General features: G+C 33.3%; 9 protein-coding genes and 3 non-coding genes across 14 annotated transcripts; 2 read left to right on the forward strand and 10 right to left on the reverse strand.

Moving 5' to 3' along the window:
* Positions 1 to 29,744: 29,744 nt before the first annotated feature.
* LOC125074070 (hemicentin-1) lies at positions 29,745 to 437,372 on the forward strand. 3 transcript variants are annotated; one of them, XM_047685296.1, is made up of 26 exons: positions 29,745 to 29,926; positions 247,917 to 248,088; positions 307,189 to 307,343; positions 345,773 to 345,943; positions 365,835 to 365,981; positions 392,671 to 392,828; positions 410,890 to 410,907; positions 416,506 to 416,656; positions 417,265 to 417,376; positions 422,273 to 422,451; positions 422,794 to 422,970; positions 423,339 to 423,479; positions 423,689 to 423,797; positions 424,159 to 424,316; positions 424,470 to 424,528; positions 424,727 to 424,894; positions 425,567 to 425,693; positions 426,070 to 426,154; positions 426,570 to 426,772; positions 426,880 to 426,962; positions 427,482 to 427,659; positions 428,428 to 428,562; positions 431,930 to 432,039; positions 432,368 to 433,576; positions 433,677 to 434,413; positions 435,442 to 435,476. In XM_047685296.1, the coding sequence occupies exons 1-25, from the start codon at positions 29,857 to 29,859 to the stop codon at positions 434,409 to 434,411; spliced, it is 5,010 nt and encodes a 1,669-aa protein (XP_047541252.1). In that variant the 5' UTR covers positions 29,745 to 29,856; the 3' UTR covers positions 434,412 to 434,413; positions 435,442 to 435,476. The 3 variants fall into 3 exon arrangements, with proteins under 3 accessions (XP_047541252.1, XP_047541254.1, XP_047541253.1); XM_047685298.1 differs by lacking the exons at positions 432,368 to 433,576; positions 433,677 to 434,413 and adding an exon at positions 436,728 to 436,865 and having other exon boundaries at positions 435,442 to 435,483; XM_047685297.1 differs by lacking the exons at positions 432,368 to 433,576; positions 433,677 to 434,413; positions 435,442 to 435,476 and adding an exon at positions 436,728 to 437,372.
* Positions 437,373 to 442,422: 5,050 nt separating this feature from the next.
* LOC125074021 lies at positions 442,423 to 460,118 on the reverse strand. The gene is made up of 3 exons (XM_047685199.1): positions 460,001 to 460,118; positions 443,031 to 443,159; positions 442,423 to 442,833 (listed from the first exon to the last, which is right to left on the reverse strand). The coding sequence occupies exons 1-3, from the start codon at positions 460,022 to 460,024 to the stop codon at positions 442,681 to 442,683; spliced, it is 306 nt and encodes a 101-aa protein (XP_047541155.1). The 5' UTR covers positions 460,025 to 460,118; the 3' UTR covers positions 442,423 to 442,680.
* Positions 443,337 to 443,408, forward strand: Trnaa-cgc. Its single transcript has one exon. It is a non-coding gene; the product is annotated as a tRNA-Ala (tRNA).
* Positions 460,119 to 479,110: 18,992 nt separating the features above from the next.
* On the reverse strand, positions 479,111 to 479,182 carry Trnaa-cgc. The gene has a single exon. It is a non-coding gene; the product is annotated as a tRNA-Ala (tRNA).
* A 1,648-nt stretch (positions 479,183 to 480,830) lies between these two features.
* On the reverse strand, positions 480,831 to 528,582 carry LOC125073932 (probable ATP-dependent RNA helicase DHX35). Its single transcript, XM_047685042.1, has 16 exons — positions 528,388 to 528,582; positions 527,554 to 527,819; positions 501,097 to 501,261; positions 495,700 to 495,780; positions 493,194 to 493,253; positions 490,067 to 490,229; positions 489,828 to 489,925; positions 487,568 to 487,814; positions 486,014 to 486,155; positions 485,490 to 485,609; positions 484,457 to 484,620; positions 483,702 to 483,829; positions 482,795 to 482,935; positions 482,211 to 482,301; positions 481,278 to 481,428; positions 480,831 to 480,972 (listed from the first exon to the last, which is right to left on the reverse strand). Exons 1-16 carry the CDS (start codon positions 528,419 to 528,421, stop codon positions 480,858 to 480,860), a joined length of 2,166 nt encoding a protein of 721 aa, XP_047540998.1. The 5' UTR covers positions 528,422 to 528,582; the 3' UTR covers positions 480,831 to 480,857.
* On the reverse strand, positions 517,520 to 521,187 carry LOC125073933 (ceramide phosphoethanolamine synthase). The gene has a single exon (XM_047685043.1). It carries the CDS (start codon positions 520,553 to 520,555, stop codon positions 519,437 to 519,439), a length of 1,119 nt encoding a protein of 372 aa, XP_047540999.1. The 5' UTR covers positions 520,556 to 521,187; the 3' UTR covers positions 517,520 to 519,436.
* Positions 528,583 to 529,858: 1,276 nt separating the features above from the next.
* Positions 529,859 to 533,114, reverse strand: LOC125073866 (putative uncharacterized protein DDB_G0267716). The gene is made up of 2 exons (XM_047684948.1): positions 533,059 to 533,114; positions 529,859 to 532,192 (listed from the first exon to the last, which is right to left on the reverse strand). Exon 2 carries the CDS (start codon positions 532,109 to 532,111, stop codon positions 529,859 to 529,861), a length of 2,253 nt encoding a protein of 750 aa, XP_047540904.1. The 5' UTR covers positions 532,112 to 532,192; positions 533,059 to 533,114.
* An 887-nt stretch (positions 533,115 to 534,001) lies between these two features.
* LOC125074000 (protein PFF0380w-like) lies at positions 534,002 to 539,037 on the reverse strand. The gene is made up of 3 exons (XM_047685154.1): positions 538,994 to 539,037; positions 534,211 to 538,006; positions 534,002 to 534,125 (listed from the first exon to the last, which is right to left on the reverse strand). The coding sequence occupies exon 2, from the start codon at positions 537,968 to 537,970 to the stop codon at positions 534,218 to 534,220; it is 3,753 nt and encodes a 1,250-aa protein (XP_047541110.1). The 5' UTR covers positions 537,971 to 538,006; positions 538,994 to 539,037; the 3' UTR covers positions 534,002 to 534,125; positions 534,211 to 534,217.
* Positions 539,038 to 540,715: 1,678 nt separating this feature from the next.
* LOC125074001 (lactoylglutathione lyase) lies at positions 540,716 to 544,516 on the reverse strand. Its single transcript, XM_047685155.1, has 5 exons — positions 544,393 to 544,516; positions 544,209 to 544,281; positions 542,489 to 542,712; positions 542,137 to 542,247; positions 540,716 to 541,178 (listed from the first exon to the last, which is right to left on the reverse strand). The coding sequence occupies exons 1-5, from the start codon at positions 544,482 to 544,484 to the stop codon at positions 541,055 to 541,057; spliced, it is 624 nt and encodes a 207-aa protein (XP_047541111.1). The 5' UTR covers positions 544,485 to 544,516; the 3' UTR covers positions 540,716 to 541,054.
* Positions 544,517 to 545,527: 1,011 nt separating this feature from the next.
* Positions 545,528 to 546,227, reverse strand: LOC125074033. The gene has a single exon (XM_047685212.1). It carries the CDS (start codon positions 546,129 to 546,131, stop codon positions 545,583 to 545,585), a length of 549 nt encoding a protein of 182 aa, XP_047541168.1. The 5' UTR covers positions 546,132 to 546,227; the 3' UTR covers positions 545,528 to 545,582.
* A 505-nt stretch (positions 546,228 to 546,732) lies between these two features.
* On the reverse strand, positions 546,733 to 546,804 carry Trnaa-cgc. Its single transcript has one exon. It is a non-coding gene; the product is annotated as a tRNA-Ala (tRNA).
* Positions 546,805 to 566,396: 19,592 nt separating this feature from the next.
* Positions 566,397 to 576,345, reverse strand: LOC125073867 (putative uncharacterized protein DDB_G0282133). The gene is made up of 5 exons (XM_047684949.1): positions 576,206 to 576,345; positions 574,534 to 574,873; positions 570,126 to 570,224; positions 567,963 to 568,046; positions 566,397 to 567,155 (listed from the first exon to the last, which is right to left on the reverse strand). Exons 1-5 carry the CDS (start codon positions 576,343 to 576,345, stop codon positions 566,397 to 566,399), a joined length of 1,422 nt encoding a protein of 473 aa, XP_047540905.1.
* Between the last annotated feature and the right edge of the window lie 371 nt (positions 576,346 to 576,716).

The raw sequence follows: 576,716 nt of genomic DNA on the forward strand, positions 1-576,716 counted from the left end.
TTTTATAATTAAGAACATTTTCACTATTTAAATTTTATAGTATCAAAGTCTATAACTTGCGCCGAAACATAAAACAAACGCCTCACCAAAATGAAACTGGGAACGTAATGAAAAATGCTATAGTTTTGAAATCTTACAGTAAATAATAATAGATTTTAAGATCATTGCGAGAGAGTTGAAAATTGTCTTCCTAGTTTTATATCCAATGTCAATTTTCTTTCAATAAAACAGATGATAGTTTATTTGATTGAAAACGAGTTGCTTTTAAGATATTTAATCTGCTCGCTTTGATAATAATTAATTATAAAAACAATTTGAAATACATATATTAATTCCTTGTATTTACGACTAGTAGGGTACGGAGTAGGTTTTTGGTACCTGGTATCCTTTATAACGTGTATACAGAACTTAACGATCGATTGGATAGTAAAGACACAAAAGCGTAACAAACAACCAAACTTATATTTATAATATTGGATAGGACCTTTACTTTGAAGTAAAATAAAAGTACAAGTCTCACTAGATAAGGACTAAGCCGATGTAAAGAACTAATTCCATCATGTTCTTTCAATGCGGATTGGAGAATACACATGGCAGAATTCGGTATACAGGTTTGCTCACGATGTTTCCCGTCACGGACAGTGCTTGCCGCGGTCTGAACCCGCACTCATCGGTTAAGACTCACTTTATTCACTATACTGGCTCGGTTGTTGGCAATAAGATAAATCAAAATATCATAGATAAACAAATGTTTTGATTTACAAATTCAACCTATTTTCGTTAAAAATATCGAAAGTTGCAATAAACAATTCTTCATTATACAGCAGCTATCAATCGGAACTAAACGGAAATATAAGTAAAACGAACGATTAAATTTGAATGCGATATAATTATTCTCTGTTCATTTTTACTCTTTAAAACCATCAAACGTAAAACGGTGTTTCTGTTAAAAGCAATATAGTTGTTAAAGAATAAAAAAATACGAAATAAAAATACACGCAGTATCAATTAAAATAAACGCATTCCATTTATTCCTTACACTGACCTAATTTTGAGCTTGCGTCATGTATATTTTTTACCAAAAACATAAAAAGTCTATTTCTGCATTCGCCTCCTGGCCTATCATTTTTTGGCGCGACTTCAACTATAACCCGACTATTTTCGGTCGGGGTTACGGGAACATTTATTACGAAGGTGTAAAGTGTATTATCGATTGGCACGGGTGTCGCTTTTAACTGTGCGGTTAAGCGGAATCGGTTTGCATACATCGTGTACTATGTCATTCCTGTTGCGTTGGAAAAATGTTTAAGTCTACAATGTTGTAAGAGGCGTATGTTTAAATTAATATTTTTGAATCTTTTATTCGAACGAACGAATTCAAATTTCAATACTCTGTTTCCGCATGACTGGATATTTTTTTTATTTTTTTATTATTATTATTTCATATAAATCCGATAGTCAACTTGATGGTAAGTTGTTCTTCTACCTATGGTACTGAACAGTTTGGTATTGAAAGTGCGTAACCGACCTCAGGAACAAAGATGTTATGTCCCATGCGCCTGTAGCGACACTGGCTCACTCACCCTTGAAACCGGAAAATAACAATACTAATTATTGCTGTTAGGGTATATGAAATATAATATGATGAGTGGGTGGTACCTATCCAGACGGGTTTACGTCAAGAATAATATAATATTTACTAGCTGGGGTTTTACCCATGCGAAATTTATAAAAAAATACTTACAGCACTGAAACGTCACGCCCATTTTATTGCTTCGAGGTGTGAATTAAAAAAAGTAGCTTATATTTTTTCCTGAAATTGAAACTATCGCCATACCAAATTCCATCTAAATCGGTTCAGCGGTTTAAGAGGTTACAGACGGAGTTAACTTCGCATTTGTAATACTCGTATTAATTGCACACATCGTAAAAAAATTATGCCACAAAAAGAAAAACAAGTATTCAATAAAGCTATAATCATTTGTTGTCAAAACAAAAACAAAATAGGTAAAATGTTTGCATAAGTAAGTACATCATGTAATTCGGTTAATCTGTTAATCACTCGTGTAATAAGATTCAAATTAACTGTTGATATTTTAATATACAGTTTAATATTTACAGAGGTAAGATGATAATTTATATCATAACAATCTAATAAGCCAGCCAAAATATCTGAAGGTGCCGTAAATAATCTATATTTTTTTTATTTTAGTAATTAATTATAATTAATAAAGGCTTAAGATTTTATTCGTTTGACGCGTATTTCAGGATTTACCAATGTTTTTTTTAGGAATGCCACCCAAATTGCTTACTAAGCCTTTCTTTAGGTAAAGCCGTGCCACATTATTCGATAAATATACTCTGCTGGAATTATATTATATAAACGAAAATTCAAAATATTCCAAGGTAAGTTCAAATTACAAAACAGATATTCGTAAGACTGTCCAGAAGCGAGATCCTGACGTTATCCAAGCCTGTTCATTGTTACGAGATATTGTAATTGTGTTAATAGCACTTAATTTAATTCAGCAAAAGGATTATTTCCCTGTGAGTCAAACCAGGTGACTTTGGTCATGTAGGGTAACCATTGTTATGGTTACGTAATGGATTGTTATTAATACATTCTTATAATAAATTTGGTGTCTGGACGTTAATATTTCCGAATGATGTTGAACCACTACTGAATACATTTTGAGAAGCTTAACTATATTGATCTTGCTAATGTTATGAATTCGATTTGAAAATGATGGCCGAACGGTTTTCAATTAAATTTAAACATAAATTGATTCTATTAGAGTCCTGTTGCTGTTCTGGGCAAGAGCTCCTCTACTATAAGAAGCTTTGGTTAGGAGCCTTCACCAAGCTTTAATGCGACTTGATAATAACATTCCTCACAGAATTTCTAGTAATATACCATATTATACACATATCGCACCGCCGAGAGCAAGACGAAGTATAAACATAAAGTATATGAAAACGCAGTCTTGTTTGTCGAGATTTGAACTCGTGAACTTCCGTTTAAATTTATCTTTTCTGTTCACAAGTCATTTAGTTCATAGGACATGAGTAAGTCGTTATATATAACGGATGAAACTTTTAAATTATTAATAAAAAATCTTTCTTTATGAGGCGTTCAGATCACAGCTTTTTTATTGGAAATTTCTTCGTTGCAGTTCATTTACCTAGTATCCTTTATTATAGTCCATCTATTACTAGCCATACTTCAATAAAATATTACTGATTATTTTTATAGAAACAGTATAAAACATTTCAATACGCGTCGTATAAGAGACTCGAGACACCAAGCTTTTGACTTCGCAAAATACTTTAATTTTTACTGTGGTAGGATATTCGATTTTATGATAAACCAATGAAAAAAAAATTTTTTTTTGTTAAAATACAATCTATTATTTAGAACAAACTGATCAAGATTATAAAAAATATTGGAATTCATATTAGTTGGATTTCATACAGTAACTATTTTAATTGTATTAGATCATTACATGGAACTGATTAATGAACAATTGTCAATATTGAGTTTTTTGTCGGTTCGTGTTAGTAAAATCTACATATAACTGAGGGTAGTTTGAAATTTCATTTAACTTGTAAAATATTTTGTATTAATTATTTTGTTATTGTATATTTTTCGTTTTTATTTTGTTCTGTATCTTCTATCTCTTACACAATCCACTCATCTCTCGCTCGCACAGGCACATGAAATTCAAAATGAACTCAAATATTCAATCAACCATTAGATTATTATTAAATTCAAACCTATATAATCTTTATATGTGTGTGTATATTGTATAAATAAAAAAAAAAAAAAACTTTATACTAATATTAAAAAAGCGAAAGTAACTCTATTTGTTTCTCTGTTGCCTTTCATGGCCAAACCGATTAGATAAAATTTGGTTTAAAGTCTTAATCTAAAGCTTAAGTCTCGACCATGGACATAGGCTTTATATTTTTACCTATCACTTGACGACATGCCCCTAAGCCGCAAGCGAAGCCACAGTTGACAACTAGTTTGGAATAAAAGGCAAACTGCATGACCAAATATAAGCAATCTTCAATAGCTTCGAACGATATTGTATTTCAATTAAAAATATTTTTTTTTCGTGTACAAAACAAACGTAATAAAATATATTCACTGAATACATTGATGTATTGAAATTGTCCTTGGGCTTAGTTTTAGTATACTATTTTAAGCTACAATTAATAAGTCCCAAATAGTTCTAATTTAATGGTCATCCTAACCACAGCTGTGAAGGGTCTGTAATTAAAACGTCCGTCTTATTTATAATCCACTAAACAATTACACGAATATCCTATATATTATGTAATAACAATCCAAAATATCTCAACCCTTATTACAATTACATAAGGTCTAACATTCTGTATCATATTCTCTTTAAATTTATTTAAATAAAATCGACCTTATCTTATGATAAATAAGAATTATTTTCACTCAAACACAAAGGTAATTAATGTAAGATGTTGGTGAATTTCACAAGGAACATATAAGATTTTCTATAAATATAACGTTATGTTATATATAAATGTTATTTTTTATTTTACGGAAAACAGTCTATATTTGGATTTATATTAAGCATTAATTCACTAAGCGGAGCTAAGTCGAAATACATAATTTATAATACTTTTGCTATTCGTATATCTATGTGGCTATTCACATGGGTATGTCCAGCTTATAGATTGGGTTCAGTTCTCCGAGTCCGTCCAATGACGAGTTTATCTGAAGATTAATTGTGTAGTGTGGTAATTTTTACATCCTAACACCACAAAGCCCAAAAGGCATCCTTCCTGTACTTGAACTATTTCCGTTAGTGTTAAATTTTCCGTCTCATCCGATCATGAGACTAAGGGGATAGACTGTGCATTTCTGCGTAAACACGCACATATTTGTGCATATGTCTTACAGTTGTTTACCAACTTGCTGACTCTGGACTGCTCGACCTGGGGTTCGATACCAGGACCACGTTATATGCAGCACACACAGCAGCCTTTTATATGCAAACCACTAGAACAACGATCCAGTTAAATCGTTTCTACAAATTATTTAGCTACAGTTCGTATCAAATATTCCTGATACAGGATAAGTAATTTTAATTTTATTAATTATAATTTTAATAACATTTATACAATGTCGTCTTAGATTTTCGCGATTATTACACATTGAAATAAAACTAGTTTTTAACGGATTTAATCGCGTATATTAATTATAGTCTGCCCGTGACCACGAACACTGCAAAGTGCTCGAAACGTCGGGATGTTAAAATAATTAATATACGCGATTAAATCCGTTAAAAACTAGTTTTATTTCAACATTTATACAATATTGGAAATATATGTACTTACATTCAATTTAAATTAAATATGTTTTAAAGATACTGAAACCATTTCGTGATTTAAATGTGACCTGTTATTTATTTTTGTATTAAAGAAAAGCCATGAGCCAAATATAACGTAACATTTGCCGCCATTACTTCAATACACCGCGCAAATCGTAAAGTAAAATTGGGCAGTCATTTCACAAATCGCATTTGACCTGAACCCGGGTGATATTAAATTTGTGAATATTTATTATTTAATTTGCCTTTAATCTTTAGCAATCCATCGGTTGATTTAACAAGAAGTCATTCCATTTCGGGTTTTATTGAAACCTACACGCCCATATTAAGCGAACCCCTGCGAATACTTCTTTAGAGTCGTCTTGTCGAGTTTGAATCACAATTACTGAGCAGGAGAACGCTACAGGGTCGTTCCAGATCTTAATTCATAGTCCAAGCTTTATAATTGAAGGGAATTTAGAAATCTTAATAAATAAAAATAATTATTTCACAATTATTCTGTGATGAAATTTTGGTAAATACAGCGAAAGTCAGCAAAGGTGCTTAATTTAAAAAAAAATGTCACGTGGATCGTATTCTGCCTGTACAAAGTCGGGACCGGTAGCTGATGTTTTAATATAGTTCTAATGGACATAACAATAAGTAAATCAATGGAAAGCTATTTATATTCATGTGCGGAGTTGACAATACCCGAAAAGTCGATGTTTTATAAATACTTGATTATCATTGTATTTTATAAAACAAACTATACAGTACACTTCCGTTTACTTTGATCTTAATTTAATTTAATGCCGTACCATGACCGCCGTGAACCGAGATGGCCCAGTGGTTAGAACGCGTACATCTTAACCGATGATTGTAGGTTCAATCCCAGTGCTTAATTTGTGTTTATGTTTCATCTCGAGCTCGGCGGTGAAGGAAAATATCGTGAGGAAACTTGCATTTGTCTAATTTCAACGAAATTCTGCCTCATGTGAATCTACTAACTCACATTGGAGCAGTGGGGTGCAATATGCTCCTAACCTTCTCCTCAAAGCGAGAGAAGACCTTAGCCCAGGAGAGAGAAATTTACAGGCTGTACATGTTGTAACATGATAGTATAGTGTATGACGAAGTAGCTTGTCCCGCCTTTTTTTTAAAAAAACATGACGACTTTTTTTTAAACAAACAGCATTGCTGACGTCACGAATGTCAGGGTTTGAATTTCTATCTATCCTCGAAGGTATGAAATTAAACTCAGAAAATATTCTTCTCTGATTTATTCTAAACTGAGGAGGTCCGATCGCTCCGACGGCTCGAACAAACCTCCCGATACCGGTGGGCGTACAGCCTTTTATAACAAAAATGGGTGGGGGCACTATTCACTCAATATAACACCTATTTATGGACGGTGAAATATTTCAAACTAATTTAACATCTCAACATTCACTAAATATTAATAATCAAACAGTTTTCAATTATAAAAAATAATTAAAACAATAATTTCCGGGCACGTGTTTGTCTTAAATACGTGATTTTCCACCGACATGTATAATATAGACCTTTCAGTAAAGATAATTTTAATTTTAATTTCATTCACTTGTATTTTAAACGGACACCGTTTAACACAATATACTCGTACATCGACATATTACTCAATACAAGATTAAATTCATCATAAAAAGCGTGGACGTAGTATATGTTGATTTCTAAGCAGGATATATATATATTAAGTGTACTTAACTGACATACTCTATAATTAAAATCGTGGAAAAAGTAACTACTGAGCTTCTTGCCGGTTCTTCTCGGTAGCATATTTCCGACCCGGTAGTAGTTTCATATTGAATTCGATACGGTAGCATGATTCAAAAGTGATTTTATAATTCGAATTAAGAATATCCGATCAAAAACATAAATGTAAAAATGAGAGCCAAGTTAAATATTATGATATATACCTTGGTTGTTGTCTTCAACGACAAAAGAAGTGAGATCTAAATTTGTGCCAAGTTAATAGTCCTTTCTGAAATTTATTTATAACTACATAAAATATCATTTCTTCTTATAACTTGGGGTAATATATTGTTGCCTATGGTCTGACTTGGCTAGTTCTCATATACAAATTATATTATAGCCTTCGTAAGTTCTAAGCCTTTACAAATGAATTATAAACACAAATTAAGCACGCAAATATTCAATGGTGTCTGGTTAAGAATCATGTTTTCTAGTGACTGGACAATCGCAGCTCTTAATACTAACTAAGCAATACTGAGCTGTCCTCCATTCTTCTTAGATGTTCTGAGTTATAATTTGTTATTCTAAATACAAACTACAAGTTGTGTTTATAAACATATAAGAACTTAATTGGTGGAATAATATTTTTGCGACATAAATCAATTAAATCTTTTTTTTTGGATGGAAGGATTGGTAATAACTGATTATAACATAATTTTAACGGTATTTCCGATCTGTATGCCATTTGTCGTCTTGTCCTAACAGAAACATTAGAAATGTCAATATAGTTTTCCAAAGCATCTTCAGATAGATCCAGTTTGTAAAACAGAATGTTTGCTTCATATTTATTGACACGAACTTGTTTGATTTTATACCAAGGCACTTTTTGTCCTTCTGAATTTTTAGTCCAATTAAAACAAACACTAGCTTGCATATTTTTGAAGTCAAAAATCATGTTTTGAGATACATCTATAACATTATAAGGAGCTCCTTTCACTTTAGCCCATCTTATTAATGAACTCCACTCAGATGGCGTATAAATATTCTTATATCTTGAAGCTTTCTCAATTGTGGCATGTATGGAATCACCCTCATTCTGCGTATGTCCTTTTTCAAGGAAAGTATGTTTAATATTAATACTAAGCTGTTTAGCTGCATAGAGGTACATAAAAAACATTATCCTATTTCTATTTTGGCCAGTACAATTATCTGACCAAAATCTAAAGTCATCACAGCCCTCTTTATTCTTAAGTTTAATAATATCGTAAATACAGCTAGCTATTTCGTTTGAGCCCTTCATGGCTATTTGTTCATTCCACAAATAACAGGTACCAACCAAGTGCCCAATATCAAACACAGATAAATTATGAACTTTCAATCGCTTACAATAATAAAATAAGCTAATTTCACCACTAGGAGCTAGCAACACTTTCTGTAAATCAAATGTAGCACAAAATATTTTAGGATTATTTTGTGCGTTATGTTTATCGTTCTGTTTTAAAGATCTAGACATTTTTTTGTTTTTGATGTGATTTTCAAAGTTTTCTTGTATTTCCGGCGTTATTGGATTGTTTTTATAAGATAGACAGACATGACATTGATCCTTTTTGGGTTTGTGAAATGACAGATTGATATATTTATTGACCACATCTCTATACTGCCTTAATGACTCGCATTTGCTACCATACTTAGTTGAATCAAACCACTCTTTATATAAATTAAACATTCGTGTAAAACTTAATGATCCGTCTAAACAAAGTTTATTACTTTCTTTACGACAATAGTGTGAATCAACCGGTTCGAATGAGTTCACGTGATCACAAATACTTTTGATCATATCTGGGTCTATAGATGTTTTATGGTGACTATGCCTACCTCTATTGTCTACTAAAGCAAAGCTACCGGTGTCACTTGATTTAGATATTGCGGTTCTTATCATCTTGTGTCCACAGCTAAGAGTATTTAAAAACATTTGTTTGCAAACAATTAACTTAGAATTTTGATGGTTTTGAATATAAGGTAAATGATAAATGTATGTAAAAGATCTCCGAGATTCACCGTCTGTAATTGTTCTTTTTTTATTTATTTTAACAACATAGTTACTAATGAAATCGTACTGTTTTGAATGGTCACCGATTTCCCAAAACTTATTAAAAATTTCAATTCTTGTGTCGTCATCTAGCTTTTGAAAACATTTCAATTTACACGTGTTTTGACATGGTTCTCCCAGTTTTTTTCCTAATCGTATCTTACCATTTCGACTATAGTAAGATTTTCCTGTATTTTTCTCTTTGAATCTATCCATTCATGATAAAATGTTTCCCGTAATCTTCCGCTGTCTCTTTTTTTTGTAAATCTTCTTTTTCTGGAACTTAATGGAACAGGAACCTCTCCGGATGAGTATTGTGAAATCGGAGAGGACACATTTTCATCCGTTAGTAAAGATACAACTGATGGGATTGGTTCTTCATTACCAAAAGGGTTTATACTGCCATTGGATGACGGCATAGGAGTATGTTCGCTACATATATCTTGAAAATCGGGCTCATTTGTCATTTGAATTAGATTTTGACTGTCACACCCATGAGAAGTGTAACTAATTTCATCCATCGGGTTAGTAGTTGTTATAGGACTATTTAAGGACACATTTTCTACAGTGGGTTCATTTGACTCATGGTTATTTAGGTGTGACATATGAGTATAAAGTTGTTTATCCATAGTTAATTGAACAGGTGCTATGGAAACATTTTGTGGCAGTGTGTTGTTTTGATGGCTTTGATTTAAATCTTTGTCGTCATTAAATATATCTTGCAACAAATTTAGATTTCTATAATCGTTTAATATCTCATCAGCTTCAAATGGTAATGGAGAAGCTGAAAAAGAATATGTTTGTACACTATGTAGTAATGTGGATAGTACTTAATAAACACTAAGCTACTTAAATCTCTTTCGGTGTGCAAGAATGGTAAATAAAACAACCCAAGTTAACTAATTTGAACAAGAAACTGAAAGAATAAAAAATAAAAATATATGGCCAATGTGTCTGTTTTCAATTTAAAACAAGTATAATGGCCAAAGTATCACATTGGCCCTTCTACCCAGAATACGAGATTTTTTTAAATTATATGTACAATAATTAACTATTAATTACGTAAAAATCAATATTATCAATACATGATAATATTATAAAACAATGAAATACTTACAAAGATCAGTGTGTTTATTTTCGTCGTTCTTATAACCTAGCTGCTCACTCGAGTGACTATTATTTACATTACCTATCGCTAAATTTACTAAATTCCGACTTCTACTATACTTAGAATAATGTTTGGACGTCATGTTACACAAAATTATATCTTATAACACACATAATATTCACTAAAATATTGGTAAATTATTATTACAGCACGACACCGTTCCGTGTGTCGTAGAAGCGCTTAACTGACTGATTGGCTGTTGAAGTAAACTAATACGCGGGATTTCCCCGCGTACAAGTCTCGAATTACCGTTTTGCCTTTATACGTTTAAAATTATGTCACATAAGCTCTTTTACAGCAGAAAAAAATAGTATTTGCATCTATAAATGTGTATTTTTTTTTAATGCAACTTGTTAAATAGGCTAATAGGAAGCATTTGACACAAAAAAGTGAAAATGCTAAAATTGTTGCATTGGCCCATGTACGTAGGACCCATCGATATGTGCTTTATAATCTTGTAATTTTATTAGATAACCTATCTAGTGCACAAATCTTTTTATTTGTTTTTTTTTTTTACATTAGCAGCCTGTAAATTTCCCACTGCTGGGCTAAGGCCTCTTCTCCCTTGAGGAGAAGGTTTGGAGCATATTCCACCACGCTGCTCCAATGCGGGTTGGTGGAATACACAGGTGGCAGAATTTCATTGAAATTAGACACATGCAGGTTTCCTCACGATGTTTTCCTTCACCGCCGAGCACGAGATGAATTATAAACACAAATTAAGCACATGAAATTTCAGTGGTGCCTGCCTGGGTTTGAACCCGAAATCATCGGTTAAGATGCACGCGTTCTAACCACTGGGCCATCTCGGCTCAGTTTCTCGGCTTTTTATTTGTAATACTTTATATTTTTATACTTTTAATAAAAAACTAAAGGGTCTCCCGCGATATTTCGCGTATATTCAAAAGATTTTTTAGAAATTTCGAAACTTATGAGAGGTTTTGTTTTGATTTCATTTCATTGTAAACTGCAAGTAATTCATCTAAATTTGGCGCCAAAATTATAAAACTTTTTTTAAATGATTTTATTAATATAAAATAATACATAAGTTAAGTTCGAATTGGAGTTTCGCGAAAATAATTTACTTTAATTTTGTTTACGTTTTTCTTCTTTCTTTCTCTTATACAGCCGTAGTGCCGCTCTCTAACAGGCCAGTAACTTTTTCCGCTCTCTTAACTTAATTATTTATTAAAGCATACCAATCGGTTAACGCTATTAATATATAAAATAAAACTCAGATATTATATATAAAAAAAATAGCACTATAGTTCGACCTTGAAATATTATTCACGTCGCACGAAGTTTACTTCAGTAACAATACGCTCGTGTGAAGTTGTGATGGGCTAGTGTATTAAAATGTTGAGCTATAATTTATCTTTGCTACGGATTATATTTTCGGAACAATTTTGTTTCCTCTAAATACGAGCAAATGATCGCTTTTATAGCATCAGCCGGGCTTGGCAACAGGACTGCGGTCGCCAACATTATACGTCGGTTGTTTATGTTGATATTTTGATGAAATTTCTACGGTTATTAGGCAGTATTTTGGATAAATTGTGGATTGGCAAATACGTGGGACTATAAGCTATGAATTTTAAAATACTGACACTATTTTAACATTAGGAGAGAACTGTTTTATTAACACGACTTTTATTTGGACTGAAGGTCTTCTTTTCTCAGACGAATAAGTTTCTTCCATGAAGCAGTTCCAGTGCAAACTGGTGGACAATGGTGAAAATTATGACCGTATCAAGTGCATCGTACGTTTTTTTTTCGATGTATTCTTACTTTGCTGAGTAAGAAATTGGTTTTAAATGCAAATTAATCATATGTTAACAAGTAGCACATAGGCGCCCAGCTATTGTGGCATATAATAACTATTCTCTATTATATTTATCTTAGTGATTTATTTACCAATACCTTGTTTATATATTTATATTAATATTCATTATCAATAATTTCGTTAATCATCATAGTAATAAATTACGCTGTGAACAATAATTTAACCTTAATAGTTCGTTAGCTGACTTCCGATTATTTTTGTATAATCGGAAGATTTGTATTTTTAAGAAGGTAGGACGCGCCAAAGGAGAACATTCGGTTGTTTTAATAATTCCTGACACAACGTTACGCTGTCCAAATATTAATAATTGAAGTGTACCAATTATTAGACTGTGTTTTATTTTCATAAAACCCAGAAAACCTACAAGTGTTAACACACATGAAAAGTAATGCTGATCATTGTAGAAGACAATCACGTCTGCGTCATACGCCATAACTTAGACATATATTTAACATATTTTTTTTATAGCCAGAAGGACTTATTATCATCTTACGCTTTTCCACTAAACCATCCCTTACACAACATACGCTTCCAATAGTGAGATTTAAGGTTATATAGTCTTTGTGCCTGTTATAACCCTTACCTAACTCACCAATCAAACGGGAATACAGCAATGTATAGTAGTGACGTTTATCAAAATTGTTTTGGCAAAGTCCTATCATTAGTACATTAAAATTACGTGATACATTTCATTCATTTATACCTATTGAGCTTGACAAAATCCTATCGTATCTTTCCACAATACATAGTACTTATGTGTGTGCAAACTAATTAGCCAAAGTTCTATCACCAAAATACAGGTCATAAAGTTTGGCCAAACTGGTTTGACAAAGTCCAGTACTTTTTATCTATTAAATATTTCTAAAGCAAATTTATGAAGTTATATAACAAAACTGGTTTTAGTGAGTGAACACCTAAAACAATGTTCCTTCAGAGCGGATGTATTAAATTTGAAATTTTGATTCGCAAACTTCCTACACTTGATGTTTACTTTATATAAGGGTGTGGTCATAGTGTTATACATTCATGAAAACCTGTGGACTTCCGCTAAATTCACCTATAAAATACCTTTTAGGAGTATCGTTTGTTTCAGATTTATTTTTGAAAAAAGCCGGGCAAGTAGCTGTGTCTATGAGCCTTATCAGCAGCCATTAAATTAAACTTAGATAACATTATTAAGATGTCTTCAGAAAAAGGCCTCAGAGGCAGATCTTAAGTAATAATCAACATTATAGAAGATAGTATAACAGTGAGCAAGTACCTAACAATATACCACTCACTCCCATACTCTAAGGTGCAGGTGCAGGTGCATCAACAGGTTTACATGCTTGCCAAAGCAAAGCCGAGCTATTTTGAGAAGTTTTGAGACGTTGAGCGAAGTTTTGTAAAACATAGAAAACGCACATAAAAATTCAGAAATTTTAATAATACGCTAACTAACACACCACAAGTTTATATAAAAGCAATGGGCGTCACCAGTTTTGACACAAACTTCGAGTCGATCTCAATGTACCGAACTCGCCGAAGTTTCAGAATCAAATATTTATAATTATACCTTTCCTTTTTTTTTTGATTTTACATTAACTATCACTTGATAATTAAAAAAACAATACTAACAAAAATTTTCGAGTGTAAAATTGGTTTTCCATACAATTAAATCCTACACAAAAAATAAGAAAACGTACAACCGACCCCAAAAGTTCAAAATAAAAATTGTTATTGCGCTTATTGGTTATTTAATTGTGGCCGGAAGCGAGTGAAAATTAAAAAAAAAGCCTTGCAATAAAGTGCAAATGATTTGCACGTTATTTGGGCCAACTAACAAAAAACACAAAAACCTCTATATACATATATATGTAGGTTCTAGTGTCAAACAACTTGCTACAAGTAAGGTATCAAAATTGTACAGAACAATAGAGACACTTAAGTTTCCGAGAAGCTTAATGAATCCGAGTTGCTTTGCCTTATTTTATCTAAGGCCGAGGCGAGATCCACGGTTGTCTTACAAAGTATTATTTTGTTGTTGTAAATGATAAACAGTCGAAATTAAGAAAGCGAAATAACACAAACGAAGACTACACCGGCAGGACAATCTGGGAAGATACAGTTGTTAAGAAAAATCTTAAAGATAAATTTGTGAAGCAGTTTATTCGCCGATTGACATATACTTACAATAAATATATATTTTTTACTATTTTTTTTTCAATTCTAGTTTTCGTTTGAAAGCTCTTTCAAACGAAACCAACCCAATCAAGTAAAAATACCAATCATCATATTTTTGAACCTGGAGAAGATAAAAGGATTGTAATCCCTACAATCGATTCAGATACGGGATTTTAAAGGAATCTTTAAAAAATAGTTATATTCGAATCAAACAAGAGTCACATAGAAACAGTTCTTGATAACAGCTCTAACTGGAATTAAATGGATTTAAATTCACTGTAACTTGCAACAGGAGTCAACATGTTGGATAGTTTTAGCTCGATTCAAACAGTAGTTCTCAAAGGAAGGCTAAACAACTATTTCCTCATATCCAACGCAAATAAACTCAACTAGCAACTTATTAAAATAAATAATAAACTATTCCTGGACGAGTAAAGTGTATTAAGGTTTGATGAAGATATGATTAACAACACATTTATGTAAGTTAGTAGCAAATAGTAACTAGTGAGTCTTTTGGCGGTTTTTCGGTTCGTAGACAGGAAGGTGAAAATTATATATATAAAATATATAGAAACAATGCATCATGTGTCCTGTCAGTATCTTTATGGAGGTTTTTCTGAACGAGATTACTACTTCAGTGATAAGACCGCCCGATTGATAGCTTTAGGTTCAGTTCTGTTTTTATTTCCTCTGCAACGAAGATATTTATTATTATTATTTCATTCAATATATCAATTAAAATGCGAGCCGAGATGGCCCAGTGGCTAGAACGCGTGCATCTTAACCGATGATTTCGGGTTCAAACCCAGGCAGGCACCAATGAATTTTCATGTGCTTAATTTGGGTTTATAATTCATCTCGTGCTCGGTGGTGAAGGAAAACATCGTGAGGAAACCTGCATGTGTCTAATTTCAACGAAATTCTGCCACATGTGTATTCCGCCAACCCGCATTGGAGCAGCGTGGTGGAATATGCTCCAAACCTTCTCCTCAAAGGGAGAGGAGGCCTTTATCCCAGCAGTGGGACATTTACGGGCTGCTAATGCTAAAAAAACAATTAAAATGTGCTTTTTATGAGCGTTCATGAGAAGAAATAATTTTGTTTTGATTTGATTTGAGTGTCAGCAAAATATCTAAACTTAGGTTAGGTTTTATAATCTAATGTCTCAGAGAGCACATGAAGTCGTCTAATATCGCATCGCGCGATGAGAATGAGGGAATTGAGAGCGCACTTGTTTTTCTGTACATTTACATTGTTATAATAGCAGCATAGCTGGCCTGTTTCCGTTGACCTTCAAACCGGAAGTCGGTTAGGAGGACAAAATTATATATTAACTGACCTATCATTCCCAAATGGAAACTACTGAATGATAAGTATGAATCCTAGAGTTAAATAAAATTCAAGTGAAGTAATATTTATAATTCATCCATATTTGAATTTAGAAACAAAGATAATCCAAAAAATATTTTGGCAAATTCTCGAGATAATTTCGTAAGTAGATAGTGTATTGGTTCCTACTTACCGACCTGTACATGTTACGCTTCTGAGCGACCTCATCTACTCTTTTTAGAGATTGAATCTTATTCTGGCACGTCTATGCTCGTGATCACCTTTGGTTAGGACTCAGTGTCGTGTACATTCAGAAGTTGGTTAAAATCGTACTCTTAGAAACAAAATTTTTTATAAATTCTAAGTGCGATATTTAAATGGTTTAAGTAAAAATTGCAATTGAAGTTAGGAGGTAGCTGTAATACTTGCTCAAAGGTTTCTATCGTAGTGCTATCAAAGAGTAAAAGTAAAATAAAAGTAACAGCTTTTATTTGTCCTTCTGGGTTAGGCCGTATCTCTTTTTGAGGAGAAGGCTTGAACGCTTATCTCATAACTATATTATTAGTAGATTTTCATCCAGGTTTCAGGTTTTCTTTACCTAACACGTTATGATTTAGAGCTAGCAAGGTTTTTAACTCACAATCATTGCTTAAAATTTACGTAAAACAGTACCCAGCCATACTGAAACATCACAAGTTCCAAGCAGTATAATTATTTGATGACTCGACTAAAAACGATACATTCGTTTAATTTAACTTCACATGAAGTTCGGAGAAAGATCAAAGGAGATATTTCATTAATATGTATGTTAGTTAAACACACCTGTTGGACTTCTTGATTAGTTTTAAAGTGCTCCCGATTTCCATAATCATAGCATTCAGTTCTTTGTACAATACATGACTTATGTTCTTCATATCTTGATGGCATCCTAGATTTTCACTAATGACTGGACTTTGTGCAGTTCCTCCTGGTGGTAGCACTCACTCATCATCTGCTCACTAAACATCAATACTTTGTCAGTCAGAAGACAAAATTTGGTAATATGGTATGCTACACATGATGGTGGTTTCCACATTTGAATATTACTGCTCCGCTACCGTGGGCTATTGAGTAATGTTAACCTATAAACTTTGTCAATAATTAAAATAAGCTAAAAAGTGAAAATGTTTCAGCTTCTCTGGCTTATAGTTCCAGAGGTTTAGTATATAAGCTTAAATATTATCTTATACTTATTATTTTTTATTTATGTTTATAATTACGATAAGTAAATGGGTCACTAGGTGATAAGCCTTTCCCTTCAATATTGCCACCAACCATGTTAGATAAAATATTCTCTTCTCTAGTCTCTTGTGCCTGTAATTACTGTGGTTCACTTCCCTGAAACAAAGGGAGAATATACGACCAAGTCTGTAAGTAAGTAAGCAATAGTAAATAAAAGGGACGTACCCAGGTCCTCTACCTCCATCGTAGAAATGGAAATTCAACGATAGCAATGACTTTATTCTTTGACACGTCACTGTCTTGTTGATCGGTGATCTTTTGGTCCACTACTCAATACAGTTATCGGGTCTTTATCTTGTCGAATACTATCAGTGTTTGTTGACACTTATTTGATAAAGCATAAATTAAAGACGATGTGCGCCTAGAATAAAAAAAAATAATTAAAAAATAATAGTTTGATTCCAATTAAAAATGAAAACAACCTTATTCTCATTATATCGATGATTGGATAGAGAGCTTCAAAGTATTAACAGAAGCGTCAGTCACAGGCTATAAGGCTATAATACATATGGAATTTAATTTTGTTTCACGGACGGACTATTAATAGAGTTAAATAAGACCCTCGGAATTGCTTCGGGCTGAACCTTTTGCCCTTATGTTGTCAATTTAATATGTAGCGTCCTGTTCTGTAATTAAAATAATTAATATATTCATAGCACCAATGTTCAAGAAACTAACTTTGTTTATATTAAAGGAATATTTCAGTAAGGCTTCTAATATAATGCGGTTAAGCTGTTTTGACCCATCGATAATAATATTTTATGGAAATTATTATTTTTCGGTTGCGTGTTTGAGTAAGAAGGGGGTAAATTAAGGGAGGGAGGCGCTAATCTCTAGATGAAAGCCAATTCTCCTTTTATTTTAAATGTCAGAATTACTTTGGGTAACCCCGTCTGAGTAGGTACCACCCACATATCATATATTCTACCGCCAAGAAGCTACTTGCTATTTTTATGTTCCGATTTTAAGGGTGAGTGAGCCAGTGTTACTGCAGGTACAAGGGAGATAATATCTTAGTGTCCAAGGTTGGTGGATTGGATTACATTCGCGATGAATGATTAATACTTTTTACAGCCGATGGTATCCACTACTATCAGTACCTATGTTCCGGACCACCTACTTAATTTATAAAATAAAGGAAATCACCTAATGGTAAGTAGTTACTACCGCCCTTGGGTACATTTATCATAAAATTAATGATCTGTGGTTCTTGCTCCTATATGAGGTCGTGATCTCCAATTGCATGCACGCGTTTAATCCACTAGTCCATTTTCATATTGGAAGGGCTCCATGTAATATCTAGTATCTTCAAAAAACTATTGTCGTTGAATTACTTAACATGTTCGAAACTACGTTCCCATTTTAAAATATACACAGAACCTTTGTCGTCGCTTTGTTGCGATTCTCACTGACGGGTTTTTTGATATTTATAAAAATGAAACGTTCTACTAAAAGGCAATGTCGAAATGAATTGTTGCATGACCAGTACTGGGCAACTTTCTATTTATCTTAGGTGGATGAAAATCTCTATAGAAATGGAAATGTTTGTACGATAAAAGATAAAATAAAGTTAATGTATGAAATAAATAAATTTGAAAGTGTATGTCTGTGTTCTGAAGATGTTTTGACTGTAAATTACAAGTAACTGTAATTTATATAAATATTATATTTATACGTGTAACTCAGAAGACAGAATTAAAGGTTATTTTATCAATAAAGTTTTACACTAACGTCACATATAGTGAAAGCGTTGTAACCTGATTTGGCTTAAACGCCGTAAAAAAATCATCCTTAAGGTTAATCACAATTTCCAATAAATTACAAAAATAATTTTATTTGTACAATTCAAGTATTTAATTATTTAAAAGATAGCTTTGACTTTGTAAAATCTACGATCAAATCGGAGAGAAATAGCCGAGACTAATGCTTACGTTTTACATAAAATGCAACCAATCACAATTCCAAGGCACCTGTGTCCTACTAGGTCAACTATTTTATATTGGTTATGGTACAAGCTAAAAGCGGAAATATTAATATGTTAATTAACATTGAAGTTGAGAAGGTTTAGGGTTTATTCCTAATAATGATTTAATTCGAGATGATAAACATTTGACAGAAGTTCATCCGACTATTATCATACGAATATTATCCTTAACACGAAAAGCAATTAAGTATATGAAAACTTAAATTCTTTCCAGATATGATGATGTATATCTGAATGGTCCTGTAATGTAAGGAATTAAAGATACCAGATTACAATACAGAGAAAATTATTTTTGATATATTTTTGTATTAATACGGTACTGAAATAAATATCTCACACGTCCGAAGAATCTGAGCAAGAAACATAGGTGGGATATATTTTTTGTAATAACGGTAAACGGACGAGCAGTTGATTCGCCTGATGGTAACAGTCGCCACCGCCCATTGGCGCCGTAAGAAATATTAATAGAATAAAAAGCTTTTTATTTCTCGCATAAATTACAGTTAATTATGGTTTACATTAAAATTATAATATTAGATAATAATGTGCATTAATAATATAGTTATGTTAATTGGATTGGTGAAGTATATAATATAAAAAATAAGATTAAAAATTATCCTCTTAAGAAATATTATCCTTAGATAACCAAAGTGCCACCGACCTTGAGAATTCAGATATTAAGTCCCTGTAGTACCGTATCTGTACTTCTGTTTGGCGCTAGAATATCTGATGAGTAGGTACCAACCCAGATGGGCTCGCACAAAGCCTTACCACCAAGTTAACCTCATAAGGTATTTACAAGGTGTTTCATTCCTATAATGTAACATCATCACAAAAGCCGCTGGTTTTGTAATAACGTTCAATATTTATATAAAAATTGAATCGCTTCAGCGCTTTACTTGCGGAACAGCTTACAAAGTGATATTAGGATTTGTGGGTTCTGTCGACTCGTCATATCAATACTTTATATCCTTATTGCAATCGAATGAAACATTAGCTTTATTAGAAATAATTCTGAAATCAATATTACATTCATTATGATAATTAGTTTGGTATGTTTTAATAAACTTAAATAAATCAAAATTAAGAAATTAGTACTTGGTGTTCGTATTCGTTGATTTTTATAGTTTATAACATGCGTTGTTTTTCATTGTAAAAGAGTTTATTCTGAGTTTGATGTCGATTATAATCCATATAATATTTATTCTGTTTATATGAATTGGTAGCATTATTAAAGTTCGTGTTAGAGCCTTTTTTTTCTCGCCGGAAAAACGCATTACGCTTTTACTCCAAATGAAGTGTAGGTATATGGGACACGCCAGTGCCCAGGACCACAAAAATCAGAGGTACCCCCGTCTTTTCATACGTCACAGAATTGCTTTCGCCTCCTATCCCATCCCATCCTAAGAGCCTACTTGAATAAAATATATTTAAATTTTGAAGATTTTACGGTATAATTCGATGTAAGAGTACTTTATCTGTTAATTATAAAATTAATTTTATGATGGTATCACTAAATTTAATCAAAGGTAATAAATTACAGTCTCGTGTAAAACACGATTTTATCAATGTAATGTATGGACATCGTAACAACCCCAATGAGCCGTAACTCGACGATGGCTTTCTAGTATCCATTGAAAAGTATCACCATAAATCTTCTGGTAGGCTAGGTGGAACATTTTTTGTTACCTTGGAATTATTGGTCGTAGAGCTTTGTGCAAACCCGCCTGGGTACATTAGTCATTGTGACGCCTTGGCGATCTAAGGAATAAATAATATTTCTTACAGTAGCGACCTCTTACCATCAGGCAGTCCATTTCACAATCTACCTATTTAAGAAAAGGGAAAAATATATTGCCATCGAACAATTATCAGTTAGTTTTTCACGTATTCAATTCATGTTTGTAATTCATTCCATGCCTTGTGATTAAAGAAAACATTGTAAGAAAACATACCCAATAAAAACCTGAGTTTCATCAACTTTTAATAATAATTTAGTCAATGTTTACATTCTATGTTATCTTAATAAAGAATTTTCAGTTACCAGATCTAATAAAATAAATGAAATTATAACAAAATTATCGTAAAATATTTTTTTTATTTTGTTGAAATTCATTACATATCTAATTCATATATATGTATTTATACTAAACTAGTGCCCCTCCCCTGTTGCACTCCTAAGGCGAGGATGCCTTTTTTCTTTTTTGCACGATGTCGATTCCTTTAGAGAGGTACCCGAAGCGTGAAACCGGGTTATGTGGGAGTCCTAGCGAATGCGATGGCCGTCTTCGTATTGTTGACATAACGCATCCGTGGCCCCTGAAAAGTATGGGCCTAAAAGGCCCCGAGCAGTACGTTCGTAGCTCGGCAGAACAAACTGAACTCAAAGAGACACGTCTAAAAAGAAATTAAACAAAAGTGGCATACGAATTAATTATTGGAACGAACCAACTATTTAGAATATTAGCATTTGGCATATACATTATTTATTTATATGCCAAATGGCAATCACTTATCACTCACTCGAGTGAATGTTTTGTTATCACCAAAACCTAACACGATTACAACCACCAACCGCATTAGAACAGTGGTCGAATACCCTTTAAACTTGAACATGACGTTTAGACTTTTAGCGTTAACAGGTAAACAGGTCACCTGAAACTCAATTTGTACGCACGTGCAAGTCGCTTATGATTTTATTATTTTGCCATTTAAATTAATTAATTCACTATCGATGTTTGCTGCACCATTAAGTTACTCAATCAAATTAATTAAATCAAGGTAATGCAATATCATATTATAATATGTACTGAATTGATGCTGGAATTCAATACATTACGTTCGTGATTAACATATTTATGAAATTACTTTAATATAATGTTTCGTAGTAACCGATTAGTTCATGTTATCACGTGTTTATAATTCGATTCACATTATTTTTACTTGCATATGCAGGCAGACCTGACCACTTTGCCAAAGTGGTCAGAATTGCCAAAGACTTTGTAAATATTAACCATTTTTCAGGACCTCGGCCTTATATCTAGCTACTATACCGTGATGCCAATTACGAATACATTTTACAAATTAATAAAACAATATTTCTAGACTTTCGGTCCACTAAACAAACTTTACTTAGTAAAGCCTATTATTCTTTATCAGAATATAATGGAAGTGCTAGAAATGATTCAGTCGTTATTAATATACTAGTTTATTTTTAAAGTAAATCTTGCGGTGACTTGCGGTGACTTGCGGTTCTTCGGCAGAATCCACATTCCAAACTAGTTCGATCGCCACAATAATTAGCGGACATATATACAACAACATAACTTCTGCTAGGATCTGCTATATTTTATAATTGATTAGTTTAGGCGGAAGATATACAGAGGGTTTTCATATAAAAAAATATATAAAAAAATGTGAGTAGAAGTATTTTTATTTTAATTTTAAATTGAATTTGAATTCTTTAATTATAAAGACGTACTTTCATAAGTAAACTTATTAGTCAAATTACTAATTTTTTTTTACTATCTATTTTTTTTATATATAGTTAGGCGATATAGTCACCCAATGGGCACTCTAAAAAATATTAACCATTCCTTACATCACACCAATGGTAACTATCCAGATGGGCTTGAATAAAGCCCTGCGGCGGTGGTGACTTCTGACCACCAGGTGGCCAATTTCCCTTTCGCGTAACTATGCCATAAAAATAAAAATATACGTATATAATTGACATTTTATGACACGTCAGTCAATATTAGTTAATCGGCTATAAACTATGCTATTATAAATGTTATGATAACTTCGTCTGTCTGTGTGTCGGTATTTCACTGCCAAACCAATGAACCGAATTTGATGAAATTTGCTATGAAGCAAACTTGAACTCCAAGGAAGGATATAGGCTACATTTTTCCCTAGCACAGGACAACCAACCCTCTAGAACGCGAGCAAACTAGTTAATACTAGTAAATACTCTTTAATGACGTAATACTGTATGTTTAGGTTTTAAATGTGAACAGTGCAATGTCACTCTTGTTCGACGCCGGTTACCAAACAGATATGCCGAAAAGCAATCATTATTCATATCAGCAATCACAGGCAACTGTCACTATTACCAATAATTCCTACATAACGGGCTATTTGACAAATATATTCATATAATGTGATGGTTTCAAAGTGTGACCCGTTTACAGTATGTCGATACGATAAAGATTTGTTATAGACAGAGAAGAGAATCTTCTTCAAAGATAAGTTTGAGTGGAACGTTCTAGAAACAAATGGATATAACTTATGTCAACGATTTATTTTCAGATCAAGATAAAACTACTTTAGATGAAAATAATAAGTGTAAAGTTTCAAGGTCGAATTGGATCGTTTCATTATTTAAGGTTTTCAATACGTTTTTATTTCAAACATTCATTCATTTTATTGTACATATAAATAAACTAGTAGCATAAAATAAAACTAGGATATTTCAGGGAATTCCTTACAATGTCAATGTTGTACAAATATTGACTTAGTTTCGTTTCAAAATTTTAAATTATTTAAGTTTTGAAACAAAATGAACTCTAAGTCAATTAGACTTGAGCAACTATTTATTCGAATGTATTCATTTTCATTTAATTTGATAAGATCAATACTACCCGCATCGTTAATTAGGTAATTGACCATTTATATATATATGATGATGAGCTATGCTCCGTGCAATTGACCATGATAAATAAATGGACTATTTAACGCATATATTTAAATCTATTAAATTCTGAGCAACACGTTCAAACAAAAATCGATATTTATAAATTTGTAAAGCATTCGGTCAGAAATAAGGATGCATGGCAAAATAAGACTTTACGGAAAAATCTATGTACTATGAGACAGTCACTAAAACACTGAGCGTTGAAATACTGAGCAGTTCTCGGTAATGTCTCGGCCAGCATTCGCTTAGCAACTGTACTGAAAGCGTGCCGACCACACGTGACCCAGACTTTGTACAGTACACGGTGGCACTTGTTTTTCGCTTCCGGTGAAAAATTATAGATGAATAAATACGATATAGTCTTGTTGATATAATACATTTGTTTTTTTTTTTTATGGCTGTTATTGTCTCACTAGTCCATTTAACATTGCCTATAAAAAAAAAATATCCCGCTGAGTTTCTTTCGCCGGTTCTTCTCAGGTCTGAGGTGCTAAATTCCGAACCGGTGGTAGATTTTTGACAATCAATAAGCAAGTGTATACACACTTAAGTATATACACTTCTATATTGAATAAAAATTTTTGACTTTGACTTTGACTTTGACTATAAACGAGATGTTCTTCGATAATGTGGCTAATTGATAAAATTACCTAACAGTTCTTGCAATGCGTTTTGTAGAAGGTGCCAGTATATTGCTAGATAAGTAGTAGCGCTTCGCTGTCTCACCCTCTCTAAATTTAGACCAATGACGTGACAGGCGTGAATTTCATGTTGCTGCAGTTAATTAAAATGCAAGGTTGTAACGAAACGGTATTGTGTAAACGTCTCAAAACGATTCGCTCCGAGCACAAATATATAGAAGATTATATAGGTCGTGCATCGTATCGCTGGCATTCTCTTATTTATTATGTGTGCATGAGCTCACCGCCCGAGAATTGTACATGAATTTTATGATGGAAATACTATTCCAAGACTTAATCATTATATTGTAAAAAAAATCATAGCATCCTGTCTGTAATTTTAAGTATACCAGAGATTTGGTAAAATGGTAAATGTGCTTAAATGAGAAAGGTATGTAAGTATGTATTTTGTTATGTATTGTCAATTATTAGATACCGCCTTCATGGTTTTCTGTTTGACCTAAATGTTGACTAGTAGAGAATGCCTTCAGGCATTAAGTCCGTCCGTTGTTCCATTTACTTTGTGGTGGTCAATTAAGTATTTAAAAAAAGATGTGGAATACGCAGATTTATTGGTGGTTACAAAATAGGAAGACAGAGTTGTAAATGCGTTACCTAATGGTAAGGAGACACTACCATAGATAGATATTAGTTCTTTTGGGAAATGATATATTATGACCTTGATAGTTATATTGGCTCACTCAACTTTCAAATCGGAACACAATAATACTAAATGATTAATGGCTGGTACAAAACCAAACTTGCACAAAGCCCTAAGACTTATACTATTTACTTTAACTATTTACATTACAACCCTTTAAAATAAAACGATAACTGTTACGCATTCAGAATCATAACAGCCAGCGTCATAAAAAACTTTTCTTCAAAACGTGATTCGCAATAATTACCATATAATATAGTATGCCAAAATATAAAACACCTGGATCTTATTTGAAGGTTCATCTTAACAATGTTTTTTTATATATTTGATATGTGATAATTCCTCCATTAATCCGCATTGAGTAGGTTGGTGGATTACATTCCTAACCATCCTTGAACAGACGAATGCCCTTGGTACATTGCTTTACATTTATTGTGAGCGTAATTTCGAAAAATAAATTTCCATCACACAAACCACGACCGCAATATTAAACTCTCAATGGGTCATTAATAATGATTGTTGATACTCATGACCGCAACGAGTTTCAATATACAATTAATTAATTTTTTTTGACAATTGATGACTATTAATAAGAAAAGCCAAAATAATAATGTCATCGTCTTTGTACTTATCAGATCTGAGGACCTCTCATATAAACCGTTTCAAGTAAGTCAGTTTAGTTGAAGCTGTCGTGTTCGCGAGCTGACTGGAAGCGCTGCACGCCTTGCATCGTCATTACTCGAGTTTTCTACGTCTACCTACATTATACTTTTATTATCTTTATTTCTACCCTTTTAACGTCATATACTATATTGTTTTATTTATTTATACTTGTATTTAATTGTTCTGTTATGGTTTTTCGATAAATTGTGTTGTTATTCTACATTAATAATTAGAACGCACTGCACTAACATAACCTGAACATGCCATCGTTTTTGGGCATATTAATTTTATGTGATACCGAAAAAAAAAAAAACGCAGCTAAGCCAAGAATAATTTATAAGAAATGTATAACATTAAAATAAAGAATATAGTAGCCTGTCACTGTCCCACCGCTGGGCTAAGGACCCAGCTGGGCTCAGGATATTTTGCTTTACAATAAGAGATGAATTATAAATTGACCACTTACAATAATTGTGGTGCTTTTACGAATTAAACCCAAAGCGTTGTTATAAATAAATAATTGTCTATGAAACCGGATAGAAATGTTATTATGGTTATTTTGAATAATTGTTAGGATACGGAACTACAAAACGGAAAGTTACCCATTAATGCAAAAGTTTTAACAGACCTTATTTTACCTTAGCAACAGTGTGATTCTATGAGGGTTCACTTTGTATCTCACCTGTGAAATGTTGATAGCCGAACGCAATTTTGATACGTGTATTCTATTCATTTTATAATTATTATAGTCTAAGTCGCAAATAAAATAATGACATTTTACGCTTCGGTTCTGCGGTGCGTTTCAAGTTTATTTTACAGAATATTTGTTTAAATTTAAAGTCATATGATATTTATAACATTAGATGTTTATAAACTTACAAAATATAAATTAAAAATATAAATTAAACTTTACACTCATCATTCCTCGATAGGACATATGGTTTCAATATACAGTTTGACACGTTTTCATAGACAAGGTTTGAGTCATTGGACAAATTTATGAATCCTAACTATTGATTTTAGGATCAAATTCGGTAAAGTATCATTACCATAGTTATAAAGTAGAATGAAAGATCATGTATATATACTAAATATAGAAAAGGAGCCAAAATGAATCCCTGTGAAACGCCCATTCTAAATACAGACCCAGCAGCTTATCCTATGATGTTCATGATTTTGTTATGATATCAAGATATATCACAATGATATCAAGACCTACCTTTAATAGTATAGTGCCTAAGTTTATATAAAACGTTTCGTGTGTCGTACAATCGAACGCTTTATAAAAATCAAAATAGAAAGAAGATCAAGAATATACAAATATATTTCCGTGATTTCTCTCCTGCGTATAAATATAAGCAACGCTCAACCCGCTTCAATGTAATACCTCTAATGAAAACTTCGTTAATTCAAAACTTTCGTTGAAGAGGTATTTTATTTGGGAGATTCATAGAATTATATTTTCATTGTACCATTAGAGGATAAAATGTTTTATCAGTAATCAAATTAAGTACAAAATTTTCAAAAAGGAACCCTTGTTGTTATTAAATAAACCATTCATATAACAATAAGTTATTTAACTATCGATTTATTTTACTACAAAAGATTTATGTTGTAAGCTAGTAAGTGTGCTCACAAAACGCGTGAGTCTCGAACTCTAGTGCTGTACCTAATTATCTCTCTCTCACTCATGACTGTCATCTTCTTACTCAGATATGTATACTGAAGCAATATTAAATATTTAAGGTGATCCTTTTTGACGTATTAATATAAAAACGTGTCGATTCACTATTGGAAATTTGTATTCGCTTTAGTGTACTGCACGCTCCATCCGTATTTTGTTTTTCCCTTATATATTATCTCACTTACATATATAAATAAGATAAGATGAGGATGATGATGCGCATCCTCGCTCTGGGGTATACCATAGAGCGAACATGTGTATGCAAACATAAGTCCACTCTAATTTCTTGACCTTGACTCTGAACCTAGGACCTCAAGATTTATAGCCACTCGACCAACGCGGCCGGCAAAATATAACACATGCATGTAAGGCTATATAACATTCCGTGGTCTACATTCACGCTACACGTTTTAAATGTCGGAATTGTAAACAAATTATATGAGGTCAGTGAGCAAAGGCAAACAAAAATTAAGGCTTTTTCTAAGCGTAGCTTTCTATGTAAATACATTTATAAAAAGAGTATACTTCTATATTTAATAAAGCACATAACGATAGATGTAGATTTAAAGCATTATCTAGACATGAAGATTCGATGTAGCGCGTTTTTAAATTGTTCTATTTTAATTTTTCAGTTAGTGAAATAATCATATATATCTAGTATATGTTTCGTGTATAATCTTTAATATATAATAATATTATAAATGCGAGTATAACTCTACCTTTCCCTGTATCTTATGCCTTCACCTTGCACCCCGAAAAAGAACGTGGAAACTTTTTTTTTATCACTCATTTAAGGGGATAGATTGGGATTTAAGGGTATATATGCAACATCTTAAAATTTAAATTTGAACATGTGTAAATTAGTATTTCTTCAAACTGACATTTTATATACTTATTAGAACTGTCCTAAAAGTTTTAATAGTTATAATTTAATTTTTAAATAAATGTCGAACATACAAATATATGATCGAAGTTTCGTTTTTGATATCGGTAAATTAAAAAAACATAATCATAAACTGGGTGTACATAATCAGAATTTGTAACTAAAAAATATTTAGCAAATGACTATATAAAAGAGCAAGGAACTCAGTAGTTACTCTTTTTCAGCATATAAAAATACAAAATCATGTTAGAATGAATAAATAAATACATAAATACAATATGTAATTACTACTATAATCAATTAGAAAATGCTTTCTGTTTGCACTAATCATAAGTTTAGCAAAACTAAGCATAATTCATAGAAAAATCTGATTAAATGTATGATTAAAATCCTTGAGAGTTTTAATTTACGCAATGTACTCATTTTATCTGGTCAGTGTGACGCTACGCTAGAAATAGCCTTAGTACTAGCAATGCGTCTATTTACGTCCGGGTAACATTCTTCAGTGCTTTGAGCTTTTAGACCGCGCGGAGCTTTTTATCGAACTTTTAAGATTTTTTATTTTATTTTATATAACTTAAATACTATTAACATACAAGCACGTAACAAAAAAAAAATAGGTAACATAATTGGAATTCCTTTTTTAAAATGTAATCGAAATTACAGATTATATAAAAAAGGTGAGCATGAAATATAAAAATCCCAATAGTTAGTTTCGTTCAAAAACGTTATTAAATTTAAATAAATGTCGCTAGAGTTCTTTCTAAGAACGATGTTTTCTTCATATTCAGTTTTCAAAGCGCTTCAAAGAAATTTACTAACAATATCCGGAGGAAGCAACATTTTTTCTCGGCTAATTGTCGAATGACGGCTTTTGACGGTCCTCGTTATTTGTTTGAAAAATCTTTGTCATTATTATATAGGAATATATATACTTCGAGGATACTTTGTATTATTTCAAGCATTTATTTAAATAAGGAAAATATGTATACGTATTATTTATCAAAATCGATATTTGTTTTAGATTTCACATACAATTGAATTTATCGAGAGAAGTATTTTTTTTTCACATCAATTAAATAACAAATTAGTAAAAAATCAACAAAAACAAATTTAAGCCCAATGCAATGTTTTATTATACTTATTCCGAATTATACTTTATTCTATATGAGATAAGGTTTGAATTTAGTGAGCAAAACAAAATAAATTTAAATATAGAATATCACAAAGAAATTTAAATTTCGAATGATATTATTATAGGTGAACAGGATAATATATATTTAATTAATTAAAGAAAATCGCTAAACTTCAATTTATAAGTTAATTTAATTTTTTTTTACAATATTTAAGACAACAAAGACAAAACAATTATTTATATATACAAACTAATAATTACATTAATGTTGAAAATGATCTGTACGTGTTGATATTTTCAAGATTAACGCAAGAACTTGAAATAAACTTGTACCACGTAAAGTCTGGATGAGTAAATAGTTTTTTTTAAGCGGATAGTGCTTTAAAAATATTTTTTTCTTTTTCAGATCCCGCGGCTTGAATGACGAAATGAAATAAAATCCGAGCTCTAAGTGAAAACCACTGTGTGTCAGTGTTGTAGTGCATTTTTGTAATGGTGTGAGTGAGCGTCGCGTATCGATGATGGCGATGAAAATTTTGGTAGTTTTGCTGACGGTCGTCGCCTGTCACTTCGCGGCCGCTGAAAGAGGTACGTTTTTATTTGTTATATTATTTATAAAATACGGTTATATTTAGTTCGAACTGGCGTGAGTCAGTTTTAACTAGTTCTAACCGGATTAGAATAAGCAGAAAACGTTTTAAATATAGTAATGGTTAGTAATTTCAATACAGTAATGGTTCTATCGCTTATATATAAAAGTTCATAAGTTTAATTCTTTTTTTATGTTTCTATACGTCATCCATAAGTTAAATCAATATTAGATATATACTAAATTATGTATATCATTTACTTATTTATAATTCAAGAGTGTGCCTCTTTGGTCTACTGGATATGTGCTGTTAAATAAATAATATTTTAAAATGTACGCAAAAATATATAATGAAAATAAATATCTGCCGTAGGCGTACTCCTTCGTAGCATAATTTTTATAATTACTACAAAATGTTTCGTATTTTTAAAATAACAATATGAAATAAAACTTTTGTTCGAAATTCGTTTAACGATTTCGCAACAAAATGGAGTATGAAAAAATATTGTGGTATAATTTTAAAATAACAAGATTTTATTATATTTTTTTTGTGGGTAATGTCTTATATATATTTTTTAAATATATACTCTCTCCATTATTTCAAGAAATTTCATGTCCATTAAAGTCTATTCCACGAGTCGAATTCCTTGGAAACAAAATACTCGAACCTCATTGGCCGATGCGCACGGCTATTGTTAAGCGAGACGAATTCGGCATGAAAGGCAATCATAAGAAATAATTTAGTCAATGAAGGTCACGCACATTAACCAATGGGCGCACAAGGGTAATCCCTTTGGGAGCTCGTTTTGTGGAATGGAGAATAGGTGCGTGTAGCAAATTGACTGTTTCGGTCGTCTAGCTATCTCACAAGACTGCAGAGCCTAAGGTATTTTGGTTCAAGCCCTGGGTCGGATAATTTTTTGCCAATTAAATATTCTATGGTAGTCCGAAGTTTAGATACTTCTAACTGTACTTTTAGTGCATTCGCGTGCCTTGTTGGACGTGTTAAGTTGCTATTTCAACGGTTTATGTGACTAAGCGAGTTAAGTTATGGCGCTGTTCTCCGATGAGCCTCCGTCTCAGAAATGAATTAGAAGCACATCATACCCAGTTTCTTGTTGTTGTATGTGAGTAATTCTGTCATATCAACCAACCTGCACTCTTCTCCTTTTAATTGCGATAGAACGCTATTAGACCTTTGTCCAACAGTGGGCTATTTCAGGACTATATCAGGAATCATAGCATCTTATACAGACATATTTATTGTACAACCATTGATCCGAATTTGATATTTTTTATGAAGCATGCTTGAGCTCCATGGTCGGAAATATAACCTCTAAAACGCGAGCAAATCTGCGTGTAAAAACTAGTACATTAAATAGCATACATATAAAAACATCTTTATATTTTTACATATAAATAGTCAATAAAGATCCCATAAACGCGATAAAAATGACGGATTTTTTATTACAGTTTTCTGAACGTAACAAAAAAAGATAAAAGAACGAAATCAAAACGTATCCGCTGGATAGATTATAGTCGGAGCAATCAATCAAGCGCCGAAAAGGTTCATTGTGAACGGTATAATAGATAATGTTAAAAGTTATAGATGTCATTAATCATTTTGTTTGTTGTTATAACGCCATCTTTATGTATTTTTATTTATTTTGAAAATTAACGTGGCTTACGTTTCTTATTTGAAGTCCAAGTAAACATTTGATCATTCATGATAGAACTTTCAGGGTTGAAAATATGTTTATTGAGTAGCAAATACTTTATTTAGGTAAATTATGACACAGCTAGTAAAGTTTAGAGGTTATTTAAGAGCATACACATGTAACAGAATATCGTCCGACATATGCAGACTTCCTCAAAATATTTTCCTTCATCGCCGACCATGAGATTTGTGTATGTGTTTTTTTATAATGTAATAATATTGATAAAATAAAATAAAATTTAATTTGAGTGAATTTGACAGTGTGTTTGTTTGTCTGTTCGACCTTGAGACTTGAAGTAGATCGTGCTCTAGGTACCACAGTTGCATTTTGTTAACAAACAATTGTAACTTAAACAACGTCAACTGTTGCGACATTTCTTAAGATGGTTCAAAACTTCTTTAAATTAAAAAAATAAAGTGCTACTGCCTTGTTTATAAACTACGTTTAATTAAAAATCGATTTCTGACAATCTGTTATCATTGATTTCATATTCGAAAGAAGAAGATACAGCATTGTTAAACTAATCACACGATTAATAACATTTGTAGGTGTCGTTTGCGTCTTCACTCGCGTTTTAGGGGGTTAGTCGTCATGTGCTAGGCATAAAAAAAGTTTTACCTTCCTTGGAGTTCAACCTTGCTTCGTACAAAATTACATCAAATTTGACGACTTCCGTGGTCGAGTAGTGTGTACACCGGTTTTCATGGGTACGTCACTACGAGGTCCCGGGTTCGATTCCCGGCCAGGTCGATGTAGAAAAATTTCATTAGTTTTCTATGTTGTCTTGGGTCTGGGTGTTTGTGGTACCGTCGTTAGGTCTGATTTTTTATAACACAAGTGCATTAGCTACTTACATTGGGGTCAGAGTAATGTATGTGATGTTGTCCAATATTAATTTATAAAAAAAAATGATTGAGTGGTTTTACCGTGAAATCGTAAAAGACAGACAGACAGAGTTAATTTTGCATTTATAATATTAATAAAGATATTTCAACAGAATCAATGTTAATATTTACATTCATTAATAACTATTTTACACAAATAATAAAATAAACACAATGTACGTTAAAATATTACGAATCGGTGTATCAATGAGATATATTATCTCTTTTATTTGTTCAAGAGTTATTATAACGTAAGCGATAGTCTGTTACGATCATTTTTTAAAAAAACGTCACGAAGTGAGCTTAAAAGCTTTCAGGAGTTTTAGTGTGTCCAACTCTGTGACGTCAAATAAAATAAATGGATAAGCCGTGGGCTTATTTACTTGTATTTTTAAATTTTTATGTACTCTCATAATATTTATACAAACAGGTATATGGGCACCACCAACAGTTCTACCACCCATATTTTTCTGAGTATTGCTGCGAGAGGAGGAATAAGTAAAGTTTTGTAATTCAAGGAATACGGTAAGGGCATTAATAGATACCAAATTCAGCGAAACATTCGTCGACGTAAGGATTATTTAATACTTTTTGTACAGTCTCGTTTGGTATGGTAATATTTCATTTGCACGACTAACGTCCGTACGACACTTAAATGTGCATCAGAAAGAAGTAAAAAATTAGTCAAACTTAGAAAATTTTTACAAAAACTAAGGAATTGGCTAACTTAATATGTATTAATTCCAGAAATTTCGATAGAATTGCACAAATACAACAGAAGACATAAACCAGCAATATCGCAATTACAAGTGACTAAGCCTTCAAACTTTCCTTAATCCTTCTAATACAATATTATGCTTCAAAGTTAGGAACTTTGTGACCTCGAGATCCATGTTTTTAGAAACTAAGCTCTATGGCTATTGGAATAGGATATACCTTCCGAAAGCAGTTCATTATATTTGAAATAATTGTCAGTTTGGTATCATGTTGACTAATGCTGTAATTACTGTTTTGAATGATAGTTTGTATGATGAGCAGTTCTGTTGATAATTTTCTTCTCAGTATAATTATTACTTATTAATGAGAGCTTGGAGGATTGAGTATACTTTATAATCATCGAAAATTTAATGGTGATTAATTTACGTCTACATATAAATAATCAGCAAAAACTTTATTAAAACAAGATTCACAATCCAAAATTTCTGTATCTACTCGTATCTGCTCTTGAGCGTTGAGGCAAACTATACAAATTTAATATACCTAAGCACGTAAAAATGTTTCAAGGTTGAACATAATATAACTGTCTTACCTATAGATAGACACACAGCCATTGTTTGCAAATTATATACTAGAGAAATAACAATACAGATTGAAACACAATATAATTTACATAATATACACGACTTTAATTATGGCCGCTTGAGATCAAATAGAAGCGTCGTATCAAGGTTGCGTCATGACAAGAACTTTGTCTGCGGCCAAGCAGAGGGCGGGTGACACGGACCGTACGGCGGCGTACAGGACAAACACTTCCAGTAAACGGTCCATAATAGAATCGTAAAGATCGATAAATCGACGTTGTTATTTTTGTACAAAATTTAATATGTAAAGTTGAACTGTATTGCTGTTTTTATTGCTCCATAAATTGGCCGAATATTGGTTAATATGGACATTTTTGGTATTTGTAAAAACATCATGCGTTCAACGAAAATAACAATCTGTGCGATTGGATCGTCGTTGCTCGAACGCGTTTAATGGCCACTCTTCAGCTCGCTCTCAGTTAGGCCTAGACTAGACTTAATGCTAAATTAATAGAGAACCAATATCGCAATGCTTAATGAAAACCTTATATCATACAGTATTCCATTATTTGTTGTTCCAAGTGATACATTACCTTTTCTTTGAGCCATTATGGCAAATACTGTCTTCCCAAATTACATTTTAGAAAAGTCACCTCATCTTGAACATTAATTTATTCCAATATTTTTTCGTATGTATTGTTTATTGAAAAATCGCCCGTTTATTGAAGAAGGCTATATAACTTCACGCTTCAACGCGGCTGAAATCGCGAATAATATTTGGTACGAAATGGTAAAGAAGCTCCCAAGGCTAATGCGAAGCGTAATACTTAATTTGACTTCAAAATTATGCTACCCATGAATCAATAAAACGCGGAAGGAAATGACTTCATATAAAAGTAAATCAACCGCAAGATTGCCCAAGATTGCGGGGAATTTAAATAATATGAAATATTCGCGTTACGTACTAATGTGGAAATATTCACAAATTTAATATCGCCCGGGTTCAGGTCAAATGCAATTTATGAAATGACTGCCCAATTTTACTTTACGATTTCCGCGGTGTATTGAAGTAATGGCGGCAAAATATTTATTTTATCAATAAACGACATTTTTTCATGTGTTATTTTTATTTTATCTCTTACATTTTTGCTATTGATAAAAAAGCACATATATGTTAGTATAAGGTTTATTTTATATTCAAAATGTATTTTTTGATAAATGTAGTTTTATTTTTGTTTTTAAAGTCAAAATATCGAATTATGACGGTATTTTGAATTGTAATGCAATGTATATTTATTTATATTATTTCAATAGAGCTCCGTAGATAAAACACCTGAACATCAGATCTATATCATATACGTATTATTATGATTCTTCTTCTAAGATTTTAGTATTTTTTCCATATAATTTCCATAAACATATTTTGAATTTCGAATAGGTTTCCAAAAAAAAATATATTAAAAATAAAGATTGAGTCAAAGATGTTTAAAAATCAAAAATATAATTGAATCCCATTTCTGATATAAAAGCCTCATAATAATTTAACATCAACGTGAGTTTGAAAAATGAAATGTCTATTTACTTTCTAAATAGAAAATATGTAATATGTAATTATACTGATATTTGCGTGGGTGAGTATTCCCGCCCACGCGTAAATCTAACGTTTTCATTTACGTTATGAGATTTGTTGAATCCGTACACGTTCCAAAATTTTCAAGTAGCCGCAAGTAATTTCTAAGTAATCAATAAATTGGTAAACAGGAAACATTGTGTATAGATAAATACAAAATATATATAAAAATGTAGAATGATTTTTGACTTGAAAATTTGATGACTTGACTCGACTTGTGAGGAAAGACGATAACTGGCATCACGGCCTCCTATATCGTCATCTTTCTCTTTCTCTCTATCTGTCTCACTTGCTCTCTTCTCTACCACTGCCATTCTGAGCGTGTATTATAAACTTCGTTACCATATATGACTATTTATTCTTATATAACAAAAAATATTTATTTTATTAAAGAAACTATTATGTTTTTACTTATTGTATTCCATATTTATGTATTGGCTTTCTTAAATTATAAATTCTTTCGATAAACATCATTATTCTTATTATTAATTAAATCTCTATTTTCATTTCATATAACCTTTTATATGTTTATCATATTTATATATAGCTTACTAATAAACATCTTCCGGTATTTATATAATAGTTATTAAAAATGTATACTTGTGTCGCTTCCAACGGTACCTCAGTCATTATTCGTTATTTTATCGAAATCCCTCCGGGACGGAACGATTCGTGTGTTTCTCTCCTAACTAGTAATTCAACCTTAATTTTTCGATTATTGGCGCTATTTTTAAGTAAACTGCAAATTTAGTTCCTAGCTTATACAAATATTTAATATGTTGATAAATAATGTTATTGATATGAAATTTAATCTATTAAGTCTATTTTGTTAAAAAACTGCTAAAAATTCTGTCTAATATTGGTCAATTGACTGTCTGTTGTATGTTTGTTACCTTTTCAAGAACAATAAGTTTTAGTCAATATGAGCGATTTTTTAATTATTTTGGAAATAATGGTCTTATACGTTAATAAAAACTAAGTCTATCGTAATTAATTTCTACATACAAATAGCTTGGGACCAGGACAAAAACATTTAAATTACAGGATTTTTGCAAAAAATTGGCTTAACGCGAGAACAGGGAACATCTAGCATATTTATAATATACACCTATAAATATATCACACATAATTGTAACAATTACAATGAGCTGACTACAGGTGTTCTGAGTTAAACGAACTATTTTAGAGATTAAAATTCTTGGGGCGTGATGAGAGTCAAACTACAAGGTCGAATTGGAACAGCGTTCTAAATTTATGGTTTTAATGAAACGCTTCTAATTTAAAAGATCTTATGCTACAGTATTGATTTAATGAACACGCAGACAATGAATGCTCAGATATCTTGAAATTTATCAACCTCATATAATTACTGATAGAGTATCACTTATGTTATCACTTCAAAAGTTCTGTTTAATTTCTGCAATTTAATTCTTCCCCAAATATTGTTTAAGAGACGCTATTCAAGTTAAAAAAAAAACACCTCATCTAGTGCGTATTCATTTCTAATTTTGGTTCTACCCGATCTAACTTCATTAGAGTCTTTAAAAGACCAATCTTCATTTGCATTCGAGAAAAATAAGCTTAAACCTTCTAGTAAATTCGAAACACGTTCTACTGGTATTAAAGAAAACAACGGCCTATTTATTTACTTCGTTCCGTTTTCCGTTTCATAATTATTCTCATGTTTCTTTGCAAATTTTAGATAAGGAAAGAATTTTCTTTGCTATAATGGAAATAAGCGTATGTACACAAGAAATTAGATACGAAATGTCTGAAGGAATTTCATTATGTTCCGTTTGATATAACAAAAATTCTAATTATATAGAATTTGCATTTTGCCAGCATCTATTAAGTCATGCTATATTGTGTTCTCATGTGTGGGGGGCATTAAAGTAAATTTTATTATGCTTTAGATTATTTGAACGACAGAAGCTAATATACTGCAGCGCCATCTAGCGGTGAGTAATAAAGAGTAAACCTTCGTGCTGATCAACCAAACGGTATCAAAGTCGATTAACCTCAAAAAGACATACCACAATTCAGCTATATAATAAAATCAATTCTATCAATAAAGAGATTTGTAATGTTCTTGTATATAGTTGCATTGGCTCAATTATTATCATTTAAATCAAAAGGAACACGGGGACCAAAGGAATACCATCGGTACCTTCCCAGATTATAATTAAAAAAATCTAACCATAGATAAGAAATGGATACAGATATATTTTGATTTAAAAAAATGCATTCGATGATGAGAAAAGAAAAAGATATCGTTCTTTTTAAACATCGGTGAAATATCTTCTTCTTACACTAGTTCTAGCCCATAAATTACATGACAGTGGGAATCCTGAATTTTCAAAGCTTTTCCCGTGTCGCCGATCGTATTTAAGTCCTAAATTACCAACTAGTGTCGCCGTTACTGTCACTTGAAATTTACGATCTTCAGAATTTCACCTAATGAGATAGATATAGGTAAAAGACGGCTATCGCTTAATCTCGAATAGTAATTGCGTCAACCCTTTTCTTAGTTTTGAACAACATGTTATTAAGTTAAGTTAGCCATTATTATTGACTTATATTTGATTGTGAATAGCAAAAAGAAAACAAAAATATCCTGTAAATATCTTACAGTTCTTCAGAAAGTTTGGAATTTAAACCATCAAGCTTGTGTGAGTGAGATGTTCCAGTGTGAGTAGATACCCATGTGGAATCATCAAGAATTTCACATGACGCATGCATGTTATTTTGATGTTTTACTTCATTACCGACTTTATCGATCGAGAGGAGATGAATTATAATCACAAATAAGTACATGAAAATTCAGTGACACCTATCTGCGACATTTGGCATACTATTTACTAGGGCATTAAAATATTATCTTTTTTAATACCTATATGATCAGTATTACTCAATAAACATGATCAACTTATAGCTAAAATAGCAATTTAACAGTCCATTAGTTTCCCACTACTACGACAGTGCTACTACTACCTTTTATTTTGTTTTGAATTATATTTAGAATAGAGATCTTGGAGCTTGGTCCCCTAAGCGAATTGCGGGTCTTATTCAAGATATAAGCCCAAATTTTTGATACACCTATATTTGCTTAAGGCCTTTATGACTGAGCTCGAATTAGTACTAATAAGCACATAAACCATGGTATTTGACGGGTTTTATGGGATTTCGATTACGATCCATGTATTCAATTAACTGGACCATCTCGTGTGTCATGTGAGAGGTGTATAATCACGAACACAAAAGATATACCGACTAGGTCCTATAGTGTTGTTCACAATGTAAGGAGTGATGTACACTTTTAACAAAAGCAATTTTTGTAGTCTTGTGTGACCCCTTCTTATCAGGTATCTCATTTTTTTATCCTCTTTTATCAATATAAAATAACTTGTTTGAGCTCCTACATTAAATCTTAATCCTCAAAGTTTTCGTACCCAATCTTAATGGAAACACTCGTAAAGTAAATATATGTATTAATTAAACAGTGTGAGAGTTCATTACATAATGTAGACAGTCAATTAAGATTCTCTTTGTATGTTTAAGAGAATTAGTTTAAATTGGGATGAATTCATTTTTAATGTTTACTGTGATTATGGCGAATATGTTATAATAAGCGAAAATTAATTTGGTTTCATATTGATGAAAAGGACAGAAAAAATATATTATAAGTACTAAGCGAGATCTGTGAAGATTAGATTAGGATGTATTATTAGACAGCGCTGTGACAAAGCAGATTGGTGGATACACTTGTCACAGACATTTGTAACACATGGTATGCAGGTTTCGTCACAGGGTTTTATGTAACCGCTAAACACGAAAGCTCAGTAATCTTTAACTAAGATTCACGTGTTATATCCATCATCTCTGATCTGCTTGAATATAAAACGTACTTTCTTCGCTGGTTATAAGACTGCTAGCTCATTCTTTCTTCCATTGCTATTTTTATTTTCGTCTTCGGTATACTCATTTAAGTCCTCTCTTAGAATAGTTTTATTACTTTTCTTTTCTGCTTAGGAAGGATACGATTGAAATTTTCGGCAAAACCCTCTTTTACATTTGAGAAACAAAATAATATATTATAGCAACATGTCCCGCGCCAGCGTTCTCGTTACATTCGTAAATCACCCCAGCGCTAGTGTGACCTCAATTTATAAGACAGCAGGACAAGTTTACGAGGGTGGCTCTGAGCGAATTTTACATCTGCACAAGATTTACTAGCTGGTTTCCTTTGATTTATTAGTCAACTCTTATGTCACTCTGCTGAGGTAGCTGCTTCTAACTCATACTATGATTCGTAATTGACATTCATTATTCAAAATATAAAAAAAATATATATACGGAAATATCTACTAATTTGGAAATGCTTCATCTACAAATGCTGTCAGGTACTCTAGGGTGTATAACATAGGTACAAATATCTCAGTCGAAATGAATATATTTAAAGAGTATAAAACAAAGTTAGTCTTTGTGTCCAAATTAAGAATAGACAGCACTATAATTTTAGTTTTAAAATGATCTCGATACACACATTTAGAGCGCCTAAATTGATTCTTCTGAATAAATCAAAGGAATGATCAAATTTAACATAGTACTAATTAAGTACGTCTTAAAAACATCTATGTAACAAAAATGATTGCTTACAATTAGAGATTTGGATTTGCTTTTATATATGAAACAACCGAAATTGAAACACAAGTTAGTATAATGACAATCATGACAATCACGAAGGGTATAATATAATATTATTTACCAGCGTCATATTTATAAATGAGGAATGGGAAGAAAATTCCACATAATAAGAAAACGTAAAACGAAACGCAATCCTTTAATTTGAAAGTTAGAATTTGTTGTTTTTATTTTATTTCGAAACTCAGAAATCATAGCAAAAGTTGTAACACTCACGCTCCAGTTTTGCGCTCAAGGTGCTTAGCCAATTAAGCCATGTGTCCAATTGGCTGCCGGAGAGACACTCTCGGTACGTACGATGAGTCTATTTGGTCTACACCTTCAGTGAGCGAGTGTGTGTGAATTAACTGCCAGCAGTGGCATAAAACATTTTTCAACGAAAGTCTAGAAAGTTACAGGATAATGGTTGAAAATAATGTTAAAAGATATTTCTTTATTTCTGTATATGTATTTATATGAGATGGTCCAGTGCTAAAACAGTTTAATTTTATTCAGTAATTGTAGGTATTAAATCCAAGTAAGCATCATTTGTTTTAATATGCTTGGCGGTGAAGGACAAAGGTGAGTTATGGTTGTGTAGAATATGAAAATCTGGCATATTATGCGCATCCACTATTCTCAATTGGAAAATCGAGCGAGGAGTATGTTCAAAAAATTTTCCTCAAAAGGAGAGGAGACGTAGCCCAATAGGATATTGATGATACTTTACTATGTAAGTTAAGCAAAACTCTGAAGTGTGAAATTTATAGAGTAGGTGCCGTTAAAGATTTTTATTAATCCAGCCAACAAAAAAATTCCATTCAGAATAAATAATACACGTTGAATGATTTTTCATCATCTCTAAAGTTAAAAGTCGGTGCCGAAAGATTGTACTTATTCCATTTTCCTGGTAAAACACTAAAATATTTTTATATAAAAACAAAATCACTGATAACAAAGTTATTCGAAACATAAAGACTTGCTGCTAACAAGTCTATCTTGTGAAGCGAATAACATCCAATTTGAAGCCAAAATAGAAATCTTTTTACAATGTAGAAGCATTACTAATGAACTCTCAAAAATTTAGAGAAAATACAATAGATATTATTTACCATTCATAATATATATTGAAGGCGAATTATGGTCCTAATTCAATGTCCAGATTGATAAGGTCGAGTCTTGACTTAATCAAACTAATTTGGTCACTCTCGAACGATATTGGACCGGTCCAGAGACCGACGGTAAGTGATTCAGAAACCACAAAGTGTCCTCAGGTTGTATCGTCAAAGCCTTTTGGCGATAACGCTCTGGTTTTAATTAATTAAAACAATATGCTGAAAGATCTTCAAGATTTCGGAAGGAAATTTGATGATGTCTTAATGGTATTGAAGTTTAAATAGATTAATCTTGAAATTAGTTTCACAGGGTTACAGACCAACCGATCAAGGGAAACTACATTGATTAATCTTTTGTATGGTTTTATTGAGTGTTTGTCTTTATTAGCCAAACGGAGATTTCAAATTAAAGTAACAAAAAATTAATTTTCACAAAAAAAATATTTTTTTTTAGATAAATGAAAATAATTACACGGCTTATGAAATTACATTTAATTAGGAAAAGGGCCGAATAGCAAAGTTGCTTCAAGAACAGTTGACTAGCAAAAGATACGAGGCCGTTCGTCAGCTAGCGTTTATGGGCTCGGTGGGGCAGGTGATATGGGTAGGGTGGTGTCATCTAACAATATACATATACATATATCTTATCTTTATCCAATACCGTAAATGAACAATATTACTATCATCATAATATATATGTATATATAAATAAAAGATGATTGTTGATAATTATATAAACGAATGAGTAACACGCTCTATTTAACTGGAAGCAGTGCATGTGTGCACACACATATATCACAGCATGCGAATAAAACTTCGCATCAAATGTTTTGGCAATTCCATAATACAAAGGCATTGTTTAAATTAAAGTTAAATAAAACAGTTCATAAACAAAGTATAAAGTTCCATTTGTAGCGTAATTCAATTTAATTTCGTCCCTCATTACTTGTTCTGTGTAATGTAAAACTGTCCGCGTTGAAAGTCCAATTTTTATTAGAGATTTTTTATCTACATTTTTATTAATGTGCTTTACTTGTTATTACATAACTACTGGTCCCGGCTTCGCACGCGTAAAATAAGGGTTAGCATGTTTATATCATAATATTTCTATTAGTCGGCATAATTTTTACCAACATTGTTTTTGTGTCGTAGGCGAATGTGGCGAATGAATATGGCGATTGAGCCACCTAAAGGTAAGTGGTCACCGCTGTCCATAGACATTATATTCCTGATATTACCAATGTACCTTAGCATCTAAGATATTATATCCCTTGTTTCTGTCATTGACTCAATCATGCTTCAAGCCGGAAAACAACAATACTAAGTATTGGTGTTTGGAAGTAGAATATAATATGATGAGTGGATGGTATCTGCCCACCCTTCCTTTCACCACAAAGCCCTACCACCACGCCCTATCATAATCATATTTCAGCCAATTTATACAAAATTTCACTGAATTATACACCACCTTCCTAATGAATCACTCCGTCCAATAGTAAAAAATGTATGGAAAATCCGTTTGGTAATTTTTGAGTTTATCGCGTACAGACGCGGCAGGAGAACTTAATTATGTAATATGCAGCGATACTTCATCGATGGTAACCTTCCAAGTTCCATTGACGTTCAAACATAATTATATTTTGTTTCGAGTCTGTACAAAATATAACCTAACCTTTTAGACTTCATAGGTAAAATATTTTAGGCCAACGTGTAAGAGAGTTGATTAATTGTTCGGTATAAATATTTGATCTTGTTAAACTATACGTCGCTAAATTTTTAAAAGACAGCACATAACATTTTGAAAAATAAAACGTGATTATTAAATCCTTGCTCACGTCTGCGCCTAGAGTTGATGATCAATATCATTCCAAAAACGAAGAAACATTATGTGACACAGGCCACAGAAGAAAATGCAATAGAATCTCAATAAATAACTTGGATTAAGAGAGAAGTTCTATTCTAACCTTCACTATTTTGTACCGTTTGATTAAGTCCTATTAAATTAGTAACTAAATCATTCAATCCTGCTATAATATTAATACATAATGAAGTTTCGATTGACAAGAAATATATGATCATGATAAAATTGGTCCGGTCGTTATTTATTGCGGTGGTTATATTACAGAGAGTAATTTAGTATAATGCTCATTTAAGCTTTCACCTATTAAAATGTATTACGGACGAAACAAAATCACGTCGTTTATCAATGATACTGCTGTGTCAATGTTTAACTAAATATTCACAATTATTTATAACGTTACGTACTTTTGTATTAATAAATGATACGTATAATTTTACATTTCAATATATTTTAATAATTAAAATAATAATATTAAATTAGACAATTATTCAAAATACATATAAATTGAATAATCACAGTGAATATGTACATATAAAATAATGTATATTCCATTAAAAATATAAAGTACATTTAAAAAATATATAGACAAAAAATAGCAGTATTATAAATGACAGCAATCGTTTTGAATTCATGAATTGTTCCAATATTATAGAAATTGAATAAATGGGGTCCTAAAATTAACCCTATAGTAGTCCAATCCCACCTTTAGTTTAAAATATTCCATAAATTTACTGTTTTAATAATGCTATAATATTCAGAGAATCAAGTTTAAGCTCGTACTGTATATACATACAGTCGGTCCTTGAACTCTTTATATAATAATAAACAGAGAACTTAAAATTACCTCTTTGTAGATAACTTAGACGCTTTACTTAATTCAATAGTCTTAAATGTTTGAGAGTTGAAGAAACTTAATTCAATTTATCTTACTTTTTATTAGCATTTAAATTACACAAATTAAATTTTCTTGACACGTATTATATTATTAGTACGTATTTATCTAAAATACTTAATAATAATGTATGTAAAGAAACAGTCCGTGAACATCCCACTGCTGGGCTAAGGCCTCCCCTTTTTGAGAGATGTTGGCAAAATCAATTCTGTCGAGACATAAGAAAATCCAATTTATAGTATTATAACAGACTTTCCATTTAATTATATTAGATAACTAGGAAAACTTCATAACGTTTTTTTAACGTAGCTATAATTATGGGTCAGCGTTTCATCTAGAAACAAGGACAAGTAACCTTTATCTTCCCTTACAGTTGCTGAAATCCCTCGAGTCACCTTTTAACCTTAAGCTGAGCAAGCGAAGTAAATTAATGCCAGAAATTATTCTTACTCTAAATGAATGTAGAAATGATACTTATTTTTTTAAGGGATCAAATAATAGGGAATGATCTCTTAAGAAGTAATGAAGATAATCCATTACGGCTGATGAAAGAATTAAATGAATTACATTTTGTTCTTCTACGAACAGAGATGGTATCGATTTTAAGATTGTTGATGAAATATGTATCGATCACGTGACACTTACCTGTTAATAATTTATTTCAAAAATAGTATCAATGTGACAGATTTTGAATGAACTATTTGTATAGTTTTAAATTTTGGAATAATTTGATTTTGTGTTTTTTACGGAATGATATGCACTTATCTTTCACATACTATATCACGATGAAAACTGATGATATTAACTGTATTGAAAAATTTATCTAACAACTTACTGCATAATACTGTTTATACATCCATCTTATTAATTTAAATTTTACTCTCAAAATTCCCGAAGAAGTTGATAGTGTGAGTAGGAGGAAAGAATAAGACTAATTTGTAAGTATTTATCATCTTCCCATAAAATATTGGATGTGTTGAGTAGTCTGTGTGTATTCAAGATCATAAAAAAATATATTTAGGCCCTTCGTAATTTACTTACTAATTTATAAAGTCACGTTCGTCGCAATTCGTTCTTTATAGTACGAGAGGTAACTAAAAATTGTCACATACTCTCACGCCAAAACCGTATGAACCGATGGATTCGATTACCTACTTTGGAAGTCTGGTGTCGAAAATTTAATTTCAGTTTAATTTTCATTTCGTTCATATTGTACGTAAATTAACATTTGCCGAACAATTGCGATTTTTTGATTTAAGAATTCATAGTTGTCATTAAAAATGATTGTATATAGTGTTTTGATAATCACATTCTAGGAAAAATATCGGCATCGTTCTTTGACTTGTACTATTATTCAATAATTATATGAGGTAGGCTTGGATTGTTATTTTGTTGTACTACGCTTTAATGAAATATTTACTATTTTTATTTATTTATTTATTTATTTATTTATTTATTTATTTAAAAACTTTATTGACCAACAACAAAAGTTGGAACAAAAGGCGGACTTAATGCCTGAAGACATTCTCTACCAGTCAACCTTTAGGCCAAACAGATAGTCATGAAGGCGGTAACAATAAATTTTACAATAAATACGATAATAATAATAATTTTATCTAACTTGGTTGTTAAGATAATCTTTTTAATTTTACTTACTTTATTTTTTTATGGTACACTTTGTACTTTTCCACTCGTACAACATTAATTATCTAATCGGCGATTATCCTTCAGTTTTAGAAACGAAAAACAAAGTCAGATTAACTTTCATCACATAATAACAAAGAATATAATATTTTCGTAGATATTTTTACTGCAAAAGACAAAACAAAATTTTCAAAGGCAGAGGCAGATTTGTCAAAGATATAAATACATCATACTATTTTTTCACCAACAACAACAATTTGGAGCAGAAAAACATTTTAATTAGAAAGGAAATTAAAGTAAGTGAGGAAACATGTCAGCTGCTCCATTTGTTTAGACGATTCGGATGAATCAGCGTCGCCTTAGATAAAAAATTAGTCTACTTCCACTATTAATGCTAAGACTACACCGGCGAGATTACGCACTTCGAACGAAGTAGCAAGAACTACATAAATTAGTTCTACAATAGTTTTATTTTTTTTACACTGATTGCACCTTCCTATTCTCTTATACACCTTCTTACACCAAATATTCCTTTGAGAGTTTTCTGGAAGAAATAAAACTGATTGTGTTCACCAATATCATGTGCAATAAATTATATATATTAATAGTTTACACGAAAATGAATCTATTTAAAATCAAATCCAATCAAAATACTTCATTCAAGTAGGCTCAAAAAAAAACCTTTCAATCATTCGCAAAAAGATTTTTTGAGAACATGACGTTGTTATAGTTTTGAATTAATTGTAAAGCTACCACCGGCTCGGAAAGTAGATTCTACCGAGGAAAACCAGTAGTTATAATATAGTAATTATATATATAACTTAGAAGTTACTCTTTTCCACCACTTTCATTACAGACTATGTCAGTAAAGTACAAATAAACGTATATATATCCTGCCAAGTAATCAATAAATACTGAGTCACAGTATTTTTTTTCATAATGTGGTTCGACGATCAATTTAAGTATTCATTGTGAGTGACTTCTGTGCCACCAGGTCAAGTTTTATCATCGGTTGAGGCAAATATTTGTACGTATTTCCTAACCCCGATGCAGAGTTCTTAAAAGAGGATTGTTAAATCAGATGTATATATTTATTTCATTATATTGTTAACGTATAGGGAAACTATCATCACAGACGAAGTCTGTAATTGACTAGCCTGTTCTGGATTCAAATCGGGCAAATAATTTTTTTTTTTTTTAAGTAATTTATAGTACCAGTTCGGACTTTGGAGTTTAACTGTGCCTCAAAAAGTACGTAAAGTTGTTAACACCCTCGTCATATAGAATTTCGATCGATTTCATCTCATCTGGTTTTGAGGGTGTAAGAATAAAGGACAAACTCCAGGGCTAACATCGGTTAGGAAAACATCGACTAAATAATTTTATCATGTTCATAATATTGTTTTAACTGTAATAATATTGAACACAAAGTTCAATTATTTTTATAATATCAAAGTTTATTTTAAATTTATAAATAAATATCAACTAATACTAACACATATCATATATAACGTAATCTAGTTTAGAATCTACTATTGAACCTAGTATTTTGTTATCAGTTTTAGAATTGAGCTACAGAATATTGAATGCAGAAGCTACATGTTGCCATTAATTTTAGATATTACAATGAATTTAGAGTTATTATTGCATGATTGGTTTTGTGATAAACGCGTTTGTTGACAATTACGTTGGCAATTTGAACTATGGGTGATGTTGATTTCAATATAACTTTAGAATTCCTTTGCTTATTGTATTTAGATATAAACGTAGACTATGGAAGAAATCTGGGATAAGAGGAAATCTGAACCACTAAAAAATTTGATTATGAATTAGAAGACTTAATTGATAATTTTGATATTCCGCATCTGCGACCACCTTTGCTTAAGTTTGGCAGTACTCTCCTTAGACTAGAAGAGGTTCATATTTAGCCCAATCAAGTCTAAGTATGTTATTATGATATACATTAGGAACATTGCGTGTGCAACGGGTTATAATAAGAGCATTCCCACGATTCATCTATTATATCTTCACCTAGACTCTATACAGAGTTCGTTGGCACTCGTGAGTCATTATATTGTTAGTACATTATCTAGGTTAAACACAAAAATGTTTTATTTCAGCTTTAACCGAACCGATTAAGTTGAGATTTTACACTATATGCCTCTGATGACTTATAACCTTTTAATTTTAAGCAATTCATAAATCTAATATATTATATCAATTTTTTTTATATGTAATAAATTTTAAGTATTTGTCGTTACAAATATAATTGTATTTAATTAACATTACTGTATTTTTAGATGTTGTAAAAGCCTACTTGAATAAAGTATATTTTGATTTGATATGATTTGATAGATCGAATAGTTTAAATATACCATATTTCATTGGTTAATTAGAAATAATGTTTGCTATCATGAAGCATTTTTTTTTCTTTAAGCTTTATACACATACGACTTATTACTTGTTATTACAAGAATAAGTTATTACTTATTCTATAAAAAAAACAGACAAAAATTAACCTTACCATGCAGTTTTAAACATAACGCAATACCACCTCTAGTTAAGAATATAAATTCTGCCGAGCAGAACTATCAAGGAACCAAATTAACTCAAAAACTTATAATTATTTAAATAAACACAAGAGAAACAGCGGTTATACGGTAGTTTCTAAGTACAAAGCTACACCCAATTTTCTAGTTTCAAAAGCTATTGGATTTTCTCTTCAACAATATTGCATAGATGTTGAGTCCACTCACATTACATAGCACCGTGTAGATCCAGCGCTACTTTGCGGGAACACTTAATTCTAAAGGACACTTCCAATCTATCCCTTCTCAATGACACCATCAATCTTGAGATACGGATTACAGTTCCCCAATAAATACTTTCAAAGTACTAGGACAATGGAGCATTCAAACTTGGTGCGGAAAGTGTTTTTGGATTATCGTCTTTATGTTCATGGTGATACGAGTGTTAGGAGTAAAACATGTGTGGAGTTGAGGAATTTGTTATTATTTTGAGGGTGTATTAAAAGCTCAATGTATTAAGGAATTCTAAAGAACATAAGTCTATGAGATGGAGTCCTCAAGATATTATACACGTTGATTGCATGAAAATTTCAACTTGGTCTTTAATTAGAAGACTTTAAGTATTCGAAAATCTAAAATGTCGAAAATATTTAACTCTGGATTAATTTGTATTTTTCACAGTAACCAATATGAGCTGGTTGGTTAGTTCGTAGACAATTTATCTCGTACTCAGTGGAGAAGGATAACGTCGCGAGGAAACCTACAAGTGTCTATTAACTCATGCGGTTCCATTATCAAAGTTACACACAGTCGTATGCAATAGAAATAAGGCCCTGACAGACAAGCAGAATCTCCAACAAAATTTTTACAAATGCTTTAAACTGCGTTCAAGGTTTTTTGATTAAATTCATATCAAAGCTAAGTTCGAACACAACATTATAAAAGTCGATTAATCGATATTAGTGAACATATTTTCATCGTACCCGTTTTACTACTACAATAGTTTAAAAAAAAATGGGTTCTTCGCTTCCTCCTCAATCACCTGCCTGGATTGAATCCAGTAAAACTTGGCATGGAGATGTGACAACATTCGTATAAATATTTCTTAAAAATTTGAACTATGGCTGAACATAAAGCATGAACGAATTTACTATTCAGAAAGAACAATAACCGTAAAAGAAAACAGGTTGTAAATATATCACCGCTGGTTTGCTGCTATTCCGATAATGAGAAATATCGAAGCGAATTCCACTACGCGGATACGATTCGGTGTATTGAATAATGCATAATACTAATTCACAAATATTACACTATGTCCTTCCTTGGAGAGCTTGTTTCATAACAAATTTCAAGAAATTCATTTCAAAAGAATAACAGACAGACAGACTGACAGAATGAGTTACTTGAGTCTTTTACTTTGGATACTTTTGTGAATACGATACCTTAAATAAAGGAGCCAAGCGTAAATCATCTAGTTCTATAAACAATAATACAATTTTGTCTAATTATTCTTTATGTCTAGAAATCTGTTTGTTTGTGACATGCTGAAAATGCCCCGAATTGTATCTTGTAATTATAATTGGTTTCTTCCTTCCTTGAAGAAGAAGAATAACTTAATCTTCTTCTCTCTCTTTGAAGGACGTTGAAGATACCATTTATCATTATTAATTATTATTATTTAATGACGACCTCCGTGGTCGAGTAGTGTGTACACCGGATTTCATGGGTACCCCACTCCGAGGTCCCGTTTCGATTTCCGGCAGAGTCGATGTAGAAAAAGTTCATTAGTTTTCTATGTTGTCTTGGGTCTGGGTGTTTGTGGTACCGTCATTACTCTTTCCATAACACAAGTGCTTTAGCTACTTACATTGGGATCAGAGTAAAGTTTTCCAATATTTAGTATAGTATAGTAAGTTTACGCAAACTAGACAGCATTTTGTAGGTTTGACGGTTTATAGGCGGGATGAAAAAATACAATATTAATTTATATGAAACATTCGATATTTAAAAATATAGATATGTTTTCAGAGCGAGTACTGTTACTTCAATTATTCAGATATTAAGCTTTATCACTATAGTTACAAAAAAAAAGTAATAAAATTCTCGTAAATTTGACTTATCCTGTTACAAAAAATGAGGCCGAACTACACAGGCTTATAGCTAATAAAATTGTACAAGGTAATATGGATGGAGCCGAGATGGTCCAGTGGTTAGAACGCGTGCATCTTAACCGATGATTTCGGGTTCAAATCCAGGCAGGCACCACTGAATTTTCATGTGCTTAATTTGTGTTAATAATTCATCTCGTGCTCGGCGGTGAAGGAAAACATCGTGAGGAAACCTGCTTGTGTCTAATTTCAACGAAATTCTGCCACATGTGTATTCCGCCAACCCGCTAAAAACCTTCTTCTCAAAGGGAGAGGAGGCCTTTAGCCCAGCAGTGAGAAAATTTACAGGCCGCTAATGCTAAAAAATATGGATGTATATAAAACCCTAGAATCAAGCGATGCTGTAGTTCATAATAATCATTTTATTTACACCCAAGAAAGTCATGTACACAATTTGTTTGCAGCTTTATCTTAACCTAGGGCTTTTAGATTAGCAACTCTTGGACCTTTGACCCCGAAACTAATATAAATTGTAATATCAGAGTCAGACATTCCTCGACAATTCATTGCACGCTAGATTAGATTCCTTAATAATTGTGAACCTGTAGGTACATCGAAAAGAGGCACGAAAAATGCGTTTATTTAAGAAAATCTATACTGAGAAATATAAACGAAACAGACGAAGATAAGTATAATTGTTTAAAAGGAAAGACAAAAATACGTTGCTAATTTTATTATATTACATGTCATTATTGTGATTCTTTCTTGCCTCGAATAAGTATTATCATTCAGTTTCATATTTTTACTTGTCAAATCCAATATACTTAGATTACAAATACGAGGATAATTGTAATAAACCACGCCAGATCCATTTATCAGATCAACATAACAACCCATTATTCTAACCCTTTCTGAAGGAAATAAACCTGAAACATTTGCGAAAAAAAAAACATTTATCACGACAATGGGATCCGTTAACCAATTTATTCGGCAATACTACAAACAAATTGATTTAATCCCATGTATCATATACATTACTGATTTAAGCTGAACGAAATTGAGATGTCGTTATGATTTGACGTTGACGCGGTAATGTATGTAGCATGGAGAATTTGCGTCGAGCTGGAGGAAGTTTGTGGTGGCTGATGTAAAGGGGTGTCATGAAATTACTGCGTTTCGTAGACGATAATACCGCTTGGAGACGGCCTCGGTTTGAAAGGGTGTTACGTAACACCGTAAGGTATTGCCTTCGAGTTATTTATTGTAATTTACTTTGTGTTATACTAAAGAGGTTCATATTTAAACTAAGTTCCTTTAAATACTAGTATTTTATCGCAACGTTGCTTTGGAATTTCACTTCTTTGTTCGGGATCAATGTAAATAATATCTATTGACATCTTAACACTTACTATCATCTACTAGTAATCCGAATATGCTAATAATCTTTAGTAGACTACAGAGCAGATATTCTCCAGCGGTAAGATGGCGTCGATCTCAACCGAAGTTTGTGATAATTAACATAATTGTGTTTATAATTCATCGTGCTCGGCGGTGTAGGAAACAGCGAGGAAGCCGCTGTGTAACAGATAAAAATCTGCCAAATGATTAACCCAGTACTGAACATCGCGATGACATTGGACAGGTCGTAGCTGTTTCAAATACAGATGGCGCCACTGCTGCTTAAGACGGATAATTGCATGACTTTTAAAAATTCGACGCTTCCCTTACTGAGATGTTTCACTCAATTGGAAAACACCCAAGGCGTAGTAACCGAGGGGTACATTCTCCTTGCGTCGCAATTTTTGTTATAATCTCTCTGTAATAGCTGTTTTTTAATATAAGATTGTTGCTTTTTTTATCGCCACTTAGGTTACTAGACGAAGAATGATTTATGCGACGTTTACGTTTTAAATTAAATTATTATTAAGGTTTTGATAGATATATTTATTAAAATAGCTATGTACTTCGCATAGTACGTAAAACGTTGCAAATTATTTAAAATGTATCATTAGTAACTTAAGTTGATTTATACCCGATTAATTAATATTTCAATTATTGGATGTTAATTTGACTAAATTTGCGATAGCCAATCAGAAGCGTTCGCCAATCACAGCGACGACTTGATCATCGTTGAGAACGGCTGGATAACGGTAGGCACTCTGGCTTGAGCGCTCAACGGGGACACAACCATAAAGTGTTATAACACATTACAACTAACGAAAGCAATTACGGTCTTTAATTGACTGAACCAAGACCCCTATAATTAATAAGGCTGTTTCTTTTAACAGTGATTTGGAAAACTATAATTCGATTTTGAAAGAAGCTAAAATATTTACGAATAGCAGAGACAAGCATTTTAATCAGAAAGTATAGAAATATTGTATAGTTTAACTCTGTAATGATGGCACATTTGAATAAGCAAATTCTAGGCAAAGGAATAATAAATAATAATATTATTTGAAACTGTTAAAAGAATACAGTTATTTTTTTTTTTTATGGTATAGGGGGCAAACGAGCAGGAGGCTCACCTGATGGAAAGCGACTACCACCGCCCATGGACATCTGCAACACCAGGGGGGTTACAGGTGCGTTGCCGGCCTTTAAGAAATAAGTACGCTCTTTTCTTGAAGGTTCCCAAGTCGTATCGGTTCGGAAAAACCGCCGGCGAAAGCTGGTTCCACAGAGTGGTTGTGCGAGGCAGAAAATGCCATAAAAATCGCGCTGTTGTGGATTTACGGACATCTAAGTGGTGTGGGTGAAATTTAGAATTTTGTCGAGATGTGCGAAGATGGAATTCAGCTGCCGGGATTAATCCAAACAATTCCTCGGAACACTCCCCGTGGAAAATTCGGTAGATTATTATTTAACTAGCGACCCGCCCTAAATATACTACAGAATATCTTTAATACTACAACGTTCACAGATTTTTTGTCATTAGACAAAACCGGTAAGTCGCTGCATTTTAAATCTGTAATATCTTCTGAATTTTTTGTGTACGACCATATCTATATAAAATTCACAATTAAGTATAGGCACTTAATATTATCTAGTAGATCTTTTTAAGCCGTACAATATTGTACGACATTATTTTGATCCATCTCGTAGGGTTTAACCAGCAACCGCAATGTAAGCGCAAAAAAATTGTGTTTATTTACCTCTATAATTACCAGTGTATCCCTACTATGTAATAAAAGTATTATACATATAAACTTTCCTCTTGAATCATTCTATCTATTAAAAAAAACCGCATCACAATGCGTTGAGTAGTTTTAAAGATCTAAGCATACACATGGACAGGGACACAGCGGGAAGCGACTTAAAAATCCGCGTACTATTATATAAAACCAAATTTTTTAGAAAGAGATAACGGCAAAGAGGAAGAGAGATGTCTGTCAGTTCTCTCTACTGTAAACCGCGTAAAATAACTTTGTTTTAAAAATATATACAAATAACGTCCTTACGTCACGGTGTAAGATGCGCCCTTATAATCTTCAATTTTGTTATGCTGTAAACATATACAACGTACATATATCACCCTGGGTTATAATGTAGGCGTTTAAGTTCATATGAAGCGATTACTTCTTATTCATCTCGTATTCACTGTCTGTCCGTGTGTCGACTCTAAATGAGAACTTTTATTTCGTGATTTATTCGCTTCGTAGACTTTTACGGAGAACAATTATTGTGTTTCTAATGTTGTTATTTTGAATATGTGATATTTATATTCATAGTATAATTTATACGAGTTTAGACGATTGAAATTTTTATTTATATGTTGAATTGATTATTTTTGTAGAAATAATTTTATATCGATATAAATTCAAATTGATTATATAAGCGTTATCTTAATCATAAAAGCTTCCTACCAGACTAATGAAAATTAACTATTAATTAATACACACATACTATGTGTAAAATGACGAAGGTTCCGCAATGTTACGTAGCATGTTATGTTACTTGGTAGTAGGGCTCTGTACCTAGATGAGTACCTCCCACTCATCAGATATTCTACCGCCAAACAGCAGTACTTAGTATTGTTGTGTTATGGTTTGAAGGGTGAGTGAGCCAGTGTACCTTCAGGCACAAGGGGCAAAATATCTTAATTCCCAACGTAAGAAATGGTAAATATTCCTTACAGCGCTAATGTCTATTGGCAGTGACCTCTTATCATCAGGCGGTCCATTTACTTCTCTGCCTACCGCTATCATAAAAAAGAACATCAATATCACACCAGGTACTATCATCGCTACTTGGTAACAAGGTGATTCACTCATAAATGATCTTGCCCAAAATATCAGTAATCTATATTTAAAAAAAATATAAAGTAAATGTCCCCCCTCTGGGTTCAAGCCTCTACCTTTGATGATGAGTTTTGGAATTCATTTCACGAGAAGGTTTCATTCATTGGTGTGTTCTGCTTTATAGAGTGGACAAGGAATATAACAGCTTGAAGTATCTGAGACTTGGAACCAATGTCTATAGGTAGAGGGGATTACTTACCATCACTTCCCTAATATAAATAAAATAAAATGTTTATATATGTTTGGGCTTTTATGTTCTGGAAGTTACTGTATGAATTTTAACATACTAAATGCTTGTAGTACCTCTGTTATAAGGAAAAAACCTCCCTAAGGATAGTCGGAAAATTTATTACACAACCGTTGCTTTTGTAACGAATTTCCTGTGTATATATGTAGTAATTTTGTATATATGAGCATACATAACAAAAAGGCTGTGTAGTGACCACGTGGTCATTTAAATATTTATTAAAACATTATGTAAACATGAAAGCAGTAAAGAAAATTATCAAATATTATTTTAATTATAATGAGTGCAAGAAATAACATATATATATATATATATATATATATATATTTCGATGTCGGTTGTTCCGTGTTCTATCTATTATTAATAATATGAAATTCAAAACCGACTGCAAATAATATTCTGAAAAATTAAATTATTGTTAAAATTAGACCCATAAAGTAAATCCTTCTTGTGACAAGGTATCCGTTTCTATAATAAAATTCCGCAGATATTTTTAACTTTGCCGATTCAAATATTTTGTAAAAAAAAATATATTTATCAATACAAGATTATATTTATGATAAAAAAAGTGTTGGAGTTAATACTTGTGGACTTCCAGGCATCATACATTATATTCATATACATCTGTATTTAACTAACATAATTTTGTTTTTAAATATTGAAAAAGAGTAACTACTGAGTTTCTTGCCGGTTTTTCTCGCTAGAATCTAGCGGTAGCTTCACTTCATATAGCTTGATAAATGACGATAAAAAATGCTTGTAAAAGCCTATTTGAATAAGGTATATTTTGGTTTAGATTTTTTTGAAAACTAATTACACTGATTCCCGAATTTTAGATAGAATTACGTGTAACATATACTTTATTTATTATTATTTATTATTATTTATAACGAATGTTAATTTGTCTTACATAGTAATGGTTTTTTATGTTTGTAATCACTCTCATGAATTGTTAATTGATTTCGTAATTAATTATTTAAATTCTGGTTTCGAATACTCTCGTCCCTTATTACTTCCTGCTTCTTTATACATTATTTTATTGTTTTTTAATATTACTCGCCTATTGAACTTTTTACTTCCCGAAAATGTCAACTCAAAATATCATTATATTTTTTAAATATAATAAAAATGAGCATTTGATAATCTACCGTGTACCGAGCGAATAAGATTTATTTTTGACTATCAACGATTCCCGAAGGCGTTGGCTTTGAACACGGAATAACAATATGGCAAAAGTAAGGACAAAATTACGGATTTAACACATTTATTTTAGAAACAGCTTCGACCTCTTACTTTTCAACGTCACACTAATATAAAAGAATGTTCTCGATAAAAATAATTTGTATGGAATCGAAAGCAATAGATATACAATATTCTATTAAAAATTATATATATAATAAATCTTCGCATGTTGACCGACCCTGGACTTTAGTTTGCACCCTTCTAACAGCGTGTTTCTGTTCCAATAGATTAAAGTAATAATATTAATAAACGACACAGCTTTGCTTATTCAATGTTCTGACTAACATTACTTTGACAACGTTCTGCTTCTATGTGTGTGTGTATAGGTATATCATGTGTGTGTCAATGGGAATGTAGTGTGCACCAATTGTCATATGGATCGATTAAACTGTCGATTAAATTGATAGAATTAGAGTCGAAGCCGCACGGTCTAGATGTAGAGACCTGATAGCCAGTGATCCCAAATTCACATAAGTATTGGTACTGTAAGAAATATGAGCATTCATACTAAGTGAGACCCTCCCATATGGGCTAGTACAAAGCCCTACCACTAACTAGAAAAATCAAAGATACGTAACAGTTGTTTACGATAGAAAATAACTTTTTACAAATAATGTATACTAAAAAGTCTGTCACACATTATTTATATGTATACAAATTGTATGATATTTAATGGATTTCCCGAAGAGAAAATCTAGTCTTAGCTGAAAAACATATAAGAGAAAAAGCCCACCTTGAATTTAGAAAGCATTTTCGTACGTTTGATAAAATTATCATAAGAAAATAGTTTTCGGTGGGGCTGTTTCGGAGATAATACCTAGGATTCAGATAAAGACATGTTATGGCCGACCTTTGCGACCCTAAGTAACTAACACGAGAACATGTGATAAAGAAAGTAGTTATTTCTTTATTGTGAAATTTATACATGAAATAAAAAAACTAAAGTCTGAATATATGAACTTCTTATGGTACAGCTTTGCTAACGCTGCTTTAATGCGTACTGGTGAATAATGTTCTACATTATTCACCAGTACGATGCAGGTTTCCTCAAAATGCTTTTCTTTATCGAGCACGAGGTTAATATCATTTTAGCATTAGCAACCTGTAAATTTTCCCACTGCTGGGCTAAAGGCCTCCTCTCCCTTTGAGGAGAAGGTTTGGAGCATATTCCACCACGCTGCTCCAATGCGAGTTGGCGGAATACACATGTGGCAGAATTTCGTTGAAATTAGACACATGCAGGTTTCCCCACGATGTTTTCCTTCACCGCCGAGAACGAGATGAATTATAAACACAAATTAAGCGCATGAAAATTCAGTGGTGCCTGCCAGGGTTTGAACCCGAAATCATCGGTTAAGATGCACGCGTTCGAACCACGGGGCCATCTCGGCTCTCTAATATATAATCTCGGCATCTCTCTCTCTCCATCTCTAATAATCTCGGCAATATAATAATAATTCATTAATAATTATAAGTAAAACACCCCGCTTTATTGCCTTTACTGGTGACATAGGATCGGAATTGCGATTCAATTTATTTACGAGAAAATGCTGCTACCATTCCACGTGGTCAAGATTTATACAGTAACTATTGTTTATTCATATTTGTGTATATTTAAGGACTTAATGTAAATAATTCTTATATAAATAAATATAATAAGTCACATTAATCATATGAAAATAAATTGATGTTTGCCAGGTTGAAATCCAGTAAATTCTGGTTAAGTTTTTTTTCTGTTGGATTAAAATGTTCATAGTCAATGGCGCTTTAAAAAATACTCATCATGTCTTACATCAACAATGGTCCACAAACACTGGCTGACTCGCCCTACCAACCGAAACAAACAATACTAAATATTGAAGTTTGGCAGTAAAATAATTGATGTTCTATATATGTGATGCGGTGTGGGGTGATGTTCTATATATGTGATGCGGTGTGGGGTGTAATCCAATGGAAATTGCATGGTGCCCATAAACAAGTCAATAATGTGGGCAATTATTGCGCCATCTCCGTTTTATTATATTGAATTAATTTAACATCATATATAATAGCAAGAACTCTGATACTATGTAAGTAAAATTTTAACATATTATGATTGCGGGTTCAAATCCAGAAAATAACGACTAATTTTTAACGCGGGAAATTTGTGTTCATAATTCATCTCAGACTCCGCTGAGCGTAATATCATATGGGACAATTATTAGTTTGTTACTTGGACTCGAACCCGCAATATTTGGTAAAAATATACCTGTTATAATCGTTGAACCATATTTTTTTTATTAACAACTTAATAAAATAAAATAGGTATGTTAAATAAACAATATATTTTATACATTCTGATAAATACAAAGGAAGGATATTTCAGACGAACATTCCTAAGAGAACATTAGCGTTACTAATAAAGATTCAAAAGGAATCTTAATTAGTTACTGGTAACAGAGAAGCCTTTAGACTTTTGACAGTTTATAGGACTTCGAAACTCTCTCCGATAAACTACAAGAAGTCGGAATTAAAATATTTTGATTATGTTTTAACTTAAACTTACTTTGCTCAAGTATGCTCATACCCTTTATGTAAGCTACGAATATAACTCATTAGTTACTCTTGTTCATCAATTGTACACTCGTGTATGTAATTATCTTATAAATCTTTATTGTATCCTAAATGAAAAGCAATGAATACTAACTCCAAGCCATTGTACTATTAATATAATCTAGCAGTACATGCACAGCCTGTGAACTCCTCACTGCTTGGCTAAGGCCTAATCTCCATCCGAGGAGAAGGTTAGGAGCATATTTCAGGCTGCTCTAATGCGGGCCGGTTCACATGTGGCACATGAAAATTCAGTGGTACTTGCCTGGGTTTGAACTCAAACTCAAACTCAAATTCCTTTATTCAATATAGAAGTATTACACTTTCTTATTGATTGTCAAGTTAAACACTACCACCGGTTCGGAAAAAGAAAACACCCTGACCTGAGAAGAACCGGCGAAAGAAACTCAGCGGGACTTTTTTTTTTTTACGTCAAATTAATTATATACATAATTGTATATGAGTAGAAACAGCCAGGAGGCGATCGTTTCATTCCCAAGGTGTGCTATCAAACATAAACTCACTAATTGTATAGTAACCTTTCGCACACAAGCGTTCCTTAACATTTTTTTTAAATTTCGCAACAGAAGCATTTTGAACGCTTTCTGGGATCCTGTTGTAGAAGCGTATACATTGCCCCACAAAAGAGTTACTGACTCTATGCAGTCGAGTAACAGGAGTAACAAGATTGTGTTTGTTCCTTGTACCAACGTTATGAGAATCACATTTTCTCATAAAAACCTTAATATTTTTCCGTACATACAAAACATTACAGAATATATATTGAGAAGCAACAGTCAATATCTTAATTTCTTTAAATTTATACCTCAAAGATTCCTTGGCTCCTAGGTTATAGATTGCGCGAATAGCCCTCTTCTATTATTAATAACCTGCAATTATTCTGCATTCTGCATCATATTATTGTAATAGTCTCTTCTATATGTTTCGCTCCAGTGCGTTTATTATTCTCATATTTGGGGTCTGCCTTCCTATTAATTTGCTTCTATCTCGATTTATTTGACGTCACATGACGTCCATTTGGTTTTTGATCGTTCTCTGGGTCAGGACCCTGTAATGTTAAGATTTATCCTTGCATTTCCTATGTACTCTGAAGGCATTCTAATGTGTTGAAACCAGCGTAGCTTTTTTTTCTTAGAACTTGTTAACGATGCCATGCCACATATTTTTTATGGTATATTATATGCCAGCAATCTATGGTGGACGAGCCAATGGGCCACCTGATGTTAAGTGGTCACTACCGCCCATAGACAATAGCGTGTAAGAAATATTAACTATTCCTTACTTAGGAACTAAGATGTTATGTCCCTTGTGCTCGTATTTACACTGGCTCACTCAACCTTCAAACTGAAACACAACAATGTTTGGCTGTAAAATATCTGATAAACTATCACCAAAGCATTTTTATTTCAATAATTTGCACGAACTGCTTACGTTTCACTATTATTGGTGACTAGATCATTATTTATAAAAGTAAATAAATTTTAAGTGGTGTAACGAGTGTATAAAAAATAGCCAAGGAAGGTAATATCAAATTAACAAAACCCTCACAACGGAACAAACCCACAAAGAAGTCAAGGTTCCTCATCCTACTCCAAATTGTGTTCAACTTGACTTCACTTCCATACTCCGAATAGATTTTCGGGATGAGCATTAAAAACTCTTTTACGAATGGCTGAATCTAAATGAATAGGCCGCTAAAACTGCCGTGACGTCGAATTTTCCGCCTGTCTAAGTTCCAAAAGGTTCAACTAATCCATCCGATTATAAATATTCGTTGCCTACTAGCGAAACGTTTAAGCCGTTTTATGGAATTACATTGTGGAATTAGTTTGAATTAATTTCTTAGTGGATCTTGAAATTTGACAGGTTTAGAGTTAGAGGATTAGGAAAGAGAATCATTGTTTGGTTTTGTATTTCCTGAATCGCTTAAACACGAATTTACTGATATTATTTTACATTTATGAAACGGGCGACGGAGTTATCTTGTAAGGGTTCCTTTTTTCCTTTAAAAGTACGGAACCTTTATTGATTTGAAATAACTGTATATATCTAAGTGATCAGAAAAGAATAATATTATTAGCTGGTGCAAAAAAAAATTGTTTGTTTGCAAGCAAAACAATTTAAATGTTAAATGAAAACCACAGATAAATTAAAATAAGAAATGATATCGAGATACATCAACGGGCAGATTGCCCGCAGTAGACTGACACGGGCTGTGATATGCTTATGCTTAAGACAACGGGAGGTAACTTGGAACACCTGGTTGGACTTAAGTTGGTTTCGGTGTATTTTATTATTAAAGACGATTACAATGATATAAAATACGAACGTTTGAGAATAATTAAATTGCTAAAAATATGTCTGAATTACAAAAATAAATTAAAATAATTTAATATAAAACTTTATACAATAGAAAGAGGCAGAAAGAGAGAGAAATATTTCAAATCCGAAGTTAAATAATAATTTGACCTTATCATTGACGATACGATATTGCAGGATAAGATACTCGAGTTAAGTTAACAGCAATTTCAAATGTAACGTTATGACATATGTATTCGTCAGTCCGCATTGCAGTAGCTCGGCGGATTAAGCCTTAAATCCTTCTCCGTGATTGAGGCCTTCTTGCAATTGGACACTTACAAACACAAGTTTGTTAGTACAAGATAATAATAGTATTATTTTCTGAACATATACATATACAGATATTTCAATTCACATCTAAGGTTTCATATTTCTAAATGAAACCGTACTTCCCGTACGTAAAACCTTTATGTCAGAAATGTGCGGAGGTTTAGTTGTAATGAATACCACGTACGGAAAAAATCAGACCGCTATCGTACGAGGTTATTCATATTTATATATAAGCATTGGCTAGTAGAGGTTATTTAAAAAAAAATCGTATGTCCAAATGGGCTCAGGGTAAGTAACCCTAGACACTGGCTCTGTAAGAAATAATAAACATTCCTTACGTTGTTAATTCGCCACCGACGTCGGGAACTAAGATGTTATGTCCCTTGTACCTGAAGTAATATTTGCTTACTCACCCTTAAACTACTAGATATTCTACCACCAAACAGCAGTACTTAGTATTGTTGTGTTCTGGTTAGAAGGATGAGTGAGCCAGTGTAATCACAGGCACAAGGGACATAACATCTTAGTTCCCAAGGTTGGTGGCGCATTGGTGATGTAAGGAATGGTTAAAATTTCTTACAACGCCATTGTCTATGGGCGGTGGTGACCACTTACTATCAGGTGACCCATTAGCTCGTCCACCTACTGATATCATAAAAAAAACTGGAATACAACAATACCAATTCTTGCCGAGGTTATTTTATTGTAACAGTCAGATATCCGACACCAGTTTCGCTGTGAACGAATCCCGATTCGAATCGTTGCACTTAATTTGGTAACAAAGATACGCACCTTCTCTGTTTTAAATATACATATCCTGCCTAAGAAGAACTAAATTACAAATGTTTTCCATCATATAAATAATATTGTCTAAACATTTACAGTGCTTAGTTTTTTTTTCAAATTTAAAATTGTTTTTCGTTGTTTATTTATGTGAAGTGGAAGTTTAGATGAATTTAATTAGACCGACGACGTTAGACAATTCTAATTAAAGCGATACACAGTATAATGTAATTACGCAGACGTTACATCAATACCAGGTGTGCAGACTGTCCATTCGTGTCTTGAGGCATATGAAAAATATATAGACTTTGTTATTTTTAAATAAAATGTATTTCTGCAGTCCAGTGGTAAGAGCACGAGATTATTAAACTAACTTGAATATTTAATACGGGTAGATATAAATCATTTTTTCGTTATTATCTAAGGATAAGATCGATGATTGAAATAGTACGTATCATGTGTGAGACCACGGACCGGAAGACGCAGCGTGGGTAGGTCCTCCACAAGATGGTCCGACGATTTGGTTAAGGTCGCGGGAAGCTGCTGGTTGCGGGCTGCACAAGACTAGTCGTTGTGGCGAGGCTTATGTCTAGCAATGGACGTCTTTCGGCTTTGAGATGAGATGATGTGTGAGAAAAGAAATTCTCGCTGAGTTTATTTTGCTGATTCTCTAAGGACTGAGTGGTTTTTTTTCAAATGGGTGGTAAAATTGACATTACGCAGTTACTTTTCTCTAGTAATTTAAACTATTCTAATATATACAGACAATTTCTTAAGTATACGAGAAGGAAGCCGGCACGTGTTCGTTTTGAATAATCATAACTATTAACATTGAGCGTTTTAATCACATTCGAGCTTCGTAAATGTATTCTGCTACCATTAAAGACAATGTGTTCTCAAATCCCCTACAATTGGAGCGTTTCTGAGTTTTTACAGAACGCACTCAACTCAAGTATGAGTGTAAAGGTGTTTGCACAATGGATATTTTGTTATTAAATGGAAAATAATGTGATATATTTTGTTTTTACAACATTTTATTTAACTTTGACAAAATGTATGCAAATATAATTATAGATTTAGTACTCACTTTTGATTTTGTAAGATCAAATCGTGAATTGTCAGAATGGTTTGATAGGGTTGAAACTCGTCTCAGCATCCAATAAATGGCGTGTGGGATGATTCAGAGTCTAGTCTAATCATAGATCTCGAGGGTCTGGTTTTAATCCCCGGGTCGATTAATGATAATTTATTGGGTTTTCTTTTGATTACTCAGTAGCTGTTTTGAGTCTTGTAGTAAGCAGTGTACATATCAGATTCATAGGACAAGTTATTATTTCCGACATTGCTCAACCGACCGACTCATTGTATTAACAAAAGGACCATTTGGGCAATTAAAAACTAAGTTAAGTAATATAAAACACATCGTTAAGTAAATTGAAGTAACAAAATATTTTTGTTTATACAAGCAAATAAGTATATTAAGAACACCCGTAGAATTTCGAGCTCCGAGATTTTAAATTACCCGAGAGTACAGCGCCATATACAACTTAAAATATCCACATATTCCATGTTGATGGATTTGCAGAAGCGTCTAGAATGTACAGAATTATGTGACGTTTTCAGAAATATAGCATATATATTATAAACATGTAATAACTTCTTCCTTAAAGCTATAATGATTCATTTTGATATGCGTGGAACCCTTTATTTTTAATATATTTGAGCAGGGGTAGCCCAGTAGTTAGAACTCGTGACACTTTTGGATTAAACTCGTTCAAACACTGTTTAGTTTATACGCTCATAATTGTTGTTTATTCTTCATCTTATATTCAGCGGTGAAGGAAAGTGTCGTGAGTTAACCAACAACTGTTGAAGTTTTTTATCCATCAATCCATGTTGGAGCAGTTCGGTGGAATAAGCTCCGTAATCGAAGTCTATAGCCCAGCGGCGGGATACTTACAGACTATTAGCTTAGTATATATATAATATTTATGTATATTGTTTTAATGGATTTCCAGTACAAATACTCTACTAAATAATAAACTAATAATATTTATTTATACCAATTACGAATCAATCAGTCGTTCAAAATATTTTTTTCTTATCGTATTAAATCAAATTCAAATAAGCAATCGGTTACGAACGTAAATATGTCTTATACTTAAATATATAATAATATCATGGCAATAAAGGCGAATTAAAAAAGTTTAAAAAATAAAATAAAAACAAAAATATGAAAACACGATATGCATTATTCAGCAGAAAAACACCCAAATCAAATTGTCACGTCAGTGTAAATTCACCCTAACTCTCCCCTAAAGATTACGTGTTAGTCGATCAAATCAAATTGTCTCAGTCTGCTTCACCCGGGAGTCGAATTGGGGACTGGGGTGAGTAACGACATTGTCCCACTAATGCCCCGGATATATGAGCCCCGTGTCTTTATCCTGAATCCAATTTAGATTTGGATTAATTATGATCACTTTAATGGTAGTTGGGATTCAATATGAGCCGCGGTCAAACCCGGGTAAGAACAACTGATGCTATCATTTGCTTCATTTTTATTTATAATTCATATCGACCTCTGGAACGAAAACATATTCTCGTATTCCGTATCAGTTAAATTTCACTAAAATTGTGCAACATGTGTATCCAATGTATAGGTGTCTAATCCAATAATTTTCATGTGCAAAATTATTCAATACTAAACAAAAAGTTAAGTAATTGTATATCTTACATATTAATACTCCCAGTAATTATGGGACGATCGCTGCACATAATATATCGGTTATGGCCTAATTTTGAAGAGCTCCAGCAGAGAATTGTTAGGATTTAACAAATAATTAATTTTAGAGAGCCGAAAAACGTTACTGAATGGTTAGAGAGTGGGATTACTGCTGTATCAGAAAAAAAAATTAAAAAGGTAAACATTCTAGCTAAACTATTTGATATTAAAAATTTAATTTAAAAGAGGTTTTATCATTTTGACGCCAAATGTAGATGAGTGACTTGCAGTTTATAATGAAATTAAATCAAAACAAAACCTGTCATAGGCTTCGAACTTCCAAAAAGATCTTTTGAATAAACGCGAAGTTTCGCGGGAGATCCAATAGTTATATTTGTAGAGCTAATAGGCTTTGACGTCACTAAGTAAGCAGTCAAACTAATTCTCATTAATTAGTTCGCATGCCAATTGACAACTGAAGTTGCGATAAGAGTATAACTCACTATTATTTATTTATTAAATTTCTTGATGGCAAACCCAATCTTAAACATCTTTGACATTAATTAATATCGACCGAAAACCGCCAGGATCGTGAAATATCAGAAAGTCATAAGCGACATTGACTATATAATAAATCAAAACATTTTGAAACTAAACAAATCAGAATTACTTATCAATATAATTTTTAAATATTTCACGAGAGAGATCAGCGGTTCCTTACAGATTATAAAACCACCAGATATATTCAGATTTCCATATAATTACATAAAAGACGTGAATGATGGAGGCAAGAAAACAAATGGAGAGGGTCACGTACTGAAAGGGCGATAAAAAGATCGTCACCATGTCTAAGTAATGGTTGTCCATAAAATATCTGAAGGCCGATACGTGGGGGACACTTTATTGTGTTTCTCTGATAAGGAAGTTTCCAAATGTGAAATAAAAGAAATAAACGTTAAGCCATTTCTTCTGTCCCTTCCCGACGCTAAATATAACATACGTACTCGTATATACTCGTATACTGAGGACATTTCGGGACTTAGCTATGAACGTTGAGTATATTTTAGTCAATGGGCGATGGTAGTCAGTGAAACTGATTATCCTTTATGGGTTATTTACATTACCTGTGTTATTATCCTTAATTAGCCCATCCCCTAATGGAAAATTACTTTATACTTTTAATTTATTTTTTATTTTTTGGTGATATGCTCGCATTTGTGTTCTCAGTACGGCGTTTCATTTGATACCCACATTATAGGCAAGCACTAAAAACTTACCATGCCATATAGGTTTAGATTGACTTCACTTTATTTATTTATTTATTCTTAGTAGGCCCTTTCATTTAATATCCACATTGGAGGAATTAATTAAAAAAATATATTCGCCATCTTGGGTGTTTCGTCATGCAGGATTCAGAATGACGTCACAAACTTAAACATGCATTGTCGTCCAAACTGAACGTCTATACAAAATTTCAGCTGAATCGGTTAAAGATATCTGCTTCTAAATTGAGGTGCAAGATTTCACCCGTACATACAACATTGCGATTTTTTAGGGCGCTGTGTTTGTCAATAGCACCCCTCCATCACATATTCTACCGCCAAACTCCTGCCGCCGCCTGTACACAACATATAATTTTATACTTAGCATTGTTGCGTTGGAAGGGTGATTGCCAAAGTCTAACTTCAGACACGAATGACAAGACATAGATCCCAAGGTTGGTGACGCATTGACAACATAAGAAATAACTGATATATTTACGAATTGTTGACCTACCATCACGTACTCCACTTGCTGGTCCAACTACCTATAGTATAAAATATATAAAAGAAAGAGTCACACCATGTAGCTGTAGCTTTAAATTAATCCTGTAAAATAACGATTTATAAGCGCGGTTAAGAGCCAACTTGATTATAGTTTATTTTAATACGATAAGATCATAGTTATACAACTAAAAAAACGCGGTTTTTTTTTTTTTAATTAAATAAAATGAACATATATAACCTTATTTGTATGTTTTGTTATCCTTAGTTGTCTCGCGCACACTAAGACATCATGTAAGCAAGAGCGATATTATACTAACTCCGACGGTTATTATACGTCAAGGAGTTTGCCTTCGTAAGTGAAAAGATCCGATAATAACTAATCACAGTTGCAAAAAAAAACACAATCACAAGTCGCAAAATATAATTCGGATGAAGAAGTAATCCAAGAATTTAAAGATTACGAAAGTGAAGTTAAAAAATTAAGAGATGAAGCGAACTCAGCGCTTAATTCACCGAACGAGAAAAATGAATCTAACTATTGTGTGCTCGCCGAATGAAAACGCAAAACAAAAGAAATGAAATGAAGATAAAATGTAACGTAATATTAAATGAATCGCTTATACCGTCATAAACCCGCGGGAATCCATAAAAACGTTACAACATAATCTACCGAAAATCCTCTAAAGAGAGTCAGAAGTTTTTTGATCCGACAAATTTCTTCGTATTCGTCCTTTTTATGCGAATGTTGTCACTGAATAAATGCAATTCTCTGCTATACTTTCGGATTTCAGAAACGATTTTCGACTTATGGAATAGGAAATATGCGGTTTTGTTCTTGGTGATATAGCTTCGTGCCAATGATATTTGTATTGCTGTTTTTCATCTTGAATGGTTGGTGAAACGACAGACACAAAATAGACAATATTTTGGTGACTTGATGTATAAAAAATAGTATAATTTTTCTAGTGTGTCACCAAAGGTCTAAGGCAGAGTTCATTTTTAGTGGGTTTTCGTTTGCCAAAAAATAATGGTCTAATGATATAAAAGGATGTCTTAAAGAAACTACTAATAAATTAAAAAATGCTTTGATTGATAAAGAAACTATTTAATAAAATCCGAAACCTGAAATAAATACTGCTTCGACATGAAAATAGAGATTTTTTCTAATTTTATTAACAACATAAACATCGCTAAAACAGAAACCGTTACTTAGAATTATTATTATTTTTGTCCTCGATTTTAAGTAAACTACTAAACATAGAACCGGATAAGTAATAACCTAATAAAAAACATTTTTAAAAATCTGAGAGAGAACTTAAGTTTACTTTATTAGAATGGTATACCGTATTCTTCCAGCGCGGTGTCCTTGAAGCAAGGAGACGTATAAATCAACTATAAAGTGACACGTCTCAGTGTGTTGTTTATTTTCTTTCCTCTCTGAAAGTGTTCAAATACTCGAATGGAATGTTTAAGATATAACGTATTGTATATTTGTAAATAATAAGAAAATATCTATGAATTTTGAACAGCTTGTGAGATTATTCTTTATCTGTTTCGTAAGGGGAACTCATAACAACATTTTGATCCAAGTATAATACAGAACTTTCAGGACTCACGGAGGCTCTTGAGTGTTGTCTTATATCTTATATATATAAATTAGTAGTTTAAGGTTGTGTTTGTGTATAATCTGCGTTTGAATATCGTATTCTGTTGAGTTAAAACTATGAGTGGTATTATCACTTGCGTGATTATTTTTGGCTCAGGATTAGTTCTATCGCGAGACAGTATAAGTAATATATTACTTCATAGATTAGTTGTATGTAGCAATTGGGTGTATATAGGTAATATTAGGTATGGTGGATCCTTGTTTGTTATTAAACAGTTTTTGTTGATTTTTCGTCCTTGACTTTCACGATCGGTAGAGAGGCAATCCATCTTTAATTTATGGTCCAGAGATGAGATGGCTCAGTGGTTAGAACGCGTGCATCTTAACCGATGATTTCGGGTTCAAACCCAGGCAGGCACCACTGAATTTTCATGTGCTTAATTTGTGTTTATAATTCATCTCGTGCTCGGCGGTGAATGAAAACATCGTGAGGAAACCTGCATGTGTCTCCTCAAAGGGAGAGGAGGCCTTTAGCCCAGCAGTGGGAAAATTTACAGGCTGCTAATGCTAAAAAAAAAAAAAAAACAATTTAGTTATTCATCTAGGAGCAAAAGAGGTTTTCGATTGAATTTTAATCTAAGAATTGATCCAGGTAATAATTTTATTGTTTTGATTTGTTTAAAGAAAAAATGTTTGAAAAAAACTACTTTGTCATAAAGCTATGCGTCAATGAACTTACAAAAGCCTCTAGCAAAACAAAATGTAATAGGTAGCATTGGATCTTGAAGAATTTAAGCGTAAGTAGAGTTTTATAGTCTAAAGACTATTCATTGGTTTATAATTTACAAAATCTTTGAGCAATTATGAGAGTTACAGGAAGAATAAGAATTGGAGTTTTTACCGCCATATGCAAAAAATTTTGTCCACAGGTTTCCCTAAGATTTTTCTGACATCGCTCCGAGATTAATTTTAAATACTAATTAGCAGGTCATCCTTGATTTTATTACTAATAATGATTGGATCGAGTTATCGTATCTCTGTTAACATCTTTTATCTATATACTTAAATGCCACTTTTATTTCAGTTCATCCGAAACCTTATCAACGATTTTATGATTAATAGTAATATAAATAATGGTACGGAATAAAAAGTTTCCTTTCACGACATCATCAACAAGATCATTTTATTTACAACCAATCTCGTGAACGCTTTCATCCAAATGACAGCTAAATGGATCTGTAGTAATGTTTGCATCTAGATTTATGAGGAGGGCGACTTTGGGTTCAACATTATCCCCACGAATAAATATTTGTTTATTTGTCATTGATAGTTTTATTTGGGTTTTTTTTTTTAGCATTAGCAGCCCGTAAATGTCCCACTGCTGGGATAAAGGCCTCCTCTCCCTTTGAGGAGAAGGTTTGGAGCATATTCCACCACGCTGCTCCAATGCGGGTTGGCGGAATACACATGTGGCAGAATTTCGTTGAAATTAGACACATGCAGGTTTCCTCACGATGTTTTTTTTCACCGCCGAGCACGAGATGAATTATAAACACAAATTAAGCACATGAAATTTCAGTGGTGCCTGCCTGGGTTTGAACCCGAAATCATCGGTTAAGATGCACGCGTTCTAACCACTGGGCCATCTCAGCTCTCTTGGGTTTATCATATGAATATTTTAATTTGATGACTTAAAGTGATTTCGAGGTTTTGTAATCAAATCACAGATCACGCCACTGAAAATTTATTGACGTTTTTATTCATGACGAGACGTTTTCAGCAGCAAGTTGGACGTGTTTGACCCGTGTTTTAGAAGGCATACAGTACTATTTCTGCATCTTATATCTCTGTGATCGTATCAGATTGTCGTGCATATATATTAAGACAGTGAGAGAATGAAAGGAACAAGGATCGTTTAGGAAGAATATTCCTCATAATGCCTTATTTTATTATTTTGTAACGTCGTGTTTATTTGATCCCTTATAAATAGGCAATTAACATGTTGAAAACTTATCAGTAGCCTAACTTTTTGAGTTTCGAAAATAAGTATAAATCGCTTGTACTATAAATAGATTATTCCAAGACTCGACCAATATTTGTATTTTAGTTAATTATATTTGAAATTGTAACTTTGAATAACTTACAAATTAATTATCCAATTCATAAAAAATATTGGACGCAAATTTTGCACTATTTTAGGAATAATTGTTCTACCGCGAAACAGCAACAGTTTTTATTGTGGTTTAAAATTTGAAATGCCAGTGCAACTACAGTGGTATAAAGATAATTACAATTCAATCACTCCTAAGGTTGCTGGCGTATTGAATATGTGAGGGATGTAGGGGGTATATGAAATATTTGCTACAGTACCATTGTCTATCTGGACCATTTGCAGGTTGGCCTATCTTTTTTAAAGTAAAAAATTAAAAACAAATTTGTTTCAAAATAGAGGTTTTTTAGAGTTGAATTGGAAGTATTATCTAATGAATTTCTTTAACAGTATTTACAGAAGCATAAAACTTTATGTTCTTGGATTAAGCGCTATTTTCAGCAGCAGTTCAACCGATTATGTCATTCTTTGGTCAATAAATTGTATTAATACTTTCGCCACGATCCGCAAATTACTTTATAAGTCCGAATAAATCCGAACTCAAACAGCTCCAAGTTAAATCGTCTCGACATTTATTTACACGCAGAACTTTTCTTCTTACAAGTCGGACTATCTCTGATACCAGTTTCAAGTTAGTTGATATTTTGTTTACTACTTCCTCTTCGCGTTTTCTTTAATCAAGTTTCGAAGTTTATAAGTATTTGCCGAGTTTGCTTTGGTTCGGTTTTAACATCGGCTACCGAGGATTGGTGGTTAATTCGTATCGAAAGCAGTAAAAACAGTAACAGCTTAAAAGATTTCAACTTTTTGTAATTTTATGATTACGTACTTTTTTACGAGACTTAGCATGAAATAATCCTTTTGAGTATATTATTTTTCCAGAAAACATTTTTAATTTATTTTAACAAGGCTAAGGTGCTAATGTTCGACACTGGTTGACTAACCTTAACCTTCACCCATAAACACTGTTACTTGAAAAATATAAACAATTTCTATCTCATTGATAATATCAGGAATATTATATGTTGCTTTGATTGTACATCTAATAACTTGATAAGTTACCGTGCGACCTAGAACGTAAAAACTTAGCTATAGAAAAATCCACCAGCTTATTATTCTAGACATTCTAGTACTGAGGATTTTTCGTTAAAGTATCCTTAAACTCATATTACAAAAACAAATGCATTTACTCTCCAAAATACGGATAATAAAAGAGATTACAATATTCTTCATACAGGGATTATAGATTTGTTTGTAATTAGGATTATTATCATAGTATATGATAGATTAAGCAGAGTACTTACCTATTAATTTACTTGCCAGTTTTTCGAATATATACATTTTAAGCTTGTGGTAACTGTTATAAGAATTTATATTGTAAAATAATAATTTTATCTTGTCAAAGTCAAAGTCAAAGTCAAAATTTTTTATTCAATATAGAAGTGTTTACACTTGCTTATTGATTGTCAAAAATCTACTAATTTGATTGAATATTCTCTTCAACTGACATGCCCAACAAATGAAAAATTGTGTTTTTTTTTTAATAATTCTTATAGTATCAAATAGCTGTCGTCGAATAAAATTCCAATTTTGAAATAATATCATTGCATGAAACGCAGATATTTTGGTACAAACTACGTTCGCCTTTTGATGTATTCCGCCAATTAAGCGTCGCATCGAATATCTAGGACATTGAATTTCCTCCACGAACCAATGTATCTTTAAAGTATTTACTAGTAATTTCTATAGTATTGTTAAATTTACGTATTTAACGAGACAAAAGCTCTTGTATTGGAAAACATTTAAGTAATATGGAGCTTACGTCCACAAAGTTTCTGATGAAACAATATTCAATACAATGTTATCCTCCAAACGTGAGATAAAATTAAATCACAAATTAAAACATTTACATTCAGCAATTTTCTGGAGCTGAACCATCTTGACATGAACAATTCACGTGTAGTATCACTATTTGTTTCATTGGAGATAACTCTTCTTGCCGATTCTTTTTTGTAGGGTATGTGTAGAATCCATGATGGCCCAGTGATTAGAACGCATACATTTTAACCGATGTTTTTTGGGTTCAAACCCAGGCACCACCACTGAATTTTTATGTGCTTAATTTGCAGCCGCGTGGTGGAATATGCTCCAAAACCTTCTCCTCGAAAGGAAGAGGAGGCCTTAGCGCAGCAGTGGGAAATTTACAGGCTATTAATGTAATGTTAAAAATTGTGTAAAATCTACTAACGGCTTGGAGTGTTCCAAGCCGTAAGTTTCAAATAAAATAGATTTCAAATAAAATCTGTTCATGCCTTAGAAAAAAAAATACATTTTTGAATTTTTAATATATAGTCCATATGTCTTTTATATTCAGCGCAAGCGTAATATTAACAAACTCCTACACAATCTAATTCTGTACGCGCGGCATATTTAATAATATTTTAGGTATGATTCGTCTACTTGCCGATACTATATTTTGTTTTGGTTTCTTTATAATTTATAGCTAAATTTCTCATACGCATATTGGCTAGGTAGCTATTTTTTATAGTAAGTGGTCACCACCTGGCGCTGTAAGAAATATTGACCATTCCTTACACCCACCAGCCTTGGGAACTAAGATACCTTGTCCCTTGTGCCTTCAAACCGGAACATGACAATACTAAGTACTGCTGTTTGGCGGTAGTATATCTGATGAGCGGGTGGTACCTATCCAGATGGGTTTGAACAAAGCCCTACCACCAGCTAGTCCTTGTTGACAGCCAAGTTGTGCCTAAATATTATCAAATGGTTATATTATATCAATTTTATTATATAGTAATCTATCTTCATTCAATAATTTCGGAATTAATTTAAATATCTATTTCTTAACTATTATGTTGCGTGTATTTCTCAATAATACTTTAAACATAATAATATATATACATTAAGATTTTAAATGATGGTATTTCTACATTTTCTCCAATTTTAGAATCGATATAATTAGTTCTAATGAGTTATGTATATGGCGCTTGTAACTATTTCCACAGGGCATTAAATTTCCTGGAAATAAACGTATGTATGATGTCAGATACTAGTTGTTGCTTTATATAGAAATCTCTATGTATATTTTATTTAAGCCGCTATTAAAAGACTTGTATACGTCGAAAATTGAAAGCCTGGTCGCATTCATTTTTAATAATATTCCAAACAAAATGACGTGATGTGACGTCAGAATAAAGTCGATCGTGACTATACGTAGAATTGTAAATTTAATGTGACTATGGTTTCGATATTTTTGAAAATAATTATTTGTTTTTGCTATAAACTAACTTAAAGGGTCTGACCAAGTAGTTAGCATACGTAAATCTTAACCAGATATTATGGGGTCAAATCTAGGCAGGCACCACTGGATTTATAATTGATCTCGTGCTTGACAGTGACTGAAAAGATCGTGAAAAAGACTTGCCTGTTAGAGATGACCATTTGTTATCTTTATATTGATTCACTCGCATTAGAACAGCGTAGTAGAATAATCTCTAAAACCTTCATAAACTTCATACCTTCTCTTGCAAAAGATAAACCTCAACTCTGCAGTGACAAGTTAACAGTTTCATTCCACTGTGCCTTTGTAATAAGTCTTGCTTATTTGTTTATTCGTAACGCTTTCAAGTCTAAGCCACTCAACGGAACGTCATTTAATTTTGTCATGTTATCAGAAGTAAAATAGGACCAACGAAACGATGGATGGATTGTGTGAAAGACGATATGTCTAGAAAAAATATTACTTGTAAGATGACGTCAGACAGAGAAGTAAGGAAGTAGAAGACTTGCTGCGCCGACCACAAATAAAAGTTGGATGAGGGCAGGAGGATGATAATGATGGTGATGATTAGGAATAAAATAGAACATAGGGTATACCTGCTCCCGTGACTTCGCCTCTCTCGAAAACTCGTAATTATATAATTCCAAATATAACTACGAACATGTCCATCGATATATCCCAAAACTTTATAAGCCTCTATAATATTTCCCACCTGATCCAAATAGTACCATGATATATCTAAATGTTCCGTTTCTTGAGCCATTCACAAATGATTACTCACTCAGTATTCTATAGAGAAACTACACCAAATTTAGGGGAGGAGAGATTACAGGGTAACGTGTCGAAATGAATCATTGGCAAGGAGATAAGGGGGTTGTGACGTCAGCGGGTTTTTATAGGGGCGCTTTATGTACAGGTTTAATGTTTTGTCTGACGATTACTTTGTCATGTTTAGTTTGACAATTTATTCCCTTATTTGATTATTACTTCTGGTTCTCTTGTTTTAGAATTAATTCTGGTTTATTCGTTTATTTATTCGCAGTAAATTTAATCATCTTTGTTATTAATTTTATTTTAAACTTTTGTTTTATAGCTAAATTGATTTGTTTCTTTGATAGTGAAAACTGTAATGGAATAAAAAAATAAATAGTCGTATAATTGTTAAAGTAAAGCAATGTTTTGATTCTAGCTTAGTAACTCGCGAGAATTGGACAAAATTACGTTTATAATATTTTTAAATGGGCATTTTAATATTTAAGCAAATAAGCTAAACCTTAAGAAAGGCTGACAATAATAAATTCTGGATAAAATCAAGGCGAAAAATAGTAAATATATCGAATTGCTTCAGAGCCTGAACGCCGGCCTTTGTCTAGAGACGTGACCTAATTTACAAGAAACAACCTATTTCTCTCGAAACTACATTACCTAACGACATTTCAAACGAAAATCACTCTAAACACCCTCCAAACAAAGCCTGGTTAACACGCAAATAAAATTTGGCAGTCTTGATTGGATACGGCGGACCTAAACTCGATTGGGCCATTAGAATTTGAACTTTATTGTTATTGCTGTAAAGATTGATTCAATTGAACGAAGATTTCGTACATTTTCTTACATGAAACAATGATGTTTTTTTCTTGCAAAATAAACGAATTTGGACTTTATGGCTTTGATTATAGATACGCTTGCGTCAGCATTCACTGTTGGGTTTAGTAGAGGGCATTTGGTTTCAATCATTCGCGGGATAAAATTTGGGATATCTTTCCGATATCTATCGCGTTTCCTTGATTTTAAGACATTGACGTAGGTCATTCTATATTACTGAATCTCTCTGAATCACTGTTAAGAATAAGTAACGATTCGAAATGCAAAACGGTTTGCTTATCTGTGTGAAATATTACTTTGCAATGCTAAAAAAGGCTACAATTTTATATTTCTTAATGTTTTAGTATAAATTGAACTTCCATTTGATTTAAAATGTTTTTGGATTGGTAATTTGTCTCAGTTTTTAGTTTCATTGTCCGAATAATAAAATTATTAGAAATATATATATTATTATTATTATTATTTTCAATAAATTGTTTGAAAAATTATAACTCAATGATTAAGGCGTATATAATTTAATGGCAGATACATTTCTACAATTTTATTTTTAAGAATAATAGCCATGCCCCAACTCAATTAAGTAATTACAAACTTATTTACCGCTCTTTTTAACACGCTTTTATTAGCATCACTTGTAATTACTATGTATGTAAGAAAATCTTGGAATCTTAATTTGACCACTTGCCGGTCTTCGATTAGGATGAAATTTTGCACACGCTCTGAGTTCTGATGACAATACATGACTAGCTAAAAAACGTCATAACAAATCCAATATGGCGGCCTACCCAAGATGGCGGACTGGCTGTTTGAAATCCATGATAGGGATATTAAATGAAGAGGTACTTAACGCTAAAACCGTGTTTTTTAAACTATTATTTTTGGACAAAAGGCCCCATTTTTAGTGCATGTTTTTTAAACTATTATTATTATTAAGCTCGTCACTTGTGTTAGGAGAGGAGACGAAAATAGCCCAAGGAGTCAGGCATTAGCATTAGCATTAGCAGCCCGTAAATGTCCCACTGCTGGGATAAAGGCCTCCTCTCCCTTTGAGGAGAAGGTTTGGAGCATATTCCACCACGCTGCTCCAATGCGGGTTGGCGGAATAATGCCTCCAAGGAGTCAGGATCGATTATAAACCACTGCGCTAATAACGCTTTAAACTTTAACAATAGAATATGTAAATAAAAGAACACTAACTCCACACTTTTTAGTAAATAAAAAATCATATACGTTATGAATGTTTATTTGTAAGAGATTGAATCAACATAAATATGATAAAAGTGAACCCCTATATAATCCAGCTAAAAATTTCCCATTCACGACATTACGCTGCGGAATTTCTAAACGACAAATATAAACGTCTATGACAGATAACATTATTTCGTTTTCACAATGGAGGCGGTATCGAGACCATCAGAAATGGACCAGGTTTAATTTATATAGGGTGTTTTTCATTATTCGCTCGAATGAAGTATGGTAAAGAAGGCGCTTTATTTGGTTGTAAATTTCGTTTTATATCTTTATTTATTCTGTACTAGCGTTTTCGGTCGCGACTTCGCTTGCTGAATATTAAAAAAAATTAATTATCCATTATTATAAAGATATACAGAACACCGAACTTGTCTAAGTACAAAAAAGGTAAATGTTATTACCATATTGATGCATCGTTCTTCCCTTTTCTGTTACATATTTCTTTCCTTTTCTCTCTTCAGTGCATTTTCTATTATGTTGATTATGGAATTATGGACTATGGCATTGATTCAATGTATTTTATATAGTTTTATGTCCAATTTATAGTTTATACCTTTAGGAGGTTAAGGTAAGGCGAACTTTTAATAAATAAGGAAAAACTATTTATTTTTAAAATTACATTATTTAATAATTCATTTAAAAAAATATATCATGATTCATTTTTTTATAAAATGTAACTTAATAAGTTGTTTACTTTGATAGTCAATATTGTAGGCTTCAATAATAGAATAATTAATATCGTGTATTCATAACATCATGATTAATTTTAAATTTTAGATTAATTACAAATTATGAATTGTTAATTCACTTGTATATCTGTATTAAAGCCTCGTTGGTCTAATGGCTAGACTTATATAAATGCCCTAGTCGGGATCTGTGTACAAACCTCGGATCGGGCTGATAAAAAAATAAGTTCGGAAAATTCGGCAAAGTCTCGAATTTGGAAATGCGCACACACCCTTGCCTTGGATAGCACGTGAAGCGGTAGGTGCTCTTAAAATCTTTCCGATCTTGCTGGATTTGCCGTCCCTACGGATTACGAGAGTTTTTTTGCTGGAATGTCGCACTTATGCCCGTTTCCGGATGGAGTGTGGATTGTGGGGAAATCACCCTCTAAAAAAGCAACGGTACCGTCTTCACGGGTCGCCACGAAGAATGGTAATCGTTGCCAAAATTAGTCAGCAAAACATCTGGACCTTTGGTTCATTTTTCAACTGATTTTGAGACCTCAATATCTAAATCAAACTGGAAGCCTTATTCAAGGAATCACTGTCTGATAAATTTCGCCCAAAATTATTTCCCTTTAATTAAAACCTGTTCTGTACTTTTCCGTCTGATCATTTCATTTTTCGTTCTCTGTTTTTCAGAGGTCGATATTGAAAAACTGATTCACGCGATCGCCCCCACGCCTTTTGTTTACACGCTCATATTTATAAACTACCCTAAAACATTATTACAAAAACAACCTAAACTCGTTTAGTTAGAGTTCATATTGGTTTATCGAAAAAAATAAGACAAAAATGAACCTTCATTTCCTAAATCACTGATTGAATTTAACGTGGAGTTGTTGTTCTTGGTAATGGGTTTGATTCGGGTATTATTGAATTTTTTCATTCCATTTTAATATTTGCTTCTGATCGCTGGTTAGGATTTGTTTGGAGAAAAGGTGATTTTTGTAATACGTTAATTCCAAGAGACCCGTCTGTTCGCTGACTTTTGATTTAATGCTTTTAGATTTATCCACAAATAAATTTTGGTAATAATTTGATCTTTGCCGTTTTAAATCAAAATCTTTTGTCTGTTTTATCATCGTTATAATAATATTGAAAATATTAATTTAATAATTGTGATACCTTAAATATATAAATTTGGTCTGCCTTGGATTCTCCTGTCTTAGGTTTTAATTCCAAGTCTGGCAATATGTCTTCACTAAATTTATACACACGTTTTGGTTTTCGCACACATTTATGAAGTACAGTATCTCCGTGCAAATGTATAGTCCTGGTGGGAGCTTTTCGGTACTGTCATATTTGCCGTATTTTAAAAATACACTTATTTCGTGTACTAGAATAAGTTTTGCACGGTTGGCTAATTTCTCTTGACAATGGTTACAGCCAGATGGACATCATCAATGATGTCTGTTGCGTTTAGAATATCATTGTTTAATACACAAGTTGTCATTATGTAAATAGTATTAATTAATAAATTTATTATATCTTCCATTAGTTCTATAATTATATAAACGACAAAAGAATATATGATAATATAGCCGAGACGCCGATAGTAATGTGGATAGAATTGTTTTGACAACAAAACCCTTCAAACCGGAACACAAGTTCCGGTTTGAAGGGTGAGCCAGTGTAACTATAAGCACACATATAACATATTAGCTCCCATTATTGGTGGCGCGTTTTATATTCAAATTTCGATTATCCGTTTACTGTCTTTGACTTAATTTGTTGTAACAATTCTAACATTTAGTATGTAAACGAACCTAATCCTATCAATATTATAAATGCGAAAGGGTGGATGGATATTTGATACTAAATCACGGCTTAACGAGTCTAAATGAAAAACCCAAAAACCGGACCACCATCACACATGTGCAGGCAAAGCCATGTGCGGAAACTAGTGAAGCATAAATTTAATTTGAATATTATTGACTTAGTTTAAGTTAAATTTTTCTTTCCTTTAGAAATAGTAGAAGTTGGCTGCTGTGCCCGATACGGTCCATAATGACGTCATCATTATAAGTTTCAATATGGCTGAAATCGTTAATATAAAATTACAATTAAACGTAAAACAACCACCGGCTTGGAATTCATTTTAAAAATATACGAAGCATAGATTGTAACAGAACCAATAAGAAAGCCGACATGGCTATCGCAAACAATGAAAATATTCTTAACTAACTCATAACGTATCAAAAAACAATAACATCAAACCAATAATTCCACTAAATCCACTTGGAATATGAAAGGCTCTTAATTAACGTATAATTCCAAATTCGTTTCAACCACACTGATCCAGCAAAATGCCATAACAGAGAGCGATCATTACTCAATAAAAAAACCAATAGAATCGCACGATGCCTCACGTACTGACGATATTTCAGTTTTCCGCTAAAATTTAGACATTTCGAGGAGACGTGCTTGGAAGAAGCGTGTGGATATACGGATTTTATTATCGGTTTAATATTCAGAGGCTAGAAGTATTGCTTCGCTAATAAATAGCTTTGGTATCATCGTGCTTACATTTTCTAGTTTGCTGATAGAGAATTCCAATTTAATAATAAAAAAAAAATACTGAAATATTTTGTGATTGAATAGACTTTAGTCTTTACATGTATAGGTTAGATGGGTACAGAGAAGTTTTTATAAATGTTTAATTAATTAATAAATTATTAATTAATTAATAAAAAAAATATTAATAAATTGGCGCAAAAATTAAATATTATAAAAATATACATATGTATATGAGTTTACAAAATAAGTATGACTTTAATTAAATATTACTATTAGCTAAGTACTCTATATACATCTGATGTGGCACTTTAAAAAGAGTGAAACTTATTATCCTTTATGGGTTATACCCAAATGGCAATATATAATTTTTTTTGTCTTAGTACAAAAGGCACTAAGTATCCACCAACCGGGAATTGGAAGCAACTACCAAGTTGGAATAAGCGAACTTTCTCATCAAACGACTAGGAGGTGGATCGATTGTTTTTTATTATTAAAAAATAGTCCTTCGAGCCGGATTGCATTGTTTTTTTACTTATTATAAGTTAAGCTGGAAAATGAGCCACCTGGTGGTGAGTTATATCTGCTGCCCACAGACATGGTAATTGTAAATTACACTGACTCTCTCACCCTCCAAACCGGAACACAACATTACGTATTGGTGTTTGGCAGTATTTAGTTATGTGTGAGTAGGTGGTATCTATTAGTGGTAAAGTTCGCGTTTAAGTCGATTTATATTTAAATATATATAAATAAATCTTAATATATTTGATAATGAACGAATTGCATCGTTTGTCATGTGGCATTCAATACATGCTGGATGTTTTATCCTATTACGTTTACGGAATTATATTATCTGACATGTACGTTTAAATTTGCATCTCGTTTAGGGATTTCGCGCAACGAAATTCCATAAATGTATATTTACGTAGACACATTTGTATGTGTTACAAGTGGTGATTCATGTGTGTGTGTGAAATTAGTATTCAATTTAGTATTAGTTGTGTAACTATCGTTATGAGACAAAATGTTTTCATTACGTCTTTAAATGTTTTTTTGCTTTGCCTTTGATAAAGAGAAATTCTAAGTTTTTACTGAAAAGTTATATCAAATTTTAAAGCAAAACTCTAGTAGAAACAGAACGAATAACTAGGATATACAGTTTTCGTTTCCATAATAAAATAATAAGGAATAGTGGAATTAGTATTGATTTTGTTTGGTTATATCAATTAAATTTTAAATGTCTTACGATGTTATTTGTGCCACGAAAGAACGAGAGCTAAGTTTCTTTCCAGTTCTTGCCATTAGAATCTACATTCCAAACCGGTAGTAGTTTTACATTTAATATAATCTTTGTTCATTTAAACGAACTCGTACTACTGCTTGAATTAGTTGATTCTTAAATATTTACTTTTTTTTGTTTAATAATAATTATTTATAATTTGATTTTATATATAGTCCGAAAGATGTATATGTTTATATATGTATATGTTTGTGCATATTTATGTATATTATGTATATGTATATTTATGTATTATATATTATGTATAATATCGAAATGTACTGTATTATTATTATATATATTTAAAGGCATGTATTGCTATGTATATTTTTTTTTTAAATTATTCTTTAACTTCTGTGCACACCCTACTGACTACTCTCCTACACTATTCTGGGTTAGCTGGCAGAAAATGCTGTTATAGCCTTAAGTCCGCCCTCTGTACATGTTTTATTTGTACATTAAAGAATAATAAAAAAAAAAAGAACTATATGTGTATCAAAAGCTTTAGTGAAATCGCAGCCTTTGCGTGATGGCGTAGTTAATTAAGGTGAAATTGTAAAACATTAAGTAATAACTTAACTGTTAAACCTTTGAAATCAAATAAAATATTAAAAGCAACATTGGAATGCCATTTGTGTAGCAATTAAAGAAGGAATTGCCTTTTAATTGTGAAATTTATAGTATTTTTTTTTATTTCAAGTATATTCATTAGTCGCTTAAATAATAATTTGTCAAAAATCACATTGCATACATAATATTGTCAGATGATGATTACTTTTAATTAACTCTTAGACTCTGTCGTTAGTACAGCGGCGAGATATAAGGCCACAGATCGAGTTCCGGTATCGAACCCCAGGTTGGGAACTAAGCAGTTATTGGATTTTTCTAGAAGTTGGAAGTGTGTACACCCCCGAGCCTCTGATAGCACGTAAAGACATTGGTCCAGCGTTTGAACTCTTGTGTCGGATTTGTCGCACTGTCATATTATGAGAGTGAGGGAATACAGTGCACCTGTATTTGCGCACACAGTTGTGCTCTAATAAGTAATGTGTACTTAGCTGGTCACTCTTGAGTTTGGCTGCTATGACTGAAATCGGTCAGGACGACATCTTCAGCATCAGCTTTATATAAAATATTAATATTGATTTGTAGTTTACTAATTTAATTTGATTTAATGACTCTGGCTTGCTTTTTTATTAACAATATTTTTAGCAATCACAGGGAATATTATTTAAAAAAAAAAAAAACAATTTAATCAAACTAAAACTGATTTATTTAAAAAAAAAATTAACAATTCAATTTGTAATCCAAATTCGAGCGATCACAAACAACGGTTAATATTCAAAATGACAAACACATAAATACCACTATAATAAAGGAACGAACTTACTGCTAAGTAGTGTAGGTACACTCTTACCGACCGACGACAGACGACCAAATGACCTGAAGTCTATCGAGCGGTCGTTTTATATGAATCGGAGGGTACCAACAATAAGTTCGGCTTATAATATAATATTAGGTTATTTATTGGCCATAGTCAATATTGGTCAAAAAGGCCAATGCCACGGCCAAGCTTAACGAGTTATGACATTCGTCCCTGATAAACAGAAGAACATTCGCTGTACGCTGTACAACAAAAGAACATTCCTGAACATCATTTATGAACTGCGGTTGAGTAAATGATTTTAAATACTTGATGTGCTCGAGAGAGTAAGTTTCATGGCTTGGTGCAAGTCCTTGCCTTTTAAGGCACGCGGTAATTAAAACGTAATGTTTAAAGTGTAGTTTGTAGTGTACTCTTAGTAATGAAAAAAGGTGCAAACATTTATCACTTTTGTGTCTTGGAAAACGTAATATTGCTGTTAGTTTTTCTTGCTTTGTGCCATAAGTGTGCGGCTTTCAGTACTAGGCTTACGGTTCTGAACACTTGCGACGAAAGTGTCTCATAGTTCTGTTCGTCTAAGTGAGAATTCAAAGACGTTTTAACGGCGAGGACGTTTGGACTGCAATTAAAGCAAGTAGATTCAATGTAGTCTTGCGTGTTTCGAGTACCCATTCTCTGTTTTAATTACATTATGCTTTTTTGAGGGAGGAAATTACAGTGTTGTTATTTGTATTTTAGGTATGTGATTTGTATTTGATAAATTATTCATAAGTGCTAAGAATTGTTGATCTATTGGAAATTATATCATTTGGACATATGTTTGTTAGTTTATATGGTATTTTTTAAATGAAAATTGTAGAATTATTTTTTAAAAATATTTATATTATTTTTTTTAAATAAATATAGATATATTGCTTTCATTATTTATAATAATAACTATTTTAAATGGACGAGAATTTTAATAGTTTTTAAAATAAAACTATATCAAGACAATTTTGTCTTCCACGTACAACTCCTAGTCAGACACTTGAAAATCTCTCGCAAACAGAAGCTTTGAGAAACGGCGCGAATTTGATATGCTTGCTTGACTTTAGCTTTGCTATTTAAACTAGTAAAGCAGTTTTCAGTTTGTGTTTGTTTGAGGAACTAAAAGTATAATAATAAAAGTTTCACACTCAAAGATTTCTATGAAGCACTGTAGTTTACATAAGACACTAAGAAGGAAGTTTATTTACAAAGGTCTGAGGTCATAATATATGCTGATACCTTTAATGTGGATTTTCAAATTTTTTTTGCTTGTCTGTAGTGCTTTGTGCAAGCCCGTCTGGATGGGTACCACCCACTTATCAGATATTTTACCACCAAACAGCCGTACTAAGTTCTGTTACGGTTTGAACGGAGAGAGAGTCAGTGACAGGCACAAGGGACAGAACATCTTGGTTCTCAAGTTTAGTGGAGCATTGGCGAAGTATGAAATGGGTAATATTTCTTACAGCGCAATTTTCTATGGGCGGTGGTGACCACTTACCATCAGGTAGCCCATTTTCTCATTATATAAAAAAAGTTATTCAACTAAATTAAATTTTAAGATGTCATAATAGAATCAGACAATGATTATCTAGACATACGTAGTTTATTGAAGGGACTAGATGTAGACGTAATTTTTATTCTTGTTTCTGAAATAAACTGCAGACAACCGTAATGACGTATGCGCCTATAATTGGACCGTGTTGTGCAGAAATGTTCCAACTCACAGAATCACTAACTGAAGTTGTCAAGATTTATAAGATAAAACCATTTTTATAGTGGCAATAACCCTGTTAAATTATGTATGCATGTAATTATAATGATATGCGTATTATTTAAAAGATATTTCACAACATCAGTTTTTTCTTCAACCTTTTTTAGCTTTTGTGAGTTGTACATTTTTGCAATTAAGTGGATGATTTTCAATTTTTTATAATATTTATACATTGTATCGTTAGTATGACAATAAATAAAATTGTCCTTTTTAGGTTTGGCTACACATTTCATAGGTTGATAACTTTCGGAAATTTGCCGTCGTAATTTCATGGCATCCGTTTCATGATTATGAGAATCCCTCTCGGAACACGTCAAGCATTTCTCGATAAAGATTTCCTGACAGTATTTCGGTTATGAAATTTGAAATTTACTAGACTAGCCAAATGCCCCTTTTTATATATTTCATACAGGTGTGCACAGACACTGGTACAAGTTTTATTCTTGTATATGAGTGATTCGGTACAGGATCTACATCTTCACCTCTTTTACTGCAAACTATCCCGCTTCGCGCAATTTAAAATACTTAATAACAAAACTTGATTAATATTTAGTATGAATTTGGCTTTGAACCCATCGCCTCGAGCTCAGCAGCTTTTTATCTCACCTACTAAATTAACATTTCAGTCAGTTTACAAATAACATGTTTTAAATAAACGATCGAAGTTTAAAAAATCGGTTATAGAATAAATCTTCTTATATAAAAATATCTTACAAAAGGATTACAATAATCACCGATATATTTAAACGATTTTCCATTTATTTTTTATAATAATACCAAATTGAATTGCTCTACGTTTTTCTTATCCTCCTTATTCTAAACCGACCCTTTCGTTTTATCCGCATAAATGACACTCTTAGCTATCCTCTGTAAACTGAATACGTCTTAAGGAGCGTAAAGCCGCTAAAATGTAAGTTTATGTTTGTTATTGCTTAAGGGAAAGCTTCCGTCGGAGGGTCGGAGATGCGATAACATAAAAAAAAAATTAGTTGTCTTTGTGTAGGGCATTTTAGTTTTTATTTTTTATTGCATATTACTTGGCGGTAGGGCTTTGTGCAAGCCCGTCTGGGTAGGTACCACCCACTCGTCAGATATTCTACCGCCAAACAGCAGTACTCAGTATTGTTGTGTTCCGTTTTGGAGGAAGATTGAGCCAGTGTAACTACAGGCACAAGGGACGTAACATCTTAGTTCCCAAGGTTGACGCCGCATTGGTGATGTAAGGAATGGTTGATATTTCTTATAACGCCATTATCTATGGGCGGTGGTGACCACTTACCATCAGGTGGCCCATTTGCTCGTCCGCCTACCAATATCATAAAAAAAAAGACTCGAAGATTTCCTTACGGTGTATTTTCATATCGTCAAGGATGTAAATAAAAAAATATAATCATAAATTAAGTGTTTGTAAATAACTTACTAGTGCAACGACTAAAGATATATATAATATCTACGTAATGTTATCATATCTTATGATAATTGTTCTGGGTATCTAGTATTCTAGTATCTCACGAGATATTGTCAATAACCGATATTGCTGGGAGTGTTAAGGGCGGGTGAACTAGTGTAACAAGGGATTTGACGTCTTAATCTCGTTAGGCGTTGCTTTGATGTTTAAATTGGTATTACTCCTTGGAGTGTCCTGAAAAAATGTGAATCGTTAAGCCAACGTATAAAAAGATATTACAGTCCCTTGTCAACTGTCAAATTCATCATTTATAAATCTAAAGGCGCGCTAAGTGTACATGTGTGTGCGCAATGAATATAACTGTTAAATTAATTATTTTTACACAAAGAATATTACAATTCAGTAACTATTATCGACAAACATATTAAATGAATCTTTTAGTAATTAAATACTAGACAGTGAATTATGCCGCTGACATGGTATGCTGGTGACATTTCGATTTTTTCTTAATCAAAATGGCCGCCTCGCTACCATAGATGCGATGCCAGTAACAAGACACACTTTATAGACACGCCGTCAAACGTATCGACCTTTAGAAACAATGTCACATTGATTAATCGTTTTAAAATTAAACGAAGGTTGACGTCATTGCCTATTAATTATCCAATCCAATCACGCGACATTTTCTTATTTCTGTCATAATATCATTAATTATTTTAATAGTAGCAGGAACATTGAACACTTTGATAAAATCAGTGATAATCATTGTATGTGCACAAGAAGTAAGGATAAGCTTAGAACGCCAAGTTTCCGACTCCGCAAAGTCAAAAAATCATTCTTAGGGCAAGGTTCTATAATAAAATCCGTTTTTATAATAAAATTTCGCAGACATTTTTAACTTTGCCGTTTCATAGATTCAAGTCATTTGTAAAAAATACATTGGTATAGAAGGCATATTATTCGATACAAGATTATATGGATGAGTTAGGTTTAGGTTAGGTAGGATTATATAGATGAGTTAAAAAAAGCGTGGAGTTAATGCTTGTTGACTTCCAGGCAGGAGACATACATATATAATTGAATTTAACTAACATGACTGTATTTTTAGATGTTGAAAAAGAGTAGCTACTGAGTTTTTTGCCGGTTCTTCTCGGTAGAATCTATATTCCGAACCGGTGGTAACTTTACTTTAAATAGTTTGTTAAATGACGATTCAAAAGTGCTTGTAAAAGCCTACTCGAATAGAGTGTATTCTTTACTTAAAGTGAAAAATCACGAATATGAATCGTTCTTAATTACAGGATTAGTAAAAAGAATATATTTTATTACCAATATATCTTTTATATGCTCCTTGAACTCTGGATCAATATGCTACTATATTAAAATATACGACATGCTATTTACAAATTAAGGATTAAAAGTTAAGTACAGACGTGAATCTACATAAATAATATTAGGGAAAATTCCTGATAATTAATATTTGAAGAAAAATAAACTTCTTAAGCATGGCGTATTCTTTTATATAGTTATATACTTTAAGGTTATCTTTAATATGAGTAAACAATACATATATTTTTTTGTATAAAAAATAAAATTAAATCTCTCCTTACGACGTTGCCCTTACGCTTCTCAATGCGAGCGTTTGCGTGTGAGCGCTAAGCGCCTAACCAACTGTCGGTTATACGTAGTGTTAAGCTTTATCAACACGCTCGTATTTGTGCAGCCTAAAATGTCTAAGAATTTCAGATACATTTTATATGGATATTGAATTGTATATATATGTTAATAGCCTAAAGCTTTTCGATACGTTAATCAACAACAATTTCGTTATTGCGAAAGTTAAAGAGAAAATGAAAATTATGCTAAGTCCGGTATTGAACACACAAATTTCGTTCATGATTCATGTTTTCTAACCACTGGGCTACCTCGACTCATAGTCCAAACTAATGAATAGGTTTAATTCAATCAATGGTGAAGTTTCCACGGGAACAATGTAACCTGACGTTATAACGACGCATTATATAACATGTGGATTGTGTTTCCGAACAGTCAGGAAATCATCACAATTCTACTTTTTTTAAGCCTAAGACAAAGATTCACATTTGCTGCACCTTATAGGCGATGGGAAAATGACTAACTATGATATTACAATCAAATATAAACCCTATTTAAATTGAGTATAAGTATGTAATCGCCTGCAGTCATTTTAACATTATGGTTCATTCGATTTTAAGTTTTATGTTTAAGATAGTTAAATTTAAATTGGATTGTTGGACTTCAATGTATGTCTTAAGCAAGTTTCGTGGGAAAATTCGCTCCATTGTTTTCCCTGTTCTTTGTAACCTTCGGTCTAATTCGGTTCAATGAACCGGTCCGTGACGTGTTAGTTTATTTTTAGAGGCGAATTTTTAATGTTCGCTCTCTCCTCGCTAGACTTGAATCTCTTATTAGATTTTGAATATATTTCGTTTCTTTGATCAAAATATGATTTCTAAAATTCGTGGCGTTTAAACTAAAGCCAATTAACTGCGATTTTAGTAAATTACTAGCTGAGTTTTACCTATAGCACACAAACTGTCACCACATACTTTACCCTCTCGAGTGCTATTAAAAAAATTGCCTATATTTTTTCTGGTACTCAAACTGTCTCCATACATCATTTCATCTAAATTGGTTCAGCAGTTTAAGCTTTCGCATAAAATTATTATAAAGATATTAAAAAAAAATGTACATACCGAAGACTCATTAAACATTTGAAGATTTTGAACGTACTACAGCTAAATAGCCACAGGAAGAATTAAATGATTGTTGAATTGGCTGATGATGAGACATTTAAGTAATAAGATAATAAACCCTTAAAGAAATTTTACTTCAAAAAAATACAAATTAAACGAAACCTTAAATTTTTTCGGTAATCAAACAATGCTCACATCTCCGTCCTAATGGTGATTCGTTCAGACATAAAAAAACGTTGAGTGCTTTCGAATATCGTTCATTTTCCCTCTGGGTGACGAGTCATAAAAAAAAAAACATTTTTCTGCACCGTCTACAAGAGAGAATGTCAAGAACATACATACGTTAGGATCTATAACAAGGCTGTCTACATGACAGAATTTTGAAAAGATTGAATGGACGGTGTTTTTTTATTAAAAATGTAAACTCCATGGTCGATTTTTTTTAGTCTGTTCTAATATACAAATATAATGTTTTTTTTTGTTTATTTGGATTCGGTGATCTATGGATCTCTGCATCTGATAGGCCATTTATTGAGAACTAGTGGATAGCACGCGGATTTTTGCATTTATTCACAGATTTTTACAAATATCAAAACCTACGACAGGTTTTGTTTTGATTTAATTTCATTGTAAACTGACGACGTCTGTTTGCATTTGTTTTTTTTTATACACAGTCATAGCGCCGCTCTCTAGCCAATAACTTTTTTCCGCTCTCTAAAATTAATTATTTCTTAAGTGTCTATTCAAATCAAAATTGTTATGTGGTCCTGACCAATTTTGGCCATTGGATGATATTCTTAAGGGACAATTGGGATAGGCTCTCTATTCACTCTCCTAAATGGGTTGTCGGACAGCAAATCCGTCTCGACTAACACCGCGAAGATTTCAAGCGTAGGATCAACGAAGTGCGTTTTGAAGCACTGGAGTCCAAATACTTTCAGCTTCCAGATTAATGAGAAATTTTCGATAGAAAAACTCAGATTTCGGCATCAGAAACCTTATATCTAGTAAGTCACTTGACCAACGAGACAGTCAAATCAAAATTCTTTATACAAGTAGTCTTACGAGCTCTTTTATATAATCATCTTACAGTATTAAATTAACTTTAAAGTTATAACTTGTAACTTTCAAGTATGTTCCTCTCCGGTATGTTACCGGCAAGAAACTCCGTAGTTAGTTACTTTTTAACACCTATTAAATTACATGTACATGTAATTTAATAACAAATAAAAGCAAAATATTCCATTGGTTCATTCGAACCTATTTTTTCATGATATGCCATGACATTTTAAGCTGTGTTAGGTACTTTATTGATATTTGAAGATATTTACGCCCTGCGTTCTATATTGGAGACCAAATGTCGAATCAAACAAAGGAATTGCTTTCAACCATTCGTATGACTTTAATGAGGTAATTCGATTAGCTTCGCGGCAAATTGTCATCTGTACGCCGGGAACTCCTCACGAGGAAGCCCCTCACGATGCTTATCTTCACCGTCGAGCACGAGATGAATTATACACACTATCGTTCGTGATTGATCACTTTTTTTTATACTTTATATCAACTTTTAATACAATTATACGGATTCGTGATCAAAATTAAATTATTCTGTATTTAATTAGCCTCTTACAAGTACTATTGAAGGATCATTTTATAAGATAAGATTATCTGTAAATCTCTCACCGTTGATTAAAATACAAAGACAATAATCACGGATATTCTAAACAAAAATATTTAGTCCCACGGCTTGGTATTTTCCTATATATACAATTTAAAGGTCAAATTTGAACGCAATATTTCGAAACTAAACTTTTACTTGTTCTATATGGATTCATTAGCAGCCTGTAAATTTCCTACTGCTGGGCTAAGGCTTGCTCTCCCTTTGAGGAGAAGGTTTGGAGCATATTCCACCACGCTCCTCCAATGCGGGTTGGTGGAATACACATGTGGCAGAATTTCGTTGAAATTAGACACATGCAGGTTTCATCACGGTGTTTTCCTTCATCGCCGAGCACGAGATGAATTATAAACACAAATTAACCACATGAAAATTCAGTGGTGCCTGCCTGGGTTTGAACCCGAAATCATCGTTTAAGATGCACGCGTGCCATATGCCAGATTCTATATGTATTATTTGAATTCAAATGAATATTAGCTTCAATAAAATATCTTCACAAAATCGTACCTGATTCAGCTGTGGTATTGCCGTATCACGGACCACGGAGTACAATGTGTATTGGAAATCGCTACTGCCATTGTCTCTGTTAATTGCAAAGTCAGTAGCACCGCTATCAATCTGAGCTTAATCCTTAGTTTAAAATTGTGATATAAAGTCTATTTTTAAATATTGCTCAAGGAGCGATTGGTTAAGCAATGCTTAATGCTGTGTCTCCTTCTTTCAAATCTCAAATCATTGATGAAAGAGAGAGAACATATTTAAGTAAACAACATTGATAAGCAAGGCCATATATTTTGGTGGTCACCACTGATATATGTGAAATTTTAATAATTTCTTATATAACCTATTTGTTACCAACCATGGTATCTTGATGTCCCTCGTTCTTGTCGTTGCTTTGTCTCAGTCACCCAAATTGGAAAATAAAATTGCTTAGTGCATTACTGCTTGGTTGTAGAATATGTGATGTGTGGGTGGTACCTACCCAGGCGGACTTGTACAAAGCCTTACCATCGAGTGAAGCTATTGGTGCGAGAAGTATTGACATAATCATAAATTAATCCATATATCCATCATTATTTGACCATCATAGTTAATTGAACTTGAAGCTGCCAGAACTTGAAGTTCAGAATTTAGATATAAAGAATTATTAATAAGATATTAACCAGTTACTATTAATAAGCGAATTATAATACATATTATATATGTATATGTTTGTATTTCCTCGTTGAATCAAATAGTTAGTTGTTTCATATTTTTAATGTAAAAATGCATGCAGACTTCGCGGAGTCGGAAACAACTTCAACAAAGTTTGAACATGCTTATGAAATAGAAAACAAAATTATTATTTATAAACTATTTGTCGTGGAACTATTTTCGAAATTGTTTCACAACATTAGTCCTTTAATATTATTGATTTTTTTTTTAATTTATTATATACATAGGTATATTTAAAATGGAATAAAACTTTGATTTATTAATTTTAAAACCTTGAACAATGACTATTACCCAAGTTGAATTTAATTATTGTAATAAAAAACCAAGCTACATCTTTAGCAGATGTTTATATTATATTAAAATGTTATGCGAATCTCTGAACCTCTAGAAACTGCATTTTCTGATATATTTTTTTTTGTATATTGGTTTAGTAAATTTTTGCAGACAAAAAATAATACAGACGTCACTAATCACGTCCTGATTGATTTCGGTTTAAGCCATTTTAAAATGACAAGCCAACTGACGAACTAATAAGACAAAACATATTTTAGTGTACAAGTGTGATGCACTCTAATTCTTCTGGGATAATAAATCCTATACGGGAAGAGTTCAGACGCAGAATCAACGTCGTAACGTACTGTGTCTGGGGTACGGAAGTGCAGGCTCTGTCAACTTTCAATCATCTTGAGCTGTAGTACTGCAGTACGACTATCAACATTGTTTCATAACATTAACAGCCTGTAAATGTCCTACTGGGCTAAGGCCTCTTCCCCTTAGAGGAGAAGGTTTCGAGAATATGCTACGCTGCTCCAATGGTGGAATTTGTTATTGCTTCATAATAGTGGTAATCAAATTTTAGTACCTAACAACCTTAATTTGGAATATATGAAACTGTTTCTTTAATCCTTATTCCAGGCTTACAAAACTCGCTCAATAAATACGATCCACGTAAAAAAACTGCAGAAGCATTCGTAAGATTTAAATAGATACAGCGCCATCTATTATTCTATAGTTGAAACACCCATTCTCAGTGACACCGGCTTTCATCAAAGGTATGAATGGCATTAATTTATTCTATCTTTAATTGGCAGACTTCATTTACCTGCCTTTGATTATTTTTCATTCTATTGCCAATATCCAATGGAGAGTGGAAGCGAGTTTCATACAAAGAGATCATTATTATATTAATTCTTTTAACATTTTCCTCATTAATATTGCTTTTTATATTTTACACTTTTTACGACTTTTTTTAAGACTTAACTTGTTTAGGTTCATAATATTTTAACTTGACGTGTCGTGTAAAGAATTATTTTTACGTTTTTATATGGCAACATTATTAATAACTATACATTTATGACACTGAAATACGGGTCGGTTGTCGTTGAAACATTTTAACTGAATGCTTTAACAACAACTACCGTCGTAGTAATAACGGGATGGGCCTTCATAGAGTTCATGATTAAAACGTATATTTGAGAATATTCACGTCCACTTAAAAGCAGCTGAGTATCACGAATAAAGGTCTATTAATTTCTCCAAAAGAAAAAAAAAACTCTATGTTTTTCTCATACACACACGAGTGGGTCCGATAAACGAAATCATAACAATGTGCCTTCCATCAGATAAAATAACACATTTCGTAGAACTTTCATCAACTTAAAAACTCCAACAATAAAATTGAGTCGAGTGTACATATGAAAAATGTAATAGGTATTTTTTAAAGGTTTTTCTATACTGTGATGTGAGCGTGAATATTCCATCTGTAGATTAATCTAAAACGCATTACCCTCCTCATCTGCGTAATCGTGCTAAATAAAAAATAAATGAAAACTCATACAAATATGTTTTTTAGTTTTAATCCAAACTGCAGTATTTTAAACATAAAGTAATTCAACCCGGCGAAAGCATTCGCATCGCTTAAAATAGCTTAAATTCGTGTTTTAGCGTAATTTGTGTAATTTACACAGCGTAATAGCTTAAAAGATAGCGTCTTAAGCTATTTTCTTTGAAAAGCCGGATAAAGGTCCACCCACACTTTATTTATGAGGTAGTTTTAGGATAATCACATACTATTTATCCGTTTACAGACTGTAATATGCATGGTTAGTTAAATATAAGGGTGGTTCCACACGAGAGAATGTTTCAGACGTGCCTGATATGAGTCGCATTCAACAATATGAACCAGTACCGTTACCTATGGAATCTGAGGTGGTATATCCATGCAGTGTAACTTCAGATATAAAGGTCATAACACCTTATTTGGCAATGATGAATTAACGATATAATTAATAGTTCTTACGCTGTGAATATCTGTGTGATTGTCTGTCTGTGAATTTCTTACGGTACCACTGACCATCTACTGTCTACTGTCTGATGTGAAATCTATTGGCTAGTCTTGGGGGTAATATCGAATCGTGTATCATATATATACTCGAGTATACTTCGTTACATTATATTATTCAAATAATTATAAAAATATTTTAAATTAACAGAACATTAATTTTTAATTTATTTTCATACTCGCTGTACCGGCGACTTCATGCGCGTTTGAATTTTACAAAAAGGTTATTGTCGTAGTCAAAATCGGTCCTGCCGTTCCAGAGGTAACTCGAAACAAACTGACAAAAATTAAATAAAAAATGGTATTTTGGTTTATGTACCGTATATATATACAAATGCATTTAGTAATAAGCGGTTATTTCTATATAACAAACAGATACTCCAATTTTATTATATGTATAGATACATATTGAATTATAGTTTTTTTGTAGTTCATTAAATACATATAATATAACCTATAATTAACATAAATTTCGTCACATCAGCCAGACCTCCCTCGACGGCCATATACGCATATGCAACTGCCACGATATTCTTGTAAGTCTGTCGTTCCCGAATTTCTGAATTCAATCGTCGAGTAATAAAAGAATTTTTCAAGAGATATTCGTCAAACTGTGTAAGTTGTGAGTGCTTACAAGTTCCAACAACAACAGGTTCCTGTAGTTAAGAACACGTGAAGACAAAAAATATTTATCTTACCAGAACTCTATCCGGACGTGATGGATTGCCATCCCGTCAAATCTAGACACGCGGTAGCGTGTCAGCCAAGTTCTAGTAACAGAACTGGCGTGCAGCACCGTGTGTAATATTACACGAACCATTTGGAGCCACTTTTGACCTACTCATAACTCAAAAACTATTTGACATAAATGTGTCAAATTTGGCTCATATATTGAGACTCGCGAGATACATATGTGTTCCAAATTTCATAAACGCATCTCATATGGTTATTTAGATATTAACGTCTAAAAATCGACATTTTTATCACTGACTGACCTATAGATCAAAACTATAACCTACTTCCAGGTGACCTAGAAAGTTGAAATTTGGCATGCAGGTAGATAATTAGGCCAATATAAAGGAAAAAATCTGAAACTTGTAATTTTGTATCATTTTATTATAATTTTTCATTTTATTGGGTCTATAGGAACACTTATATACTTATAGTTCCTGTAATAAAAAAAATGATGTAAGAACCAGCGATCAAAACTTATGACAGCCGGTCTTAATGTGGAATTTAAGGTCTTCACGTGAATATATAACAAGTTGAATACCACCCTTAAGTTTTTTAAATCCAAATATTTCCGTTTTATTACTTATTAGTATAGCCGACTTTGGTATTTATTACGTTATTAACTAGCATTTAGCGCACATCAATGGTGCAAAATCTATATATATACTTTAAAAAATAATAATAATAGGCATTTCGGTACACGGCGCGCGACGTGACGCCGAAGCAGCGGGTTAGAAACGTTGTGATTAAACCTTAACGCGGACGTGTCTGAGCGAGTGGCAACCGCGCTCATAAGAATTATTTCAATGCCTTCCGATGGAAGCTGCCTAGTCTATTCGACTGTATATTTTTTGTTTGAGTATACTAGTATACAACAATAAAATAGGTTTCGTGAGACTGTAGTAGAGTATGTATATCGTAACAGGAATGATTTAAGTTTGTACTCTAGCGCTACAAGCGGGGATCCTTATTGCTTGGAAGAACAGTATCGAGCGAGCATGCTGATGTCAGCAAAGGACTGGTGGATGGGTCCAATGGAAAAATAGAGAAAGTACATTGAGGACGTCGACAACAGCAATAGCGCACGTAAAATAACAATTCAATTTAAACATAATTTAATTTGCGAACTAGAAGCCAAACCAAGTTACAGATATTAAGTAATGTACATATATGTTCAAAGGAAACAATTCTCTATTTGCTTAGCATATTCTACTACTATATACAAATCACAAGGCCTTCGCCTTGACGGTGCTCTTTTCGACATAGGCTCCTCTATATTAAGTAAAGAGCAGGCTTACGTTGGCCTCTCTAGAGTTAAAACCTTAGATGGAGTACATCTTATCAATTTAGGTCCAAATTAAATCAAGACACAAGAGAGCTCTATTGTAGAGTACAACCGTCTGCGCACATTATACCACCCCTACTTGGGCAAATTAAGTATAAACAGAAAACGCGTAAAAAATATCCGGACACTGAATGTGCAATTCACTCGAACATTTAATAGGTACCTACAAGAAAAATAAGAACGTATCAAAAAAAAGACAATTATACCCCGTAAACATAAGAAAATAGAATAGCTTAACAAAAACCATTTGGTATTAATTTTGTTATTAATAAGTACCTACTAATAATTTATATACAAAAAGTAGTGATATCCCATCAAAAACATAAATGTAAAAATGAGAGCCAAGTTAAATATTATGATATATACCTTGGCTGTTGTCTTCAACGACAAAAGAAGTGAGATCTAAATTTGTGCCAAGTTAAATAGTCCTTTCTGAAATTTATTTATAACTACATAAAATATCATTTCTTCTTATAACTTGGGGTAATATATTGTTGCCTAAGATCTGACTTGGCTAGTTCTCATATACGAATTATATTATAGCCTTCGTAAGTTCTAAGCCTGTTACAAATGAATTATAAACACAAATTAAGCACGCAAATATTCAATGGTACTTGTCTGGATATGAACTCGCAATATCTGGTTAAGATTCATGTTTTCTAGTGACTGGACCATCGCAGCTCTTAATGTACGTTAATACTAACTAAGCAATACTGAGCTGTCCTCCATTCTTCTTAGATGTTCTGAGTTATAATTTGTTATTCTAAGCACAAACTACAATTTGTGTTTATAAACATATAAGAACTAGCCAAGTCGGACCTTAGGCAACAATATATTACCCCAAGTTATAAGAAGAAATGATATTTTATGTAGTTATAAATAAATTTCAGAAAGGACTATTTAACTTGGCACAAATTTAGATCTCACTTCTTTTGTCGTTGAAGACAACAGCCAAGGTATATATCATAATATTTAACTTGGCTCTCATTTTTACATTTATGTTTTTGATGGGATTATGAAATACAGGAAGAAGCGAGTCTAGTGTCAAACTCAAGTAGGCACTAGATCATATCTATACTGAGTTGGCTATATCAAGAAATCAATTGTCTAAACGAGTTATTAACAATATGATTAATTAAATATTTTGTTTCAGGTACGTTTCAAATTCACAGCGAGCATCACAATCGTAAGTCAAACACTCGACACATAAAATAATGGGATTGATAAAAAAATATAAATAAATGAAAAAACCGTTAGCATACGTTTCAATTAAAATTTAATCTACGGTTAATTTTGAAATATGAACGTCGAAAATTGAATAACAAACATTTGTTAAAAATATATACGTGTGTGGATTTTTTTTTTTTTTTTTCGTGAAACGAACTCTCTCCGGATGAAATGTAAATACTGGGTTTATTTCGTTCCGATTTGACGAATGTGAAATATTTGTAACGAATTTTATGGTTTTACACGTTTGAGTAATTATTGTTGAGTTATTCCTATGACATCTAAGTACATAGTTAAGTAAGAAGAGATTTCGTATCTCACTCGTAAAACATTAAAACCGCCTGACGATATTAACGCCATTTTGATGCGTTTAATAATATAATTATTTTAATCAAGTCACATATCACTCACGTGACATAGTGTGTTCTGCTTAGAGAATAGCTTTTATTTACCTCGAAGGAATCTCTTGGATATTTTTAAAAAATGTTCATTTCTTTTATATAAAAAATAATATAAAAAAATGTTTCTGTTAGAACTGATACGATGGACTCTGAACCGAAGGGCTCACGCTTAGGTACACCTCAAATTTTTCGTGGTAATATAGTCTGGGAACTTGTCAAAACGCCCTTAACCCAGCTGTGAAATATATTACATTACAATTCGTCGTCTGTAGTGAATAAAATTAAAAATATATTACATAACAACAATATTTAAAAACATTTTTAAATTTTCCGTAGCAGATAAACAGTCTCGCAACTCGCGATCAACCACTGCATAAAACCATCCACGACGGCAGGTGTCGTTAAAATTGGAATTTATGCGTCCGCTCCGAGCCATATTAATGATACCCAGAGACGAAGTAAAATTTAAAAAAATGAAGTTGCTTCTCTCTTCTAGACATCTTTGAGAACACTTATGTAACAATATTTCAGTGAGATATTATTATAAGAAAATCGAAACCAGTTTCCCGCGACTTTGCCTGCTTTGCGCGTCCCTGACAATGACTTGAAAAGTATGACGATGATCGATGAGTTTTGGTTTCTTATTTATATTATTAGTAAATATTTAACGGCTAGTGAGCCGAGATAGCCCAGTGGTTGGAACGCGTGCATCTTAACTGCTGATTTCGGGTTCAAACACGTTTGAATTTTCATGTGTTTAATTTGTGGTTATAATTTATCTAGTGCTCGGCGGTGGAGGAAAACATCGTGAGGAAACCTGCATGTGTTTAATTTCAACGAAATGCTGCCACATGTGTATTTCACTAACCCGCATTGGAGCAGCGTGGCGGAATAAGCTGCAATACCTTCTCTATGATTTGAATTATTATAAACACCAAATACGCACCAGACCTGAATAAGGGTCTGGGAGATTTCACGATAATTTATACAATAGTTGATGCGAACAAAAAAACAAACTGATTTTCGCATTTTGAAATATTAGTTAGGATAAAATATCCCATAATTTTGTCAAATGACGCTCAAACAACACGTCTGCGATTAACCGCTTCCCGAGTCTCTTTGTCCGGAGGAGACGCGTTTAACCTTTAACGTGTGGCCGGTGGCTTACTGATGTATCAACGTCACAAGGGTTCTTGTCTCGCATGGATAAGCTGTGGTATTAATTCCTTTAATATTAAATCAAGTTTAATACACGATAACACAATATCAGTAATTATTGATAACTATTAGGTAAGCTAATTATACATAAACTATTCGTATTATGGACAGTGCCGCAAATTATGGGGTGTAGGATGGTTTGATAATTGACCAGGGTCGAATTACAGGTGATTACTGGGTCACTATAATAGGGGATGAAAATGTTCGATGTTTGGCGTTACGATGAATGATAAAATAAGCATGTAATTCGTTGAAATATAAGCTAAATAATGTAAGGCTTTTACTGGCGGTTCTTCTGAGCCGATACGACTTGAGAACCTTCGAGAAAAGAGCGAAGTGATTTATTTTTAAGGCCAGCAATGTATCTGCAAGCTTTCCGGTGTTGATGGGTGGAGGAATTCACTTTCCAACAGGTGAAAAAATAAATAACTTATTAAACTTTTTCTTCAAATTTAAATGGAGACCAAAAAGTAATGCAATATTGAATTGATGCGTTCAAAAAAAAAATAACTATGCTTAAATATTATAAAGTAATATGAGGCAGTAAGAGCCTGCAAATATCAACACTACCGTCAGATGCTGTGCAGTATTTAGTATCAGTAGGAAAATATAAACAAGTTTAATGGTCATGTATATTTTGACCACCCGCATCTCATTTAACCGTAAGATTTCTGCTATTGCTGTTCTAGGTGTTAGAACACAACAGTACTAACTATTACTGCTTGGCGATAGAATATAGGATAAGTGGGTCATACATACGCAGACGGGCTTGCTCAAAGGCCTACCATCAAGCGAATTCTCTCATTAAAATAAGTAAATATATTAAAGATAATTATAACGAAGAAATAATTATTTTTTCATCCTCCAAAACTCCACTTAAGTAATCAAAGCAGAATTAAACTTTTAATAAAACGTCTTTTATATAAATAAATCAAAGATTTTTTTGTTAAAGCTATTACACGGTCCAATAATCTACTTCAAGCACGCATAAAGGGACATTAATTATGATTCAAATATATTTTTATAAATCTCTTGATTATTTATAACATTATTTTGACTAATTGCTCGCTTTTGATTTTTAAAAGCGATTATGTTTACTAGAGTGATTTCATTATATTTAAATGAATAAGATTTTTTTGTAGGTATTTTAATTTAAATTACTATTAATGTATTTGTGAAATGACATTAAACTTATAACCATTAATTTCAAGTCTAATGTCTCCTAGCTTATGGATTATTTATGAAACAAAACTTAAGAAATAATGTTTTTTAAATTTAATACGACGTTTAAGTTATCAAACTCGATTTGATAGTATAGAAGTCAAATCTGACACTTATCGGTAACATGGAAAATATTTCAGACAATCGAATTTATTATCACCTCAAATATTTAAGTGATATATAATTATCAATATCTTTGACGTCATCAAACGATATCACATCACATCACATCAACATGGAGTCAGATTAAATAGGTGCTTATGCCGTAACATTGAAAATCCAGAAAGCCCAGATTACCAAAATTTTACCTTCTAAAATCAAATAGACAATAAATATCATCATCGTTGACGTCAACGCCAGTAAAAGACAGGTCAAATATATCGACTATTACATAATAATGGAAATGGAAATTTATCTAGATAGACAAAATTTTGACTTAAAAATCAAAAGGACACAGTCAACATCACACAAGAACAAATCTAATACTACTTTTTTAACATGGAAAATTATGAAACAACCAAAAATTTTTTTTTTGTATCAGTGATAGAAATCTGACAAATTTATATGAAAAGTTGGGATGAAAAGCTAGTCACATTTACAAAACATTCCTCTCGTTCTCTCAATTCCGTTGTAATTTGCCGAGACACTTCAGTCTCACCTAGTTTCTGAAGTTAATTCAAAAGGCGTTAACTCGAAGAAAATTTAAACAACACTTCTGAATGGGTCTGAAAATCCGTTTAGCTGGAGTCGAGGACCCAATAGAAATGAAATGCCAAATAGTAATTTGGTTCTGCCATCAAGTTATTTGATTATTTCATTTGATGACTATCTGTGGGCTAGTAATAAAATACACATAAGCAAAGTTTGTTGTCAATCCTATTCAATTATTATTGATAATTCTGAACATCTTCAGAGGAAAACTTATGGAAAACGTTACTACAACTATTTAGTTAATTGCCGATTCTTCTCATAAGAATATACGAGATATTAACCTTATAAATTAAAGTGTCATGTTTATATTTAGCATCTAACTTCTGATTACTTCTTAACAATTCAGTTCACATAGTACTAGTGCGACCTTATTCTAACGGTATATCGTTAATAAATGAACAAAATTAAACAAAGTCACCAAATTATGCAAACTCATTCAATTATAAGCATATGAATAATTACTTAAGAGTAATCTATGGTGAGTCACTTAGAGTTGATAAGCTAGATGATTGAATTAACGTAATACTATATATAACATATCAGTGCTACTGAAGTAAGAGGAGGGAATGAAATGGTGATACAGCTGGATACTCTTATCTCTTTTACACACATAATAATGTTTATAATGTGTTTATAGCTGTTTAATTACTTTATTACATAAAAGCGCTTATTATTTCACGTATTGTCTATTAGAAAAATCAAGCAAGAGATATCCTAGAGATTAAAAATATAGAAGGCCTTAAAACGCTTCCTTGCGGAACACCATATAAAACACTTATATTTTTTTCTCTTTGTTTTCTGTTAGAGAGATAATCTTTTAATGGATTCAAAGATAAGCCTCTAATTCCAACTTCTTCTAATTCGTGTACAAGAATTGGGATAGAAACAGTATCAGTATATTAATTAGGTCAAAGAAAATTAATTAATACATTTCGAATTGAGCTTCAAAATTTAAATATCAATTCATTACATGATATCTAAAATCTATATACTATATATGGTGGTTAGTAAATGAAAATGGTGTAGACAATTCATTTTACATGTCCATTTCATTTGAGTACGGATAACATGTTGGTGCACATAGTATATACAAATAAGAATAATATCTTTTATGGTAATCGCAAAGGATAGAATAGTAGAGTAATATTTTATAAAAGTATCCCACTTTAATCTCTAATACTTAAAAGATTTCAGTACAACGAGGCTAAAAAGAATCTTTTCACATTACCAAAGACATAAGTGCAATATCAACTGTAAACGAATACTTTGAAGCCACACACAAGACGGGACACAACCACTTAACTAAGAACTTTGATTTACTAACTGCAGTAACTCATACGAAGGATACTAGAGTTCATTAAAAATTGGTTACATGAGAACGTCCAAATAAAAGTGAGCCCTCTAACAACGACGCCAGACCCTTTTACAGTCCGAGTTATGAAGAAAGATCGAGGGTGGGTGGGCCAACCAAAACTAGTCAGCACACTAACAGAACATCAGAAGAGAAAATTGTTCTCAGCGGACTTGGGATAGTTAAAAAGAATTGTAGGACATTTGCGTCATTATGTTTTGTTTGTTATTGTCTCAGGAATAGGGTTTAAATTGAAATACGAGTCACAAAGGCATACTCATTTAGTTTTAAGTTTTGTTCTTATTACTTTGTATTCAAATCCAATTCAAAGTCTGTTTCTTGTTTAAATACAAGCGGAATAAAATAGTGGTTTTTAGTAAACAATTTTAAAAGTATATAATAATTTAGTTTTCATGTAAAATGTTTTATTTACAACGGAAAATAGTTTTGCATTTCCTTAATGAACGTGACTTTCATAAATGTTGTCAAAAAACAGTACAAATAATATAGTTCAAACACAAATATGAAAAAAATAAATGTCAGAAATCCTCTGACTTATTCTGACGAATATTGAGGCTGTACCGCTACCAATCAAAAGTCTCGATAGCGCAACGGGATAAGGGCCACTAAACGTAGTCAAACTTGCAGGTTCTATTCTGACCCTCTACATCCCCTCTTATCTATTGACGTTCTCATCAGCTTCACCTCACTTTAGTACATCATTTAATAATAATTCGTCAGGCAACATAAGTGTACAAAACTCAAAAATTGGGCGGACACGTTAACAACGACGATACAACTGTATGTCTATTTCTAAGCCATTTTAGTTAGATTTATATTCTATCTTTAAATAGTGGTTTGTACTTCAGTGATCCAATTTAATTGCGAGGAAATGTCACTCAAAATAAGGAGCAAAATTATTTTGAATCTAATTAAAACGTGCAATAAGTCTTAGAATGGTCTAAATAGTTTCTTTTAAAAAATATCTATCGTCGTGAAAAGCTAATTATTTTTGACGAAACTTGGCATACTAATAGTTAAATATTATGCTGAGAAATTTAGGAGTCCAATCCAAGCAGCTCAAAGTCAATAAATATGTTAATTTTATATAGTGGTCGCTCTCCATTGACTGTAAGTTTATTAAAATTATTTATTGTGTTCCAGACGTTGAAGTGAACTTACACTTTGAACAAAGACCATTGATAAGTTAGTTTTAAGCGCAACTCTTTGATGAAACTTCTAAAGTACTATTAAAATCAAACAAGCGTATTGTTTTGTAATTGCTTTCAATTAATTATAACTTCTAACTTGTTAGCCGGAGGGAGTCATTTATTTAATGCGTTATGTATGAAACATTTACGACTTTACTTATTATTATTGTTGCTCTGAGGGTTATTACAAAAACATATTTATGAAAACTGGGAAAAGACCTGGTGATAAGTGGTCACTAACACTCATAGACATTGAAAAAGTAAGAATCATTTGCCATTCCTTAAATTGCCAATGCGCCACCAACTTTGGGTACAAAGGATTTATCTTGCGTGTTATATTTACTCCGGTACACTCACCCTCTGTGCCAAATCAAATAAGTAAAAACTAATTTACGTAAAAAATCAGTAGATTTGAACACGTGACCTTCGGACTAGGTAAACATGTTGACCTACGCGTCATTTAAATGAATTAATATGGAATGATAATTAATATGTTAATTATGCTATTTAATTATTCTGTTTGTCTATTGTATTATTATTGTATTTATTTAACTTTGCCGATGTTTACATATATATTTAAATTGTGTATATTTTATATTTTTGGAGATCCTAAGTGACCACTTAGGATTTAGACACTATTGCTTAGAATTAGTCCTTACAGTCATTAGAATTTTTATATAGAGTCGAACCTTGAACCCAGTCTCACGTTTAGTATTTGGAATAAAGTCTTCGAAAAACTTAGTCTTATGTAACCAAAATCGAAGGAAAAATTGTGTCTTTTCTTAGATATCAACATAGTTTATATTGCATGTGTCGGATGTGAATGAAAAATGTTTATCGAGCAGCTTCGGTCTAGCATGGTGGAAGGTTGGAGTTACCAAGAATTCTCCTTAAATCTAGAAGAGACCAGCCGTGGGACATTTACATGGTGGCGATTTACTTTAAGTGATTTCCTATAAACTTATAGCAAATATATAATTCATCGGAACTAGCATATTATTTTCCTTCTAACTTATGCACTATTCTAGTTATCCTTCTAATTGATGGGCTTAATTAGAATATCTTGGTGACTCTACATTAGGAAGATCAATGCGGAGTGATGCTCAAAATACCAAGCATATAAAACTAAATTTGAAATAAATCCTCTGCACTTGGTAAAGATGTATGGAGTACTCTTCAAAAAAAAAAAAGCATTTAACTTTAGATTTAAAGAGCCAATTCCACATCAGTATCCAGATCACACCACACACTTACAGAATTCCTTAGAAACAGAATATAAAAACTACCCTATTAAAGCAAGATAATATGCGAAAACGATTCCTGGACGTCACAAGATGACGGAAGCGTACTTCTGATTTTTAGTGGATAGTTTGGCGCTCAGCCAGCAGTTCCACATACCACCCCGCTGAGTCGAGAAGAGCAATGTGTAAATTAATAATTCGATGGGAAAAGTGTTATAGCATATCAAGTTCGCAGTCCGTTATTAACCAAGTATATTGTGGATGTAATTCCAAGTGTTTTTACAAATGAATCGCCTTAGCACCACTAGCTGCGACAGAGCGTTGCGCTATCCAACACGCGTTTACGATACCTTTTATATTCTCACATAAAACAGTCGTAAACTGCTTGGCAGTTCCACTACATCATGTTTATAGCAGTTCGTACAATAAAACTGCGTTATCTTGTCCCTTAAACCGAACGTTGTGTCAATATATTCAGGTAAATCGTCCGTTAAACTAAAATAAACTATTTACTATGGCAATAAAGTTCAAAATTGACTGTTATTTTATAAGGTATTTAGCAGGATGGGGTGACTGTAATAATGCTTCGTATAAGATTTTTTCTATCTAAATTATTTGAGTTTAATGGTTAATTTAATGTAATGGAAATTTTTACATAAAAATTCTTAAAATTAGTAGGTTATTAGATTTAGAATTGATTTATTAAGGACCTAGGTGTTACGTACGAAAAATGTAAATTTATTTATAAGTTTAAAAAATAATCATTTAAAAACCATGTGAAAACATTCAGAAAAAATATTTGCATATTTATGATTTTTAATATAACCAAATTCTTGACTCCCAGGTGACACTGAAAATTTATCCACAGAAAAATCTAAATACTTTTTATTGGCCTGAATCGAGATTTGAATCCACGACCTCGAAGTCTGTAGACTTATATAACCACTAGACTCAAAATAGACGATTTAAGGAAATCATTTCTTAGTTCCCAAACTTGGTGGCGCATTGGTGATGTAAGTAATTGTTAATATTACTGCAATATCATCGTGCCGTGGTGACGTGGAAGGGACACGTGGCCGATTTCCTGTCAACCCTATTATCATGAATAATAAATAAAAAATAGTCAGTTTTATTGATAAAAGTTCTTAAATCTGGATAAGGAAAGTTATTTTAATCGAACACATTACTAGTTTAGTCATAAGAGGTTAAATGGATTAGATGGCTATCGTTAAAGTAAGTTTTAGACCCTTTCAGAATAACGGACCCTGAAATTCTATTCGGGTTGCTCTTAATAAAATAGGTAACTGTTTTGTTGATCTGATCGTATGTTTGTGGATCAAAGATCGCAGTTTGCTCAAGACCTCGGGGAAATTAAAATGAACGCGTTAGTCAAGAAACTTCCGATAAAAAGTAAAATCCTGTTACTGAAGCGTTGCTTGTCTAAGAGCTCATAATTATTTGGCGTTATTTGAAGCTGATTTAACCAAATCCAATGTACTTCGGGATTTTCATTTATGGTAGACTAGCCGTTGCCCGCGGCTTTGCTTGCGTGGAAGTTGAATAAATTTATAGCACTCTTTGTATACCACACTGGTGTGTATTTCACCCCTTAGGGTACAATATCTAGAAACGCTTAAATACGTATTTACTCATTTTTAATCATTACATATTTTTACATTACATTAACAGCCTGTAAATTTCCCACTGGGCTAAGGCCTCCTCTCCCTTTGAGGAGAAGGTTTTGGAGCATATTCACCACGCTGCTCCAATGCGGGTTGGTGGAATACACATGTGGCAAAATTTCATTGAAATTAAAGACATGCAGGATTATAAACACAAATTAAGCACAAGAAAAGTGCTTGCCTAGGCTTGAACCCGAAATCATCAGATAAGACGCCGTCTAACCACTTGGCCATCTCGGCTCTTTTTAATCAGTAGGCCAAAAATAAAGTATCAAGCTTTTAACTTGAAAATGACGGACTTCCATAGAAACAATGAACCATTCCTAATTTAGTGAGTGTCTACTCAAAAAAACAATCCTACTCATCAAATATCATGGCCCTAACTTTAATAAATTAATCATCTTTTGATGATTAAACTATTAAAGTTAAGACTAAACTAAACTAAGTTACATGTCCAGACTAAATAGTCTGGACATGGTATTTTATAAGCATACTTTATCATCCGGAAATTATTTTCAAAAATTAAAAACGTGAATTATTTTACATTCCCAAGTTCACTAACAATCCAAAATTAGGATTGGTCTCTGTTCATGTATTGTATTTCATTATTCTCGCCGGTTTTTTTCGGTAAAATCTAATTTCCGAAACGGCAGCTTTACATTTTATTCTAGACTGTAACATGACGATTAGAAAATTTATGATCCTACTCGAATAAAGAATATTTTGATTTTGTTTGCATTTTACTTGTGCAAGCCCCTCTCTGTAGTTACAATAGACTCATCACTTATTCCACCAATAAGCAACAATACTTAGAATTGTTGTTTCGACACAAGGTGTATAACATCTTAGTTCTTAAGGTTGGTGACGCATTGGTTATGTAAAGAATGATTTTTTTTATGATATCGGTAGGCGGACGAGCAAATGGGCCACCTGATGGTAAGTTGTCACCGCCGCCCATAGACAATAGCGTTGTAAGAAATATTAACCATTCCTTACATGGCTGGTTACACTGGCTCCATCACCCTTAAAACCTAAATACAACAATACTGAGTACTGCTGTTTGGTGGTAGAATATCTGATGAGTGGGTAGTACCTACCCAGACGGGCTTGCGCAAAGCCCTACTACCAAGTAAATTAAATAGGTTAGGTTAAAATATCATACCGTATCAATTATCATCCGTTCATAACGTTCCATTCGAAAGTCTGCCTATCAATTTAAAAAAAGAACTTTGTCCGAAGGAATGACAAGTTTTGAAGTCAATGTACCTTTTTTAGGGCAAGATAATCGCGTCTTTAATTACGCACCGTGATTGATGTTACATTTTCCATCTCATTAGGTTAAGGTTTTGTTTAGTACCCAAAATATATAGTATACTTTAAACAAAATCAGTATTCGATGAACTAGAATTAATGGGGTTATGGTACTTGATGGTACGGCTTTATGCTACTGAGTAGATACAACTTACTTATACCTTGGTCTATCACCAGACATAAATACTTCATATTGTTGTGTTTCGGTTGAACGAGTGAGTAAGCTATTTAAATACTGACACAAGAGACATTTTAATGCCCTAGGTTAGCGGCGGATATATGATTTAAGGAATGGTTAATATTACTTGCGTCCCAATGTGTATGTGTGCTGATGACTTACTATCAAATGTCCAAAACATACATCTAAAAAAATTAATAAACAAACACGAGTGAAAATAGCTTCAAGGCTTTATCATTTAAAAAAATTTCATAGAAATGTGTATACTTTATTCAGGTAGATTCCTATGACCACATTTTACAAGACCATAAAGTAATATTCCGTCGAGTTCACATAAATGCGTAAGCGAAAAAAGTCTACGACGACGACGAATCGTGACGCCAAACACATCAAATGAAAACGATAATTTTCCGTTAAATGTGTTTCGGTTCTAATTGTAATTTATTTCGAGAAACACACAAGGTACTCCATATATAGTCTTCTAATATGTGTTATGCCTTATTTATTAATGTTTTTTGAACACAAGGCTTAAAATTATTAATTGGGAAAGTTCAAAATATCCGCGGTATTTTATATTAGAAACGAATAACTTGCCTTGGAAGGATTTATTGACTTTGTTGAGTCATAAACTTGGTGGTATGGTTTAATTTTACTTCTCGCAGTCATATTTTGTTACACTGTTTCTATTAAAGTAATCAACGTAATATTGTTACTCAACTGTTAGTTTATGCCTTGTTAAAACACATACCGAAAATAATCTTAAGTACCAAGATTATAAATCCTGTATTTCGTAGAATAAAAAGCAATTTACATACCTGTCATGTTAATCAAATGTTATATGCAATTAAAGAGTGAAGTAACAGACTGTACATTTCCCACCGCTGGGCTAAGTCCTCATCTTCTAGTTGAAGATAATGCTTTAGCGTTTAATCCACCACACGACGAAATTCTTAACTTAGTTTTAAATAAAATTAGCGAACCAAACAAGAATGTTCTAGAAAGAAAACTTAAGAAGTAAAATGAAAATAAGAGTTGGAAATAACGAACGGTATTACGTCCAAAGAAATTAATTAAAACGACTAAGCGAATATTAGCAAACTTTGACAAATCGATCATTAATCTTAAGAGAGGGAAAAATAGATTTGAAACCGAACGCTTTGCTTTCATTTAAGAGGTGAGAATTATTTATTTTAAATCTGTAAAAGCCTTACTTCACTTTGGTTGAATATGGTTTAGTCAAGATAGTTTATTAGTTTAGGTTTTTTAATTGAATTGTTTTTATTGATCGTTTGAAACATGGTTGTTACACTGCCCCGTTCATAAATCATAATTTTATGTAATTAAACTAAATAAAAGGTACCATAAGTTTGGAATGTAGGTTGTAACGAAAATAACCAGGAAGGAAATCAGTTTTATTGTTATGGACTTATTATATTAGTGCAAATAAGCCAGTTGATGGTCACCACTGCTCATAGACATGAAATTAGTGCTTGTAGATACACTGACTCACTCATCCTTGAAACTTGAACGCAGCGATACCAAGTATACTTGTTTGGCGGTAGAATATATAATGAGTGGGTTGTACCTACTGGTTGATCAAGCAAACAACGACGATTAATGAAGTCTAAGAGAAATATATTTTTTAATAAAAAAAGTAACGTACTTTATTCTTTTTTCTCGTCATCGACCTTCATATAAATTAAAAGTGAGGGAGTCGAATCCCTATAGACAAAAAGGGTTAAAAGGGTCATTGTTATTTGTTTGTGCACATGAATTTATAAAAACTCCTAAAGCGTTTTCAATTAAGAGCTGTATGAACATAAATTTTGATTTCACTTCTGTTGAAATCATAAATATTTGCTTTTTATTTATGGTAGTAATCGGTTCAAATCGAATTAAATGAAATTCAACTTTATTGCAGTATGTTAAGGGCACTTTTTAATTAATCAAACATGCTGTCGGTGTTTTGAAATTTTCAAATTCTGCGAAACAGCACCAGCAACAAATTACTTTCTCGAATTTCATATATTCATATAAATAAGCGAATACAAATTCTTATTATCTTAAATATCGACTTTATTATATTAATATTGATATTTGCGAGTTACTTTTTTTTGTCCTACCTAATGGAAAGTTACTACCACCGCCAATGGACATCTGCAACATCGGCGTGCTTCCAGATGCGTTGTGACCTTTAAGAAAGGAGTACGCTCTTTTCTTGAAGCTTCCTAAGTCGTATTAAACTATAACAGAAGCAACTGTTTGTCTGTCTGGAGTGATCTGGTTGAAAAATACGAAAAGATTATTGTAGTCAAAATTTTAGGAAACCGTTCGACTTTATTTAATTTAAATCTGTCGAATCTATTTAAAGTCATAACAACTTATAGTTTACGTACATATTTATCCCATCAAAAACATAAATGTAAAAATGAGAGCCAAGTTAAATATTATGATATATACCTTGGTTGTTGTCTTCAAAGACAAAAGAAGTGAGATCTAAATTTGTGCCAAGTAAAATAGACCTTCCTGAAATTTACTTATAACTACATAAAATATAATTTCTTCTTATAACTTGAGGTAATATATGTGGCTCCAAATGGTTCGTGTAATATTACACACGGTGCTGCACGCCAGTTCTGCTATACTAGAACTTGGCTGACACGCTACCGCGTGTCTAGATTTAAAGGTAATTTAGACATATTTGTTAATGGTTATGATCACTCAAACTATTTTCATTTTTTTTTTTTTTTTTTTTCAGAAATACAAGTTTAACTCTTGTACAGCCTACGTAACTACATATTACACCCGCTGTAAAACTATACAAGTATATATAATCGATTATGTTTCGAGTTCATCAACGTTTTAATTTTCAATTCAAATGTGAATTATTTACGATTGAAAATGTAATAATTTATACTAATGTGATGTTATGGAATTTGTTAATTAATAGTTCAAATATAGTATTTTGATAACGAACATGTTTGTTGAATTTATTATTTTACGGTTTTACATAAAACGACATAACTGCCCCTGTGGTTGAATTTACAAGGAACGATTCTATTAAAATTTTTGAGAAATTGCTTAAAATTGTAAAGAATTATAAAGTTTGACAAAACAACCAGTTGTATTTTTTTTTTTGTGTTCTCCTCAAGACAGGATAATTACGTTTGCGAAATTATGGTATTATTTAATTTGACTATAAGTAATATTTCTAAATTGAATGACAAACTTTGAATTTCACAATATTAGCCCTATTAATATAACAAAGTTAATGTTTAAACAATATTCTTGTTAATACTTTTTAAAAATACCTTACTATTGTACTGCTAGAGAAAGCCCCAGAGACATGTTTCTAAAACAAGTATTTTATAGCTCTTATCGCAAACGCAATAAGGACGAAAATGAAACAAATATTACTGCTTTTGGTCGTATCATTTATCCGATATTACCGTAGCATATGTAGCCGTAGCTCGTAGCACGTAGCAGATAACACTGCAACGTAGCCGGGCTACGAAATATAGGACCATGATAAGAATAGACGTCTTTTTCAGCTAAAGATTTGCGAAGGTATGAAACGAGTTGGGCAAGTTATGTAATAATTTTAGCCTTAAATTAATATGAATGCTTTATAAGTTAATTTAAAATATTACCTAATTATATATACTATTTATTTAAGTGGACGTTTTACGACTACCTTTAGATTTAAGTAATTGACATAGATTCGTTATTTAAATTTGAAATAATTTGTATAATTATGTTTTAATTCTTTTAGCTTGGCAACGACTTTGAAAAGCTTTGAAGTTATATACAACCTTTTAATAAAAACCCATGAGTTATTTTTCCATTCATAGAGGATTTTTTGTGTTTTTAAGTCGGTCATTTTTTTTAATCCTTTTTTCGTTTTTAGTGTAGGAATTGAGGAGAACAGCAGTTTGTTCTGGAGGATTTTTACCCGTATCTTAACCAAAATGCAGTATTATCATAGCAACTCAAGTAGCCTATTAGTTAAGTTAATTTTATGACAAATTACATCTTAATGTAAAAATATATTAAACGATATTACAATTTATAAAATTACGTCAAAAAGCTAAGAAAACAATTATTATGATCTAAACGCACCTACTCTCTACTTACTGTGTACATCCTACTGCACCGATTTTAGAAACAATGGTATTTATACCTTAAAAAAAATGCCACAAAACTCAGAAACTTCCAATCCAAACAGTCCAACACCATCGAAAAGTAATCACATTCATCAACACGATTAAATAAAGAAATAAAATTCCTTTAACACAATACAATTATTACAAAAAAAATCAAACAATTGCTCGATTCTGAAACGCCGACACAACAATACATAGCTACACAAAAGCTTCGACTCTCAGTCAGCCCTTAGAAAGGGATCAAAGCCTCGATCAGGCATCAACACCTGACAAAAGCAAAAACTGAACTAATCATTTCTACTGAACTTGGACTATAGTTAAAATAACGATAGTTTTAGAGGCTAGTCCAAGTTAGAATAACCAAGTAAATTTTAATATTGAGTTACAGAATTTATTTGTACCACTTGAGGCTTAAATGCTAACATTCTTTAACTTTGCATTTGGATAGAAATGCAATCGTCGTTTCAAAAGTCACGAAAAAAACGGATATGACCACGAAAATGTAATAAATGTTGAGTTCGGAAAAGATTTAAACAATATTCGAGATTGTTATATAATAATGCATTTGTAATAAAAATGTTAAATCGAGGCTCTTGTTCTTTCGAATGACGAATCAATGATGAAAGAACAAAATGTAACAGTATTAATTTAACTCCTGCGAAACAATCTTTTAGTTATTGCTCATAATCAATAAAATTATAAAAATCTTATTAAAAAAAAAAACAAACATAAAAAGTAACAAGAAAATAAAATATTTTATAATACTTTCCTTGTAAGCAGGTCATGGTGAAAGAAAAACGAGGCGACATTATAAATCAAATAATTCAAGTACCAAGCAAGCATAAGTTACAAGAAAATAATGAATGAATCTTACCTTCGTTTATTACAACTAAGTGGCCTTCCATGCTCAAAGCTATGCGTGAATCTCTATTTTTATGATTTCCTAGTACCAATCTTTGTAATTACGAATAAATTTACAATAAATAAAGTGCATAAAGTTTTACCATATTAATAATAATTCTCTCTCTACAATATTAAATGAAAGAGCCCGTTGAAAATGCATTGTTGAATTTAATTGAATATCGACTTTATGTACGTTATATTAAATACTATAATTATTTAACTGTAGGTTTATTTTAAAATCTTATATAATCTGTGTTTAATACCGGTTTTGTTTGTCATTTATTTAATAATTTATTGCAAAATATAAACATCGATATCACGATTATCTCGCATGATGACGATGTCCCCGAACGCTTTCCCGCACTCATAATTCGTTGGGATGACAAAATCCCACACAACCGGAAAAAAATCAAACGTAGAGGCGACATCCTTACATTATTTTCGAAGCGCGGCTCTATAAACAATGTAAACTACAAAACACCGGACTGAGGCAGATATTTCTATCAAGTTTGGTAGACAGTCTACCAAGTGGTCCACCTGATGGTAACTGACACCACCGCCTATTAGTATTGACACTGTATTAAATTTTAGCCGCAACTCATATAACCCTTACGCCACCAACCTTGGTAACTATCCAACCAGTCATCACATATTGCAAAGAAAAATCTAGATGGGTTTGCGCAAAGCCCTCCAATCGAATAAGTTATAAAAAAATAAGTATGTTATATGTAATAAAATTGCTAATTTTTGTCCCAACCTGGTTTTGACACAAGTGCAATTAAAGAAAAACATTTGTCCTACAGGTCATAAACCAACCACTACACTAACGACACAGTTAAATATCTCTTATATGATATATATATTTAAATATACCCGATTTTTTTCGACCAGAAATCTACATACTGCATTTATAGTAAATGACTTTTAAAATAATAGATAACTAACTAATTATCTGAATTAATAATAACAAATAACCATAAAAAATACAATAATTACTTAAAATGAATAACAAACACCAACTAAAATGACAAAATATCTATGAGTCAGAAATTGTATTTTTGAAGGACTCAAACTTCGCGCCAAAATGTAAATACAAGCGTCTGGAACTCTTTTATAATTTATTACGTTTCATATTTGATGTATTCCTTTGTAAGTATATATTTTTTTATTATAACAAAATATAACAAACACTTAAAGTATAATCGCTTCAATTCCAATACTTACTCCAAACCGCAAGCAACTCGTGGAGTAAGCACAGCGCACGACTCCCTCCGGTTAATCGCACTTGTTCGACTGTTTATCTTGCAGTACCTCGAGAATTCATCAAAGCGTTTTAGAGCTGCACTATGCCGTAACTAAAACAATTTAAGTTAGGTAAATTTCATTTTGCATTTCTTTACTGGAATTAAAGTTTTGGTTGCTATTATTTTATATTTATTTTTCATTTTCTAAGCGGAATATCGTTTGCGAGTTCGTGTATATGTTCTATACAAATATATAAATAAAAACTATTCATATTCGTTTATAAAACCGTTATGAAACTTAAGGATAGAAATCGTAAATGGAATATTTTGTATGCTTAAAAATGAAACGGCTTCCACCAGGAAATACATTGGTCCTTTATATACAAATACATATACTTATGTAAGTCACAAACTTCAACTTTTTCTTCGTGTAATGAGTAAGCTTTACTTGCTTTTTGATTGTCAAATTTATCATCGGGTCACCGTACGGATATGACACTAGGATGATAAGCGGATGTTACGATTTTACTTGGTGGTAGGGCTTTGTGCAGCTGCCAGGGTAGGTACCACCCATTCATCAGATATTCTAGCGCCAAACTAGGTATTGTTGTATTCCGATTTGAAAGGTGAGTGTAACTACAGGCACAAAGGACATAACATCTTAACTCCCAAAGTTGGTGGTGTATTGGTGTCATTTAAGGAATGGTTATTATTACTTACATCGTCAATGTCTATGGGCGGTGATGACCACTTATCACCAGGTGGCCCACTTGCCCCTCTGCCTACGAGCCCTTGAACCATTGTATATGAACACCATACGCTGTTCATACGTTCTAGTGGGCATAGTTATTCGTGACATGCTTGTTTCCGTACCTGATAAGTTCATAAGCATGATATGGTGTAGCGGGCAGACTCCTTCAATTATAAAATACCATACACCGTAATTATAAGACAACTTTTTAATAATATGCTTAATGCTACTTACAGTTCGAATACACACAAAACTACCATTAGATATATGTCTTGCTTATTTTGTGTCTTATAACTAGATACACAAACAACATAAATATCTGAAAGAAATACCCAGTTTCCCAGTTAGTGATACGCTATTTTAAAAGGTATATCATTTATATTTTATAATAATTCTAATTAATTAGTTGTGGTCTACGGTTTTGCTCGCGATGTATATCCTATAGATTCCTTGGGATGTAAGCTTGCTTCATATGAAGTTGCATCAAATTCGATTCAGTGGTTTGGCCGTGAAACAGCAACAGACCGACAGAGTTATAATATATGTAATATACCTAATATTCGTATAGATATTATATATCACTTTCTGAAATTTCACAATAGTATTTTCCGGTCACTTACATTTCGATATAGAAGGTAACATGGGTTATGTTTACATAGGCGCTGAAGTGAGTTCGGGCGTGTCTAAAATAAACTAAATACGTGAATTTTCTCATGCAAACGACCCTTAGCCTTGTTTGGCTGAGCGGCTTACCTTTTTCTATATATATATATTATTCTGAAGTCATGAGCATTATGTTAAAAATTAATCATATTTTATAAGTTAAAATTCTACGTAATTTTGCTAACCATTGCTCTTTGTCATTGGTCGTATTAGAAATACGCACATTTCTTCCATTGTCAATGCGCTACCAACCTTGGAACTAAGACGTAGATTCTAGGTGTTTTACCAAGCTACATCGGCGTTCACCTAAGTGTCTACCTACATTTTTGTACATTAGCAGCCTGTAAATTTCCTACTGCTGGGCTAAGGCCTCCTCTCCCTTTGAGGAGAAGGTATGGAGCATATTCCACCACGCTGCTCCGATGCGGGTTGGTGGACTACACATGTGGCACAATTTCATTGAAATTAGACACATGCAGGTTACCTCACGATGTTTTCCTTCACCGCCGAGCACGAGATTAATTATAAACATAAATTAAGCACATGAAATTTCAGTGGTGAAATCATCGGTTAAGATGCACGCGTTCTAACCACTGGGCCATCTCGGCTCAAGCGTCTACCAATCTAATGATTTTTTTTAAATTTTGATATCATAGTTCTCAAGGTTGGTAACGCGCTGGTGGTATAAGAAATTATCAATATTCCTTACAGTGCCAACGTTTATACAAGTTGATGTTCAGCTACCATCAGGTGACCCATTTGTCAGTCGACCTACATATATCAAATAAAAAAAGTATTTCGTCTCGAGCATAATTCTGTCGCTACGATTTTTTCGTGACTAAAACTTATTCACGTAATTCGCCCTTCGTAATATTCCATCGACAAAATATTTGCTGCTAAGAATATTTCGGTAATGGGTCTATTATGTCGTTTTATGTGAAGAACCTCGAATGAATGAGTGAATGGACGCGCCAATGAGTGAACGAATATAACGCTTTTATTTCTCGTGTATGATTAGTTCTTTGACACACTTTCGGTATATATACATATATAAAATTGTATCCTTATTTCGGACCGATTTTATTCAGGGAAAATTCTGGTAGTCGAAATTCATAGAAACGTTTTACGTGATATTTATTGAATCCATACAGTCTATGCAAGTTTAAGCAAGGTAAGGTGGTACCCACTCATCAGATATTCTATCGGCAAATTTCAATACTTAGAATTGTTGTGTTCGGATCACTCCCAGAGACAAGGGATATAACATCTTAGCTTCCAAGAATAGTGGCGTATTGACGTTGTAAGGGTTAATTGGGTTATTGTCTTACGGTACTAATAAAGGCAATGGTGACTGTCAACCATCAGATAGCTCATTTTCCCGTCTACTTACATAAACTATAAAAAGTAAAAAAAAACCGTCATTTGTTTTACACAAAAATGTATTGTGTTTTGAGCCTATTAATTCTACGACATAAAATGTTCTGATGTGTTTTTTTTTTATAAGAATACAATTAGTATTACATCAAAAGATATTTTCACCTGTAGCCAGACAAATAACCTGGTTACTAGTTGATATAACTGAGTACTTTTTTATATACCTCTCATTTTAAATTATGTTATTAAACATATTCAACGAGCATTCATTTGTTATGTTAAGTTTATTAACACGTGAATATTAATGCGTCGTTTTATACTTCAATTCGAATCCTGTTTATTCCGGTTTAAACCAGATTAAAAATTTGTTAGACGTATTGAAAGATAATATTTACGCAATTAACAATACATTGTAGCCGACATCTACCTACCGCAATAAAGATTAGCGTAAAATCGTCATATATAATTACAATAACGTTCAACCTAATCCAATAAACGGGTGATGAAATTAACTTGAAGTTTCATTGGGTACAATGCTATTTAAAGCTATGATCGACTATAAAATGGTTCTAATTTACTTGTACAAATTTAGTCAAGGTCGTACCAAAAGGCGTTTTCTTCAAGTCATCCCTTAGTGGTATTTGGTGCAAATATAATAATCATGACAAACAGAACAAATTGACTAATTTCAGGTGGCAAATTGTACAGTGAGATTGTTATCTTCAAGACAGTGAAGGAGAATAGGAAGAAGGGTGCAATGATTTGGGTGTCATAATATTATCGCTACGTGTCCCTCTTCAACTATACCTCGTCAACAAAGAGCCTCTTCGATAGCGCCGTAAAGTAATTGATCAGAACTGGCGACTTCTTGCAACATTTTGAAACTCTTCAAAAATACACTTTAGTTTCTGTTAAATTACTTTCGGCGTTAAAGAAAATTATGGGTATTAAAACTGATTTTATTTAAAAAAAATCTTATTCATGTCGCTAATTCAGAGTGAGGAAATGTTATGGGGTTTGAAAGCAGTGAAAAATTCATTATGATAAGGATTTTCATTTTACAGAACTACGCACAATATAATGTATTTTTTTTTGGCATAGGTTGGCGGACGAGCATATAGGCCACCTGGTGGTAATTGCTCACTACCACCCATAGACAATGGCGCTGTAAGAAATATTAATCCTCCCTTACATCGCCAATGCGCCACCAACCTTGGGAACTAAGATGTTATGTCCCTTATGTCTGTAGTTACACTGGTTCACAAACCCTTCAAACCGGAACACAACAAAACTGAGTACTAGTTTGTTTTCCGGTAGAATATCTGATGAGTGGGTGGTACCTACCCAGACCGGCTTGTACAAAGCCCTACCACCAAGTTTAATTGCCTAAATTAGAATTTTATTAATTTGTTTTAAGATAAGTTACTCATATAGTGTACGTACAGTAAATAGATTAGATACATTACATTACATTACGGTAAATAGATTAAATATTTAATTAATATTATAATTGTTTGTAATCAATTTTTAAACATAAATATGAAAGTATAGGACTGGCAGATAATACCTGGATCCATCAATTATGCCTTCAATATCTACTATTCAATTGCCTCGTGTAAACAATTAATAAATAAATACCTTAGATATTTTTAAATAGATAGATTTCATAAAAAACGTTTTTATGACGTTATATAGCGCGAGTTTTATATACCATATAGTAAGCCTACCTAATCCTGTGAGCACGGACTACAAATTAAATTAGACAAGCGTCGGTCAGAACGAGGTGAACGTACGAATGAATGAACGATTGAATTAAAACGATTCGTCAATTTGTGTCTGGTTTCATTTTTTGGACATTTTCTGACGATTTTTTGGATATTCGTCATAATTATATTGTTATGGATGCTTCTGTTAACATGTATAATATCATTGTTGGTTATTGTATTTATATTTGATGTAGGGGGTTTGTTTTATTTTTCCTTATTTTTTTTCTCAGCTTTTATCCATTGGTTTATTTTAATTATTACATCTTTGAATAACCATGTCATCATTACCTTTTACGTCTCATATCGGCCGGGCGTACTGTTATATCCTCAAAACTCATACTTTAACTGAATCTGTGAAAAATAGAGTCTCTGAGATGTAAAATACATCTTTTCATTTGTTTATCTAGGCTACAATTTTATTATTTCACACAAAAAAAAAGTTAAAAATATGCTTAGGTACAAATTAGGCTTACTAGAAATAGTGGTGTTATCTATAAGTTCAAAATTAATTTATATAATACCTTACAGAATTTTTTAGACAATTTTGGAGATTTTTTAATATCCAACACATTGAAAGAGTGGGTATTCCAAGGTTAGTGGCGCATTGGATATGTGAGAAATTGTTATTACATTAGGTGCCAATGTCTATTGGTGTTGTGTCTACTGGTGAACAATTACCATCAGGTGGTCTACGAGCGTAGTTAGCCGACTGGCAAAACCTTAAAGCTAGAAAAAAATTTAACAATTTGCACAGAAACATACATGCTTCAAACCAACACATTACTAAATAGAGCAGATGAATGGTAAAATAACCAATGAGTACTTGGTATCTTCCCACAGGCTTGCACAAAGGCCTACCAAAGATTGGACTGATTTATGCAGTCAATCAACATTTAACAAAATACTTAATCATTGCCAATGTTTAATTCACGAGCCAAATGGACAATTAAACTTAGATAATACATAATTAAGATAAATAAAAAAAATCAGTTCACCGAATCCTATTTGCAATACAAATTTGTACGTCAAATGACGTCATCCCTTATCATTAAACAATGCCTCCAAAATAGATGCGTAATAATTTAGATTGACGTTGTATTAAGCCTATCAAAATATTAGCATAGTAATATCGCCTTTATTACCTTAAATTAAAGCCTATATTGCTTTTCGTTAATTTGAGCAGGATATGGGTTGTCTCTTTAATTTTCTGTTGTATTAAGATCTTGCAATACGGTGTATTAATCACGTTGATTCCAAGATGTACGTGATGGATTACAAGTTTTATTAAATTTTATGTTGATCTACTTTGTGGTAAAGGTTTGTGCCAGCTCGTCTTGGTAGGTACCACACGGTACGTGATCCAATGTAACTACGAGGCACTTGTACAGGCACAAGGGACGTAACATCTTAGTTTCCTAGGTTGGTGGAGCATTGACCATGTAATGTAAGGAATGGTTAATATTTCTTACAGCCTTGTCTAAGGCTATCGTAACGTCAAGGTGACACATTTCTCCGTCCGGCTATCTCTTAAAAAGAGTGGGTATATACATATGTATATTATTTGTATATCCCACAGTATATATATATATATATTTTCAAAATTTGTCGTCATTGATTTATGAGGATAAACAAAAGGAAACTAAATTAGCAAATAAATCTTATTCTTTAAAAAGAAGACGAAGTATCTATCAAATATAATATACAAATATGTTCTTAAATAAATATTATGTAAGATTTGCTTGACAGTAAATATTATTCCAAATTTGAAAGGTAGATACTTTCGCCAAAAATTTGTCTTTCAAAGAAAACAATTGAAATCGGACGGATACGAAATAAACAAAGACGAAGAATTAACAAGATAGAAATGTCATTAATATCCGATGTTCCGACGTTTAACTCGAGACCGAAAACATGGAAATTTCAAACTTCGCTCATTTTCATCTCTTAAACCATCCATAAAACTTTACGCCTGCAACTTTTCACATTTGGCAGCCATATTTGACAATTAACCTTTAAAAATTATCCCTCACAAATGTGGGTTAGTTTTGGCGAACTTGAAAAAAAATATCTGCCAGAGGATTTTCGACCTTATACATTTTGAAATAGAATAAAATTAAATGAATTCATATTTTGCAAATGCAAAACGAGGATGGTAGGATATAACAATTTCGTTATTTATAACTCGTTTTAAATGTAGTGGCGAATTCTTGCATTTACAGAATTTCAACTCAAAAGTTTTCTAACAATTTAATGTTACTGTTTTAAATATTTAGAGTATATTTTGTGGTTTTCAGTTGAGTTTTTTTAGCGTATGCATATTCAAATAATAAAGTTGAAATAAAGGGCTTTTTTATTATAAATATCAGAGTGCCGCGAATATAACAGTTCACATCGCTAGGTCAGCTGTATCGCTGGTTTGTTGATGTTCCAATTATATTCATTGAAAATGTTTAGTTTAATTTATTATTGTTTGTGAGAAGTAAATTAGTTGTCACGTTATGTTAATATAAATTCCGACGCTTTCGGCTACAGCCGTCCCAGCTCATAACAGATTTACGCTTAATTACATAAATAAATAATAAAATCACTGAATGAAAACTGGTGTAACTAATACTCGTAATAAATACAAATTAACGTCTGAGAATAATTCAATTATAAAAAATAAAATTGTTACGAAAATCCCGTGTGAATCAAAACTTCTTCTGTTCCCTGATATTTTTCTAAACTATTTGTGAATTTGTGAATGAAAACAATTACAAAAAATAAATTAATATAATATACAAAACCGATATATACCAGAAAGAGAGGAATTTGTCTGAATAGGCATTATAGCGTTTAATTCTTTTTCTTTACTTGAAGCCAGATTGCCAGTTCACTCTAAAACGCGTAAAACTACTTCGCGGTAAAAATTTACATGCAGCACATCTTAAATATATCTCTCTCTTTCTCTCTGTCGTTTCTCTCTTTCACCTATCGATTATTATTTATTGAAACGTCACCTAAGTTTTTCTTCAATTCTTTCTCGTTAGTATTAGTACATTTGACTGCAAACCCAAAAAAGTTCTACGTACAAAACTTGCATTGACTATCAGGTCAGATCGCTATGCCATACGATTTTTAGAGCAAAGTAGCAGAAAGTGCATTTTTATATACTGGGCAAAGAATTTTTCAATATATAGTGCAAGGTATCTAGACATAAAATTAACCATTGTGATTACTTTAATAAGATTTTTACATCTTTCTGAGCTCGTCATATTGTTGTTCATATTCTAAATTTTACTCGTAATTATATAAAATTTTATAAGTCTTGAAGTTACTAAAACCATAAGTTGCTTATGTTGTAATATAAAAAGGTTAATCTCGGAAAACTATACGAGAACTAAAAATCGGATGGAAAGAAGTTATGAAAAAATTTGTAAGACATTAGTTGAGATAAACTTTGAATTGACATCAAGCGTCAATAAAACACCTTAAAATATATAAAACAATAAATTAACTCTCCACTGTTATAACATTCGTATTTAATGGTCAATATGTCGCATAAATTCTCAAACCTAACGTTTTGATTCTGATTTAATTGTGGGATTATGAATTAATACCGCGGAAAGCAATAATTTTAACCACATTCGACCATCATTCGTTGATGAATTAGCGAAGTGAAATCGTTACAGATTTCAAATCATGGTCGTAGTTATGTGGTTGTGGTCAAGTATTGGATACCGTTGATTTAAATCTCGATACCGAAATGTAATTAAGGTGATTTAATTTAGGGGATATTTGAAGATACGTTTAAATAACACGAAATGTTAAATGTTGTAGAAACATCGGTTTTAAATGGTCGTGGAGTTTCTGGTTATTGAATTGAAATAAACGGTGAGCTATTTAAATGTATTTGTTTTATTTAAAAATCTTTATATAGATTAAATTTGTTTTAGTTAAGAATTAGTGTAGACTTTATGCTTGAAGGCATTCTCTACTAGTTAACCTTTAACTTAATTTAAAGTATATATTTGAAAGAAAATGTTTGGTAGATGATAGAGTTTTTGTATAAACCCGTATGGGTAGATAACACCAACTCACTGTATGTTCAACCACCTAGTATTACTTAGTATTGCTTTGTTCCGTGAGTGTGAGTGAGCCTGTGTAACTACAGGCACAGGGGATATAACATTTCAGTTTCTAAATATTATTTTATACGACCAAATTGATAAAAACTTTTTCTTTTTGAAGTCCGTTGAAAAACTTAAATAAAGTAACCCGCATCAAAGTAACTATATACTCGAAAGTTCCTCTTAAAGTAGTGGGAAATTTACAGGTCGTTAATTTAGGTTTCACTTAGAAATAGAAATAAACTGTAACACATTTATAATTTAAGCTTAATTTACTAGTTGTAGAACACTTGTAGACATCAATAACGAATTATCAAGTATTTTAGACAATTTTACACCATCTCTGACAGTATAATTTTACTCCTATAAAATTCACTTGAATCTTCTCAGCAATTCGAACGTAATTCGAGGACAAACGACCAACAGATACTTAACATCTATAATATCAGATCTTCAATGCTGGTTAACTTAAGAGGAACGCTTAAAAAACCGACGTTGAATCGATGATTTAATAAAAATGTATGTAATCAAAAGTGATCGAGCTCTGAAAGTTCTGAATAAATTGATGCTTAAAAACATTTAAAACATTTCAATCATTCTGATTCAATTATAAAAGAAACGTCAGTCACGTTTTAATAAAACTGAAAAAGGTATTATGAAAGAAATTTGCCTCCTCGCTTAACGAAGCAAGTTATATGATCTGGACATATATTATATAATATAGGAAATAATGGGATCCTTCAATATTGAGTGACTTGTACTTAACGAGTTAATTTTAGTTCTTGTTACAATTTAAGTTGATTCTTGGTAAGCTGCGTCAGCTGCTGAAACATTGATAAGTCTAATAATTAATAAAAATTGCGGTTCGACATTTGATGGTTCGACGTGAAAATTAACAAATAATATGCTTTGGTTTTTATTAATTTCTTAAAAAGAGATTTTAATTCATTAATCATTAAGAATTTTATTATAGAAACGAATACCATCCCCAGGAATTTATAAACTTATAAACTTAAAGCTTTATCACATAAAGCTAAAATTATTTTTTATAAATTTATGAAATATAATTCATGAAAATATGGAATTTCTAATTAAACAAGACGTTACGGATCTTCAAAATGTGAATACTTTAATATAAATTATCCAATATGATCTACGCACTGTAGCCTTATTTAATTTTGCGGCGATTCTGAATTGTACCTTATTGCAACGCTTTAAGGATTACATTCCTATGTTACTCTTTTCATAAAAGTTGATAAAAGCGTAGAAAAATAATCAGTCTTCACACATTGTAATAAGTACCTTAATCTTCAAATATTAAAGTTGATTATTACCTGTTGTTTGTACATCCGCAATCGTGCAATAATGAACCTTATCTATACGGAAATACGGTTTATATATTGTATTGTATTTTAACTGAGATACATTATCTTGGAAATAGATGCAAAATTTGGGCTTCCCTGTATTCAAATACGAATAAATCTCAACCCTAAGCCTATCCTGATAAGATTGGAATTTCAATACTATGCTATTGGATCATTTATCAAGTGGGATAGAGAACGTCAGCTTCTGATATTCGTAACGATAGCCCCGAAAAGGTGATATTTTACACCAAATATACTCGCTTTTGTATCCAATAATTAAACAAAATCATATAAGGTTTGATTAAACTGCATATTATTCAGCATATTGTGATCGTTTAATTGAACTGAGTCTCTTGACGGTTCTTCTCCAGTAGTAGAATCTACAACCCGAACTGCATTTTTTTTAATGCAGTCATTTAAACAGCGGAACCAATAAAAATTATATTATGATTTAACGGAGCAGATGAACGTTGCGACATTAAATTAAGCTAACAAGATAATATTAAAAGATATAATTGAAAAATATTTATTAAAAGGGAAAATTTAAACCACGTAAACCACAATCAGACCGAACAAGCGTTGAAGCTTAACCATTCGATGGTTCAATATTAAAAGTAACAGGTCGATGAAATCAATGAAAACTGCTTTTAAAATCTTTTCTCACCATTTAAATAAGAGCAAATATATCTCAATGTAAATATAATCTGTTCAAATAAATATTAATTCATCATTTGCTACATATTGGGTATTATTTACCAACCACTGGACTGGCGGTAAAAGTTTCAAGCTTTTTCCTTAAGAGGAGATTTGATTTAAAATTACGAGCTCTTTAATCACTTAAAAAATAAAAATTGAAATTTAATAAAAGCATAACATCCTTATCAATATCTAGCCCAAAATTTTCCCTTTACAAAACTGTTTATTTTTTTTTATGGCATTGGTTGGAGGACGTCATATGGGCCACCTGATGTTAAGTGGTCACCACCGCCCATAGACAAAGGCACTGTAAGAAATATTAACCATTCCTTACATCACCTATGCGCCACCAACCTTGGGAACTAAGATGTTATGTCCCTTGTGCCTCTGATTACACTGGCTCACTCACCCTTCTAACCGGAACACAACAACACAGAGTACTGTTATTTAGCGGTAGAATATCTGATGAGTGGATGGTACCTACCCAGACGGGCTTGCACAAAGCCCTACCACCAAGTAAACCACCAATACCAATCTGTTTCGTAAAAAAATGATAAACTCACTCTCAAATCTTCTAATACATAATGAAAATAAATAAACGTGCTTATTTCCATTTTCGTACATTACGAAGTGCCATTTAATTACCGAATATTTTTTTATATAAAATTGGTAGATGAACTTGAAAAAGGCCATTTGATGGTAAATTATCACTCTCAGAAATCATTCCTTATATCACCTTTGCCCCGACCTAGGAATCTAAGCTATAATGTCCCTATTGCTTGTTCCACTGGCTCTCTCAATCATCAAAACCAAACAACAATACTAAGTATTACTGCATGTCGGTAGAATATCTGATGAGTATGAGATGGCCCAGTGGTTTGAACGCGTGCATCTTAACCGATGATTTCAGATAATTTCAAATCCAGACAAGCACCACTGAATTTTCATGTGCTTAATTTGTGTTTACAATTCAACTCGTGCTCGGCGGTGAAGGAAAACATCGTGAGGAAAGCTATGAATGTGTCTAATTTTAACGAAACTTTGCCACTTGTGTATTCCACCAAACCGCATTGGAGTAGCGTGGTGGAATATGCTCCAAAACCTTCTCCTCAAAGGGATAGGAGGCTTTAGCCCAGCAGTGGGAAATTTACAGGCTGTTATTGTAATGTAATGTAAAGTAACCTACCCAGACGAGCTCGCACAAATCCTTAACACCAAGTCCATAGAAACAACGGAATACTATTTAATTACCGAACACATTGAGTGTGAATTTAATAGAAAGCATCACTTAGACGTTCACGTCAAAATAACAAATAAATCAACACCGTGATGTTAGTTCCATGTAGCGGTTCCGATATGAAGCAAAAAGGATTGTACCGGGAGATTTATTATCGGGATTTTTTTTTGTGATTTATATCCCCTATGGTGAAGTATTGGCAAAGTTGCCCATTGTATCGAATTTATGTAGTTTTATTTGATATGGATTAAAGATACTGTATATTAAACGTTACATATATTTATATGATTCTTGGTAAAAGGAATAGATATTAAACTTCCATGCCTTCTGTTTGGTGTAATAAATACCAGATATTATTATGGGGTTTGTGGTAAACTTTTTTTTTATATAATATGTAGAAAGGCAAAATGGGTCACTGGTAAATAGTAAATCACCACCGCTCACAGAAATTGCCTCTGGGGACTTGGAAACTAAGATTTTACGTTCCTTGTGCCTGTAATTACGCTGTCAATCATCCTTCAAGCCGGATCACAACAATACTATAATATATTGCTGCTTGCCGGTAGAATATCTAATGATTTGGTGGTCTTCTTCTCTTTAATGAAGACTTGGAGCATATTATACCTTTCTTCTTTTCTTCAGATTTAGTGGCTACATTTTATTTATTACAATGTACAGGTTTTCTAACGATATCTTGTTTCACCACAAGCACAATTTTCAGTTAAGAAACATATTAATCCAACCACTACTACTTGCTGGGCTTTGTGCAAGCCTGTCTGGGTAGGTATCATCAGATATTCTACCGCCAAATAACAGTACTCTGTATTGTTGTGTTCCGGTTAGAAGGGTGAGTGAGCCAGTGTAATCACAGGCACAAGGGACATAGCATCTTAGTTCCCAAGGTTGGTGGCGCATAGGTGATGTAAGGAATGGTTAATATTTCTTACAGCGCCTTTGTCTATGGGCGGTGGTGACCACATACCATCAGGTGGCCTATATGCTCGTCCGCCAACCACTGTCATTAAAAAAACCTCGAGTAGTGTTTGTATAACTCTTTATATTATACTAGTTGTCGTCTCGGCTTCATTCCTATTTTAGGGGTTGGCCGGTAGGTGTTAAACAAAAAAAGTAGGCAATGTCCTTCGTTGGAACTTAATCTTGCTTCATCAGGAATTTCATCAAATTCAGTTCAAAGGTTTGGCCGTAAAAAAACATCAGACGGACAGACACTTTCGTATTTACAATATTAGTATACGAATTTTTTTATACTGGTAAGCCTTAATATATTTAAAGGACTCGATCCGAGTCTCCACACTTTTATGAAATCCCAATCACAAAGTATGTGACTGGACCCGTATCACTAAAAAGTTTTATACAAAATTGAATCTTGATTCCGATTAATGAAGGTCTAAATTAGCACAATCGAATTAAAACCAAAATAATAACAATTGGTAAATCATTAACCTGAGAGTCAATTAACGATACGTAATGGTTTCGGACACGCGAATATTCAATTAAACGGTATTTCCAAAGCTTTTTAATGTAATTTGAACTCTATTTCTAAATAAATAAGGTTCAAACGATACATTTATAATAATTAACTTTTCGTTTCCATTTGTCTAAGTTTCTAGAAATCATTACGGAAACGTAGAAATTGTGACGATTCTTTATTGGAAATGTTTTTTGCAATAATTTGAATTAACGAGAACTTTAAATTGCAAAATAATCAAAAATATGAGAGACATTTTCAGCAAATAAAATTTAATGCAAAATCGGATACAAATTAAATTATGAAGCGATTTAAATAATGTAAATTTTAAAATCAAAATGCGATCAATGGAGCAGCGAGGTGGAATGGCTCTTCACTTTTTCCTCAAGAAGACATAAAAAATTCTTTGTTCAGCGGTGGGCTAACCAGCTGTTCCTTAACAATATTAAATCTAACAACAGTTAAAAAATTTAATGTTTTATTATCACGTTGTTAAAAGTTGATTATAGATTGATAAATTAATACAGAATCATAGGCCTTCGATGACGGTACAGAAGGTGAACTCTATGGCGTACACTATGAACCTTTACAAAATAATAAAGACATTATCATTTTAGAGTCATTTTGTAATAACGGCTTGCATTTGACTATGTAACTTATCACGGACAAGTCGATAATGATTCATTTTGATTTACTATATATATATTTTGATTTAATTTGGATATTTAAATGTCACTTACAAAGGTCCGATATAAACTTCTTCAAAAAGATTATTTTAGATCTCGACCAATGATATCATAAAGTTTCAAGGTCAACGTTGTTTATATCTTTTTACTACCATTGGTACTGTTGTTTTGTAATATAGTTCTGTCAGTTTATATGACACGACCATTTCTCAAGACCTCTCCAAAATTACATCGACAGCATGCCCTCAACTGAGCCGTGTAAGGCACACGATACACCATGTAATCTGTCTAGTTCTAAAACTTTAGTCCCGAAGTCGATCCATCACTGTCACGGTTTAGTTTGGTATCAGGTGTGACGGGTGATGTTTGCACGAAGCGTACGGGGGTGAGACGACATTACATTTTCACAGAGGTACTTTGTTTTTACTCATCTGAATGACAAAGCAAAAAAAAAATAAGCTCAAACTTGTATTTATATCGTGTTGCTCAAGATCACACATATCGTGAGGAAATCTACATGTGTCATGTCATTGCCTGCATTGGAGCAGTTGGGCGGAATAAGCTCTAAGCCATTTCCAAAAGTAAGGTGAGGTCGTTTTAGCCTTGCAGTGGCATATTTACAGACAGTTTTTCTTATAGAACCACAAAGACTACAACATGCTCACAAAATTATATGAAACACTTTCTCTACGATGTTACTAAATGTTATTTGGTTTAGATTCGAGATTATTCCACAGATAGAGTACACGACTTTTCCCCATGCTTAGAATTACTATCGACTACCTAATATAATACAATTTCAAGACAATATTATAATAGTTATTATAAACGTTTATATTCGTTTGATGTCAATCTAAACGTAATTTAGTCTGAATTCAATTAAATCGTTTGAAGATCTTTCTCATAAGCCGTTTGTAATTTATTTGGAAATAAAACGGAATTTAATTTTAATTGAAAACTAATATTTTTATAAATTACTCTACTTTAAAATATTTTAGCCTTGTATTTATTAGTGGCTGACTAGCTCAAACCGTGGTTTTGTCCGCTTGGAGTTCAGTTTGTGATGAAAATACTTCAGAAAGAAGTATGTTATCCAGGGGGTTCAAGCTTGCTTCGTACTTACCCATCAAAATTGATTCTCTGGTTTAGCCGTATAAGACAGAGTTACTTAGACATTTATAATATTAATACTTGTATAAATGATATACACATTTTTTTTTTTCAGGTAAGGAATAACAGTAGCTGACATACTCTATTATGAAATAATTCATGGATTATTTTAAGAAAATCTGGATCGTACGAATTTAATGTAAGTAAAATTTATTAACACGGACAATACGTGCGTCAAAATAGAACTTTAATTTCTACACAATTAGATAATAATTTTTTTTTTAATTTGATAATTTAAAAAAAAGTCCTTCTAATATACATACCATGGATTTTTCCATAACCGGTGGGAAACAATGACCTTGGCTCAGTTGATATTCATAGAGCTAGCTACCTGTACGGACGACATCGAACATGCTTTTGGAGTCCTAATGGAAAATAAACTTTATATTAAAGCAACGATTGGTTATGTCCAAAAAAAACCACGATAGCACATATTTCGCGGGTGCCAAACGCCTGCCATTAAATATTAGTAACAATTAATTCAACTTCTGAAAATTTTACAAAGAAGAGTATTTTAATTTTGACTCGAATTATTTTACGATGTATTTTAAGATCTTTTATCAAACCTCACCAATCTATAAAATTGGATCACAACTTGCAACAAAATTTTACACTAAAACTAACCAAGTCCAAGTTTAATCCAAATTGAGCTAAAATTTTGCTCATAATTTTGGTACTTACTGATTTGTTAAAGTAAGTCTGTAATTAAAATAGTGCAAAAGGATACTACTGACTTTCTTGTCGGTGCTTCTCGGTAGAATATACTTTCCAAGCCGGTGGTTGCTTTATATCTAATTTTAAAAAAGTGCTTTTATGAGCCTACTTGAATAAAGAATAATTTCGAGGTTTTTTTATATGAATGTATTATAAAAACTTGTTACCAAAATTTAAATTTAATTTTTGTAGATACTTATACATATAACAAAGCGTAGGTGCACGGTTGATGATACATAATATTAGCTTTACTATATCAGTCGTGGCCAGTTTACTGCATACAGACGGAGAGATAACTTGAGGCGTTACTGATTGTAATATAACATTTATCTCACTGCTAGAATTAAGAGCAGAGAATGTACAGCAGATATTACACGTGGATCTTAACTCAAGATCGCGGGCTTAGATCCAGGCATTCGTCACTGCACTTCTGATTATTTCATTACCAAAACTCTATTTTTATTTATCTCTATTTCTATTATTATATATGTAACCTATTGCCTTTTTTAAATATAAATTAATTAAATAGCAATAAATTACAATTTATCAAATGTGCCGAGCGTTCCATGACAGGAACCTCTATATTTCAATAACGATATAATGAAATAAACTCTAAATCAGTCTACCAAAATTCCGCATAGACGAGACGTCTATGAATTTTTCAAATTATTTTTACGTAGAGTCAGTTACGATAATCTCCATAACCCTCACGAGATCGTGATTAACTGAAACCGCATGATCAACTTTGAACAATACATCGACAGCAGAGTTTTTCCCCTCTCTAATTGCTGCTGGGTGATGAACGTGTGCCGCGGTTGAAGTTTCATTGTGACGCCATAATTGCTTGTAGAAGAACCGATTAACCGGAGCCAATTTTTACTAATAATTGGTATTTATATCTGTAGTTGTTTGTATGTTTTACAATATAAATAGTATTAAATCTAATTCTCGTAATATACATACATTCATACATTATATAAACAAATTTGATTCCATCTTGATTCATAGAGAAGAACATGATATTTTCAAGTCAATAGTTTAAATTTAAAACTAGTGAAACTGCAAAATGCAATACTTATATGATCGAATCAAATCAAAACATACTCTATTGAACTAGGCGTAGGTTGTACAAGCACTTTTGAATCATTTTACAAAACTGTATTAAACCTAAAACTACTACCAGTTCGGAATTTAGATTCAATCAAGAAGAACAGGCAAGAAACTCTCAGTAGTGACTCTTGAAATACAAAGTTATATCAGTGTAATAAAATTATATGTACCCTGCCTGAAAGCCAACAAGTATTAGCTCCACGCTTTCTTATCACATATATAATCTCGTTTTGAATAATATAAATGTCATACTAAAATCTCCGAAACTCGTTGCATAGTTTGAGTATAATGAGATTATTTCCTACTTAAAATTCTGCAATGACAGTCATCGTCCTCTACTACTCTACTAATGAAAGGCATCGCGTGGATTTAACGCATCCACATTCCCTCCAGTGCTGTGCTCCGCTCATGCTGAGCAGAGCACTCCAAAGGGTCGAAGGTATGTTATATAGGCTCATCTCCCACACTCCTCCTAACTAGTGCATATGACATTGCGAAACTATCCTTTCCAGGGCCATCTAAAATAAGATATGCAAGAAATTCCACCTCATCTCATTATCATCACAAATATCACCAATTAATATGGAATAACGTTTCAGAAGAACATGTTCAAATAAATCATGCGATATATACAATTGTTAATTAAAAACGCGAAACGTTTTCAGACTAGTGTGCCGTACCATTATGTTTAATTGGCGCCTTTCGTGTAATATGTATCGGACGGTAATTCGGCGATAATTGAAGAGCTTATGCTATTCGGTATGTCCAAGTATTATTTCAAGGCATTTCAATTTAATTGCCATCCAATTTATGCGTATTTCTACGCTACGTATTGCAACGAGATGGCCCAGTGGTTAGGACGCGTGCATCTTAACCGATGATTTCGGGTTCAAACCCAGGCAGGCACCACTGAATTTTCATGTGCTTAATTTGTGTTTATAATTCATCTCGTGTTCGGCGGTGAAGGAAAACATCGTGAGGAAACCTGCATGTGTCTAATTTAAATAAAATTTTGCCACACGTGTTCCACCAACCACCACCACGCATTGGAGCAGCGTGAAAGGGAGAGGAGTCCTTAGCCCAGCAGTGGGAAATTTACAGGCTTCTTATGTTCTATTGCAACGTGCTAGAGATTAATTAGTTGTTTTGAAACCAAGTTCTCTTACGCTGCTTACAGTAGATTTAACCTGAAGTAATCGTTACGTAAAGTATGTCCCTCCAGACGATAATTCCATCTATTTTTCTATATCCCTTTCTATTATATAAGGTTCTATATTTTTTTATTGTTTTAATTTACACGTGATTTTTTATTACAAATTTATTTATTTCATTGCGTCTGTTATTTGATTGGTAATATTTAGCAGAAGCAACTTCGCTCCGGCCAGATGACCCACGACACGTCACATTTTATTCAAGGTTTCTTAAATTCTCACATTGTTCAATATTTATTCTACCAAATAGCAATACAGATACTAATTGGTTGACTGAGCCAGTGTAATTACAAGCCCAGGGGACACAACATCTTCGATTCTGTGGTTGGCGTAAATTGACGTTGTTGCTGTAGTGTATTCCGAACACAGGAGAGCGAGCGACAAATAAACAACCATGGCATTAAATTAACGCAATGTCATTGGTACAGATCTTAAACAATTTAAGGTGTTCGTAATATATTTGCGAAAAACGGACGCTTTGAAAGGCAACCAAGTTGTTATCGAAACTTTGGAAGTGAAATTACACGGATAAGCAAAAGCTATGAGGAAATCATTTTCCTTCCAGTTCATACAACCCTCTCATCAGATATTCTACCGCCAAATAACAGTACTCTGTATTGTTGTATCCCGGTCAGTGTGAGTGAGCCAGTGTAACAGGAATAAGGGACATAACATCTTAGTTCCAAAAGTTGGTGGCGCATAGGTGATGGATGTATGGAATGGTTAATATTTCTTATAGCGCCTTTGTCTTTGGGCGGTGGTGACCACTTACTATCAGGTGGTCCATATGCTCGTCCTCCAACCAATGGCATAAAAAAAATCTTATATCTGTTAATCTAAATTTAAGTAAATATGTGATGCGATACATTCTTGTAGTTATCAGACTATATAAAAAAAAAACATAAGCATATCCATATTCTTATCGTAAAGATCAAAAATTGAATTTCTTAAAATACTTCTATAAGAACTAGTCAAGTAGTAAACACGGAATAGATTCTAAATAAGAAAAATTATACGTAAAGTGTTGTTCTGTGACTCACTTTATAAATATCTCACTTGTAAATTTAAAAAAATATATATACTGCGATACGCAATCTTGATACACTAACCTGCTAAATGTTATAATTATTATATCAATATCGCATATCATTCCCTAACATTTCACCATCGTGTTCCGCGGAGCGGTTTGATTTTATTCTTACAGTTTATTCCTACTGTAGTGTAATACAACAGCGATCATTAATTATTTACAAACGTGAAACGAATGACGTATTTCTTCTGTCATTCGATTTTGACATATGACGTATTTTGACGTATGACGAATTTTTTTACTAAATGTGTGTCAATATTTTGTCGACAACTAGTGGGTACAGGACGTCATTTATGTGACTTGGTGGTAGTGCTCTGGGTACCCTCTCAGTAAACATTCTACTACCAAACAGTAATACGTAATATTGTTGTGTTCTGGCTTAAAGTGTGAGTGAGCTAATGCAACTACAGGAAAAAGAGACATATTATCTTATCTCTTAAGGTTGGTGGCGAATTGGTGGTGTAAGATGGTAAATATTTCTTACAGTGTATTAGCGTTGTAGGCATCTTTGTGTGGTGACCACTTATTTACCCTTCTACCTTTTCATAAAAAGAGGCTTTTTTACTATTTGAACTTGCGATCTTTAAATAAGATCCACGTGCTCATCTGCGGCAATTCGACACTCCTCACAAACTTCACTTAAATTAGTTTTTGAAATTCTCAATAGATGTCACAATTTTCGTTACAACGTGCAAGATGAAGTAACACATTGTTTCAAACTTTGAGAAACAGTGCGATACTTATAAAATAAAATGTTGCAGTTTTATAAAATACAACAGTCGGTTAGTTAGTCGCTAGTTCCGTTTACGTCTCCCGATACAACTACACAATTCATCCGAACTAGATATTGCTATGAAATTGATTTCTCAGTGTCGTGTAAACCCACTAGTACAAGATACAATGACACACTTGCTATCAATAAATCCAATTAACTAATGGCAGTTTCTACTTTATAACAATATACATAGGGTCGACTTTCGAATAAATTAATTTCCCAGTGGTACAGGATTTTCATAATTTACGGCAGTGCTATAAAGGGTGTAGTGATTTGTTAGGTTGGAACGTTATAAATCAAAGGCTCGGAACACACCTGGATTTGTAAACTTCGATTGGCCTAAAGGTCAGTTTTAGACAGTTTTTGTATTAGTTTAGTGATTTATTGCGGAAACTTCAAACTTTGTTTGAAAGATTTGCCGGGTAGAGCCCATTACGTAAAGCATTGGTTTCAAGTAATTGATAAGAATTTAATTACTACGTCGTCTATTACGTCATCGGTCGTTGATCCAACCAATGTGAACGAACGTTTAAGCAGTTGATACTTTGACGCCCGGCCTCAGAATGAATTAATTTAGATATTTATTCAAATTCATATCAGAAACTTCTGATTTATCAAAATAAACAGCAATTTAGCAATTACAATTACTGGACGTTTAATAACATTTTAAAACTGATTTAAAAAAAGAGGTTATCAGTTCGATGGATATAATCGTTTATGAACCAATTTGAGTTTTTTTTTTTTGTAGGGTTTGTTCCTTAATTGTTCGCATATACAGTATACACAACAATTAAAGTGGTTTTTTGATAAAATTTTATGTTGTTATATAATTTGATAATAAGTATATTTCTATTTCAGAATAATTATATTAATTAAAAATAGAAATACTTTTTATTAATACGTCTTGGAAATAATTTCATAGGTAATTTACAGTATTTATCTGCACAAAAGTATTAAAAAGACGTGAAGCCGTTAGTTCTGCCTCTGAGCTCTTCTAGTTGAGTTGGATATGTCAAATTCAACAAATAATAAAAAAAATGACCATACTCCCACAAATTAAATAATACAAACAAGAACAGTTATATTTTTTATTTTACAAAACAAAAATAAAAAAGAAATTCTCTCATACGACATCATTACATAGTAAAGATAAATAAAAATAACGCTGTCGTCACATTAAAAGCGTTCAAACGTAAAACACAACACATTAAACCGGTCATGTACACTCGCGCGAAAAAGTGTTATCGCAGAACAAAATGGAGCACATCCGTCCGCTATCTCCGTATACATTTTTACTCGCGATTTTACGAGAGCTGCGCCGTCGGACATCAATTCCGTTCAGTAACGGCCGCAACGCGTATACATTGTTGTGCGCGCCTGTACCTAAATGTCGATTGAAATTACGCTGTTATTCATATCGTGACATATAAACGAACTTTTTTTGTTTGCTATCGGATTTTGATTTACTAACAAAATGTTGAATTTTAATGGAGTGCGCAGCGTTCCAGTTTTTATAAAGGAGATTTATATGTTTATTTTTGATGGAATTAACGACTCAATCAATTTTTTTTAACAGAGTAGACTCTTACAAGTACTAAAAACATCATTTCAAATCATTAAGTTAAACGTGAACCGGTTCTGACAAAGACTCTATCGAGGTAAAGCGGTTGTAAATTTTGGTACCTTACCAAAAGTGAATCGTAATCACTGGAATTGAAATCCATGCATGTATCTTATACCATCTTATCAATTCTGAGTTTTATTGGCAGCGAGTTAAGGTCGAATTTCGACCAATGGGTGACTAGTATTTATTAAATGGTATATAATGCAAGTAATTCAATTAAACACATGCACACCGTCATCACCCACGCACTGCTCCCAGGATGTTTACATTAAAACAAATCATAGCAACCATCACATTATGGCGTCTTTCCGATGTATCCGTAATCGAATCATGATTTATATGTTTAATAATAACCGGATTTCGACCATGGACCGCCATGATGCAATCACCGTCTGCGTAGGAGATCATTGTAACTTTGCCGTTTCATAGATTCAAGTCATTTATAAAAAATACATTGGTAAAGAAGGCATATCATTCTATACAAGATTATATTGATGGTAAAAAAGAGTGGAGTTAATGACTTCCAAGCAGGAGACATAACAGACATATATAATTGTATTTAACTGACATGACTGTATGTTTAGATATTGAAAAAGAGTAACTACAGAGTTTCTTGCCGGTTCTTCTCGGTAGAATCTACATTCTGAACCGATGGTAGGTTTAATTTAAATAGTTTGTTAAATGACTATTCAAAAGTACTTGTAAAAGCCTACCTGAATAAAGTATATTTTGATTTTTTTATTGTAGTGAGCAAAGGAGTGCGCAGACATTGATTTACTGTTATTGTCATAGACACTCACATAGTCCAATGGGATGCAAATTTGACACGATAGAAAAGAGAGAAGGATAAAAAGATCTGAAGAAGGAACATCAGCTTTCCGTGCTTTGGTAGGTCACAGCTTTGCTCTATCAGTCATGAGCACTGAAGAGACCCTTGGTAAAGACTTTTTGTAAGGTCTTTCGTTTTTCGTTTTATGTGTGTGCGACGCAGTGCGTTTGTAATTAAGCGATATACCTATCGATATGTATCTATCTTCAGCTTCTAATTACACTGGCTCAGTTACTATTCAAAGCGGAATACACAATACGTATCCTTGTTTAGTGGTAGAATTATTCATAGAGTGGGTACATCGCCTAAACGGACTCGCTCAAAGCTCTACGAACGAGAAAATGTTCAGCAGCTATAATTGTTATTTACATATAACCTTAAAATAAATTAAACAGCCTGTAAATGTACCAAAGCTGGGCTAAGGCCTCTTTCTCTAGAGAAAATTTGGGTCTTACTCAAAAGAAGATTGGCTGATGCATATTTGGCAACATCCGACACACGTAAGTTATCCTTCACCCACAAGTCTTTAAAAATAATTATAAAAAAAAAAAGGTTTGTCCAGATTGGAATCCGCAGTCATAGGTTAAGATTAAAGTTTTCTATCCACTGGGTCACCAGAGCCTGTATATATGCCTCAAATATATATAATTGAAATCAATGCATTGAATATCATGAATTATTCGATCCAACTAATCTGCATTGGAATAGTTGAGTCGTATGTAATATCTAATTATACCGAATTATTCTCTGCCCCAAATAGCTCTGACGTGTTCCGTTGATGCGAATTGTGAATATTTTCAGCTGTAACGATGGGATGCGATGTGTACGACCACAATGCTCAGGGCTGACTAGATTCCAAAGCTTCAATTTCGTATGATATTCATGAAATTCTGATATCTGGTATAAGGCAAATCAATTGATATATTTGTGATAAAATTAGATGAGGTAAATACGTGCATTTAAAGTCAAACAATATTTCATTCAAATAATATTGAATAAGGCATTTGTAATAGCTATTAAGTTTATGTTAGACGTAAAGCTTCCACCTATTCGGAATAAAGGCTTTGATGTGAAGAATTAAGAAATATATTTTCTTAAATGAAATATTAATTGCAAGTAACCTTTATTTGCTCATGGGGTCCTTTATGCCACTGGAAATAATAAATTTAGAATTGAATAGAACAAAATACTTTTATATTTAATATATTACATAATATGTATAAACAAAATATCGAATATATTAAAATGGGTTAAAGTATCATGACTGTAAGCCAATGGAAACAAAATATACGCGAATATAGGCAAAATTCCACTGTGATTTCAATTATAATATACCAAGTTTTAATTATTTTGTCAACGGTACAAATATGTGTGCAGCACTTAGGCACATTTTTTGGTGGAACAAATTTAAGCAAGCACGTGAATTTAAATAAAAATTGTAAAAATATTCTTGGAGCTTTCACGTCAATGAATTTTACAATTTCATACGCAGAAATAATACAATAAAATACTGAACCTAGATATCAACCTTCGCTGTATTTTGTTTATTTTTGTAATTGTTTACAATGTTTAATATGAAAAAGAAAAGGCCAAGGAGGCATTCGTTTAATTCCCATGGTACGCTAACATCCACAAAATGATTAATTATCTGTATGTACAAAAAACGTTAATTTGTCAATTATTTACTTGTGAATTCATTTTAAATGTTCATGCATTTTATTTATTTCGATTGGCAACCCTAAAAATCTAGGTCAGACCAGAGAATCGATCACAATACCAACGTTTCTGATAAAGTGGACAAATACAAGCTAATAACAGTACTGGTGCCAGATTTGACAAATAATTGTAACAAAAATTGTATCGCGATATATATGTATTTATGTACTAAACGTGCGCGCAACTTCGTGCGCGTTTGAATTAAACTGAAATTTTATATATAAATCTAAAATAAAAGTTACTTCTTATTACATTAGCTATCTGCCAGTGAAAGTCCCGTCAAAATCGGTCCATCCTTTCCAGAGATTAGCCGGAACAAATAGACAGAAAGACAAAAATTGTAATAAATGTTGTATCGGTAAATGTACCATGTATGTAAACATGTGAATTTATTACAAAGCGGTTATTTTAACATTACAAACCGACACTTCAATTTTATTATATGTATAGAAGATATATACAATGTATGTGTGTATGTATACAGAATATATAGGGTGGTAGTTTTTTATTTGACTATCAATAAGTAAGTGTAATGCTTCTATATTGAATGAAGGAATTTAAGTTTGAGTTTGAGTTTGAAATATACAACTAACGAATTTGGTATGACACAGAGTATTTACTTGGTGGTAGGGTCACAGACACAAGGGATATAAAATCTTAGTTCCCAAGGTTGGTGGCGCATAGGTGATGTAAGGAATGGTTAATTTTTCTTACCGCGCCTTTGCCTGTGGGCGGTGGTGACCACTTACCATCAGGTGGACCATATGCTCGTACGCCAACCAATGCCATAAAAAAAAAAAACAGAGACAAGACCTGATGGTGGAATTACCCTTTGCTCCTTTATTTCATGCCGGTTCTTCTCGGTAAAATCTACATTTCGAACCGGCGGTAGCTTTACTTAATATAGTTTGTTAAATGACGATTCAAAAGTGCTTGTAAAAGCCTACTTGAATAAAGTATGATTTGATTTGTGCAATGCCGTCGGGGTAAGTATAACCCACTCATCACTTATTCTAATAACAGGCAAAGGAATGTCCCTTTCAGCAAAGTCATCTCCTATAGCGTCAATGTCTGTGGGTAGGGGTGGTATTATCTTGTGGCCCATTTGACTACCTATGATTTAACAAAATACTTAGCGACAAATGGAACAAAATTTGACTCCGGTATTTGTACTTTAAGACTCTTCAAGAAAATTATCAAATTTTGTGTTTGCATTGTTACTACTAAGTGAATCGCGAATGAGTGCTACGTAGCTAAAACTTTACGCAACTGAGCGATTGGGTGGGTCACTTCGCAGAGGTATTTTTCATCCATAGATAGACATGGCAATAAATATTAACTAATCCATTTACCATCAATGCGCCATTAAGAAATCTTGGGCATTATTATTGGGCTCTTATTATACTGGGTCAAAATACAAACATACGATATGAAGTTTCAACTTGTGTGTGTGACCAAGTATAATTTGCTCGTCCTCCTAAAAGTATCATTTAAATAAAACTTTACTTTAAGTTTTCGGGTATGAAGCTGGCACTAGCAGCTTTGAGTTATAATCTCTATTTTCTTATTGATATTTAAAATTAATTTTGCGTTCTGTGGTGAATGAAACTACCGTAGGAACACCTGCATCAGATATAATTCTGACACATGACCAACCATGAACTACAAATTTCTTCGAAGGGGAAGAAGGCCTCGGCATCTTATTGAGACATTTACTGACGGTAATTAAGCTTTTTTTTACTTTATATAACAAAAATAAAGTTTAATGTAACGTGCCCCAATAATATAATCCTCATCATTTATCTCTGTCGCTCATTAGCGAACAGCACACGCTAGAGAGGAAAAAAAGAGGGGAAGATGTCAATTAAGAAAAAAAACTAAGGAAGTCTGAGTACATTGATTGATGAATACAAATATCTGGAGATATAAACGAACCTTTATATCGGAACTATTTTTATGGGGACCTTATTTATTTATAGAATAAATAATATTAATAGGATCTTAATATTTTTTTGGTATGAAATCTTGACGGTGCTTGACAGGATCTGAACTCGTGAACCACAAAAATAGAATCACCTGTTTATCTTCTAGTAAAGTTTTTTATTTAATATTATATTAATAATTGGTGGTAGAATCTGATGTGTGAGGTGGTACCACGCACAACGTCAGATTATATCACAAAAGGCATTATCGTCGCATCAGCGATGTAAAGAATGATTAATATACATAGGGTGAGGTGCCCACTTACTGACATTTGACCCATTGGCCCGTCCTAACCTAAATTTATTTAAAAAAATCTTTAAATGACCCAGATTTACATTATCTATGTTTCTCACGCTTGAAATTCGATAGACTAACTCACCTGAAACCGACTCACTCAACACAGAACACTCTTGTTCGATGTTCAATAATATCGTGTGATGTACAAATAGGGTCCCGCAAAAAAATAATGCTAATATACTACCTATCTTATATATTTATGAAGAAGTCAAGACAAAATACACATAACGCAAGATAACGCCATTCTATAGCTATGATCTCACAAATGGCGACACAAAATCCGTGAGAAACTACACAATAACAATATTATCAAATGCAACGAAGCGTGTAATGCTATGTATATTACCGAATATCCCAAACGAATTTCGGCCTTATGATCATGCAATAGAGGCATTAATCCCATGAACTTCCAAATTTTGAATCGGTCTATACTATCTCGGAACAATTTTCTAAACAGTGTATGCCGTATTTATATAGCGATAGAGTTCATTTTCATGGCTCGTTCCTGTAAATATAGCGCAAATATGAATCTTATTGATATGAGTATAAGGTATATGAAAACACTTAGATTTTAAATGCAATTTCGAATGCACTTAGCTAAGAAAGGATATGTGCTTGGATTTTGAATTCTATCACATAGAGTTTAAGTGCAAATTTACTTGGCATTAGTTTAACTTAATACCTCGTTGGAAGCGAAATTAGGTAGTTTTCGCGAGTGGCTTTGCCTGCAGTTTGCTTCGATTTCCTTGTTTTAATACAATTGTTTTTGAATACCTTTTTGTAACCACTTACTTAAACAAGTCAATGAACGTCGGAAACCACATGTCATGGACCAATTTAAAAGACCTCAGATACAATGTCTCCTTATATCATAATTCGAGATGAAAGAGTTCATCTTGTGATGGTTTTTGAAATATAATACTTGAAGCCTTTGAAGGGTTGTAGGGACTTTGATGGTTGCTTTTCTTTGATATTTTGCTATAAAAAGGATATTGTTACTACTAAATCTTGAGGTCATATTTTTTATGTAATAACAACTGTTTGATGTAAAAAATATTCCATGTCCCATATGTAAGGTATTTTTTTTACTTTTGATTCGAACTAGTCTAACATAACGAATAACAAACTCTAAAATAACAAAAGCCCTGCTATGGCTTCATTCGCCGAATAATACTAATATTAAGATTTACAAATAATTCGATTCCAGGACTTAGTAGTGGCGGCACTCACTCGGCACCTACTCACCATCAGTTTAAAAGACGATTGAGCCAGTATATCTACACACACACACACACACATAAGACATAAAAACGTAGTTCCCACGATTGGTGGCGCCAAAATCTATGGGCAATTATGACTACTTATAATCAGGTGGTCCATTTAAATTAGGTAGGATTAGGTAATAATTATAAACTATCTGACAAAATAAATATGTCGTATAAATCTCTGACCATTTTCTGAAGACGTTGACGAGACGCACCGATTATTAAATACATGTAAAGATATAAGGATCGAACTGTTAAATTGACAGCGATGTGAATCATCTAAACACACTCGCATTCAAATTGAATCAGTGGAAGTTAAAATAATGTTATTAATTTAAATTTTACTCTTTGTCTAATTAAATCTGATCAACGGAGATCTGGTGTAGGAGAAACTGCTGTACTCTCTGAATCAACTTCCTTTGAGCTGCTATAAAAAAGCTTTTATTTGACTTCGAACATGGGACCTACAGGTGTATAAGGTAGCCACACGACCAAAGGCACTTAAACTTAAGAATACACCTATTTTATAATGATGTAGGTGAGAATGAGCTGAACCAACGAAGCGTATCGTGTAATAATATTCCGAGCATGCTCCGTGGGAATTGTAAGGTCATCGTCTATAAAAAATCCTTTATATACCGAGACCATGTTATCTACTTTATATTAAATTATACTGTAGCTCGTGGTTTTACTTGAAATGTTTTTGGATCATTATATATATATCACGGTATAATTGTAAACACCGTTTGATTGTAATCTATGTCGCGAGATTGTAAACTGCCGAAATATTGTGTACGGGGATTTAACTCAAAATAAATCGTAAAATATTTCGATTTATGTTTATGATATTTCGTTTAGATTAGGTTAGTGTTTATAATTTAATTGAAATTACGCATTTCGATAGATTATAATCTACCGAAAAATAATGCTTTAAATTGTAAGCAGTATGTTACGGTTCAAATATTTCGACAGTTCAAAAGTACAATTGAAGACGAAGTACATATCAATGAATCTTAAATAGATCTTGATTAATTTATCTCAATATTTCAGTTAGCCGGAACTGGATGTGGGCCGCCTGATGGTAAGCGGTCACACCCGCCCATAAACATTGGCGACTTAACCAACCACTTGGGAACTAGGTTATTATGTCCCTTGTGCCTGTAGTTACACTGGCTCACTGACCCTTGATGAGTGATTATCTGACCCAGACGGTCTTGCAAACAGCCCCAGCACCAAAATCGTATACCACTTATAACGCCTAGTAAATATAATAAAATAGCAATTTGCCTTAACTTCGTCATCTTCAATCTTAATTAAACTTTAGCTGTATACTATTAGTGTTAATAATTTATTTAAATGCAAAGACAGAATAAATATTTAAATAAAATCTTCATTGCGAATCAAGCAATACGTATATATTTTTTTTGAACAAAGCAAATGTTTGTAAACATACAGCCAAATATTAAAAGTTTAATTAATATTCTATACAATATTATATATATAAATATAAACGTTTTTTTTTTTTTTTAATAGTTTATTAAGCAACATTGTTGTAAGCGGAGCGTAACAAACGTTCATACGAACGCGTCCCGTGGGAAAGCTACCAGGGAGACATGAGGTAGCAGCTGTTTCGCGAATAGTGTTAGTTACGTCATTTGCATGGAAAATTAGTCGAGTTTTACATTTGAATAAATTTACTCGAGGTTTTAAAATCGTTTTAAAATTGTTCTGTGTATAATTCAATTTAGACTTTGAAATAAATAGATTTAGGGTTTTTTTTGTCCGCAGCATTTTAAAATCGTAGGTTAGCCGTCTTTAACTAGATATATATCTGTATGTATCTGTAATTGTACTAAGCTATACGTTACTGTGACTGACGCTAATATCATATAAGTTCAATATATATATACATCCAAGTACTTAAAAATTCCCAGAATAGTAAAAATAACAAGAGGTAAAGCCTAGACATATCCACAATATACCCACAACTCAGTAAAGGTATCGTCGCTTCTTTAAGAGAAGACTTGGAGTTCATTCCATCCCGCTGCTCCGATGCGGACTCATGGATGCAAGGCTTAATACAATTTCTATGTTTTCCATCGAACATAAAATGTATTGATATGAATCACATAACAATTATAGTCGTGCTAATCAGGATTTGTACCCGAAACTTTGACTAATATTCAGGATTTCTAGTCATTGAACCACATCTATGCTAATATATAAATCTTACTTGGTGGGAGGGATTTTGCAAGCTCATCTGGGTAGATACCTACCATTCATCATAGATTTTACCACCAAGCAGCAATTCTTAGTATTGTGCCGGTTTAAAGGCTGAGTGAGACAGAGTAATTACACAAGATATATCACGATTTAGTTCTTCATGTTCGATTCATCGGCGATATAACAAATGGTTAAAATTTCTTACCGCGCCAATGTCTCTAGGCAGTGGTGACCACTTACCTATGGCAGGTGGCCTATAATTAGTCAATTTTATAATAGACAATGATATAACACAATTAATATGAAAGTAAATAATTCTGTCTGTTATAACAACACCTAAGGCATTTTAAAATCGATTTTATCTCAACCAAATTGCTTTAAAGTATATTTTGATTTCGATCAGATGTGTTAAAATTTTTCCCACGGTAATATCTAAACCCATTCAGATATAGCACGTTGCTATTATAGCTTCAATATAGGATGATTGGAATATTTGTTTATGGTGCAATAAACTGCAAAACTCCTCGAGGTAAAAGCAAGCCAAGCAGCACCACTCAAAACATATGCATCCGTTGAAGTTATTATAACCCTATAATCATATTGCTTTACTAACATTATCTCATGGCCCAGCTAATTCATTAAAATGATGTGAGATGTGACTACGAAAACTACATGTTATATATATCGGAGCGTGGTTACTTTGGTTGTTGATTTGGATAATTAATGAATCGAGTAGTTGGCAATAATGTTTGACGGCTGATTTACTTTTAGGAGCGGGTCATCCCGAATGGAGTTGTAAGTGTCATGGCGATTCGTTATGTTTTGACAAGCGACTCGAATGCGATGGTTGCTTGCAAACCGATTTGCTCTTAATCGAGATGAATTATTGTAATCCTTTGATATTATTGTGGTGTACGATTATTGAATCAATTAATACAGTGATTAGACGATATTAAATACGTTTTATTTTGTGAATGTCTCCATTGCACGCCCACATAGCCTTACAAATGTCGGATCAATCCCCGAATCCAACTGTTCGGCATCATGTCGGAGGAGCACTCCGGCATATATAATAAATATATAAATTTTAATCTATTTATTAAAAAAAATGAATTTGAATTATGTCTAGAACAATTCTGTGGCTTGGTGCTCTTGACCATTATTAATAACCCTTACTTTTTTTGTGAGAACGGCGAACAGATGTTGTTTCATGTAATACTAGTGGCTGCCCAGGTCTTTGCTCCCATTTTAGGTGTTAGGCATAACAAATTGCCTATTTCGTTTATTAATTCAAGCTTGCTTCACCAAATTTCATCAGACTTTGATCTTTGGTTTGACCGTTGAAGAGCATCAGACATACAAACAGACCGACAAACAGTTATTTTCGTAATTTTAATATTTGTATAGATAAGATTTTTTGTGGTATATTATTAGTGCTTTAGAACAAAAAAAAATAAATGATTAGGAAAATGGTAGATGTGCTTTAAATCCGCAATTTATATAATAATACATTTATTCAGATTTGCTGTCAGATTATTTTCCAATGGTTCTTAACAAAATCAACAACATACATTTTAAAAATCCGAAAACAGATTGATGAAATAAGTTTAACGGAAAGCAAAATAAGTTAAATTTATTGACGAAACAAAAGAAGCGAGTAAGGAAATTGTTAAGGAATAAAAACCGTTGGAGGCGCAAAAAGTACACACAAAGGCTGACCATCCGGCCGTGAATCCTTCGCGTGGTTACCGCTGTCGCACGTCCGTTGTAAAAACTTTTTATACCTCACGATACGAAAGCGATCACTTGTATAAGAATAATTAAATCTCATATTCACATCGTCGAAACCCTTTTTCGTTTTGTTGTAATATAAACGTCATTGAAACGAAATAACTAATATATTAATTTATATTTAATATACAAAATATATTTTTGTTATTTAATATGATAATGTTTTTTAATATTAAATATATTTTACCAATTTTAGTAATGACATACGACTGACTATCTTCCATTCTATACGGAATATGTATTTATATTTAATGAAATAATTAAATATATTAGTATTTAATTAAAAACTTCTGATAATCTCATCCGAAAAAAATTTAAACATGTTGTAACAAAATATTAATTTTTTTTTTAAATCGACACGACTTTTAGTCGTACGGTATAAAAGTAGTCTCAAGGAGTGCGCGTTCGACCGTAAATCCTGTGGTGACGCCACATACAAGGTCACGTGGTAATGGTATTAGTCTTGAGAAAGTTGGAAGTAAGTAATGTGTTTTATATAAATTTCTATATAAGCTTATATCGACGGCTTTGTTGTGCAATCTAATAATCCTTCAAAGTATAGACTTACAAAGAAATAGAAAGGAACTTATTACGAATTACTCTACTTTCACTAACGATATTCATTAAGAAACGCTCCCTAAGTTTCGTGTTGTTGATTAATGACGATAATATTATTCCATGTTAATTTATAAGTGATCTAAATCTCGAGTATCAGCAAATACTTTACCGGAGTAGGCTCTTACAGGCACTTTCGAATCGTCAATTCAAAAGATTAAATTAAAACTAAATTAACCACCGGCTTCAAATATAGAGATTATACAAAGAAAACCCGACATTCAACTTAGTACTTATTAATTTTATTAGTCAATTTCTTAGATCTCTTACGGTTTTATGATCATTATTAATTAATTAATCTATGATTCTATATTGCTTTATCTATATCGCTAGGAGCCGAGATGGCCCAGCGGTTAGAAGGCGTACATCTTAAGCGATTTATTTCGGGTTCAAACCCAGGCAAACATCACTGAATTTTCATGTGCTTAATTTGTGTTTATAATTCATCTTGTGCTCGGCGGTGATGGAAAACATCGTGAGGAAACCTGCATGTGTCTAATTTCAACGAAATTCTGCCACATGTGTATTCCACCAACCCGCATTGAAGTAGCGTGGTGGAATATGCTTCGAGCCTTCTCCTCAAAGGGAGAGGAGGCCTTAGCCCAGCAGTGGGAAATTTACAGGCTGTTAATGTAATATTGCTTTTAGGCGGTAGAATAATTGCTAACTCCTATTATTTTCTCATGGTCGGTAGATTGGTCTACTAAGAGTCGAAATAAAAAGTCGTAAATCTTTAAGGAACGACTTAAAGGCCACGTAAGTTCGCAACTCAAAAACGAAAGGTTATCCTTATATAATGATAGGAAGCATGCATTATTAAGGTGTTAGAAATGTCGGTGCAAAATAAAATATATTCGTTACAAAACATTAATCTAAAGGATGTGTCCGTAGAAGCGATCGTTATAAGTGGCTTCTATAACGACTGTGGAATATCAATTATCAGTTTTAAGTTTCTAACTCCTATTAAATGCAGTGCTTACCCTCTTCCCCTCTTACCTTAACTGAGTGGCTTAATAATTTGCATATTTGAACTGACCAATCGTTACAGTCGTTAATGACGTATAGCGAATACATAATAAATAATCTTAATTATTTAATTTTACGTACTGCTTTCCGCCCGTGGCTTTGCCTGCATGATAAGGAGAGACAGGAGATATAACATACATATAATTGTATTTAACTAGCATGACTGTATTTTTAGACGTTGAAAGAGAGTAACTACTGAGTCTCTTGCCGGTTCTTCTCGGTAGAATCTACATTCCGAACCGGTGGTAGCTTTATTTTAAATAGTTTGTTAAATGACGATTGAAAAGTGCTTGTAAAAGCCTACTTGAATAAAGTATATTTTGATTTGATATGATGAGGCAGATGTTAGGTACCTTAGGTCTTTTTCTTCATCAATGATCACGTGTACACAAAATTTAATTATCACACTCTCGTATATAAAAAATAAACTCACTTTCACATTTTTTATAATACTGGTTGTCGCTCGCAGCTTTGCTCGCGTTTAAATGGTCGGTTCAATGGTTTTATCGTCCAAGAGTAATAGAAGGAGTTACTTTCGCATTTGTAATATTAATTTAGATTTAGATTATGGACTTTTAAGAAAGTGTACTTAAAATAAACCCCTATTGGACTTGATGACTAGCAATGAACGCATTAGTGCCTCGAATCTTCATCAATAATTAATAACTCACTTTAACAAATATATGAAAATAAAAAATATACATAATGAAGGTAGGTTTTACACAAGTTTGTCAATAGATTTAAGTATTTCATATTAGTTTTTAACAAAAATCGCAATTAAAAATATACACCTATCTCGCCGTCCATTGGTCTGTAAGTCGATAGGTGTGTCGCTATTTAATTTAACTTTAACAATCCAAGGTTAAATAAAATTAAAACTGTCTGTATTCAAACCATGTTAGATGTTAGCATTGTAACTATATCTTGCAACCCTTTACACGCTCCACTCAACCGTAAATCCTATAACGAACGTTAACAGTATGGAGATGATAAGGAACTTTGAATAAAAAACACTCCCTTTACTCACGGCTGCGTCAGTCTTTGACGCCATGTTTAATTTGTGTGATGACACCAAACGATGTCAATCTCTTTAGAAGTTCCTCATCTACCTAGCGGCATCAATTTAGGCTCTATATACTGTATATTTATTTATTGCACATAAGGATTTCTATATTTATTTAAATAAAAGATCTCGGTCGGTCTCAAAGTTGCTCGTGCTTTTTACACTTCTTGGTTTAAGTTGTGTAGGTCTTCGTTGAAATTGGAGCTCGTTGTCCTGGAAAGACCACACTGACTGTTTTTTTGTGTATCTTAATTATAATAATTTATTTATTTTTACTTCTTTGTTTCATATACATTTACTGAGTACTTATACATAATTGAAAACTACATTGTACATTTACTTAGCCTAGACAAGAAACAACTTATATAATAATTAAGGTAAACAAAGATGTTTGGTTGTATACATCATTGTGCAAGTCCGTCTGAGTATTCTACCTCCATAGAGCAGTCCTCAGTGTTGTTTTGGTCCGACGTATGCGACACTAACTTTGGTAACTAAGATGTTATGTCCCTTGTCTGTGTAGTTACACTGGCTCATACACCTTTCAAACCGGAACACAACACTAAGTTTTGGTGGTTGGTTGTAGATATCTGATGAGTGGTTGGTAGCTATCCAGACTGGCTTCCATACCACCAAGTATATAATAATATGCTTATTGTAACTTTTCTTAATCTAAATGTCAAATTTAGTTTTAGGTATTGGTGTGCAATAAGGAATAAATAATAGTAATAAAAATAATTCTATTATTAATAATAATATTAACATAAGTAGCTGCAGTTCGCAGTTACACCCATTTTAAATTTAGACTACAACAAGCATGATTTTCTTGTTTTCTTCCATCTCGAATGAGACTTTAATTTGCAACGGTTGAGCGTCGATTGCTATCTGCATGTAATCTTAACAACGAACCGATCTCATTGAAGTGGTATAATATCCAACCAAGACCTAACCTAAAGCTATCGTCATCAGATGATTTTGATTATGGCTGGGTCTGAATTAATATAATATTTTAGATGAAAAGATTCAATATGACTAAAAGTGACAACCATGTCCATGGACATCAACAACAGCAGAAGACTTGAGCTTTGCCAGTCTTACGAAGGTTTTTTACTTGAAGGTTCCTATTTCTGCCACGGCTGCTATTTCCAAAGAGCTCAAGTTAGTAGGCAAACACAAATATAATCTTTATTTCCTTATTCTCGTAATCCAATAGAATGGTTATCCCTTACGATAAGATATAATTTAGCTTCAGGAAAAAAACCTTCTCGAGTTTTCCGATTTATTTGCCTGAAAAGGAATTTGAATCCAGCATGTCGAGATCTATTATGAACTAGCTACTAAACTCATAAGGCAGATAATTTTATATATAATTTTCACGTATTTGTTAACATTCACCTCGTAGTAAAGGAAAATTATTATGAGAATACCTGCGTTTGTCCGATAAAATTCTGTCATATGCTCGTCATGGACATGGTCGTCAAAAAGCTTATCATTAATGTGTCATAATTCCCAAACCAAAACTCAACCTTTGCCCAGTAGTAGGACATTTACTAGCATTTACATTTACTAACTTTAAAATAAAACGAATTTACATCTGAGAAACGTACGAATTCCTCGGTCAAATTCGAAAATACTTAAATTATAATAGTGAAATTTATTTGTACCTAAAATTTTAACATCCTATTTCAAGAGGGACCACTAACTTTGCTTTCAGTGAAGGGAAAACAACTTCAAGATTTACCTACAGTTTTGAAATTCAATTTCACCTCCACGTTTCTCCTTACGAATGGTTATATTAAAGGCGACTTCTCCGAGGATGTCCCAACTACAAGATATTCAAATGGTGGAACTTCTTTATTTATCCGTCTTATAAAGTCCATTAACGTAAATAAAACTTTATCATATTACACATTTCTGGGCGTTACTTGCTTGAGATATGGTCCGATATAGTTCTTGGATTATTTTCTAGAATAGTTTTTATATTAAATACAATTCATATATTTAATTTGTGTGTTGTATATATTTGCATCACGGTGCACAACGAGCATAAGTGAGAATTTAGTACCTTTTGCATATATTTGAACAGTCTTCAATTTTTTTTTTGATGGTACGGTTTAGGGTTTTCTGCAAGTCTCTCTTGGTAGGTACCAATCACTCAACAAATATTCTACTGCCGAGTAGCAATTTTTCGTGTCTCTGTTTCAAGGGTAAATGATCCAGTACCACTACAGGCAGGGACATAACAACTTAGTTCCCAAGTACGCATTGGAGATGTAAGGAATGGTTAAAATTTCTTACTGCGTCAATGTGTCATCATTCAATTATATCTTATTGTAGGTACTCACACTTATATGAAGTACTGTACATTATTTTATATTAAATATATTATTCTTTCATTAATATCAATAATGTAATGTATTTATATATTATATTTATCTCTGTCTATTTTCTCTACTTCAAGGTTGCCTGGAAGAAACCGCTGTTTTAGCGATAAGGCCGCCTCTTATGCATCTTTCTTGAATGTGACTTATGTATGTGTGTTACAAAATAAACATTAACAGCCTGTAATTTTCTCAATGCTGGGCTAAGGCCTCCTCTCCTTTTGAGGAGAAGGTTTGGAGCATATTCCACCACCAATTCGGGTTGGTGAATACACATGTGGCAGAATTTCGTTGAAATTAGACACATGCAGGTTCGCTCGCGATGTTTTTATTCACCGCCGAGCACGAGATGAATTAAACACAAAATAAGCGCATGAAAATTCAGTGGTGCTTGCCTGGGTTGTACCCGCAATCATCGGTTAAGATGCACGCGTTCTAACCACTGGGCCAAGACGGCCCATGTATGTGTTTATTGGTGTAAAATAAAGAGTATTTTGATTTGATAAGTTTTTTTGAGTATGAGCGATGAAGAGTACTTACCATCAGATATTCATAAAGAAAAATTGTCATTGCAATTTCGAAAGCCAATAAAACTAGTCAATTATAAAAATAAAAAGGCGCAGATAATAAGACAAAGAATCACATCAAATAGCGTTAGCATCCTTAGCTTTCAAATCACGACGCACGAGATAACCATTGTAGCATGAAAGGATTCAGAATTTTGGAACTGTGAAATTGAATCCGTCGTCGGGAGTCACACTAAATGTCGTCTGTTTCTTACGTTATGTGATTTAATTTGCCTGCTCGTTGGAGCGATTATTGCGTGAAATGACTCGACTATATAAGTGATATACTTATTGATGCAAAGTATGTGATTTTTTTGCAATATTTATATCTGCTAACGATTTAGGCCGCTATTGACTTGAAGTTGGGATGTCATAGTTTTACCAAGATTATAAGTAGACAGATGTTTGGTACTATATTTTTTGTTGGATTATATTATATTTAAGTTGCAAAATATCCTTTTAACGTTATATTTATTGAGGTCATGGATTACACACACACTTAATAACACTATATATACACACACAGACATACAAAACACTTTCTGTCATTTCACGATCACGCAATGAATTTTGAGTTTCTCTTTAGAGAATAGTTCTATTTTCTATAAACAGGAGAGTAATAATTCACTCAGTCCAAATGTTACACTAAGTTACATGGTTACACTTTGTACGATAAATCTTTATTTGTTTCAGTATAGACGTAAGAGAGGCGGATGAAATGAATTTTAATATCATGACAGCGTGTAGTTGATGATATAAAAAATAAATAAGTAATTTTGTGTGTTGTATCTCTTATATGAGACTAGTGACTCGTCCTGGCTTTACATGGGTGCAATTAAAAAAGAAAATGAGTTGACAAAAATACAGCACTTTCTAGTCAAATATTTTTAAAATTGTATCATTGGTTCCGGAGATTACCTACAAACAAAAAAGAGATTTTACCTTTTTAAATAGGTATATCTATACTAATATTATAAATGCGAAAGTTACTCTGTCTGTTACCTGTTCACCCTTAAAAGGCGGAACCGATTTAGATGAATTTTGTTACGGAGATAGCTTGAATCCCGAGGAAGGTCACATATATTTTTTTAAATTACTTTTCTAGGGGGTGAAATGGGGGGACGGTATTTTTAATGTTATAGGGGGCAAACGAGCAAGAGGCTCACCTGATGGAAAGTGATTACCACCGCCCATGGACACCGGGGAGCTTGCAGATGCGTTGCCGGCGTTTTAATTTAATTTTGGTTTGTGTGCTACAAGTAAAGTTTTATAATAAAACGTTCTGATAGCCTATTCATTTCTTACTAGCAGTTCTCTCGAAAAACTTCGCGTTTTTTCAAAACATTTTTCCGCTCTCTAAAATTAAGTATTTCTTAAATAGTAACAATTTAGTAAATTGCAATCAAGAATCTTCTTTATTTTTCTGCACGTCTACGGCTGGAGCTTAAAATGAGACTAAAATAGATTTTTACGTGCAGCTATCGTGCCATAATCTCGGGGCCAAAAATCAGCCACGCTATTAATATATAAGATGTTGAAAATTATAAATAATTATAATTTAGACAAATATGATTACACTAATATGCTTACACGGGGTCTTCACCGGGTATCTCATTTTCCGAACCAGTGGTTAATTTAATTGACTTTAAAAAAGAAAGATGTTATAATAATATGTGAGACTTGTGTGTTTTATTATGTTCACCGATTACTCGGAGACGGCTAGACTGGCGGCTTCCTTCAGACAGTTATGTCTTGTATACATACATATAAAACCTTTTCATAAAAACTCAGCAGAGCTTTCAGTTTTCAGTACAATTTTGTTACTTTCTATCTTATTAAAATTTTGTTGAATTTGTTTTTTATTTATATTCTGACTATCATGGTATGGGCAAGTTATGAGGAATGAGGACCATGTTGTGAGGAAGGTCTGCTACCTCTATTGGTAGGGGACGACCAAGGAAACGATGGATGGATTGTGGGAAGGACGATATGGTTAGAAAGAATGTTACTTGTGAAATGACATCCGACAGAGAAGTATGGAAGAAGAAGATATGCTGCGCCGACTCCAAGTTAAATTGGGATAAGGGCAGGAGGATGATGATGATTCTGACTATATATTAACCATGTATATATGCAATTATCCAAGTAGGTTTCAAGATTCACCGTTGGGCCATTTTGGCTCTAAAGTCGGAGTTTCTTCTTAGTTCTATCATTTAACATCTATACAGTAAAAGTTACAATCATGTTTATAAAATTATTCTTACTTTCAGCTTCAAAAATATCCAAAACCTTTTCGAAAATCTAGTTTTCGGCCACAGCGTTGTCTTTTTTACTCGTCGTGGTTAAGTGTATATATGTCCTTTTCAGTATCCCTGATAACATGTATACAATTTCGTGGTGATCGGTTGAGTGGTACTCTGATCTTATACTCTAATTTTAGATTAAAAGATCTTAACAGACAAAAATATAAACAAACTCACGTTCGTATTTACAATATAAGTTAACATCAAAAGAAATTTGCCGAGCAAAATATTAATTTATTACGATAGCTTAATAAATTTCCAGGATATTACCGAGAAGAAAATTTATATATGATTTCCATTTAATCGTTTTTTATTAAAAAAAATATGATTTATCGTGTTGCCAGTGAAGAGTCTACTTCACGACTATTCCATATAATTCCATCTTATTTAATTCCCCTCGTAGACACGAAGTTATTTTAATATAAAATTTCTTAGATTTTATGAGACATGCTTCAAGCTTCAACGCTAATTAAGACGGCTGACGATTTTAAATTTGTATAAAAATGGCGTTCGTCAACCCGTAAATATCTACCCGTTCTGGAGTACTCTCTGCATTCAACCGGGCTCGTATCGTAAGTGGTCCTTCGGGCCCCCTTCTATTATTTTAGAAGGGCCTTTTACAAATTCAAGTCTTGAGAAAAATAAGAAACTCCAGGCTCATTTTAACTCCCATTCTTAGTTTCATTTCTGTATCCATTAATTATGAATGTTATTTTCGTTTTTGTTTTTTTTTTGAATTCGTTACTTTGAATGGAATTTTCAAACCACGTCACGTTGATGGGGTGTTGAGGTCTATTTAGGTGACATCACGCATTTAGTAATAAGTCTACTGTCATCCTGATGTTTTTGTCATCATCACTCTCGGCGATGGCGCATCGCGACTGCCAACAGAAATTAAAACTTAAAACTATATAAAACAAGTCGCCATGCGGCTTCGTTCGCATTTGGGTTGGTCGTCAAATATTAGCTATAAAAGTAATTCATGTCCTTCCTCGGGGTTCAAGCTTACATCATAGCAAAGTTTTATCAAATTCGGTTGAGTGGTTTCGCCGTAAAAATGTAACAGATAGACAGAGTTATTTTCACATTTATATTATTTTTTTTTTGTAGTTTCAAATATTTCCTCGCTACAGATATAGTGTTAACATTAGCTCTTCATTCAAAGTCAAAGTTCTATCAAAATCTTTATTCAATACATAATGTTACACTAACTTATTGATAGTCAAAAATGTACCACCAGTCATTGTCGCGAACTCATTAGAAGACAAGAAACACATAAGACACAGACTACACGAGGACAACTCACGTCCGCAGTTGTTACTACTGTGATCCGGCTTAAAGTAAGTACCAAGACGATATTGCGTCGTGACTATTTGAAATGCCGTATCATTTATATTTTATTTCTAAACCAGTATAATTATAAGAACAAATACCTAAGATTTCAGTACCTAAGGTGTCAGTCATTATTTATAGCCGTGCCAATACGGTTGAAGAACACCTTTTACCATGAAGCGATCCAAGTGAAGCTTCAACAACGTAACACTTGTTGTGCAATAATATTACTATGAGTACTTACGATAAATTTAGTTGTAACAATGCTTAATTCGTAGGAGAATGAGCATCCTGATTTTAAGTGGTCACTGCTCATAGCCATTAACACAGTAAGAAATATTAACCATTCCTTACATCGCCAATGCGCCACCAACCTTGGGAACTAAGATGTTATGTCCCTTGTGCCTGTAGTTACACTGGCTCACCCTTCCAACCGGAACACAACAATACTAAGTATTGCTGTTTGGCGCCAGAATACTTGATGAGTGGGTTGTAGGTAGGTTGGTAACAACATACACGTAGCAGGTATTACATATGAATAGGTGTTTAATGTACCAAGGTTGTTTTGGTAAAATTGACCTTAGATAAAAACTTTATTAATAAAATTTTTATTAATTACTACATCTTCTACTTCTAGAGATATTTATTCATACTAAAATCTAGTCTAAATCTTTATGAGGAATCAATTACATAACGATTTATATGTACTTCTAAGTATATTATTCAATATATGACGAGTATATATTCGTATACGATCTTCCCTATCAATTATTAATAAAATGTAAGTAACAAGATATTCACATTTGTTACATAAAGAAGGACTGAGTCTTTATTTGTCTCTCAATTAACTCAATTCATACCTAAACTCACAGAATAGGTACGCGTATAAAAATATAAAACTGCCCCGGGTACCTTTGAAAGCATGGAAACCTGAATTTCGTAATTAATCCGTAACGTTAACAACCATTCTCCACTTAAATAGTGAATGAAAATGGGCTGGTTTTTTCTCCTGTGAAAAACTGAATGGGTACACCTGAAACTTAGCCATTCAACCGACTGAATGCCACTTTCGAGCCTTAGGGGGGGTAATAGCTTGGCGTATTGCGTTCATTGTGCGATATATCATTATCACGTGAACTTGCGTATTGCATCTTGAATAACCCTTCGTAATTATAAATTGGAATACGCTATAATAACACTTGATAGTTCATTTTATTTAGTGATTTTGTAATCAGATCTGCAATCAGATTTTGACCCTTAATACGATATACAAAGGTTATCCTGTCAGTTTATATATTATGTCATGATAACGATCGGTTGAAAATTATATGGAAGTTTATCTTCTGCAGTCTAGTAGTGAATTAGAACATATTGAATGCTATAAAAACATCTTTATGAAAATGACAGGAGACAGTCAAGTGGCTACTCATAAAACATCGATTTAAAAAAATCTAAATTAAAATATTTTTTTAATTCAAGTAGGTTCATAGTCTCTTTTAAAACGTCCGACAAGAAACTCAGTAGTTACTCTTTGCCACCATTTTAATTACAGAGTATGTGAGTAAAGTATAGTTAAATTTTATATATCATGCCTAGAAATCAATGAATACTGAGTCTACGCTTTTTTAACTTTCATGTAAACTTGTATTGAGTATTATAACTTATTTAGCAATGTTTTTTTGCCATATTTTGAATTTTAATAAATTACGGAAACGAAATATAATTAAAAAACAATTAATTAATATTAAGTCAAATAAATAAAAACATATCGGCTGTAAATTAAATACAATTGTCTTTAATATACAGGTGTATAGGAAGCGCAAGGAAGTAGTATGACGTTGTTGTCATATGTAGAATACAAGTTTTTTTTTAGATTGTATCCATTGCTTCTTAAATCGCTTTTTTATCTTTATTGTTGTATTTAGATTAAGTAATGTATACTTTGTAAAAAATAAATTCAGGTTTGTAAATATTACATTTTTCAATTGTAAAATACTTCGTGTCCTAAATAAACATTTGATCCTCTTATTTTGTCCCCCAAGACGTGTCGATGGTGTTTCACATCAAAACAAAATAGGTATTTTAATACCTATCGGCTTAACTGTATATCAAACTGCATCAACGACAATTTTTATATATGACTAGTGATGTAACGAAAATTTGAAAAAATATCTAATTGGAACGACATAGATTGCCTAATATGCCTCTCGTATTCAGCTGCGGGCGGTATTGTTAAATCTCGTTACGATTTCATTTTAAATAATATCTCTTATTCAATATAGCCTCGAAATTTTAATAATAAAAAAAAAATGACACGATCTAAAAATATTTTTTATATTTCGAACACGATGTTCGTAGAAAAAAGTACGGTCATTTCGACCGTCGAAATATTTATTTATAGAGGTAGGTGGATGAAGGGTTGACGTGCTAATGGATAAGGCTGGGTGTACATTAACCTGATACGGGATGGGAATAGTTTCGCCGAAATCCTTCTAAAAGACTGCATGTATAATATATGACTGATGTGTATACTAAAACACATTTGATGTAGCAGTATTGACGGGTCTATGAATACGGATCGAAACGTTTTCCAAACTTGCCATTTCAATGTTGCATAAATTACGTAATCCATATGTTTGGGTAACATACATACATAGGCAGTGGCTAGGTGGGCAAGGGCCCCGGTGCATAGAAAATCATCGGGCCCTCACCCCCCTCTTTCCACTCCATCTTTAACTTTATATTGTCCTTCAAAATTATAACTAGGAATAAGAATAGGATACAGGATACAGCGAGTTGAACTTATCATTAGTAGGCTAAATCCATACATCATCTCTATTCAAAGCTTAGGTTAGAGGGCCCCCTGAGCTCCGGGGTCCTGATGCACTGCACCACCTGGCCCTACGATAGCTACGCCACTGGGTGGAATACACATGTGGCAAAATTTCGTTGAAATTAGACACATGCAGGTTTCCTCACGATGTTTTCCTTCATCGCGGAGCACGAGATGAATTATAAACACAAATTAAGCACATGAAAATTCAGTGGTGCCTGCCTGGGCTTGAACCCGAAATCATCGGTTAAGATGCACGCTTTCTAACCACTGGGCCATCTCGGCTCTCTAAACGCTTAATCAACAGAATTCCAGAAAACGATAAAAAAATTCCATTTGTAAAATTTTACCTCATATTGCGATTTGAATTGAACAGCCTATGATACAAGCTGTTAAATTCAAATCGCAATCTGTAATCTGGGACCAAAGATTCCTTAAGATGTAAATATAATTAAATTAAAATAATGACCGTCACTTCCCAATTTGTTTTCGATAATGTTATGTATGTACGAAAAACCGAAAAGATTTTGCCAGAAATTGTGACGTAATTACTATCAATTCTAGGAACACACTTGTATGCGTTTTTACAACAGTATCCCCGAAAACATTAGAAAATATTAATTTGGTAAATTAATATATAATAAATTATGTTACAAGACTAATGATTTAGTTAGTAGTAGTTTCCACACCTTGGAATTGAGATGATAACCTCCTGGCTATTTCCGAGGTTGTTATCGAACCGGTGGAAGATTTTTGACTATTAATAATAAAAAAAAAATTATAAATAAAACTTTTCGTATCTAAATATATAATACATGTAACTCTATTGGTTTACGCAGCTCACGCCAGTAAATCTCCCAATCAACTTCAACAATCAACGTCATTTTTCAACTAATTTACACAAAACCTCAATGCATTATACATCTAAATCTTTCTCATGAATCACTATGTCCATTAGTGAATACCATGTCGAAATGCGTTCGGATTTTTTTGAATTTATCACGTTCAGTCAAACAGACTCGGTGTATTTATGCAGTACTTTAATGTTTACTGTGCATAAGTTCGCTTGTGTCATGGCGAACGGATGTGGCTTGGTGATACTTGAATCTTAAAGAAAAATTGTGGGTTGTAATCCACGTAAACACAAATAAACTTTCCTCTACTTAATTTGGTATAATCATTACAAACAGGCTTGGAACTAGGGGATCAGTTATCACTGAGTTCTAAAAGTTTTTCTTAGAGAGACTAGGTTAGGTATAGAGAATGTTATTAGACTAAAAAATCACTCAAAAATATCAAAACCATTTCATAGCAAGCAAATTTCCTTACATGTCCGCATATGGAGAAGGCACGGTACGTTATTGGCTGCAAAATTTATTACCCATCGCTTCACGGGCTGCTTACGAGGCAGCGAGTTTACTTAATAAAATTGCACACTGCTCGATATTTAGAACTGTCTGCAGTTTATTTGAATAATGGTCTGGTCGGTGAATTGCTCCGCACCTGTTTGTGAGTGACGTTGAGCCTCTATAGTGATTACTTACGACCTTTATACTTTGTGGAACTACGTCTTGACGTAGACGTGACATGACGCCATTAAACAAAACTCGTGTTAGCGTGATGTTGCGTGTCATCGATAATAATGTTTTTAATGCTAATTATAAACATGGCGTATTAATCTAATAGTAAATAGTAGTTTTTTTAATTAAAAACATGATTGTTTCGATGGTCGAGTAGTTTTGATTCGTAAAAAAATATTTAAAGGTTACCGGCAAGAAATTCGTAGTAGTTACGCTTAAAGATATTTCGGTCGGATTGAATTATTTCAATGAATTAGGAGGTTTTTTATGTCATAGGTAGGTCACATGACGTTAGTGGTCACCACTGCCCACCGACATTGCTTCTATTGCAAGTAATATTAATCATCCTTCATATCTCCTATGCACCTTACAACATTAGGTAGTTACCAAGGAGATATCCCTTGCCTGTAGTTGCACTCGCCTTGCTCTCTCACCCTTCAAACCCAAACACAGCATAGTATTGCTGTTTCGAGGTAGAATATCTGATGAGTGGTTTGATACTTACTCAGACGGAGCTGCATAAAGCCCAACCACTAAGCGAAGAGAATAGAAAATAAGGAGTTAATGAGTAAACTTGTATCTGCGCACTAAAATACCCCGCACGGATGTGTGGTGGTACCCTTAAAACTGACCACCCTATCCGAAAACAGGCAGTATGATAACATTCGTTCATTTAAATATTAAATTAAACTTAAAAGATTTCAAAAAATTTTACTTCGAGATTGTAAAAAATATCGCTTCGATAATTAGGTTCTAGACGAAGAACAAAACTTGGTTAACGAGAAATTTACTTTTAAGCTTCCAAGTTTAATAAATATTCAAAAAAATCATCACTTAAATCTACAACTCAAATATTCCTCAAGTATTAAGTAAAACATTCTTAAAGCTTTTAAGCCCTTTAAGCCTTTTGAGGGTGTATGCATGCCCTTCCATGTGCACGCATGCGCGTTTAATTTTTTAATTTTATTTGCTTTCTTTTAAAACATTTAAGTCGCTTCTAGAGTTTTCTGTACATATATTATTTTTATATATATTACAAGAAGAAATGTTAGTGCATAAATATATTTTTAGTATTATCAAGGAACTTATAATAAATAAATATATATAAGTTAATTACTATTATGTTTCGTTATATTTAAAACTCAATTCATTTATTTTCAACACTTTGTCACGATTCGTCACAGTCACAAAGGGTACCATATAAAATCAGCGTTAGGTTTTGATTCAACATAAAAACTGAATGGTTCACCTTCTCGGGGCATATCGCGATTGCAGACATCATAAGTTAAGATTTTGTTTGTTTATTTATATAAATGTGTTGCGTTTTTTTTTTAATTGTATTTTAATTTTTAGTTCTTTTCTTGTTGTTTTCTTCGACTCATTAGTTAATGTTATATTTCCTATGGTTTTTATTTTTTTGTATTTTTATTTTTTTATTAATTTCGCAATGTATGTTTGCCCTGAATAAAAATTTCATTGTTATTTTTATTCTTATTCATTTATAAGATAAAATATTGAAAAAAATACTAGATAAGGGCAGGCACGCATTGCCTTTTTAAATTTATCGATTGAATCTGAACCGTGAAAATACAGGCGAATACACCCAGAAAGACCGCCCTTAGTCTATGCATTCAAACACAAAGATATACCAACATCCATGTATACATACATATATTATGGTTTATCAAACAAACGTCAACATGAAATTACAATTGTCCGCAGCGGTGTCCCGACGAATGGTCGAATGAAAAATATTCAGTGTTTTAATTCAAATGGAAATTTGGTACATTTGAATTCAAATGAGGACAAAATGTCGCGTGAATTATTGTCAGTTCTTGTGCGAAATTCTCTTTGAATTTATTAAGGCTCTTTTATATGCCTGGACATACAATTATGTTGTCCTGGTAGCTCAGTGGACTATGTCTAGATGTTACCAGACTTTCTCGGGTTGATCAAACATATTCTCTCAGAGGAATGTTCACTTGAGTGAATGGTCTTTCCAAGCCGAATTCCGATATCTAAGTTTGTGGGGACCTTTATTGATTACTGCATTTATCACTACCGTTACAGTTTTTGTTTACACGTCTCTCTTTGAATCAAAGAGAAAATTATAAGATTCAATATAAACGAAAAAAGGACCGTCAGATTCTACCTTCATCAACATACTCTTAAAGCAAAGATGCTTTGAGAGTATATGTGGAATTATGGACCAGTGCTAAGGTACTTCATATCCGTTCAAGGCATTTCGGTGAAATTCAGATGGGCACAATTAATTGTATGTCGTCTGAACCTGCATTAATCCTTTAATATTTGCAATGTGCATCGCTGATATTTTGATCGTCAAATATCTACCAACTGTTCGAAAAGAAACATCTCAGATCTGAGATGAACCGGCGAAAGAAAAGTGGGATTTAATATTTGATTAAAAAATGTTGTTCATAGCAATTATTATTTGAAAAGTTTATTATATTGTTTAAGACATAACTCTGGTTTAAGTTTTACTACAATAACAAATAACTAATATGAATTTTTTATTTGCTATAAAAACTACACATATTTCGATTTCCAACTTGTTCCGTCACATTTTCAAACTGCATCGTAATGAACGCTAAAAACTCGAAAAACTTTATCGTTTGAAACTTAATAAGTCCTGTGTTACGTTTCGAAACTATGAGAACCAGTTTACATAACATTTATTAACGAGCAACAGTTGTATACGTGTGTTTACAATAAATTTGCAAGTTCTTGTGGCAACATGTATATAATCTAAACCACGCCCTAGTATTAGCAGCAGATTCAAATCATGAATCTCTTGATTAAAGAAAAACCAAATATAGAGAAGAACCAAAAACAAAAGTGAGGGTTGATACATATTCTGCCATCCAACCATCCATCAAAGTGAAACGGAGTAGCATGGAATACGCTTTAAACCTATTTTTAAATTTGTGAACATTATTTTTCTCAGCATTGAGACATTAACAGGTTGATACGTTTTATACTGTTCCGAACTATGTACGTAAAATAATCTCCAAATAAAAAAAAAATATCTCCAAAATTTTCTTCAGAGGAAAATAGTTCTTTGCCAATCCTCTTGCCTCCCGAGATTCTTGATTTATAATATCCTTCGTCATTAAATATTTGCGTTCAAAAATCAAATCCACATTAATAAGAGACGTCATATAGTTCACTCGAATCGATAAAAAATAATTAAAGGTTCGGTTACAGAAAGGAATATGAACAATACGCTTATATAATTTCTTGAATTATTCATTCAATTCAGAATATTTATATCACTTGTTCGGAATAAATGTATTACTAATTTTATACTTGTATTTATAAAAAGGCAAATATATGGATGAGATTCTTGCTATGTGGTATCTTCTGCGCTCAACCAAACACAAAGGCATTGTTCATATCTGCCATGCTTCTATGACCTTGATATTAGGGTTTATCTGCCTAATACATGTAAAATTACTAAAACAATTCAGTTTATAATACTTGTTTTACCCATTTAAAACATAACCAAAGGTAAGACTGATGGACTGCTAAAAAAAAAAACAGTTGTTTTGGGTTTAGTAACTTACTGTAGCGTATTTAGGTGTATGCGTACGTTGAAACGTCTATGTTTTGTCTATGGAATGATTTTGACGTATGACGTACTTTTTTTTTCTCTCTTCCCTTCTGGTGTGAGCCGCGGTAACGTGTGTTATGTGAGTGCGCCGCGCTTTTGAAATTAGCTTGTGTAACGGACTTATCCTTCTCCTATAATATCACCCATCCCTTTGGCTGTGTTCTTCGAGTGTATGAAGACCAAGGGAGCGCTCCCAAGAAGAACGTGTCTTCACCGAGCCCAGAGTTTTGAGGTAACACCCTTTTATACCAAAAATACAGTCCACTTTTCTCTCGCGCGTACATTTTGGTCCTTCGAGCCGGATTTGAGATTTAAAATTTAGTGTAAATCGGCGATTTTGTGTTTTAAATCGCGTGTTAATACTTCAAAATCATTCCATGGAGAAACGGATAATACTTTCGTTAGGAGCTAATGTGTAATTTAAAATAGTGTTAATTTTTTATTTCGCTTTACAACATTACGTAATTTATATTAATTGCGTATTATTTGCATTGTAGAAAAGTGTAATTTTACATAAAAATAATTTAGTCGATTATTTTTCGAAGTACCTTCATATTTTGTGATATTGTCGGTCGATGCGCAACCGCACAATATAGACCGGACGCGTCGTGTTATAACGCAGTCGAGTTCAAAAGTTTAGTATTATATTATTTAGTGTCATAATAATTGTGTTTCTTTACTTAGGACAACTTGTTTTTTAGTTTGAATTGAATATAAATCTTATTCCTTAGCTAGTCTCGTGTTTTGTAAAATAATAATTGTATTGTGTTAAATATGGATTTAAATCAATTATTATTTCATAGAAAATTTCTCGTTAAGCAATTAGACCGTATGTTGCATTACGAAAGTTCGGATTTAGTTGATGAGTTCGACGCGAGTTATGGTGATTTAGACTTACTTCGTTCTCAGTTTGAAGAAACACAGACTAAAATCGAATCAACTTTAATATCTCAAAAATTATTTGTAGAATCCGAACAGGAGGAAATCCGTGATAATTTTATGGACAAAGTGATCGATATACGTGCGAAATATAATAAATTCTTAAAGCGTAAGTCAATTATTGAGCGTAGTGATAGTGATAATAATTCTGAGCGTAAATCTGATTGTGGAAAATGTAGTGCTCCGAATACAAGTGTTAGGTTACCTAAGCTGCCGTTGTTAACGTTTTCCGGTGAGTATTCAGAGTGGTGTAGTTATTTTGATTTCTTTAATTCAACCATAATCGGTAATAATAGTTTATCGGAAATACAAAAGTTTCAATATTTACGTGGAAGTTTAAAAGGTGAAGCATATAATTTAATTAAATGTTTATCATTAACATCCGATAATTTTTCTGTAGCCTGGAATTCCCTTGTAGAAAGATACTCCGATAAACGTCGTATCGCAAATAAATATATGGATGAATTGTTGAATTTAACTTCGTTGCGTAGTGACATAGACGTCGAAGGTATGAAACGTTTAAGAAATAATTTGGTAGAAAATTTAAGTGCATTGAAGGCTTTAGGTTTTCCTACCGGTGAATGGAGTTTTTTGTTGCTTCACTTAGTGTTAAAAAAATTAGATAGTGAGTCGAGACGTCGCTTTGAATTGTCCTTAGAAAATGATCGCGAATATCCGACATATGTTCAACTTCTAGATTTTTTAGATAAGCAAATACGTGCTTGTGAAGCGTCGAGTCAAGGATCGATGCATAGGGTGTTGAGTGTTAAGAGTGCTAGCGGGAATAAGTATGTTTCTTCTTTTACAACCGGATTTAAAAATAAAAATGAGTGTGTAATGTGTTATTCTAATCATGAGTTGTATAAATGTCCTAAGTTTTTACATCTGTCTCCGTATAATAGATCGAAAGTGGTAAAGCGAAATAAATTGTGTTTTTTGTGTTTATCAGGTAATCATGTTGCCTCTGAGTGTAAATCAAACTTTAAATGTGACAAGTGTGAAATGTCACATAATAAACTCTTGCACTTTAAACAAGATAGTGTGAATGAGAAAGAGTGTTCTCGTGTTCGTGAAAACGAAAGTGGTGTACGGCGAGTGTCTGGCGAGTGTGTGAATGCCAGCGGAGAACAGGCTGTGGTGTCCCTTAAAGGCTCTGTGTGTGCGAGCTCGGGAACAGTTTTGTTGTCCACTGCCGTGGTTCGAGTGAGGCGACGTGACGGCTCCTGCGAGATGGCTCGCGTGTTGTTGGATCCCGGTTCACAGTCGTCGTTCGTAACCTCTAGTTTCATTCGTCGATTAGGCTTACCGATTCGGCAGGTGTGTGTGCCAGTGTGTGGTCTCAGTATGTCTAATGTGTGTAAGGCGAATGGTGTCGTGTCGTGTGAGATACTACCTGAGAATAGTGATGATAATTCTCAGATTGTGTCATGTTTAGTGTTAAATAAAATTACGAACTTTATACCTAATGTTTATATTCCTATTGAACAGTGGGATCATTTAAAACCATTAAAGCTTGCAGATTCAAAATTTAATATTCCATCTAAGGTTGATATTTTGTTGGGCGCTGAGGTGTTTCCCTCTATCATAAGAGACGGTCGTGTCGTAGGTGCGTGTGGGGGTCCCTATGCTATCAACAGTGTGTTTGGTTGGTTGGTTATGGGAGAGGTGAGAAATAAAAATCTAAAGAACCTGCAGAAGGTATCTATGTCTAATTTTATATCTGATGAAAACCTCGATTCAATTTTGAAAAGGTTCTGGGAGATTGAATCCGAACCAGTTGTTGGTTCTTTTTTAAGCCTGGAGGAGAGGCGCTGTGAAGATCATTTTGTTTCAACTCATACTCGTGAAAAGAATGGGAGATATAGAATTAGACTGCCTTTTAAAACTGATCGACCGGACTTAGGTAATTCGCGGGATATCGCTTTGCGGCGTTTATTAGCTTTGGAAGGAAGGTTAAATAAAAATGAATTATTGAAAAGGGCATATAGTGATTTTATGAAGGATTATTTGGATTCGGGTCACATGGAATTGGTTAAAATTAATTTGAGTGTTCGTTTTAGGCCTAACTACATTCCACATTCATTCATTCCTTCTGTGTTGATTAATATTCCTGAATGTGATAAGGAACTTAGTGTGAATTTTATTGCAGCAGAAGATGAAAGTGTCATCAAGGTGTTGGGTGTGCAATGGAATCCACAAAGTGATGTGTTCCACTATAATGTTAGACTCGATTCGTGTGAGTGTACCAAACGAGCAGTGTTATCTCAAATTGCTAAGTGTTACGATCCCTTAGGGTGGTTAAGCCCAGTCACATTGTTTGCTAAGTGTGTGATGCAACAATTGTGGGTGCGTGGTTTATCGTGGGATGAACCTTTACCAGTTGATCTTAAAAGGGTGTGGTTACAATATACTAAGGAGTTTTCAGTCTTGTCGAGTGTGAGAATAAATCGATTTGTATCGACGAATGCAGCTTCGATTGAGCTTCATGGGTTCTCAGATAGTTCTGAGCGTGGTTACGCTGCTGTTGTCTACTTTCGGGTTACTGCTGCTAATGGACGCAGTGAGACGTATTTACTTATGTCGAAATCTCGTGTTGCACCTCTTAAAAGGATTAGTATACCACGGCTGGAGTTGTGTGCTGCAGTAATTCTATCTCGTTTGATAAAATATGTTATGAACGTGTTCGAAGATAGAATAAAGATCGATAGAGTTTTTGCGTGGACTGATTCTACTATCGCTTTGTCCTGGATAAAGAGTTCATCTCATCAATATAAAACTTTTGTGGCTAATCGAGCCAGTGAGTGTCAGTGTAATGTTAGTCCTGAAAATTGGTTTCATATTGCTTCGGTTCATAACCCCGCGGACGGTGCTTCACGAGGAATGTTACCCTCAGAGTTACTTTCATACAACCTTTGGTGGCAAGGGCCTCCTTGGTTACGTTTGTCACGGGATCAGTGGCCTGTGTCTATGACTAATGACATAGGGGATAGTGAAGTTAATATTATAAATAGTGAAAGGCGTGTTATTAAAGCTTTTGTTTGTGTGAATGACATTGATTTTGATTTGCTACATAAGTACTCAGATCTTTCTAAGCTAGTGTGTGTTACGGCGTGGTGTTATCGGTTTAAAGTTAATTGTTTAAATGTTGAAAAAACTAAGTGTAATTATATTACTGGGTCGGAGTACAATTTAGCGTTATTGAATTTGATTAAGTTAGTTCAAAGAAATGAGTTTAGCGATGTGTTTAATTGTTTATCAAAAAATAGACCGTGTGCAACTGGTATACAAAGGCTAAAACCCTTTATAGATAGGTCTGGCATACTGCGTGTTGGCGGGCGGTTGTCTAGTTCTTCGTTGAATAATGATATAAAAAATCAAATTATCTTACCTAAAAGAAATCATCTTACAAAATTAATTATTGATTATTACCATAAAATCTATTTACATGTTGGTGTACAAACATTACAATATTTATTGCAACAGAAGTATTGGATACTGTCAGCTCGTAGTATTGTTCGACAAAGAGTATTTCAGTGTATTACTTGTTTTAGGAATAAGCCGAAAGCTGTGCAACCGCTTATGGGCGATTTGCCTTCTTTTCGAGTGGATAGGTGTCGTGCTTTTTTACGTGTTGGTATTGATTATTGTGGGCCTTTTATGATAAAACTAGGAACTCATAGAAATGCCAAACTTTATAAGGCCTATGTGTGTTTGTTTGTGTGTATGGTGACTCGTGCAATCCACTTAGAGTTAGTGTCAGAATTAACAGCTGAAGCCTTTATTGCTGCTTTAAAACGATTTTGTAGCCGTCGAGGTGTGTGTACGGATGTGTATTGTGATTGTGGTCAAAACTTTGTGAAAGCGAGTAAAATGGTATGTGAATTTAGTGTCTTGCATATTTTTTGTAATATCGTGCAGCATTATTGGCAACGATGGAGTCAAGAGTATCTCCATACGTTACAACAAAGGTCCAAGTGGACAGAGTCACGGAACAATGTTAAGATAGGCTCATTAGTGGTCCTCAAAGAGGACAATTTACCACCCTTGCAATGGCGTCTCGGTGTTATTGAGAATACGCATCTCGGCAAGGATGGTGTGGTTCGAGTGGTTTCTGTGCGCACTGCACAAGGTGTTTGCAAGCGTGCAGTTGTTAAAGTGTGTCCGCTCCCGGACAGTGAATAATATATTTTTGTATTTTAATCAATAATAGTATAGTTTAGTTATAGTGTAGTGTAGAAGCCGTCCGAGTGTTTATATTAGAGTGAGTGACTCTAAGGCGGGCGGTATGTAGCGTATTTAGGTGTATGCGTACGTTGAAACGTCTATGTTTTGTCTATGGAATGATTTTGACGTATGACGTACTTTTTTTTTCTCTCTTCCCTTCTGGTGTGAGCCGCGGTAACGTGTGTTATGTGAGTGCGCCGCGCTTTTGAAATTAGCTTGTGTAACGGACTTATCCTTCTCCTATAATATCACCCATCCCTTTGGCTGTGTTCTTCGAGTGTATGAAGACCAAGGGAGCGCTCCCAAGAAGAACGTGTCTTCACCGAGCCCAGAGTTTTGAGGTAACACCCTTTTATACCAAAAATACAGTCCACTTTTCTCTCGCGCGTACACTTACAAATAGCCAAATTAATATATTTTTAAACTACGGACAGACATTTCAATGTTATATATATATGTATAGATAAGCCGGTACGATTCCTTTCGTAACATTGTAATTAAGCACTTGAAATCTTATGATTAAGCTCATAATTAGAGCTCAGAGTTCCTCTTGACCATCTCTTCAAAATACACGGACAAAAAACGGCTTAATACTGAAATCAACAAATTTCTTTTCAACCGACTAGTTTGAGTTGGTATTTGGTTTTATAATGACGTGTCACACGTTTGCCGGTTTCAAAACTGTAATAGTTAGTACGTTCCGAAAGCCTTTAGAACTAAACCTTGGGTTCCTTTTTTATTTGATATACAGAAGTTAGAGTTTGTCATGCTCGTTCAAGACCTCCTCACCTTTTAACGCTAAAAGGTTATTACACCTTTGGATCGACATTTCTCCATTGCAGATGGTTGTGCATTCATGGGGTAAAATTTGGATTAATGCGAAAGCAGACCAGGTATGTTTATATGTTTGTTTATGTCTTTGGTTCTTTAGGCTAATTTTCTCGATGAATTTTGCCATACGAGGTGGTGTTAGATTTTAATGGTGCTAGTGATTTTTGTTTTGTTCTGTGTTAAGAAAGTTGTGGTGTCATGTTTATAATGAAATTCTGCGACATATATCAACAAAAACCCACAACTAAGCAGGGATATGAAATAAGCTCTACACCCAGTCTAATACCAAACCCCCCAACTTCACGAAGAGCGAAACCGTGAGTCAATTTCCAAAGAGCTAATACTGAACGCGAAAAAAAGCAGCTTAAATGTAACAAGTTACTACAAATACATATATGTATATTTTAGTTAACAAAATTTTAACTCACCGACACGGCTCGTCAAACTTTCAAATATTTCAAATTCATTTCGCGAGCGTGCTAGTTTGTGTCGACAAAATATTTACGGAATTAACAGAAGCGATCGCTCTTGTAAAGTGATCGAACACTGGAGACTATAAATATTCATTTAAGTTAAATTGAATTTGTGTAAAATTGTTTTTAATATTTAAAAATCATTTGATTGGTGGTTTGGAATCCATGATGGCGAAGCGAAATCGAAAATCTTGTGATGATTCCTAATGTCAAATTTTGGACAGGGTAGCTACGTGCACACGTGTGTGATCTCCAAGTGCACCATCTATTGTTTTCTTCTCATTCGAAGAGAAGACCTTACGAAATAGAATAGAATAGAAAGAGTCCTTCGGCTAAGAATCAAACCTCACCTAGGTTGTCACCTCAAAAGCTGTTAAGTCACATGCAAAAACATGCTAAAACGGAAGACAGACGAGCAGATATTTTCATGAATATGACATATAGTATCTTCTGTTCTATGATAGTAGTAGCATGATATAAAATCTACAATGTGTGATTGTACAGACAAATTCCAGGAATGTATACGGTGTTATGTCTGGCTGTTTAGAATATTTTTCTGTTATTCAATAATAATTTCGACGTTTTTGAAATATGAAATATTTCTGTGAATATATACTGTAACATAAAATCTGCCTGTATTGATTTGTTTTGGGTGAAATTTGTCGAAATTGGGAATTGTGTAAACTATTTTCTTTTCATCTGTTAAATAAATTGGATGTATAAAAGTATTTATACATATGTAGTTAATTAATAATAATACATATTTTAACCGCACTGCTCGGTTATGACACGAATTTAGTTGGTGGTTGGGCCTTTTGCAACCCCGTCTGGGTATCTACCATCTAACTTGGTATAGTTGTATTAGTTAGTAGTAAGAAATTATGAATACTTCTTATGGCGTATCTTCATCGCCGTCATTAGCCGGGCCGTATTTAATAAAAAAATCCACTTATATAATTTTCCATCTAGATGAAAATGGAAAGGAAAAGAGTATATTAGAGGAAGCTTGAAAGTAGCGCCAATCACAGAAAAAATGAAAGCAAACCGCTTGAGTTGGAGAGGACATGTGAGGTGCAGAGAGGAGACATACGTCACTGAAAGAGTGAGGAGTACAAATGTAGAGGGAAGGTGGGAAAAGGTGACCTAAGACATGGATGGAGTGTGTGATGAGGGACATGAGAAAGATGAATGTGAATGATCAGATGACGAATAGTAGAGGAGAGCCACATTGGAAAACTCTCACGAATAAATTATAGATATTACATTAATATTAGATTTAGATTTAGTAATTGCAAAGCTACAAGTAACTATTTATAGTCGAAGCGAACACCCTGCTGGAGGAAGGATGAATTGATTTTGCAGAGACGGAAACTCTTTTAATTTTATTATAAAATAAAATTAATCAAAAGCTTATAAAGTTCTTTGAATCTATAACGGTATAAAATGGAAATCAGCGAAAATTTCATGTCCACAGTTTCCCAAAGTATTAAGCCTCGAGAAGGATTATTTCTCCAAGAATAACATTTTGATTAATTTTATACTAGCCTTCTTACATTTACGATAAATATTTTTTATGAGTCCATTTAACGTGGTTTCAGTAGTTCTATATTGCACCATTTTGCTTCACATTTTTTTTTTAATTTTTAAAATATTTTCTCAAATTAATAAGACATATATTTTTGTAGGCGTAACATTTTAAGTAGCAGAGCTTTCATTGAATCCTTGTTTTTAATAATATTTTATATGAAATAAATATTCAAAAATATAAAGATATTCCTACTGCCTCAAGTGATCTACTACATCTGACAGACTGGGACACCAAACGGATAGGACAAGCGGATAATAAGCGGACGGTAGTCACTAAAACTGTTATACACGAATACAATACTCCGTTGATACGTTCTAGTGGACAAAGTAATCCGTAACATGCTAGTTTCCGTACCTGGTTCGATCACAGCACGATCATGGGATAAGCAGACTCCTTTAAGTTCCATTGAGCCGAGATGGCCCAGTGGTTAGAACGCGTGCATCTTAACCGATAATTTCGGGTTCAAGCCCAGGTAGGCACCACTGAATTTTCATGTGCTTAATTTGTATTTATAATTAATCTCATGCTCGGCGGTGAAGGAAAACATCGTGAGGAAATCTGCATGTGTCTAATTTCAACGAAATTCTGCCACATGTGTATTCCACCAACCCGCATTGGAGCAGCGTGGTGGAATATGCTCCAAACCTTCTCCTCAAAGGGAGAGAAGGCCTTAGCCCAGCAGTGGGAAATTTACAGACTGCTAATGTAAGTTCCATCGGATCACTTTCATAGCCAACGTCCAAAACTTTATCTTATCAAAGTTTCTTTACAATCTGATAGATGTTAATTAAACGCATACTGGTTAATGTTCTAAACTATTATCCGATAATAGTTTACAGCAATACTTGGTATTGTTGTGTTCTGGTTTGAAGCTGGCTGAGAGAGCCATTGTAACTACAGATACTAGGGAGACAAGATTTTAGATCTTAAGATTTGTTCTGAATTATTTATGAAATTTGGTTATCTATGAAATAGAAGCAATACACTCATTAATCAACAACTGCTTCCAGCGTTTTGATTCCTCATTTCTTATGCGCACTTTCGATATGTGAACGCCTTACCTGTTCAATGTTCTATCCGGAACTAAATATGGAGCCAGGCACGCTTCAGGAGAGTGACCTAGTATTTACCAACATACATATTGGTTATAGATATGTTATTTTTATACGCCTATCGTTAGTTTTAGTTGTGATAAAGTAACAGAATATCTCTTTTTCGCGCGTATGAACTCTATAATGTTATTAGCATAACTCCATTAAAATACTCAGTTACTAAATATACGTTCGGTTTTAGGTAGAGTTAAAAACATTCAGACAGGTCAACGTAAAGGAATATACGTTTAATTTGACGACATTTAAACACTCCGACTTGTCTGATTCTAGATTAGTTTTAAACTCATTGTCAGTTATAGTTAGAGAAACTCAATCTAGCATTGTATGTCTAGTGTTCGCACGTGTGACCTAACTTTACAATAGGATTTGTTAAATTACCAAATACCTCCATTGTTGGTAGTGCAAAATTTTATTTGTAACATTTAAAATGATCCTGTTATACATTTATTTTAAACACGATTCTACAAAGTCAAGCATCTTTCTTCGCGATAATTTTTGTATTGAAAAACGTAAGATAGATTTATTTACTCGCAAACTAGGAAAAATGATGCTCAGCTGAACTTGTTAATTTTATAGCGACCCGCCCCGGCTTCGCACGGCTGCAATGTGGGTAATCCCTAAGAGACATATACCATCGCGGACTTTTTTGAAGACCGTTTTAAGGTGTACAAGACTGAAGTACATTATTTTGATCTATCTCGCAGGGTTCAGCCAGCGTTTACGATGTAAGCGCAAAAAATGTATAAATTTACGACATCACATCAGAAACTTTTAAAATTATTAGTGTTACTTAACTATATTGTCTATGTATTATATACAAAAACCTTCCTCTCGAATCACTCCATCTATAAAAAAAAACTGCATCAAAATCCGTTGCGTAGTTTTAAAGATTTAAGCATACAAAGGGACATAGTTATAGAGAAAGCGACTTTGTTTTATACTATGTAAAGATAAAGAAGATAAAAAAATCAAAGAAACGACGTAGTAGTATGTACTTTAACTATGAATGTTTTATTTAATATAATACCAGTTATCGTTGGTGGCTTTGCTCGCGTTTTACGGGTTGGACATTAGGTGTTAGGTATCAAAAGTAGTCTATGATCTTCCTTGGGGTTCTTTACACCAATCGAAATAAGTTCAGTAGTTCAGCCGTAAAAAAACAGACAGCCAAAGTTACTTTCGAATTTATTATATTAGTATAGATATTGAATTTGCAACATTTTTTATGTGCATTGTGCATATTTTAGCTGTGTGTGCAATACAGACTGCCAAAGATGTCCTGGGCAGACTTGCTTTCCTCTCGAGGAGAAGGATTTACTTGGAGACACATGTAGCACTTGTAACACTTAAGTGAATCTATATTCAAATACAAGAAAATAGTAATGCTTCCTGATTTTGAATCCGCTATAATGGATTACGATTCAAGTGGTCTAACTACTGTTCCATCTCGGAACATAATTCTAGCTGACCAATGTTAAACTTTTAAGAATTGAATTAAAAGGTAGTAAAATATTAATTACGGAATGAAACTCAATAATTAGTCCTTTAGCAGGATGAATAGTTCAATTCGGAAGTAAGTTGAAACGATACGCTGTTTCACCGCAGAATTAATAGAATTAAAGAAAATTTACATACGTAAGTTAGAAATATTTAAATACGATTGAAAGAGTTTGAAAGAAAAAGATAAATTATCAAAGAAATTCTGAAGTATATTTGATACCGTGAAACTTAACCGATAGTGGGTAGGAAACTGTGTGAGCGTCACAGATTTAGAATAGACTAGATACGACATGTTCCATAATATTAGTATTAACAGCCCGTAAATGCTGGGATAAAGGCCTCCTCTCCCTTTGAGGAGAAGGTTTGGAGCATGTTCCACCACGCTGCTCCAATGCGGGTTGGCGGAATACACATGTGGCAGAATTTCGTTGAAATTAGACACACGCAGGTTTCCTCACGATGTTTTCCTTCACCGCCGAGCACGAGATGAATTATAAACACAAATTTAAGCACATGAAATTTCAGTGGTGCCTGCCTTAAACACAAACTAAAGTAGCCACTGGGCCATCTCGGCTCTGTTCCATAGTATAAAAACCGATCGTGCCAGATTTTTAATACGTACGATGACGTCACCATATCTCAACATCATTAATTTTTTATTATTTAATTTTGCGATTTTTGTCTTCTTCCTTTTGTTTTAACATTATTTATTATTTATAACTAATAGATTATTTATATTAATAGATAGATAGAATACTTTGAACTCTGAACTCTGAAAAGTAACTTTCTCTGATTCTGAATCTCAGCTACTTGAGCGACTAATTTACTTACCAACGTTCGGTAACAGCTCCATAGACTCCTTTTATAACACTAGAAGTTTTTATATTTTATAACGGTACACACGATCACAAACTAAAGTAGTTCGTAAAATTTGTGCTTTGGGCACGCTTGGTCGAACGGCTTGTGGCATCTTCTCCAAATCTGTGGTAAGCACTAATTGAGTGATTCGAAGGAAAATATCATAAGAATACTTTCATGTGTAGGATGAAAAACTGTCCACATGTAAACTAATCGTCAGTGATAAGGAAGAAAAGCTTAAGTGCCCCAATGATACCATTGTAAATTGTCTTTAAATATTTCACTTCTAGTTTACACTTCCATTTTACCGATGGTAAAATTGCTATCAATTACAAAATGAATACTATTAGCAGAATTTTCTGAAGTGGCAATAACGCTCATTCTTCTTATGAACGTTAAATTAAAATACATTGTTGGAAGCTCTAAATCGTATAAGTATAAAAGAGGTTACAATGTCATAGTTATGGGGCGTACAAAGATACTATGAGAGAACTACTGGACAAAGAATATACTACTGGACTTTTCTTATCGAATTATGTTCTACGATATTTATTATATAAGGTAAATATGGTTATTGGAAGAGTTTGTAATTCAAGAATATCAATAAATATATAAGAATTACAATTAATACAAACTAGCAACTCGTCCCTGCTTCGTTTGGGTGCAATGCTGATACTAAAATAAAGGAAAATTTGTAATTGTGGATTATCCCTAAGATCTAGATATGACGAACTTTGTTGTAGACCTTTTTTTAGGTGTACAATACTGTAGTACATTATTTTGATGTATCGCATAGGGTTCAGGGAGTTAAAATGTGTTTATTTACGAAATCACGTTAGAAAACTCTAAAATTATCGGTGTTTCTCTACTATAATATACATGAATTATACATAAAAAGATTCCTCTTGAATCACTTTACCTATTAAAAACTGCGTTAAAATTTGTTGAGTAATTTTAAAGATCTAAGCATACACAGGCACAGACAGACAGCGGAAAACGTCTTTATTTTATGTTATATAAGATATTTGTATAATAAATATGTTTGTACACATAGAAGAAACGAAGTATTTAGTATACACACCACGCTCACTAGGGAGTATAGAGTCGCGGCGGACACGGGAAGTCTTAGCATACAAGAGCGCCATGTCGTTTGACGTCACAGCCCAAGGCGCGCCAAAAGATGCTTAATAAAAAATACGTTCTTTTTTTAAATTAATTTTTTTTATTTTATTTTCAGGTAACACTGATTTTTTATGATAATCAACGAGGTTGGTGAGTTACCTTAAAGATTTAATTGCCAAGCTGCAAGCTGATGTTTTACTGTACTGTGTTATAGTTGCTTTATTCTAAGATTCTAAGATCTATGGTTCAAAACTACGAGTAGGTCATGTCAAAGAAAAAGTAATCAGTTCATTTGTCAACAAAGTGTCAGTAACAGAAGTCCAGAAAATGGCCGTGCTTTCTCGGAACATTCCCAGGGAAGTTAAAGTAGCATGTTAAGACGTCGATCCTGGGAATATATTATTTCGTTTCGTATCGGACTTCCCGTCCTATCGAATCATGAGAATGGACTTGTGATACGCACACCCCTGAGTATTATTTGTATTATTGTAGAGTTGGTTGGTCTAGGTTCATAATTTTAATGTACAATAGTAGAGTCTCAAATAATTCACTTAATGGTAGGTCTTTGTGCCCGATTGGGTACCACCCAATCATCACGTATTCTATCGCCAAACAGCAATACTTAGTATCGTTGTGTGCTTGTTTAAAGAAGTAGGGACAACAGATCTTAGTTCCTAAGATACAGAATGGTAAATATTTCTTGCAACGTCAATATCTATCTTTACCTATATCGCACAAAATAAACAAATCACAAATAAAGAAGAACGTCCTAAAGTACCAATTTCTGTTACTACCAGATACATTTAATACCGAAATGTCTTAAGATCACTCTACGTGCACATGCAATGTATGTTAACCAATTTTTTTTTCATCATTATAATTATATTTTACTCAATAAAATGCTATCGTGTACGATGAAGTTGAACTCGAGGTTGGCTAGAAGAAGTCGTGTTAAGCCAAATTTTTTGTGAAATACTTTTTTGTTGTGCAATACAATAAAAATATAAATAAATATTATGTAGTTTCATTGTGCACTTTCAGCAACACGGCCACAGAGTAGCCTACACTGTAAATACTTGGCGGCTTTGTAAAGCTCCGACGAATTCGTGATCAGACTTCGCTGGCTTAAAAGATTTACGCAGACTCACTTGAATTTTTCAGAGAAACTTTAAATCGTTTTTAAGTTAAAGCCAGATAACGGCATACGAATATTAATGTTTTATTTTTCTTTTCAAAATTCCTCGTAAACTTTAATACAGTTAAAAAATGTCGATAGACTCGACGGCCGTGGAATAATAATGTAACTTATTTACATAATTTTGGCGTACAGCCTACTTTTAAACATAAATGAGTCCAACAGTTGTGAAGTTAATGATAATATACTTTATTGTGCACCACAAACATCATACACATAAATCTATGCATACAAAATAATGATGTGTAGTAAAACGGGACTGATGGCTAAGCCATCTCTTCTAGACAACCCAATCTAACATTGATACTAAAAAATTATAGCGATTATTTACATCGCCTTGGATGTAACCCAATGTGTAAAGGAACTAAAATGTTATGTCCCTTGTGCCTGTTACACTGAATCAACTTTCAAACCGGAACACAAGAGTACCAACAATTGCTGTTTAGCGGTAGAATTTGAGATATGTGGGTGTGACCTACCTAAATGACCTCGCACAAAGATCTACCAAGTAAAGTAAGAAATACCATAAAGATATTTTATTTAATTACAACAGACATACAACATATTATACCTGATTGTTGTAAAAATAAACAAACATATAAAGTTACAGTAACGATGTCGAAACAAATAAAAACATCGACACGTTTCAGACTATCATAACAATTTAACCCCCTAATGCATAAGACATAAGGTTGAATTTCGTAACGATATATAAATGCAACATAAACCATTATTATGATTGTATTTACGACGGCAATTTACTTTCTGGGTGAACTTCTCTTTATTTACTTATAGCTGGCCGGTGGCTTTACTTATGTCAATTTTTTTTGTTTGTTTGAGGTCACGTGTTGGAATTCAACTTGCTGTATACCAAAATTAATCAAATTCAAAACAATATTTACATGCAAATAAACGCATATACAGATACATCTCCATACATATTTATAAATGATGAGATGAAGAACATTATGATACAATCAATAGTTTCACAAAACAAATTCCCCCGAGGCGTCTGTGTTTCTGAAAATAAACTCAAAAAATACTAACGATTTTTTAAAAGGCATTACCAACGGACGAAATGATTATTGACAAAGGTAGTAATTTGACAAAGATTGTTGAAGACGTTGAAAAAATCGGGCTATGCCTACCAATACATTTGGGTATATAAAGTGTTATAAAATAAACCTTTTATAAAGACTGTTATTCTACCCGTGAGAACGAGACGGGTAGCTAGGTCGAAGCTTAGTATTCATTTGAAAAATATTGAGTATTAGGCCTTGTTTGTTAATGTTTTTTTTTTATGATTTAATTGGCAAAGTATTCAATTATACCCTCAATATCTTGATGAAAATTTATAGCAAATATTTCTATTAAAGTTTGCAAGTCTGAATAAAAACTTATTCGATTTTAATGACCGTCTAGCCAGAGTTTTTGAGAGCTATCGATGATTTACTAGAACTGGATTTGCATAAGTTAGGCTTTGTAAGTATTATAAAACATGTTATGGGTATAAAATCGTATCGTTGAGTGCGTTCACTATGTGCCCATTGTAGGGTCTCATTACTTTCAGGAAAACGTACTTCGTTCTATATACATTTATGTGGGAACTGCCCCGTTGGTCTAGTAACTAGATACGTATAGGTCTGGCCGATAAAAAGTTATAGGGATTTTTATGTCGAAACATTTTCAGTCTCGAAGTTCGAAGTTCGTACACTCTCGCGTCTCGGAAAGCACGTAAAGGTGCTATTCCTGAACTCTTTCCTGTCGCGTCGGATTTTCTGTTTCATTATGAGAGTCGAGAGGGTGTACCTGCGTTTACGCACACACTTGTGCACTATAGTGCGCAGTTGAGTGATAGTCATCCTCTATTAAGTCAGCTGGGTGCGGGCCTCGAGGTTTCCCTCCTTACCCGGGCAATTCTTCACCGGTAGCCTCGGCTACAGCGTCATTTTATTTTGACCCGTAGGTTCAGGGCCAATTTGGCCCGTGATGTGTCATATATATAGAAAATGATTTTTTTTATCTACTAACATCTCTGCCCCACCCTCTACAACTGCTGACTGAAACTAATTTTAATACAATTTTCTTTTCCATGCTTATTAATGATTCAAAGTACAAGTATACTTTATATAAGTATTTCGTTTTTACATAATGTATCTCAGTACACAAATACAGATAATATAAAACGTAGGAATGGAAGTTCTTAAACTGTGCAGAGTTTTATGTCTATCATTAAATAAGTATGTAAAACTTTTATCCCATCCCTGATACAAAACATCCATCAATGTTAGACAAATCCCTCCATTGTAACACGCTCAACAACTTCACAAAAGTTGATACAAGTTTCAATGTTATATACCTATGTTATATACTTCAATTCATAACATAAATTTGTAATAGGATACTGGTATGATATATTGTTATAGCTACATAGATCTTTGGGTGGAATATTATGATTAATGTAACAGCCTGTAAATGTTCCAATCCCACTACTGGGCTAAGGCCCTCTCCCTTTTAAGGAGAAGGCTTAGAATATACTCCACCGCTCTGATCCAATGCAGGTTGAAAATGTGGCAGAATTTCTTTGAAATTATACATATGTAGATTTCCTCGCGATGTCTTTCTTAACCGCCAAGTATGAGATGAATTATAAAGACAAATTACGCACATGATAATTCAGTGCTGCTTGCCTGATTATGAACCTGTAATCATCGGTTAAGATGCACGCGTTCTAACCACTGATGGCCCAGCTCATCAGCTCTACTCTGATGATTTTTGGTACTAATCCAATAATATTTTTTAATATGGTTTATTTGTGTTTAAAAATAAAATCTTTGTACTTTATCTAGAGCTGTGATGGCCCAGTGGTTAGAAAACATTGGTCTTAACTGATCCTTTCGAGAATTTTCACGTGCTTCGGCGCTAAGGGAAAACATTATAGGGAGATTTTTTTTGTGGCGGACAAAAATCTGTCACGTATATCATCTCGCAATAATGTATAGTAAAAAACACTTTTGAACTGTAAATTGTGCAAGTGTATTGAATTAATATTTTGTGGATAAAGTGTTTCTTATATCCTACGGATATATAATAAGTATTATAAATGCGAATTTGAGTTTGTTTATTCGTTATTTTTCTTTTTTTTTATTGTATAGGTGGACTGGCTGGCTATGTGATGTTGAGTCACCACCTTCAAAAAACATTAGCGCTGTAAAATATATTAAGCATTCCTTATATCGCCAATGCGTCAGCTAGGTAGGTACCACCCACTAATCAGATATTCTACCGCCATGCAGCAATATCCAGTATCGTTGTGTTCCAATTTGAAGGGTGAGTGAACCAGTGTAACAATAGGCACGTGGGACATTTTAGTTCCCAAGGTTGGTGGCACATTGGCGATGTAAAGTATGGTTAATATTTCTTACAACGCCATTGTCTACGGTGGGTGACCATTTGCTCGTCCGCATACCAATATATTAAAAAAACATTGACCCCAACTCGAGCGAATCCACAGGCGTAAACTATTCATTAAATAAATAAAAGTGACGTAAACCATGATGATGTTTGTATGTTTGTATTACATTCAATCAAAACGTCTCACAATATTACCGAAATTCCATTAAAAATATCCACATCCAACCTTCAGACGTAAGCATAGAATTATAAAATGCCAAGATTTCAAAAGGAAATTCCGTATTCTCGATTCCAGTACATTATGTAGGAGTTCTGAATCGCAACATACCTTGGATTCTATTAAGAATCATTTTATATTTGAATATTGCCACCTGACATCGTTTCAGGAATACAAGATGTCTGAATTTGAGTACAATTTTAAATCCAATACACTTTTTTGCTTCTCTTATGATTGAAGATGTTCCAGTACATTGAGCTCGTGGTTTCGTTCAGCTGTCACGTGTCGTTTTCAACGGCAGGAGATGTAAACACAGATAAATTTAAATCTTCAATTGATAGGACATGGTTGAAATCTATCTAATCATTTTAAGTTCTTGCGAAGATTTAATTTTAGTTTTAGAAAAGAAAATAAAGACAATATTGGTAGTTAAGTGGAAAAGTGTTACATTATAAATAAATATATATTAATCAAGAACTGTTTATATGTTTGTGTACAATATAAAGTCAAACTCAAAATCTTTATTCAATTTAGAAGCGTTACGGTTGCTAATTTATTGTCAAAAATTTACAACAAATATAATATATGTCTGTAATTTTTCAAGAATATTCTATAGATACTAAAATTATAAGCGTATAAAATATTACAAAAGCAGTATTGGCATACTAACAAAAAAATAAATACGAACAAGCCTTAAAAATATATATAAGTCAACACTTGCATTGTTTTCCGCCAAAACTTTGTATATCGCATTATACGAACATACATCTCTCAATATTAAAACACTTAAACTACAACGACGCCATTACTGTGACGATTTCAAGCAAAAATGATTCTTATTGTCACATATTTATACACGACACCTACACATTTTCTTTGCAATGCTATAAAGAACAGAGGTCTTTTATTACTAGCAACGCGTTATTAAAAGACATCATTCCAAACTGCCTACAATAAACAACCCATTTTAGGCGCCCTCTATAAGATTTATAACCGCAACGCGAATTGTATATCCATCCCTTTCCATCGCATACACGTATAGTGAGTGTATCTCTTTCATCACTGAAAGCGTTCTGGATTTAATTCGGCTAAAAGCAACAATTTATAACTCTGCGAACGTCATACTGTAAGTTGCCAAATGCGTCCAAAACTCTGTTTCAACAAATTGGTACTTTGGGTTCTTTTAATGTCGCGATTAAGTCTTGATTATTCGTTTCAAGTGCATTTTGTGCTGATAAAGTATTATTATTAATTGCTTTATTAACTATCCATTTTAAGCTTGTGCTTTTTATGAGAAATAAAATTTTCAATTTCTTGTAATAAAAACAGACATCCTAATTATACGTTTGCTACTATCATAATATATAAAAATGGATATATTGATAATAGACCACAAACGCCATGAGTTCTAATTTCTATAGCAAAATTTTAAAGGCCGAATTATCTCTGTCTGTTTGTTACACTTTCGGCCAAACCACTTAACCGAATGGGTTGCAATTTCTTGTGAAACAAGCTTGAATCACAAGTATGGATAAAGGCTACCTTTATACTATACAACCGACGATCAACAACTAAAACGCGAGTGACGACGCAGGCGACAACTAGTGTATTTATAAAAGAGGTTTTCCTGAATCCGATCGATCTTGTTGGAGAGGTTTTGCTAGAATTGCAGTAGTTCTGGTACAGTTTAGCAAATATACATATTGCAGAATTCCATCCAACCCGTGAATATCCGTAAAATATCAATTCACACTCCTTGTGGGTAAGATACAATCCGTTACGATAATTGGGATAACTACTTGAATAAAATATATATTGATTTCACTGCTTGTAAATTTGTTTTGAGCACCGTTTCATCTCAAATAAAATAAATAAATAACATACTCATAATGAAATAACGTTAAAAATAAAAACGTAGTTAAAAAAATACAAAACGTTTAAGGTTTAAAATTCCATCATTGCCCGTTAAAAATTTTCGAATCGTGACCAAAGGAATTTTTAAACACATCACGAACCTGTTTGAATTTTATCAATATTTCGAACGAAAATACAATTTACTTTTAAAAAATTTTATTATCAGAGCGTTTTAAATTTTGGCACCGGCGGTTCGCACGCACGTCACACTGTTTAAGTTTTAGGGCGAAAGGCTGAAAATTCTGTGGGCGTATGTCCAAGAACGTTCGTTCTTTTGTTCCAATGTTTCAGCGCAACGATTCTGACTTTCATCAAAATACTAACGATTCTATTTCGTTTCGTGTCATTCCTTGCATCGTGACTTTTTTACGATACTGACATTTCTAATGGTGATAGAGATTTGATTTGGTTTGCTTGGTACGGAACAGCCCACTTACTATCAGTATTTAAAACGGGATATTTACCATGTTTTTTTATTTTTATTTGGTGGAGCTCGATATTTCGACATTATCTACGAATGTTTTGTTTACGAGACTGAAGTTTGCGGGTAGATGTTGACGGCATTAGAAGTCTCCATATCGGACTACCTCCTTTCTCCTACATTTGCTGCGTAAACACTGGTCCCCACTACCATTGTCACCTTCACCCTTACTATTCGTTTTATGTGCACTCGAAACTCGATCCAGTGGTTCGGCACCGGGCCGAGTACATTCGTAGATAATGTCGAAATATCGAGCTCTACCAAATAAAAATAAAAAACATGGTAAATATCCCATCTTAAATACTGGTAGTAATAAAAATAACCATGTTAATTTAAAAAAAACCCACTTACTGTTTTATTTTTGGTATTAAAACCGCATATAAAATTTAGTTACCTGATGATACCACATAGAGACTGGCATTGTATGGAAAGACACTACTTTCTTAATAATTATCACTTCACCAACCGTGGGTTCATCTGAGTCATTTGAGCCATACGTGCATAGAACGACATAAGTTATTGTTAATTGGAGGAAGACAATCTGGTGATTGGGTGGTTATACCCAATACGGGCCAATACATAACCCTACCGAGGAAGTTTTGATATTCCGTAATAAAACAGTAATATGTGTTTCGGTTTAAAGGGTGAGTGAGCACACAAGGGCAATAACAATAAAGAAGCCTATTCATGGTCCAAGAACTAGTTTATAATTTATGTCCTGTCTATAGTGTACAGTGATCACTTACTAACAAATGGACCATTAGCCCATCTGCCACCTAGCGATAAACATAAAATGTTCTGACACTATATTAAATATAAATCCGAGCATTATCTTAATTTACATAAGTGTGTCACAGAGTAACGAAGAGTGACGTCACAGATCTGACACAGACCCAGTCGAGACACAGTGTCACTTAAATATAAGTTGAACGAAATATTTCTTAAGTAATGGATAATATAAAAGTTTTATTCTAAGTGAAATTTTATTTGTCTTTATTTCATTAACGTATTCATTATTATACGCCTTTTTATTACGGCGTTGATATAAAATTAAAATACTAGAATAGCTTTGTGTGATTCTGAAATTTGTCCCTTTTAAGACACGTCAGATCATATTTGTCACGACACTGACGTTAGTGTCGTAAACGTGAAAGTTTCCCCTCGTAACTTACTTTCCGAAAATATAAAGTGATGGATATAGAAATAAGTGAACATACTTCAATAACATTTTGTAGAAAACAATTCGAAGTATATTTAATGGAAATAGGATTTCAAAATAAGTTATTTTTAAAGATCAATTTAAAAATAAATTTAGTACTCTACCTAAATTATAGAGCAATCATTTTTTTTATTAGCACATGTACAGCCTGTAAATTTCTTAATGCTGGGCTAAGGCCTCCTCTCCCATTGAGTAGGAGGTTAGGATTATATTCCACCACGCTTCTCCAATGAGGTTTGGTGGATTCACACGTGGCAGAATGTCGTTTAAATTAGACACATGCAGGTTTCCTCAAGATGTTCACCGTCGAGCATGAGATGAATTATAAACACAAATTACGCACGTGAAAATTCAGTGTTTGCTTGCCTGGGTATGAACCCGCAATCATCGATTAAGATGTATGCGTTCTAACCACTGGGCCATTTCAGCCGTTTTACACATATACATGTCGTGGAAAACCAATCATTTTGATTAAAAGAAGCTTATTTGATTATTATAGTAGTGGGTAAACGCCGTGACGTCATGGAATGTTAAAGTCACGTGGACAGAGTCGTGTTGGAGATTATGCGGACTGGATAATGACACTTACGTTTGAGTAACTGATCAGCCCACACCTCCAAGGCGAAACTGTCGGTTTACCTATTTAAGAACCAAGTTGTAAATCCGTAATAAAACTTCTGTCGCTATACCACGTGTTATTTTAATTCATCGTGATGGACCCCGTACCACCGAACACAGAAAAGGACAATTCTATCGCTCAGCCATCGCTGGCACCGATATCAGAAGTGGGATCTGATTCCCACTGGCGCACTATGTTCGAGATCCAACAGAAAAATATGATGCAATTGATTGAGGCTATTCGAACACCAGTATCGACACCCAATATATCTCTGCCGGAGTTCAACCCAGAACAACCAGATGCTGATCCACGTGCTTGGTGTGCAACGATTGACATCTGCGTTAATGAACGTCCTCTGGAAGGTGCCTCGCTTATCATAGCTCTCAGTAAGGCACTGAAGGGCAACGCCTCGTCGTGGCTGTCACAAATCTCCCATGCGGGTATGACTTGGCAACACTTCCGTGACCTGTTTCTCGCACGTTACGATTCCACGGAAACACTTGCCGCGATGCTTATCGGTGTGAATAACGGCAAGCCGAAGGATGGTGAGTGTCTCGCAGCATATGCAAGCCGTGTGATGACCTCGCTGTTGACTAGGTGGAAGGATTTAAGTCACGAGGAAATCGCTACGTCATATGTGCTAGCTCATATTGCCCAGTTCGATTCGCGTCTGTATCGCTTAGCGTTTACAAGTGAAATTACCACTCGTAACAAATTACTCCAAGAAGTGAAGGCAAGTGCAAGTTTGAAACGAAAATATGATCGGGTTAATGGTTCTGCCTTACGAATGGACGGATCGGATGTGAAACGTTTCAAGTCGCATAGTGCTAGTGCTACATTTAAGTGTCATAGTTGTGGTAAACCGGGACATAAAGCGGGAGACTGTCGTTCTAAAATCATTAGACCAACTGTGCCTTTCGGCAATAAGGGACAAGTGACATCGACGGTGACACCTGGTACCAGTAAACAAGTGATTTGTTTTCGTTGCGGTGTAAGCGGTCACATAGCCTCCAACTGTCATCGTGGCAACGCGGGCGCGGGCAGCTCGACCTTGGAGGGCCGAGCAGGCCATAGCAGCGGAGGCGGCGCTGTAGCGGAGCGACGCGTGGATGTCTGTACGATGGCAGGTGTTTGTGGAACATTACAACAATCCGGTGAGTCGTACTATTTTTATTTTGATTCTGGTGCCGAATGCTCTCTCGTTAAACAAACTGTAAGCCGTAACTTCATAGGGGAACGTACATTCGCGATTATTCGTATACAGGGTATAGGTTATGCTAATGTAGATTGTACTGAACAAATTCTTTGTGACGTGTTGATTAGTGGTAGCCTCTTATCGATTTTATTTCATGTGTTACCCGACGATTATTTGAAATATGACGTAATGATTGGTCGAGAAATTTTAAAACAAGGGCTTACAATTAGTATGTCTGAGTCATCTCTTATTATCTCAAAGCCGAAATCTGTTGCTACCTGTATCTACGAACCGGAATCCATGTACAATCTTGATAATATCGATACAGATGTTCAGAATAAAGAACCCCTGTTGTCCTTGCTCAAAGAATTTTCCCACGCTTTTATTGATAGTTTACCCCGCACACGTGTAACATCTGGTGAACTTACAATTAGACTACAAGACCCGAATCGTACTGTTTATCGTAAGCCTTACAGGCTCAGTCCACACGAAAGGCAGATAGTGCGTTCTAAGGTTAGAGAGCTTATGGAAGCTAACATCATTCGCCCCAGTCGGTCTCCGTTCGCGAGTCCTATACTACTTGTGAAGAAGCGTGATGGTTCTGATCGTATGGTGGTAGACTATCGCGAACTGAACTCTAACACGGTGCCAGATAGGTTCCCTTTGCCTCTCATTGCAGACCAAGTGGCTCGATTATCTGGAGCAAGCTTTTATACGTGCTTAGACTGCGCAAGTGGCTTTAATCAAATACCCATTAATGACCCTGATAGCATTGAGCGTACCGCTTTCATTACACCTGATGGGCAGTTTGAATACCTTGCAATGCCTTTTGGGTTACGAAACGCGCCTAGTGTTTTTCAAAGAGCAGTGTCTAATGCCTTGGGGGACCTGGTCTTCTCGTATGTAGTACTGTATCTTGATGATATCTTGATACCATCAGTGTCCGAGAATCAAGGCCTCTATAGGCTACGTGAGGTGTTAGAGGCTTTAACTAAAGCCGGATTTTCTTTGAACATTTCGAAGTGTTCTTTTCTGAAGCGTCATGTTGAATTCCTGGGCTATGATATCACTGCAGGTGAGCTTAGACCAAACCCTAGAAAGATAGAAGCTCTGACTAAATTACCTCCCCCTCAAAATATTCATGAGCTACGACAATTTATTGGCCTTGCCTCATATTTTCGCAAGTTTATAAAAAGTTTTTCTCAAATTATGACACCATTGTTTTTGCTAGTCAGCAATAAGCAATTCACTTGGAAGCCCGAACACGAGCATATTAGACAGCAAATAATCACTGTCTTGACCACTAAACCAGTGTTGACTATTTTTAACCCAGACCTGCCCACTGAATTACATACCGACGCGAGTGCTATCGGGTATGGCGCCATCTTGTTCCAGAAGATGGATGGTCAGTTACTTGTAGTCGAGTACTATAGTAAGCGAACTACGAAAGCAGAGTCGAAGTACCATTCTTATGAGTTGGAGACTCTAGCTGTAGTAAACGCTGTGAAGCACTTTAGGCATTATTTACAGGGTAGGCATTTTGAAGTAGTTACTGACTGTAATTCGTTGAAGGCTTCACGAAATAAAGTCGATATAACACCACGGGTGCATCGTTGGTGGGCTTTTCTCCAAGGATTTGATTTTCAAATTAGTTATCGCGAGGGACGTAGTATGGCTCATGTCGATTTCCTTTCGCGAAATCCTTTACCATCTTCTGATTCCCCCAGTTTTTCAAAAGTCGAGCAAAAACGTGTAGATCTTGCAACCTTGTCAGATAACTGGTTGTTGGCAGAACAGCTGCGTGATCCAGAGATTCAGTCGTTGGTAACAAAACTTAAAGAGGGTCAAGTCCCACTTGACATTGCTAAGACTTACGAGATGCGTTCAGGTATTTTGCACCGCAAAGTGCAAAGAAACAACCGCACCCGGTGTCTCCCAATAGTTCCTAGGGCCTTCCGTTGGTCGGTAATAAACCATGTCCACGAATCTCTTATGCACCTTGGTTGGGAGAAGACTCTTGAAAAGGTGTACGAACACTATTGGTTCGAGCACATGGCTAAGTATGTGCGTAAGTTTGTTGATGGGTGCATGACTTGTAAAGTCTCAAAATCCCATTCGGGTCGTGTGCAGGCTGAACTTCATCCAATCCCCAAGATTAGTGTCCCGTGGCACACAGTGCATGTAGATATAACAGGCAAGTTAAGTGGTAAAAACGATTCTAAAGAATACGTCATAGTTTTAATCGATGCCTTTACTAAGTTTGTTCTAATGTACCATACTCTACGTATTGATGCAGCTAGTGTGATTAAGGCTCTGAAGTCTAGTGTGTCCTTATTTGGTTCTCCAGCACGAATCATTGCTGATCAAGGTCGATGTTTTGCCAGCAAAGACTTTAAAGATTTTTGTGAGAAACATGGTATTTCTTTACACTTAATCGCTACGGGTTCTAGTCGTGCCAATGGCCAAGTTGAAAGGATTATGAGCACATTGAAAGGTATGCTGACTTCTGTAGAGGCTTCTGATAGGTCTTGGCAAGAAGCATTAGATGATGTCCAATTAGCTTTAAATTGTTCTGTTCATCGTGTAACTGGTGCTAGTCCCCTCGAGCTTATGATAGGGCGTGTAGCAAGGCCGTTAAATCTTTTAACTTATGATGGTACGGAACCGGAAGTAGACATTAACAAAACGAGAGAGCAAGCGGCTAGGAACATAGATAAGAGTGCGATTTACGATAAAATCAGATTTAATAAAAATAAGGCTAAAATTGTAAAGTTTGACATTGGTGACTTGGTCTTAATTCAAAACGAGGAGAGAAATCAAACTAAGTTAGATCCTAAATACAAGGGACCGTTTAAAGTCGTAGAATTGCTTGAAGGTGATCGCTATCTGTTAAAACAGTTATCTGGTAATAGAACCTATAAGTATGCTCACGATCGCTTACGAAAGATTCCTCTTACTGATGTACCTGCTGAGTTAGATTTGTTGGATGATAGTGATGATTGAAGCACCACTAGTAAATAGAGCACATACCATGGCTATTGGTCGCACCACACGCACTAGTCTGTAGTCGTAACTGCAACCCATTCGGGTTGTTCAGGGCGCGATGGGCAGCTAGTGGTGTGGCGGGGACCCGGGTCTCATAGGAGACTATTGTTGTGTTGGTCATGTATTGACCTGGGACTCGTAGAGTCTAGATGAAGTGTTGGTCGTATCACATGAGGTGATGGCGATATGGGTGACAATAGTTTTTGTCACTAGCTGCTGAGTCAGCCGGGCCATGAGCGTTGTATGTGATCTCAATATGTTAATGAGGTGTGTAATGATAAAACTTTTGTTTAATGACTGTTAGAGGAACCTCTCGTCGGCGAATGAACAAGATAAATTAGTAGTTTTTGTTTTTTTTTTGTGATTAATTTTAACTGATGAATAGAGATGATAGATGAATGTAGCAATGTAATTTCACGTTACGGTCAGGTTGGCCGAGGTTTTAAGTTGCTTCAAAATAGATCATTTTGTTACAGATACACACGAGGACGTGTAACACGTCAGGCTGGCCGTGTCGTGGAAAACCAATCATTTTGATTAAAAGAAGCTTATTTGATTATTATAGTAGTGGGTAAACGCCGTGACGTCATGGAATGTTAAAGTCACGTGGACAGAGTCGTGTTGGAGATTATGCGGACTGGATAACGACACTTACGTTTGAGTAACTGATCAGCCCACACCTCCAAGGCGAAACTGTCGGTTTACCTATTTAAGAACCAAGTTGTAAATCCGTAATAAAACTTCTGTCGCTATACCACGTGTTATTTTAATTCATCGTGATGGACCCCGTACCACCGAACACAGAAAAGGACAATTCTATCGCTCAGCCATCGCTGGCACCGATATACATATTTATACAAATCAAATTACTTCGCAACAAAACTTTGTATTAATTTTTAAATACTAGTAATTTGTAGAGGATCAAATGGGTTGTATTCAGTTGGTGGTAGTACTTTGTACAGGATCGTCTAGGTAGGTACCATCCACTCATCATGTATTCTAGCGTCAATCAACAATACTTAGTATCGTTGTGTTTCGGTTTTAAGGCTGAGTGAGCAAGTGTAATAAGGTGGAAGGAATCTACATCTTAGTTGCCAATATTGGTGGTGCATTGGCTATTTAAAGCATGGCTATTATTTCATACAATTCCAATATCTATCCACAGTCAACTTACCTAAGATAAAAAAAAAAAAACTTCGAATATACAAATAAACTTCTCATATAATAACATATGTATGTATCATATTTTGGTTTACGGATTGCACTATCCAGTAAAACTAATTCGGAGTACTGTCGTGGCATATTTCGGTGTGGTTTACGATTTCCGCAGCACATCATAAATAAGAAAACTTACCGCTCGGAGTTATGCCGTTTCCTTGAAGAATTAACTTTTTATTTGACCTCTGTTCCTTTACTCGGGAATATTTTCTTCTTCTAATGGCTCATATTGTTCAAACTTACCCCATTTATATTTTACTGGCAGAATCCGGCGGACGACGTGTCCGTGTATATGTAACTGGATAATTGTATCTGTTTATAAACGAAGGCAGATGGAGCGCACGCAACATTAAAGCGCAGGAACACAAATTAATTTTAATTATTGATGTATTATTAACAGAAGCACTTCATTTCACTTTTCTATTCCTTTTAATGTTGTACTCGCTCTTCGCAAGCGTTTCCCGTCATCGGTCAAAAGGACATAATCATTTTTATTATATTTAGTACGTAATTTACATCAAATCCGCATTGAAGCAGAATGGTAGACCAAACTTTTCTTACGAGAAGAGGTCACAACCTAGCAATGGGTTATGACATGGCTACTTTTATTCATATGAAGTTTAATCATTAGGTTTTTTTTTAGCATTAGCAGCCTGTTAATTTTCCCACTGCTGGGCTAAATACCTCCTCTCCCTTTGAGGAGAAGGTTTGGAGCATATTCCACCACGCTGCTCCAATGCGGGTTGGTGGAATACACATGTGGCAGTGTGCATGCGTGCATGTGTCTAATTTCGTTGAAATTAGACACATGCAGGTTTCCTCACGATGTTTTCCTTCACCGCCGAGCACGAGATGAATTATAAACACAAATTAAGCACATAAAAATTCAGTGGTGCTTGCCTGGGTTTGAACCTGAAATCATCGGTTAAGATGCACGCGTTCTAACCACTGGGCCATCTCGGCTCTTATCATATTATTAGTATTAATAATCATTAGTATTAAAAGCAAATTACACATCACTTAATATTACAATTTTTGATGAAAGCAATTGTTACTGTTCGTTTATTACCATTGTAAAAAGTAAAAGACACTTTTCTGAAATATCGCAACATTTGATGGTGCAAGATTTAGACGACAAAGATGTTATGTTTATGATATCTTGCAAACGCAATATGGTTGTGAATTTTGGAACAAAGAATGCTCATCTTTATTGCGCATTATGTACAAAGTTTACAACCTATGAAACAACAAAGAGGTTTTATGGTTAAATCAAAATACATTGAATGGATCAAGTGATCTTCGAGAAATGTTAGACACCTGTTTCTGTTGTTATAGAGACTTGGTGGTAGAGCTTTGTGCTAGCAGGTCTCTTTGACGGTATTCCTATATTTTTAAAAATATAATACCAAAAGCAACTTAATTCGGCTCGATGGTTGGATGGTTATTTCAAAAGTTAGACCTGACCGCAGTTTGTGTGCATGTAACATTACTTTTCTGACGCAAATATAATATTTCAAGTTTAAATATAGCAACAAAGTTTATCTGTATTGCGTTTAAAAATTGATTAGTGGATGGTGAACTGACCTATAGTCATATCATATGCAAAACAAGTTTCTGGTTTTTTTTTCAATTTGGTTTTTATATAAACCAATATTGGAAAATATTTGAAACTACTGGGTAAAATTCAAGAATAGACCTAGCTATCTCAGGCAACAAATCACTGGTCACGAACATTGTTTTGTTAAATCCATGTCAATAGTAATAAATCTGCAATGCTTTTTTTGAGTTAAGTGAAAACATTTAAAAGCGAGTACCAACTGATGCAATGAATTAACTCCAGTGAAGGTTTTGAGAGTATGAATCATTTAATTCTATTTTACAAATGAGTTGGCGGTGGATAATTATCTCGATTGCAGTCTTATCTATAGGAACGAGCGTTTGAATTAGTTATCAGTGGTACTTTTTCGAGCAACTATTCAGTGTCATTTCGTACCACAAGGTGCTCATCTTGATCCAATTAATTTCAATGTCTCTATTAACGACATTGAAATTATATTAACTATAGATAAACAAATACATAATGTTGTATCGAAATAACTTATAGTAATTATCATTGTAAGTAAAAATAGCAAAGATATAGTTAAACACTAAAGCTAAATTATTAAATAAACTCGTCCGCCCGATCCAATAACACAACAGCATAATATGGAACCCACTTCACGAAATATGCCCCAAAATATTATAAGCGTTCTAACCGCGATTAAAATAATATGAATTAGCAGCTACTAAAAATACTCCACCAATATCAAATAAACTCGCTTGTTTGTCATAGGAAGATAAAATTGAGTCATTAACTTTATATATATAATTATATATAGAATCATTGACAGTAGTGACTTGTTAAAAAATATTCATTTGAATGTTCTCGTATAACTAGTAAAGGTGCTTACAGCTTTTTTACATTCCACGGTCTAAATCGAATCTAGGACACGCCGCTGCACTGCCAAGGGCCTGCAGGTTATACAATATGCACTCTGAAAAGCATTCTGAATAGGACAATAATGCTATTAAATTATGTAAATTTAAAAAGTTTTTTCTTTTTTCAATTTTTAAGCATTTTTATTATAATTTTGCTTATTTTTCTATTTAAATATATAGTATACTTACGTTTGTATGTATACATTTTTATAGATTTCTGTAATTTATAAGCTGTAGTTGTGGCACATCTTTATCGTAACTAGTTCGTGGTATTGTCATACGATTTAAGTGTGTCTTTTGTTATGTATCTTGATAGTCTACTAGAAATAAACAAATGTTATATATTTCAAAAAAGAAACAGCTCACGAAATTAATTTAAATGCCAATCAAACATCTACGCAAATAAAGAAAGGCCGCGAATCTAGTATGAATTCAAAAATGAAATCTTTGCATCTGAAAGTGTTCAGATATCGACACATCGGACACATTTCGATTCCGTTCAATTCGCAAAATTGCCGCATCCTTATTTATGCAGCTTATTCCAGCTTCGAGAGCTGTTCACAACAGCTTTTATATCTGGTATAATATTTTGACATACAAATATTAAGTATTTTCTATTATAAATAATAATAAATATTGGAATACATCTCATACATTACTCTGATCCCAATGTAAGTAGCTAAAGCACTTGTGTTATGGAAAATCTGAAGTAACGACGGTACCACAAATACCCAGACCCAAGACAACATAGAAAATTAATGAAATTTTCCTACATCGACTCGGCCGAGACCTCAGAGTAGCGTACCCATGAAAACCGATGTACATACTACTTGACCACGGAGGTCGTTCTATGAGATTACCCCACGTGAATTTTAGCAAAAAAACAGTAAATAATACTCAATGAATTTGTAAGAGAAACAGACAGGCTGCATAGGTTTAGAATATATTACTTTATTGTGGGGATTCCTAGCTGTTTTTAAAAGGAAAATTGTAAACAATTACGCAAATATTCAAATAAATGATAAGTTGTTTTCACTTGACTATCAATGGCAGTTGAGAAAATAAAAATATAGCAAAATATACAATCGCATTTTTCATTATACTACTGGGCTATTTTGAATAGTTTACATTACAAATCATTTAAAAAGATTTCTAAGCTATCAATTAGTTAAAGATATTACTTATGATTGCTCGATAATGTTGTCCCAATTTTAACGTGTAATTTTGTCAAAATTTCACGTGACCTAGCCACTGGGTCAGTTCAGCTGAACATTCTATTCCATTGTGCATCGGTCTCGACTATTATGAGAAAATTTACACATTTAACATTTGAAAATTTCATGAATGGACGCGACTGTCACAGTTTCATTATGTATATACATACATATGTATATAAGGCGAACAATGAATACACGATCGCTTGAATTCAACCACGTGCTCCCCTGAATCTTAAATGTAGCGAGTTTAACTCGAATGACTCGTCCATACGAAGCTATAGGTTCTTGAATCGAAATATATTTAATCTTTTATGTAAAAATGGATGATGATGTATCTGTATGAGAATAATAGGCTTCGAGGCCGTTTTACCAATCACTATAGATGTCGGTACATATAACACTTTTTCATTTCCATCCACTTTATGGGAACTTCTACCTGGGTGAGTGTGCAGCACATTTTTCTATACCACCATATAGGTAATTTTTTTATGAAATTGGTAAATGGGCCATTTGTTGGTAAGTGGTCACCACCATAGACATTGGCATCTTAAGAAATGTTAATTATTCCTTACCTCCAAAGCACCATCAAATTTGGGGAATAAGTTGTTATGTCCCTTGTGCCTGTAGTCACACAGGCTCACTCACCCTTCAAACCAAAACACAGCAATACGAAGTATTACTGTTTGGCGGTAGAATATATGATAAGTACAAAGGCCTACCGCCGAGTAAATTCCATCATCATATGTATAAAAGGGATAACGCTTGTCATATTTTGCTAGTACTTTTTTACTTTAAAAAAAAATAATCGTATCAATAATAGAGAACCGAACTTGAACTTATAAATTATAAATAACATACGTTAGTCGTGAAATGTTAAACTGACTTACACATTTTGATACGATATTCTGATGCATATGTCCTTGAAATCTTATACTTCAAATAGTCAATCCCAGGTTGGCCCGATAAAAAGTTAAAAGGCACTTACACACAGGCAAAAAAACAATCAGGGACAGCCCATATTTTGGAAGTTGGTAGGTACACTCTACAAATTTCCAGACTCAGCGTCTTTAAAAGAATGGAAAGCATTAACTTTTTCCGGTCATTTCAGATTTTCTGTCCCATTGGCATTAAGAGATTAAGGGAATAGAAAAGGCGACTGTGTTTTCGCATACACTTGAGCACTATAGTATGTCCTACATCGTTGCCTGGTCACCCTTTTTATGGCCGCTGTGGCCACAATCAGTCACGTTGACATCACTCGCATATATTCTTGGCAATTTTAACAAACATGTTCTGCACTTTGTCATTACAGAATAGCTCTTCCACTTTTTCTGCCTAAAATAATTATTTAGTGGAAAATCTCTTCATAAAAATCTAAAAATCGCTTCTTATTCCCTCTCTTCGTTACGACGGCTTCCTTTAAACTTCAAGTATTCATGTCTTGTAGTTTTAACCGTGCGTTAGTGATCAGTCAGGCAGGATATTGCCTTTTATATGTAGTCAGAAACGTTGTCAATGGAAATTGAATCCGTATTAGATTCAATTCTCAGTTTTAACAGCCGTCTGAGCACGCGATCTTCTTAAGTAGTTTTGTGCGATTATAATTTTCTAACTCCTAGTCTATTTCGAATTAGAATTTTAGCTATACTAAAGTCCTTGCATTATTTGGGGGGGGGTCTTCCATGCACAAGGGTTATAGTTTATTACACGTAGCTTTACATGCAATTTTAACTCCTCAAAAGGAAAATTATCAAAGTTTATGTTTTGGAACTTACATCGACAACAGTTTTTAATTTGAGTGACTTCCTCAAGATTCGCAATCAGCTGTAAGCACACAGAAATCCTCCATTTCAGCGGAAACGCCATGCAATGGAATGGCGATATAACTGTTTGCAACTCCGTATTTGATGTCGATCATAAACATCAGAAACGGAAATAGTTTTAAAAGACGTCACATATACTATTTTCAGACACACATGGGTGCTAATAATTGTAACTGATTACGAATACCTATTTGAATAGGTAAAAATGAAGACCTAGATAGAACTTTGTGTAGGCCTGCCTGGGTAGGTACCACTCACTCATCGGATACACCACCGCCAAACAGTAATTCTTAGTATTTCTGAGTTCCAGTTTTAAGGGTGAGTTAGTTGGTGTAACTAAAAGCTCAAGGGAGATAAGACCTTAGCTCCCAAGGTTGGTGCTGCATTGGCCTAGGCAGGTGCCACTTACCATCAGATAGTTTAAAACGATATGGAGCCTTAAAACGATACACAGTATAAAACAATAATCTTATCTTTCAGCATTACGGCCTAATAAGCCATGATTAAGTGATATTATACCTAAAGCTACAGCTAGTTATTATTACTTTACCAATAACCATGAACGAGAGATAGAAGTAGTTTTAATGGAGCATATTACATGATCACAATAGCGAAATAAAATACCATATAAAGGAGAAACTCAAGAGAACTCGTCAAGTAACATCAATCAACGCAAAAACCACAACATCATACAAAGAAATCAAGCGAGATTAAAACGTGAGAATGCAAGAGCCGAAATACATTTTTAATGGAATCGGGATCTTTATTACAGCCATGTATGCATGTAGTGTGTGTAAATGTATAAAATAAAGGAACTGTAAGAGTACGACTGATGAATTACAGCCTTCATATCTTGGTTGATTCACATGTTGTGATCAACATCTAACACATGCAGATTACTTCAATATTTTTCTTCCAAGCACGAGAGTATTTCAGCTGTGCTAGCCTGAGTTTGAACCCACAATCATCGCTTATATTATATCAAAAGATTTACCGTTAAAATTGTTAATGCTCATTGAACTATTTATATCGAAATCAAAACATTCTCTGTTCAAGTAAACTCAATTCTGGAACATGTTACGGTGTTGAATTAAAGGTAAAACTACCAAGTGGTACCTTTCGAATAGGTATTCGAAAGGTGGATTTTGCCGAGAAGAACCGACAAGAAGCTCAGCAGTTACTCTTTTCCACCATTTTATCCTGCCTGTTTTAACAAATACTAAGTCCAAATTTTGATCAAGAATACAATCTTCTATTGAGTAATGTCTTATAAGACAAACGAAACTACATAAAACAATAGCGTGACTGTGCTTACATTAATTATAAGACACATAATACAGTCCTATTGCGTCCACTGGTAACTGGAGGGCTAATTAATATTTCGCAGAGGATCGGAATTGCAATGCAACGGGGAAATTCTGTTACAATTCTTGCCAACATTCCACGCGGTCATGGTTTGTAGAGTACGTATTGTGATTTTTATTTGTATATATTTAGGTCGCTAATGTAAGCAGCTTCTACGTATATAATGAAAAATGAAAGTGTTTTTTTAATATAATTTATATAACTATTCGCCTTGTAATGTAGAGGAGATAGTAGGTTTATATTTAATTCAACACTGTGACATGACAATTCAAAAGTATTTTGATTTTGATTCTAGGGGACAGCCCAAAAATATTTTCTCTCATATTCACTTCTCAATGTTAATAGTAATACCAAATGTACTTATATACTAATGTATATTAGTATAGATAAATAAATAGACAAAGCAAAAACTTTCTGATTTCAGTACCTTTTTCTTTTCCGGTATTTGTCAAACTATTTTCTATGACGACCTCCGTGGTCGAGAAGTGTGTACACCGGTTTTCATGGGTACGCCACTCAGAGATCCCGGGTTCTATTCCCGGCCGAGTCGATGTAGAAAAAGTTCATTAGTTTTCTATGTTGTCTTCGGTCTGGGTGTTTGTGGTACCGTCGTCAATTCTGACTTTCCATAACACAAGTGTTTTAGCTACTTACATTGGGATCAGAGTAATGTATGTGATGTTGCCCAATATTTATTATTTAATTATTATTTCTATTTTTGTAGCTATATAATAGAAAAGTCCAAATAAGATTGAAAAATAATGTTCTAAAATTACAATTTTATACATATATTATTTGAATCAAAATTATTTCTTACAGTTAAACATAAAAAAGACTTAATTGTAATCTAAATCTTCCTTCGATTTATTTAAGCATTGCTTCTCGAAAATTCCATTTATAGTAAAAACAGATTTTGGTTAGAGTAAGCTCCATTTATTTCTATGTTTTTAAACTAAAAACAAAGTCCTTCGAGAGTTCTCTGTATCGACCATTTAGTACTGTAGTGTCCTTCTGGAACTAAGATTTATGAGTGACCTGTTGAAATTCAGCTCACTCTGTACTTAGTGGATTGCTTTCGGAATCCTTGGACTTTGTAAATGATCGTGGATTAAGCATCTGAATTTTTGTTCTTTGTTTGAATTTATAGTACCGTGACAGAGTTGTATTTGGATATTTAAAAAAAATGTTATAAATAGTTTATTGTTAAGGTTTTCATTAAGAGATATATTTTAAAGTAATTTGAAAGGTTAAATATGACGCGTGAGAATCAAGAATTGCACGAGAATATACTTCGACGTAGCTAGCAAAAGACTGAATACAAACTTAAGCGAACTTAGACTGGGCGAAGGAAAGTCCATTTGAATAGTAATTCTTACATTTTTTACACCTTTGATCAATATTGAATATAATTTTAATTATGTTGATGCTGATTGTATGAACAGTGATTCACTTAAATTCCATGTTTGCGATAAAAAGTTTAAATCAGAGAAGATATTAGTAAAATTCAATTGCATTGTTAAGAACTTGTGGGCAAAATATCATCGGTAAATAGAGGAAGCAGTTAGATACTATAGTTAATTATGCTTAAAACAGTAATAGACAGCCCAATACATATCTATTGAGAGCTGTTTTTAGAACTTAAACGTTGATAACACATTTTATAGACATTGAAGATAACTTTCACGTGATTATTTCATCGAATATTTCTGTTTTTTTTTATGATATCGGTAGGCGGTCTAGCAAATGGGCCACCTGATGGTAAGTGGTCACCACCGCCCATAGACAATGGCGCTGTAAGAAATATTAACCGTTCCTTACATCACCAATGTGCCACGTAGCTACACTGGCTCACTCACCCTTCAAACCGGAACACAACAATACTGAGTACTGCTGTTTGGCGGTAAGCCCAATCACCAAGTTAATTTATCTTGGCTTTGTTTAGATAGGATAGGATAGTAATTTATTATTATATTAGATATTATAATTAATTTTGTTCTGCTCTTATTATGTTTTTAGTTATAAGTGGAAACTTTACTGGTATACGTGCTAATTTTATGCTTTAGCTTTAAGAATGACTTGTACTGTTTGTTTCCCTAGTAAAGTTAAAATAAAAAATAAAATAAAATTTAAGGACAACTGGGTCGCTAAATCATAGGAATTAGCGACTCAGTTGTCCCTAAATCATATGTATTCTTTATCAGCACCGATTAAACTAGTAAAGTTTTTAAATTCGACGTAGTAACAATTCTTGAATTCATTTATTTCATGATTTAAATACAGATGCCAAATAATAGGATCCAATTCATTCAGCGGCCATTGATTCAGATGTTAGCGATACAGACACGGACGTAACATGGCCGAGAAGTAAAATTAAATGTTTTCTATTAAGTTTCAAAGAACCAAAAGACCGGGAACGAAATGAATGAAACAAGTTTCATGAGTCGTATTTCAAAGTTTAAAATGAAACCGTTGCCTTCGGTAACAAAGGAGTTTACGAGGAACTTAAGAAAGATTTTAGACGCAAATGGAATTATGTTTAAAAAAAGAGTGTGACATTAAGGTGTTTTAATTAATTAAAATTACTTAAAACTAGCTAATTTCCTTATTTTATAATCGGACGCCGAAATTAAACGAAATGATATTTTTTTTTCAATTTATACGTTACGGTATTCCTTCTCATCCTCCTGCCCTTTTCCCAATTTTACATGGGGTCGGCGCAGCATGTCTTTTTCCATACTTCTCTGTCGGACGTCATCTCACAAGTAATATTCTTTCTAACCATATCGCCTTTATTATGTATAAAACTTGTGTCAGCTCTTGCTGTGTTACAGTTTTGGAGTATTTTTTACGAATAAATACATTCGGGTTACGTGATTTTGTGTGTTTGTGTCAGTTATTAATTTAAATAACCTAGGTATTTTACTAAGACCGTATATTATTTTGCGTCAAGAGACTCTCGGTTTGCTCGTAGGTAAGTCTTTTTAACTACAGAGATAGGTTTCTTTTTCAATCGTAATATTTCAATAGGTAAATATTTGTTTATTCTCTTATACAAAACATTTGCTTGTTTTTGAATTGGATTGGCTACTAGGGTCGAACACTGTGGGCACAACGATATTATTACTTATTTTTTTTAAACCTTTTTTTTATGAAACTAGCAAATAGTTACCACCGCCCACATAAATTGGCACCGTAAGAAATTCATATAATTTCTTACGTATCCAATGTGCCACCAACCTTGGGAACCAATTTAAGTTACTATGTCCCTTGTATCTCTAGTTACACTGAGACAAAGAAAAATCTTGTATAATGAGCATAATGTTGTGGAACTTATATTGATACAAATTATAATTAGAAATTCAAATTAACAAAAAATTAACAAAAAAAGGGATTGCACAAATTATCTTCTCCTACATTTGCATTAGATAAAAAAAATAGTCGAAAAAAAAATTGTAGAAAAATCCAGAAAATGCTAATACAGACGAATGCAATAAAATATATCTGGAAGCGGTCCCAAAGGATACTGAGAAAGGAATGACACTATCAAAAATGTTATTCCGTTGAAAGTGACGCTCCGGGCGTCGACTGAAGATAACGAGACATACGTTCAGAGAGAATGAATATACTCTGAGAAATTGCTGTTATGTCAAATTGTCCTTAAGCCCTCAATCAAATCAAACAAATAAAAATTATTCATTCAAGCAGACTCATAAATGCACTTTTGAACTCGAAACAGTGTTTATTTAAATGTAAAACTACCATTAGTTCGGAAAGTAGATTCTACCAAGAAGAACCGGTGAGAAACTGATTTAAATTTTATTCCCACTTATCGTTTACCAAGCGCAGTAACAGTGCGATAAGAATGCAGTATTATTAAGCTTTCTGCTTTTTAATGAAGCAGTTGCGTTTACCTATTGGGAAAGCCATATTTGCTGCTGCGAGAAGTCCTGATGTCTTTGCCATTCGACGGCTTATTTCTGGCAAAGACTGAGATACAGTACTCATACTTTTGTGGCAGCTATCGTTGAGGAACTGTGGTCTCAAAATTTTGGAGTAGTCTGCATCGGCGCGGTATTGCCGCATATATACATACATTTATTTTCTTTCTTTAAAATGAATCATTAGATGTCCGTATTTGAGATTAATTACCTGAAATAAAAGTTATTATTATTAATATTACCAAAGCATTGTAAATGATGTGGTGTTTGTGAATTAATTGAGGCAGGCATTAGGGAAATATAATCAGATTCCGTGGTGGGTGGCGCATTGGTAATTTTGAAATAGCTTATATTACTGACAGTACAAGTTAGAGTGAGCAAAGTTTAACTCACAGAATCACGTCGAATACTTGATTTTACGCATTTCTAAATTAATAAATAATATGTCCCTATATGCGGTATTATTTGCCTACTTCAAAAATGTTAGATGATAATATCTATGTTACTGTTAAAGCTCGAACTACGATAAATCTTAATATTTTCCAGTAAAACCTAAGATTTAACGTCGCTCAAACTAATGCATGTACAAAAACGTGGCTGTGTAATTGAATAGCCTTTATATTGCAATAATTGCATGACAACAAACTTAACAATTCGTAAGGATTTAATTTTTATATATCAACTATTTTTCATATGTACATGATAGGTATTTAAAAAATGCTAACCGTTCTATCAGGCTGTGTGTATCCCGAGATAAAGGCACTTTCAGAGTGCGCGGAGATCTAACATCTTTTGTTTATTTCGCGGCGCATAATTTATTTTACTTTATATTCTAAGAGTTCAAAAGCAGAAGAAACAACTCTAATTAAATAACTATTCCACGAATTACATTATTATTTTCTCATTGTTGTTTTATGAAGTTTTTATAGAAAAAATAAAAGCATACAAATGTCAGCATGAATATAGATAATTTATAAATATATATATATAAATAATTGTTCCGATGGATGTTGTGAAATTCGCACTGTCTCTTTATAATATATATTTAATTAATATATAATGAGTAAAGAGTTAATTATGTTGAAATAAAAACATGTTATATTGTGTTTATTTTAATTGACTGTTTGTTTTATTTCAGGTAACATTTATTTTATTAAATCCAACGACATTCGTGAGTTAATTTGAATATTGTACATAAACCCACACTTGTAAAATACATATAGAATACATACTTACATAATAAATAGTCATATCGACTTGTTTCATCATAATTACCAGCAAATTGCAATCGAAGATTTATTATAGTGTATAAAATCATCAATCAGTAATAAAACTTATATATTATTTTTTTTTTTAAATATAATACGAGATAAGAGTGAAATGTCAAAGTAAAAATATCTGCGGAACCTTAATATAACAATGAAAGTCAAATACCTGAAAACATACTTATCCCACAATCTTTAGTATCGTGATCCATTTAATTGGAAACACTTGGATGTAGCCTTTCTGGGTGGGTATCACCCACTCATCAGATATTCTATCTCCGAACAGCAGTACTCAGTATTGTTGTGTTCGTCTTTGAAGAATGAGTGAGCCAGTGTAAATACAGGCACAAGGGCCATAACATCTTAGCTCTCAAGGTGTTAATATTTCTTACAGCGCCATTGTCTACAAACAATGTCAATATTTAGACCTGGTTAAAGAATAGGGAATAGCTATTAAATTATAAATTAATTTTAAACATAACATGAACATTATTTAAAAGGAATCAATACATTTCGTGGTTATTAATTAATTAAACATAAGCTAATTACACAGTATTAATTAAGGCTCGTACGTTATTATATTAATTAAAAGGGTTTGAATGGAAGCGTTTGTAACGTAGCAGCCCACTTCTGGGCAAACGCCCCTTTGTTTTGAGTTTTGGAGCATATTTACGCTGCTCCAATGTCATTGGAAAGACAGTAAAGCGCCAAAATTGTATTTTAGGAAATTGAACCTTACTAACATAACTTTAAACTTCATTCTCTAACAGTAACATTTTGGCGTTTAAGCTTTTTATCATTTATACTGACAATATGTAGTAGAATTTTAACACACACAAAATAAATTATAGACAAATTCAGTAATTGATTACGAATGAATTTCGTTTTACGTGTTGTAACCTCTGAACCACTTGGACTCATCTAAATATCAATATTGTATCAAGTAATTCGTATAATTAAGTTAGTGTTTAATAAATACGTGGGTATTTCTGAACTTAATTTATCCAGCTCTAGAGAGAACCCTTTCAGAATTAATTAGTCCGCAAACCTCACCCTGAACGGAATCTTATGTTTTGAACATATGCGCTGATTACACATAGAACACTGTAGCATATATTTTTAATTTAGATAAAAAGTAGCAAGTAAATTCTGTTTCTTTTTAACATGGGTTGGCGAATGAACCACTGATGGTAAGTTGTGACGGCCCATTTAATTTTTTTTCTATTCCTTACATCGCCAATGCACCACCAACCTTGGGAACTGAGACGTTACATCATCGTCAGTGTTGTAAAATAAAAATCGATTCGATCCTATAATTTCGATTGTAATCCTGCGTGTTTTTTATTTATACACAGGATCACATTAAAAATAAGCCTATAAGCCAAGCAATTAAAATAAAGTTACACCAAAGTCAAGGACAAACGTCTTTAGAGATTACTACACTAGACAAGTACACAGATTACACAATAGTTAACAAGACAATAAGCAAACAAAAAAGTACTCCCTATTCCATCGATATCATAATTGGACAGAACGGAATCCACTACGACCAGAAACAGTTATTAAATCCAGAACCAGTTTTACACATACAGCCAACCCAAAGAGACATTCAACAGAATATTTCTACACACATACAAGAACAAAATTATGTAGCTACTTAAAATACATTTACATTTCTAGACGAAATCATTTTGCATAAAATACAACCAGAAATAATATTACCAGCTCCACTATGACGTCATAGCATGAATATCACGCTAATGTTGATAAAACATAGGTAATATTCTATGGTAATTTAACGCTGGCGCTACCACTGTAACAAGAACGAAACACGATAGCTAAATGTTCGTATACAATCACATCGTAATTAGAATATGCTGGCTAGCTTGATTAACAACGCCCTCATATAGACAGCTGGAGCTTCCACGGCACCGTGACATGTTAACTATACCACACGCCGAGCGTGACATCGTGATCGCTAAACGACGTGATCAACAGCTTGACAGCTTGAAATGAATCCCTCATTGGAAAGAAGTATCGATTTGTGTGGAACTATTTGTTTAATTAATTTGATTGCAATTATAAATGGTTCGTCAATGTTGTTTTGTAATTAAACGTTTGTTGGTTGAAAGTAAATCTTTAATTATGATTTAAAATTATCAATAGTCATATAAATTGAATTTTTCTAATTAAGGACTAAGGCCTTCTCTCATTTAGAGAAGAGATAGGAAACTTCTTCCATCACCCTTTCCCAATTTATTTCAATGAACACAAATGTGTCATATTTAAACAGGTTTCTCTAAGATGTTTTCCTTCACTACTGAACTATTTTTTATTTTTATTATTTTATCCCAACAAAACTGGTAACCTTATTTAATAATTGTATTGTCAGTGGTTCTTATAGTATGTGTGCCAATTTCAAGCTCATCAGAAATCTTGATGATGTTGAAAATCGCGTTGAAAGATTCAGTTACATCGATACATACATGTCACGTTAATAAAAGCGTATTAAAACCCATATTAATAATAAAAATGCAAAGATAACTATGTTGGTCTATCTGTAAGCTTATAACTCTAAGTTTCCAACTCCGTAAAGTCAATAAATCCTTCTTGGAGCAAGGTAACCGTTTCAATAATCAAATTCCGCGGATATTTTTAACTTTGCCGATTCACAAATTCATCATTTGTAAAAAATACATTAATATAAAAAGTATATTATTCAATACAAGATTAGATGATTGAAAGGCGTAGAGATAATACTTGTTGACTTCCAGGCAAGATATATTATATTCATATATTGTATTTTGTTAACATAAATTTGTATTTTAAATGTTAAAACAGAGTAACTACTGATTTCTTGCCGGTTCTTCTCGTAGAATCTACATTCCGAACCGGTAGTAGCTGCACTTAATATAGTTTCTAAAATGATGATTTAAAAGTGATTGTATAAGCCTACTTGAATAAAGTATATTTTGATTTTGTAACATTTTCATGGATAAGCCACTGGACAGATTTTGATAACATTTGATTCGGATAGGGGTGATTTTCATTACATTCATCCCTTAAGGGTATAATGTTGGGAATGAAGGTTTGTGAATATTTATAAATTTCGAGCATGAAAAGCTCGTAAATATAGTTTCAAGTTAAATTTAAACAAACTTTGCTTCACTCACCTGATGAGAAACATATCGATACGTGTCGCCACCAGACGGACATGTTGACTCGCGCCACACACGTCACGCGATAAAACGTGATCGCCACACGCCGTGACAAAGTAATTGACAGTTTGAAATTATGTTCGAATTGGACTTATCTGAAATTTTAATGAAAACCACTGTTATATATATTTAGCTTGTTTTTTATTCTTATTAATAACGCTAGCATTTGACATAAACATGTAAATTTTAATAAAATTAAGTAATCCTTAATTGTGTATAATGTATCACAGCCTGAAGCCAACTTCTAGGATACAGACTGTTTTTGAATATTTGTCGAAGAAGATCTCGACGACTTGGGATTTAATTTTTTTTAAATCAATATTGGACAACATCACATACATTACTCTGACCCCAGTGTAAGTAGCTAAAGCACTTGTGTTATGAAAAATCAGAAGTAACGACGGTACCACAAACACCCAGACCCAAGACAACATAGAAAACTAATGAACTTTTTCTACATCGACTCGGCCGCGAATCGAACCCGGGACCTCGGAGTGGCGCTCCCATGAAAACCGGTGTACACACTTCTCGACCACGGAGATCGAACTTGAATCCATTGACTCGGGATTTCCGGGTTTATACTAGCTAGATCAATGAGGCAACTCGCGTAATAACAAGTCTGCTCCGTTTTTGTCTCTGATCTATTATTAAATAAGGTTAGGAATTGTTCTCCACTCGTTTCTGCATTTTTCCAGTGGTCACGTCAATTCAATATTCATCGCAGTAATGGTTGTTTTCAAAGTCTTATACTAATCTATATTGTATAATCGAGGTTGAAACACTTAATCGATTTATGCAACACTGCAATGAAGATGATACAGATTGCAATCTAAATTATACTTTATCACTTTGAAATAAGGCTCAAATTATAAAAATAGAATTGGTTCCACCTAAGGAACATGAAAATTCAATTTTAGTTCACGCAACAGTAACTACAAAGGAAAATTAAATTTTAACTTCATCTAAAATCTTTTGGAAATAATTCTGGTTCTTTGAAGGTAATCTTTTAGGGGTATTTAAGTGTGTTATTTTGACTTTACTTTGGATCAAGTGAAAACCAATGATTAAGTAGAGCAGAACTAAATAACAGAACGAGACAATAATCTAACGTAATTCTGTTGTATTTAAGTGAAATTGCTATTATTTATATTAGCGACTTCCAACGTTTATTTCCATTACTTTCTATTACATTATAGTAGAATTTCGGAGGTTTAAGCTACATTAAAAAGACTTAGATAGAATAGTGGAGCTATTCTGTAATAATAAACTCCAAATTCACCGCAGAACAATCGATAAATGTCAGAAATTGATATGACTGAGTCTGAGCTAAGTCGGTTTACAAAATTCCACCAGTGAGATATTAAGCGAAGAAACAATCCATAATTAATCCTATTATTTTTTTTACATTACTTCGGATTGTTAATACGCGTATTACTTGCTGGTGGGAATTTGTGCAAGCTCATCTGGGTAGGTACCACCCACTCATCAGATCTACCGCCAAACAACAGTACTTAGTATTGTTGTGTTCCGGTTTGAAAGATGGTGAAACAGTGTAACTACAGGCACAAGGGGCATAACATATTAGTTCCCAAGGTTGGTTGTCCATGTAAGGAATGGTTAATATTTCTTACAACGCCATTGTCTATGGGCGATGGTGACCACTTACCATCAGGTGGCCCATATGCTCGTCCGCTAATAAACGCCATAAAAAATATATAATCAGTTACGTCGTATGCAGGTTTTCTTACGTCATATTAAGCTCCACGTCTTCCTCTCGGAAGGAGGGCGTTTCAACCAGACGAGAGACGTTTAAAGACTAAATATATTACGTTTTTTATCATACATACTATGAAATTCATCGCAATTTTAAAATCTCATTTCGCTTCGGGTAAATGGTACACTATTCCACACATACGTATAATACTAGTCCATAAGCTATTATACGATATTTGTTTTATAAAGGAAAGATTTAATGAAGTCCTCATTTGGATCAGGGAAAGCGCGCAGAAACGGCGAGTTAACCTTTTAGTAGAATCCTAATTTTAAGCTTGAAGTAATTTCGTCAAATTGATGCGATAAATTTTGGGAAAGACGATCCAGAAATGCGTGTGGATCCAATTACAACTCCCAAATTTATAGCTGTTGAAGATTCGGATATGATTGTACTTTTTATTTTTAATAAATTTCACTTTTAGAAACAAAGCCACAAAGTCAATAAATGGTTCGCTCAGTTAGTGAGAAATGCAGGTTCGACCTGCCAAAGCAACTCCAAGTGCCGTTTAACGTTCAATTGAGAATATTAGTAATGATTGAAGTTTTAATGTTTCTTTTTATTTAATTTCTTATCTCTGAGGATAATTTTGAAATTGGTAAAAGTAATCAAACAAAATTGATAACAGATTTACATTTGAGCATGGATTCGTCTATAATGAGAGTTATTTATGACATTTTAAGAATTGTCTAAAAATACGTCAAATTATTATTAAACATAAACTCTATAAATTAATGTATATTTTTATGATAAATAATTTATCGCGTGAATATATAATTACTGTAATATACTGTAACTAAACGTATACAAATATATAATCAGCTCGATTAATATAACGCTTATTACACTGCGTTGATAGGTTCAAATAGATTGATATGAACACAGAGTTGAACAGAACAGAGGTAACAATCACAAGTAGATATTTATTTATCTAGCATCCAGACATAAATACTCAAAAAAAAACAACAGATAAACTTAAAAACATACAAATGCCTGATCAATCAAGGTAAACACTTCGAGTCAACCTCTATAAAGGGATTAAGGAAAGGACAGAATCGGTCACATTTCCTAAGATCAACAGTTTGTTTTCTTCGGTCGATGTCACTTTAAATTGTATTTTATTAAAGCGAACAAAATAAAGGATGCCACGAAATAAATCTTCCATCCTCGTGTTTTATATACGTATATAATATTCATAGCTATTGTGTGTATAAGCTGGAACAACGCTGGTTGTGTGCTCAGACGTAATCCTGTAACCGCGTTGGATTACGCGCGTTTTAATCTGACACGAATGAATAGGCCTTTATTACAGATTGTTCTCGATCGCTGGTGATTTAAAGTTAAATATATTAAAGATGCTTCAGCACTGTATTGTGTATTTGTGTATAATAAGGTGAGTATTGTTTTTGTAAGCTGCATTAATCAACTCTCAACAAAAGGCAAATGAAACACGTTATATAAAGTATCGCGAAACAACATTTAATTTGTACTTATATTATAAATGCGTCAGTTGTTCTGCCTGTATGTGTCTGTCTGTAACAATTTCACGATTTAACCAAACAGAAACAAATTTGATGATATTGGAAGTGAAGCAAACTTAAACCCATAGGATCGGCTACTTTTTAATGTCGATAGACCGCATATATAACACAAAAACACCCCCCCCCCCCCAACTAACACGCAAGTGACAGATTAAATAAGAAATGATTAAATTATAACAAACACTTAGATCATATATTGTTTGCTTAAATCAATTATGTAATAATAATAATTACGATTTAAACTATTTTTGAATTGTTTATTAATATTAACTTTGTATCGTGTTAATTCACTATAAATAAATCTAACATGGGCCAAAACTAAGCAAATAAATATCATACAAGTCTCTTGTCAAGATACAGCAGAAATCAAGTCAATAGACTACTTCTTTAAATCAAATGTCCATTAAAAGAACTTCACTGTGATTCATCAGAAATTTTGACACGTACAAAAGGTTTACTACAACATGATCTAAGTGTCCTCCGTTCTCCCAGTGGAGCACTTACACTGGAACCTTTGCTTAGTGACGTGTAAAGTCGGGTTTACTCTGCCACCTCGATTCATGAACACACAGAGAATATTTAAAAATGAAAGCAAAGACATTTCAGGAAACAAAATACATAAACGCTAACCGAGATCCTAGTCAACGATCTCGGTTTCCAATAACCTGATTATTATCCATTTTGTATCTTCTGGTTCTAATCAAAATATTCAGGTCATGAGCACGGAAGCTACATTAAAAACTGGAGGTGACATTAAATGAAATTGTTAGTAAAATTCGATCTACATCTAATTACAAAAACAAAGTTTAAATTATATTATATAAATTCGTATATAATAAACCATAAAGATACAGAGAAAAAGGAAGGTCGCCTGGAGGGGATATAAAGTATTTTCCTTACTTGACGAGCCTGTAAATTTTCCCACTGCTGGGCTAAAGGCCTCCTCTCCCTTTGAGGAGAAGGTTTGGAGCATATTCCACCACGCTGCTCTAATGCGGCTTGGCGGAAGACACATGACACATGCAGGTTTCCTCACGATGTTTTCATGAAAATTCAGTGGTTCCTGCCTGGGTTTGAACCCGAAATCATCGGTTAAGATACACGCGGTCTAACCACTGGGCCATCTCGGCTCTTAACTGCTGCCAGTTCACTTGAGTGTAAATCGCGTAATAGAACTTCGTTTCAAATAAAATACCATAACCATTTAAATCCGCTAAAAAATGCAAATACAAAGTTTTTGATAGTGTTATTTCCAAAACAAACGTCACAAATGATATAAATGAAATATCTTAGCATTGGGAAGTCATGCCAATCACATAATATTTAAATATAAAATTTACATTCGAAAATATTTTCCAATGAAAATATAATTTATATAATAATACGCTGTGAAATTTAAATTACCGAGACCGTCCAAAAATGATGATAATGTCAGTTCATTACACAGATAATGGGTCGCGATAGTTACTCATGATGCAAGCAGTGCGATAAAAATATTGGACATTTTGAATGTCGAATTTTACTGATTATATAACACTTACAATTTAGGTAGCTTATAGGCTTCAAGTTATTTATTAATAATATTGGACTCATCAAACTAGAGGGTTTTATCAGTGGCTATCGACGAATCAAATCCAGATGTTTCGAATGATTGTATTGACATCAATATTACTTGCAAAATTACAAATCGATATGACAATTCGTAGTACCTAGTTTAAATTTAGAGGATTTGTATACAAAAAGTGTAAACGATTATGAAACGATTATAACAGTAAAGCGGTCGTGGGTTTTTTTTTGTGATATAAGTAGGCAGACGAGCAAATGGGCCACCTGATGGTAAGTGGCACATAGACAATGGCGCTGTAAGAAATATTAACCATTCCTTACTTAGACAATATGCCATCAACCTTGGGAACTAAGATGTTATGTCCCTTGCGCCTGTTGTTACACTTACACTCACCCTTAAAATCAGAACACAACAGCACCAGGCATTGCTGTTTGGCGGTAGAATATCTGATGATGATCTGTACATACCTACCCAAACGGGCAAAGACAAAGCCCTACTACCAAGAAAAAAAAGTGTTATTTTGTTTCTTCATAATTTAATGATTTACAGATATTAATACAATCCGTTAAGCTACAAATGGTGAAATGAAAAAGTAATAATAATAATAAACACGCACTGCTGGGCCTAATCGTCTCTTTTTGAGGAAGAGGTTTTGAAGCCACGACGTTGCTACAGTCCTAGTTGTTAAATACACATACGGTAGATTTTCATCAGGCTCATGTATCTTTACCACGTTACCTTCATCATCATTTGGATGTTGAAAAAGAGTAACTACTGAGTTTCTTGCCGGTTCTTCTCGGTAGAATCTACATTCCGAACCGGTGGTAGCTTTACTTTAAATAGTTTGTTAAATGACGATACTTGAGTAAAGTATATTTTGATTTGATTTGATCGAGGACAAGAGGAATCATAAAAAAATAATAAACAATTCAGCTAAGATTCGTATATTCTAACCACAGTGGCAATTTTGATTGTTAGTTATAATTTGTTCTTATGGCGGTCACTATTTGTCTGCTGTTACACTGTGCCCAAGGGACGTATACGGTTTGTCTCGACTTTGACTTGTCACGGACTCAATATGCTCATAAAATTTGTAAAATTTTTAAAATTTTAACTTCTTTCCTTAAAAACTCTTCACGTTTCTTATCCGATTTTAAGCGATGATGTTTATTTGTGATTTTCTACCTGATGAATTAATCGTCAATTGTTTGAAATTCGAATTCGAAAAACATATTAAAAAGTATTTAGCGAAACACATTCAGAATTCCATAATGGTTCCTGTAACAAAAAGTTAAATTGGAAAATAGAATACGACGAAAATATTTTATCTAAACAAACAATCATTCGCCAGAACAATCTAGACTTTTCCATTTACAAAAAATATTTAAATTCGAGCCAATTATGGACGAGTCAGAACTTATCAGCGTTATTCGTTTCGTTTTGAAAAATGTCCAACTTCCAGGTGACATTTGCAGACATATTTGCAAAGGCTTTTTGAACTCACTCATTTTTATCTATTTCGGGTGCAAAATATTTACAGCCGAATTGCTAAAGTACCAATCTGATATTTAGGGATTGTTAAAGACTGTTTTGGTTAGGTTAGTCTGAAAATCTTACTCATAAACCTTGTCTGCTGCATACCTATGAAATAATTTAAATCGAATGTCAAAAAAATTGTTATAAATAAGGGATATTACTTAATAGTACAATTTTATATAAAGTGACATGATAAAGCATGCAGTTAGAATTGTTGATTTCAAAGCATCAATTATAATTAAAAAATTATAAAAAGGGAATATATAAATTTAACTAAGCTTAATTGACATAATCTGTAATTGGAATGGTGGAAAAGGGTCACTAGTGTGTAGAATAGAAACTCACAAGTGACTAGTGAGTTTCTAGTCGGTTCTTTTTCGTAGAATCTTCTTTCCGAACTAGTGGAAGCTTTATATTTAATTCAACAATGTTACATGACGATCTTATGAGCCTACTTCAACAAAAACATTTTGATTTTGATTGATAGATTGTTTTGTTGTTCGATAGAAGAAGACAGCTTTTAGTTTAACAACAAAATATTTTTACAAAAAGTGTTCGTATCTGTCACGAGTTTTAAATTTTCCAATATTCTTGGCTTTACACACGTCAATGCCTTAGCCGTATCTTTTGTAAAACAGCCTTGCATGTTCGTATTTCAAACCAAAACACAGTAATACGCAATATCGTTGTTAAGTTTAGACAAACGTATACAAAACTTTGTCACTATTAAAGGAGACAGTAAGCTATTCAAAGGCCGTCTCTCCTGTTGAGATTAAAGTTTGTCAAATTGTCTTCGAACCACAGATTATGTAAAATGTAGGCTAAAAATAAAGTCTCAAATAAATGAAGTCTAAGAACAAAAATACAAATTATCTTTTGCAAGGCGATTACGTCGGTACGTTACATATTTTCTATAGTAATATTATAAATTCGAAAGTAAATCTGTCTGTTTGTTACGCTGTCACTGCTAAATTACTGAGCCATTTTTTATGGAATTTAGTACGAAGCTTGAGCCTCGAGGACGGATATAGGCGACTTTTTGTAGTGGATTTGCATCCAAGTTCTTAAAATCTTTTCGCCACAACGTAATGCGAGCTCAATTAGTTTTAAATAAAATTAATCTATGTTATTATTATAAAGAGGATTAATATGGTTGTTTCCAATCAATTAAGTCCGAAAATACTAAATAAATTTAAATAATTCTTTCCCTATTAGAAGTTTACTTTACCTAGAAATAAAATTGGCGATGTTTTATTTCTGTAACAATAAGATTTCAGCAGGCTAGCTTACAATAAAATATTGAGGAACACTTTTCCAAGTGAAATACTTATTTTTATTGTTTATATATTATTTATATCCAACTAAAACCTCTCTGAAACTCTCAAGAATACGGTCAGTCTTCATAAATATTTGATAATTTGAGGTTTGGCAAAAAAAATTCGTTTGTCTGTATTTGGAAAGTAGTGGCGTGGCATTGACAGAGGTATCTAAGGTGAAGCATTTAAAAAAAAACGAGCCTTTATCGCGTATGTTTTTGACATCTGACGTCTCAAATTTGTAACAACAACATTAACATCATACCCTCTCGGTATTATTGATATCTTTTGACAGGTAATTACATTAGACATTGTTCAATTGGTCAAATCAAATAGCGCGCGATTCGCCACTTCCCGTTACACATTTCCGTTTCATTTCACAAAATAACTCTAATTCGAGAGAAAAAATGTTTCACGTCAAAAAATTACATAATAATTTATTTATTTTATAATAATAATAAAAAAATTTATTGCTTCAGATAGGTCGTACATTACAAAGTAACTCTTAAGAAAATATACATATTTTTATGAGATACAAATTATTTATACTGGACACATTTTTTCTAATTTACCACTCTTTTTCATTGACGACCGTATCGCAATTGGTTGCAAGCTCAGCTATGTGCTGTGCTATGCCCAGCGCTGATTTTCAGCTTGCTCCTTCTATTTTATGTTGATTTAGTTAAAAGCGCCGCACCGTTCCGTAACATATTAAAGTATAATGAAAATGATAAAACAAAAAATACAAAAAAAAAAAAAAAACTGATATAAAAGCAAGTAAAAGAGAAACCGTTGACATAATTATAGAACACAAAAAGAAGTAAATAAGCAATTTCTTTAGATCAATAACTACATTTTAAAGCTGAACATTAATATAACGACAAAAATTTAATACACGCATGCACATCTTCGCATCATAACAACCATAACTCTATGTGTACGTCAAGGGTAGGACAATTGAAACTATGATTAAATAAAAAAATAAAGAGAAGTCTAAGTTTTTAGGATTCTATTCTTTCATATTTTGCTTCATTCGCATTAATTTGTAAAGTTTTTGTTACGTAGCCACTTCTACTTGTAGACGAAGGTAATATTCTTTAAGACATTTTTTTAAAGTTACAATTGAAAAATGACATTCACGTAACGGAGGTGGTAGGTTATTCCAAATTTTTTTTTTTGCTGCAGCATATTTGAAAGAACCTTTAAATCCTACTGTCTTATGTTTAGGAATTAATAGCTTAAGCTTCTCAGTTTCTCGGACCCTCCTATCTTTTCTATTTTCTAGCCAGTCAAGCTTTTGATATAAGTAATTTGGCTTTTTGCTCCGTACAATTTTATGTAAAGATACTGTTAGATGAAGCTTCCTACGTGATTTCATGTTTAAAATATTGTGACAATTAATGAAAGGAGTTACATGTGTTCTCTTAGGAATGTCAAAAAACCTAGTGCAAGCATTTTGAACTCTTTGTATAGCTTTTTCGGTCTTTTTCAATAATCTGGGACCATACACTGTGTCACAGTAATTAAAAATCGATAAAATAAGTGACTCAACTATTTAATTATTTAATACAGTACGTTGCATACGTATACATACGTTTCATTTTCTCACCTTTATTATGAAAATTATGCTATTCTATATCTGTATTCATCATAATACCTCGAAATAAATATTGATTCTAAATTTTAACGATGGCCCAAAATTCAAAATCCAGCCTATTATACACGAAAACAAAACACAAAACAAAAATACGGAACTATTTTTAGTTTTAGTTATTCATTTCAAATTCATAAATAAATGTCTACAAACTCACTTCCATTTACAAAAGCTTACTAAAGTGTCACTTATAACGGAACACCGTTTCAGTTTTGAAATTAATCTATCTAACAGAGCGCAAAGGATTATGAACGGAACCTGTACCTATTCAATTAAAATCTACATTAGTTTTAGTGTTTAGCTGATCTAAAATTATCTTTTATGATTTGAAATTAATATTTAAATAGGCGATGCAAATAATCAACTTGATGAAGTTGAAAATAAGAACCTGTAAAACAATTTCAAATGTTTAGATTTAGAGTAGAAGAGAAAATTTAGCTTAGGATTGGAGCGATAGTCTTTTATTAATCTTTTCTTACTTGGTAGCAGGGCTTCGTGCAAACAAATCTGGGTAGATAGCCCAGTCATACTACCACCACGCATTATTTATACTACTTGCCGCCCGCGGCTTTGCTCGCGTTTTAGGGAATTAGTTGTCATGTGTTAGGCAAAAAAGTAGTCTTTGTCCTTCCTTGGAATTCAAGTTTGCTTCATACCAAACTCGGAATATTTTTACAAAATTTCAACAAATTCGTTTCATTGATTTGGAAGTGAAAGAGCGACATACAGGCAGACAGACAGACCTTCACATTTATAATATTAGTATAGATTCTACCATCATTAAAAAAAACTTGGTTTTGTTGTGTTCTGGTTTAGAGGATAAGTCAGTGTTATTTATACAAGAGACATAACTTCTTAACCAAGGTCGGCGAAAGTAATGGTTGATCTGCTTATAGCGCCTTTGTCTCTAGGTGGTGGTGACCACTTACCACCTTGGCCTATTTTCCCATCCGCCTGACTATATTAAAACAAAGTGCAAGACAAACGATTCATTTTTTATTGAAAATGTTACCTCATTGTTAGTATTGTAACATCAAGCAATTTAAGTCATTATAATATATTTAATAACATAATAACCGAGAAATTGTTCGTTAACCCTCAATAGACTAGCGTCGTTACGTAGCTGCTGGGCCACCGGTGGGCAATTTGCATATCGTAACATTACTGTTATTTCTTTGAACGCGTTTAACGCGCCTCCTTTTTCGTGTTTCAACAAAACACTCATCGAGTTAGTACCAGTATGTATATTAGTGTAGTATTTATTTCTCTTCTATTTTCTATATACATTTGTTTTTATCTTGCAATTTTGTTCCATTTTTTTTTTATTTATAAATATTAACTACGCGGTTATGTGGACCCCTGAAATCGTTTGGAGCATGACAGCGTGTGAAATCAATGTTAGATTTTCTATCATTTTCGGTATCGTAGTGTGAGTGCAAATAAAATATTAGTCATCATCGTCATAATCATCCAGGAGGATGCAGGCAGGCAGGAGCCCTTATCCTAATTTTACTTGGGGTCGGAGCAGCATGTCTTCTTCTTCTATACTTCTCTGTCTGACGTCATCTCACAAGCAACATTAGTTCTAACCATATCTTCTTTCACACAATCCGTCCATCGTTTCTTTGGTTATACCCTTTCTCTATATCCATCCACATCCATTCTCAAAACCTTTCTCACAACATGGTCCTCATTCCTCCTTATAACATGCCCATACCAAGACAGCCGGTTTCCAAATAGTTTCTCGATTACCGGTGCCACTTCAAACTTCCTCTTATGTACTCATTCCTTACTCTATCCATTCGCGTAACACCACACATCCCTCTCAGCATCATCTCATCTCCGCCACATACAATAATCTTTCAGTCACCCCTTAGTATCTATCAATATTTAAGAGGGCATGTCTTTGTTAAAACTTTCCCAACGATCACATGTTAACATAAATCATTACAGACTTGCTTTCAGATTGTTAATTAAATTAAGGAGTTTATCTAATCATTGACGTTGTTACGCGTACATACAAACAACGACTCAAAGTTTTGTCAAATGCCTAACAGCGAGCTGACTTGAGCAACTCCGAACATACCTCGCTTACCGAGTTATTTGCATATTGAATTAATGTTGTGGAAACATTAGGGAACTCCTCGGTAGAATCTATTAGATACTATTGATTATCTATTATTTGGATAATATCTGTTTAGATAACTTTCGCCATTAAGTAATAGAGCTTAGGAAATGTTGGTGATGGCTTAAAGATATGTACAGATATGTTAAATAATTTTGTTTCACGGATATCTAATTGCTCTATAAGATATTTTCTTATTATTATTATATTATTCTTTCCTCTACCCTAAGGTTGCCTGGAAGAGATCGCTGTTCAGCGATAAGGCCGCCTCTTGTGCATCTTTCTTAAATGTGATTCTTCTTTTTGTTTACTGGTGTACAATAAATCAAAATACTCTTTGTATTTTGATTTTGATTTGATTTGATTTGATTTGATATTTATTTTGTTTACTCATGTTGTAAAGGTTAGTTGTCAGGTGTTAGCCATATGGAATATTTTCATTAAATTGGGTACATCAGTTTGGCCGTAAAAGATCAGCAGACAGACATACTACAGACCGTTGATCTTCACGACTATCTACGACCATAAATTCGTTTAACCCGGGATCTCGGAGTGGCGTACTCGTGAAAACCGGTGTACACACTACTCGACCACAGAGGTCGTCATTTTCTATGACATTTTGAATGTCATTTGCTTAATAAATAGAACAAAGGCCTCATAACCGATAGTAGCAGATTAAAATCCAAGAAAGCATCACGAAGTTTTCATTTGAAACAGAAAAAATACGGTTAAATCATTACTAATTAGTGTGTGGACATAAGAATACTCGCGTAGTTTCAAATTTACTGATAGAACATTTAAGGGTATATTATATAATATATCAAGTTCCTTGAGTCATTAATGATGCGGTATACAGGACAATTAAAATTAATTGCGCTGGATACAAAAGACGTCTATTCTAAGCAAGGATTTAAAGGCGAATAAACATTAATATATATTATATCAAACTGTAATGAGGTCGTATATGTATTAAATCTGAGCATCCTGAAATCCGAGCATTTTACAGGAAAATCTTAATGGTAAGTAAGTAATCAAAATCGAAAATTGCTTATAAGCAACTTTGCACTTTCTAATTTGGGCCCAAACTGGAAACAAATTGCACAGGCCGGAGAAAATTGGGCATCTTTGGAGGAGCCTTTACTCAAGTATAAAATTAAGATAGTTAATTATTTATTTAAAAAATTTATTTAAACTATTTTAATTTAAAAATTAAAAATAAAATAATAATATTAAGTAAACAGTCAAAGAAAAGTATCGTATTTAATATATTTATAGATTTAGCTAAGTTTTTTTTTTTATGGCATTGGTTGGCGGACGAGCATATGGGCCACCTGATGGTAAGTGGTCACCACCGCCCATAGACAAAGGCGCTGTAAGAAATATTAACCATTCCTTACATCACCTATGCGCCACCAACCTTGGGAACTAAGATGTTATGTCCCTTGTGCCTGTGATTACACTGGCTCACTCACCCTTCTAACCGGAACACAACAATACAGTGTACTGTTATTTGGCAGTAGAATATCTGATGAGTGGGTGGTACCTACCCAGACGGGCTTGCACAAAGCCCTACCACCAAGTAAATAGTAATAAGTATATTAAAATAATCAACTTGTAAATTGAAATAATGTTTGCGTGGGAAATAAAGGACTTTTTTATTTATTTATAAGCACCTTTAAATGGTCACGTTACAGGATTCTTTAATATATTTATATATGTATACTTACTAGTGAAGGTAATTACGGAATAACGTAGACGTTGTGTCGTTTAATTGAGTAAGCACCTCTGAGCTTTGATGTGCTTAATTTGTTTTTATACTTCTTTGTTATCCGTATTGGACGGTTAAGGAAAATATTACAAGGAAACTTGTGTGTGCCGATAAAAATCTGTCATAATTACATGTATCCAACTATAGTAATAGCACTGGAGCAAATCTTGTCATCAAGAGAAGAGGTCTCTATTTATGGAGGTATTTATTTACTATAAGTAACAAATAGATATTTATATTCAATATAAGATTCGTGATTTCGCCGAACATAACTTGAATGTTATCAAAGCACCCAAACCGAGAAAAAGGTAAAATATCAAACCGAATCACATTTCAACCGACATATCGCAGGCAATTCCCAATAATTTATGTCGGAATTGTGTGGGGCGAGAGACAAAAAGTGTCGACAAATCACCTCCGTTGCTGAGAGGACGATTTCTCATAAGGATTGCCTCATGATAGTATATGATGGTTTACGAGCAACCGATAGCTTTGCGGTGGATATACGGAAATATTACCAATGTTTCTACTTAAATTATTGGAAAAAACTCTAGGTGACTTTACAAGTTTTCAATTATTATTACAAAATAACTTGGCTAAGTGGTCAACACCGTCTATAATGGAGTTAATGCTTGTTGACTTCCAGGCGGGTTATGTAACATACATATTTAATTGTATTTAACTAACATGACTGTATTTTTAGATGTTGAAAATGAGTAACTACTGAGTTTCTTGCCAGTTCCTCTCGGTAGAATCTACATTCCGAATCGGTGGTAGCTTTACTTAATATAGTTTGTTCAAAAGTGCTTGTAAAAGCCTACTTGAATAAAGTATATATTTTGATTTGATTTTAATAGACAATGTTGCTCTTAGATATATTAACCGGGTTGGTGAACCTTGGACATTTAAATATTATGTCACTTGTGCAAGTTTTTACACTAGTTCATTCACCTAAACACAATAACCCTGAATATTGCTTTTTCACGGTAGAATATGTGATATCATCAGATAACTTAGACGGGCTTGCACAAAGCCCTACTACTAAGCGTGATATGTGCTTTTCAGAAATATGACAGTCAATTGTCATAACCAGTTATTTAAACAATAAAAGTCATACCAAAGGCATTCCATATTTGTAACTTCTTCATATCAAGATGGCAACTGACTTATGTCGTTTCAACGTAATTTAACATTTTACAATCAAATACATTTGAGTTTTGCGTGATAAGTCGGTACAAGTCGAAGCGTCGTTGCAGACACAAGCAAATATCGTTTTTTTCAACACACAAGTTACATCTACTTAATATAGTATAACGTGCTTTAACGTATCTCGCACGTTATACTTGTAACGTTATGAGGGTATTTTAAATTAATCGCCACATTTGATCTAATAGACACAGCATTAAGACATTGTTATTATTGTTAATAATGGCGTGTTCTACTATTATTGCTAGTAGATATTTAGTTTAACTAGCTGTAAAGCATGTGTTAGATGTATGTTATGTACAAATGTATGATCCAAAGAATAAATAAATAGTTTTTTCTGTTGTATCAGCTTGTCAATTTCCTACTGCTGAGCTTAGGCCTCTTCTGTCCTTTGAGGAAAACTACGCTGTTCCAATGAGAGTGGCAGATATTCATCCACCTCGTGCAGGTTTCTTTACAATGATTGCCTTCACATTGTAGTTATTGATTCAATACAAATTAAACAGATGATTTTAATGGTGCATGCCCCGAGTTTGAACTCGCAATCATCAGTTAACATTGACGTCAATGACTCAGTGGTTACAGCCTAACTGAGTAAAATCTAATACATTGTCTGTCACTTAAAAGAACAGTCACATAAGTGATCATTATTTATATGATGTTGATGATGTGGTCCTGAATGATTTTGGACACAGCAACTAGTCCGAATACACTCCAATCCGACACCACCAGAGAGGGTTTGCGTGTAGAACCAACGGTACTAACAAACTTCAGGGCGCTACTTTGATTTTCTTAACGGAGAAACTCAATAAGCTTTTCTTGACTTTGGGCTTGAACCCAATTTCTCGGGATCGACAGCGTTATGAAATAGCCACTAGACCAATAAGACAATCGATTTAGTAGATAAGACTGAGCTGATGTTTGTGAAAATTGTCAACATTTCTTACTGTATTAAAAGTGTAACTTTGAAAACTATCAAAAAGATAACAACAAAGTTTCAACAAAATCATTTTCAGTCTAGAAATTCACTAATTTAATACATTAAATATCGGCAACGTGAAGCAATTCACAACCTCACCGCAAAAAGTCAAACTGACGTCTCAATGAAATCACGAAATCTAAAAGAAGACTGTCTCAGTTCGAATAACAAGTAAAATTATCAAAAAATAACGTTATTTTTACGCGTTTTAGTGCAAATGTGTTTGACACAAATAAAAGTGAAACTAGAGTTTGGAGACGGGGCTTTTAGAATAACACGGCTGATTAATAACGTAAGTGTCACATTAAACGCAGACGGACATATTTTCAACGCTTACATCGTTATTTATAGTGGGCTCGTCGTATTTTGACAAATGTTTTTACGACAGATATTTTTTTACGGCAAACGAAGAAACATAGTCTAGTCTGTATTTAAAGCGTATAAAGTGATTTCAATATTTCAATAATTATCTTTACTGACTGAAAGAGTAACTAGTTAGTTTCTTGTAGGTTTCTCGTAGAATCTAACTTCCAAACTGGTGGTAGCTTTACGTTTAAATCTACTCTGTAAAATGCCAAAAGTGCTTTTATGAGCCTACTTGAATAAAGCATATTTTGATTTTACATACATGTTATTATGTGCAGAGAAGCCGTATAGTGCCAGCGTTCTGGTTACAAAGCCACGTGACAGTTTTTGGGATGGCGTGTTTTATCTGTAATTTATAACATGTGTGTATGACTGAATGACAATTGATTGTGGTGGAGATGAGAATGCTGAGAGGAATGTGTGGTGTTACGCGAATGGATAGAGTAAGGAATGAGTACATAAGAGGAAGTTTGAAAGTGGCACCGGTCACCGAGAAGCTATGTGGAAACTGGCTGTCATATGGGCATGTTATGCGGAGGAATGAGGACCATGTTGTGAGGAAGGTCTTGAGCATGTATATGGATGGTTATAGAGGTAGGGGACGACCAAAGAAACGATGGACGGATTGTGTGAAAGACGATATGGTTAGAAAGAATGTTACTTGTGAGATGACGTCCGACAGAGAAGTATGGAAGAAGAAGACATGCAGCGCCGAAGTAAAATTGGAATAATTTAATTTAGTTTAGTTTATTATTAGTATTCATTTTGACTCATAACATAAATATATTCGATTCTTTGAAAAAAAAGTTGAAAATGTTCAATATATAGAGTTATTGTAACATTAGTCGAAGCAACCTTAAAAAATTGAATAACGTAAAATCAATTGCACACATATAAACATACAACACTTATAACCAAATAAAAAAAAAAACACAACACACACTATTGTAAAAAAAAAATCACATCAAACTAAACTCGTAATTCTTGCACGATTTTTTTCACATGTGAAATTGAAGCGACCCAAATTACCATCGTCGAGGCTGTTATGTCGGCATTGACGTCATTATTTACGTCATCATTTCCATGTTATGGCAGTTTAGGCGTTAACAGGGCGGTGGATTTGTGTTTAGTAGGTTGAATGAATAAAGTTTTGATGTTTTCGGCAGGGAATTGTGGTCTTAGTTATTCTTTATGAGTTTATTTATGTTAAACCACACTCGATTGCCACATTTATGTATGATTGCTGAAAATTCATCGCAAAAAGATAGCATTTTTTAATTTGGAATAGTGGAAATATTAATGTTTCATTTGCATTGCGAAATTATATTACTAAAAAGGACGCACCTTGAGAATTGAAGTTTTATAAATGAAAAGTAATTAAGACAAACACGCCTATCTAATACTCTAAACGTAGATCAAATGACCAAAACAAAAAAGTTAAATCCAATCACAAAGTATTGCGTTACGATTTTTTTTAATTAAGCGCATTTATGTCCAACTAGTACGTTTGCAAATATTGGACTTAACGATTTTCTCATGGACCTGATTATCAAATTTTGACCTTATTTATATTGAACCACCCCTTGAGGTTCCTAGAAAATCAGTAAGAAGATATCCTTGAACATACACAAAAAAACTAACAAATTTAGAGCCTCCTCCAAGATGGCTAAAAACGTGTTCCATTTTACAAAGTTTCATACAAAAAATGTCAACGCGTACCGCTCATTATAATAAGGGGTAAAAATGGCGATCCAAGTTTTGTTCAACGAGCGCTGCAAACTTTTAATTCCGAGGTAATATAATACGCTAATTTCAACTTTGCATCCCATTTTTAATCTAGTTGAAGAAGATAACATCTTGTTTGCATTTTTGAGTACATATTCTTTATGGGAGCTTGTTATAAGTTTTTAGTTACTGTTTGTTATATCTACTGAAGTTTTTATACGAAGATGGATAATATTAGCCTTAATGATCAAAGCCCGGTATGCCTTTACCAGATACCAGATAATATAGTCAATTGACTCGCTGGTTTAGTGGCTAGCTTACAATATCACAAAGTCCAGGACTCTGGGTTTAAGCTCCAAATAGGCCACTCAAAAGTTACTGAGTTTTTCCATCGATAAATTAGTATTATTAGGGCCTAGTGCAAGTCTGGGTAGGTACCATCCAGTCATCAAAAATTTTACGTACGTCTTGTTGTATTTTGGTTTCATGGGTGAGTGAAGAGAAGAAATGCTCAAAGTCTTCAAGTATTTACAATACGACTAAACTCTTTTCGGTTAAGTTTGCTATCTCATCGGATAATAAGAGTCAAGAATAGAAAGAAGAAGTCTTCTTCAAAATACACTTGTATTTTCGAACACATCTGGTGGTAGGGCTCTGTGCAAGCCTATCTGGCTACTACCTACTTTTCAGATATTCTACCGCCAAACAGTAGTACTCAGTATTGTTGTGTTCCGGTTTGTGGGTGAGCCAGTGAAACTACAGGCACATAGGACATAACATCTTAGTCAGTCGTTAGTCGCATTGACAATGTAAGGAAAGGTTAATATTTCTTACAGCGCCATTGTCTATGGGCCATGGTGACCACTTACCATCAGGTGACCTATTTGCTCGTTTGCCAACCTATATCATAAAATAAAAAAAAAAAAGATTCGTTCGATGATAAAAAACAATATTAACAAGTCCTTGTAAACAACTATCAGTCTTATTCATAAAATCACATCACAAGACTATATATCTCTATAGCTATTAAGCTCGCTACAAGTTATTGCTCCCCCATGACTCGTAGCGTAAAGCTATCGCGAAGGTAAAGAAGATAAGAAACAAATAGAAAAAAAAAACAAAGAATCTCTTTGGCTTTGTAATATTATTATTCATTTATACTGTATATTTGTACATGAAAGAATATACTACACGTACTTAAAAACTCACTTTAAATAACAAATATTGTCACCTAAAGTTGGTACCAACATTTGTGAAATTGGAGCAAATTCACAAATCAATCTTTACATTTAACGATCTCAAGGTAAATAAGAAAATACTCAACGCATCCATAACGAAGTTAACCACAACAGCAGTACAAAATTTACTTCAGATGTTGGCTGAATTTCAAACAAATTAGCTGATCTTTCCTTGGCTGGTTATATCAAAAGTTTTCAGTTGAGTTAGCTGAATGTAGTTTTAACTTGGTTTAATGATCTTGTTTCTTGGTCAGGCTTCTAATATTATGACCAGGAACAAATTAAGTGGACTGTTGACACGCTATTAGGTAATTAGGTCTAACTGACTTTATTTTAAGGGTTTGAGCAAGCGCTTCTGAATAGGTACCACGTACTCATCGGATATTCTACCCTAAGCAGCGATACGTATTGTTTTGTTCTATTTTGAAAGATGAGTGAGCCAGTGCACTACAGGTACAAGGGACATAACATTTTAGATCCAATGTTTGAGTTGGTTAGAGGATGTCGTCGGTCATTGTCTGCCTTTGAACCAACAAATATATAATATTATAAATTAATACAGTTATTAAATAAACATGACAGTTTTCATCAGATGTCATGACATTTAAATATAGAATCTATCGATTTACTAAAGTTATCCAAAATTACGTATTACTTAAAATACTACATCCTATATTTAGAAACAAGATCTTATCGAATATTCTAGACCATCTGTCGGCTTGTCCATAAAATTCTGTACAGCAGCATAAGATGTTGAATGTACAAGTTTAACCCTTTCAAATTCCACAGCAACAGACCGTAGGCGTTTCTCGTTTGAAACGAGAGTGTGAATTTGACCCCCGCAGAACTTTCCGTGTTGCGAGTGAAAGTTTTAATTTGCTGGTTATGTACAGTCGGCGTATTATGCATGTTAAGGATTTTGTTTGCGTACAGTTAAAAACAAAAATGATTTAACGATTGCGACGTACATTTTGTTTCCGAGTAACTTTATCCGCACAATATGTTTTATTTATTGTTACTTTGATTTTAACTTTGAATCGTTAATTTTCGCGTTGTCTGCTCCTAATATAAAATAAATATTAATGTTGTACCTCATTCAACTACACGAAATATATAAGCTTATATAGCATATATAGCTATATAATTTATGTATATAATTGTTAGGGTATGACACTCGTTGACGAAATAGCAACTAATAATTGACTCAAATTTCACACTTTTAAAACTTATAAAGATGTCTTTGAAAACCAACTTACAGCCTTCATAAAATATCTGGATCAATACAGATAATGCTAAAAGCAAAACATATTGTAAAGCTAGATATAAATACCACTCAGGTGCAACTGGATTAAAAAAAATCGTTACGATAAATTTATTTAATTTTTCTGCTGACCCTACGAATGAAATATCAGGAATCCCCTTCAATATACGGCGAGACGTGATTAATACGTGTTGTTTGCAGTTCAGTGAAAAATGTTAACTTCGCAAAGTTTTCACCTTAATATATGTAGTCATCTTTGCATTTTAAATTCCCCAAGCCTCGCTATATGTTAGAGAGACTATTTATAATTTTAATATTAAAGCAATTTTCTCATCTTGGCATTATTTATTTTGACAGCGTTTGAATAAAACGTTTGTTGAATTTAGTTTGAGATTTTCAGCTGGAGTGACGGATTAAGACATTGTTGTCAGTTCGGGATACAAAATATGACATCCATCTTACTGGTCTTCTAAGACATTGGTTCTTACATTTGATTAACCATTTAACTATTAATCACGAATTCAACTAAATATACAATTAAATTATTTCCGACAAAGGGTTAATAAGTTTTTTAAGAGCTAAAGTAATATACCCAAAACAATATATATATTTCCTAATGAATAGTAAAGATATGTTAAATTAAATTTAAATCTACCACCAGCTCGAAATTTAAACTCAGTAGTTAGCCTTTTTCGCCAAACTTAAACAAGATTAAAAACAAAAGCATGACACCATTTTAAGTAAATTTGACGCAATCTTCACAGGATTTCTAAATAGTTAAACAGCCACTTGTTAGCATTGGTTTTTAAAATAAATTTATCATGTCGTGGTAACCAAATGAAATACATGTTTCCGCTCACATTTCTGGACAAGTGTAAGTATAGTCTTTTTCTGATCCCAACACAAAATTCTCATAATTATCATCTGATGTAGTTAAGACGTGAAAATTCACTTTAGAAAGAGTGAGGATATTGCACATTTAGAAAAATATAAAAAAAACCATTAAATAGCACGAAAATATGAATCATACAAAGTCCGACGAGTTTATGGACATAAAAATATTATTTATATTTTCAAAATGGCATCTGTATCATATTTCTGCTGCTCGCTTCCGGAAATGACGTGAAGGATGGATCTTGTTTTGTTACTTTCCTTTGTATTTTAATGGGGATACTTGGATAGTGGAGGAAATGGGGCTTTATAAGAATAATGATTTTTCAGCGTTGTGTTGTGAAAGTTCCAGCTATTTTGGCCAATTAATAATAGTTATAACTGATCCTTGGATAACTAGTTGCTGGGTATATTCGGGTACCATCACAATTGTTTTATTAAAGAAAAAAAAATTCTGTTAATGTCCTTGTTCCTCTTCAATGTAAATTTTGGATTTTCCATCACGCTGCCTAGTATCTTTAGTTATGCCAACGTTTGTCGTGTATCTTTTGCACTATAATTTCCTTTGCAGATAGCCTAGTCTTTGAGATCGACTAACCTAGCCAAAATTCAGAACCCAATCCACCAAAGTCGCGGCCTGACCTCCTCTGGGATGCACCTTTGGGATTTCCATCAATTCTAGAAAGAAAAATGTTTTTGAAATCTCGTAAATATAAAAAGAAATTCTTAGACAAATTTATCTATTATTTCGTCATTGAGAATTATTGCTGATTTAATTTGATATCCATCTCCTTAACGATGTTCGTTTTACTTTTTACGTTTTAGGTTTACTTTTTCTTAATCTGTATACACTTAAAGTTACCAAAACAGAATAAATTTCTACATACCGTTGTCAAAGTTTATGAAACTTAAATGAACATAAATAAAGATCAAATATTGCACAGACAACATAACATAACATAAAAAGCCTGTAAATTTCATACTGCTAGGCTAAGGCCTCCTCTCCCTTTGAGGAGAAGGTTTGGAGCATATTCCACCACGCTGCTCCAATGCGGGTTGGTGGACTACACATGTGGCAGAATTTCGTTGAAATTAGACACATGCAGGTTTCTTCACGAGGTTTTCCTTCACCGCCGAGCACGAGATGAATTATAAACACAAATTAAGCACATGAAAATTCAGTGGTGCCTGTCTGGGTTTGAACCCGAAATCATCGGTTAAGATGCACGCGTTCTAACCACTGGGCCATCTCGGTTCCTACTGGGCCATCTCGGCTCAGCTCATCATTCCACAGACATTAAATTATATTATTATTTCAGTTCGGGTCAAGAAATATACAAAAAAAAACGTATAATAATATAGCGAAATTATATACGTATAGCATATTTTAACACTCAATTCAACCTCAAAAACTAGATCTAGATATAAGTTGAAATACTTCAATGTAAAAATCTACCGAATAAACCATACTTATTCGTCGCCTTTTCTCACGTTCCATATGACCGTCATTTCCTATCTGTCAATGAAGACATCAATTATTCTAGCACGTTGTCGGAATAACTATGGAACTCTCGTTCTCTAGTAAGGCTTCATTTTAAGGACAACGTTTATGAAATATTCGTTGTTTTTCGAACAATACACCGGTAATATTTAAACGGTGTTTAGTGAGTTTCTTGCTGGTGTTTATAGCTATAATGTAAACGTCTATTTTAGTAAATTATACTTTAATAAAATATTTCGTATAAAATATTAGTAAAGTTTTATATTTCACTTAAACTCTAACTTGGTACCTTTTCAGTAATTTAATACGTAGTATGACGTAACCAATATGTAAATTATGTTCAAACATAATTATTTATTGTAAGAACCATTTTATTAGGTTTTATTTTTCTAAAATGTTTAATAGTGATAGTTTTAAAATGGTACAAAACGAAGAGATGGAATTGAATAGAAAATTAATTAATTAAACGATGACATCAAATACAAGTGTAATATAAATTATGATAAATAAATTTAGTATTTGTAATAACCTAATCAGTATAATACAGACGTACACACACACATACACCTACATCACACTCTCACACAAACACACATGCACTTTGTAATAATTCTTAATTTCAGTTATGCTTATTTTTATTATATTTAATTTTTCTCTTTAACTTTATTTATATTAATTAAAAGTTTGTTTATTATTTAGTTGCTTATATAACACATGGTGTTACGGAAGAGTGAGTCCCTCTGACACGAGTTTGTATCATGCTTATTAGAGAGACCCAACTTTAAATACGCTATGTATACTGTGGGAAAGAATAAAGAATTAAAAAAAAAAGTCTAGAATATGAGAAACTTATTTTGACGAAAGAGAGGATATCTTTGAATACAAGGTTTTCGGGAACTCGGAACAAGAGGCTCAGTCACCAATCAAACCAGAACTATACTAAGTAAGTGCTTAGTGGTAGAATATATACCACGACCACTCTAACAAGCTGGCACAAAATCCAAATAAAATAACTAAGGTCTATTGCTTTAGGTTTATCATATATTTATTAATTTAAAACTTTATAATACGTATCACAATTTTATAAACCGGTATAAATAATATCAAAGAGAATTTTATTGAACCTATGCCAAGTATTATAGAGAAAAAAAAATAGACTGATAATTCAGAGGAAGACCTACAATCGTTTTAAATTGAAATAACATTTGTACAAATAATTTGACGAAATCCGTGGTCGAGTAGTGTGTACACCGGTTTTCATGGGTACGCCACTCACTGAGTCGATGTAGAAAAAGTTCAATAATTTTCTATGTTGTCTTGAGTTTGGGTATTTGTGGTACCGTCGTTACTTCTCATTTGCCATAACACAAGTGCTTTAGCTACTTACATTGGGATCAGAGTAATGTATGCGATGTTGTCCAATATTTATTTATTTATTATTATTATTATTTATAACAATGAACAGTGGAAATCAGACATATCCTCAGCTTTATATATTAAAAGCAGGTACATTATAACATGAATATAAACACAAACGTTATAGAATAATAACAGTTACTTTATGTACCTTAATACGAAGTTTGTATTAAAAAAATAAAAATATGTTTTAAAAACAAAACCACTTTTATAACAGCCTGTTTAAAACAGTAACACACACCCCGTTATGAGAGTTGAGGGAGACTCGTCAAATACCAGGTGTTGTGGACAAACGCGTCCGGATTGACGCAGGCAACGTTACGTCCTATACTAATTAGTGTTGAACAAACAAACATACAAAAACGTAAACAGCCGCTTTGTCGCGGGGTTTCGCGTGACGTAATGAGATATTGTCGTCAGAGATTTCGTTTGTGGCAGCTCAAATTTCGACATATTAAAATTTAGGAATATATGAAGCGTAATTTAATTTTATATTTTTGGCTTGAATTTCAAACGCAATATTAAATGTTAGAGGTATTTATAATCTACGTTTATAAATATACACGATACGTTTTACTACGACAAGTTTTAATTTTCGAATTTTGATTAAACATTCCATTAAAAAACAACAATTACTGGCATAATAATAAGTTGTAACATTTACATACATTACATTAGTAGCCTGTAAATTTCCCACTGCTGGGCTAAGGCTTCCTTTCCCTTTTAGGAGAAAGGTTTGAGCATATTCCACCACGCTGCTCCAATGCGGGTTGGTGGAATGCAAATTTCGTTGCAATTAGACACATGCACATTATAAGCACAAATTAAGCACATGAAAATCAGTGGTACCTGCCTGGGCTTGAACCCGAAAACATCGGTTAAGATGTACGCGTTCTAACCACTGGGCCATCTCGGCTCATCACAAAGTTGTAACTCGCAATTTAAAACAATTATATGTTGTATATATGTTTTTGGGGTTAATTAATTAATCTTAATAAAACGTTAAATGGCAACTACACATTTTTTTATAGTAGGCCAACTGATGGTGAGTGGTCACGAATAGACATTGGCAATTCCGGAAATACTAATTATCCCATACATCGTAAATTCTTAACAAGGAATTTCAAAATTAAATTAAGCCCTTAATCTCGACCGTACCGTTCAATTTCTACCGTGTCTTCTCCATCGGACATAATCTGAGCCCTCTCTTATAAAAAAAATCGTCATCACGCTACTAATATTGGGAAATGCATAATTTGAGCATAATGGGGTAGAATTTTGTTTCTTAGAGACATAACGATGCCTCTTTGCCCATAGTTATATTAGCCTACGCAATATCCATACAGCAGCATAAGAATAATGAGTTGTTGGTACCACCCAAACGAGCTTGCACAGAGCCTTATTACCAAGTAAAATCTGAATAATTTAAAGACGTTCAATGCTCAATTCTAATCATATGGTTTACTTTATTGGTTTTATTAATTATTATATTATATAATTATATAATAGTTTAAAAATGTATTATATTTGTTATTTTTAATTATTATGCTTATGTTTAATTTATATTTTCAATAATTACATTGTGTAATATGATAATGCATGGTGAGACTACCTGTAAGTAGTAGAACTTTTGCCTTGATTTATTTTGGATGTGATATTGTATCTACTGTTGTCCTATTAAAAATAAAATAAAATAAAAAAACGCAAAAAATTCAAGCAATTAAATTGTTAATGACAAATCTTATCTATAATAATACTAATATTACAAATGAGAACGTAACTCTGTCGGTCAGTCTGTTGCTGCTTCACGGACAAACAACTGAACCGAATTTTATAAAATTTGTCATAAGGCAAGCTTGAACTCGAAGAAAGGATATAGGAAAGGCTACTTTTTATGCCTAACATCTTAAGACCAACCCCTAAAACGCGGACGAAACTAGTAACCAACAAAATAACATCTGATTTATATCAAACGTGTCCATCATTTAATACCGTTAACACGTCTAAATAATACATACAAGTATAAATGCATAAAACGCGATCGGACGATGCGATAAACGAAGCCAGCCGTCCATTTCGTGGGATTACTTAGTTTAAGTATTCTTATTTATACTGCAGTATCTGTCCGGTATCGGCCGGGAGATTGCGAATGAAATATTGAAATGTATTGAATCTAACAGTCCATGAAACTTCGACTGATAAACGGTGGACCAACTCGATGCTGAAAACCGTACGTTTCATTCTGTCGTTGGACAGAATGCTGACAAACATATATTTTGTCGTCTCATAGGAATTCTTTAAACATTTAAATAAATGCACATTTTTTCGATAAAAATGCATTCTTTGAGTTCGATGCGGTTGAATTTTTGAAATGATAACTTCTTATGGGAGGGTAGACCGCTTCGTTACGGCGCCGTAACGCGTTACGTAACGAAGCGTTTTTATTAATAAATAACCTTTCCTTATATTATCATATACATAAAATGTAAGTAATAACCAAAGTTTTCTCAAGTTAAACAATATAAATATTAAATAGTTCAACTTAGACTAATTAAGATTATCACTTCTGTCGGGTGTCGCGAGACGCACAGGTATTCAATTTTTTTTTCTGATACCTTGACAATAATAATGTAAAAATTCATGATGATCGGTCAGTTCAAAGAACGTACGTGAAATCGTAATAAGCCCGTCTGGGTGGATCAATCCACTCATCATGCATTCTACCTCCAAACAACAATACTCAGTTCCAGTTTGAAGGGTTAATCAGCTAGTATTACAGGCACAAGGGACATAATACCTTAGCTGCCAAAGTTGGCGCCACATTGTTTTTTTTTAAGGAATGCCTAATATTTCTTACGGCGCCAATGTCCATCGGCGATAGGTACCATTTATCATCAGGTAGAAAATTTAATCGCCAACCTATTTCAAAAAAGACAAATAATGCAACTGACAGTAGCAGTTAGGATTATTTTGGCAACACAAACAAAACTGGCCGCGAATCTAGTATGAATTCAAAAATGAAATCTTTGCATCTGACAGTGTTGAGATATCGACACATCGGACACATTTCGATTCCGTTCAATTCACAAAATTGCCGCATCCTTATTTATGCAGCTTATTCCAGCGTCGAGAGCTGTTCACAACAGCTTTATTCGTCGAATAATATTTTACAGCGAAATAAAAATAATAAAACAAAACGAATACAGAAAAATAATGTATTTATTTTTGACGATTAATCGTCAGAGGGATATGATCCCTCTGTACCAGTAGTGAGATTGTCTCACTCACATACAAGGAACAACTCAATTCCCAAGGTTGGTGACGCATTGGCGACGTAAGGAATGGTTATTAGTTCTTCAGCGTCATTGTCTTTGGTCGCTGGTGACTACTTACCATCAGGTCACCCATTGGCACGTTAGCCTACCAAACTCATAAAAAAACCTACCCAGAGGGTCTAGCTCTAAGCCCTATCATCAAGTGATTTAGCTTTAAAGCTGCAGAATGGGCAACATTCAGAAACTAAATGACCTAACTGATCTTTAACAGAAACAGCACACATCTATTCAGTTAATCGAAGCGTTGGCAACATAAATAAGTATCGGGCTTGACTTAATGGGCTCGTGTGTCGCAGCATCGCGATCCAATTGATATTTCAATACGTCCCAGAAATCCAACGTTTTAAGTACGCCTCAAGTTTTCAAATGGAATTATTTTCGAAGAGAAACTTCTGTAAACACAATGAGTGTTGTTTCAAGGTCAAATTTGAATTTCACAGGCAATGTAATGTTTCGATAAAAGCTTCTTAAATATATATATATAGCTTTGTATAATTTTAAATAAACCAATAAATGGATAATAATTACTTTTAAAATTTTATTAGGCAAAATAAAATTGTCAATTTTATTCCAATATACAATAAGGCTCAACTATAAAAACAAGTTTAACCGCACCATGAAAACTTGGATGTTTTTGAACATCAAGGACGGTTAATCATAACGAAACTTCGACTATTATGTCAAGCGGTTACAGATGATTGCCAAAAAGTAGCCGAGTTTCTGGATTAGCTGCCGATTTATGTAGCGTTGACGGTAATGTCTTGGATAATATTCCGGACGATTCACGCAACAACTGATTTCGGAGTTTAACGTTGCTGTTTTATTTTCATAAACGAGGTATTTATAGTGTATTTTTATCATAGTAGCTTACACTGTGCAACACACACACACTTAAATAAAAATAGAATACCAATTCAAAATTAAGTTGTTTTTTTTAATGGGATGATATCTGAAATTTCTCCATTACCGCCAAAAAAGTAATACTTTGTATTAATGGGAAGCGGAGACTCTGAAATGGATGGTTGGAATAACCTTGAGTAATTACAGAAACAAATGACAGAGGCATATTACAATAGCAGCGACTATCTCATTGGGCTAGGAGTATACATATAAGGCCACAGAACCTTAGATTTAAGCCCTAGGCCGGGCCGATGAATAATTATTGAGTTTTTCTGTCGAATAATTCTCAGTCACCGAACGAAGACTGGAAGTTATTAGTGAGTCCTGTTCCTTGGAAAGCACGTTAAGACGTTGGCCTGCGCCTGAACTCTACGATAGTGTCGGTTTTGTCATCCCTTCGGCTTATAAGAGAGAAAGAATAAAAAGTACAGCTGTAATTACGCATACCCTTATACTCTGTAATATGTCCTGCTTAGTTGGATGATCTCCTTTGATGTTCGCCGTCGTGACCAAAATCGGTTAGGACGACATCGTCTCAGTTACAGTGTCGCGCATGTGAAAACTTCGATAACGATTCACTTAAAACTCGACTGGAACATCTCTTATACAGAATGCTACTTTTTCCTTTGCAACTAAAATTAGTAAACAACCTGTTCAAGGAGTAAGCCTCACTAAAAACGCGTAATTAACTACCGTTGGTAACAAGTCCCGTTTTAGAGGTCAGAATTGAGTTTCCAAGTTACAATCGTGTGTGAAAATGAACAAAGTTATATAATAAAAAACTCGTTCAACAAAAGGTTCTGTTTGTGATTTGGAAAAGTTTGTTTTCGCTTTTGTTTGTTAAATTTTCTTAGTAAATGTCATTAAAAGTTTTTTTTTAAGATTCAAAATGTAATATGTTATCAAGAGCCGCATCATTATATATAATAACAGATTACACCTTGTTTCAGTATGGATAAGGACTATATTTTGTGGAATATATCATTAGTGCATCCATGGAAAGCTCTTGTATAAAACCTGACTTCTTAGAAAATTACTATTAATATAAATGAAGAAGTAACAGTTTCCATTAAAACTTTAAATAAATAATTAACTTTTGATGTCATTGTAGCACTGACCGGTAAGAAATATTAGAACGCCAAACTACCACAAACCTTGGAAGCTAAGATTTTGTATCCTTTGTGCCTGTAAGTACACTGGCTCACTCACCCTGTCGCTTACACTAAACCCTACCACCAACTTGATGTTTTAATTTCTATATAAGGTGCTGACCAAGAGGCTAATTGCAATTAAAGATTCAACTCTAATTATGTAAGAATTTTGCAGAAATAAAATTTTATAAAGCTAATATTATTATCTGCTAAGTTATTTATATCTCTAATAACAATTTGTGTTTGGACCATGAAAAAAAAGATAAAACTTAAAAGATTGATAAGAACGACTCAAAATGAATTAGATTCGATAAGTAAACGATTTTATATCGTTAATCATCCATTCAGTTTCCTTTTCCTCTTTATAAATATGGCATCTTATAACAGACAAACAAAACAATTTAGATATATTTTGTTTTTGGTACAAAATAACTATTATGACCAAATAAGCAATCATCTGGAATCCTCTTTATATTTACAAAAAAATATATACACTCGATACATCTGAATGTTAAGAATTTTTCTACTAGATATAAATTCTACTGTAATCTACTGCGTTAATTATTTCACAAAATGCCCCCTTAGAATGTGGGACAGTAAGGTACTGTTTTAAAACATTATATTGTTTCAAAGCAACACAACAATTATGATTAAGTTATCTTTTAATATCAGTCACTTAGACTTAAGACTACTCTTAAATAATGAAAGAGAAATCGTTCTCTTGAAATAAAAATAAGTGTCTTGCAAATTGACGTAACGGTTTCTTTTCTTCACTTAATATTTATAAAATTGTCAACTTCGTCTAGTAATCCGCTCGTACCAAAACTTCTGACAAAAGCATCTGAGTATAATTGGCGACAAATAATTTCGAAAACAATTCGAAAGTTAAACGACCTCTTACAAGCCACTTGCCTCCGCAAAATATAGTTACTTTTCAACTAAAATTCCCCTATAAATATCTGTCACATTCGACCTTTTAAAAACTATAGCAATAAAAAAGAAATATTCCTGAGAAGTTCACCCATAAAAGTGCAAGTCTGTAATTGGCCGACGTTTCGCCGAAAATTTATGTGACGTTCGGCGTTTTTCGGCAAAAGTCGGTCGTCTTCGGCAATCTTGATTTGAGAAGTTCTAGAGTCGAGTCTTGAAATTTATGGCTCGGAACCACCTTGAAGTATTTTATGATAGGTCCAACATGGATATGAATATCTAATAGGAAATTGCTTAGAATTATAAACTTATGTTATTTTTATTTTAGAAGATTTTATCTTTTTCCATTTTATGTAGTTTTTGCAGCAATCAATAAATACTGACAATATCCCCGAGAAATAGTAATTTATTTAATTCTATCCAGCAGTACACTCATTAAGTAAATTATTATTCGATAAAGATAAACTTTTCTAATCAATTGATTTAAATTTAAATAATTTAAATTTCGAATGAAATCAGGAAATCTGATAAATGTAAAATAAAATAATTGTAATGCTAAACATTCCAAATTCGAAAAAGGCGAAATCTTGTTTGTTTGAAGTGTTAAATAAAATGTAAATTGAATATTGTCCAATAAACGCCAAACTCGAAATGTATTACAAATGTAATTGTGAAAGGTTTAACAATATTACGGCTGTAATCTGTAATCCTCCGGGTCCGGAACGGACAAGAGGTCAACTGACCTAAGTTTATTTAATTTGGGATGGAAATCCGTTGTTTGAAACTGAATTTCATCCAATGATATCTTGAATTTGAGTAGCAGCAAAATGGAAATGCTTTCCGGCATCATCTCTAAACATAGATTTTTGAAAAGCCTTTTGTGCCTAGATTTATTATGCTTAACTTTATACGTGTGAAAGTATCAAAATGATAAATTTGGGCTTAACTTTAAAATAACAGATAGCACTATGGGAAGATTCTTTCCATCTTTTCGAATTTGGATTTGAATTCAACCGTCAATAGGTAAGTATGTTCTTGAGTAATACCATTTAGTGTTATTATTTGTTCTTTAAACCTTTCATTATAGCACATTTAATCTAGTTATAAATATAATTTGATTGTATTGTTAAACCAGATTAAAGGAAAAATTAACAGAGCTTAGTGTAACAAGTGTATGTCTTATAGATTTATTTTGCAACTTCGTCAAATTATGTTTAATTTACGCTTCAAACTTCTTCGAAGTTCGGCTGATACCAAATTGAAATAATTTAATATCATTTTTAATTAACATACCCTTAAAATTGATTGTTTGAGCTGAGATGATTTCTTGGAAGGCGCTGAGTACTCTATTGCTTGTTATTCATCACTCTACAAAATTCATAAAACATTAATGTAACATTATAGGGATACTTACCGTTCTTTTGTAGTGAAAAATCACAACGAAGCTATAAAATATTGTCGTATCCTGTAGACATTCAAAGACGTATAATATTTAAAATACTTTGCAAACTAAATAAAGGCTAAACACCTGCGATGGCTCAAGTGACCTTAACTAAATATCAAAACAGCTTGGTTTTTCAAAGTTTAGTGACGAATGAAAATTTGCCATGCATCCTCAGGCCCTTACTAAAGTAGCTTGACTTTGAATGCCTAGTTTGTCTAGTAGCTAGATATAACGATATCTTGGGTTCAAACCCCAGGTCAGCCGATAGAAAGTTATGGGGTTTTTCTGTTGAATAAGTTTCTGTAATAGTAAGAAGTCTGGTAGTTGGAGTGTATACGCTCCATAGGATTAGATTTGGACGTTAGAAAGTACGGAAGCCGTTGCTCCTGAGTCTGAAGATTTGCTGACCCATCAGGTTATGAGTGTATGGTGACAGAGTGTGCACCAATGTTTGCCCACATTTGTGCACTATAATATTATGTCTTCGTAGTTAGCAAGTTCTTGAGATTAGCTGGTGTTGCTGAAATCGGTCAGGCCAACATCATCATTAATACTAGACCACGTAGACCACGTGTTTACACCGGTTTTTATGGGTACGCTACTCCGAGGTCCCGGTTTCGATTCCGGGCCGAGTCGATGTAGAAAAATGTTATTAGTCTTGAAAAGTTCTATATTGTCTTGGGTCTGGGTGTTTGTGGTTCCGTCGTTACGTTTGATTTTCCACAAGACAAGTGATTTAGCTACTTACATTGGGATCAGACTAATGTATGTGATGTTGTCCAATATTTATTTAATAGCTTGTTGAAACTTAACCATTTTACAGCCGATTTGGCCCATAGTGAGGCATTTTTTGCCTTTTACTATTTTAGGCTTAATTTTTTTTATACTATCGTTAGGCGGACGAGCAAATGGGCCACCTATTGGTAAGTGGTCACCACGGCCCATAGACAATGGCGTTGTAAGAAATATTAACCATTCCTTGCATCACCAATACGCCACCAACCTTGGGAACTAAGATGTTACGTCCCTTGTGCTTGTAGTTGCACTGACTCGCTCACCCTTCAAACCGGAACACAACAATACTGAATACTGCTGTTTGTAGGTAGGTTATCTGTTGAGTGGATGGTACCTACCCAGACGGGCTTGCACAAAGCCCTACCACCAAGTAGTAATGATAATTTTATTTTATTACAATACTTCGTAAACAGTTTTCATGTCAAATATATCATGACAAAATAGTCTAATTTTAATATTGTTACCAAGTTCCTTGTTTTGATGTATGATGCCGAGTCACGAAATTATATATTAATTAACGTGTCGTGTTGCGGTATATTTAGCGACTTAAGCATTTAAAACGGCTGAAGTTTCAGCGCGATAAAACTTTTAATCTGCCATTAATGTAGTGCCAGCAACGAAATTTTACACGTTCAAAAAGATGTATGAAGAAACTTGGGTAGCGTCAGCACGAAATTTATTAAGACGATATTTTATTTTGATGACACTTTTTAGAGATATATTTTTTTAAATGTTGGAAATTACATTTAGTTACTGTAAATTGTATTTTTAAGGGATACTTAATAACAATAAAAATAGTTATGGTATGTAGATTGCTATGTGATGTTGTGTTCTAGTAACAATCTTGAATAAGTTTCAGCCATCAAGAAAATCATTTGAAAATTGTCCAATGAAATATCATTATCTTATTGTTAAAAAAATAAAAGCTCAAACTCAAACAATCTCTGTAAAATCCTAAATAAAGTAAAGTAATATCACCACGCTGCTCCAATGTGGGTTGGTGGAAACACATGTGGCCGAATGTCATTAAAATTGGACACAAGCCTCACGATATTTTCCTTCACCGCCGAGCACGAGATGAACTTTAAGCACAAATTAAGCACAAGGAAATTTAGTGATGCTTGTCTGGGCTTGAAACTACAACCATCGATTAAGACGCACGCATTCTAAACACTTCGCCATATCGGCTTATAAATCATTACAATAAAAATAAACTTGTAACTCCCTGCTTACTGCTTGCAAACGGCACAGAGAACGTTTCTGGGCAATGTATGACGCATATTAAATAGCGAATAATATAACCAATTTACCATTTAACAAATTTAAAAAGTGTATTAAGACAAAATTAATCAATAAATATTAGTATTTATTAAAAGTATACTTTTTATAAAACACCTGGATTTAGGCTTGGGTTCCAATGCAGGACTGATTGAACAGTAATTATTAGTACTAACGTTTTATTTGCGAAAAGCAACTATGCGAGATTCTTGCCATTTCTTCTCACTAGAGGCTGCTTTCCGAAACTGGGGTAGAGTTAAAATAAAATTGACGATTTTAAAACGGTTTATGGTAAAGTTTACTTGAATAACATACATACGAGTATATTTGATTTGATAAACTAAAATATCTATAGATCTTATTATGCATGTTACTTAACTAAGAATTTTTTAACAAATATCAAGGTCAACATTTTGAAATGAAATTTGAAATTAGAATTTGTTTTTTTTTTAATCCTTGTATTAAAACTTCTTTTACGTTTCCAATGCATTTATTTATAGGTCTTATTTTTTTTTGTGGTACTATGTTTTGCGAACTGTACCTACATAATCATAAGTTAACATCGCGATAAATCAATAAATATCATTAACAAAACTTGTTTGAAGTTTCTTGAATATGTAATATGTATTTCACAAAGCTCTTCAAATATATACAAACAGTTTCAAAGGGTTACATTAAATTTAAGTACATAGTTTAAAAGTCCGTATAAAATATCGCAAGGAATATTGTAAGCTTTTAACGTACGATAAAATCAAAAATCCTCTTCTGAAAACCCCTTTATGTACATATATTATATTGTTTAGCTTTAATATTTCATCACTTTATTTTATATCCATTACTTATTTGTATTTTATCTTATTTTCAACGTATCAGTCTTTAATTACTTTCAGTACCAAAGTTCGAAATATATCCAGTAATATTAATATCGCTCTCAAATTAATTATTTTTCGTTAATCACGTGTATATTTTATTTCCTAGAATACAATTGACTCACTTTTCAACACGAAAGCCAATTATTTATCATTCGAGAAGTTAGTACATATGTATGTGTGTATACATAACAAAGACTTGTTATTACTTGGTGGTAGGGCTTTGTGCAAGCCCCTCTGGGTCGGTACCACCCACTCATCAGATATTCTACAGACAGCAGTACTCAGTATTGTTGTGTTCCGGTTTGAAGAGTGAGTGAGTCAGTGTAACTACAGGCACAAGGGACATAACATCTTAGACCCCGAGGTTGATGGCGCATTGGTGATGTAAGGAATGGTTAATATTTCTTACAGCGCCATTGTCTATGGGCGGAAGTGACTACTAACCATCAGGTGATCTATTGGCTCGTCCGCCTACCGATATATTAAAAAAAAGAAAGACTGAATCGATTTTGGTGAAGTTTATGTTTGAGTGGATCCAATTTAAGCCTTATTGAAACTGGTCTCTGGATACTGTTTTTTTTTTTTAATGAATATAAAACTTTATTCAGCGTACGAAGTCGAGACAGGCGGTTAGTATCGCATACTATAGAATAGTACATACTCTGTTAACTCTAATATGTACATTTAATTATAAATTCCAACTAAACTAAGTCTAGTTAGTCCAAAATCTTAGAAGTCTAGAAAGTGAGCTGTGATCCGGAACTCGTCTATCGAGACACGTTCTTGTAATTTAATATTATACTAGCTGTTTTTACGGCTTTGCTCGCGCAGTTTGACCTAATTCGTGCCTTGTATTATCACGACGGTGTATACCTTACTAAAAAAAAAGTATATTAGGGGGTATACTCTTGAAGTCCAAGATTTTGTCAATTGACAAAGTGTGGTTCATTTTAGCTTTTTTTATGGCAAAGTTCATGTACTTTTTGATTTTTCTATGAGGTACCGTTAGCATGATATACAAGAACGGAAATATGTTTGAATTAAAGGGAATACCTTTTAAGTCTAAAATTGTATTAATAATAATGCTAGTTGATTTTTTTGACGGCTTTACTTTTGTAGATTGACCTGTTCTTTACTATATGGTGTAAGTAATATTTAGTAAACTAACATCCCGTTAATCTCCCACTGCTGTGTGTGCAATCCCACACTGATTCAATGCAGGTTATGGATATACTTGGCAGATTCCCATCAGAAGCACATGAATTCAGTGGTTTATGCCTTGGATCTCAACACAGAATCATCGGTTATAACTCTCGTCTTGTAACCACCGGACCATCAGAGCTGCGCAAGTAATACGGTATACTGAAATAATGGTTATGAATCGTGGGAATATTAACCTACAATTATCTTAAGTATAAGATTTGTGTTGTTTGAGACGTAATGGAAGTCTATAAATACTATTGAGTGAAGTAAGAAGTACTAATAGCCCGTTAATGTTTTACTGCTGAGTAAAAGCATTTTTTAAAGATATTTGGTGTTTATTCTACTGCACTCCAGGACAGAATCCTCTATACGGGTGGTAGAAGTGCATTCATTACATATATGTTTTCTCAAGATGTTTTCTTTCACTGGAAACATAATACCTTTGTGATGATGATATCGTCCTCATCGATTTTGGCTACAATCAATCTCAAAAGATACCAGGCAACTACTCAGAGCATATTATAATGCACAAGTGCTCTCCCTTTTTCCACACTTTCATAATTCGATGAGACCAAATCTGAAACGAGTGGAAACAGTTCAGGCACGGGTTCAACTGTTTAACGTGCTTTCTGAGACACGGTAGTGTACAAATTTGACTGGAAAATCTAATAACTTTTAATCGGCCCAACTACGACTCTGTACCAAGGACTTTGGGATCAATGGCCTTATATCGCCACGAGAACATCGACGCTGTCAATAACTCAGTAATCTAGAATCGAACCTGTAATCGTTATTGTCATAAATTTGATGTAAAAAATACGTTGGACATGACAATTCGTCGAAATAATTATTGCAGAAACAAAATTGTTCGACAAAACATCGAATGATGATTGGCAAGAATTTGACTTGTTCGAATATTATTTGCAAATTATATTTGAACGAAACCTTATTTAACCTTTGTTTAATTTGGTCGAAAGCGATTGTAATGTAAGTCATTGGTATTAATTAATATCGGTTATGTAATGTTCGAACGGTATGGAACAAATACCAAGACTTATGTTAGTACCACATACGGAACCGGGTATTAAGGAAAATAAGAAATAAAATAAATCTAGAATCTATTCTATGACAGTTGACCCAAGACTACTCCAGGTCGTAGGGCTTTGTGGGACACAAAGGGTAGGTAGCATACACTCATCAACAATTCTACTACCAAATAGTACTCACTATTGTTGTGTTCCGGTTTGAAGGGATAGTGAGCCAGTGTAATTAAAGGCACAAGAAATATAACATCGTTGTTCCCAAGGTTTGCGCAATAGTCATGTAAGGAATTCTTCATATTAATTACAGTGTCATTGTCTATAGGCAGTGGTGACCTCTTACCATCATAGTATATAATAAAAAAAAAGAAATAGACCGTAAGTCTGCCCAACAAGATATCCAATAATATTAGCAAAATCAAATCAATCGTTCAGAGTCTAAATTATTAATAATAAATAAATTAAAAGAAAGATTTATAACTTGGATATGATACCTAATATTACCTACAGATATTAAAAATACCTTCGTGCCTGTAACCAGTGTATTGGCACAATCGAGACAACGCCTTAGGTTGGAGACGCATTGGCGATGTAGGAAGCTGTTAATATGTCATACAGCGCCAATATCTTTAGACGGTGGTCACGTTAGGTGGTCAATTTATCTACCTACATATTTTATATAAAAAAATACCATCAAATCACTAGTTAAGCAGTTTCCCTCAATTCAACCAAGTCTGGGATTAAGTGGGCTTTAATCCGCCTCTTGTTTGTTGAGACACGTCCCAGTAACTCAATAACACGCTTGTGTGACAGAGACATAAACTTCAGTAGTAAAACAAATGGTTTCACAATATTAAATAAATAAAATCCTTGTTGGTTTACGGGGCTTTGTTTGTGAAATTTGTTGTATATGTTCGGTGTTAATCAACAGTTGTTTAATTTTCTCCTTTTACATTGACAGTTATTTTTATTTCAAAGAGTATATAAAAGCAATTAATAATACCAGTAGGTTTAGAAACAAATTTACTTTTATAAGTGAATTTCTGGTTTTAATTGTAAAGTTACATAGTTGATAATGATGTTATTAAAAACTAGGCTTGGCGCTGACCACTATACTGGTCCAATGTACGTTGTTGGACACATAGGACAGACTATCATCCACACAAGCCCAAGCCCAAGCTACAAGCAGTAGAATCCCATCATGATGATTTCCTTCCCGCCGAGGACGAGCTGAATTATAACCATAAATTAAGCACATAAAATTTCAGTGATGCTTGCTCAATTCGAAACTGCATCATCGACTTTGACAAGAGATTAACTTAAGAACTAAATTAAAACACGATATTTTAGTCAAGTCTTATTTCAATGTTAATATTATGATAAAAATAATAATCTCCTTACAAAATATTCAGAGCAAATACGCAAGATTGATTAATCAGACAAGACAGTCGCATCAGACAGTCTGGCCGACCTTGTATTAAGTTGCGGCTAACCAGCTATTAGTTGCATAGTTCTAATATCACATGTCACGTGTCTAATGCAGAACATGGTACAGAATCGTATTAAGTCATAGAACATTAGCGGATTTAATTAATTTAAATAAATCATTATATTAATGTTTCTTTTGTACATAAATACAAAGTGTTAGAAATAAGAGAAAGAGATTTTTATATACTATCACTAACTATAAAAATTTTAAGCATGGGTTCATTATATAGCATCCGCTATACATGGTGTTTAAAGTTATCGACTTTAAGGATCCCCTCCTTAATGGGTGACTGAGCATGAAAGTCAGGAGACACACGCAGACATTTTAAAAACTACCCGCTGCTTAACCCGCGTGAGATTCAGTTAAGGCTATAAGGGTACATACATAAATATTTATTTACAATTTATTACGCCTGTCTGTTGCTCTCACCAAATCACTAAATCGAATATGATAAAATCGACCTGAAGCAAGCTTGCTTTGCTAACCTGACGACCAACCGCTTAAATTATAACGAAGTCGCGGCCGATAACGAGTTTTATTATAAAGCAGCTTGTCAGTTTCAATGCGTCAGATTAAATCTTAAATTTGGATGGATAAGTAGTTTTCTAAAATAATTATTATAATTGATAAAGACTGAAACTACTTTCAAATTCAATCAATTATAAGAAAAATAAACCAGCAATTTATAATATCGATATATCTAACGTATAATTTCAAGTAAACGTTTTTGTTCGATTCAATATACAATTAGACCACACTCTGTACCCACACGATAAACACAGAAATGTTATTTCAGAAAAAAAAAGCTTAATTCCGTCGCTTGCGTTATTTTCTGTTTATTCTGTTAAATGGGATTTTGTAAAAACCTATTTAAATGTAATTCTATTACCGATACAACTTTATCTCATCTAATAAATTATTAGGTATGTTCGTTCTGTTTATTCTCTCCTTTCAAACACATTATACACTCAACCTCACATATAAATTATGTCTATGTAGTGTTTATGTAAACATTGTATTATCTCCTTCTGTCATTATTGATCTGATATTCGAAGGCACAATATTGTTGACACACATACGTTTTTAATTTATGTAGCGAGTTGTCGCCCGCAGCTTCACTTAAGTTTTAGAGGTTGGTTATCAAATATTAGGTGCATAGTATAAAATAAATTCGCATCCCTTTAAAATACGCAACGGATTTTGATGTGTTTTTTTTAATAGATAGAGTGATTCAAGAGAAAGGTTTAATAAACGCATAATATACTGATATAGAGAAATACTTATCATTTTAGAGTTTTTTATGTGACGTCGTAAAGAACCCTACGAAATAGACCAAAATAATGTACAGTATTAAACCCCTTAAAATAGTCTACAAAAAAAACCGAGATGGTCTATCTCTTAGGGATAACCCATAATAACAATTTATATCCTTTACTTTTTACGAGACATAATGGCTCATTTACGAAGTGATTTTAAGCAATAAAGTATTAATCCTTATCCAATTAACTACCTTAAGTATATTGTGCATTTAATAAAGATCGACGTGTTATTATAGCATGTAATTTGTATTGTCTAATGACAAAAATTTGTGAACGTTGTGTATAAAGACAAAAACATTTTTAAACATCCCCTTTTTCGCTATTTTTAAAATAAGTCAAAAATGAATTACCATATAACCCTGTATATATAGACAAAAAATTAAATGACCATAAGTACTAATGCAATGTGGTAGCTTTTCGACAAACAATAAGCAAGTGTAACGCTTCTATATCGTATAAAGAATTTTGACTTTCACTTTATCAAACACGAAACGAGACGGAAAACATTTTCTCTTTCTCATCAATCATCTGGATTTGAAGCCACACTCTCCGATAAATACTAAAAAATTTTGTGCATAGGTCACAGACCTATAAGGTAACCTAAATCTAAATGATACCAATGTAATGAGATATAATTATATCACGACCCCAATGAAGCTTTCAATTATAATAATTCGACGATGATTTTCAAAGGCTAGATTGAAAATACAATAGTGTGTTTCAACATGAATCACGCAAACGACGAAATATTAGTAACACAGATACAATTGAAACACGACATACATTGTAACGATACATACAGCAATTCGAAATGCACACAAACATCCATCCACGAATAAATACATTCATAAAAACTTACTCGGACACGCACACATAAATATTATAATGACTCCACTCCAGTTCAGTCGTGTTATATAACAGATAGATTCATGTAATACCTACCTCGTTCTGATAAAGTAATACTGCGTCCATAGGATACAAATACCGTCCGTTTCTGCAGTTACCAGTACAAATACTGGCTCCGATGTTTTAAATAACTCCGATCCACCATTTAATTGAATGTGACATTCCGGGATCGGCGGGAATCCCGGGATTATTCGTTTTCGGTCGCTGCTGGACGCGTTTGTTTTAAATAACGTTGTTTTTCAATAGATTTCCAGTTATTTCCGGTTTTTAAAGGAATGATAAGTAATTTAGTATCATTTGTTAGTTTTTCGACTTCGTTTTAAACCACTTTTATGTTCGTTTGAGATTATATCTTCTGCTTTTATAGGTAATACTAATTTGCAAAGTTTTGTAATATATAAACATACGAGCTGTCGCCCCGTGGTTTTGCTCGCGTTTTAGGTGTCGGTCATCAGGTGTTTTGAATAAGAAAATAGCCTATGTACGTTCTTGGAGTTCTGGCTTGCTTTACGGCAAACTTTATCAAATAGGATTCATTGGTTCGGCCGAGAAAGATCAACTGACAGACATAGAAAGATGGGGAGAAGAGTTACTTTCGAATTTATAGTATCAGTATAGATTTTACATACATAACTCATACAAATTATAGTGATATGAGTAAAATATATATGTGATGATTGCTATACAGTGCATTTATAAAATAAAATAATAAGATTATACGATAATTTATTATGTTGTCTGTACTTAGCATTAGCAGCCTGTAAATTTCCTACTGCTGGGCTAAAGGCCTCCTCTCCCTTGAGAAGAAGGTTTGGAGCATATTCCAACACGCTGCTCCAATGCGGGTTGGTGGAATACACATGTGGCAGAATTTCTTTGAAATTAGACACATGCAGGTTTCCTCACGATGTTTTCTTTCACCGCCGAGCACGAGATGAATTATAAACCCAAATTAAGTACACGAAAATTCAGTGGTGCCTGCCTGGGTTTGAACCCGAAATCATCGGTTAAGATGCACGCGTTCAAACCACTGGGCCATCTCGACTCACAATATCATATAATACTATATCAATATAACTACATAAGTACTTATATCAATATAACTACAGACTCAAGTTACTAACACTCGACGGCTGGAAGGTATCTCTTAAGGAGATAAGCTTTCCTTTGTAAAACATTTATTATTCATGTTTTATATGCGTAATCACATGATCACTATATTTATAATGAAATAAATAATATACTAAATACGTATATAGAAAATTCTGTTCAGTAATTTTGTTTCAGTATGTCAATATCAAAATGTAATCAAATTATTTCTATTATAATAAAATAGGTCTTTTGTAAGCAATTTTCTGTTGTCATCAGAAACAAACATTTTTGATAAAACCATTAAACAATAAAACGTATACACCTGTATGATAACCAATGAATACTAACTTCAGCTTCATCTCTATATGATATATTTTTAAATATGAACTTTAATCTTTAACGTCAAATTTAAAATTAGGAGTTTAAACGCTTAACCTAATACTCTGTTTTATGACCACACCGACAATTCGCTGAATCGAGCCTACAAAAGCTTTTTCAACAATTACATTGTAATTAATTCGACTACACAAACAAAACTCAGCTGAAGCGTATCTGTTATCCTCGTCCCTCAATCACAATTTATTAAAATTTTCTATGTCAGTGTTTAATTGGCCAGTATAAAAGGCCACAGACTGAGAGTATTAAGTCCCGGGTTTAAGTCCCACTTTAGGCAAAAAAAGTTATTAGTCTACCGAGAATTAACGCTGATTTTGTCCTGCACCTTAACTCTTTAAGGTAATGTCGGATTTCCAGTCCTTTTGGATTATAAGTTAGAGAATGGAGGCTCGACTTGTCTAAAAAAATTGCAGAAATAGTTTAGAAGATCATCTTCGTTTTAATATTCAGACTTTTATTAATTTGTAATTTTGTTCGCAGATCATGCGTCAGCACTGGCAGGGAATACCGCTCGTTTAAGATGCCGTATAGATGGCAAGTCGTGTGGCGAGATGCACAGTATAAAATGGTACAAAGCCGATACAAGGGTCTATGTATACTCTGCCTCTAAAGACGCAGCGATCAACCGACCTGAAGGAGATATGATGGACAGGTAAGGCATTATTTATTTTAAATACTCCAACTTTGCATTTAATTTTAAGACTATTTATATTAATACTACTAAATAAATAAATAATAATAAATAAATAAATAAATATTGGACAACATCACATACATTACTCTGATCCCAATGTAAGTAGCTAAAGCACTTGTGTTATGGAAATCAGAAGTAACGACGGTACCACAAACACCCAGACCCAAGACAACATAGAAAACTAATGAACTTTTTCTACATCGACTCGGCCGGGAATCGAACCCGGGACCTCGGAGTGGCGTACCCATGAAAACCGGTGTACACATTACTCGACCACGGAGGTCGTCTAAATATTACAGACATAGTTAATTGGAAATTAATACAATGAACCTTACTGAAATAATTAGCAAAGTATATCACATACGTGTTGCTATATGTTTTAATCAGGCACTAAATTACAGTAAGTTTAGTAAAATGATTCCAAGGTATTTGTCACTTGACTCATATGACAGCGACTCATATAATATCGTTTTCATGCTGACTTTGAATTGAAATGTCGCAATGAATACTATTGAATTACAACTTTGATCTCTTTGAGGAGATGCCATTAAAATGTTTATAAAACGCTAGATATATCGATGTTCATTATATAAAGTTACGGTGACATATCATACTTGAATACAAAGAAAACTGTAGGAATAAATAATTCAGTGATATTTCAAAACTTTTAACTCCTTTATTATATATTTTTTTCCAAAAATAGATCAGAATAATTCTACAAGAGAATGCTATTCACTGTGTGTAGTAATATGTAAAAAAAACTACCATAATGTCTTACTTAAATTACCATTACGTGCCTGGTACCGAGATGTCCGAAAATCCACAACAGCGCGATTTTTAAGACATTTTCTGCCTCGCACAACCACTCTCTGGAACCAGCTTTCGCTGGCGGTTTTTCCGAACCGATACAACTTGGGAACCTTCAATAAATAACGTACTCTTTCCTTAAAGTCTGGCAACGCGGTAGTCACTTTCCATCAGGTGAGACTCCTGCTCGTTTACCACCTATCACATAAAAAAAAAAAACAGAAATATCTTTGAATAAGGTACGAAATTTCTCTTAAACCGAGTGAGAAGACTTCTCCATCTGTGATACTTACCTTGAATACGTAAATATATAACCAAAAAATATTAAATATTATGTACCTCTAAATTTTATCTTTATAATGTGACCGAACATTTTTATCATCATAGTTTCCGTCACGTTCTGTCATAAATGTTTTAACTGAAGGCGGTCTTGTTATGATACAAAGGAAGTGTGCTAAATTATTATGTGAGTTGAATCATAATTTTCGGCTTTTGATAAATGTATATGAGTGAAAAGTAAATAAAATATTATTTTTTAAAATATTTCATTTTTCACTTCAAAAATACATTTTTAATATTAAAAATATTAATAACAAGAGTTTTTTTCCGCCTTTTCTGAAAAACTTGGTAATTTTTTGTGTGTTATTGTTTATTGTAAAACGAACGATGATGTTCTGATGATGATGAATTTTATGCATAACCGGCGAACATAATTCAAAAGTGGTTTTGAATAATTAATAAGGAAAATAATTATTGCATCATAAGGCAATGAAGTTAGTCATTGACGTACCTCAGAGGGCACGCCTCACGAGCTGCTTAACTTTTTTAGGTCATGTCAGATTTCCAGTCCTATAGAATTATATGTTAGGGAAAGGAGAGTCCGCTTGTGTCTAAAAAAGTGTCGCTTATATAGTCGACTTTAGTATGGGCGCTATTTATTCAGCCAGGTTTTTTATTCGTACCTAAGAGATTCCGCTAGATACATCTCTTGGTAACAAAGAAACCATATAAAATATGATTTCTCAGGAAAATAAAATTGATTAAATTCCTATATTTTTTAATTCATTTACATTTGTCGCCCGTCTGTCTGTGTCCTATAAAAATGCATTAAGAAATAAATTTACATAATTTCGATCTTTATTGCAATTTAATTGACTTTATAGAACTTTTTCGCAAAATTCTTCCAGACAATGTCCCGCTCCAGTACTTAAGGTAGATTTATCATGTTATTTGGCAGTCTTCCAGAATGGAAGTAATTTAATTCAACTCAGAAATTAGCGAAATTAGCTCAAAAAATATCAGAAAATCTAGCGGAACGAATATTTCTATATTAAGTGGTCAACATTTGGTAACTTCCTTATAACCGTTTCCATTTATCCGCATTTGTTTAATTACGGCATTGAATGATTTTAGCGTTTTGAAATAAATGCCAATAAATGAAATCAGCAAATATTTTGGATTTATTAAGTAAGAAAGTTAGCAGAACGCAATGGTCTCTTTACTGGATAAAGATCCTGCTTAGGATTTTCAACTAGGCAGATAAGCAAGTCACATGATCACCATCGCCATAGACACGGGCACTTCAAGCATTACCAACCAGTTAATTTAAGATTTTACCTCTGGTGGCTTTGGGTCGTTTTTTAGCAATTATATCGATTATCTGATAAAAAAATACATATTCAAATAGTTAAGAAATAAATGGATTCTAATTATTTCTTCTTACTAATTTTAAAGAGTTGAAATAGTCCATTGGACAGACAACATGAATACATCCGCGGTACATATCGCGGTACGGTCGAGCACCATTTCGTTTTCAACTACAATGTTCATAATTAATCTAGCTGAATCAAAACTTCGTGAAAACTGCACGTAGCAGAATTTTGCAACATGCGTATCCATCAAATCACATTGAAGGCGCTGGAATAAGCTCAAAACCAGCAGCGAGAAAGAAATATTTGCGGGCTTTTACCAACTAATTATAAAATAATAAAATTTTATTAAGCAGTTATGTTCAAGGCGCTCTATCTCTTTGAACAGCAAAACTACTATGTTAGGTAAGTTTTAATTGCATATTATATACGCTGGTATTACTTTGAGTGCCAATAAAAATGCCACACATATACGTGAGTTCTTAGAAATTACCTCACACAACATGAAATAGCTCATACGTCGTGTTTACCGGTCAGTTATAGCCGTATACCAAGAACACCGGTTATGTCAATCAAATATGGGTATACAAATACTAGTGGTATTACTTGAACAATAAAGCGGTTAATGCCTTGAATAATTTACGCTAAACATCGATCATTGTTGTAGGGTTGTCAGATATGAGAAAATATCCGGAATTCTACATCATTTCCTGTAGAAGTCATTGACGTGAACATTCGATGCTTCTGATGTTTTTTTTTTATGAATAGGTTGGCGGACGAGCAAATAGGTAACTTGATGGTAAGTGTCCACCATTGCCCATAGACAATGGTGCTGTAAGAAATATTAACAATTCCTTACATCGCCAATGCACCATCAATCTTATAAACTAAGATGTTATGTCCCTTGTGCTTGTAGTTACACTAGCTCACCCACACTTCAAACCGGAACACAATACTACTGAGTATTGCTGTTTGGCAGTAGAATATCTGATGAGTGGGTGGTACCCAGACGGGCTTGCACAAAGCCCTACCATCGAGTGATGTACAGTAAATATATAATACAAGATTAGTAAAAGATTATAAACAAACGTACAAAAGTTACATAAGGATATGTTATCGGCTATTATTATATATCTGATATCCAAAATGCCTTCATGATCGCTGACCTTCGAAAGAAGATGGCACCTTAAGAACCAAATTGCAAGCAAGTAACTCAAAAAATTACGTGTTAACAAGTGTGACCAAAGTAAAACTATTTTACTTCAAAAATGCTATCCTCTTTAACCTTTAATTCACATCTAGATGAAACACTTTAGAAATATATTTATTTCCACTTTGAAATAAATCAAAACAAATCGTCTGCGAATTCCTGGAAATTATTAACCGATATTCGACAACCCTAATTCTAAATGTCATGCAGAATTTGTAAATAGCTTCGTGCTACGCGAAAATGAACATTATATTCGGGTGTTAAGAGCTTTTCCACACGCAAACATAACCAAAGGTTCGTTGTAAAACTAATAGAATGTGGAATGAGATCCAAATGGCGTGTCTATTACGTGTGATTGCTATTAGTTATTTATACTTGTTATCAAATGCCAGGATTAAATAGACGGTATTTACCGGGAAAATATTTATGTGTTTTAGGGTTGGATGTTATGTTATTTTCATCGGTTTCTTTATTAAGATACGACTTGTATCGTTTTGTATTCTTGTTTATTTACTTCTCGGGACAGTATTTTCTCTCTCACACGGAAACTATTACTATTTCAACTATTTTTTTTTTACTATCGCAATATTTAAGGCATTTTCTGCCGCGCACAACCACTCTGTGGAATCAGCTTTCGCCGGCGATTTTCCGAACCGATGCGAGTTAGGAATGTTCAAAAAAAAGGGGTTACACATTTGCAAGCCTCCCGGTGTTGCAGATGTCCATGTGCGGTGGTAGACTTTTTCTAAGCCCTGAGCTAACTCAGCTTGACACGTGAATGTGTCTTAAATAAAAAAAAATCTGACCTTAATTAAACAATATTTATTAATAATTTATGTATGTACATAATATTTACATTATGATAAACAAATAGTTTCCTTTTCCTTTCCAAACAATATTCCACAAAGAGCTACTTATTCTTCATGGGGACTTAAATAATTACTTATTGATCTTTTCCATAAATATTCACAAAGTTGAGAGCATAAAGCCATATATTGTCAATGTACTGCCAACTGGTGGAATTAACTTGTTCTCTCATGTCTGCAATTTACTGGTAACTTTATACAAATTGCTTATTTGCAATTCGTTGTGTATTTAAAATGAATACATGATATTTTTCTTTTTATATTAATGAATATTATTAAACAAAAATGATTTATAATTAAATTTAATTAAAAATATTAATCTCATGATCAGTGAGGAAAACGCATAAATTGGAACAAAACCTAGAAGAGTGACCTATAATTAAGAAGCGCAATAAACGAAATCTTCTTAAAACGGGAGAGCGACCATAACCCAGTAGGGGGACTCGTGATAGAACAGCTATACGAAAACCCATTATTATCAGGTCACCAAGGCCACATGCAATCAGTGATGTATAAAATCAATGTATATGTTTGAGGTGTACAGTTTGCCAGAAACATGACTGAATATCTGCAGATAAAATCGAGAAGACAGCCGCTAAGAACGGAACGGAAGAGAGTCAGACTCTTATCACTTATTGATAAAGTCATAAAAAATACTGCTCGAGACTCGTATTCTACATCAAATTGCCTCGTCAATGAAGTAGAAACTGTGTTTGTACGGATAAAATAAGTTCCGAATGTCAGTATGAATATATGTTTCTCATTATCACTTATATAAACAAAATAATACAATAATTTCGTTGTTTTGAAAACAAACTTTATTGTTGGCAGTTTTCATATTTGCACACACGAACTTTGTCGTTGAGCTCGTAGCTATTTTGTAGCACGTCTACGGATTCGTAGCACTCGTAGCTTTACATATGGCTTATAATAATGACTTTTGAAAGTCAGAACTTGTAGTTTGTATAGAGTTTGTATCTTAAAGAACCTGTGCAAGTGTAGATACTGAAGTTATATAAAAAAGGTGTAATTTTTTATATATATTTTCTGCTATACATAACTTTGCATATGTTAAAAAAAGTTTTAGTTTAGGCTACGACGATGATGACGAAGAAGTAGCGTTAAATGAAAGCGAAACTGCGCGTTTTATCCACTTATTCATAGCGTGTGGATCGAGTTTAAACTGAGCAATAAATGGTAATATACATTTTCATTGTCATATAACTATGTTATTATATCTATTATAAAATGGATTATTGGACCTATATTAAGTAAATAAAAATTATGATCATTTGACTATGCTGTGATTTATACAACTTTTCACACGTTTTAAACACGTTTATGAAAATAAGTTCATTACGTTTTTTTTATATCCTAGCGCACGGCATTTTTGGGTATCATCCTATCATCAATTATCTAAAAACTCTGCCTGGATTTGGAATAATCTTGGGATAAAATTACGTCTAAATATCTCCTCTCACTAGACCATACTATTTAAGACACTATTGTTTTAGGGCATTGAAAGTAAGACTCATGACTTATGTCTATACCAAGGTGAATTTATATGAGCAAAGTTTCACCACCTTTCTAGTATAAATAGAAATAGACGGAAACCTTAGATTTTAATCATACTGAACTCTCCATGAATGATAATGAAAGTCGAGCAAATCCATCAGGTCTATTTCGAATTTATTCCAAGAATTACAGGCAATAGCTTTAGTGTGATATACCTATTTTAGCTATGATGAGTTTGTGTCAGTACGTCTAATATCGATAAGATTACTTATTACTTATTTACCCGCCTCGTTGACCTAATGGGTAGGTTATGGGTTCAAACACATGGTTGGAATATTAAGAAACATTGAATTTATCTAAAATTTTCAGTTGCAGTTGAGTCTGGAAGCTGTCTTTGCTCACATTCTCGTTTATTGGAAAGCAGGAAATGTAATTGTTCCTGCATCTAATCTCTTTCTGAATGTGTCAAATTTGTTGTCACACGGAGTAACGGTCTAGAGAGTTCACTCGTATTTGCGCACATACTTGTACGTTATAATATATACTGCCCAGCTTCCCTATAGAATGGCCGGCAACTGCAATGAATTTTAGATTCTATCGAGAACCTCAGTAATTACTCTTTTCTAACTTTTGAAATACAAAGTCCAATAAAATTAAATTGATATTTCAAAATGATTATAAGAACCTACTTGAATAAAGTATATTTTGATCTGTTCACGTGTACATGACGTATGTGTACGTCACGCTAAAATATTGTCTACATAACACAAAAACCTTACCAACATAAAAATATCACAAAATATATTCAAAAGAACGATTACACCTATTCTTGTAGCACGGTTTTACCGACTTGCCTAATGCTTTTAAAATATTTACGCTGGTTTCGTCCATGCCGTCTGTTCGTGTAATTATAGACTAAGGTTCTGTTAAAGGATTTATAATGTAACTGACGCTATGCCTCGACTTAATACATATACTATTTAAATTATTTTTATGAAGAAAACTACAATTTATGAAATGAAATTACTTTGTCACTGTTAGAGTAAAAATTTTATGGTTTTTTGTTAAGTATGTAGCACGTTTTGTTAATTTTTTGTTGTAATTGACCGCATCTTACAGAAATGGAACGATCCATAGAATCACTAATAAAAGTTGTTAAGATTCAATTGAGAAAATCACTTTTATAGTGATAGTGATATAACCCTACTAAATTGCATATGTATGTAAGCATATTGTTATGCGTCTTATTTTAATTACATTTTATAACATAAATTTTTTTTGAAGTGCTTCTGTGGGTTGATACGTTTTTGCACAACACGGCCCAATTGGCAATACTTTAATACCACGCATTCGACAAAACCTTAACACTAACGTTAACCCCACTTTTAAAATTATTATTATTATTAAGTTTTTAATCACCGAACCGCTTGTCCTTGTGTAAATAATTTTGGAAGCAAGTCTATAATAATAATATATAATATTTGATTTTAATTACTGGTTAAAATGACAAAGGTTTACTTTAATTAAAAATAGTTTTGTTAGAAATTAACCATTCCTAACTGTGAAAAACCTTTGAAACTAAGATGTTATTTCCTTTGTGCCTGCAGTTACTCTGAACACACTCATCAAACCGGAACACAGTAATACTAAATATTGCTGTTTGGCGGCAAAATATCTGTTGACGTGGCCCTACGCAAAACCCTGACACCAAGTAAAAGAAGGCAGTTACGGCAAAATGCAATAATCGTAGATGTTTTTGTCCGCATCAAAATCGTTCAAGTTTTAGCGATCACTTCCGACTAATAGTCCAAAAAGCGCTACCTAATGTCTAAAGTTACCGAATGAAGTCACGGTCATAGTTCGTGTATTACGACGACATTAACTAGAATCTAGTATTTGTCCGGCCAGTAGCTGCGACACTAGTAACTTGATTAACTAACTTGCTGATAATGTCGCTACGTGACAGTGAACTGGTCACGTAAGTTGTGTGGTGCAAGTTAAAAACTTTAACTAAAAAACAAAATCGTTTTCACTCTGAAAAATATGTCCGATCTTTTTGTTATACAACATATATAATTATATATATTATATATTTCACTTAATTAACATGCATATGTAAATTGTTAGGAATGAGTTACTATCTAATTCCCTTATATTTCATTTGTAAGACAACTTCAATAAATATATATCCGTCTCTTTTTAATATAAATGATTGCACACATTAGGATATACTTTTTACAAGTTTTTATTTTACTTTTGTATACACGTTCAGTATGGATGACAATGCATGATTAGCTGTGTGACGTCATTCTAAATCTAATATGGCGGCATACACAAGATGGAGTTATCGCCTTAACATCTAATGTTATTGCTGAACAAACACAGTAATGTTATTTTACAGATAGGATAAGTCATTTAGCTCAAGTTGGAAACAACAGGCCCTACGTTGATTTCTAGGTAACCAGCTCTGAATAAATTTAAAGGTTACCTTGAAAAGATAGATATTTTTCAAGGTTAACTAGTATTCTTAATAAACTTTAAGTGGCTTCAAAAACAGAAGGAGTGTCACAGTTTGGTTGGTTATTACATGCATTAATGCGAAAGACATTTTTTGTTAGGTGTACATCACATATAATTAAAAAAGGGTAAAAACATTCGAAATCTTTTTTCATGTTTATTTTCTTTGCTTTGTTTTTTTAACGTAAATAAATAAATGATTTCAAACTTGTACCACGCGATAGAACTACGTGGAATTTAAATTTATATAACTAAAGTCCTTCGAGTTATGAGAATTAGTGTCCGCACTTTGTACCAATCCCTCTACTCTGACTATACAGCTGTCACTATAAAACATATTGAATACACTAAAAGAAATTATTTGGTGAACAAGAATATTACATAATGTTCATTTTTGTTAAGTATTTTTATCACTTCTGAAACGATCGCCTCGTGACTATTACTTTCGTAATATTTTACTTGATAGTAAATGGTGGGTTATTTTGGGAAGGTACAATCCGTTCATGCATATTGTTTTGTCCCAGTTTGAAGGGTAAGTAAACCTTAGTTCCCAAGGTTGATGGCAAAAGGACTATTTAAGGGATGGTTAATATTTCTCACAGTGTAACAGTCTGCCTACCTATTTCAAATAAATATAAATACAAAACATTTGTGTTAGTATGTGTAAGGCACGAGTGTGTGAATCATTGCAAACTTTATCCAAAAATTTGTCATATAAAATCTCAAAGTTCAAAACGAACTAACACTGCTCTACCCCAGTAATAATTACAACTAAGCTAATTAGTGTGAAATGCAGTTAAAACTAACTTCTAGCTGTAACTGTTAAGGAAACAGGCGTAACAACAGTTAACTTTAGTAAAATGTTTTAGTAATAACTATTAGTGGCTATGATACCTATTTCGTTTTGCTGTGTTCAGTCATGAGGACGTTTATCCGATTACGTCACAGTGTTAGGTCACGTGTTTAACCCGTTTGTATCTTATCTGAAATAGACTGATTATTTAATTACTTCGTAGTATAACGTATAACTATTTAAAAAATACATTTTGGATAATGATGCTTGGATTCAAACACGTTACCAGCGCAGAACTAATGAAGAACAGTAAATGTGGATACTAACTTCGTTGTAAATCTGATTGTTTATTTTAAAAGAGCAACTTTGTTAGTTTCTGGTCATTTCTTCTCGTTGCGGGCTGTTTTCCGAAACGGTGGTAGAGTTGAAATATTGAGGTATCAAAAATGCTTTAATGTAAAGTTTAATTCAATAAAATATATGAGGTTTGATTTGGATTTGTACCACTGTTCACTAATCAAATATTCTACTGCTTAACACCAATACTTACTCTTACTGTGTTCCATTTTGAAGATCATCAATCAAGTATCTTTACTTAGATAAATTTCATTAAAGCACCATTAATTTACTTCTTCATATATTTTAAAAGTCGTCCTAAATTCTTACTAGATTATACAGTAACTTAACTCTTAAACAAATAAAAATTGAGTTCAATTTCTTTTTTCGCAATTTATCATTTATTTTAATATATTTCACATTATGAGATATTATAACCTCTTGAAATTGAGGTAAGACTACTGGAAGCATTTATCAACAAGTAAAAAGCTCGTTGTATCATCAGTGGAGACAATAAGACGTCACGTTTAGCCTCAAAAACTTTTTGGACAATATTTTTCTAAACATCTATACACAATTTAAAATATATAATTGTTTTTTAATATGCGTGTATTGTATTGTATTCTTTCCCTCGCAATTGATTTGACACCTCAAAGAAGAAGATAGCATGATTAATTAGTCACGCTTCAAAAATTTATCGATATTAAAAAAAATGTATACTAAATATTTCTTATAAAACTGGTACTTAAGTCTTCAATACAAAATCTGTATCAAATATATCGTGAACATGTATGTACATTTGTGTTGCAATGCGACATTACCCGATTCTGCCTCCAATAGCGGACCATGAGTCCATTAACAAGCCTAATTGTGCTGTCCGTTTGTGCTTCGAGATATCTGTAATGGCCGGACAGATTTCCACTGCAATACACCAGTATTTGAAAAATTGTTTTGTCAACGTTTTTCGATGGATATTGGTTTGAATGGTCTATAGAATTCGTTAGGATAATAGTTCTCTGTTCGTGATATCTGTTTCAATTATGTACGCACACACAGTGATGAGATTTCTCTGTGCGTAATTAATCTTACATTGAAGATCACTGTTTTAAATACAGACAAGCAATAAACTGCTTATTTTTTTTTTATAATTTTGTAAATTATAACGACGATGACCTCCGTGTTCGAGTAGTATGTACACCGGTTTTCATGGGTTCTCTACTCTGAGGTTCGATGCCCGGTCGATGTAGAAAGGGTTCATTAATTTTCTATGTTGTATTGGGTCTGGGTGTTTGTGGTACCGTCGTTACTTCTGATTTTCCATAACACAAGTGCTTTAGCTACTTACATTGGGATCAGAGTAATTTATGTGATGTTGTCCAAAATGTATTTATTATTTATTTATTTACAATTATCCTAAGCTCGGTAAAAAAACATTCAGAGGAAACTGACAAGTACCTACTAACTGGTGGGTTAAGGCCTCCTCTTTCAAAAGGGTATAGAAATTTACATTCAAAAATATGTATTTCTAGTTAATTTTTCCACCTAAATTGCATACATCAAATAATTAAAATGTTTATCGAGAACGTTCTGAAATTCAGACGCGAAGTCCGTTTGGCACTTTATCCTAAATCTCGATGTCATTACGAGACCGCTGGACACATCGATTTGTATTGCATATAGAACCAGTAATTGGATAATTCAATGCATTGGGTACAGTGGGTTCGGATTTAAAAAGTTATTTTTAGATCGATTAGAGTTCAATTCTATTTCGATTTGTATATTAATACTTTTTTAAAGGTTTCAGAATCAATAGTAATGATATTTGAATATTTGTCTAAAAGAAAACCAAATCGAATACGATGTTTGGTGTATATGTGATAATTATTATATACATAAACACAAATTTTCGTCTCCTAGCATTTTGATCGTTTTGGCAAAAATTACTAACGTAATTCCCTCTGTCACAGTTGCGCCGTTCCCTTCGCCACTGGAGCGAACTTCATGATGCCATGCTACCATGGTGTCAAAAACATTAGAATCAAGGTCATTCCTTCTACCTACATGCAAATTGTGGAATGATGATGGTGGTACATGAACTATACTATATTGGTGAAAATGAAATTTAATATATATATATATATATCCCGCTGAGTTTCTTTCGCCGGTTCTTCTTAGGTCCAAGGTGTTAATTTCCAAGCCGGTGGTAGATCTTTGACTATCAATAAGCAAGTGTAATCGCTTCTACATTGAATAAAGACTTTTGACTTTGATCTTCTTCCAAAGGTTTTCCTGGAACGCGAGCAACACTTCAGCTTTCAAACTTCGAATGTTCCTTCAAGGCCACACAACATTTCCCCTTATGCTAAAGTTGTCCAGAGTGGCTCAAATGGACCCAAATATAGTTTAGCCTCCGTTCACTCCAAAAAAAAATACATTATTGAGTTAATACACCATCATTAAGCAGTAAAATCCTCTAGTTCATTGATATAATAATTAGCATCGATAATTTCGATTATCCACAGAACCGTACGAATCAAATTTTCCTAGCAAAGCGAAATCCCAGTCTACTAATGTAGGTAGTGAAATTTGCCGATACTAGCTGAATTGCCTGGGAAGCGTTAATTACTCCGACTATTTTGAACATCGGCGGAAATAGTTTAAGTATAAACGAATAAAGTACACTGAGACGGCCGTCGATGGGGTACGAGACTGTCATTTCCGGTTTAAATGATAAAATAGCTAGACAAGTTATAGGAAAAATATCGTCAAAATTGAATCTTTTTTTGTTCCCGTAAGAAATATTAACTGTTCCTTACACTGTCAATGCGCCACCAAACTTATGTTGGAAATGTTATGTCCCTTGTATCTGAAACTACATTGTCTGAGTCACCCTTCAAAACCATTCCACTAAGAAAAAATAAAGGAATAGTTACACTAGTTACATTTATAAATAACTAGCGACCCGCCCCGGCTTCGCACGGGTGGAATGCTGCAACGAAATATACTACAAAATATCTTACAACGTTCACAGTTATTCAATCGTTTGTCAATACAAACCGCTGGAGCCGTTTTAAATCGGTAATATTTTCGAAAGTATTCATTTAAATTACATGCTGTAAAGTCCATATTAATTTATATTAAATGCACAATGTATTTAAGGTACTTAATTGGAAAAGGAATAATACAGTATTACTTAAAATGGCTTCGAAAATAAGCCATTATTTCTTGTAACAAGTTATTGTGGGTTATCCCTAATAGATAGACGTAATATACCATTGCGGACTTTTTCGAAGACCTTCTTAAGGTGTACAATACTGTAGTACATTAATTTGATCTATTTCCTAGGAATGAGCCAGCATTTACAATGTAAGCGAAAAAAAATATATATTTACGACATCACTTTAGAAACCTCTAAAATTATCAGTGTTTCTCTACTATATTGTCCATGTATTATACATATAAACTTTCCTCTTGAATCAATTTATCTATTAAAACAAACCGCATCAAAATCCGTTGTGTAATTTTAAAGATCTAAGCATATATAGGGACAGACAGCGGTAAGCGACTTTGTTTTATACTATGTAAGATATGTGAAGATAACGATAATATTTCTATATCTGATAACACCTCAGGATATAAATTCTTGTTAAGAGGACTACAAGAGCTAAGTGCCCTTGAGAATCGCACCCAACACTTACAAAATCGACAAAAACGGCAAGCCCGTGTACTAAGGGTTAAGCGAGGTGACGAGATTACGCCCAAATATTCTAATAGATGGCGCCAAACCGAGCGACGTAAGATCAATCATAAATCTCATAAAAAATAGATAGGACAACAGAATTATTTTCATTTCTTTCGATGTTAGTTAACAAATAATTATAAAATAAAACTGATTCAATTAAACTTACAATATTTTTATTTATATTTTGTATACAATAAAATAGACAGTTAGTTTTAACCTTTTTTTTTCTATTATTTATATTATTATACCACAATTAGTTCTTATACTAAATATTGAAACATACCAATTTTTAACATTTTATAAAAGTTTAATGATCTATTTATATAATAAAATCGTAAGTGTTCGAAATCTGTAGTGTAGTGACCGTGGGGTAACATATAGCGTATTATTTGTTCGTTTTATTAATATTGGTTCATAAAGAAAAAATATATATTCAATTAAAAAAAAAAAAAATCTAAATATTTACTAGAAAAAAATGTTGTCAATTCGATTTGGTTGAATCATTGATGAATGAAAGGTTAATCATAATAGGTTTAATCATAAATCTCATAAAAATAGATAGGATATTAGAATTATTTGTAGTGCTTTTGCAGTCAAAAAGTTATTCGAAAATGATTAAAAAATAAAACTGATTTAATTAAACTTAAAATATTTTTATTTATATTTAGTACTACAAAAAAAAACATTTAGTGTTAATTTTTTTATTTATTTTCACTTGTATGTATTAATGTTATTACATATGTCCTGGAATCTTGGAATAAATATTACACCCACTTTCAGCTGAAAGTTGGCACACATATTTAATCTCGATGACAATGCACGATTCATGAATTGCTGCTATATTCAATCCAATATGGCGGACGTTACAAAAAAATTTAAATTTATGAATTACGTACAAATGACACTTCTAAATATTCTAGTTCTCTGGTTCACAACAATTACATTTTTTTTGTTACGACTTTACTTTTTTTTATTATTATTAAAATTAGTTCATACATAACTTTAATTCTTATTATAAACAATCAATAAAATTAAACTCTTACGCAATATAAATAGCTTCCGTGTTATTGTTTTCGACTTTCTTTATTCTGTAAAAAATAAATATATGTTAGTAATTACATTTTTATTAATTATAAAATTATGTATTTAAAAAATATGTATCTTAATATGTCATAGTAGTTATAATGAAAAAAAATGCTTCGAGTTCATGGGGATCGAATGTAGTCACTTGATTCCCATGAAAGTCAATTGATGTTTTCCTTCCTTTGACCAAATACTCTATCGAAATTATTAAGAATGACTCGAAAAATCTGATTATATGCGAACTGATTGCACATTTTTCTAATAGATGTTTTCAATATTCATAATTTATAAAATAAAAATATGTTTACTAATTAAATACTCTTACCTTTTAATATCGTTCATATGTATGTTTGGCGCTTGATTTATATAAACGTTTTTTAGTTTTCCTCACGCGTTTCACTTTATTTCCCATATTTACACAATTAAAATTTATAACAAATAATATAATAAAAAAACAAATGCCTAATTACTACTACACTATTTTAACTTAATATATTTATTTACAAGAAAGAATAAAATTTATTATAAGAAAACATGAAACAATGAATTTACAATTAAAATTACAAAAAAATATCTCGTAACGTAATGAATGATGCAGCGAAAAGATCGACACGTCTGTATAGCATCAGGCCTCGGCCGGCATTGTCTGTACACGGCGTTTACGCACACATGCGTACGCATTTTGTTCGAAAATAAGAATATCGGATTTAAAAAAAATCTATTGATTTTACTAAAAAAGTGACACCCAGGTTAAATAGTATATTGCTTGTAGAATAATCTGACAAAAAACCAAAAATATGAAACGTATATAAGTATAGTTATTATTGATTAAAAGATCTTTTTAGAGGTAACTTTGTGATTTTTTTCTATCGTACCAAATTAATTACATCATGTTTTCAAAATAACAAATACTTAGCATGTATCCTGAAGATTATCATATATTTTTTTCATTTGGTTTACTGCATTGGATCATATACTTTTTTGCATTATAAAACTTGCATTTAGCTCATGTAGTCCCCTTAACCTAGAAAAGCTACATTTAACACTTTACATCTTTTCTAAAAGGATATAAATAATAAATTTTAATAAAAAGCTAAGATAAAAATTTATCTATATCTTATAATAGTAATTTCTATGGTCCCATAATTTCTCGAGTAAGATTAAAAGCCTTTCTCAATAGATTTATGACTGGATTTACGACGCTCAAACTATTAGGTGCCTTCGAATTCCCAACAATCCTTTCATTGAAAACAGCCTTAGACTTAGTAATTTGGTGCTAATTATACGCTTGGGTAATTTATAAATACGTACTTGGAATAGTGATATGTTAATTAGTACGAGAGTATCTTATATACACTAAGTTATAGTGTAAATAAGATAATTTGTATGAAAAGACGCAAAAATGTACAAAATTTGATCTTCTATTTTGAAGGGACTAACTGCTTTGGATCTTGCTAAAGGTACTTTTTAGTACACAACACTCCTATTGACTCTAGCACTATGGAACATGTATAAACCAAATTCAGGTCAGACAACTCCATTGTATTTTTATAATTGCTTATAATTACTTGGTGAAACATCTACGATCTACTTGAATCGAATCATTTTTTCAGACCACTATGCCACAATGCCTCATTAGAGTGTTAGGATAATCTCAATACAATTTCAAGAGAAAAACAAGTGTCCAACAGTTGAATATTTACAGGGCGTCATTTATGTTTTTTTTATAATATAAATTAGCGGACGATTTAATGAGCCACCTGGTGCTAAGTGGTCACCATTGCACATAGAAAATGGCATTGTAATTATTTCCCTTGTGCCTGCAGTTACCCTGGCTCAATCACCCTTCAAACCGGAACAGAACAATTCTGAGTACTGCTGTTTGGAAGTAGAATATTTGATGCTACCCAGACGGGCTTGCACAGAGAACACCAAGTATGCTTCGTTCGTGATAAATGAATGATATTAAACCACGCGTGAAATTGTATAAAATACCACTATAATTATACTTGATTGTCCAATTTTGTGAAAGCCTGTATGTGTGGGTACAACGAACTCAAGACATATTCTATCTTAAGCTCCGATTTTAAGCATTATTAAGTATTGTCATGTTCCAATCTGATGGGTATTAACTCAATGTGACTACGAGCTCAAGGGGTATAACGTTTTAGTTTCCAAGGTTGGTGGCACATTGGCGATGCACGGGATTGGTTATATTTCTGAGTGCCAATGTCTATACCAGTGTGGCTACCAATATTACATAATATATACATAACACTCTAATTTCAATAATACTATTCAAAGGCACCGTAAATTCTCCTAAGCGTCGTATTCCGTTTTCGTTATTCCCTACATGGAAACACTATTTTATCCTATTAAATAAGAGATACATTTCGTACGAATACCGAGACGATGGTATAGAATTAAGATCTTAAACATACCTTCACAGAAAGATTCACGCGAAAATGTGTTCATGCTAATTTAGTTCTTAATTCAAAGTGCTAGAGTATATTTTTGTTTGATACGTTTGTGCTACCTTGACACAGACTTGAAGCGATAGTGTAAATTATGTGTCTCTAGAATTTGTAGTTTACACTCATTTGTAATTCTTTCCTTGATAATATTTTAAATACAAGTAAATAATAATAAATCGAGTTGAATATATTAATTATACAGGCTATATAACTACAGGCACAAGGGACGTAACATCTTAGTTTGTGACCACTTACCACCAGATTGCTGATTTGCTCGTTCGCCTACCGATATCATAAAAATAAAATTTTATATAAAAAAAGAAATTAAATGCTGTTAAGGATCAAACTTTATTAAATAATAAACTGTGAATAATATTTTAATAATTAAACAAAAATTGAATTCACAATAACAGCCCGTCCCATTTAACCCTTATTTGGTCATGGGGTTGTTGACTGTAATTAAAACATATGTAACACTGTAAATAAAAAACTCTCAGAGCTGAAATTCTAAAACGTTATTAAGAATATCATTTCGAGATTCTAAAATCCTTATATTTTCAAATATTATTGAGCCAGCACTAGAAAAATTAAAGAAATTATCATACACATATTTATATAACGGCTCTTGCACGGATTAGAACGCGCGATCTTCAACTACAATCCAATCTAACACAAGGAACAATCCATATCAAATTCCAAAGACAATTAAATTGTAACAGTATTATGTTACAAATAGAATAAAAAAACATTTTGGATTATAAAATTCAATTCTTACAAGCAATTATACTTCGGAAACTATCGAACATGTAGTGTGCACTTCCAAAACCCACTTCAAGCTATTCCACATCGAGATAACATCCAAAATTGAAACTGGAACACTGGAAGTTGAAAAAATATAAGTCGTTAGCATGCCTTACATAGTTCGAACCAGTTCTATCTGGATCGAACCGGAATTTTCCGGCGTATACCGATTGAGGTCAAAGTGTAGGTATTTATGTTTTATTTATTAATGCATCAGTATTGCGCTCGTTTAACCACATTTTTACCCTTTACCTCTTTACTGATCCAATTTAGGTAAAAAAAAACTGAAAGTCGGTAAGAGTCGCTTCACAGCGACTGGTCGGAATTTGTGTTTTATTACCGGCGACACCTTTTAAATTGGCGCGTTGACTGGACGTGAAAAAGTGTGACGTAGTTATCTAATACTATTTTTTTTTAAATATAATTGTAATATACCAACTATCGAGAACTAGATAGGCAGAAATTTTTCTGTTATAGATGTCTGTATGTTAATAAGAAAATATATTCAATTATAAAAAAAAAAGTGGTGCTGGTTTAGAAATTCAGGCTGAATTAAGGATAAGTTTGAAACATCCAAAACCAATTTGTAAAACATATAATTCTTTTGGGAAAAGGAGTAACTACAAAGTTCCGTTCCGGTTTTTCTAGGTAGGATCGTTTCAAGCCTCTTTAGGCTTCGATCTTATTCCATTAAGGTGCAATATTATGAGGTGGGGGATACACATATGCCAGATTTTCATTTTTTTTTAGCATTAGCAGTCTGTAAATTTTCCCACTGCTGGGCTAAAGGCCTCCTCTCCCTTTGAGGAGAAGGTGTTAGTATGTATTTAGCTATTATTTTTCTGTGCACATTTCATTCCTATTCGAGTGTGTATATTATATTTATTCAAGAGCTAAGCTAACATTAATTATGTAAGTGTTATGTACAATTAAGTCTTAATGAAATAAATTAAAGATATATCACCTTTAGCGTCATCAAATATTATTAAAAAATAAAAGCAATCAAATTTTCGTGATCTAATTTGGAGTAATTAAACTTTTAAGAAACAGAGACAAAGTTATTGAAACTAAAATTCAAAGCTATTCTAATTGACTTTTATAATTACTTTTCAAAATATTTCATGCTTGCCTTACTTAGATTCAGTTTGTGACGAGGTTCTTCAAAATCTACCATCGCGTAATTTTGTCGTTTTTGTATTATTATTCTCTAATAACGTGTGTTTACATTAAATATATCGAATAATCGATTTCTATTATCGTGTTTATTATACGCAAAAGTTCGATCTCACCTTCTCTTCCGCTTGTTAGGTTCGCATTAATTAGTGATTTTCGTTACTCCGTAAGGAACCGTTCATGATTCAGAGTTTTCAATTATCAATGAAGTTTGCGTAAGCAAGATTCTGCCTACGTTCGATTGAAGCTAACGAATAAATAAAAATAGTTTCGTTAGTAAAACAAATATTTCTTATAATTATAAATTAGCTACCACCGCCCTTAGATATTGGCAGCGATGATTTCGGGTTCAAACTAAGGCAAGCTCCACTGAATTTTCGTGTGCTTGATTTTGTGGTTATAATTTATCTCGTGCTCGGCGGTGAAGGAAAACATCGCGAGGAGACTTGCATGTGTCTAATTTGAATGAAATTCTGCCACATTTGTATTCCACCAAGCCGCAGCGTGGTGGCAAATGCTCCAAACCGAGAACCTTCTCCTCAAAGGGAGTGGAGGCCTTAGCCCAGCTGTGGGAAACCTACAGGCTGTTAATGTAATTTGTAATGGTAAATGGACATAGGACAACAAGGAATGTAATGAGTAATGAGAAATATCAGCCATTCCTCACATCGCCAGTCTAAGGTGCTAAGATAGTATGTGCCTGTAGTTTCACTTGCTCACTCATCCTTCAAATCGGAACACAACAGAATAGAATATCTGACGAGTGGATATACCAGAAGGGCTTGTACAAGACTTATCACTAAGTAGACTCCCGATTTGTAAGTCCACTTTGCGATATACAGAGTATTCTACGACGTGTTCTTCCGGAATTCTCGTGATACCTCATCCAGATTCTGAAGTCTTTATCGGTCTTTCCAATGTATTGCGAAGCCTCATGTATGATACCAAAACGTTTGCTACATTTCGTCTGCAGCGATGTCTTGGATCTAACGCGTGACATAAAGCAAAGTCAATAAATCATTCTCGGGACAATGTATCCGTTTCTATAATAAAATACCGCAGACATTTTTAACTTTACCGTTTCATAGATTCAAGTCATTTGTAAAAAATACATTGGTAAAGAAGGCATATTATTCGATACAAGATTATATAGATGATAAAAAAGCGTGGAGTTTATGCTTGTTGCCATCCAGGCAGGATATATTACATACATATACAATTGTTTTTAACTAACATGACTGTACTTATAGATGTTTAAAAAGAGTATCTACTGAGTTTCTTGCCGGCTCTTCTCGGTAGAATCTACATTCCGAACCAGTAGCTTTACTTTAAATATTTTGTTAAATGACGATTCAAAAGTAAAGGCCTACTTGAATAAAGTATATTTTGATTTTGTTTTTTTTATTGCCTTATGAACTGTATTGCCCTCCCCTAAACAATAATTGCTAGCAGCTCATGTCCCAGAAATTTTAAAAGAACGACTAAGAATGTAATAATCAATATGTCTTATATTTTAACTTCGGTGGCGATTAAGAATTTCAAAATTAAAAGTGCAATATATTTTTGCCAGCGGACTTTATGAAACATAGAATTGCTCTTGCGTCAATACGAAATGTGATATCTTCAAAACGATTTTCAACGTGTACAATATGAAGTTAATATCGCGCTCGGATTCTATTTCAAGGAAATAATATAAAGTGTAGACGGTGGGGATTGTTTTTAAGGATTCCGTACTTTCTTAATTTCCGCATAAGTTTGTAGATATTGTTGCTTTAACCTGCGTTTATTTTATAAGGAATTTGAACAGTACAGAACCGTAAAATTCAAAAGGTAATATGTAACGTATTAAGTAAATTATAGTCAATTTTATTATCAAAGGGTATAAGAATTAAAATAGCATGTTACTAAAAGTAGATAATCAATTGTTATTTATATATATGTTTCCTGTAATCAGACGATAAAAATATAAGTATTTAAATAATTATCGTAATCAATTAAATACTTTTATAGCTAAATTATTTTTATACGTAATTACATTGACTCCAGTAACTATAATAATCATTTTAGTGTTACTGATAGCGTTATAAAGGACATTATTATAGATCACTTTTATTAATGTTTTCATGATGGCCTTGCTCTGTTATTAATAATGTATGGAGACTTCAACAGCGATGTATATACATAGTAGACTATCGAAAGACTCATCGTAGTTCATCCTCAAGTTGCTGAAGAATAAATATCTCAACATGTGAAAAATGTCGTAACAGCCAACTTTTGCAAACAATAAAATGAATATGAATAAAAGTTACATAATACGTTCTCTCTTCTTCAAAAAACCACTTCGCTTTACACATAAAAACGATTAACTCTAACGTATCCGACTTCCGTCCGATATAAAAATCCTTTTTAACCGCTCTCAGAATAAACACGTGGCTGTATTCAGTACGCGTTGACCAAACAGTTTTGTTAGGCGCGGACACTGTTTATTGTCACCCTAAGGGCAAGCTGGAATACATAGCGCAGTGGTACAAGTTATAAGCGGACTGCTTCGGATAATTATTTTAAATTTCGTTTATAACGTAAATAATTTTACAAATTTTACGCCAGGTATACCAGAGCCATTGCGTAAGAACTCGAAACTCACCGCGGAACAAGAGCGTGAAATGTAATGTAAAATAAATTATAAAATTTATAAGATACGCGTATCTAAATAGCGTATCACCTTAAATTGGTTGACAATATTTAAGAAGAATACGAGCTGAATTTATTAAAGAATTTTATTGCTAGTGGAGACCATCCTCAGACTAGATAAAGTGTCGACATATGCAACAAAGCTGGAGGTTAGAAAATAAATCAAAGATCATTCGCAGTAATGTACTCTAGGAAAGGCTTATGCCCAGGTGTATGAACATAGGCACACATTACACGATAATGTTGATAACAGAACAGAAAGAGCAGAGGAAAGAACAGATTTTTGGGTACTTTTTATGTAAAGCCCAGTATTGAAAAATTTAAATTCAAAACCGGTACTAAATTTACATTCAATATAATCTTTTTTAATGACGATTCAAAGTTGCTTTTAAGAGCTTATTTGTAGCAACAATAAGGTACCAATCAGGTGCTAATATATTAAGTTCTGATGTTGAAGACAGCCAATCAAATACATCATAATTATTAAGAAAGTTTTAAAATACTATTTAAGTCCCTGGCTCTTATTAACACCGTGTAACCAAATAGAGACACAAATGGATTAGTGGTTCAATAATCCGTTAATCGCTGTACACTTGAGTCGGACTCCTGAAACGAACCCTAAATAAATACCTATCCACGTTACGAATACAGAGCTCCGAGATTTACCGAAGAACCATTCACTAGCACGTTTCGGTGTTTCTTTGCATAATCGTATATAATGGATATGTGTTCAATTTAACGATATTATATTACATGGACCAAGATATAGATAATATATGTTTTAGACGAAATAATCGAAATACAAGATTGCAATACAAGACCATGTATGGATAACATCAGTGACAGTAAATTTAAATTTAGAACATCAATGTAGGACTACGAACACAGATGAAAAAATTACACACACATACACACACTTATATAATTTCAGCATCAATTAAAAGCTTTTTGTAAATCTAGGACATGTTTAAAGGAAGCATATCTCGAATGAAAGTATTTTCAGGCGATTTAAATCGCTTTAGGTGGATCAAGTAAACTTGACTCATATAAACGCGGCTGATTAGTTGTTGGATGGCTCAGTGGTCAGAACGAGTGGATCTTAACTGATGACTGCGGAAAGAACTCAGATAAGGGTCACTGAAATTGCATGTGTTCTCATCCGTAAGCCCGTACTGGCGCAGGGAAGTAAACTCTAATAATTCTAATTATCTAAGTCGAATTTCAAGTATATTTTGCCACATGTCAAAAAGTCAAAGTCAAAAATCTTTATTCAATATAGAAGCGTTTACACTTGCTTATTGATTGTCAAAAATCTACCAACGGTTCGGAATTTAACACCTCGGACCTGAGAAGAACCGGCGAAAGAAACTCAGCGGGATATATATATTTTTTTTGTTTTTTTTTTGTATTTGTATTTTGTATGTGTATCCACCAATCCGTATTGGAGCAGCATGGTGGAACAAGTTCCAAACCTTCTCCACAGAAGAGAGAAGAGGTCGTAGCTCAGGAGTAGGTCATTTACTATTATTATATAGTATATAGTATATATAGTAGGGCTATTTTTTACTCTTTTTTTATAAATAGTTAATGTAAGTAACTTTTATAAATTCGCTCCTTTTAATTTCGACAAAGCAAACAAGTAGCATTGCAAACCAACGAACCGTTACACGTACTTACCGAAACACGGTCGAAACATCCACAAAGAAAACAACGTTACGCGATAATTAAAATTTACCCAACAATGGGTTGATTTGGACAAAAATGTGTATACAGTTAAAACAGGTTTAACATATTTATTACGTGGCTACGAATTCGTATAACTTATTACCATATATTATTTTAAAGTTAATGTGATTGGAAACGCACGTTTTACCGCGTACAGGGTAATGCGGTTTATACAGTTTTTCTTTTTTTTTTTTCGTTTGTACAATGTAACAAAAACTTGACCTTTCAAAAGGACTTTTAGGTAACTACGTGACAAGGATGTAATAAATTTAATGGGGTAAATATTTCTTGAAGGGCGACTGTACGAGTATGTGGTAAATATTGGAAATAAGGTTTACGTGTAAAAACACCTTGATATAATAAGGATAAAATGTGAGAATGAAAAGCCGAGGTGGCCCAGTGGATAGAGCGTGCATCTTAATCGATGACTGCGTGTTCAAGCCCAGATAAGCACCACTGAATTTCATGTACTTAATTTTTGTTTATAATTCATCTCATGCTTAGCGGTGATGGAAAACATCGTGAGGAAACCTGCATGTGTCTAATTCCAACGAAATTCCCTCACATGTATATGCAACAACATTGGAACAGCATGGTGGAATATGCTCCAAACCTTCCCTTCAAAGGGAGAGGAGGTAGCCTAGCAGTGGGAAATGTACAGGCCGTTACTGTGGAAGAAGGATCGAAGAAACCTAGCTAACTACGCAGGACGTATTAGAGTGCACAAGCACAGGTGAATTCTCTATTCCTCCACACTCCTGATCTGATGGAACAGCTAATGTCAACGACCAGAACTTTTTGGTTTTAGGAGGAAGAATCAGTAAAAAATAAATAAGGCATATCTAAACTACGTATACACTTGTGAAATCTTATACTATCAAGCAGTTGCTTAGTGATAATATCTTCTTAAAGTACAAAGTGTATGTGTGTGTAAAGATCACACATGCAATCCGTAAAACAAACCTTTACTTCATAAGATACACGACATAATATTATCCTGTCAACAACAAAGATGTCTATAAATATTCAGGCAATTGCTAACGAGACGTAAACGCGTCCAAAATATCAAATATAGTATATTTATTAAAGCTTTAACCAGTCAAGTGTGTGCCATTTGACCCAATAAATTCATAAACTAAGTATTTTCACATGACACAACCTATATAAAGAACGGCTCTATCACGTATTTAAACTTCGATATATACAGCCTTTATTTGAGAATGTTTATTCATTGCTTCAGTTCGAATTTCGAACTTACATCTTAAGTGATATAACATAGTTAACACACTTTTCTATTTGATTATGTGCTTAATAAAATGAAGGAGCGGTACGTGAGCTGTGGTTGAACAGAATAAACGCAATATATAAACACATTAATACCCTAACAGAGTTAGGACCGGAAGAACGTAAAAAATAAACGTGACTACGGTACCACAGAGTAATGTATGAACGAGTACTTTTTAAATATATTTTGGTAAGAATTTAAATTGCGTCGAATCCGTTATTTGCGGTTTGTTAAAGGTTCTCTCGAATTTTTCTTCACCTTTGTTTGTACAGTTGGCTAAGTGAGGGCCATTTTTAATTTATAAAGCTGTGGCTTCAAATTAAATGTAATCCCATTCGTTTTTCTTATATTTGTAAGTAATTTTATTTCCAACGAGCTTTAAAAGGTATTTTTGTTCGTGTGGAAAATGATTATATTTTTTACCATACATGGTACCTATTACGTTTTATTATATATAGTGAATGTGAATAGTTAAGTGTAGCAACAGTTACGAGTTTGATTCTGACTGATTCGAACGTGCGTTCACTCAGTTTTCGGATACGTTTTAACCACACGGAGATGACGACTATTTATAGGGAAAACTAAGTAGGAATAAAAAATAATTTATATGTCAAAACATTTACTTGGTGGTAGGCCTTTGTGTAAGCCTATCTAAGCACCCCTAACTCATCATATATTATATCACCACACAGCAATCCTTATTGCTGCTAAGTTCGGCTTGATGGATGAGTAAGCCAGTAAACAGGCAGGACATAAGATCTTAGTTCCCAAGGTTTTAACGCATTGGTGATTTAAGAATGGTTATTATTTCTAACAGTAGTAATGTTTATGGCCTTTGGTGACCACTTAGCGTCAGGCGGTCCATTTGTAAGTCTATACAACCGTTAAAGAAAAAAAATTAATATGTTTCTTAAAAAATATTGAAACGACTTCATCCTATACTAAAATCTTGCTAAAACATACTCTACATGCCCATGGGATATCTTAACATATAACTCACTTAGATAAGGATTTATGTCATCCTTTTATCTCATACAGTACATGCGTAAGAAATGTTTTTGGTATTTTTGGAATCACACATTATCAAGCACGTTTTGGTGGTGAAAATTAAATTATTTATCAATAAAATTACCGAGGCTAAACTTGTGTAAGACCAAGTTACCCTTTTTGTTTGATATATATTTTAAAACAATAAATATTTTGGCAGCGGTCTTTCCTTTTTGCTATATGTCGTTGTTAAAATAAATCTTAATATACACATTTTGTGTATCATAAAAAATGTACCTAATACATCAAAAACTGTCAAGCCTGTCTAAAAAAATATATATTTATTAATTTAATTATTCCTCAATCAACATAATTGTTCCTCCACACTTTCCGAGCAAAACCGAATGTAAAATTCACATCATTATAAAAAAAACTAACTGGTTTAATCCAGTCGAAAGCGGATATTTCTAAATTCGAACTGGAAATTAAAAATAAAACCGTGAGTCGAATATCATCGAAATTGGTGATAATGTAACGTAACCGAATCGAGTACATCTCCAATTTACAATTGAAGAATAAAAAGCAATTCTAATTGGCACAATGAAATGGTACATAGAAATGAGATTCGAATAAAAAGTGCAATCGAATTTCCAACGTCGATTAGCATAAAATCGATACATCAAGTAATTGGCGATATAGCAGAATCTATTACTATTGTTAGAGAGGATACTAATTCAGGCTTTTACGGTTTTTTTTTATCGTTTTGCATTCACGATTCGAGTACGATGCTCTAACGTGGAAAATCGAAGAGATTTATCGGGCATTTTGAATGCTCTGTTTGGAAAGTCTCCAATCAGCCTGATAAATCTTTTGTCATTTTTACTGAAAGTGCTGAATGAATTATTCAAATCATCGATGGAAAATTTCGTTATAATATTACCTCTTCTCCTTGTGATTGGTTGTCATCAAATAATATTATTGCTATCGGCATATTTTCCTCCCTATCCCTCTGAATTATGCATTAATTAAGACGATATTTACTTTGAAGACTGATTTCAAATCAAATTAGTTGGTTCGTTGGATGTCAAAAAAATATTGGTACCTACGTTCGTAATAATAAAAGATATGTATCTTAATATTTCATTAATTTCATACTTTACAATTAAACGGTAGTATCTAAAGCTCAAGTGTCAAGTACATTGTGTTTTCGTTTACAGAGCGATCAGCCGCAAGACCTAAAGTTTTACCTACGCTCTGTAACGCCCGGAATTAAAAAATCTATCATGGTTGTTCTTTCGCCTGTTTCGAAGTTTGAGGGCATGTCCTTATGATTTTTAAACTTCAGACACACAAGTATAATGACGTCACATAAGTATACGTTACCTTAAGAGATACTGTGTTCAACTCTCTAAAAGCTGGCTTCACAAAGCTCGTACAAATTCATTTAAAATATATTAAAACCAATGAATATGCTATTGCTTTGATGATTGGAGAAATGACTTAATACTTAAGTCAATTAATTTGAAGATTTTACATTACATTACATTAGCAATCATTATTTCCCACTGCTGGGCTTAGGCCTCCTCTCCCTTTGAGGAGAAGGTTTGTAGCATATTCCTCCACGCTGCTCTAGTGAGGGTTGGTGGAATACACATGTGACAGAATTTCGTTGAAAATTAGACACATGAAGGTTTCCTCACGATATTTTTCTTCACCGCCGAGCACAAGATGAATTATAAACACATATTAAGCACATGAAAATTTAGTGGTGCCTGCCTGGGTTTCAACCCGAAATCATCGGTTAAGATGCACACGTTCTAACCACTGGACCATCTCGGCTGAAGATTTTATTACGTTGAAATACATTTGTACATAAGACTTAAGCTGCAAATTTTCTAGCAAATTCTGACGTAATTACGTACCGACAGCAACCACTTCAATAATTTACAAATGAATACAGAAATACTTGTACAACAAAACGCATAGTAGAGGTTCTTCAGTTTAAGTATACATAAATACTCTAGAAGTAGGTAGTATTGCTGTACACATTGTTGAAGTGTTGCAAACTGTTTAGTTTGGACCGGTATTAACAAGCTCAGACCTGTTTTGAAAGTTGGATAACACTAATGATGCACTTTGGAAGTACGCGCTCTTAAACTAGCCTCAAGGAACTGGAATTTAATTACTAAGCTATGAATATCGTATTTTAATATATAAAGACGTATTTAGTTGAGACAAAGTGGCATTTGTTGCTAATGGCTTGAAGCTTGAATAGTTTATGTGATATAAAAGCTCGACGCGAGATTAACTCGTGTAGATAAACAAGTACATTAAATAATATATTATGAATAATTTTATCTATTAAAATTTTCAAACTGAGTAATGTCAAATGTGTGAAATGTGAAATGACGTCATACGTTAACAGTACTTACTTTTAATTACCTATTTATAATATAGATACTGGAACGGACAAATGAGTTATCCTAATGATAAGTGGTCACTTGGCATTGTAAGAAATTGTAACCATTCCTTATATCGCCAATGCGCCACCAAACTTGGTAATTAAGATATTATGTCCCTCGTGCATGTACACTGGTCACTCATCGTTCAAGCTACACACTAAGAAAAACTGCTTTAGGGTAGAATATAGTTATGATGACTGGGTTATATCTACCCAGTGGGGCTTACCAGTGCACAAAGCCCTAACTGTAACAATGTAAACTCTACAAAAATATAATTAGCAATAAAATTACTCAACTCTTGATTTAGAGATCTCTTTGTTGAGACAAATAAGTCTACATAAATTTTTTGTAAAATATTTTTAAGCTATTAACTCACTTTTAAAAGCAGATTATCAATTGGGTGCAATGACCTTTTGAAAGATTACTACCTTTTTTATTTAAGAGCTTTTTTGAAATTTTCAAAATCTAATTTAATTTCTTGATTGAAGGTGTGTACCTTTCACGTTTGGTTTCGATTAAATTACACGACTTTTTTTTGTTAGTCATTATGATTATTTATTAAAATTTTGCATTATATATGTATGTCCAAGAATAAATTATATTTATAATTGATTAATTACATTATATACAATTGCTTTCTACGGATTTTTATCATCATAATCTTGAACATAATGTAAATGTACTTTATACCACGAGTACTCTTACTGTTCTTGTTTCTACATCCCTTCGATATTAATAATACTCGTACAAAGTTTAGGATTTCTGTAATAGTTTACTCGATGTTTACCACTAAAACATACTGGAAATTTTCTTAACAACTACTGTTAGCTATTCACTGTTATAGACTTAATATATCAGCTGAGCGATTGAAGAAATCACTTCGTATCTCATTCGTGGAATTATGACAGCCAACTTGCGGTAATCTAGTAAGTGTAAAATTTTATTAATTATTATTTAAATAAATGTTCACGCTCGTATTCGGCGGTGAGATGTCGTGTTTACTTTTACAGAATCGTTCTTCTGTTAGATTCTGTTATGTCGCTTATAGTAAAGTTTAAATAATAGAACGCAATGTCAAAATTAAATATTATTTTGCTTTGTTTCAGGTAATGAAAACGGATCATTTTCTGGTCAAATCGTAAGCAGTTTACTTGGTGTTACGGCTTTTTGCAAACCCGTCTGGGTACCACCCACTCATCAGACATTCTACCGCCAAACAGCAGTACTCAGCATTATTGTGTTCCGGTTTGAAGGGTGATTGAGCCAGTGTAACTACAGGCACAAGGGACGTAACATCTTAGTTCCCAAGGTTGGTGGCGCATTGGCGGTGTGAGGAATGGTTAATATTTCTTACAACGCCATTGTCTATGGGCGGTGGAAACCATTTTTGCTCGTCCGCCTACCGATATCATAAAAAAAGCAAATGTTGGTAATGTATATGGTATGTTCTTTGAGTTTTTGGTCTATTAAATTAAATTAGCAGCCAAGACTTTCTTTACTTTTTGAGTAACGTGGTGGATTAAATAGACTTAGCCCAGATCTTCAAACTGTTACTACACTTTACCAAATTGCTGATCCGTCCAACTACCACTATTCAATTATACAAAACCTCATAACAAAAACTAAGAAATTTCAGAGGATTAAACAAAAAACTTGGTACAAACTAATTAACAGTTAAACCCGGCTTTGTCTGATAAGAATGAGGAATTGTGGAAGTTTGAATTCGTTTTAAATGATAACAAATTAAATATGGCTCTTGACTGTGGGAAAATTAATACTTTCATTTCACTTCCTGATGCCAGAATTAATTTTCATCAAGGAGTTTTTTTTATTGCAATTATATACTTTTTTTGTGATATACCTTAGATTAAAATCCTAACTTTGCACTTATAAACATTAATATAACCTCATTTTTATATAACCATATTGAAGAAGCGTTTATAAATATATACTAGCGGGTCGCCTTTTTATGTTAGAGGAGGCAAACGAGCAGGAGGTTCACCTGATGGAAAGTGACTACCACCATTCATGGACATCTGCAACACCGGGGGGCTTGCAGGTGCGTTGCCGGCCTTTCAGGAAGGGGCCTACGAAACTTCGCGTTTATACAAAGTTTTTTTAGTAATCTCGAAACCTATGGCAGGTTTTGTTTTGATTAATTTCATTGTTAACTGTAAGTAACTCATCTATTCTAAATAATAAATAAATATTGGACAACATCACATATATTACTCTGATCCCAATGTAAGTAGCTAAAGCACTTGTGTTATGGAAAATCAGACGTAACGACGGTACCACAAACACCCAGACCCTACATTTACCCTTTCTACATCGACTCGACCGGGAATCGAGCCTGAGACCTCGGAGTGGCGTACCCATGAAAACCTGTGTACACACTACTCGACGACGGAGGTCGTGGTCGTCTATATTTTGTGTCAAAATTATGAAACCTAAATGAAGTTTATAATGTCAAATAGCACACATTCGTCTAGTTAGAATTGGAGTTTGTCGATAACATTTTTTTTTTTAGCATTAGCAGCCTGTAAATTATCCCACTGCTGGGCTAAAGGCCTCCTCTCCCTTTGAGGAGAAGGTTTGGAGCATATTCCACCACGCTGCTCCAATGCGGGTTGGCGGAATACACATGTGGCAGAATTTCGTTGAAATTAGACACATGCAGGTTTCCTCACGATGTTTTCCTTCACCGCCGAGCACGAGATGAATTATAAACACAAATTAAGCACATGAAAATTCAGTGGTTTGAACCCGCAATCATCGGTTAAGATGCACGCGTTCTAATCACTGGGCCAATTGTCGATAACAATTTATTTTAATTTTGTTTATTTTATTTTGTTTATTGCTCTCCAAATAGAGCGAACGGTTATTAATTATTTGTTAAATTAATAATTTAGTAAATTGCAATCAAGTTCAGTTTAGTAAATCAATCAATAACCTCTTCAATTTTCTGCACATTTACGGCTAGAGCTCTTCAAAACGAGACTAAAACCAATTTTTTGTGTGCAGTTATCATCCCATAATCACTGGAACAAAAATCGGCTTACGCTATTACATAAGATGGTCGACCTGAGCGGCCATTGCGTTTTTAATTTATTATACATATATGTATATATCGTAATGTCCACTTTTCATTTACTGATTACGCTTTGCAGAGAAAACTTCTTAATCATTGTTAGGTAAATTTTCCTTGTTCTATTATTAGTATGGAACAAGTTATTTAAGTGTATTTTATCTTCAAGAAAATTCTCTGATATTTGTAATAATAACTAGTATTATAAATATTAAAGTGAAGTTGTTTGTTACGCTTTAACTACTCTACTGATCCTTAGGATACTTCGCCTTAACATTGTCAGGAGTACGAAAAAGGACTTAGGAACGAGATGCATTCTTTGTAAGAAATCGGGCCATTGACTTATCTCGGATACATATGATCTGATCTGTCTTCATAACCCACATCGGCCCAATGGTGTCGTTTTGACCCCAACGAAAAAAAAAATCACATTCAGATTTAAAAAATATTAATTATGAAGATACACCTAGTTCAAGATCTATTATTAAAATCGGTCACCAAAGTTCTCGGCACGTAGGGGTTAAAATAAAAGAAATCACTTATATAAGTTTTAATATCATCCTAGAGGATACTTAAAAAGTACGTAGTCTTTATAATTGTTGAAAGGCTTCAATAAAATACAAGAATAAATTAAATCAATGCAATTTTAATCTCCAATCAACAGTAATTATTGTGGAGAGAGAATGAGGACGTTTAAGTGATTCCAAATAAAGTAAAAGAAAAGTTGGAATCCAAAAGTTTCCCCCACTTAAAATACGCGTCGTCTGAATATTATTTAGCTTTAGTAACCGCTTATCACACTGTTGTGTAATTATATTATATAGTAATTTAGTGCATTTAATAAATATTTATAGATTACTTGTTTGGTCTGAGTGGAGGTGTCTGTTGTTAGAAGTATTACGATCAAAGATGTTTAATTTCTGCTACAGACACTTAATAGCTTCGTACAAAGTGCATGCTCTATTTGAAAAGTCTTAACTGTTTTGTCATTTATACTAAAAGTGCTGAAATTATTCAAATAATTGATGGAAAATTTGGTTATAATATTACCACTTCTCCTTGTGATTGGTTGTCATCAAATAAAATTATTGCTATCGACATATTTGACATTAACTCAAAGCGTAATAATAGCTTTAAAAGGTGCTGCGTTATTTGATTGTTATTTAATATAACCATCGGATATATTTACATTTTAGTTAGTGTTGGTAGGGCTTCGTGCAAGCCCGTCTCCACCGCCAAACAATAGTACTATTGTTGTGTTTCGAAGTTTTGAAGGGTTAAAAGTGTTACTGTGCAACTAACTATGTATAGCGGTGACCACTTACCATCAGGTGACACATTTGCTCTTTCAACTACCCATGCCATTATAAAAAATATAAGGAGAAAATTATAAGCATTAACATATTTAAATTAAAGTTAAAGCTATAACGGACGATACTGACAATAATATATCAACCCTTCAGATAAACCTATTGAAATATGTAATGTTAACAAGAATATTACAAACACGCATCGGTGTAAATGCATCCAACAAAGACACAATGCATAAAGAAGGCAAAACTTGGCACCGCGTTATAACTTCTTGATTTTTTTTCACTCAGCGTTGGTATTTTAAGTTTCACCAAAGCGTTGTTGTTCGTAAGAATCGACTTAGCGCTTTACGCTTGAAGATGTTTAAAGATAAAAACCGTGTTAATTTTGTTTGATTTATGTAGGCACAATGTAAATACATTTTTGTTATCTGATAGCGCGGTTTCAGTAAAACATTGTATATTTATAATTAGCTTTTGTCGGTGGTTTTTCTGAACCCATGCGATTCGGGAAAGCCTTCAAGAAAAGAACCGACTCATTCCTTGAATTCCGGAAACGCACTGCAAGCGCCTCGGTGTTGAAAATGATAAGGGGCGGTGGTAGTCACTTTCCATATGCTATCTGCTCGTTGCTACGGCACCTACACCATAAAATATGTATATATTTAAAACAATTTAACCGATGATTTATATTAAGGAAAATATTTTATTTAGAAAAGGACTCGCCGCGGAGTCTTATATCAGTTATCCCTATAAGATCCGCACTTGAGTCTTTTTTGATATTGGCTCCATTCATGTATTTCTATTCTATTTGGCCAATTATCAAGACTGTCTACAAAACAATACTAGACGTTTAATACATTCAAGTCAATTGTAAAAAATACATTTTTAAAGAAGGGATATTATTCGATACAAGATTATATTGATGACAAAAAAGCGTGGAGTTAATGCTTGTTGACTTCCAGGCAGGAGACATAACATACATATATAATTGTATTTAACTAACATGACTGTATTTTTAGATGTTGAAAAAGAGTAACTATTGAGGTTCTTGCGGTGTTCTTCTCGGTATAATCTACATTCCGAACCGGCGGTAGCTTTACTTTACATAGTTTGAAAACCTACTTAAAAAAATTATATTTTGATTTTGATTTTTAATGATATAAAAAAACACTGATAATGTACATTTAAATTTAAAAATCGATGTGATTTTTTAAACAAGAACGCTAGAACAATCAATAAATCGCCAAAACTATGTATGTAAGATGTACAATGAGTTTATTTATCTAATCAGGCTAAGGCCATAAAAAGAAAAGTCGATATCCCTATACTGATCTAAAGCCCAGGATTAAAGGGTATTCTACTACTCTGTGGATTCAACTTCTTATAAATACGTAAGTAATTATAATTATATTAATATTCCGTGATTATTGCCATTTATCATGCAGCCATACCTAAGTGTCATTGAAATCATATTTCTAAAACGTTGTATGTTAAATATAATATACATTTCAAATAGAATCAAATAAATAAATAGAATAGAATAAAATAAATTTTCCGCTATTAGGTCGGATCGAGTGGCCGGCGTCCCTTAGTATGATAAGGGTGTCATAATTCTTAGAATACTAGTGTTAAGGGTACGGTAAAAATGCAAGCGTTTTAAATCTTAATATATAATAAAAAACTCAGTGGAGAGCGTATACTAAGCTTAAATAAGATTGCGAGTTCAAATTCTGAGAAACACAATTCTTTTCAAATACTTGTATTAGCATATAATAAAGCATAAGCAGCCCATAAATGTCCCACTGCTGGGATAAAGGCCTCCTCTCCCTTTGAGGAGAAGGTTTGGAGCATATTCCACCACGCTGCTCCAATGCGGGTTGGCGGAATACACATGTGGCAGAATTTCGTTGAAATTAGACACATGCAGGTTTCCTCACGATGTTTTCCTTCACCGCCGAGCACGAGATGAATTATAAACACAAATTAAGCACATGAAATTTCAGTGGTGCCTGCCTGGGTTTGAACCCGAAATCATCGGTTAAGATGCACGCGTTCTAGCCACTGGGCCATCTCGACTCATACTTGAACCACTCAGATGAGACTCTAACTTGTATTGCATTTGTTTATTATCCTTTTCGTGCTGGATGATACAAGAAACAATTCAAATCAAATTCCTTAAATCAATATAGATGCATTACACTTACTTATTGATAGTAAAATCAACGCTACCTCTCGGAAAAGAAAATACCCTGACCTGAGAAGAACCAGCGAAACACAGCGGGTCGTTTTTTTGTCATTTTTATTAACTTAAACTTGGTTTAATATTCCGTAGTTATCTGTGACATCGGTATTCAGTAGGCGGGATATTAAGCCACCTCGTAGTAAGTGGTCACCAACGCACATATATAAATAATATGACATTTTAACCATTTCTTACTAAACCAGTTTGATAGAATTTGGTAACAGATTGACATGCTATGTTTTGTACTGTTGTTGCTCGCTCACCTTTCAATTGGAACGCAACAACACAATGAATATATGCTTGGCAGTAGGTGGTACCTACCCTGCTGGGCACAAACCCCTAGCAACGTTGCTATGATGTTTCCATTTCGTATCTTTTTGACTGACAACCTTTATAGGTAATTAAATTTTACCTAAATTCCCATTTTCGACCGCTAAATAAAATACTTAGTATTATTGTGTTCACAAGGGATATACCATCTTAGTTCCCAAGGTTTAGTGAAGATAATTAAACGTTAGATTTAAATTCTCATTTTGGTATAATTAGTCTATTCATGCATAAAAATCCATCCTTAAGAAACAATTATCGATTAATCAAACAAATTACAAACTTTAGCAAAATCGTGATCAAATCTATGTAAAAATTTACATGATTACATGGTCTTTTCACATGCAAATTTTATTTAATCGCGATCTATTCACACAAGCCCTTAACCTTAGTCCTTGGATTTACATACCACATTTCACCCCGGCCTACTCAGAGTACGGTTGATTTATGCCGCGTCTCCCCTGTCTTAAGATATGCCTTTGATTATAAGAGGAAGCGACTTAGGAGCTAAGCTGGATTTAATTAAACACACAAATTTGGGCCAACTTCTTTAATATACTATTAATGATATACTAGTGAGTCGCCCGCGACTTCGCGTCTATTCAACAGATTTTTAGGAATTTCGAAAAGTATGACAGGTTTTGTTTGTATTTAATTTCATTTAAAACTGACGACGTCTGTTCGCACGTTCGTTTTTTTTTTAGTGTCACTCTCTACACGGCCAGTAACTTTTTTACGCTCTCTAAAAATAATTATTTGTTAAATCGTAACTATTCAATAAAATACAATCTATTGCTGGAGCTCTTCAAAATAAGAACCGATCTTCTACGTACAGCCATCGTCCTATAATCACTGGGACAAAATCGACTTATGCTAATAATAAATAAGGTCTGTTGTGTTGTTTGGTTTAATTATTTCATATACATTTATACAATATACATATTGTATATTGTGTTTTATATGTTATTACAATAAATATTTAAAACAAATTAACTTAAAAGACATTAAAATTTGTAGGGAGTATTAACCTTCCCTTAGCTTCCTATTCAACCTTGGGAACTAAGCTGGAAGGTCCCTTGCACCTGTAATTACACAGGCCCACTCGCCTTGTGATACGACCAAGTAAATGATATTATTTTATGGTATGTAGTAAAAATGGTGTTATTGCGTAAAATATTTCTTACGTATACAATACTAGTGACCGACCCCCCCCCCCCCCCCCTTATCTGCTGGATACGGTTTATTAATAGAGAGCGCTCAGAAATAGTGTAGCTTTCTACCAGTGAAAACATTTTTGTTTCGGAGATTACCCTTTACATATAAACATACGCTTTCGCTGTCGGTTTTTCCGAACGGATACGACTTGGGAACCTCCAAGAAAAGCGCGTGCTCATTTCTCAAATACCGGCAACGCACCTACAAACCCCGGTATTGCAGATGTCCATAGGTGGTGGTAGTTACTTTCCATCAGAGGAGCATCCTGCTCTTTTGCCACCGGTAACTTAAAAAAAGGAAAAAACAAACAAATTTTGTGTCTTTATAAAATAAGTATAGATTCCACCTCATTGCCTGCTAGAAACAAAGAATCGGGACTATTCATCCGAAAATTACTAGCATGCTTGCTAGCTTTGAGATGATGATTTATTTTGCAGTAGCAAATTTCTTGATTTGTATGTAGGAGATAATCATTTTAAATCAAGTTCCTATCTTATAATACGGTTGTGAACTCTGAACTGTTTTTTTGGTGATTAACCCAGGTGAGCGTATCTTTGTACTTATTCTGTAATTAAACTCAATTATTCTATAAATTATATCGAATTCATTGTAATTAGTGTTTAAGAATAAGTATAACTTATTGTTATCGTTTTAAATATACATCGTTTACTTATAAATTGGTTTTACTATTTATTTTGTCAACGGGTCTTACATGTATTTTTAATATGCCTTATGCCTTGTACCACACAACAGTGGCCCCCGTTATTGGTAGAGAAATGGTGAATTTTATTTTTTTTTCCCTCATGTGACAGTTTTTCAATGTCTACGAAACGATTTGATTTATTTCCTCTCTCGAGCTCTTCCTAATTGATACGGACGTATTTCCACCGAAGTTCCGAATGTTCGGATGATATTAATTTTTTGTCGTTTCTTCTCGGAAGTACTCAAATTTCAAGCGCTTTTGTATTATTTGATGTACATATTTTTTTACGTCTTATATCACATGTATAATGAAGTTTTGTATGACTGTTGTGTCTTTTTCTAATTCTTCATATTCCGAGACCATGGCGCCTTAATATCTTATATATTAATAGCGTAAGCCGATTTTTGTCCCAGTGTTTTAGGACCCACACAAAAAGTCGGTTATGGTCTTATTTTGAAGAGCTCCAGCCGTAGATGTGCAGAAATTCTTGATTGTATTTTACTAAATTGTTACAATTTAAAAAACGACGACGACCTCCGTGGTCGAGTAGTATGTACACCGGTTTTCATGGGTACGCCACTCCGAGGTCCCGGGTTCGATTCCCGGCCGAGTCGATGTAGAAAAAGTTCATTAGTTTTCTACGTTGTCTTGGGTCTGGGTGTTTGTGGTACCGTCGTTACTTCTGATTTCCATAACACAAGTGCTTTAGCTACTTACATTGGGATCAGAGTAATGTATGTGATGTTGTACAATATTAAAAAAAAAAATATTAAAAAAAAAAGAATTAATTTTAGAGATCAGAAAAAGTTACTGCCCGGTTAGAGTATAAGAAAAAAAAAGAAAAAACGTATACAAAATTAAAGTAAATTGTTATGGACAGACTCCAATTCTAACTTAACTTGACATTAAAAGTTTCATTTAAATGAAGTTTCATATTTTTGGCGCCAAATGATTGACTTGCAGCTTACTATGAAATGAAATAAAAATAAAACCTGTCGTAGGTTAATACTTTATCAAATTAATGGTTAACATTTGTTAAAACACCAACTTTCATGGGCAGTGATGACCCCATACTACGACGCGGACCTGTCCACCTACATCATAAAAAGTGCGAATCATAAAAAAGTCCAAGTCCAAATTTCTCCATTGCTAAAACCAAAGAGTAATAATTCACTCAGCCCAAATGTTACACCAAGTTACGTCGTTACACTTTGTACGATATAACTTGATTTGTCACGTTTTAGTATTGACATTACAGAAACGTGGGGTTAAATTAACTTGTGATGTCGGCACTGTACGTACATCCAAGGTTATGTGATTCGAGCAACGTTACTCTAAGCACACGTAGAAATACACGTGCACGTGCATTGAGGCACACAAACTAGTAGGTTGCATGGTAATGTATGTCACACATACAAGATTGATTCATATTGATTAATATAATTAAAAAATAATAAGGCAAGAGCAGCATCAGTTTGCATATGTCTCACAGATAAAGCTCCTGTTGTGGTGAACATTTGTAGATACTGTGAAAGATTTCAAGTGTACAAGTTAAGCTAAAATATTTTTTTTGTTTTATGTTATGTTTGCCTCATGCTTCTTAATCATGATTAAATACAGAGGTTACATTTTTCTAAGTTTAAATTATTTAGGTGCACCATGAAATCCAAGGGATATATTTCATTTCTCAAGGTTTGTAGAAAATTGGTGTTTTTTATTTTATTTTAGTTTAGGGAAAAAAACTAAGAGAAGACTTAAAGCACGATCTATGATAGATCCGATCAAAGCCTGTCCACAATAACAGATCGTTAAAAAATAATAATTTTTATCAACAACATATATCCGCAAAATTCGTATACTCGAGATATTTCGGTATTAAATCCATGAAATTCATTGTCACGTCAATTCAATGATTAGCCAGTTCGTTCAGAAAGTGTAAAGAATGATTATAGTTAGTTTTAACGACCTAAATAGAAAATATAGATGTTTGATAATCACAACGCTTATAAAAAAGTTGTATGAAAAGTTAACGATAAACCGTATTTGTTTAGTAGAAGCCGGGTTTTCACCTAGTTTACAATAAAACACACATCCGCTAGGTCTCCACTGATAATAAAGTTATGGTCTGTTATGGTCGTCTCAGGTCAGGGTATTTTCTTTTCCAAACGGGTGGTAGTGTTTCATTTTACCATCAATAAGTAAGTAGTACTTCTATATTGAATAAAGGAATTTGAGTTTGAATTATGATATGATGTTAAGGAATGGTTAATATTTCTTACGGCGTTAATGTTTATGGGCGATGATGACCACTTACCATCAGGAGGCATTTGTGCGGCTGTTTACCTATAAAAAAAATCTGGTTTCGTAGCCTTTTTTTTCGTAGGACTAAACGAATACACCAACAGATAGAGGTCGCTAATTAATAACCAATACTGAGACATAATCTTGAATACACTGTAGTGTAACCGTGATATCATTTAAATTATTTATGTATTAAAAAATATATAGTAAATATTATTTATTTTTATACACTTATTTAGCTCGAACTGAGAAGGAAGTATAAATTTTATTAGAAAAAAAAAATGTTTGTAAGTAGTAACATAAAATTTTCTTTTTTTTTTATTCTTATATTTTTCTAATCTCTTATTACTTTTATTATATATAATTTTTATTTGTGGAAACCTTTAATGGAATATACTGAAGTTTCGTCTGTATACTTTGTCTTACTAGCTTTAAGTTTTCCCTATTTAATAATGAAACAAAATGTTGTGCTCATACTAAGACAAAAACTATCATAGCATATAGAAAATTTAATACTCAAATATCGTATTACTAAGATATAACTACTCGTCCGCGGCTTTGTTCGCGTTTAGGGGTTTTTCGTCAGGTGCTAGGCATCAAAGGTATCCTTAGGGTTCAAGTTTGCTTTATAAAACATTTGGTTCAGTACTTTAGGCGTACAAAACAACAGGCAGACAGACAGATACACAAAATTACTTTCCCATATATAATATTAGTATAGATGAAAAGATATACATGTAGAACATATCCGCAGTAAAGATAAATTATTTGTGTAAGGCTTTGACCTACAAAACAAATGCTCCAAACACGCCCAAAATAAATGACATCCATAAAATAAAAAGTATAAATAAATGATTCTCATACTTTTAAAGGATTTGGCGATGTGACAAGTGCTTTATTTACTTAAAAAACCTGCCGCCAGAAACACACGTAATTCTTAAGACGATAATCCTCTGAAAGCCGCTTGTTTATTTTGTTGAGCCATGAACTTGGAATTATTTATAGATTTTTTGTTTTTTTTTTTTTATATAAAAAATGTTTAATCCCATGTCAGGTTTAAATGTTTAGGCCTTATAAAGTTGGTTATATTTTTTTTTATTGAAAATCAATTTGAAAATTAAGAGCGTTTATGCCGGATGACTCGTTTTTACGAGAATTTTTGAAGGGATTGTGAACCAACTATCAGTTACTTAAAAATATATATCGTACAAAGTTTTGTCTCATTTTAATAGAATCTATTCATGCCATGTTATGTATCATATTCATAAACATTACTGATTTTTTACAGTTTATTTGTTAAATGTTTTCAAAAATTGTAAATTGAACGCTGTTTCACCCATCAAAATTAGTTTAATTCACAACATAAAGCTTCAAACCGAATAAATACAAATCAATTAAAAAAATTAAATCTTTAATACTAAAAAAAATAATTTTCATTTAAATTAAACAAGCTTAAAAATTACAGAAACTGAGAAGCGATAATTGGAATAAGCGCCTATGTCTTTCTACCATGTGATCATAGGATTCAACTATCACAATTTTGAAACATAAGTTAAACCGAGAATAACCACCAAGAAAATCAAAAATCATTCTAGTACTCAATGAACTGCTAATATTTACAATTACATTTATATAATATCATGTATGGTCTCTTTCTGTGAAAGCGTTATGTCGCAGAAAGAGACCGCGGAGGAAAGTACCTTCCCGGCGTCGGCGCCGTCACGATAGCATGCGCAAGCGTTGATGATATCCCCGAAAGAGACAGATAGAGTTCCACTGGTTATTAGTTGGTATTCCGATGAACTAAACGTTCTCGTCACCGGTGAGACCCACAAGCCAACATAACCATAACCAGCTTCATGTGGTGGAAACGTGTGAGAGCGTTTCTCCAGCGACAAGAATGGCCGTCCATGAATATGCTATCCCCACACTTTTTGATTATCCATTGATCTAATAAGTTGTATGTCTGTATATGATTAAAATAAAAGAGCCGAGATGGCCTGGTGGTTAGAACGCGTTCATCTTAACCGATGATTGTGGGTTCAAACCCAGGCAAGCACCACTGAATTTTCTTGTGCTTAATTTGTGTTTACAATTCATCTCGTGCTCAGCGGTGAAGGTAGGCTCAAACATATGTGTATTCCAGCAACCCGCTTTGTAGCAGCGTGGTGGAATATGCTCCAAGCCTTCTCCTCAAAGGGATAGGAGGCCTTAGCCCAGCAGTGGGTAATTTACAGGCTGTTAATGTAAAAAATAAATATTAAAATTAATGCCGTAATTATGTACAGAATATTATGCTGAAAAGTCGCTATATATTGATCTCGTGGCCCCAACTTAGTGTGTTAATCTGGATTTCTGTGAGCTTTGAAGCTAAGTCTTTAAAAATTGCTCAACCCCACAGATGGTTTCATATCTCGTCAATAACAAATTACTGTTCTTTTTTGTACAATGGATTTCTTCTAACGCGCTTTACGCTTGAAAAAAATACTTTTTAAATTTGGAAGACAAACAAGAAAATAGGCAAACTCTTTGTTTGAACTTGGCCTATATAAACGAACACCAAATATATAGTAAAAAAAAAAAAACAATAGAAAAAAATAAATCAAGAGCGTGGACAACACCTTTGTAAAGAATTGATTGGGTAATTTAAAAAAAAAAATTGTCGCGTCGCTAAACCGGATCAACACTGAGACTTAATATTCCTTGCGTCTGTTATTACAGTGACCATATAAGTGAGATTATCGTGGTACACATACACAACGCCATAATACCCACATTCATATTTCTTAGATACGTTTATGAATTTAATTTTACGCTTAAATATTTCAAGTTTGTGTTCACTAAAAAATAATGAAAATATCACAATATAAGTTATTTATTTAAATTTTTAGTAGAACTTGGCGTTGCACTACTGTGCGCCTCACAGCATTAGCAGCCCGTAAATGTCCCACTGCTGGGATAAAGGCCTCCTCTCCTTTGAGGAGAAGGTTTGGAGCATATTCCACCACGCTGCTCCAATGCGGGTTGGCGGAATACACATGTGGCAGAATTTCGTTGAAATTAGACACATGCAGGTTTCCTCACGATGTTTTCCTTCACCGCCGAGCACGAGATGAATTATAAACACAAATTAAGCACATGAAATTTCAGTGGTGCCTGCCTGGGTTTGAACCCGAAATCATTCGTTAAGATGCACGCGTTCTAACCACTGGGCCATCTCGACTCTACCTCACAGAAGCGTTATTAAAATATACTTGTGACTTTTTTACGTATTCCTAGAACGTTATTACAAAGCAAGTGTTTTTTTTTTAATATTATATTATTTCAAGAAAATATTAAAAATTAATATTTATATATGTATCTATTACGAGACATTTAGAAACTGATTTATTTTGAAAAAAAAATACTAAAACTCAATTTCAGGTCAAGTCCGTCGATTCTTTTAAATTTTAGGATTATTTTTTATTTTCTTAATATACTATTCATATGAACGTGAATTCACGTTCATTGATTCCGAATGTGTCTTTGAAAAAAAATTATAAATTAAAATAAATAATAACGAATTAAGTAACAGCCTGTATATGTTCCACTACTGGGCTTAGAACTCTTCTTCTTTTGGAGAAGAACACTTGGAACTTACTCTATTGGTTCCATGTATTAGATTTTCATCATACGCTTAGTTACCTCGCGATGTTTCACTTTGCTGACGAGCATTAGATCAAAAATCAAAATATACTTAATAGGATTTACAAGCACTTTTGAATCGTCATTTAACAAACTATTTAAAGCTACAACCGGTTCGGAATGTAGATTCTACCGAGAAGAAAGTCAGTAGTTATTCTTTTTCAACATCTAAAAATGCAGTTATGTTAGTTGAATACAATTATATGTGTATGTGATGTCTCCAGCCTGGAAGTCAACAAGCATTAACTCCACGCTTTTTTATCATCTATATAATCTTGTATCGAATAATATAAAAAAGTATAAAAAAAATTATAAACAAATATTATCCACTTGTTAGGGTTTGAAGTTGCAAGCATTGGTTTTTATCGAGCGAAACCGCGCAAAACAGCTACAGTATAACGGAGATGGATCAAATTGACACTTTACGTAAATAAATACCTTATTTCATAAAAATATGACAAAAGAATAAAGTTTGATCGATACGGGCCGCAGATGTTACTAATTTCATTACTCTACAAATAAATTACCTTTTAGGAGCGACAGGCGAGTGTAACTTTATTAATATTAATTGATTATTTCCTAATCACTCACATATATAAGGATATATATGTGGGTGTAATAAATCGTCTACTCAGCCAGAAGTTTAACGTATTTATTATGCAAAAGTGTGGATTAAAATACTACCCTGTACATGTTGATCTGTTGGGCTAAGGAGAGAGGAAGCTCTCTCTTCGAGGAAAAGGTTTGGAGATGTTCCACCAAATGCTCCAGTGCGTGTTGGTGCACATAAGGATTACAGCGTAGAATTTCATTAACGTATGGCTTTTCGGCTCTCGATTGTTAATGTATAATATAAATATTTCGTTTTCGTATGTTCTTCTATTTAAGTTTAGTTTTCACAACCACCAATAAACATTGGTACTGTAATAAATATTAACCCTTCCATCACAAATGCGCCGCCAACCTTTGGGCTTAGCCCCATATTATACCCCTCGTACCTGTACACTTGGTCACACCCTTCAAACCAAACCACAATAATAATAAGTATTGCTTAATGGCGGAAGATATATATATATATATTATGCTTCATGGAAACCCACTTCGTGTTGGATAGGTACCACCCACTCATTTTATTTTATACCGCGAATAACGAATACTTATTATTGTTGTGTACTAGTTTGGTGGATGACTGTGTCAGTAAAGGCACAATGGACATAATATCTTAGTCTAGAAGTGGGTGTATTGTTAATATAAAGATAGGTCAATATCTCTTTTTAGTCCATTCGGTCCACGGTCCACGTCTGATAAGTAATTTCAATAACGCAATACTTAACGATCTATAACGCTGACGGAGCAACAGTTAAGAAATAACCTTTAGGCAATTTCGAATGTTTAACGATTCAAAGTGGATTTAATCAAACGCTTTATTATTGTTATCGTCTTAATTTCATGGTTCTTTTTGAGAACGCTTCAATCTACCTCGTATTTATTTAATTGCCTTCCTACTCCGCTCCAACCTTACGCTTTTAGACCTCCCCCCCCCAAAGTCGTTAACTGCGGAACTCCACTTGATGATGCCCTGAGTACAAAGAGCTTACGTTGCTTTTTGGACTTATTCTCAGAAAATATGTTCATTAACTTACGAAGGTGACCAATTATAAGCATTTTTTATAGTAACTGTATTAATAATTGATCAAAGTCGATTTTAAACAAATATTATAATTATAGTATTTAAGTTTTGACTGCGAGTATACTTTTTAATTATTTTACGCAACGTTACGAGTTGAAACGTTAGTGGGTAAAAGCTGAGTGTATGAAATAGTTCTAATTGAGTTTAGTTACACTTTTTGTCACTTTCACTAATGTCTTAATATGTCATTCGCTTCTTTCATTTATTTGGGTTCAATAAGGGTGTTTTTCTCTCTCATTCGTTTCTCTTCTTCGGCTTATCGTCAGTCCTTTCTTACATTTGTCATTCCTGATACATTTTCTATCCGCCTTTTATCTTCCGCCTTAGCCACCTTCATTTTTGTGCCCTAGAGAAAATCTTCTGAAGATAAGAAGATCTGTGTTTTCACTTGTAAACATACTCAACCTCCTGTTCTGTTCCCGTTGACAGTCTCAAGGCTAGTAGACGTAGGGTCTGCTTACACACTGAAAAAATCTTGGTATCGCCTAAGGCAGCTGAAGTTTGTCTCGGCTGCCATCACCTTCAGAGCCTTCAGTAACAAATGTAACCCTTTATCAAAAAAAATCAACACTTGAACAAGTAAGCCCTTCAGCCTGTCATCATTTCATCAACCCTGAGTTTATTATATTCTTTACGGCTCGGTCTATTTTGTTTATATAGAAATGAAATTAGCAATATAAAATTATATCATTTTAATCTTTAAAGCGTCTGGCTCCATCTAGTTCATGCCGTCAAAGCTACATAAAAATATAATTTTATTTTCTTCTAAACACATTTAGTTTTTAAATCGTGGAAAATGCTGAAATTTTAATATTTTAAATATCTTATCGTAGTCGCACTTGTTTATGGTAATTGTATTCGTTGGTAAAATATTTGGGACACACTGTCTGATATTGGTTGTTTATATAAGAACCTATTTCTTGACCATAAAATAAAATGTATTAATTTTAAATTCAAATTCGGAACTGGTATACTCGATAACTTTCCAAATGTATATTTACATTTAAATTGTTAGATTGATTTTCGAGAAATTAATAAATTAAAATAATTGGCTTCTACAAGTAAGACCGCTGCCATCTGCTAGGCAATACATCATTTACATACCACTAAAAGGCAGGTTGTAAAAACAGTTTATTGCTGTGGGGGTGGCTTTATGGTGTCATAAAATTTGTACCTAAACTCATTATACGTACAATCATATGTGCTACGCTTTCTTATCCAACTACGCAGCTAATGATGATAATGCTAATTCTGGATTATACTACAATAGTTGTCGCCCGCGGCTTCATTTAAGTTTTTGGGTCAGTCATCAGACGTCTAAAAGGCGTCACGTAGGCGTAACGTATTCTTCCAGACTACCTTTGGGCATATGACTTGACGAAGTAACAGCGGTTTGGACGTGAACATTTATATAACATATTTAAATAGGTTATTTTTCTCCATCCGTCCACATAAGTTATAACAATAATATTTAATTTCTATAAAAAATATTAATAATAAGGCATGTCGAACAACTCAGTCATAACTTACAAATACATTGACATAAAATATATATAATAAATTCCAGTAAAATAATAACAGTCTTCATAATAATATTATACGTCAATAATGATTTAATTTTATGGATAAGTTATTGCATTAATTTAATTAAATTTAATCTTATTATATTTATTAACACTAAATATGCAAATTGGCTGTAGGGCTATATACATACATACATACATATATACTATATATATACATACACATACGGCAAGTCCGTCTGGGTAGGTCCCAGGCAAATGAGTACTTATCACCTAATTTACCGGCAAATAGAAAGGTGAGTGAGCCAGTATAATTACAAATAAAAGTGACGTAACAGCAGTTTCAAAGATTGGTGATTGGTTCATTGGCGAATTGAGCGATGGTTAATATTTTTATTTGCCAGGATTCACAGCCTACATATTAAAAAAAATGTTAAAAAATTCATTAACAATCTTTCATATTAATAGCGTAAACCGATGACTCAGTGATTATGGGACGATAGCTGCACATAAAAAATAGGTTATGGTCTCATTTTGAAGAGCTCCAGCCTTAGATGTGCAGAAAAAACAATACTGACACCTAGAGGCGGCGCTATGGCTGTATAAAAGAAAAAACAAATGTAAATCGTACGAACAGACCACGTCAGCTTACAATGAAAAAAACTGTCACAGATTTCGAAATTTGTATAAATCTGTTGAATTAACGAGAACTTTCGCGTGCGACCCACTAGTATTGTCTTTAAAGTTGGTTTATAATTTTAATGTATGTTTTATACACTTCGCTCCACTCTTTTGCAGATTGCGTGACGTTTTACGGCCCATAACCTCACCCAATAAAAAAACAATATAACACGATAAATTTTTTTTAATTGGTCTCGTAGATTCTGAAATCAACCCTTTCATACATACAAAACTAACTTTAGCTGCTGAGTAAAATATTCTAAATGTTCTGATAGTTTAAGAGCTTATTCCACCATGCTTCTCCAATACGGATTGTCTGATACAGTTGAGGCATATTTGCAATCAACACCTGTAAGTTACCTCATGATGTTTTCCTTCATCGTCGAGCGCGAGATTTTCTTATAGCATATCGACGAGACGAGCAGACGAGCTAATGGTCAGCCGGATGGTAAGTGATTACCACTGCTCGTAGACAATGCCACCATAAGAAATATAAACCATTACCGAATTCACCCATGCACAACCAATCTGGGGAACTAAGATGTTATGTCCCTTGCGCCAGTGGTTTTGTTGGCGGCGATACTCTGAATCATGCATTCTAGCTACGGTTAGCAATGTTATATCAACAAAGGAACTATTTCAGTACATCAACCCTGGCAATAAACTATTGAGTAAATAAAATATCACTGATAATTAAAGATTCAACAGTTTTACCCAAATATAAACATTCTGCCGCCAAACAGTGTAATCACAGGCACAAAGGACATCTTAGTTCCCAAGGTTGATAAAGAAAATGAAGATGAGTTCAAGCGCAGGACCAATCTAGAAGTGTAAATTTCTTTCTCAAGAAAGACCCTGAGATTGAACATGAAATCTCGTGATCAGCATGACATTCTAATCACTAAAACAAAAAAATCATCAGTCATCATTGGATAAAAAGAAACTAAAGTTAACATAAATAATGCTCAAAATATCAACAACATATTATACTGGATATTACTTGCTAATAAAAAATGATATAAAATATTTGTGCAAAATTAACGACGTATTATTGTCTTTTTACGAGTATTTTAGCGTCAGTCGTATAGCGCTATTTTATTGCCGAGATTACTACTGGAAATAACCCCGTGACATATTTAGACTTCATACGGATTTAATATTTTGTTAAACATTCCGTAGTTTAGTTCTATGTAATTTTCAAATAACTAATCAAATCAAATGAAATTCCTTTATTCAATGTCGAAGCATTACCCTTACTTATTTATTATCAAACTAAACACTACCGGCTTGGTAAAGCATCTGCGTTAGAAACTCAGCTTTTGTGATAGTTTTCATATCAATAAACTGTCAGTCAGTTCAAAATTTCACAAGTGACGTAAGAAGTGAATTCGTCTTCGAACATTTTTTTAATCATTAATCCACTTGGCGGTTAATAACGTCAAATAATCATTATTTAAAATTAGCACATAATAATATTAAAGGTGAACAAGAAATGTTACAAAAGCGTAAGAAAAGGGGAATTCGACAAAGAGAATTATATCTAATTTAACGACCCTTAGCAGCCTTTTTAGAACATCGTTCCGCTTCCAAATGTAGAGTAAGGTGCTAATGACTCAGATAAGTTTATTTAATGCAGTTAGCGAAGAAACCCTTTGATAATATAATTTACTAGCAAAGGTAGAAGTTATCACGTCTGTGTAGTTCGTATACAACAATTGTCAATGCGATCGCTTGAACAGCTGAAGTTGAAGCGCTGCAGCGCTATCTAGTCGAGACTTACAACAAAGTGTATAGTATAAAAACACACTATTATTATGCCAACTTGATTTTAATTTCAAACATAATATACACCAATATCCATATTTATATACAGATAAAATACTCAATCAATAGTAACATACATTTAAATATGAAGATACCGCTGGTTCAGTATGCAAAGTCTATCTAGAAAAAACAGCAAAAAGCTCAGTTGTTATGGCTTTTCCAATAATTTAATTATAAAGGTTCGATATGTTTCAAAAGATACTCTCCAAGATTCCATGCAATCGTGATTAGTACAGTACCTTTTTTTTTAATTTTAATTTATTTAATATTTTATTATTTTGAAAAAGATCAACTTTCATTGTATATATACTGGGAAGGAAACTTCATTGTTAAAACCATCCTGAAATGAGTCCGCGCTCTGAGAATGCGAAGGTCAATTTTTATGTCGCAGTAACATAAACTAGAGATAAACATGTCAATTAAACTCTACTTTTACTAAATTTAATTGTATTATTTCTCTGAACGTAATTTTTAAAAATAAATTGTCAATACAAAACAAGAATAACTAACTAAAAAAGACACAACATTATAATTTTCAAAGAAATGTAAAGAAATATCAATATAATGGTAATAGGAAGAAAAAAAACCGTCCCTAATAATCAAACTTCTGGAATAAGGGTAACGAAAACAATTGGAAAAGTCATCCGGCTGGCGGCGATTTTATGCGTCAATAGACCGAGACTTGGAAGCAGCGACCTACTTTACTACTTACCCGATTTTTAAGACGTATACACGAAATAAAAATCCTTCAAAAAAGCTCCCAATGTTTCTCTACAACTTACTATGGGAATTGTATTAAAATCTTGGAAATAAATATTTCTGTCTTATAAGTTTTCTTGTGTTAAATAATCACCTGTATAGTAAATTCCAATGGCAGGTTGAGTAAAAGTAAATAAACAAGGTTGACCTTGAATGAATACGTCATCATTTCTCGAGCTCTAAAACAATCCGTAGTATTCATTATGGATACGTAAAAAAGGTCGTTCTGAATATTGGCAAAGTTATCTGAACTTTGGAAGTAATATTAAAATGGATGAATGGATTAGTTGTTGTTGAATAATGCTGTATTATAAAATAAAGATATATATATATCAAGAATAGTTTTTAGTTTATAATATAGAAGACAAGTTAGCAAAATAGATGGTATTTGTAAATCTCAGGTTAATTTATTCCTTATGGCAGAAGAACCGTTGTAATATACGATAAACATGGACATTGTCATTGATACAAATATAAAACCTACTATTTGTGTGTCCCGACTTTGTACGGGGTAAAACCATACAAACTTACCCACTGAAGCTGAAATTTACAAAAAAAATTTTAAGAGTGTCTACGTTAAGTAAGGTTTAACTATAAAAGGCCGGCAACGCACCTGTAAGACCACGCTCTAATACATAAATTTGAAGTCAATCGGACCTATAGTTTATAAAATATATCCCGCTGAGTTTCTTTCGCCGGTTCTTCTCAGGTCCGAGGTGCTAAATTCCGAACCGGTGGTAGATTTTTGACAATCAATAAGCAAGTGTAAACACTTCTATATTGAAAAAAGATTTTTGACTTTGACTTTGAAGATCGTGATGAATCAGTCAGTGATATTTCGCGTATAAATAGATTCTGCTTTGATATCATGTTCATTTCAATTGTGATAGCATCAGCTTACGTATCATATAAAATAGAATATAGCGATACTATGTTGCGGTAGAATAACTAATGAAGGTGTGGTACCTGTAGTGTAGAACTTATAGTCAAATTCTTGTCAACTTCGATTATTCGAATCGAAAGCTAAGTTTGATTCGAATATATTTAAAAAAAATCGAATAAGATTTCAGAATGAAAAATAAAAAGACATACGCTATCTTTCTGGTAATATAATATTCGTTTTGACAATTCCTGACCTAATAATGTAAATTTAATTAGGATGAAACAATAAAAACAAATATTTTTGCAGTAGGAAAAACTCAAGGAGCAGTTTTGAAGATACTACTCAATAAGTCATAATTTTTTTTTATGGCATTGGTTGGCGGACGAGCACATGGGCCACTTAATGATAAGTGGTCACCACCGCCCATAGACAAAGGCGCTGTAAGAAATATTAACCGTTCCTTACATCACCTATGCGCCACCAACCTTGGGAACTAAGATGTTATGTCCCTTGTGCCTGTGATTACACTGGCTCACTCACCCTTCTAACCGGAACACAACAATACAGTGTACTGTTATTTGGCGGTAGAATATCTGATGAGTGGGTGGTACCTACCCAGACGGGCTTGCACAAAGCCCTACCACCAAGTAAATACTAATATTACATGGTTTACATATAATAGTAAATAGTAATACTCTATATCTTCGTCAAGATTAAACTTATAACTGATTTGAACCCGCAATCATCGGTTATGGTGCACGCGTTCTAACCTCTGGACCATCTCAGCTTCAACAATATTATTATCCACAGTGATACTGACGGTTGATAATCTCAGCGATAAAAAATATATAAACACGAGGAGTTGGGAAACTTGTAACACCAAATTTCCGTCACCGCAAAGTCAATTTAGGCTTCCTCGGGCAAGATGCCTGCCATAATAAAATCCCGCAAATTCATTTAGCTTTGCCAATTAATAAATTTAAATTTCATATTTAAAACACATTTAATATTTAAATGAATAACTATGAATTGAAATATACACTACAAACCTAGTGAACCTTACGTTCACACACACACACACTCACACACATAAACAATATGTACTTTATATAGTAAGCAATATAAATAGTTATTTATTTAGTTAACAATATCTTATATATTTACATAACTTATCGATATCTAGAAGCATTTTAATCAGTATCATTAAATAATTTAACTTTAAAGTATTTGTCAATAAGAAGGCATAATACAGAAGGACACACTCGTGTGTATGTATGTACATACGTATGTTGTGTACTACTGAATTCCTTTGGAAATTATATAAAAGTATCTTTCTGTGTTTCATCAAAAGCATTACCAAAAATAACTAGATTAAACTGGTTTTATGTGATATTTAAATTTCAAAACAGGAAGGTCCATTTCGATTGTGAGGATGAACTCAACTTTCAGAAACACGACGACAGGACCGATTTTTATGGAAGGGTTTTATTGGGGTACTATTGTTATATACACATACAAACAATAATACATTTATATATATGAAGTATTTACATTAAGAGTTAGGTATATTCAAATCAGAATTTAACCTAGCTACTCACAATTCCGATTCACGTAGTGAAAAATGAATCAGTCGTCTTGTGGTGACAAGGATGCAAAGGGTATTTTATTTTTAATTCGAATATTTACTATAAATCTTGTAATAATAATCAATGTCAGAAATAAATATTAAATCAGTTTTTGATTGATTTTGCGTTCATTCTAAAACGAGATTCGAGTATTTTGTTACAGAATAATCCTACACGATACGATACAAGAAGTAAACTACAGTAAATAATATTGTACTAAAACAGCATTTAGAATAGCACATTGCTTATAACAGAGCTATTTATCTGAGAAGACCATCATCTCTCATTGTATAACAGTCTTACCAGCATCAGGTTTTAGCTTGGAAGGCATATATCAAGCTCACTGCAAACATAAATACATTATGTAAACCAGCTATGTTAACAGAAATATATTAACAAAGTACACATTTAATGAGGATGAATTCTCGTATTGACATTGAATATAATTTTACTAGACCGTCTGGGTCGATACCTCGCACTCATAATTTAATCTCAATTATGCCAAAATCAAAATATACTTTATTCAAGTAGTCTTTTACAAGCACTTTTGAATCCTCGTTTAACAAACCATATTAAGCGAAGCTACCACCGGTTCGGAATGTAGAGTCTACCAAGAACCATATAAAATCAGCGAATGTTTCCAAAACCACCAATATTAACAAATAATCGATATATTTCCATTAGGTCATAATTATCATTAAAATGTGTATTGTATTTCAGTCTAAAACATTTTGTTAAAGGATAAAAATGCTAATGATTCTATTTCTAATTTCCCAAATGAATCACGAAAGGCGTCAATCACTGACCATTTTGACCCAAATTCTCATCTAAATTTATATACCATTGTACAACTCGACAGATATATTTCCAAATAGCGTAGGTCAGTCATAAATAGAAATTTCCGTGACGTAAACACTGAATGATAAACAAGAGTAATGTTGAATCAAAATGATAATAAACTTGGACTTTACTATTAAGCACTTTTAAATCATACAAATATACATATAATATTTAGTTAATAATGAGAAAATTTTACAATACAGTTCAAATAATACTCCAGATTAAAATTATTTACAAAAAAACAAACAAAAACAAAATCGTCGCTGGTCCACCAAAAGTTATAACATTCCGTCAATTTTTAATAAACTTTGAAGTCAGTGACATTACTGACGGTTTTTAATTTGAAATATTTCTATATCTACACATAAATTACAAAACCATAATTTATATATTAATTTAATATAAATTATATACAAATGGCTCGTGTAATGGTAATATATATCCCATAATTTGCATTAAAGTGAGTCAATTAGTCACTAACATAATTCGATACCTTCATTAAACTAACGACGACTATAAGCAACAAGATATAATCTTATATATTAATCTACAATAATTATATAATACGCTATATAAGCTCATTAGAATGTTTAGTAATTTAACTAAATAACAGACAGTAAATGATTCACTCACTGACAAAGACTTACGAGGTTATTCCACTCGGTGTTGAGGCTCTGTGCAAGATCTGGATGGACTCCACTCGTTATATATTTTAACGTTAAACAGTATTGCGTAGTTGTTGTGTTTTAGAACAACTTTATACAGTTCCCAAAGTTACTGATGCATCAGTGATGTAAGGAATCGTTAATATTTTTTATACTGCCAACGGCTATGGCACTCGTGACTTGCCATCAAGGGGCCCATCGGTTAGTCTATCTTTAATAAATTTATTAAAAAAAACTCGCTGCTTTTCTGCAGAATACAGCTTGTGCATACAAATGCGATAGTGTGGTAACCACTTTTACGCTCAAAGCTCTACCATCGATAAAAAGCTCTAGAGTCCATACTGCAAAGCAATATAAAATATCTTACTCCGCTCTTAACTATAATAAGTTTCACATGTTAAGTTAAACTTAATCTTCTATGACGTAAGTTATATTTAAGTCCAAAGTTTTTTTTTTTTTATAAATGAAGGCTGAAAGGAATGGCTATTTTCCAGGCCATAAGCCATTTAAAAGCTATCGTAAAGTGTCAGTCTTTATGTTGAGTGTCGTAAAAGTTTTAAATTTCCTCTCGTTTAGATATATAAACTTGCTTATTTAAGATAATAGCTGAGGCTACGTGGCTTCCTGCATTGAATTTGAATAAAGAACTTTCAGCATGGATATGCTATAAATATGTATTGTTTAGTAGAAAGGCGGACGGGCAAATGGGCCGTATGATGGTAAATGGTCACACCATTGCCCTGTTAGAAATATTAACTAATCCTTACATCGCCAGTGTGCCATTGACTTTAGGAACTAAGATGTTATGTCCCTTGTGTCTCTAGTAACACTGGCTCAATCACCAAAACCTCCTCAAACCTCCAAACCGGAACACAATAATAATAAGTATGCTGTTTAGTGGTAAAGTGTGATGAGTCTTGACGAGCTGGAGAAATCTTTACCGCAATTGATGATGTTTTTCTCTTGACCTATCTGAGTCACGGCGACCATTCTGAACTGTCTAATTTATAAGAGATACAGTGTAAGTATGTATGTAAGCTCAGGTGCGCTCTCTGTTCCCTCAATTTGATGGGACGGTTATTGCAACACGACCGTAAAGAGCACAGACGTTGGATCATAAACTTAATTTGCTTCCCGAGGCACGGGAATCTACTGTCAATATCCAGACACTTGGCTACTGAGAATTTTTAGAAAACCCCCAATCGTATTTTTGGTTCGACCAGTTGGACGTTGGATCTTGAGATCTGACTTAGACGATAGAACAAAGGGGCAATCATACGTATTGTTCTTCGTTAATAGAATTAGTAATCGTTAGATAACCAAGAATATCCATTAATTATTTAACTACGACAGGAACTGCACACTCATTCAGAAACAATTAGCTTGAACTAATCCTAACAAAAGTTTTCCTTATTATAAGAAAGGTTTATCATTGTAATGAAAGGCAGAAATCGTATTGATACAAACTAATGCGAAAAACGAGAATAAATAAGTTGATCTAGAAACTGGAACAATATAGCAACTATGTTAGATTTCTGATATCAAAATTGAAAATCTTTACTCGACATGACGTTGCACTGTGATAAGAATATGAAAAAAATTGGATTGACATTAAAAATTAAAAATTAAAATCAAGATATACCTTATTCGAGCACTTTTGAATCGTCATTTAACAAACTATATTAAGTGAAGCTACCACCAGTTCGGAATGTAGATTCTAGAACCGGCAAGAAACTCAGTATTTACTCTTTTTCAACATTTAAAAATACAGTTATGTTAGTTAAATACTTATATATGTATGTATGTGATATATCCTTCCTGGCAGTCAACAAGTATATTCATATTGCTTATGCCTTTTTTACTATATAAATCACTATATAACTTAGTATGAAACGTGTGAAAAAAGTTAAAAATGTCTGCAGAATTTTATTATAGAAATGGATACTTACGGATTACAGATCTTGCCCGAGAATCGACCTTTGATCATAAACTTTTAAGACAGGTAACTCTATCATTGCGTTTGTAAAGTAATAACGACTTTCAAGGTCGACTAGAGAATTTGAAGGTCAAATTTAAGTCAATTTTTCAAAATGTAACGTTAAGTAAATAGATTTGTCGATGAAAGCCCAAAAATAACGTCATATTGTTTTCGAAGGTATAATTACATTAACAAACTGTTCAGTTGCAAAACTATTAGGCATAGTTACGATGAAAGTTTAAAGCTTTGTAAGCTCGTTCTAAATATACATTGCTTTGTTAGAACTAGAAAGCTCAAGAGAGCTACATCGAACGATATGATTATGAAACATATACGTTACGTTATCTCGACAACATCATAACAAATATTTTCATAAATGTTCACAAAAACTTAAAACATTAAAATATTTTATTATGTGAAGATAATTATTTCATCAACACTAAATTAAAATGTTCTATATTGTTGTCCTGGTATAGTTTGTTGAAACGGCTGAAAAAACAAGACTTGTTTTGAGTGGGTATCCTTGGTATGCCAAGGCGCACTAGGTGCGCTAGGCACCATCGACTACCCTACCACTACACCAGGAAACGCATAATACGTTTTTCCAGCGAGACCAAAAAAATGGTTTAGTCAACATGCTCCATCTTTATCTGATCACCTTTCGATCACGACGTCACCAAAAGGCCAATTGTGGAGGAGATATAACAGTATTGTATACCTTAAAAAGGTATTTAAGCATTGCGCCCGTGCGTAGCCGGGGTGGGTCGCTAGTTATAAATATTTAGTCTAATTACCATAACTCTGGGTTGAAATTTTCAACAACTTTTTAATGACCAGTTTCGGATTTGTACAAGTTTTTATTACACATATATATCATAAACTACTTATATCACCTAGACAGTTACTAACTCAAACGAAAGAACGAGCATCCCTTCTTTAATAAACTCTAACTGCATAAAACGTTTCTATAAAATATATTAAAAGTTTGATATGAAAGTTAGTAACAAGTAAACAACGAGAAGCCTCGGGTATAAAGGCTTGGCAGCAACGCTACAACTTGTTCGAGTTTCCTGAAATTTGTTTTAACATATCTCAGTGAAGTAATATTATAATTTTTACTTCTATCTTTATTTAAATAGACGTTGTTTGCTGTTTTATTATTTACTAGTTTTCGCTCGTATATTATAGAGGCCCTCCCCTATATGTTGTGTTTACAGATTTTAGGAAAAAAAGCAGTAGTATATCCTTCAATGGTGTTCAAGCTGGTTTCGTGAAAACGTAAACGACAGAGTTACTTTCGCATTTATAATATTACTATAGATTTGTTTTTATTTATAATAGGTAGGTGCACTCTTGGTGAGTATTAGAGAGATATATCTGGAATCGCCAAGTGCTACCAATGTTGGAAACTTAATAGTTGTATTCCTTATTCCTGTCCACGTAACAAATTTTATTATACCGTTCCTTAGAAGAGAGCTCTACTCTTTTTCAGTATTGCCTTTTATCTATATGAGTGAAGATAAATTACACCTGTGTGACAAGATAGAGACACAATTGAATATTGACAAAATCGATCCGGTTAAAGTTATTCACAGTGTGAAAAATACCCAAGTACATGAAGGTTTCCTACCTTCGAAAAAATCACAACACTGAACGTGAAAAGATTTGTTGATCTTTATGCCGACAAATCACAGTGATGTTTGTCGAAATCCCGTAACTTTAGGCTAAGATAAACTTGCTCTAACTGATCTTCACATTTCAGGCATACCTTCGGAAATAAGCTATAAAAACATACAAAAAGTCAAACTACACGAGAAGGTAGCGAAAAATATATTTCTCTGAACAAAAAACGGAAAAGTTGATTCATTAAAAACCTTATTAGGTTTCCGCGTAATCCAAAGATTCGGAGTTTGATAATAAAATTTTACAAACTCTCAACTTTTCTACCGTTGTTTTCGTTCTTAGACTAACAATTTACTAGATTGAGTTAAGTTAAATTAATCTGTTAATTTTATGATTAAATTAAGTTTCATTTCATATATATACATTTAAAATATTTCTATATTAAAACAAATTTGTAGTAAATGATTATAATAGTTCTTATATACAATATGGGTACGTTGAGAAATAATTTTCCTTCGATATTGATGGAATTATTTCTTCAACATTAACACGGGACAATAAAATCAAATCAAAATATACTTAATACAAGTATGCTCTTCATAGACTATTCTGAAATGTCATTTTATAAAATGAATCTATATATTAATACTTGAAGCTGTTGCTTCATGAAAAAAAAAATCATTGATTTTCTTTGTACAAAGTTAATTTTTTTTTTTGACATTTGTTTCTTTTTCTGTAGTAGTGACAAAGTATCGTCCTGTTGAGCCATGTTTTTCCAAGGTATCTTTCGAATCGATGCATCTAATATTTTATTAGCTATGAATTACAAATTACGACCAATAGGTGACCATGAGTAAATAAAAGTTTTCATCGGTTAGGCATGTACAAAAAAAGACAATTTTTTTAACAATAATAATAACCACTTTTTGTTAGTATAATAACAGGTACAAGGGACATATCATCTTAGTTCCAAATATTGGTAGCGCATAGGTGAAGTTAGGAATGGTTAATATTTCTTACAGCGCCTTTGTCTATGGGTGGTGGTGACCACTTATATGCTCGTCCGCCAACCAATACCATAAAAAAAATACCTATTCAATTATATACAATGCAATTGATTCTCATATGTCCCGTATGGAAAATTAACACATACGAACAACATACAAATTACATATTAATATACAAAATATGAGTTATAGAATATATATATTAGCCGAGACAGCCAGATTAAAACACGTAAATCTATATCGAGGACTGAGGATCCAAATGCCTTTGAATTTATATTTCAATAATTGTGTTTCTAATTCACACAATGCTTGGCGGTGGAAACATCAACATTTAATGAAAATCTCGCTCATGTGTGCTCACCGAGCCAAATTTGAGCTACGTACCTCTAATCCTTCTTCTCAAATGGAGAATAAGTCTAAGCCCAGCTGTGAGATATTTAAAGGCTTGTTGCTTTACAAAACAGCGGATCGCTCCGGGTTCTCACGGGGACAAGTGATTAATAAAAAAATCATATAATATAAATATAATTTATACCTTATAGTATATACAATGGAGCGATCTACCAGTGAAAACATTTTAGAATTGGATTATTAGTTTCGGAGATACATATTGTACCTTTAAGCAATATTAGTACAAATTAAGCACATGAAAATTCAGTGGTGCTTGCCTGGGTTTGAACCCGAAATCATCGATTAAGATTTTAGAATTTTCATGTGCTTCATTTGTATTTATAATTCATCTCACGCTCAGCAGAGAAGGAAAATATATCTATATAAATATATAATATATCGGTATTCTGCCTTATGTGTATTCCACCAACCCGCATTGGAGCAGTGTGGTGGAATATGCTCCAAACCTTCTCCTCAAAGGGAGAGGAGGCTTTAACCCAGCAGTGGGAAATTTACAGGCTATTAATGTAATGTAATGTAAACAATATTAGAGTAAATACTTAGTGGTAACTTTGTTACAGGATGTCAATCGCACACGAACCGAACGCGACGTACGCTGAGCTGGTGATCACAAACGTACAGCCTGATGATGAAGGCGTCTATCGCTGTGAGATAACCTACCTACAAGTTGGGGAAGACTGCAATACAGTACAAGTGACCGATTTTCATACATACAGTAAGTAATTTTTATATTATTATTATTTTATAAGTAGGTATTTTAATAAGTATAATCTGAGTATAGTTTGGATTTTAAGCACAGGTAGGGCCTGTAATTACTCTGGCTCATTAACTCTTACAATGGAGCTTAAAGTAATTACAGGTACTTCATGACGTTTAAGCTATTTTTTACTTAAAGTGGCAAAAAACGGGTAACTTCGTATATTTTTTTTTTATTGCTTAAATGCCCGTCACTTTATTTTGCTTCCAAATTTTGTAAGAGCTTAAGTACAGCCGTGGCTCTAACGCCCAGAATGTGGCCATCAGTTTCTCGTCGAAGATCTACTATCTTAGTATGTGTAGTATCAACTCGTTATATTATATATATATAACTTACTACCAAATATTATACCCTAGTATTTTCTATTATTATGTTAGAATTTACTTGGTGGTCATCGTCTGTTGCTCATGCCATAATTTTACCAACGCTTGCTTATTTTATTTACTCATCGTTTTTAATGGAGATATACAAATACTTCAATAAAGTACATAATTATATTAATTTAATTAGAGTAATTTGCCTCGTCAGATCTCAAGTTTAAGTGGTTTCAAAAACACTATAGTCACAGGAAATTAAACATTGTTGTCAGCTGTTACAAAAGCTCGTGTTTTGTGCAACATTGTATCCGTTGTTTAATTAAGTTAAGTAGTAATATATGACGTTTCGTTCGCTCAAAACTTTGCGCAGTTGGCATTTCAAGGTTTAGTGCTATCAACGTACAATAGCTTGTGTTCATGTTGGATTGTTAATAAGACCAGAAGTCGCTTGTTTTAATAGATATTTACAATGTACCGAGAACCATAGGGTCTAAAATGTTTCTTGTCTCTGATGACTATCGTTGTTCTGTTGTTTTTTTTTTATACTTTTTTATAATTGTACCGTGTCCTAAATAAACATTTCTCTCTTTTGATTGTAAATTGGCATATTTTATAGGCTGATTATTAAAAAATATAAACCAGTGCTGATAGTAATATGCCGTTAACGCGAGTATACGCGGCGGTGCAAGTTATTACGCGCAAACGTAGCGCGGACAAAGCTCAAGGCCATATACGCGCCCAGTGTCTATTGCTCTGTTCTGCGCGAGCATACTCTGCGTTGCGCTCAAGAGCCTACTTGTTAAAGTGTTACTTAATTACATTACTGTTATTCGTCTTAAATAATAAATTTTATATTTATATACAATAATTTATATATATAAATTTTACAAGCTTAAATTTAATTGAAAAATATTAATTGCTCAGAAAAGTTAAAATATAAAAAAATCAATACAACATCAATATTGAATTTACCAAAGTTGAAAGATTACAAAATTTATTAAATCGATTATTTTTGCTTCAATTTGATTGAAAGTCTGTTTATACTCGCTAAATCATTTTAGATTAGACAGTCGATCGACTCAAACGCAATAATATTCATCAAACCCGTTATATAAATATAATAATAATAATAACTTTTACGAAATGAAATGTTGTATATACAATGAATAGGTCGGCCCAAAATATATTTATTATTTCTGTAACAGAGGCTAGAAGACCAATATTTTATATACAGGGATAATTCTTAACACGTACCGTAAGTAGCTGAGTCAATCGAAATGAACCAAATCCGTTTTAGTGTTGTCTTATTAGTGACAGTCGTTATAAATATCGATTCGATATCGATAAAATATTTTAATATGATTTTTGTTACAATTTTAACTTATGTATTAATATGTTTACATATACATGTATAGATATGCATTCTGATGGTAAAGATTAAAATATTTTAGTTCGAGCACTGTTAATTTGATAATTGGTTCTCATTTCAGAGATTCAGGAAAAGCTCACAAACGAACACATACAGATGTTTTATTCAAAAATATTAGTTAACGTGAATTCACAACTAAATAAAATGTATTATTAATCATTTTTAAAAACGAATTTAAACTAACACTATAATAACAAAAAAATATTGAATCATGTTGAAAAAAACATATCAATAAAATACAGTTCACATAAACTGTCGATAAACCCTGCGATAACTTAAAAACGTTACATCGTAAAACAGTGACCCTCCCAATACAAATAAAACTATCGACATGATAAATATCGACAATATTCAACTCTATTTTCAACAGCACATTCCGACTAGGATATTGCGATCGTACCACCCGAGGCGATGAGATTTCATCGTTATATTTCATCTCTTTCACACAACACATTTTTATGCATTCGTCTCGTTTACTCATCTATGAAGAGGAATGGTATATTTTATTTGATACTTGGTTGTTTTGAGTTTTCTTATGGTTCAAGATTATTTCCTCCGATGCTGTAGGTGTTTGTTTGTTTTATTTTTGCTATAGAGTTTACCTAGTATTTATAGTTTTACAGTACGCATAAAAAACCGAAGCCTAATAAATTCTCACGCTTATTCGCGCAAAAAGTTTGCGCACTTAAGCAAGTGCGTGTGAATGGTATACTGTTAGCATTCTGAATATTGAAATAGCACTTTGTTTAATTATTTTATAAGCAAAGATTTTTATCAGACAATAAAATTTTAATTAGTTAAATAATACTTACGAATTCGTTAAATTAAGAACTTTGTACCTAGAGCCACGAAAATTTATTTGAACACTTAAATAACAAAAGTAATAAAAAAATCAAAATGATATTTTATTCGTTTTATGAAAAAACTTAAAAGCACTAAAACATTTTATATTCAAGAAGTACTACGGTACAATTGAAATTGATGACTGCGCAAACTGAACTGCGCAAATAAGCCGTTGCGTGTAACCGGGCAATAATAATCAATTGTTGATTATTTCACTCCACGTTAAATTAGATGTTGCAAGGCTATATTCGTGTATCGTTATTATGATGGCTTATTTTCTTATAAATATATAACGATAGAAACTACAACAAACAAAATAGGTACGTCATATTTATTAGTTGTTATACAAAATGCATATAGAAAATTTTATATGTAGATAATTTTTGGTCAGAAATAAACGTCTTTGGACATGATCGTATTTGGGTGTCGTGTGAAATGATTATGGGAAGTATTGTGTAGGCACGAAGCACACTCGCCATCCAGACTTTGCACTGCGCCTGGTGCTACTTGCGTTTCGTTTCACGTGGTAAAATATAGATGACACCCTGCACTATCCGTATTAATGACATGTGATATAATATATCAATGTGTAGTTTTTTTAAATTGAATTCCGAACCGGCGTGACGTTGATTTTATTTTAATATATTATTTTACTAAAGATTTTAAAGTACTTCTAAGGAAATACTTAAGTAAACTATATAACAAAGATAGACAGTGTTTTATATCAAAATAAATTCTCAAGACGTTAATAATGCTCGTTAAATTTAAACTATTCAGTATTATTAATTAAACCATGTACCATAAGTAAAAATCGAAATAAAAAATGTCATATTTTTTAATAGTTATATACAAAAAAAGACATTCAAGCCATCGTGTGAAGTATAAACGTTTCACCAAATAATAAATGAGACGAAAAAGAAAATAATTACGAGTAAATTATAGGAAAGCAATATAGTTTAACCCTTAAATAGATTTCGCGGTCCATGTAGCCCTTTGTCAGACGAAACGAGGCAATTAATGTAATTAATCGGCGGGATTAAGCTACATACTCACAAAACGTATAGCGCTAATCAGTGCTATGTAAAGCTATGCAGTTTCTCTTTATTGGATACATTGACGTCATGTTTTTTTTATAATATAGTGTTGTAAAATGAACCACCTTATAATCAGTGATCACCACCGCCCATAGACTGGCACTGTAATATTGACCACTCCTTATATCGCCAATGTGCCACCAACCTTTTTTTATATATGGTAGGCAAACGAGCAGGAGGCTCACCTGATGGAAAGGACATCCGCCCATGGACATCTGCAACACAGGGGCCCTGCAGATGCGTTGCCAGCCCTTAAGGAAGGAGTACGCTCTTTTATTGAAGATTCCCAAGTCGTATCGGTTCGGAAAAACCTTGGGAGCCAGGATGAGATGTTTGGTTACTTGCTCCTGTAGTTACACTGGGTCACTCACCCTACAAACCGAAACCCAACAATATCAAATATTGCAGCTGCTTGGTGGTAAAATATATGATAAGTGATTGGTACTCGTGGTGTCGATCACTTTTGTGATCACTAAGTCCATATTTAAATACTTTATAAAAAAAATATGGGAACTGGATGACAGATGAATTAATATGTCACTTGATGGTAAGCTGGCATTTTTATATCTTTAAGCACATTCAATTGGAATTAAATTATTCTAATATCTTTGGAACTGATATTTAATTTATCGTGACCATGTTCTGTATGAAGCAAGATTTAATTAAGCCACTTTTAAAAAGATTATTATACCAAAACATTCTAACTCGGAACTCAGCATCAACTAAGATATCATTACAATTATCTAATAATCGAGATAAACAGAATAACAGAGATTCTAACATATGCAAGAAATTCCACCCGACATGCAGATTGCCTGAACAAAATGCACAAGATTAAATCATACAAATGGATGTTTTCCCTAATATGAACTCTCTACATCCGCTTAAGATTTACGTATTCTATCAATTGGTCTCAGTTGAAAAGCATAGGAAGTCTAGTGTCGAGCTATATCGCCTTGTATTTAAGTGGATATACAACCTTAAAATGGATCGGGTTTTGGGTAATTGCTTAAATATATTGAAACTATTTAATTCAAGGACAGAAATCCACTCATGATTAAGTAAAGAAGTTCTCGAGGCAATATCGACTAAAATCAACATAAAGTACGTTTACTAATATTTTAATAAAATACACCGAGAATGAAGAAATTTTAATTACACCGAGATGAGATGAAAACACATGTTGGAATCAATTGTCAATTGCAAATCTCCTTTCTTAGAGATCTTTATAGTCGTATTTTCATTGACTGTTAACTAAGCTTTCTATGAGTCTATCTTATACACCCCATCTCCGATCATAGACTACAAATTTGAACTATTATTTAAAGCCTCGATGCGCTACTGACTTGGGAACTAAGATGTTATGTCCCTTGTGCCTGTAGTTACGTCGCTGGCTCACCTTTAACCCCAGAACATAATAATACCAAGCATTGGTGTTTGGCGTTAGTATATATTATGAATGGGTTGTATCTCTCCTGGTGGATTTCAACCACGACTGCAATTATCAAGGGAAGCTAACCAACCGCGCTGGTTTTATTAAAGTGTACAAGTAAGCAATTACAAGTGTACTCTCTTTTCATTTTCTCTCGTGGTCTGATAAGACAGAAAAACCGACACAATCGAAAAGATAGTTCACTTCAAATATATATATATATATATAACAGAGCGCGATTACTTTGGTTGTTGATTTGGATAATTAATGAATCGAGTAGTTGATAATCGAATTCGATAAACATTATTCGAATCGAAATCGAATCGAATAATGTTTGATGGCTGATTTACTTTTAAGAGCAAGTCACCCCGAATGGAGTTGTAATTGTCATGGCAACGCGAGTCGTTATGTTTTGTCAAGCTATTTGAATACGATGGTTGCTTGCAATCATATTTGCTCTTAATCGAGAAGAATTATTGTAATCTTTTGATATTTTTGAGGTACGATTAATGAATCAAGTAATACACTGATTAGACGATATTAAATACGTTTTATTTTGTGAATATCTCCATTGCACGCCCACATAGTTTTCCAAATGTCGGATCAATCCCCGAACCTAACTGTTCGGCATCCTGCTCCTCCGAAACATATATAAAATTAAGTTGAAAGAAAGAAAGAAAGTATCTGGTACGTTATTGGTCGCGAACTATTTACTGTCATAATAAAAATTATTTAGATTTATTTTAACCCCTCTGTATGTATCGTGCGTTCTCCTTACAAGGTTTAAAGGGTTTGTTTATTTTAAATTTAACGTTTTCTTAGAGAACATTAATCTCCTTTCCGATCTGAAAATTTCATAAAACAATAATAAAATGTAAATTAATTCTATCGTTATTAAATAACACCGTCCAAAATATATTAAAATCTCATCTTAACCAAATACGGCGCCGTTGCCGGTCGATTGAGAATATTCTTAATTTACATACAAATGTAAATTTTACTCTAAGTAATTGTTAAAATAAGACAGGGTACGATGTACCCTGAGGTGATCTCGGGCTGATTTCACGGCGTTTACGGGTTAAGTGGTCGTTTGAGGCTCTTAATTTATTGACGAGTTGACAATCTTTCGACCTTAAATATACACGGGTATTTGTTTAAGTCTAGGTGGAAATAACCTACCCAATTGTTATCACAGAGATCTATTCCTTTTTGCTATAGGAGTTACGATAAGCATTAGAAGTCAAGATAATCCCCTCGCAATTATCGGGTTTTTGATAAAATAAATTTACAGTTTAAATTCAAATTATTTCTAAAGATCACAATCACTTCGAGCACGAACAAACATTCATAATTATAATAGTCAAAATTCACAGATTAAACGTAAACAGATACGACAGTATATAAAAAATGTAATACAAAAAAAATATTTCCGATTTAGTTAACAAACATAATCCACTTCTAGTAGTCTCACGCACACTAAGACGTTATGTAAACAACAACACACACACTAATGCAAGCCTTGTGGAGGGGCGCGCCATCTTTAGTGAATAGATCTTTAGTATTGCTTCGTCTGTATTACCATACATTTGTACTGATTACTCAGATTACACAGATTTCTATAGTGGACTGTCTAATAATTTAAGCCGAAGAGTAATTACAGTATTGCATTAATAATAAGAATTTATTAAATAATAACTCAAAAAGACATGGATAAGAAGTATGTCAATAAAAAAAAAATTGAGCAAAAGATTCATAATTGATGTAAGAAGTATTAACTAACCTTTAAGTAGTTAAAACGTCACCAACCTTGGGGACTAAGGTGTCATGACCCTTGTGTCTGTAGTCATACTAGTTCACGCACCCTTCAAACAATACCAAGTATCACTGTTTGAAGGTCGAATATCTAATGAGTGGGTGCTACCTAGGCTGGTCACAGGCTTATCACCAGTCATTTTATAGCCACTGGACTATTTCCATTGAAAAAAAAAAGTAAAAGTAAACCTAAAATAATTTTAATTTTTAAAGAAATTCAATTGAACTAAAACTAACTGTAAACTCCATGGGAATCTCTGAAATAAATCACCCCTCGAGGCGGCCGAAAGTTTTCAATCGCTAAAGAGTTAAATTAAAATGTTTTTTTTTTTCTCTCAATATTTTACATAACCAAGTTTAATTGAAATTTTTACCAGACACGTCTACTTATTTAACATATAGATTTAAAAAATGTCTTTTCATAGTAAAAACATATAAATTAGCCTTTAATTCAACAATAAAGTCAAAGTTAACATAAAATAGTATAGTTGTAGAAATGGTCCTGATCTTCATACATTATTATGACTTTCATTTTCTATAAAATAACATTAATTTCACAACAATTATTTACTCGAAGACATTATTTAATTATATGAAAATTTAAATTAAAAGTACTTACGGTACAAATTATGACCGCATGGAATGGTGGCAAAAATGGAAACAGCATTTCCCCGTTGAATCGCAGTTCCAATAGTCTGGGCAAAAAATTAACCAATTCAGATGTGGAGGCAATAAGTTGAGGTTTCATATAATTAATAAGGATTTTACACTTTAGAAGCGTTACACTTCGCTTGTACAATACTCAAAGTAAAAACGTCCACGGGTTTGCAAAAGAATACCCTGAAAAAAATTTCATTCCCCAGTTGTGCTATCATCTACGAACTCACTAATTTTACAACCTTTTGCACGCAAACGTTCCTTAATATTCTTTCCGAATTAAGCAACAAATTAGACGAGATGTTTCCACCTTAAATAGTAAATTCAATTTACACTAAACTCTATTACAGTCAAGTGGAAGAACAGACTGAGCTGTTAGGTGAAAATATATTTGTAAAATAATAAGTAACTCGCTCAACTGGACACAGTACCACGTTTCCTGGACACACTTACTCACTTTAACGTTATCGTGCGAAACATCATACATCATACCCATTGCGCGCGTTGTTCTGAACATCCGTTTCCTCGCTATAACCATAGCGCAATGTATAATGTGAATTTGTTGTCTTTTCACACGATGGATTGTAGGTACAATTTCTTTTTGGCCTATTTGTAAACATATTTCATATTGGGAAGTAGGTCATATTTTCTGTGAAGTTTTATTTTGTTGGATGTAAATGTTTTTTTAAAGATATAGCTTTATTTGTAATGAACTACTGAATGCAGCTGGTTCGTTATTTTCATTATGGTACACGAGCTTGAATGTCGATTGTGGTTCCAGGAATATCCCACTATACCCTAGTGAAGTAAAATCAAATTTGAAACCTCTGAATATAACACTACTGAGCTATTCTTCCCTCAGTCCTCTCGAGAAGCTTTGGTGCTTACGTCAGGATGCTCCAATGCAGATCGGTGGAAACACGACACGACTCTCAGGTATATTCCGATATTTGCCTTGTCAGCTGAGAGTGATGTGTTTTATAAACACAAATGGTATAGAATTTTATTATATCATATCAAAAATAAAAATATTTTGACTTTTAAACCCCCCCCCTCCCCCCTCTCTTCGATGTCTAACCGAACTAAAGTGATCTAAAATTATCGATAAAAGCAGCTAAATAATAACGTAGTAAGTTTAGCTTAGTAGTCTTCTAGTTAAACACTAACTTTGTTAACAAATGATTAGTATTTTTGAATCGGCAAAGTTAAAAATATCTGCGGAATTTTAATATAGAAACGGATACCAAGAAGGATTTATTAACTTTGCAGAGTCGGAAACTTAGCGTTATACGATTATCTTTACGTCTCGTGCACATACAATGATTATCACAGATTCTATCAAAGTGATCAATGTTAGTGTTAATAACATTGTTGTAAATATATTGCGATGCAACAATGAGTATTCCTACTTTGTTAAAAACATCTCGAAGGGAGTTTCTAGCTCCAAGATTATAAATAGACAGGATAGCTCTCTTTTGTAAAAATTAAAAACAGATTCAACATCTGTAGCGTTATCCCAAAGTAATATGACGTAATGCTATGAAAATTACCAGTAATTAGTGCTGCGTTTCATTACCTGGCATTTGTTGAAGAGTTCCGTTAACTCTCCTCGAATCTCATCACCAGATCTTTATGAAATTTAAAGCTGTTAGATGGAATAGGAGTCGGCACAATATGGATGTTCGGCATAATCTTCGGATAAAAATCCATATTTTAAGATCTACTCGTTCGGTGGCTTTACCGAGGTCATCGTGCTCAATGCTTTGTAGAATTGGATGGTTTTATCATAATCGCCACGCTTGGCATGCAGGTTCGCGATTGCAGTAAGATTTCACAATACTCAGAAGGATGCTGCTGCCCATCCTCTGGTATAAAGTTTCTTAGTCGCCTTTTACGACACCCGTTGAGAACCGCTGGTTGCGGGCTGCACAGGACCGGTCGTAGTGGCGATCTTTGGGGGAGGCCTATGTCCAGTTTGACTTTGACTTTGACTTTGTAAAAGTTCGAACTAAGGTAAATCTTAAGATTCGGCTACCGTGACGCCCTGACGGTCGGCCTGCCTATGCGGGCCTCCAACACCTAGAGGGTGATCTTGGGGTACTGAGACCCCCCTAGTTAAATAACTAACCTAACCTAAAACCTTTTAAATTATTTTCATTTCAGATATTATTTTATAACACGTTATGACATAATTTTTTTCAACGTTTACCGTGCCTTAAATGTAAATCCTAACATTTGCTAAGGTGGCAAAAGTTCGAATCGCATACCGTTTTGGGCATTTACCATTAAGAATTTTTAAATCTTAGGATTTACTGTAGTTCGAGCTTTTTCGAATAACTAAAATATAATTATTATTGTACACGTAACATGGAAAAAAAAATATCCCGCTGATTTTCTTTCGCCGGTTCTTCTCAGGTCCGAGGTGTTAAACTCCGAACCGGTGGTAGAATTTTGACTATCAATAAGCAAGTGTAAACACTTCTATATTGAATAAAGACTTTTGACTTTGACTTTACAGTAACATATACATATATGTATGTATAAGCAAAATACATCGACAATAATTAAAATAGACACCGACTGTATTGAAATAACTCATTTTAGACATTTCAATCGTGTCTAAGTAAGCCCTAACAATCGGTCTCGTCACACGGAATGAAAATACGTCCCCTGTTATTACACATCAAACAATATTACAGCCTTTCAAACACTTTGTAGCTTGACTTCTTGCTAATTAAAAAGTGAACTGCAGTGCTATTCTCGTATATATCACTTCGTATCTCACTCGTGAAATGTTTAAAAGCGACTAATGTGTCAGGCTATTTCGATGCGTGTATCCTTTAAACATTATAATTATTATAGGGAATATAGCTTGTCACTTTCTGACATAATTATGACGTTCTTGTTTTAACGTTTGTTTCGTATTTCTTCTTTATAGCGAACGAAATAAATGGATTATATAATTATATCGTTTTCGATATGAGCCGAGATGGCCCAATGGTTAGAACGCGTGAATCTTATCCGATAATTGCGGGTTCAAGCCCAGGCAAGCTGCACTGAATTTTCATGTGCTTAATTTGTGTTTATAATTCATCTCGTGCTCGGCGGTGAAGGCAAACATCGTGAGGAAACCTGCATGTGTCTAATTTCAACGAAATTCTGCTACATGTGTATTCCACCAACCCGCATTTGAGAACGTAGTGAAATATGTTCCTAACCTTCTCCTCAAAGGGAGAAGAGGGCTTAGCCTAGCAATGGGAAATCCCCAGCCTGTTACTGTTGTATTGTTGTTGTTCTCTATTTAATCGCTTGGATTATGTAATATTCATCAGTAGTGGTTAGATATGTAACAGCCCGGAGCTTTGAAGGTAGGAAGTGTGTCACGTGCCTTGCCGTAAAAGAACTTACAACTGTTGGTTTTGCGCCTGAACTTTTTCCGGTTGTGTCGAATTTGTGGTCCCCATAGATTATGGAAGTGGGGGAATGGAAGTGTACCTGTACATACACTTGTGAACTAAAATATGACTTATTGTTGCTGGTCTTCCTTGAACTTGGCTGCCGCGAAAGTAATCTCACTCAAATTCTGATTGGATATAAATTGCAAACAAACACGTCTGGAATGAAATCAAATGCAGGAGCAATGATCCTACATATTAAAAATTAATTAAAATATTATTTTTGTAAAAACAGGTAGATTGGCATACTGACAAATTGGCTATTGGGCCTATAAGAAATGTTAACCAATCCTCACATCGTCATGCGCCACCAACCTTGGACCTTGGAAACTGAAACGTTTTGTCGCTTGTGCCTGTAGTTACAAATATAATCCCAATAGTTTTTACTGTTGCAACCGATACTAACCACTAAGCCCGCCAGGTTTATGATATTAGCTTTATAAACAGGTTCCGTATAAAGTCGTATCGATATTTTATTCACTAACGGTTTTCCGATTTAAATATGATTCAATTTTTTCGCTTGATTTATTTCCATTTGACGTTCATGAAAAGGAATTATTTATGAAAGTTTTAACAGATTTACTGTTTGGTTTCAGTTTTGAGGTTTTATTTTACGATAGATTATTTTATTTACATGTAACTGGTCTGATATACCAATAATACATGTAATATTTATTACATGTATTTAAATATGGAATAGTTTCAATAACAATGTCAATAATGATAACTTAGAGGGTGGACACTTAGGTCTTGATAGAGAAAGGTTTAAATATAGTCAAAGTCAAATAATATGGATTTTTTCAAATTTAAATGATTATAATTCATGTCCTGCTTGGCGTTAGGACAACGATGAAAAATTTGACAGTTTATCGCGATGGTATCGTAACTGATAAATAAGTATAGTTTGTCCTTCGTTACGGTTAAGTTTATAGTAAGAAACAATAGAAGTTGGATCGAAAAAGGAAAGAAGCGTAATGTTTCCGTTACAAGTTACAAGAATTGTCACGCTGCACGTGTCAGATGAAGATCGGCCACCAGTGTAGCTGCCGCATTTAAGAAACGTGATGAAAGGAGTTATAAACCTTCTCGAAAAGGAAGGCTAGCCCAGCAGTCATTTAGGGGATGTTATTTTACTTTTGAAGTGATAACTTCGTATGGGAGGGTTACGATTCGTTATGTAACGCGTCACGGCGCCAGTCATTTCTAGACAGGTGTAACTAGTGATTGCGGTAACGCAAATTACAATATTAAATAGTTCAACTTCGATTAGTTTCAGTTATCACTTCTGTCTCGCGTCCCAATGCATCCGACTTCGTACGATGCAATTCATTCTTAAAATTCATACAAAGTTATAACTCCCATTTCCCCCCCTTAAAGTTGAAATTTCTAAAAATCATTTCTTAGTAAAAGGGTAGGGCTACGGTAAGGGGTAACTCTGCTAAATTCTCGCGATGAGTGGTTTTTCGATTATATTTCTGGAATATTCTTTCATCAAATAAATTTATTATTTAAAGATAACGAAAGGTACTTGTTCTAATGTCAAATTATAATATAACTAATCCGACGGATGACTGCGGATCTCACTTTATTTTTAACAAAATTTCTCAGCGCTCTCAAATCGCCTGAACTCTGTTTGTGAATATTTAATGTACGCTTGGGTATAACGTTTACGTTTACCGATTTTGATATTTTTTATTCGCGCTGGGTTCAATATCCTGTGGATCCTATCTTTTTTTTTGTTGAAGAGTTTCAATTTTTTTGTAATAGCTTTGCAAACGAGCAAATGGGCTACCTGATGTTAAGTACCCCCCACCACTCATAGACAATGGAACTGGAAGATTAACCATTCCTTACATTGCCAAAGCGCCATCAAGCGTGGGTACTAAGATGTTATGCCCTTTGTCCCTGTTATTACACTGGCTCACTCATCCTTCAAATCTGTTGAGTTCAATATCTGATGAGTAGGCAATACTTACTCAGACATTCTTGCGCGAAGCCCTACATGTAAAATTTAATTTATCAAACAACTCATTGTTGTAATTAGTTTGTCTACAAGCCAACTTGCAGAACAGTAACTTCTACCTACGTACATTTAATTAAAAGTCTGTAAATGCCACTGCTGGGCTAAGGAGAAGGTTTGGAGCATAATTCACCACGCTGTTCTATTGCGTTGGTAGAATACACATTTGGCAGAATTTCGTTGAAATTAGACACATGCAGGTTTCCTCACGATGTTTTCCTTCACCGCCGAGCACGAGATTATTTATAAACACAAATTAAGCACATGAAAATTCATAGGTGCTACACAGAAAGGGTTTGAACCCGCAATCAAACCCAGGCAAGCACCACTAAATTTTCTCAACATCTACCTAACTCCACTAAACTCTGCTACTACGAAAACACGAACAAATTTTTACCTAAATCAACATTTAAACACACAGTGTAAACTCACTAAGAAATTCACATTGCAGGTGTTTTCTAATACTCGTATTCCGGAATCTGAATGTTTCATAAGACAAATGTCCCCAAGACAATTTCAGACAGTGATCTAGCTTAGCTAGGTTTCCTAGGTATTGTGCCCGATGTAGGTCATGCACAATGGCCTATTGTTCTCAATGAAAACCTTTACAATTGCAATTAAATTTCTCTTTTAATTTGTATTTCTTTACTTCTTATCTTAGCTTTTGATTGGAGATTGTTTCTAATTATATTTTAACAAAAACGAAAAGTTTTCGAAAGTATAATTCGTTATTCGAACTTCAAATAAGAAATGAAAAATGATCATATAATTTAAATACGTAAGTAACAGTTGTTTAATTTTTATTTTTTTTACGAAGATTTAAAACACAACACTTCTTTTTTTTTAATTGGACAACATCACATACATTACTCTAATCCCAAAGTAAGTAGCTAAAGCACTTGTGTTATGGAAAATCAGAAGTAACGACGGTACCACAAACAGCCAGACCCAAGACAACATAGAAAACTAATGAACTTTTTCTACATCGACTCGGCCGGAAATCGAACCCGGGATCTCGGAGTGGCGTACCCATAAAAACTGTGTACACATTCGACCACGGAGGTCGTCAATGCGCCACGAATTAAATTAATTATATTTTTGCTGTTTCTCAATAGACTATGCGTTCCTAATAGACGATAATTTAACAATTAATCAATACTGTAAAATAACGATTCAAATACGCTTTTATGTCTATTTGCATAAAGTATATTTTAATTAAACATTATCATCATTATGTAACCTTTAGTTTGTTAATAAGACATAGTACCGACTTTAATTTGCTACATGCCTGCGATAATTCAACAGTCATTGTAAAATCAACTTTATTATAACCCAATAAGAACCAAATAGACTATTCAATAAATGTGTGTAATAAACATTTTTTTAAATGATCGCCACATCCAATGAGAAGTCGTAATCGCTTGAAATTTCAGGTCTTGATTTAGTGATGTCTTTTATCGATAAAATTTGATAGTAAATTTTAATTAATATGTGTAGGTGTGTATGTTTTATACATCAATTATGATATTCTGATCAATGATAAACAAAGAAACAGACAAGAATCCATATAAAATTTATAAAAAAATGCTCAAATATTAGGAGACATCGAAAAAGGTCAACAAGTGTGAACCAAATTATCTTACGTCATAAAGGTAGTCTGCCTTTATGAAATGTCAATGAGACAGCTTCTAAGATGTTATATTTATAAACACATACATACACAAACATGAGTCAGCTAAGATACCAAATTGCTCACCATCGATGAATATGTTGACGCTTACCATGAATGAATAATACATACTTTATGAACTTATTTAAGGTACTATTTTGATTTTAAATTTAATGTGTGTCTACTGTGTTTTGTCTAAATAAATAAATAATACTTTGTACGGAATAGATAAAAAAGAGACGGGGAAATAGAAGCTCGGTGGAAATTCTCTTAGAATTTAAAAAATGTTGCCTCAAAACTGGAGCAAAGATTATTAATACAACTCTATATCAATGTCAGAAGGAATTGTTGATGCATTTTTCGTATTTTACACAGAGTTGCAACGCTGTATTTATTAATTGGAACATTTATGTTTTTCCGAGAAGTTTTCCCGTGTAAATATAAAATGAAATTTATAAGACTTATCACTTTTTTTAAAAAATAAACGAATATTTTTATAATTTCTCCTCAAAAATATTAAAATATGCACTAATTTTTTTTATCATACTTAGTAAAACCATTAATACTATTGTTGTCATAAAAAATACTATAAATATTTCATGAATAAACAAATATTTTTTTTACTTATCGATAGTTTTTTGCCCATCACTAATAAATGGAAGGGACGTCTCATTTCACGTGACATTACTCGAGTTGACCCGCGCAATGACCACTGGTTGGTCCAAGAATTAAACAATCATATATAAATGATAATTTTTTTAATGAAAATTATAATTTGTAAAAACTCACGGAATATAGTAAGCAAGTGTAACAACTGAGTTTCTGGCCGGTTCTTCTCAATAGATTATACATTCCGAACCGGTGGTAGCTTTCCGTTTTATACAGTTCTCTAAAATGACGATTCAAATGTGCCTGGAATGAGATAATTACTTCAATAAAATAAATTTTGATTATAATTGATTTTTGACACAAGGAACATGTCATCTTAGTACATTTTAGTTTAGTTATAAGGGTTGTTTGCCTCCAGGCTGTTACAAATAACGGAAACGAAAATATGTTTATTGTTATTGTATGAACACAATAATTGTAGAATACTTTAGTAAAAAAAAAATAGCTGAGTTGCTTTCTTCGGTTCTTCTCAAGTCCGAGGTGTTTATTTTGGAACCGATCAAATTTCTGTCTATCAACAAGCAAGTGATACACTACTACATTGAATAAAGATTTTAGACTTTGACTTTGTTGGTTGATATATCACACAGAACCAATGGCGTTAGTGACATATCAGCAAGTAGCCTATTTGCCAATATAAAAATCATATTACATCTTAATCGCTACAGCCTATGACTAATACCGAGTTTAAATTCAGACATTTATCTGATTACACGTGAAATGTGTGGTGCCCTTTGACACTTTACATTTATGTGAAAAAAACGTTTCGCTCATAACATTCACAATAAATACTCTTAATAAAATAAAATAAATTAAAACACGTCCTGCGTCCCTGTACTGTAGCGGTGAAGAGAGATTTTTCGCTTTTGAAATGCTTTAGTTTGAATTATGATAAAATTATATGTACAGTTGTCACTGGTTCGGACACAGCCCGTTTAACTACAGGCGTGATGGTCGTGACATTTCAGTTCTCATGGTGGTGCATTGATTGAGTAACGCTTAATATAACAGTACCAACATACCATGAAAATGTATTTGGTACTCACCATCATTCTTTAAATTCGTTATTTGCTTCCCATTATATCAACAAGACAGATTTCAAACTATTTTCATATAGAAATCGTATCGTTAACCAAACGCAAAACTGAAACTTAACAATAACCGAATGTTCAAACTTAGTTTTGACGTCAGTAATGTAAATTTTGAAGGCTTATCGAACATTGTCGAATTCACGTACAATTTGTTAGTGAATTTTACCGTGAACGTAAACGTTTGAGTTTTGTGTTTTTAAGGTTATGATATAAAATTAATTTAGTTTAATTTCAAAGTTATTGTAACCGCGGCTATTCTTTAAGAACTCACTGTGGATCTCACTCATAAGATTTAAAATTATATTCTTATCATATCCTATTATCACTTTATATTATTTCAAGAGTGTCTTCTGAGGTTATTTGCGAGTATATGCTTACAGAATACTTCTACTCGTCCAACGCATTACGTCGTCTTCTTGTCCTTCAATTATAATTAAAAAAATATATATTTTTTGACTCGTCGTAGTGACATTATGATCGTTGTTAAGTTACTTAATACACTTTATTTTTTTATTTACTTATGATGTTAGACACAGTTTATTAATAACATCTTTGAATACAGTTCATCTAGTAGGTAATTGTAAAATATTTTATAACTCTTTGAACCTAATAACTGACGGTCATTAATTAGCAGTTTCAACGAAAGTTAATTAAAATATAATTTATTCAAATACGCCATCACAAGCACGTTTTTATCATCATTGTAAAGGATTATTTTAAAAACCCACCAAAAAAGAAAACAAAACCATATCGCTATGATATCAGCAAGTTATTTTTAAACACAATAATATATCATTATCTTAAATTAGTTACTTAACCAGGTAATCCCCTGTAACCCGCAATTATGCTCCCGGAAGGAGTAAAACAGTGAAATCGTAAAATCATTGAGAAAAATACGTTCCTCTATTAAAATGTAATTCTATTTCAAACGGAACGAATGTTAAGATTTGCGAGGCAATTGAAATGTACTTAGCCTTATCTAAAAGAGGGAGAAAAATGTCGGAAATAATGTCCGGAGCTGGGAGACGTCGGTATCTCACTCGAGTCCTGACGTTTGATTAATTCGCATAAATTGACAATTGTTCAAGTAGCATTTAATTCAGTGTAGCCTATTCCAACCAAAAGAGGACTGAACGCTTTGACATTGAATTAATGCGATATCATTGGTCATGGCTCACATACATTAGGAATGAAAATTGTTATCTTGGTAGGGTTTTGTGCTAGCTAGTCTAGGTAGGTTAGCACCCCTTAATCAAATATTCTACTGGGCAATAGCAATACTTAGACAGATAACATCTCAGTTTCCAGGCTTGGTGAGTAAGGTATCGGTGATTTGGGGACCAATTACCATCAACGACGATTAATGATTTTCTCCACTGATCTCTATTCTCATTTCCATCCAGTTACTTCTCACTATTTAGCCACCTCTCCGTTAGTCTACCTCTATTTCTCGTTACTGGTGGCCCTTTCCGAGTGATTATTTAATAGTATATCATTAATAATTATCATTGTATAATAATTATCTGTAAGTATGTCATAAATGAGAAATATGAATAAATACACACCTAACACTTCAATCCCTCCCTCACACAGAGGAGATGACACGGGCAGAAAATAGTATTTCATAACCAACAAACGGACAAATAGAACGAATAATTCAAAATACCGTAGCGTCTAACAATTTCAAAGATTCGGAAACAAAATATCAATTTATCACCTCGCTTCTGATATGGTTCTCATCTTCAGCTGTGATATACGGAAGAAATGCGGGAAAATGCATCGAATTACAAGCGATCGTATAAAGTATTACGAAATGCAAAACGATTTTATACGAAATAAATACGGATATCGTCTATCCATCAGGTGATGACTTGGTGACATGGCTTTGTGTGGGCCTGTCTGGATGGGTACGCACACATATCCACCAAACAGATATACTTAGTATTGTTGTATTGCAATTTCAATGATGAATGAGCCAGTATAATCACAAGCACAAGGGACAGCATCAAAGCTCCCAATGTTGGTGGTACATTGGCCGTGTAAGGATTGGTTAATATTTCTGAGCACAGTCTATGAGCGCTGGTGACCTTACGAAATTTCAATATAAATCTGTAGGCTCGGGATTAGGCGTATACGTCATAACAATTACTCAGCAATTGTCTACTGTCCCTTAAAGTGTTAAGACGACCCTAAGATAACAGAATTTATATAATATATTTTGAAAAGATATATGTATGAAGAATATACATGACCTTACCTGTATCTTAAACGCAGAGTGCTTGCACTCAGACAATCACTGGAATTATTTCCAATGACTGATATTTATTTATAATTATGTGATTAGTGATTTTTCATTCTTTCATTTAGTATTTTTTTATTTATAGACGAATTTTTTATTATGGTATTAAAATAAAATTATTTAATATTTTGTAACAAATATCATAATAAAATATGCTTATTAAGGGCATGGATATGAAAAAGTACACTATTATTAGTTATAAATATTTTTGGAAGCCCATATGAGGCAAATAAATTTGAATGGATTTCATGAGCTTGGTTAATTACAAGTACGAGAATTCAAATAATAACATATATTTAAAAATAGATTTTCCACAGAAATGATTTGAAAAAAGAAATAGTTATATTAAATAATTCCGATTGATAAAACTTACCATTTAATAGTATTATAATCATTTACCATTAGAAAAAATATAATTCCTATATTTATAATATCTAGACTTGTCTATCTTTAACGTGAATCCACAATTTGTCTTACAAAACAGAATACCCTTTCAACAGCCAACTTGTCTGCTTATTCGAGCGATATTTCGCTTAAAACGGAACAGAATTTTGGCGTGAAAGAAAACTTAAATCTGCGTTGGATCTTTGATTTAAAATATGGAAGATAGTTTATGTTTGTATTTGTTTTGGCTTTATTTTACTAAAATGTTTCGATGTATTGGTAATATTTCTATTCCATTTGCGTTTTCAAAGTATAGCCTGTTCGTGATTGGAATGAATTTTGAACCTATAAAATTTATTACTTTTAGCAGATAAAGTGTTCCACAATTGGGCAAATATCTTTGTTCTTCAACATAATTATGAAATATTTAACTAATTCCATCATAAGTCTTCTTAAGAGGAGAAAAGCTTTTCATTTAATTGGTGGTAGGGCTATGTGCAAACCCGTCTGCTTAGGTACCACCCACTCATAAGAAATTCTGCCGTCATGCAGCAAAATTTTAATTTCAATTTAAATCTTAGTTCCCAAGGTTGGTGGCCCATTGGCGAAGTAAGGGATGGTTAATATTTCTAACAGTACTTATGTCTGTGGACGATGGTGACCACTTAACATCAGGTGGCCATCTCGGCTACCTATTACACAAAAAAATCACTGTAGCCATCTTCAGGCCATTCCTTAACTTGGACAATGGTGTAGTCCAGTCCAGTTCTAAATAATATACAATTTCGTTTTATGCGCAATCGTTATAAATCCAAATTAAATTAAACTAGCATAATTTTTAATAGAAATACAAAATTCCAACACTAAAACACTATAAATAATAGTATAATAAGAAAGGATCTCAATATTGAATGCAATGAATGTTCGTTAGGTCAACTGGATCTAATAATAGGTTGTCGCAACTATCGATACTAATAAACGAGAACTGAGTCCTTAATTAGCTGATAACAAAAGTAAGAAGTAGGTCAAATTGATTACCCTTATTTCCGACTCGAACAAAATAAAACGCAAAAGAGAAAAGAATTCAATCTAGACAATGAAACCATTTGAAGACATTAAAAATGCATAATCATCGTCATTCACAAAAAAGCGAGAAAATGAGAAAAGAGGTTACATGAAGCGAACATTAAAAAGATAGTTCTAATTAAAATCCAAGAAATGTTGAAACCAACCCAAATTACAGTGAAATCGACCACAAAGAAAAAGGCATTATTTGAGTTGAAATTGCAGACATATCTTGTGAATTCAAACATACCGAATATCACGCCTATCCTGGATTCTGGCCAGACTTGGTAAATAAATATGTATGGAAAACCACACCCTCGAATGTAAAATACGGTTCAAGGAAATTTAAAGGCATCACTAGGTATAGTACAAAATGTTTTATATATTTTCGCTGAAGAATTACAGAAGTCGATTTAAACTTAAGGTTTTGGTGTACAATGATAAAAACTGAATCAAAAATTGTAATTTTCCTTACGAAGTTGTCCGGAAATATAGGCAAATCAAACTACCAAACTCGATCGAATAATATGGAGATAGACCACAGACAAGGACAACACTTTTGGGAAGATTGAATAAATTAATGTTGAAAAAAAATCAAGATTCATGAAGACTATCATTCTCTTAAAATAATACTGGTAATGTCAATGTATTGGCTAATATTCGTCTTTTCAATTATGCGTAAAGATTTTGAGAGAACTATATGAAATCTCAAAAATTAAACTCCACAAATAGAGCACTCTATGTAAGTATTATATATATATATATATATATATAAAAATAGAAACATTATTTTTTAATGATAAAATGAATTTCCAAGCTATATGTATAAATAAATTGTAATTCTGCAAACCGCAATATTTAACCAAGTCGATATCCAATCCACTAAAATAAAACAACAAACTAAAATCAAATGCATCACCAGCCAAGAAAAGTATACCCAAAGATTTATTTCGGGCCATTTCGGTGATTATCTCAACAACGATTCGGCTGGAAAAATGTCTTGAACTGTTATCTTCTGGGTTGATGCCAAGAGCTCTTGTTGTATATAATATTACTGTATCCTTTTTATGTCACACGTTGTAAATAGATTTTGTATGGGATATTGATGGACCTGCATTATCTGGATTTGGCGTCGAATGATAAATATCCACGACCTCTTTGGATTTTTATGGAGATTTTCATATATAAAATGGTAATGAAAACTGACCTTTAACATATTTTTGCCATACTTTAATTTATAAAAAAGGAAATATTTAAACAAACCCAAAAATGCCTCTAAAAATTCCTCAAAAAGATCAAACTTTTAACGAACAAACGGTGTTCAAATTAGACACCAATTTAGAAGTCACCAGACGATAAATAAATACTCTTGAAATTTTCAGGGACAAATATAATTGTCTTGAAAAATATTCTTGGCTCGTGGTATTCAAAACATTTCTGTCTCCAATCAAAGAGGTCCTTAGACATGATGCTGCATTCAACGATAGAGGCGTCTCATTACGATTTTTATTACTAACGAGATGTGGACGATATTTCGATTTTTTTCTTTCTAGTGGTCTAGACGTTAATGCAATTTTATTTACAAAGGAAATGCAAATTATCCTCTAAGCACTTACGACCTTATTAATAAACGATGTGCATAGGGTGAATAGTGACGTCATGACTTCGTTTTTCTTTATATTAAGCCCGGGCAAACCACCCGAGTTTTATGTGCAATATAATGAATCCAACAATTCATATTGAAGCTGCGTAATGGAACAAGCTCAAAAACTCCTCAAAAGCAGAGAAAGGCTTTAGACCAGGAGGAGGACATTTACAGGATGCTACTTTAAATTGTACTTTTTACTAATCTCAATCCTCAATAAACGCCTTTGCATTAGTTAAATGTAATAAGATCTCTGTAATTAATAACGCAACGTATGATCACTACTGAATGACAGCTCATCCCCTTCCAGAATGTTCTTCAAAATGCTTAAACAATATAATTAATATTGTTGCTTTGATTAGTTACGTTTTCTTATACCTTATTTATAAAAAACCACAGCACAATATTTTCAAGAATAATTTGATAACTTGGTTATAATTGGCTTGGTATTTTAGGTACCTGTATATGCAATTTTTTAAGATAATTTTCCTCCTAAAAACCATTTCACGACACATTTGTTCTTAATAATATTAAAATTTTCATTTAATCTAGAATATCTAATTTGAAGAATAAAAGTTAAAATATATTTTAATAAGACAAAGCTGGAAATAAAAGCTAGTCAACTATAAAACCTTATAAAGTAGAGCATCTTAACATGATATTCCAAGTCTAAAATTCAACTTTGAATAGTAATGGCTTACTTGTTTTTTTATATATTTTTATTTTTATCCTATAGTAACTGTAGTTATCCTTTTTTACCAGTTTAAGATTATATAGGTACTAAATGTCCGTCTCAACGTGGCATAAGTAAATATCATACAAAAGTAGCCCCTCCCATTTTTCCTCTTTAAATTTGATATTTACAATAATCCTTTCTTAGAGTTTTGAGTTTTAAGATTTCTAGACTCAGTAGTTTTGATAACTCTATCATGTTACTTGGTGATACGGTTTTGTGCAAGCCCGTCTAGGTAGGTATCACCCACTCATCATATAGTCTACCACCAAGCACCAATACTTAGTATCGTTATGTTTCAGTTTGAAGGATAAGTGAACTAGTACTACTACATGCACAGTGTACATAACATCTTAGTTCCCAAAGTTGGTGGTGAATGGTGATGTACAGAATTGTTAATATTTACAGAGCTAATGTCTTTGGGCAGTGACAACATAACATCAGGTGGCCCATTTACTGCTTACCTATATGATAAAAAAAATGTTGATAAATATCAAGCAAAACAATTTTGTGTGTATAGATAGATTTTGTATTTGTTAGTTCACGGAGTTTATATCAATTTTTGCTTGTGTGATTTTGGTTAAGAGTAACGTACTGAATCAACATACCAAAAATGTGGTAGTCTTTTTTTATTCAATGCAATAAAATTAATTCAAAATAGCTTGTCACTACTTAGTTCAAGTATTGAATTGTTACTTAAAAATGATTATTACTTTTTTCAAAATTTTATTCAATTCTGCAGTACATCTATATTTGTACGCCTTACTGGTATCGCACTTGGACAAACTTTTGACAATTTAATAAAAAAACTTCAACGGCAAAGTTACACTTGTTAGGTAGTTAAATTAAATTTAAAATTTCAAAACTCGACAAGCACAAGTACCTTTACATTTGCAAAACTAAAACGTTAAGGCTTAACATTAACTTTAAACATTCGCAGTTCCGCCTTCAAATAACTATGCAAATTTTGTATTGTAATAAGTGAGGTGAGTGAGTCGGTGTAATTATAGGTGTGTTGTAATTATACGAAACCTTAACCATTTTATCTTATGTATTAACAACTTAAAGTGGTCTTTATACTGAGTGCCTTAGGTGCTTTCATGATTCACCGGGATCGCAATCCAATAAAACTGGAAGTGAAGGCAATCGAATAGTACAAGAAGGTAAATAACCAGCTTCCAGATTTTGGTGGATAGGTTTACCGATCTCGTATTCTACGATCTTATAAGCTAGCCACTGGACTAAGGAGAGAGTTCCCAATAAATGACATAAAGATCAAGAAGGATCATATCGAAGATCTCTTGATGACAAATCGCCGCCCTTACACCACGCCACCTTGTCACTTCGATTCTTTCTTTCAATGATTTCGATTGGTAGTAGGACTTACTGCAAGCCCATCTGGATAAGTACCACCAAACAGCAATCATTGGCATGGTTGTGATCCGTTCTAAAGGGTAGCTGAGCCAGTGTACACAGTCGTAAGAAACATAATACCTCGGTTCCCAAGTTTGATGCTACGTTGGTTATGTAAGAAAATATGGTTCAAACGATGATCAATTTCTATAAACAGTCATGATCACTCACCATCAGGTGGTCTATTTGCCTTTCCGCCTATCTTTACAATAAAATTAAATAAAAAAAAAAAATTACAAACTCCGAACATAAATTAACTTCTGAGCCAAACTTCGGAAGGACTCGGTAACTTAGACATGCTATCTGATTGTCCACCTCTTTTTCTATCTACATCTTTCCTTCTTGAGATATTGTATCTGATTTGTAAAATATAGTTAAAAAACCTTACGGTATTTTAAAAGATTACATAATTTCAAAGAACTGAAAAATTAACACAGATTTAAAAATATATAGAATTCTATATTTTATAAAAATACCTTATATTTTTCAACTTCAAATTCGGTATATTCCGTAGGTATTTGCTTCGACTCGTAAGAAATCTGTCGAACGCAACGTTCTGGTGGCATCCAGCACCCGACTGCTAGTGATGCCAATTTATAATATCGATAATATGGTGCGAAAGCTTTGAATGAGTACATGCTATTTGCATTTAAAAAAAAGGAAATATTATGTTATTTATAAATTGCTTATTTATTTTTAGTGTGATGTTTTTGAATGTATTATAATTAAGACGATAGATATTGATGCTACGATTAATTCGTTTTGAGGATACCCATTAAAGGTAATAGGCAACTTTGAAAAATTAAGTGTAATTATACTCGAGAGTCTTTTTTATGTCTTAAATAAAATGGTGTAACGTAAATTAATGATTTATATTTTTAACAGAGGCAATATCTTTGGATGAAATAGATTCCCCATCAAATGGCTACATTTCTCGTATATAATTTTTAGTATGATGCATGGATAAAAAATAATATAATTTTTTTCTCGAAATTTCTAGGGAACCAAACGGATTTACCGTTTATTTCAAACATCCAAATAAAAACGAAATTTCTAAATTGGTTCACAAAAATTGATCATCTAAAAAAAAAAAACGTTAACAAAAAAAAAAAAATCGATCGATGACGAAAATGATGAAAAACAAGGAGTTTTTATGAAATTGACTATAGAGTGAAATAGAGACGGGGCTTATTACATCTACACAAGTGGTAGATTTTTATCGGAAACATGCGGATTCCTTCGTACAAATTAAGCATATAAGAAAATCAATAGTCGGTTAATAATGACATATTCTAACCCCTGCGCTTCTCATCTCGACATTACTATATATTGAAACATTTTCTTCAAACAATATAGAGTCTTAGTATAGAGATTTTTTAATCGATAATACACCGCTCCTTATCGATAACGCAGGCATGGCCGCATTACTTATGGCGGTAGGCCAACTTCACATCGATATATCGCAACACTAATGTGCTAGTTCCGATCATGAGATTTATCGTAACGGAACTACATTTAGTCACGTTTGAGATACAGTACGATATCTTTATTGGCTCTCAGTGGACTTAAAATGTAAAAGATTTATCTTAATATATTCGAATTTAGAATTTAGATTTAAGAATTTATATGCCATTCTATTTAAATTTAATGCCTTCTGATACTCTCTTTAATATTTCATAGTAATAGGTAACCAGTTTGATTAATATATTTAATAAAAGTAGCACGCTAACAGAATTAAATTACACTAAATTACATCACGTGTTTTCAAAATATATAACTAAAATAAAGAATAAGTAATCGTTGGTAAATCACTTATTTCTCACGTAAAATATTTTATAAATTTTATAATGACATTGTGTATAATTGCGTATGCTACAACCCGATAGCGATAGATGGCGCTGATTGGAAAATAATGATTCCTGAATCGCGCTATCGAGATATTTGCCACTGGGTATATATAGTGTAGAATAGCATATGTAGAAAAATCCTATCTGATCCGTAGATGTCCTAAGCACGTCCTACATGAACTCGCCGACAGACTCACTTCCGACAACTCTATTTTGATAGGTAACTTTAACAACACACACCGACCCTGCCAGCGGGATCGAGGACCCTCATATTTACCGACTCGTCGACGTCTAGGCGTACTACGTGGAATGCACACGTCATTCCTCCCTCCAGTCGACAACGGCGTCCTAAGCCGAGATCCGACCTCACAGGAGGTGCCCTTAGGACGCGCGTATTCTGAGCCCTTAAGTGAGTTCTCATCTCAAGGCTTGGGTAGTTAAGCTCGCCTATCCCGCCCGTTGACGATGTAGAGGCCATTAGGACCAACAGCAACAATGATTTCGAAAAAAATAAATAAATTACAAAACTACAATTACGTTCTGAGCCGGGGTGCGATAGGAGGCACCCTCAGGACGAACGTCACTCTCGAGCCGAATGTGATCGAAGCTTGAATAAAATTTATAAAGATTTATCCTTAAAGACCTTTGTAAAGTTGACGCGGTTTAAAGCATGCTTATAAGCGTGCTACCTTAAAAGTCCTAGCGATTCTGATGTCATGAACGCAGTTCCTTAACAATAGCGAGAGTTAATGTACACTTGAAGCAGAATATGACTGATCCATTGATTATGATCTATCAATCTCATGATATATATGTTATATGTATAGTAAGTAACTTATACGGTTTTATGGAAACTTTAAAGGTTGCAGATCAATAACAGGCTCATACTTTCATTTAAAATAAAATATAAGTGTTTTTATAACAGTTAAGTAATACTACATTATTTTTCACAACAAGATAATTGTAAATAAATAAAAAAATAGAGTTTCTTCAATAAAATAAATATATTTTCGTTATAATTGGTCCGTGTTGTGCGTGTAATACAAATAATTTTTGTTAAGATTTAAACGAGTAAAGCAAAGTTATGAAATGTCTTTAAAATATGGAACAAGCATTACATTATAGTAATATAATTTAGCAGGGTTACTGTCACTATAAAAATTGTTTTGTCTTTTAAATCTTAATCGTAGAGGAAAATGGGCGAGTGGTCCACCAATAGAATATTAACCATTCCTTACATCGACAATGTAGCAAGCTTTGGAAGATAATATATTAAATCCTTTGTGCCTTTAGTTACACTGGCTCACTCACCCTTCACACCGGATCACTAATACGGTTTCCGATTGGTTTTATAATATATGACGGGTGATACTTATCCAAACGGCACAAAGCCTTTACTTTGTGAAAGCGTTTTCTGTATATTTTTTTAATTTGTGTTTCATTAGGTTGGAATATTTCAGCAAAACACGATCCAATGATAATAATATATAGTTTACGTGCTGTGGACAAGAAGGGAGTAGAGAGGGGTACAGGATAAGAGAGGGTCATGCCGTTGGCATCATGGCATACGAGTTTATCTTCCCCCAAAGACCATAAGTAATCGTAACAGAAAATAATTTTAAAGGAATGTGATACTTAAACCGAAAACTTCCAGTTAATTCCGATCGAACGGAATTTTTCACAAAATCTTCATACTATTGACATTCCAATCCGGAAGTGAGATGGCGTCACCTTCATCCGACCGAGGCCGGAAACGTCAAACTTTACATCGGTTTCCTGTTATTGAATTTCAAACTAGTTTCACGTTACGGATTCACTTCATTTTCCAATTTTAAAACGGGAAAATAGTTTTTGCGGCTTTTAGGAATAAATTGGAATATTATGCAGCGATGTTTTGTGAACGAGATTTATTTAAGAAATATATTAATTCTCTTGTTTTGGTAAGTCTGGATATATGGCCAAGTAACATATACATTGTATATCATCCTTAATATTTACAGACTTTGCATAAAATAATAATATTGAACTCTAATCCTACAATTACTGGAAACACGATGAAAAATCAACCCTTCCAAATAGAAAAATTAAGTACGCTCTCACAGTTCTGTCGCTTATGAAAACAAATAAAAATATGTTAAAACATTTTTTAATAACCCTTCAAAGGTTTTACAATTGGTAACAAAGTTCCACGTTTCCCACTCATTATTCAAACGTTAGAACCCTGTCACATTAACTTTATAATTGTATCATAGTTATGAAACGTATTTTAACCAAATTTTCATACAGCTGGCGGTGCATGAAAATTTCGGAACTGTGACCTAATTAGCGAGAAATAATCATGCCGTAATCAACGCTTTGGCTATTGTCGCATCTAGTTTTACATAGATGTTGTGAAACTAGATGTGTTTTTATTTTATGTTAACTTGCAATTTTTGTTATTTTTTTACCGGTTTTTTTAAGTTGCCTCTTCGAGCTCGTTTGAAAGGACCTAGATTATAAGAGCAGCGGTTCCATTTTTTAGCGGTGTGATAGAGAAATGTGTTGCCAAATTTCTTCGCACGCGATGGTATTGATATCACAGATTAGCGTTGAAAAGTGGAAACAGGAATCAGAGAGAATCATTCCTCAGAGCACCGTGATACAGTCGATAGAAAGCGCTCAGCACCGCTATCTCTCGACGGAAACGTAAGGGTTCAAGGGTTGCAGATGCAAAATACAGTGTGTATATGTTAAATCTTGAAAGCTGAATAAGAACTATTTCCTCTAATCCGATGAAATTGAAATTTTACCTGAACTAACATTTTCGATGAGACTGAATTTTGGGATATGTTTAACCTGATACACCCAGGATTGAACTAGAAGGAACTCTTTAACGCTCAACGGTATTGACAAGAGATTTGTATATAACAATTAAATAAAATACAAAAATATAAAATTCAAGCTTTTCACGAATTATTCCAAAAATATGTAAATAAAAAATGAGGAATCGTAACTATATTTACATATAATTGTAACTGATGTAGCATTGAAATCTTTAATAATAATATGGAGAGGGCGGTTCTTTGAGAAAAAAAATTGTATGATGGAATTTTTAAATTTCATTATCGTCTTGGTAGCGGATGGAAGGCTTTTTTAATTCAAAACTAGAATCGTCGCTTTTATTTATTCTTTTTTTTTGTTTTGGCTTCAAAAATGTTTTGACATTTAAATATAATATGTTTTAATTATATTTAAATTTCCTAAAACTATTCTTAAAAGTTATTTTGATATGTACTAAAGCTAAAAAATAAATAGTTATCAATTAATGACGACATGTTCCCAAATAGCGCTAAAATTTTCACGTTTTCAAAACCCTTACGATAGTTCAAAGTTAAAGCCTTTCATCAACATTCTTAATGAATTATAATGTCATCTGATTTATCTAAAATCTATTGAAGGAACTTTAACAATTCGAAGAGTAAATTAAACTACTCTATTTATGATCACTTCTAAATATTTTTATACAATATAAAAGTACGCTTAAATATGTCATGAACAACGCACAACCGATCCAGTAATAACTATATCATGAATTCCATTGTTAATTTCAATACTATCTCAGTAACGCAGCTGCACTTAATAAATAATAGCAATTCGCAAATACAGGTCACATTTGAACACTACATTTGTGCACTAAATTTATTTGTTTATTGTTTTGTACATTGTAGGTGCGAAGATAGCGGAAATAACTGTTGAATTTATCCCGTCTATTGTACTGAAATGAAAATTGTATGTAATTTGAACTTCTATGTTTGAGATAACAGTGATGTTTATATTGTTTAATTTTTAGTTTAGACGTTAGTCAAAGTCAAAAATCTCTATTAAATATAGAAGTGTTTACACTTGCTTATTGATTGTCAAAAATCTACCACCGGTTCGGAGTTTAACACCTCGGACCTGAGAAGAACCGGCGAAAGAAAGTCAGCGGGATATTTTTTTTTCCATTGGAAACACTTTTTTTATGTGATTTGTGGCAAACGAGCAGGAGGTTCATCTGATGGAAAGTGACTACCACCGCCCATGGACATCTGCAACACCGGTGGGCTTCCTTTGCGTTGCCGGTGTCTTTAAGGAAGGAGGACGCTCTGTACACAAATATACTTTCGGTTACCGAAATTAAATAAACTGATATTATGGCTAAGCAAAATCAAAATCATAAACGGGATGTGTCGCTGGATACACTGTTTGAAAGAAGATATTATCCCTTTATAATATGTACTAAATAACAGACACAACAAAATAAATTATCAACGTATAAGAATACTTAAATAACCATAATTAAATATTATATTTTTATAAAACCGTGACAGAGATAAAGGAACTGGCAAAGAGCGAGTTGAACTCACGCACGAATGGCTGCGTACCATTGACTAGTTAAAAAGCAAAATTAGGCACAAATGGCGTTTTTTTGTATGGGTCCCCATAAATACTTAAGGCGGGCTAAATATTTAATTTCATTATTTGTTGTTACAGCGGCAACAGAAATATATAACTTGTGAAAATAGTGGAACCCTAAAAAGAGAGGGGAAGGTCATCTACGTGACGATATCTGCTAATATACTATACTGTAGGCTATAGTAAGCGTTATGGAACTTCGTCCCAAAATAATGTACTTTATTCAATTAGACTATTTAATTTTGAAGTTTAAGATTAAAGCTAAACATTAATACTTTAAATATGAACCAGCAGTGTGATTCTGTAAGAATTCAAAATCAAAATATACTTTATTCAAGTAGGACTTTACAAGCACTTTTGAATCGTCATTTAACAAACTATTTAAAGTAAAGCTACCACCGGTTCCGAATGTAGATTCTACCGAGAGGACCGGCAAAAAACTCGGTAGTAACTCTTTTTCAATATATAAAAATACAGTCATGTTAGTTAAATACAATTATATATGTATGTTATGTCTCCTGCCTGGAAGTCAACAAGCATTAACTCCATGCTTTTTTATTATCAATATAATCTTGTATCGAATAATATGCCTTCTATACCAATGTATTTTTTTACAAATTATTTGAATTTATCAAACGGCAAAGTTAAAAATGTCTACGGAATTTTATTCCCTTCGCATGCCACTTGTGAAATGTTGACAATTGACTTATATATACCATTTTGAAACGTGTATCTTACAAATTTTATAATTATTATAGTGAATGTCACATATCACATTCCGATATGCTCGTGTTCTGCGGTGAGATTCGAGTTCCTTGTTCCAGAATAGCCGTACAGTGAGCAGCTCGTTTTCAACAATCATATACATGTTATAAGTATTTACAAATCAAATATTCTAACTCTGAGCTTCAACATTAGAAATAAAAATATTGCTTAATGTGAAATTATGTTTTAGCATTAGCATTAGCAGCCTGTAAATGTCCCACTGCTGGGATAAAGGCCTCCTCTCCTTTGAGGAGAAGGTTTGGAGCATATTCCACCACGCTGCTCCAATGCGGGTTGGCGGAATACACATGTGGCAGAATTTCGTTGAAACTAGACACATGCAGGTTTCCTCACGATGTTTTCCTTCACCGCCGAGCACGAGATGAATTATAAACACAAATTAAGCACATGAAAATTCAGTGGTGCCTGCCTGGGTTTGAACCCGAAATCATCGGTTAAGATGCACGCGTTCTAGCCACTGGGCCATCTCGACTCAATTGGACATTATGTGAGAGATTTTATTTTAGAATCGAAAAGCATTCCTCGGGAAATGTATTGACTCTGCGAAGTCGAAAACTTAGTGCTCAAGTTTATCTTTACTTCGTGTTCAAATGATTGATCGGTTTGTAATGTTTGCTTTGAGTGTTTCGAAATGTTATCATAATCGATTCGCCTATTTTCGATATTTTATTATGATACAGCAAATAACAGTACGTAAATGTAACAAGAACACATCTGAATTGATCGAGTTGCGGGTTTATATCGGATATGAACGACGACTTTAAAAAAACATGGCAAGAATCAAGAATGATGTTATGCGAATAAATGTGGAAGTAACTCTGTCTGTTACCTTTTCACGCTTAAACCGCTGAATCAGTTTTGATAAAATTTGGTATGAACATAATTTGAGTCCCAGGGAAAAGGTTATTTTTTTTTTTAAATCAGGTCTCGAAGGAATAAATTTGGTGAACGGTTTGTGTGTTATAGGTAAAGTTATATAAAGCCTCGGGTTCAGCTTGTCAGAATAAATGTGTAACTGTCAGAAATTATCCAAAAATATATATCAGGCGACCACTTAGAATCTGTTTCATAAACTTTACGTCTTTGGTATAATACCTAAAAACCTTAAGGAGCCTCGGTTCCTGGAGTGTTGGATTCCAACACCAATTCGGACCCTATAAAAATATCTGGTTTTCTCTTTCAAGATCTGCTCAGAAACAGCCCGGAGTCTTGAAGTTGGAAGTCGGATTTCTATGCTCTAAAGCTAGTCCTGCATCTGAACACTTTCAAATGTTGTCAGATTTGCTGTCACATCTGATTATTAGAGTGAGCAAATAGGGAGTTTATGCATTACAATATGTGCCTTATCAGCGACTACACCAAGGAGCCACTTCCATTATAAATTCAATATTATAAATAATTTATTATATAATCCATTATCCTTCAATATTAACGTATAATATTATCTTTACATAGCGTGTTTAATCATTTTAAATGCTGATTTATGTTCGCTACAAAGAAAGAACCTCGTAAAAAATTCTTAGCAAATTACTTTAATTTACGACCGATGGCTATTTTAATATATTGTCGTTCTTATCTCGTTTTTTATGGCTGTTGTTAATTTTTTCATCATTTTTACTTTGTTATGTTTAAATGATATAAGGGGGTATGGAGTTTTGGAACTTATATAATATGATGTAGATATTTTACCTAATTCAATTTATAAAGGAGAATCAGAATTTTATGTAGAAGCAAAAAAATTATGGAATTGGCTTTCGTTGATATATTTTTTTTATTATATTTAGATATAGATATAGACATATCTTTGCAATTTATTTGGTTAAAAGGAATGACTGAGTTGATTGTCTGGTTCAGTAATATGTACATTTTTTATTTTGCTTAGTTATGTTGACTGGCAAATGATTCACCGAATGGTACGTGGTCATAACGACGACATAACGTCTTGTGCTTGTAGTTACACTAGCTCACCGACCCAACTCACGGAACACAACAATACTGAGGCTTGCGGTAGGCTAAGTGATGAGTAGGACCAACTACTCGTAGAAAGCTTATCAAGAAATTTATTTTATTGTTTTATTTTAGCAGTATATTCATCTAACCCTTTATTCAATACGGTTGTTGATATAGCACTTTTATACCTACTTTTTTTCACATATTTACTCATCGTTCACTCTTTCAGTTACAAAGACAACAAAAACCTAAAGGCATTTAAATATAATAAATATTACATATAAATATCAAATTATAGAATATCAACCTAATACGTTTAATCCAATATGAATTTTTAAAATCAATTTACTCTCTGACCAACCAAAAGCGAGCTTCGAAATTAGGTCATAGGCTTATCAGCGAAGCCTAGGTCTAATATATGTGGCATGTGTTTTGGCGGACCGCCTGAAAACCTAGTGTTTACTGAATGTCCTAGGTATTATGCGCTTACATGAATATTCAGTGCAGCTTGACCGGTAACTTGCTTTCCTATCACGGTATTTCGTGTTCTGATTTCTGTTATAAGCTTTACATTTAAATACCGTGATGATCCAGTGGTTAGAACATCAGTCAATGACTGCGAGTTCAAATCCTGATAAGCACCATTATATTCGTTCTCATGAGCTTAATGTTTAGGGTCCGCGCCTCTGAAGGAAAAAACAGCCATTATTATAAGATCACATCGTTGTCCATCTGTCAGTCTGTCCATCAGCTTTTTTCTCAGGGTCTAGTGAATGCTTAAACAAGTACTTCAGTTCTTGAAGACTGCGCGCCACTGGAGTTGTAAAAAATCATCTAACGCAACGTCTACGCAATCAGAAGATGTAGCCGTTTATGTCAGAATTCCCAAACATTGGAAAAGGGAATCAAAACGGTATATTGTGTATATATGGGGTACTTCCTGTAAACCTAGAATCATATACGCCTTTGGTACTTTGTAAAGTGCGCTAGTCCGACTCGCACTTGTCCGATTTTGTCTATAATTCACCTCGTGTTGTCTAGTGAATGAAATCTCTATATAACAACCCGATTACGGTATTGAGGGGTAGCAAAGCGGAGCGGTGTAAAATTCGAACCAATAGAATTGACGTAAATCGAAGCGGAGTTTTGGTATTTTTTAAACTTTCTTTTTCCATCAAGAGATAAAGGCTGGCCTCATATTATATCGATTATGAAATCTTAAATTTAATGTTATATGCTAATAAAAAGTAATTTTTCATTTCCATTGTTTTTTTGGTCACTTTAATACTATTCAAAATTATCGTAACATCAGGACATAAGATACTTATACCCTGAAACACAGGGAGTGTTTCCCTCACGGCAGAGCCGCGAGCGGAAAGTTGTATATCATATGGATAACAAAGTAAGACGCAATACACATAAGTTAACTCGTTATCAAAAGCTTAAGTTATAAATTAATATCTAGCCTTAACTTAAAGATAACTCAAACTTCACACATGAAGCACGAAATTCCGAATGTAATTAGGGACATTTCGAACATATGGCGAAAATTTATGTAAATATTCCCCGACTGTGAATTACAATTTAAATTTGAATAATTATTTACGTAAAAGTAGTTTCGTCTGGAAAGTTTTTATATTTTCAATAATAAACTTTTATGTAAATTTAATGGAAGAAAAAAAAACAAGTTTATTTTGTGACTGTATTTCAAACAAGAAATTAATCATTAAAACTATACTTTGTATTGGTTTAAGTAATTAAATAAACTTTTTGTTCTTTTTTTTTTAAATAGTATCTAAAAATAGGCAAAGGAATTTTCGAAAAACACAAAAATATTATATATCTTCAAATTTTATATCATCGATTTAATTTTTTTAATATGATACGGGTCAAAGATCTCTCGTAAAAGGATATACCAAAATATTTTATCAAATATTTGTACAAAATTCATAAAAATGTATTTCATGTGAAATTCATCAAACAAAAACTCTTTATTTGGGTTTCACAACTTTAAAATGAAAAAAGTACGCATCTCCGAATATGCCTTTCAAACGATTGCAAATTTGTTTTCTCCTGAGGCAATATTCAAGTCAGGGTGATGCCAAATAAAATGTTACCTTATAAAGAGTGACTTAAGGTTTACATTCGAATGCCGAACAATGTACATTTCAATGTAGAATCAACATAACTCATTCCTTGCAGAAACTTGACAAAAGTTGAAATTTTATCGAAATTCGAAATATTTCCTGAACATCGAGAGTCCGGATGATTTAGTGATAAACTTCTGTATATACAATGGGTACGATTCGTTACAAACTTCATCCCGTTATGACCCCTCCTGTGTTTATCAATAACAATTTATGAATATTATTTGTGACTGTTGATTTTCTCAAAAATATTACCTTAAATTTTGGCACTGCTTTGAGTCTTGCTTTCGCGATACGAAAACAGCTAGAAAATATAATTTATGGTAATGGCTATCTATAAATAAATAGTATACTTACGATATGTAAAAATGCGTGTCGACTTAATTTATAACCAAAACTCAATGCTTACTCCGGCTTGAACCGACCATTTTTGGTCAAGATTCAGTCATAATATTTGTCGGCTTGGCTGCAAGCAAATCAAATCAAAATCCTTTATTCAATACAGAAGCATTACACTTACTTATTGATTGTAAATAATAATAAATAAATAAATAAATATTGGACAACATCACATACATTACTCTGATCCCAATGTAAGTAGCTAAGGCACTTGTGTTATGGAAAATCAGAAGTAACGACGGTACGACAAACACCACGGTAATATAGTAAAATTTAATACAATCACTAGTTCGGAAAAGAAAATACAAATGTATTACTTATATTCAATACCACAAATAAATAGCCAGGAGGTGATCGTTTAATTCCCAATGTGTGCTATCCACCATGCACTCACTCAATGTATAATAATCATAAGTCACAAGTGTTATTTTACTTTTTTTATATTTGGCAATAGAAACCCTTATAAATAATGAAATATACATAAAATTATAACGACGTTAATTTAACAGATACCAGATTACATTCAAATCACTAAAGATCCATATGTTATGAGTTATGTTTGTATACCATTGCGTACAACTTCGCGCTCCCCTAACCTAATTCACACATCAAACAGACCTAAATCTCATACGAAATTAATTCCAAACGCCACAATAATACAAAGTGAAACAAAACTATGAAACGCTGACAAATAAGCGCTATGACAGATGTCAACCGGCGTCAGTTTTGCCGCCAATTTAGGTAACTGTCATGGCGGATCGTACATGCAATAATAATATTTATTTTATTGATTTCTCAAATATTTTTGTTCGATTTAATCTATTGGTATGATATATTATTTTTATACATTATAAGTGATAAATAAATAGATATTATATTCGAAAAACTTATTCGTCTAAATAATTTATTGGAATAATATTTACATAACTTAAATTTTCGCTGCATAGCTTACATTAGTTATAATTATAAGTTTTATATCTTAAAAATGTTTCTCTATGGTAAGACTTCGCAGAAATAACTATTTTTCGTAACTCTAGTTTTAAATTAATATGAAGGCACCTTTTGTTTACGATCAATCTGTCATCACCACTCTATGCTCTGTACAAAATGAACTGAAAAATAACTATGAAAAATCCAATCGAATAAACTTATATCCTATCAATCAAAACAAAACACAAACAAATCCATTATTCCGCTTACTTACGGCCCTTGTCACAGTTTCATAAAAAAAATAAAGGAAGTTGACAGCTACCGCGTGACAGTTTCCCATTTGGCGCGATATTTGACAGATGCGTCATTGAATAGTTTTTTTTTTTTTGTTGTCGATTGTGACTTTCGAATTCATCATATTCTGCCAACTTCGTTCTAAATAAAAAAAAAACATTTTCAAATATTGACAAAAATAGTGTTAAATAAAATTTGTTTTATTTTTAAATACTTCCATTACAATTATAATTTAGACAATATAAAATAGCATTAAAGCGTTGTATAAAAGTATCTGATTATTATAACCTTATCGTGATTACCTTTACAATATATTGTAATAGTAGATTTTATAAACTGGTATTATTATTATTATATAAAAGTATTTACAAATAATATCACACTGTCAATGGTTCTTACACAATAGAATCGAATCCGAAATCACGTCTTTGCCATTCGTTTGTGTAAAGAATCGTCTACCGAATCAATAAATCATAATTATTTATTAAAAAATGTAATTCCAGTAAGAAAATTACGTAAAACAAAATCAGAGCAATCAAGTAATGACATTAAGTAGACTCCCCGTGATTGGACGAAAAAGGGATGACGTATGGAAAAGTGTTCAAAATTTGACAGATAATAAATACCGTTACAAAGAAAGGCAATTACTTGACGTCTTGTAAGGGACTTTTTACACTGTATGGAATATACCCAAAGTAATTAATAATTGATTTTTATTCATATATATAAAATTAGTTCTGTGGATTCAACTTTTAACTATGAATAGATTGAATGGTGTGACAATGACCGGATTTAATATACCATTACATTAAACTTCACTTTAATTATGACTATAATAATTTATAGTATAACAATATGGTCAAAAACGTAATTAAAATAATTTTAACCTTAAGATTATATACTCTTCAACTTCATTGTATCACAATAAGCTTTTTAAAATATTATATGGCACACAAATGTACGTTTTATTATTATTATTTCGATATCTTATAAGAGGCAATCTGATACGACATGAACAAGTGGAGGCGCAGGATGGAAGGCCATAAACGTAATCAATTTCTAACCTGATACAGAACATATATAACAATATCTCTTTAGGATAATATTTCACTTAACAAACCTCGTGTGTTATAATAATTCCTAGTGTGTTCTCATTAAATATATATACTCATTTACATTCACTTGATATTAAGAAACAAAGAATTGAAATCTCACTTCGATAAACAAAACGCTGTACCAACTAAATAGTATTTCAACGGAGCGAATAAAAAACATTGAGCACTTTGTCTACGCGAGTGTACTTTTCAAAACGAGGAGAATAATGACAAGGCACACTTAAAGCTTTTAAGCTCGTTAGCGAGCGTTTGGTGTTTCAAAAATAAATTAATAAATTGCTAATAAGAAAAAATGAAGTCACTCTGTTTTCGTTTAATCACATTACATTTTAATGAGTCATATTTAAAGCATTTTCTTGGTGCTACTTCGTGTAAGCCCGTCTGAGTGTGTAAAACCCACGGACATAGTTTGTCCGTATCATACATACACAAATTTACCTTCTTTTTTTTGTCAACAGTCAAACCTAAATCAGTGGAAGTCAGAACCGGAGATGGGTTGGTGTTATCCGAAGGCGCTGTCTTCGGGCCTCTGTTGGAGAGGACGAAAGTTAACATCACCTGCTTGGTTGTGGGTGGCAAGCCGCAGCCGAAGATCACGTGGTACTTCAATGGAAAGGAAAAATTAGATGGTAAGTTAAACCCATGAACTAATAAAATAATGGACTCGCTTGATAAAATTTTGTCTCATTTAGATGTCTAAATAAACTGTAAAACTTATATCAGAAGATTTTAGTTAAAGGTTTTAGTACCCATATAATATTGATGTCTATATTTTTGTCTGTACCTTAGAAATTACCTTTCTCTCCTCTGTGATTTTTGCTTTGGTTCAATCTGTAAATTGAGTTCTCCCTAAAATTTTCCATAAATTGATTTTTTAAATGATAAATAATAGTTAAAGTTATTGTTTAGTATTATGTCGTTGCAAACGAAAGAGCTTAAATTATTTTGAACGAAATTAGGGAGAGCAGTTGGTTAATGGTATTATTAAGAGGTCCGACCTTGCCCATAGATTTTAGGTTACGTCACGAAATTACATTTTAATCAAAAAGGTTTACTAATTAATATAATAAACAAAAGCTCCATTTACTCCTTACATTAGCGAGGGAAATGCTTCATATTAAACCTCCATCTCAGCAGAACTACCGTATAAATAAGTGAAAATTGCTAATTCGTTTCTGACCAATCATATTTTAATGTCCTTCTGAAAAAAGTATATTTTTGCGAGTTCCGAACCCAAAGGGTAAAAAGGGGACTCTATTACTAACACTCCGCTGTCCGTCCGTCTGTCTGTCCGTCTATCTCCAGACTGTATCTCATGCACCGCAATAGTTAGACAGTTATATTACACTGATGATGGATTTACATTTCCACTATAACAAAAAAAAAAGAATTATGGAAGCTCCCAAACAAAAATCTTTTTTTTTTTGCTAGATATTGATAACAGCAACAGGTACATGCTTAAAATATTCATTTATTTTTAAAATAAATAATTGAATTCAAATAAAACAAATATTTAAATGGTGGCTCCTATGTGTGTTTTTTTTGCCGTTTCTATATATAATGTTAGGGAACCCTCGCGCGAGTCTGCAGACTAGCAATTGTGCCAACTGATTATACTGTATTATTATATTATATTACATGACATTGGCACTCTTAGAAATAATAACCATCCATTACGTCGCCAATGCGGCGTGGTGGTGGTGGCACCTTGGAACTAAAATGTCAGACTGGACAGACAAATATTAATATTGTTTTAAAAATATTAATTATGAGAGTAGTATTGGGACCTTGTTGCCTAAAGCTTCATAATTCCTTTGACAAATTTTTGTCGATCAAATAGTAATGAAATACCGCAAAGCAAATTAGCAGATATATAATTAGTTTCATGGATGTGTTTTCATACCTATTCCATTATCTAACTGGGCCGCTGAGGACCTAAATCGGACCGGTTATCTGCCGATAAATTACAAATCGCTGCTAATTCTCCATTCAATGGAGAATTTGATTTGGTTTAGCCTATTTAGTGAGAGCTTGGCATACAATGAGGGTATTATCTAGGTGCTTGTTCAGAATTAGGTGTTAATTTTTATAATACATGGAGAGTCCATGTCTATTAGTCAACTTTTTGGCTTTTATATTCGATGTATTTATTTTAAGGTAAATACTTCCGAGATTATTGAGAATTCATAATCGACGATACCAAATGAAAGTGTTAGTAATACAGATGAGCATACAAAGACATTCTTCATTTCATCCTATCAGAAAATAAATCTCAAGTTATAATAGTAACAGCCAATAAATTTAAAACTATTGGGCTAACGCCTCTTCTTCCTTTGAGGAGAAGGTTAGGAGCATATTCTACCACGCTGATCCAATGCTGATTGATGGATTCACATGTGGCTGAATTTCATTGAAATTACACACATGCAGGTTTCCTCGCGATGTTTTCCTTCACCGCCGAGCACGAGATGAATTATAAACACAAATTAAGCACAGGTGCTTACATGGGTTTGGGCCATCTTGTCTCAAGTTAAAAAAGTACAAAGTATTTTTTTTTAAATCCTGTGCTTATGTTATATTTATTATGAATAACATTTAAAACATCAGAACTGTGCAGAACTGGAGCGTGAAACGAAACCCGAAGTGTTTACCACGGGGACGCGGATTCGATACCTATTTATTGTATCCGCACTGCCTTTGAATACAAAGTGTTTGTTTATTTCGAACGGGTTTAAAACTTTATTTATTTACTAAAGCTTGCACGTCCATTGATTTCTGGTTATATTTTTTTCTATTCTGCATTTTGGTGATTTGAGTTGTATTGAATATTTAAAGGAAATACCGGATCAATAAACCACTTTTTCTCTAACGATGGCAAAATATAACATCGGCCTTTGCTAATATTGTTTTTTTTTTTATAATAGTGACCGACATTTAGAATCGGCCAGTAAAGTTTTAGATGGTGGTCTATTATGGCGAAATAAGATTATCAAACGTATAATTTCTAATACTCTTTATTATGCCGTTTGACTTTTGATTTGAGGATGTATATTCCTAAAAGACACTCAAGATATTTTTCATTGAAACTAGAAATTTTCCTTACCATTTTAAAAAGGCACGTAGTACAAATTAGGTCAATGTTACCAAAACCGCTAATTCCGATTCCTGCTTTTGATGTTTCATTCCCTTTAAAAATTTAAATTAAATTACTTTAGAAAAGAGTTTAATTGTTAAAATAAAAAAATAAAGTGTAATTTGAAAACAATTATTTGTCGAGGCGATTTCAGAACTGATTCTCTTAAATGCCAATGATTACTAACCAAAGATTCTAGTTTTGAAACACGTCCAAGTTTTCATATTCTTATAAGACACCTCATTCATAGTCAAAAATAAATCACCACGTATCAGACTAAGCTAAACTAAATCTTCTCAGTAGAAGATAAGCGTAGCTGCGGAATATTTACTAGCTACCACTAAGTGATTTGACTGCAAAAAAATTCCATTAGCTACACTTAATGGCATTCCATATTGGAAAATCGATTTAAAAAAATATTAACGAGATCTCATTTGTCAAACTTGAAGCGAACGAATATATTAAAAGCGTGACTTCAACGTTATGGTAACGATCAAGATTCGCAAACGAATCTCACAAGTCATGTCATATAGGTGAATAAATTTGATTAGAATTAGCAACTTCATAGTCTCTTGTTGTATTTTATATATATTTCTCACTAAATTTATGGCAGGCTTCTCGGCATTTATATTCAATGCCTTGAAACTTCAAGCTAGTATATTTTGAAGTCGAAATATACTTCACTTAAATAGGCCATTATAACTACAGGCACAAGGGACATAACATCTTAGTTCACCAGCTCAGTGGCGTATTGGTGATGAAGGAATGACTTATATTTTCTTATGGCGCCAAATCAATTGCGGTGGTGATCTATTGTCATCGGATGGGACATTTGCAATATTCTACATCATTAAAAAATTAATCGTCTTTTAACCAATTTAATCTACCATTAAATAATCAAGAAACACAATTACTTTTTCATAATGAAAATAGATATGTCTGTTATATATGTTAATAAATAAATAAATATTGGACAACATCACATACATTACTCTGATCCCAATCTAAGTAGCTAAAGCACTTGTGTTATGGAAATCAGAAGTGACGACGGTACCACAAACACCGAGACCTAAGACAACATAGGAAACTAATGAACTTTTTCTACATCGACTCAGCCGGGAATCAAACCCGGGACCTCGGAGTGGCGACCCATGAAAACCGGTGTACACATTACTCGACCACGGAGGCCGTCAAATATATAAGTTAGATTCTATATAGTGAAATATAGAATCTAACTTTTTTATATTAGATTTGTACAGATATTTTAATTTGTTGCAGGTTATCGTTTATTTTTAGCAAAAATCCTTTGAAGTCTCTCTTTAATAGTGCAAAGTAAATAAATATTACAAAATATCACGTTGATATTGGAAAAATATTCCTGGATCATGTTTAGTATTCCTCAAACGTGCTTGATGTACAGCAGCACGTCACGATGCATTTCTGATCTTCGGTTTGCTTTAGTATGTCGGTTACTTTGTATGTTAAGAGGAATTCCTTCTTTATTACATGTTGTTAAAAACGTGTCAGACGAAATTGAAGTGAGAATATTTCACGTTATACAAGTTTAAAATAGCAAAGAATTTTGTAATGCTATTCAATGTTGTTGGAATTTTGTGTGACATAAACGAAAAGTTAGATTTTGGAATAAATTTTACACAATTAGGAACCAAAACCAACTAGTCAATTGTTAAGCACTTTTAAAATTTTAATTGTCCATATATAAATTGGTACATTTTTGAGTAGCCCTAAAATTTATGTCTAAAGCAAACTTGGGATTTTACACTTTTTCCAAGGCACTTTTCCTAGATATTTCTGTCCTAAAAACTGTGGGCGTGGGAGTATAAAAGTATCTGATTACCTTCAAATTTATACACCAAATTATCTTCTGTAATCAGTCTTATATTCTATGGCGTGGCCGAAATTGATCAGAAAGACAAGATGACCACAAAAATCTGACTGAAGATCAAGTGGTAATAATAATAATCTGATTGCAATTGTTGAACAATTACTATTTTTTATAAGTTTATCATAATTATCTAATTTTGAAACGATTGACCTTGATGCTTTAGGTCAAGTAATTCGGCTACATAATCCTCCATAAGTAGTCACGACATTTTTGACCTTAAACGACCTTCCTTGATAGCTTACAGTCCAATGGGGATGTTTAAATATGAATGATAGTCAAATCTATAATCAGATCAGATGTCATAGCTATTCATGATGACTATATTAATGAAGTTATCGCTTAACAACTAGAACAAGCGATAATAATTATGTTAGGAACTTAACTTGTTGTCTATGTTAAGCGAGTCATTTTTATCAAAAACAATTATTATGTGTCTTTCGCGTTATCAGGTGACCCTTTAAGAGATCTAGTAATTATATCAACATACATAGACTATTTACAAAATAAAGCACTCAATTTCGAGAATTAATTTGTTCAGTTTAAAGAAATATATTATTCACCTTAACCTATTTGAACGAGGCATAATTTTTAGAAAAATAGTTATCTTGCAACGCATTTGAATCCCAAGAGATCAGCCAAGCGATTTTGATATCTAACCGCTTGTAATACAAATGATTCACTTATTCTTACGATATCTCGAATTACTTCTATGAATATATAAAGGTCTGTCCGTTGGTTGAACGAGTTGTCATTTATTTAATATGATTTTTATCTTGCAATATTTGGCTCTGTTCAAAAAAAATTGTTTCTATAGAATTTGACGGAGATGGTCACTGAATAGACAACGGTAGTCGTAATCGAAGGTCATGGGTTTCCGAGAAAGCAACAAAAATGTTTTCATTTGTTTGCTTATGAAAATTGGCGACAGTGGAAGTCGAGGGTCGCGATCAGCTGCCTTGTAGGTTCATGCGTATACCAGCGAGATAGTCTCATTAAATAGGTGCTATCTTGAAACTACAAGCGATCTTAGTAGAATTATTTTGTATCAAACACAAACACTACTTGGACTATAAATTAAGTTAAATCAAAAAACAAACATTGCAAACGTGTTATCTAAAAAGTAATAGTATGACAAAATAGTTGTCAAAGGAATATCTTCGAAATCGTCAACGGCAAATTGTTGGTAATAACACATCCATGATAAAAACATCCCACCCGTCAAACGCCAAACAAGAGCTCGTTGAACCATCACTGCCTTTTTTAGCTCCACCGCGCTTTTACCGGCAAAATCTTGAAATTCTTCCGAGAATTTCTATGTATTTGACATGCATTGCCAGAGTTCTCGACGAAATATAAAGTGCTCGAATCCTTAAACATTTTTCACTTTACGCTTCTGTTTCGACGAGTTATTTTATTTATGCTTTAAACAAAGATATTGACAGGTCGCTCTGCGTTTGCCGAGTGAGAATACTTCTTCTGTCATAGTGTTGTATAACATTTTGTTTACGATCGGAACGAGGTAAAATAATCTATATCTATACAACGGTTATGATGATAGCTTACAGCCGTTTCCTGCTTCAGGCCCTAATTCATTGACCAACTAATTTCTTGTACAACTATGAGTTCCGCTCTGGTGTTTTCTGTAGCTAAAGTAACCTATATTCTCTGGGAATGTGCACCCACACTAAGGAAGTGTTAGCACACATTTGCAACAGTTACAATTGCAGACCAGTTCTTGAGGTCATTCCTGATATCTAATGAAATAATCACGTAATATTTCTAAAGAGTTTGTATATTGAACCAAAGAAGTATTGGTCGAATATAGCACATAACTGACCCAAAAATTCAGAAGATTTACAATAAAAGTCACTCATTCCATTAAAGCGTGTTAATATTTAATGGTAATGAGATGTACATTTTTATATCTCCCTGATCAACATAATACATGCTTAATTCAAGTTTAACGCATGCGCAATTTCGACGCAGAGTTTATATTCAAAAGTGCTTGTAAAAGCCTACTTGAATAAAGTATATTTTGATTTGATATTTTTTATGAAATAGTATTTAAATTAACATCCATTATACACACAAAGGATATTATCATAATGATATTATAGAGAAGTATATTCTGTTTGTTTTATGAGATAGCGTATATTTGCAGAGTGAAAAGATTTCATAGCGAAAAACTGATTAAATTCTAACATTTCTTTAAAAATACATCGGTTTTAATTCTACTTGTATGAAGTTGGCTCAGATTTATATTATATACATTGTTATGACGAAGATGATATCTTATAACAGATTTTGGAAATAACAACACATGCTCTATATATTAAGGACATAATTATATACAAATGTGAACCTGCCCTTCTGTAACCAGTGAAAGTAACAGAGCGAAGTGTTATACTTTTAATTAAATGTTTTTTAAACTACTATTCCAAGTATCAACTGTAAATCAATCACAATCAAAATATACTTCATTCAAGTAGGCTTTTACAAGCCGCTTTTGAATCGTCATTTAACAAACTATATTAAGTAAAGCTACCACCGGTTCGGAATGTAGATTCTACCGAGAAGAACCGGCAAGAAACTCATTAGTTACTTTTTTTCAACATTAAAAAATACAATCATGTTAGTTAAATACAATTATATATGTATGATTTCGGGTTCAAACCCAGGCAAGCACCGCTGAATTTTCATGTGCTTTATTTGTGTTTCTAATTCATCTCGTGCTCGACGGTGAAGGAATACATCGTGAGGAAACCTGCATGTGTCTAATTTCAACGAAATTCTGCCACATGTGTATTCCACCAACCCGCATTGGAGCAGCGTGGTGCAATATGCTCCAAACCTTCTCCTCAAAGGGAGAGGAGGCCTTAGCCCGGCAGTGGGAAATTTACAGGCTGATAATGTGAATGTTATATATGTAATATATCCAGCCTCAACCAATCAAGTCAACAACTCCACGTATCAATGGGTCGAAGACATAATTTGTAAACCTAAACAAACATATATAAGCCCAATAAATTGGCAAAACAGCCACGGTCAATAACACTATAGGCGCAGGATCGACACGTAGAAGACGCAGTTTACGAGGCATTAAGCAGCCAACTTTAAGAGCAATATTAAAGCTGCTACTGAGATTCTCTACATAAATCAAATTGGAGTTTAAAATTCTAGCATTTTGCCATCTGTGATTTTATAAGCTAGCCACTAGATCAGAGGCTGCCAAAAGGGCCTTTTGAAAATATTATCAATCTGTCAAAGACTAATAATAAAAAATTCAATATGGAGACAGTTTAATTTCATGATACTACCATTTTGCGGGATATCAGTTACGTAGTGCAGGTAACTTCCTAGGGAACCAAATCAGAACAATAGGGTAGTAAAAGAATATATTTTTCCTATTTGAACATGACATACCTTATGATAAAGTAAATAAATGAAATAATGAATAAAATTCAATTGAGATAGAAAAATAAATTAGGAAAGTAAAAAAGGTTAACTTTAATTCAAAAATATTGTTTGTAAAGATTAGAGCTAATTTTTCTTGATGCACAGCCAGGATAAGCCAGGATATATAATTGTATTTAACTGACTTAACTTGCTTGTAAAAACCTACTTGAATAAACTATATTTTGTTTTAATTTTATTAATGGTTTACTTTAACTTCAATAGACCCATGGACACACAAACAAATGAATGTTTAATAACAGAAGTAATCACTGCCCATGCTCTTATCACTTTAAAATGTTTAAATATAAATGCATCATCTTCTGTGAAAGAAAAGGTATGAAGCTAATTTTACCTTGCGCCTCGTCCTCGGAATAAATTCACCCGTGGAAGAATTTCATCCACATTGCATGACTCACCGAACGTGACAGGAATTAGAATCACAGCATATATCATGTGTATATTCGAAGTCGAAGAAAAATTTTAATTCCACTTATTTTACTTGGCAAACTATTACTCTATGAGAAAAACATAAGTTGGATTGGAATTCACGATCTCCAGTTCGACCACGTATCACTGGACCATCGCGGTCCTAATCAAATTGTTCTCGAATAATCTTTAACGAGTAGAACAGTTTAAAAACTTTCCAAATTTATACGAGGTGTTATCTGGCATGCAGATTCTGCAAACTTTGAACGTCAAAGCCGTTTGATGAAAGTTTCGTTATTGAGAGAGTTGTGAATAATCATTACATTTATATCGCTTTGATGTATATAAGGATAAAAAGTGTCGAATTAATGTATGGTGATTTTCTCGTTGGACTTTTGTAATTAAACTTAATATGTGATTTATTCTACGGCTAAATATTAGTGATAACTTATGTAGGCTGTTTACAATGTATTTTTTTACTGATACGAGTATATACTACAATAGTTGCATAATAAATAAATAGAGTTTATAGAAATCGTCATCAGTACATATCGAAAATTATCAAAATCAGAAATCAAAATATACTTTAGTAGGCTTTTATATGCACTTTTGAATCGTCATTTAACATACTATTTACAGTAAAGCTACCACCGTATAATTCAAATCCAGACTACAATTGAAATATTTCGAATGTCGAACAGGAAAATCTTTAAACTCATCTCCCGTATCTAAATAAAACGTCCGAATGGAACAATCCAGAAAAAAATTCTATCGGAACTGCAATATCGAATATCAGGGAAACCTCGTCGCTGTTGGATCGAATATTTTCTGCGCAGTTTACTCAATGAAAAAAAAAACAAAAAAAAATTGAGGGCAAACCATCAAAGGTAACGAAATTCAAACATGGGGAGTCTATTGAAAACTACAGCATGAAAAGTTGAATGTGGCAATTTAAGCCGTTTTTCTAAAATATATTCTTGTTAACATGAAGCTGTATTGCTTTATAAATATATAAAAAAAAATCTTGTCTATGCTGTTGACCGTCCAGGATTTTCTCTCCCAGGAGCCAATTGTGAAAAATCAGGTCAATCTTACCATAAAAAATGTATTGTCATCGGAACGAAACCAAAATACAAAATTCGGAACAACGGAAACTCCGAAGGATAAGGGGAAGTGGTTTACTTTAGCTAGCAACATTTGACCTAAACAAACTAACATTGCAAGTTAAATAAAACCTTGTAAAAATGAAGGTACAAACCTTGGCAGACTTATTTGGATTGGATGGTAAATGGTCACCAGACAATGCCAGAAAGTAGCAAAACATTTTTTGTATGCGCAACCAATTATGGAATTTGTGGTGATATCCTGAGCTACACAATTGCAAACACTTGGTAGGGCTTCGTGCAAACCCATTTGGGTAGATACCACCTGTTTATCATATATTCTACCGTCCAGTAGCAATACTCAGTACTGCTAAGTTCAGGTTTGAATGATGAATGAGCTAGTTAAGCTACAGGCACATGAGACATACCACCTTAGCTTCCAATGTTAGTGGCGCATTTGGTAAGCAAGAAATTAATAATATTTCTTACAGGCAGTGGTGACCATCAGGTGGTTCAACTGCCCTTCCGTAGTTAGTAGTACTAAATACATGCATACTAAAAAATCCTCTAAACAGTCACCAAGCCCTTGATGACACTTTTGAAGTTACACAAATTCGCAACATAGATGGAAGATTACATCTAGTCTTTGTGAGATGAAGAGACTTTAACACCGATAACCATAAAAGTAGCTTAATGTTTATTTCATGGATAAGGTTTTTATATGATTTACTTTGTTGTAACTTTCCGATATGCAGCACATATATATCAGTAGATACATACACGTATATGACAACATAGATCGTGTTTTTCTAATATAATATTTATCATGATTTTACCTACCGCTACTTAACTCTACTCATAAATTTTACCGAAAACAATGATTTTAAAAAGGAAAAAAAAGAACACTTTACTTTAACAGGTTAAATTAAATTTGCCTCATCCAAAAACGGTTCCTCTGAAAAATGCGTTGGAGTGATAGCTTGTAGAGAATTCTTTTAAGCCTGAAACGATTGGCATAAAGGTTGAACTATCTCCTATCTATCAAGTAAATAAGAGAGAACATTTTAAAAGAGGCAGCTTAATGGTGCGGCTTTTAATTGCTTCTATCATTATTATTTATTACTTTATACGCCTTTGTACAGATAGTAAGAAATATACCATAGTATTGGAGGGAAATGTTACAGTAGTTAGAAAAGTTGAATCTTAAACGGGGGTTAATAGTTCGGACCCAGTTCTCATCTTATAAATTTGTTGTCCATCGGCGATGATTCTAACAAGATACTAGCCAAGTGTATTAAACTCAGGAATACATTCTCTTTTCTCTAACCTTCATGATCTGATGTAAAGGCAGACGTACACGACGGCACAGATATTAAGCTTTACATACTAACTGAGGCACAAGAATGATCAATACGACCAAACTCTTATCCTGGACTGTAACTGAGAATATCTATAACGACACATAAATCGCCTTACGTTCTGTACCTCAGCCTTATAAAACACTATATCAACAAGCCTTCAGCTTCAGGTGTTTGTGTCGCGTTTCGTTTTTAACATTCGCTTTAAAACTAAATTTAATTTGCTGGTAACACGTCTAACTGCCAAAGTACTTTTATTTCGTTTTCAACAGACGTCAATCAATTGTCATATAAAATTCATTCAAAAATAAACGATAAACTTTTAGAGCCGCCGGTCGTGTCATTCACACACCGGTCTGAACGAGTTTAAATTCAAATTTTTCATGTCATTCCAATAAATGTTGAAGTGTCCATTGATATCGGACAGCGTGAAAAAAGACGGGAACTCTGACGAATTCATTGTCTCTATAAATACTGTCAATACTGTCACCCTTCGATCATTGGAAATCTAATACAAATTAAATTACATACAAATATAAATGATTTAACGTGGTGGTATCAGCAAGCCCGTCTGGGTTGGTACCACCCAGTACCCATTAACATATCGCTAAACAGTAACACTTAGTATCTTTGTGTTCCGATGTGAAGGGTGATTGAGCCGGTGCAACTACAGACACAAGGGTTTCCCTAAGTTGACGGTGGTAAAAACTTTATGCCGTGTGTGTCTGGTAACAGCCCGTGAATATTCAACTGGATAAGTATTGGAACTAATTCCGTAGTGCTCCATTGCTGGTTATTAGATGCACATGTGGTTCAACCACATCATATTAATCCAACTCATAACTTTCTCACGATTTTATCCCTTACTCGGTAAGATGAATGACGAACGATACAATTATAAACATAATTGAAAAATTGACGCTTGCCCAGATTTGAATATGAAATCTTTATGATATCCAAGCGGTTAGAACAAGTTAATATTGTCTGTAGATTGTATGCTTACATCCGCGTAACTATCGCTGAGATTATTGGTATATATAATGAATCTCCAGCTGGTTAGTGATGAAAAATGTCGTGAGGAATCCTGCATTTTCCTTAATAATCAAATGAAAAACATTACTTATATAATTCTGGCTTATTACCATTGGAGGGATTTTGAATGAGTATCACACTATTTATAGAAGTTTGTTATGTAATTCAGGCTTATTACCTTTCCCAGTAGTGGGACGTTAACACAATGTTACTACTACAATACTAAATAACCAAAAGATGCAGCCGTTGAATAAAATTATACTAACAAATTCAGTGTCCAATTACTTTTTAACGCGGCAATATATATTTACGCACACATATAAAATGTATTTCACACATACGCTAACATTTTCATTATTAGTATTAAATAAAATGCAATGTAAGTTTAAAGCGGTAACGTTTTAATCAGCGCCGAGTATTGTCAACGCTCCAAATAAAATACAACGCACTCGACTAATCTTGAACATCGGTTTAAATCGAAAACATAGTCATTACTAGATGACCTCTACAATTTAGCTAACATTTTCTGTAAAATGCTTCGTCTAAAATGATTAGTGAAGCATTTAAGTTCTATATTTGTTTTATTAATTGTATGTAAGAACGTGATAGAGATAAATTATTATTTTTCAAAAAAGGTATAAGTCACAATTTAATTTTTTATGAAGACGTAAAATTAGTTCAACTGATGGAGATTCACCTTTGCCTATGGATACTGACACTGTATATAATACTTGTTGAATTTCAGGTAGGATATATTATTATGTATTATGTAATTGTAATTGTTTTGTAAGAATTATAAACAACTTCTACCATATTTTATCTATTATCTTCTATCATGTTATCCAATATCTATGCTAAATTCTTCGTTCCTGCACTTCCAAAGGCTCACTCGCCGTTCTCACTTAAAAAAATACAATACAAAGTAAAGTAAGTTTTGTCAATAGACAAATTAACGATTAGGTGGTACCAACGATAATATGAAGATGTACCACCAAATCATAATCAAATATTTAACCGAATTAATTATACAAAATTTACACTACATTAACTATGAAACGTTCAGCATCCATTCTAGAATTTTATGTCTTCGAATAAAATCACAAAAGCGGAGACGCTAAACCATTGGTGATTTACTAATTTAATTAAAATTCTCTCACATTCAGCTCGTGTATAAGTACAAAGATAGTTTAACGTTAATAGCAATAATTATTGAATACTAAAATGCTTAAACTTTTTCAGAAACATTTATTTTCCTTTAGCAAATTTCAAGCAAATATCGCAATTGTTTTTATTTATTTAATTTAAATAAGCAAATACCCACCCAATAAATGGTCATCACCGTCCATAGACAATATCACTGCAAGAAATATTAACCACTCCTTACACCCATAAATGTGCCAACAACCTTGGGTGCTCAAAGTGAATAGTGGACATAATATAATTAAACAGGCTTAACATAAAAACTGCAACTATATTTTGGTTTGTTAGGAGAATAAGACAAGTGTGAAATTAATAAACCCGAAGCCTTACCACTAGATCCACTAACCAACTAAATCATATTTTACTTAATTAGCACTATTCCGAGCAAGTGCATACATGCCAGTAGAAAATAATTTCTTGTTATCAAAACAAAACATAGAACCTAAACCTGAGCTGGCGACAAGGGAAATCAGATGGTCTGAGTTTAATTAAAATTAATTAAAATTCGTAATTAAATAGCTCGCGGCATTACTTCTATCTCTTAATATGCATTGTGTTCCACCTAATTATAGCTTCTATAGCGTACTAAAGCTTAACGAGCTTAGAACTATTCTGTATCCAGAACTAGATTTCTAAATAGCAACAAAAAATAAACAAACGTTTAAAGCGAATATAAAAAATTTACAAGAGAATTAAACATAGCAAACTTTCTTGGGTTTCGCATGTCGGATATTTTTTTTTCAATCAGACAACAGTCTGATGAAATAAATAATTTCTTATAATCTTAGCTAAATAAATAAATATATATATACGAGTATATATATATATATTTATGGTATTGGTTGGCGGACGAACATATGGGCCACCTGATGGTAAGTGGTCACCACCGCCCATAGACAAAGGCACTGTAAGAAATATTAACCATTCCTTACATCACCTATGCGCCACCAACCTTGGAACTAAGATGTTATGTCCCTTGTGCCTGTGATTACACTGGCTCACTCACCCTTCTAACCGGAACACAACAATACAGTGTACTGTTATTTGGCGGTAGAATATCTGATGAGTGGGTGGTACCTACCCAGGCGGGCTTGCACAAAGCCCTACCACCAAGTAAATATTGGACAACATCACATAAATTACTCTGATCCTAATGTAAGTAGCTAAAGCACTTGTGTTATGGAAAATCAGAAGCAACGACGGTACCACAAACATTCAGACCCAAGACAACATAGAAAACGAATAAACTTTTTCTATATCGACATCGGCCGCGAATTGAAACCTAGACCTCGGAGTAGCGTACCCATGAAAACCGGTGTACACACTACTCGACCACGGAGGTCGTCAGATATCGTCTTCGATGAAAGTAAACACTTGCCTAGTTGTGGAAATTTACTCCATGATATTAAAATATTATATATTTTTCTCACTGAAAATATGAGAATTTTTTGAAGTATTATCCTTTTTATTCATAAATGTATATATTACAGCAAAATTTGTATTATGAGTTCCAGGCTCCTTTTCTCTGATTACAAATGGGCATGATATCTGTATGACTCCAAGAACTGTTTAGCTATGAAAAATAGTATACTCCAAATGAAATTACTCGTAATATCGTCCTGACCAATTTAATATAACAAATATATTTATTTACATCAACATTATTAAAAATATTAAGCGATAATTATAAAAGTAAAAACAGTAACTGAATCAATCAAGACCACATGAAATTGTGGCAAGAATACTAGCAGGATTACTTCATTGATTGCAATTGCGATCCTCTGGACAAAAAATGACCCAGATGCATAAGGTTTATTATACTTTTAAAGGTTTTTGCACTATTACTCCAAGTTCCAAGTTATATATTTTCATTTTAAGATGGGTAACTAAAGTAACACATCAGCGTGTGTTTCCGAAGGACGTAGATCCATATCCATATTAGCGATTCACAAGAGAAGTTGCATCTCGTAATTGAGTTCTGGACCGCATACTTTGTCGCCAGATTCCGCTTCTAATAGAAGACTACATGTCTGGTCCAAGTTCAATGAAAAAGCGGAATGTCATACATTCCAAACTAAATATAATATTTTTTAGTCTTGTACCGATTTTAGTTTTAAATTTCTTTGAATATATTTTGCTTCTGGTTATTAAATTATAAAGAGTACGGATTCTTTGTTTACCTTGTCAAATCGGAAGAAATAAAGCTAATATATATATATATATATATAAATCGAATAAATACTATCAGCGTCCGTAAACTGGCTGAGGGTGGCGCATGACGTGCGTAGGTTTTACATTACGTGACGCAAATAATTATGCTCAAGTTTTTGACCTTGTTGTTTGATAAATTGCTCAAATATGCAGCGCTAGAGAGCATGCTCACGAATACGCTTGCCTACCATTTTATTGCGCTTTAGTTCGCTTTATAGCTTGGAGAGTCGTGCTATGTATACTTCTTTACTACTATTGATTCAAGTGCTAATGTTTTGTTACTTTTCGTATTTATTTATGCCTAATATAATACATATCTCTCGTGACTTGTGTGTGACTCAAAGCTCACCAACTTGTGGAGATTTTAGCCGTATTGACGGAAACTTGGTCCAAAGTTGTCGTAGAGGGCTCACGGTTATTATTACACTTCCGTCAGTACGCTGTTTTCGTCTAACTGACAACTAACTCACTACATAAGTAAGCTATACTATGATAAACTTTAGAATTCAATGAACATATAATTCCCAAGACATTTAGATTAATTCAAACAAACCGTGGAACATTGTGAGAATAAAATTTAAGTGTGCTAATAAAGTTGGCGTTAGTTAATTTATTTTATGAAGCACACAAACCAATTAGAAAAGTTCGAGCTTTATTCCACTAGATCTGATAGATTTGAAACTACTTCCAACAATGTGGCAGTGCAGTCATATACGACATTTTATCCGACACGTGCAGTTTTCCTCACGATCCTTGATTGAACACATGAATAATAAAGACAAATTACACTTCAAAATTCGGTGGCGTTTAACGGGTTTCAACCCGAAATATTCGGTTAACGTCTTAGAGCCACTAGGTCACCTTAAATCTAACAATTAATAATATTTATGAGTAATAAATCTTCCCAAGAAGTTAAATCAACTTTATTTATAAGAGCACTTCGCAAGCAGCTTGGGTTATTATTTAATTTCATCACTAAATAAAAATTGGGGGTTCAAAAAAATCGATGATTTTGCGGAAACGGTGTAAAGGTTATACGTTTATCTAAACTAAAAATATGGCAATAATGACTAAGTTACGAGTGTAATTATTAACGTCTGTTAAATCTCACTTTATATTTCTCGATAAATAAGGTAAAAGTGGGTTATAATAGAAAATATGGACCGAAACCACAAATCTCCATTGAATCAGCGTTGAAATAAGCTCCAAGCCATCTCAAAAGTCGAGAATATCTTGGTCCAACAGTGGAACATTCACATGATGTTACTTAACGTCTTCGGATACAATGATTCCATAAACGAAGTTCCTTGAAAAAAATTCAAATGATATAAAACAGTGAAAATTCAAATCGAAATAAAAATTCTTCGAGAATATTTCGAAATCTGCGAAAGAGTTTGCTAACTTTTAAAGAGCACTTTATAGATCTCTGAATAAATGATTGAATTTAAACCCATTCCGAGTGTGAAAACTCAGATTTCTCGCAATAATGCACACAAAACTTACCACTTCAAGAATGAAGAGAATTCGGTCTGGGTGAGGACTAGACCTCGACTTTTCTTTCAAATGGACGGTATTATGCAAGAAAGAGACATTTTTTATAGTGTTTTGGTTAATTTTGATAACTGGAATGAGAGGTAAAACGCATAAGGTCGTCATAATAACTAATTACCAAAGATCTGCAGACAAGTGAAGAGAATACTAAAATTTGCTTTTCGAAGGTAAAGACAGGATATTCCGCCGTCTCAAGCTCTTGTTTCTTTTAGATGATGAAATATATATCCAAATAAATAACATTTTATAGTTTTTCTTCTTAATTAAATAACACTGTAGACGTAAATTCTAAATCTTTCAAAATAAATTTTAATAAAAAATAACTTGGAACTTTTTGTTCCAAGTTCAGGTGTTCTGTGAAATGGTTTTATCCCAACAGGAGATGTTCTTTGTACGTTTGATGTGTTTTCCCATACAATATTTTAATAAAATATTTCGTTTAAAAACAACACTGCACGAAACCGTCCAATGTGAGACCACATTTTGTGTTTCTCTCGATCCAATAATACTTGACGTCTCGTTCAAAAATCCAAATAGAGTTCTGAAAAATACTAAAACAATATAGAAAGGAAGAAAATATAGAGTACATGGAATTTTATCAAGTCATACTTTTCCTATTAGACTTGAAGTCAGTTTTCATACTAATCTATACATATAATAAAATTGGAGTGTCTGTTTGTAATATTAAAATAACCGATTTATACTAAATTCAAATGTATGTATACACGATACATATAGCTGATGTAATAAGGAGTAACTTAGGTTACTTTTATTTTAGAATTATATTTAAAATTAAAATAAACTCACGCTACAATGTCCAAATAACTTAAACGCACACACAGCACAAGCACAGCTTCTATATATGTGTACCTACCTACATGACTACGATTTTTTTAATTATCCAATTTCTACATACCTGTTTTATCCTTCTTGCTTTTCTGTTCTTTGTTGATTGTTTGATATTCGAAAATATATCAGACTACTAACTTTTAACTTCTTCTAATAATTGTCTTCTGGCGCTATTTTTGTATATTCTATTCCAGTTGTGTTCTAGTGTTGATGTTGTCTTTTTTATGATATCGGTAGGCGGAGGAGCAAATGGGCCACGTCATGGTAAGTGGTCATCACCATAGGCAATGGAGCTGTAAGAAATATTAAACATTCCCACCCTCTAACCTTGGGAACTAAGATGTTAATATGTCCATAATGTCTGTTACACTGGTTAACTCAGTTTTTAAAATGGAACCCAACAATATTGAGTACTGCTGCCTGCCCAATCGGGCTTGCAAAAAGCCCTACCACCAAGTAATATTTGTTTTGTATGCAATTTTATTTTCTTTGCGACCTTATTAATTCTGTTTTTGTATTTTTATGTACCAATTCTTACTAACGAGTTTCTCGCCTGTAAGATTATACTACTTGAATAAAGTAAGAATTAGTTTTGATTTTAATATTCCGAAATTCCTAACTACAGTCTGAATATTAACCAGATTAAGATTTTTTGAAAAGAATTACTGGTAAGGTTTATTGCACCAAATCTTGATTCTCATCCATGTCTGATCTCTAGTTATAAAGCTACTAGGCTAAAGAGGTAGATGTCAAAATCAAATATGAATTAAAGGGTGTCCACCCTAAATGGCAGCATATTTCGTGACCACGAAGTACAAACACTCAAACCGTGCCCCTAATTTCAATTTAATTAACACATAACAAAACTATCTCAGATATATCAACGTGAATAACGAAAATACAATTAACCAACTAATAAATTCAAAAAGTTTGTAACTGTATTTTAGTGAAATCACAAAACGATTTCAAAAACAAGGGACTTTATATTTATCGTGTTTGTATAAGCGAAGTTAAAATATTATCAGTATTCGTGTAACTACCCTTACTAATTTTTACAATTCATACCTAAAGGGCCATCTTATGGTCTGATGGTAAATGGTCACCACTGCCCAGACATAGTTACTGTCAGAAATATTAATCGAATAGACGATAATATGTGCCACTTTTTTCGTCGTTATTAGTGTTTCAATTGAATTTGAGGATAATTAATAATAAGGATGTAAAGTACCTCTTAATATCCCACCGCTGGGCAAAGATATTGAGACTAAGTTTAAGGCTTATTTCAACAATGTGCCAATGCTTTTACTGGTCACAGATGTTTGAGATATACAACAGACACGTGCCTCATCGTATATTATTTTTTTTGCTGGAAAAATGCGTTACGCTTTTCCCCCACGTGTAAGCGGGGAGGGGGGGGGATTATGCGGGACTCAACGGTGTCTAAGATGTTGACGGTACACCGGAATACCTAAAAAACCAGGGGTACCCTCTCCATCTCGCTTTCGCATGATACCGTGGCCATATTCGTTCACCACTAAGCAGGGAATTCATAAACAATTTATGATTGCGTTTTGTCTTCATTGATATTTTAAAATAATGAATCAATCAAGAGTCTACTCGAATAAACTATTATTTAATAATGGTTTAGATTTTTGGTACCAGTGGACTTCATAAAATATTTCTAACCCTCTTGCTGATGCAAGCTTATGAATGTTCGAGGTTTGATAACGAATTGTAAACACACCAGCCTTTTGTTGAACCAGTTAAACAAAGCAACTAAGACGATGAGCTAGCTAAAACTCATACCGTCAGCAAAACAATCCTATCTCAGTTTTAAATGTTTCATGAATTATTTAAGCCCCAAAAATACTGCTAATACCCATACTTTAAAATAAATTCTTATACCATAACATTATGCCAATAATACGAATTATTTCTAATTAAGAAAGTATTTTCCATTTTAATTCTGATCGTTCAGGATAGAGATAATAAATATGTGGGTTTGATTAAAGGCAAGCACCAAATTATTTTTACTCATAGCTCGTGTATATGAAAAAGATTGAGAGGAATGTTAGATACCTATAAATCATTACTAACCCACTACTGCACAAAATGTCTTATGGCAGATTTTCGTTCGATATATCCTCATGATTTTTTCTCCACCGATAAGAGCAAATTCTTCTTTTTTTAAATATATACTTCTGAGAACACATATAAATGCTGTTCTTACCAATTTTCCTAAGCTAGTGAATATAACAATAGGATTGTTATTTATAATAATTATTCTTCTTGCAGCTCGAACGATAACCGACCAATCATCAGTGCAACACGTTCTTCCCCTGACCGTCACACGAACAGAACTGGGAGGCCAGCTGACGTGCAATGTATCCTCTGCAGCGCTGGATTCGCCGATATTGCGAAGAGTGAAACTTGATGTCAAAGGTAAGTTCTTTTTAAATTTAATCGAATCCATAGACGTCAAATTTTACCTAACTCACATTTGTAATAATATTTAAGTAGATGAATTTAAATAAGAAATCGAATATTGAGTTAATACATCAAATCACAAGCCAGGTAATGTTGAAACCGGTATTTTATAAGAAATTAGATGTTGACGAAACAGTTCTTTTAAACAGAATTTCTTTGTTCAGAAGAAGTTAGTCGCAGCAATAAACGAAATTGAGAATTTTGAATGTCATAGTAATAAAAGGTATATCAATATGGGTTGAATGGTAATTGAACAAGTCTATTTACAAGCACGAAGGAAATTACCGCCAATACTGTTGAAAATACCGGAAGAGTCGACGATGATATTGTGATTTATATTTCTCACAATACCAATGATTAAGCAACTTGTTACAGATATTTGACCACTTTTTATAGAATAGGTAGACGGATAGTTGATCAACATTATCAATGGACATAGAGACTAATTCCCCTATCATATCTATTGTAGCTGTAGTTAACTGTCTCACACACCCACTAACAAACGAGACACAAAATTACTAAATTTGGCGGTAGAATTTCTGATAAGTGCATGGTACCTACCCGGACAGACTCACATAAAGCCCTATCACCAAGTAGCTTAACATGAGGTAGACCACTTGCTTGTCTGCTTTCCTATAATAAAAAGGAAAATATTACACCCAATAAAAATTTGTTCAACGTTCAATAATTAGCACTGAACACGTCGAAATCTCATAGCGTATCAATTTATGTATTATAATATTATAAAATCATCCTTAAGAAGTCGCGGTTTGCTAAGATAGTTTTGTGTTAACTTAAATTCACTTTTAACCGTTATTGTACACAAAAGTTTTCTAATTTACTTAAAAGGACAAAATAATTTGTAATGTAATTAAACAGTGAAATAAATGTTCAAGTAAACAGTTTAACGAGGTTTATTTAACTCGAATTATGTGAAAGCAATGAGAGATGTAAGCGATTTACTGTGTTCATAAAATATTCTAGACTTAAGTAAAAGTAACAGCTTCTAAATGTCCCACTACTGGGCTAAGGCTTCATGTCCAACACGCTGCTCCAACGCGGTTTGGTCGATACACATGTGGCAGAATTTCATATGCAGGTTTCTTCGCGATGTTTTTCCTTCACCTTTTCGGTTAACTTAACCACTAGGCCATTTTTAAATATACAGATAATACCTAAAAGTTAGATCAAACAACCGATTAAAATTAAGCATCTCTTGTTCAAAATGGTGTCTTTCGATTTTAACAAACTGTCAAAGTTTTGGTTTTCACCATCTTGATTGATTAAGTACCGATTGATTTATTTATTTTGTTTCGATCGGGAAACCGGATGCAATAATAAGTGGTTACACAATTATATAACAATAAAATAATTAGTTGTGTCCTACTAAATACAAATACAGAGTGCAGAAATATCAACAGTAAGTTTATCTCACTCGGAGCTCATAACAGTTTTATTTTATTTTTTCAGCCGTATTAAAATATCTTTAGTAATTGTTTAAAACATTACATTTGACCGAGATTTTCTTTGCCTAACAATACTCTCTTACGATTAACTTAACGTTATTCTCTCAAATTAGATTAACGATATAGTAACAATTACTAATAAATACGTGATGTTTAAATAATATAATAAATACAATATGCTCCAAACCTTCTCCTCAAAGGGAGAGGAGGCCTTAGCCCAGCAGTGGGAAATTTACAGGCTGCTAATGACCTGATGAATGAAAACTAGCTAACCAAGGGACCAAGGACATATTAAAGGGTACAAATAAGTGCGCACAGTTCTATTTTCTCAATCTCTATTTCCACATTCTCATAATCCGATGGTATGGCAAATCTGACACGATCGATCTGATAGGGTATCCGGAAAACAAGTGTACATACTTCCGGTTTCCGGTTTCCGACTGAAATTGTGAATATTTCGATAGAAACTTTAACTTTTATCGTCCCGACCTGGTGCTTAAGCCCAGGACCCCAATATGTACCACTAGACTGTCTAGCCACTAGACCAACGAGGCAGTCTATTATTAAATTTATGAGATAAATTTCAAGAAGATCTTACACGAGAATTATTTTGAAAACGACCATCCAAAATGACAAAAACATTTGAAGCATAAATAAAAATTATCAAAAACTTTTCCACCCTTTTTAAATCATCTTATAACTTTACACTTAACTCCCTCGGATTCGTCCCAGCCTAGTAATATTTTACGTTTTTGCGCGTTTTAATTTCGTGAAGAAATAAATTTTCATTAAGAACATTGCTTGATACCAAGTAATTAATGGACGTAATTATCCCGGACACGAGAGATAAGAAAGGTTCCGTAGCTATTTTAGCTAATACTCTTTGGGCGCGTATATTTTTGGTTAGGCGTCGTATTTTATCGACTTATTGTTATATTAGAAGACATAAGTAATCGCCGCTAAAGGTTTCGCTGCTGAACTAAGACCTAATATTTTTACGAGGAGACGGTTAAACTGATTTTTATATTTTTATAATATTGGTTGGCGTATGGGCCAATGGGCCAATCGGCAGTAATTGATCACCAGATCTCATTAACATTACATTACATACATTAACAGCCTGAAAAATTTCCCACTGCTGGGCTAAGGCTTCCTCTCCCTTTGAGGAGAAGGTTTGGAGCATATTCTACCACGCTGCTCCAATGCGGGTTTGGTGGAATACACATGTGGCAGAATTTCGTTGAAATTAAACACATGAAGGTTTTCTGACGATGTTTTCCTTTACCGCCCAGCACGAGATGAATTATAAACACATGAAAATTCAGTGGTGCGTGCCTGGGTTTGAACCCGATAACATCGATTATGATGCACACGTTCTAACCACTGGGCCATCTCGGGTCTATTTCTCATCAACATTGGTTACATAATTTTATCCTTACATCACCAATGTGCCTCCAATCTAAGGTAATGTAATGTAAAATAAATAAGATGTCCCTTGTGCCTTTAGTTACAACTCCCCTTCCCTTCAAACGAGAACATAAAATCTTTCCAACCTGACAAATCTCCTTTATGAATTGGTGACAATGTTTGACATTTCAAAATTACTTAACTCAAATTTAATATATTATTTGATAACTAAGATCAAGTAAAGATTAGCAATAGTGTATAACAAAATTAGACATTGCATGACATAACTAACGTTGATTTACAAGACAAGACGTCGTAACGTGGCACGGGACGACATCGTAACGTGATTAATGTGCTAGATTTAAAGCCGCTTTAGTTAAGGTTCTGTGTTTATATCATACACAAACAACACTACCGATTTCGCACTTCAAAGGGACACAATTATACGACTCTACATTTAATTAGGAACTAATCAAGCTCACTTTAATACATATTCTCTTCACACATCAGCCCGCATTCGTCCACTGCTGGACATAGGCCTCCCCAAATGCACGCCACTGTGGTCTTTCTTCGGCAACTCGCATCCAGCTCCTGCCAGCCGTCTTGCGCAAATCGTCACTCCACCGTGCCTGAGGACGTCCTACACTACGTTTGCCGAGACGCGGTCTCCACTCTAGAACACGTTTTCCCCAACGGTTATCGGTTCTACGACAAATATGGCCAGCCCACTGCCACTTCAGCTTACTAATCCGGTGGGCTATGTCGATGACCTTGGTTCTCTGACGGATCACCTCATTTCTGATGCGATCCCTCAGAGATACTCCAATCATAGCCCTTTCCATAGCACGCTGAGCGACTTTAACCCGGTGGACCAGCTTTGTCGTGAGTGTCCACGTTTCGGCTCCGTATGTCATGACGGGTAGGACGCACTGGTTGAAGACTTTCGTCTTAAGGCACTGTGGGATCGACGATGTGAAGATTCGTCGTAACTTCCCAAATGCTGCCCAACCTAGCTGAATTCTTCTATTTAACTCATCCTCAAAGTTGTTTCTACCTAATCGCAATGTCTGCCCGAGCTAGACATATTTTTGAACAGCTTCGAGGACGGTACCGTGTATCGCAATCGGTTCCGGTAGAACATGTTCATTGAACATGACCTTGGTTTTATCCAAGTTCATCCGTAGGCCGATGCGCATAGAAGAATCAGCCAGCTCATTCAGCATCTGTTGTAGGTCCTGCAGCGTTTCTGCCATGATTACGATGACGTCTGCGAATCTCAAGTGAGAGATGTACTCGCCATTGATGTTGATGCCACGCCCTTTCCAGTTCAGCGTCTTGAACATGTCCTCCATTGCATTAGTGAACAATTTGGGGGAAATAACGTCCCCTTGTCTCACTCCTCGATGCAATGGTATGGGATTCGTTTGCCGACTCTGTACTTGGACGGACATGGTGGCGGCCTTGTAGAGACATCTCATCACTTGGATGTATCGCCAATCAACTTGGCAACGCTGCAGGGACTCCAGAACAGCCCAGATTTCAACCGAGTCAAAGGCCTTCTCATAGTCCACGAATGCAAGACACAGGGGCCGATTATACTCATGGGACTTCTGTATAATCTGCCGCACTGTATGGATGTGGTCTATGGTGCCGTATCCGCTCCGAAATCCGGCCTGTTCCGGGGGTTGGAATTCGTCGAATCTTCGTGCAAGACGGTTCGTGATCACTCTTGAAAACAGCTTATAGATGTGGCTCATTAGGGATATGGGTCGATAGTTCTTCAGCAGGGTCTTGTCTCCCTTTTTGAAGAACAGGACGACCACACTCCTACTCCACGCCTCCGGAGTTCTCCCTTCGAAGAGGACAGAGTTATACAGCTTCTGGAGCTCCCTCAGTACGGGTTTACCTCCTGCTTTCAATAGCTCTGTTGTAACGCCGTCCTCTCCAGGGGCTTTTCCATTTTTAAGCTGTTTAAGAGCAATCTCGATTTCGCCAATACTGACTTCAGGCAGGTCTTCGGTGAAATGGCGTGTTAATGTAGCTCTAGGATCCTCATTTTCGGGATCAGGTCGAGATGCATGCGATGCGTATAACCGGCCGTAGAAGTCCTCTACTTCCGAAAGAACTGCCGGCTTGGAAGAAACGACTTCTCCACTTGCTGTGGTCAACTTCGTCAGGTGGCTTCTTCCAAGAGATTGTACGAACACCTTAGACCCCCGATTCTGCTCGATGGCTCTTTCAATCGTAAGAGTATTGGAGCACCGGAGGTCGTGTCGTACGCGCTTGCTAATCTCTTGGTTTAGTTGCCGTTTCTCGGACGAAGTGACCGGTGGGTTTTCACGTCGTTTCTTCATTAGCCCTAAAGTCTCTTCCGAAAGTTTGGACTTTCTGCCCTTACGCTGCATGCTACAAAATCTCGTGCCTTCTTCCCTGAGAATTCTCACTACATTTTTGAGGTTCTGGTTTACGTCTGTTGTGGTTTTCACGGCAGCGAATCGGTTCTCCAGGTTTGACTGGAACGTTTCAGATCCCGTAATGGTTTGGAGCAGGGATGGTCGGAGTGTAGACTTCATCAGACGGACGCGCTCGGCCTTAAAATTGATATTCAGAGAGCCTCGGACAAGTCGGTGATCACTACCGGTATTGAACCTGTTGATCACTGAGACGTCTCTGAATATGTGCCTTTTGTCCGTCATGATGAAATCGATCTCATTTTTGGTCATAGTGTCGGGGCTTTGCCACGTCCACCTCCTTTGGGGCTGCTTCTTGAAGAAGGAGTTCATCAAGAAGAGCCCCTCTCGTTCGAGGAAGTTGACAAGCATTTGCCCCCTATGATTTCTGCTTCCAAATCCATAGGGTCCTACTACCGATTCGCTACAATTCTGTACTCCCACTTTAGCGTTGAAGTCCCCCATGACAACGTTGTAGTGGGTTTTCGTGGTGGAGTGGAGGGCCCTCGATATATCATCGAACATTTCCTCCACTTCATCGTCCGAGTGTGTCGAGGTCGGTGCGTACGCTTGCACCACCTTGAGGCTGTACCTATCGGTGAGCTTTACAATTAGGTACGCTACCCTGTTCGACACACTGGAGATTTCCACAACGTTGTCAACTAGGGACTTATTAACCAGAAACCCAACGCCTCCTTGGGATTGTTGGTCTCCCTCTCGGATGTACATTAGGTGGCCTGATTCGAGGGTTACGGTGTCCTCTCCCTCTCTACGGACTTCACATAGCCCTAATATGTGCCACCTAATTTTCCCAAGTTCCACCTCGAGTTGCGCTAGATGCGAGTCAAGCCGTAGCGTGCGTCCGTTGTACGTCGCCAGGGTCAGTCGGTTGTGGTGGCCTCCCGTAGCCCGGTGATTCTTAGCACCCCCCATCCCGCCGTTACCACCGTCGCCACCATGACGAGGAATAGCGGGACCGCCGGGAACTGGGGGCCGTGGCTTACCTGTTTTCACCATTTAGGGGTATTGCCCATAATCGCCACGCTGGGCAGGCGGGTTGGCGATCGCAGGATATTCTCTTCCATTTACTATGTTATATAGGTTATATATCTAATATTTAATATCTGTAATTAATTATTTCGTTTATTTAATGGCTGGTTGAGGCTACAGATCACGATGCTTGGTTCAAATTTTGGATTGAACAAACAAAATAGTTATTAGGATGTATGTCAGTAAATTTTTAGTAACAGCCTAGAATATTGTACCATAGATGTCCGTATCCATTGGTGCAGTGCTTTGTCGTTAGTTCCAAAATTGTTTTTTTTTTTATATAGGAATAAAGGTAGTAGGTTGTCAACGTTTATAGAGATTGGCATTGAAAGAATTATTAACCAATCCTTAAATAGCCAACGCATCACCAACTTAGAGAGCTTAGATGTTATATCCCTTGTGCCTGTTACACTGGCTCACTCAATCTTCAAACCGGAACACAAGTATTGCTGGTATGTATGCTGCTTGAACAGAACCCTAGCAAGTAAATTGTATCAGGATATAGTAACGTCGTTTTAGACGTATTTATGTCAAAGATATTAAATTAATTACTCTCCTTGACTCTATACGTTAAAAGAAATAAATAAAGTGAAAATCTTCAGAGTGATTTATTACGTCATCGATAAAGATGTACCGAAAAATGACACTTGAGTAGTCACTTCCTCAAATTCATTTATCACTTCACTTTATATACCGTCCAACCGACCCGCCTATCGACCCTGTCGATATTGCAAGGTGGTAAAATTTCCGACCCCTGATGCGCTAGTGATGTAAAAGATATCGATATTAATTATGTTTTATTTATCGTTTCAAATTAAATTTATTATTTATCATTCAAAATTTAAAATGTTATATCTCATTTATAAATACATTGTGATAAGTGTTTTTAATGTAATAATACTGAATTACTTGTTTGGTAACTTAAATATTATAGATATATATTTACCTTTTGTACAAAATGTAGGCTTACTTAAAATATTTCTTAACTGATGATAATGATGTCGTGATGGTATCACAAACACCCAGACCCAAGACAACATTGAAAACTAATGAACTTTTCCTACATCGACTCGGCCGGGAATCGAACCCGGGACCTCGGAGTGGCGTACCAATGAAAATCGGTGTACACACTACTCGACCACGGAGGTCGTCAAATGCGGAAAAGATCGCCCCGTAATCCGTTCTTATTATAAACAAAGAAAAATTTTATATACATTGGCACTATTGGAAATAATAACTATCCCTTACATGGCCAACACTCCTCCAACCTTGGGAACTAAGATATTACGTCCTGGTGCATTATTAGATTGAGTTAAGTAACTTGACATGCTATCATTTTCATTACATTACAATCGTAATTACAGGGATACAATTTACCTTGAGCCGAGATGGCCCAGTGGTTAGAACGCGTGCATCTTGACTGATAATTTCTGGTTAAAACCCAGGCAAGCACCACTGGATTATCATGTGCTTAATTTGTGTTTATAATTCATCTTGTGCTCGGCGGTGAAGGAAAAAATCGTGAGAAAACCTGCATGTGACTAATTTCAACGAAATTCTGCCACATGTGTATTCCACCTACAAACCTCCTCCTCGAAGGGAGAGGAGGCCTTAGCCGAGCAGTGGGAAATTTACAGGCTGCTAATGTAATGTAATTTACCTTCTCCGATATTTTTTCTGACTTTGTTATGGTTTACCAGTTGTCTCCTCAGAGTAAATGTGTCACGAGAATTTTTCGGTTAATATTCAGCCAGTTTGTTATTAGTTGGCGGTAGAACTTTGCAGGTCTGGGTAGGTCCTAACGACTTATCAAATATCCTACCGCTCGCATTGCTTAGTATTGTTGTGTGACGATTTGGAGAGTTAGTAAGCCAGTGTAACTTAAGACACAAACGACATAAAATTGTAGTTCCCAAGGTTAGTGGAGTATTATTATTAATATTTCTTCCAGTATTATATATTCATATCAGTGATATCAGTATCATTTGACAGTTTACCAATATGACATAAAAAGTATATATGAATAATTATAGTTTGATTTGAATTCAATGTAATTTAAATAATATTTGTTTGTAATGAAATGGTAGACGGCTTTTAATTTTAAAACATCGTCATTAATACTCGACGTTAAATTATGATAACAATATTACCAGCTTTACATCGCTTCGTAAATATATTTAAACGAAATTAAATGTACATCAATTAATGTTTTATAAAATGTCATTGTTGTCTTGATATTGCCAATGATATCTCTACATATTAATAAGAATTTTTTTTACTTGAATAACTTTTTATTTGAAAGTCGGTAATCTCCATAATGGAGGTATGTTTAAAAAATACTTGTGCGTCTCAGGACGCCCATCAGAAGTGATGACTTAAACTCTCTGAAATACGTCTAGCGCTGTGGGTTCGAGTGAGAGAGGAAGAGCCTGCCTACCGCTGCCGTATGCGTAAGAGAAAGAGAAGCCAGAGAAACGGGCGCCATAACGCGTTACGTAACGAAGCGGTTAACCCTCCCATTATAAAGATAGTTAAATATATAACACAACTTTTCGAGCTATATTGTGACATGGTAGTAAAATCTACCGCAAAATTACAGTAGTCTTGTTATTATCTGTTCTTTTAGGATCTTTTCATATTGCTGATAAAATAAATATCAGGTCTAATTATTAATAAATAGAAATGTATATCATCGTAAATATTCTATTAAGGAGTACAATTTAAAGAACGACCCATCCCGCTATATAAAACGATATAGCAGGTTGATATAAATTTCTCATGTTAATCCTCTACATAATATAAGATTAATAGGAAAATAATTATTAATAGTCGTTGAAAGAATTCATTATTGAAGTAAAGCAAAAAATAAATAAAAGGATAGAATTTCTCAAATAAAAATAACATATTTTTCAATTATTATAATCAAATGTAGCAACAAATAATAATAATAATAAACGCACGCACACACACACAGACAAGAGTAGAGAGCGGCGGTACATAGGATCATTATGTGATAGAAGATCCACGGAGATGTTTCACATTAACAATAATAAACTTATCTATTATTATTTTTAACAGTCTAAATTACTTACTATATATAATTAAATCAAGTTAATTATTACAAATGAATAACAAAAAAACAAATATTCAAACTACCTTGTCACAAAAAGCCTCCGCTAATCTCGGCAAGTTAAAAACTAGATCGGACGCTCAAGTTTTAATGCTTGTTTGAAATTGCCTCATTTTAATTTAACGCTTAATCAAGACGATATTTTATTATATTTATTTAATTAGTAAAGTTTTTAAACGCTTAAGTCCTTGGCCGAATTTGAACCTGTGATCTTTCATTATACACTTTTTCACCTCAGACTACTTCCACTTTTTTTTTAAGTTCGATTCAATTAAAATATTATTTCCGCCTTATAAAACGAATAAAATAAATCTATTTGATATTATAGAAGTAATTTATATGCAAAAAATATGATTTACTTTGAAACCAGTGAATTGAAACATGTAAACATTTTTTTAAATACTTTATTGACCACCACATAGTCAATGGGACAAAGGCGGACTTCATTTCTGAAGGCATTCTTTGCCAGTCAACCTTTAGGTCAAACAGAAAACCATGAAGGCCGTAATCAATAATTTACAAAACATAACAATATACACACTTTTATAAAAAACTCAAAAAGAAACACATAAATATATACTGATATGTAAAACGTCGTTATGCCCTTATAAAATCATAAATACGAGTAATATTATCCAAGTAAGGAATTATGACAGAAAAAAAATATATATTTATCGATATAAACTATAGTAGAAGGTTCATCACTAGCGAACACTATCTTGCCACTTATTAGCAATACAGTCTCGCAATTTATCGGGTGGGCTCAGAAAATTGCTCGGCGGTGTACTCCGAGTGAGCTAAGTGATGGCTTAATGTGCTCTTATATGTAAAATATAGAGAACGGTCTATACTTTCGAATGCCACTAAATGTACACCGCAGGCGTATTGGTAATATTTCTCTTGGCATATGACGTCACACGTGGCACGTGGTCTCACTGTGCTATCACTTTGAATTATAAGCTTCGAACTAACTTACGTATAGCACGATTTATGAGTTAGTAAAACAGTTGTATTTTATTTATAACGGCCTTTACATGTCCCACTGCTGGGCTAGACTGTTATTTTGAAGGAGCTTATTCAACTATAATACTTTAATATTGGTTATGGACACATGTGGTAGATTTTCATCCGTCATGGGCAGGCTTTCTCACAGCGGTCTCCGTATCAATCGAAAACGACATTTTATTATAAAAAAATATTTAGCCCAAAAAAATTCAGTGATACTTATACTGGGTTTACACTAGCGATCTTAATATCAATCTAGCTTATAGTAACAAAATTATCATAATATTGTCGTTATTAAATTTTTGCCACATAAAGTATTATCCGTTCAACTCGAAACGTGAATCTTTAAATGGAAACAAAATTATAGCACGGCACTATGAACTTTGCGTATTTTTACAAATAAATAAATAATATAATATAATATTTGCACTACTAAATATAGCAAGGGTTATTTCTGTTGATGTCGGTTTTAAAATAATTTCAGTTGTTTTAATAAATTTCCATAAATTGATAGATTGAATTCGTCGTTTCCAATAAATTGCAATGAATTGTTAACCACTGAATAAACTTTAAATTTCTAGTTAATAATAAATAATCGTCGACTGGGGGCCGTGAGTATATTTGACTTATCATATGGGTAATGCCATAGTCGCCACGCTTGGCATGTGGTTTGGTAACCGTAGGGCGCAACTACTCGCACCGGTGACGCTGCTGCCCATCACCGGTCAGTGTAACTTAGTTGCGCCGTTTTGGATGGTTATACCATATTATTATGATGATGAATAAATAATCTCATTGGATTACACAAAACATAGTAAAACGTCTCGTTGGTCCAAGGACTTTGGATAAATCCCGAGGCTCCGGGTTCAAAGTCACGACGCCAACTTAAATATTTCATTGTCACTATCAGCTATTTAGCTTTGGTCAGGCTATTCGATATAGGCCTTCTCGTATTTTTTGATAGTGTAACCAGCCCCGTATTTGTAAATAGTATTAAGTATAACAAGTACGTGGCAAGCAGTGTTCAGGTGATCTCCTCTCCCACTTCTGTTTACCTTCTGGGACGGTATACCGACGCTCTCAGACTTGATTATTATTGGTGTGGCTGAGGTCTTTTTGCATTCTTTACACCCTCTGTTAAGACCTGAGCGTAATACCTATTGCCTCATCTTGGACGTAAGACAGATTCGTATGCCGTGACACTGTCTTATGACTTCATACTCTCTGCTCTCCAACGATTCTTCGTTACTATACATTATTAACATTTGATTAATACTCTGTTGCCCCGATATTATTATCATTTTTATTGACTCTCTTCAATAATAAATTATATCCATAACCAACAATATCGATGATTTACATCGGCATTCTGTGACGTCCACATTTTTATAACAAGAAGGCTTGACGGTGTTAATAGTAGTTTTAACTTCTTACAGTCAACATTTAAAAAGATACAATATATCAATTGCAGTCCCATTTAAAACCCTGTCTTACTACATTTTTTAGCATAAGCAGCCTGTAAATTTTTCCACTGCTGGGCTAAAGGCCTCCTCTCCCTTTGAGGAGAAGGTTTGGAGCATATTCCACCACGCTGCTCCAATGCTGGTTGGCGGAATACACATTTGGCAGAATTTCGTTGAAATTAGACACATTCCGGTTTCCTCACGATGTTTTCCTTCACCGCCAAGCACGAGATGAATTATATACAAATTAAGCACATGAAAATTCAGTGGTGCCTGCCTGGGTTTAAACCAGAAATCATCGGGTAAGATGCACGCGTTCTAACCACTGGGCCATCTCTGTCTTACTACAATAAATTTAAATTAAAAAAAAAAACAGCAACAAGTACATTGAAAACATCCTATTAATAATATTTGAGTCACTAAATACAATTACGATCGAGAATTATTTCGATATCGTAATAGAATACAGTTTCCCGGAGCGTCCCTATTTCAAGCGACCCTCTTATACTCAAATTACAAAACAGCTTAAACAAACAATAAATATCCAAGTTTGCCAAGGACATTAGTTGAGTTAAAGCGATTACTTGCGAACAAACATCGATATATCGACTGTTCTCGATTTATAACATGACCGCACTATTTATTTCGACAGAGTCGGATTGTGGTATTTATTTAATTGGACATCAAATAATCTTATTACGTACAATAATGTTATTATATTTTTCTAACAAGATGATTGCTCCTTATATACAGACGAGGGTGATATACAGTCTAACATTGTTTACTTATAAATCTTCTTATATAATAAAATAACTATTGTATGTCTATAATTCGGCCACTTTCAATTACAAAAATGCATCTGTTTTGGAAACTCTGATCAAAGTCAAATTATTTCACTTTAATTTGAATCGTGATTGGTTGATGTCAGCATGACGTAATGAGTGACCAATGAGCGCTTAGTATTTAAATCTGACTTAAAGTAGTGCTTCAGAAATTGAAGGTGAGGTCTTTTAGGGGTTGTGTGTTGATAATCACACATATATATTACTCAGTGGCTTTCGCTAGAGGTACTTCTTGTTACCACCTTCTCTCTCCTTTTCTCTCCAGCTACTGAATTTATGTATTAAAAGAGTCGATTAAAATGTAGGTAATTTAGATGGAGCTACACTTTAAGGCAAAATTTTAAGGAATGCGCTAATACTTGATAAATTAAAATGAAATTAGAAATAGAGAGAGAAAAACTACTCCCTTAAAATAAACCTTATAAGATCTTAAAATTATTCTCTAAATTATATTCGCGAATACAGAAGCTGACGTAGATTAAAATCATAAACTAACGAAGCAAATCTAAGAATGAATGTAAAACGCACAAATAAAAAAAATACGTTACATTCATAGATCTTACTAAATATTGTAATCGTGAAAATGATATTTATATAATATATAAATAAAGAAGTATTATTAAAAAGCGAGGCACTGAATTTTCATGTGCTTAATTTGTTTTTATAATTCATCTCGTGCTCTATGGTGAAGAAAAACTTCGTGAGGAAACCTGCATGTGTCTAATTTCAACACAACCCACATTGGAACAGCGTGGTGAAATATGCTCCAAACGTTCTCCTCAAAGGGAGAGAAGGCCTTAGCCCAGCAGTGGGAAATTAACAGGCTGTTAAAGTAATTAAAAGGCTTTGTTTAACTTTATACTAATTGTTACATATAAAAATAATATTTAATAACACAAGTAACTACGACCCTGGTTTTGAGATATATGGGTAGGTCAAAACCCCTTACAGTGTAAGTAATGGGCCAATCATCACATTCAATGGTTTTGTGATTGGTTTGAATTATAAGTTAATAGCGATTTTTATTCAATTACAACGTCATTTTTGGCACATGACTTTTGACATGTCATTACAATTACCGTGTTAATATACTTTCTTTGCCACGGATAGGTGGACGGCCAAGTGCGCCACTTGATAGGAAGTGGTCTATTCTTTTACGTCGTATGAGAATTTTGTTATTTCTTACATAGCCAATGCCTTGCCACCTTGGGAACTGAGATTTTATGTCCCTTGTCCTTGTAGTTATGTAATTTAAAATTATTTGTGGACCTCTTTATTTGTCTAAATTTATTTTTCCTTCTTGGCTGTGCTGAATAAATCTCTACTGTCAACCGAGTCTCCATCGACTACGACCACGTGACATAGAGGGAGTAAGGATATCTACGGATCCAAAATTAGTTTATGATACCAAAAAAAATATGTCATTATAACCTTAAAAGATTTAAAAAAATCTTTTCTATCCTTTACCAATGATAACCCTGAAAATGTACATATTTTACTTTCTATCTACAAAGGCCCTTTCGATAGGCATATCTTTTCTACTTAGTACTCTTTTAGCAAATTTTCAACAGTTTCATATCTAGTCCGTATAATAGTGTTACATAAAATAATACGTAGTAGCATATGAAACACACAGCTTAAACCCCAAAAAACCCAGTGGTTGGATCTTATCCAATCTTCTCGATCTCTTTAATCTTATCCAACGGTCAAGCAACACAAAATTTTCCTCTCTAGTTTGATTTGTGTTAATAATTCATCTCGTCCTAGAAGTTGTAACACATCGTCAGGCAACCTATAAATTTTAAATTAAATCTCAATATAATTCCAAAAAAAATTTAGCATCATTTACAGAATAACATTTTTCATAATTTGTACAAAATATCTAGCTGTCATCAGCCGAGGTGATGAAGTAAGGAATTTGGAATCTTTAAACTTGGACCAGTGCCTATTTCATAAGTATTAGGCCGCAGGCGTTTCAAGGAGACCTAACGTAAATAATAGTCTAGGCGTGTCAATTACTTTTTGATTGCCTTTGATTTTGGATGCTGTCTGCTGAGGCTATATCTATTCCTAGCTGATAGCCTTGTTATGTGTTTTGGTACTATCGAATTAATAAGATGTAAATGTTATGTAAGGTGGAGTTTTTGATGTCGTTTAAGTTGTCTTTGCTTAGTCAACTTTCTTGCATTTTACTTTACAACTTGCGGTTCTGAGATTTGTGGTGGAAGGTTTTTTTTTGGTATTCCGTCTACGTGATAAACTTATGTATTCCGGTTTAAAGGGCGGATGAGTCAGTAACAAACATGCACAAGGTACGAAGTATCGGTCACGAGCTTGGTTGTGCATTGACGATGTGATAGTTATTATTTCCTACTTGAGTCAATATCCATAGGCGGTCATGATAACTTATCTTAATTATGGTGACCAATAACCATTTGCTAGGTCGCCATCCTACTTAAAATATAATAATAATAAAATCTATACTGTGTAATATCACTCACAAGTACAGATCGTTCAATTTCGAGATTTTTACAATTAAGTAATACTTACTCGTCGGACATCTCGTCAAAATTATAAGTTTCACCCGCACCGATTTTTAAGACATTTTCTGCCTCGCACAACCACTCTGTCCTACATAGTTGACTGGTCTCCTTAAGATTAGTAGCCGTGACTGAAATCGGCCAGGACAATATTATTATTATTAAACTAATCATCATAAAATTTTGCACACATTATGTCAGAGGTACAGAGAAGGACACACAGATTTATACCTGACCTCCTCTCCCCCTCCTCCCCACACACACACGCAAGTGAAGCTGCAGGGAGATAGCTGTGTTTTTATGAATAAAATAGATTAGATGTTTTTTTAAGACATTTTCTGCCTCGCATAACCACTCTGTGGAACCAGCTTTCGCTGTTCGGAAAAACCGCCGTTTTTCCGAACCTATACGACTTGGGAACCTTCAAGAAAAGAGCGTACTCCTTCCTTAAAGGTCGGCAACGCATCTGCAAGCCCCCCGGTGTTGCAGATGTCCATGGGGGCTGGTAGTCACTTTCCATCAGGTGAGCCTCCTGCTCGTTAGCCACCTATAACATAAAAAAAAAGAAAAAAAACTAATCACTTCCATGCCAGTTATTCTCGGTAGAATCTACATTATGAACTGAAAAATTGTCACAAATTGTCAATTGAAACCCAAAATCCTGGGTACAAAATTATTTATTAATAAATGAATTAATTGATACAAATATTTTCATTAATTACATTCATTCGCTCATTGAAAGTATCTCCAGCAAGTTATAATGATAGAGACCGGGATAATGAAATTATTTTTCGATTACCGAAGAATTGCTATGATTAACCGTTCGAGCAGATGGCGTCTACATCACGCTTTACGAGACAAATATTAATAATAAAACCAGCTAAATATTGTTCTTACCATCGATATATCTTTGATTAGTTGTAATATGAAGTTAATTTTTCTTATGTTTATATGATAATAATAAATTTCTTGCTTATCGGAGTACGAACATTGACCTTAATTAACTAGAATCGTTATCCTATATGGCAACTATATGTCATAGTTACAAGATTTATTTAGGGTAGGGCTTTGTAGGTACCACCCTACCATCAGATTTAAATAAATAAATAATAAATATTGGACAACATCACATACATTACTCTGAACCCAATGTAAGTAGCTAAAGCACTTGTGTTATGGAAAATCAGAAGTAACAACGGTACCACATACACCCAGACCCAAGACAACATAGAAAACTATTGAACTTTTTCTACATCGACTCGGCTAGAAATCGAACCCGGGGCCCTTGGAGTGGCGTACCCATGAAAACAAGTACAAATGTGCCTGTAGCACAAGGGATATAATATCTTAGTTCGCAAGGCTGGTGACGCATTGGCGATATAAGAACGGGTTACAGGACCAACGTGTGACCATTTAACATCAGATGGTCCATTTCCAAGGACCTATACCAACAAAAAGGAATGGTATGTTTGCGGAACCTAAGAATTTCTAATCCACAAAATACGTATTTTTGATATCTCGTGCTTAATGTAGAGAATTCTGTATCGAATTCTGACGTATATATATCAATGTACAGGTAGCAGGATATATAACATACATATATAATTGTATTTAACTGACATGACTATATTTTTAGATGTTGAAAAAGAATAACTACTGAGTTTCTTGCCGGTTCTTCTCGGAATAATCTACATTCCGAACCGGTGGTAGCTTTACTTAATATTATTTGTTAAATGACAAATTCAAAAGTGCTTGCATAAGCCTACTTGAATAAAGTATAGTTTGATTTTGATTTTGATTTACAAATTCTTGGAAGTATTGGAGGATTCACTTCCAACTTTCTGCTACTGAGAGTATTCAGAAAGAAAAACCTTTTATCGGCCTCGTCTAAGATTTATCATCAGGACATCGGCTTTATAAACTATCCACTAGATTAAAGAGGCAGTCATATAATTTATTCCACTAATCAGTAATACAGCAACACGATGTTGGAAGAACGTTGTTTGAAAGAATTTGAACATTAAAGAAAGAAGGTTTTAATGGCAATGTTAATTTTTACATTTGTAATGTTACCAATTAATAATTTTGATCTTATTAAATAAAGCATATTATTCCGCAAATATTTTAATAAAAATTGAGATTGTATTCGTTGATTAACATGCAAGATATCAATTTAATTGTACATTATATTATTTTCGACTGTATCTCCCTCCGTTACAGGCACACGCAAAATATTAACTCAGGATAAAACTGATTAACAGCGATTAATTAAAATTCAACGAGTAATTTTAACGTGATTCATGGATATACTTATGAATTATTTTGATATTGATAATTTTTATCGAAAACATCAATATGTAGGATGATGAAACAGTTCAGTATCGTTTACTCATATATATACATACCCTGTTGTAATAAAAATAAAATGGAAATTATAGCAGGAAAAATAATATTCTAAAAATGCATATTTGTTAATGATAAAGGTCCACCACTTGATTTTCGACCACTCGACATACACTTGTCTGGCAAAATATGTCTTTTGGAACATTTTTTATGATTATAATCTTTTCCTTTAAATTATCACATTATTCTGGTGATGCACTCCCAAGGGCCGTTTTGCTCAAAAATTACCATCGTCAAAAAATGACGGCAAAAATTTTTAAAAATTGAACCAAAAACGAAAGTAATGGTTATCAAGTTAATGTGAGGCCTCCCCTCCCTTTTGAGGAAAAGGTTCTGGAGCCTACTCTACCAAACTGCTCTAATTGCGAGTAAAAGAAAGATTAGATTCTAAAAATACAAAGTTGCGTCTTATGACATAAATAGCCGGTAAAATTCTAGAGCTGGTTCCATGGAACATATACCTTCGGGGTTGCGTTCATTGAAATAAAGTGAAACGATATTTATTTGTTGAACATGTAGAAAGAAATTTAGAAAAAACCTTTTTTTTTTATTTTTCATAACAGCAATATCATATGGTTGAGAAACGTGGACCAACAATTCGGCTCTAATTCAATGTTTAGGATGATACCATAATAAAATATGTATATAACGGAAAATCAGGACCATCGGAGTTTTTAGAAAGAGTGACGTCAGCAGTGCTGACGTCACAATTTGCATCACTTGATTCGCTCATCACAAATAATGAAACACTTATTTAAACAAAAATCTATATTTCAAACCAGCTAATTAAAATAAAAGCTAATTTTATTATTGTAAATAGTTAAACTAGAATCAAAATAACAAATTCTCAACTTACCAGATGTAATTGAACACAACACTGACACCTCTTGTTTGCACCGAAGCTCAAACTAAAATCAATTCCGCCATCTTTATCGGCGTCTTTTAAAGACTAGTTTTGTCCGGCGGAAATACTTTTACATTAGAAAAATCACCAATTACTATTTGTTAATTCGAATTATAATTTTTGGACAACGATTACATAATAATTTGATTTATTTGCTATAAAACATTTTAGTTGTTATGCGACTGCTATGCCACAGTTAAATTTTAAATTAATTGTCCAAAAATTATGTTTACGCAAGTAATATTCATAATAAATTGCAATATGAATTTAGAGCAACATAAAACGGGTTAAAAGATTCGATTAACAAACAACACACAACAAATTCATCAATAAATATTTCCTACCACGTGATTTACTTAAACAAAGTAATCGTTAAAAGACTAACTTAAAATAATTAGCTAAAACTAAAAATGCTTCTGCGTCGACATATATGTACGTGACAAGTTAGTTACGTTAGCTACAGTCGAAAGGTCGAAAAAAAACCAAAAACTAATTTAAACTTATTTAATTAAAAGAAATTACAATAAAACTTATTTCCTAATTAGCATGTCTAACCTACTCGATGTAAGTAATTGGAATGAATAAAAATAATATTTAAATTATAAAATCACATTTGCAATGTTACACTTAGTTTGGTTCTCACGATGAAGGAATCGCTGCATCATCAGTCCTCTTGATGTGTGTGTACGTAACTCCTCCACCCTCAGATCAGCAACTATTTTAGAACATTGAGATAAAATGTTGCTGGCATCTTCTTGATTGATTCCGACGTTCCAGCTTCATCTAATTGCTCACTAACGTTATCTTTCGAGGTGGAGATTTTTATTTCACTAAGGTTCTTCTTCTTTGCAAACTTGTAGCGATAGCAAATCATTGCTATGATAAATGCTCCTGTACTTGACATGAAGATGTATAAGGGAATTGTAGTATGATAGAGAGTATCCAGTTGTGGTTTATCGAGTTGTAATGTTCCCTCTTGAATGACTTTTTCTTGAGCACTGTGAAGCTCCTGTAGATTTATTGAGTTGAGGTTGAGACGAGTCTGAACATTTTGAGTGGCTGCACTGGATGTTATTTGCAATAACTTCAGCGGCTGGCCTTTTATTTCATCGTTGTCGTTCATGATGGTGAATTCTTCTGTTTTCATGTGGCAATTCACAGGGATGGTAATTAGGTAGCTGCCCTGGAGCGAAGTGAATTCTTCTCTATTGCAGACTAACTGTACTTTCGTAAGATGAGGAAAAGAAAGTACATAATGTTGATCATCCAGCTTTTCCATTGCTTCTCTTGCTAGAGTTACGGTTGTGTAACGACAGTATTCCTTTAGGACCTGATGAACAATGAGTTGTTGCACGCAGTCTGGTTCTGTACGGATGCGTTGATTTACTTCCTTTTCACAAAGATACCAGTTTTTGACCTTCGGACATTCTGTCTCTATGTACATGAACGATTTCTCGTTAATTGCTATGAAGGGATATGGAGGTATAAGGGCAGTTTGGACTTTATTAGGTACAATGGAAAGTTTATAGAGATCATAGATATCCGAGGAAACTATTGGAAATTTAAAAATTATTACTATTTGCTTCTCCGTATAATAATATCCCGGTTCTATAATATTATAGTATTCCCTTAATTCTAAGTCTATAATTTGATTCTTATTATATAACTTTGTTAACTTATCTATCATTAATTTTAAAACATGTATATCTAACATGGAATGGTGAGTGCTAGAAACACGAATAAAAGCTAACATATTTTCTATTCTAATTAATTCAGTCATCAGGTCTTCTACATTTTCTCCTATTATTACCAAAAGTTGAGCAAGTTTCGCATACTTAAGTAAACTATTTTCTTTATAGACATTAGAATTTAAAATAAGCTGTAAAGTATCGTTAATTTTAATTTGGTTTTCAACTAGTTCGTTAAGTACATCATTATGTTTCAGCATCCATTCCTTACTTAAACTAACATGATTATTAAACTCGGATACTATTCTATCTTGATTACTTTCTAATAATTTAATAGCATTATTATAATTTAATGCGTCTTGATAATCCAGGTTGCCTGTAATACTTTTAATTACGGAACCTAAGCTGTCTACAAGACCTCTTTTAACGCGATTTGGTTCCAAAGACCTTAATTGATCAGAGACTTTTTGAAGCTTTTCAGTAAGATAATTTATTTGGAGTTCGTAGAGTAAGTACGTATCATTATTAAGAAGGTTTTGAAGATTTTTTAGTTGAGTCGTTAAAAGTTCTATTTTATTTTCTATATTGTCTAACTTAATATACTGTAGAAATGTATGGTGGTGGGTAGTAAGTCTTATCGGTCCAAGTTTATACGGTAATAATCCAGGTCCATCGTCCAAGTTTTCAAGTTTTATCTCGCGAGAGTCTGTCATGTGAATGGTCAGCAGGAGTAGCACTATCCTGTAACAAGTTAGCTCCTTTAGGGACTCGTTTTAATCTAGATTTTGCTACAGGACCACGTTTTTTAGAGGTATAGATGTGGATAGGCAAGTCAGTTAGAACTGTATCTTGTGTAAATCGTGATGCTGTTTTCTGACGGCTAGCAAGAGGATTCCTAATGAAGACTTGTTGTTGGGGTGCATACTCAACTTCTGGCTCTCGAGTCCTATTTCTATTTTCAATTAAGGCTCTACGGTTCTCAAGAGAAGTACTGTTTATAATGTTATATACTTCTTTCATTCTTTCTTTATGATTTAATGAGTATTGTTGCAATAAGTGTTGAGTGAAGTCTATGTCAACGCAGTCTCTCGGGTCAAAATGTCCGTTTAGTAAGTCAAAGGGTCTACATCTAGTAAAGCTATGTATGGAACTATTATAAGCAATAATGGCATATGGCATGAGGTTGATTATGGGCTCATCTTTATGTTTTAGCTTCAGGATACGAAGGTGTTCTAATATTGTCGAGTGAAACCGTTCAATGTTACCATTATCGTTAGGAGAGTGAGCTAAAATTTTATGATGGTTGATTTTGTGTAATCGTGTAAATTCTGAAAATAATTGATTAGTAAATTCTGTTCCGTTATCGGTAACTATATTTATAGGTACTCCATGATGGGTACAAAACTTTAATAAAGCTTGTAAAATGCTTATGGCTGTTCCATCACGTAAATGGTACGCTTGACCATATTTGGTAAAAACGTCTACGAAGGTTATATATTTTTCATTATGTACAGTGAATAAGTCTATGTGCATAATTTCAAAAGGTTTACTAGCTGGGGGTACTACGTTGAATTGAGGTCTGATTGGATTCCTATCATATTTAGCTTGTCCGCATATTGTGCATTCATTTATGAATTTTGAAATATGTTGCTTCATATTCGGCCAATAGTATTTTCGAGATAAGGCAAGGTAGCATTCATTTACTCCACGATGGTTTGTCTTTCCATTATGATAATGAGAAATTATCTCCTGTTGTCGTAAATATTCTTTTATATTTTCAATTTCAAATTTCGTCAAAACGAGGTTCATCGATGAACTTTTAAACTTTTCTTGAATTATAGGAATTATAGAATACATTCCGAGAGGTGGATTTATAAGTATACCGGTTTTAATTTTAGGATTAACGAATTCTTTTATGGCGTTAACTACTTCTTCTTCTAAGTTGGATTCTAATAATTGTATGGAGGTTCGCGTGTGGTTATCGAATGGTTTCGTCACTGTTGGTTTTCGTTTAACGTCATTAACTATTGTAAAACATATTTGCCTACTAAATCTGTTAAGAGGGTCGTCTGTAATGGGTATATTTAATATAGGATTTTCTTTATCAGAATGTACAGTATCGGTCGAGGAGTTTGAAGGTGGTGGTGCATGTTCAGGGAAATTTTGTATTATTTCAGAAGGATTTACTATTAGAGATGCATTTTCAGATGGATTTTGTTCTGGAGGTACATTGTCAGGGGGATCTCTCACATCAGAGGATATAAAATCGGAGGGGTTACCTAGTAAGGAATTCAGTTCATCAATTTCGTCTATTAAAGTCTTGGTTTCTCCAGTATGTATTTCAATTCGTGAGAGTGCGTCAGCGTTACTATTCATTTTTCCTTTTTTATATATCACTGTAAAGTCATATTCACTTAGTTTTAGTCGCCATCGTGTGAGACGAGAATTTGGTTCTTTCAAATTCATCATCCACTGTAGAGGTTTGTGATCTGTCAGTATTTTGAATTTTCGTCCGAATAAATATGGTCTGAAGTATTTGGTCGCCCAAACTATAGCGAGAAGTTCCTTTTCGATGGTGCTATAATTAATTTCACTGTCATTCAATGTTCGGGATGCATAGCATACAGGTCTGTCAGCTCCTACTGGTCCTTGGGATAGTATGGCTCCAATGGCTAAGTTAGAAGCGTCAGTCGTCAAATTAAACTCTTTGGTAAAATCGGGGTATTGTAAAATAGGGTCGTTTGTTAACAAAGTTTTACATTTTTCAAAGCTATTAATATATTCAGGGTCAAAAGAAATCTTTTTACCTTTTTTCAAACATTGTGTTAGGGGTTTAGTAATTCGGGCAAAGTCGGGGATAAATTTCCGGTAGTAACCTAAGAGTCCTAAAAACTGTTTTATTTCTTTAGCTGTTTTTGGAATGGGATATTTCTTAATAGCTGCGATTTTATCGGGATTAGGCTTTATACCATCCTTACTTATGATATGTCCAAGGTAAGCTGTTTCGAGTTTGAGGAACTCTGATTTATTCATTTGAATTTTAAAATTCGATTCCCTGAGTCTTTGAAATACTTTTTCTAAATTATTCATATGTTCCTGTAATGACGTGCTAAAGATTATGATATCATCTAAGTATACGAGACATATTTCGTTTTGTAAACCTCGTAAAACGTTATCCATAACGCGTTGGAAAGTAGAGGGGGCGTTCTTCAGTCCCATGGGCATACGAAGAAACTCAAAATGTCCATGCTCTACATTAAAAGCTGTTTTCGAAATGTCCTGAGGGTCCATCTCTACCTGATAAAACCCACTTGCTAAGTCAAGAGTAGTGAAATAATTACATTTACCTAATTTGTCAAGGACGTCATTGATATTTGGAATAGGGTATTTGTCTTCTATAGTTTTTTCATTTAATTTACGATAATCTATTACGAGTCGCCATTTTTGTTTACCAGAACAGTCATTCTTTTTCGGTACCACCCAGATTGGTGAGCTCCAAGCAGAGTCAGATGGTCTAATTATTCCTTGATCTAACATTTTAGTTATTTGGTCCCTAACTTCCTGCCTATGTATAAATGGATAGCGGTAGTTTTTCGAATGCACGGGTATTTCGTCAATGGTTCTAATTCTGTGTTTAATTTTGTTAGTAAATGTTAACGGTTCGCCTTCGATGTAAAAAACGTCTGCATATTTAGAACAAAGAGCTATTAGATTACTTTTTTCTTCGTAATTTAAATGATCCGTTCTCAAGCGTGATAGTACTTCTTGTCGGCGTGTCGTATGTCGGGTGCATGTGTACTCAATATTAAACAACTCAGCACTCGCCGGCCGGTCTAAAGATAATATAATGTCGTTAGGTGTTGGGTTCTCTACCTCTAAATAACCACGGCTATTATTTACTGTGGTAAGACATTCATGGATAATACAATTGCAAATTAATTGCTCTTTAACAAAAACTTCTCCATCCGGGGAGTTAATAGGAATGCGAATTAATTTTGAAGTTCCGGCTGGGATAATGTCCTCGTATAGATTAACATTGCGAGAGTTATACATACTAATTGGATTTGAAGAAGAGCGAGTAATTAAGTATCCATTTTTTAAGTCAATTTTAGCCTCCCATTTCGTTAACAAGTCTAGTCCTATCAGTCCGTCGAAATAGTCATGGAATTTATAAATGAATAATTTAATGTCTTGAGGATCCCTAAATTCGTCAAAGCACGGTAATGTAATAGAATACTCATTCCTACTTGTCGTATACACATTAGTCACTTCAAATGGATCGTAGTTTAATGGAAAATTTGAAAAATACTTTTCTACAGCGTGAGGGCTAATGAAAGATTGGTTTGCACCGGTATCTATTAAAAGTTTAAGCGGAGGGTTTTTAATTTGAATATACGGTAATTGTCTTTGCGTCTGTAAGTTTAATTCTATTTTGGTTTGGGTGATTTCTGATCTGAATGAAAATCCTGATCGGTACAGATAGCTTCTGACTGTGGTTCGGCTTCATTTAATAAACGGTCATTATTCGTATCGTAATAAGCAATAGCATTATCGTAATAGTCGGGTCTGTAATTAGTATTGTAGTAGTCTTCAGGTTCATTGTAGTAATTATATTCCTGTTCATAGTAGTAATCCGGGTAATTGTAATATATATTATCATACGGCAAACATTCGTTCATATTCATTTCGCGAGATTTTAGGTAATTTGTAGGTGGTGGGTTACCCGATTTACGCCAGTCATGTCCAGTCATTAGGGTATGAGGTAAAGGTCTGGTATTAAAACTCTGGATTCCACTCATAGGCTTTGGCATTGAATTTTGAGGGGAATTATTCCTAGGTGACAAACGAAAAACATTACTGCGTGAATTATAATTAGGCGGTGGTGCACTAAACATCTGTTGCGTTTTTGTATGCATATTATACGGAGGTTGATTTCGATTAAAATTAAATTTAAAAGGCTGTGGTTGTTGTATAGGACGTTGTCCTACAGGCGCTGGCCAATTAAATATCGGTGGTTGAAAGTTTTGAGGACGAGATTGTGAGAATGGAATGGGTTGCATTTTAGGGGTCGACTGCTGTTTTAGTCCGTCTGTACGTTGTTGTAAATATGTAACATTTAATTCCTCCTGAACATATTCAAGAGCTTTTTCTATGGTCTCGGGTCGCATACACCGAATTCGTGAACCCAAAGGTTCTTTTAAGCCGCGAACAAATGCCTGCATAGTAACTTTTCTGTAAAGATCGCGTTTGGCGTCGATCGTAGTCGGTAAAGTCTCGTGAAGTGTAACGTATGTCATTATCGTACTGAATAGCGTTTGGCAATGGCTATAAAATTCCTGAGGTGTCTTATTTCCTTGTACGGCTAACGAGAGGTCGTTGTATAAAGCTGTTTCGTCCCGTTGGTCAGAAAAATTATTAATTAGTGAAGTTCTGATACCAAGCCAACTATCTGGTATGCCATTAGAATTAATAGTAGCGGCGGCAGTACCCGTAATTTTATTTAATATCCCGTTTAATAGACACAAGTTAGATAATTCGCAACCAGGCGCGGTGTTTAAATATTGCGTTACAATTTGGTCACAAATATTAATAAATCTCGTAAGTACATTAGGGTTTCCGTCAAAGTCGGGCACAATCCTAAGAATTTTATAAATGGTGTCCGGATCTTGAGACATATTAGGATTCGTATTATCTAAACCTATTAACTTAGAATTAAATTTTAAATTTAAATTTCTGTTACAATCTAAACTACGACGTCGGGCCTGCTGCGATGCAGATTCCCGATATCTATGAACTCTAGGGTGATAAATTTTGGATTGGAAATACAACTAGGATAAGAGCAACACGAGAAAAGTTCAAATGTACTCACATATACTTCATTTCTGGTTTCTCCTCGTGAATCGAAGTCTGGATTCGCCTTCCGGTTCTGCAGCTGGTCCGTAGATTCTGGATACTAGTGATGACCTAACTGTCCCTATCTAGTATCCTACCGACTGCGCCAGTTACGTTAGCTACAGTCGAAAGGTCGAAAAAAAACCAAAAACTAATTTAAACTTATTTAATTAAAAGAAATTACAATAAAACTTATTTCCTAATTAGCATGTCTAACCTACTCGATGTAAGTAATTGGAATGAATAAAAATAATATTTAAATTATAAAATCACATTTGCAATGTTACACTTAGTTTGGTTCTCACGATGAAGGAATCGCTGCATCATCAGTCCTCTTGATGTGTGTGTACGTAACTAGTTCGTCAATATTATTCATTTATAAAATTCATATTTTTCTTTTACAGTTCCACCAAACAAGATCGCCATAACGGGTATAAAGGATCACGCAACACAAGGCACTTTGCTTACTCTGATGTGCAAGGTGTCCGGAGCACGTCCGGCTGCGAGCATCGAATGGTTCAACGGCACGCAAAAGCTCACTCCAGATAACCGTAACATACAGGTAAGCTCTGAATCGCGTAGATATATATTGTCATTACTTATATAAGTTTTTCTTAGGATACGTACGAAATTTGAACATGCCAGACATTGAGAGTGTCAGGTTCGAACTCTTTCGCGATACCATACGACAGTTGCTCCTTTAAGACGTTCACATTCTGAGCTCTATCATAAGCCATTTTCAAGAGTGTCACAATTCTCGGCCCGTCGCGTTACACACTCAAAGTCAACAGGACTTACTTGGTAAGACCTTTTGACACACTTTTTTTATGTCAGAGGTGGCAAACGAGCAGGAGGCTCACCTGATGGAAAGTGACTACCACCGCCCATGGACATCTGCAACACAGGGGGGCTTGCAGGTGCGTTGTCGGCCTTTCAGGAAGGAGTACGCTCTCTTCTTGAAGGTTCCCAAGTCGTATAGGTTCGGAAAAACGGCGGTTTTTCCAACTTAAGACTACGACGACCTTAAGAAGTGGAGGATCCATAAACGTAAACCAATCTGGAAAACCCATAAATTCCTGTAGTAACATTACTTCTATTGGCATTTACATCATTTCTGCTCTCGACTCCCTTGTGTGCGTGTCGTGTACAGCTTATACTACTGTGTGGCTTCGTGTGTGAGTATCTGTATGTTTATTTTATTACTTACATTCTATGTTTTTATGTATTTTACACCATTTTTTCACTATAAATTATTACCATAACCGATGCGCCCTTTCATTTGCTGGACATCCCGTGACGTCGCCTACGTACGTCTTTTCCAATCGAATTAGGAACAAAGATAATAAAACCTTACACTTACGTATTTACTAATATTGTACACTACTAAGAGTTTATGATTAATATATATTTATTTATAATACAATACTATTACACTTAACTATTCATATTAACTTTAATTTTACTTCCAGATTTCTCATAACAGTTTCGTGGACGTTCAAAACGCCATTTTTTCGCAAATCCATAGTGAATATCATAGATTAATCAAGCCCTCGACCAATGATATCGCGTCAATTTCCTGTCAAATGTTGTTTATTTGACTTTTCTCCGCTTATGGTTGGAATGGAGTTTACACTCTTTATAAGTTTATAATAGAATCGGTATTTTAAGTAAAATATATATTTAATTATTATTTAAATCGAAACTTGGCATTGTAACAAGTATTACCACATTTTAAGGGCGACATTAATTTCATTTGCATTTGGGTAACTGGGTCATTATTATTTCCCTGATCAAACAAATTGTACGATATAAAGGACTGTGTTTAAAGTCAACCCGAGTTCTCTTAAAATAACAATTTTAAGTTTAATTACTGACTAATTAATAACGGGACGAAGTTTTGAACAAATCGACAACCATTTCAAGGTACGTTGGATTAAACGCTTACTACACTAACCTTTTTAAACGCGCGTTTTATTGCTATAGTAATGTTTTGACAGGAACAGTCATTTAGAGTTACAGTAGGGCTTGTAAATATTATTTCATTACTGGTCAATACTCTTGACTTCTGTTTATGAAGGTAAATATCATATTGCTTTCAAAATCCGACCCACACAGGTTTCCTTACGTCGTTTTTGTTTACATCTGTGCAATGATGACACACAAATTAACAATTTGATGCTTGTCTGGGTTTGAACTGACTATCCTTCTCCCTACAATACATTACCAAACAAAATATGTGGGTTTATATAAAACATAAAATACAGTACCGTCACGGGACTGATGAAAGAATGATTAATAAATATGGAGCCAAATAAATAAAGTAAAGTTCACGGGCATCAAAGGCACGCGCACACAAGTATAGAGCGTCATATAACAATGCGTTCAGGGTGCTGATTGGGCTGCCGCGATTCTGTAGTGCATGCGGGATGAGCGCAACCCTAGTGCGTAAAGTCAGTGGCAGTACCAACAGCATACTAAGCATGGTCGCCAGCAGACTTGACCGCTTCTATATCGATCACTGTTTATAATCTCTAATTTCTTTTTTAGTATTGTCTATTGCACTAACACTAGTACAAGATAATTGTTATTAACAAGATTTACATATAATCTGAAATAAATTATTTATTATCCTGGCTTGCCGTGACGGTATGAGAGTCGGTCGTACCCCTAATAAACGTTTCACAAAAAACGCAATTTGAAATCACCAGTGAGTGAACATTACATCTTAAATGGCGAAACTTTTCTAAAATTAAGACAAACGCATTTGAAATAATTAAATTAGGGTCCCGCCAGCCCCTTCGTGGAACACCCGAGCTCGCGGAACCGTGTCATCTAATTCGGATTGATTAATTAATGAATCACTTAAATACTTTATTTTGCAATGAAATTATTTCATTTGAAAGTCTAAAATTATAGAGTTTCATGTGATGTATTATGAAAATAATTTACATAATCAGTGTCTATATGTTACATACTGATATTACTAAGAGATGAGATGGCCCAGTGGTTAGAACACGTGCATCTTAACCGATGATTGCGGGCTCAAACCTAGGCTTGTACCACTGAACGTGGCTTGTACCTTCCACCAACCCGCATTGTAGCAGCTCAAAAACTTCTCCTCAAAGGGAGAGGAGGCCTTAGCGCAGCCGTGGAAAATTTGCAGGCTGTAACTGTAGTATTACTAGTTTTCGTTGCTAAATCCATTTTTGAGGGGGGGAGGTGTTAGATACGATACTGTCTGTACTGTATTGGTGGACAACGTGTTAGCAAAATTATACGATAATCGGGTGAATAGTTAAGACCCCCAAGGAGTAATAAACACATAAACAAACTCACTTTCGCATTTATAAATATTAGATGTCCTTTATTTGCGGTATTATTCCGTAAAACTCACATCGTTTTTCACTCATGGAATGTTAATAATCTACTTACACCTATCAGTGACGTAGCTAGGTAGGCAAGGGCCCCGGTGCATAGAAAAAGAATCGGGCCCTTACCCTCTCTTTCCACCCCCCTTTAACTTATCAAAATTATTATATTATATAAGCCTTCAAAATGCGCCTGAACTTTTTGTTTGGTCACATACTTGTACACTATGATATGTCCTGCGTTGTTAGCTGGCTCCCTTGAGATCCCTTGAACCTTTTAAATGTTTCGAATATTAAAATCAATGTCGCATACAAATTTCTGAAATGTATTGCGGTGAGTATCGAGTTTTTGAACTTTACGCTGCGTATTGAAACTCGAAATGTATGTGATTTCATTCAGGTCAAAATTGAACACTATATTTTTTTTTAAATCGCTGTCAAAACTTTTATCGCCGCGTTTACCCAGCAGATATTACATAACACATTTTATCTACCAAGATAAAATTGTTAACAGTTTGAAAAATTCAGTTTTCTACTTTCATTTATATTATTAAGGCAAATAAATTAAAAGTAAAAAAAACTTCTACTGTTAAGTTGTAACGTCATATCACATTTGACATATTTAACACAATTTATAAGATATAAAAGTTTATCGCGAGATTTATGTACTTGGTTTGAAAATTTCTATAGATAAAATTATTTACATCAAATTATTTAATTTACTTGTTTATCTACACGAGTAAATCTAACTTTAATTATAAGTAACGTCACATTATTTTTCGAGTTATGTTAGTTAATATGATATTGTAGGAGTGCATTAAAAATAATTTGTCCGCCATCTTGGGTATGCCACCATGTTGGATTTAGAATGACGTCACACAGTTGACCGTGCATTGACATCATAACTAAACGTGTATACAAAATTTCAGCTCCATCGTTAAAGGTATCTGCTTCTAAATCGAGTTGCAAGATTTCACGCGCACATACTTACATTGCAAGACAAATAAATGCTTTTAAAATGTCTCATGTTTTAGATTCAACAAATAAATTACATTTTCATTTTTAAAATAAAATTATTATTAGCCATTTTAAATTCTTTACTTTCATTGATCTCGCTGGAAAAACCTACCTACGAGTTTCTTAGACATATACTCCATTATCCATTTATATGATATTAGCTGTGCCCGCGACTTTGTGCGCGTTTGAAATTAACAAAAACAATATTGGCTGCGCGCGCTACTAGATAATTCAGTGTGACTTTATCATTATTTTATATATAATTCTAAAATAAAACTAACCTAAGTACCTACTTCCGCTACCTGCTAGTGAAAGTCCCGTCAAAATCGGGCCCAGCCGTTCAAGAGATTAGCCGGACCAAACAGACAGACAGACAAAAATTGAAAAAAAAATGTTATTTTCGTATATGTACCGTGTATACATACATATGCATTTAGTAAAAAGCGGTTATTTTAATATTACAAACAGATACTCCAATTTTATTATATGTGTAGACAAGAGCTTACCTGCATAGTAGTTCAATTTAAAAAAAAGTACAGCAAACACTATTACAACAATTTTACGAATTGTACTTACAGCCATATCTGGACTACGGCTTAAAATTAAAAATGAAAATCGGTATTAACTGGTCACTTCTTTTCGTTTCTTTAATTCAAAAATGGAATCGAAACAACATATTAACAGCCAGTTGTATATAAAACGCTATACATCTTAATATAAAGCCAAATGGCTTGGCCGGAACGAATATTACGCGGTCCAAGCACGCCACCCACCTGCAACTGGCGACAAGGAACAAGAAATGTATGGAGATGTTCTCACGATATTTTTTATAATATATTTATATATAATTGCATTAATTTTAATGTCAGTAATTATACCTCTGTACTGGCAAAGTCCTCATTTCCTCTTGAGGAGAATGTTTGGTTTGTAGATAAATATATATATAATAAGGCATATCAATTTTAACCATTACTAATGAACCTAATATTTGTTTTTCATTGTATATTTACAAGTTCTAGACACTGGGCTGTCTCTTTTCCTTTATGAATTATGTGATATTTAAGTAGACATTTCGATATTCAAATTATATGTCCCAATGTTTGTCCAAATTTTCTATATTCAAAAACTATTCTCCAACGTTTGTCAAATTGGTCATATTTACGTTTGTCTTCCGATACAGCATATATATATAACATAATTTTATCATTAAAAAAATATATATTTATTGGACAAACGACAAGATAAGATTATTATTATACAATTTTAAGACGTCTCCATTCTTCTCATTATTCCAACCCCACCGGCCGTCGCCAATAAGTCAAATTCAATAACTTCCACAAATGAAACGTCACACTTCGTTTCTCACCGAACGGGGTTTTTACTTGGAAGCTATTTATCTGAATTTAATCAAAATTGATTAAAACCATTTTAATCAATATTGTGAGCTCAATATTGAGATTGTCTTTATCCATTTAATAGCGACACTTCGTACGGTTAAAATTCATAAAATATTATCCCTATTTCACCCCCCTTAAAGTTGAAATTTCCAATAAATATTTTTCAGTGAGTGTCTACGTCGCGAAAGGAGTAACTATGCTAAATTTCAAGTCAATCGGACATATAGTTTCAAAGAACTCATGTTTTTTTTTTTTTTATATATGTAGGCGGACAGGCAAATGATGGTAAGTGGTCGACACCGCCCAGACAATTTCGATGTAATAAATGAACTCCTTACTTCGCCAATGCGTCACCTTGGGAACTAAGATGTTATGCCCTTTTGCCTGTAGTTATACAGGCTCACAAACTGAAACACAACAAAGCTGAGTTCTGCTGTTTTTACAGTTACAGTTTACAGACTACATTGGTACTGTAAGAATATGCCTTACATCAATGCAGCACAAACCTTGGGAGCCAGGATTTTATGTCTCTTAATAATTTGATGATAATGGCTTGGTGGTAGGGCTTTGTTCAAGGCCGTCTGGGTAGGTTCATCACCCACTCATCAGATATTCTACCGCCAAACAGCAGTACTCAGTATTCTACCCCCAAACAGCAGTAACCAGTTGTATTCTGGTTTGCAGGATGAGTAAACCAGTAAAACTACAGTTAACGTTATATCTTAGTTCCTAAGGTTGGTGGCGCATTGGCGATAAAAGAAATGCTTAATATTTCTTACAGCGCCATTGTCTATGGGCGATGGTGACCACTTACATCATCAGGTGGCCCATTTGCTCGTGCGCCAACGTAGGACAAATGGCCAGTACCTACGATTCTGTGTAGAAGAACTTGCACAAGTCCGACCACAGAGTAAAAACTAATATATTTGTGGTATCTACAAATCAACTATAGCTTTTTTTAAAGTTTTTTATTGTATTAGTTTCTTGGTGAATATTTTTTGGAACGAAGTTCTTTTACGCGTAGAACTGGAACTGAACTGTGAACTGGAAGAAATCTTCATTTAAGAAAAAAGCGTTATACCATCTCTAGGCGACTTTACACTGACTGTTTCTTATATAACAATATTTTAACATTTCGTTATATTGTTTTAATTCACATGGTATTTTAGATAACAATTGTATTTCTTATCATTTAATTATTCTCAAACGTTGTTGATTTATTTCATTGTGTCTATTATTTAAAACATGATTTATAGGGAAAGGAACTTCATTCCAACGGCGTCCCGGCGTTAAGTTGATAAATGTTTTTTTTTCAGGCAAAATCACAATCGAAATTTTTAAATTTCGAATGACTATGTAAATTTTTTATTATACTTTAATTATACTCTAAATCTTTGTATATTTTATTGACTCTAAGCCTACTCACTTTTATTTATTAGCTTTTACATATCAGCATAATCTAATTAAGTATTATTTTAACTTAGATACCAAGTCAGTAAATTTAAACATCGTGGAAGAGATAATAAATAAAGCCAATTATACTCAATACTTGATAACAAAGCTTGGATTTATTTTTCTTTATGTTTGCTTTAATATTCTAATATAGCAAATATACGAAAGTCCTTTCCAACGAAATATAAGGTTATACATAAATACACAACTGATCATCACAAGCATACACTTCCCACGCCCCCCTCCCTTTTCACAAGCGAATGAAGTCGCAGTCAAAACACTATTTGTATATCTTATAAGTTAATAATACCAAACTGAGTTCTATAAATATCAATAAAGATTTTTTCTTAAAGTTTAATCTTCGTTTATTGAGTTATTACATAATCAAGGCGCAAACAGTTTAATTAAAAATATATCCCTTAAGCGGAACCCTCTACCCTTTACTGTCAACTTTAAATATGAATTTCTTTAAGCAAAAACTTTAGGTCCTTAAATAAAATTTAGCTAATTTAAGTGGACATAACAGGTTGGTTAACAAGAGACGACAGGATCAAATCCAAACAAGCAGCTTAAAGTTAGTAAAAATCTTTTACTAGGGCTTTGTGCGAGTCTGGGTAGATAGCACTCAGTCATCAGATATTTGGCCACCATTCAAAGGTGAGTGGGCCAGTGTAACTACAGGTGCAAAAGACACAATATATTAGTTCCCAAAGCTAGTGGCTTATCACTAAAGAAGAAAAGCTTCATGATCGTTGAGAGCTTGAATATCTATGATATTCATTATGGATTTAAGAAAAAATGAAGTTTTGAACGTTGACGAAACTGTTATCGGAACTTTGGAAGTAAAATTAAACGACATAAGTAATTAAGTGGAATACTGTTGTATTATAAATAAAGATATACTTTTCAAGAATTGTTAGTGGTGCACAAATAGCTGAGCTAATGAAAAATCGCACGGAATACGTAAATCTAATGTTTGTTTTCTTCAATTGGAATAATGTATAGGGATGTATCTTATATTCACTAATTAAGTTGCATGACCCGAGATGGCCCAGTGGTTAGAACGCGTGCATCTTAACCGATGATTTCGAATTCAAACCTAGGCAAGCACCACAGATTCTGCATGTGCTTAATTAGTGTTTATAATACAGTGTTCTCGGCGGCGAAGGAAAACATCGTGAGAAAACCGCATCTTTCTAATTTCAACGAAATTCTGCCACATGTGTATTCCACCATTGGAGCAGCGTGGTGGAATATGCTTCAAACCTTCTCCTCAAAGGGAGAGGAAATTACAGGCTGCTAATGTTAAATTGCATACGGTTATGGCTTGCTTATTATAAAACATTTGAGTCTCGTCCATTATGACACACATTACCGAGTCGCGTAACAAAGATAGCAAAATAGTTTTCTTTATAAACTTCTTTGTGATTATTTTAATCGAGGACATCTCTGTAAATGTGGCTCGTTACTCATTCTCTCATTTACTTCAAGCTGCGCAACTTAATGTGCAGGCGCGTGTCATAGGATCTAGCGATAAATAAACAAACTAGGTAGAGCTTTGTGCAAACACATCTGGGTAGGTACCATCCACTAAACAGATTATCACAGTACTCAATATTGTTATGTTCCGGTTTTAATGGTGAGTGAGCCAGCGTAACAGGCACAATGGATATAACATAATAAATAATAATAAATAAATATTGGACAACATCACATACATTACTCTGATCCCAATGTAAGTAGCTAAAGCACTTGTGTTATGGAAATCAGAAGTAACGACGGTACCACAAACACCCAGACCCAAGGCAACATAGAAAATTAATGATTTTTTCTACATCGACTCGGCCGGGAATCGAACCCGGGACCTCGGAGTGGCGTACCCATGAAAACCGGTGTACACACTACTCGACCACGGAGGTCGTCACATACTAGTTCCCAAGGTTAGTGGAGCATTGGCGATGTGAATATTGATGAATATTTAGTGACTTACCATCAGGTGGTTGCCCTTATCAATTAAATAGATCACATTGATACAATCAAGGACAATCATGTATAAGAGAAAGTGGTAAAGATAAATTACAACATCAATTTTCCTTAAATAGTAAATTTCAATCTTATGGTAATCTTTACTAATATGATAAATTCGAAATTCACTCTATCTGCCAGTCTGTCTGTTGCTTTTCCACAGCGAAACTACTTAACCGAAATTTGAAATACATAAAAGGACATCTTTTATGCCTGCCTATGCCTGCGCGACCAACGTTTTAAACACGAGCGTAGCTGTAAGTAAACATAAGATAAATTCTACAAATGTTTTTCAAAATTTAGACTGAAATACAAGACTTTGAGTTAAGACGATTTTTAGATGTGAGATTTCAATTGACGTACTCGATACCGACTGGCATACCGTGATGGCAAACGGCTTGATGTTGGTATGACGTCATACCTCTACATATTCTGCCTTGTTGCTATACAATATATAAATTTATGTCATATTATCATATTCATTTATTACTATTATTTTAATAACTATCTTTAAAAATGAAACCTTATTCCACTGTTTTAATGAATTATTATTGTAAATGTTTGTGTAAATTGTACACATAATAAATAATGAATGTATGTTTTTTATCTTTAATAACGATCTATTATCAAGACTATGACGTATCAAATTCAGCCAATGATAAAATAGAATATCTAATAACGCTACCTCACATCGCTTGCGCCAGAAATATAACGGTTTTTTTTGTGTGAGATCCGGGAAAATTGCCCGATTCCAGTTTTTGTTGTAGACGTTCCACTAACCGTACTTTATTACAGATACTCAAAAATAACGACTTTATTTGAACCATCACATAGACGACGTTTTATTCCAAAAGAAATATACTTTAAACACATAGCCGTTGAATCTTTATTATTTAAGATAAATTCCATTTAAATTTTCCACGTTTTCAGAATGTAGATTATATAAATAGATTAGATGTATAATTTAATAACATAGTTATGTTAATAAAAACAATGAAATGGTTTATCTTAAATTTATACCATTAAACAGAAATACGGAGCCTGTATTGATCCTCTACATAGCACGTTTAGAACTAACTCCACTACGCGGCTCAAATACAGTTTAGTGGATACTTTTGAATCGTCATTTAACAAACTATTTATAGTAAAGCTACCACCGGTTCGGAATGTAGATTCTATCAAGAAGAACCGGTAAGAAACTCAGTAGTTACTCTTTTTTTTATTATAAATACAAATTAAGAATTTAACCCACAATCATTAGACTAGTCATACTATAGTTAAAAACAATACTCTAAATGTTATATTCTGGTTTGTGAAGTGAGCGAGTTAATCACAGAGACAGGGATACATAAATATTTACTAAATCGTTATAGTTGGTTATAAGATATAGTTTATAGGTCTTGCAGTATCAATGTTTAAGAGTTATTTTATTGTTAACCTACTGAAAATATATTCAAATGCTATAGTTTTTTCTCGCTCCTACAATATTTTAATATCAAGTTTCAATACATTCGGCATTGCTGTCTCTCTCTAGGAATTGACATTACATTAACAGCCTGTAAATTTCCCACTGCTGGGCTAAGGCCTCCTCTCCTTTTGAGGAAGGAAGGAGGAAGGCTTGGAGCATATTGCACGCTGCTCCAATGCGGATTGGTGGAATACACATGTGACAGAATTTAGTTGAAATTAGACATATGCAGTTTACCTCACGGTGTATTCCTTCACCGCCAAGCACGAGATGTATTATAAACACAAATTAAGCACATGAAAATTCAGTGGTGCTTGCCTGGGTTTGAACCCGAATGAAATCATCGGTTAAGATGCACGCGTAGGAGTAGCTTGTCAAAAACATTCTATTATCAAAACATCACTAATTAGCATATTTTTATGGCTATACAGATAAATCGATAATAAATGTAATCAGATAAATAAGTATTACTTTAGCAAGTAAATATAGAAAGTCTTTTCAATATGAGAACATTAATCTAACATGTCTTGGTGTCTTTAATTAACCATCCCTTTGCACAGGAAATTAAATTTTCCAACCCGTTATATATATATTACTGGAAGCGCTCTCTCGGAACGTTTGTAAATATATAACTAATATTTTTTATATATTATGTTCATGATTAGTTTTAATTAAATATATTTATATCGAAATTAAACGAATATAAAAATGAACGGATATAATATATATGTTACTGTAAAAGCTCGAATTAAGGTAAATCTTAAGATTTTCCAGTAAAACCTAAGATTACAGAACTTAACATACAGACCGATAAAGAACTGATTCGAATTTGATGATATTTGGTATGATGCAATTTTGAACCCCAAGGATGGGCTACCATTTTATACCTAAAACCTACGACCGCAACATAGTATAAATTATAAAATATACATTTAAATGTATAAAAGTATGAACCGCTATTTTTATAACGTTTTCGTTACACCGTCAATTTCATGGAATACTTACTGACGACAGTTTTGACAAGGCAAAATAAAAAAAAAATGTCCGAACGTTCGTGTATTTTTATTTTGTCTTAATATACAATGGAATTTCATTGTTTCGTTATTTTCGCAATCAGAACCGCACTCGTGGTTTTGATTGAGAATAATAAAAATATAAATCATAACAAATTGCATTCTTTGTCGAATAAAATTTAAAAAAAAGACTGTATTTTTTGGCGCGAAATTTTTATTATGTGTTAAATGATTGGTTTTTGTTAGTAATTTCAAAATATAAACATAAATACTTACAAGTGATAATTTCATAACATACAAATCCAGATCAGACGTCCTCAATTTTATTGTATTAAAATCTATTTGTCACCCGCGGCTTCGCTCACGCTGTAGGTGATGGTCGTCGTCGTAGAGTTCAATCTTGCATCATACCAAATTCGGTTCAGTTTTAGATATATATAGAATAAAGATATAAAACTAAATATAATATAGAATTTTCTGGAACAATTGTACACATAAAGAAGAATTTAAATAAAGGTTAATTTTTATTTGTCATCGTACAATTAATGAATTTTACGTGTAAACACGAGAGTCAAATCTCTTATCAGCGACAATGAATGCGACATCAATTTTCTCTACATCGCAAACGGTGGTGAATTAGGTTGGTGCAATTTTTCATTCTGTCACCGACGAGTTCTTTGAGATGAACTGATCGACGTGCGCTAATTTACCCCATTCTACCCTAAGGGGAACTTTAGATATAAAAGTTAATATCATATAGCATATATATGATATGAGTAATAGTATATAATAAAACTTTTTATATTTTATTCAAGTAGGCATTATAAGCACGAATCGTGATCGCAATGTAAATTCTATCAAAACCCGGCAATAAACTCTGTAGTTACTCTTATCTAACATTTAAAATACCAAAGGCATGTCAGTGAAATACAATTAAAAAATATAATATATCCCGCCTAGAAGTCAAAATACCTGTGAATAAAATAGTGGACCTAAATCAAAGGTCGTGATTATAAGCTCAGTGAAAGTCCATGTGTTATTTCAAATGTATCTCATGCTCAATGATTAAAGCAACATTGGCAGGAAACCGATATGTGTCAGATAGGTTTTTGCTACGTGTATCATCGTGGCTGGAGAGTAGAGTTTTCGGATGCACTCCAAGTATTCTATTAAGGAAAGGCTTTTTAGTAACAATGGGACATTAACTTACTACTTATATTAATAAATCCCGTGTATTACTTATCAAGAAATACCAGGTGGTATTATTAATAATAGATAATAATAACACATTTTTTACTGATACACCAAGCAGCACAAAACAGTTCCAGTATAAAAATAATGGAATGAGCTGATGGTAAGTAATTACCACTGCACCACCAAGGTCTTTTGTACCTGTAGTTACACTGGCTCAAATCTAAACAAATCAATCCTAAATACTGCTATTTCACGGTAGAACATCTATCACAAAGCGCTACCACAAAGTAGTCTTGTTAGATAAAAATGAAAATCTGCTACGGATACTGTATTAAGTTAGTCTGAAACAGCCTTTATTCTAGAAAATCTAGCAAAACGCGTCCCTCATCATTAATCACTCGGGTTAAAAATTAATTTTCTTTTATAAAAACTTCCATCGAAGCAATCAATTTTCTTCGATAAATTATAATAGACTAATTTTATTAATTACTAAAGATGGTAGAGAAAAAATTTGTTTGTTTATTTACAATTTCAACACTAACCATACATATAAGTAACAGGTGGTTTTTTATGATATCGGTAGGCGGACGAGCAAATGAGCCACCTGATGGTAAGTGGTCACTACCGCCCATAGACAATGGCGTTGTAAGAAATATTAACCATTCCTTACATCAACATAACCTTGGGAACTAAGATGTTACGTCCCTTGTGCCTGTTACACTGGCTCACTCACCCTTCAAACCGGAACACAGCAATACTGATTACACCACGCTAATTTAATAAGTACATTAATCAGGGAAAGGAGCCCACCTGAATTGTAATACCACCATTATAAAATATTTTAACCATAACCTACATCACTAATGTCACCAACCTTGGTAGCTAAGATGTTATGTCCTTAGTTCTTGTAGTTACACTGGCTCACTCACGCCTCAAATCCGAACACAACGATACTAAGTTTTGCTGTTTGATGGTAGAATATAATACGATTAGTGGATAGCGAATACTTACCCAGATGGGATTGCACAAGGCTCTACCAAGTATGTTAAACATTATCAAATATATTTTTTTTAAAAAGATATAATAATAGGCAAATTTGTGTTATGAGTTCATTTTACACAAAAATTAAGTTTTAATTAATATCGAATTGCTACAGCGTAATTCGAAAGAGATATTATAATTATTAATTATAAATGTACATAGAAAAAGATTTTTAGTCAAAATTTTAAGCTCATAAATATGGAAATAAGAAATTTAAATTTAATTTTATCATGATATGAAATGAAATATATTTTGATTCAACGTATATTACCAAAACTATCAAAAGTCAAAACAATACATAAATAACCTAACTCTAAAAATATAACGTTGAAAACAGAAACTGACTTTGACAATAAAAAGAAAACGAAAATTTCAAAGAAAATGTCGAAACACTAACAACAGTAATACAATATAAATACAAAACATTTGTGACTTGAAAATACCTCGAAATGCAGCCTACTATCGTAATCGGATTAAGGCGTAGTGATGTTTTGATATCGATAATATATTATATCGATAAACTATTTATGTATCGAAATTTGTCGGTGTTAGATTAGATTGACGTAAAAATGTTTATGATTGTTGAAATTGTCGGAAAAAAATATGCTGACCAATCAAATATAGAAGTGTGAATAGAAAGATTTAATATATTATACTCATCTTATATATATCTTTTTTCCAACTAGTATATTATAATTGTAAATACCCCAGTATTTACTCGCTTCGACATTTGTTTATTATGCCCAAAGTTTTACCAAATTTTTTTCATCATTAACTAAACATGATATTTTATTCAATTATTTTAAGCCTTGGAGATGCAGTTTTTCTGAAAAATTTAATGATGTGTGTGAGTGTGATTAAATGATAATAATTTTAGTATGTACTTTTTTTAATAAAAATGCAAGCCAAAGTCGAGGATATCTTTTTGAATGCTGATATATTATGTATCCGATGCATTTGATAGAGTATCCAATTATTCGTGGTTATGAAGCTTAGCCGATCAAATACAAAGCCGTACAATATAAACAAACCGTACAACCCGTACAGTATAATACGATGGGAATGATGTATGTGGAAAATGGGATGTAACCGGAATTTGTTATAGGACACGGAAACGTCCACTCATTAAGATGGAGAACACTATTCATTTATAGTAACAAAAAACATTAAATAATAATCATTCGGAAATTGAATAATCCTAATTTTTAACCACCTAAAAAAAAACAGTTCCTGGCCGTGAACTTCTATATACTATATAAACTTCGATAAAACTATCGACAAATTTTATCGACAATCATCCATCCCTATGGAGAACAACAAGAAAAAGTAACAAAAAGTCGGCCAAAGTGAAATTCCAACCAATTAGTTCCTTAAAAGCGTTGAAAAATTCTCAATGGAAAATACTGTAAACGATATTTTCATGCCGTGAACATTTATCTAGATTATTTTAAGAGTATAGTGTTTACTAGAATTGTATTAAACTCAAACAGGTGGTCATTTTAGGGTTCTGTTATCAAATAATTGTGGTTCCCTTCTTCTTCTTTGAGTGCTTCTCTAACTAGCGAAGGTATTGTAGTTAGTGTCGTATATGCCTCCTTATTTATTGCGAATAAACCAGCTAAGTGGTAATCGTAATTACCAATGTTTTCTAGATGGTGAGCAGCCAAGATTATCTTCTACGACCTACGCTCTTTATTACGTAGCCTTTAACCATCAACGATTACAGGACTTCATATATTTCGTGTCTGATGTGAAAATGTGTATCTTTTCTCGTCTGGACACTAGCACTGATGAAGCAGTCTTCATCCAGTAGGCCGAGACTGCTTCCAGTAAGATCATAAGATCGAAATGGCATCAAATAGAATGTGACATCATGGTTTTCCAGAAGCTGATTGTCTTGTTAAATTAATTCTTGATCTTCAGCTGTCATACGTAGACGTAACTATATGTAATTGATTAAATATCTATATTAATGTATATCATCAAATTGATATAAATAAAAATTGGTATGCGTATATTTGTCTTCTATGTCGGTTTGTTCATTAGCCATCGATCTGACTGTAATTTATTTATTTTATTTTATTTATTCATTTTGTCTCAGACATAGTACATATTTTAATTTTAGTGTTACATGGCAACCTTATAATTAATGTTAGTAAAAAAATATATATATAAAAGGAAAAAAAACAAAACAGAAACAAACACATAAACAATAATCGCCATTATTAGACAGCATGTAGCAGTATCCAGTGGCGCAGTATTTCCGAGTCCCAGCGGTCAACCAGTGCACACAGAATGCCGTTAGAGCTAGTTCGTAACCTTTGAAGCGCAGATGCACTCCTCTTGCGAATAATAGTATAAAAGCTATCAACACGCCTCTCAGCAAACATTTCGGAGGCGCTACAGTAGCGCGGCAATCCGAACAGCACTCTGAATGCATTGTTGTACTGAACTCTCAGAGCGCTGTACGCGCGCTGCGTATACTTAAACCAAAGGCTGCAGGTGTAAAAGGATTGGCAATATGCCTTGTACAAGAGAGAGAGCGCACTCTCGCTCCAAGTCGTCGTCATCGCTGAGGTTGTCTGAAACCCAGTGACCCAGATACTTAAACCGTTCTACTCTTCTTAAAGCAGTGCCAACAAGATATAAAGGTGGAACATTAGTATAAACTTTCTAACCGCCTTTAAACACCAGGTGTTCACTTTTTTTCGCGTTGTATCTCAGTCCCTGGGCACCAGCATACCTCTCACATATACTTAATCATTTTCGTAATGAAAATCTGTTAAATTGATCTGTGCTCCCCGGATCTGGACCAAAATAAAAATATATTATTCTTTGTACGTTTAGTCCTTCAATATAATCATTTTATATAGAACCTTATTCTACCCTTGCCGACCCGAAAGGGTTAGTTAGTATAATTATATATGTAAACATAAAGTAATCTCACACAATAGTACAAACGCAGATACAAACAAACATACAATAAATAATGCAAAGATATGACAAGGCTTCAACTTGAAAAAAACCCCGCACATAAAAACTATTGACTTATGAAATAATTCGAGTATTTCAACATATATTAATAATGTCAAATAACAATTTTGCACAAGATCATAAATCAAATAACTTCAAGTGTTAAATGAACTCGTTGCTTCGCGGGATTCATTTAAACGGGAAACCCGTTTACTTCCGAAACGTAATTCTGTTTTAATGAATGTCGGATACTCTATTCTACATTAAATACACTCTAAAAACAAAGAATGTTATTTTTCATAAATGATACGGATCTATACAGAGAACAGTTTTTCAGTCTCTGTGTGTCTTTTTAAAAAAACAAATTGCTTGAATGCTTGAAATGGAAAGTAATCAAAATAATTTGTATTTTTGGTTCGTGTGCAAAACACACTCTTACGTGGAGAAGAGACGAATTGTATTGAATACGCGTTACGCTGCGTGCGTGGAGTAGAGAGCAAAGGTAGAGAGCACCTCTTATGCCGATAAGAGAGTTACGTTACGCGCCAATGGATTTTTCACATCAATAAATAACTCAAATAGGTTTTAGAGGTTCTTTGTGTGCTACAAAGATGTTTAAACATAATATAAATACAATAAGGCCTTGAAACATAGTTTTTTAGCTCAAAATCAATATCTTAATACACAATTAAGTATACTTATACTTCTTGGAATCTAGTAATGTAAGTAACTCTTCCTTATTGATAAATACTCGATAAATATATACGGGGTTATTGGTTATTCGACGTATTTGCGTTAGGAGGTAATAGGGGTGATTATTTGCGATAATTTTAACCCCCATATGCATAATGTAAAAGTGAACCATTTTTGAGTTATCACTTTTTTTTTTTTTTTTCAAAATAAGTCAAAAATGCAACTGAAAAAATTAAAAAAAAAAAAAAATATCAATAAGAATCTATTTTTGTCTCATTTATAAAAAAGAACAAACATTGGTTATTTGTCAATATTAAAACAATAATTATCGGTCCAAATTTAAAAATGCGAGACGAAAAACGATATTATTTCTATCGTATCGTACCTGTATAAAAACTGCTTATTGACCCAATCCGGAGTCTCAAGTCTTATTAGACCAATGAGGTCCTGAGCTACAGATAAATACGTATTGTATAATAAAATTGACCACTGGCTAGATTATAAGGATCTTTTAAATTGGCGATGTACTAGGCTTTTTCTTGAAACAGATTTAAATTTATACCGAATTTTATTTCCAAAATTTTATATTTAATTTATAGAAGCAACGGCTGTTATTTTAATACTAATAAATGTTTATATATATATAAACCTCATAGCTCAATTCCTTACTGCGTTTAGATAAAATTCATACAAAAGATTCCGTAATGAACATTCCGTCATTGATAGTCAATCAGGACTAAAATATATTTATGTATACATTTTAATAGGTTATCCAGTCAGTCCTTCGCTGACGTCAGTAAGTCCCAACCGACGCTAAGATGTTTCACTCAACAAAAGGCTTAGGCACAAAATTATCCTAAGGCCTCTGACTGGCAGTGGAAAATTTTCAGGCGGTTTAACTTTTAACAGATGATTTCTTTCCAAATTAAATGTTACTCTTATCTATAATACTGTTTTCTTTGTTTCATGTTCTGCTGAGCAGCTTAAGGAATTCGAATCGGTAAGTAGTTACTCTTTATATAAACTAGCCTTAAAAATAAAATAACGATTTATTATTTGGATAATATATAATTTATTCTTTATTATAAAGTAAGGGCCCGTAAACGAACTGAGCTATAAAAAAACAAGATTGATTCTGGTCAAAACAAACCGCTTCAATGCGCTTCGGGCAGAATTTGGTCCAAAACATGCAAGTTTCCTGCCGCGAGACCTTCACGGCTTACCAAATAATATATCCTGTATATTAATCAATATAAACACTCATTGTAAATATTTGTATGTTTCAATTACATTACAATGTCCTGATACCACCTGGTACCACCATAAAGCTACCACACAAAAGTCATAAAAACCCATCCTTTTTTAAGGTTCATTAAAGATGACGACCTCCTTGGTCGAGTACGTTACTCCGAGGTCCCGGGTTCGATTCCCGGCCGAGTCGATGTAGAATATGTTCAATAGTTTTCTATGTTGTCTTGGGTCTGGGTGTATGTAGTTGTCACTTCTGATTTTCCATAACACAAGTGCTTTAGCTTAGCACATTGAAATCAGAGTAATGTATGTGATGTTGTCCAATATTTATTTTATTTATTAAAAATACCTTATTTATAATAATCCAGTAATCATTATATCAACAAATACAGTCAGCTACTTACCCCCACAAATTAATTTGAAACTTCCCTCAAACGAGTTAACATTAAAATAATGAAGTAACAACAGAGACACATTACACGCCCACATCCCTTATTGTTTATGCATAACTCATTAATTGTTATCTAAAATGCAAATACTTTGACTAAACTTTGCCATGCTATCGCTGGAAGAGATTAATCTCAATTAAATTCTGAAATTGGTAATGTTTCCATTATACTAATGGTACCCTACATACACATACAAGTGGTACACGTTTACTCGGTGATAGGGCTGTGTGTGCACTCGCCACAGAATCTGCGGCCAAACAACAATACTTTGCAATGTTGTTATGTATCAAGTTTGAAGGGTAAATTAGTGTTACGACAGGCACAAGGACTTAGCATCTTAGATCCAAAGGTTGATGGCGCATTAACGATGTCAGCGATGGTTATTATTTCTGACAAAGTCGATTGGACGCAATGAACACTTACCATCAAGTCGCCTGTTTGCTATTCTGCTTACGTACTTTCAATTAAAACATGTAATAAAAGTATAGACGCTTACGCCTTCTGTCCTTTAAGATCTTTTGCGAGTTTGTGGATACTCATATGACAAAATTTCAACCGACACGTGCAGATATCTTCTTTCTCAAGATCAACGTCTACTACTTATCATAAGTTGCTCGATTGATGGATCCAATGGAAATAATCCAATGGAAGTTTTTTGAACAGACGATTGGCGAATCATTGACAAATGTTTCACAACCTACAAATGTTATGTAGAGATGTTAGTTCGATAGTGCTGTCTTCTTCCCTCGAATTTCAAATCAATGATGTCAAAAAGAGTAACAGTATTAGCAATTAAAAACAAGGATGAAACAATTTATGTTTTACTAGAGATATAATAATTACCATTCCTGTTTATATTTCAATATAAATCTCGTCGTTCTTGAATCTGTCACGTCCATAAATTCTATATCCGCAACAAAACTTCGTAAAGACAGACTGACAGTTCAAAATTGTTAAGAGCCTCAAGGGTGCGCAATTAAAATTTTATACCAACAACTCGGTATAAACTGTAGGCCGCATTAAATACTAACTTTTAAATTGTTACATTTCTTGATGGTACGTCAAAAACAATTTAAAGGAACACTTCCCACTTAATGCAGCTTTTGTTTGGGTTTAATTATTCGTATTAAGATTTTACACAACTTAATTTATTACATAAGAGCATGGTTTACATTTGGTATCACCAAAAAAAGCCGATTTTTGATCCTAGCTAGATTTAAGATCGGTACATTTTATTTTACTTAGTATTCCAAATTCAAACATATTTTCTTTTGTTAAGATGACGTTTTCACTATTTTGCAGATAAGCATTACAGTGGAGAAATAAATTATTATTAGGGTTCTTGGGAACGCATATTTGTACAAAGTTGAAATAAATACCAAATATGCGGTCACTTGCTGTCAAATAATCAAGTCTCTTATCCTACGCAATGCAAAGATAGTGCCATTTATGACGTATTTTCCATACATTTGCAAAGGAAATCAAAATCTACAGGGTACTTTCCGTTGATGTAGAATCATGAAATTTGCCAAGAAGCAATCAAAGTCAAAGTCAAAGTCAAAAATCTTTATTCAATATAGAAGTGTTTGCACTTGCTTATTGATTGTCAAAAATCTACCACCGGTTCGGAATTTAGCACCTCGGACCTGAGAAGAACCGGCGAAAGAAACTCAGCGGGATATATTTTTTTTTCATTTTTTTTAACCATTTTCCATGTAGGTACAATGATAAGTATATATTAGTTGTTTGAAACAGCCTGGAGGCGATCATTTCATTCCCAAGGTGTGCAGTCAACTAAAAAGTCATTAGTGTTGTAATATCCTTTAGCACACAAACGCTCTTTAACGACTCTTTTGAATTTTATAATTGAATAATTTTGAACGTTTTCTGGGATCCTGTTGTAAAAACGTATACATTGCCCCAAAAAAGAGTTACTAACCCTGTGTAATCGGGTACTTGGAGTAACAAGTTTATTCTTGTTCCTAGTGTTAATAGAATGTACGTCACAATTTCTGGGAAAATCATTTATGTTTTTGCGTACATACATAACATTATCAAAAACAAATTGAGAAGCGACAGTCATTATTTTAATTTCTTTAAATTTACCTCTTAACGAATCTTTTGGGACCAGGTTATAAATTGCACGAATAGCCCTCTTCTGCAGTACAAAAATAGTATTAATGTCAGCTGCATTACCCCAGAGTAGGATGCCATACGACATTATACTATGGAAATAACTGAAGTACACAAGACGTGCCGTATCCACATCAGTCAAAAGTCTAATTTTTTTTACCGCATAGGCTGCAGAGCTAAGTCTATTCGCCAATTTATTTATATGGGGGCCCCATTGGAGCTTAGAGTCTATTGTCATACCAAGGAACTCTGTTGATTCTAAAACATCTATCCCCGTTTAAACGTACACTCGTTTTGACACATCTTACATTGGGAGTAGTGAATTTAATACATTTAGTCTTTTTACTATTTAACATTAAATTATTAACACTAAACCAATTTACTATTTCAGAGAGAGTATTGTTCACATCGTCATATATCGAAAGACGTCTTTTTATTTTAAAAATTAAAGAAGTATCATCAGCAAACAATACTATCTCGAGTTTATCACCTAGGAGATGTGGCAGGTCATTTATATAAACAAGGAAGAGAAATGGTCCAAGAATTGATCCTTGAGGGACCCCCACAGTAACTGGAGACCCGGGAGATCTCTTTCCATTTACATCAACCCTCTGAATGCGATTGCTCAGATACGAAATCAGAAGACTGAGTGCAGTGTCCCTAATTCCATAATGACGTAGCTTCCTGACCAAAGTTTCGTGTTGCACACAATCAAAGGCCTTAGATAAATCACAAAATATCCCTAAGGCATCCTGTGACTCCTCCCAGGCCCTGTAAATATTTTTAACGAGCTCAACACCAGCGTCAGTTGTCGAGCGACCCCTTGTAAATCCAAATTGTTTCTTGTGTAGCAACTTGTTATTGTTAAAATGTACTAGCATTTGATTTAGTAATAACTTTTCAAAGATCTTGCTAAGAGTTGGTAGTACAGAGATGGGCCTATAGTTGTTGGGGTCTGATGTACTACCTGATTTAAATATTGGTAATACTCTACTATGTTTCATGAGGTCAGGAAACACGCCACTAAGGACACATTTATTAAATATAGTGACAAGGTAGGGTGCGATTACATCAATTATTGAATTGACTACCTTGACAGAGATCCCCCACAGATCGGCCGTTTTCTTAATATCTAGTGATCTGAAGGAACTTATTACATCACTTACACTTACTGTATTAAATTTAAAGCTAATATTACATTCTTCCACATGGTTTTTTAATAATGATTCAGCAACGGTAGGAGAGGAATTTAATGAGTTAGTTGTCGAAAATGGAATGTCAGCAAAAAAATTTTCAAAAACAGTTGCAACATCCCGATCTGAGGAAAATAAATTGTTGTCAATAGATAAGCTAAAGTCGGAGATGTTATTTTTGACTCTTCCAGTTTCACAATTAATAATTTTCCATGTCATTTTAATTTTATCAGGTGCCTCAATAATTTTTTTTTTTATATGCAATGATTTAGCTGTATGACATACACGTTTGAATAGTTTAGAGTAGGCACTAACATAACTGATAAATGAAAAAGACCGGTTGTATGATCTTTCACTATAAAGTTCATACAACCTCTGCCTACTCTTGTGAATTCCGACAGTCGCCCAATCATTAAATTTAAGAAAATTCCTAGAATAGACTGTCTTGGAAGTAAATATGGCATTAAATTCTGTTTTAATTAATTTAAAAAAATTGTTATAAAGCTCATTAGAATTATCATTTAATTGTAAATATGAGAGCTTTGCCATGATATTACTTCTGAACTTCTCAATTCGATACAAATTGATTGGAACAAATGTCTGTTTTAAATCCTTAGCATTGTTATTTATTTGCGAATTAAATGAAGCCAACTGTCCACAATGATCAGAACTTAACATATTTATAATACATTTATGATTAGGTACACAGTTGGTAAATATGTTGTCAATACATGTTCCAGTGGATTCAGTGATTCTAGTTGGCTCTAAGAATAAGTTAATGAGGTTATATGAATATAATAATGATCTGAATCTAATACTTGTGCTACAGTTTTCTAATAAATTTATGTTGAAGTCACCACAAATAAAAATATATTTACTTGATCCAGATAATTTCAATAATGCACTTTCCAATATTTTCTCAAATGCTTCATATAACCCGCTAGGAGGTCTGTATACGCATACAACAATGACATGCTCAAGCTCTGCACAGGCTATTTCAATAGTCTGCTCAATAGAAAGGCTCACAACATCCTTACGTTCTTTAAATTTTAGATTTTTGTTAATAAGTATTAATGAGCCACCACGTATAGCTTTTTTTCTATTGAACATACTAGCCATCTGGTGACCACTAAAGTTAAACATAAACTGATAATTTACAAGCCAATGTTCTGTTATACATAAAATATCAATGGCATTACTGTTTATGAATAACTCAATTTCTAAATCTTTTCCTGTCATTCCTTGAATGTTTTGGTGCACCAGGTTTACAAGTTTACTATTATTATTGTTTTGATTATTTCTAATTTTAAGATTTAGGAATTTATCCAAGGTTAAATTATCAATATCTTGTAGAACAAATGGAGGAATGAACCGAAAAACGTAAATTTGTTGTTACATAAGTGTCTGTTTATCTATCCCTTTGGTGGTACGGAACCCTCACTGATTTATCAGACACTATTTAATATTTTCTTCTAAAATAGGTACATTGGTATATTTCTCTCTAATAGTTTTAAGTTGATTTTTTGTATACACATATTTTATGTGTATTATATAACTATGAATGTTTTTCAGAGCGACAAAACATTTGAAACACAATCGAACCTGACATTCGAAGCGACGCGTTATGAAAATGGAAGAAAATTCATCTGCAAGGCTGTGAATGACGTCATGCTGGAGACAAAAGATCATCCAATACACGCAACTCTCGAATTGGAGATTTGGTGTAAGTATATCGTTTACTTTTAAAATAAGCCAGACAAAATCATGTTAAGGAGAGGGTTTGGAGCATGTCTGATCCATTGTGATGCGTCAAATGTAAGCGTTAAATATTAAAATAATTATAGTATCATAAAAAAGGCCTATTATTGGACTACTTTTAGAAGTAGGCATGAAGTATTATGCTCTGTGATCTAGGGGATCTGATATGATTCCCTCTGTTGTTTCTTCTCTCAATAAATAATAAATAAAAAAAAAAAATATCCCAGATTTGATCATGCATTAGATTCATATTTGATTCCACTGAACCAATTCACCAAATCTAAGCCATTACGGATTATCGGATATAAATATTCCAAAATATTCATGCGGGTTTTACGGTGTTTATTTTTACTAAAATATACATACTTTTCTTTTACTAAAATATAGACACGATAGCTCGAAGAATACGAGTGACATAAGAAAAAGACAGAAGCACACTTTTAACTTCCATACTCCTAACTGCCGCAGATAATTTATCGGTTTGAACCCAGGATCTTGGCATGTACAGCCTTATAGGCTAACGACACGTAGATTATATACACTATCATTAATAGAAATCTATTTCAATTTCAGATCCTCCAATCGTCCACGTTGGTCCACCCAACATCACAGTAGTTGAAGGACAGAAGATTCTTCTTAAAAGCGAATACGAAAGCAACCCATCATCACTAACGGAAGTTATATGGTAAGTTTCAGATTATTTATTGTACATTGTAGCCCTTGTGAGAACGGAATTACAGTATTAAGTGGTTCCGTACCTCTAAAGGAAAAAAGGGACCCTTGTTTTCGTTGTCTTGTCTTGATTGACAGAGAGACGTCTGTCTGTCTGTCGATCAAGAAGCTTTTTTTCAGGAACGCGTAATTGTATAAAGTTGATATGAATACCAAATTAAAAATAAAAATACAAACTTCTAAGTCTACGCGATCAAAAGATAGGGAATCAAAATTTATAGAGTACTTCCCATAAATTTTGATTTTAGAATTTAGAAATTTATCAAGGAACAATATTTGTTGTTACATCATTGTATCTCTCAGTACTGTGTGATGGCTTGGAACCCCTCAGTGCACCACAGCCATATCACGACGCCCACGAAATCAAACCTAAAGAACAAATATCACCGACTTCAGACAATGTAGTACAAAGTGCATATTACTTTTAAATAAAAACAATCAAACGATTTTTAGTTATGTTTGAAATTGGTGTTTATTTTAAACTGGACCTTGTTTTTAAAATGCAAAAAAAAATCTATCAATATATTAAATGTCAATTACTTTTACTTTTGTCAAAGTACTTTTGATTTATGACATAAGAGAGGTTTAATTTCAGCAAACTCGTTATTTGAGAATAATATTTGACCATTAGATCCTTTTCTAAAATAGTCATATGGCATTTAAATAAATGAAACTAACCTAACTCAACCTACGTCTGGATTTATAGAGGTCAATGGTCAAAAGTCTAATCACGAGAGAATTCACAAAGAAAGAAACTACAAAGGAATTAAAACAATAGAAACGCATTACTCTCCACAGTTTCCTCGGCTCGGATAAATAGTCGATTCTAATCTAAAAGCGAGTAATAAAAACATCAAAGTGAATCCCAACGTATTAAATTAAATACATGCGCTAAGTTCAGCGGTCGGAGATAAATTTCAAGTAATCGTCTTAAAATAAAGAATAAAGAATCTTATTTCTCGCTCGGTTGGAACGTAATACGTAGTTGCTTTAGAGATCCTTGTCTATCGTGAAAATCCATCTGAATGACAATAAAATTATATTATTATATGTTATGGTATCATGAGTACCAAAACTACATTTATAGTGCGTTTTGTGTTCTCCAGTAATTTGGAGGTACCTTTAAAGATTTTCATATACAACTTGAATTTTTGTGCTTTTGGTAGTGTTTTTTTTTTTAATAATTAAAATAAAAAAAAAACCTATCACATCACATTTCCGATCACAGTCCATCTGGGTAAATACTACCCACTCATCAGATCTTCTACTGCCAAACAACAGTACTCTGTATTGTTGTTGGTCTGGTTTGAAGGGTGACTGAGCAATTGTAGCTACAGGCACAAGGGTCATTATATCTAACGTAGTGGTAATTCTTTCACATACACATTATTTCCTCACTTATTAATTGATATTCTTTTCTCTTCGTTACGTAAACATTTTTCTTTTCTCTTCATACCTATGAAGAGAAAAGAAAAATGTTTACGTATTCGACTAATTTATAAATTATAAATCTGGTCAAAGCCTAAGAAAACATACGCTACAATAGCACGAAAGCTTATTCCATTCAGCAGTTGCAATACTGCGTCACACGTTATGACGTCAGAAACGTCGTAACGTAAAGTTCAGAGCTAATTTTTTGTCATCATTTTGCAATCCGAAAATTTGGATTGTGATAATGCCAAGCAATTTAAAAAAAAACGCAAGCTCATTAAAATCACACAAATCAAATCACAGATAAGATACAAAAAAAGTACGAACAGCAAATCTGTGGAGATATACAATAATAATATTTATAAAAAAAAAAACATTGGTCAGTCAGTTCGAATCTGTTGGTCTATAAAAATATTTATACATACGGGACACTCATTATAAGCAATAAAACTAACTTCAACATCGCAAGTATATAACATATTCTTTAAGTAAGATGATTGGATATCAGCCTCTTATTTGAGGAGATACTGGAGAACTTTAGCATATCTTAATAATTTTTTTCTAAGAAAATACTAATATTCTTTGAAGCTAATAAGTATTAAATATTAAATTTTATTAGAGAATACCTAAGAATTATGATGGATATATTTTTATTTTAAGCTAATATAGTCTATATACAATTGCCTGCCTCGTTGGTCTAGTGCAGTGATTCCCAAAATGGTGTAGGTGGACGGCCAGGTGTCCACGGGAGACTTGCTGGGGGTACGTAGGCGTAAATTAAAAATGGGGGTCCATAAGATGTTAATGGGGGTCCACGAAAATTTATCTGCTTTTGATAGTAAAGAGCGAAAATGTACGCATAGTTTTTATAAGGGCCTACCTAGATTGTTTTAAGTACCTAACTAAGCAGATAATATTTTAATAAGGCAAGCGACTGTTACTTGTCCTAACTTGCGTATTCGATATTACGTACAATTTCATATACAGACTTGCAAAGCGATATCCGCCTGACAATGCTTAATGCTTGTTCAGACATGAACTTAATCACCACTATTAATACTTGATGCCAAATGTACATACCCCTTATTTTTTCTTTTCTTCATCAGTTTGAAATTTAGTTCATATTTTAGTGTTTCTCTCAAACTGTGGTTACGGACACATGCCAATAGGTGGTCCACAAGAAAAATAAGTTTGGGAACTACTGGTCTAGTGGAACACATGGAACACTTATCGTTCTGGGTTCAAACCCTACGATGTACGATAGAGTGTGTCGGATTTGCCGTCTCGTCGGATTATGGTAGTAAGGGAATGGAGAGTACACTTTAATTTGTGAACACATCTGTGCACTATAATATATCTTTACATATAATTAGGAGTTAAATAAATCAATCCTCAAGATTTAGACAAAGTTAGTATAACCGTCTTCGGGCCATTATTTTCAATTATATTATAGAATTCGGCATAAAAGAATTAATGTAAAAAAATAACATCAGTTTTGAATTCAGCTAAAGGCATAGATGAGTTCAAAACTTGTGTTATAAAAAATAATAAATAAAGTACACAAATTATATAAATGATAAAAGTTTTATGTTAATATTTGTTTAGGCTCAGGGTACATAAATATAATTGTATATAATTATTACATGTTCATTGATTTTTATTAAAAATGAGTAACTACAGAGTTTCTTACCGGTTCTTCTCTGTAATATCAACATTCCGAACCGGTGGCAGCTTGATATAAAAATTAACCTTGTTAAATGACGATTCAAAAGTGCGTGTAAGAGCCTACTTGAATAAAATAAAATTGATTTTGATTTAGAATCAACGATTGAAACGATCTTTAATTAACATGATAATTATATCTAGTGAGCCATCTCGCGTCCAGGGTTTGTGGGTTAATTAACTCGGAAAGTTGGATATGGCTTTAATCTCGTTATTTGCATCTGAAGATAATTTATCGAATCTAACATGAATTTTCTGCTTGTGTTGTATTATGAGGGTTGTCTTAAAAATTTTGAATTTTTGGACTTTTAGTAAACCTGATATGATACTGATTTGTAAATAGAATATTCAAGTCCTAAGTACAATGTTTTTTAACATTTCTTTCAGTTAAATGTCAAATGGTAAATATACATCAAATTTTAAATTAAAACAAAGAAAACTAAATAAGAAATCAAAGTTTAATAATTAAACAAAACTGAATAGAGGATAATCTACCTCAAAATTTCATTGCAAGAGTTTTATTTGATTTTAAATTCTCAACTCATTGGATCGGTTTCAATTTTTCTAATATCACTTCTCGCCTCAAACATCTTAAGATGAAATCAAATAATCCGAATGAAAATCGTCTTTCGTTCGAACTCAAAAATTGCGGCGAAAGTTGAAAACCCGCTTCGTGTAACACAAATAGAATTGTTCAAAGCGTTCGATACTCTGGACCACACGAAGTCATATAATATTTCTGATATTAGCTCAATTGCTATTTCCAAATATTGCCGTATATTAATTGACTTGGAGGTAAAGCATGATTTAAAAGTTCTTGTAAAAGCCTGATAGTCAAAGTCAAAAGTCAAAGTCAAAAATCTTTATTTAATATAGAAGTGTTTACACTTGCTTATTGATTGTCAAAAATCTACCACCGGTTCGGAATTTAGCACCTCGGACCTGAGAAGAACCGGCGAAAGAAACTCAGCGGGATATATTTGATAATTATCTGATACAGGTTACTGAGAGATAGTTTGATTATTTCCTCGACATGTATTATTTTTATTTTCTACGCAATGTAAGTGTAATACTTAATCACACCGATAAATTCAAGTTTAGTGTTCCACATCTCACTTCAAGTTATTGAGAGCCAAGAAGCACAGAAACCAAATTTAATTATAAAAATATTTATTCGTATATATTAATATACATCTAAATATGCGTAAAATACACTTGAAATTAAAGGTGCTTTAAACATTAGATCGACAGAAAGACTAGTAACTACAAAATTTTTTTTTTATATGTATGCATCTTGGTAGAAAATGGGCTATCTGGTGGTAAATGTCCACCTATAGACAGTGATAGTGTCAGAAAAGTAATTGTCTCTTACATAGACAATGCGCAATCAACCTTCGGAACTAACTAACTAATGTAATGTCTCTCGTCCCTGTAGTTTCACTTGCGCTTTCAGCACTCATCCTTCAAACCGGAACTCAATAATACTAAGTATTGTTGTTTGGCGATAGAATCTGTGAACTCTAATATCAACAATTTTAATGTAAAGGCATCGTTTAAAACTTCTATTACTTTATGACATTTTGAAAAAAAAACTTTTATACCAGAAATTTAAAGAATTGTTAAAAGAAAATTTTGTTGATTGTCTTAACTATACTTATGCATTTGTTTTACTGATTTATTTTCATTTCAATTTCAGGTTTCGCGACGGTAAGAAGGTGAACGTTAATAATTCGCACTACCAGGGCGGTACCATCGACCAGCACTCGCTCATCATTCTCGACGCCAGTGGTGATGACATGGGAAATTATACCGTACTTCTAGCCAATACGGTCGGAAACGGTACAACGAATGAAACTATCAGTGTCAATGTTCTATGTAAGTATTAAGCCCAGGTATACTTGTCACTACAAAAATATCTACATACTAATTGCTGTCGACTCCGAAGATTCCGACAATATGAAAGATCATTCGCAAAGCAAAATAGCTGATAAGTCTCATTGTATAGAAATGAATATCGCACTGGAAATTGCTCTAGGTGCCCAATTTGTTATTAGAATCGAAGAAATCATTTTAATTAAACGTATACTGAAAATATTTTTTCTTTGCCTAGTCGCGGGGCACTAGTAAGCTGTTCTAACAAAAAAATCCCCACATTTAAAGCATTTCTATTATATTAAATGATTCTAAGAATTGATCTTAATATATTTTTTTTAATAGTTAAACCTCAAGTCCGCCTTATCATGAGCTCACCAAGCCCCATCTTGGAAACGGATCACAAAAACGTGACACTCACGTGTGAGGTTGTGACTGGAAACCCTTCAATCCTAGATGAAGTCATCTGGTATCTGGACGGCGAAGTGCTGAAACATCTGCCAGAGTGTAATGGAACTGACGGTGAGATATTTTAATAGTAATTTCATAATTAGTAGTTGTAGTAACTCTTTTTCAACATTTAAAAATACAAAGCCATGTTAGTTATAATACATCCTGCCTGGAAGAAAACAACTATTAGCTCCACCCTTCTTCACCGATGTATTTTTACAAATTATTTGAATTTAGGAATTGTCAAAGTTAAAAATATCTATGGAATTTTATTATATAAACGGATACCTACAATAATTCGTCTACTCAAACCGCTAACGGCAAAAGACTGCGCGACAAAGTAGGATGAATAGTTTTGTCCCAAATTCCTAAACTTAAATCTCTTCCACCAAATCACTCTTACCGCACCTTCTAAGACATATAATGATTTATCATTACAGACGCTCTTTGCAATGAAGTGGATCCATCAATGCTACTCCTCCAGGACACCACCAAGAGTTTCCACGGGAACTACTCGTGCAAGGGAAAGAACTACGCTGGATGGGGCAACGAGAGTGAGAAGACGGAGCTAATTGTTAATTGTAAGTGTTATATTTTATATATTAATGTGGATTAATTTAACTCATTGATGTTAACTGATGATTTAGGAAATCTGTGTTTTCACGAGCTTATGATGTATTAAGAAAACAAAACTAAATACATTAGTAAATAGTCAGTAATGGTCTACAATACAACACAACTGAATAATAACTTTCAAAGATTTTCAAAAACGACATAAAACCTTTCGCAGATCCTCCCGGACCAGCAAAATTGACATACTCTCCATGGCGAGTCATCAAGGGGAAGTCCCTCGTGCTCAGCTGCAGTATACAAGAAAAGGGACGACCGGAAACACACAGGTATGATTTAATTATGATTTCATGTATCCATGCTGTAAGATTAATTGCCTTTCTGATATTTCATTTTTGATGAGCAACAAATACTCAAAATGTTTGAAATTCTCCGGATTGCGAGCTCGATTGATGGCATTATTCTAACAGACCTGCGTGTTCGGTGCGACGTTAAGCTCCTAATTAAAATATATTAAGCATCATCATCCTCCTGCCCTTATCCAAATTTTATTTGAGGACCGTACAGGATATCTATCTTCTTCTCTATCTGACGTCATCTCAAAAGTAACATTCTTACCAGCCATATCGTTGACACACTATATATGTAGATTAAACTTTATTTATTAACATAATAAGTACGTCCGTGTAGGTTCCGCTGGCTTCGCGGCAGTCGTGCTATCAGTGACATTGTATCTCAGAACTGGACCATCGACCCAGTCACTCTCGACCACCGTACCAACTTCTCCTGTAGAGGAATCAACTCGGGCGGAGACGGACCGCAGGCAATAGTCAATATCGATGTCTTAGGTAAGCGATGTATATCAGGTAAAGTACTAATGACTTTTACCTTAAAGATAATACTGACTGTTGAATCAATAGTACTGTAATGCTTAGACATCCATGAGGATTAAATTTAATATTTACAAACATATAAACTTGTCGTATTTTTTTATGTTTCAGCACCACCAAGTTTCAAATACGCGATGAATCACTATAGCGGAGCCTTGTATAAATCTCAGGTTAGTTTTATTTTTATTTTTTGACGTAGTATTGTAATTGTATATAGATACACTTCTATACACAGATATATATACAAATCTTTACAAAAAACTTACCTACATATACATATTTGCGATAAAAGTATACCCGTTGATTAATCGTGATTTCTTTTGTTTTACTGAATAGTAGTTTTTTACCTATTTGGAAATCTCTTGCAGAATATATCTCTGTCGTGTACAGTGGAATGTGCTCCACTATGTACTGTGGAATGGCTTAAAGACGGACAACGTATAGATCCAGAGAAAACAGACAAGTACTACGTCGTCGAAAGAAAAATAGAACCTCAAGTCAATAGAAATGACTTTGAAGCTACAGAATCTACTTTGGTAAGACTACATTTATTTGATAGGAATTCTTTGAATATTATTTTTTACACTACGAAAGCTGTATTTTCATTTACACTGATAATATTTGAAATAGTTAGCAATTTCAAAATTAATGTCTTAGAATCAATACATTTATCGAAGGGAAGATCCCTTGCTCTAGGAACAAGAATCTATCCAGGTATAAATCTATAATCATGACTAATTCGGGACTCAATAAGAGCAGACGGTCACACTGGCCCACTTTTTTTACTGTCTTATTAGTCTGTAGTTATACAAACATAAAAATTTCACTTCTTTATAAATTTAGCATATATTTACTGTTGTTGGTCCAGTGGCTAAATAAAGGTCACAGATCACGAGGTTCTGGGTTTAAGCCTCAGGTCGGGACTGGAAGTTGAAAGTACACACTTTCCACACTCCCGTATCTCGGAAAGCACGAAAAGTCGTTTCTCCTGGGCCTGAACTCTTTCCAGTCGCGTTGGATTTGCCATCCCATCGTATAATAAGAGTGAGGGAAAACAGAGTGCACATAGTCTTGCGCACGCACATGTCCACTATAATATGTCCTGCGTAGTCGACCGATCTCCCTTGAGTTTGGTAAAGACGACATCAACATCGTCACATATTCACCATCCATTCAACCCACCCAATGCTAACCTATGTGCCGCCCAGCACTGGAACATGTCGGCGTGGTCGGGCGGCGTGCTGTCGCGCGGCGACTCGGCGCGCTACGCGTGCCGCTCGTCGCGCAACGACGCCGGCCCGCCCGTCACCAGCACCACCAACTTCGCCGTCGAGTGTGAGTACACTCTAGTCCCTACTGGAGGACACAAACACACACACTCGACATATATCACGTGAAGTGACAAATAATGATATAACATTGACTACAATAATTACTTTACTTGAATGATACGATAACGTTATTGGTATTTTATAGTCCAGTCGACCATAGAGTATATTTGCTTTCAAAATAAATATATCTTAAAAAAATATTATTTTGCTTTAATTATATATTCAGAATATCGTCAATAAGAAAATAAAAGAAAAACAATTTAACTGGTGTTAATAAATAATTAATTAATATAAATTATCTTTTCAACTCAAATTTATAAGTAAGTAAGACTTCACATCCAGTCACTGTCGTGTACATTCCAATAATATCGACGTTACAGATGAACCAGAGAACATAACAGTTACGCCGAGCGTTGTGTCAGTCATCGAAAACGAAATACCTGCGAAAGTCGTCTGTTCAGCCAAGTAAGAAAATATTTTAATTTCACGTCGTAGTATGTAACGGTAGCGACAGATGGCGCTGATTCAAAATGTCACTTTTCTGAATCGCGCGAGTATTCTACTCGGCCTACCCGATGACACCGTAGAGGCCATCAGGGCCAACAGCAACAAAGTTCAAAGAAAACCCAACTATCAAATAATATTATAGTTGTAATCAGTAGAAAGCATTTGAATTAGCAGCGTTAAGCAGTGATGACGATATTATGTGTGGATTAAAGACCATGATGGATCTTCAGTATCGGGTCGAGTTAGTTAAAGTTATTGCGAGTCTGCAAAGGAATGCTACGTAGTAGTTACGTAATAAGTTTGCAAGGGTATTACAAATGTTACAGTTATGACATAATGTTTGTACTTGTACGAAATGCACTCAAACGCGCAGCGGCTTCCCGATGCCGAGCTACTCGTGGCGGCGCGAGCGCGCGTCGAAGAGCGCGGCGCGCGCGCACAACGCGAGCGCGGCGCTGTCGGCGTCCAGCGCGCTGCTGCTGCCCGCGGCCGCGCGCGCGCACGCCGGCCGCTACGAGTGCGAGGCCTACAACCGCCACGGCGCCGTGCGCACCGCCGTGCTGCTGGACGTCATGTGTGAGTGCTCCTCTGCCACTTGGACCTGTCGCTATGTCAAGTCGTTCCGACTTAACGGTTTATACGTTTAATCGTCATTAATGATTAAGCTAGTAAATTTGTTCCAGTTATACCGGAATGTGGAATAAAGCAAATAGAGATGGATGGCGATCAAGTGTTAGTGTGTACGGCGCACGCTAATCCTTCAGAGGTAAGTTCTTATTAACATCCGAGATGTACTATAGGTAACTTACCTTAAACGCATTTAACATGATCAGTAAATACTATTGAGAAGACTTTGTTTGAGTTTAATGCTACAGATTCTGAATGTAACAACGACTTTACTCACTGAGTCTACCGAGATTTGCCGGCGTATTGAACATGTCATAATCCAATAATAAGTGATAAATTTTTCTGCCATTCTCTCCATTATAAAATGAATTCATTTCATATTAACAACGTTCCAAAATAATCGATCTCAGTCGTCATGTCCCTTGTCTAAATATACATCATCTATATTTACAGACACTCGCTCACGACTCACATTAGAATCACTATGATGCAATACATAGTTCTATTTAAATATCTTGATGCGTGAGTTGTTCATCACTTGAAAAAATCCGAAGATTTATTTGTAAAGCAATTATACTGTGACATGCACTAAAAGAAGAAATGAGTGAGTTTCTAAGTATCGTGCTAAAGTTCGTAACTTCATGTGGTATATTCCTAGGTGTCGTTCTCGTGGAAGTTGAAAAACGACAACGACAGTCTGTCTGACGAGAAGATCTGGCAGAGCGGCCCGCAGAGCTTCTTGCGGCTGAGTGCTCGCGTGTCCGTGTACCGCACATACTTGTGCGTGGCCAACAATAGCGTCGGCGTGTCCCGGCCTTGCGAGCGGGACGTCATGGGTAAGGAAACCATCTCATGCTTGCGAATCAGACGAATTTGGAGTCGTTAATTCCAAGTTGATTGGCTTTGACAATCTATACCACGGCCCTAAAGTTTCATTTATAAATAATTATCTTAAGTCTTGGGTGATTTTTCCTGAAGATATTTTTGGCAATCAATCAATCGCAATGCTTCTTCATTGAATAAGGATTTTGACTTTGTCTTTGCTATGAATTGTATATTCCGTTCTCGTATTGTAAATAATGAGTTAGATATTGTTTTTAATAAGTGATTCTGTCCTGCAGCCAACTTGGAAAGTTATAGTAAGTAAATACAAAAATGGATTGAATTAATTTTCTTGTACAATTTCCTCATACGTTTTAAGCAATTCGACGATTTACTAATTGGAAATACATATTACAAACATAGAGAATAATAAATATAATCTTTAACTTAGTTGTTATAATCTATGAAATAGTTCAAAGAGTTAACATGAGACCTCAACTCATATCGGTAGACGACGTGAATACCGTTATATACATATAGGTACAGAAACTTTACATTAACACCGATTATAAAAATTGCGCTCTTTTTTAAGAATCACTTGTATTCTAATTTTCTTAAACTAATATTAATATAGTCCTAGAAGTGAGATGACAATAGCTAAAGGAGTTAAAACCAAATCAGAAATGATCTCTAGACTATTCAACATTTCACAGACATTTACGTTTGTATTTGGCTTCAACCAGGTATAAAACAATTAATTATTCGTATTTATTTCCAACCAGGTACCAAAGTTTGGTGGCGTGATCAACAGAAGTTGATGTTGATCGGTGGTATAGCGCTCGCCGTTCTCGTGGTGACGGTCATACTCTGTGTCCTCATCATATGCATCTGCCGCAGGATGCGCGCTAAATCCAAATGTAAGTTCGCTTTCTTTTCGATTGTTGCTTCCTTTGTGATCATGACTTTGACCACGAAAAGATTATCTGTTTAAAATTTTTATCGTTTTGGCACTTTTTATTTCTTGTGAGTATTTTAATTAAAATATTTATACTTCAATTTTAAAAAGTATATAAGTGACATAAGTTTACTTAAACGACACTAATAACCTCAAATTATGAAGCCCGAACTCTAACGAAATTTTACTTCAAACACATTTTGAACAGGCTCTCATTTGTGTGGTCAAGTCATAGTTATTACAGCTAAGTGTTGTTTTCGATATATCATTGTTGTATGTTCTTTTTTATTACCATAATTTATCTTTTTAAAAATAACAATAATTTCATACGATGTTTTTGTGATTGTTGTTGATGTTACTGACGTTTGTTGTTTTCATTTGTTTTCGTGGTTGCTGCCTTCCTAAACACTAAACATGGAATACTAACATAATTTTAGACAATAATCCCGTCGAACTTGAGGAGAGAGAAAAGTAAGTATCCATAAAATCTTGTATTTATAACTTATTTGAGAATGGTTTATTTTATCCCCGCTAATAGATCATTGATATATTTTAATTATGTACATAGAACCAAAACTATATTACTGTTGTCTGTTTTGGTTATATGTTCATCGTGTTATTTTATTTCTTATATACTCTTATTACCATGCAATATATTGTTATCATTCATAATATATTTGATATCTGATATAATCATATTTTGTTCTTTCCTCAGATTTAAAACAAGTATTATATATGTATTCAATTATAATATTTTAGTAGTGTAGACTTAACATTGTATCGTATTATGTTTTAGATACTTAAGTTCTTTGTTTGTAATTAAAATTTTCAGCCACGCCATTGGTCCGAGCAGATTCTTGGCACACATTGTCAATGCCTCCGTCAAGGTCACCTCTAATAGTGCCCGCACTTCGCTCTTAATCTAGTCGTGGTCAAGGATAAACAAGGTCGCTGATCGTACGCTCCAATTTTTCTTGACCACGATTTGAGAAAATCTTATTAAGTCAAGAAATTTTGAATCGCACGATACCGTTTGAGTTTTCGGCTGTATTTAGCTAAATGCTTGGACCAACGGCCTCTTTAGAACCCTTTTAGGGCTTTATAACATCCATAATCAAATAACGATGCATGTTTTTGACGACGATACTATACAAATTAACACAGTTTGATAGGATTTATATCATTATATAATTTTTTATTCCTGCGTAGGTTCCTAACCGCTCTAACACCAGATGTTTTGAGACTGACGACAATAAATACTTCAGGTATACATTACTAACAAATATTTATATTCTTCATAGATGGAGAATGCTTTCTTATTGTTTACTGCTATGTTTCTTCAAAGTGTTGCATTACTGCCGTTTCGTGTTTGATGGGAATTTTGTGTTTTTGTAGATATAAAAATGAATGTAGTTTATTAAAAAGTTTTTTCACTGCATGGAGATTTCGGAAAGCATTCTTCTTGTTTTATTTATGTATTTTCTTCGTACTGTTTATTTATTAACTATTTATCTATTTATTGTATGTAATGTATTCTCATTATAAATATAATATTAACATCATTCTATAAATGTTTTTATATTAATTTTATAAATATTTTTGTTTTTTAATTCTGTATTCTGATTAACATTTATTTATAAAGTTTTTAAAATGACGTCTACAAATAATAATTTGATTTGCATTTTTTAAAACCAGAATACAGTATAAATGTATCATAACATACTTATAAGTCATCTCAGCTCCCTAACAAGATTTTGTTTTTATGTTTTTTTTAAACAGTCCGGATGGTAGCTGTCTAAACGAAGTGTCTATAGCTCAATCAATTATATCACAAGCTTTACCCGCTTTATCACCGCGTTTAAATTTATCATTCAGTCCCAAATCACCAGATAGAACTAGACTAGTCGAATCACAGAGCTACCCTCATAATTTAGAAATGACACTCAATGAAAGATCAAATAATTTACAAGCTAGCGTCATACAATCAGACACAAATGATGAAAATATCCAAGTTAACAAAGAAACTGGAATTGAAAATTCTGAAAATCAGAAATCTGAACCTAAAATTGATACGAATAAGGTTCAAACGGTAGTGACGCCAAATAAATGGCCATTAAAACCAGGAGTTTTAGTACATGTCAATTCCAATCATACGCTCAGTCCAAAAAATCAAGCGAGATTACATAACAGACCGCAAACAGATAATAATACAGACGAAAATAACTTGGGATTATTAGAAAGAACTAGAAATGAAGAAAATAGGGTAACGCCTAAGCCAGAGTATTCTAAAAAGGCAGGAAAACCTAGAAAAAATACACAAAATGTTGTAACAGGAATTTTAAAGACTCTAAGACGCAAAAGTGATTCTTCTGACGATGAAAGTGGAAAATATAAGAAAATTAATAAATCTAATAAAAGGGCTGTGTCACTCGTGACTTTAAACAAAAGCTACGGACCAAAAAGAAGTATTCGATCTTTTTTTCTAAGTGAAACACCAAACGTGATTGTCACTGAAGGAGGTAGATATCATATCAAAGATTTAACGGTATATTCATCACGAACGTGTGAGATTATATTTAAATTCAACAGTGAACCTATCATCTAATTTTTTGTTTCTTTATGGACTGTATTTTTTGTATTATTTCATTGTTTATTTTCCTGTTTCATATTTACAAATATCATCTCATACATGATCACACATCACTATCAGAATATATTTAACGCACTGCTTTCCTCACGTTTAATCATAATCACAAGATAAGTTTAATTTGGTTCTGAAAAAAACGTTTTGCACAAAAATACTTTAACAATTTTCATTACTTTTGCACGAGCATTGTTTATCCTAATTCTTTTGATTGCTTTTTTATTATATTTTCATTATGTTTGATCGTTTTGATTGATGGCATGATTTTAGTTGTATCGTTTAAAAGACCTGATAGAATTTGCACAACGAATGGTAAAATTGAACTGACTAAAGAACCACCGAGAATTACAAGAAAACGAAAGAAACCCGGCGACAGTAAGTAGATGCACGTTTTTTATGCTTTACTTGAAATGACGATGGATTTTTTTGTGCTTGAAACCAACTGTTGACGTGTGTGTCTTAAACACTTATGGCATTGCATTATTTTGTGTGTTTGTATAGATTTATTAAATATTAAATAAGATTTCATTCAGTGTAACTGTTTTAAATAAATCTTTTGACTTTATATAATTAACGGAGGAAGTCCACATTTAATTACATATATATTTAAAAAAAACCCTTTCTGCAGCGAGAACATTCCAAAATAAAAATATATTTCTTTTATAATTTCTAATTACACTTTCAGGCCCACCTACGAATGGCGTAGATAATGCAGCAAACGGCAACCTAGGAACGGACAATCCTGGTCTCTACGAGAACCTGCCGTTCCACGGTCTCCAGCAACCTCCTAATAAAGTATGTTGAGATAAAAATACCAAAGCAACATATTTTTACATAAAAACATTTAAAAATAAGAAAGAAAAAAGTTTTGGTTATCCGTCACTTTTTAAACTTGAGATGATAATAATGCCTTGTTGTGTGAAATAAATAATGATAAAAAGGTTAATGTCAACTATATACATAAATGTTTAAGCTCTTTTTCTTTCTTAACTATTTTTTTTAATTTAATAACTCATTATTTTAATTTTAAACATTAATTCTCGTAAAAATATTTTGTTTTATGCTTTTTCTATTAATTTGCATTTGTTTTTTTTTTCATGTTTTGTTTTGGCATGAATAACAGCCTGTACAAGCAATTCAACCCAGAGTTGTAGAAACTAACCAAAAAACAACGAAAGGGATTGAAGCTTTACAAAAACAATTGACAACGAATCCATCATTTACCCCCCGGATCGTATGTCCACCATTCGTACAAAATTCGATAAGTTATCCAATAACCCCTTCGAGTACACAATATCAGTATGGAATACCAGTACTATCACCGATACAGCAAATGTATCCCTTGCACCAGACAGTATTACTCAATCCATACTTACCACCGATGCCACCTTCGTATTTAAAGCAGTTTCCAACAATAGAAGAGGAAACGATAGACCAAGATAGAAAAAAATTTAGCTCTTTGAACACTAGAAATTTTAAATCAAAACCTCCTAAGTTCCAGTCAATGAGAATTGTTAGAAAAAGAAATATAGAAAGATTCTATCCCAATACAGAGTATGGAGAAAATTTCACTGAAATCAACAATAACAAAAATACTTCAGATTCAGACAATGATAAAATAGATTCTGAAGATAATATTTACGAAAATTTTCCTTCGCTCCTTAAAATAAATTCTAATATTAGTGGTGTAGAACATTTTGAAAATTTAACAGACTCAATACAAGTTTGTGAGGAAAGTGTAAATCAAATTAGCGCTTCAACTTCATCATTAAATAGACCAATCCCAGCTCCAAGAACTAAACTGTCACCATTAAAACCTCCATCAAAATCTGATCATGTTTATGTTAATTTATCGATGCCACTAATCAAAACTGGGTATACTAAATCATGCGACACAGTAGACGCACCTATGAGGTCATCGAAATCCGAAGAAAATGTGTCGAAACCGACAATTCAAAGAAATGAAAATAAGTATACTTTAAGCATTCCAAAGAGAACGATCAGTTTAAAAAATATAGCTGATGACAATTCAGACGAAGAACAAGTAAGAACAGATAAAGAAAAGAGTCCAACAAAGCCCAATATAATTGGAGCTACGCCAAAAAGAACCACACCAATAATGTTACCCTCTACGTCGTTGGTCAAGTCTGTCGTAAGTCAGTTAAATGAGCAAGGGATAAACCGAGCTAAACTACCAAAAAAACAAGTGATAGTACCAAATAAAACTTTACAAATACCAAAATTGTCAGAAAAACCGATACCAAAAAGAACTTTAGTGCAACGTAGTAATTCTGTACAAATTAGTTTACCAAATGATAGTGAGATCGTTCAGGTATAAGCGCTTTGTATGTTTTCGTTTTTTCTTTCATTTATCACTTCATATAACATACTTGATGTTTAACATACTAACATAACTAACCTCTCATTTCCAGAATACTAATATACTACAGCAGCAATATCTTCAGAAAAGAAATCATTTCACTAATCTTAGTTCGAAAGGAAAAAATAAGAAAAATTTCCAAATACCTTTACAAAAACATCACAGCTTTTGCTATTTTCAACCGATAAGAGTAGATAAAAGAATTCCTGTAGACCAAGAGCGCTCCTACAACAACACGATAGGTCCAATGATATACCAGCCTCCCGAAACCCAGTACTACACGAAAACACTGAACAGAACTCGAGAAAAGCATAGTCAGAAATTAAATCGATTAAAAAAATCCGAAAGTCTACGAGAAAAACTATCATGCGTAGGAGTATACGATAACTACGAGAAACCCAACTATCCAGAACCGGAATACAACGATTCAGAAAGAAAATCTTACTTGCAATTACTTAAAGGGAATTACATATCAAATTCAACGAGAAACTTAGGTCCCGAACACAATTACAACACAAACTTTAACACAGTGGGCACAAAAGATGAACGGCCTAAACATAAAAAATTAGTTTACGCAGATTTAGCTTTAGGTAATCATAATTTAAAATTTAAGAATACAGTCAATTCAAATAGACATTTATACGATACGTATACTATAGGTAACGTCGATAATCCTAATAAAGATACTAATAGTAGTTATAAAAGTAACGTACCCAGTAGCCAAAGAAAAAATAGTCAACAGAGAAGCGACTATGCGACTCTGAAGTTCAATGAAATCGACGTCTAAAGGTAAGTCTGTGATTTGTATCAACTAACAAATACTTACTAATGATATTATTCTATCAAGTTGTATGTAACATTTTTAATGATTGAATTTTAAACGTTTTTAATATCTGAATATCGTCTATCATTCAGCAAATTTTTGGCCCATAGCAAAATGCATGATTTTCAACCCAATTTTTATGGCTTCCTGCACAATAATATCCATACTAAACAAGTTTATGTTTAATATTTTAGCAATCGGCATTTGGAGTTAATTCTTATGTACAATTTCTTACCCCTTTTTATAAGTTCTTGTGAAGATATTTTTGGAAGTTGATAATTCGAAAAATTTCTTAGTTTTTTGGTTGTATGTCCGTACATCATCTCTTATACATTAAAAATAAATGATAATATCGAATCCAAACGTATCCTATTCTTTCAAGAACAACATAAGAAGTTTAAGTATCGGTAGATCACATCGAAACTTTTACAAAGTTTTAGCGAAATGGTGAACTGTATTTTAATGTTATTTGACAAATAAGTTAGAACATCCAAAACATAACCTAAATATTCAGCATATTTGCAAAGTAAGGGTAAATTTTGTGTTTGTCAAATGATAAATTACGAAACGATATGGTGTCTCCTGAATAGATCCTGATACGTCTTTATGTAAAATATTCCGTTGTCATTATCAAACTTTAGATAACTCTAAATGAAATCAACGCGATGAAAAAAATGAATCCACAAACTTAAATGATGATGTCTGGTAAAAAAAACTATTAAGGTACACTTAAATAAAAAATAAAAAAAAAACTTAAAGATAAGATACACCAAAGAAACGCACCACATGTCTATGAAGACAAACATAGTTCATTTCTTATTATTTCGTTTAAATTTTTGTCCCTACTAATAAAAATACCTTCACACATAATCTAAATATAATATATAATAATAGGTTTTGCTTTATTAAAAAGAAAATCTATCATTCCAATAATTATTTTTAATAATAATTAAGCATGTAAATTGTTACGTGACGTTTGTCTTTCTGTTTATAGGGACGCTTTGCCAAGAGCGACACGTACATTTTTTAGAAAAAGGTAATTTTTATAATGATTCTCTAACTGTAGCTAACGCTAAGCGAGCTGTCTTTAATTATATTTAATATATGTATATATGTAATGTCTTAATTAGATAGCTTCGCGGAGTGCCTTAACTAATTTTCGTTCTCTAAAAATAAATATATTGTACTTTAATTTAAATATACACTGACAAATGTTTTTAGTTCATACGAATACAATTTAAAAACAATATCAAGTTACTAATTTTAAATTAATAAATAAGATCGGGGAAAAAGTTTCTAATATTAAAACAGTATTCTCCTCTTCTTATAAAACAATTATTATATAAACATTACTATGGTAGATTTTTGACTATCAATATGTAATTGTAACACTTCCATATTGAATAAATATTTTTGACATTGACTTTATTAAAATATTCTTCCTGTAAAAAACATCTATATAAAAACCCTTTACAATAGGTAAATTACTTATTTATTGCCGACATTTTCTTTCTTCCTTTATTAACTTGTTTGATAAAAAAATATCCAAAATAAAAATAATCCAATAAACTAAGGCAAAATTCTGCTGAATTAAAGACGTATTTCAGAATAACCTTCAAAATTTTTTATAATATTTTCATTATTCATTTTATGTATTTGTTATGTATATTTTCCTTTATTATGTACTACGTAATGAGCCGAGATGGCCCAGTGGTTAGAACACGTGCATCTTAACCGATGATTTCGGGTTCAAACCAAGGCAAGCACCACTGAATTTTCATGTGCTTAATTTGTGTTTATAATTAATCTCGTGCTCGACGGTGAAGGAAAACATCGTGAGGAAACATGCATGTGTCTAATTTCAACGAAATTGTGCCACATGTATATTCCACCAACCCGCATTGAAGCAGCGTGGTGGAATATGCTACATACCTTCTCCTCGAAGGGAGAGGAAGCCCAGCAGTGAGAAATTTACAGACTGTTAATGTATGTACTAGGTAGGCGGACTGAATATGCTTCCTGATGATAATTAACGAAATAATTTATGATTCCACCTATTTAGCTTGCACACAGCCCTACCACACAGTATATGGTAGATGATTTTAATTCAGATTATACCTTTTATAATCTGAAAGCAGATGGACCGCTTGTAACATCATAGTGACGAATTAATGAACCAGATATTTGTAATCAGACTACAATCCCTGCCATAAAAATGGTCCACAAATTATTTTTTTATATATCAGTAATCCGTATACAATTAAATGTTTTTTTTTACAGCCTTTCAGAATAGAAGACCAGTTCATATACGCAGATGCTGACATGAAAGATTACGGGCCAATCAACTACAAGGCGGCTTCAATTTACGCCCAAATGAAAAAAGTCAAAAATCAACAGAAATTACAAGAGATTTACGAGAAGGAACATCCCGAAGAAGATATGCTATGATCTTATTGAACGTCTGAAATTCGATGTCTTGATTTGAATTGAAAATTAGAAAAATATTAGATAATTATAACTTTGTATTTAACTACGAAACTAATTTATTTTGTTTTAAATCTAATTAACATCTTGACCAAAAAATAAACTAATTTATTAGTTATAATTATGCCTTCTTCGACGGTTTAAATCATAACGCGAAACGATATCATAGTATTCGTAATTTTTTCTACGGAACATTCTGGAAATTATGATTTGAATATATCAAGACTGTTTATAAACGAAAAATATAACATACAAAGAAAAATATGACCCCCACTATGTACAGCTCACTCTGTGTTGTAAATAATGTAGTTTTTTCATATACTTTAATGACACATAATTCCAAGAATCAACACATACTTATAATTTTGATCGTCCCGACACACTTGGGTAGTGGATTTTCTTTACTAACTTTGTACCTTACGGATGTGGAATAAAAAAAAATTAAATTATTTCATTTTTATTTAATCTAGAATATTTTGCATAAAGATTTAAGCTTGGAATAAAGCTTGGAATAGTAAAAAAAAATCTTTACTATCAAAAATAATTTATTCAACTTTTTAAATTTCGAGGTAAAGAACACTTTCTTTTTTTAATATATAGATTTTTAATTCACATCTCTAAGTTACAAAGTCAGCAACAGCGTAGGCAAGCTTCAGTAGGGAACACCGCTAGTTTTATCACCGTCCGTCCAAACGGGAATTCTGGAAACCTAGCTGAGTTTAGCTAAACCCATTTCTGTAAAAACTAGTGTAAAATATACTTAAATGTATAGTTAAAAAGTTTCTATGGCATAAGTAGAAGTTAGCGCGGCGCGATAGTCGCGCGACAAAACGTAGTTGTGTTCACAGATAAGTTTATACGAAATAATGGCCCGTAGTGTAATCGGCATTTATTTTTTGATCGCTTTGAACTTTTGTTAATTTTAAACAATTGGTTTAAGTTATCTTAAATAATACGCTCTATCAGAAAACTTAACACAACAATGTTTTACCAATTTTTATATTAATATTTAATTATTACTAAGATAATTGTACATGATATTATACACCACTCTTAATTAGGTCTTCAAAGAAATGTATATGCAGATCAGAATCCTACTAAGTTAAAATATAAATACAGAAGTGTGTTGGTTTGTACGCTTCAACTAAACTCAACTCATCATGAAATATGTTAAAAACCCCTCCTCTAATTCGTGGGCAAAGCTGCAGGCTATAATTATTGTTGTGACAATGATGCCAGCAATAAATGCTTTAATTGTTCGTTTTCTGATAGAGATTCTTCATTATAGTTTTAATGTAATTTTGTTCGGTTTGAACATTTTGTGAGACTTAACATTTTTATTTTTATTTTATTTATTCTACTAATGTAAATAAAAATGTAAGTGTAATTTTTGTACGTGTTCATACTTTTTTGGTATCGTTATTTTATTTTAACAAAATTTGTATGTTTGATTCCGTTTTCAAATTTAACGGTTGTTTTTTTTTTAAAACACAGCACACTAGCGAATAAGTATTAAAAGAAACGGATTGAATTCGACAATTTAAAAATTGACTTTTTTTATATTCGAAATTTAAATTAAAATATTAATTCCATTTGAAAATAAATTTAAATGATTCTAAATTTAAATATAAATAATAAATGTCAAATTCAATCCGCATTGCGAATCTAGGTGAAAATAAAACGTAACAGATTTTGTACATAATGAAACTTGTTAAAATATTGTCAGATAGTATTAATAAATAATTTATGGATTTTGTTATATTGTTTCATTTTTAGAACTTGTTCCATTTTTAAATATAATATATCCTTAGTATTTTTTTTTTAAATAGTATTTAGAGTATTACTAATTATTCGATTCAGATTCATTAGTTTTATTTAACTTTGGCACATTTTTTGTACTGGAAATCTGCCTCGCGGTAACTTTTACTTGCAGTAATAATTAAACTGACTTAAGAATATTTGAATAAAAAAAAATCAAAATACCTTACCTTACCTTACCGTACCTTATTCAAGTATGATTTTACAAGCACTTTTGAATCGTCATTTAACTTTTAAGAGAAGCTACTACCGGTTCGGAATGCAGATTCTTCCGAGAAAAACCGGCATATGATTTTGAATATTCTAAGTTATCCGAATCAAATGATTTATTAAACAAGTTTTCCATATGTAGGGAAAATTTTTATCCTCAAAATTTAACCCATGGTTTATGGGCTTAAGACATTTAAGTCCTAAATAATAAACTTGAAGTTGGATTAATTATAAGGAAACTCAAAGATTATTAATATTAAATCAATTTAAAAATAGAATCATTTTAATAATATCGTAGATACAAAAATCTTAAATATAGAAAACCTCATTTAGGCACTATCTTGAACGTTTTTTATCCATGCAAATAATGATAAAAAAATAAGCAATAATTTATTTTAGTCAATTATCATAAAAACATTATCTTTAATCAAGGTTCCTTAATCAAAAATCGATAACAACACAAAGAGTGAGCCAGTGTAATTGCAGACACAAGGAACATAGCATCTTAGCTCCCAAGGTTGGCGGCGCATTGGTGTGAAATAGCGTCAAAGGCGTCAAAATCTATAGGCAGTGGTGGCTACTTGCCATCAGGTGGCCGTCCCCGTTTAATACAGGTTAAAATCATACCAAGCTACCCTTCCATTCCTGGAAGCTGAAATTTCCAAAATCCTTTCTTAGTAGACTTCTTTAGCGCGAAATATATGCTAAATTACAAATTTATCCGACTTATAGTTTCAGATATATCTTTTGTAATTATAATGACGTAACGACTCATGTGCATGTTCATGTGCTTAAATTATGTTTATAATTCATCTCGTGCTCGGCGGTGAAGGAAAACATCGTGAGGAAACCTGCATGTGTCTAATTTCAACGAAATTCTGCCACATGTGTATTCCGCCAACCCGTATTGAAGCAGCGTGGTGGAATATGCTCCAAACCTTCTCCTCAAAGGGAGAGGAGGCCTTTATCCCAGCAGTGGGACATTTACGGGCTGCTAATGCTAAAAAAAAAAAAAATTATAACAGTGGAAAAAAAACTATTGAGTTTCTTGTCGGCTCTTCTCAGCAGCTTTGCATTTTATTGCACACTGTAACATCACGACTCGAAAGTCCCTTAATAAGCCTACTTGAATAAAAAATATTTTGATTTTTGAATATCTCGTGATGTATTTGACTTATATATATGTCGCATCCGGTCAATCATACAGACACTCAATGGAACGAAAATCATGTCTACGGTTGTGATCTTGACTTCGATTTGGTTCGGCAGAGAGAGTTGTGATGCATTGGTCGCATTGACCGAGTGAGGTCACGGAATGTCTTACCGTTGTTTAAATGCTTTATGTATTATTAATTTTCATTATTTTCATTATGTGTAAACCTAATTTATAGTGTAATAAATATATAATAGTTTGATTATAAGTGTTATAAATTTCACGATAATCCACTGTACGTAAAAACGATGTATAAAAATAGTAATCGCAGATCTGATGTCCCTCCGACAAATAGATATTACGACCTTTGACGATTAGATATTAAAATTATCATAAATAATTAGAGGGATATAATTTAAGTCCTTGAATATATACAAATATGAATTAAAAATAGTTACCGTATAAATAATGCCCGCTTGGAAAGCAAGAATGTTCTAGCAAGATTTCCTTGTTGAATCGGAATTCCGATCCTCTTGGTAAAAAACGAACCAGTCTTCCTGTAAATAGTGGAGGTGGTGGAGGCAATAAGGCGAGGTGAATACGTTTAATTGAGGGTTTTACACTACTACTCCAAGTTCCAAATGCTTCAACAGCAAATGGAGATGTTGATACTAATTATTCTTTTAATTACCAGCTGTTCTGGTACCATCGAACCGATTTCGGTCACGCTAATCATTATCAGAGAATAGCTGAATGTGCTGAAGATTTGTGCTCGAGTTTTTATATATTATATCTAATAGTTTTCAGTGCCCTAAGAAATTGTTACTCTTCCTTACATTTCCAATGCGCCGCCAACCTTTGGAACTACGATTTGCCTGTAGTTACACTGACTCATATATCCTTAAACTGGAACCAGAAAAGAAAAAAAATGTAGGGGTTTGGCGGTATAACATCTAATGAGTGGTTGGTACTCAGACGGGCGTGCATAAAGTCCTATCATATTTCATACCAACTGGTGCTCTCTATTGCCTCACTCAGACACCGGAGGCTTTTGATTCAAGGCAGGCTTTACGTGCCTCCTAAAGCACGGGAGTGTTGACGCCTCAGCAGCCTCCGGTACTATACTGAGAATTTACTGTTAGAGAAACTCAACAACTGGTCTTGGGCCGAATCTGAATGTACCTTTACAAGTATTAGGAAATTTTAATTTAAAAATATATTAAAAATTACAAGGATACAAATAAAAAAAACTATTTATTATTTGAAACATTTATTTAAGACAAAACCTAACCTAACAGTATCACAGTCATGCTTTTACTAAAAGTACTTTAAAGTTATTTTTACACGATATCATTACATAGTCAGTAGTAATAGTTGTTATCTATTATATATATACATATATATATATTTTGTTATTTTTTTCCTTTGTGCGTCAATCACGTGACAACTATGTCGGTATGACTAAACGATGTAAACTCCTTATATTGTCAAAGGCATTTTTTTTATTTCGTTATACCTTCCTCCTTTTGAACAGAGCCGAGATGGCCCTGTGGTTAGAACGCGGCATCTTAACCGATGATTGCGAGTTCAAGCCCAGGCAAGCACCACTGAATTTTCATGTGCTTAATTTGTGTTTATAATTGGCGGCGGTGAAGGAAAACATCGTGAGGAAACCTGCATGTGTCTAATTTCAGCGAAAACGCTTAAATTACATTTTGTTTTTTTAATCTGTTGAGTTATTCTATATAATTTTGAAATTAGAACTTGATTTATTGCGTTATATCCGAACGTGAACAAATACAATAAATTTGAATGTTTTAGGATGTATATTTCATTTAAGTAAAAGTTTCATTATATAATCCTAAATTAAGCACTGAGTTAAGTATGTTTATATATAATAATGATATGTGTTATATAACATTTGTACATTTTTATATAAAATATGTCAAGTATGAGTAAACGCCAGTTTATCATAATTATGACAACTCAGTGAGTATTTTACTTCAATTCGTTTCATAGTTGAGCATTTTAGAGCAAGGCATTGTATATTTTCGGAGTCATTCGATTGCATTGTGTGCGTGTTCATTTCTGTGTGTGTAAATGTTTTTATTTATTAAAGAGCAGATATATTATGACAATTCGGTTAGTATTTTACATTAATTTGTTTCATTGTTGAGCACTTTAGCGTTGTATAAATTCGGAGTCATTTGATTGCATTGTTTGTGTGTGGGTATGCCTTTGTGTTTATTTTTTATTCTTTTATAAAAGAACAGATATATTATCTATAAAAATTATATTACTTCTAACCGAATACTTAATCTATACACAGTATATACATTTATTAAAAAAATAATTCGAATAAAAATCAAAATATTTCCTAGAGATATAAAACTTGGGGTGACTCTAGCAGCCTTAAGGATGGAACATACTTGCGCGACGAAGAAGCGATTATAAAGCTCCGGCTACATCTTCGTCGCTATAATATCAAGCTCATATCGCTTAACTTGATCGCGCTAGTGTGTTCCTATCCCTTACATGTCTAGTTCCTTAGATTATTTTAATTAAGTCTCAAATTAAATAGAAGTCGTATTGACCTCTCCCGAAGTATACATAATCTGAGCACCACTTTCTGGCTTGTAAGTCTGTTGAGCAACATGCTGGGTACGCTAGTTTGGACTTAGTGAGCTTGGCACATCTCTGGCACAGATCTAGAAGCTCGTCCTGGAAAAGAAGAGTAAAGTTAAAGTTAAGTTAAGTTCAATAAGCATTTTATCATGATTTATATTCTAATTAATATTAAAAATGCGAAAGTAAGTTTGTTTGTTACGCTTTAAAGTCTTAACTATTAAACAGATTACTATTAAAGTTCCTAGACTTGACTAAAATAGTATCAATTAAAATAAGTTATAAATTCTTACGTCTGTATGACATTCAGCTGACTCAGTAAACACTCCGCTACCGGGTGCCAGCCAGGGTGGTCGCGCATTCGATTCTCGGACGACAGCCGCTATACACATCAGTATGAATAGCATCGCTACACCGTTTTTCTGTGAACAAAATGAAAGTATTTAATTAAATTATTTTAGTGGACTAGTGTACAATATCCATTGAAATACTCCACTATACTACTGTTGATTGATGGATATGCCTATCTTATTTTAAGCCTTTAGATGTTACAAAATATATTTAAAAAAATACATCCAATTTTCAATTGTACATAGACAGGGGGTGTAACTCAGTGGTAGAGTGTCTGCTTCGCATGCTGAAAGTCCTGGGTTCAAATCCCAGCACCTCCAACTAACATATGTTAATATTTTGTCAACTTAAATTACTATTATGAAGAGATACGTTTTGAACTTCATACTTTAATTTAATTAATAATAATTAACTAATAATTTAGTTATAACTCTTAATTTTAAAATTAATTACACTTAGAGAATATATAATATGTATATACTTGTTTTAATTCAGAAACAGTTCAGAATTCCCTGTAACGGAGTCGTTAAGCCGTTGGTTCTGAGTCTCAATCTCCAACGTCTGTAAGATTGGTGACCCGTCGGTTAAAAGCGAGTACGATCATCGTAGACTTGTCGATCATTTAATGACATCTAATGAGGCTTTATAAGAGTGAATGAATGTATAATGAGTCTATCATCGCGTCTCCAGCTCATTTAACTTTCTCTAATAACCGAAATCGATCGAGAGAACACCGTTATAATTATTTTACATCAAAAGCGGGTAATTATTATCTATAGCTTCGCACTTATTTAAAAGATTTGTTTTAGGAATTTCGAACCTTACGACAGGTTTTGTTTTGATTTAATTTCATTGTGAACTGCATGTCACGCGATAAACCTTATTGAAATTAAATCTTTAAATCAGAGTTTTCAGTTAGAATTAGAGTTTGTCGATAACAATTACAACGAATACAATATAGAGTATTTATTAACGTTTTTTTTTTTTTTCTTAAATACAGTCGTAGAACCGTCCTTTTACCGACTAGTAACTATTTTCCGCTCTCTAAAATGAAATCTCCATTAAATTGTAACAATTCAGTAAATTTCAATCAAGAATCCTCTTTAATTTTCTGCACATAGCATTACAAAATGAGATCCTAACTTATATCTAAGTGCAGCACCGTCCCATAATCGCTTGGACAAAAATCGGCTCACGCTATTAATGTATAAGATCATTACGGTCAAAACCCTCTTAAATATATTCCGAGTATTGATATAAATATCTTAGCAAATAACTTATAAACAGAATAAATAGCAGTGAAATATGAGGAAAATGTTTTGAAGAATTATTATTCTAAGAATTTCGTCATGCCGATGTGTGAAGACTACGTGAGTGTATACGAAAATTTTGGGTAAATACCTTATACTGTACTATGATTCACTAAGATTTAATATAAAGATATTATTTTTTATGTAATAGGTTAGAAGACGGACAATTTGGAAAATTAAATTATACCTTGCATCTCTTGGGAGTTATTATGTCCCTTGTGCCTGTAGTAGCACTGGCTCACTCGCCCTTCAAACCGTAACACAACAATACAACGTATTGCTGTTTGGCGGTAGAATACAAAAACATGAGTGCGTGATACCTACCCAGACACCCGTCTGGGTAGGTATCATCCACTCATCATATTGCTAAGCCCTATTACCAAGAATATATTTATATCTATATCTCATCGTCATTAGTAAAGAAAAAGATAAAAATAATCCACTCAATAAATAATATTATAATCCAAATAATTACAAAAAATGACTCAAAATCTATACTAATATTAAAGCAAAAGTAACTCTGTCTGTCTGTTGCTATTTTACAGCCAAACCACTGAACCGGATTTGAAGATATTTGATACGAAGCGAGCTTGAACCCCGAGCAAGGCCTAAGACTTTTTATGTTAAATACCTGAGCACCCTTAAAACACGAGTAAAGGCACAAGCGCCAGCTAGTATTTCATAAATTCTTGTTGTATTGTACGCTAATGTTGTACAAATACATCGGCGGCCCTCATTTAAAGTTTTGGACGTCATAAAATTTGTTAAAATAATTTACATACATTAGCAGCTTGTAAATTTCCCACTGCTGGGCTAAGGCCTCCTCTCCCTTTGAGGAGAAGGGTTGGAGCATATTCCACCACGCTGCTCCAATGCGGGTTGGACACATACAGGTTTCCTCACGATGTTTTTTTCCTCACGATTTTCTTATTTAATTTACATAAACCCTCTCAAAAGTTGAGTTTTTCTATCCAAGAGTGAGAATTTACAGTTCATATCTTAATATCAAAATAGCCAACATACTATAATAGCTGCTATGTATTATACCCTATTACGTCATTATATATATATATAATATGTTATCTGTATGTTATCGACAAGATATAAACGACCCATTAACGATTCCGCTAAAACTCAGCGACAAGCTGCTTAAACTTTTATATGACTATTTATTTAATCGTAATATTTGTACTATATAACAAATATATCGCTGTTTATATATAGTTTAGTCTAGTATTTTAAGGGGCCTTTATAGGCAGCCTATATGTCGGGCCCCATTGTTACACGCTAAATTTAATCAAAATTGGTTCAAAAATTTGACTAAATGAGTTTGAGAGAATCACTCAATTATATGTTGAATCAGCAGTTTCGAAAAACCATTAGTTGTTTTACAAAACAGTTGTACAGTGTTCAGTTGTATACCCCTCCCACTAAGTTTATCAATACTGAGAAGCAAGCTTAGACGTGATGCAGGTTAACTTAAGTTTTAACGCTTTGAAATGAAGTTTTTTGCGCGGCTTACACTAGAGTAGTAGCTATGACCTCTTCGGACGGTCTTGACCTCTTTCGTTTTCGAAATATTGTGTACGGTTTTTCGTAAAACTATTTTAACTATTTTTTGTTATTGTTTCATAACTCACATTTGAATTTTAGTTAACATATTTTTTTTTCATGTAATCACTCTCAAACGTTGATAATTGTCTGTTACTTAGTACATAATGTATAGAGAAAGGAATTTCGTTAAACCACATGTCCTACAGTCCTCGTTAATAAAGCCTAAATATAGATTTCCGTACCACCGTAGGTACCACCAACTCATCACGCATTCTACCATTAAATAGCAATACTTAGTATGCATGTGTCCCGTTTGAAGGATCAGTGAACTAGTAATACTTCAAGCACAAGGAACATACCATCTTATTTTCCAAGGTTGGTGGTGGTGGTCATAAAACAGATGGTAAAAAAATCAATATATTTATATTAAATTAATATATATAATTGTCGGTCTACTAATTAAATTTGAAAAAAAAACACTATGATTAATTATCTTCTAAGTAAACTCAGAAACTAAAGTAAATTTAAATTGGCATAACCGTTCGACTTAGATCTGAGGATTATCGGAGCGTCTTAAAATCAAAACCGAAAACTATTAAAGCTATAATAATAAAAATCAAAATCTTATTTAAGTCTAACCATAGAAGCACTTTTTAATCGCCATGACACAGTGTTGAATTAAATTAAAAGCTATTACTTGTTCCGAAAACAGATTCTATTGAAAAGAACCAGCAAGAAACTGAGCAATTACTCATTTCCACCATTTTAATTAATATATTTTTTTATGGCATTGGTTGGCGGAGCATATGGGCCACCTGATTGTAAGTGATCACCACCGCCCATAGACAAAGGCGCTGTAAGAAATATTAACCATACCTTACAACACCTATGCGCCACCAACATTGGGAACTAAGATGTTATGTCCCTTGTGCCTGTGATTACACTGGCTCACTCACCCTTCTAACCGGAACACAACAACATAGAGTACTGTTATTTGGCGGTAGAATACCAGATGAGTGGGTGGTACCTACCCAGACGGGCTTGCACAAAGCCCTACCGTCAAGTAAATAAATACTAAATTGATATATACTGCCTAGAAAACAACAAATACTAAGTCCAGGCTGCCTTATCCTTAATATTAATCTAGTATTAAGTAACATTCCTTATTTATCAATATTTTTTTTATATATGAGCCTAAATGTTCTTAATAAGCCAAGTTAAAAATAACTGTGGAATCTCATTATAGAAACGAATACCGCGCCCCAGGAAGGATGTATTAACTTTGCGAAGTCAGACTCGTGTCTATACAATGATAACAAATACATTTAAAATAAAAAACCCTCGAAATGATTTTACGAATACAAAATACAACAATAATATCACAAGTAGATGATATTTGTCCAAACAGTTACTTAATCAATAAAATTTATTACAATTGATAAAACAATGGGGTTGATAAAATGATTGAAATTTGGGTCAGTGTTGTTTTCGATATGTACCATTGTAAATATTATTGGGTCAATAATGACGCTTGATTCTGATACAATGATTGTGAAACAATCAACCATCGTACTTGTATTATCTCGAAGGTACCGTCCTGAGCGAAATGGTCCAGTGCTACGGAACAGAACACGTGGATCACGAAGATCGTGGGTTCAAATATATGTTGCGTGAAATATACCTAACACGTGCAATTTATTTTCTAAATGAAGATTCAAAGGTTTTACTTTATTTATATAATACATACATTATATATAGACAATATTCTTATAACAAAATTGATGGTTAATCTAACCTCCCCTAGGTGGGGAGGTTGGATTAACCACCGACTTAGAAGTTTTTTAGTTATTTATGGTGCGGATAGAGGTACTAATACGTGAGGCAAGGTTTTATTATTAAATCTAATTAAAAATAATAAGTATTAGAGAATATGCTTACGTTTATACGTTAAAGAGGTTTTAGTAATATCTACGCATCGCAATCTCTCCTGCTCTAAATTTAGACTGTTAACGTGATGAGCTTGGATTTCATGTTCAAATGAGCTTATATTGAAGTTTATAATTAAATTGTCTGTTCTATTGATGCCAGTCAATTTAATGGCAGACAAACCAACTATGCTGGAGATATTATAGCGCACATGTGTGTACGCAAAAACAAGTGCACTCTCTCCCCCTTTTTTTATGATAAACGTGGGCGGAAGAGCCAATAGGCCACCTGATGTTAAGTGGTCACCAATGGCGCTATAAGAAATATTAACAATTCCTTACATAGCTAATGCCTTGCACCTGTAGTTACACTGGCTCACTCACGCTTCAAACCGGAACACAACAATACCGGGTACTGCTGTTTAGCGGTCGAATATCTGATGAGTTGGTGGTACGTTTCCAGACGGGCCGGCACAAAGGCCTACCACCAAGTAAACTTCATAATCTGATGGGGCGGCTTTATATACTTTCTGAGGCACCGGAGTGTACACACTTCTCACTTCTAAACTTCGTACTGTTACTGAGGAAAACCTAATAACTCCTTTATCGGCCCGACCTGGTGTCTGTTATATGGGCAGCTGCAAACCTTCTCAAGAAAAAAGAAAGCTTTATTCTTAAAAAGTATATTATTTAAATATGTCAGATTAATCTGTTTTCGTAAAATGATTTAGCACGTTTTCAGTTATATATCACGTTTGACCAAGTGTCCTAAATAATTATCTAATTTAAAGGTCATTTGAAAAGCTATTATATGTTTCGTGATATTAATGATATGTTTTGTTCATTGATAAGCGATATTGTAAAGGTTTACATAAGGAGCTTCTGAAACTTTGATACGTTATTTTATTTCAAAAATATCAGTCAGGACAAAGGTCTAATGCCAGTTAATTTAAAAAAAAAAATCTTTATAATAGCAAAATTTTTAATTTATGGTATTCGTAGTCATCAAAGTTGAAAGTCAATACCAATCTCTTAATTACGCCTCATTGGAAAATTTACTCAACTCAAGGATAGTGTAATTCTTTTTTTATTTAATTGTTAAACGGACGGCCAAATGGTCCACTGATGGTATGTGGTCACCACCACCCATAGACATTGGCATTGTTTGAAATATTAATCATTCTTTATAGCACACCAATGCGCCACCAACTGGAGCTCCGTCTGTAGTTACACTGGCTCACCTATATGATGAGTGGGTGCTACCCACCCAGACGGGCTTGTACAAAGCTCTGCAATACCATATTATATTGTGTGATATGTTCATGGTAGATGATCGTCAGGGGTCATGATTGCCAAGACTTTAAATATTAGGAAACTCTGTACACAAAATACATAATAACTTCATAATCATGCAATCCCAATACTTTATTGAAATTAAACATTTACGTCACTGTTTCTCAACGTATTACTGCTTTGAAATGTATAACCTATCCCAAATGAATATTTGAGAAAAGATTTGAGTCGAATAGCAATCAGTAGTTCCGAATAAAAAAGTGTGTGTATGAAATTTTCTAAATTGTTTTTTTGTTTCTTTTTCGTTAATCATTTTCGCTTCAAATTCAAATCATAACGATTCTAAAGAAGTTTTACTTCTATAACATCATATTAATTCATCGTTATCAGTGGCGTAGCTAGGTGGACAAGGGCCCCGGTGCATAGAAAAAGAAACGGGCCCTCATCCCCTCTTCAACTTATATTGCCCTTCAAAACTATAGATAGCAATAAGAATAGGATACAGGATACATTGAGATGAACTTATCATTAGTAGGCTAAATCCATATGTCATCTCTATTCAAAGCTTAGGTTAGAGGGCCCCCCTGAGCTCCGGGGCACTGGTGCACTGCACCACCTGGCCCTACGATAGCTACGCCACTGATCGTCAACATCAAGACTTAAAATCTAGTAAATCTAATTTATTTCAGTAGTCTTCCCGATAAGTGGAAAAAGCTGGAGAATTGGAGTTCGAAGGATCCTAAGATACGAGTATTTTTAATAACTTATAAATACCAAGGAGCCAAGTAAAGTGCCAGACGGGACGTTGGGATTCGAAAACATTTTGACAAATACAACATCCGCAGCATCAAAAAGGATATATATAATGTCGCGAAGGATAAGAATATTAATCGTAGAATTAATTAGTTTTAAGTTAGTTATAGTTTTATTTTTGTATTATACTAGTGACCGGCGTCGCACGAGTCCAATGCTGATATTAAATATACTACAGAAAGTCTTCATATACAACGCTCACTGCTTTTTTGTCATTAGGCAATACAAACCACTATCTCCTTGCATTTTAAATCTGTAACATCTCTTTAATATCTGAAACGACTCTTTTTTATACTATGTAGTAAATAATATGACTTACGAGAATTACACTGAATAAGATGACTTTATTCAGTTCTTTAAATGAGAATTAAAAAAAATGCTAAGTGAATTTGTTACGCTTTTACATCTTAACTGCTAAACTGATTAGCGAGAAAGTTATTAGAAAAGGACTGGTAGTATCTGCCTCTCCTTCTCACACGCGTGCGGAGCTGCGGGAAAATTGTCTTTGATATAAAAATTTGTTCCTATTTATTGTAATATGCCGCAAAATGGCGCTATACAAAACCATACCGTTTGACCATAGTGACTATTGATTGGCAGACATGCAGGTCGCCTGCCTGGTTTTGAGTATTCAGATTTCATTTACTGTTTCTTTTTTCGGATTACTGTTAATACAAATATACCTACTAATAGTAAGTGATTCTCTTCTTTTAGAGATGGTTTAGAACTTATTCATATATTTATGCGGGTAACACGTGTGGTAGTTGATCAGGTTATCTCACGATGTTTTCGATCTACATCCTACGATATAAACACGTCATTAACCCCATCAATTATTTATCGAAAATTATTTTAAAAGTACTGAATAAACACCACTCGTTCCCTAGACAAAGAAAAATTATTTATATCATAATTTCCATTGAAAAAGGACAGCGTGATTCAGAGAAAACGAATAAAATGAACAACGACATCTATTAATACATATAAAAACTAAATAAATGCTAAAAAGTACACAAGTACAAAACGTATTAAGTGTATACACACAATTAACAAACATAATACTATGTGTGCGTTAAGTGTATTCGTATCTGGACCACACAAGATATCAATCACTGTTAATACTTGAATGTGAATTGTTCATTATAATTTATAGTATTCATATTATCTATGACAATTATTTGACGATAAAAGATTTATTATTGAATAGTACTATGCTAGTACTATGACTTGATAAGCAAAAGTAGGGCGCTGGGCGTTCTACAGCATTGATGCCTCGATAATATGTGATAAACTTGTTTGATGATTGATCTTACATCTTAGCCCTTATACATCGAAAGCCCAGAGCCTTTTTATCCAAAACTATACCACGTACAAGTAAGCTTGATCTTTTTGACAGATGTAAATTTTTCTGATCTACATAACTTTGCAATCAAATTCAAAGTCAAAAATCTTTATTCAATATAGAAGTGTTTACACTTGCTTATTGATAGTCAAAAATCTACCACCGGTTCGGAATTTAACACCTCGGACCTGAGAGGAACCGGCGAAAGAAACTCAGCGGGATATTTTTTTTTTCCATTTTGCATGTACAATAATAATGATATTTTAGTTATTTGAAACAGCCTGGAATGACAAACATATTAATTTTTTAATTTAATGATTTTAAAAATTCTAAAAAAAAAAATACATATCACACAAAATTCTAAAGATTCAAACGTATTCCGAAAATTTTAAGACTTTTCATTATTTCAATTCAATTTCAAGTAAAATTTAAATAGAAACACTAAAAATAACAGATGCTTGTAAAATGGTACATCGGTCGGACGGGTGGGACACAAATAACAGGCAGGCAGGCAGACTGTAACAAATATCGGTTACAAAAAATCATTTTTAAGTTAATGTTACGAACGGTCCTTTTGGTTGGGGGCTCTTCAGTTGGTATAACTCTATTTAGAAAAATAAGGTAAAAATAAATTGAGTTCTAATTTAAATTACGTAATAATTTATGTCTAGTCCAATAAAGAATTTCACACATAATAGACCCACACCATCTCGTCACAGTTACAAGTATTTTAAAACGTTATTTTTTGGACTACAAGATATTTTCTGTTTCCCATCACTAGTCCGTCTGTAAAAAGATCAAGCTAACTTGTACAGGGTATACATAGATAATTTAAGTATTCTTCAGATCGTCTTTATGGGATAGCTACAGGGGGCCTCCTAAAAATAGTATGATAACTAAAACGAGGGTCGTCGTGCGATACCCGTTTAGAATGAAATTTCTTTCGCTTATATTTTGTGTTAAAAAACAGAGACAATGAAATAAATCAACAGCGTTTTTTCAAACTGAGATGAGAAAAATGTAATTAAAACCATTTACCGTTTCAATAATAAGATATAAGGTGAAGAAATAATATACAAATCCTCCTACACTAGAAAGAGACTGAAGCCAAGATTTCAAGAGGAAAGGTTGCCTGGAGGCATTCCTTTATTAACGATACTGTCACTTCTCTCTACTCTAAGCCGCATAAAAAATATCGTTTAAAAAAAAAACTGATATTAAAGTAGAATTGTTTGTGAATTAGCTTTATGCTACAAAAATCATATATATTTATTGAAAATAATCGCTACAACAAAAATATATCGGTACTGTAAGAAATATCAACCATCCCTAACATTGCGAATTCGCCACCAACCTATTACTAAGATATTGTCCCTTGTGCCTGTAATTATATAATTATTTCCAACTCACCCTCCAATCAACAGCAATACTTGATAATAATAATAAGTTAATAATAATAAAAACTTCAATACGCTTATTAAAGATATGCGGATATTAATTATGTCATAACTAGATAACCGGTATATTTCTGTATAACACGTAATCATAATGACGGTCAAAGCCTAATCTTTGTAGCACATCACCTTTCGTTAAGGAAGCTTTAGTATAAATATCCAAATTTAGTTTTCCTCGCCGATTACGGTCGAGGCGGTCTAGGCAAATGTCTGCACCCGACATAACAATTTGCAAAAGTTTGTACTCTCTTAATCAACACCTAACATCCACGATATCCACATAATTCACGATCAAAATTGTTTTGCGAAAAAAAAAAACTTAAAACTTTCCGAATAAATTCCAATAATGATAACATACTTAAACGACCTTCAAACAAATTTTACTAATATGAGCAATTTCTTTGATTTAATTATATAACGTTTTAAAATTAGACTTATTTTATCTAAATTGTCATATTTTTATGGTTAAGGTATCATTTCAAATAAACAAAGCGTTCCATTACGCTTTGTTTATTTGAAATCCATCACGATCAGAAAGAATACGGGCGTAGGACTAATTAATTTACGTACTTGCCGTGAACATACTTCGAACTTTTAGACTCCAGGCTGAATATTTAATAGAAAACCCAATATTTTTTTATTAACTCAACCCAAGTTCTTTGGACCACAGTCGTATAATGTAGCTTCTAGACTAACGAGGTATTCAAAGTTGCTTTACTAAGTAAGCAACAATTTGGGTACTTGAAAGGGATGTTATGAATGTGTAATTTCGAATGAATACGGATATATGAAGGATATTTTATCAGTTACAGATCCGGTTACGAAATCATACTCCTTTTGGGTATTAAGATTATGCAAAAACAATAATAAATATTTATTGATTATATCATTATTTTTATCGACGACCTCCGTGGTCGAGCTGTGTGTACACCGGTTTTCATGGGTACGCCACTTCGAAGTCTTGGGTTCGATTTCCGGCCTAGTCGATGTAGAAAAAGTTGATTAGTTTTCTACGTTGTCTTGGGTCTGGGTGTTGCTACCGTCGTTACTTCTGATTTTCCATAACACAAGAGCTTTAGCTACTTACATTGGGATCAGAGTAATGTATGTGATGTTGTCCAATATTTATTTATTTAATTAAATACAATGAAAATTTAATTTAATACTAATAGTTACGGATAGTTTTTTATTTCGGATATCCGATAGGTCGTTACGTTTACGGAACTGCATACCATGCAAGACAACTCAGCAGTGCTTAGTACCCCATCAGTCAGATCACGACAAGACAAGTTGTCCGATCAAAAATATATATATTCCTTATAAACGAAGAACTCGTGCAGAATTATTATTATATCATGTAGACTAGAATTATCTTGTTGTGATAAACAAATTTATAATATTATAGTTGAATATCAATAAATAGTTCAGTCTAGTAGTTGTAACGTCTGTGTTTATGTTTTCATTTAACTGATAAGTAAATACATATAATAGGTAGATAAGTATTTTAACACATAGAGTATGTATGATTTGTTACTTTAACGCTGAGAGACCAGCAACGGCGTACAGACGACTAAAAACTAAACGCTGATGTTAATATAATAGATCATAATTAAAGAAACCTTTCAAATAAATATAGAACGAAGTCTATAAACGTAGATAGGTTAGTTTTCGCATCGCTTCGCTTATTGGTTCGTTTCATTTTTTGGTAAGTAAGTAACCAATGGGATTCAAGCATGCTTGAATTTTATCAAATTCCATTTGTGGTTTGGTCGTGAAGGCGCAACAGAGTTAGTTTCGCATTTAGTAATAGAGGGCGATGAGTGCATGACACTCATGTCATCACGGCTTAAGAGTCGGACTTAACCCCCAAGTCGCATCAACAGATGTTACACGCCAAAATTGATTGTACTCAAGTCGTTCCCAATTACATAAAATGCATGTTTATGGAAAATATCAAACAAAATTATAGATGATCACTGAGCAGCGGGATTTTACTCGAATAACCCTTCTCTCTGTGCAAATATCTTTATATTATAATACGTATACAAACTTTGTGGTTCGATTCGTTAAATAATTACTTAAAGCTATTTATGTCATAAATCCGGCATATTAAAATGCACAAGTGTATGCACAGAATTGCACGATAAATCCGACACGACATACTACATCAGGCGGAAACAGTTGCAAGCCACTGCCAAGTTCCTTTGAAGTGCTGATCTAGATGATGGAGGCAGTTAAAACGTACATAAATTACGTTGAAACTGTGAGTGATAGTATGAATGTGATATGGTAGTTATGATGGTGAGGATGCTGTCCTGGCTGACTTCGGAGCAAACACAGGAGCACTTTCTGTTTCACGACTCGCAAAATCCGATGGGTCTGCAGAACCTAAAGAATCGTAAAAGCTTCAGACGCAGGACAAAATGACTTAAGTAGTTTCCGAGGGAGTGTACAAACCTACTTCCAAACTCTCTGTTACTACTGAGAATATTAACAGAAAAAACCAATCCAATATTTTTTTATTAAACCGACATTAGGTTTCAACCCAGAACCTCGAGATACCTCCCAAGACATGATATTTTTTTTCCATAATCGCATCAACGTAAAATTAAGAACGTTAACAGTGCTCGCGAATTTGGACTCATGATCTTCGGTTATAATCCACGTGTCCTATCTACTGGATTAACTCATAAATATTTAAATAAACCACCACCTAATGGTGAGTGGCCACCATCATCATTACACACTGGCGCTATAAAAAATATAAGCTTCTTAGATGACGTTGAAATAATATATATAAATAACCCGTATCAATACCCTCGTCTTAACCAGAACTCTGATCGTCTATCTGTATATCTATGCTAATAAGCTAGCTGTGCCAGCGACTTCGTGCGCGTTTTTAATTTAACAAAAAAGTTATTTTTATAGCCTAATACTCCTTATTATATTAGCTATCTGCCAGTGAAAATCCCGTCAAAATCAGTCCAACGGTTCCAGAGATTAGTCGGAACAAACAGAGAGAGAACAAAAATTAAAAAAAAGTTATATTCGTATATGTACCGTGTATACATACATATGTATTTAGTAAAACGCGGTTATTTTAATATTACAAACAGACACTCCAATTATTATATGTATATATATATATAATATGACGTTTTTTGTATCTGAAAAAACCACTAAATCAAAATACATAAAACTTATACCAGAAGATAGTGCGCGTTATGGAGAAGGTTTTAGGATATAAAATTATATAGCTTTAAATATGGACTATTGACTTGATAAACATTTTTATGGTCTTAAATAATATAGTGCTGTTTAACATTCTCAAGCAGCAATACTTTGTATCGTTTGCCGTGTTCCGGTTTGAAGGGGAGTGAGCCAGTGTACATACAGACACAAAGGATATAATAATGTAGTTACAAAGGCTAGTGGCGTATTGGAGATGTAAGGAATGATTAAAATTTCCATTCCAGATTGCCTATTGCCGTCCGCCTATTTATTACATAAGAAAGAAAATATAAATAAAACAATCTAGGAATTAATAAATTTCAATCTTGGAAATAAAGTTATGATTTTGCACATGACGAATAAATCGGTTCGATAATTTTCATGCCGGATAAATAATATTTGAATTGTATTAAGTAACATAGTTTATTGGAAGATCTTCGTGGTAAATACTACATTTTGAAACTCTGGGAAAAAATGCTGTTTGAGGGGTGGAGGGATTAATAGGTGGTCGGTCTGGAGTGCTTGAGTAACAGTTGTTATAATGCTATATATATAAATCTTTTTTTTTTATGTCATAGGTGGCAAACGAGCAGGAGGCTCACCTGATGGAAAGTGATTACCACCGCCCATGGATATCTGCAACATCGGAGGGCTTGCAGGTGCGTTGCCGGCCTTTCAGGAAAGAGCTACCTCATTTTTCTTAAAGCTAATAAATAACTAATACTCTTTACATCTTATTGTGTGTTGTGTATCATGTAGTAAGTAAACGTCACAATCAAACGTATTTTATTTCCAACTGAACGACAGCGGTGTACATCAAAGGAAACAGCACCAACCTACCAAGAAATCTTAAAAAATAATAATTCAAAAGTACTTGTTCAAAGTTTATATTGATTTTGATACGGCTCTTCTCTATCTGTCCGAGGTGGTTCGAAGTTGTTAAGTATAATATATTACCTAGTGTAAATAAAACATTTGATTTAATTTTGATACACAGCCTAAATGTAACGTCTAACAGCCTGTGTGCCGCTGGGCTAGCATCTCTCTTTTAAGAAGACTTAGAACGTATTGCACCGAGCTGTTCCTAGGATTGATGGATGCAAAGATTTTCATTCGAAACACAGATCGTACATGAGGAATAAACAGAAATTAAGCAAGTAAAGATTTAGATCTCGTTAAAACACAGGGTCGTCTTCGCTTCCGATTTTAGAAAAATGGGATCAAACGCTACGTAGATCTTTAGGAAAAGGGTAAGTGTAGAAAATATTAATAATAATTTACACCATAAAATCGACTTCAACTATCTGTTCCGAGACGTTATGGCTCACTAGTCATGTAAACTGAAACGAAGCAGTCCGATATTGCTTGAAAAGTAACTTTAAGTAACCGATGAGCTAAGATGGCCCAGTAGTTAGAAAGCGTGCAACTTAACCGATGATTGCGGTTTCCGTGCAAGCGCCACTGAATTTTCATGTGCTTGATTTGTGTTTATAATTCATCTCGTGCTTGGCGGTGAAGGAAAACATCGTGAGGAAACCTGCATGTTACAATTTTAACGAAATTTTGGCAAACGTGGATAATATATGCTTATAAACATATGTTTCAAACCTTCTCTTCAGAGTAAGAGGGTACCTTAACCCAGCAGTGGGAAATTTACAGGCTGTTACCGTAACTTTATTACTGTTCTCTCACACATAAATGGTTAATGAATTTGTTCTTAAAACAGTAGTTATTTGTATTAAGGTGATTCTGTGTAAGAGACTGGTATCTGTACTAGGTGACTTGTATGATCAGATTACCAGCCACCGGTAACTTTTGTATTAGTTTGTTCCTTGTAAATGTAACATAATTTTTGACAGTGTGGTGTTATTATTATATACATATATGCTAGTGTGTGTGTGTGATCGCAATATTTCTTTATCGCTGTTAACGTGCGAGTCTATAAGGGTAACCGAGAGTTACGTGTTTGTAAGATTTTCATGTTTTCTCTTTAGTTAGATCCTTGGTATATAAATACCTACTTATTTAAAGTTGTTTGAATTGTATCGTAATAGTTTAATTAAAAGTACGTTCGAAGTATCACACAAATTTTATATTAAAATCTACCAATATGCACATATATAATAGTTATATACGATCTTATTTACACAATAATTGTTAACATTAAGGCCTTAAACAAATATAAATTAAAAATTACTGAACAAATTACGACCACGTGGCTATTTCCCCGTTGAAGGAAAATCCGATCCTCTAAGCAAAAAATTATCAGCCCTCAAGTCACCAGTGTAAGCAATAAGATGTTATACTATCTATCTATACATATATTAAATTGGAGTGTCTGTTTGTAATATTAAAATAATCGCGTTTTACTAAATGCACGGTACATATATCTAAATAACAATTTTTACAATTTTTGTCTGTCTGTCTGTTTGTTCCGACTAATCTCTGGAACGGCTGGACCGATTTTGGCGGGACTTTCACTGGTAGATAGCTGATGTAACAAGGAGTAAAATAGGCTACTTTTATTTTAGAATTATATGTAAAATAATAATAAAGTAACGCTTTTTATTAAATTCAAACGCGCACGAATTCGCAGGCGCAGCTAGAACATAATAATCCTTATTTATATTTATAATAATGGTGTTAAATATCGAAGATATAAACCACAAACAAAACTTAAGCTATCAATTTAAAAAGTTAGCTTAATATACTTATCTATAATAGAAATAGATAACTTAACGTAACAAACAATGAAGATAAAAAATAACTTATAAAACATCCCGTTGATTCTACTGATTTAGCTTTATTTAAGTAAAATGTTATTTAAATTACCTTACTAGGTCCTCTTTTAGATCGCAGCTTCCAACTCGATCGATTTTATAAAGTAGCGTCAGTATTAGTTGATATTTTGAGTTATAATTTTAATTATATTCAATTTAGTTGATGTTATTAAATTAAAGGAAAAGTGTAACTACTGAGTTTCTTCGCAATCTTTGATGGCGATTCAAAAGTTTAAGATGTCACTTGGAAAAGTTAGTTTGGTTATTTTGTTAATGATATCAGATTAATCGCTAAAAAACATTAAGCAAAAATATTGTATAGTGCGTTAAACACGAAATCACGGGCTTGAACCCGGAATCTTTAATCAATATGAATGTTTTCTAGCCACGAGGCCATCTCGTCTTTTGTTATATATAAGGCACACCTGTAAACATTGGAAAAAACTATAAAAATAAAACATTCAGATAACCCCGACCGTTTGCGAGTAAGTGACGATTTGTTTTTAGCAATTATATCACTGTGACAGATGATTTTAAACTGTTATTATTATCTCGCACGTATTTTAAATAAATGTATTTGATTAATCAAAGTATTTTTCCTATTTTTTTTTTTTTCAATGCGGTGGGTGCCGACGTCCCGGATACAATGCCAAAGAAATATTATAATAATTAAATATTTATCAGGTCTGTCTTTTTTATTAATTAGAATTTAATTTTGGTTCTGTTTTTTAATAAAATAAAAATAAAAATTATTTTTTTTTAGTTCATTTTCAGTTCTCATAATTGTTAGGTTGGGTATAGTAACATTTAAATTAATATTTAAGTAAATTAATTGTGAAAAATTAGCAGACTAAAATAAATTACTTTATAAATTTACTTTTACTTTAGAACAATTGTTTTCTTTACTACAAGAATTCAAAAAAGCTTAGTTTTCGATTTATTAGCGGAACGAATTATTTAAAAAAGTAAACAGTGTACTTCTCATAATTAAATATTTTTAGACCTTTTAGTTTAATTTAACTGAGTTTTCATTATGTTTTAATTTAACTTATTAAAATATTTTTTTATTTAATATTAATTATTAATTTATTAATATTATATAATTCAAAATCTTAATAAATACAATTAAAAAAATAACTAAGTATGCCACATAGTAATTTTAAGCACTATGAAAAAAAAACACATAGCAACATTAAAAAAAATAACTTACCATAGATAAACAAAACGCCGCCATTTTGTATGTAACACTTCCGCACTCAATTCGCACTGAACTACAAAAAAAAAAAATTACGGTCTGTCTGTCTAGTTACGCGTGTTAACTGGGTATGCTCGCGTTAGACAGGCGTCGGCCATAATATGTGTATAGCTCCCTTATCTCGGAAACACATTGCCTCCGCGTGCTTCAGTAGTGATCCAGATAATCTGCAAGTATTTTTCATAGCGTCTGCGTTTTGAACTGTGACGTCACCGTCAGGTGACCGACACTCCTGTTTTTTTAAACTTATTTTTCAATAATATCTGTGTGACAATTTATTTTATATTTTTTATAAAATAATGTGTTTATGCACATATAAGGTGAGTACCTATAGTTCGAGTCCAAGTCCAAAATTACCAATAAAATTAAAACGAATACTTTGATAGTGGTGGTAAGTACATTTTCGAACCCCATAATCAACATTAACAAATATCATATATATATGTATCGTAACAGGCATGTAAGGATAAAAAGAAGGGAAAGGGGGCTTCGAACCAACAGTAGAACATTACCAGGCTTCTGTAATTTACGTATATTTATAGTATATATCAAATACTATAAATATTGAGGAAGTTAGTTTATCAAAGATAATTTTAAATATCTTGATACCTTAGCTTTGACATATTAGATAAGCATATAGCAACACATAGACGATTTTCCGTCTATCTTCAAGTATTGAATAATATATATTTATAAGCTTCATTGATAAATGATAAAAAAAAAATCAAAAGAGCTTGTTGCATTTAGCAAAAGTCTTGATTCGTCATTATCATAAAGTCGTATATAAGTACACCTTATAAGTATATAAGTGTACCCTTTGGGTAATCCTCACAGCATCTGATACGTTATCGATAGAATTACATAAATCAATATTACTATATATTTATCAGAGATTGCAATTTCGAATATAGCACTTACGTGATTAATGTGAAATCAATCTACCGGTGATGTCATGAGCAACGTGTCACTTGGAGGTAGGTTGATAATCTATCAAGCGACAAGCGGTAATGCTAAGTCTTATTGTGTTCCGGTTCGAAGTAGTCAGCCGGGGTAACACAAGGTAAGGCACAAGGAATACATCATAGTTGGTTGGCGGCGAAGTGGTGAATTGCACTAATGTCTATTGGCGTTATTGACTTACCATCAGTTGACAATTCAAATGTTTGATTAAATTCGATTATGAGTGTACCGAACCGCAATAGAGCTTGATAGGGTAATGTCCAACTAATTCCCTTAAGAGCTTTTTTTATGATATAGGTTGGCGGACGAAGAAAAGGTTCACCATCACCATCGCTCATAGACAATGGCGCTGTAAGAAATATTAACCATTCCTTACGACGCCAATGCGTCACCGACCTTGTTACTTTATAAGCACAAAAAAAATAATTGAAAATCTACGTTAATGCTTTAAAAGGTATACATTAAGGCACCCAAAGGGGTGTATGCCGCAAATACTGATGAACTCACGAATTATTAATATATGAACATAGAAATAAGCTCACTATTAGTAAGGGAGTAGTAAACTCACTATTACATTACGGAGAATTCATCTGTATGTCCATAATGTCCATAATATTCCGATGAGATGGCAAACCGACACGACAGGATAAGATCCAAATGCAGAACCTTTTTGGCTTTTCATGCTTTCAGAGGCTCGGGTTATATGTTTTTGGGAATTTATGAACAGAAAAATGTATGAACTTGGGCTTGGAACCGGAAACTTAAGATCAAAAGCCTTATAAGCTAACCACCAACGAAGTAGATTAATTATAGCCTACTACTTACCCGCCCCAGATTCGCACAGACAGAATAAGGGTATATATAAACTGGTTATAACTGTTCATTATATTTCAGCCAATTTACTCAAAACATAAATGACTTGAGTTGAGAATGGAGCCGAGAGGATTCAATGGTTAGAACGCGTATATCTTATCCGATGATTTCGGGTTCAAACCCTGGCAAGCACCACTGAATTTTCATGTGCTTAATTTATGTTTATAATTCATCTCGTGCTCGAGGGTGAAGGAAAACATCTTGAGGCAAAATCATGTGAGCAGCGTGGTGAAATATGCTCCAAACCTTCTCCTCAAAAGGAGAGGAGGCCTTCCCCCAGCAGTGGGAAATTTACAGGCTGTTAATGTTAATGTATTAATGAGTTAAACACTTAAACCTTCCTCATGAATCACACAAATTTGTTCGATAGTTAATAAGTATATTGCCTTCAGAAAGACAGACGAAAGTCAGACTAAATCCTTTTGGGATATGAAGTTTAATTAAATTTTAAATCTTCCTCTACCAAGATTACTTTCTTTTCAGATGACGATGCAAGGTTTAATGTACATATCAAGTTTTATTAATTGAATTGGTAGACTGACGGGCAAAATGCCCACCTGATGCTAGGGGGTTACCACCGCCAATAGACTTCCTTATAATAGTAATGCCTGTATGTATGTATTTATTTATTTATTTAAATACTTTATTGACCACCTCTAAATTAATGGGACAAAAGGCGGACTTAATGCCTGAAGGCATTTTCTGCCAGTCAACCCTTAGATCAAACAGAAAACCATGAAGGCGGTAATTAAAAATGAATTAACAATATATAACAATATGTGCACATACTTAACTATATATAAAAAAATATATACATAAATATCCATATAGTATCTATGTATGCCCATAGTATGTGCACAAGAAGTAAGGTTAAGCTTAGAACGCCAAGTTTCCGACTCCGCAAAGTCAATAAATCATTCTTGGGGCAAGGTATCCGTTTCTATAATAAAATTTCGCAGATATTTTTAACTTTGCCGTTTCATAGATTCAAGTCATTTGTAAAAAATACATTGGTAAAGAAGACATATTATTCGATACAAGATTATATTGATGACAAAAAAACGTGAGTTAATGCTCGTTGACTTCACGGCATAACATACATATATAATTGTATTTAACTAACATGACTGTATTCTTAGATGTTTAAAAAGAGTAACTACTGAGTTTCTTGCTGGTTCTTCTCGGTAGAATCTACATTCTGAACTGGGGATTGGTTTACTTTAAATAGTTTGTTAAATGACGATTCAAAAGTGCTTGTAAAAGCCTACTTGATTAAAGTATATTTTGATTTGATGTGCCTGTAGTTACACTGGCTCCCTCACCATTCAAACCGGAATGCAACAGTGCTAAGTATTGCACTGTTGCGTACTTGACGGTAGAAAATCTGATGAGTGGGTGGTATCTACATGGTCGGGCTTGCTCAAAGCAAATCTGTATTTATGGGATTAGCAATGTTCACATAAAATAGGAATAAATAAACAGACCAACGAACTGAATATTTTATATTAGTACGGTAACGACGGAAATGTATATAATTAAGACTAATAACCCAATAATCTTATCTACATAGGATCTGCATTAGTCGTCGGCAGAACTTTGAACTCTGATTAACTTCGTGTTATCTCACAATATACCTACATTGATATTATTATCGTGGATCTGTATGCATGTATTTATAGGAACATATGAAAACGATTATGATTTTTTGATTTTATACCAACTGTTCGAGATTGCCACTTACATACTATTGCCGATAAATTTAATGTAGCTGAATACTCATAGATGGCGTTAGTGGTCGATTAAATCGCGCTTATATTAACATCACGACAATTGTATACATTTATTATATACAAGAGTTTAGACTTCACTTCTCTGTACATCTGCAAATTTGGTATGACTGATCTATATTTGGCCGATTTTTTCCAGGACTGGTAAGAGCCTGTAATTCTGGTAGGGTTATGTCTTATCTGGAGGAGTATGCTTGGGCTTATTTAACCTTCTGTTCTCGAAGGGTTACATAAGTATTAACATATTGCAACCCTCTATTCTACAGCGGGTTAGTGTATCAAAATGTCACATGCAGGTTTCCTCACGGTGTTATCCTTAACCTTGCACATGTTGAAATATAAACACAAAGATATAGAAACACGTGAAACTAACACATACCGTCATTTTCCATCTAATTCCTTCTCCAGCTAGACTCATAAAGTAAAGTATTGTTTATCTAAGATAGATGTAATCAGTAAGTTAATTAAAAATACTTGTAAAAATACTTAATAGTACTTATAGAAGCAATCTGATATATTAATAGCGTAAGCCGATTTGTCCCCAGTGATTATGGAACGATAGCTGCACAAAAAAAATCGGTTATTTGCTTGCTTTTGAAGAGCTCCAGCCGTGGATGTGCAGTAAAATAAAAAGGTTTATTGATTGCAATTTACTAAATTGTTCCAAATAATTTTAGAGAGCGGAAAGCTGGCCGGTTATAGAGCGGTTCTGCGGCTGTATAAATGTAAAACGTTGATAAATTAAAGTAAATTGCTATCGACAATCACCAATTCTAACTGAACTAATGCATAGTAATATTTGACATAAAACAATCATTCGAATTTTGGTTTCATCATTTTGACGCCAAATATAAATGAATGACTTGTAGTTTTCAATGAAATTAAATCAAAACATAACCTGTCCTAGGTTTCTAAATTCCTGGGGTACATGTCAGTCACCTCCTCGTGGTGTACCCTGGGCAACGGGGCCGGCTTGAGCTTGCTCGTCGGCCACGGCTAAGACTGGCGGGAGGGATGCCGCGGGGCTGCTCCTGGTACGTCCCTGATCGGCGTCAGGGCGGACCATGTGAGTGGCCTCGTTGGCTAGGAGGGAGTGGGAGGGCTCGCTACTCGAGCCTCCCAGGTGTTTTACACCGGCGGTTTGCGGCGGAGCCTACCATCTTATCCGCCGCAGGGCGTCAGATTCGTTGACGCCTAGCCTCCAGTGGCGGACTCGGGGGAGTTCGCCACATTCCCGCGTGGAGGATGAGGAGGAAGGCGCGCACTAGGCGCGCTTTCCATGTATATTCAGCCGCCTTACGGCGGCTGCCGCTGGTGGGGTCGCGGTTGCATGCCCTTGGCGATCCCGTGGCCTCACCACTCGGCGGCATGGTGGAAACCCGAGGATGGTTTTAGTGGGTAGGACAGGGCATTAGCACTAGCGTGCCCTGGCACGGGGCATTAGTTCCCGGTTGAGTCCCACATACCCGTCCCGGTCCCCCGACCGGGCGGCATGCGTAAATGCATTTCCTCCTCGTTAAACAAAAAAAAAAAAAAAAGGTTTCTAAATTCCTAAAGGAACATTTGAATAAACTCGAAGTTTCGCGAGCGTCTGACACTATTGTTTATAAAATAAGAGATTTTCCTTTTAATAATTATAGATTGTGTTACATTATGCCCAGCAGTGGGGCATATACAGGCTACGTTATAGAAGGCTTATTTAGAAGACTATATCTGAATTCCACGTCCAGGCAAACAAAGTCGCGGTGGTATAATTTTACTCCCAAATAAATTAACCAGCCTCGACAATCTCGTGTTAAAAATAACCGTCTGTTTACAAATGAATCATTCGTCACAGACAAAACAATGAACTGGTCATTCACACACGTATCTTGTTTTCTTCGAGAGTTCGAAAATAATTATGTTTTCTATATATAATGAGAAATTTATTAAGTTTTGTCTGGGACTTGTTTGTCTCGTAAGGATAATTTGATTTATCTACCCCTGTGTTCTCGTAATATCATGCGGAGTCCTTAGTTTTATTGATCAACGTTAGCCCAATTGGGTGGAAATTTATCAATTCTATTATTTTTAATTTGGCCTATTAAAAAAATTCAAGCTCATGTTAATAAAATCATAATAAACAAGGCGTATTACTCAGTAGGTACGAGATTTTATCAAAGATAAAAAAGCGTGGACTTAGTATTTATTGATTTCTAGACAGGATAAGTACAAAATTAATTGTTCTTTACTGATATAATCTGCAATTAAAATGTTGAAAAAGAGTAAATATTTTTTTTTAAAAAAACCCCTAATCATAATTATAATAAATTGAATTGTTACTCAATAGCTTTTTTTAAAATAATCGTTCATTAAAGCCCGTACTAAAGATCTCTAAATGGATAGAGTGGGTCACGCTCGTTCTTTAAGGGATATTCTGGCGCTCTCGACAGTTCCACATGGGGAAGAATGTCGTAAAAATTTTTTTTATTGAGATGAAAAATTCTGGGGTCCATTTTGTTATGGAAATGGGATACTTCAAGGATATTCTGAAAAGGTTCTGCAGGCAATACAAGATACTTGTTTTGGAAAAACTTAAAATCCATATGTGCACGTGAATTATGTTAAAAACGTTAAATTCACTACGAATGGCTGTTCTAATCGTAATCGGTTATACAATAGTCACGTTACTTGTTGTTATATAACTTAACGAGATAATGAGCCGAACATACATACGTTACCACGACATTATATGACGGCGTAACTAATACTGACTAAATAATTACATAGATGTGGCTGCACCTTTATAATTTCAGTTGTGATCACTTACTATCCGGTAGCACATTTGCTCGTTGGCCAACCTATGTTATAAAAAAGGAGTCACGCAGGGGTGTGTTTTAGGGCCATTGCTGTAAAATGTCGCGCACAATGAAGTCCTACGTATAAATCACCTCAGAAACGTCAGCGTAATCTACTATATGCTTACCAATTACATTATATATTTTTTATAAAAAGGGAAAAAATAATCCGAACTGTTTAGTTTATTTGACACCAGATGCGTGAAAAAATACGGCACATTGTTACAAGCGTTACCACTGTGGCGAATTGATCTTTAAAAAAATCATAATACATTATATTCAAATAGGCAAATATAGCTGATCACTTTACAGAATGATATTAAATGGAAAGTTAACAACTATTCGGATTATAGATTCTAGCTAGAAGAACCGGCAAGAAACTGAGTCAATAGTAACGAATATCATTGTTTTAAATAGCCTAGGATTTCATCCTTATTTTACCCGTACAAACAAGTTAATAAAAAGCCAAGTTTATAAACACGACCAAAGTCCATTAAGTATATCAGAATTAAAAAAAAAAAATCACTTAAAGTAATGATGACATAATTTGTCGTTATTGAAATCGTGCCCCCGGGCCCCCCGTTAACAAGAGGCCTCGTGCGGTCATGAAAAATAATAAAAGATGCACGATTTAATCTAAGTTATTTTAAATACATTCTCCCTGTTTCCTAGAGACAATTATCTCGTTGAGATAATTGAATAACCGATAAAAAGGTCAAAGAATCATAAAAACAAAAAATATACAATTTAGTTCATCTCCATGTGAATAATATTTAATTAGGTGATCGATTAAATTTCTTTTTATTTGTTAGTGTATTTTAAGATTTTTTTTGCAATTTTATGACACAGTTGTGTGGAAAGTTACAGAATAAATCTTAAGCACCGGAAATCTTATATCTCTTCGTCCATGTTATAGTACTGTGCTTTTGCACATAATTGTGCTCTGTAGCTAATGCACAGTTGTCTAGTATTTTAACTTCGGCTAGGAAATCATTATTATTAATAATTATGATAAATAACTTTATATACCAGCTGCTCATCTCGACGTTATAAAGGCAAAATTTACACTATGTTACCCCCCTTTCTTCCTATAAATTATAAAATAAACCTTTGTTTCAAATTTCAGCTTTTTAGATAGTATCGATTGTACGTAAACTTCACTCAGGACAAATAATTCTATTCTATACAGAATCATTGTATATGTATAAAATTATATACATATATAATACCGATATAAAGATAATTAAAAATAAAAAATTGGAGCGTTCAATACATTGAACAACATAGTGTATGTTATGTAGGTCAAAGATCTTAAACGATAGATAAGATATTTTTAATTTGAAAAGTTCTGAAAAGTATGTGCGTCAACGCTAATTTCTGCCTTAAAGCTATGTTATATAATGTGACTAGCTGAGCTTGCGACTTCGTGCGTGTTGAATTTAATAAACCTAATTAACCTGAAATTAAATATTATTTATTAATAATTAAAATGAATTTAAAAGCGTGGCTTTATATATAATTCTAAAACAAAAGTAGCCTAAGTTACTCCTTATTACAACAGCTATCTGCCAGTGAAAGTTTCGTCAAAATCGGTCTTGCCGTTCCAGAGATTAGCCGGAACAAACATGTCTGTTTTGACAGACAGACAAAAATTGTAAAAAATGTTATTTAGGTATATGTACCGTGTATACATGCATATGCATTAAGTAAAACGCGGTTATTTTAATATTACAAACAGACATTCCAATTTTATTATATGTATAGATTATTCTAAGATATAATTATTATAAAGTTCATTACAGTATGATTACATTGACAAACATTAAATAACATCTAAGCAAACTTTAGATCGTGTGAGCTCTAGGCATTAGTTTATATATTTGCCAATACGCCAATAACTTTGTGCCGCCATAACATGTAAGTTACATGTTATGTCTCTTGTGCCTGTTACACTGACTCACTCACTCTCGAAACCTGAATTCTGCTGTTCGGCGGTAGACTATGTCACAAGGTACCTACCCAAACGAGTTTGCCACAAAGCCCGCTTATAAAACAATCTAGATAAACACTGCCACGTAACAATTGTGTTTTTTTATGATATCGGTAGCTGAACGAGCAAATAACCGCCCATAGACAATGGCGTTGTAAGAAACATCAACCACTCCTTACATCGCCAATGTACCACCAACCTTGGGAACTAAAATGTTACGTCCCTTCTGCCTATAGTTACACTCGCTCACCCTTCAAAACGGAACACAACAATACTGAGTACTGCTGTTTGGCGGTAGAATATCTGATGAGAGGGTGGTACCTACCCAGAGGGGCTTGCACAAAGCCCTACCACCGAGAAAACTACAAAAAGACCAAAGTTACTGTTATACTACAAAAAGACCATTCATTCCGTATCAATCATCAATCAGATTATCGTTTAGAATCGATATACTTATTAGGAACCACGTCATCTCGTCTAAAAAACTAAGATAAGATTAATTAATATATAAATATAACAGAAATGATAAGGGGACGAAATCTAGTTTATAATACGTGATAAAGAAATTTATATATGTATATCTCAAGTAACATATTCGCAATGGTTCGTTATCATACAATGGTTGTTTTAAGTCGTTTCTATATTTTCTTGTAATGTATTCGTTCGTGTTGTTGAGCTCTATATGTGACATGTAAAAATGTCTTAACCTCTACCGCGTGTACTGGACGCTGTTCGTATTTGAATAATTATAAAAAAAAAATCTATACTAATATTGTACATGCAAAACTAACTGGGTTGCCTCTTCAAACAAAACAACGACTGGAACCGTTTGAGTCCCTCGATGGCATTATGTGGGTTTGATGGTTGGGTGCTATAGTTTGTTTTATTTATTTTCGGGAAACAAACAGTACAATAGAACAGTAGTATGAAAAAAAAATAACACATAAACCAATCAAGTTTCCACAGATATCAAATACAAATTAGAAGCAGGAAGTGATAATGACAAGAACAGTTACAATAAGAAATTAAACAATTAATTAAAAATTTAAATCATAAAAAAAGTTTTATAAATTTCGCGAGGTTAAAGCCGCAGCTTCAGCTGGTTTAAAATTAAAATGGACCGCGTCGTTGGTCTAGTGGCTTGATTTCAGTTCACAGCAACCAGAACGGCTTCAAACCCCATGTGGGGCCGATAAAATGTTATAGACTTAGCAGTTTACACAGGTTTTATTATTTTACTTATTGCGAATGGTATATTCACATACAGGACATATCAATTGGCTTAGTTAGACTCTAATTAGCAACGTAAAAATAGCAGCAATAGACTTATCAGTAAAAAACCGGTAAAGTGGTTCACGAAGGGTTCCGTACCATTTTCTATATAAACGGCAAAAAAATCATGTCTGTTGTTTGGGAGGCCCCTTGAATATTTATATTAAATATAATATTTATGTTACAGTTGCAACAGAATTACATTATCTGTGAAAATTTCAAGTGCCTAACTATCTCAGCATTGTGACAAATGGACGGACGGACGGACAGCGGAATCTTAGCTATAGGTTCCGTTTTACCCTTTGAGTTTGAAACCCTAAAAATGACACATTGTATAAAACGGAACTTTAATATTGTTTTGCTGTGACACATACGACCGTGTATTTTCAATGTATTATCTGAAGGTTAAGAATTTCACCCGGATTCACTTGGACTTTGTATTCAGTATTTTCTACCTGTTTTATCAATATGCCGTTTATTTAGAGGCGAAATATTTATTTTAAGGCGAATTTATTTAAGAATATTATAGAGTAAAAAGTTTCTAGGGAAATTCGTTATTTCTGATGGTAGACGATGGGATTTAGATGCAGCCAATTTTACTAGTTTTTACAAATATGTAAGTAATATTCTTAAGAGTAATTTGAAAGTCGGTAATGTTTAATGGTCATGAACCATGAGTAAAAGACATAACTCATGAGTTAAAGATTCTTTAAAGTTCGGGATGAGGACACGTGGATTTTAGTTATTTTCGCCACATAATGTTTGGGGTAACACAGCCGATATTAATCTTTTTTATCTGCTTAAGATTATTCGTGCGATTTATAATCTGGTCGTAAAAGATTCCTTGAGATAATGATAAAAGAATTAGTGACTGTTGCTTCTCTATATATAATTATTAATATTATGTATACACACAAAGCATACAAGATTTTTCCAGAAATTGTGACATTTATACCGTTGATACTAAGAACGGGGATAAGCTTGTACTTTAACCCGAATACACCGGGTTAATAACTCTTTTGTGGGACAACGTATACTTTTAAAACATTCCAGACAACTTTAAAATTCAAAAGTATTAAAATGTAATATTTGTAGGAATCCTTAAGGAAAGAATTTTTTTTTTAAGGAAATTTCGTAAGGAAAACTTTCTCGATTGCACAACTTAGGAAGGAAACGACGGTTTTCAGGTTTTTCGAAATTAAAACAAAAATTAATTTTGTTATTGAAACTTATAGTCGTTAAATTTAAGACATAATTAAAGAAAAACTCGTTTAAGTCCTTTCAGTTTCGGAGTATTTATTTTCAATAAGTAAATATAATGAAAATATTAAATTCAGATATTGACCTTGATTTTAGAAGTTTGTTATTTTTAAAAGGTTTACATTATAATCGTTGTTTAAATTAGTAATATGGAAAGCAGTGTGTTGTCTTATAAGTAAAAGACCAAAATTGGTTTATTCCTATTTTACCTTATTGCAGCCGATTCAGAGCGTCCGATGGTCGGATATCCATAAAAACATATAAATATTATTACCAGTATATGTTTTCGTATGTAGATTCTCGTCCTCTCGTGACCAACAAAGGCCAAATATATATTATTATTCGTGTTAATTAATCGTTTACTTTTTTTTTAACAATGTCATAACAAAACACAGTTTATCGTACATAAACAAAATATATAATCACTAAAATAAACTAGAGATCGTGTTAAAAGTCACGTCCTCTGAGACGATTTGAAAACAGACAAAAAATAGAAGCAAATCCAGGTATGCTATTATAAAAAAAGGCGCCGTCACGGGACACTCGATTGATGAAAATATCAGCATTGATATTCATTGAAAGATTTAATTATTAATAGCAATAAACAAACATCCATAGACTAAAATAAATCTACCAATATTATAAATGTAAAAGTAAGCCTGTCTGTTACCTCTTCACGCTTAAACCGCTGAAGCGATTTAGATGAAATTTGGTATGGAGTTTGAGTCCCGGTGAAGGACATAGGCTAATTTTTTCTTATTTTTTTCTAAGTCACCCCTCGAGGGACTAAAATGGGGGTGACAGTTTGTGTGCTATAGGTAAAGTTGTATAAATTTCACGCGGGTAAAGTCGCAGGATCAGCTAATAAGAATTTTTTTTTGGAAGACGAGTCATACTGTCATATAAGTCGGTCTCAAAATCAAGATTCACCAACAGTTGTTTCAGGTCAAAAACTCACGTCGTATCTCACTCATGAAATGTTGCTAACCGACTTAAAGTGAAACGCTATTTCGACTAAAACATCAATTAGTAAAGGAAGACGGAATGATAATCAACAAGTCGAGATTAGTCACCTCTGTCTACAGATAAAGGCGATATAAACAAAGTCGCAATTTAATTCAGAATCCAGATAGAATCTTACTGTCTGTACCTTGTTCGTAATTATTTAACTTGGCTTCATAATTTAATCAAATAAAATTTAAAGCGTAAATCTATCTATCTAAATCAAAATCGATCTAGTGGTTTATATTCCGTGAGGCTCGCCTGCCGCCTGATGCGTGTGGTGCGCCTTTGGACACGGCGCGTCACACCCGGATGAATGTGCCGCTTGTGGGCCCCAGAGGCATTCCCTGGTGGTGATTGTCGACGGAGATCTCTCGTTGCCAAACGTGATAAAACGTGCGAAAGTGTAATGTCGCAGATAGAGGCTGCGGAGCAGGCGCGTGAGGAGAGTGCCTCCGCGAATTCGCTCCGACAAAGAAGGAGGCATCAGCGCTTTCAGCGCCAGCGAGCCCCACATACACCTCCAAGAGGGGGAAACGCGTAAGAGCGTAGAAAATAATAATATTTAATTATTATTTCTACATCTAAACTTTTGGGATGCTACTAATTTTTTTTACATATTACGATATTCTGCCACATGTGTATTCCGCCAACCCGCATTGGTGGAATATGCTCCAAACCTTCTCCTCAAAGGGAGAGGAGGCCTTTATCCCAGCAGTGGGAAAATTTACAGGCTGCTGATGATGCTGATGATTACTAGCCCCACATTTGAACTCAGGCATCAAACATGTCTCCTTTGTGTATGTTGAATTTTTTCATTTTTCAAAGTGGAACATGGATTACCGTGAGTTAACAGATTGCAAGTAACTTTGCTCATTGATAAATTTACAGCTTAAACAATATTAATAGCTACTGCTTATTAGAAAGTACAAGAATATATTTTCTATTTAATACAATTAACCGGATAAAATTTTGCACGGGAATTCATTATGAACCGAAGGAGAGCATTAAGGAAGACTTTTACAAAATTCATCTCCTTTATGTTGGGAATATGACGAAGGTGAAATTCGTCATATCTAATATTAGAAATTTGAGCATCGGTATTTAGGTCTTTGTATGAAAGTTCGTCATTTTTGAAAGTTATAAATCAGTATTTAGGCCTCTGTTAAAAACATTGTACATTGTTTTTATAATTTTTTCACATGAAAGGGTAAAGTTCGAAATGGAATTTCACAAAAGTTCCATATTTTTAACATAAATATGGACATTGGATGTTAGGTAACATAAGTTACCAAAATAATCTAATACTTAAGAAAATTCGGTGGATTCTGTATAATTTCATGTAGAATATCCAATAGGATACACGGCTACTGAAAAGAATACCTTTTTTTTTTTTGTTTAACGAGGAGGAAATGCATTTACGCATGCCGCCCGGTCGGGGGACCGGGACGGGTATGTGAGACTCAACCGGGAACTAATGCCCCGTGCCAGGGCACGCTAGTACTAATGCCCTGTCCTACCCACTAAAACCATCCTCGGGTTTCCACCATGCCGCCGAGTGGTGAGGCCACGGGATCGCCAAGGGCATGCAACCGCGACCCCACCAGCGGCAGCCGCCGTAAGGCGGCTGAATATTCATGGAAAGAGCGCCTACTGCGCGCCTTCCCCCTCATCCTCCACGCGGGAATGTGGCGAACTCCCCCGAGTCCGCCACTGGAGGCTGGGCGTCAACGAAGCTGACGCCTTGCGGCGGATAAGATGGTAGGCTCCGCCGCTGACCGCCGGTGTAAAACACTTGGGAGGCTCGAGTAGCGAGCCCTCCCACTCCCTCCTAGCCAACGAGGCCACTCACATGGTCCGCCCTGACGCCGATCAGGGACGTACCAGGAGCAGCCCCGCGGCATCCCTCCCGCCAGTTTTAGCCGTGGCCGACGAGCAAGCTCAAGCCGGCCCCGTTGCCCAGGGTACACCACGAGGAGGTGACTGACATGTACCCCACTGAAAAGAATACCTACTGGGTTTATGCTTTTTTTTTTTCAAAATAAAATCTACATTCCGAACATTCTGGTAGTCTTTATCACATTAAAATTAATCTCGTAAAATGACCTTTCAAATGTGCTTACATGAGCCTACTTGAATAACGTATATTTTGTACTATTATTGGTATCATTTAATAGTACCTACTAGTTCTGAAATAGCAACAGATATGAAATAACTAGATCTCCAAAATACACAGAAAGCAGAAAAGATAGGACGCAGTTGCTACATTTTTGTTTTAAATTTATATTTTTATATTTATTTGCAAGGATGAAGGTTATTTATGAGGTTATTGATTTAGAAGAGATGTTTTACGGTCTAAACTTTAAACGGTCTCTAATAGTATATTAGTCACACATAAAAATAGACCACCTGATTGTAAGTCCGTTTCTATAATAAAATTCCGCAGACATTTTTAACTTTGCCGTTTCATAACTTCAAATCATTTGTAAAAAATATATTGGTAAAGAAGGATACAAGATTATATAGATGATAAAAAAGCGTGGAGTTAATGCTTGTGGACTTCCAGGCAGGAGACATAACATACATATATAATTGTATTTAACTAACATGACTGTATTTTTAGATGTTGAAAAAGAGTAACTACTGAGTTTCTTGCCGGTACTTCTCGGTAGAATCTACATTCCAAACCAGTGGTAGCTTTACTTAAAATAGTTTGTTAAATGACGATTCAAAAGTGCTTGTAAAAGCCTACCTGAATAAAGTATATTTTGATTTGATTTGAGTGCCCAACTTCGACTAATCATCACACAGCATAGTCGATGCCACCAATCTTGTAAATTACATAAGTTCTTATGTATATTGTACCTTTAATTAGACTGGCTCATATCTGATGAGTGGCTGGGACTTACCCAAACGGACTTGCACAAAGTTAGAGCTAATCTGTGTTAGTGCATCAAGTGAATAATAGTAGAATATATTAGATTAGTTCAGTCAGACATGATATAAAAAGTATCCTCACTTATTAGTATAGACTTAAAATTAAAGGTAATAAATGTTTGAATCATGTACATCAGCGTACCCTCTACGTGAGAAAAACCACTGTGACCCAATACACATGTAATGCATATCATCCACAGAAAGCGATATTTTCCATTACCATCAAGATATTATACCAAGATGGATCGGCCGGATTGAACGCGCAATCTTTTGTAAATATTCACGTATGACATTCTCGGCTCTACATTTATTAATTAAAAACGAAAATAGAGCGCAGTCAGAGCGGGAAGCTAGTCCTAAATAAAAACATACTTTAGACTTTTTAAATTATATTATAATTCTATTTTAAACTTCGTATCATTCAATTTATACGAAAACAAACCAATCAAGTAACACCTCTTATCGAGCAAGTAATTAATATGTGACATTAATTATACTGTTTATAATATTTGTTTAATTAACCTCGGAGCAATGTCAGATGTTCCTCTGTACCTGTATGTGGCTAATTATTAAATACGACTCTCCTACTAAAGCTGTGAACTTTGTACGGAGAGTCGTCAAGACGACCTCTGCTTAGAATATTATGATATGACGTAATATGGGCGTGGGCCTATACATACAAATGTATCAGCTGTGTAGCCTATTTCAACCACGGGAGGAATATAGGCAATTAAAATAGTATTGACATTCAATTGAAACGATATCATTGCTCGAAAGCTTAATTAATCCACGACATTTACTATGGATTTGCGAAAATATTGCGTTTTGAACGTCGACGAAAATGTTATCGCAATTTTAGAAGTAAAATTAAAGTGGAAATAAGTAGTTCAGTGCAATAGTGTTGTATTATAAATAGATATATTAATCGTAAACACTTAGTAGTGCAATATTGCTGGGTTGATACAACAAAATCTTAATTCCTAGGCATGATCGCTAGCAGACTAGATGTTAAACATATGAATATGCTGCAAAGTTTAATCGGTTTATTTACGTATGTTTCATTTATAACTAATATAAACCCGTTTTATTATAATTTTGTGATTGAGTCTCTGTTATTTGAATAATTAAATAAGATTGACATTATTAGCCCAAAGAAAAATCCCATAGGCCAGTCGTATTCACATCAGGTACCAAGCTAACTCTTAACAACGAATGCAACAGACGTTCTACTCGACAAGTCATTGATATCAGGCTTCGACCACTCAGACGGGCTAGAGCCTACAACTGAAACATTACAGTAAGTATTCTAATATTACCTGATTTAAAGCTGTTTTGTTTTAAAGCGCAAATATGTGATCTTTTTGCCGTTTCTTCTCGACGGAAACTGCTTTCCAGAACGGTGGTTAAGTTGAAATATTAACGATTCAAAAATGGTTTATTATAAAGTTTACTTGATATACATTTGATTTCATTTGATTGGATTGGATTATATACGACCATTATAGATAACGAAACGAGTATCTTAAAAAAAGAAATTTTAACATATTGTTAATCTTTAAATAAATGCCGTTAAGCTAGTACAATAAATGTACATACATTATATGTTAATATTACTTTATCATATATTACTATTTTTTATTGGATCATATCGAAGGAGTGATGACCACTCCCACCGCCTCTACACCATCGACTGATTAAGACGTCAAAGGTCGAGTGATGCATTGTTATCGAGGTTTTCTGTAAGAGAATCATGCGATTTCTGATAATATTGTTTATCTTATAGTGTAATTATTTTGTTTGTTTTTACGTTAATTTGTAATTGCTATGTACATTTAGATAATGACATTGTAGAACTAGCTGATTTTTAATTGTTTCACAGTTATAGTTTAGTAATGAAATAATTGGTCTCCAAACAGCGAAGCTAGAGCAGTGTTTTGTTCCGGCTTGTATACATATTCTATATAAATAAAAAAAATCGCCAGTAATTACACAAACATACATAAAAAATGGCGACAGACAGATAACGGATCAGTCTAGAGGAGCGTGCTTGACCAGCTCCCAGCTGATGGCGATAACGGAATGTCTAAATAATAATCATCGTAGCAGTTTACTAAAATTAATGACAAAACGTAATTAAAAACAACTTATGTAAGGTGACAGATACTAAAGTTTTATCCTGAGTCTCATGTATGATGAAAACTTTGAGGTCTGGCTAATGGATTATAGATGGTAAGTCGCTTACGTCCATAGACGTTAGTTAAATCCTAAACAATTATTAAATTATTTAATTATTAAGTATTGTAGGGATTGTAAATATTTTATCTGGAATAACACTGATTACCTTAAGTTACTACCACCTACCAAGAATTAAACATTTGGTGGTAGGTACTACCCACCCATCAGATATTCTACCGCCAAATAGCAGTACTCAATATTCTTGTGTTCCGGTTTGACTTTGATACTTTTGCACAACATTTCCATATTTTTTTATCTAACATTAATGGCTTACGCTAAGACTCGCGCGGGACGTGGAGCGTGTGACTTCTGGACATCGACATCGGCTTGGAATCAGATGTCATGGAGGTGTTTTACTAATATAGAGGACCATGGCACCTGGAGCGAGTAGGAAACTCCGAACGTGTCGAATCATTTTATGCTTCTTATATTATTTCTCAATGCACTCGAGAGTTCACCTGCATGAGTTTTGGCATATACCCTAAGAAGTGAGGTGGCTAGTGATATACCTAGTGTGATTTTTATAATTTTGCCAAAAATATCTCTGTCTATTCTTCTTATCTTCAGGAATTGAGGACTTGACTATATATACCTCTAGTATTGCTCCCTTCTTACACAAATAACCCATCTCTCAAAGTATTAAATATGTTACAATTTCATTTGTCTTATCTAACTCAAAAAGGCAATATTAAAAACTATATTGTAATTGTTTCACAAACAAAGTCAGAGGCTCACGTGTAGCGTGGGTGTGCCTTATCAATGTCGTGATGTATTCTCATGAGCTTGGCGCTTGCACTGAGGTGACATGATGAAGGCCTGTGACAATGATAATAAAATTTAGTGGACTTTACACGTGTTTGATAAATAATAATGTATTTGTTTAGTTTCAGAATATATTCAATAAAATTGTGAATTGATTTTCTAATGTAAAGGTAGTTTTACATTTTTATCATTAAGATTTATTTGTTGAATCAAATATAAAATCGGCCCCAGTTCTATTATTATATAATAGCTATGAAATCTGCACAAGAAATTTGTACATCTTCAAAACCTGAGGAAAGGCGAATTTAAGACCATGTCCAAAAACTGTAGCTGAGAGATAAGAGCCTATTTCATCACAAAATTATCTGTTCTTAAAGTTTTATCATCGTTATAACAAACAACATTCAATCGAAAATTGTCGCCTTCTCAACTTGAATGGAAACTCAGTCTGGCTGGGAATAGAGTACTCCGAAGAATGAACATATGTGATATCACCAATATTTCACTTACATACACCAATATCATCAATATCTTTGCACCAGGACTATGTTGACCAATATTTAGAGTAATTGGAAGTGTTGTAATCAATTTACAGCAATTGCTCGTTGGCTTAGTGGCTATATAAAAGGCCACAAGATGCCGATAGATATGAATCGATAAAGGTTGATTAGTTTTTCTGCTTTCTAATTTTTAGTAACAACTTTTAGTCTGGAAGATGGATGTGCCCCACAGTAAGTTTTGGGTTTGCTTTGGATTTTGTCGTGAATTTGTTGTCTATCTCCGGCTTTATTTTGTGTTTCTCGGTGTGCATATTTTTATTGACACAAATGATGAGGGGTCAAGGTAGTTTCATTCGATCTTCTTTAGCGACACGAATTTCAGGAATCTGAACGCATCTGCAGAAACTTCTGCATGTGACAATATGGATGGTGGGTGATGAATTAGTTGTGCGCAAACCAGGTCATTGTGTCAGCGGCGATTCGCTATATACTATTAAATTTTATTAAAATATTTATTTCATTTTTTTTACTCGAATATTGATAGGTTATTTGTGTCCTAAAATATACATAATAGTTTGAAATTTTTATTACATTAATATCTCATAGAACATACCTAAACTTTTATTGAATTTGTTAAAAAAATATATATATGGAGGTGCTGGGATTTGAACCCAGGACTTTCAGCATGCGAAGCAGACACTCTACCACTGAGTTACACCCCCAGATGTACAGTATCCTGAAAATAACGAAATTTTCACTGACGAAATGTAATAGCAAGATAGATAATCAAGCATGTATAGATTACATTAAAAAATTTAATGTGTCAAATGGAAACAAGATCAAACGATCGACATTACATAACATATTAGTATTATAAATGAATTAGCTATTAGCTAAAAACAATATCATTATTCATTCTCAATACATAAATCTATGGTTTCTTTGATAAACTAATCTCAGGATCAACCATTCCGAAAGCCGAGTCCCGTATAACCAACTTCATGAAGGAAAAGCGTTTTTCTAACGAGATAAAAAAGTCGACCTTTTTGTAAAAATCTATCAACATTTATTAATTCTACTACTTAAGTAGTATGCTTTTTTTTTCAAACATCATCATTCATTACTCTGATCCCAATGTAAATATTTAAGCACTTGTGTTATGGAAAATCAGAAGTAACGACGGTACCACAAACACCCAGACCCAAGACAACATAGAAAACTAATGAAATTTCTACATCGACTCAGCCGGGAATCGAGCCCGGGACCTCAGAGTGGCGTACCCATGAAAACCGGTGTACACACTACTCGACCACGGAGGTCGTCAAATCCTAAAAATACGTATTAATTTTCAGGAAGAAATTCTAGCAGCCCTGGATAGCTTAGAACAGTATGCCCAAGAATAGAATAGATATAGAATACATACAGAAAGACAATTGAATTGTTACAACAATGTTGCATTATCACATATTGTAAGTAACGTAATCATTTATTTAAACTGTGTATTTTTAAATCATTGCAAAAATCCGTTTGTTAAGGAGTGAAGCTTGAACGATGATTGGATAATCTAAGAGGTTTTTTTTAACATGTTTATTGTGATTGGTTTGTTAGCCAATCAGCGCATGCGTCAAGACCTTAACGTTAATATCAGCCAATCAACGCAACTTACTTAAGTCGGATTTCTGATGTGTAACATCTTTCCGTATGTAATTAATTTGACAAAAAAAAAAAGTTCCGCCGAGTTTCTTTCGCCGGTTCTTCTCAGGTCAAGTGTTCCTTATTCCGAACCGGTGGTAGTGTTTAATTTGACCATCAATAAGTAAGTGTAATGATTCTATTTTGAATAAAGGAATTTGAGTTTGAGTTTGAAGTGTGTAACAGGTAATGAGGAAAAGTGGTATTTAAGCTGACCGATGAGAGCGCCGTGTTAGAGTTGAAGCCCGGAACCGCCACATTTTCCGAGATGTTATAACGTTGATATTGCTTAATACAGATGTTACTACTGTAAGGATCGGTCGCTTTTTAAATTAATATTAATAATTATAACATTCCAAATATTCACTTTTAAGAAAAAAATGTTTTATACCAATCTATTTATTTACACCAATATCCGTTCTATCCGTTATAATATTTTATATTATGTTACGACATATATATGAATATTGGTCATTTAAAGCTTTTTAAAAGTAATTTTAAATAATTAAAACGAGCAAACGAGGATCTTCTCACTTTTCTGCCGATCCTTCTCTTTAACAAAACGATTCAAACGTACTTTTATGAGCCTACCTGAATAAAAAATATTTGATTTAAATCACGAGTTAATGAAACAACATAAAATATTACAAATTATTTATTTACATGAAATAAAACACGTTGTCAAACATTTGATCTCATTAACGATCACGTCTCCTTATAATAATGGGGGGCGATTTCCAGAAGCCACTGCTTGTTGATGACCATCATCTCCCTCATGCAGGTCTTGTCTCCGGAACTCTGGACGCTCGCGAAAACAACCCTGGGGAACAAGATATATTTTGAAGTGTGCTAGAATATATGCCGGAGAGAAGTTAAGATGGCCTCCGAGGGAGCTTTCTTTCTCGCTTTCATCGTCGTCTTCAGATATCTTTAGACTTCGATTCCTAAAAAATATTTGCGTACACATATTTTCTTCTAAAGATTTACTAATTAGGAACGAGTTATGTGCCGTTTTTGAAATTAATACAATTTACTTAGAACCGTTAGAACTGTTGCATATCGATAGTCAAAAAACATGACATCGGGTCATCTACCGATGATACACATCGATGGTGTCACACTCACCACTTGGGCTGCTGCACGTGGTAGAGGCAGCTGTCGGGGCTGACGTGCAGGACGGCTCCGCGGACGCCGCGGTAGGAGTTGTCAGGCGCCAGGTAGGCTGCCTGCGGGAACAGCCCCGACACCACGGCTCGCATTATCCGGACACATTTACCTTGGGGATTGAGATGCATTTACTTGGTAGGAGTCATTGTCGATTTAGTAGCTGCCACCCACTCCTAGGTCGTTGTGCTGTAGGTGGTTGTGCTGGAAATAAGTAGTCGAATGGACAAGTATAACATGTGATGGTAAGTGGTCACCGCCGCCCATAGACATTGGCACTGTAAAAAATATTGACGATTTCGTATATCGTCAATTTGCTTTATACCCCATAGGAACCAAGACGTTACGTCCGTCGTGCCTGTTGCTACACATGTATTCTTTTGATGGTGTGATGGTGTGGCTGACGTGTGGTAAGTGTTTTTGGTGTGCCTTTGTGTCATCACAATCTTAATTTTATGTTTAGAAATCCATGACCACGCATTATTCATATGTAAATACAATCGAAGAGTCCAGGCGACTTCACCAATGACGCAACGTGTGCCCCAGGACTTTCTCGAGGGGATGTCATATACCATCGTAATTGCAGCCACAGATGTTCTGGGCTTTTTCGATATAATGAAAGTTACTGAGTTTTTGTTACAGAATTTTCAATTTCTAAAATGGCAACGTTCACAATGCGGTGGTGCGCCGAGGACGAGGGTGCGGCTGTGGAAGGGAGCCTCCACTTTAGTGGTGGAACCTGGAGTGTCGTGACTCAGCCGGCCTTGAGGGCGTCACTGTGAGGGCCTAGCGCTGCCGTACGCAATAACGGAGAGAAGACGGCCGCAGTGGTTTTAACACTAAGAAAGTTATTGCAATAAAACGCTACAGATTAAATATAAGAGCAATATTTACCAGATCCCAAGTCGGGTCCTTCGTATTCTTTATTCCTGAGCTTGAAATGATCTTTGATCAGCTTCTCAAGGCTGTTTCGTATGTCCACAGCCTGAAAAGACACTTTATTATTAGAAACTGATCTTTTTTAAATATGTTTCAATTTATTATCAGTAAAGCCTAAATCATTACACGCTGTTCCATTGTCTGTTAGTGGATACACACGTTGAATCCCTTTTAACACATACAATTTCATCACGAGGTTTACCTTCACGGAGTATGAGATGAATTATAAACACAAATTTATCACATGGAAAGGGAACAGCTTGCCCGAAGCACCTGATGGGTTTTTTGTTATGATATCCGTAGGCGGACGAGCAAATGGGCCACCTGATGGTAAGTGGTCACCACCGCCCATAGACAATGGCATTATAAGAAATATTAACCATTCCTTACACTGCGCCACCAACCTTGGAAACCAAGATGTTACGTCCCTTGTACCTGTAGTTACACTGGCTCACTCCCCCTTCAACCCGAAACACAACAATACTAAATATTGCAGTTTAGCGGTAGAATACAATATATAAACAATATTAACTATTCACCTTTTCCATAACCCTGTAATTAATAAACATCCTCTGGCACCAGTCTTTGCACGCTTTTTTAGACTTCTTATCGCCATCGGAGCGCAACTTTAAATACGAATCGAAGATATTTAAGTACATTATTATATCGCCTTCGGCCACCTGAAACAACAAAATATACTTTAAAAAAACAACCTTTTTTAATGAAATAGATAAGCTGACTAGCAGCTAAGCTAGGTCGCACCAGGTGTTCGAGGCATCAAAGAGTCCCATGTATCCCTCCCCACCACTTCATGGGGAGAAAAAAAAACAGCTCAGCCAGCATCATTATTAATATGATACATTAAACAAGAATAAATATATGTATATATATCACCGTATAATTGCAAATACCGTTAGATGGTAATCTATCTCGCGAGATTGTAAACTGCCGAAAGCTTGTAAACGGTTATTTAATAGAAAATAAAATGTCAATCATTTCGATAGTTTATGATATTTTGAGTTTTTTTTAATAATTTGACATCAATTAGCTTCGGTAGATTAAAATATACCGAAAATTATGCAGTATGTTACGGTTCACAATCTTTCGACAGTTCACAATCTCGCGAGATAGATTACAATCTAACGGTATTTACAATTTTACGGTGACATATGTATACTTATGTTGTTTCGTAAAAAAATCTTTAATGTCTTTTATAAACCTTTAGGTGTGAAAATGTAAAACTTCTTCCTTCCTGTGCCTTTATAACTTTATGATAAACTGACTTAAAGTTTAAACTAAAATATAATAAAAAATATGTCTATAATATAATTGGTATAAGCAGATAATATATACTGGTGATTACTACATTTTATTATAAATCAGTTTGATACTTGTAATAGTTTTACATCTCCAACTTATTAACTATAATATCAAAAAAATAATAACCTCAAAATTATTCCTCCTTGAAATCCGAGCGGCTATATTGCTTTTTCCCGTCCCCTGTTTAGTGAAAACACCATCGATTTGCAGCATGGACACTATAGACAGCATCTCGTCTATACAACCGAATTCATCTAGAAACAACAAACAAGAGAATTACTTTATTTGTACCGTAGCGACATCTAGTGTACCAAACGAAAAGTTATTGAATTTTGATACTTTATAATCAAATCAAATAAATATGGACTTCAATATATATTTTTTTGGAACGAAGTCATTTTACGCGTGTTACAGTAGAGCGAACTGACTGATATCGTCACGTAAGGAATAAGTGTTACGCCTTTAGGCGCTTTTTCTCTCTCTTTCTCTCCTCCTATTGTATACGATTTTCTGTAATGTTATGTAAACTTATCATTTGTTATTGTTGTAGGCAGACTAGGTGGTTACCATTGCTCATAGACTTTTGTGGCATTGTGAGAAATATGAAACAGTAAATGATGTAAGGATCTTCAATAAGCCGCCAACCTTGGGAACTAAGATGTTATGTCCCTTGTGCCTGTAGTTACACTGGCTCACTCACTCTTCAAACCGGAACACAACAATAAGTGAAGCTGTATAGCGGTTTTGGTGCCTTGCAAAAAGCCCGAATTTGTTAGATTACGTTTTATATATTAATAAGAGGTATATTCGTTAATAGTGATGTAAAAAAACACGTATACAACTTATCCTGCTTGATAGTTTTCTCCTTCATCGCGACTCACCGCTGCTACACAACATCTTGGCGAGCATCGGCTTGAGCGGCAGCTCCGCCATCATCTTCCCGCACTCCGTCAGCTCCCCGAGCTTGTCGATCGCCTTCAGGGCGTACAGCGTCTCCAGGCTCGACAGCAGACTCTTCGCGGGAGGGGGAGTCGGGAACGTGAATCTGAACGGGGGGAACCGTGTGTCACACGCGCACTCAACACGTCCCACAGCAGAGACCATACACGCACACCCCCACGTGCATACGCGCAGCGTGGACAGTGTGTATCATGGTCTTGAATTCGATTGACTAAGCAGGAGATAGAATTTTATGTGACGTATGCAAATCCTACAGATTTTTTTTTTTCTTTTCTCTTCGTGATAATTTATAAACATGATTTGTAAGGTAGCTCATCTTGTTAATAGTTATAATGAGGACCATGTTGTGAGGAAGGCCTTGAGTATGTGGAAGGATATAGAGGTAGGGGACGAACAAGCAAACGATGGATGGTTTGTGTGAAAGACGATATGGTTAGAAAGAATGTTACTTGTGAGATGATGTGCGACGGAGAAGTGTGGGAGAAGAAGACATTCTGCGCCGACTCCGAATGAAATTGTGATAAGGGCAGGAGGGTGTTGGTTTATATATGTGCAAACGTCTGTCCCTTTGATGGCCATGGTTTCCTTCGACCCCTCGTTTTGTGAAACTTATATATGATTTAATAGTCATAATCAAATTTAATAAGCTTTGGAAGAGATAACATTGTTATGAAATTGAAAATTAATGCCATGACATGTTTTTTTAAGTAATAAACATAACCTCATGTAGAACACGTCCCAATTCTGAACGCAAGCTTTGAACGAGATTCGTTTTCTAACCAATAGCCAAAATCGCGGCTCTCACATTTGTCGTTTATCAAAATTTTCCACATCAGCGACCTCACGATGTTTTCCTTCACCATAAAACACAACACACCGAGACACGTATGCACGCTGCGACGAAGCGTTCCAATAAATACGAATCTACGTGTAAAATGTAAGCGGCGCGCGCACCTGAGCAGGTTGTGTATGCCCAGCGCGCGCAGGCGCAGCAGCGCCGCCGACAGGTCGCTGCGGCACATCTCGGGGGGCGCGCTGGCCGCCAGCGCCGCGTGCGCCGCCTCCGTGTACAGCCTGCGGACACACGACGCGCGGTCAGCCGCCGCGTAAGGAAAACGCGTAATTCCAGTGGATGCGACCGCTCCCTTTCTCTTTCTCAAGAGACGGACTCTTTTGACTGTATACGGTTTTATATAATACTATTTTAGTCATTAAGCTACAACTGCTTCTGCACTCGGACGGGATTTTTAATAAATATTCTCATATTTGCTCGTCTTTCAAGTCAGGTGATACCGAGTGTCGGGCGCGTGGTATCGTCTAAATCGTTCCACTCCTAGTGGAGTTGTATACGATTTGATCACAGCTAAAGTAAAAGACAGTGACTTTATTCTGATCTTACGCACTTCTAAATACGGTTCGCCTGAAGGAGATAATAACATGGATGTATGAATGGACTAATATTGCAGGTTAGGTGTTACCTGTAGCACTTCCCGCGGCGGGTGCGGCCCGCGCGGCCGGCGCGCTGCGCGGCGTTGTGTCGGGCCACGGGGCACACCGACACGCTCTCCACGCCCACCGCCGGCTCGAAGTGCGGCAGCTTATGGAAGCCGCAGTCGACGACTGTAAACCGTTACACTTATTTTGTTACTTGCTACCTGACCCTGCGGCTTTACCTGCGCGAAATTTATAAAACACGATCTTCCGACCGCCGTTTTACCCCCTTAGGGGTGGAGTTTCGTTAAATCCGGCAGCAAATTCTTAGATATTTGCACCCTATAAGGAACCTTCCTGCCAAATTTCAAGTTTGTAGTTATAGTTTCTCAAATTTCGTGATTAATCAGTGAGTGATAGTAATTGGTAAAAAGTAACTAATGAATTTCTTGCCGGTTTTTCTCGGTAGAATCGACATTCAGAACCGGATTTGATGTTATAACGAAGGATGGTTTAATAATTGTTTCGTATCATCGTAACCTAATTTCAGTAATGTTTGTATAAATACAAGCTTCAGTTCCGATAGTTTTGATAAATATTTAAACGAACTGACCACTGACGAAATTATTATGCACATAAATTATGAGGACTGGTTACATTTGGTTTAATTATATTGCATTGTTACTTTTGTTAAGAAACATTGTAATCTAACACGTGCTTTTTCATCTGCGTTAAGCGTCCCTACTCCACTGTAGTTGTAGTGTAATATTATTATTGTAATATTATGTAAAAAAAGTATATAAATAATCAAACTCTTCAAGTTCAAATAACAGAATACACTTTGAAGACTTTTAATATGATATATCGTAACTTATTATGTTGACGGTACCTACGTCAATATAATTTCGAACTTAAATTATTGACCATATTTACATGTTTATTTATTATTTACCTACATATTTATTTTAAAATACAAATCTCACTTAGGTACAAATATCATTTACACCAGTCATTATGTATTACTGAACAACACCTTTGAATATCTATTAAACCCAATACCTAACAATAAAGGACTTGTTCTAAACAAAATAACCGAAATGACACATTGAATACACATATGTTTTAACCAATGGCCATGAGTTCAAATCCAGACAAGCATTCATTACATCGAGTACTTAACTCTCGTACTATACATTCAAGGTACGAGTACTAAGAAGCCGAGAACAGTAGGCATTTGCCCAGCAGGCTATCAAAATATACTTTTCTCGAGTAGGCCTTTGATTCAAATGTGCTTGACATTTGAATCGTCATTTTACAAGCTATATTAAATGAAGCTACCACCGGTTCGGTTGTAGATTCTAACGAGTAGAACCGGCGAGAAACTCAGTAGTTACTCTTTTTCAACATTTAAAACACAAAGTTATGTTAGCCAAATAGAATTAAATGTATATAATATATCCTGCCTGGAAGTCAACAAGTATTAGATCCACGCTATTGTCCATCAGTGGGTCACAGCAAGCCACCACTGAGACAAACAAAAGTGGCATCTTACCATTTAATGGCGTACACCTTACCACTAATCATTGCGAAACAAAACTCACCATAAACAACACCATTTATCGTCACACTCGTCTCGGCGATATTCGTCGCGAGGACGACTTTCCTCACGTTCCTCTCGGACGTCTGGAAGACCTTGATCTGCTTGTAGTACGGCAGGCTGCCATACATCGGCAGCACGGAGAGATTCGCTGCAGCAATTCCACTCGGGAACGTCTTTCTGTATGTATTCTTCTCATTATTTTCTTGGGCATACTGTTCTAAGCTATCCAGGGCTGCTAGAATTTCTTCCTGAAAATTAATATGTATTTTTAGGATGACAACGGTACGATGTACAATCTATTAGAGTTCTAATTTATTATTAACTTGCTTTTTTGGCACAAATAAAAACAAGAAAAAAAAAATATTAATATGGTTTTTTTTTATATTATAGGAGGCAAAAGAGCAGGAGGCTCACCTGATGGAAAGTGATTACCACCGCCCATGGACACCTGCAACACCAGGGGGTTGCAGGTGCGTTGCCGGCCTTTAAGAAATAAGTACGTTCTTTTCTTGAAGGTTCCCAAGTCGTATCGGTTCGGAAAAACCGCCGGCAAAAGCTGGTTCCACAGAGTGGTTGTGCGAGGCAGAAAGTGCCTTAAAAATCGCGCTGTTGTGGATTTTCGGACATCTAGGTGATGCGGGTGAAATTTGGAATTTTGACGAGTTGTCCGAAGGTGAAATTCAGGTGCCGGGATTAATCCAAACAATTCCTCAGAACATTCCAAGTGGAAAATTCGGTAGATGTTGCAGAGTGATCCAAAATCTCTACGCAACGCCAAAGGATCGAGCAGATCAGAAAGGGCTTGATCGTCGATAATTCGAGCTGCTCTACGTTGGATACGGTCAAATGGAAGGAGCTGGTACTGGGGAGCAGCCGCCCAGAGGTGAGAGCAGTACTCCATGTGAGGCCGAATTTGCGCCTTGTATAGTCTTAGACTATGGGCCGAAGTGAAATACTGTCTTGCCTTGCTGAGCACAATGAGCCATTTTGGCTTTGCCTTCCAATTGGTGACAACAACTGTAGGCTATTCCGACCACACGTCTATTTACTCGGTGGTAGGGCTTTATAAGCTTTTCTGCGTTGATACAACCCACTCATCAACTATTTTACCACCAAACAGCAACACTGTTACACTAGTACTGTTGTGTTCCGATTTGAGAGCTAACGTAACTAAGTGAGCATGGGATATAACATCACGGCTCCCAAGGCTGGTGGCGTATTGGCTATGGAGAGAATGGTTTACGTTCCTTACAGCGCCAATGTCTATGGACGGTGGTGACAACTTATCATCAAGCGGCTCATTTGCTCGTCCGCCTAACTATACAATAACCAAAAACAAGAAGACCAAAGACAATTAAACAACTTTGACGTTGAATTGGCACGACATCATTGGTCGAAAATAATCTCTATGGTATTAGTTATGGATTTGCGAAAAAATAAAAATAAAGGAGAGATTAAAGTTTTTACATTTCAGTTATTATATTTAATATAGTTAAATATTATTTTACAACTAAACAAATCAATATAATTGCAGAAGCGACTAAATACTTAAATTAATATTATTTGAACTGGCAACACTATACAGGATTGGCTTTCCTATCGGATTTTGATGTTTATGTTATAGGGTATACTCTATTGCAATATGAGAGAAAATCCAAATAAAAAACATTTGACACCAAATTGTCGCGATATCATTGGTCGAGAGCTTGATTGATCTATGATATTTACTATGGATTTGCGAAAAAAAGGCGTTTTCAACATGGACGAAACTGTTATTTGAATAATTTGGAATTTTGGAAATAATATGCAATTAAAATGAGATTAAAGTGAAAATAAGTAAGTTAAGTGTACTAGTGTTGTATTATAAATAAACATATATTTGACGACCTCCGTGGTCGAGTAGTGTGTACACCGGTTTTCATGGGTACGCCACTCTGAGGTCCCGGGTTCGATTCCTGGCCGAGTCGATGTAGAAAAAGTTCATTAGTTTTCTATGTTGTCTTGAGTCTGGGTGTTTGTGGTACAGTCGTTACTTCTGATTTTCCATAACACAAGTGCTTTAGCTACTTACATTGGGATCAGAGTAATATATGTAATGTTGTCCAATATTTATTTATTTATTTATTTATTTATATATTAATCATAAACTCTTAGCAGTGCACAATATAGCTGAGTTATCAGCAAATCGCATGAATTGCGTAAATCTAAGGTTTGTTTATCTTCTTTCCTACTTTAATTGGGAGTAGGCTGTAGGTACTTACTTGTGACGTCAAAAACGCTAAAATGTCACCAAACGGCTCGTTTTCATGTATCTTTATAATCGTATCTATTGTTGCCTTTACGTAATCCGGTACGGGCTCTGTAAGAACAATTACATAGAGTTCACATTAAATTAGAACCGAGGTGGCCGAGTGGTTAGGTTAGGTCAAATTACAACTACCCTGTAAAATACGGAATGTTGATTAAAAGAGGGTTAAAATGAAAATGGTTACAACAATACCTTCAACATAAAATACGTCTATGGGGTACGTCCGACCCGTCATAGACATAACGACGGACGAACTTCTCTTTGTAGTCTTCCCATCGTTTACATTAAAATATTCCTTCAGGAAGTCCGCGTCCATCGTAGCGGAGGAAACTACGATCTTTAAATTTTTCCTTTTCTGCAAAAGTTAATTTAACATTAAGCATAATAAAACTTGATATATTTAAAAAAAATCTGTTTAACAAAATAATATAATTTAAGGATTTATTTATTCCTATAAAGAACATACCCTACTGTTAACTTAAATAGAGATTAATTTAATAATATAAGTAATATAAACAAAACTTAATCAATTAAACTAATATAAATATTTTACTAATATTAAATGGACCGAATATACTATTCTCACTGCCTAATTAATACCTTGTAACGTAATACATTAAAAAAAAAACCAACCAACGGCTTGGGTTATCTTGTTGGCGCGAAATTTAACCGCTTCGGACATACAATTTCTGCTTCATTGGAAACTTGAACGTTTTAGATGTTGATTTAGTTTTGTTTTTTAAATAATTATTATTAATTTAAAGTCATTGTTGATTTCTATTATAAAGTCAGGTAGTTAGTAATGTATTATTTTTAAAAGGTCAATGTATCTTCTGGTCGGTAGGACTGTATAATAAATAACTTCAACTTGTTTTTAAACTGCTTAATTATGAGTCTTTAAGAGTACCGGGCAGTCTATTGTACACCCTCACACATTATAATTTTGTTGCACTAACTGTTCGTCAAATTCTCAGATTATAAAACAAAAGGCAGTTGAAACGCGTTCATTATGAAGTAACAAAAGCGAATACAAAAGGCTGTGGACTTAAATTATTATTTATTGTCTAAAGATCTTCGACGACCCCCGTGGTCGAGTAGTGTGTACACCGGGTTTCATGATTCGATGTAGAAAAAGTTCATTGGTTTTCTATGTTGTCTTGGGTCTGGGTGCTTGTGGTACCGTCGTTACTTCTGATTTTCCATAACACAAGTGCTTTAATGTAAGTAACATTGGGATCAGAGTAATGTATGTGATGTTGTCCAATAGATCTATCCAATCAAGAAGGTGTGCCCTATATGTTAAAATACTTTTAACAAAACTTGTTTTTTTGAGGTCTTTTCCCTTTTCAGTTAAAAGAATATCTACTTTAATTATCATTTAATTAATTAAACCACCATTTAAATAACGGAATTACACAATGTTTTGTTGCAATAAAAAGTGTTAGCTAGCGTAAGGCGAGATCTTATGTCGTTATAAGACCTCAAACAGCTCAATTTGAGCGTGTAATTCAGTTATTTTAGCAAGTAAAACTGATTCCTAAATCACTTGGTTTTATAACTGTTGAGCACGACGATATGTTATTCAGTGAATTATACCGCATTAAAAATTAGTTCTAATGTGGAGAAAGTCTGTAATTTTTATGACTTAATTAGTGGTTGTTGTTTTTTTTCGTTCAGGAATCCCAATCAAACATTTCGTTTGTACCTGATACCTATTTTAAAAACGTAATATAGAGAAAATTCGGTCGGACGCGGTCCCGATTTTCTAAGAACATTTCACCTCATATATTTAAAAAAACATGAGACGCGAGAAACAAAAACTAATCTACATTGAAGCAATACGACAGATAATCACTGAAGTATTACTCTGCAAAAACTTTAGATTGTTTGTCTGTATGTCAACATATCAGCAACGGTGATTCACTACATATTACAAACGAAACCAAACGATAGCGTGATTTAAAAGACCACTAGCGCCATCTAGTTTTACAATCAAACAACACTGTAAAATATAAGCGTTCGCTATTGTAAGTTTTATTTACGTAGGCATAGAGTTGAATATTCAACGAAAGATTAAGACATTGTTACGTACAATGGGTTCTGGGAGCTTTTGTTTATTAAAAAAATGCCAGCGATTTTCCTAGAAATTTAATAATTCTAAAATAGCTCTGAGTCGATGTTTATATTTTTAAAATGAACGCAATCATAGACAGAAATTGCTGATGGTACTCGGATTTAAATCCAGGCCAACGTTACTACGCACTTATACTAATCTTTGTGTGTAATACACAGGTACAATAAGGCTCTACATACAACTTTAAGATTGAAGTAACAATTATTAAAAAAAAAAAAATTGTCTTTTAATAACAATTTTATTTCTTGTTAAATGTTGATGTTGTTGAGAGCCTAGATGGCCCAGTGGTTAGAACGCGTACATCTTAAGCGATGGTTTCGGATTCAAACCCAGGCAGGCACCACTGAATTATCACCTTCTTAATTTGTGTTTATAATTCATCTCGTGCGGCGAAGGAAAACATCGTGAGGAAACCTTCATGTGTCTAATTTAAACGAAATTCTGCCACATGTGTATTCCACCAACACGCATTGGAGCAGCGTGGTATGCTCCAAATTCTCCTCAAAGGGAGAGGAGGCCTTAGCCCAGCAGTGGGGAACTTACAGGCTGCTAATGTAATGTATATGTTGTTGATTAGTTTAATTGTATCTTATTTGATAAAATATATACAGTGAAAGCAACTTCGTTCCAACAAAGTGTTTCAGAATAGAACTCTATTATTTTGTACATTTCTTTGTATGAAAGTTATGTAGTATGTAACATGTAGCAAACTCATTAACTAATATCAAATAAAATCAAAATACGCTTTATCCAAGTAGGCTTTTACAAGCACCTTTGAATCGTCATTTAACAAACTATTTAAAGTAAAGCTACCACCGGTTCGGAATGTAGATTCTACCGAGAAGTACCGGCAAACTCAGTAGTTACTCTTTTTCAACATTAAAAATACGGTCATGTTAGTTAAATACAATTATATATGTATGTTATGTCTCCTGCCTGGAAGTCAACAAGCATTAGCTCCACGCTTTTTTATCATCAATATAATCTTGTATCGAATAACATGCCTTCTTTACCAATGTATGTTTTACAACTGACTTGAATCTATGAAACGGCAAAGTTAAAAATGTCATCTAAATATTATTATAATCACGTAGACATATCTACTATCCGTAAGCTAAACGATTCGTTTATTGTAACCAATAAAATAGTCTAAATAAAGATACAGTAATCATATTAACGTCATACCTTAGCTATCTTTTTCAACAATCCCATCAACACGTCGGTCAGTTGAGATCTTTCGTGCACCTGAAAAAAAATGTATTAATTAGTAGGTTTCTATTTATTTATGATATAGGTAGACCACCTGATGGTAAGTGGTCACCACTGTCTATAGACAGTAGCGCTTTAAGAAATATTAAGCCAATCGCCAAAGCCAATCTTATAACGCCAATACGCCACCAACTTTAGGATCTAAGTAAGATGTTATGTCCCTTGTGGCTTCAGTTACACTGATTCACTCGCCTTTAAACCGGAACACAACAAATAAAACATACAATGTATTACTGTTTGGGCGTTGAGGAATATATTATGAGTGGGTGGTACCTACCTAGACGGGTTAAACAAAGCTCAAATAGCCACAATTCACCCACGAAAGTGCTCAGCTCTATGTTAAGTGATCGGCGTTAATATTTAGTGTAGCTGGTTACAGCATGTCCAAGAGTGGCTGAGACTATTAACATAAGAGTGAGGACAGCGAAAAAATATTAAATTAGATATATTATCGGCGCGCTTCCAAATTATCTCGTGCTCGACGATGAAAGGAAACGCCGGGAGGTAGCCCGCTTGATTCGGATCCGCATTGATTATACTTGGAGAAACAAGCTCTTAACGTTTTCAAAAAGAGACAAATCATTAGCCCAGCAGTGGGATATTTAGACATTGTTACTGTTATTTAAAGTAGCTATGCATATACAAATCTGCTCCGCAAGGGGTTTAGTGCTTATTCAACCACGCTTCTCCAATGCGGGTTGATGGATAAACATGGCCGAATTTCATTTAAATTAGACACATGCAGGTTTCCTCGAATGTTTTCTTTCACCGCCGAACACGAGGTGAATTATAAACACAAATTAAGCACATGAAAATTCAGTGGTGCTTGCCTGTGATTGAACGCAGAAGATGTACTAGGGCATCTCGATCCGTAAAATTAATGATTACTAATTAGTACCCAAATGGTTCAGTGGTAAGAGGAGGTGAATCTTAAGCGAAGATCGCACGTTTCATTATTATAACTAACGGCCCAGACGGTCGTTAAATATTCGAAGGTATAAAATAAACAATTTCCTAAGCCCACGTTCAACGGGTGTTTTGATTGAGGTCATTGTTATTTATCGTCACATATATATTTTTTATTATAGAAGTGTTATAATTTTTGTATATGTGTGTCCGGTTGTTGCATCATAGCTTCTAAACGAATGAGCCGATATTTAATTCGGGTTATCAGATTTATATTGCTGTCATTAAAAAAAATTGTGATCAAAAATAATGCTAAATTTTAAAGAGATAATTTAAAATTTAGCATCCTATGTCTATAATGATATTTTACCAGTGGCGTGGCTATCGTAGGGCCAGGTGTTGCAGTGCACCAGGGCCCCCTGGGCTCTGGGGGCCCTCTAACCTAAGCTATGAAAAGAGCTTTGAATAGAGATGAAGTATGGATTTAACTTACTAATGATATGTTCAACTCACTGTATCCTGTATCCCATTTTTATTACTATCTATAATTTTGAATGCCACTATACGTTAAAGAGGGGGCGAGGGCCCGATTCTTTTTCTATGCACCGGGGCCCTTACCCACCTAGCTACGCCACTGTATTTTACATTGTACCCTGTCTTGATACTGAAGCATCATTTGGAATCAGGAGATTAATCAACTCCTAGCCAACTTATAGCAGATATATTGTATCTGAGCTAATCGGAATACTCTCAGTGAATACGTGATAGATATAATATATTTTAGAGTCGAGATGGCAGGTAGAAACAATCAGGTTGATGTACATAGCTTCAAACTCGGGTACTGATTTTCATGTGCTAAATTTGTGTAATAATACATATTGTTTGCGGTCAAGGTTAACATCTTAAGAAACACACGTGTTGGATGTGAATTCACCATGTGTGTATCCACCAAAACACAGAGTAGGTGGAATCTGCAAACCTCCAATTGAGATGATGCCTTAGACCATTAGCGTAACATTTACAGGCTCTCATTGTTTGAGTCGGGGTATATTAATTTATGTTTGGAGGCTTTTATTTAACTTGTTTGTCAGTTATGCATTGTTATGGTCCCCCAGGATTAACTCCAGAGAATCTCTTCAATGGTTAACTATGTATTAATGTAAATTTTGATATGCTATACGTTTACAAAAACAATTGGAATTAAAACAGCTTGCTTTTAAAAATGTTTTTTTTGTTTTTATAGTGTAAGAATGCTTTCAGAATCGTTATGATATATTTACACCAATTTTTATTTGACAACTTTTACAATTAACTTAAGTACATGTTAATAAATAATAATACAAAAAAAAAAACATGAACGGAAGGATGTCGTGAAGCACGATATGAAAGCCAATGGACATGGGTTACAGATCGTGCAAGGTGGTGTAGGCTTTGTCGGATATAGTCGGCAAGAGCCTTAATAAGTGCCAAGCAAAAGAATTAAAAAAAAAACAACATATATTTTAAATATATTTACCTCGTCGAGTACAATACACGAATACTGCATTAGAAGTGGAGACGCGAACATCTCTCTGAGCAAAACGCCCTCCGTCATAAACTGAAAAAAAAAATAACATAAGAAAATAGATAAGATATTAGTCGTTTTTCATAGTATCTTTTCGTATGGACTTTTGATGTCTGAAATAAAAAAAAATATAGTATAATTATTATTATTATCACTAGAAAACACCCGCGAGAAATTGCCCTGTCACTCCAACCCATTTCCTAACTAGTATTATACGCGAAAATGAGTTTGTTCGTTACGCTTTTACGTCTTAACTAATAAAACTGATTATTATGCAATCTTGCGTAAACGTTGAGAGGGTGCAACAAAAGGACATGGGCTACGGAGCTCCTAAGTCACAGGAAATATAATGATGATGAAGTATCTATATAAAACTAAGCACAAAGCCCTACCACCAAGTACGGTATAACATTTCACGTGTTACAACGCCATGTAGCGAGTCATAACACTGCGGACGCTATAGATAAAATGTAGTCGACTTGTTTATTTCCAGCCGGCTAATTACGTTTTAAATATTAGTCAGTTTTATATTTTAAAATTTAATTTTAGAAAATACTTATCCCATAAGTAAAATCTGATGTGTATCCTTTGATGGAAAATCCAATCAAAACTAAAATGTCAGAGCGATTTTGTCAGAGACACTTTCAACCCTTTACCTATCATCTTAAACTTTTGCATAAACGTTGTCAGTGGTACGTAAAGGACATAACGCGGGCAAAACCGCCCGGCGAAACTAATATAATAATTAAATACAGAAAACCGACGCCAAAAGTTTTAAACAAGATATATGTAACGATGATGATGATGGCTTAACGATTTCAGTGACGGCGGCAAATCTCAAGGAAGACCAGCCAACTACGCGGGACATATTAAAGTTCACAAATGTGTACGCAATCATAGGGACACGTCTCATAATCACACTCATAATCCGACAAATCACCAGCTTTACGTGTTATGCTTTACTGGGTAGTAGGACTTTGTGCAAGCAGATATTCTACCGCTAAACAACAGTCCTCAGTATTGTTGTGTTCCGGTTTGAAGGGTGAGTGAGCCAGTTTAATTATAACAAGGGAAATAACATCTTAGTTCCCCAGGTTGATGGCGCATTGGCGATGTTAATATTTCCTACAGCGCCTTTGTCTATGGGCGTTGGTGACCACTTATCATCAGGTGTCCCATATGCTCGTCTGCTAAACTATGCCATAAAAAAGCCATCCGAGATACGCAATTCCTATTGCTGGACCTCGGATCGTTACTGAGAAAGTTTCGACAGAAAAACTCAATAGTTTTTATTAGCCCGACATGGGGTCTCAACCTAGAACCTTGAGATCTGTGGCCTTATATCAAGCCACTAAACCAACGAGGAAGCAACGTAACAATAGCTCATTGTTGAATATTTAAACGTTTCTTTAAAATTTAAAATGGAGATTATCTATTGGTAATGGCATTTACACAATTGAATACGAAATCCGTTCTCCTTTTCCATTACAATTAGGTCTTGCCCTCTACCCTTTACACCCGGAAATGGACCGTATTGTCCAGAAATGTACTCAGAAGTGAGTAGAAATTTTATATCAACTGATATTTAAGCAGACTCATGTTCATATTGGCAATAATGATAGAATCAGTGATAATAATTGCATGTGCACGAGACGTAAGGAACGGCAAGTTTTAGACTCTGCAAAATCAATTAATCCTTCTTGGGGCAAGGTATCCGTTTCTGTAATAATTCACAAATTCAAATTGATTGTAAAAATACATTAAGTAATAAAAAAACATATTATTCAATACAGGATTATATAGATGATTGAAAGGCGTGGAGCTAACACTTGTTGACTTCAAGGCAGGGTATATTATATACATATATGTATTAGGCTAACATAACTTTGTATTTTAAATGTTGAAAAGGAGTAAGTACTGAGAAACTCCGTACTTGTCGGTTCTTCTCAGTCGAATCTACATTCCGAACCGGTGGTAGCTTCACTTAATATAGTTTGTTAAATGACGATTCAAAAGTGCTTGTAAAAGCCTACTCGAATAAAGTATTATTTTGATTTTGACTTATTTACAGTTTAAAATAAACCCCGAATGGCAATCTTATCAGACGTTCGGGGATTCACCGTTTCAATGTCGTGTACAATTGTTTAAGTTTTTAATTGAAATTCAAATCTTATATCTATATCATAAGGTTAATTTTACATGATAATTAAAGTGGTGCTTATAAAATCGGACGTGCTTCATTGACAACGTGATGTTAAGTGATAATATATTAACCATTGCATATTTACGCCCTCAATGCGCTGTCCTTCAGAACAACGACAAGAAGTTATAGTACGACACAATTTAAATGTAACATCGACAATTTAAAAAAACCAATCAAACGTCAATTTGGCGAATGTATTTGGTTATATGATATTACAAGTTATTACGTTTGCGTAAAGATCATTTTCACGTGAGAAATCAATAAAGATTGATGATTTTGAATACGCATTTTATTCGGATGTGCCGAATTCTACCGATGTTACATCCAAGTTGTGTCGTACTATACGTATTCCGTGCCAGTAATTAACCTGCTTTACTCACCCTTCAAACCAAATCACAAACATATTAATTATGGCTGTTTGACGGTGGAATGTGTTGAGTGGGTGGTATCTACCAAGACAGACTTACACAAGACCCTACCACAAAGTAACTAATGTTTTGTTCATTAGCTAATAAATAAAGCAAAGTAATATTATGTATATTATTTCCCACTGCTGGACTGGATCTCTATGGACGATATAAAGAATGGCTAAAATTTCTAAACAGCGCAAATATCTATTAGCGGCATTACCACAACCCATCAGGTGATCTATGAAAAAAAAATTGTAATGAAACAGTGAAACAAAATCTCGCTGCGATATTAAAATGCGTGATATGCCCTTAACATAATAGAAGACCCTTGAGAATAGTATATAAGAAATATATCTTATTTCTTATGACATACAGTTTAAAATACAACGTCTAATTAGGCATTGCGTGCAATAAGCTTTTTAATATTTAGTTGTTATAATTTGTGACATAGAATTTAAAATGCCTTTATCTAAATAACTAATCAGTACTAGATAGGCTCACTTCTGTCTACTTTTTAGTCGAAAACTTCGACATAAATTCAATGATATAAAGTTCAACGGGCGGCCATGTTTGACGTTTACAGGTGCATTCAGAAAGTTTCCCAATAATAGTTTCGTGCATTTATTAAAAAAAATGATAAACCTAATTTGTTTGGTTTTAATTCATTTTACCAAAGCGAAGCCGGGTTTTCATTTAGTGAATCATAATATAGGTACATATCAATCGATCGGCATAAGTTAGAAGGGTAAGTGAGCCAGTGTAATCACAGGCACAAGGGACATAACATCTTAGTTCCCAAGGTTGGTGGCGCATAGGTGATGTAAGGAATGGTTGATATTTCTTACAGCGCCTTTGTCTATGGGCGATGGTGACCACTTACCATCAGGTGGTCCATAAGCTAGTCCGCCCACGAATGCCATAAAAAAAAATCGACAATTTCAACAATCACCATAACATTTCAGTCAATTTACACAGTCATAATGAGTTATACTCCTAAACCTTTCTCCTGAATCACTTCGCCTATTAATCCATACCGTACAAAAACTCGTTCGGTAGTTTTTGAATTATCGCGTAGAGACGCGACGGGAAGTTATTTATAATATGTTTGGATATGTTCAGAGTCTGACCGTCTCGTTGGAAATGACGAGGCTGCACATTCAAACCAATAAAAAATTTGGTTTTCTGTTTAATCCTCTGTAGGAGTCGGGAACCCGGGGTCTGGTGTTTGGATCTGTACACACCCGAGTCTCAGAAAGCTCATAGAGCCCTTGGCCCTGCGCCATAACACTTACGGGTTGTACTGGTTTTGCCGAACCGGATGAGATGAGTGATGAAAGTGCATAAAGAGTTCTTAATATGTCTTGCGTAGTTAGCTTATGTCATCGGTCAGGATGACACGATCCCGTAAAGTTTCACGATAAACTTGTATTTATGGAGAATAAAACTGGACCCATTTTGTATTTTGTAGGCGGACGTACTAATGACCACCGCCCAACGACATTGGCGCTATATGAAATATTAACAATTCCTTAAACTGCCAATGCGCCACCAACTTTGGGAACCAAGACGTTATGCTCCTTGCGCCCGAATAAGGAATACAACAATACTGAGCATTGTTATTTGGTGGTAGAATATCTAATGAGTGGTTGGTACCTACCTAGACGGGCTTGCACAAAGGCCATCTAGTAAACATACCTATACCAAATAAATACTGATTAGACATATCAAATGCTAATATGGTTCAAATCAATCACATTCAAGTCAAGGGTACCTGACGTGATCGAGGTCAACAAAAACCGGTTGTCAATGAAACTGTGGTTCAGGTCAGTGTGATTGCACCTACCGATATACATACATATATGTTTAATATACTATGGATGTATTTACGTACGTATGTCTAAATAGTCTGACAAAACAGTATTTTTTTCTACTCTGAATCTTTAGCGTTATGAAGCACATAAGCCGAGAAAGGCCAGTGGTTAGAACGGGTGCATCTTAACCGACGATTGCGAGTACAAAACCAAGCAAGCACCAATAAATTTCCATGTGTAATTTGCCATTGTGATTTATCTCGTGCTCGGCGGGGTAGGAAAACATCAATATCAATAATAAAACCGGTGTATTTATAATTTCATTGAAATTTTATCATGTGTGTATCCACCATCTTGCTTTGGATCAGCCTGATGAAATTAGCTTCAAAAGAAGCTAGCTAATTTAAAGAGAGAGCTAATTTCATCTAAGGTCATTGGGCTGAGGCCCAACGGTGAGACTTTTAAAGGTTGTTATAGTGTTATCAAGTTTTTCATCAAGTGTTTCAAGTGTTAATTATTTCAAAAAATAACCAAGACAACATAACGTTAACAGCCTGTAAATTTTCCCACTGCAGGGCTAAGGCCTGCTCTCCGTTTGAGGAAAAAGTTTGAAGCAAATACCAACACGAAGCTCTAATGTGGGTTGTTGGATATATATGTTTCAGAATGTCGTTGAAATTAGACACATGCAGGTTTCCTCACGATGTTTTTATTCTCCGCCGAGCACGAGGTGAATTATAAACACAAATCAAGCACATGAAAATTCGGTAGTGCTTGCATGTGAACCCGCTATCATCGGTTAAGATGCACGCTTTCTAACCACTGGGCCCTCTCCGCTCTGGACCATCTACCATCTAACTTCAACCTTTACGATTATACACCATACCCGAAAATAATCTGCAAACTAGTAATACATTCAACTTACTACAATTCCGGTTTCAGGCGTCCTCACACTTGTCATGGCGGCGCTGTACCCGACTTCATCGCCCAACTGAACGCCGCGCTCGTCGGCCACTCGGCACGCCAGCGACAAAGCTGCGGCAACACGGGGCTGCGTCACGCATACTTTGTGACCGATTTCGTAGAGGTACTGCCAACAAACAAATCTATTTAATAAAATTGTTTCTAACAATATGACTTTTCGCTCAGAAACTTGTTATGGAATCTAGGTGAACTTTATGAAAGGATTTTACAAAATTCATCTCTTAAATACGTTAAATAGGTATTCTTGTGATAGAAAATAGTAATAAAATAAACAGGTAAAAAAACATAAGTGACCAAACTAATAATAAATGTCATGCTTATCCCTTAAAGGGATCCCTTCCAACACACCCAAGAAATCTAAACAAACAGACATACAGGAAAATAAGAGGTTTACTTAGTGGTAGGGCTTTGTGTAAGACCTTCTGAGTAGGTAGCACCCACTCAGATATTCAACCGCCAAACAGTAATAACCAGTATTGTTGGTTTCCGGTTTGAAGTGTGAGTGAGCCAGTATAACTACAAGCACAAGGAACATAGCATCTTAATTCTCACGAACGTTAATATTTCTTACAGCGCCATTGCCTACGGCCAGTTGTGACCATTTACCATCAGATGGTCCATTTGCCCGTCCACCTACCAATACCGTAAAAGAAGACATGACAAACATACAAAACCTAAATAACACTGCACTTAAGATATACGCGCGTCCTGAGATATAAAGCCGCATAAAATTATGTATAATTATAGCAATTTAAGTTAATTTTTTTTGGCAAACTGTTCTCAGCAGAGCGGAAACTTTTAACGGAATTGCTATTTATAATTTGGAACCAAGTAAATTACTTATTAAGCAATCATAATGGTCTATCCTTTTGAATGTATAGCGATAGTATCTAATTGAGTGTTCTTCTGAAATGTTTATTAAAATATCTAGAAATATTAATAACAATACTCTAAACATCATTTTAAGAACACCAGTATTATTAAAGAGATATATCATGCATAGAATATTAAAAAAACATATCATACACCACGCTATAAGTCCGATCCCTCGCCGATTCGCCATTCTTTTGTAATGTCACAATGAACCCTATGATTCGATTTTAACCTGCAGTATTGTCATCTTTTTGCAATATATTGGACAAATTATATTATAACAGGTTGATCAGTGTAACGCTCGCTTTTTTTCCAATTATGTAATGCTCCATAAGTGACTTTGATAGGTGATTTATGACGTTAAGCATGCTCACAGTGAGAAGTTCTAATAAATTACATAGGTCATAAATATTTTTTTTTTTAGCATTAGCAGCCTGTAATTTTTCCCACTGCTGGGCTAAAAGCCTCCTCTCCCTTTGAGGAGAAGGTTTGGAGCATATTTCACCACGCTGCTCCAATGCGGGTTGGCGGAATACACATGTGGCAGAATTTCGTTGAATTAGACACATGCAGGTTTCCTCACGATGTTTTCCTTCACCGCCGAGCACGAGATGAATTATAAACACAAATTAAGCACATGAAAATTCAGTGGTGCCTGCCTGGTCTTGTCTTGAACCCGAAATCATCGGTTAAGATGCACGCGTTCTAACCACTGGGCCATCTCGCCTCAGGTCATAAATTATGCATGTCAAAAATCTACTACCGGTTCGATAATAAGAATCTCAGTGTCACACTCATTTGCTTATAAATTTTTCATCATTTTTATTTCCAATGCATTCATATTTCTATTTGAAACGGCCTGTAGGCTATCGATTCTTTCCCAAGACATTATTATTGCAATATCTACAACATCTACACAACTCAAACATTTATCTAAACACTAGACGTTAGTAACGGACGAATACATATATATTACATGTTGAAAAATATTTGTAGAACAAGTAGCAAAACGCGCGTTATCTCAAAACAATTACTATTGAGTATATGGAAAATACATAAAGTACTACAACAATGGGGAAATTACAGCACGCCATCGGCTTTACCATAAAATTTCAAAAATAAACTTTAATGGTTTGTAGCAATAACAATGTTTTATGATTTTCTCAACTTACACAAACTCTAGCCTCGTTTAAAAAGATACCATTACACCAAGAAGTGCAACAAAAATAAAAAATTAAATAGATTCTTATAAGTTTTAACAATCCTTATTGAGTTTTTAAAAATTATAAGAACTAAAACTTTCCACAGTTGAGTATTCCTCCCTTTAAAAAGAAAGATTTGTTAGTATTCAACATCTTTCTGAATACACACGCGGCAGAACTTCATCGAACACATTCCAATTTTCCAAAGATCTTCTTCGCCGATGAAACACTGCCAAAAAGTCAACCAAATCTTTTAAGAAATTAAGGTGTGAGAATCAGCCACAAAAAATACCTCAATGTTATTTCAACTGTGTACGAACTTTATTATCAAACTATTATTAAATCAAGGAGGATATTTCGATTCAGTTTGAGGGAAAAGACAAAAAAAATACCTTTGAAGAGTTAAAAAAATCTTTTTTCCTACTCTGTTAAGTTAAGAGTTTTTGGAAACAGAAAATATTATTTCCGTAATTTACAGAAACTTTCGATTCCCCGACCTTGGACTTCTGGTATTCTTCTAGGTATCTTCTATTATAAGTGTTTAAAGAAACTGATACTCCTAGAACTGAATTAATAGTATCTCTTTTAGATATATCTCTGCACTACTAATAAAATCGCCATATAACATCGATTCTATCATTGGAATTTAAGATTTTATTACTAAAATACTAAAATTCATTTTAACTCGGTATAAATACATACTGGCCGTTTTTACTGAAATATGGCTTAACGTGTTCTAAAAAGTTTAAATCAAGACTCCAGGTCTTCACTTTATGTAAGGCGTCATTTATTTTAATGTATGTGGGTATGTGTGTGTGTGTATGTACAGGTAAAAGTGATTAAATTATAAAAATGCTTGGAGAATTAAAGACCAGTCATGATGCTGGTGTATGATGGCGTCATTCGACCTATTGTTAATCAAATTAATGAATATTAGTGACATCATTGATCAAGTCGGCTCAGTGGATAGAGCAAGTCGATCTCAATCGAATGTCACGCGTTCAAATCGAAAAACCAGACTTGATATTTAAATCAAACATATTCATAAGCAAAGACACTATCCTACCAACTTAAGTCCACTTCTTTGTCACACTATCATATTATTTGTTGTCGTTTGTTGTTCATGGTACGTGGTTATCACCGTCCATAAACATCGGCGCTCTAAATATTAACCACTATTATATCACCAAGAGATGTTAAGTCCCCTGTGCCTGCATTGACATATTCACTCAATCTTCAAACCGAATGACAATAATACTAAGCATTGCTGTGTAGCGGTAGAATCTAAACAATCGGTGAAGCTTACACGAATCCCTGTCACCAACTAAATCAGTATATTGATCTAAAGGATTCCATCGCCGTGGTTCGCTAGACCTACAGTTTTGTTTTTTTTTTTTTCATGATAGGATGCAAACGAGCAGGAGGCTTACCTGATGGAAAGTGACTACAACCGCCCATACATATCATCAGAATACAACAACATTATTAAATATTGGTTGAATTAACGTTCAATTAACGATTGAAAGGTGCTGGCATTAATCTTCAATGTAAAGTTAAATGACCCAATAATAAATTTATTTCATAACATAGTTAGACGGTCTTGTGATTTTTTTAACCAATCAAATTAACTATAAGAGGTCAGATGAATCATAATACAATACAGATAATGCTATCGATACAAACACTTGATGTGTAGAACAATAAACGCGTGACGCTACAGAGATAGTGTTAGTAAATACACTTATTGTATCTTTTAATCAATTTTTCTATGCAGCTCTATAATACTACAGGGTCTGTATTGTTGGTATCTTCAAATCAGTTAACAGGTATCTTCTAGGTAAGCGTGCTACATCGTGTACCGTGTCGATGCTTAGCGTCAGGACAAACGGCAAACGCTGGCCTGTTATGGTTGTAAAAAAAACGTCCTAGTGTCAGTTTATTTAAACATATAATAAAATTGGAGTGTCTGTTTGTAATATTAAAATAACCCATTTTTACTAAAACTATGCTATAACTATGTATTCACGGTACATATACTAAAATAACATTTTTTTACAATTTTTGTCTGTCTGTCTATCTGTTTGTTCCGGCTAATCTCTTGAACGGCTGAACCGATTTCTACGGGACTTTCATTGGCAGATAGCGGATGTAATAAGGAGTAACTTAGACTACTTTTATTCTAGAAATATATGAAGAATAAAAATAAAATCACGCTACAATATCCAAACAACTTAAATTCAAACAGCGCGCACGAAGTCGCGGGCACAGCTAGTTTAAAATAAACTCTCGCGCCGTCTTATGTCAGTTGATGGTATCAGCAACAAGTAGGCACCTGATTAATTATTAATTTCCAATTGTATTGAACATTTTTCAGCTGAACGTCTTAATAATTTAATTCATACATAGATTAATAGTGTATTAAAGTTGCTTACTCTTCGAAACTGTTATAGTATTTTTTTTTCTATTCTGGAGCCCTCCGGATCTGTAGCCCAAGTACAATACCAACTACTTTCACGCAATTTTCAAATACTACTGAACGAAGTATCAACTCAGGCAGTTATATTAATTTAACTATTACTTCTACGAGATGTACTTAAAGATTTAAAAAAAGTATGTAACTTATGTGTTATCTTTATGGCAGTTCTGTACATATGTAATGCTGTACATTATATTATTTGACACTGATCACAACACAATGATCGAAAAAAAAATTGACCTAAATTAAAAGATGTATTTGTTTATGTAATAATTGGTAAACGAACAAGAGGCTTCCTGGTGGAAAGTGACTACCACCGCTCTTAGATATCTGAAACACCGGAACGCTTGCAAGTGCGTTTGAATTAAAGCTTCAATAGCTCGTTGGGCTTCTTGGACTATTATCATACTTCCATTTATTGTGAGATAGTTTTTCACCCACAAAAACAATTGCCACCGGGATCGTTTTACAAAATTATATCCTGGCCCTCTCATGGCTTGCGACCTTTAAATATACGGAGCTTTCCTCTGAAAGATTTCCTCATGTACACTTAGCACAAGATAATAATACCGAGACAATATGAATAATCAGTAATTATCATGACCTTGTTATGATAATGTGAATGACCTATTATCAAAAAAAAAACCAAACAAATTTACACTTAAAAGTATAAATTTTTTAAAATATATTTTAATCAAGTTTTCCTTAAGTTTTTCCTTGTAGTCATTGATTATGATAAAAAAAAACGCACATATGATATCTTGTAATTTAAGTTGTTCAAAAATTTAATACATCAACTAATTATTTTAATCAATATAATAAATCAATTAATTAATCGTAGAATTAATTAGTTATAAGTTGGTGATAGTTTCGTTTCTGCTTTATATAAGGTAGCCTTACGAAAACTACATAGTCATCATATTGACTCAGTTCCAAAAATAAGAATTAAAAAAAAAAGAAATTATAACTAATAAAAAAAAATATAATTCATTTATTCTTTTTTTCTTTATAAGATAGGTACTGGGGCACCTGATGGTAAGTGGTCACCACCGCACATAACACAACACACAAAGTTTAGCTGTCAGCATATCTGGTGATTGGGAGATACCTGCCCGGCTAAGTACCTACCGACTAGCGCACTACCCACCACCTACACCTACCACCAAAATCAGTGTATTATTCTAAATAAGCATAAATAAGGCATAAGAAAAAATATTAACCATTTCATACATCGCGAAAGCGCCACAAACCTTGGGAACTAAGATGTTATGTCCCTAGTGTCTGAAGTTACACTGGTAACCGTTTAAACGGGAACACAGCAATAGCTCTTTGGCGGTAGAATATCTAACCTATCCAGACGGGCTTGCACAAAGCTTCCATCCAATTTTGTTCCATCGTCCATCAGTTGAAGCCAGCTGATACGCTATTTTTACTCGTGTATCCTTTAAATATTATAATTATTAAAACCTTTGCCATTTAAAGGCCGTCAACAAAGCCTCTCGTTATCTATATGCATATTTGTATTATAAATCTGTGTGTTTGAAAGAACTTATCTCATTAACTACTTCCGTTGTCGGCTTTAATTTTATTTTCACGTTCAGTTTGTCATTTACTGCTGAAAGATGACTTGAAGCTACGACACGCTGTTACAAATGGTATAAACAGACAACATATATTAATAACACAAAGAATTAACTCTAAAAATTAACAAATAATCTTTTAAACCCATTATAATTATTATCGCCGCATATATTATGTATGTTCAAATATTTTTATTTTCCAAGTGTCGTCGTAACGAGGGGCCGCTAATTGAGAAAAATGGGTGTAGTCGCGAATTGCAACAAAAACATAGACACATTAAACTTATAACCGAGGGGGTTATAAGTTTTTTGCGTCAGGGGTTAAAAACCCGTAAGGCTCACCGCTAGGCAAACAATCGATTATCGAGCGTATATCACCACGCTGCTTCAATGACACATAATTTCATCAGGTTTCTGAGAGAGCTATAGACAAACTACCGAAAATAATTACTTTCGCATTTATAATATTATTATAGATTAAACACGCTATATGTGCAATATACTAAAACAGCATACAGGTTTTCTATCCAAGCAGTTACATCTGGTGTTAGTCATCGCCTTTCGACCTTGAACATAATACCTAGATTTAAGAGCTAAAATAAAATACACGCATCGAGACCAAGTATGACACATACGTTTTTAAATTGTTAATCTGTGAACAGTCACTTACAAAAATAAAAACTGTTTAATTAAAAAGATAATAATTCGAAATTAGTGGTCATCATTGCTCAAGCTCTTGGACCATCGTCACCATGACTGGATGAGGTTGATGTATGGTGCGTGAAGAGTGATTGAATGGTATCACAGGCATAAGGGACAATAATATTTCTAGGTGGTAGTTCCGGTTTTAAATGGTGAGCCAGTGTAACTACAGGCACAAGGGACATAACATCTTAGTTCCCAAGGTTGGTGGCATTAGTGATGGAAGCAATGGTTAAAATTTCATACAGCGCCATTGTCTATGGGCGCTGGTGACCGTTTAGTATCAGGTTCATTTGCACGTCCGCCTACTGATATCGTAAAAAAAACCATCTTGCTTTCAATATTTGGGAAAACACTGGCCGCAAGAAGAAAACTTAACAACATATGGCTCATTTTGTCGTACGTGTTCTCATTATGAATTTTAATAAATTATAATGATGTATGAATATCTACACTCATAAAATCGTTTGACCTGGCAATCAATGCACCGATTACACTACTGAGCCTTCGAAAATTTGGAAATTTTAACTTAATCTATCAGAATAATTAAAGCTGCATGTGAAAGAAACATCATAAAACTCAATACAATATGATGCCTTAAAGATAAAAAAATAGTGGACTTGATATTTGTTGATTTCTAAAAAGGTTATGTATATACATTTAATCGTACTTTACTAATATACTCTGTAATTAGAATAGTGGAAAAGAGTAACTACTGAGTTTCTTACCGGTTCTTCGCTAAAATCTACTTTCCGAACCTGTAACATGACGATTCGAAAGTGCTTTTATGAGACTACTTGAATAAAGAATACTTCGATTTCGATTTTAAAATAATATTGATTAGGTATATTCGGATCTCCGAACGAACTCTTCAACACGAATCTTAAATACAGTACTAAAAATAATTTGTATTCACAGATCTACTCATTACACCACGTGTAAATAGTTAACACGTAATTATTAATGCGTTTTATATTTTCTAGTCGTTTCGATAGCACTGAACATAATATGACTTACATATAAATTACTAGCTGAATATGCGGCTTTACCCGCGCGAAATTATAAAACACAAACTTCCAACCCCCGTTTTACCCCCTTGGGGGTGGAGTTTCGTAAAATCTTAGCGGATGTCCACACCCTATAAGGAACCTGCCAAATTCTGAAGTTTGCAGATTTTATAGTTTCTTATATTTCGTGTTTAATAAATTAATGGTATTTCGCTTTTATATATATAGATAATATATTTAATAAAAGTAGGAAAAAAATCACACATCAAACATTCTACCAGCAAGCAGCAAAAATTGAAACAGGAAAAATATTAATGTTTTTATGAGAAAATGTGATTCTCATAACATTGGTACAAGCAACAAACACAATTGTGTTACTCCTGTTACTCGACTGCATAGTCAGTAACTCTTTTGTTGGGCAATGTATACGCTTCTACAACAGCATCCCAGAAAGCGTTAAAAATGCTTCTGTTGCCAAATTTAAAAAAAAATGTTAAGGAACGCTTGTGTGCGAAAGGTTACTATTAGATACACATACTTGATATTAGGTATACAATTAGTGAGTTTATGTTTGATAGCACACCTTGGGAATGAAACGATGGCCTCTTGGCTGTTTCTATTCATATAATGAATTATGTATCTATAAATTTGACAAAAAAAAAAAGACCCGCTGAGTTTCTTTCGCCGGTTCTTCTCAGGTCAGGGTGTTCCTTATTCCGAACCGGTGGTAGTGTTTAATTTGACGATCAATAAGTAAGTGTTGTGCTTCTATGTCGAATAAAGGTAGTTTGAGTTTGAGTTTCAGCAATACTTTGTTACTACAGGCACAAGGGACATAATAACTTACCAAGATTACTGGCACATTGGAGACTTAAGGAATGTTTAAAATATCTTACGCCAATATCAGGTAGCCGATTCACCTACCTATTTCATACAACAGGCATATATGAGTACTTTTAATCGCAATAAGAACTATTCAATTTTTCAGACTAATATTATAACAGTTAATAAAAAAGGTAAATAAAGGTAATATAATGTTTTTAAGCTTATGCCACACCAATGCAGATAGGTTAGTTACACGTGTTTCTAATTTTCATCCGACACAGGCAAGTCTCCTTTCATCACCGAACATGAAACAATAAATTAATGATTGCAGTGTTGCAGGAGTTCGAACCTGCAATCCTCGTAATGTTCTAATTAACCTTATCGATTTCATGACCTTAAAAATGAGAAATATTAACCATTCTTCGCGTCGCCAGTGGGTAACTAACCTTTTGAACTAAGATGTTATGTCCCTTGTACCTGTAGTAACACTAGTTCCCTGCCCTTCAAACTGGTACACAACAGATAAAGCCTATAAAGTTCCACTACAAGGCTAAGGCCTCCTCTCTTTTTGATGAAAAGTTTAGAAGCTTATTCTACCAGGCTACCTATGCGGGTTGATGGATACACTTGTGGCAGAATTTAATCGCAATAAGACACATGCAGGTTTCCTCGCGATGTTTTCCTTTACCGCCGAGCACGAGATGAATTATAAACACAAATGAAGCACAAAAAAATCAGTAGTGCTTGCATGGGTTTGAACCCGCAGTCATCGGTTAAGATGCACGCGTTCTAACCACTCGGCCATCTCGGCTCAAACTGGTACACGACAATACTAAATGCTACTGTTTGACGGTTGAATGCGAATGGAATTGCGTAAAGCCTATAGCAAACTACAATAACAATTTAAAAATACATTAAACGATTTACACATATACATATTTATGTACATAATACATACTATACGTACGTATATCACTATAAAAGCGATAACTTATCTCTTGAAAGTACAGAATCGCTGGTAGGTACCACCCACACAACAGATATTTTACAAATAAACATTGTATATGCTTGTTAAAATAAAAAATAAATAAAAAGACCTGATACCCAGTAGTGACAAGACGTAAATATAGACCAATGATTCCGAGATCGAACCCGGACTATAGACCATTGATGCATGTGCTTAATTTGTGTTTATAGTTTCATGTCGTGCTTGAAAGGAAAACATCGTGAGGAAACCTGCACGTATCGATGAATATCTGCCACGTGTATCCACCAACCGGCATTGGAGCAACGTGGTGGTTTAAGCTCTAATCCTTCTCCTAAAAAGGGAGAGGAGGGCTTTGAACAGTCGTATCCAGACAGACATAGTTGGAGTCCCCGGGAAGGATATATGTTACATTTTTTATACACCCCTTGAGGGGGTGAAATGGGAACAATGGCTTGTGTGCTATATGTAAAATTTTATATTTTTTACGAGGGTAAAGCCGCAGATTTAACTAGTTTACCATAAAAACCATTTTCACCCTGAACATAACTAATAGCATTGATAGTTTAAAAAAGGTAGTTAAAAAAACAGCCAGCCGTGCGTAACTTTTTTATAAAAAAACGAGGTCGGACTGCAATGCTGATATTATATTTAAAAAAAAATACCATAATTAAAAAAAAATTATAACAGATACAATATTTACTTTTAAATACATACCCGTGTATATTATATAATATATTATCTAGACTTACACGCCGTATACACATTGATACTTCGAGCGCTAAGACTGTCTTAAGATATTTAAACTAACGACAAAATTGTCTTCAATATTCGAAGTATCAACGAAAATATACTTTATTCCAATGGCAGGAAGAGTCATAATAAACAAACCATAGATTTACATATTACATGCACATTTCTTACACAAAATAGTTCTACTATAATATCCGAACATTTGTTAACGAACATATCTTTACTCATAACACAATACTATTCAACTTAAACAAAATTCACTTAAAACAATACAATAACAACATAACACAGTCAAAACACCAATTTTTATACAAATCTATTCTTTTTTTAGATCTCGACCAATGATATCACGTCAATTCAAGGTCAATGTTGTTTATAGCACTTACTCCTCTTGCCATTGGAATGGACTGAACACTTATTTAACCGATGAATAACATTAATTATTTTAATAGATATTTTTTTATCGATCACAGATTTTCCATTAAATACAAACTCCATTATATATACAATACAAAATACATAACATTTTGATATTGACTGCTCAATAAAAGATACACGACACGTTATATCCTTTTCTAACTATATGATAATAGGAAGAGACAGTCAATCTGTGTATATAAACAATATCGGGGCATACCGATAGGTAACTTTTATTTTAAAATTTGAAACAACTTCAACATTAAAATATAACTAAATATAAATTTCAATTTCATGTAACAAAAAGATATACATTTTATATTAAGCTCGTGATTATAAATCTCTGTCTAGATAGCTTTTTGTAATATGGCATAATTTTTGTTTTTATAACATAAGTTTATTATAGTTAACGAAAATATCGTATCACATTTTTAAATTTACTGAAAAAAAATAATACAATTTTGTAATAAACCGTTTAATCGTGACAGAAATGAAACATTTGTTTCACTATTGGGTGTTCTTCCTAACTAACTTCCGAAAGGTAATAACTAAATCACGAGCTGAAATTTGGAATACACCTTCACTTGATTTTTGGTGTAATACTTTACTTGATATCGAATTTTGAATGTAATTTTTAGTATATTCGAGAATCCTCAATATTATAAGATCTTCTGAAGAACAAGATAAACACGATCATAGAATGTCAGAAGGTTGTCTTAGATTTTCACGATTATTACACATTGAAATAAAACTAGTTTTTAACGGATTTAATCGCGTATATTAATTATTTTAACATCCCGACGTTTCGAGCACTTTGCAGTGTTCGTGGTCACGGGCAGACTAAGGTGACATTTGTTTGTTTATTTCAATGTGTAATAATCGCGAAAATCTAAGACAACATAATGTGAACCAGTACGGACTGGAAATGTCAGAAGGTGTTATGCGCCATCCTAACTCGTATTATAAACTAGCTACCCGACCCGACTTTACACGGGCACAATACTGGTCTATAAACAATTTTTGTTTGTAGAAGAAACACAGATAGATCAAATCATTGCTTTTTTCCGGCCTAGAAAGTTGAAATACTTGACTTTTCTCTTCTTAAAATCCGCGTGAAAATCCTTTGCGTAGTTTAAAAAATCCATGCGTACAAATAGCGGGAAGCGACTTCGTTTTAATACTGTGTAGAGCTGCGAATGTCAGTATAACTAACTACTGAACCGCTCAAGGAACTACATGATACAGAAAGTGGCATACCCTAGCCCCGTGAGCGGAAACTAGTAAACTGAATAGTGATTCCTCATGCCTCTAATGTCTTAACCAACACAAATTTTCACTGATTGAGAATTTCAGCTCGAAATTCAGTTACCTTTCGGATTAATTTCAAACATTACATTTGTGAGACGAGGCTTACAATAATTCCTTATCATAACTATCACACCCTAAATGAAAATCAGTCGGGGTCACGTTGTATATAAAACACCAAGATAATCGTACAAAATCTGTCTAGATTTTTATATTTAACGGAATTCAATTATTACTTTAACCTAGATCTAACGAGATGTTATTTATAAAACAAATTCCATAGCCATCGTATTCGATCGTGAGCTGCCAATATTTTCATTGAATTTTTTATTTTTATTTTGAAGCGAAGGCGATTATTATACTGCCTTGAACAAGAACGAACGCTAGCAATTTTTATAGTCAAATATCGACGATAATCTTCTGTATTTCAGTGTCTAATATTAGATATAACATTTGTTTGTCAAATTAAATAGTATATAGACACATACATAGACACGTTTGTACCATTAGGCGGCAAAAGTTGTATAGTAACGATTTCCTTCAGACAAATCTAGCGTAAGTATGTTGCAATTAAAACTATAGGTAGGTGGTATCGTATATGAACACTATTCATAAATATGTATAAAATTACATACACACAAAAAAACAAATTTTATGTTTTATCATATGACTAGTTTCTGCGGCTTCGCTCGGGTTTTGGAGGTCGATTGTCAGATATTATTCCGTATAGCTATAATATTGTAAAGTTTCATTAAAATCCAATGAGTAGTTTTTGTGTGAAAGAGTAACAAACTTCCATACACACAAAACTTTCGCCTTTATTACATTCGTAAGGATATATCTCAGTGTAACTAATAGCTATCGTTGTTACCTGTAAATATGTCAACTGTTAGATTTGAACTGCTCTTTACGATTGTATATTCCGTTCTACTTATTTTCATGTTGGTGATCCTAAAATATTATCATTAGTAAAATTATAAACGCGGAACGCAGTGGGTTTTAGAGCAGTTTAAAGTATAACACCATTCAACAATATTCAATACAAAAACTTATCTTGCTAATACAATGACAAACACACACGGGTCTAGCCGCGGGCGGAAACTTGTATACAATCTATACTAATACTAACTGAAACTGCGGCTTTACCCGCGCGAAATTTATAAAAAACTAACTTCTAACCCCCGTTTTAGTGGAGTATCGTAAAATCTTAGCGGATATCAACACCCTTTAAGGAACCTGCCAAACTTCAAGTGTGTAGGTGTTATAGTATGTCAGATTTCTTGATTAACCAGTGAGTGTTATTTCGCTTCAATTTACATAAAGTTATAGATTATAGATACGAACGTAACTTTGACTATCTGTCTGTTGCTCTTTCACAGTCAAACGACTGAATCGAATTTGATGAAGTTTAATTTGAACCAAATTGAAAATGTTATTACCTAACAGCTGCCGAGCAACACCTGAAACGCGAACAAAGTCGCGGGCGACAACTAGTAGTAATATAATTGACATCGAGACTGGTTGACATATAACCGATGATTTCGAAACAATTAAATCAAAATTCTATCGATTGAACGAACCGTAATTAGTAATTCGGCGGCAACAAATCAGTGATTACTTTATTAGGGCTGCTTTACTGAAACCTTAATAGTTTGTCCGTTAGTTGAACTGATAGCTGTCTGACCTTCGCGACCTATACAGCCCGTAAACGAAGGTCGGTCTGTATCAAGATCGCTATATACGAAGTAATAGCGACCTTTATAAAGATTATATTAAAGTGAAATATAAAGGAAAATGTATAAAAACGTAAAGAAATGGCTTTCGCTATTTATATTGTATATTAAATAAGAGACGTTGAAATAAATCATCAACATTTAAACTACATGACAAGATATACAATTATTATTAAAAAAACTATAACAAAAATAAGTCGTAGGTCGTAGGTATTCGTGCAAGCCCATCTGGGTAGACACCACGCATTCATAAATTATTCTACCAAAAAATAACAGTACTCAGTATTGTTGTGTTCCGGATTGAAAGGTGAGTGAGCCAGTGTAACTACAGGCACAATGGGCAAAACATCTTAGTTCCCAAGATTGGTAGTAGTCGGTGGCGACCACTTACCATCAGATGGCCTATATGCTAGTCCGCAAACCTATGCCTTAAAAAACTCCACGGTAGAAAGAGACAGAGAGACAATGAGAGAGAGAAAGGTATCCTGCAGGCGAAATACATTTAAATCAATATGAATTAAAATTTAAATTATTTCATATAAAACCGCCTGATGGCAAAACGATTTTTCCTTACATGAAGGTATCTACCAGTTATCAGTGAACCGCGTAACAGAGCTTCGTTCCAAAAAATAGTACAAACTTAAGTAGGAATAGTTCCATAGTAACGCTTAACGTTACCATGACGTTTATTTCAAATTCAACCTTCACCACGTCGTAAGCCATGGAAATCAATCCAACAACTTTGTATTGCGTATAAATATTACTTTGTACATATTTGTATGTAAGTCTATTACTGTACCACCTAGCCTATTACTATTTTATAGTAACCAATCGATTTCTTTGTCTGGAAGAAATGGTTAAATAACAAAATATAGAAGACCACATCAAGAGTTTAATTTTTAGGGTTCCGTAACCAAAGGGTAAAAACTAGACCCTAATACTAAGACTTCGCTGCCTGTCCGTCCGTCTGTCTGTCACCAGACTTTATCTCAAGAATCGCGAGACCTACAGTTAATTTTTTCACTAATTATGTATTTCTGTTGCCGCTATAACAACGAATACTAAAACCAAACTAAGATAAATATTTAAGGGGGGCTCCAATACAACAAACGCAATTTTTATGCCGCTTTTTGCCCGATATTAAAATCAGCAATTCAAATATCACAAAATATTTAGTTTTATTTAACAACTACATATTTTACCGTAAATTTACTTATATTTAGAGTATCTACTGTTGTTTACCTAGTCAATGGTACGGAACCCTTCGTGCGCGAGTCCAACTCGCACTTGTTTATAATATTATCTCGACAGATTTCTTATAAATTATCTTGGTGTTAATAAAATATAATCATATATTATTGTATTGGCACAGATTCCCTAATATCACATATATTTCCCAGTTTTATGGTAAATGGAAGCCATACTATCAAACTAACATCAGATGACTTAAAATTATTAATATAATAACTGTTTTATGTATATGAACGGTTTAAATTAAGGTATTAAATATGTATCAAACAAATCAGTTACGAATATTGCTAGCTTCCCGGTTGAATCGCAAATCCGATTCTCTTGACGAACAATGATGGTTCATTGTTTGTCAAGCCCTTCTGTTATCAGGGATTACAATAATATTCTACTGACTGAATAATACAAATAAACAAGTCAAGAATTAAATTGAATTCTTAAGAAACAAAACGCTATCAAGGTGTAACAGGAGTTTCAACTGCAAAGATCAAAGAGATATAATTTTGAAACAATTGAAATTATCTATATTATTAATGGGATAATATTTTCTGTTTAATGCTAAACCAGAATATAGTATAAGTAGATAAACTTCGCAGTCTTACTCGATTTAAAGTATGACTACTATGTGATAAGTGTTCATTTTGTTATAATTGATAAGCTTATAGATATAAAACACCTGCAACTCTACTTTAAGCTGATATAAATCTTACTCATATCCGTTAATACTTATATATTACTTATATAAGAAATATTTATCAACAAAATATGAGGAAAAATTTTTGAATTTATAATATACTATATACTTAATCAGAGACATAAGTTGTTTGAGTTAAGCTAAGATTTTTGCAACATATAATGTGTAGATGAAAAAGATTGGCATATTCGGCTGATCAGAGAATGAATTCCTATCGGGTCAGTAAACTAAATAGTTGTATAAATGGGTATAAGTAACCGGCTAAGGCCTCTCTCCCTTTTGAGGAGAAGGCACCACATTCCTCCAATACGGGTTGGTAGCAGAATTTTATTGAAATTAGACACACGCAGATTTAATCGCCAGGTATTCTTTCACCGCCTACCAGGTGAATTATAAACACAAATTTATATACATAAAAATTCAGCAGTGCTTGTCTAGTTTTGAATCCGCAATCATCGATTAAGATGCACGCGTTCTAACCACTGGGCCATCTCGGCTCATAAGTAGCTTCATACGATAGAAACATTATTATCGATTAAATATATCAATATAATTAAATATAATTCCTTCAATATCCAATATATATAGAAAAAAAAATTTAAAACCCATAATATCAAGTATGTCAATTCCAAAACGATACCTTGTCATGAACTTCAGTTTCCTTTTTCGTAGGTTTTATAATGGTGTGATTTATTCACGCGATAGTAAATTATTATTAATGGGTTAGCGTTATCTGATCTTTTATATATTTAGAATTTATATTTTATATTGAACGACGGGAGGTGATTAGCGATCTAGAAATCAAATTAAATTATTTATCTTATTGTCCACACTAAATATATAATCTAATGTATATCTAATTGAACGACTGATATAACTTATTATCTCAACGGCAATACTTTAATTGGCAGTTAGAGCCCAAGACACATAGCAGGTTAAAGTTACAAAAAAAAAAAACTGTCCTAGAGTCCGAATTCAAATTTGACAGTTCTTATAGATTTTTTTTTTTTTATTTTAAATAGAAAAGGCTGACATGGGCTACCTTGTGATATGCCACCAAGGACCATATACATTGGCATTGTAAGAAATATTAAACCTATATTAAACAACCAATGCAGTAGTTACACTAGCTCACTGACCCTTTAACCCGAATCTCAACAATACTAACTATATCTGCTTGGCAGTAGATTACGCGATTAGTTCTTGGTTGGCTTGGCTAGCTAGCACGAAGATGTACCATCAAACGACATTTTCATCTACATTTTATACATTAACTATAAAAATTAACTCAACTCAACTAAAATAACATACGTCTGGACGATCTGGGATCTTGTGCCATAAAATATATAAAAGTAAATAACAATTTAAACAATTAACCAATCATTAGTTACTATGGATATAAATAAATTATAATATAAAAATTTACAATAACATAATAGAAATAAAGGAATAAAAACAGACTATGTTATAGAGTCATCATATGTATATAAACCCTCAAATCCATTGATAAAATAATTTCAGTAATAACAATTGTATTTGACAAAGATCGCGACTATATTGATATATATAACACGATATGGATATATGATCTGTGGTCTGGTGCTAAAAGGTCCTAAGTACATTTTAAAACCTCAACCACATACGTCCATTTGAAACGAGAATCGCGGTACAATCGTTTGGAACGAAGTCGCTTTCGCTATACATTACGTATACGACATAATAATAATTAAATTACAATGACTAAATTAAAACAATAACAAAAAATAAAACCGTATAAAAGGTTTAAGGAATTAAGGTCACGTGGAGGCGTTCACGCATTTTTCCTTAAGTGACGATATCTATCAGGTCTCTATCTGTAAGACGCGTAAAAGAACTTCGTTCCAATAAATATATTCGATTAAGATTATCTAAGTACCATACCAACAATATCATACAAAACAACAAACAATGTCAATTCTATCCGTATTACAAAAAGGAACTTTTATTGATATTTGCCCTTTTAGCACCAAGCCAATAAGTAATCAGTGCATTCTTCTTTCTTATGACAAATCAGCTGTGACAGAAAGAGATAAATCAATGTAACTAATGCTTTTAAACTTTTTCAAAACAATGGCTGTATACCAAGCAAACCGAGATTTTTTTTATATATATATTTTTAAAAATAGAATTAAAATATCGAAAATATAACATGTGATATTGGCAAGCAAGCTTTACCGTTTGTTGATCAATAGAACTATTCAATAAGAATACACTTCGCGTCTCACTCGTGAAATTTTGAAAACGGACAATTTAAATGTCATAATTATTATAAAATTAGTCATAGCTGCTTCACTCTCTCGCATTTCACGGTCGTATTCTGCGGTGAGTTTCGAATTCGTTCTTACTAAATAGCTTTACAGATCTTATCATCTCTAAATCATATATATAAAAATATGTCAATAGTAATGAATATAAAAAAAAAGTTTTGGAACAAGTGAAAATTTAACCGTCCATACTGTTGACGACATGAGATTTGATATTCTCAATTAAATATTCGGACGTCGCTACAGTTATCACCAGACAAACGTAACCGCTGTAATGAACAGCTTTCAAAAATGCCCAAGTTTTATCACAAAACACAGCTAACGATAACAGATGTAAATAACTATGCGGATTCACAATCCTCCACAGACCTGTTGCGAAGAAAAACGTCCCAGACATAAATGTACTTTCGCGTCTCGATATATCGTATTCCGACGAATTCTCTAATAAATTCTGATATAGATCTATGTATCTATTCCAAGCCAACGAAGATAGCACCATTTGACCAGAAAATAAGCCGATAACTTGAACTATCCTTTGTAGCGTTACTTTTGTTTTATACGATATACCTATTTCAGTCGTGTGATCCCTTTCGATATCTTCACTTGAATTTATCTCTTTCAATTGATGATAAGGTAGAGTGCTAACTGGAGTGTCTTTGTAGCCTCGTCGAGGCGGGTTATTCTTTAAATACACGAGTATACCTATCATCATAGCTGTCACACCGAACGAATCACAAATACCATCAACCCAGTAGCCAATAGTCCCGACTTCTGACCTCTCACCTTTTATATGCTTTCTCTCTCTAGCTACATGACCGTCCAAATCGTCTAAAAACATTCGAATTTGGAACAGAACAACGGCAACTCGACGAGCGGCTAGACTCTGAAAAGTCAACAGTTTCGCTCCAACGCAGGCTATGAATACGTGAAAAAGGGATATCATATTCGGCGTTAGAAATAGCATCTTTTCAGATATACCCAAGCCTATATCAACAATCGCACATAGCGGTCCGTATATATAATGATTAATATGGTCCACCATTAAAGCTTTCACGGTCGGGTGACATAGTGGATTTATGTTACAGGGTATCCACGTTACGTCTTCGTAATTCTGTTGTGCTTTCAATGTTCGGTGAGTTGACGTTTCTTGCGTTATATTCTCCGACTGTTCGAATATATCTATTTTATAATTCCTTATACGTAGAAATAGGAAAGTATCCATGTAAATGCAATATATAACAACAATTATAAGTAAACATGTTAGTATTTTACTCGCTTGAGACGAAGGCCACATCATTTTGATTATATATAGGGTGATTTACGCATGCGGTGAATCCTTGGCTATCTTTAGCCTAAGGGCGTGTTGCAGTTGATCTTGTGTATAATAAGGCTTCCGAGTCAGCTTATAATCATCTCGATAAACCACAGATGTTATAATAATGCGTGGGTTACGAAACCCCACTCGGTATTCTATTTATAACACCATGAAATCTTCGCGTTTTGTTCCACGAAATTTGAATAACATAATTTCAACAGTTTTATTATTTATCGAACTTTATGAACACAAAAATTGTCTCGTATAAAAACGTCCTCGCTTCATCGAAACTTACTGTTCAACCAATACATATAAAAATACATTTTTTCACTTGTTTTATTATCACTGCACACATTTCAAACTTCGCTTTACAAAAACTAGTTTTATGACGGTTTCGGAACGTAAAACTGTTCTTAAAATCGATGTTAAGCGTTCGCAGCGGATATCGTATCAAAACACTGGCTCCGTATCAAACAATGGTCGAGAACAAAAGTCTTACGATATACAAGAGTTAAACATTTTAAAAACACAATAACGGACGTTTAATACACAATGTTTACATAACTTTTGTCGTTTATACGAATGCGGTGAGACCGCAGCATGCGTGCGCATCTTTCTGCGTCTACAGACGGAATGGCGGCCGCGGGCCGTTGCCTCCAGTCGGTACCAAAAGTGATGGCGCCATTCCCGCCGAAACAACTGTCAAAGTCTGACCTTGCGTGACTCAAATTTTTATGCGGTCAGCGTTAAATTCTAACGATAATTTAAATATGATATAAATACTGGAATTTATAACAGATTTTCAGATAATTAGTTACAAACCAATTTTTTATTGTTGTAATATGGCTGCGTACAATTAATTATGTACTAGGTATATTACGTTTAATTAGCTTCTAAAATAAATAGAAATACTAATGCCGGGTGGAGCTTTTACGAAATTGTCAGCAATAGCAAGTTTGGAGTATTTAAACTCCCGTACCATAGAAATCACGGAGATTGGATTTGAGGTCTCGGATTATCTGAGTGAGATAATTTGTGTGTGCGCAAGTGCTAGACTATAATGTGTCAATTAGATGATCTCCCTTGGGAACGGCCGCAGTAGCTGAAATCGTTCAGGAGGACACCATCATCATAGCCATTATAAACAAACGCAATACGTGGTTCGAAATAGATTATCAACTAATATAAAAACTCAAGTTACATATCAAAGCCAAGCTATTTTATAAATTGAATTTAATTCTATAAGAGAATCAATAATATTGGTTATATAAGATTTAAGAAACAACCATTTAATCCATAATATGCAAATAAAAATGATGAACATTTTCGGTTAAATCTAGAATTCATTGTGATTTCCAATCCTTGTTTTAATCAAGTAAAAGTCGTACAAGTTAAGGCGACTTCTTATATTGAAGACAAATTAGCAGACAATTTTGGTGATTTTCATCCGAAACATGCCTTCACCGCTATGTTTTCATCTATTGTCGAGCACGAGATGAATAATTAAAAAATAAGATAATTTCAGCAGTAATTCTTGCCCGGATTCGGACGCAGTGTCCGTGTAAAGTTCACGTAATTTTTTAACAAACATAATTACTTATAAAACTCATTTCATAAAGCAAATAGAACAGGTTAATCTTTTTTTATCTTTAATTGTATGTATCTATGTAATGAAATCTTTCAATACGCGTGCTAATAACCGATAACAATACAGTAATTGAATACTATCCTAGTCTCCTAGCCTGGATCGCTTGGGATAGACTGGTCCAAATCAAAATATACTATATTTAAGTAAGTTTTTCGAATCCTCATTTTACAGAACTGTATTAAATTGTAAAGCTACGTACGTCTTTATTGTTCTATATTTTGTTTTTTTTTTTTAAGATATAGGTAGCTAATGTGGCGGCTCACCTGATAAAGTGTCAACCATTGACTACCGTTGCCGTCCTTTAAGAAATGTGTACGCTCTTTTTTTAAGGTTCCCGAGTCGTTTCGGTTCGGAAAAAACGCCGGCGAAAGCTGGTTCCACACAGTGGTTGTGCGAGGCAGAAAATGCCTTATAGTTGCGAGTGAAACTACATGGTAATGTTAGATAAATACAATTATATATATATAATATCCCGCCTGGAAGTCAACAAGTATTAGCTCAATGCCTTTTTTAACATCTATACTCTATTCCAATGCGAATAGGAAAGAACGAAAACAAATCGTACTTTCCAATATAACAAGTGTTTTGTTCATAAGTCCGCTATATGAATTACTAAAAACAGTTGATTAATACATCTTCATTTTTAAAACAACAATATTTCACTTAACTCCGTAAATCTACTTTAATTTTAATTCCAAAATAACGAAAACCGTTTTGCCGACATTCGAAACGCCACTCACTAAGGATTTTCGCTAAACGAATGGAAACTGAGTAAATTTATACAGATAAAAAATATATTATTATAGTTTTGAACATACATTTTAGATTTTTTTTTTAAATATATATTAATTTAATTGGTTATAATATGGAATATGAAGTATTTGTAAAAAAAAACGTGGTAAGTTACAAAATGTTTGATAAAAATGTTGTTATTTTATATAGTAAGGTATAGACAAATAAATTAAAAAAATTATTTCATTTTAAAGAAATAAAACAGACTCAAAATATAGATTAGTTTTATGCGAAGCAACACCTAATTTGTAGTTTTGAAAATAATATATTAGACTCTGATCTTTCGTATCATGTGCACCGTGCACCGACTACGCTGTTATTTTTAAATACATATTGCTTTTTTTTTCAAAAAATGTAATGCTAAGAAATTTATTTCAAGGTCATAGTCGTTTTAGATATATGATAAAGTAAGAGTTACTTTGAAAGATATATAAAATTTTATTTTATTCAAAACCTTAGCATTATACAATGCGTCATATGTCTTGAAAATGCCACTTTATTATTGAAACATACAATGTTTCTTTTTATTAATGAGGGAATAGAAATGTATTCATATAAATAAAATTGTGAGTGTGTTTCTATGACTTATCGCTGAAAATAACTACCTCTTTATTAATTAATAAGGCTATTTGCGAATTACCACGATCTAAATCAAAACTAACGACCCAATTTTTATTTAAGACTAAAAATACTGCTATCTAAACATTTTAATATATACCTTATCTGCAATTTATAAAATAACAAAAAATTACGTAAAACCAATAAAATATAGTTCCTCAGCATTCATTACCCATTCCCTCAATAACTTTCTCCTCACTACTGTAACTCAAATGTCATGTCAATTCAAGGTCAAAGTTGTTTATTTACATTCTATCCTTTTCCCATTGGAATAGAGTATACATAATCTTGTTTCGAATAATATGCCTTGTATAAAAATATCTGCGGAATTTTATTTGGCTACAGCTTGTCTCAGTATCGTTATGGGTTCTTTCGCGTTGATTTCAAGTTTTTTAAAAATATTATATAATTTTCAACAAAAATTACTAAATAGTTTCTTTTAAAAACATATATGAACATTTTCATCATTCATTCTGACGGATGCACTTATCTTCCACTCATATCATCAACAGAAAATTCAGAATTTGGATCCGTTTAATCTCCTACGTGTCTACAGCATCGTACGGCGGAGTATTCTGCTCAACGAGGATAAATATAGTCTGAGATAAGAGAAAAAAATCGGGCGTTGACTAATTTATTTTTATACATATTTGTAAAATTTGTTCCCTCATTTTAACTCTAGGCTATCTCTACGTCCTGCTTCATTATCATCGGCTCACTGATTTATAGTCATATATATATTTATAGACATGTTACATTTGTCACTTGGTCGGTAGGGCTTTAGGGAAGCCCGTTTGAGACTGGATTAGGTAACATCCTGTTATCAAATAATCTACGCACAAACAGCAATACTTAGTATTTTTAATTAATACCAAAGTTAATACAACCTTAGGGCAAGGTATGGGTTTTTATTTTATGACAGTATTAAAGTTATTTTAACCTGGGTGTATTAAATAATTTATAGCTTATGTCAAAAATAAGGCATATTATTCAACACAAGATTAACGATAAAAAACTTAGACTTAGTCGACTGTTGATTTCTAGGCAGGGTTTATACAAACTTTGTACTTTACTGACATAAACTCTGTTATTAAAATTGTGGAAAAGCATATCCACCGAGTTCCTTACCTGTTTTATCGGTAGGATCTAGTCGGAACCGTTAGTAGCTTTACTGTAACATGACGAGTCAAAGGCGCCTTTATGAGTCTACTTGAATAAATAATATTTTGATTTGATTGTTGGGTTTCGGGTTGAAGGGCAATGTTTTAGTGTAACTATAGGAACAAGTGACATAACACTTTAGTTCCCAAGGTTGGCGGCGCATTGTCGATGTAAAAGATGGTTAATATTGCTTACACCGCCGATGTTTATGGGCAGTGCTGACCAGGGATGTTGGAGCTTCGAATCAAATATACTATCTGCAAGTAAACTTCACAATGAAGCATTTTTGTATCGACAACATTTAAACACTACCACCGTTTCGAAAAGAAGCCTCCAGCGAGACGAAACCGCAAAAAACTCACAGAAACGGCAAGAAACTCGCAACCGTAACCGGAATCATTGAATATCTGAGATAAAAATGTGTCCGAAACCATTAACATCAAAAAATAATATTATATTTTTATTTCTTGCCTGATGTTATTTACATAAAGAGAGAAGCTAAATGTTTATAAGCGTATTTGTTTTTTTCTGCGATTATAACTAATACCAAAATTATAGCCTACAAATAAAGTCAAACTGCTGTCTCCAATTTTCTCATCTTAAATTCGTAATCCACTACAATCGGTACCGTAATCATAGTCCGAAATAATTTCGTAAACCTGACCGTACTTGTTACCGATAAAATATTTTATATAAAACCTCTGGTACTGACCTCTTTACCTTGTGTATCCCTTTTGTCAGTCCTTTTTTATTTAATAAAAGTAAAATAAATTTGTTATTACTTCCATACTAATCTGAATTTAAATCTATATCAAGTCAATAACCACAAATAACTATTGAAAAATAATAACGATCTCAAAATAAATCATTTAAACGTAATTGTTATTTAATTAAGCATTCAAAAGTCAATTAACCTATTTAATTACAAAAACAAATAATATTAACAAATTTAAATAAATTAATAATTAATTTTCAATTATCTTTGAAGGTTAAGAAATTCATGAATTAATTTTGTCATATTTCTCAAATCATTTAGTTTTTCCAAGTTAAAAAAGTGTATTTTTCTTAGGTCTTTTTTTTAAATAAGTAGTCGGGCGAGCAGATTGGCCACCTGATGGTAAATTCAAATGTATCGACGAAACGCATAAAATACGAGAAACTTATCACTGTCCAAGTATTGTTAAAATAAAAATATAAGTTGTGGCACATCTAGTTTTATATCGGTTTTATATCGTAACAAATACGACGGTCGCGAAGACTTTGAATGAGTCGTGCTGGTCAGACTATATTATTTCAGTTCTACCCACACAATATTTTTAAAACTATATTAGGTATTTCGCCTTACCCTTCAAATATACTAAATGTTTTATGTAATGTAATCTAGTGAGTGTTTGGTTATTGTTGTTTCCGTTTTGTCCTAACAATTTTCGTATTTTTTTATGTGTTTCTCATGTAAGTGATTTTTGAGTAAATCTTTTTGAGAAATAAAGATCTTTAAACTTAAACTGTCCAAGTATTATAGTACTTTCTAGCAATTTGATACTTTATTAGGGTTCCGTTACCGAAAGGGTAAAAACGGGACTAAGACTTCGCTGCCTGTTCCTACTTCTGTCTGTCAGACTGTATCTCAAGAATCGCGATAGCTAGACAGTTGAAATTTTCACAAATTATGTTTTTCTGTCGCCACTATAATAACAAACACCAAAAATAAAATAAATATTTAACGGGACTCCCATACAAAAAACGCCATTTTTTGCCAATTTTTGCTCGATATCAATAAATGGGAACAGGTAGGCACTTGAACTATTCCCAAAATACTTCATTGTATATTTACTTTAATAAGAAATATTAAAAATAAAAAATATTTAGGGGCTCTCATACAACAAAACTGATTTTGTGCCGCATTTTGCCCGATATTAAAATCAGCACGAGGTAAACGCTTTAAACAAAACAATTATATAAATAAAAAACCCAAATCGCGATCCTTTATTTATTATCAGTTTGTTGCTAATTGAATTGTTTTCATAAATCGTGCGCCTGCGCAAATTATGCAGTCACGCGCTTTTATCACTTTGCTTCAAGAATTTAAAGGGACTATGTAGATTAGATATGTCAGTTATAAGCAACACATTTGTGGATTTTACATACGTTTATTTCCATGGAAGCCTTATTGGTTTTTGAGTTTTATTTTCGTAAATAAACTGCTTTGTGACAAATATAACTCAGCAACTACTACTACAACAACCCATAAATAAATAAGCTCCAATTTTTTTTTCATTATTGATTTATACAACAGATGCAATATATTTTTGAAAGAGAAGTTCAATAAGAAAAAAGTATTTTGTCAAACGCAATGATTACGGAATGTAATTTTTTTTCGGATCAACTCTTCTTATTGATGTGTCTACCACCATATTATGTCCATACATTATGTTAATTATTTATTAACACATATCAATTCATTAAGAGCAACTCAATTTCAATCAACAATCCTTGAATAGAACAACAACAAAACTAATCCTTATATAATAATTATATAACATATTCATTCATTATTTAAATGTATTTTTATAGACATGTTGTTAGTCGTATAGCCACCTAGAAATGTAAACAGTTCCAGGTTCAATCCTTCTCCCTTGAGCTATTGTCGGACCAACTCAGCACAAAGTTTATGCTTAATTGTAGGACTAAACGAGAATATTAGTAGTTTCAATGCCACGATTTAAAAAAAAATCTATGAAAGCAAAACAAAGACACTTACCTGAGGTACTTGCGTGGATTTCCCGCAGCCTGTTTCTCCAATAAGAACTAATGTCTGGTACTTCTCTAACAGATACAAAATATGATTTCTATATTGAAACACCGGTAGCTTCTTCCTTTGAGCTTCGAACGGGAGATGATGGTATCTATTATAAACAAAGTTACTCTTGGCATCACTATCTATTGACAATGCCGAGTCTGCATTGGGATTGACTAATGTTTCTATTACACCATCTTTATTTTTTATAGGATATAGCGTGTCATTTCCTGAAACAAAAAAAAACATTAATATTTATCGAAAATTTATTTATGATTATTTTTATTTTATTTATTATTTATATACCCATCCATTTGTAAGGAATATTTAAAATATACAATTTTTGCTCATAACATGTAACAGGTGCTTGGACTAGCAAATGAGCCAGGGAATAAGTGAACAATAAGTACCAATAGTACTATAAGAATTATAAATTATTCCTCATATTATCAATGAGCCGGCAATGTTTGCTAAAATTGGTTATAAAGTCTAGTTTTACTTCATACAAAACCACAAACGTCATATAAATATTGAGGGTTAAGGCTAGATCTTCAACAAAAAAAAAGGAATATTCCTCCTATGAAAATTAGGTAGGTATTTATGCATACAGTAAAGCTAGCCTATTTAGAAATATAGGTATCATTCATTTTTATTTTAATAATTTAAAAGTTTAAGTATATTAACAAACAATTAAACAAGAAATAGTTAAAAAATAAAACAGATTTACTTTTCTCAGAATAACATAAGGCATACATAGTTTTATTTCATAATTGCGTGGACAATAAAAAAATTACTTACCCGGTCTTAAGAACACTGGTTTTTGTGAAAGCATCTTGTATAAGAAAGCTTTAGAAGTTCTGTGTTTATTAACACAATATCCTATTTAATACCTTCATTCGATCAAAGGATTGCTCATTTAATATCACCTTTAATTAAAGAAATAATATAGTTTGTAAACAAAACTTTCGGAAAAGCAAAGATATTTTTGCTTTAATTTATGACAGTTAAGTCGAAGTTACCAGTTCTCACATAATTTATTAGTATTACTAGTTACTTGTTTTTTTAATTCCAATTTATACTCGGCGTATTATAATAATATATTTAGCGTACAGAAGTGAAAAAGAATAAAGTAAAGAGAAGAATATAAATTACTTTAAACAATTTACTAACAAGTCAGTCATCAAATCATACATACTGAAGTTATTTCAATTTATCTAGCTCTCGATGTATGAACGTCACATAACTAAATTTTAGTACTTTTAAATTATTGAAGTTATCACAAAACGGTTTTTACAGTACGTGCGTATTGAAGTAACGATTAAAATGGCATAAAACAAAAAAAATAAGAAAGAAACACATAGCGACTTTTGCAGGCGCATCGACGAAATAACACTTTAAACAAATTATAAGTCACGCCAATATCGACTTTACTGTCCACGCCCAAAAAGAAAACATATTGGCGGTTTAATACGGTTTCGCGCACTTTTGTTTTTTTTATATTTTATTTTTTTATTTGTTCTAGCCAGTTGTATGGATAAAGGAATAAAGGAGTAAAGGAATAAATATATTACATTTATTTTACTTTTAATAATTGAACTAGTCGCATGGAATACGTTGTGTGATAGCTGTGAGAAGCGATTTTTGTATTAAATTAATATTTGTAAGAAATTTAGTTAGTTTATCAAGTTATCACAAAAAAACCAACTTCAAAATATTTTTTTAATTGTCTTTACTTTAACGAAAGACGCAATGAAACTATAATTATATTTAGTATAATGAGATTTATAGTAAAAAATTATGTAAATGTTAAAAGATTTTTGTTTTTATGTTTAATTTAATTGGGCTATAATATGAATTATTAAATATGTTAGGGAATAATGTCTATATAATAAATACAATAAACTAGTTATCACTCATAGGTATAATAAAGTAACCTTAGGGTTCAAGCTTCCTTCATATCAAATTTCTTCAAATTCGATTTAGTGGTATGGTCGTAAAGCGTAACAGACAGACATACAGGCAGAGTTACTTTCGCATCTATAATATTAGTATGTAGTTGTAGTTCTTAGAATCGATGGAATAGGTATATATTAATAAATTAAAACAATTTTAAACTACCTCTATTTTTGAATAAAAAATAAATTCAACTTTTCAGTGTCAAGTTTAAAATAAAAATAAAATCTATGACCGATAGAATTGTCCTCTTGGATGTATAATAAAATAAAACTAAGAAATAATATATAATTTAATAATATCTAAAATAATAAAATCATCCTGCTAGTTGTGGATATGTATTTAAATCACTCTGTGGATTTTCTGCTAACAATTTTTCTACGATATTATTAGGTAATGTATTAAATCCCGTAGATGGTATTCCATAAAATGCTGAATAAGCAGGATCTACTATTTTACTGTAAGGATTATAATTATTTGAACTTGGTTGATATGCAACTGGAGTATTGTATTCAGAATTACTGTATTTATTCAATATTCTCGAGTGCCCTGCATCAGGGTCACTTTGGAAAGAATAATCTGTAGCAGACATCGTCGCCTTAAGAAGATTTTGTATTGGTTCTAAGATTTGGTTGTTATTTGTGCTTAAATTTAAAAGATTAGCAACAGACAAGTTAGCGTTTAAATCTTGAATTAATTTTAATTGTTCGTTTTCAACGATATCGCGATCTTGCAATAATTTAGCTGTAACGAATGTACCATTAGTAGAAGTAAGTTTTACAATTTCTGCATCATTTAGATCTTTAAAGTTTTCTGATGTCTTTATTACATTTGAACCACTTAGCAGTGCCTGGTATAGTTGATTCGGTTTAGTTCTCAAGTTCGGTTTTTGTATTAGAAGATTCTGCATATTATAAAGGAATTCATTGTAAGGCATTCTATATTTCACGTAATAGATTGGTTCGTAAACTGGCTGCGATCGTTTGAGCATGAATGTTAATTCGACATCTCCGTAATTCCTTGTTACAGAATTCAATTTCACTAAATTAGATACACTAAGCGGCTGAGACGAATCTGGTAATTGAGTGCCATAATTTTCATGTTTGATATTATCAGCAACATTCGTATTAATGCTACGAGGGATGTCATAATTATTATATTGTGACGTCAACAAGTTTGGAACGGTCAGTGTATTTTGAGGTACTCGGTTAAGTCCAAAAATATGTGTATTTTGATTTAACGATTCCTTATAGCTTTGGTATGGATATGGAGACAAATTTACATTATTAGGAATACCAACGTATTGTTGTTGAATTTTATTTAGAAGTTCAGGTTTGTTGTTGTAATTTGTTAAATATTGTGGGTTCTGTTGGCTGCCTTGTTGAAAAAAACTTGATATCTTGTCTTGAAGATGATTTTCATTGCTTACAACAAAAGGGTTTTTTATTTGCGTACTTGAATCTATATTTGTAGGCGTTAATTGGGAAAATTTATATCTTTTGTTTTCAAATGCATTAGTAGAATATATGTTATTATTGAAAAGTGGTTGTTCTGGGCTTGATAATTGTGAAAATTTAGTTATATCATTCGTAGCTTCAGCATTTTTAGAATCAAATGATAATGAGTTTAAATTTTGATAAATTGATTGAAAATCATTGTTATTTATATTATTATGTCCAAAGCTTTGCATAGGGATATTGTTATCAGCATCTGCTAACATTTTAGTATCTTTTTGATTTGTTTTTGTATTATATAAACTAGTCAGTGTTGAAAAAATATCTTTGAACGACAAATTATTAAAATCTGGTATACTACTTGGCGATTGTTGTGGAAAAATGTTTTCATTTAGAGTATAATCCAGCTTGTCACTATTCACAAAAGAATTTAAAAGTCCATTATATTTTTGTTTCCTATATTCCATATTGTCTACAGGATAAGTGTTTGATACGTCATTCGCTTGGTTAATATCTGAATTTGGTTTGTAATTTTGAAGAATGTTCATTATATCGTAATCCTGTTTGGTTTCTTGATTTACTTGAGGCATGGTATTTTCTTTCCAAATTTCAGTTAAAGGAGTTTTGTATTCCAAAACTCCTTTTGTCATATCATGTTTAAAATCATTTAGTGGTAATAAGTTTTGTGACATAGTATTTTGCGATAAAACGTTAAGTTCATCATTAAAGTTTAAGTTCAATGGAGACGAATTTTTGGCGTTACACTTTCCAGTTAATGTGCAGTAGTTAGCTACTTGTATGTAAGCATTATTTATAAAATTAACCAGAGTGCCTAAAATATATTTGCACCTGTACATCATTGAGGTTTCATATTGCAATGAAGTTTTTGCCTTCAAATTACCTTCATTTCCATCTCGCTGTACACGTTCTCGTTCGTTCCTGTTTGTTATCAATTTATCTAATTGATATTCAAAATTGCTCAAATTATTATTTGATTTAAATTTATCTTTTGAAGATTCCCTTTCTAGAAATCTCATAACGGTCGATAGTGCATACTTCAGCTTTTCTGGTTCCAACATAGTGGTGTGTTGTGGTGGTAATAATTTTGTCAACATATAAATAGCTTGAAGTAAAGTAGCAGTGTTTGGACAATGTGATGTCCATTGGTCTTCCAAATTTTGCTTAAGGTTTGATGGCTGTAAATGATTGATATCAAATATAACTAATAAAGTAATATAGTATAAATTATAGTAATAAAATTGTCGTATATTTTTTTTTCTTTATGATAAAGGTTGGCAGACGGGCAAATGGGCCACCTGAGTGTAAGTGGTCACTATTGCCCATAGACATCAGTACTGTAAGAAATATTAACCATATCATCACCGATGTGTCACCAACCTTGGGAGCTATGATGTTATGTCTCTCGTGCATGTAGTTACATTGCCTCACTCACCCCATAAACTGGAACACAATAATACTATGTATTGCTGTTTGACGGTAGAATATATGATGAGTGGATGTTACCATATTATAAGAATGTAACGGTAGTTGACCTAATGAAGACAAATCAGTATTGTAAAAGTGATAACAGAAAATCAGTTCAAATTTATTTTTGTACACCAAGTTCGTTTTGTGCTTAGTGGTGAAAACACTGTGAGATAATCTGGTCTAAGTTATACGACAAAGTTTCACTCCTTCTTAATTTCTTACGTTTGCTTTTACTACTCCTGTATTTTCTATTATATATACTGAAGATTCTCACTGTATCTTTTTGTATTTATTTGATGATGGTGGTATCATGTGCGCATATAATATGCATTTTGGCCTTTTAAAGTGTACAAAACAGTGTACAATGAGATGCTTTGATGATAACACTATCTATAAATATGAAGATTTCATCAAATCCGTCAAAAATAGGGTCTTAAGCCCTACATTCTTTGGCATTTACAGTATTGGCATGACTGATTGAGACACCACAATAGTCGAATATCTTTTGTGTGGTATCAATCAAGTAATAAACATGTTATATATCAATAATAATGAAATACAGATTTATCATTACCTCATTTTCCAATGCCTTTAGAGACGTAAGGTAACAACACAATATTAAAACAAGCAACATTCCTATCACTTGTCGCTGTAGAAAATGAGCTAATTTTAAGCAATCGACTACGTTGTTAAATTACCAAGTGTGAAATCGATGGAAAGTTTAATTATATCATATGAAGTGATGTTAAGCTTTGATTACTATTTCGTTACAATAAATTAGTTAAAAATTCATAGAAATCACACGTGTTACGTAAAATATTGAAGATCTTTCCTCGTGCTATTCTCGTTCACTTGCTGTCGTCATTATCATCAAAATTTGATATAACAGGATACCATCTCTGTGTCCTCTAGGTATCTAAGCCTTCAGACTTTTTTAACTATTTCATAATGACAAATGCCATATAGAATATTTAATATTGCCACATAATTAACGCATCGCCATTAAGATTGACTTTACCTTTTCATTGCTATCGGTATATCGGATACCTTTACAATTACTAAGTGCCTAATGATTTGTGTGCACAATATCTGACTACTATATAATTCAATATAGTAGAATTGTAAAAATTTATCTAACGAATAAAACTAATTTTATACAGCTAATCTAAGAAGTACCTATTCAATTGTAAAGTGTTGCAGAGATAGACGGTCTGGAAAACAGCCCACCAAAAGACATAGGTAACGAAATATTAATCAATGCACCAACAACTTTGGGATGTTTTGTTCTTTGTGCCCGTTGTTACACTGGTTTACCCACATTTCAAATCGGAACATCATAATACTAAGTATTGCTGTTTGGCCGTTGAATATACGATGAGTTGGTGGTACCTACCGAATCGAGTTTACTCAAACCCCTACCACCCAGTGCTACATGAATTTGTTATTTCAAGAGCACATTTAAATCTTTTAGATACTGATTTAAAATAAATTATCAAAATATTGCCTTTCTTGGAAATAGTTTATTGTTTCATAATAAAAATACTGTTATAATTACATATTATTATCCTTCTACCCAAGTCCAACACCCATACAATGAACTTATTACCAATTATAGTTTGATTAGATGTAATATTTATCTTCCTGCAATGTGTAAATAATAAAATTACTATTTAATTTTGCATTGATTGAATAATCGCAATCTTCATTTTATAATTAAATGTCTTACCTTATGTTTAATTTTTTTTGAAACAACCTATACTGCTTAGTTGATTTGCCAAATTTAATGAATATTTCATAATAACATCCGCAGCCTCTTCTCTATTGCAATTTGAGTTGCCTAGATTACTATTATATGACACGAAGCTATCCTTTAAGTTAAAAGGAAATAAATTCGGCTTGGAGACGTCTTTTCCCATCAAATTAACTATACTCTCAATATTTATATCATCGTTATCAAGTTTATAATCTTCTATTATGTCTTGATTTGCAATGTCATTTTTTATACGATGGTATTTATCGATTTCTGTTAATAAGTCAAGCATTGTTGTAGGTATTTGTGTATATTCGTCCAAAATATCATATAAATTCATCATGTAACGGCTTAACAATTTTTGCATTAATTCTATCCTTTTTTTCAACGCTGTGAGCTCCTTGTTCAAATACATTTTAAGGTAAAGCTTATTGAGATAGTTCATTTTATCATTGAATATGTTTTCATTGCTATTATTTGATTTATAGTTAATGTCTTTAGAATGCTGCATGTTTTCTTTAATTTGAAATAGTATATCTAAGTCATTGTTATTCAATTTGTGCTCATCTGATGGAATTTTATCATTAAATTCATTTGATTTGTTGTAGTTTGGTAAATTCTTTTGTTTTTTATCATAACGTTTTAATATATCATTAATTGATTGGGGTAAATTATCAGTTTCATTGTTTTTTATAATATCTGTACTGTTGTACAATAGATGTTCGTTTTTTTCCTTAAATCGCAAATCATTTTTAGGCTCCTTTTCTAGTTCTTGTTTGAATATTTCTATTACGTATGGCATTCTTTTACTTGCTGAAGGTTGATTGTCATTTTTGATGTCAGATTCAAGATCTAAGGAGCTGTTGGTAACCAAACCATCGCGATTTGAATTATGTGTATTGACATTTAATAAAGGATCTTTTTTGTTTGATGTTTCTAAGTATGTTACAAATTCTGGGTGATTTTTCACTTTTGGTATCTGGGAATTGTATTTTTTTATCAAATTTACAATATTTTCCGCAGTTTTGTCATTGATCTCTTTTTTGTGGTCTTCGATTATATTTGTTCGCAATATTGCGAGAAAATCTTGATGGGAACAGTGATTTATTAAACTGTAGTATGTGTCGATTTTTTCTAATGCGTTAAACATTGTTATAGACATATGTGCGTACTCTTTCAAAATCTCATTTAAATTAAGAGCGTCAAGACTTAATAGCTTTTGTATAAAATCTATTGTCAGCGATACTTTTAAGAATACTTTGCTTAAAAAGATATTCAAATATTTTTTAAAAGCTATTCTATTCAATTTTTGATCATCGTCATGTTCGTCGCGAAACTCTAATGTAGTTTTATAATTTATGTCAGTTGGTTTGCTATAGTTTGATAACATCCATTTTTCATAAATTTGCTTTAATTTCAATGCGTCATTTGACTGGTGTATAATATCAGTTTCGTATTTGTTTTTAATATCTATATTGTCCCGCAATATTGGTACATTCTGTTCTTTAAGTTGGAATGTTTTAAATTGTAAATTGGAGTGTTTATTCGTCGGACTTTGGGTGTAAATTTCATTACGCCTTGAAGTATATATGTTGTCATCGAATACTTGTTTTGGGTCCCTATTCACTTCTAAGTTCATCGATTCGTATTTTTTTACCAAATTGACTAGGTGTTCCGTTGCTTTATTGCCGTTGTCATGTTTGTAGTCATCGATTTTATATTTTTTTAATATTGCGAGAGAATTTTGATGTGAACGGTGATTTATTAAACTATAATATTTGTCAATTTCTGCTAATACGTCGAATATAGATATAGACAACTGGGCATATTCTTGCAAAATATTATACAAATAAGTCTCATCTAGGTTTAACAGTTTTTGTATGTAATCAATTGTCACTGCAACATTTGAGAACACTTGGTTCAGATAGATTTTTAGGTATTGTTTATAACCATTTTCGTTCATAATATGTTCAGCGTCATCTTCGTCTTGATGTTCAAATGGAGTTTTAGTGTAAAATTCTGATTTGTTATAATTTGGTGAATCCTTCCAGTTTCTATGAATGGGTTTTAATTTTAATATATCATTTGACTGGACTATAGAATCAGTTTCATATATTTTTTTAGTATGGGTATTGTCATTTGATAGAAGTTCATCATTTGATAGAATCAACTCTTTTGCTGGACTGTTAAGTGTTAAAATCGATTGAACATTTTGCAGACTTTGGGTATCTGTTTTATTTCGTATTAAGTCATCTGTATTGGGGTTGAATAGACTTCCATTATTTTCTTCTTGTTGTAAGTCTATTTTATATACTCGATCATTGTTCATTTTTGACCTAGATTCATATAATTTTGCCATTTCATATGGCGCTATATAACCCTTTGGTGGTCCAGGCGCTACTTCTTGTTGTATTATATTATTATCTTTTAAATTTTGATTTGCTTTTGATTCAAGTATCACCTTATTCCAGGGATAAGATTCGCGCGTACTTTGATTATATATTACGTAATTTTCATATATTTTTAAATTATTTTGACCTTGTCTATTTTCATTTGCTAAATATGACTTTGCTGTTGGTGTAGTTGTAATTTTCTGAGATCGATCTGGAGCAGTTTTCAAGTCATTGAGCAATTCAGTTTGGGTATAGACTGGTTCGCGTCCTTGCATCGTACGAGTTTCTGATAGCTTGAGAAGATTATTTATGTTTTCTTTCGGCTCCCAATGTTTTGTTTGCGATATTATACTTGTGTCTTGGTTATTTCTTTCCTCGAACCCTAATCTAGACATGCTCTGCGTATCTGTACTAGGGTTTAATAGACGTTCATTATTTTCTTCTTGTTGTAAGTCTATTTTATATAATAGATCATTTTTCATTTTTGACCTAGAGTCATACAATTTAGCCATTTCATATGGCGTTATATAACTTGTTGGTTGTCCATATACTACTTCTTGTTGTAATATATTATTATCTTTGTAATTGCCTTTTAAATTTAGTTGATTTGCTTTGGATTCAAGCATTACCTTGTTCCAGGGATAAAATTCATGCGTACGTTGATTATCTATTACGTAATCTACATATATCTTTGAATTATTTCGACCCTGACTATTTTCATTTGCTAAATAGGAAGTTACTGAGGAAGTATCCAGCTTTTTCTGAGATCCACCGGTTGCCGAATTTAAAGTACTCAGTAATTCAGTTTCGGTAAAAATAGCTGGTTCGTGTGTTTTTCGAATTTCTGCGAACTTGAAAAGATTCTTTATATCTTCATTCGACTCCCACTGCTTACCTTGGGTTGTTATACTCATATCCTGATTCTTTTGTTCTTCCTTTTGAGACATACTTTGTATTCTTGAAATATCTCTACCAACAATTTGTTCTTTGTCTACTGATATTGGAATTATTTTATTAACGTCATTCGCAGATTGACTATCTCGCCAAATATAAGTAGTTTTAATTTTACTTTCTTCTCCATTATCATCAATATGTATTCCATTAGGATTATTTAATACATATTTTTCGAATCCTGTTCTATAAGCATCATTATTAAAATTTTTAACGACGTTTTCCTCATCTATAGGTATTTTAGTAATCGTATATTTTATTACTCTTCTACCTTCGTTTGGTTGAAATTTGTTATTATTTAAAATATATCTCTCTATCGGGTCATTGATTTCTTTCATAGAATTATATTTTTTTAAGTCTATGTTATTATGTAATTCTTTTAAATTACTCATTTCATCGGTCTGATATTCTGATAGTTTGACACCGTTCTAAAACAAAAGATAAGTTTTAATTGAATTTGAAAATTGCACACAGGGAAAAGCTGCCCCTGAATATGAAACATAACATATTCTTCTGCTTGGAGTTTGAAGGTCAATTCGCGTCAAGCTACTAGGAAATAAGCTTAGATTGTTTAGATATTATCTAGATAGAGTTACGAACTGCAATAAAATTAAAATAAAGGGGCCAGCTTTATTATCTAAGTTGGTGTGAAAGCTAAGTTTGACACTCGCAAAACTTCATTTTATTACACTAGTGTGCGTGTACTTAGTGGCCGTAGACGCGTTCTCGGTTGTTAGTCTTCCTGGGCATATAATTAATGGAGGGAAATCAGTAAGATTTTCTTATAATGTTAATCTTTACTGCAGAGAATGAATTGAATTATTGACACAAATTAAGTATGTACGTGAAAACTTTTGATGCTTTTTACAGCGTAGAAAACTATCTCGTATAGATGCCCAATTTTTTTATTGCGTCCTTAGTTGGACCTTCAAAAGGGCCACCTAACGGTAACTAGTCACCACTGTCCAATTTTAACCATTTCTTAGATGACTAATGCGTCATCAACCGAGGAGAACTGAGATGATATATCCCTTGTGCCTGTAGTTCACGCAAAAGTGTCTATTGAAATGTATTAAATTAGGATTCCAACAATTAAAAACTAAAAATGTATACGTTAATGAACTTGAGTTTAAAATATTAACAATATTAACAGAATTTGAAAATCCTTTTGAAGGTTGTTTAACTTCTTCTCTTTAATTCCAATTTACTGTATCGAGTATTAATATAAAATATAAATCAAATAATAAATATATATATATGCACGCGCAATGTAATTCCAGGCCAGCACCACTGTATATGTATTACTTATATTATTTTCATTGCGCGTGCGTGAAACGATGATTAAGATGCACGCATTTTAACCACTGGGCTATCTAGTTAAAATATGGTAAAAAATAATATCAAAATTCACTTACATTACTTGAAGTCACTAAAACAATCTTAATAGCAACATATAATACCAGAACCTTCATTTTAAGGAAACAAGAATAGAATTTTTTTTTAATATATATATGTTAAGCTATGGTGTTAATAATCGATGAATGGAAACATTAAATGCGCGTAATTATACTTTCACGGTAAAAAACATATTTGTTATATAAAATTATTGTTTATATGTTATCAATTTATATTATATGAGGCGATCAAATTCAATTCAATAGATTTTCATGTACTTATTTATGGTAATGGTGCATTTATAATACTTACGACAATAGGCAAGATAAGCTGTCTGTATAATACCTATTGTTAAGTTGTTAAATAAACCCCTTTTCTTATTTCTGTATAGGTTAGGTGAAGCAAAGTCTTTAGAAGAATTGAGTTCTTGAGTCTTGTTTGGTTACCTATTAACAATATCTACTGATTATAACTTACTTTAATAACAAGTGACAACTAAGGTGACATTCCAAATTCAATATCAAGAATTCTTTCCAGATCATATTATTAGTTTTGTAAGTGTATTTTTTAAAGGAATAAATTATTATTAATGTTATTTTTATTAGAAGTTCATCAACGAAGACGATATAAATCACATGGCATAAATACCATCCTTGAGGCACTCCTGAATAAATCATGACTATACCCTGTTCAAGTTAGCTTGATCTTTTTGACAGACGGCAAGTGATGGGAAACAGAAGATATAACATATATAGCAGTCGTTGGAACGATGGAATGCGTAATTCAAATTGGAATTCAATTTTTTTTTTACCTTATTTTTCTAAAAAGAATACCAGCTAAAGAGATCCTAACCACTAACCAAAGATACCCCAACCAAAAGGCATCCGTTCGTAACAATAATTTAACAATGATCTTTAATAATGACTTTTAAGTATTTTATGTAATTAAGTATTGTATGTATGTATTTTAAGTAATCGATATTTGTAATTGTTACTGTCTGTCATTCGCGTCCCTACCGTCCGACCGATGTAACATTGTACAAGCGTCTATTGTTTTCAGAGTTTCTATTTAAATTTTACTTTGAAGCAATAAAAAGTCTTAAAATTTTCGGATAACGCTTGAATCTTTAGGGACTTTTGTATTATATATATATATTTTTTATTATTTTTACAATTTTTAAAATCATTAAATTAAGAAAATAATATGTTTGTCATTGGAAAGTTATGTCAATCCGAAAAAATACATCTGTCAAAAAGATCAAGCTAACTTGTACAGGGTGTACCAATAAAATTATAGATAAGTATATTTATTAACTAGTTGTCGTTGGCGGAGCACGTCCTACGCACCTCCACGGCCTCCTTTTGTGACATGTCATTTCGTAGAAGGAGACCATCTCCATCCAGCAACTCTCGCCTAGCATTATCCCACTCGACAGCGAGACATCTCCGCTGACTATTGATACCAGGGCTGCCTCTAGGACCCCCAAGTGGCGCACTCCATCAGTTGTGACGCACCGTGTCACAGGCGCGCCACACTAATGGCAGGCGGGCATCATATTATTCATTTTATACTATCGTATTAATTGTCGAACTAAAACTACAACAGTTACAATTACACAATTATTAATAAGCATATTTCTAAAACTAAAATATACGAAATTCTTAATTAGTATGTTTCTGTTGACGGTACCAAAATGGAGTAATTAAAATAAATAAAACATAACACAATAAAAACTCAATAGAAACAATTAATAATAATCCAATTTATTTCGATTATATACAACACTTATATATACAATCAAATATATATAAAACTATACAGCGATATACAAAACTACACTATGATTGTCATAACGATTTCATACGACGAAATATGGAGGGTAATTTCAATTTGTTTTTATATATTATATTTAACGATTTATCAAAATATTTCTTAAGATTATTATTACAATAGCTAAGCCTACAATTTCGTTCAAGGACGTTATCATTTTGGATTGTTGGTGGATTGTAAGTTTTGGAACATTGTCACTTGAACCGTGAAGTCGATTTGAACAAAACCGCAGGCAAAGCCGTATTAAGGCATTAAGATACGACTTTCGATGTGAATATCTCGATCCAATAACCGTCCGGATCCTGGATAAACGCGAGTCCCTTCATTTTGCCGTCCTGTGGTTTCTTAATGAACTTCACGCCCTGTTCCTCAAACCTGCAAAAAAATAATTGAAAGTTATTTATATGGAAATTATTATTTTCAACATAAAGCCTACTAGTTTGGCGTATTGTTTGGCATTTGTTCGGTCGTAAATTTCAGGTATGAAAATGTAACCTATGTCCTTCCTAGGGGTTCACACCACACACACTCCTCATACCAAATTTCATCAAATTCAGTTCAATGGATTGACTGGTTTGGCTGCGAAAGCGTAACAGACAGACATTTATATTACACTTTTTTACATTTATTTATTTTTATTATATCAGTAGAGGTTCCAACCACAGCACACAGGGGTATAGATAGGGCTTGGTGTAATTTTGGTTCCGCTTTTGAAAGTGAGTGAGCCTATAATACACAAGGCACAAGGATATAACATCTTGGTTTATAAGGTTGGTTCTGTATGTGCTAAGTAAGGAATGGATTCTTAGCGTCAATGTCTATGGGCAGTGGTTCACTTATAGTTCACTTATAGTCATTTATATTATTAAAAAAAAAATGCAAATCTAAGGTTTGTTTATTTTTACTTTTTGCATTGATGTAAGCTAAGCTATTAGGTGTTAGGAGTATCTACAGTGCTTTTAACGAGGGTGCAATGGCTTTATACACAATGAGTTAGCAAGTTAATTTGTGTTTATAATTCATTCCATCCTCTAAAACGCCTGGAACCTAATACGGATAAAATTTTGCCTGATATGCTATAATCAGCTCGCATTGGAGCAGCATGGAAAATTCCAAGCCACCACTAAAATACCACAAGAAGAGATAAGGTTCCACACATGAAGTGACATATTCCAAATATTGAAAGAAGAAATCATTGCACATGCCATGGCATCTGTTGGTAAGTCACTTCCATCCAAAAAACAATTGTAAGGTTAGACAATAAAATTGAAGTATTTTGGCTAGAATATCCATCTGGAGCCATCTCAGCTCCGTTAAACGTCAGTCTATTTACCTTTTACAAGCTTCATCTACGTCTGGGACGAGTATACCGATGTGGCCGAAGCCCCGTGGATCCGAGTTACCGTTGTGGTAAGCTGAATCGTCGCTTTCCGTTCCCCAATTGCTGTAAAGGATAACATTTATCTTAAGCATTGTCCATATTAAATCTAGTAATACATTATGCACCAGCTTTAATTTAAACACCACTTTAAAAGTAACTCTTCAGCTTTATATCGTAATGTCCTGTAATTATAAGAATTTTATTTCCGTTCCACTCGCTACTCAACATATCAAAGGACTCAAATAACGGCCAAAAACATTCGAAATCCGCCCAAATTCAGTAACATGGACACAGGTGTACTCACTATGTCAATTCTAACGTAGCCTTCCTTGTCATCGCCCATGATGTCCTTTGGGCTTCATCCTTGGGCACCTCAGCGGGATTCTCGTATCCCATGAAGAATAAGGAGAACTTCATCTCGGGAAAATGTAGCTGTTTCAACAGCGTCATACCAAGGACGCCCGTGTAGAACGGTATCGATTTCCTAGGATCCTTGACTCGGTACATTGTCTGTTGGAACATGAAGTCCTGGAAAGATTTTTGAGATTTCTTATAGAAACTGTTACTTTTCATGTGTTTTAATACTTAAAATAAAAAATCCATGTGAAATTGTATGTATGTGTTATATATTGTTGTATTATAATAATAAGATAAATATATATTATTTTACAAGGAAAACATTTTTATAAAATTCGTTTACTACTCAATCAAATGAATTGTAAAATTATGCAATAGAACATATTGTAAACATGACTTGTTCTAGAAAATACTTCCTTTTCTTTCTGACTTTTTTATGACATAAGGTTTTGTACTGATTGTAACTACCTGTAGTTAGAGTAGTTCACTAATTCTTTAAACCGGAACAAAACAATACGAAGTATTGCTGTTAAGGAGTAGAATATACGATAAGTAGGTGGTACTCAGGTGGACTTGCAAAGTGAAACTTATCAATTACAAACTAAAAAAATATTGATGTTTGGTCTCCAATGGTAGAATAGCTACTAAGAGGGTAAAATTTAAAACCACAATACATTTTAAATAGTTGAATAAAAATTTGTTTTCCTAATAAGTTATCTGTTTATTAATGTGCTAATTTTGCTTTTTATTAAACTCTGTATCATGTTTAAGGAAATATTTATTAGTCTATACTTTTAAATGTATTTTTAAAAACTAGACCATCAAATGGTATGCCTTGTTTCAAGTATCAAGTCAATGTAAATTAAAAACTATATGCTTATCTTAAGAGTTAAACAATTACAACAATTTTACCGAGTGATTTATTTTTAAATTTAATAAGATAAGATATAATAATAACAGTAATTATTGTGTAACTTATAACATGATGTTACTAACACAATTGTTACATGATAATTTATTTTGTTACTTTTCGTAACTTGACTAAGGTATAAAATATTTTCAAAAAAAAAAAATTCTTTATTCATGTGTATGTGAATGTGTATGTGTATGTATGTGTACTTTACTAATGAGTAATTTTAAATATCACTTTACATGATTAAAGGTAAAACCCAGAATTCTACTGAAAACAACCATCAATTGCTCAGTAGTTACTTTTTTCTAATTTTGATATTTATGGATTACGGTAAATAAGGCATATTATTCTGTAGAGTAAAGTTTACAACAAGTGAATGTCCCAACGCTGGGCTAAGAGTTCTATCATTTATTTGGAGAAGGTATCATCTAAGCTTACTCCTTTGTACTGTTGTAATGCATGTTGGTGGGTACATGTGGGAGTTTTGAGGCAATAGAAGAATAATAAACACAAATTAAGCACATGAAAATTCAATGGCATAGGAATCATAAGTTCTTATTCCAAATTGCATAAAATTTGTTTAGCTGTATAGTGAATAATTTTATTAACAGATTTTTCTGTAACAATTTTGTAAAGATTGTAAAATAAATATAAAAAGACAGATTGGAATGCGATAAATACCTACTAAAGATCAATAGGTCAGATCTATTAAAAAACAATTAAAAATATAGGTTTCAACATATTTCTTATTTACCTTTGTTGCGGGACATGGTGTTTGGCATAATGATTCGATTTCTTGTGCCGAAATACCTTCGCTAGCCATCGTTCTACAAAATAAAAACAATACAAAATTAACCGATGTAACCTCTTCAGTTTTAAAGAAGTATAGTAATTAAATGTATACTTTAATATTTTTAAGTGATATAATTTTATTTTATCTAGTACTTTGACGAAGAACCGTAAGACTATTATATCGCAAAAAATTAAAAAGAGGCGAAATTGATAAGCGAATTGACGGCGAAACTGACATATCAAATCACAACTCAAATGTCAATTATCAAATTTCAGACTATGTACATAGATAAAGTATGTCGATTTAATTTAAATAAAACTACAATTCAAATGTCAATTGACAATTATCAAATTACATATTAAGTACATAGATAAAGTATGTCGATTTCATTTACATAACACTAAAATCTTTATACCTTTGAATCTATTCATTTTGTTTAAATTTAACGATGACAGCTCGATTTATAAAAATACCGTGTTGTAATGATTCTGCTACTTACTATAGAAATTTGAAAAACGAAATCATAATTTTCTTTTCTTGTGCATTAATATTTTTTTGAAATAATTTATCAATGTCAAATATTTGAAAAAATAAAATATGTATTTTCGTGATAGCTTGGCAGAGTAGTGACTAAATATAAAAATCAGTGCAGCAGCACTCTCTCAGTTGCAAATTTTGTAACAAATTCTTTTTAATTTTTAATAGTGAATAGGTAGGGTACAAACATATAATTGTAATTAAGGATGTATAGGTAGCAAAATACAATTTTACTAATAATTAAACTTTTTCTTTTTAATAAATCTTAATATTAGCTTCTATGTAGGCTGAATAAATAATAAAAGGAATTTTTATATTTTGTATCTATAAAGTAGTCATTTATATTCTTAATCATATTAACCTACATAGTTAATCATTATTATTATTAATTTGCCAATATCCCTTTTATTAGTAGTTTGCAACATTGTTCTCTTCCATTTATCTCTATATAAAATAACTCACTAAGGTTTTGATTTTTTTCAGTATTATTGTGGTATCAGTTCAGATAGCTAATTATTAAATTATTTAATTTTGAAACTCAATTACTTATATTGAACCTTAAAAAATATACATTTAATTGATCAGAAAATGTTAATGAGGAATATTTTACAATGTTAACTAATTTTTTTAAATACGGAAACTAAAAAAGGTTATTTTAATTTTTATTAAATAAGTCAACAAACTTGAAAATAAAGTATTGATTTGTTAGAAATGTAAACTCAATCAATGGATAAACATTTTATTGCAATAAATATGAACAAATACTTAACTAAATAACAAACTATATAATTATTTCTATTACTGTTTAAGATCCATATTCGGTATATAATATTTATCATAAATATACTTCAATTCTTCCAACCAAACTATATCCCTTTCCACTGTTGTAGTCTTACATTGATAAGCGGATATCATTCTTGTATTTTTTATATCGTCAATAAATATATCACCAATAACACTCACATTAGAACCTTCAACAAAATCAAATGAATTAAAATGTTTTTTTTCTATGGAATTCAATAAAGCCGCCATGGTAGGTGCGTTATCGTCACCTCTTCGTGAAATTATTGAAAGATTTTTCACAAGGTCTTTCATGGTGGCATCGGACAAAGCTGTGTTATTTTTCGTTGAGTCGTAATAAACTTGCACACAGCCCGTAGGATCGCTTATTTCAAAGTTAGTTGATTTTGTTGTGGTATTGTACATTGATGTGACTACACCGTGTATCATAATGTTCTTAAATTTAACACCGAAGATTTCGTAAATATACTTATTTTCTTCTGTCCTTTTAGCGCGAAAAATATCTTGTACGTACAATTTTAAAGGTTGTTTTTGGTAATTGTCCATTATAATTAAACTTAGTGTTAGAAGAACTTCTACTTTTCTTCAGCTTCTTAAATGATCTATCGGAGTAAAACATTTTAATAACAACAGTTACTGTCAACGTTGTATTTCGAATTTTGACTTTTCGACATGGCTACCAACCTCCTAAGTTAAAATAATAAAAATTTAAGTATCATTCTAATAATAATTATATTAGAGGTAAAATATTTGTGTGAATATTTAATTAGCAATATTTGACATAAAAACAACAAAAAAAAAACAAATATTCATTGGTAAAAATATATATTATGTTAATACCCGTAAATAGTCTGTTACAAGTTATAGATATAATTACACAAAAAAAATCAATTATATTAATTGTTATACTGAAAGTTTGAGAGAAAGAATGTATTATCATAATTATTATCCCTCAACTTTAATTTGACATCTAAAATATTGTTTTTATCGTGACGGCATAACTAGTATTTAATTTCTGAAACCGGATAAATGTTTTAATAATACTAATTTTTTTTTTAACATTAGTAAAGTTGTGTAAAAAACATATAATATATTTATTAAACAATATGAATGAAAAATATATAATTTTGTAAAAATGTGTTTGGTTTGGAGATGCTGGGATTTGAACCCAGGACTTTCAGCATGCGAAGCAGACACTCTACCACTGAGTTACATCCCCTGATAAGATATAATGCGAATTTTTGCATCAATATTTACAACATATTAAAAATGAAGTATACATTACATACTGCAATTAGAAGTTTTAAGCAATTATAGTGACCATATTTAATTTGGGAGCCGCTTCCTGTCAATGGTTTTCTTTTCAGTGTCTGTGTATTGTGATTTAGGGTTTTATAAATTTACGTGATTTACGATCGCATAAGAGAAAAATCCTTTTCCTTACAATTTGAATATTATTACAAAACTTACAGCAAAAAAAAAAAAACGTACTTAATAATAAATATGCGATGTTGTATGTATAATTTTATGCACCACCAAGTGTATATAAATTATATTAATAATAATTATTTTTTAAATTTATTATAGCATAGTTATTATATTTTTTAAAACCTCTTTTCAACCACGAAAACATGGTCGTTCATGTTAATTAATATCTGCGTACATTAGTTGAGTGATGCTAGGGCTTACAAATAATACAATAAGATTATTGATATATTTTAGTTAATTTTATTAAACCATTATCAAATCACTTGAAGGAGTGCGTCTTTGTGACTGAATATATCTATATCTACAGATTTACATAAAAATATATTCCTAATATTATAATTATATTTATAGTAGCTATATTACTAAGTTACTAGTTTTTAAAAACAAAAGGTATTTTCCTTTACAGTAAGCTTAGGCAGTGTAGCTATTGCTTGTTGACAGGACCAGCTCATATTATAAAACAATAGTGATGAAACAAAAGCGAATATAAAACAAAATCAAATGCATACTTTCTATAGTATGCGCATTAATTAACAATTTGTTCAAACGACTATAAAATTAATTATTAAAGTGACAGTACTTTTGAGGTATTAACAAAAAGAGGCGACATGTTTTTTTTTTCTTAGCGTGGAATTAATTATACAGCCGCTTAATGTTAAAAATCAAATAGTACGAATGTAAATACAATGAGTAGGATTTTTTCAATAAGTTTTAGAATCTTTTTATTGTAGTGTATTTTTTTTTTTAATAAATTGTCGTTTTCCATCAATAAAATTTGTAGTATCTTTTTCTACTTTAGGGACAGACTTTACAATATCAACAAGCAACGTTACTATTATTAATTTAATGTTTACACAAGAACCAATCAGGAACACTGACAAAGAGCTAGGTACAAAGCGAATACAGAAGGATTGTACCGTAAACAATCAACTGTTACGACAGATTGATTGAATACTAAGTGCAGTTTGTAAGTACCGATATTGTTCGCTAGCTCGATATTGTATTCGTGTCTATATTAAAATACCGCGTATATTTATAAATTTTGGATTCAAAGTTTTTTTTTTTTAATTATGAATGAAAATATAGTTTTTGTAGATCTTCAGGCTGTATGAAATTTACCTTTATAAATTTAATCCAAATAAATGTAAAGCCAAGTAAACAACATTTGACTTCGAATTGGTGCGATATATTGATTGAGAGATTAATTGTATCTGTGACACTTTTTTTGAATTTGCGAAGAAATGGCGTTTTGATTAACGAAGCTTTCGAATAATTCTCAGGAATTTTGAAAGTAAAAGTAAAGTGTATATAAGAATTTAAGTGGAATAGTGTCATGTTATAAACTAACTGGTGCCCGCGACTCCGTTCACGTGATTTTAAGCCTCAAAAGTAGGGGTATTATATGGTTGGCATTTATCTGTGTATCTTTGAGTCTGTCATGACTCGTGGCATTCGATTATGATTTTTTTTTTCATAGATTATTTATTCGAGTAATAATCGATAAAAAACAAACTACAAACAACCGAACGTTTAAAATTTATAATTTAATCTTGTAATATTAAAATGGTACGATGTGTTTGTCTAACTGCGTAATGCATATTACACGTAGTACCGTCGGGGATTGAAGCGTAGATTTTTTTGGAGTTGCAAACAGAGCCACATAAAGCTAGCCATTTGCGCTGGACTCGCTTTAAAGTAAACGATTATTTTTTTCATGAGAAGGAACCGGGGTGTGAACATAAAATCTTATCTGCCCCGTACCTGTTTATATTTATTGTATATTTATTTTCAACTGCATGATGTAACACTACTGGAACTCTTTAAAAAGATTTTAACCTCATCAGCCCTGGTTCCATAAAATCTCGATTTTAATAAAATAAACACTAATTTTACCTCAAGGTTAGTATCTATAAATGTAATCCGCAACCAAATCGGTTAAGCCAATTCCGAGATTAGCGGTAATAAACTATATACAGAAAAACATTCTAAAAATCATTTTTTTGTGATCTATTGCGTTAATAAATACCCCCAGTACTATTTTTTCTCAAATATCTTCTATGTACAGATTTCGGTCAGTTACGATTTTATTATATGTATAGAAGATAGAGAGATAAAGTTATATTAATTAGCCGAGATGGCCCAGTGGTTAGAACGCGTGCATCTTAACCGATGATTTCGGGTTTAAACCCAGGCAGGCACCACTGAATTTTCATGTGCTTAATTTGTCTTTATAATTCATCTCGTGCTCGGCGGTGAAGGAAAACATCGTGAGGAAACCTGCATGTGTCTAATTTCAACGAAATTCTGCCACATGTGTATTCCGCCAACCCGCATTGGAGCAGCGTGTCGGAATATGCTCCAAATCTTCTCCTCAAAGGGAGAGGAGGCCTTTAGCCCAGCAGTGGGAAATATACAGGCTGCTAATGCTAAAAAAAAAAAAAATAGGTAACAATGAAAGTACAATATAGCAAAGTTAAATTAGTAAAATGCATAAAATAGATACAGAATCTTAGATTTATCTACGTAAATCTTTGTTTATCTTTATTCGATTAAAATAAGCAATAGTAACGCTACACTTTCTTATTGATTGTCAAAGTTTCTTACCGTTTCTTCTAGAATCTTCGAGAATCTTGTTCTTATGTATCAAGAATCTTTGTTTCTTGCCGGTTCTTCTCTGTAGAATCTACATTCCGAACCGGTGGTAGCTTTACTTAAAATAGTTTGTTAAATGACGATTCAAAAGTGCTTGTAAAAGCCTACTTGAATATAGTATATTTTAAATATTGGACAACATCACATACATTATTCTGATCCCAATGTAAGTAGCTAAAGCACTTGTGTTATGGATATCAGAAGTAACGACGGTACCACAAATATCCAGACCCAAGACAACATAGAAAGCTAATGAACTTTTTCTACATCGACTCGGCCGGGAATCGAACCCGGGACCTCGGAGTAGGCGTACCCATGAAAACCGGTGTACACACTACTCGACCACGGAGGTCGAGGATTTGATATAGCAGATATAAACTTTTTTTGTTTATAAACATTCCGAGAACACAGGCTGTGAATAACAGACAATCAAAGTGGTGATTTTTTATGGGATTTATTAGTTGTGTCAAATCTTAAAATACAACCTCGTAATCATATCAAACAGCATCCCTAATAACAAAAACCTGGATCACATTACACTTGAAATAACTGTCTAGAAATTTTTCCACATTGGTCTTAGATAAACGAACGTTCCGAGATTAGTCTTCCTTTGTTTACAAAAAGATTACCAACTGTAATAGATTTTTAATGATCCGATATAAAATGTGGGATTCCATTTCATTAAAAGATCGAGTATAATAACGCCATACAGTAAAGCTTTTCTGGTAGATTAGGTACCACCCACTCATCACATATTCTACCACCAAACAGGTATACTTAGTATTATTGAGTTCGGTTTTAAAGGGTGTCTGAGCTAATGTAATTATCAGGGATGTTATGGACCGTAACCGAAACTATCGGATATTCGCAATAAATTTATAACAATTTTGTTTATGCATAGTATTATATTTAAAAAGAGTAGCTAATTGTTTTTTTAAAGCTATTTGTCTTTTTTTGTGATGTATATTAAATATATATACTAAACAATAGTCTAAAAATAAATTCAAATGAATATCTCGTAGTTTTTCCTTTTACATTTTCTATATAATCTAATATTCTTAATCGAAACTATTCGATTGCTTCCCAAGTTTGGCATCGTATTGGTGATTTGATGAACGTAAATAATGATGTAAGGAATGGTTAATGTTGTTTAGGCAGATTTTCAATTCGGTGTTAATAGTTGGACCGGATTTAGGTAGCGGCACCTCAAGTGCTCTATTAGAGATTTCGAAAATACAAAACGTCCCATGACGAGTAGACACATTGAAATAGTACTTATAATAAAATTCGTGTGTCTGTTTGTAATATTAAAATAACCTCGTTTTACTAAATGCATATGTATGTATACACGGTACATACACCTAAGTAACATTTTTTACAATTTTTGTGTGTCAGTCTGTCTGTTTGTTCCGGCTAATCTCTGGAACGGCTGGACCGATTTTGACGGGACTTTCATTGGCAGATAGCTGATGTAATAAGGAGTAACTTAGGCTACTTTTATTTTAGAATTATATCTAAAATAATAATAAAGTCACGCTTTTTTATTAAATTCAAACGCGCACGAGGCCGCGGGCACAGCAAGTATATAATACGTTCGTATATACTAATAAGTTTTTATTGACAACTGATACACGATTTGGCATCGGTACAATTTCCCTTTTCCATGTTTTTTCTCGACCCCTGTCAACGTGTATGGACAGCTACGATGATCGGGTGAGGAGTTAAAACAGTATAATATAACAAACATACAAATAAACAGACTCATTTACGCATTTATACAAATAGTTAAATATAAGAAGTTAATAAAAGATAGACATGATTAATTTAAAGTAAAGATGAATGTTTAGTTATAATTTGTCAAAACTCGATTTGAAAAAAATAAAACAATTAAAAATTGAATGAAAAAATATTTTGTTTTTCATAAAGGCACTTTTGTATCATCATGTTACAGTGTTGAATTAAACGTAAAGTTACAACCGGTTCTGAAAGTAGATTCTACAGAGAAAAACCGGCAAGAAACCCAGTAGTTAGTCTTTTCCACCATTTTGATTACAGGATATGTCAGTAAAGAACAATTAAATGTATATACATATATTTTACGACGTCCGTGGTCGTGTACACCGGTTTTCACGGGTACGCCACTCCGAGGTCCCGGGTTCGATTCCCGGCCGAGTCGATGTAGAAAAAGTTCATTAGTTTTCTATGTTGTCTTAAGTCTGGGTGTTTGTGGTACCGTCGTTACTTCTGATTTTCCATAACACAAGTGCTTTAGCTACTTACATTGGGATCAGAGTAATTTATGAGATGCTGTCCAATATTTATTCATTTATTTTATTTATTTATTATTTATATATACATATATCCTGCTTAGAAAGGAACAAATAACAAGTCTACCATTTCTTGTCATTAATATTTAACTCTTATATAGAGTAAGGTATGCCTTATTTATCCATATTTTTAACAGGCAGAAAAAAAACAATTGGCCTCTTATTATAGAAACGAATACCGTAACTCGGGAACGGTGAAAAGGAAGGATGTATTAACTTTGCGAAGTCAGAAACTAGGTGTAATTACTTTAGTTACTATAGTTTGCCTTTATTTCTCGTTTCTTTTAAAACAATCTATATCATTGTGAATATACATCTTATTATTGCAAGTATATCAACTTTATTGAAAACATCCCGAAACATTCTTGGGATGTTTTTAATGAATTATAGATTGACCGGACAGCTCCTTTTTGCAAAATGAAAACACTTTCCATATGTGTAGCGTTAGCCCAAAACAAAATGCTGTAAGACATAATACTATGAAAGTAACCGAAGTATCTAATCGAGTTCTGTTAACATCAGTTAGTTGTCTAACTTTTCTAACCGCGTATGCTGCGGAGCTGAGTCTCCCTGTCAGGGACGATAAATGAGGATTCTACTGAAGGTTCCAGTCTAAAGTGATTCCAAGAAATACTGTAGTATCAGCTACATTTAGATCACTATTGTTTTAAGTTAACTTTAAATTTTACGTTCTTACGTATTATTTAGGTAAGGCAAGCATTTGTCTTTTTGGCAATAATTAGATTGGGTTTTTATTATTTGTGTACCTTCCATGCGTTGCAGATCAATGTTGGGTTTTGGAACCCAATTTGGAAGCTGAAGGGTTTATGTATTTGGGACAAGTTAAGAGTCATTGTTTTTTATTTTATTTTCTGTATAATTTTATTTGAACTTTTACGCGGCTGACAGTAGAGCAAAATGGCAGAAATTTCGCGTTGTTTTTTTATGTGTATATATATTTTTATTTTTATACTTATAAAGATATCTAAGGTCGGCGCCAAAGTAAAAGAGAGTACTAAATAATATGTTTCACTTAGATTTCACAAAAATAACAATAATAAAAAAAACAGTAAGTAATACCTCTAACGACTAAATGTAAGATACGGTTACGGCCTACGCCATTTTGATATCGCGGCAAATGGCCGACCGTTAAGGCGGGAAAATGTATTTGCTTAAGAAATTAAAAGTCAGGGATTTTTATACCAATAAGTAACAGGCGTTGCATTAATTTCATCAGAGCTGTTTTGGAGAGCAAAATTGCGTTTGAACACTGATAAAATTTATAATATCAGCCAAATGAGCTCCTTGAAGAATAAAGAAGTATAAATAAAAACTAAAAATAAAAGGAAAGTAACATCCTCTAAATATCCCACAGCTGGGCTAAGGCCCCTCTTTGAGGCTTAATGAAGCGGTTTGGTGGATAGACATGTAGTAGAATTTCATTAAAATTAGAGACAGGCAGGTTTCCTCCTGATCCATATAAATAGAACAAAACATATTTTTTATAATTAGTTATTTATTTTATTTATCTCTTTTTTTATCGCTACCTACGACGTGACGTACGTAGCTAATGGCGACCACAGAATACCAGCGTTGAAGCTCATTTAACAATGGTTTCAACACAAGCTGAGTGGTTTACCAATTTGGGCATCACATTATTTTTGTCTTTTGTTACTTTATATAATTTTGTTAATGATTTGTACAACGTGTATGTCCAAATAAAGATTTATTTGATTTGATTTGATGTTTTCATAAGCCACTGAGCACGCGATGATTTTGATTTTGAAACCCGCAATCGTCGGTCAAGAACTCAAGATACCACTGGGCTCTAAATAAGCCATTGCTTATACCATCAACGCTTCTCGATTTCAACAATGGATTTCACGTTTGCAGCCGAATACATAAATTAAATTTTTGTGCATCAGTAGGTATATTAGACTAAAACATTCAGGAATCGTTATAAAATATTATATTAATTGTAAATAACGCTTGTTGAAAAAATCCCACTGAGTACGGTGAAAAAAATATAATATTAACATCATATAGACTAACGGTTTTAAATGCTCGAAAACATGTTATTTAATTATATTGAATTAATAATAATTTTATAATCAGATAAATAACAATTATTTTTAGAAACAAATATCCACGGAAAGCCACCACATGTTCTATACATATGTTAAATATTACTATTGTGTTTTCTAAGCGCGTATTGTGTAAGTCGTCTCTAGTGTGACTTTACCCTTAAAGGGGTGATAAGGGCATCGCACTTTGAATGCAAAACTAAATTTATAGATATTTCAAACATTAATCACAGCTCCTTGGCTTAAATGATCTAACGATGTGATTGCTATGCAAATTAATTGCTTGGAATCTTATAATTTTAATGATTGCTCAAAAAAGATTTAATTAATTATATTAAAGTTAATATAATAGTTAGTCTTGACCTTATTTAATAATTGGCAATCTCCACAAACAATCAATGGCGCAGATAATTTTGCAAAAGTCAAGGGTCACTGAAAAGGACAAACGTATCTTTCTTTCGCTCTTATAGTGCACAGACAAACTGACTGGAGTCAGATCAGATATAGGGTTTTTTTTATGATATCGGTTGGCGGAGCAAATAGGTCACCTGATGGTAAGTGATCACTGCCGCCCATAGACAATGGCGCTGTAAGAAATATTAACTATTCCTTACATCACCAATGCGCCACCAACTTCGGGAACTAAGATGTTATGTCCCTTGTACCTGTAGTTACACTGGCTCACTCACCCTTCAAACCAAAACACAACAATACTGCTATTGGGTGGTACCTACCCAGACGGGCTTGCACAAAGCCCTATCACCAAGTAAATTTGGAGTGTTACTAAGTTAATTTTTCTAATGATTGAGTTACTTGCCGATTCATTTCTATAAAATGTATATTTCATACCGGTAGCTTTACATTAAGAAGGTTACATAACCTTCTAAAATGTCGATTAAAAAATTACAAATTTTTCGACCTAAGTTGGATACTTGATGAAAAATCTAAAGCAGACAAACGATCCAAATAATTTATTATGTTTCTGTCCAATTTGCTGTTGAAACACTTGAACCTTGGAGTAGGAGTGCAAAAACCTTCATTAGATGTATAACATCTCGCCCTATTGCTTCCACTGGTGGAGGGCTGGTTCGTTTTTTGCCCATAGGATCGGAACTGCCATTCAACGGAGAAATGCTGCTAGCATTCTTGCCACCATTCCACGAGGTCACAATTTATATAGGAACTATTTTTAATTCTTATTTGTATGTACAAATAAAGCGATAAATTTGGTTTAAAGAACTTTATTTCTCAAAAAGATTTACAAAAAAAAATACAATTTTTTTTCGGACGAAACGGAAATCACCAAACAATAACTAGATTACATAAAACATTTAGTATTCAAATATTTGAAGGGTATGGCGAAATAATATAGATATAATAATTGTGTGGGTAGAACTGAAATAATATAGTCTGACCAGCATAACTGTTGATTATATCAATTTAAATACATGTTTAAATAAACGTTATATATACCTAAATGATGTATATAATATTATACGATTCAGGTTGAATATAAACAATGGTAACAAAGGGCCTAAAACACGGATGCAACTGTTTTGTCCAAATTCATTAGCAATTTCAGTTTCGAGCGCCGACACTTGTGGAATATATTAACAAGTGTGTTGTGAGATATGAAGATTAATTATTGGAGGAGGCGTTTTATATAAGATATTATGTTGATCTAAACTTATATGCTAAATTGTTATTAGTTTATTCATCAGGGAATTAACATTAGTAACAGTCAGAAGTGGAAGGTGGTAGTGTGTACTGTGTATACTCTCGTGCTTCGGATAGCACGTGAAGCCATTGGAGTGTTTTATGTAAGATATCTGAGACAGGCCAATTGATTATTTTCTAATTATCTCCCCAACGGGCCATCTGATGGTGATTAGTCACCATTGTCCATAGACGATACTGTAAGAAATAATAGCCATTACTTACATCACCTGTGCGCCACAAACGATGGTAAGCTTGATGTTATGTCCCTTGTGCCTGTAGGTATACTGAGTATTGCTGTTTGGTGGAAGAATATCTAATGAGTGGGGGGTACCTATCCAGACGGGCTTACACATATCTACTGTCAAGTTTCTGATGTGAATGTGATTGGCTCATTGGACTCTATCTGAGTATTAGATCTCTATCGTTTTCAGGTAGACAAATATCCACCTTGGGTATTATGGTATCCTTTTTTTTAAGCTATTCATAAATGCGAAAGCGAGTTTGTATATTACGTTTCATGTCACTAGAAGTTTTGAAGGGTACAGAACAACAGAAGATACCTAACATCCCCCCTTGATGGAAACTAGTAGTAAATTAACTGATACTCACGAAACGCACGTAATCTTCGTACAGCCAAGGCGTTGATGTCTACTCTATAATGAGAATAAGTTTCTAAGTAAAACAGCTTAAGCGTACCCGTTCTAAACTTCGCATCGAATAAATTTTGCCGCGGTATAACTGAGTAAACGTTTTAAATGTGTTTTGTATTAGTTGGGAAACGTTGCATTTTAATTAATAGCAAAAGTTAATTGTTATACATTAAAAGCGTTAAGTTTTACTTGTGCCAGACCAGCTGGTGGTTTGAATCATTGGTTATTCTGCCACTACTAAGATATTATTTGATGTTTTGGGTTGAGGAGCGAGTAATCCTTAGTTAACTCCGATGCTCATTGATGGAGGTAATTAACGATTAGGCTGCCAATTTGCCTATCTGTTTACAAGCCAATGAATCAGCAAGCTTTGATATGAAATTAACATGTAGATTGTATTTTTACTTTTAGTTTGAATTTGACATACATTACATTAGCAGCCTGTTAATTTCCCACTGCTGGGCTAAGGCCTCCTCTCGCTTTGAGGAGAAGGTTTGCATATTCCACCACACTGTTCCAGTGCGGGTTGGTGGAACATACATGTGGCAGCATTTCGATGAAATTAGACACATGCAGGTTTCATCACGGTGTTTTCATGCTCCGCTGAGTACGAGATAAATTATAAACACAAATTAAGCACATGAAAATTCAGTGGTACCTGCCTTAATCGATGTTATCGGGTTCGAACCCGATAACATCGATTAAAATGCGCGCATTCTAACCACTCGGCCATCTCGGCTCATGCTCTCGTCTCTCTCTTGAATTTTGAATAACAAATAAATATTTTGATTTACCCAATAATTAATTTATGGTCGAGATGGCCAGAATACAAAAGAAAATCAAGAAATTCTTTATTCAATTAGGTTTATAAAAGCACTTTTGAATCGTCATGTTACAGAGTTGAATTAATGTAAAAATAACTCCGGTTCGTAAAGTAGGTTCTTACGAAAAGAAACGGCAAGAAATTCAATTGTTACATGAATCTTATCCGAAATTTTCAGGGTTAAATCTAAGCAAGCGCTGTGATACTTTTGTGCACTTAATCTGTAAATCTTGTGCTTGACTGTTAAGTAAAATAGTATAAGAAAACTTGCTTGTCTAATGTAAATCCGCCACAAGTATATCTACCAACTATGAGCCAAGATGGAGGAATAAGCTCAATCTTCTCAAATAGGGTAGTACTACAGATCAGTACTATATTTGTAGCTTGAAAATAATAGTAGATATACATTATTTTGGGTATATTCTAGTTTATAGTAAGATTAAGGATATTAAAAGGAGTTATTATTTATTGATTTTTATACATGTTCTTAAATATAATTGTATGTCGATAATGTAAGATGTACTAAGATTCTTAAAGTTTTTCGGTAGCTCGCCTTATGATATTGCGTGAGCCCGTATAGGCCGCCGAACAGCAATACTGATTTAAAGGGTGAGTATGTAAGTAATACAGGCATATTGATATAACATCTTAGTTCATCAGCTTGGTGGCGTATTGGCGATGTAAGGAATATCTAATATTTCTTACAGCGCTAATGTCTATGGACGGTGGTGATCACTTATCATAAGGAGGCCCATGTACCCATCCGTCTACCTATATCTCTTCCTCACCTCACAGGTTGACAACAGTACACATCTTCTTGAATGATCCAAAACTTGAAAAAAGCAAATTTCGATTTTATCATATTGGAAGAAAAATATCATAACATTACCAACAAAATACCGAAATATTTACAAATTTTCCATGAAAATAAATAAAACGTTACAAAACCCGCCTTGACATAGTTACAGTAAGTTGAACATTGAGATACAAGCTTTTAATCATCTCGGGGAATACTTTTACGCATGTAATATATCCTATATGTTGACGAAAGGTAAAAGATTGTTTATTAACTTGAAACACACACACATTGATACGAGCTTTTATTGCTGAAAGCAATTTGGTCCAGATTTGTATCTGAAATTTTATTATAATAAAAACAATTTATTTTATTTACGTAATTTACTAAAGTAATGAAAATATTAGTAGTAGTCATGAAATTTTTGTTTAACTTGGCGTGTTAAAAAATTTAAAGCTCATGTCAAACAAAAAAGATCGTTGAACAAGGCATAATAATAAATACAAATATTAAAGACACAAAAGCGTGGACTTAGTATTTGTTGATTTCTAAGCACGATATGTAACAATTTAATTGTACTGCCGTACTTTGTGTCTGTGTAATAAAAATCGTGGAAAAGAATCAGATCCGTTTCAAGCTATGCTGTGGCCCTTGGGCACCCATGAATTTGGGACCGTTTTGCTAGAATTTTTTGGTTTAATTTGGTAAATTGTTGGTTCTTCGGGGCCCTCTCAGGATGGGGGGCCCTGGGCACGTGCCCAATGTAAAGACGGTAATGAAAAGAGTTGATACTGAGATTCTTGTTCTCGCTAGGACATTTAATTCAACATTGTAACATGACGATTCAAAAGTGCTTTTATGAGTTATTTTAATTTTGATAACATGCCGTAAGACAATGTTATGATAAGAACCAAAATATACTCCATGCAGTATTAATATCAGTGAGAGCTGAATGAACTAGAGTAGTGTAAATACAGACTAAACAAAATGAATATAATGATAGAACACTATATTTATTTTAATTAATTTATCTAGACTCTTGTACACCTCACCGCAACTTCAACTGCGAGTCCTCTACCGAAAGGTCGTCTGAAAGAGATCGTTATTCAGGCGATAAAACCGCCTTTTGTACATAATTCTGCAACATTTATCTATTATATACATATATGTTGTAAAGAATATTGTTATTTGTATAATTAAATTTCACGCGGAGATCGTTCAATTAGAGCTCTTGAATCTGAACCGAAAATAGCAGGTTGAATTACGGGTAGGCACTGAATTTTCGTGCCTTTAATTTGTTTTAATAATTCATCTCGTAATGTAGAAACATATCATGAGAGAATCATCTTAGTTCCCAAGGTTGGTGGCGCATTGGCAAAGTAGGGGATGGTTAATATTTTTAACAGCGCCAATTTATATGGGCGGTGGTGACCACTTAATATCTGGTGGTCCATTTGCCGGTCCACCTATCTATAATGCCGAGCCGAGCCGAGATGGCCCAGTGGTTAGAACGCGTGCATCTTAACCGATGATTTCGGGTTTAAACCCAGGCAGGCACCACTGAATTTTCATGTGCTTAATTTGTGTTTATAATTCATCTCGTGCTCGGCGGTGAAGGAAAACATCGTGAGGAAACCTGCATGTGTCTAATTTCAAAGAAATTCTGCCACATGTGTATTCCGCCAACCCGCATTGGAGCAGCGTGGTGGAATATGCTCCAAACCTTCTCCTAAAAGGGAGAGGAGGCCTTTAGCCCAGCTGTGGGAAAATTTACAGGCTGCTAATGCTATCTATAACATTAAAAAAAAAAGGAAATCACTCCGACGCCGCAAATTCAACGCATGTTTCATGGGGCTTAGACTAAACTCTAAAAATATTTGATGTGTAGAAAAGTCTAAAATTAGTTATTTCTAAGTTTTTCTATAAGTTCCTTGTATTTACAACCCAAAATTAATAGCAAGTCTGCTCGAATTTATATGACACTGTCTTTCCAGGATATTTTTGATGGAACGACAAATGAGATGACGCTCTCTTATTTAGTTATTATATATTATTAATAATAAGAAGGTATATTAATTTCTTTCTTTTTTGTTATGAATGTCAGTTTTTTCTTATTATATTGTATAAAAAGTAGTTCTAAAGTGAAACCTAAAAAGAAAGTCAATGAGGCTAATAAATTCCTCAAGGTTTTGTCCCAGTACATATTGTAGCGCGCTGGCTCCACGCCAAGCGAGTCAGCGGAACACGTGATGCACTGTTTCTAGTGATCAGCAATGTCGATAGATTCTTATCGATAGATGTTTCTCGCTTTATCGAAAATTGTGATTTATTTATGTGGAAATTGTGGAGATCTTAGATAGGAAGGCATGGTTGAACTAATTTGTTATATTCGGAAAAATGACTCCATTGAAACCATTAGCCCGGGTCGATAGGCACATAAACTTACAAAATTCTTATTCAAGATTGACGAACATTTTCTTGTTGATTGTCAAAATTCTACTACAAGGATCTTATTCAGTATCTTTATTTTTTTTTATAAATTTAATTTTGGAAAGCAGATGAGCCAACATACCAGATGGTAAATGTTTCTTGCCCATATAACAGAAATGCAACGCTAAAAAGTTTAAATGTTTGACTGTAGAATGAGTTCATCATCACCACCATTATCATCATCGGCCAATTGAAATCAACTACTGGACGTAGCTCATACCCGAGGTGCATCAAACCCCCCAGTTCGTCACTTTCTGCATCTAGTCGACTCCCATAATCTTCAGATCATCAGTCCTAACCTTACCTAACTTGAGGGCGTTCTACGCTAGTAAAATTTCGATATCAACACTAAATAAAATTAAATTCTAATATATTGTATATATCGATAAACAAAATCACATCACTACAAGAATCGTTTGCAATAATCGACAGCCCATAGACCGCAGCGAGTGCCTTATCTTCGACGGAACTAGGTATATAGACTTGCAATTTTGCTGGGTTCCGCATTCAGTGCTGAAAACGGTAATAAGACTTCCGTTGATGTAATAAAGTGTTTTGTCATTTCTGTAATGTTATATTTTATAAAATTTTATATTTATAAGAATGTCTTTAGTGTAATTTGTACTAGTTTGCGATTAAATATTACGAAGTTAAGTTTATTGTTAAGTTGTTGCAGAAAATGGCTTTATATAAAACTGCTAGCTAGTGTATTTCCTGCGTTATCGCTTCGATTTTATTAAATATTTTAATTTAAATATAGGATCTTTTTGGAATCTAGTTCTTTTACGGTTTACAGTAGAGTGAGCTGGTGGAAATCGTTACGTGAGGGCAAAGCGTTATGCTCCAGGCGACTCATCTCTATCTTTCTCTATCTATATGTCTCTTTGTATTTTATACGGTTTTATATCATAGTAGTTTAAACTATTTTATATTTGAATGCACATGGGATTTTTAATAACGATTTTATTTCTCGTCTTTTTGAATTATTTTCGAACTTTGTTAATTATTTCCTTGTGCCTTTTCATTACATAGTATAAAACAAAGTCGCTTACCGCTGTCTGTCCGTACCTGTGTATGCTTAGATCTTTAGAATTACACAACGGATATTGATGCGGTTTTTTTTAATTGATAAAGTGATTCAAGAGGCAGGTACGTGCAGTTTAGTAGACAGTGTAGTAGGGGATTTCTAAAGTGATGTCGTAAATAAACACATTTTTTGCGCTTAATTTCCAAACGCTGGTTGAACTCTACAAGATAAGTCTAAATACCTAATGTACTACAATATTGTACACCTTAAAAACCCGCCCCGGAATTCGGATTATATGTGTGTGTATATATGCTATGAAGATATAGAATATTCTTTTATATGTTGCTCATTAGTTACTCTTAAAATTGTGATATATGTTTCATCAGATAAAGACGAATGTTATAAGGTTATGAACACGATTTATAAAAAAATATATGTGAAGGATTTGTATTGTAGAATTTTACTTACTTTTACTTGGTGGTATGGCTTTGTGCGAGCCCGTCTGGGTAGGTACCACCCACTCATCAGATATTCTACGGCCAAAAAAAATACTCTGTATTGTTGTGTTCCGGTTGGAAGGGTGAGTGAGCCAGTGTAATCACAGGCACAAGGGTCATTACATCTTAGGTCCCAAGGTTGGTGGCGCATAGGTGATGTAAGGAATGGTTAATATTTCTTACGGCGCCTTTGTCTATGGGCGGTGGTGACCACTTACCATCAGGTGGCCCATATGCTCGTCCGCCAACCAATGCCATAATTTTTTTTTTTAATTTATTGTAATTATTGAAAAAGCAAATTCAATATATTTGTAAGACCATTGGGACTATTGTTGCCCAGGGACATCTAGACATTCCAATCCGGCCCTGATGAAACCTGGTGGTTGGATTTACGGGCCGTAAAGTCACGTTAGTTATTTATTAATACTTTATTGTACGGCAAGAAAATGCTTAGAACTAATTACTGTGTGGTACAAGGGACAGTCTTCTAATTAGAAATTTCTGCCACACGAACGTATAAAAAGGGAAATTAGATGTGTGTAGGTGGTGCAGTAATAGATTTAATTTGTTCGTGGGTACACACGTCATAAAATAAAACTCTACGCTATGCTCCTTAGCGTCCTAGTCTCAGAACATTTTGCTGCACGGATAAACTTTAATAGTACTTACATGCCTCACATCTTTACTACAAAAAATTTATCATCAAAGTTACCTACATAACTTTAAATCCTTCAGCCTTTTAATCTAAAAAATAATTGGAATAGCCCGCAAGATAAAACACGTTGATATTATCAATCGTTGATTAAAATCGGAACACTTTAGTCCAAGTGTGATACATTTTGACTAGCTGCTATTTTTTTTTTGTAATAGATACGGTGACGTCACCACCGCCTATAGAAGTTAAAGAATACCAATCATTCCCTACACCACCAACGCGCCAACTGCCGTGGGAACTAACAATGAGAATGTTATGTCCATTGTCCCTATATTTACACTACCTAACTAATCTTGAAACAGAAACACGAAAATTCTGAGTATCGCTATTTAGCGGCAGAATATATAATATAATAGAAACTACCCAGAAGGGCTTTCACAAAGACCAAGTAAATGCTGATATTTTTTTTGTTCACGTGCCTTCTATTCTAAGAAACATTCTTTACGTTGCCTTATATAGTACATATGTGGTATATAGATTCAGTTACTGCAACAATTGGTAAGCTCTCACGCTCCGTAACTTGACTAACAAGCCTAAGAGTAAGTCTTGCTAATGTGACACACGGTACATAAGAATGTGCAACATATTATTGAAAAGAAATTTAAAAAAAAAACCATGATCACATGAACACATTTTTTTATGTACTTGGGGCTTAATGTAATCCCATTTAGGTAGGGATTAGGTAGGGAGGGAACCTCTCATTCACCTATTCATATATTCTAACACCAAAGAGAAATACTGTTTTAAGCGAGCCAGTGTAACAACAGGCAAAAGGGTCATAACATCTTAATTTCTAAGATTTGTGACTTATTGGGGATATAAGGAATGATTCATATTTTCTACAGTACCAATGTCAATGTGCAGTCGTGACCACTTTCCATCAGGTGGTCCATTCGCCACCTACCAAGATGACATAATAAGAAACAAATATAAGAGTTTTCAACAAGGTTTTGTGATTAAGTTCTGCGACATGTGTATCTAATAACGTGGGTTGCATTAGCATTCCGTAGTGATATAAGGTCTTAACCTTCTTAGAAAGAGAGGAAGTCTTTCAATATATTACGTAATAACATTGTTGATTGATAAAATATATAAAGTGATAGGAATAATAAAAAAGTTGTCTCAAAAGTGTTGTCCGTGTGTACGACATCTCACCGCAGATATTTAGCGTTTAGATCCAGCGCGTTACGACAAGATGTATGCCAAGTTTCTTGATGGATATCCAGCTCGCCTGAGTTTAGCATCGCCCTGTTACGGTTTATTTTAATGTTAAACTATTGCTGTATAAACGTGGATTCGCTTATAACTATAAAATATACATTACTCAACTGAAATATTTCAAATATAGAATCTAATTAGTAACTAATGTTTATATTAAAATCTGATATCTTCGTTCACATATAAAGCTCACACTCCCTCTAAATCCTTCTCTGTTAAAGATTTCTAATCGTAGAACTCTTTACTTAAGGCGTTGTAAGACCTACACATGTTTCAAATGGCATAAAAAAAACACCGCTTTCTCGCTAATATGTCATAAGTATTCATTTGGCCAACATGTTCATATGTGGTTTATATTCGAGTAGGCCCTAAAAATTTCGTTTGTAGAATGTCGTGTTAGAGATTATATATTAAAACTAAAATCGATTCGGAAAATAGATCATACCGAAATACTTTTAAAAGTTAGAATTTATATTTTACGGGCAGTTTTTTTAGGATGAGATGAGTTATGAAAAGATTCGTTGAACGGTCAATTTGAGTTCGAGTTGTTCGAGATGAACAGCTATCCAATGGCGTATACAAAAATTGTTTCATTAAACAGCAAACGATTTGATTATTTCTATTTAAATTCAGTGATACAATTACCAATGTTTCAAAAATATATCTTATTTAATATAATAGCTAACAGCCCCAATCATACTAATACGTTTTTTTTGGGGGATTCTCGGGCGAACGAAGAACATTTCTCCAAAGAACGCATGCAGGACAAATGTTGGACAAACATTGAACAAATAATTAATTTTCATTATCACGATGTAATATCTCGAGGTTAGGTGCTTTCGTTGCTACTTATTTCTGGAAAAATTCTGAAACGCAAGCTTGGATCCTATACCTTCTAAATCCTTAGTCATATTAAGAGAATTTGCCCAGCCGTGGAATATAATGAGGCTGTTACTGTATGATCCAGGTTAGATGTACGACAAAGAGCTCGTATAAGAGGTGAGAGCATTTATATCCAAGTCTGGTTGTTATTACTATAAATATGAATGTTAAAGATAACTTCAAAATTTACATTACGACTCAAAACAGAAAAAACGCTCTGAAAAATTACATCATTAAGCTTTATCAGGTTACCTTTGTTAATGAAACAAAATTGTTTTTATTATAATATGTACCTATTTTCATTCTTTAATTAAAATTACGTTTAGGTGTTGAAGTTTGTTACAAAAAACAAAACACATTCTGGTTAATTATGTAATTTAATAAAAACAATAAATTATTTACATTTTTTCTTACAATATAATGTTGTCATCACATTTCTTACAATAAACAGATATAATACAATACAATAAACATATATAATAAAATATATTTTAAACAGGTATGACCTGTTACAAATAAATTTTATATTAAAAAAAAAAAACTTGTACTGAGCATTCTAACTGTCAAATATGGGCGGGAAACTGTGTGGATTTCAATTGCGACATTTTGTTTTAGTTGTCGACATTGGTTTGCCGTTAAACTTTCGCCTCAGAGCCAGACCTATGTATTACATAAAAAAGACTACTAGCTTTGTTGATGTTTCAAATAAACTCGTATTTTCTACAGTACGTTACTACAAGAGCAGTCTTGCAATACTTTTTCGAAATTTTAGTAGAATTCCTTTAAATCAGTGGTAATGATCGATGAATATTTATGACAATTTTTTGGGCGTTTCGTCGACTTTTCGCAAGAACTTAAACTTAAAAAAAACTTAGAACATCGCTAGATAGATTAGAGATGCAATATTTATGTATAAATTATGTCCGATAGCCTTGACTTCTCGCTTTATTCCAGGAAATCTTGAATAAGAAACGATTGACGGATATATGTAGTTTAGTGAGATGGTTCAATTTAGTTATTGTAACGCAGATATGAGATCGATCTGATAATTGTTATCGGATAGTCGACATAATATTAATTTCAGTGGTATAGAATTACTTGTAGTACGTCGATGATTTATAAAATCAATATTTAGTAGAAAACGCTACCTTATCTAAACATATATATAATTATATTATATACAAAAACATTTACATAAAATTTTAGCCCTATTGGTTTAGCATTTTTTCAGTTAGGTTAAAAAAATACGTGTCCTGATTTATTAGTATAAATATAAAATGAGACGAATATTTTATTACCTTTGTCTACTTTCTTACTTTTTAGAAAAAAAACTTAAGTTCGAAATAAATTATATGATACAGCGAACACATTATTTATAATAATATCTATTGATATTTTTTTGAAATCTTTATACGAGATAGTTATATCTACCTAATTAAAATATCAGAAAGTCAAATATTTATTGATCCTATTAATAAAACTTTCCGAAAGAACTGGTTTTGCGGCGATACGATCTCTTAAGCTAGCTATAGTCGACGCTAAGTACGAAGCTGGAGTTGACGCAACAAAACTGATAGGACGAGGACTCGTCACAACATAATTAGGTTTCAAATTATTATAAACATTTCTTCCACCAATCAGTACAACGTTTTCAGTTGTCGAATCATATTTAACCTCTTTGTTACTACCTGCTGAAACATCGTCAATATATAATGGAGTAGGACTCGGTGCTCTTGTGAATAGATCTTTAATGTCATCGTAAGCGGGTCTAACTGGAATTGATACGGTCGTTGAAATTGGATTGAAATTAAATTTAGATTTATAAGGTTGGTAGTTATTATTATAATCGGCTGTATAGTCGTAATATTCTTTAGAATTGTATTGTTCTAAATCTTCTTTGACTGGTATTGTCTGTCTGTTTTGATTAATATTTACATTTGTGTTTGGTTTGTTGTATACATTAGGATTTGGATTATAGTTATTTATGTTGTAAAAGTCTTTGTTAACTTTGTCTTCGTCATATCTAACATTAGCATTGTAGCCGTTTTCATCGGCTGTGTACGAAACGATCTGTGTTCTACCGTCCGGTAGTCGAACTCTGTATTCTCCGTTTGTAGCTGAACCGCTGCTCTGTTGCGAATGTGAGAAATCATCACCCGTTTTGTGATCTCTTACGGCGTAAGAGAAAGCGTAATTTTGATTCTGAAAATAATAATAATTAAATAAAATTTTTGATTATAATATATTGTTTTTTAATTTTTTCATTGAAATTATTTTGGTTGTCAATGTTCCTAAATAAGTGATATTAATGTACGTTGTAATTACATTTACATTTAACTATTAAGAATAAGAAACAATATAAACTAATAAACTATTGTTATATCTGATGGTGATTCTGATTCAAATCAATAAATCAGCTTTTTCTAAACAGACAGCCGATGGTCCATCTGATGGTGGTTACCATAGACAAACATAATACGGACTTGAATGTAAACAACAAAACATAGGTAAAGATGTTTATTTAAAATCCGAAATGTTACTAGGAGACACATCTCTTGTGGTAACGCATAATAACACAAAGTATACCTTACCTTTTGTAGAATATTTGATAAGGAGTGGTAGCTACCCAAACAGGTTTGCACAAAGCCTTACCACCAAGTAAGCTTTACCATATACGATATAATCTCATTCTTATGTTTGCAATATCTCTACATAGTATAAAAAAAATGTCGCATCTCGTCTATACGCTTAGATCTTTTTAACTACGCAACGGATTTTAATACGATTTTCGCCAATAAACAGAACGATTCAAGTGGAAAGTTTACATTTATAATACAGATATATTAGCGAGACTGAGATTTTCAATATTAAACATTACCAGTGTTAAGTTTGTTCATCAATCGAAAAGTTGTGTACCCTTATTGTATCAATATATCGTAACAATAATCAGACCAACAAATATACTTAAATACATATTTTAAACCATAAAATTAATTATAAATATCATACCTCGTTGCTACCGTATTCAGGATTGTGGTTTTCATTGGATACGTCGTTGTTTTCGTAACGGTTATCGTAATCCAGATTTTTCGGCTGAAAATTAATTTATATAATAATATATGTTTATATAAATGTTGTTATAATTACGTCAATGGTTTTATTGGCTCGCTCGTGGCCGGATTTCAGGGTTCAAATACAGACTTATCAATTTCCTAGCTCTAGGCTACTACTGGGAATTAATTTTCGGAGGAACGCAACAATTGTTATTTGTCCTAACGATTATTACAAATTAAAGTCAATAGACTAAAGAAACGGACAGAAAGTCATCATGGTTAAAGTTAATGATGAAAAATTTAAGAAATTAAGTTTAGTTTTAATTACATCCAATATTGTTGTCTTAATATAATGCGTTGATATTAAATACCTCAAATTATAAAACAGAATACACATGGAGCGCACATATTGAGAAGCGTCTTTTTGTTAATAGTTCAAAAGTGCTGTCACTTTCATTAATAATAATTCACATATTATACCCTGTACAAGTTAGCTTGATCTTTTTGACAAATGTAATTTTGTTTGATCGACACAACTTTGCAATGACGAACAGATTATTTTCTTAATTTAATGATTTTAAAAATATTTAAAAAAATACATATAATACAAAAGTTCATAAAGATTCAAGCGTTATTCGAAAATTTTAAGACTTTTTCTAATATATATGATTGCTTCGAAGTAAAATTTAAATAGAAACACTGAAAATAATAGGCGCTTGTACAATGTTACATCGGTCGGACGGTAGGGACGCGAATAACATGCAGGAACTGCTACAATTATCGATTACAAAAATCCTTATTAAAGATCGTTGTTATGTTATTGTTACGAACGGGGACCTTTTTGGTTGGGGTCTCTTTAGCTAATATAACTCATTTTAGAAAATTAAGTTAAAAAAAAAAACTAATTTGAATTACGCATTCCATCGTTCCATCGACTATTATATGTGTTATATTTTCTGTTTCTCATCACTAGCCCGTGTGTCAAAAAGATCAAGCTAACTTGAACAGGGTATAACAGTTTGTTAATTGTTACTAACAGGAACTCACATTCGATTTTGATAGTATATTCGCTTTTATTGTGTAATGCTCAGCGCGTTTCATCTGCCTTTTATTTTATAATCACAGCTAAGAACATTAAGAAACGATAAAACAAAAAAACTTAAAATCAGTTATAAAATCCTAACTCGAATAACAGATGAGATATTCTCTGAGAACAGTAGTAAAGTCTCAGACGTGATATGCGATACTGACGATAACAATAATAACATTAACAGGATACAAGTATCAAAATTGCGTATCACTGTAGGTCAACTTGAAGCATTTAATGATCGAGTGATTTTAAGAAGTGAGTTTTAACTAGAATAGCAGTGCTAATAGGATATTAATTTCAACGTGCAATAATAAAAAATAGAACGATATGAACGTATTTTTAATTTTTCTTTAAGCAACGCGAAAATACATATCATTATTGCTATTAAATGTAATGTAATTAGAATTATTTAAACATAATACAGATTACTAACAGTATTTAAAACGGGATATTTACCATGTTTTTTATTTTTATTTGTTGGAGCTCGATATTTCGACATTATCTACGAATGTCTTGTTCACGAGACTGACGTTTGCGAGTTTGCATTCGAAATTTCATGTGCAAATAAAACATATAGTAAGGCTGAAAGTGACAGTGGTAGTGGTAACCAGTGTTTACGCAGCAAACGTACGAGAAAGGAGGTAGTCCGATATGGACACTTCTATATATGCCGTCAACATCTACCCGATTCCAGAGAACATGAATGTGACGACAGACATACTATAGAATGTGTTCGAAAACACAAGTGCATCGTTAATTCCCTGCCTTCATAACCTTAAGAAACGACAAAACCTTTCGTGTGAGTACTAGACCAGTGAGGCAAACGAAACTATATATTTAACCTAAAACATTCCTCAATGAATAGCCCGTTTATAAATAAGGCTATAATAATAACTCACTTCTGGTTAGTAGTTCTATTGAATGGCGCGTTTAACCATACAAATTATTTAAATATATAGCGTAGATATTCAATTAAACACAGTCACGTGACACAGTTTATTTTTAATGAGTACGAAATATATAACATACCTGGTAATTGTTGTAAAGTTTCTGTTTATGTAAATTCAATAGGTTATGTTGAGCGTTATCCGATAATGCTTTGTATATTGGCGGTAATACTGTTCGTTCCTGTAAATAAATATAATATAATCATTTTAACTGTTTATTCTGTGGGAGGAGTCCGGGAAAACCCGTTTGGAAAGGTACCACCCACTCATTAGATATCCTACCATCAATCAGCTACACTTAGTATTGTTGCGATCTGGTTACACGGGACATAACATCTTAGCCTTCAAGGTTAGTGGCGCACTGGTATGATGTAATGGTTTATATTTTTACAGCGTCAATGTCTATAGGTGGTGGTGACCACTTACCATTGGGTGGCCTATTTGTCCGTCCTATTACATTAAAAAACACACAATTTTTTCAACACGTATTCAATTTAATTATCATTATAAAAGGATACTCTATATTTTATATAAAAAGGGGTAAGGTTGACTTTTGACCCCAACACCGGTTTATCAATTATCCTGAAATTTGTCACATATATTAATCGTTTTATGGAGAAGGTTGAGCCGAGATGGCCCAGTGGTTAGAACGCGTGCATCTTAACCGATGATTTCGGGTTCAAACCCAGGCAGGCACCACTGAAATTTCATGTGCTTAATTTGTGTTTATAATTCATCTCGTGCTCGGCGGTGAAGGAAAACATCGTGAGGAAACCTGCATGTGTCTAATTTCAACGAAATTCTGCCACATATGTATTCCGCCAACCCGCATTGGAGCAGCGTGGTAGAATATGCCCCAAACCTTCTCCTCAAAGGGAGAGGAGGCCTTTATCCCAGCAGTGGGACATTTACGGGCTGCTAATGGAGAAGGTTTCTGTACGATTCGATTAGTTGAAATTTACTGTGACCGAATCGACTGATTTCAATGAAATTGTATGTATTTGAGTGGATGGTTTGATGGGCCAATCGGCAAAAGAAGGCTAGGGAGATCAAGTAGACTATAGGCAGGCGACTTAACGGAATTAACAGAAAAGGACTGGAAAAATATCGAAAAGACGGAGATGATTGGAAAGGACTGGAGGAGGCCTTCACCCGAGGAGGGGTACATAATCAATAACAAAAACTAACATTTAAACATAAGCAGAACACTAAAATCTAACAAACTACTAAGAAATACCAACATTAGTAATGGAAAATAAGCTTATGGAAGTAAAGGCTTCATTATTATTATTTGTTTAAATTTTGCAAATCTTGGTGTACACCGGTTAGTATTGATCACGGATCGAAGTCAAGTGAGCATAATCTGGGTCCTAATCTAAAATTTTAATTAGTATTATGTTTTGGCAATGTAATACTATCTTTATCAGACTGCATAAAAATTCTCACTGTTCTACATGTGTTCAGTATTGCAGCTTTCTGTAATTGAATAAATGTATGTAAAGTGATGAAGTTGCAGGATGATGCCTGTAGTAGAAGGAACTATCGGTACTATATTATTATTGCGTGGATGATTTAGATTGGACCAATCAGAGGATAAATTATTGTTTAAATAATTGCAAGAACTCGTGTAGCAATTAAGAAGTCGGATGATATAGTACTTCGTACAATTCAAAAAATTCTGTAAAAATCTCTTTGAAAAAATATTTCGATTTAATAAATACCACATTATTTTGTATTACCTACATGAATCCACTGAGAATTGAACTCAATGCACACCGAGCTACGATTGAATAGAAATGTGCATTTAAATAGAACAATTACAGAATGACAAACAACAGTTGTGGATTTATCGTGCGGCAACACCTGTGTGAAGTGTAATCAATCATACGCCATAAGGGCGCATGCAAAGAAAAAATAATAATATCGCATTATTTCGACTAGAGACGCTTCGAAAACAGCGATTTATGTAGGAATTACGTATAATATTTCACATAGCATCTAATTTCGTTTATTTGTTTGCTAAAAACTAGCTTCTTGTCTTGATATAAAATCATAAAAACTAGCTTCTTGTTTTGATATGATCATTACCCATTGACTTCCTTCAAGTTGTTCTTGGGATATTCCCAAGAAGGGATTTTTGGTAAATACAACTTCAGCATCTGCTTCTCTTATTAAAAAAAAAAATCTTTACTAGATTCGGTTGTATATTATGACCAGTTTGAACTTTAGATGTATCCATATATCATATTAATATATAACCGAATCTAGTAAGATTCGGTTGTATATTATGACCAGTTTGAACTTTAGATGTACATATATACAATACATTGACCAACAAAGTTATCTTAAATATATACTTTTTGATGTTTTGGCATTCAATAAAATGCAAGCCAGACATATTGCTCTTGAAACATATTTTTTAAATCTAGAAATATATTTGTTAAACTTGATAGTACTATTATGATACTCGGAATACCGATCTCTCATGAAGCACTGCAAGCGACACACTTTACGACTTTACACTCAGTGCAATATATAAACAGAAATTCTTACAAAATTTAGACATGCTTTAAGATTCTGGTCATACTATGGTTGAAGTATAACGCAGTCAGCTTTATAAAGGCTCAACCAACTAAACATGAGGCTAAGCAAAACTTTATGAAGACATTAATGTGATGTTATTTAAAATTCAAATAATTGTTTAATAGTGTGAATTAATCTCGTAATAAAAAAGTTTGAATATCGCAGTAAAAATAAAAAAAAGTTCGATTTCTCTGAATATTTTCTCGCAGATTTAGGATTTAGCAGGTCAGCTTAGTGAACGACTTCCTATTTACTGGGAGCTTATTCCGTAGCATATCAGCGCGAACAGAGACAAATAGGTATACATAGAGGAACAGACTGTTACATAATAAATAAATAATACATATAAATAAATATTGGACAACATCACATTCATTCAAGACAACAAAGAAAACTAATGAACTTTTTCTACATCCACTCGGCCGGAAAGCTAACCCGGGAACTCGGAGTGGCTCATGAAAACCGGTGTACACACTACTCAACCATGGAGGTCGTCAAACATGACGCGTAAAATAAAACTTTTCGCTATTTTAATGGCCCGACACTTGTATTCAACTCGCCCTAGGGCAAGTCATGCTGGATAACCACAATAAGGAAGATGCCCTACTTAGCCCTATAGATTGTCACTCAAACTCAGTGAAACTTAACTTGTAAAAGTAGGACATATTAAGCCATAACTCCAAGTTCTAACGCTTGTTAGTAATCAAATAATGAGAACTTCAAAGATCTTTTACATTTTTCATTTGGCTGTGTTTGCTGTTCCTTATCCAAAGGTTGGTAATATTCTGGATAGTTGTGTGATACGAATGCGTTTGCTTGATAGTTTAGTTAGTACTTAGGGGGTAGTTCGGATATTAAATATTTTATGTTCTTTTCTGTATCGCTGACGTGTGTGCATAAACAAACTATTTTTTTATTTTAAATATTTGTTAGGATTCGTTGCAAATAAGCAAATCTATAAGAAAGTCGGGAAAAAGAGCAAATACCTGATGGTAAGTGGTACCATCCCTACCATACCATCGCACTCAGAGATTGCCGCAATAAGAAACAGTAAGCAATCCTTATAGCACCAATGCACCACCAGCCTTGGGAACTAAGATTTTATGTCCCCTGTGTCACAATGATGTGGTATTGTGGAAGCCCGCCTGGGTTTCCAAAAAGCAATACTTATAATCAGTGTTCAAGTCAATTAAATTCAACAGTAAGCCACAATAAATTGTCAGTTATTTATTTCCACGAAAAGAAAGGTTATTAAAACAAACTTGGTATCATGTGGCTTTGCTGTAATTCGACAATTTCTCTTAATTATGATTTGAACTCATCTATTTGAGCGCCATCAATTGGTATTAATTCTTGTGAAACACAAAGAGCCTCTTAATTAACCCCTTTATAAAACTGTCTTTGTGTAATTAACTTTGAATTTTCGTTTATTGTACGAATATTTATAATTCGGTTCGATTTTTAGTACCCAGATGGTCTAATGGTACATGTGGATCTTACCCTAAGATCGCATTAAAATCTAGAAAAGTGTCAATTTTTATTGGTATATTTGTTTTTATTTTCATCTCATGCTCAGTAAAGGAAAATATATTGAGAGAACTACGGTCGATTGAAATATCATCCTATAAGCCCGATCTGGAGTAGCGTGATGAAGTAAAAATTTTCAAAAAATACTAAACATTCCTTACACCAGCAATGTAAATATCCTTGGGAACTAAGAAGAAGTAACTTGTACCTGTACATGCTCATTCAACCTTCGAACCGGAACAATTCTAAGTGCTGCTGTTTGGAGGTAGAATATGTGATACCTACCTAAGAGGGCTTGCGTAAAGCCTCACAGGATATTTATCATCTTTTATCAATCGCATAAATAAAATAAATCACTCAGTTAAAAATCAAGTACGTACCTCATAATTATTGTAACCATTATCCCTGATGAATCCATTATATCCCCTATTTTTAATCGTATCGGCATAAGGGACGCTGTTGTAGGAAGTTGCTTGATATTCAACATTATTAAAGGTATCTGGTATATCCTTATCATAAAGATCTTGTCCGAAATTTTGATTAGAATTCAGATAGGGTTTGAAAATATTATTAATCTGGGAAGATTGAGCTATGGAATTGTTGGGTGGGTTGGGATTTAGGTCGCTTCTGATGATTGATTCGATGAGAGGTCGGGATGTCACCACAAGAGGCCGTCGGGGTGCTGGTGGTGAGTCGTTTGGGAACAGAACTGGTCCTTTCCTGCAAGACATAAATATGAGATTTGAATTTTATTGACTATTCTGAGTGATATTGTGCATACTATTCATAAAAGAGTTACAATCCGTAAATATTCTGCTTAATGTACTGTACCAGCCAAGAAGAATATTTTAAGTTTATCCTTTCATACTATTTTTGTGCAGGTTTATGGATAGACATTTGCCTGACTTTATACGACATGACCAATATAGTTCAGGCATAGGACCAAAGACTTGACATGATTTCTCACCATGAGATTATAACATTGACGACTTTTTGACTTTAAGCTGCACCTGAGAATTCCTTTACGGAATTTTAGCTCAGTACTCCAGATAAGCAGGATTCAAGAATACCGCTAGACTAAAATATATATTCAGAATAAAAAATAGTATGCTATGAATTTGTCAGTTTGTTCGTTGATACATTTAATCAAAGCCAAGATCGTTATCATTGATAATCACTAGTTGCTAATGGGAAATCCATAGTAAGAGCAATCAATACAACAGACGGACGGAACTTTTAACTATCCAAGCTAACGACTGTTGTTTAATGAAAATAGTATTAAACTTGTACAAATGACTTAAAATAGATCTTATATAGCAATCGTGGCGAAATTGGTCATTAGTTTACTGACTTGTAAAGCAATGGCTGTCGAAAATATATTGATAGATGAAACTAGTGTGACTTATTGGCCGAAATTTCATAATTATTACTAGTTTTGAAATATATAAGATAAAATTATGTTTTTTTGTAATTGAAATTTTTATTATAGCATCACGTAAGCACTAATGAATACACATCGTTTAAAGTTTTTACTTTAAATCAAATTTTCCAAAAGTACAATTTCAGCTCTATAGCAGTTTTTCCTATCCACATATATACATAATTCGTTTTTATAATACATCTCATATTTAGTGGTGAAGAAAAAGCATCCTGTATAGCTTACACGTATCTTAATGCTTTGAAATTTAATATTTGTAAATAATAAATTTGACAAAAAAAGACCCTCAGAGATTTCTTTCGACGGTTCTTCTCAGCTCGGGTATTTTCTTTTCTGAACCGGTGGTAGTGTTTCATTTGACAATCAATAAGTAAGTGTAATGCTTTTATATTGAATAAAATAATTCGATTTAATTTAAATTAAAATCTTGCACACAGGTATCCAGCAATAAAGTACCGCCAAATCTTCTTTTCAAGGAAAAACTAGGCCTATTCTTAATTAGTAAGCATTTATAGGTATTATCAGTTATTATTATTGTTACTATACCATTATTTTGATGCTAAACTATTAATTTACAAATACGCAAACAAAGTATTAATAGTTTCTTTACTCACTTGGTCGGTTCCACTTTTGTTTCTTTCAAAAACTGCACTTGATATGGATGGTAGTTGAAGTTTCTTGGTGCAAGAAGACTCGCCGGTGTCGGTATTTCTTGTGCAATAGCCGCAGTTATGATGAGGAATAAGGTGATCATGGTTTATCTGAAATCGTATTTAAAATTGTAGTCAAGAAACCCCAAGAAACCAAAATTCCAGCGGTTTTATACAATCGATATTCCTTCGGTACAGGGAAAAGTGAGGATCTATTAACCGAAAATATTAACGGGTATTAAGAAGTAAAAAAAATAACTCTAACTTTAGAGGTAAATATTAATCTTGCATTTTGACACAAAAATACAAAAGAGAACGTACAGTGGAAGGATAATTAATATTATTAAAATAATACTTATCATTAAAAAAAAAGCAATATATACTTTATTCAATTAGACTCTTGCGAGCACTTTTCAACTGTCATTTTACACGCTTCAATTAAATTTTAAGCTAACATCGCTTCGGAATTTCGGGA

This window comes from Vanessa atalanta, chromosome 26 (assembly GCF_905147765.1).
Source record: "Vanessa atalanta chromosome 26, ilVanAtal1.2, whole genome shotgun sequence".
In the NCBI taxonomy this organism is placed as follows: domain Eukaryota; kingdom Metazoa; phylum Arthropoda; class Insecta; order Lepidoptera; family Nymphalidae; genus Vanessa; species Vanessa atalanta.

Excerpts from the sequence above, each read along its gene's own strand:
- LOC125073932 (XM_047685042.1), bottom strand. The coding sequence starts at position 528,421 with ATGCTTTCACAAAAACCAGTGTTCTTAAGACCGG. Across the intron at positions 495,781-501,096 it reads CGCCTGAAACCGGAATTGTA|TTTATGACGGAGGGCGTTTT; the intron begins GTAAGTTGAATG and ends TTTTTTTTTCAG. Across the intron at positions 480,973-481,277 it reads CACGTGCAGCAGCCCAAGTG|GGTTGTTTTCGCGAGCGTCC; the intron begins GTGAGTGTGACA and ends CTTGTTCCCCAG.
- LOC125073867 (XM_047684949.1), bottom strand. The coding sequence starts at position 576,345 with ATGATCACCTTATTCCTCATCATAACTGCGGCTATTGCACAAGAAATA. Across the intron at positions 570,225-574,533 it reads ATGGTTACAATAATTATGAG|GAACGAACAGTATTACCGCC; the intron begins GTACGTACTTGA and ends ATTTATTTACAG. Across the intron at positions 567,156-567,962 it reads CTGAATACGGTAGCAACGAG|AATCAAAATTACGCTTTCTC; the intron begins GTATGATATTTA and ends TATTATTTTCAG.
- LOC125073866 (XM_047684948.1), bottom strand. The coding sequence starts at position 532,111 with ATGTTGACAAAATTATTACCACCACAACACACCACTATGTTGGAACCA.
- LOC125074001 (XM_047685155.1), bottom strand. The coding sequence starts at position 544,484 with ATGTCAGTTTCGCCGTCAATTCGCTTATCAATTTCGCCTCTTTTTAAT. Across the intron at positions 542,713-544,208 it reads CACCATGTCCCGCAACAAAG|GACTTCATGTTCCAACAGAC; the intron begins GTAAATAAGAAA and ends AAATCTTTCCAG. Across the intron at positions 541,179-542,136 it reads GTAGATGAAGCTTGTAAAAG|GTTTGAGGAACAGGGCGTGA; the intron begins GTAAATAGACTG and ends ATTTTTTTGCAG.
- LOC125074033 (XM_047685212.1), bottom strand. The coding sequence starts at position 546,131 with ATGGACAATTACCAAAAACAACCTTTAAAATTGTACGTACAAGATATT.
- LOC125074021 (XM_047685199.1), bottom strand. The coding sequence starts at position 460,024 with ATGGCGGCGTTTTGTTTATCTATG. Across the intron at positions 443,160-460,000 it reads CGGCGTTTTGTTTATCTATG|AAAAACGGTGTAGCGATGCT; the intron begins GTAAGTTATTTT and ends TTTTGTTCACAG. Across the intron at positions 442,834-443,030 it reads CAGCTGAATGTCATACAGAC|GACGAGCTTCTAGATCTGTG; the intron begins GTAAGAATTTAT and ends CTTCTTTTCCAG.
- LOC125074000 (XM_047685154.1), bottom strand. The coding sequence starts at position 537,970 with ATGAGTAATTTAAAAGAATTACATAATAACATAGACTTAAAAAAATAT.
- LOC125074070 (XM_047685296.1), top strand. The coding sequence starts at position 29,857 with ATGATGGCGATGAAAATTTTGGTAGTTTTGCTGACGGTCGTCGCCTGT. Across the intron at positions 425,694-426,069 it reads CACCAACTTCGCCGTCGAGT|ATGAACCAGAGAACATAACA; the intron begins GTGAGTACACTC and ends TCGACGTTACAG. Across the intron at positions 427,660-428,427 it reads TTGCGAGCGGGACGTCATGG|GTACCAAAGTTTGGTGGCGT; the intron begins GTAAGGAAACCA and ends ATTTCCAACCAG.
- LOC125073933 (XM_047685043.1), bottom strand. The coding sequence starts at position 520,555 with ATGATGTGGCCTTCGTCTCAAGCGAGTAAAATACTAACATGTTTACTT.